The sequence below is a fragment of the Falco biarmicus genome, chromosome 10 (assembly GCF_023638135.1).
Source record: "Falco biarmicus isolate bFalBia1 chromosome 10, bFalBia1.pri, whole genome shotgun sequence".
In the NCBI taxonomy this organism is placed as follows: domain Eukaryota; kingdom Metazoa; phylum Chordata; class Aves; order Falconiformes; family Falconidae; genus Falco; species Falco biarmicus.
In genome coordinates this window covers 19414136-19965772 of record NC_079297.1, presented here as the reverse complement: position 1 = coordinate 19965772, position 551637 = coordinate 19414136, and the positions used below count along the sequence as shown (strand labels likewise).

The window sequence follows — 551637 nt, the reverse complement described above, 5'->3', positions numbered from 1 at the left end:
GATCTTTACAAAAGAAGTGGCCTTCTAGATGGCAAAACACAAGGACTCATTGCTCAAGTTGCTTCTAGAAGAGAAAGGAAGGAGGAATACGATAGAATAGACAAAGTGTTCAAGGCTATCAAAAAACAAATATTAAAAATGATTGCTCAAACTATTGTCAGACAGACAAAATACAGAGCTGCTTTTTGTGCTTAGTAAAAAAAAAATCAGAAATATTTTACATATGCAAACCATACAGCAATAGAAGTGCCAACCATCAAAAGAGACACAATATAGTGGAGTGAAAACGCTGCAACCAAGACAGTTTAAGCAGAAGGATTCTATTCACTTGCCTAACACAAGGTACCTTCTCTGCCACAAACCTTCCCCCAACTGTACACTGACTCAGTACCTTAATACCACTTTTTCATCTAAAATGAGCAAAAGCTTGACAAATGGTGGTACATCAGTGGAAAAAGTCACTGTGTAGAAATTACTGTCTTCCAAGTGTCTGCTTTTGTTAATGAGATGGAAATAAAAAGATGGAAGAACAAGAGACTGGGAAATCAAGGACTTTTCTTCTTTCTAATGCAACTTCAAATCACTACTTCTAGTACCTGTTGGATTGAGAATGCACATCAAAAGGTTCAAAGTCTAATTAGCCTGTCAGAGATGAGGAAAATAGCATTTTCCAGCTGTCTGGCTTCACAAGTATCAATTAAAACACTTTCTATTGAGCTTGGCCACATACTTCAAGCCAACAGTTTCTATTAGGATCATTTACAACTTAGGGAGTATCATATGTAATGGTTTTCCCTCCTGAAACAGGTATTAGAAGTTAGCTAAAGCTAAGAACTAAGGGCAGTGGGGTAGGGGGAAGAGAAGAAACAACCAATACTTCCATAAAGAAATCTAATCAGTACATAGGAGAATAAAAACATGCTATGGAGGAAGATTGCAGGCAGGATTGCTCCAAGAGCAATCACAGTAAGCATGCTACATGCCATGCTTCAGCTGTCAAAACACTCACGCAAGGAGAACTCTTATTTCTTTCCCCCCAAATCGTGGTATATTCACAGCTTCAAAGAGACAATTCTCAAGCAGTAGAGACTGAGGGACCACATCTACCACCTCTTCAGGCAACCTGCTCCAGTCTCTCACCACCTTCATCGTAAAACATTTCTTCCTTGTACCCAGTCTGAATCTACCCTCTTTTAGCTTAAAACCATTACCCCTTGTCCCATCAAACAGTTCCCGAATGCAAATAACCACCCTGGCAAAACTAACCGACTACACGTAGCACACAGCTCCGGAGAAGCGCGAGGAGCCTACCTGCCACTTGTTGGGAGTCTCTGCAGGGGAAGCATGGATCCATCTCACACGGAAACGACTAGAGTTACATCCAGCTGTAAAGAGCGTGACAATAAATAACCACACTCCACACGTTTTCTTTTTTTGACATTTTTATTAATCAAAGACAGGATGACTTTCATATTTTGGTGATCACAGAGATCACAGGATACTCTCATAGCTAAGATACACTGCAGAACACATCATGGGTTTGGAGTAACACCCTGCTTATGACTGGGTGAACTGGTGTCACTGGCACCCTGCATAGCACAAGCAGGGGTCCTCAAAAAGAGAGTATACTATCAGCAATAGACCACAAGTCTTGCAGGGACATGCCAGGAGTTCCAGAAGAGAAAAAGGAGAACTTGACATTGTACCTGACTGAGCAGGTCCCTAAGTACTGCAGAAGTATCAAAGGTCTGTCTACACTGCCGAGGCAGAGCAATGCACAGAACAGTTCAGCTCCAGACCTCTTACACATACAAACTGAGCAAGTTTTATTCATGCTATATAAATACACGTATATTTTGTATTGCCATTTCTAGAGTTGCATAAAAGTAAAAATATAAAGTTCTGCAAGGTTTTAATACTCTTAGGTGGAAGCTTGAAGGGTTAAATTTACATGTTACTGGCTTCACCGAAACCCAGAAGCTAACTATGTGGGAAAATAAGACTAGATGTGCTGTTTCAATTTCTTAGCATTTTATACACAATTTCAGTATGCCAATAAATACTCAGTGCAAAGCACATGCTCAGTTAAAATCTTAGACATGGATAAAGTATAAGGAAAAGCAAAAAAAAAGCTGGCACATGTCTGCGTGCTTACAGAAATATAAAAAGAGGGAAAAGTGTTCTCACTTTTAGCATTAATTTGATTTTGGTTGAAGAAATTTGGATGCCTTCTCCCAAGATAACAGTACTTACAAGGTTGCATCATTGGCTTGTAAAAAGAAAGAAAGAAATTGTTACAGTGATGGGAACAAAAGAGTCTACATCACTTGAAATTGAGTATTTCCATACTCATCATGGAGACCACAGGAAGTTCATACTTATGATCCAACAATTCTTGCATTGAGAGCAAATCCACTGCCTGGTGTATGACAAGGGAGCATCCAGAAAAAAAACAACCACCAAACACAGAAATCCGAACCAAAGATAATTACAATGTATGGGACAGTTACAAATTATAGTTTTCCAGCATAAAAGCCATAGTAATCCTTCATTTTCACATCACCCACTGAAGTTTGCCCAGGTTCTCCACAAGATAACACTACTTCATAACAAGTTATTTGCCCATGAATAGGGCAGGTGCCAAAATACCTGAATTCCCTACAACTGGTAACAATACCTGTCTCCTTCCCATGAATGGAAACAGTGATTTAACAGACAGAACCTTAAGAAACTGAAATTAAAATTCAAAGGTAATGTTCTGCCCACGGTTAGGAACTGAAAATGCAAGTACAATTCAGAAAAGAGTTAATGATTTTGTATAATTTCAGCTTGAAAGTATGGCATACAAATTAGGATTATTACAGAAGCATCCATAACATAGTCATTGCAGAGGCAATACTGAAGGCTGCTTTGCTAATCCCAGTAATTGCACTCTCATTGCACAAGTCGTGTTGGCAGCAAAAGAATTCAAAATTATCCAACTGGAAGAATTCAGCAATATCATTCATACTGCACTGGGATGCCTTCCAGCAGGAGGAGGTTCTCAATTTACCTATAAAAAAAAAATTAAACAGATTAAGAGAATATTGAAAGTAATACCATTTTTGGTACAGAGAGAGAATCACTCTGTAGCCTAGACTGCCACATACTCGCTTTTTTAGCTGCAAATGTTTAGAAGTTTGCAAATTTGCCTTCACTAGGAATCAGTAGTGCAAATAGCAATAGCAAGCTGTGGTCCTGCCTCCACAGCACTCTCTCGTAGCTCTTGGCCAGACTTCTAGCTCAAGCTAACCAGTGCTTCCAGTTCAGTCCCAATGACCCACTGGGAGATACAGGGTGGAGCTGCAGTGATACCTGCTCTGGGGCTCCTGACAGAGAAGGACAGTGTGTTACCACCTAGCTCAAGCTGCATCATCCCACAGCAGGGTTGTTCTCTCTTCAAAAACTCCGAGCAAGTCCACTAACTCCAGCTAGTTTTTGTGCTGAAGATAAGTCCCGTTGGATCTGAGTGGTCTCCTTTCCAGAAGCAACATGCAGAAGATGAAGCCTGATATTACAGGAGCCCTCCCTTTTTCTTGCTCATTCCCCTGGACACCAGAGATCGAACACCTTGCCTTCCACCTTCCCTAGCTTGACACCTCAAGCACCTGACTCAGCAACAGACAGCCACCACAGACCGCACGCTAGAAAGCCTACAGCTTGTGCTCGTGAAGGTTTAGGCTCAAGGGAAACAGCAAGAGCGAAAATTCCTTAGGATGCAAGCAGCAGAGAGCAGCATCCTGGTCCAGCAGTGTTAGCAGCTTTCTTCCTCTGCACCAAGTCATGAGCTTTAGCCGGGAGCATCCCAGGGGACAGCGCAGTCCCACCCCATCTGGGCTGCTGCCGCCTAAAGCCAGCCCAGCCATTTCTAGAGCAGAGGGAACCAGCCAGGAACGCAGATTTTTTTCAGTTGACTCAGTACTTCTGTTTTTCTAATGAAATTCCTGTCACTTTTAATGAGACAGTTACTTAAATGTTATTTAACAACTGGAATAGTAACTGTCCCCTGGATATCCTTGAGCATCTTCCTGAGATGCAGGTCACTTCACTCTCAGGAAAAGATAATTTCTTTTAATAGTGTGAGTTCATAAACGACCAAGTCTTCACCTGCAGATTTATTGTGTGGGTTACACAGGCTTTATCACCTTTAAGTGTAACAAATTCACAGCAAAGTTTTTTTTTTATTTTAGAGTCAATGCTGTCTTCTATTTTCTTCCAGCTCCCTTGGGTGCTGGGATTTTTGTTTTTGTTTTTTAATCCAGAGGTACAGGTATCTGTGTATAAGCTTGTACAAGTATAAATCAGCTATCTAAATCATCATTATCAGTTGCTTGGATATAAGCATGACCTTCAGAAGTATTCGCAACCTTCTTTTGAGTGAGGCTAAGAAATGCATGCCAAGGCCAGATTAGAAGTGTACAGGCAATGAAAACTGATATAACCGTGTTTATTTTAGGTCTGTAGGACAGTATACATACCAAATTTCATCTGCACGCAAGTGTCTTCAGTCGCTAAGCAAGTACTGTTGGTCTTGCACAAGGAAGGGCTGTTCTCGCAGTGGTAACACCTTAGGGCATAACCTAAGACGACAAGGGTTTATCTTTACTGACTAATAAAGTCCTAAACCAGTAGCAGCATTAAAAAGGAAAGAAAGAAGAATCACTATCTGCATCTGTCTAAAACGTATGCCTAGTTATTAAACTCAAGAGTTAAGCCAAAATTTAGAAGCTTTTGTCAGTGTACAAATTGAGACTGGCAATTTTGAAAGGAAGACTTTGAAGCATGTACTTAGGTCATTTTTAAAACCACTTTTATGCACCTGCAGAACAAGATATTAAATGTTTGCTTCTTTTATCTACTCTTAAAGACTGCCTTTTCCAAAAGGACAGACAACAGGAGACACTTTCAGCAGAATGTTAATTCTATCCCTTCTTTATTTCACCGCATCTCTCTCTTGTGCTATACACCTAGTTTCCAATTCACATCACAAGAACCCAACCTTTTAGCAGCAAAACACAACCGTCTGTTGTCATGTTAACCAGCATCATATTCTGCACCCGATTCTCTCTTCCAACCAAAGATAATCAGCCACAGAAACTAAGCTCAACTTCCATGCTCCCTGTCATTCCCCGAACTGGTATTAAATAATCCAGGCTTTTCTTGTTATTTTTCCTTCTCCAACATTTTCTCCTTTGGTTTCCTCAGCCCCTGTCATAACATTACATCAGGAAAAGTATGGCACTTATACTCACCAGAACTACAAAAAGCAACCAGAATGATGCAGGCGGTTAACAGGATGCAGTTCATCTTGATCATGCTTGTTCCCTAATTTGAAGGCATAAGGAGATGTTACATGTTTATTGTACTTAAAAGCTGTACAAAACTAGGACAAAACATGGTGAGGAATCGATGTTTCAAGACTTGATTCAGTATGAAAGTGAAGGCATTGGCCAGGAAAAGTAGTGGAAGAGAAGAGAGAAAAGTAACTTAGCACTTTCCAAGAGAGGATTTTTATTCTGAGAACAGGATTTTAATTCCAAGAACTGAGATTTGAGCCCAATAGGCTGTAGGTGGGTCTCCTTTCTGCCCTCTGATTACACCATTCCACAGGTCTCCCTATTCTTACAGCTACACATCCACCTACCAAAAAGAAAGGCCGTTTAGGTCTCATATGCTTTTTGTTTTACAGCAATTCCCTGATAACCCTGGGGCCAGACCATGCTTCTCTCTTCTCTCTTATGGGGTTGCAAAAGATTTGTCTGCACTAAGGAGGTTTGTGTCTCTGCACTCCCAAAATTTCTCCCCCTCGCTGAGGGTCGGATGCACGCAATAACCCACCAAGTGCATTACCGTAATCCATAGGCAGCAGTGAGATAGGAAGGTCAGGATTGTTTTTTAACAACGCAGCTCCAAGAGTTACTGGCTAGACTTGTGCACACTGAGTCTGAACTACAAACATTTGTATCGACTCCTAAAAAATCCCTGCTATTGCAGAGAGGGCTATTCACACCAGGTGCCAGGAGGATCCGGGGGGAGAGAAGGAGCATACTTGTGCTAGGAGGGCATGGTTGCATGTTTGTCTTCCAATGCCCAAGTGGGATTGGAAGTCCAAAAGAACTGAAGGCATTCAGATAACAAGTTTCACTCATGATAAGACTGCAGTGAAACAGTCACATCGCTGCTCTTGACCCTGTTAACACCACTTGCATGCAGCTAAGAGTCTAGCGTGGCAGACCCATCATCTGGGATGGAGTTTTTTTTCCTCCCAGAAGATTGACTGTGGACTTAAGAAGATGATTTCATTGCAAACCACTACTGAAATCCTTCTCAACCTGAAGGCTAGTTAATTTTTCTACTGACAAAAAAAAACCAACAACCAAACACCAAAAAACCAAACCCCACACTCTCTAAATTCTTTTGCTGTCTGTACAATGTACTGTTGAGCAGGAAAACTATGAAAAACAAAACCATCATGTGCAGGATGAGATATTTTCTGGAGTAAACAACTTTGTGAGAAGCCTTCCAAGACCAGAGGCTCATCCCACAGTGACGTAGATCTGCAGAAGTGCTGTTAGCCGGATGGATAAAGCAGTAAGTGTTCTGGGCAGCAACAAGAACCTCCCTGGGATCTTCCAGGAGCCCTCAGTCACCCAACCCTGTCAGCAGAATAAAAACTTTTTTTTTTTTTTTCTTTTTGGCTTAAATGCCTCTTAGCCATACCGAATGGAGAACAAAATAAATATAAAATGGATTAATAAAATGATCACAGCCAGCGTAACAGCTTTGACAGTAGTAATTCAACCGATCTATTTCGAGTGAATTACTCATGGAAATCCATCATTTTTCCTGTACTCCTGAACGACAGAGACAACAATAAAATGTTTTGTTAGCATTAAAAGAAATTAAGAACAGCGATATACGCCACGGTTTGAAAGCAACAAAGCAGAAAACCTTTCCTAAGCTGAACGAAAGGCGTGCTGCGGGGCGGCGGCGCAGGGCTTCCGCAGCCCCCCCCCGGGAGCTCGGCCGGGGACCGCACCGCACCGCACCGCACCGCACCGCACCGCGGCACCCAGCGGGGGGCAGCCCGCCCCCTGCCGTGCTCCGTTCGGTTCCGCGGGACCCCCCGCCAGTGCCGCCCGCATGCCCCGGGCGCCGCAGCCCGCCCCGCTTAGCGCACTGCGGTGCCGCCGTGACTCAGAGCCACGGCCCGGGGAGCCCCACACCATCCCCGCCGCCCCCCGCCGCCCCCCGCCGGGCCGCCCGCTCCGCTCACCTGCCGCAGGCCCCCGCCCGCAGCCCCCTGCCCGTGGCCCTGCGCCTCTGCCCGCCCGGCTGCGGCGGCGCCTCCCTCGGCTGTGCCGCCCCCGACTGTGCCGCCCCCGGGGCGGAGCGGCGGCCCCGCCCCGGCCCCCGGCCCCGCACCCGCGGGGGGCATCTCCGCGCACGGCCGGGCCGGGGGGACCGGGCTCCCCGCACAGCGCCGGGCTTCTGCGGGGGGACGGGACGGGGGGATCCCACCCCCGCCCGGGGGGCTCGGCGTGCTCCCGGGGCGGGGGGGGGGGGGGGGGGGGGGGCGGGGGGGCGCAGGGGGGCGCGGGGCCCGCCTGCACCCCCGCGGCTCGGTGATTGGGATGTATTCATAGATGGGACCTCAGCAAAACCGGGACCTTTTAGAACCCAGGAAGGGAAGCAACGCGGAGCAGAAAGCGGCAGCTGCCCTGCAGCGGCGGGTGGGTGGGGGGCTGAGCACCCCCAGCGACAGCCGAGCGCACGGAACCCCGGGTTTGTGTTATTAAGAGAGTGAGCTCGATGCTATTCTGGGGGAGAAAAAATTCTTAATAATAATTGCTCTCCTTCAGCGTTCAACAGAAACGTAGTTGAGGACACCGACGGTGGGGTCTGTAACGTGATAAGGTTCAGCTCAGTGCTGTTCAGACAAAAAAAGAAGAAAAAAAATTGAACACTGGCTTGAGTACTTGAATATATGAAATGCCTGTAACTACCAGTCATATTTAACAAGGTACTCTGCGTTTATTTTTGTTGCCACAACATGACTGCCGATTCATTTGTTAAACCTAGAGTAAACCCTCGAGCACTCACAACTTAAACCAGGTTCTGCTGGTATGTTGCAGCGCAGACAATTATCCCTCAGCTCAGCATATGGGATGAAGGTCTTTAAGGTTCTACCTCCGTTTAAGCCATCAACAGAAGCAAAGGGATGCAGGACCGAGATGGGTGTGGGTTATTTTATGCAACTTACTAAATAAGAATCCACTCAGTTAAGACATGAAATAAAAAAACCCACTTAATTTATTAATTCACTTTAGAAAATTTTGGCAATGAGGAATTGGGAACTTCAGCCATAGCTGAACATTAACCCGTTTTCCCTTCCTGACAGCTGGGAAATGTATCCTTTGTCAGAGGGACTGTCCCCTGTGTCATCACAAAGGGTATTTCCAACTCTGTCTGAATTTTCCACCTTAAATTCTTTGCATAGATGATGAGAGATTAATTTAAGGGGGGGGGGGGGGGGGGGGGGAATACCCACTACTGGAATAGCTTGCACAGCAACTTCTAGGTTTTGGTTTTTTTTTTTTTTTCCTGCTGGCTAGCACCCACTTGTTTTTCTCTTGCGTGATGCAGTCACAGCAGGAAAACAGTGGCCAAAGGTTCTCTCCATCAAACCAGCCAGCGAAAGCCCACAAAAACGCCGAAGGAATCCCACTGTCAGCACAAGCCTCTTCCACACACAAAACCCCAGACTAGATAGTTACATACTGGCACTGGATATGCCAGATTTTTAACTATGCTGAATTCACGATGTTCAGGAAGGCTTGTTTTACCACGCCATGAGAAGTCCCCCCAAGCACCCATGGCAGTCAGGATCTGAGTCCAGAGAAGCAGGTAAGAACTCGAGGCTGCACCCGAGGGTGGCCAAAGGGAAGGGCGGATATACGTTGCAATCTACATGTGCGTACTGCCCCAACGACAAGCAGCACGGGAGGCATTCAGCAGTGGGGTGTGCGGCCCCGGCAGGCGGCAGCGCTCCTTCCCCACGGCTGTGGCTCAGTCAGTCGGAGTGCCCAAGTGCCATCTTCCAAAGCAGGATCTTGAGTCAATTCCCTCCTGCTTTCTCAGCGAGGATTTCTACAGCCCAGCAGTGCTGGCAAACATAACTGATGCCTGTTCTTCAGCAGACTTTGTAGCGTCGCTCTTCATGCCAACCTGGCATAAACTCCAGTTTTGGGTGGGGTGAGGAGAACCACTGGCGTAAGCCCTACTCCAAACACACACAACAAAGAGTTACACTGCATCTGGCAGCCTTAGGCAATATGCCATGTCTGCTAAAAAAGCCGCCTGAAACAACGGAATGACCTTTTTCTTGTTACAGCTATGTCTGCTAAAAGAGCCGCCTGAAGCAACGGAATGACCTTTTTCTTGTTACAAACACGTCCGCGTTTGGTACAACAGCAACGTGTCATTCCCCCTTACCTGTGTCCTTCACTCCCATTCACAAGAGTCCTGTGACCACCAGCTGGGCTTGGGCCAGAGCCCTCAAACCCTCATGTCACAGTGCTCAGAAGCTGACAGAATAGCATTGTCCTGCATCCTGGCGCCTTCTACAGTAAGCAATAATTACAGTGCCTCTCTAACAACCCAAGGGAGAACCACTCCCTGAGAACAGCAAAATGCCCAAGAGCTGGGAGTGTTTCTGCAGAGCCTTATGCCCTTCAGCTGGTATCACTTAACCAGAACACACGGACCCTGGTGAATTACCAAGCCAGCCTCGCCCATGACATCTGTCCTTAAAAAACACACAACAGACTGACAACACTGGAATAAGTTCTAGTTCCACTGAATCATCTTTTCACTGAGCCTTTTAACAGATGACAAAATTTCTGTGACGAACAAGCATTATGCCACAAACATCACATTTCCCCCCTCACAGTTAACACTGAAGAATCCTCAAAATGGAAACGACTTGAAACCACTCCAGCGATTCACAGTGCTGTTCAGACTTCTGTGAGGGACACATTTTTTTGCTTCTGTTTCACCTGAACAACTGTTGTAGGGATCGTACTCAGTATTTGTTTCTCTACCTTGTACCAGTGCAGAAGATCCAAATGTTGCATGGCACCAGGAAAAGATGAGCACACAGACAATCTAAAACTACGACTTATGAAAAAAACCCAGGTTTTCTGTATCAGCAGTAGCTAGTCAATAACAAAAAACATTCAGTTGGAACCACAGTATGCTGGTTTTCCGCATAGGAGCTACTAATTCTGGATGTCAAAAGGAGGAACTGACTACAGCAATGCTGGTCACACAGTTATTGCTCAAGTCTTGGCAAAGAAGAGTCCCACATAGCACTTCAGAGCAAAGGAGGCAGTTAAATTTCTTTATTAATGACAATGGAAACAAAATAAAAGTTGTAACGCAAACAGATACTTCCTTAAATATAAAGTTTCTAGTCATCTAGTGTTCTGTCAGGCTCCCTTTTTTTTTTTTTTTTTCCTTTTTTTATTCAGGCGTAGTTACAAAAATCCATTGAGGATTTAGGGAACGATACTTCAACATAAATTTGTCACCTATGACAAAATCTGAACAGCAAACATCATGTGAAGAAAAAATTCAAAACGTATTTACAAATACATACTCCGTAGTCACTGAGCAATTTCTCAGTGACCAACCGGCAGCTTGTGCATGTACACTACATTCCAGAAGGCATTATCCAATCAGAGTCACTTTGCATAAAATTAAGCTAAAAGACAGATTGTCTAAAAATAAGGCCAGTTTCATTCCTAATTTATGCATATGATGACCAGAATTTTCTGGTACTTCTATGTAATTTAAAAAAAAAAAAAAAAAAAAAAAAAAGAGCGTAAGAGCACCTGATCTCACCCAAGTGGGATACACAGACCAAACGGCAAGTTTCTTCTTAGCAGGAGTTAATCAAGAGTAGAAACTCACGAGAAAGGACAAAAGGATACACCTTTTTTGCCATCTTGTCTATTGCTAATTTTAGATGCTTGTATAAAAACAAAGCCCCACACCGTATTTGCAGCATGATCATAAATAGGCAATAGTTTAAAAATGTAAGATATGATTACCTTGGACTACCAAGCTGTTTCACACTTCGGAAAAAAATGAACAAAGCCCAAACGCCTTTTTCCTCCTCTCTCTCCCTCTCCCCTACCCAACCCCACCCCCCACTTCCAAACCAGGGGAGAAAAAAAAAAGTTATACTCTGATGAACATTAGAACTGGCACCAACATTCATGCTAGTTGCCCTGATGTGCAACAGAAAGTTCATTTACAACAGTCAGAAATATTCTTATGCACTAGCCCCAAAGAGTTCAGCTTCTGAAAACAGTTTATTTTGAAAAAATTCCTATCAGGTATGACGTGGGCAGCGTCCAGAAGGTGCAGGAATGTCCAACACTCTACGTCGATCCTCATATTCATCGGTGTCTGTGGAATCTTCGTCTTCATCCACTGCATATTCATTATGGTTTGTTTCCTAATACAAAACACATTCAGATTTAATTAAAAGCTATGCTAGCTAGTTATAAGAAAGCACTAATAATTCCTAGAAAAGTTTGCGTTATGGTGTCAATTAGCTGAAGCTGACATTGTGATCTATGTCCTACAACCAGCTCCTTACAATTACAAAGTTTAATTTGCAACAGAGATAATTTTGCCAAACTACTTGACCTTTAACTCGGTAAATATTCGTTAACCTTCATTATTTCACAGGTACAACTACGTAAAGCCACAATTCAGTATCTTAAGCCATCAAGAAAACAGGTACAGCTCTGTTGTACTTTTATTAAAAATAGTTTAAAAACAAAGGATCATTACTACTTTTAGGACAGAGGTAAAGCAAAAGAGAAAAGTATTTTTACATTCAGCTGAATGGAAGGAGGTTTCAACTCCCATAAATGTGGGCAAGAGTTGAGATATGCCATCTTCTGTTAGAAACATGACATCCGCTGGCACTTACTGTTAGAGCTGCTGGTAATGAGAATGTCTCAAATCCCTGGAAACACCTGAGAAAGTGTACAAGTAGATGCCTACCTCTGAGGAAAGGCTCAGTGCTTGCACAAACACTTCCAAGTTCTACCTGAATGAGTCACTAAATAAGTGCTATGCTAGTGATAAAATAAAGCATTCTTCTCTAAACATGCCAAAGCGAGAAATCACATTGTTAACCTGCAATCTTCAAAATAAAAACTAGGTTATAATTAACAGCAAGCTAAGTATCTTACTCATTTGCAAAGTCATTAAGTGACTTGATGAAATGCACTTTCAGTGAGAACTAATGATCGTCATACGGACTGCTGTCATTTTTAAATTGTCATTAACTGACTTTTTCTTGTTGCAGAAAGTAGATACGCTGTTACGGCCAAAACAGACGAGTGTGTTCATACCAAGGTGGGATATTAAGAGAACTGTGAAATCCAAACAGCTAATGCAATGCCATGTTTCTAGGCACAAATCGAGAACTCTGAAATATGCCCTGGACGGACAGACAGACATACACACACACAGATACATTTCTGTGCATTCTGAGGTGCAGCTGTGTTCAGACACGGAATGGTCACATCCTACCTCTGTTGAGAGCCCACAGGGCCCTGATCTCACTGATACAGCCAGGTCAGACCATCACACCAGACAGAGGCGAGGACTTGAGAAGGAAGACCCATAGCCATGTACAGCATGCTACCAAAGCTAAGGCCAAGGGTCCTGAATTCAACCGGCAGCATTACGTGTCAAAGCAATGAGGATACATGGCTCTCCCAATGTACAAACTGCCTACACTACAGCTACACTTGGTCTTGACTGGTGTGTGTTTTGTAAGGAGCTATCAATATGAATGCTCAACACTGTAATTTTTGCACCTGAAGTGTTTTCTTACTAAAAAACATTCCAGAAACTGAAAAGAATTTATATAGACTGAGTGATACTTTCACATTTCTTTTTTTATTGTTGTTGAGAAATGGTTCTGAAAAAAAGGAGTGATTTTCAAGAAAAGAATCAAAAGTGAAAAACGATAAGACACTGAAGTTTAAACACAGTTACGCTGTCCTATTAAAATTAATGCAAGTGTTCTTGGACAGCAGGTCAGGGCAAAAAAAAGCCAGGATAAGCACAACTGCATCTCCACTTACCATTCGTGCTGTAGACACCTTGAACGTTGGACAAACCATATGAAATCGAGGAATTGTGACGTTGAAGAATTTCTCCTTGTAGTAGAGGCAATGGAAGGTGTAATACCCCTCCATATATCCAGATGTTGTGGAAAACGTAGTACAGCTGGTATATTCATAGACTCTCCCTGGACTGATAATTGGAAACTCCCCTGTTGGTAAAGCGTAAGGACTGAAGCAGAACTACACTTTAACAGTTTGCTAAAGCACTTGCACTCCACAACACACTCAGGCAGATCAATTTATATTCCAGTGGCTGCATAAATGATTCTCAGCAATTGCAGATGTTAAAAAACTGTCTGAAGAGTGGTTACCTATCAGGGTGGTCAGACATCCCTTGCAAAACAACTTTAAAGACAAAACAGATGGATACGTGTCTTTCAAGCTACAGAATGACTACAACCCTCTGTCACTATGATTAACAGCGAATAACGTAACTTTAGTAACAGGTACATTAAACACAAACCCACTCTCTCTACTGGGTTAGTAAAAGCAATCTTTTACATACCGACTACTCCAGGACCCTGAACTTCTTCTACATCACCTTTGGCATTTGTTATTCTCCAGTACCGACTGTCCAGCTGACAAGCCTTCTCAGGAAGAGCATCTTTGGACATTTCGATTCTAGAAGCCAAACGCCATACTTAGTGCATATGTAACTACTTTCATACATTTAAGAAATGCTTTAGTGTCCTTGTGATCTCTCTCAAAGTCGACTGGGAAAAAAATCCCACTAAGGTAAAGTATACGGAAGCAGTGGTTGGGATCCATCTCCGTGTCTCTGCTTTGCTATCTGTTGTTATTTACCCCTTTCTAAATCACAAAAGCTACTTGTAACTTCCCCCCGCCCCATCACTGTATTTTACCAATTACCAACTTGACTGGTACTTTGCATACCTGACCAGGTAATGATTCAGTATTTTTTTATTAAAAGTACAGCACGTTGTGTACTTCCTATCCATTTTACAATGTTTTTGAATGCCATGCATAATTTTGTCAAAACTGATGCTTTGAATGTTACATAGGTCTTTCCTGTGTTACAAGAGTTAATTCAGTTGTTATTTTTACCTGATTCTGTAAGTGAAAAAATAATGCGGTGGATGTACAGAACTGAGTTCAGGTAGAAAAGATGTGGACACAGAAACAGTAATATCTCCTGTGGTAGCAACACATTCTTTATCATGCACATACCTAGAGAAAGGAAAACATCAACACTGCAAATAGCTCTGTACATTCAATACAAAAAACTGAACATGTAAAGCGATTAGTTAATTCCTAATAGGAATGTCATGCTAGGTTAAAAGTAATTCTTAACTTTTCATTTGGCAGTTCAATAAAGGAAGTACGTATGCAGAGTCTTCACAACGTATACGGCCCCATCACCTAAACTCATACAGCTGTGGATCAATTTGTACCTCCAGTAATGCTTCTATTAAGCCAGATGTGTAATTTGATCTGAAGTCAATGAAAACACACTTTTAAATAAGGATATGTCATTACACTGTTTAAAAAATAAAACCTAGAAACTCCTACAGCGAATTAATTTACAGATCAGGAACTTGGTTCTACAGCATCCCAGTTTGACAGAATTAAGGGTCTTGCTTGTATTTAGAAGAAATTAAAAGTGCATAAAGATTCAAACACAAGGACAAGTCCTGTTTATTTACATATTCAACAGTGTTATTTTACAGACCAGTTCCCTGAAAAAAAGTGTTTTTTTAGTAACTCAGAATAGTACTGCAGCAGCATACTCATGGCAAACAGAATAAATATGCTGTTAGCTAAACTTCAGATCCGTTGTAACGCAGAATTCTGGTCCTGTCAACGCAAAATTACAAACTCTGAAGATTCTGGTTAAAAAAAAGTTTCTTTCAGCATTCTGTTTTACAGCTTTATCTTCAATAAGCTTCACACGCCTTCTCCTCTCTCCACCATCAACTTTTATATCAGATACCTGTAACTACTTGGAAAGAGGTCAGCATTCTAAAAGCAGCATCAAAACCTTGCACTGAGGTTACAAATCCCAGTCACAATACCTGAAAATCTGGTCTCTGATGATAGGATAACCACCGGTTACAACCTTGTTTACGTAGGATGTAAACCATTCCAAGTAGGATGTACCTAGATGTCAAAGAAGAAAAGTGTTCATAAGGACAGGTATGTTTACCACTAAACACATTGCAATAAATACTTCAAGAAAAAAAGTTTAAAGCTTTGATTATATTTATAATAAACTTTCAGACTTAGATGAGTCAGTCAATATTCGAGACCATTCTAACAACAGAGATCACTTGGAAAAAACAACCGAGAACTGAGAGTTAAGGGTGCACACTCCAGAAACGACACAGCAAAGAACCTCTTACCCAAGTATTTCACATTATAATCACGGTCTTCAAATGTTGGTGTGCCTTACCACCTGGTTTCCTGCTCATGATGGGCTGTTACTGGGAAAGACAAGTATAGTGGCCTGTGCTACTTGTATAGCTTTTTCCAGCTATTTTACCTACAAGAGGCATGCAAACCTGCCGGTGGGTTTATGGACTTCAGTTCTGAAAGCCAGGTTTCCATACAAACAGAGTTTCTAAGAAACATGCTAGCAAGTTGCAGAATTTCCCTCTCCTTAAAACAGGAATAAGCCATAAACACACTCTGCGCTTCTGCCACAAACCCAGAAGTCTAAGGCTGTATGTCATGCCAAAGAACCTGGGATTTTCATACATCTACCACCACTGCCTGAGAACAGCTTTTCATACACCTACAGCCATTATTCAGGAACAGCTTAATTTCTAAGTAGACAGTCAAGCTGCCACATCTAACTCTCAAAGAAGAGAGTTTCATACAAGACACACCAGCTCTCCACAAAGAACTTCTCAGCCATAAATCTTCTAAGCACTGCAATATGGAGTTCAATAGAAAAGTAAAGTTCTTCAAGTATTTGTCAATGCTACTGATACAAAACTGGATTTAAGCTGAAATACTAAGAAATCATTATCCTCACCTTCACTGACATCTTATCATGTACTACCACTCCTGTTAGATTAAGTGTACTTACCACTTCTTCCTTTGAGGAAGAGCTATGTGTACTGCCCTTTGACCTTTTGGAAGTCTAAGAAACTCCAAGTTTATTATCCTCCTCGCTACCACTAATCCACAAAATGCAAACCTTGTATGAAGTAACTCCGACTGGAGGAAGTGGACCGATTCACCCCGCCACCTTCAAAATGACAAGATAAATTCTCTATATGAAACTTCCCTCCAGATTGCGATAAGCCAAGATTAACCCTTTCAGTCAATGGCATATATTTAAATATGTCAGATCACCTCACCATCCGACTCAACTCTATAGAAGCAGCCATCCTGAGCAGCAACACCAATTCACCACAGAGTAGCTTTAAAGTATTTAGGTAGAAACTCTTGTGTTCTTGCTGTATCTTTCCTATGATGTTTCTAAAGCACACAACGCGTTCTGCAAGACCTTTGTAAAACAGGTTGACTACTTCAAATTAAAATCAGTTCATGCAATCAATCAGTACCAAGAAATCAGCGTGGCTAAGAGTTTGACCACCTTCCACCAGCAATGTACAGCAATGGTACAGTATTGCTTAATGTGGTTTCTCACTGTAATATTAACACATATATCCTAAGGAATACGCAAGGCTAAATTTTATTATTGATTTTGGTGTCATCTGTTATACATCTGCTTTCCCACCGAGTGAAAGGAATTTAGACATAGCCACAGTTATCAGATGCCAGTGGATTAACAAAAAGAAATAATCAAAACACTATTCCAATCAATGTACATGTCAAGACAGATGATCACAACACATTACTACATAACTAATTACACAGTTTTCCCCTTCCCTCCTTTACCCTTTGAATAAAGCAATCAGGCAAATAAAAAAAAAAATCCAGAAAAGTTTTTTTCTGCAGCTATGTTTATAGTTAGTTAGATTTCATCATGGGATGCAAAATATTTTCAACTTCCAACATGGTTGCAAAAATCACTGGGGGGTGGAAAAAAGTAGATTCTTTCTATCCACTTGGGTGTTGTATTTAATAACTGCTTACATCACCCCCACGATGGCTAACTTAAAAGGCATCTTGTTAGACAGGTTAATATGCTGAATGATTTGTATACAAGACACATAGAAGGACAAGCTTTAATACAGGGAACCTGCATTTCATTTCAAGTAAAAGCTCATGTTTTAAAGTAGGTTAGTGTCTTACAGGTAGCACAGAAAATTCAGAGTGCTTGCTTTGTTCAAGTCACACTGACATGCATTTTCTAAACAGCACAATTACAACACTTTGTGGAATATTTTATCTAAAGTGTTACCTGTAATGAACATATCAATAGCAGATGGATTGCGAGCCATTTGGTCCTAAAAAGGGAAAGAAGTTTGTGGATGTATTAGGAGGAAAGCATTAGACTTTCAAGGTTAAAATTCAACACCTGAAATATAACATAGGAAACACGTTCCTGATACTACCTAAACCTAAAACCTGGCTGCTCAATACATCATGGTACTCCCAGTTAGATAACCAAACATATAAAACACACATGCCTGTTCCTGTGAGCACTCACTTGATCACTGAATACACAGCTTGAACATTCTACTAAGGCTCATGCACATAAAATCAGACTTAAAGCATCTTTCACAAAAACAAGGCCTCCAAAGTACTGCCTTCAAACAGAAGCACAGGAGAGACTTCTAGAGATGATCAAACCCCTCTGCTCGAGGCAGGGCTAGCTGCAGCACATTGCCCAGGGGCTGTCCGCTTGGGTGTTGACTCCCTCCAAGGACACAGGCTACACAACCCCTCTGGTAGCCTGTTCCAGCACTCAGCTGCACTCACAGTAAAAACATTATTGTGTACATTCAGGTCAAGTCTCCTGTGCTTCAACTTGTGCTCACTGCCTCTTCCTCTGTCATTGGGCAGGCATCAGTGAGAAGAGTCTAGTTCTGACTTCTTGAAGCCCTGCTGCTATCAGATATTTATAAACATTGCTAAGATTCCAAGCATTATCTAGAAGGTTTTAATACTTGGTATAATAAGGGAGGATCTTAACATCTTTCAAGTGATCCATTATCATGGCATATCATAGAAATCTCATTGCTACATGCTTTGAAAACAAACTGCCAAGAACTCCATAACAGGATGAAGATCCCCATCTTTTTTGTTTGTTTGTTTTTTGTTTTTGTAATTACAAGAAACACCCTTTACTCACCGTGCTTTCTTAGGCAGGGGGAAAGTCATCAGGGCACAGGTAAGGAAAGAGAGGGCTAAAATCTCGTTAGGTATAATATCCTTAAGCTTCACTACCAACACTACACCTACCTTAAAATATTACAGCTATAAGAATTACAAAAAATATTCAAATAATCACATTCTACAAAGGAGCTGTTCAAGAGGAAGAGTAAGTTTTGCTTACAAACCAGGGGACATCATTTATTGTAGCAAGTTTACATTTAACATATCTGGGGGAGAAGAATATATAGATGCTGACCTTCCATAATGGAGAAGCTTTTCTTCCTTACAGAAACAGGTACAAGAGTATTTGAACAACTTTAATTAATACCTTCCAATAAGGTTGTCCACCATCAGAAACCTACAGAAATTGCTATAGCCACCAACAATTTCACATAAATTTCCTTCACTTACAACCATTCCACTTCCAGGCTTTGATGAAACACAGATGGGAATTCAGGGGCAAGTAACAAAACTAATATGATCTCTAAGTATTCACTTTCTGCTACGTAAAATATTTCAGATATCCAATAACATGCAAAGGGACACCATCAATCATTAGAAAAGCACATTCACAAGTATAATCATATCTTCCTTACTGGACATTGATAGAAGATCTCGTATTTATTTCGTCCCTCCACACTCTCCAGGGCCATGTATTGGCTCAGGCCAGTATGAATGCAAAAAGTAAGAGGAAGACATTGCTTCAGACCTAGCCTCTGCTGAAAACCTCCCGCTGCTGTGTCGATATCCAGCAAGTCTTCAGAGCGGTAGTGGTTCGACAGTGCCATGCTCCCCATCAAACTTAACAGACAACAGCAAAAAAAGGAAAGATAAATAGAAGATACCACTCACAAGGCAAAGAGAGCTTTAAATCTTTTGTAAGCATGGATTCTATCGATGCTTTAGATGCACATCAGACTTAGATCAAGTCCAAGTCTAATATCCAGGTGCTGAACTAGGTTATTAGTTCACAACATCAACCTTCACAAAGGGAGGCTTGATGGCCCTAAGATAAATACTTCCTTGTATGCTTTGTGCATCTCAAAGCACCATTTTAAACTGCGCTGCTGATTCCCATCATGTCTGCAACTACTTCAAAGAAGCCGCTCACAGCTGATGCAGCTTCCTGTAGTAGCATAATGTAACAACTACTGTCTGTATCTCAAGCTGCATGCAAGTTCATTTCAGTACTGTCAAAGTGTCCATGATTTTTCAACTCAAATACCAAGCTGCTACAATAAGTGTCATTGATCAAAACTACAGTGAGCAAGGTGCTCCATGTTTTGGAGAAAAGGTTGAGAAGCAAACAAGTAAAATGACCGTTGAGTCAGAGAGATTATAATCTCAGTATAAAAAACTAAGGCAGACAGACACAAGTAGACATACACAAAGCCATCAATTGTCTAATTTTTTCCTCTAGCTTTTTGTAAGCATCACAGAAAAGGATGGGATTTTTTACTTGTCTTTGACAGTAAGGAAGTGAGATCAGAGACAGCAAAAAGAGCCTCTCATACATAAGGAAAGTATATACATTTGGAAAAAAGTAGTAATAATCTGAAATATGTAACAAATTAGGAATGGAGGTAAGCATTGGAAGCTAAAGTTAATATTGATGTGAATGTCAGGCTAGATGAGAGCTAGGGTGAAAAAAAAAAAACCCAAGCAACCCACACTCAATGTAATAAAGGGGCAGACAATAGAAGAATGATAAAAAGCAGTAACATGATCAGATTAATCAGCTGTAAGGGCACACACTACAGCAGTGCGCTTAGCAACGAGAGGAGTAAACAAACCTGCAACGTACACCCCCCCACCTATACTCTCATCTGCTTTGCCTTTCACTGATGTAAACTCTTGCGGATGCTTTTACTAGCGTTATGAAAGCACTGACTCAGGCGCAAGCTGCCACACGTCAGCATGACACAAGCTGCTCCCATCCTGGGCAACAGGTTTCACCCCTCTTTTTCCTTACGTAGTCTTGCCTGCAATCAGCATGTTGTACAGTTTAAAAACCAAAGTGAACATCCAAACACTGAAACCTGAAGCACCTAACAATGATGACTAGTCCCAGATCTCCTCTATTTCTGATCTAATATACCAACAACTTGCTGCACGGACTTCCACTACCTACACCTGATCTTTCCAGCATTCACCTCCCACAGGGAAGCAAGCCTGGCCCCAACCGTAAGTCCACACCCCTTCTACTCACACTGTGGCCACCTCTCTTACTCCAGGGTCCCATGTCAGAGCTAACTAGTTCCCCAGTCAGTGCTCCACCAACAAGGTTTGCCAACCTGCATGTAAGGCTCAGGCCTTCGCTCTGAGGGCACCGCAATGGCCCACAGCCCACTGGCAGCTGCTCAAGCTGGAAGGTGTGCCCGAAGGCATATGGCTGCTTCTGCAGCCCTTCCACAGGCACACCAGCACAGTAGAGGCTCTGTGGGAGTGAAAAAGTAGTAGGAAGAGCAGGAAGCACACAAGATACAGAGCTCCATTAGAAGTCTACAGAACTAGGGTACCTATCTCCTCTCTAAAGTAAGTCCCTCCTGCAAAAGAAACAGAACTAGAAGTCATTGTTATGATTGCATAAAACTAATTCCCATATCCCTTCTGCACATACAACACTAGAACTGGAGAAAGCTGCACCTGCCTTACTAGTGAAGGTTTTGGTAGAGCAACATGAACGCATTGCCCCCTACAGACACTGCAATGATTTGCTGCAGCTTTCCATCTTTTGCTAATGTTTGCAGGGCTTTATCAAGTGCAGACCTGCTAACTTTTCCTATAGCTGGAAAACAGGAAACTGGAAACTATGTTTGGCCGTTTGCCTTCTAACCTTAATGTAAAAGGAGTTTTTAATTGCTGAAACCACATAAAATTGTAAAATCTCCTACTGATAAAACTTATTTTGAAGAACTGACATTTTGATTCTACTTGAAATGAATGCTCGGTTTAAAAGTTATTCCCTAACCATTTTAAAGAAAAAAGTTACTAAATAATGAAGCCTGAAGAGTGCAAGAGGCTAATTTACTTATGTAGTACAAAGCAAAACCTCAGGGGAGCAACTTCCAGCAGTATGATTAGAAGTCTAACAGTTGGAAATGTTAGTTATTAACAAAAAAGAAGTTCTCACTAAGAAAAAAAATTGAAATATAAGAGTAATTGAGCAATTAGAAATCTACACTGTATTTTCAATTACTTCTGAGAATAAAAGACAGCCAATGCTAGAAGTGTCACTTCAGGCACTCAGTTACAATACATTTAAATGCTTCACTCATCCTGCTCAGCAGACATTTTAACTTTTTAATAAACAAACTATCCGAGAAATACAAAAGGAATTAATTACATAGTACGTAATTTCATTCCTTACCCAGGAACAACCAGCTTCTGTCCATTATGAATACGAAATGAACATCGATAGTCATCAGGGAGTTTGCAACCTATTTGTGCTTCCACTGCATCCAGATCTTCCTCCCGCACACTCTCTGTGTACGAAAAGAAACAGTTATTAACTGGCAGTTTTGGAGTGGGAAATCAAGAACTGCTGTGCCTACAAAACTCTCAAATTTGATGTTGATTCACTGCTCTGCCCCCAAATGCCCAGTATACCGTTCCTGACAAAGGTGAATATTGGAGTTTGTGTTAAGAGCTCTCCTTTAAAATGATATTTCACATCATCTCATCAGAGCTGCATGCCTAGAAATAAGGCAAAACCTAGCCACATTCCAGACATAATAGCATGTTTTCAATTGTCAAAGAGCATTTTATGTAGCCCCAGCAACCTTAGCATTATGGATTTTTCTTTTTTGTTATCACAAAAGGAATATATATTTCAAAGTATTTTGCCACTTATAATTCAAAGTGAACAAACAGACATGCAAAAGCTAGGTAAATTCAGTTCAACTTTGGGATGCAGCTGTCTAGTAGCACATTTTCAAGAATCTTCCACTGATTAAATTCAGGCTAATGGCCAGAATCACTAAAAAGCAAGTACTACAAATAAAAGCATGGAACGTGTGAGTGCCTCGATCAAATGAACATGGACTCAAGTCAATATTTGGTGACAATATTATATGCTAGGTGGCACAGAAAGAATACTACATAAATTTGAAAGGAAGCTGATTACATTAACTGACTACTTAATACAGCATCAATCTCCAGTGAAATGTCAACAGGCCTGACTTTAGCAGAAAGTATTTATAAAGTGAAATGAACCTTCTCCCCACAATATTATCATTAGCTGACCGAGTACCCAGTTAAAACTTTCAGGCAGTATTGATTTTACTCTTTCATCATGCTAAGGGATGCTTCTTTCAGTTTCCAGTCCAATCAGTAACAGAGAAATGTTGGCTGCAGGCACCGTTCACCTGGAATTTGAAGCAATAAACGGGTAACGGGGATTTCCAGATCAACTGCAGCAGAGGGAGCTGGGGACTAACGACTCTTACACCTCCACAAACACTTTGTGGGCTTTCCGGATCCTCACTTCTAGCAAAGATCAACTGGGTGGCCTCTGTGGTCTGTTCCAATCAAGGTTTTTAAGCTGATTTTTTTTTTTTAACCTCTTTTCCTATTCATTATCCGTTTTATTTATATGGTATAATTTAACAATTCATTGAAACAAGATCCTGTACAAGTGGTATTAAAAAGGCGTAAGTTACGGAAGGAAGAGCTCCTGCTAAAACCTGCCATCACTATACAAGCATGGAAATCGATAATTTTAAATTTATTTTTGTCTTTCTGTAGACAAAGAGAAGCTTCATTGCACCAAATTCCTTGGGAGGATTTTGAAAGTAAAACTGTGGTAAAATCTGTTCAACACCTCCAATGCAGATACTTTTCAGTTTTATTTAAAAACTATTTGACTAGCAATTCAGTGGTTCTGTATACCAGAGTGAAGGGTATATTTTCCACAGAGCAGCATGAAAGTTACAGAAATCAAAGCATGTATATCAAGTACTATGGCCTGTGTTACTCAAGAGTTCAGGCCCCATTTAACCCTTTTGGCTTTTCCTAAAAAGGCATTCCTTCACTAACACAAGTAACAAAATAAAAACCAACACAGTAAAGTACAAGTTCCTAACCACATTCTGTTATTCACAAATATTTAGCAAAACTTAAGAATTCAGCACCATCCAGAAAGCCAAGAAACGTGCACAATTTGCACAGGAAAGAGATCACTGTCTGTAGACATCTCAATTGCACAGATGATGTTAAATCAAACATCTTGGTCTAACAGTCAATTCATACTGACATGTGAAGTACAATTGAAAATGTAAAAGCTATTTTGATACCAGAAAAGCCCAAACTCACTGTATGTCTTGCTGTGTAAGATTTATTACGCGGAACACTGGGAATTACTTCAAGTATTAAACCACACACTTAGTCTGAAAACAGAATCAGGAGGGCAGGAGGGAAGGGTAAAAATTCTTGTTCAGCCACTAATTTACTTTCATTAGAGGAACGCAATAAGTCCAATAGAAGGAAAAAAAAAAAACCCCTTTTTGTTTGGCTTTAGTTTAAAATGCCTGCTTTCATGTGAAAAGTGTTTTAATTAGGTCTTAATTAAATCTCACAAATAAAATCACACCAGCAGGTCCCAAGTCCTTGAAGTAACGGGATTATTAAACTAAACAAACAAACAAACAAACCAGTCATAGCAACAGAAGACGAAAGCAGTAGAACTGTATTCATTTCCTGATTATCCATAGATAAAGAAGACTGGTCACTATAAAAAAATAATCTTGATTTCTTCTCTGAAAAGAAATCTTGAGGGATCTATGGATCATGGTAACTGGGCAAGGGCTATACATGTAGTCTGATTTACTTATTTACTGGAGGGGAAGCAAAGGCACGTTTACTTGATTTTCAGGACTCAGGTAATTGAGGCACACACCTAGGATGAAAGCAGTATGAAGCTTAATAACAGACACTGTCATGTAGCCAGCCTACTACAGAAAGCAGGTATGGCACCATACCTTTCAAAGAACTAATCATCCGAGGACACCGCTGGCCTAAGTATTTCTCTAGGTCATCCCAGGCTTTCTTCAGTGTAGCATAGTATCGGATGTATCTTCCCAGGTCAGAGTAGGTACTGATGAAGATGGCTTTCCAGCTCTGATTTCGTTGACTTTTTTCCTCTCTATGTGGGCATGAAGAAAATCAGTTCAAATACTACCCCAAAAAAGCCCGACTTCTAAATCCAAGTAGTTAGTATTTGTTATTTGGCAGAAACAGTATGCATAATATTAAACCAGGAACACTTTCAGCCACATGAAGCTGCACAACTCAATTAATTCCAGCACCTATTCAACAGCAGCTTGGAACAGAATTAGGAATCATTTGGGGTGCTTAGTGTCAGCGGAGAACGCAGAAACAGTATTCCTTTAAACAGAGTGCTGTCTATTATCCAATCTTAGAACTAGCAAATAGCTAATTCACATCACATTTCACACACACACAGAGGAAGGCCTTCCAAGAAAAAAAAAGATACAAGTTTTTTGTTCTACCGCATTAGTACAAACTCCTTTATTTACCCAATAAGAATTAAAAGACCAAATCAGAGTTAAGGGAGAACTCTGCACTGACCCATAAAGTCAGTTTCTTAATGAATCACTGGATATTCAGTTCTCCTCACAGGCACAACAGCAGGCTCTGGGAAGACAGGCTGCCAAAAAAGTGCCGACTAACATCTGACAAAGGATGCTTGCCTCCAAATAGTAGCAGTCCCTGAATTTTTGTGTTAGGATATATTCCAGCTCCTCAAACTCCTATCAGCATGCTGAATCTAAGAGATTTAGTACAGTTTCATACATATAAATAAAAATGTAACAACTGAGAAGTCTTCAGATCACATTTAGAATCTCTCTAGCTCCGAAAAGGAGAGAAGAACCTTACTTATTGAAGAAGAGTTGAGGGGAAAAAAAGTAGATTAATCTGGAAAGTTGGATAAACTAATGTCAAAGCAAAGAAATAAAAGAAAACTCAAAGTGAGTTACATCTCAGCAGGTGTCAAAAGTTTCTGCTTATTTTCACCCTCCAAATGTCATATGCAGAAATTACCTATAGCCTTCATTCTTGTTTCTTCCTGGCTATGGAGAAGCCAGCATCTCAGAGACCAACCCCAGATCCAGTTCTCCTTAGCAAAGCCCTATAACCCCCTAATCTTCCCACACACACACACCAAGTTCCTTTCCCAAAGCATCAGGTATTCAGTTTGAATTTTCCATTTCCTTACCTTCTTTCCCCTGCCCCCCACCAGATTTTGGATGCTAGTAAGAACATCGCTTAGGATTTTTATGCACGGAATCTCAAGGCAAAATTTTGCAAGTTGCATTACATCTTCATAAGCTGCATATAATTAGAACGTGCACGGTATGTTTATCTTTGTGGATTCAGCTTTGCTTGCTGTTCATTTTTCATACACTCCATATGATATAACAGGGACTATAAACTACAAGTCTGGAAATGTTCCTAAGATTACCTTCTCCACCCACTTACGTATATATATTAACCCCTTATCACCAACTGTTCTGCCACCTTAGGCTACTTGTGTAATACAAGGAGCACCTGCACAACCTCAATAATGGAAAAACACATGGAACTGATCACTGAAGTCATAAGTAGTTAATACTCCTCACAATTTACAATCTATAAATAAAGACATTGTCTAGAAAACAGGACACACAAAGGGGATAAGCAGTAACAAAACTGGCTGGTAATTCACTTCAGCCAACTCAAAAAGCTTTCTCAGCTCTTGAGAAAAACATCCTTTTTTAGCAAAGATGTGGATTGATACCTTTACAGTTAGCTTCCACTTAAGAGACAACCTGAGTTCAATGCAAGCAAGCAGAACAGAAAGTGAGCTTTTAAACACAATTCAACATCTCAAGAGCAACGTGTAAAATCTTTTACACAGCCCAGTGTGACTCCCCTGGGAAAACAATGAAGAAAAACCTCCTGGAAAGCATTTCTAAAAAGACAAGAAGGTGATCAGGAGCATTCAGCATAGATTTACAAAAGGGCAGTAATGCCTGACCAACCTGATAGCCTTCTACAATGAGGCGACTTGCAGGATGGATGAGGGGAGAGAGGCAGATTTACTAATTTTCACTAATTTAGTGAAGCCTTTGACACTGTCTCAGTTAGTATCATCACAGAGAAGCTGACAAAATAAGGGTTTGATAAGTAGATATTGAGGTGGACCAAAAACCGGCTGAACAACCAGGCCCAAAGGGTGATCAGTTGGAAACAAGTCACTTGTGGTGTTCCCCTGGGCTCCATTCTAGGGCCAATACTATTTAAAATCTTCATTAACGACCTGGTTGACAGGACAGTACACGTTCACCAAGTTTGCAGACGCTACAAAACTGTGAGGAGTGGCTGATACAGCAGATGGTTGTGCAGCCATTCAGAGAGATCTCAACAGGCAGAGAACAATCTTCTGTACCACAAGGCAAAATGCAAAGCCCTACACCCAGAGAGGAATAACTCCAGACACCAGTACGTGCTGGGGGCCGACCAGGTGAGAAGAACCTGGGGCTCCTGGCAGACACCGTGAGCAAGCAATGCACCCTCACAGAAAAAGCCAATGGTATGCTAGGCTGCAAAAAGAGCAGCATTGCCAGCAGATCAAGGGAGGTGATCCTTCCTCTCTAGTTGGCACTGGCGAAGCCACATCTGGAGTACTGTGTCCAGTTCTAGGATCCACATTACATGAAAGATACGGGCGTACTGGAGCAAGTCCAGTGCAGGGCCTCAGAGGTGACTGTGGGACTGGAGCATCTTTCACATGAAGAGAGGCTGAGAGATCTGGAACCCTTCTGTCTGGAGAAGGCCTGGGGGATCTTATCAATGCACACTGTTAACCTCATGGGAAGGAGTAAAGATGGAGCCAGACTCTTCTCAGTGCTGCCCACTGATAGACACTGGACATAGTCCTGGACAACCTGCTCTAGGTCACCCTGTGTGAGCAGGGGAGTTGAACTAGAGGATCTCAAAATGCACCTTCCAACCACAACCATTCTGTGATCCCAGCAAGAGCTACCCTTGACACAGCCATCCAGTTGTACCCTTCATAATTACAGCACTCAGAGTATTACCTTCCTCCTTAGAATACCTGGTGTCTGATAAGGTCAAGCTGCAGTTTCTCCTTGAGCCTAGGCACTAACAGGTCACCTCTTCTCAACCCAACCATAAAACCTTTTAACACCTGTAAATTCATGAAGCTTTTCTAGGAAATTAACATTTTGGATACCTCTAACCTTTCATCGGTTTGAAGCTGATAAATGCCAATTCAGTCTTGGAGTTAGTAGAAGTAACGCAGACATAAACAGACAGGACGATAACATAAGCCTTATTTTCATAGAAAAAAGGCTTAAAACAACTAGACTTACTCTGAAATAAGCCAGTATTTCTTGCAGTGTCTTTTCCACAACGGATCATGGCTTGATAGCTGATTTAATCTTCGACTTAAACAGCAGCAACTATAAATATAAAATAATTTAATTTGATTGAAAAAGAGTGGCGAAACAGGGATAAATACTGACCCGTATTATTACACATTGTATTCCCATGAAATAAATGCAGTTTGAAAGTTACATAGCTTTCCTTTTTAGAGTTGTGCTTACAATGGTTAAAAAGTCTTCATTACAGGCGTGTAAGTCATGAACTACCTTTCTACACACTTTGAGAACTGTCAGCAATTAAGTAATTTTGTAAAGCAGGTCATCCTGTAGAGCTACTCCATCGTAAACATTGTCTGAAAGATTCTGGTGTGATTCTGCTCCACCAGTGGTAAGCACTGCAGCAACACAGGCTAGTTATGATTTAAGTTGCTTTCTTACCTGGATTGTCAGTCTCTACCTTACCTTTTCCATTATTTCCAAGCTACAGAAACTAGACAGTTTGAGTATTACAAAGTTACCGTCCACTTTAAGTTCTTTAAACAACAAACTTCATGACCAGCAATGATGACAGACACAGGGAAAAATCTAAAGGATGACAGACCTGGAAACTAGTACTGCAAGCTCACTCTAATAAAGGCCCTATATAAGCCCCTGCCATTGTGTTACAGGTAACATTGCTAGTTCAAGAAGTTAAAAGAATTATACCCTGCACTATGCAGTGCTATTGCAAATGCAGTATTAAAAAAACCTGTAGGATATAGGTCTAAAACTGTCCTCAGAAATCATTTAAGTTAATCCTGGCTTGATGCAAGGAGACAGCAAAAGCTAACCCATACTTTTGCTGCCTGCGAAGTTGCTTTTTAAAAGCAGCACAGAAGTGCCATCAGATACAGTCTGTTCTTGTATTTACTTTTACAGTTATAAAGTCTTTCTTTATCTGGTATCGACAGCAAGACATTTCAGTGTATTTATATGAAAAGCAACGATTGCCTCATTCAATCTAACCTGAACACCAGACAATAAACCTTTTTTTTCTTCAGTGTTTGAGCTGGATTATCAGTTATGCTTCAAAGAAACTCCCCAAAAGACAACAGCAATTTAGATGTGGCAATATCACTTCCTCTGGTATCTTGTTCTAACAGTTAATACGTGTATTTTAATGCCAGTGATCAACACCTAAATACCCCAAATGAGGTTACTGAACTTCAGCTTCCAGTTACTACTTTTTGGGGCTTTTTCAGTATAGTTCAGAAACTAGTAAGTAGGAAAGACCAACTGTGTAAACTGACATAGTTGCACACTTGAAATAAAGATGCCTCTCAATTTTGGTTTGCTAAGTAAAATCAGCCAAAGTCCAGGGCTGGTGAAAACATTTCAGACTGAGACTGCAGAATTATTTGTATTTAACTGTTCAGTCTTTTTTTCCCCCCTCATCAATATCCATTATAAACTGTTTAATTTTGAAATACTAATACAATCCTAACCTCTAAGAAAGTGATTCTCCTGCGTGCCCTGCCATTAACCCTCCCCTCCGCAACGACACAAAAGACATAAAACCATTCACTTCAAACCTTGACGTTTGGCTATGGAAGAACTTCATTCACAACACGGGGATTATTTTTTTTTTTTTGGGTGGAGGTGACAAACAGAAATATCCCAAAGTCAAAGCCCTTGCAGAAATATATTATATTGGTCTTTATCAATCAAATCAAGCTTGTAATTTCTGGTAGGAAATAAGTCCATAGCATCAAAGGAACATGTGGCTTCAAACATGATAAAGATGCAATTAAAGCCATTCTCATTAATTACAGAAATATTTGGTCACCTGTCAGCTTTTCCATTATTTAAGAGCCACCACCAGACTAACCAACCTGTGGAATACCAGGGAGACCGTAACATTTGTGATGGTCGGTTATCTGTATGTCCTAAACCAAACGGCAGCAACTAGAGATTTCCTCAATTAACACTTTGACTACTGCAAACAGCCAGCTATGCAAAACTGCCATTACCGACCGTGTAAGTAAGAACCCCACACAGTATTTAATTATGCTTGCCCAGCAAAATCCACCTCATTTTGTTAAGCACATAACAAAAGCAGGTAGTGCCTTTACTACAGCATCAGCAACTACTGCTAAATCATCCATACTGGATTTGTAAAAATTGTTTCATTTTTGCTTATGCTTAATCTCTTGTCGTTACCGTAACAGATTTCTGCTGGCTGCCTTGAGCTTTCTTGAGTAGTATTTATGGGGAGGGGGGGAAGCAAACAAAAACCATTTTGATGATATACTATTTTACACCATCTACCCCTCTCTCTCTGATTAAATTCCGTGGTTCCAACCCGTGCCCACGCCTGTACGTCACGGGTGAGGGTTTAGCTACAACACCCTCACCCCGCTGCGTGCCGCCCGGCCCCAGCCACCCGCCCAGGTGTCCCACAGGCGCCGGCAACTTTCACCCACGTCGTCCTGCCTGAGAAGCCGTCCTATTTCATTTAATTTGCTTTTCCTCAAACAACAGCTCCTTCAAGTCGCGGGACGTATTGACTGGCAATAAGACCGCCCTTTGTTTGCCCGCAGATAGGCAACAGTTTCAGAGAATTAATGATTTCACTCCAGTTACGGGTTCACCGTCTCTACATTGTCATTTCGCTATACATACAGCCAATATATAATGGGGGAGAGGAAAACAGGCAACGTTTCCTTGTACTAGAAAAAAATAAAAATAAAAAAAAAAATAGGGGCAAATATCGGCGGAGAAGGCCGGTGTTTGTCAGGGGAGGGAGCTGCAGGAGCCGGCCCCACAGCGCAGCTCCGCCGGCGCCTGCCCCAGCCCGTCCCCCCGGTGCCCGGCCCTGCGGGCGCCCCCACCCCCGCCGCCGCGGCCCCTGCCCGGCACGGCACGGCCACCCGCCACCGAAAAGTTGTGCCCGCGCTCGGTGCGGCGCCGCGCTGGCCGCCCCCTCCCTGCCGCCTGCCGCCGGGCCCCTCAGCGCCGCCGCGGCCGGGCTCGGCCCGGCCCGGCCCTCCCCCCCCGAGGGGGCAGCGCAGCCCCGGGGCGGCGCCGGGCCCGGCCCGTACCTCATTAGATCCCGGTAATCCAGGAAGCTGAGGATGAGCAGCAGCGGGTCGGTGGGCAACAGCTCCAAGCTGAGTACTGACGGCTCCATGTCCAGGGGCGCCGCCATCTTCCGAGACGTCCCGCAGCTCCGCCGCTCGCTGCCGCTGACGCGCCCGCCCCTCACGCCGGCCCGTTGTCAGCCGCCGGGCCGGGGGGTCACAGCGCCCCCTGCCGGCTGCGGCCCGCCCGGCTCCTCCTGCGGGAGGCGGCCCCGCGGCGCCATGGCGGCGAGCGCCGGCGGGCGGCCTGTGGCAGCTGCGGGCCGTGAGGCGGAGCCGCCGCGCCTTGGGGAGGCCGGGCCGCCGCTCTCCGGCCTCGGCTGCGGCACGGTGTGGGGCTGCCCCCAGCCCGGGGCCGGTGTCCCCAGCACCCCCAAGCACTCCTGGTGGCCGCTGGCCTCCGCGGTTTGCCAGCTGGCGGGAGCCCATCTTGTCCGTGTCCCAGGCAGCCGCGACTCAGCACCTGCCCACGAAGCCATCCTCTGCTTTTAACGAATATTAAGAGATCAAGCTTCTTAATTTGCTTTCCCAAAACAAAAATAATCCGTGTTCAGCTGGAGTACCTGGCCCACTGAGCCCTGCCGTGGGTACGGGCTGGTAGGATGCGACTGTGGACGTCCCTGGAAGATGCGGGTACCGACTGCTCCACCATCGGGCTGCTGGCAACTGCGTTGTGGTTTTCCGTTTGCCGAAGGGATAAGAATTAAGAATTAATGTTATAAGGGCACTGATGGGACAAACACCAACCTGCTCATACAGTCAGCCCCTACAGGCTGGTGCTAATGGGTGATGAGAATCCACGAGGGCTGAGATTAAAAAGGTAATGGTACACATAGATGGGGAAATAAACTTACTGAGATGAATAGCATCAAAACAGAAAAATGCGTCACATCTTCAGGGTATACATGCATGTACATACTTGTTCAAGTTTCCTCCACATTTTATTGGAAAGAAGTATGTTTTCAGAGAACATATATTTTCATTTTGTTATAATTCATTTCCAAACCCCACATTTTCCAGAAAACTATCCCTAGAACTGATTTCCTCTAAGACCTTCAGGGAGGATTCCAAGTCCTGGCTTTGCAACGGGAATCTGGAAATAGTTTAAAACCTGAGGTCTTGTGCTACCAAGCTCCCTGTGTGAAGAAGCCCAGTGTCTCAGACATGACTGCGTCACTAAACGTTGGCCCTGCTGCAACCTCTGGAACCCAAACCCATGGCCACGTCCTTTCCTGAGCACAGACCACAGCCCCACCAGCTTCCAGCCACAAAGTCTCGAGTTGAGTGAAAGTGTGTAAAGCCCGAGATTTTGCAGGTGAAACATTTCAAGCTCTACAAGCAAAATCTGTTTGCTTAGCAAAAGTAACCGTTAGATAATACGGCCACAGAAATAATTCATTTATGATGCTATAGTCCTATAAAACTGAGAATCCCAAAGCATTTTGCAAATGGTGAATTAAGCTCCAAAAGCATCCTCTGAGGCAGACAAACACTAAATAGATTACATTTTATATGGAAAAAAATGGACAATATGTGACAGCTGCAGAAAAACACAGAATAGAAACTACTCTTTTTATGTCTCTCACTTTTAGTGAGTTAAACATTCTTATTTGAAAGAAGCAATTGTTTCTATTGCATGATTTTACACTAGTAATCCTTGCAGTGATCATCTTCCATTCAAAAACCAGGCAACTCATAACATCACCTTTCAGAAGTTCGTAATGGCTCTTACATTTTTAACTATACCTGCACAAAAATGGCCAATGAACATAAATGCCTCCAAATCTGCACAGCACCAAGGAAATTAGGGGGTTAAAGAATGGGGGTCATCACAGACAGTATATGCTGCTACAGAGAAACAGCTGAATGATTTCAGAAGTGCATGGAAAGATGAGAAATTAGGAAAAGTACTTTGTCATGAGACTGCAGGCTTGGCAGATAATACTGGTGATAATAACTGGTGTGTGCGTATGTTTGAGGTGGGCACTTATTAGCAAGGAATGGAGTTAGTACTGTTTTGTAAATACTACTGGTTGTCTGAACAGCAGCAATTACATACTCATTCTTACCTACTGCCGTTGCAAAGTGTTCTGGCTTGAGCAGTCTGGGAATTGGGTTTGCATTTAAATTTCCACCACTGCTAACACCGCGGAGAGTGGGTGAGGATAGCTCCACATCCACAGCTCTCAAGGTCTCTAGATCTTTGTGTCTTTTCTGAGAGTTAGCGGGCAGCCTTGGCAGCCGCCAGAGGTGTGATTGCAGTGTGGGCAAATGTATCCAGGACCAGCGTTACTCAGAGGCTTAGGCAGCGGTGACAATGGAGGTGGAGTGGCCTATAGTTCCGTAGGAGTTAGTCGTAAAAATTAATTAGCCCCACTGGTTAGGCTAGGAGCTCCTCAAGTGTGCATCGAAGAGCTGTCGGTTTACTTCCCTGATGAATATCCTAACGACTGCAAAGAAAACATGGTAAAAGAGACATATCTGTTCCTGAAGCTGAACAAAAAATTTGCAACAAACAAGCAAACAAAAGCCCCAAAACCAAAAGCAAACTTAAAGCCACTTAAAATTGTAGCATTTAAATGTTTTACCCACAGCAGGCTTTGTGTTCTCCATCAAATAACTGACAGCGGCACAAACTGTGGATGCAAGTAAGTTATCGTGGCATTTTCCCAGCTCAGTCTAGACACAAAGGTTCTTTTCCACTTTAATAATGGAGCCTAGTTTTTCTTCTGTTATCACCAGTCATAGAGCCCAAATGGCTAAATATATCAGAGGTATTCCTCAGGCTGAAAATTTCTCAGACTGCTTTGTGCATTCCATGTTTCATCTTTGAAAGCAGATGAGGCTTTTAGCATCCTTCATTTATTTTTACTTATTGAAAATCTAATGAAATGACACGCTAGGGATCTTTACCACTGGGTGCTGAGCGTCTCTTGAAATTCACTTAATGACCTAAGATCTTAGGGCAGGGGGTGGTCAACATTTCACAAGACCAGCTTCTTAGTGCTCTAAATGTACAGTAATAAATGGGCAAAACTGAGACTTTGAGGGGAGTAGACAGCTTGGGGAATTGATAATAAGAAAGATGCTGAGGTCCAGGAAATTTGTATTGTTATTATACTGTTACTATTGGGTTTGTTCTTTACCATAGTGAAGATACAATAAAGTCAGGGCTTCATCGGAACAACCAGGCAATGACCTTTGCTTGGAAATCTGATCATCTAAAATTAACCAGAACACAACGAGGGGCTGTAGTAAAGAGCACAGAAGGAGTAAGGTAAGAAAATTTAAAATGGGAGTTGTATGATCACGCAGTGACTCCAATGAATCACATAAATGTAAAGATCGTTCAGCAGTCCTTTGGAAGGTGGGGGATTTACATATGAACCGGTAACCAAATCCTTTATATTCAAGCTTCACAGGAGTGAATCTCAGATGAAATTTGAAAGGTGACAGGGAGGCAGCTAAAGGGATCAGAGCCAGAGTTTCAGTGAAATATGTACGTGAATAAACTAAATATTACGTAGGAGCTTGTTGGACAGTTTAGTAACAAATGGGATATCTGTCAGAGTACAGCTTGAGGCTGCCTTCTGACAGAATGAAACAACAGTTTTTAAAAAAATCCCTTCCTCATTACTGCCATGTAGACCCAGCCAACAGCAACGCCCCTCTGGAATCTCTCTCACACGATGGCAAATTTGCCTTGACAGCTCCAAGGTCAAATGAAGTCGAAGGAATCACCAAGAATTCAACCAATGGACTTTATCCAGCGGTTACAGCGAAAGACTCAAAGCAACCATAGTGGGATTCTGCTCTCAGCTTTCATCCTTCTGGACCGTACAAGGAACGCCACGTGCAGGTATCCAGGCAGGTCCCTTAGCACGGGAGGTTGCAAGCTGCGTTGGAGCCTCACGCCCTCGTGCCTCTGACCACTGCGGATCCTGATGCAGGGATGAGCTAGGGAAGGAGCACTGTGGCAAGATAACTGTGGCCAGTCTATCTGGAATTGTCAGGTGGCCCTACATGGATGCTTTTGTCTACATCGGTCATAAATTTGTCCCAAAGCCACCTCTGGTCCTCCCCTGTCTTGCACGGCACAGCTCAAGGTGCTCTGTGACTTCAGGCTTGTCTTCTGTTATTAGTGAATCTTTTTGTCTCATATTCTTAGCTCCAAAATGGGTCTAAAATATTTGTGTGTGTTTGCAGAGTTTGGGATGCCACTTACAGAGTAATTTTGATAGACTGGGATTTTTTCTTCAGATGAAAGATTCCCCGTTGACACAAACTGGCATACCCAAGTCGTATTCTTTCCCATGGCTGCTTAGCTCCGAGGTGGTTTTCCTTTCATATCATCCTCTTTCACATAAATCAAATATAAGATACTGCTACAAATGTAAACATTAACCTGTGAAAGTATAAACCCCGAAGTTTACTTATTTTACAGAGCGTGAATAGCATAGAAAAACACGATTGTTGCCTCCAAGAGCTAACACATGAAATTAAGCGGATAATGTAGAAGAGAAACTCAGTGCAGTGGATAATCAGGAGGTGCCTTCGTCAGCAATGCTAGTACCCGCTTTCAGGTTTTCATACACACTTCTGCATGCTGGATTAATACTGATAGAGAATAGCATGGACAAAGTTCACAGGAGACCAAGACGGCCAATTTCAAATTTAACATGGTGAAAAAAGGCAGTGATAAAGCCTCAGGAATATTTATAATTTCATGCTTAGAGCGTTTTCACTGGCTGTGATTCATGATGCAATGACATGATTCACAGCCTAAGGGATGTGTGAAAGATCCCACTGAAAGCAAGGATCGGAGGAATATTGCATGATCTCGTGGAAAGCACCGGGACCCTCCTGTTTTGTGTGGGAGCTCAGAAGGTCTTTCTTTACCTGAGAAATGTGGAGAATAACCAGGCACCCCTAGAGAAAATTCTGCTGCTACTGAGTCTTTCCAGACCTAAAAAAGCCATCTGCATGAACCAGATAGCAGCTCACTTTTCAGCTCCACAAGCTCTTTCCTTAGATTATTAACTGAGATTGCTAATGAGGCGGCCAGGCCAGTTAGCCACGGCCACAGTGGTGGGGTTTTTGGCTACAAACATCTGTGCAGCAGGAACAAGGCTGAACTCAGCGGACATTCGTCAGATGATGGCAACAACAAATGACTGAAGTGTTGAGCTGGATTTGAAGAGGTATCACAAAGATAAAAGACTCCAGAAGCCCTCTGCAATTCCCTTAGTCATCCATTCCCACCGAAGGCTTCTGTTTTGAAGTTTTCAGGAGGCCTGGTGCGACCTTTGGTTGTCCTTTTGGTCAGAGCTCTTATCTGTCTAGTGCAGACTTGGCCTCTTTTTGCTTGTACTACTCAAAAACAGTTATTACGGGATAAACAAACTGTATTTGCTGATGCACGTTCTCAGTTTCCTTATCAGCTGAACAACACGCTTCTCGTGCATGTTGGGTCAAACTCACTGCTGGTCCAGCTCCAAGAATTCCGGGGCGACTGCACCAGAGCTTATTCGGTGCTCGCTCACACCTACTGACTGCAAAAATAACCCCATAACCACACCGTGATGGAGCATTGCCTTACGAGCCAACTGAGCATTTCCCAGTGTTTCAAAGCATCCTTAGGTTGATGATTACAGATCCTAGACCTTCTTAATGAGAGAGCAACATGATCTCTAAGCACTGTTTTGGGTAGCTGTCAGGATGCTCCGGGATATTGTCAGATTGAAGCCTATGCATCTTATTAAAGCAGAATTTCAGTTTTACTGTGATTGCCTCTTTATAAGTAAATATAATTAAATCACCTGTATCTCAAAACCAGTTCACAGTTGTTGCAAAATACATTGGTAAAGTCACCTGATATGAGGTGCAAAAGATATCTGAGGGGAGAAAACAAAACCCTTAATCCCAGCCCAAAATCAGGTGTTCTAAAAAAGTCCAAAAGCTGGAGACTGAAGTTAAGGGCTCAGCTGTCACGCTTGAAAAGCTTCTCCCTGTACTAACAAGCATCCAACACCAGCAGGAGGGAACAAGTTGCTTCAAACAAGGTTCAACTTTCTGCCCATTTAATCATCATCTCATTGACAGACTTCTGAATCTTAATTTAATCACAATTCTTTAAATGTTTTCTGATATTGTATCTCAATCTCTCTGTTCTACGTCTTTTTATGGCTTCTTTTTTGTCGTGGGACAGAGGACTAGATTATTTTTTTCCAGTGTCCATTAAAATTCCCTTTGCCTGCAGTGCAGCACGCTCTATAAAAGAGATGAACCTGCTGCAAGTGAAATAAGCTGATGCTGCACTGTCTTTTTAGAGCAACAAAAGTCTTTATAGATTATTTTTCCAAGTGTCATGAATCTCCTTCAAAGTCATAAGCCACTGTTATCAATTAATGTACTTAATAGTCTCATTTTCAATTCATGTTCAGGCCACACAGAGTGTATGCTTGCCCCAGCAGATGCTTGAAAGCTTTACCTTTCAGAGATAAAATGTTACCTTGTATGTGATAGGGGTGTTAAGGGGGGGTGATTCAGGAGCAGAAAGACATGTTAAAGTGCAGCACCTGAGGCCTTCTTGTTTTCTGAATTTACAGTCTCAGGCTGGCAGTCGTATAAATGAGTGATGCTCTCTGATGTTCTCTTCCAAGCAGGCTACGAAATTGGCAGGGAGTCTTCAGTTTTGTGCTGATGTGTCCAGAATTCAAATAATTTGATTCTTGGGTATAATGACAATTGGAGGCACAGTATTACCTTGAGAAAAGAGATGGGAGAGACAGCTTCTGTATCCTGTATTGAATTAACAACCGATTCCCATTTACTCTCTCCGCTGAAAACTCTATTATGCAGGGCTCTTATTGCCCTTATTCAAGGGCATGGAATTAAAAAAGTGATATCGATGGTAATGCTCTCATCTTCCTACCATGACATTGAATAATGGGGACAAAGAAGGGAAATCTTGAAGGATGATACGCCTTTTAAAATACTGCTGACATTGGAAACATATAAAGGACAATGCATTTGAATATCAGCTGATGAAGTCATATTCAGATTTTTTCTGCTCTTCGCTTCTGACTTTAAATCATCTTTGCTTTTATTTTCACCAGTGGTTTTGGACCATTTTATTTTCTTGTTATTCCAGGAGACAGCCTTTACTGTAAGGAACATACTTGAGATAAGGACAGAGGTGAAGTGTTGGTTGCACTAATTGCAAGAGAAATCCATTCTCTCTCCTCCTGGATCTGGAGAGCAAGAGTGGGGAATCTGGTGGGGAAAAGTCCACAAGGCTGGTGCAATAATACAGGTGGAGTAATGCTGCTGCTCAAGTGGAGCCTCCTCTTCTGGCACAAGCTGTCATTTTCCAGCTCAGCTTAAGCCCTTTCTGAGGTTACATAGACTGGATAAAGCCAGTGCTCTTATAACAAAACAAGACTGACCGCTGTGGACCCTGCAGCATCCTTCTTTTACAAATACATACATTCAGGTTTAAGAATGTATTTTCCTGTGTAAATGATGCCTTACACCAAATAATGAGTGTATTTCCGTGTTAGGAAATTTTAAAAATTTTTCAGAATGTGATAATATCTCCATTTTACAGGCAGGTAACTAAGGAGCGGAATATTTAACTACATTGCCAAAAGTCACACAGGAAATACTTTCTGAGGTGAGAATGAAACACGGATCTTGCCCTCATTTGTGCAAAACCACAAAGCTTCCCTGAACTACTGACACTTTTACCTAATCTCAACCCAGATGTTAAAGAGTCCCCTTACGCCAAATGTTCAGTCAAACCTCTCTGTGAGGTGGAGAAATCAGCTCTGCAGCATACCTGTTTATGTTTTATTAGGTTAAAAACCACACTGGAAAGGGTTTAGGAAACAAGTGTCAAAACTCTTACCTGTAATGATACTGATTCTGACCATATCAAGCTATCGTTATACTGGTAACTCTGTGACTGCAGTTATTTTAGAGTCAGTTATACCATCACACTACAGGAGATCAGGATGTGATTCAAAACCTCTTCACAGGAATACTGAAAAGTTAAAATCACTGCTTAATTTGTCAAAGGGAACCTAATTTTATCTCCCCCTGCCCCTCGCACAGTCAGGACTATCAGCAGATTGTAGAAACACAGAATCACAGAATGGTTTGGGTTGGAAAGGCCATTAAAGATCATCTAGTTCCAGCCCCCCTGCCAGGGGCAGGGGCACCTTCTACTAGACCAGGTGGCTCCAAGAGCCGTCCAACCTGGTTGTGAATGCTTCCAGGGACAGGGTAGATGGCTACCTGTGATCTGAAACACATGGCCTTTGTTCAGAGACCCTTCAGCTGGCAGTGCTGCAGGATGGAGCAGAGTCCCAGTCTTCCAACCATATAACACTCCCTTTGGTACCTGTTCACCTGTATCACTAGCATGTGACTACAGAAAAATCAGCTTTATAGCTGATTGCCATCATCTGCAAATTTTTTTTTGTCATGGCCTAGAAGATGTTCACGAAGCTGTAAGCACTCATCTGCCCTGCTCATACAATAAGGCCATTGAGGTATATTTTCTCAGGGAAAGGAGATGGGGCGAAAGAAGAGGGGCTCTGACAGAGACATTGTGATGACATGGCAAGGCGTGATGACCTGGAAAGCTTTAAAGACACCTGTCACAAAGCTGTTGGTTCTGCCCTGTCTGGTGATGCAGCACTCACATGTGTACGTGCTCCCAACACGCCGACCTGAAGAATGCTGGTGCACCTCCACCCTGGGTTAGCACCCACCAAACTGCGTAAACTAACAGGGATAGTGAGATTTCGTTTCTAGCTGGACTAAATATTTGCAAGGAGCCACGGAGGGCAGAGAGAGAGGATAGCTGTATCTTCCTTGGGTACCTAGCCTTTTTGCCTGCGCTGGCAGGGACACATTTTAGGTTAAGAATTCTAATTGCAACCAGCTGCCCGTGGCCTCCAGAGGTCAGCAAATCACTGGAGAAGAGCTAAATCACAGCGCCCTCCAACTACACTTTTCAAGCGAGAACTCGTTATGTGTGGTTTCCAGTTTCACTGGTAATAAGATGTAAAGATTTTGTCCCCAGCGCTAGCTGTGACAACAAAAGCAAGAAAAAGAAAAAAAAAAAAAAAAGACCTCTCAGAATATCCATTGTAAAATGCAAAATGTCATCACGGGTCAGTACTGCCACTTGGATAAGAGATCCCATAGGTGACTGACTAGTTTATTAAAAATAAGCAGACAAGAAGATGCCAACATGTTTAGGTGCTGTTCCTTAGGTGTTAGTACTGGTGGGGTGAATGGACATGCCAAACACCTTCTGAGTGGGCTGTCAGACTTGTTCAGCTGTGTCCTAAGCTTTATTTTTTTAGTACATTTGAACAAAACTTGCTGTTCTAGCGTTGCGCTCAAAAAGGGTGACATAGAACCAGAAAACATACAGAGATGAGAATCAGAGATTATCAGAGGCGTGAAACAGCTTTCATGCAAGAAGGAACTTAGACTATTCATCTCTAGAAAAAAACAAGTTGGAGGGAATATGATGTACGTCTTTAAATTCAAGCATAGCGCAAAAAAAAAGGCGATAGGAAATTATCATTCATTATCTTTCACAATATAGTGATCAAGCAATGAGACAACAGGGTCTGAAATAAATACAGCATAGAATTAAACTGTGAAAACTGTTGCTTGGGGACTCGGTGGAGGCTGAAGAGTCAAAAAATGGGAGTAGGCAAGCTCACAGAGAACGGGTCAGTGGGTCGGTGTTAAGCAGAGGAGTCTGAAGGCCAGCTCCCGCAAAGGTCATGGACCTTCTGGCAGGCTGGAAAGGCTCTTGCTCACCTCAACACCCACACTTGCCTCTGTGGGAGTAAGGTACTGAAAGTCCAGTTGAGCCTGACGAGGCGTACTTCTCCTGTTCTTAGTATGACTACAGTGCTAAGAAACTTCCTTTTGCTTAAGAAGCAAGTGACAACAGTCTTTGCAGGAAAGACTCTGAACTTAATTCTTTCTAAATACTGACAAGTATTGATTGGCTCTAGTGATATTATGCTGGATTCAATAATGCAGAGCAAAATCGGGACAAGCCACCTTTCTAGCAGACCCTAATCTTAAATGATCTCTGAGATCAGATAGGGTCTGCCTTTCTTGCCAAGTAACACCCTTTTCTGTGGATGTGACACCCTTCTCTGCATATTTTTTCTGTGGGCCACCAGCCTCAAAACATCCTCATGAACAGCAAAGAGCCTCAGTGTCACACAACACTAATTTCTCCTTAGCGTGAACTCTACAAGGCTTGCTGGGACCTCAGTGTTCTCACATTACTGCTTTGAAATGCAACCTTAAGTGGATCCAGCAGGCATCAGCCATAAAAAAAGTGTAGGAGCCCTGCTAAAAAAATAAATACATATATAAAATGAGCAAAACATTCAGTCCAACTCCAAAGAAAAAGAAATAACAACACTCAAATCTTCTGTTATTTTTATTAAAGCTGCAGAGTCTTACTACACACAACAAATATTTTATCGATATAATCTAAGTTAATAAAATAGTTGAACAACTCTTTAGATTTATATTTGTATAGAAATGATCTGTGGAACATCTCATCTTGAAACAGCAGTGCCTGAAAACAACTATTCAGCAGGATTTTTTTTAAAGAAGAGTTTGGGACTAGAGGATGCACTGTTCATTCTCAAAGAAAAAAATAAATCCATGCAAAAATAACCCCCACCCTCTTCCCACTTTCTCTCCTACCCGAAGCATAAGGCCATACAGAATGACCACATAAGTGATGGCCCTTTTCTTCCAGTATTCTTCCTCATGTCTACATTAGGAGCTGTCATCTAAACTCAGTAACTAAAACAAGACAAAAAGAAAATTCAATTGCACAATCCTAGTCTGCAGGTGACAAAGTCATAACATCTCTTTATAGAAGTGCCTACTCTTTTTTCTCTGGTTACGAGAATTCGTTATCACGTTGTGTTTGTCCCCCCGCCTCTCGCCTACATGGCTGACGTCAGTTATTGCCCATACGCCCTTGTTAACAGAAGTCAGTCTCTCTACTATTGCTTCGGTCTCCCTTCTTCACCTATATGTAGTTTAGATTCTACGTAGCACTGCCTGCAAAGGGCTGACTCCGTGGTATTTTCCCCCCATTTTAGACAAAGCCCATAGCTCAGGTGATGATCTCCTCACTGCAGCTATGCATCAGTGTTGCCCATGAGATGTCTTTTTTAGACTATGAGGCGTGTCTTTGCTAGATCATTCCATTTATCTTAGTCCACTCGTAGATGTCCTGTTCACATACTATGTCCGAGTTGATGAGGAGGTATCTGTCCCCAACACAGAAATGTTTCTGGCAGGCAGCACATTTGAAGCATTCAAGGTGATATACTTTGTCCTTCACCCGCATGGTCATCTCGTAAGCCCGGATTCGCTTGTCACAGGAGGCGCAGAGGCCATCTTGGCCAAAGAGCCTAAAACAACAACAGCAGCAGAGAGGTAAGCATAGCTCCTTTGCTGGGGAGATTTAAAAAACAAATCAAGTCAAGAACGTGACATCAGTGCCTTGATCCACTAGTCATAGTATTGCCAAGTTAAGATAGAGGTCACGTGGAAAGCTGCCGAGCAGAACTCTAAATTTTGCCATACCAAAACTTGAAGTAGAAAGTCCAAGGTCCTCACCTATTTTCAGAATAATTGACTTCTCTGATCAATGACCTTATTCTGAATTGCTGATCAGCTTCAGGATGAGTAAAGGCTCTCCAGATCGTAGCATAAAGTTGTGCCATGCTAATACTTGCACTTCTGTGACCAATAGAAATTGCCTTTCTGTTGATAAATTTTGCCTATCTTCAGCTGTTGCTATTGTGATTGAAGGAGTTGACGCAAGCCATGGTCTAAGACTCCCCTGCCTCTTGTCGTTGCCTCCACATTGGTGATCCTTTCAAACCCAGCCATTTCTATATCCATGAAGTCACTCCTGCTAGCTTCCGAAGGATACATGCTAAGACCTTCTAGGTACCTATGCCAGCTCAAACAGTTTTATGATGTGGACCACTCTTTAATCCACATGGAGAAGCCCTGCTGAGCTCATGACGGTACTGCCTGTCAAAAGGAGCCTCTGATGAATGCCTGAGCTATGTGTGCAACTCACAGCATGTGCTACCATTCAGCTGGAGCAGTGCAACGTACTCGGCTATGTGTGAATGCCAGCCTTTCACACGTTCTGCTGGCTACAGAGTTTGTAAGTCAAATCATTGATAAATAAGCACGAATATACAGGGTTTTTTCCTTTAAAAGGTGGGAGAAATGCTATGCATTACTTGCTCATATATGCACCTATTGAGTTTGACTTCTAAGTTTCCAAAATTGTGGAAAGAGTTTTGCCATCTCCTACACTTCACTTACATGTGCTGTGCCTGCTTCGTGTCATCTTCTGAACAGGAAAAAGAATGCCCACTAAAATCAGAGAGATCTTTTAAGGGGAAAAGACATAATTTCTTTCATCTACCAGGAGGTGTCAGTGTTTACTTCTGCCCAACGAAAGTAATACTAAGGTTACACAAAGGTTGCCATATTTTTCATTAATGAGGGTAGATATTATATGTTGCATTATGAAATAAATTAAAACATTGAATTTCACAGCAAGAAAATCCATTAATTGCACTTTCATACTTTCTGTCGCTTCCATTTTAAGATGCATAGTATTTGGAAAGTGTCACTAGCACCAGATCACCCCTGGACTGTTGTGTACGCAGAGTGTTTACAAGTGGTCGCATTAGCAGAACTCAGTTTCTGCTTAGAAAAATTCCCATCAGTAAAGCTCATGGACACCACAATCAGGAATTTCGCTGAGATTTTGGTTTAGTTTTTATGGGCAGGTAGATTAGCTTTCAGTAATGTAGCTGAAAAAATACCAAATACCATTATTCTGTTGCACAGACCTCCTGACACATTAGGGATCCATTAGAAGAAATGGTACACAACCAGCGCAACAAAGATCAATACGTTTTAATTGTAATCAAGAATGTAAAGATCCTTTGTTTCCAATTTTTGTGAACTATCTTAATCTCAATTTAATCCTTCTACTTACAAACCTTGGCAAAACAGATAGGCAGAGAGGTGTTAATGAAAATACCTGTAGCAAGTGTATTTGTAGGATCCGATTCAGCAAAACGTGTGAATTCTTGTCTGTTCAGGACCAGGCTTAAGCATGCTAAAAATCCACTGGTTCCAAAGTAGTGTAATCAAACTTTCCTGTGCTGGCTGTAGCTTTGCCAAAAACATACAGCACAGTGCATCCTTCTGCTTGAGGTGTCCCAGATAACTTTACCAGCGACACAGAAAAAGAGGGGGATCAACAATGACTGCACCAAAGGCAGTGGCTTCAGACACCACATGTGTACAGCAGTCCTGCTGGCTAGTGGAATCTGGCATCTCTTACACAGCTGATATTACTGCATCAGGAAAACGAATCGGATTCAGTTACCTTGGATACCATGTTCATAAATGAGAGAACTAAATGATCTTTCATCATCTTACCTGGTTTTATACACCCTTCAGCTCCAAGGCAATGCTTGGAGAAGCACAGAACTTCTTAAAACAATGTGGGGGAACCGCTTCATTGTCTGCTCAGGGGGAGCTTGCTGAAATTCATCACCTTTTCCCAATTTCTATGTGCCAGAAGCCCACACTGACACTGCGCGGTTCGCCTGGAGCTTTTGCATTATGTCTGTGCAGATGGATGAATGCCAACAACCCCAAAGTCCAAGGAGTTCTTACTATATGCTTCACATTTTCAAATAGTTCTCTTTTGTCCACAACATGTAGTGATCCTTTCATTTTCATTAAAAAATGCTTCTTCTTCTTTTTTTTTTTTTTTTCCCAACAGGACTTTTAAGATTTAACCTTTTAACAACTGTTAAGTGACCTAATCAACAAGATAACCTCTGGATTTATCTATCACTTACTGAAGAACACCAGGAGTACCATAAAGCATCTGTGTGTGAACCCCCAAAATACATGAGCCCATATTGTAAACCTGAGCTTGCAGACAATGTTGTGTTACAACTGCGACTGCTGTTAGGCTTTATGTTTTAAAAGTAATTAAAAGTGAATTCATTCATTATGGATCTTTGTTATACTAATTACATGAATAAGCAAAGCTGAAAGGATAGAAAGGAGGGAGCGAGGGTAGAACGAGTGGGTTGTATACCTGAGATAGTCCCTTCTGCAGAGCTTTCTGCCCAGTTTGTAATACAGCCGTCTCCCCACTTCTCCAAGCCTACACCCGCACAGGTCGCAGCTGAGGCAGTCCTCGTGCCAGTACTGATCGATGGCTTTCAGGAAATAGCGGTCCCCGATGTTCTGCTGGCAACCGCCACATGTCAGCAGCGAAGGGGGAATTTGGAGGACTTCATCCACTGGCTCCCTGAGGGAATGAAAGAATCATTGGAGAAGGAGAATGCACTCTGGAAGCAGCCACATAAGAAGGCGGCGAAGGAAAAACAAAACACAAGGTTGGTCAGTTATAACAGGAGTTACAGTGGAGATAAATGATTTATACCCTTCTGACATGAGAGGGAACAGGACTTCAGTCTTCTTTTGCTTTAAAAAAAACAAAAAACCCAGCTTAATATGTAAGGAATCAATAAGAGTATCCAAAAACTTGCTAACTTTTTTTTTTTTCTTCAAAGAATAATGCATTAACATGACAATCTCTGTATCACCCATGTGTATTCATTACTGTAAAGGTATCTACCACTTTACTGGGACGTTGGCGTCTGTGTAGATGCATAATTTTTCTTCTACTGGACAGAACATGAACTGCTTGGTCATGTGTCTCAATCCATGCAGTTCTAATAAAAGAAATACCTTTCCTATAACATGATTCCCCCATAATTAAAGATTGCACTTTTTCAAAAGTGCGGTCAAAAAGCTGCCTGGATTCACCGTTTCATTGAAAAGCCAGCTCTGTCTGTGCAGACTGACAAATGCCAACAACCACTATAGTTCTTACTGTATTCTTCACATTTTCAGATAGTTCTGGTTTCTCTACAATGCGTGTCAATGATTTTGCTTCCATTAAAAAATGCTTTCCCCCCCCAACAAGATTTTAAAGATTTATCTATAATCTGTCAAGTGACCTAATCAATACAGATAACCTCTGGATTTACCTAGAACTTACCAAAGAACCCCAGCATGACCATGAACCACCTCTGCATGAGCCCAAAACAGATTCGCCTGTACTGTAAACCTGAGATTGCAAGCTCTGGCTGCGGCGCCACTGGGAGCAAAGGGAATTTCTGTCTCACCAAGAGCTAAAGGACTAGAAAAGGCACCTGAGGGATTTTGCATGCAGTCAACTTTCCATTGGGAAAGGTAAATTTGAAGACCAAGTCTGAGGATGTCATTTCTCTGAACAGAATGAAATGAATAAATACAACAGATGAGACTGTTACCCAGCTGGTTTGCTGGTGTTTTTAGTAGAGCCAGGATTTTACCTCATGTTACTGCAGGACTTCTTTTTCTCTTCAGCTAAGGACATGTATCCCCTGGGAGGGGTCTATGCCAACACAGCTCAAACCATTTTTTTGGATTTACACATCCCTGCATGAAAAGAGGCACAAATCTCTACTGCAATATTAGCACTGACTATTCATGCACCGTATGTTTTTTTCCCTTTTTAAACAGCTCTGAAATCTAGGATAGTTCTGGTAATATCTGGGGATAAAGCAAGAATTTTCTTCAAAGCTACTTTCTTAAAGAATTCTCTTCTTTGCCTGTTTGTGGAACTTCACAAGTTCTGCCAAAAAAAAAAAAAAAAGAAAAACAGCAAAAAATTAAGAGAGGCACCTGAGCTCAGTGCTGCAAGGTGTGCAGCAACCTGGTGCTGCCTCTGAGGGCCTTATCCAAACCCCAGGAAAGTTAATTAAAAAAAAACCTATTGGATCAATCCTTTAAGCACTTGCTTAATTTTAAACCTGTGGCTAGCGGCAAGGAAGGCATATGTTAGCACATTTATGCTTTGCTGGATGATGAGTGATGTGCTCAATATCTGGTAGAGAGGAGCCCCAATTTTTTTCATACATTATAGGGTTCTCACTCTAGCACAGAGCCCCTCAACACTTCTGTGGCTGGTCTGTCCTCCCTGAGGCTGGTGGGGGCAGAGGAGACTTGCACTGATGCAGAAGGATCAGGCTGCTCCCACTTTCCAGCAGGCAACAGGAAAAAAATTATACTACTACTGCTTATTTACTGTGTCAGCAGTTTTCTGGGCAAAAATTACTTTCTTCAGCAGGGAGAAATGACTGCTGGTCAAGAACTTCTGTGCTGAGAAACTGATCCTGCAGTTTTTATTTAAGCAAGCTAAGCAGTAAGATATTATCTGATGATACTCTGTTCTGGTTTTCACTCTTCCAAGTTTAAACTGCTGTGCCCTACAAGTTGTGCCATAGCACCCCTCCCCTGCCAGGTCTCCGTCTGGCCAGTTGTTGTTAAAATCATGGGGAATGCCGCATGTGATTAGGCATTCCCTAATTAGTTTTTCCAACTTTATTCTTTTGGGCCCCATACTCCCTTTCCTAACATGTGAGCTCCACTCTGACAAGTTCTGAGAGCCTGCCAATAGAAGGAAACGCACATTATTATCCTTTATCATCCATTATTCAAAACTTCAGATGTACCCCAAAATATTTCACTGTACGGGTGCTCAGGAATCACAAACCAGGTTTCTCTGAAAGCCTTGAACTCCGGAACAGCCTGGCGGATGTTTACACAGGACAGAATTGCTGCTTTATGCATTAGCTTTTTGATGTCCATAGATTTTTAAGCCAGCACTTAAAGTCACTGGAACACAAGGTGGTGGGTAAATAAAGATTACTAAAACTTCGCAGTTGAAACCTGTCCATCCTATACTTGGGGGCTTGGATTATCGTTTCTTAGAAAACAGTATAAAATGAAGAGAAAAGGTACTATACAGCACATCAGATGTGACATGGAATGAATTGATTTGATCCTGAAAAGGAACGGTTCCTGTGTGTTCACTCTGGGCTTCAAGCAATGGCATTTTTAGTATCTCACAGGAAACAAACCACGAATGACTCAAGTTTACTAAAGGGAGATGTTTAAGCCTTATCTGAAAATGGAGATTTTATAATATTTTTTTTCTTTCTTCTCTCTTATCGTGATTCCAGACAAGCATAACTGCAGTTCTTAGTGTGTACAGGGCTGCAACGACTCTGTTTTTTGGCCGAGTGACCGTGGCCCTGGGCGGTGGGATGCCGTGGGTGCAGGGGGGCCAGGGGCTGCGCAGCACAGCCTGCAGAGGGGCACGGTACCTGGCCCCTGCCCGAGTGGGAAACCCAGGGAGGGAAATTCTCATCTTCTCCATCCAGTCCGTCAATCGAACCTTTCTCCATGCCCTCTGCAGAACACCCAGCCCCCACCGAAGCAGTTTATAGAAGCTCTTGAAAGTTGCATTATGAAAATGTGGAAGTTGGGCACCCACAGATAAGAGCACTGACCTTCCCCTGCGATCGGCTACAGCCGGCCGGGCAGCTCCGAGGTGGGGCAGGGGGGGTCCCTCCGGGTGCCAGCCACCGTCCCGCATGCCAAGCGGGATGGGATGCTCCCCCGCGCCCCCGCCCTGCCCGGACCCCGGGCTCGCACGACCGGCTGGAAAATGCCCAGCGCGGGCTGGGGGGGGCTCCGCCGCGCTGCTCCCGGCTGCGCTCTCCCACAACTCGGGGACCTCTCATCACCCCCCCATCAGCTCCCCACCCCCGTGCAGCCCGCCCGGGGCCCGCAGCCGGGGAGACGCGGGGGCTGGGGCAGCCCGGCCGCCGGTGCCCGCTGCCGGGCGCGGGGGGCTCGGGGCGGCGGGGCCGGGGAACGGCGGGGCCGGGGAGCGGCGGGGCCGGGGGGCGGCGGGGGCCGGGGGGCGGCGGGGGCAGGTGCCGAGCCCCCGCTCCCCGCCGCCGGGAAGGGGCTGCCGGGCACACAATGCCGGTGGCCGGCGGAGCCGGGCAAGTGGCTCCGGTCTGGGGAGGACGAGTGGCCGCGGGAAGGCTCGGCGGGGAGGGAGGTAAGGAAAAAGAGGCCACTTACTCGGAAGGATCGAGGCTTTTCCTCTCGATGGCCGATGACATTGGCAGGGATTGTTCCTTTGTAGCGTGCCTGTGGTGGGATCTGCCCCCGCAAAGGCTGTCTGCTCTCGATGCCTTCTCACCAGCTGAGTTCCCCCTCCGCCCCCCAATGACATTCACAGGATTTCCTCCTGCAACACCAGAAAGAGAGAGAGAGAGAGAAATGTGGGCTGGGGCCGCTGCCGCTCCCCGCCGGGCTCCGGCGCGGCTGGGCTGCCGCGGGCTCTGACCTCCCATCCCCGCCGCGCTCCTCCTGCGCGCCGGCCGGCGGGGCAGCTCCCGGGGGGGCTCCCGGGGGGGCAGCTCCCGGGGGGGCAGCTCCCCGGGGGGCAGCTCCCGCGGCCGCAGCGCCTGCGAAGCGGCTGCTTCGGCTGCCACCGCTGCCTCAGCCCGGAGCCCGCCGGGCTGCGCTCAGGCTTTCAGCCCGGGCAGCTGGGAACATGCTCCGGAGCCGGCTGGATGTGCTGCGAACAGGGAGCTCAGCATCACTATTATTATTATTACTCCGTGGCTCAGCCCCGGGTCTCTGGTTTCATTTCCTTTTTCCTGATCACGATTCAAATACAATAGAAGGAAATCACACTTAAAGAGACAGCTGCCCATTTCTTAACTGGACTCCTGGGGATTTAGCAATACAAACAGCAGCATCACGACTCGCTGGGTTCCTTAAAGAGACAGAGCTGGGGCTCCCCGGGGCCAGGGCTGGCAGCTGACGTTGCCTTTTCGCTTTACAAGGGCGTTGAACAGCGCTCTCCCGGTGGCCACGGGGTGCTCAGGTAGGTAGGCGACCTGAAAACGATCCCAAGGGCTGAAAAAAGATCAGTGGCCGGTTCCGTCTTACTGGCTTCTTCTCAGCCCCACGCAGGACGGAGCGACAGTCACCGTCTCCTGTCCCTCTCCTTCTCCTACATCTATGTGCACGCCCACGCGCACACATATTTTTGTACTTTGAGATCCACAGGTAAAGAACCTAAGTAATATTTTTTTTTTTCTACCAAGGATTCAAATTGGTCAGCTAAATGGTGTCTCATTTATATCCCCTAGTGAACATTTATAGGTGTCTGCTCCTAGACATCCCCTAGTTCTTGGCAAGCGATAAAACAAATTTATATCTTGAGACCGTTTGATGTTAATGAGCTATAAAAGCCAGAAAGTATGAAGTATCTATCTGTAATTAATCACAAAGAAGCTAAAGATGGGAAAGTCTTGCCTGAATATCTCTATTTCCCCTCCCACCCTTCCTCCTCTCCATCAGCACAGCACATCCCGGAAAGGACTGATTTACAGGGCCAGAGTGAAAACTGTCACGGCAATTCCAGCGTTTCCCAGTCTCTGTGGCATGAGATACTGGCCGTTGCTGGAGGCAGAGTTCTGGATGAGATGGATAGCTTGCCTGGTTAATTCCTTTAAAAACACTAAGAAAATATCTGGAATAAAGCACTGGAGAATTGTAGTAGACATACTTCATTCCTACATTAATTCTCAGAAGAGGAATGTATTTGATGTCTATTTTTATGACTACTTCCTAATTTTTTCAGCTTTTTGGCAGCTAGGGATATAATATCTGCAATACATTAATGAGCCCGATTCAAAGATTAGTAATGCCAGCAGAAGGACTGTTATTCATTCCAAAGGGCTTTGAACCAAGCTCTCGCAATACTTTAGAGCCATCACTGGTCATTAGAACACATCTTTCTTATTCTTTATAAATATTATCTCCGATGTATTTTAAGCTGCTATGGTGCCACAACCACTCTTACTTCTGTTAAAAGAAAAGGCTCTTTTGTTAGGTTTTTGCAGATGGAACTGAATTACATGATGACTATTTAATTTCTGATGTATTTACACTGTGATCAGAAAAGAAAATGTAAACCTTTCCAGACAACTGGATAATTAAACTATTGCAAGACACCCCACCCCCAAAAAAAATCTGCTAGGAACTTTATCATGTTGATTAAAAAAAAAAATCAGAAATTGAATTTAAAGGTGGATCAAAACCATACATAAGGACTTCAAAATGTTGAAAAAGAATAAAAGACATGTCTGTGAGCTTGGTTTCTGCTGGCTTTGTGTCTCAGGGTTTAATAAATTATGAGTCAAATTTTCCATGATGATTGGGATATTCATATTCTAAGTAGCTCCTGATGGAATAACGTGAACAATTCCATAAAGCCAGGTAAATTTTCTGGTTTCAGATGACACAGTTGTGCATATATTACAGACATACTGGCATGCTGCCTCCCTTCTATTTATTTTTCAAAAATTCACAGGAAATTAATATCTTTAAGGCCTCTGTCCCTTTGTCTATCTAAAAGACATCAGCTGGTTCAAAAGTTTTGGTGACGGACAAAAATACCAACATTGGCACATAAGAAATTACTCAATTCCTTAGAAAAACAACATAAAAATAAGGACTTATTTTATTACTGGAAAAGAGAACTATTAAGCTTTTGTAATGCCTGTGTTCCTTGCTTTGCTCAGACTACCTCTGGTCTAGCAGATAACCTCTCTGAAGCTAATGAGATAGTTCTCATATTCATAGTTGAGTACATGTGTTGCTGGACTGGCCAAGTATGCTCTCCGCTTTGCAAGATCAAACCCTTAACCTGCAGAAAGCTTTTCTGTATTAAAAACAGTGAAGAGCGTGCAATAAAGAAGCTGAAGAGGACAATTTGTATGCGTTTTACTGTTGTCCTTTTCAGTCAGAACCAGAGCAGGCATTCCTAGAAAAAGTCAGATCTTTAAGCACGGTACTTGTGGTAGTGCTGGGTCACTCTATGGTGCCACCTGTCTCCTCGTCTAAAATAATTGTAATTATAAACCGCAAGATTATTTCTTGTTTTTATAGAATCATAGAACGGTTTGGGTTGGAAGGGACCTTAAAGATCAGCACGTTCCACCCCCCTGCCAGCGGCAGGGACACCCCCCACCAGCCCAGGCTGCTCCCAGCCCCGTCCAGCCTGGCCCTGAGCACTGCCAGGGATGGGGCACCCACAGCTGCTCTGGGCCAGGCTGGGCCAGCGCCTCGCCACCCTCACAGGGAAGAATTTCTTCCTAACATCTAATCTAAATCCACCCTCTTTCAGTTGAAAGCCATTACCCCTTGTCCTATTGCTACATCTCTCTTTCCTCTGGAGAGATGCTAGGCAAAGTCATGAGCTAAGAAAAGTGAAAAAAAGCAGTCCATTTGCTGGTACATCACGTAAAAAACCTGTTGCTCCACCATGCTTAATGGGACAGCGCTCAAACCCGATCTGCTTAGACAGAGTAATCAGAAAATGCGGCATGAGGGTTACAGTTGTCAGGGTATCTTGAACAAACCACACAGCAAAGACGCCAGGCAACATCATGGGTGGGGCTGGGTTTCAAACTAAACCAAAACACAGCTTTGCAGGAGCTAGTGTGGCAGAAGGTGAACAGAAGCTGCCAAGAAGCAGTGTCCTGGGCTGATGGGTGTCCACTGAACTGCTGGGGGGTGTTTTGCCCCAGTGGCATTTCTGGAAGCACCTTTTTTCACATTTCTTTGCTGGCATTTAGTGCCAGTCCCCACTGGGTTTGCAGTGAAAAGCCCAGCAAGAAGATCCTCAGCATGCTAACTAAGACTTACATCTTCTAATACCTTTGAGGAACAAAGACATATAGTTTTTTGGGACAATTCCATTTTCAGTTATTCGGTTTACATATAAAAGCTCTTGCTCTGGACAATGAAATTTGGCATTTCCAGCTGAGGGCTCTTCTGTCCCATCAGAACAGATGACCAGTAACCAAGAGTGAATTCATTTTTTCATCTTTAGCGAGTCCCTTAATAGCTCTTCACCTCAATTTTCCCATCTGCAAATGTTTACTTCCCTCAGCAGAATTGGCTGTTGATTTACTTTTGCCTCCCGCTGAATAACGTTCCCAAAGACAAAGCGTTATTCAGCGCTAGAATTGGTGGTGCCGACATTTCCTGCACAGGGACAAAAAGACTAGCACTATTTTTAGTGAGAGCTTTTCTTTCCATTGTCCCTTTCTCTGTGAAGCTGTATTTTCCAGTGCTTTTTAGTGCAGCTTTTTTTTGTGTTCATTGATTGAAAGTCCTGAGGGATGAGTTTTGGTTTCAATTAACTTTTATTAATAATGATCATGCTATAGACTGATTCTTGGAGCATGGCTGAGATCAAATCTGCTGTTAGCAACTGCATTTAGCATTCAGTGCTTGGAATAACATGCCATGAATAAGTCAGCTGGACTTTTCTAGATATTTCTCAGTAAGAACATTTGATGTATAACCGCATCACTTCTATGAGTGGTGGAATCTAAAGAAATAGTTCAACGTGCCTGTTTTCAAAGAAACTTCCTCTCTTGGACTCCGCAAGTATTTTCATCTTGGTTTTGGAAGGCCACAGTATCATCATCATCTTCACCACGCAGTCTCCGGTTGCTCCTACCTTTATTCGTTTAGTATATCCTCGCTTTATTCCCCCTAGAGCTTATGGATACTACTGAACTATTTCAGGTCACCCTCATTTAGAAAAGTCTGTGTTCAGTAAGATTAACTTTGCTGCCCGTTAACAGCCAGTAATTCCAGTTGCCTAAAATGCAGTTTATGAAGACTGAACTCTCTGCATAGATAGAAGAATTAAATCTCAGTGATGGTGGCCTAGATTTTCTGTTAATGCTTTCTGTGGAACAGAAAAGTCAAGACCGTGACTAAAGGTGAACGATTAAAATGGAAGGTGGCAAAAAGGAATAAGGATTTCTGTAATTTGGGCTATGTTCTGCCACTGACCCACCGTTCGGTGTTAATCACTGCTCCTCTCCATACCTCAATTTATCCATTTGCAAAATGGAAGAATACTCCTCCTTCCCACCACATGCTGGACTGAAGCTTTGACATGCCAGCCCTTTGGGTGATGCTCTAAAGAAGTGGAAAGTTTGGGTTCGTTTGGGTTTTTTGAACACAGTTTTGACACTGAAGAACAAATTGGGACCTTGGTCTCTGCTAAAGAAAACAGAATACTTGAAGAGGATATAAACAGGCTGCTGCTGAGGACATTTGACTATGCCACCAGAGAATCAGTGCCGTATCAATAGTTACTCATATCACCACTATGTAATAATGTTAATGGCATGAAAGGCACCACATAATTTAAAGGAGAAAAAAAAAGTATTTATTGCTTTTTCATGGATCTGGAAATTTCTTTTTTAGTCCATAATTTCTGTCCTGGTCTGTGCAGCCTCCACAAGTGCTGTTTTGTTTTTTTTCATATTGAAACCTCTGCATCATTCTTGTAGCTAGCATGTTTTCTAACCTCCCGGAGGACAGAAGTGGTGATAGCAAGGATAAGGAGTTTTCCTTGAGTGATGACCACATGCACTAACTTGAATGTACTTTGCAGGCTGTTGGTAAAGTGTGATTCAGAGGACTTAAAGACTCCTGACCAAGGACACACTTCTCTTTTTGGGGGTTAACCTTTCCTTTGAACTGGAAGAAAACAAACCAGAACAATAAAAACCACACTCAGGGTGAGGTTTGCTCTTGGATTGTGAGGTCCAGACATGAGATAAGAAGTCTGCTGCATAAAGAAGTTTGAGCAGTTGGAAAGTTTTGGTTTGTTTTGCCTTATTTTCTTCAACAAGCAACAAACATGAAAAAAAAACCCCAACCAATCCAACTCTGTTTATAGCTGGGAGAAGTCTTCAGCTGCAGGTCACACCACAGATGATGAAAAGTAAGTTACAGGCAGTCAGATGAAGGGATATTTCACTGCGAAAATGTGAAAGATTCCCCCTCCCTATTTCTTCTTGTTTTATTGATTCCCCTTGCTCCCATTGAGCCCTTGCTGCCTTGCACACGAGCCAGATCCAATTACCCTGTCATGGTTTTCATAAGGCTACTGCTCTACAGTATAGTCCTTTCAAGTATTTTTTCTTTTATTTCATGGTAGGTTCTCTCTCCTATGCTTATGCATGGGAATCACCCCCACTGGTACTGGGGACAGTTTTTACTTTGGTATTAAATATCTCATTGCGACCGGTACACATCAGAGGAGAGACATATCTGAACCAAAATGGGCTTTGAGTTAGACCCGCAAATACTTTTAGTTTAGAAAATAACTGGTGACTGGGAAAGCAATTCCCACAGGGAAAATTTCAGAGGGAGTCATAGACCAACCAGGAACTGTAGCTCAGGCTCCCCTGTTTATATATACATACACACATATGTATACATATATATATTTATATGTTTATGTATTTAGATATACACACACATTTGTATGTGTGTGTCTATGGAATGTGTATATAATTATACATTGTGTGTGTGTGCAGATTTGTAAACACACAGAGACACATAACAGACTTGCACATCATACAGTTTCATCTTTTGCTGCTTTCCAAGCTGTTTCCCAAACATAAGTAGCTTTTCAAGGTTACCACTGGCTCTAGCTGACACACTATTTCATGTTACCACCTGAGAGAGTCACCAGGTAGATGTCACCTTGGCACTAGCTGGCAACACTACCAAAAAGTCTAACATCATTCCAGGAATACATCAGTCCTCTTGTTTCCCTATGTAATGTTAAATGTTGTTATTTCTGCTTTTAATTCCTTCTGGGATTTTAAAATGCAATAAAGCAAATTAAATGTAATAGGAGGTAGTTCTAATGAGGAAGTCTGGTGTCACCTGGCTGACCATCCTGGTGCCACCGAGGAGGCAGAGTGGTCTAACGGGCAGCAGATGGATGAGTTTTGCTTCCCGCTTTGCCACCGCATAGAGAACTCACTTGGGCAAAACTTTGTGCCTCGGTTTCTCTTTTCCTGACTGTGTCCTTCTTTTCCAGCTGCTGAACTTCAACCAGGCAAGTCACCGCGTTTGTCTGGCATTGCTGGATGTACCATTGACTGGCCACGGAAGCAGTGAGAGCTCCTGCTGAATGGCTGTCCCAACCCAATGCACATGCGTAGCCCCAGAAATACATGGCCTGGGGACTCCATAATGTGCTTACACTTTGTGTGCAAGTACCATGGTGCTTTGAGGAAAAAAAGGCCAGAAGAAAACCAAACAGTTCAATTCACCATTGTTATACCAGCTCAAATAAAAACTTCAGCGTAGAGGAGCCGTGTTCATCTCTCCATTTCGGAAGCTGGAGCTCAGCTTCAAATCTCATCACTCACTTTCCCACATTCCCTATAGAAATTCATCTGATGTGCTTCATACTGTGAGTCTGCTCAGGCTTCATCCATAGGCTGGCATGCTGGACCACTTCGGATTCACTGATTCACCTTTCTTCACTAGCTCACCTTCAGCAGATCTGATGCTCCACAGAAATTTCATCACTTGGGCATGTCTGATGAATCCTTTAAATCGCTTCTTTTTTTTCTATGTAACAAGGTTCTGTCACTGGCATACCAGCTACCTAATTATTAACTTTGACCTTGGGAAAAAAGAAGCAGAGTGCATTTAATAACAACCCCAGTGAGCTGAGGTGGCTTTACAATTACGTTGCATAATGTAGTCATGAGAAGAGGGTTAGCAGGGAGATAATGGTAAACATCAGCCTTATTTCTGTCTGAAAAATAATTGCAGTAATCTCCCTTTGTGGCTGGGGTAGAGGAGAAAATTGGATGGGTAAATTTCCAGTTACCACAGATGTTAGTAAAACATGCTGCACTCCACCACTGACCAAATTATTAGCTGCCTCTAAATGCTATGGATATGGATTGTCTGGCTTCCTCTCCATGCACACAAGGCAGCAGGTAAGAATCGTTTAAATGAGAAAACAGTGTTGGTTGCAACACCACTGGTATCTTTCCACAGTGTTACTACATCTCCTCTTTACAATGGCCCTATCAAACTTTCATTTCTTGGAGTAGTCACTAATCCTGACACAGTTTTTTGAAATATATAATCTTTACAGCCCTTTATGACCTTGGCCAGGAGGGTTGAAATTATCCTGGTGTGATCCTTTTGTCTTTGCAGCATGCAACCCAGGGGGTAATCCGCTGCTGGCAGCTGCCTGTTGTCCTGCCTCCTTGCTCTCTGCACCAGCGATGGCTCTGAAGCGCCCGGTTCACCTCTGGAGCACCTCCGCAGCTATCAGACGTGCCATCGCCTTGCTCTGGCAGGACGTGGAGAAGTCAGGTGCCTGCCAAAGGAGGAGAGCTGGGATGCAGAGAGGCTTGCTGGCAGGGTGTCCAGTACTTTCCCACCCCATCTGGTCACCACCATCCGTTGCTGATTTTTGCTGCTCTGCTGTTACCAACAGAAGCTCTGTACGGACTCGGTGCCACTGGAAGCACAGCCAGGGCCATTTGCAGTTTGGAAATGCGCCCAGAAGAACAACAGACAATTTACTCTGGAGTGCACCCTTCCCTGGAGCTCTCCTTTCTAGTTTCTTAGCCCTTTGGGGGATCTTTAGACGCTGATGTCACCTACCTAAATTATCACCACAGAGCTGCAGCTTCTCTTCCTGGTCAGCAGGGACAACAGCAAAGCCTGAAGAAGCCTGGAGAGGCTTGCCTGCATTTTCTGCTCCAGTCAGAACCTCCACCTGAGACCAGGTGTCTCTCTCATCCTGCCTGTGCTACAGCTTGCCCTCCAGATATTTCAGGCAGTGAGTTCTGCAGCCTTTATTTATATTTAGAGCAGGCATTTAATTCCACAGCCACAGGGGATGACTGTTTTCAGATTAAAGTGTGGTTTGAATTCCCCTTTGACTCAGTTCTAGAGTTACCTAAGCACAGTGACACCCAGGTATGGTAACTCATGCCACATACATATCAGGTGGCCTCAACCGACTTGGTCACTCAGACAACTCAGCATCTCCTGTTTATATTTAAGTGAAGGCAGTATTAGAAAGTTGCCTCTGTTTTCCAGCATGAATTTGCTGTCGGCTCTGCTGCTGCCTTGTAGTGTCTTTGAAGAAGCAGGAGCTGACACAGGAGGTCCTGGTGGATCAAGGCTGCTGACTCCAGCAGGTAGCACTGGGAGCACTGGTGGTTATGCGGTACAGAGCGAGAGAACTGGAGGCCCAGTGGACAAACCCATGGTGGGTATATGATTTCCAGTGGTTGCAGCTCTTGCATCTCCCATCTTCAAGGCAAATTGTGAGTTCAAGTGCCACTGCCAGGACAGAGACCTCTTTCTGGCAAAGCAGCCAGGCCATCCGTTTCCAATTGCTTCTGTCTCCGGTCAGACATCTTCTCGGCCACAGCTTTCCACCAGCTACAGGTAACCTCAGTGTTATCAAGCTCTGCTGGCTGTGAAAGCCAAGCCCTCCTAGGCTCAGCCAGCATCCAGCACTGCGGTACTGCTGCACTCCCCCCCTCTGTTCCTCAGCAGATCTCTCTTGATGTCAAGCCACACTTGTTGGCACAAACACATCCTTTAGAGCTGCTTTCTACTACCCAATTAGGAGGCTGTCAGCAGCAAGGCCATCACTCCTCCTGCAGCTTCTGACAAGCCTGGACACCGCTATACTGCTGCAGAAGATTAAAGGAGTCGTTCCTTTGTATTACTCAGCAGCTGTGTGCTAGCCAGAAACTAATTCCCCTTCCCAATGAATGTGTGTGGAACAACTAATAGGCTCTGTGAGCCCGTCTTCATTCCTTATTAAAAGGAACACACTCACTAAAGAACAGAGTTGTCTAATATACATTTCTCCCCTGTTTCCCCTTTCACCAAGCCTCAAGAGAGTTGCAGTTCCTGAGAATTAGAGACTTCGGGGGGTGGAGGTGCTTTCTAGTAGTTACGACAGGCATGAGCGTCAGGGATCCTAGATTCTTTTTAATGATTCATTTAGAAGTGATGGTGATTGTGTTTGCTCTCCAGCACTTGCTTTCTGCGCTGCATATCCTCTGAAACTGTGGAACGGATGGGTGTGCATTGCTTTTACCTCTAGATTGCTGGCTCAGATCTGCTCCAGGCTGGTAGCAACAGAACCTCATTGTGCTCTGAAGGCTTTTTGGCAGCCGGTGTGAAATGAGTTGAATGACAATACCGTACATTAACTTTACCACCAAGCATAAAGATTACTCGGTAGTACAAAAGAAATGTTGCTTTAATCTCCCGTGGCAGTACAGAGGTGCTCGGATTTGTCAGGCACTGGCAGAAGGAGTGATGGTCTGGGGGGGAACCAGATCTCAACAGCATCCCAGGGTGCATCTGAGACTGCACTTGGCCCATTAACTTCCAAATTCTGGCTGCACTGCACGGTAAACCTGACTGATGGAATATGTAGAGCTGAAACACAACTAAAATAATTGATTACCTATAAATTCCATCTAACTCCCGAGAGTGGAACAAGCATGCACAGAGTACTTAAAGCTTGTAAATTCATTTAGCGTCAGATAAAGTGTACCTGCTTCCACTGGTGTAAATCTGCAGTAATTCCACTGAAGTATAGAAAATGTAAGGTCAGTGGAGTTGACGAGCATTAAACTAGCATCATTGAGAATAATTTTTTAGCTGTAAAGAATGAAAGATAAATGTCCTTTGAATTCCTGACCCCACTACGAAAATGAAATACAAGATGTGGAAACCCTTTGAAACTGATAGAAATTTCTCTGTCTTAGATCTCTCTCTGTTAATCAAAACAAGGCACTGTAATCAGCTCCGATTCTATGTCTATCTGTAAGGAACAAAGCGAACTTAGAAAATTAAATCATTTAACACATTATTTCCTTCCTCATTTCAGCGCCGATAGAGCTTATTGCACAATTTCTCCCCCTCTGCCGCCCCTGCAGCTGAGTTATTCTGCAGCCTGCAAGGGCTGTGAGGGCTGTTGCAGGGCAGGAAGATCCCCAACGTTCCTGTTTACTGGAGGGATCGCTGCTTTGGGAGATCGCTGCTTTGGGAGATCCCCCTTTAGGCTCAGATTTCTTCACTGCCTTCCTGATGTCTGATTTCCTATTTCCTTTACTACCTGCTGAGTAGGAAGCTTGGGACAGACCTAAGTGGGGAATATTTGCCCATGCTGTTACAGTGTACCAGCAAAATACTGATTTTGTAGCCAGAGCTTAAATCTTAAGCATCTTACGGAGTTTCTTGCAGCCTTGCTGAGGTGAAACAGGCAAAAGTGTGATTTTTCTAGGATGAGTTACTCTGTGCTAGGAGCTTTTGCCAGCATTGCCGTGCTGATGGGGCATCATTTCTGCTTCTGCCTCTGAGCCAGCCCAAGTCTGTAACATAGGCTTACAGTCTGTGACCAATATTCTAAAGATATTTTGGTTATTTTGCATAATAGGAAATATAATTACATCACCAGTGGCCTGGGCAGAGGAAAAGTATTTCCAAGGTGGGATAAATCCCTTAATATTGCAATGACGGTTATGAACAATATGATAGTTTGCCATCTCAGCATAATTTTCTGCATTTTCTCCCCACCACCCTGTGGGTGTTGTAGATTAATGGCCATTTCTGTCATTATTTAGCCATGGAAAAGACACAATTTTAATTTGGAAGGTGAGGTGGGCTTTGCTTGCTTAGGAGAGTGTCCACTGAGATCCTATGGGTAGACTCTGCACTATTGCTTTTCTGGGCCTCATTTAAAGTTTTTATCAGACTTTGTTAACTAATTGATTTCTTTTTTTTTTTTTTCTTCCTATTCTTTTCAGCCTTTCTAACCCTTCTGTGGTTTTGAGAATTCACCAGAACACAGAAAAATTACTCAGGAAAAGTTGGATGGTCAGACTCAATGATCTTAAAGGTCTTTTCCAACCTAAATGATTGTATGATTCTAAAAGTGCCCACTGTAGTTTCCTAATTATTACTGTTTCAAATGGATTTCCTGCTAACTGCACCTACAGGAAATAAATGCAAATCCGCTACGCATCGGTTTCTTAACTAAAGTACTTTGCATTCCACGGCTAATAATAAGTGACGATTTTCAATTGACAACTTACTTCCTCCCCAGCGTCGTTTAGGGAAAGTGTCAAGGAGAAAACTGTCAGGGAGAGAAATAATAATAAAAAATGGCTGCTGGCCTGGCCGGGCTTCCTGCAAAGGCTGCCTTTGCACAGATGGCTTCCTGCGATAGCTCTTCCCGGGCACCATGGCTTGCTGGGTACCGGCCGACATACATCAGCAGTGAAGGTTTGATGGCTGTAAAACATCTGCAGGCTAGGGCTTAGGCTGCGGTTGGGTCATTCGGGCTTCTTGGACCTGTATCAGAAGATGGATGAAATATTTGCCCCTGTGTTTCTCCGATTTCTTGCAGCAAAGAAGGGTTAATGATTTAAATCTCACAGTTTTCTGTATTTATAGAGAACGGAAACAAAGCAGTAAACTGAGGTATGGATTGACCAAGTACTTTGTTCCAGGGGCCATAGGAGCAGAGGTGGACCATGAACGAAGCGATTTAGTGTGATGTGGGAGCCAATAGCTTATATTTCTTATTTCCACTATGCTTTCCTGGTAAACCTCTGCCTCTTACTTTCACTACTGTAGGTGAAGGCAAGTAGGATATATCGCTGTTGTCACAAGTCTTTGTATCTTTATAACCTCGCACCAAGTTTCTTCCCTCCTTGTGTTTCTGTTGCTTTCCAAGCCAAATGAAATGCAGTGTGGGACTGCTGCTTGTTTGCTGCTGTAACTCAAGCATCAGGATCAGACAATTCCTTTCTTAACCCTCACTTTGCAACAACGGGAGCTACTCCTGGGACTGCCTGGAAGCAGGAGAGATGTTCCTCTATCGCCAAATACGAAGGTGACTAAAATTGTCGTGAGGGCAAGTCTGGACCCCACAGCAATGCAAAATGCAACGGAGACTGTAAAACCATCTTTCTGTGCCACGCAGTCCATGCTGGGCTTCTCAGAAGGTCTGGATATCTGGGTTTCCTTTCAGTGCTTCTGCCATTTCTTCCATGCACTCTTCCCAGGACTCCAGCTTCACCAACTGCTCCCCAGCATGTGAAAATTGGGTTTCTAAATTCCACAAGCAATACCTGGGCTTTCATAGAGACCTAGCTCACACTTACAACCTTAGTAGGAGCTGCTGTCCTCCTGCCTCTTGGGTAAGGAATAAAACGTCTTCATCCATGTACACACACTGTACAGCCCCAGCCCTACTGCAATGCTTCTGCTATGGCTCAGAGGGAAATCCTAGTTTGGAAAGACTTCCCAAACCATTCTGCCAAGTGGTCCCCTGCTCAACAGCTCTGCAGGATTCAGTTCTTCTATATGAAGATTGATTTTACAGTCTACGAGTTTAAAGTCAGTTTAACTGTGTTCTCCATTACACCTTTGGTAACTTAAACATATAATTTATCTTTATATTCTTTCTGCAAGTGCATCTATTTCATTAATGTCAGGACAAATGTGGTCTTGTGCAATGAAAATATTTAAAAGTTTGAAAATCAGTCTAAGACCAGGAAATCAAGCTAGATTTTCATGGGGAAAAAACCCCTCAGTCCTGCTGGGTACAGCTCCAGCAAGGTACATTTCATTCTTTATGAAAGCCTGACTTTTCTTTCTTCTAAAGCTTTTATTTTGATTGAGTTTGAATGATTGTATGATTGGCTGACAGATGGAGAGACAGACAGGCAGCCGGAGGGGTGCTATTAGGGACAGTCTCTTCCGAGCTGCCTTGGCCAACATTTACCTGAAGCCTATCACCTCTTGCCTATACTTGCTCACATCAAACCCAGCTTACCAAAAACTTGGGGGAGCTTGAATTTTGGCAGAAATCACTAAGATTGTATGCATACATTTATAATAAATCTTAACACTCTCTTTTTCACCTCCTTTCTCTGAAATTTTAGTTTTCTAGCAAGCTGCCCGTTTTCCTTTAATTACACAGCAAAACCCCTACCTTCAATACCCACACCAGACCACGGTGGATTGTTTTATCACCACGATATTTATTGCTAACTGACCTGTGGAACCTATTCAGCATATACCCTCAGTTTTGTTTTATTTTTTCCTTTTTGACCACAATTCATTTCCCCTTGTGCATGTGTTTCTCTTGCTCCCTGTATCTCATCCCATCCCATTAGCTCTCTGTGCTGAATAGCCTGTTCCAGGACATCAAACTTTAATTTAAACAGAAGATGATCAATAAGCTTAGCAAATTGCCTATGGCAACATCAGCAGTTTGAATCAAAGGGTTTTATAGGTAATTTAAAGGGCATCCTCATTCACCCTCACAACGTGGTATATACCTATTGCTTGCTTTTCCAATTACAGCTCAGCTGGCTGAGCAAGAGGAATAAGAGCTCTTCCTCCACACACAAACTGTGAAATGGTAGGCAGCATCTATTCTAGCTGGTTTTGGTACTATGTTTTGAAACCACAAAAGGCAGGGCATCTCAGGGGGGTAAAAATCTAACTCACAAGTCTTGTTAAAAAAAAAAACAACGCCACCACAAATCAGAGCACAGAATTAATATCAGCACTAAAGAAACAGAGATGTAACATGCACTCCTCAGTCCAACCCTCTTCTGCTGATGCTTGGGTTGGAACCATCCTATTTTCATATATGAGAGGAGAGGTTATGTTTTAATCTTTTTCTACAATCTTGCCAGTTTGATTTTAGATATCCTAGCCACACTCACAGCATTTATGTTGGAGAGTTTACTTAAGAAAAACTACATCTGTAATCACAGTTTTGAAGATGCTTTGTTTGTATAATTTTCTGTGTCCACTAATCTGGATGATGGTAATTTAATTTAAAATATTGAATTTTCCTCGAGGACACAAAGAACTGGTTTGAATACATTTGTGAAGATCATGAGCCAGTGAGTTGGACTGATGGCTCAATAAAGCCAGTGGCTGCCCAGCACATGGGTGATGGTTCCCAGCTTCCCTCCGTCATTTATTTTCTGCACCAGAGCAGGTGAATATTGAACACCTACCGCACTGACTTGAGCTACCAGCTTTCTTTGCTGGAAGAAGAAACCTGTTACTGAGTATGGGAGGCAGAAAAGAAACGCCATGAAAATGGGTGTCAGTCAGAGAACGACGCAGGAGGTGGCTGCCAGGCCAGCCCAGGGGAGAAAGCAAAAAGCCTCTTGAGATGTTCTGCTGCAGGATTCATGAAATTTTGTCTTATGGAGGGAGTTCTTCGGGCAGTGGGTAGCAGCAGCAAATGTTTCTGGCCTGTGTTTCAGCCTCATAAACTGTGTTCTGTTATTTCGGTGCACAGGGGGCCAATAAGGCCCTTGTAAGAGGGGATATACAGTTCTAAAGGCACTTAGCTCCTAGCTGGCTCTAGGTCGGAAATTACACAATGGATGTTGAAATGTTGGCTTGTTGAAAAGTTGTCATTCGAGTAATGGATGCTTTATTTCCTGTTTTTGCTGAAAGCTAAAGCGAAACATAATTAGCAAGCGAGAAAGCAACTTTGGCAGCCAAACAAAAAAAGCACATTTTGGGTGCCTGAGCCAATTAAAATTGTTTATGTAGCCCATGAACAATATTTTTCTCCAAATCCTAATAACTGAGAGAATTCATCATAACATAGCCAGGCTTGCTGCTCACAGACCTAGCCCTGTGCTGTGCTGTGTGCCATCAGCTCCCAAGGATGAACTGAGGGCACGCTGCAATGTCTGAGATGCTTGTAGGGATAAAAGAGAAAAGGCTTGTGACTGGAAGGGGAAGGCTCAATTCCCATTTCTTTTGGTTCTGGGTCAATCCTGAGCATATGGGAACATTAATTTGCCTTCATGATTGAAATATATAGTCATTTTAGATTACAAATCTCTTCTTTTCAGCCTGTCTTACATTGCAGAAGCTGAGATCCTCTCCTTTGTGTTCTCTAAACTCAGAGTTTAAGAAACCCACATTGTCTTCTATTCGATACCTGAATCCCTACCCTTCTTGATTCTCATATGGATGATCAAAGATTGAGTTTCTGATGATGTAAGGTCTGGTTTCTTTTCTTGCTATATGCAAAAAAAATCCTTTAGGAAAAAGCAGTAGGTGGAAAAATATTACTGCTATTTAGGATGATGTTCATCTGCTCCTCTTGTAACAAATTATTGTGCTTTCCATTTGTCTCTGAATTCTCAGCTTTCATTCCTGGATGTGTAGCCATTTTATGTGCAATATTTTAATGTGGTTTTATGAATTGGCCTGTTTTAATGTTCTGCTTGTTTCTGAAGCAAAGTTAAACCTGGTTGTGGAAATTATCACCACCCTTTGGTAAAAGTTACACACGTCCTGAAATAAACAAAAGTGAATGGATCGATACAGAGGAGAAACAATTTTTCTACCATGTAGCCCATTGCCAAACAATAAACTTTAAGTGCATACACACACACAATGAATGCTGTCTGTGGCTAGACTTGCCCAAATTTGTATTTTTCTGTAAATGTGTTTTGCTTGCTGCCTATTTCTGGCTGTGTTCTCTACGTGTGTGTTTATGTTACCGAGCATAGACTGTTTTGTTTCAAGACTTTCAGAAAGAAAAATGAATTGGGTGTGACTTGCCCTGGGAACATTCTCAAAACAAAACGCTGGGTGGGTGTTCAGGCTGTTTTGACTTGCCCTTGGTAAAGAATCTAGAGCATAAATGGGGTGACTGGACTCACAGATTGTAGATGCTGGAAGCAGAAATCCTGGGCTCAGCCTCCAATCCCCACTGAACTGAAGTGCTAAAAAGGTGTCTTTTTACTTACCGTGCCAGTGAAATATTGCAAGAAGCTTGTGTAGGAGCAGTTCTCGCACTTAAATGGAGGTCTTGGCATTTATTTAGCCCTAGCAGCTAAATATTAGTATTTAGAGTATTAAATATTAGAGTATTGGTAATCATAGAACAGTTTGGATTGGAAGGGACCTAGAAGGTCATCTAGTCCAGCCCCCCTGCAATAAGCAGGGACACCTTCAACTAGATCAGGTTGCTCAGAGCCCCATCCAACCTGGCCTTGAATGTTTCCAGGGATGGGGCATCTACAACCTCTCTGCGCAACCTGCTCCAGTGTCTCACCACCCTCACTGTATAAAATACTTAAATACACAAACCTGGGTAATGGAAGGAATTAACCACAGTCTTCCAGGATGGGCTGGTGTGAGCACTGAATGACCAGAAACAATATAGGCAAGGCTGTCATGGTGGAAGTAACTGTAGAGGACAACGGGCACAAATGGAGCTGCGGTGATACTTTTGCAGATACACTGGTGCAGGATGATGAAGGTGAAAAAGGTGACAGGGATGCTTACCACAGTGTGTGATGTGTTGGAACGGTCACCAAGAGGCTCTAGGAAAACACGGAGCTTAATGTCATCATTATAACTAGCCTGTGGTTCCTATCGTTGTTATGATCTCTGCTGTTGGGTGAAGGTCTCAGCTCAGTGTGTGCTCAGAACTCTTCTTCACACCTCAGGTAGCAAAACGGGGACCAGCTGGGTCCTCTGGAATAAGCACAGCTGAAGTACCAGCTGACAAAAGCAGCAACATGGACTACGCTTAACCTGCTGTGAATCTGCTTCCCAAAGAAGTCTCCTTGGCATGTTCCTCCAGTTCTCTTACTTGACTCAGAAGCATGTTCCTCAGTCCTGAAAACAGTAAGTCTTTACTTCATTGCTGCTCTGCATAGGAAATAAAAGCAACAAAAAGTATTGATACTTCTGTTAGCTGTAGTCTTATATAGCAAGAAAGGTTTTGATCCAGAAAATAAGCAGTATTATTTAGTAACAGAGCAGTGAGTATAAAGTCAGTAATGAAACATGATGTACATGTTCTTACCTGATCAAACAAGATCTTTTTTTCTATGGAATGTATTAGCCCTGAGTGGGTCTAGCACAGGGGTCCTCAAACTTTTTCACCAGGGGGCCGGCGTGCGGATGAAGTGGCAGGCAGTCATCTGCGGCTGCTTGGTTACCCCCCCCCCAACCCCCAGCGGTGTGTGTGTGTGTGTGTATGTGTTCTGTAAATACGGGGGGCTGGATTGAGGACCCTGGGGGGTTGTATCTGGCCTGCGGGCCGTAGTTTGAGGACCCCTGGTCTAGCAGTTTTCTTTGATAAATGCATCTCACTGAGATAGTCTATGATGGGATAGAGAAAGGAGCAGCCTGGTAAGACCACAATAGCCTACAAACCACTTTGAACGAAACAATTGCTTGTCTAAAAGCTAACGATTTGGTCAAATCATTGCTATTGTGAGGTTGTGAGTTTCATATTACTGTCATTGTGGCATTAATACACTGAGAAGTTCAGATAGTTTATCAGCATCCATTAAGGAATGGAAGGAAATTAGGACAAAAGCCTGTTGTTTATTCAAGGTTGTGTTTTATTTATCCTCTGGCTTTTAAAAGCCTCTTATTTTATGTGCCTTCTGGGCACACAGGCTTCAATTTAAAAACATCACCACTAAAACAAACAACCAAACTGACAAAAGTCATCTCAGGGAGAGTGACTGAGATGTAAAAGCAACTCAGTACTCACAATACCCCTTGAGGTAAAAGCCTTCTGCTGAGGTTTGATGGACGATGACCCCTAGATCAGACCAAACAGGGGAATCGTGACTCCCTGGCAAAGAGGATGCTCTTGCTTTGGCTCTTCAGACTTCATAGCTGTGAACTCTCAGCAGTCTAGTCTCCTGAGAGGGAGGTTAAGAGGTTGTGTGGGGGTTGCGGGACTGGGGGATGTGATCACATCCCGTTGCATGCTGCCACCAAGCTCGTACTAGGGCTCAATTAAGCAGTGAGCACTTCCATGTATAATAGATGGGGGAAAAACAGGCAGGAAAAGTAGAGATAGAAGGATATATATTTCTATTTCTGTGGACAGACGATAAGCATAAAACTTTGTGAGCTTTCTCCCTGACGCTGATTTTCCAGCCTCTTCTCTGACAGCTCCAGGCTCACGTATTTTCCATTTTGTTACCTATAGTTAATCTCACCAAACAGCAAAACGTGGGGACATTCCAAAGTGGTCCATTGACAGATTTTTTTGTTTTCTGTTTTGTTACTTCCTTTTCTGATCCATCAGGGATTGTCAGAAGGTCTGTGCTGAGGATAGTCTCAGTCAAGTAAACCCAACTATTAAAATTCTCCTCCTGGAGACTATCCTGCATTTGTTTTCAGAAATTTCACAGCTTCTCCTTCACCACCATCTTATACCCCCAGATGCACCTTGACCAGGGTGGGACTGAGAAGTCCCCACCTGTGTTCCAGCAAGACGGAAAACCCTTTCTGACCTGCCTTCCCTTGACCACATCCGAGGCTCCCTGGGCATCTCTTCAGAACCGGCTGGTGTCTGGGGAGCAGTTCAGCCCAGAGGAGAGAAGACCAAGGGCTCTGATCAATGCCTACAGACACCTTAAGGGCGAGTGCCAGCAGGACGGGGCCAGGCTCTTTTCAGCGGTGCCCAGCGACGGGCCAAGGGGCAACGCGCACCAACGGCAACACGGCAACTTCCATCTGCATGTGAGGAGGAACTTCTCTGCCTCGGGGGTGGCACAGCCCTGGGCCAGGCTGCCCAGAGAGGCCGAGGGGTCTCCTTCTCTGGAGACGTTGGAACCCGCCTGGACGCGGCTCTGTGCAGCCTGCTCTAGGGGAGCTGCTTCAGCAGGGGGGTGGGCTGGGTGACCCCCAGGCGTCCCTTCCAGCCCCCCTCGCTATGATTCTGCAATTCTGTGATCAGCTTACCTGTGATGGACAGCAGCAGTCCTGTGTGCCATGCTGAGAATCCGGGGACTCCTGTGGGCGGCATTTTGCTGGTCCAAGAGCCTCAAGCAGGATTGCAGTCCTGGGAAACTACTCTAGCAGGGCAACGAATGATTTGAAGCTCACTCACTGATGATAATCATGGTAAGGAAAAATTATAAAAGCATCTAAGAATCTCTTCTTTGGAAATCTCAAATGTCACTTTCAGAAGATGCTGAGGCCCTCAGTGAGTTTGAAATTGTTACTTGCTGTCATTTTTTTCCAAACAGATACTTTTAGGAGGCTAGCATTGCATTTTGTTGTGGGGGGTTCTCTTCATTGCTGTCTACTTCAATTAGAATCCTGATATTTTCTCACACAACTGGTCCTGAGGACTGACAGGTTTTTTACCCTTCTGTAAAAGTCTATCTATTCCAGACAGTTGTGAGGTTGAGGCTTCAGTGTAGTGTTACAAAGACCTCCCTGTGTGACCGACCTCTGTGTCACTCTGAGATTGTAATGAGCGATGAGCGACTGTCCCTCTTGGTCGGTGTCAGGATGGGAACACATCCTATAACAGCTGTCACACCGAACATTGACAGATGCAGCAGTTTTCCTGGATTCCTGGTATCTCTGATTCTCACTGCTGGACTAGTAAATACTGTTAAAAAAAAAAAAATCTGCTCTGAAGACACTGTGAGGAACTTGGACAGATGAACACTAGACCTCATATCCGCACATCCTACAAATCCCAGAACACACAACTAGCAAAAGCAGAGCAAAATTCGGTAGAATTTAGCTTAAAAGACCAGGTGAATTTCCCAGTCAGAGTTTGTATTATTAGCCAAATTAAGTGGGTTTTTTTCCTGCTAAAAGCAGGCTGGCTCTCGCTGTGTAATCCAAATGTGAGTACTCCCTACAGTTCTCATAGTGTGTACATAGGAGTGGGTGAGTGTATTTACATAAGGCTGAATGTGTAGGTCCTGGTCAGTCTCACAGTCAATTGATACAGATGTACCTCATGATGGGGAGTAGACGAAATTAAGCTATTTTACCACTTGGACAGTGTTAACCGGACGTTATGCCAATTAGTTTTATAAAAAAGAACCAACTTTACACCCACCACTGCTCCTGTGCCATATTCACACACGATGAGGTATGCCTATCTTTTAGAAAGTACTTCCAAGGTAGGTAACCTGAAAGGGAATAAAGGGTAGGAACTGCATCACCCAAGGATCTTCATCATCTTGCTACACTAGGGCAGTTCTTCCCCTTAACTAACATTGCCCGATGAGGGCAGCTTTCCCAGTGCAAACGGGTGGAGCACTCAGGGCAGGGATGGCACCAGTTTGCAAAATAAGCCTTTGGATGGAAGGACCCTGCACTGGGTTCTTGCATACATCCATTTTTTTATGTTCTGTTGAGGAAATACAGCAATGTTTAGAGAAGCCAAGCAGGGAGGCAAAGAGGAACCAGGGCTCTTTTAAAATACTTTGGCCACAAACAAAAGTCCTAAAATGTTTTTTTCTGCACTGTGACCCCTCGGTGCGGAGGGACCAGCAGCCAATTGCGTTATAGCACTGCCGATTACTTATGATTCCCTTCCTGTGAGGACAGGCCCTGATGTGTTGTTTTTTGATAACACTGGCTCCTTTAGAGCAATAAAGCTGGTACAGTTTCCTGCCTAATCGGAGAGCAATTACTGTACCTCAAAAGGGAAAACATTTAGAAGAACCCAGTTTTAGCTCAGAAGTGATAACAGGAACACTTTCTTGCTAAACTGTGATTAGACTTGAGCTCATTCGAGCATCTCCCTTGGCAACACGTGACAAAAAGCAAAGAGAAAATCATAGAATCATAGAATCACTAAGGTTGGAAAAGACCTTTAAGACCATCAAGTCCAACTGTTAACCCAGAACTGCCAAGTCCACCACTAAACCATGCTGCTAAGCACCACATTTACATGTTTTTAAACACTTCCAGGGATGGTGATTCCTCCACTGCCCTTAAAGGAGGAGAGGAGAGGCTGAGGGTTGTTTTTATCTACCATGTTCCTGTATGATCAGGTTGCCCTGCTGCTTGCATAGTTTAGGAACTGGGATTTCATTAGTGCCCATCAGTTGTAAGAGAACATAGAATTTTTCCCCCCCTAGGTCCCTAATCTGAATTTGTTCCAGTTTAGGATTGAACAGCATTTGCTATTACTGATTTCTGATCTGTGATAACTGAGCTAGTGGCCTTGTTCAGCTGTTCACTGATGGCAGATGACCACATCCAGAAGCAGAAGGCTGTACTTCAGTGGTTTGCAGCAGTGGTGTTGCCTTTGCTTACCTGGTAAACCCATTTCTATTTTCAAATTAATTTGCCAAACCTCTATGGGAAGAAAAATCAAAGATTAAAGGATTGAAAAGTTATTCCAGCAGAGTGGTGTAGCCAAAGACAGTATTATCCTATAGTTTTGAAAGAGGACTGGCAAACAGAGTACTGGCGGGGGTGGGGGGCAGGAATAGCCTCTGCTTGGACTCCTGGCATATTTCTGGTGATTTGGTGCTTTCTTTAGGACTCACACACTCAGGCATTTCCACCTAAGGCTGAGGCGTGTGCTTTTGACCTCCTCGCTGGAGAAGTCTCTGGCTACAAAGGGTGTGTGTCTGTGGTGAGAGAAGTGCTATCTTACTGAAGTCCAGCAGGGAAAGGAAATGACTCAATCATCAAAAGGCCCTCCTTCCTCAGGGAACTGTCCTTAATCAGTATTATCCCGTTACAATAATACTATTTCAGAAGGACTGTGAACCAGAGCACTTGCGTAGCCATGTAAACTGCTTCCTGTATTTTCCAAACAAAACAGCATTCAGCAATTAATAGAATTTAGCTATTAGCTCTGCTATGATAAAACAACAGTGGCTGTTGATCCTGCAACCCATCTTTGTGCAATCCTTCTCCCAGGAAGTGTCCTTTTCATTTGGATCTATGTTACCTTCTGCTCCAGGAAAGAATAAACAAGTATAAATAAGATTGCTTGCACTTTGTTTGGCTTAAAGTGTCATAGCTATGAAAATTGTCCTCTTTACCCTTGCAAGAGCTATTGCAAAGCTTCCTCCTGGGATACTCTGATTAGTCATTGCTTTAGTACTAAGCTGGGATACTTTGTGCTGCTTGCCAGGGATCCTGTACAATCTCTACCTTTTGGTGCTTGATAATAGGCAGCTCCAGAAGCTGGCAGCGGAAGCTACAGAATAAAGCAGTGGGTCCTTCAGAGCTTGGGGACCAGGAGTATTACAGAGACTCAGCTCACCATAATTAACTCTGATTAGACACAGCCACAGATGGGCAGCATCTCAGCAACAAATGGACCATTTGTTCTTCTTTGATTGATAGGAGAGAAACCCGTAACATGACAAGAAAATGCCACTTGCAACATGCACAGATGTATGTAAGACTGACTGCCAGGGCAGAGCTTTGACTGGGGGGGTTCAGAAGGAATACATAGGGCTGACCTTTGGGTTTGGGTTTCATTCTAGAGTGGTTTTTTGCCAAATGTAGGAATTAGATGTTGCAAATGCACAAGGATTAGAATAGGAATAGAAGAGAGAGAGAGAACATGGGTCTTTGCTTTTCTTGGAAATGCAGGCTACGAAATTTAGCTTCTTCCTCAGCTAGTTTTTGTTTACTGGCTTGGCGGGAATGATAAAAATGCAAAATCAGTACAGTGGGTTGTCTCATCGCAAGAGATGAAACTAATGGCTTAAATTTATGGCTGATGTATTTTCACTGAAGTCAGTAGATTTACATGACAGAGTCTAACCATATGTTTAGGCCTTTTTATACACAATAAAGTTGAATGATGTTGATGGTACTGTGACAGCTGTGATGTCTTGCTTCAACTCCAAAATGCCTCAAAACTTTCCACCATATAATAATCCAGAGGGAATAAGTGTGTCAACAGTGAAGTTGTGTATTTGATGCTCGAGTCTGTATACTGAATTTGCAAGGATAGCATCACAGAATTTGTTAGAAAAACTTTCCTTTAAGTACTCTGTATAAAAGTAAGGTGTAAGCTGAGCACAAAACCCCCATGTCTGAATTCAAACTGCAAAGTTCAAAAAGAGAGAATGATGGTACCGATGTAACCCACGTGAAACCTGTCTACTAACAAGAAGTGAAATAAATAAATAATTTTCTTAGATATGCTGACTACCAGCAAAGGTGCAGAGCTCCTGCTGATCTACCATACTTTCACTGAACTTTTAGGCATAATTTGATAGAAGTAGAGGGTAAAATTTTTGTCTGCATTGGGTAAGGTCTTATCTTTATGTTGTTTGGGAAAACAACAATGGATTGGGGGGGGGGCATTTGGGACTCTGCTCAAACACCACTGAAATCAAAGCGTTCTTTCCACTGGCTTTGGATTAGAAAATAAACTGATGGGGTGAGGAAGGATTGTCTTTGAAGGACTCAGATGTTAATTCAGCTCTTGGCTGTGCCAGAGGTTCCCAGGGTGATCTTGGGAAGACTGCCTTGTCTGCCTCTGGAAGTTTTCCATTTGTGTAGTCAAATGATGCTGCTTCCTTTCTACCACCTTTTGCCTGGCTTGTCCTTGGAAACTATTTGTGTAGGATCCGTTTCAGACTTGTGTTTCTATAGCATCTATCACACTGGGATCCCAGCTGAGGTAAAATTAGAAAGGACACCAGAGTGAATGGAATAAGTGATTTGGTGGGAAGAATGATAATTATGAAATATTACTTTAAAAATTAGCAGTTCAATTAGCAAAATTTAAAATATTTTGTACTGCACTAGTACCTTGAGTCAGATTGGGCTCACTTTCTGCGCTGGAGTTAAAAAGCAAGAAACATATCAACAAGACAGTATCTTCAATTAATTCTTTCTTAACATTTCATCAAGTTAGAAACGTCCACTACAGGGTTAACAAATTGGAAGTTTTGGCTTAGTTGTTATCACACAAATACTTCTTTATAAACTATTATTCATGTCTTAAGTTGCAGTCTGGGAGGCGAAGAAGGCTGGGATTTCATATTTTGGTGTGAAGCTGAAACATGCAGCGCATCTTTTAGTTTCTAGAGATTTAAGACTAGATTATTCCCCTTAATCTGCTGCTATAATTATGAACAACACTTCTAAAAGTAAAAAAAGGTTATGAATGCAACTCAAGGGAAAAACAGGGTTAAGGTTTATTCAGAGAGAAAATCCATTATATACTCAATGAAACAATAAAGAAACAAGAGCATCAAGAATAGCAGTAGGGTTTTCCAGAATTTATTTTGGTATTTATGTAAAAATGTGCAAACAAAACACCACAGAAAATCCTAGATATGTTGCATTCTTTGACTATACTCCAATTACGTACTGAAAGCCATTTTAAAAAAGTAGGTATACCTAAATTCATAAATCCACCAGCTATTCCACATCAGCTCTTCCTGGCCTGGATTGTAACCAGCATCTCTTGGAACTAGCTCAGGCTTTTGGGAAGGTGAAGGGGGAGCTGATATTCAGCCTAACTAGACTCAAGATATCCCACATACTGTCCCCATCTCAAAGTTGGCACAACCATGGTAAAGCTCCATTGAGCTACTTCATACCAGCACCAGAGTGGTGGTAAGCAGCACAAGACCACCGCCACAAACCAAGCCCTCCTGGTTTAGAATAAAAAGGCATCAGGTTGTGAATTCTCGTATCCATCGAGGTATCCAAAGAATGAATGCCTTGCACCTCCCTCCATCCCATACATTTGATAGGAACAAGCTTGCTCTGCATTACTGGTAGCATTAAATTTGGCATCTCCAGGGCTTGATTCAACAGCAGGATCCAGAAAGGCTTCCTATTTGCTACTGCTGCCACATATTATCCAAAGAATCTAAATCCTTAACCTCCTTCAAACAGCTTTCTGTGAGATGAGTCAGTAATTAACAATAGCAGCACCAGCAAGCCTGGGAAGTTTTTTTCTAACAAGCAGGCACATTTTAAATGAACAGTGATATTTTTGGGGAGCTATTTGAAGAGATTCACTTTCTTCATTAGAATATCAGAAAAAAATTTCTTATTTCTGTGTCTCTCACCATTTCCCTCTACTTAGTTTCACCAGCCTAATTGGGATAGGAGCTTTTTCCCGCTCTGAATTTGCTAGCCATGCATCCCACAGATACATGGTCATTCCTAATAAATCATGAGCAAACAGGATCCAAATGTGCTTAATGTCTATAATCACCCAAGGCAGATTTGCAAATGGAACCTTTGTTTATTATGGCAACTGATCAGGAAAATCTTCTTTCAAGATAATAACGCTAACTAAGAAAGAGCAGGGCACAATAAATCAAAATCTTTGGCAATACAAATGGAAGAAAAAAAATTGGCATGCTTGGATACAAGACAAAGGCCCAGGTGGGTAACTACTGCACCTAACATGATACAAAGCTAGTCTTTCCTGGGAGTAAAGTGATGTTTGGCAAGATAGCAACAGAGTAAAAAGCTAACATTTTTCTAGCTTTAATGGCAAAGAATACAAGGGGTCAGACCCATCATGCCTTTGTTAAACCAAGTACATAGAGACTTTTCTTGTCACAACTAGATCTATCAAAAGAGGAAGAAAACACTGTCAGCAGCCAGTAGTAACAGATTTTTGTCAGGTTCCCCAAAATTATATTGAAAATATCTTTTCTTCAATGCTAGACTTGTCCCTGGCTATTAAACATCTGTTCAATTGTAGAAATACTTGAAAGATTACTTGCTGATAAAACTCAGAATAAAATAAAAGGTTTTCTACTGCAGGCTGATAACGTTTATACACATCTAGTAAAATAGATCACCTTCTGATGGTCTTACAAGACAGCAGGAAAGAGACTCAGGTGAAATTTGTCTATGCTTAAGTGACGCAGCCTATGTTGATTTAGGAAAGCTCCCTTTGAGACTATGACAATGTTTGTTCTAAGCAAAAAACTGGGGAGCTTTCTCTACCTGAGGAAACATCCACATAATCTGGACCATGTTTCAACTCATCCTTTGTTCCCTGAGTTTCTTTATACATCAACACAGCAGTCTGTAGAGGCTTCAGCTGTCAGGTGTATGCCTATTATACCAGACATGCCATAAAAAACGGTCGCAAGCCTAAAACATTTGCAGACAAAAGCCTAGTCTTATGAAGATTCGCATAACATGCAAATATTTGGGCAGAACTCAATAGGGCTGCATAAAATCTCTTGGTTAATTATGTGCCTAAGTGGTTCCAGATCAGGAGCATACGTGATATCTATACCAATAAGCAGAACATCAGTTTTCTCTTACCAAAAGTAGTATTTAAAAGAACTACCAGGGTGGAATATCTAAGAAAGGTAAAATATATACAACTGAAATAAAATCACCTACCCAATTGAAGTGCAGTAACAACTGCATGGAGAGAAAAATATTCAGAAAGGTCACAAACCTGTGACCCACCCTGCTAGTGGAAAAAAAAAAAAATTGCTATGGGAAGAGAAGGGGCTTGTGGTGATGTTCTGGATTAGCACAGAGGGACCAAGAGCCATGTCACTGGGAATATGGGGTGGCCTGCTTGCCTATCAGCCATCTAAAAGTGGCTCCCCTTGAAGGCTGTGGGTACCTGCGAGGGTGTGAGCTCCCAGAAGACAGATGGTTGTTGCTCCTACCAGACCCTAGCTGTGGGAAGCTGAGAAGAAATCAGCTCTAGGTACGGTATTCCCTTGAGGCCCTCCCTTGGAGGGTAAAAGCTTTTGAAGAGGAGTGGTGGGAGGATTAAAAGATATTTCTGGCACATCTCTGACTGATGAAACTGCTAGAAGGCAACCTGGTCTCCTGAAAATGCAGTGACAGCAACCACTAGAAATATGCAATACTGCTGACCCAAACCTACCATCCCCACCAGAGGCCACCCCTTCCCAAAATTCTGTGTGCATAGGGCTGTAGGTCTGAGCTTCCCAAATATGCTGCAAAACTGTCCCGAGTGGACACTCCGTGTGTCGCTGAAGAGCAGCTGAAGGAGCTGATAAAGGTACTTAACAACAGAGCTGGAAACACAAGGTATAAACACAGCTAGTGAAGCTGAGGCAGATGTTGCCGAGTGCTTTTTCTGCAGTGTAATGATAATGAGGAGCCAGCTATCCACCCTCCCATATGTCTTGGCATCTCAAAAAGAGTGAGTGAGGAAGGAGGAAAGGGAAAGGCTGTGTGGTCAGCAGCCAGGGTGAGACCACCACCTCTCACGCATCCTTATCAGCCTCCACAGAGACACAAACACTCCTTTCACAAGGGTGTGTAAAATAGTCTTCAAAGCGATAGCAACGGAACCAACCGAGAAATGGCCTGTAAAAAGAATTAAAAACAAAAACTTTGAGGGTTTTTTTCTGCTTTCTTTTTTCTTGAAAGCAGAACCAGCAGCCCACGGCCCTGCATAATGAAATATCCATGTTAAGCCGGTCACCTCTGAGGATGCCTTTCTCTTATTTTCAGGAAAGGACCCCTGTACACCTTTCCATCAAATGTCACAGTATGTGTCAGATACGTATTGCACATTGACAGCAAAAAAGGGAAGTGTACAAAATGTACTAAGCTCTGAGAAACCCAAATACTTGCTCTGCAAGTTGCTGACCACCTCCACCTCTGTTGCAGTGGGAGCTGCAGGGGCTCAGCAGCTTTACTGAAGGCACACACAGATATAATAAATTAGAGATTGACAGGAGGGAAGGGGTTCTTGGAGCCCTGAAAGCAAAGATATTACGGACAGGGGAAGAGAGGGAGAGAGAGGAGAGGAAAATAAAAACAAAGGAGGTGAAGGAAGCTAGCGGAGACAATAGAAAAGTTAAGGAATGAGATGCTATATATGATTAAGGTAAAAAAATGTAGCTGGAACACAAGGAAAAGACACCACGTGGTTTACTGGCACAGAAATAATTGAGTGCATCTGTTTTTATAATCAAATGTGTTTATAGGAACAATACACAGAAGGACTTTAAAACTCAAATCATAAATACTCAGTGCTAATATTTTTGCCCATAACAGAGATGTGAATAATAATGCAGAGGAGAGGTCACAGTAAAGTCAAAGTCACAGCCCAGTTTGCCCTCTCCATAGCACAAAAGGAGACATTTCATGACATTGAAAGAAAATACACTTTTTTAATGGCCAAAGACTTTATTTTTTACGCAATGAACAGTTAATCTATGTAACTTGTTGTGATGATGTTTAGAACTTGGTATATACTAAGGTTTCATACTGGATCTGACAATACTTGTACAGTATTTTGTACTAATACATGTACAAAAAATGAATGCATTCCCATACACATCAGGAAAAAAAAAAGTCCTATTTTTTTAAACCGTTTGACTACTAACAGATGGGCACTGAAAGGCAAGTGTCCTGGTAGTGGGTTATGTCATTCCATAGTTGCCCCTTAAATTGTTCCTCTTTCCACCCAGACTGTCATTATTCGTGGACTTCAGGGAATGGGGCCACGGGGATGAAACCTGAAAGGCTAGCATAGCATGATCCTTCCATTTTAAAAAAAGTGACTGTACTAGACATCACTTCAAGAATTAACCCATACTTTCTTGTACCATGGTCTCATTGTATCTCACATGTTAGAGAAGATCAGTACCTGCTGAAGACCCCCAAGAAAACCCTGTTAATGGCAATGACTTGGTTACTGAGTTGTATATTAAGCATGAAGTATCAAACACAGCATTGGCACAGTGAACTTCATGTACGAATGACTGAATGACACTTCGCAAAACCAGACTTGTTAACTTGTAAAGCAGTGCTGAATCAGTATTTAGCCCGCATCACAAGAACAACCAGAGCAGTGAACCAGTTAAAACTGAGGAAGGCTGCAGAGCATGTACAAAAATACAAACAGCTGTGGGAGTGAGAGAGACTACCAGGTGACTAGCTGAAGGCAATAGTTGTCCCAATCCTGGCAAAAGGAGATCCTGCTGATCAAAATAATTACAGAGGTGAAAGCTTATTGTCAGTACAGAGAAAAATTCTCATGAAAGCAATAGTCAACAGATCAAAGCTGGTTTTAGAGGGAGTAGTGAGAGAAAAACGGTGTGGCTACAGATCGGGATGAAGTTGCATTAATCAGACATGCAGATTTTTAACAGTTGATGGAGAAAAAAAAGGATGCATGGGGTTTGGAAGTGCTTGTTATTTTCCTTGATGCTATGAAGGCATTTTATTTGGAAGGAGCCATTACAGAAAGCAGGAAAAACGATACACCATTCAGATAAGCACATTGGTAGTACAAATGCTGGGAACTCCTGCCGTGCTATAGGAATTGGCAGAAAATTAAGCAACTGGTTCAAACCAAGTCTGGTATGAAACAAAGGACTATGAATTTGCCAGTGCTTTCATCATGTACTTCAAATGGACATTAGGATAGTAAATGAGTTGAAGCATGTGACAATGGAAGATCTAAATTTCACATTATGCAAATGATACTGCATAATTGTCAGATAAATGAGGTAAAGCTGATTCTCTTTGCTAATTGACAAAATTGCTGCAGTCATCTTGGGTTCTAAAATCAATCGGTAAGAGAAACTGTTTCTGTCTTGGAAAGAATAGGCATTTTTTTATGTATGCCTAGGGAGTTTAATTGGTGCTAAGGAAAAGAAGGAAAAAGTAAAAAGAAAGACACGCTTAGCCAAAAGCTTAAAACATTAAAGCCTATATGTATTAAAAAAGAGCACCAACAGCCTATAGACCAGAAGTGGCCGCATTAAATAAGAGAGATCTGATCACTGCTGGTGTAGGAGTTCCTCCAAAGGTAGTGAGCATGACACAGCATTAAGGATGGCAGAGAAAGCAGCAGCAAAGGATGCCAAATCAAAGTTTGGGGCCGGCTGCAGTGGAAAAATGAACAGTGGACAATGAGGAGGGATCCTGGAGAAGGCACCCAGATAAGAGAATGACAAAGACATTCACGCACACGTGTGGCTAAGGGCTAAACAGATCCCCAGCCCCATGGCTGGACCTTTCTGACAGGAATGGGACTGAAATGGATTCAACAAAGGCATAAGCTCTAGACAAGAATGTTATGCAACTCCAGAGTCTGAAAAAAAAAAAAAAAAAAAGAGCCAGGAAAGAAGACATATTAAAGTCTCTGCCTTGGCCAAATTCCAACTCAATTAATTACAATCTGCCTTTTAAAATTCCCCCCGAAGTTTCAGCTGGATAATATATTCTTACGTGCATGTTATGGGAGGCTGAGAAGTGTCGCAGCCCACTGCTGAGCTACTGTTTGTAGATAGCATGATTTCTGCATGCAATGCTTATGTTAGGTCAGGTCTGTGAAGGCCTTGGGACCCTTGAAAATGAGAAGTGCTTGGTAGACCAAAGATGATGAAACCATAGAAAAACAGCAGCAGTCACTTTGCCATAGAACTCCCTGCTGTGCAATTTTTTAGTAAATGAGCTCATAAAACCTCACTTCTGCCTTCTAGTGGATAAAAGATAGGAGAACGTTGCAGCAGAAAATTAAGAGACACCTACTGAAAAGAAAACAGCTCTGGATTCCTCAACATCCTTATTGAGAAGCCCTGAAAATCAGACTCACGGGAAAATATTGTAATTTTTACTCATAACAATGACTATTACATTCACTTTTCACCCTGACTTCCACTGATTGTAATGGCTCAAAACCCAACTCCTCTCTTTTAGTATGGACCCAATGCTACGTGGAAGGCCAAGGATACTGAAATATTCAATACCAGGCTGATGTTGATTAAAACTGGTCCTGCTGCATCCACTTCTGGTTATACTGCAAAAAACTCTGCCACTAATACAGAGGACAGAAAAAACCACCCTTCCTTTCCTGCCAGAAGACCTCATAAAAAGGTGTTTTTCACACTAGCAGAAGCAACAGTGCATAGGAAATGCAGATTGCCATGCAATTTTTCCTTATATAAGCCATCATTGCTCAGTTGGGTTTCCAAATGAGATCGGTATCTACAGCTGACAGTGATGTTCTACAAATTTTAAAATTAGGCTAATAGCCCAAAAATCAATGAATGCAAATGTAAAGACTCCTCTGAGCTTGATGAACGAGCCCTTAAACCTATACATTTCTGAACACTAGAAATTACAGATGAACCCAATGGTTCCTGGATGAGTGGTGCAAAGGGAAAGATTTGCTGGAATTATTTTCAAACAAAGGCTTTCATTATTTTTTTCCGAAACACATACACTTGTTTTCATGTAGGAGAACAAAAAAAGCAACTTGTTCAATTAGATGTTTCTTCTGTTTCTGGGAAGGAAAAGCCCCTGGTAACCACAGAGGCTAGGACCTGAGGAGCAGCTCTGCCAGAAAGGACATGAGTCACTTGATGGACAGTGAACTGAACATGGGCTTACAGTGTTCCTGGCAGCAAACAATCACAGAATGGTTTGGGCTGGAAGGGACCCCTGGGGGTCACCCAGCCCACCCCCCTGCTGAAGCAGCTCCCCTAGAGCAGGCTACACAGAGCCGCGTCCAGGCGGGTTCCAACGTCTCCAGAGAAGGAGACCCCTTGGCCTCTCTGGGCAGCCTGGCCCAGGGCTCTGCCACCCCCGAGGCAGAGAAGTTCCTCCTCACATGCAGATGGAAGTTGCCGTGTTGCCGTTGGTGCGCGTTGCCCCTCGGCCCGTCGCTGGGCACCGCTGAAAAGAGCCTGGCCCCGTCCTGCTGGCACTCGCCCTTAAGGTGTCTGTAGGCATTGATCAGAGCCCCTCGGTCTTCTCTCCTCCGGGCTGAGCAGCCCCAGCTCTCCAGCCTTTCCTCATCAGGGAGATGCTCCATCCCCTCATCATCTCCACAGCCTCTGCTGGACTCTCTCCAGCAGTTCCCTGTCTCTCTGGAACTGGGAGCCCAGCACTGGGCACAGCACTCCAGACGCAGCCTCACCAGGGCTCCCCCTCACCAGAGAGGGGGAGGATCACCTCCCTTGACTTGCTGGCCACGCTCTTCCTCATGCACAAAGAAGACCAACAGCATCCTGGGCTCTATGAACTGGCGCACAGGTTTCCCAAGCAGTTGTGCTGTGTCCAACCTTGGAGGTTTGGGAGACCGGACTAGAGACCTCCTGAGGTCTCTTCCAACCTGAACTGTTGTCATTCTCTGATTTCAGGTTTTCCTGAGCGTAAAAACTATCTGTAGGCACAGGGTTTCAAGATGTCCTGGTAGAACAAAGACATTTCTGATCCTTACCTATCAGCTCCAAAGGCCTCAGGAGGAAACACGTCTTTTTTTGCAGTCAGTGACAAGTGTTGACGTGACTTTAAATGATGCTAAAGTTTTGCGTTTTGCCCTTCAGCTCAAATCCTCCCCTGCCACTTCGGCTTGTCTTTCTGGGGCTGTGGTGGAACCCAGCCTTAGCTTGGGATCAGGCATTGCAGGTCTGTGGCCAAACCTCACCTCTTATCACATCTTAAGTCCATTAAAACTGCAGCGCCAGGTGAAGGTTAACAACCTCCTGCCGTTTTCCCTTCTGCAGTAAATCACTTACAAATCTTTCTAATGGACCATGAAAACTAAAAGAGGTCCGGTATGTAACAAATATTTGAAGAGGACAAGACCTTAAGAAAAAAAAAAAAAAAAAAGAGTCTGCAGCAATGGTTATGGAGCATAGATTTGCTGTGAAATTGTGAAATCTCTGCAGGCAGTAAAAAAAGGGGCAGCAGAGCTCTTTTTCCAAGACAGTCGACTTGTCCCACCCACTCCCTTCCCTCTTTCCTCTTACAGCTTTCCCCTTTTCCGCAAGAAGACCGCTTGCTACAGAATTGGCTTCTGCCACATCGCCGTTTTTTCCCTCCACATGCAAAGAGAAAGGGAAGGCTGAAAAAATTCTGCTGAACTCTGGTAATTATCTAGACTTGAAGTTGGGTCATTTCAAAGATGGTAAGTGGAGGAGTTTATTTATGGAAATTTGGCTTCTGACACTGATTTTCACATGAAGCATGCATGTTCAGGAGATCCTGAAGGCTTCCCATGAAATGTACATCCAGATGGCATGGTGAGGAATGCCAGGATGCTGGTCTCTAGCCCTGGTGCACCACTGCTGCAGAGCAAGGCGTCAAGTGCTTGAGTCATTGAGTGAGCATCACTGAGGTCTCCTCCACACGCTCCCACTTGCAAAGAACAAAAAGTAAGACCAGTCCCTTGGCCACCTCTACTCTTACCATCTGACAATCATTATTAAAGCTGAGCTTATTCTTTCTATGGCTTCCCATTGCATCAGGTGAGGTGATGTTCTCCCTGCTGTCCTGACTAGAAACTGTCCCTTCTCTGGTTAAATCTGGGGATTTGAGTGTTACAAGTAGGGTTGTGGACCTAAGAGAAAATTATCTTCATCTAATGCTTATGCTGCTAGTCCAGCTTATTTGTCATTGTTTAGGATTAAATATTGGGTTTGGGTGCCAAATTCTAACATGTATTTGTGTTCCCATAAAGTTGCTGGTCTGAGTGAGCAGTGAGGGCTGGAAAAAACTGGGAAATGATGTTTGGGGCCAGAAAAGGTGAAAGGAGTAAGGGTGTTTTCCTAACAGAGGATAAACCACCTGGAGGCCACTCAATAGATTAATGCAGGGAGCTACTGAAGGTGCAGGTTCACAGTTCTTCACTGTCTTTGCTAATGAGACATATTTGGCTTCTTTAGTAAAACGGGCTTTGGAAAGTGCACGTTAAAGAGGAAGGACAATGTGCAGCACCTAGTAGCCACTAGTATGCCACTGAAGGGCTTCATTGATTTTTAAATTTTCTCTAGAGGTCCCAGCAGTAATCCTCAGTAATTTTCAGCTAAAATTCTAATATGATGACAAATTTTACAAACAATGAAAAAGTTTTACCAGTATTGAGTTAATAAAATGTCATTGCTTACTCATCCTCGGAATACGCAATCCCTGTCTTTTCTTAATAAAACTAAACCAAAAAATACACCTTTCAGGACAAACACTTCCAAGACTATTTTTTTCCTAAAGATATCTCTGATGTGCTGTATGCCAACAGGGATGTGTATACCCAATGGCATGCCACCTGCTGAGAATAATTGTGACAGAACACCAAAAATTCAAGGACTGCCTCCATTCCTTATCATACTCTTCTTCACCGGCATGTGCAGGCCAGCAGAACGCAGAACTGACACCCTCTCTGAGACGTGCCCCTGTTCCTCCTTCAAACCGCAGTGACTATCCCGAGCATCTCAGGGCAACCCTGCCTTGGAGTTCAAGAGACGAGTAAAAACCGGATTTTTCAAGCAGCTCTTGAACGCCCTCTAGTGGTTAAAATAGCAAATATTTGTAATGTCACCTTACCACCTTGTCAACACAATTTTAATTAATAAATCACTCACAATGACTCACGCATCTGCGAGTTAAAAAGATTTTTAAATTACGGTTATAATTATGTTCATAATTACTATCATAACTTCTTATTAGGCAGTAGTGTTTTTCACTATGCAAAGTATACAGAGCCAGAATATCATTCCTGTGCATCAAGTAACATTTTTCTTTTTCTTTGGCCCACAACAATTTTCATCCTACACTGTGTTTGCAAAGGTGAGTGGTCACTGAAAATTCATGTTATCCACAAATATGAGGTCACTCCTTACTACATATTTTCCCAGAGATTTCAGGATTCCTTACTTTCTAGACAAGGCATTCAAGTTCCTCATAGAAGCCCTGAATGTATGTTGCAGAAAATGCTAATTTTTCATTTCACAGCAGAAAACGAAGCTGAGAAAGAACTAGGTGACCCAGTTATGGAAATGTGGCAGCTCCAAGACTGAAGGACAGATTAAAGCAAGGAACACGCCACAGACAGTAATGACAAAATGCTTGTGTTGTTTTTGAATAATTAATAGATCACAGGCCTGTGTCCAAGGGAATATTTGCATGAAACACTATTTACATACCTTTTCAAATGTTAATTGCAACCTGTCTTGCAGAAACAAACACACTGCTTCACAGACGTTATTTGAATGTTTTCATTTTTTTGCCTACTCTCTGTTTATTTAAAGACTGTGCCTTCCTGTTTGTCTGCCCTTCTCGTCACTGTTAACTACCTTCATCATCATCATCAGTTTAAACATCAGACTGCTTTTCAAGTAGTCAGAAGCAACGTGGAAAATTGCTCCAGTAACAATCCTACACAAAAATCCTGGGTCATTTATGGTCCTTTGTAAGTATTGTATCCCCAGTATTTATTCCAAATCACACATTTTGCAGATTTAGACGCAATATTCCTTCATCGCAACCGATGCTACACATCTCTTATGGCATAATCCATAATCTGCCAAATAATGGCACTTTTGCAGGCTCTTGAGATCAGGACCAAACTAGCTCCTGCCACAGCACCAAGCACAAGCAGCATCGCTCTAAGTTACATCAGTCTTTGCTGACTTCCTGGCAGCAGTTTGTAGTTTCCAAATACCTGGAATTCAGTGCTCCTCTTTTTCCGGTCTCATCTTCCATCTGCAGCTTCCTCCAGCTCGCTGTTGGACTGGGGCTTTCTCCCTCTCTACCACTTGTCCTACTTACTGCTGCCAGCCTCAGGTCTTGGCTCTTGCCTTCTGCTCTTCAGGTCTAACAAGGCCTCCTGTCCCCAAATGGCATCTGTCACACACGCGGTGATGCAAAACGAAACTCGGTGGGGGCCCTTTGAGGAGCTGATATAAGCCTGCTTCCAAACTTCATGTTTGCAAAGAAAACTTTCTTTTAACCAGCAAATTGCACTCCCTGATAATTTTTTGTGACATTTCCCAGCCTCCACTCTAATGACAATTTCTTGGTTATTAAGTAATTAAAACATGATGTAATTATTTTTACTTTCTAATTAGATAATTGTTCTGTCATTGCAATGATCCAAGTGCAACATGTTATTATTGCAATCCTAGTTACTAATGCCAGTGAATCAAAATGACTTTTTTTTAAAGCCTTAAATCTTGTGTTGGTCCTCAGATAAACTACGTGTGCTACAGCCTCCTCAGGGAAAGCTCTTCCCACAGTTCTTATTTCCTCAGCTGCAGGAGGGTCTCACCCAGGGTGGCCGTGACTCTGATAGCTGCCTGCTGAATAGCTCCACTGCTCTTTGAAGACATTCAGAACCCATTCACCACTGGGGTGCTGGAGAAGAATCCTTGAACTTCATTCCATGACTGCAGAAGTCATCATGCTAACAGTGCCTGGCTATAGCCATGTAAAGGCTATCAGGGACTGCTTCCCAAAGGAAGGAGAGCCAGGAGCCGAGCACGAGGACAGCATAGGGGCGGTGACCCCACTGACCAGAGTGCAATCCCAACGTACCCACATGGGGCCAAGTTGGTGACAATGATGGCTTCCATTGCGAGGCCATCAGACAAGAAGAAGGGACGAGTGAGGGTCTGGCCAGGAGGTCCTGCCATGATCAGCAGGGCACAGTGCTGAGCAGGGGCCTTCTACAACATAGTTGACACTCAGTGGCTTGAAAAAAAAAAACCACCTGTTGAAGTACAGGCAAAAATTAGGAATAAATCTGAATTTATGTAGATGATCACCTGTTTTAAAAGACTTTTATAGCTTGGGGGGTGGGTTGTTTTGTTTGGGAGTTTTTGTTTGTTTGGGGCTTTTTTGAGCAGAAGCATTTGCAATTCCTTAGCAGAATTGTTGAGCTTCCCTGGCATGTATATGGCCTTGAGGCACACATTTACTTACTCCTCTGAGAGAGAGCAGATAGGAAGAAAAGGGGCTGCAGTGCCAGTGGGTCCTCCTAAAGACAGCATGCCTTTGAAAGGTAGCTGTAACACCAACATATTTGGAAATACTTCATGCAACCATTAATTTTTCTTCAGACAGACCTTTAGCATAAGGTCTGTGATTAGTCTTCCTCAGAATAGCCCAGCTGAGCCTCAAATACTGACTGTAGTGTGAGAATTACCAATCCATCTTTGCTCTCCTCTAGAGTGGAGGCTCTCTGCATTCTTTTCATGCAAGTATTCATTTTGAGATGCAATTCTATTCACTGTGAGGAAATGTCACCTATAATATTACTTTATCTTCTAAACAGACAGATAGGTAGACACAGACACAACCGTAGACAGATACATAGATAGACAGAAAAGTATTTATGGTCAATATATTGAAAACTTTAACATATACCTGACTTGCACGGGAAATGTAGCTCTACAGAATCTTTGAAAGATAGAGCATTTGTGCTTAAATATGATACAAAAAGAGTCATAAAATACCCTGTGATTTCCTTTTCTTTCACTTCATGGTTACATTAATAGGATTTAAAGATTTCTCAGTGGAATTGTAATGTACAGCCTGTATCTGTCCTTTGTTAAGTGCAGAGTTTCAAATACTGTTGTTTACAGCAGCTTCCAGTCTTTTATCATGCTTACTAAGCACACTTCTAATTTCCACCCAAGAATATTTTGTACAAAAGGTTTTAAGTATTTCCTGTTCCTTTCTGACTATGCTGTACTGGAAAACAGACATTAGGTTAAGTGTAAATGATATGATAAAGCCTGAGCTAAGCAGGTCAGTATAAACAAGTACACAGGAGCCAGACTGCAAAGAGCCATCTTCTCATCTCAGTGCATGGGGATTTACATATCAGCACTATTTTCAGTTTTCATACTGGGAGAAACTTTGCCATTTGAAAGCTCGTAATAAGAGTTTTTCAGCTGGGAAATGAAATGAAAGCAACAAGTTGATCTGCCCACTTGCAAACTAGGCTGTATACTAAGTCTTCCGAAACTAAGTTAGAGATGCTCTACCTTTATTCATGAAACATCCTAAGTGACTGGGAAATAAAGGAGATGAGTAACAGCCAACACAAATTTGTCAAAACCAATCCATGTCAAACTATTTGATTTCCTTCCACAAAGAATATTGCATGGACAGAGGAAGAGCAGATGACATCTTCTGACTTTAATAAGGCTTCCAATACTTTCTCCTACAACTCATAAGCAACCTAAGAAAACATGACCTAAATAAAAGTACCATCAGGTGGGTGCCAAGTGAGTCTACTTAAAGAATAATCGCCAGTGATTCCCTGTCAAAATGAAAGAGGTATAAAGCAAGGTATCACTGGAATTTGTCCATGTGTCCTTGCTAGTTAATATTTTCATTATGACCTAGACGGCAGAAAAGAGAGTATGAAAGCTGTGAAAAGAAGTCAAATACTTTGGAGACAAAATGTGAAATGAAATGGTCAACAAAAAAAAAGATCAAACTCCTATGTGTTCAAGTCCACTTAGGCAGCAATAAGCAACTTCATAAACTCATACTGGGGGATAATATGTTAGCTAACACTTCTGCAGAAAAAAGATCTGGAGGTGATAATTACAAACTGAACCTCAGTGTACAGTGTGAATTTGATGCAGAAAAAGCAAACATCATATCTAGGTGCATTTATCCTGTGAGACAGATCATGTAACTGTGTCATGATTTCATCATTAATAAGGACTCAGCTGGAGTAATGTATCCTGTTTTAAGCATTACGTTTGAAGGTATATAAAGGCCAATTAGAGATAGCGTTTGAGGAAAACATCAAGAAAGGCAGAGGTCTAATAAACACCTTTATGGAAAGGTTGAAAGAACTGGGGCTGCTTGACCTAGCAAAGAACACTGAAGAAATGCAACTGCATTACCATATTGTCTCAGAAAGATAGCTTCAAAGAGAAAGAAAAACGTGCTATTTGTGTCCAGGACATTTAGAAGTAGCAGCATCAATACTGGAGTAACACAGATTCAGACTACATGCAAGGACCATTTTTCATCAGTAAGAATCATGAAGCATTAAAATAACCTGCCTGGGAGGCTGGCATTAGCAGGCCGTCCTGGGACTAAACTGCATCCTGAGTTTGGCCTGTCCTACATCAGCATTATGCGTTCCTTAAATTAACCAGTCATCCTTCACCTTCAAATTACTTTCAAATTTATTACTCCTTTACCTTTCCTATGTATGTGATATGCAGGAAGATTTTGATGTGCCAGCTGGAGAGCACGAGGTTTGATTAGCAGCCTTCAGGTTCACTTGAAAACCATGTGTTGTGACTATGAATACATAGTGAATATCATTAAACAAAGCACTTTTTCTAATGACTGCATGATCAAATCACCTGAAGAAATGAAAAGTTTAGGCACAAATTTACTGGGGGCTAAGTGGGCAGGTAGTAGCTGGACCTGGCCATTTGACTGTGAAGAGCTATTTGGACTTCTCCATTCATAGATTCATAGAAACAGAGAGAAAAAGTTGGCATCAGATACATCACAAGCCCCATGTTACTCATTCCATCTGCTGTAAAATTTGGCCTCCCGCGGGAGCAACTGGCCCTTGCTGCTCCCTGACAATATTTTTGCCCTCCAACAACTGATTTTTATGATGTCTTTCAGCACTGGATTGAACAGCCTTTCGGTCAGCGCCATTTTATCTCCACAGTTATAGAGAATAGCTTTTTGGAATGAAAAGGATAATATTTTTTTTGAGGTGATTACAAGTTTTGGACAACAACCACTCCAGATGTTCTCCAGAAGCAGATGTCTGAGATATTTAAGACTGTGATAAGCTTGACTTACAGCCTTGTAATACTCTCGTTTAAACTGCTGTGATACAGTAAAGTGGCTGACATGCAAAAAAAAAAAAAAAAACCTGAACAGAAAATTGCTGTTTTAGGAAGATATTTTGGTTGGAGCTGCAGCATTTGTCATAACACTACCCAGTATTTTCCTTAACAGCGGGGAAATAAATACAGAATTACTTAATATAATTTACAAATACAAAAAGATGACTGGAAAAGTAAATTAGAGGGAGGACAGGCACAGAACAGTCTGGATAGCGTGGTATGCTGGGCCCATTCAAAATAGCTAATTCAGGCAAATCTAAAGCCCTAAGGTTCTGAGCTGCTTTTCAGTGGTGAGACTTCTTCATTGGTATGTATGACCAACCTACTCCTTCCTATGGCAGGACTTTGTACATGAAAATGAATGCTTGATCTACTTTGCATACAGTGCATGTAGCAGTGTCCCAGCCTGGTTATTTACTTCTGGAAGCTGAAGACTTTTGTAAACAATTGCTTCATGAAAGGGCCAAAGAACTGTGTGATATCAGTAGAAACAGAAATACATTTTATAATGACTTCCTATCAATGGCTATGTGGGGAAATCTAAGATCTGGTGGCACTTAATCTATTTTTTGCTGTATTGGATTGGAATCATGCTAGTTTTGACTAAACATATCATTGAACCCAAATATCTTTTGAATTCTTTATTGACCTTGCTGCTAACACACCAATGTTTAACATTTGTGATAAAAACTTTCTGATTTCATTTTATTAAGCCAAAAACATATACTGAGCTTTTTTTCAGTCCTTATTCAGAGAGGTTTATTTTGTCTGGGTTTAATTTTGTTATGAAAGTTAGCCAGCCTGTGGGTTTACATAGAATAGGAATCTCTCTTGTCTGAGAAAAGGAATAACTTTCCAAAACTGCCTGATAAGCAGGAGAAACCACAGTTTTTGAAAATTTCAAAGTGGGCCCTTCTTAAGACAGTAAAACTGAGTGAAAGTTCAGATTCTCCCAGGCTCCTGTTCTCAAACATGACTCCTGCTCTGTGTTGGTATTGCTGTAGATACAGTTCTACTGTCCAAAATAAGTTTGTAACCTTAAAGGCAAATAAAGGCTATTGTTGACCCCTCTTCATTACTCCAGTTTAAATGTTGCTGGTTTATAATTTAAAAGTATGTTGCTTGGTTTGTTTTTCTAACCGTAATTCTTGTATACTACATCTGGGAACTGGAAAAAGAGGTTGGTACTTATCTTCTGTGCCCAACCAGTGGAATAGGATCTGCTTTTCAACTTCAGCTGTGGTTATTGCTATCCCTGTTCTTACTGTCATACTCTCAGTGGCTTTTGAAGTCCCATAACATTCAACAAGATCAGTCAGGGAACTAATTGATTAATAGATCTGTGATCATGTGCAAAAAGGGAAATTTTGTTTTGGTCTTACGGATCTTACTTAAAAAAACCATAATACAACAGAGAATAAATGCAAGATATTAATTATGTTATTTCATTATATTATTCAGAATAATTATGAGTATGAACAGGGAGCAGATGCCACAATTAAGGAGAGAACACTACGCGCTGTGGATCAGTTCCTGGTTTGGAGAAGCCAAGAACATATCAACAGGGTGGGAAAGCTGGCGAGGTACAGGACCGGTTGCTGTTTTGGAGAAGCGAGTAACAAGAAGATGGAAGGACACAGGGCTGAGGTACCAGGTTTGGGGAGACAGAAGCATGTCTCCATTTGTGTGCTCTGATTGCCTGTATAGGAGTGGTCAGAACAATGCAGAGCTGCAGGGAGACACAACTTGTCCTTGGAGCTCACAAGGAACTAACATGAGACCACAGATTGCTTGGAGGTAGCTCTTAGGACACTGGGGAAAAGCAAACTTTTTGTTTCTCTCCCTCCACACACCCATTCCCCCCCCCGGACCTTCCTCTCTTCTCTTTTCTCCCTGGAGAAAGAACAGGGCTGGGGACTAGTAGTAATTTCCTATAGGATTTTCCCCAGAGGGAGTGGCAAGGCTTGGCTTGGTCAAAAGTCGCTAAGCAAGAGGGCAGGAGGAAATCTGAAATGGGAAGGGCTGCAAAGGTGTGTCAGGGGTAACAAAAGTGATATAAAGGGGGGTCAGAAAAACCCTGCCTGAGACAACCCTTCACACAGAACATAAACACAACAGGTGAGCCCTGATTACACCAATCAGTTTAAGACTTCTTTCCTCCCTCCATTTTTATTTTTCATGTAACTGGCTGGTTACATATGTTTTAAATACATCTATCTCTGGTTTACAGATGATGTAAGATAATGATGAATGAAAACCCAGAGGAGATCTAGCATGGGAGAGGTTCCTCTGGAACACAAAGAGCAAAGCTAAGTGTCTCCTAAATCTGGATCCGCACATTGCCTGCAGGGAGGTCGAAGCCTCCCTCACCTTCAGCAATTTTGTGGTCTAAAGGTTCGTGTTTGTGGAAGTGATACATATGTTTTTGCTGGGGAGACTTCCCCTCCTCTCTTACCTCTGTGTAGTGGCTTAACAAATGTGACTCCAAAATCAGCAACTCCAGAGATGATCTTCGTTTACACAGCTCACAAACATGAAATACAAAGCCAGCTCCCTACAAGTAAGATTTGATTTGCACCATAATTATGCTGAAGTGGGATTTCAGCCAGCTAGCCAACATCAAAGAAGTCAAAGGTGAAGAGACCCAAATCCAGATTTACAGGGAGATCATACCATGTGTGGTAAGGGGATACTTATCTCTAAGAAATGTAAAGGCTGAGAGCCACATGTTAATTACAGGTTTGTCATGCCCGAAGTTAGGGGGATAAAGCTTACTCACAGATCAGCAGTAGTTCAACACTTCCTTAAAGTAAAGAGTTTGAGGTCTCAACTCCTACTTGATGGTGGGGAATTCTGATGCAGGGCTTTCTCTGTCAGGTGTTGATGATCAATATTGTTGGCACACAAGTACGACGAATTTGTGGTCACTGTTTTGAAAGGAATGGTATGAAAGAGGTAGATGAATATATGACCGCATGACCTGCCTAAAACTATAAGCACATGAAGTATTAAAAGTTATTTTAAGAGCTGAGATCGACTATGCAGTACAGTTTGTTTGTATGGAAGTTATTTTTGAGTTAATTTTGGCAGTACGGAAGTTTTACTTCTAAAGTTGACATAGAATAGAGAATCATGCATGCTTCAGTGATTCCCAGGCTGCTCCAAGAGCCTACCGAAGGGTCTGGAGATCAGGAATGGAGCCTACACAGAGCAATCAGAGCATAGTACTGATGGTGGGTTATGCTATTACAGAACAGTGACCGATATTTTTTGTATAAAGTTGCTGTGTTATAGTAAGAATCTGTTAAATGAATTTAGTAAGCTTACCCCATGCTGAATTACTAGTCTCTCTTTTTTAAGTACAATATGGAAGCCCTCCTTTTGCAGTCCCTGATAATTACTTAATGCTTTGCTTATAATGCTTTGCTTATAGTTACTTACACTTTAGCATATAAATTTAGCAGTAGCCTCAATTCCATCTTTGGCTAACCAAAAAGGCATTGAGTGTAATTATGAAGAGCTTTGATGCAGTAATTGTCATGTAATTATTGCTCATGTAATCTCATGTAATAACTGCTCTCAGGAGCAGTATTTTTAATTTTACTTTTTTTTAGACTATGAACATTTACTAGATAGTGTTATGCTTTCCCATGAAGAAGATCTCATGCTGGTGGACAAAATAAGGGCTTTATTGTGGTCCAACACGTACTCTTAATTTATTGTTACCAATTCTCCCATCAGCTTCTATTTTTCTTTTATTGCAGATTTCTTTTTTTTTAAGCTTTTCAGCAATACAGGTTTTGAATACAAACTGTATTAGGATCCTTTTACTTGGCTGAAAAACTTGCCTAAACTGTTGAGTGCCGAAAGCTTACGCAGAATTGCAATGGCAATGTAAGATAAAGGAGAAATAAATAGGAATGGATGAAACAATTCCACGTTATTTTGAAGAATTACATTCTGTGGTCAAAATGCCTCAATGTGCTTCCCATGTTGATGAAAAAACTGTATTTGACTTGGGGAAAAAAGGTAATTTCAACCTCTGTGTAAGGAGCTTGGAGACGTAAGGGCACAAAAATTAAATCTTGCAAATGGTATCAATAAAATCTTGGTGAATAGTGAAAACAAATGGACTTTCAATATTTGAAGTTATTACTTTTATACTTCATTTATTCAACTGAAACAATTGGGTTGGGTGTTTTATTTCACTTGTCTTGTAACTGATTATGCAAAATGAGTTGATTTGGAAAGCAAACAATCTAATATAAAAAACAAAAGCATTGAGCTGTTACAGAAAATGCAGGCATACATGAAAAGTAGAGGCATAGGAAGTAGTTCCATACAGATGGAATGAAAAAAAAATATCTGACCATTCAAAATTAACTGCTACAGCATGAGGTCAAAGAAAGCAGTTTCTTGGAGGATTATCAACTCTCACTCACTCCAGGGAAGCAAGAATCAGAATGGAAAGAAGGGCAAGGACTACATGACTACATGCAAAGATTTAGTGAGGAAGAGTATTGAGACATCTCTCTCGTGGTGGAGAACCATTAGGTTAGTCCCCTTCTTCAAGAAACGGCACTTCTTGTGTCAATGTAGTCAGTTGTGTGGATCCAATGATTAAACAGATAACGGAAAAAATCGGCCTTAAAAACCAATGGTACAAATATAATCTTAAACTGGTATTACACCACAAATTCAATCTCCAATTTGCAATTACTGGGAACTGAATTTTCAGGGCCTTATATTCCCAAAAATCTTCCATCCATTAATTCCAGAAAGACAACTGAGTAAATACTAAAAACCTTCCTAATGTTATTTAGCTCCCCAGACCACGAAGTATTTAATTTTGGAGTTGCACCTCACTAAAAAGGCATAGCACTCATTCAAAAGTTATCTTTACTTCACAGAAAACCTGATGCTGTATTGGTATCACTTCTTTAATATTGAAGTAATTATTTGTTGTCAGCATGTAACTAAAGGTTCAGCAAGTGCAATCTGGACATGGTGCAGCTCTGGGTCACAGAAATATGTAAAACTAAAGTACCTTACGTAGTATTCAGGGATTGCATATGTAGAGAGATACAGGTACCTCTTAATACAAATCCTAATATGAAAGACAAACGAGGCAGCCGTTTGCAGCGACTGACACGCAGTTATTAAGGCCCAATTACACCTGTGGCACGCCACCTCTCCGGAGCCCTCCCACAGCTTTAGGGACGTGCCTTAAAGGCACGAATAAGCATGAAACACGTTTTGGAGTCACGCTTAATGCCGGCAAGGCACGACGGGCTCCACGCTCAGGCGACAACCCCCCGCACCGCCGCCACACCAGACCCACTGCCTCAGGGAGGCCGCGCTCCTCAGGGGCGGCGCGACGCCGGCGGCTGTTTGGCGGGCGGCCCGGCCCCGCCCAGCGCGAGGCCGTGGGAGGCGCGGCCCCGCCCAGCGCGCGGCAGGCCGGGGGGCAGGCTGCTCCGCCCGCCTATTGTGTCTGGCGCTGAGGCGCCCGCCGCGCGCCTGAAGGACCCCGCCAGCCGGCGCCCCCACGGGAAGCGCCTCCTCCGACTGGGCAGGGCCGGCGGCGCGGAGCGGTGGAGGGCGGGCTCAGGCGTTCTCGGCGGGCACACCCAAGCGGCGAGGACCCCGCGCTGCTCGCTCCCGGGCCGCCTTGCCTTACGCGCTGGCGTGCGCGCCCTCGCTCTCTCCCCTAGTATCGCGGCGCAGAGGTAGCAGGAGCAGCGCGGGCGGCGGGGCCGGTAGTCGGCTGAGGCAGCCATTCCTAGAGCGAGAGCGCGGCGCACTGAGTCCCCCCCTCCCCCGGGCCACTCACGCACAGGGTGAGGAGGGTGGCGCGGCCCTCCGGACACCGGCGGGGGAGGGAGCGAGCTCTGAGGGGAATGACCGTTGGCGGGGCGAGGGGGGTGCCGGCGGCGGCGCGAGGCGGCGCGGTCACGTGACGGCCCGGCGCGCCCCCGCGGCTGGGTTGGGGTGTGTATGGGGGGGTGGGTGTGAGCGCGCGCTGGCAGGTGCGGCCCGCGTGTGTGCGCGCGCGCGCGCCTTTGGGCGTGGGGAAGCGGCCGTGTGCGCGCCCGCCCTCCCTCGTGTCCCCTCCGGCGGTCCGTTCCCCCTAACGCGCCCGCGCTCTCCTCTCTCCCTCTCTCACGCAGAGATGCCCTCGGCTACCAACAGCACTATGGCGAGCAGCAGCGGGAAAGCGGGCCCGGGCGGTGAGGCTGCCCCGGCAGCGGCGGCCGCCCCGCAGGCGTCGGGTGGCAGCATCACCTCGGTGCAAACCGAGGCCATGAAGCAGATCCTGGGAGTGATCGACAAAAAGCTGCGCAACCTGGAGAAGAAAAAGGTGCCCTCCCGTCCTCGGCGGCCCTCCCGTCCCCCTCCCAGCCCCCAGGGTGGGCCCCGGGGCCCTTGGTCGCCCATCCTCCTCGTCCCCTTTCCTCAGCCTGCGGGGGTCCTGCTTTATGGCGAGCCTCGGCCCCGCCGCCGGGCCGCCTGAAGGGGCCGTCGATCGGTCCCGTTCTGGTTTACTTCCTCTTAGGCCGGCCGGTCCCTTCAGCCGTGCCCACCCGGTCCCTGGGTGAGGGAGCCTGCGGCCTGCGCGGGTTGTTCCTGGCGTCGCCCCCAGGGGCCGCCCGCTGGAAGGTTCCAGAAGGGCGAGTGTCTCTCTACCGGCCTTTCCCCTCTCCCTTTCGGGGGTCCCCCGGCCCATTGTGTGGGCCGGCCTCTCCCGCGGCCCCGGGAGGGAGGGAGGCTGCGGGCCGCGCTCCCCTCCCGCACCCCCGTGCGGCAGCGACCGGAGGGGCCGCGGCTGCCGCCCGCCTCCAGCCCCGGGGCCGCGGCCCCCTCCCCGCTGCCGGCGAGACCCCTCGGTGGCGCGGTTCCCTTCCCCCCCCCCCCCCCCCCCCCTTCCGCCTTTTGTTTCCCTCGGCTGGGCCAGGCCCAGCGCCGCTCTCGGCTCGCCGCAGGGAACGGGCCCCGATTTCCCCCATTCCCCCCCGCCCCGGAGCCCCGCCGCCGCCGCGGGAGCGCTCCCCCTCCCCGCCCCGGAGCGCCGAGCTGCGGGGAGAGGCTGCGGTGCGCCGGGCTCCCCTCGGAGCCCGGGCACATGGAAGCGGGAGCTAACATGGCGGCGGCGGAGGCCGCCTCAGCCTCTCCGACGGAACTGCATTGTGGCAGCTGCCTGCACAAAGCCGGGGGCCGCCGGCCACCCCACCCAGCGGGTTTTTCGTCTCTCGTTTTTCATCGCCCTAAGCTCACCCCTTTGGGAGTCTTAGGTCAGCTGGCAGCGGCCTTTAAGGAGTTATTTTTAGAAATAGCAGCGACTAAATCCGTGGTCCTTGGACGGGTTCGAGTTGTGACAGGAGAGAAAAAGGGTGTCGTGGTTACTTACAGTTTATGTGGCACCCACTCAGTGCTCGGTGTTGCTAGATTAAATGAGCCTCAGCGAGTTTTCCAACCTACAGAGCATGAGGTGTCGATCAGAAAAAAGGCTAATGTACCTGTAGCCTGAAGACTTGCTTCAAAACTCTGTCTTACTAAGCTAAAATGAGGGAATACGACAAAATAATTTTATGTCAGTGTTGAAGCCCTAAATCTGTTTTTGCTCGTAGAAGTGAATGGGCACAAGTACTTTTCTATTGATTTTAACTAGCACTTTAGATCATGGTAGTCTAGACTAGTATTCTGTATTTGTATAAAGTAGAAATACTGGTGTTAAATTAGGCTGTACAGGTCAGTTGCAAATGAAACAAGCTGCGCCTTACCTCTAAAGATGTGTGCAGTTCAGTTTCTCACTTAAAAAATGAGTGTGGGATTTTCCTGCTTTTTAGCAATGAAATAAGAGAAAGCAGCAAGCTAGGAGCTTTTAGATAAGTTTCAGAATCAGAGGATCTTTTCTTGATGCTTGTCTGAATACTGTAATGTATAGACAGGCAAGATGTCTGTCTTAAACTTGTCATTAATACCTATAAATGTGTGCACACACAAGAACAGTGGTCCTCAACTTGAGCAAGACTACAGATCTTTATGTACGCCTCCAGTTGTTTCAATACAGTAGAATGGTTTGAAGCAATCATTGTATCTAACACACAGAAATCCTCTAAAAATATTGTTCTATGATGTTCAAAACGTGTCTTTAAAACTAAAATTAGCAGGTGAACATTCTGCTGATCTGTTCTGTACTTGGAAGTAATAAAGAGGATAAGCACACTTACTGGTGTGCGGGTCAGCTTTCCTTTCTAGTAGTGTTTTTATTTACCTTATTTTATAAGTAATTTACACCTATTTTTACACTTGCCTTCACCATTCCATTCCATTTGAATGGACTTCAGTCAACTTCCATAGTATCTTAAGTTACAAGGATGGGTGGGATTCTATTGCTCTGGCAAGAGAGGGTGAAAATTGGTGATACTGGTCTCACGAAGGCCCTAGTTTTTTGGGTGGGTTTTGTATTATCTGTGGCTGCTGTCACTATTTTTTTATAAATATGGTATCGTAGCAAATGATTAGAGGGGATGAAGTGCCTTTTTGCTAGAAATGGCTTCTGCTGAAAGGTGTTCCGTTAAAATTAAAGCGTCTGTTTTTGAGGCACGTATGGGATTAAAAGGAAAGGCAAAGGCTGGATCTTGAAAAAGAAAAGCTAAGTGTGCTCTCACACTGATGAGTTAAAGTTCAAACATTTCTCTTGAGTCTTTAACAGGCTGAGGAAGTTCTGAAACTTACTGAAGGATGACTCTCACTGAAACACTGTAGAAGTAAGGAGGTAAATTGTTCTTGGTGTATCAAAGCAGGATTACTGATTTGTGGGTTTGAGCCTCTCCCTTGGTGGAGGAATCAACAGTCCTTTAGTAACAACACTCGTCAATAGTGTTGTGTGCTTACTGTCCTGAAAACAACTTACTGTACGCATGGACATCTGTATTTTTATTTTACTTGTCAATAAATTTATTTAACTACACAGATGGATTAATTTTCCTTTATGTTGCATGTTTTGACAATATCTGTTATTTTTTTAGCCATCCAGAAAGTAAAATGGTACTGGATACTGCACTGACAGGAGTGGGTGAAAAAAAAAATCAGTAAATCTCAGTGCAAAGACTTGTGCTTAGTTGAACGTTTAAACCTTTCTTTGTCATTGGCTGATAATGAAGGCCAGTATAGGTGATTTTGAGAGCTTTGTATTTGAGAACAAATAAAAAAATATGCTTAGACATGCATTTGAAGGATGAAAAACATTGCTCTGTAAGAGAGGTACCATCTTGGGTTTTAAATGGTCTGCAGCTTTTAGTTGAGGAAAGGTCACTCATTATGAAGAAAGAAGAAATTCTGAAGTAATTTAGTGTCATGTGTTTCGTTCTAAACTCTTGAGGATAAAATTGAGGTGACCATCGAAATAGAGTACACAATTTCAAGTCATAATATTTTTAACTTAGTTTTATATATTCTGAATGTTTCTATATTGACTAGAAATCTAGATTATTACCTGTACTTCCATTTTCTCTTCCTAAAAGTGGCCTCGTTATTTTGAAGAATGAGTATTGCCTGTGTTAAAAGGGACTCGGATAAATTGAATTGCTGTTGAAAAATGTATGTGAAAACGTGGCCTGAAAACGTCTGTGTTCTCTTCATCTCTTTGTATCTGGGAATGATGGGAATGCTATCCTGATTTCCTCCTTTTTTCTGAGATGACTAGGTATTTGTGTGTTCGTGGGGGGGGGGGGGTAATTGAAGATTTCTCTACAAGACCTTCAGACATGCAACTGGGGAGTGGATGTTGGCAAGCTTAGTTCATTTAGAAGTTGCATGAACTCCTCTAGGCTTTTGTTAGGTGTCTGAGGTGAGAATCCTACTAGCTACCCTGCTAGCTTTCCAGGTTCCCTGGGACAAAATAACTTCAGTAAAACTTGGATTTTCTTACTCTCCCTGCTGCTTGTGCTTTTTGGGTTTCTTTGAGGGAAAAAACCTTTCCAAATTAAGCCAATTGAGTGTAGACCAAACTAGTGTTTGGATACAATGACAAATAAAAGTTATTTTTGCTTCCTGCTTGTGTAATACAGCATGAGCTATGTAAAAACAGTTTTTAAAACCAAATGTTCTGTTGGATAAATTACCTCATTTGCTAAGACATGGTTTAAGGTGTGGGCAGGTGATCACAAAGATTATTCTTGGGCAGCTGTAAATATGAAATACACTTGTTAGGTTAAACTACTTGACATGGCTTGAGATTGACATATACAGTTAAAAAGACTGCATGTTTTAGCTGTAGCTGGTAACTGAAGGTGCTGTTGCTTTATCAGCCTGTCTCTGAATTTCCAAATAAGTGTAATCCTGACTGGGTTTAAAAATGAATACTTAAAAAGTGGTTTTGTCCTTTTTACGCAAGAGTTTTCACTGGAGCAGTAGATGGATATTTCAGGTAGATATGACTTGGTTCAATACAATGTTGGGTTTCCCATGGGGAACGGTTACAAACCTATAGTAAAAGCTGGGATCAGTTTTCTATTCTTGTATGTGTAGCTAATGATAGCAGACGAGTGCCATGCTTCAAGTAGCTGGTTGGTAGCAACACTTTCAAGCGCTTTTACATGATTATTTGGGCCACTTGGATGCTCAAGGCTTGTGAGTGTCTCCAGAAGCTTTCCTTGTGAAGCTTGGTTTGAAATTTATCTTTTGGAAATTAAATATGATTTTGAAACCAATAAATTGTAAAATTCATTTGAAACTGTGTATTGAAAACCCAAATCTTTCTTTGAAGCCTCTCCTAATAGCAGTTTTGGATAACCAAGCTTCATCTCTGAAAAATCAAGCAGGTTTATCTGTGAAATTAGATGTTGTTTGGTACTTTCTGGTTTCAGCTGGCTCTGCTTTGTTTTTAACAGTCGTATGTAGCATAGAGGTTATGTCTCATAGCACATTCTGTTAAGCAGGTACGTGATGAGTCTTACAAGCTGTGGAAGATCTTTGGGTTATTTAAGTTTTTCAGATGCTTTTGATATTTTGTGGATGCTGTGGTTTTTTTTTCAGAAGAAAAAGATACACAGAATGTGTTGGGAGAGCCCCGTTTGTGTTCTAGAACCCAATTTGTGTTCTAGGATTCACTTGCTGTTGTAAAAATAACTCATTTTGAAAATAAATGATGTGTAGAATGAAATCTAGGTCTCTTGCAGTGTACTCACCTTACCTGTAGGTTCATGGTGTTTCTATACAAAATACTGTATGGTGATTTGGAAGGAGATCATACATACGCAGCTACCAAAATTTTTAGAAGTTTCATTCATCTGTGGCTTAACTTAGTTCTGGTTACTGAAGAAGTAGTATCTTTTTTTCTCTGTTGTCAACTCAGTTCAAAAGCTTTACATTTTGAAGATTGCATGTATCCATTGGTTCTGCATTTCTTTGGGGGAAGGAGTGGGTCCCATCCTGGTTGGTTTTATACCTCTGGCTCTGTATGGGTTTGGTTGCATCAGGCTGCTGACCCAGGTGTCAGTCTAGCCATACGGCTGTCCTTGTTGGCACGGGGTGGGCAGGAGAATACCCCTTTTGTGATCAGTTCCTCTGGGGTAAGCTGATCAGGAGACTGCGGTCTTCAGAATTGGTGTGTCTTTGTCACTTGCTTAAAAGCCGATACGGTGTGGAGATACTTTTCTCTAAACTGTTAAACTTAGCAGACTTTGGTGAAAAAATGCAAGAATATTTACAATTGTTATTTCAAAATCAAGTGCAGTTTAAACAGAAGACCTGTAAGCGTTTTATGTTCCAGAGTATTGATGTTAATGTTTTATGACAGCTTCTTGGTTGTAACTCAGGACTGAAACAGCTTCCTGGGACTTTTTAGATGTGTATATATAGTAGGAAGTGTACCCAGACAGTAAGTGTGAGAACTCTGGCCATTTCTGAGAGATTCTGAACTTCCATGTTTCATTAAACTGATAGTTTTACCTTTTTGATTGTTTTTCTGCCTGTTTTTCCTGAAGAAATGGGAAGACTTGATTTTTATATATGTATTTTTTGGGCAGTCTTTGCTAAGAACTGAAACTGGTGAGCGTCAAGATAATGGTGGAGAGCAGATAAATCACAATGTACAAATGTGAAACAGGTTAATAAGCTTCTGTTTTGTAGCTTAGCTTTTCCTTGCTTCAGTGCAAAATGTATTAGGCGGCTATTTCAAATTTTGGATTATCTTAATTGCTTGATGCTGTTAAAAAATATATGCTGTTATTGAGATGTCTCAGAGAACAGACTTGCAGTAGTCCCCTCCATCTTTTCTTGTAGTGAAGTGTGCCTAACAAAATGTTTACTTCAGGTGGTTGAAGGGGTTACTTTCTCCCCTTCCACCTTGTAGCTTGTCACATACACTTGTCCTGTTGTTTCTGGTATGAACCATGCAATTGAAATTATCTGGTTAAATATAGTGCTTCCCTCCTGCTCCTGGCCCTTTTTTAAGGGTTATTTTTAATCAGATCATTCCAGTGAACCAGTTTATAGCATAGCACTGTAAATGACTGTAACAGCACAGCTGAGTGGTCAGGCATTTTAAAAACGTATTGTTTTTGAAGCTAATGTCATGTAACTGTTTTTTTGGGGGGGTTCTTTGATACTTTTTTTTTTCTCCTCACTTTAAGATTGCTTTTTTGAAGCGATTCAGAGGAGGTAACAAGAACTTGAGAGTGAGAGGAGGGTATCTGTCACCATAATAAAGTAATTCAATTTTGGATTCCTGCTAAAATAAAATCTAGGGCATACATAAGCAATGATCACCACCACCTTCCCCATGCCTCCCCCATGCCTGGTAGCCTGTATGGAGTGGTTTTCTCCTGGGGAGCTCTAAAATACTTCATCTTGGTGGAAAAAGAGCTGAGGCATGGTGGCTTGCTGTCGGCAGAACTGGGGTCTGCTGACTCATGAGCTGTTTAATAGACAATTTGTGTGCTCACTTTGAAACTTGATTTGGTGGTGGGGTTTTTTTCTGCTGGTTTAGCTGCTGTGCGTCAAGATCTATATCCACGATGAGCGAGGATGAAGTTGTGGAAGGAGGGATGAAATTATGAAAATCTTTACTTTTTGCAGATGCAGTAGGTTGCTAAGCAGAAATTTTACTGCAGTTATTTTACAACACTAATGCTGCTTTTAGATTGCTGTTAGTTGACAGTATAGATTAAAAAGAAAGCATTTTGCTTCCTGAATATTTTTGTGTAATGCAGCATTTGGATGTTTGAGATGATAGAAAAATACTTACTTGGCATTTGAAATCTTTGTGGTAACATAAAGCTAAACACGCATTTGCTTGTCCCCTGCATTGCAGCTGAAAGGGCTTTCCTTCTTTAGCTTTTCTGATAGGAATGTTTTTAACGAAGAAAAAAGTGACAAGAAGTAACTTTCCTTCTATTCCTAATGGTTAGAAATAGACATATTACCCTTGCTTTTTAGTTGATAAACTACTGAATAAAAAGGAACAAAGCATTTACATTAGACCTAGGAATATTTGATCTTTCTTAAGAAAAACTTAACCCACTTTTTGAGTATGTTATTGCAGTATTCTCAATCTGAAGATACCACCCATGCTGAAGTAAGGCTGCATGGAAAAGGTATGCAGAAACAATTGTAGTTCTTTAGGGTATTTTTGTCTCTTCTCTCCCTTATGCCCTTAGCCACCAAAATGGATTATATGAGTGTTTTGCAGTGTAATTTTGCAATATATGTTTTCTTCAACAAAGTTGACCTCAGCGGCATTCCTTTAGAATTTGATGTTCTGTCCTGTTTGGTTTACTGTTGTTGTTTATGGATTTGTGTTGGAAACTGGATCACAGAAATTGTTGGGTTTTCTTAATGCATTTTTGTAGTTTTGTAGACACTGTTTAAACTGGCTCATCTTAGCAGTCTATTTACTGTGCAGCCTCACAAACAATTGCTTCAGTGTGTGATCAAGGGAATTGTAATCTGCAGCATGGGAGCAAGTGACATGAGCAAGTAACAACTTTAAAAAAATTTGTCTGCAAAGCCAGTTCACTGTAGGATTTAAGCTGCCTTAGGCAGTGGAGGTGTCAGTTAACTTCGCTGGCTTTGCACTGGGGCGCTGCAACGTTTGAGCTCTTTACCCTCCCTTTTGACTTCACAGCTTACCTACATTCTCTTAAATCATGAAAACAACCTTCTGTCATTGTCCAACCATGTTGTCATCTATTCTAAAATCAGTATGTAGAAGAGTAAAGTGAACTTATTTCTTGTTGTGTATATTTCCAATATGCTAAATGTTCTTCAGGGCTGTTTTGTTGATATTTTTTTTTTATCAACTGTGGCTGCTCAGTTTGATGACTATTACCCTACTAGTGTCTGTCCCCAGCATGAAATTCCCAGTAATGTATTTTTGGAGCTCAGGAACGTTTTTGACTTTGCTTAGGCCGTTACTGGCTCTGATACTGAAAGATTAAGTAGTTAATTGTTGCATCTAACCTGTAGGATTTCCAAAGAAATGAATTGTTGGCACTGGGTGCCATCAGAAGGACCAAGTCTCCTAAGGGTGGTTATGTGTTTCAGTAAATGATGCTTGGCATTGAATGCTTTGTAGGAGGAGCTTTCTTAAACTGTTTCACAGGCTTATCTTTCCAAAAGGTCTGAGATGGAGCATAGAAGTTCAATTAGCTAGAAAAATACCAGTAAAATACTAGAACTGAAATGTCCTTTAACAAAAATAGTAAAACCCCAAAACCAGCAATAACAAAAAAACCCTGTCACTTGGTGGAAAATAAACTCTGAAACAAAGATTGCATCAGGGTTTTGATTCTTTCTCATTCAGAATGAAGTGTTTCTGTTTGCTTTGCTTTTTCATGTTGTTTTTATACTAGCTTGGGAAAGGTAATAATTAAGTATTCATTTTGATAGCTTTCTTTTAATAAGATCAAGGCACATTCCATAAAAGATATGATCATATGTGATAATATAGATATGGCAAAAACCTAGACCTTAACAGTTGGGAGTATTATTCGTGCAGACTTTGCTTCCTTTCTAAGAACCTTTCTACTTAGCCTGTAGAATCTTTGTCACTTGGGCATGCATAAGTTTTACCTGTTTCTGGCTAATGTCAGTATTTTCCATGGTTTCATATTTAGGCAGATTAGAGACCTGATCCTGCTGAAAATTAACCTAACAATTCCCTTTTCAGTTTCTCCCCATGAAAAAGAAATCTTAATGCTCTTGAGCAAAAAATATTTTAGAGCTATTAATACAAATTGTGTTGGTGGGCATTCTTGCATAAAGGATTAGCAACTGTTTTAAAGTCTTTAAAACTAAACTGATGCAACTACAAAGAATTACAGTTCTGAATTTTAATAGCATTGGCAGTGGGTTTTTGCAGTCGTGTTTTTGGTATTGTAGTGATACAGTGGTAATAAGCTCTGACTGGGAACTGAGTTCAGCTCTGTTGTTTGGACTGAAGGAAGTGTGCATTGTGCTTTCCCCATTAGAAGGAATGTGTATTTCCTCAGAAATTAAGAATAGTTGTGAAGACCTATTGTGATAGCCAAATAAACATGGTTAAAATATTTATCTCTTAGGGGAAGTATTTACATATTTTTTTAGCCCAGAAGACAATTTTTCTTGGGTACAATTTCTATGTGATGGTTGCGTGCATGTGTAATGTGTTGGTCTATGTTTCCTGTAATTTTATTGTACCTAATTTTGTTAGCACAAGTTGAAAAAAGCAGTAACCTGATTTTGGTTCTTCATAATAGCATTTTTCTTTCTTTTCAGAGCAAACTTGATGATTACCAGGAACGAATGAACAAAGGAGAACGTCTGAATCAAGATCAACTGGTAAAAAGAAAAAAAATACTCAACAGATCTCTGTTCAGTTGCTTTGTGATCTTGGTGGGGAAGGGAGGGATGAATTTCGCTTCCCCTTTCCCTTTGGTAAAAGCTAGATTTTTCTGAGATCTGATTTGGCCTCATTTTTTTTGTTGCCTAGAACATGGCAGTTTTTGTGTTAATCAGAAACTGAAAGAACAGGTAGAATAACATGTATTAATGCTTTATGCTTGTTGAGGTTAGACTGTAAAGAAGCTGTGGTAAAAATTGGCATGTGTTATAACCTGGGACTATTGAAAGCATTAAATGATACCTTTGAGGTTCTCTGGACATCATCCTTTTCTTCACAGAAAATGTGCCCAGAGAGAATTTAAGGAGCTTAGTCACTTAGTGGTAGCTTGTAAATATTGTGCAGTCTAGTTAAAAACATTGCTTAGACCAAAGGCTCTGAAAATAAGCTACGTCCCTATGTGAGCTATCAGTGCAGCAGATGTGATGCTCTAGATAAGCTGGACTTAGTGCATCTGTGCTGCTTCTCTCCTTGTTGGGGCTGGTTCTTAGAAGTAGGTTATTACAGAGCTTGACTGAACAGCAGTTTTCCAATTGTAGTAAATATAAAGCAAATGCCAAATTAAATTCAGTTGTATGATGCAAATATGCATATTGACACACAAAGTGATTACCAGATGTCAGTAATCAACATTTTCTTGATGATTTTTAACATTGAAAAAAGTGAAGGAAAAAAAAATAAGTACCCTGCAACTATTGCAGCTGTTCACAATTAAAGGAATTAGCTGCTTCCCTTGGTCCATGTGATCTTTTCATTTGTCTAGACTTCACTTTTAGTCTGTGACAACTGAAAACTGGAGTATCACTGATCTGTGTATCTTTTTTAATGGCATATTATGAAAACAAACCACAGTAAGTTGTCTGTTTGAGCAAAGGAAATAACTAAAATTTCCTATTGAGGAGGGAAGCTCATGGTTCAATTTTATGGGGACCACAGCCTGAGTACCAGACTTCATAATGATAAAATCTTTTTTGGTTGGAGAAATGCTGAAAATACTTACTTCACTTACGTCTTCTGCTTCTGCAAATCGGCTAAGAAGGATGAATTTTTATCACCTAATGTGTGATATGTATATATGCATAAGTTTCTTAGCTAAATGACAAATGGAAATCCTTAAGGGAAAAAATCCCTAACAAATACAGTTCATGTTCCTTGCTTTTCAAATAAAGTAGGGCCTCACTTTTTCTTTGGCTCAATGTCCCTTACCAAGAACATACCCATTATTAATTTTGTCACAGGAGTATAAATGTCTTAGCTGTTTCGTTGGGTTTTTTTTTCCCAGATTGATTTTCTGTAACTTCTCAGTACTGCAAACTCAGTACTGCGTTAAGGAGCTTGGATTGCGTTGGTGCAAATAAGAATATAAGATTTAAGAAAATAGCGTTTCTTAATAGATTTCTGGGGAAGGGAACGTTATGCTCCATATAGCATTTTGATTTTGGCTCTGACTCAAAATAAAAATGCATTAATTCTCAAAACATTTATCTCTTGAGTGGTATTGAGTTGCCAGTTTACTCTTCTCCCCCATTCCCTGGTCCTGCAGTTAGTTTTTGTCAGAAACTGGCTAAAGCTAAACATGAAATTAGTATGTAATGCGTGTGAGCCTGTATGTGCATATGCTTTAGCATATTTGTCTAAGGAACTAGAGACCCTAAAGACAAAGTCTTCAATATTTTGGCCAGTGAAAATCAAAATTTGACTTAACATTGGTGCAGTCCCATTCAGAGATGCTGTGTCTCAGGAGCAAAAAAAATGTGGAAATTTGTTGGAAGTATGTATTTTGTGTTCTGTTTGTGATGGCTTACTTCTGTGTTTTTTTGTTGTTTTTTTTTTAAGGATGCAGTGTCAAAATATCAGGAAGTGACAAATAATCTGGAATTTGCTAAAGAACTGCAGAGGAGTTTTATGGCTCTGAGCCAAGACGTAAGTAAAGAGCAAGTGGTGCAATGTGAGCTATCCAAACAGTTAGTCTTTGAACTTTTTTTTCCACTGATGCTAGATGCAGTAGTCACCCCTTTAGAAGGATGAAGTGCTTGTGGTTTCTTGTGTATTTGGCTGTTTTCTTTTACTCCATGTACTAGTTTATCATGTTTTCTGAAGACTATTCCTAAAAGATTTTTCTGATGGGCTACATGAATGTATGGGAACAAAAATAATGTGGTAGTTTTCTAAGAAAACATAACTGTTGAAAACAGTGTGATTGCAAACAAGGCCTGTTATGCAACATTATAGAGCCACTTAACTGCCAATAGTAACATTTTCTTAAAAGAAATTGATTTCACAGGGCTGCTCTCTTTGGCAAGTGGCTGAGGGTTTTTTCATTTCTTTGTATTACTGTAGGGTATAAAGTCTCAGCAACTGAAAGCATTGCAGTTCCTCTTTTCAAGATTCTTGCTGTCTTGTTCCTTGCAAATAGTCTGAAACAGTATGAGACAAGATGAATACTATTTTTGTAAAGGATAAGTTAACTGAATATTAGTAAAACAGGTGATCTTTTGGCTTGGTGTTTTATCAAGGGTATAAAATCATAGTTTATCAAGAATAAGTTTGAAAACTCTAGTAGACGTTTCTAGTTATATGAACAGCTTTGCTTTATTTTTTGTGCCAAGAGCTGCTCAAAGACACACTTCAGACCTCTACAGTATTGTTGCAAGGAAGAATTAATTCTGGGGCAAGCTGAAAGCATAACCCGTTCCACAGGACTGGAAGATTCTAAATGCAGTAATGCAGTGAAGAATTGCAGTAATGCAGTGAAGAATTAATGAGCTAAGGAAAGAGCAGCAATATTGGTAGACTTCATGGTCTAGTTGTAGTTATTTTGGCCAGGAAAAATCAAAATTTGAATTAACATTGGTGCAGTCCCATTCAGGGATGCTGTATCTCAGGAGCAAAAAAATGTGGAAATTTGTTTGTTGGAGGTATGTATTGTGTAGTTGATGTTAGTGAAGCAGATTGGTCTAACGAGTGTATTTAATCTGTGAATGGACTGTGGTAATTTGAAGGGCGTCAGCATCCTCACATTGTAAACTGCTTACACAATTGATGTGCTTGTAAATTTGTAGGCCTCAAAGCCAAGCCATTTTTTTGCTTTTTTTGTATCGGGTTTTCATGTATATTTCTGCAGTTTTAGTAGTGAAGAACTAACTTCTTTGAACAAGTTTGTCCTGAAATATTTCCCTTGTCAGCTGACGATTATAAGCAGCAGGTGAATCCAGAAGTAATAAATTGGTGCTCTGCTTTCAAACTTGGTTGCAGTTTTTCCTGATTGGAGTTAGTTCTCATACAGTTGATTTTAGATGTCTTTGGTTTTAAAAAAGAAGTTTAGATGCTTAATTGGAAAGTTAATGTCATGAGTTAATTTTTTTGAAAGAGAAGATTAAAGTTTTGTAGTTACTAAGTGAGCAAGCTGAATTTTTGGAGGCTAGGTCCTTGGTTTAAGAATAAGAAAGGAGGAAATGTCCTGTCGGTTCATAGTAGTAATGCGTTTGGAGCATTATTATGACAGCAGTTGTAGAAGGTACTATGTAGAGTACAAGGCTGATGATTAACTGTCATCCATTCCCTTCCAGCATCCATGAAACTGAGAATGTTAGAGTGGATGCATTCCTGTTCCCTTTAGTGTTTGTCTGTGGACCTCGTGTCCAAGGATTTATTTAAATCCTTTTTGAACTTGGTTATACTATCTTCCCAACCTTTCATGGCAAAACATTCCATGAGTTCCCTCCTGTGGTGTGTAAGAAAAAAGTACTTTTGTTTATCTGGTTTAAGTTGATTTCCTAGTAGTTTCAATGAATGCCTCTGAGTGTCATGGGATATGGTGAATAACTGCTCTCGGTTCATGTTATCTGCTGGCCTTTTTGGCTTTTATGAAAAATCTGGATCACCCTTATTCCTCCACATTAAGGACCTAGGACTTAAGCTGTGCTTGTAAGGCAACTGCTCTGTTCCCTTAATCAGTTGAGTTGCCCTTCTCTACCTTTCCTAATTGCTATAAGTCCTCCTTGAGTTATGGAAGCTGGAAGTGGTAAATAGCCAGATTTGTTTAAAAGGTACTTATTTTTGTGTATTTTTGCCAGTTTCATCTAGATCAGAACCGCTTAGTATTTACAGAATAATTTATAAGGGAAGCAGAGAATAGCAAGCTGGGCTTGTTTTAAATAATGAGTTCCTGTAAAGCTTTAGACATGGTAACTGCAGTTACTTGGCTGAACTGCAGGTAAGTCGTACAGAGATACAGACTTCAAGTAAGAATATGATCCAAAATCCAGTATGATCCAAGGTTTGTAGTATTGATTTTGAAGTTTGTCTTAATCTGCAGGCTTTTGACTGCTTATAAGATAACTCTTTGAAATTTCACAGAACATTGTGCTGTAATGTTAGATTGATAAGTGGCAGTTGAACAGCAACATCCACCTGTACTTTCCGATAAAAGACATTTCAAATCTATTTTTCCCCCTAAGGAATTAAAGTTTAGGCTATTTAAAATGTCTTCTCATTTTTAACAGATCCAGAAAACAATAAAAAAGACAGCTCGCAGGGAGCAACTGATGCGAGAAGAAGCTGAGCAGAAGCGTTTGAAGACTGTACTAGAGCTACAGTTTATTTTGGACAAGTTGGGTGATGATGAAGTGCGCAGTGACTTGAAGCAAGGATCAAATGGAGTACCGGTGCTGACAGAGGAGGAACTGACAATGCTGGATGAGTTTTACAAGCTAGTTTACCCTGAACGAGACATGAACATGAGGTAGGCTTACAGTTAGGTACTGGTCTTTGTAATTGTCGGTCAGTTAACAATGTATTTGTGGTAATTTAAAGACTTGGTAAGGAATTAACTGTTACTAATTTTTGTTTTAAGGTTGAATGAACAGTACGAGCAAGCATCTGTTCACCTGTGGGACTTACTGGAAGGGAAGGAAAAACCAGTTTGTGGAACAACCTGTAAGTATAGTCTCTGTTAAGAAAGAGCATGCTGAATTTGTGCTTGAACTAAAATACAATGCCTGCTGTAAGAGAACTTTGGCAGTTAATTATCTTTGTGAGTTTTTAGAGTAGCTACTTTTTTTTCAGACCTTAGCTGTACTGTAACAGAGTAACTTAGTGAAGTGTGAACTTACTGTGTAGCTTACTTATTTTTTTACTGATGCAGCATCACTTGGTATTTAAGCTTAGTCTGTTCCTGCTGTTTCAGCAGTATTCTGCTGCTGGTGGTGCTTAGTAGCAATTCTTTGTTTTCTGGAAATGTGTGTGTGAACAAGGAGCTTTTGTCAATAGAATGACCTAATATATAAATTGGCATGGCCTTATTTAGTGTCATGTTCTGCTTCCCTTGTCTGTTGCAAAAAACATTCTGGTTTTGCCTTATTTTGATTGATTAACATTGTTAATTGGGGTGTGGTCCTGCAGATGGACTGCTTCCTTGCAAAAATGTAAACTTTCACAGATACGTAGCTTTTAACATAAGACCTTAAGAAAATGGCTCTGCTAGGCAGTTGCCTGTTTTCTTGTGTCATAGGAAATTTTTGAAATCCCTTAATTGGAAATAATTGATTTGAGAAAGTTTTGGGAGATGTAATGCTTTTCTGTAGGTAAAATGGCTAATAACTTTCCCCCTTTTAAAAAAAACCTATTCGGTTATCCTTATTATATTAATTTTGAGTTGTTAAGGAGTTTTTTGTGTTCTGTCCATAGAAAGTGAAATGATAGTATTGGTATTGTTATCAAACCTGCTTTATTGAGGAATGATACACAGGAGATTGTAAGATGTTGTGGCCTTAATGGTAATAAGATTTTCCTTGTTTGTGGCAGAACTTCAAATTGTTTATATTGTTGAAATGAAATTTGGTGAGGAGGTACCAGGTTAATACTTTTTAAATTAATGTTTGTTCTGCAAGAACTTGTCTGAAATGGTTGTGATATTAGATCTTTGTGAGAGACCAAAGGTAGGTACCACGTATTTTTTTGGAAGAGGTGAGGAAGGCAAAGGTATGGGGATAGTTTTCAGGAGAGCTGATCTAAGTAAGGAGACTTGTTCTCATACTGGATGAAGTTGGGCTGGGTATTGGTATCTGGATCTCAGGTTGAGCTTTTAATGATGTCTTTGGTGGCCATTGCTGGTTTGCTTTGTCTTGTAGTGGGGATGAATGTTAATGTATTTCTGTGATGTTCTCTGTATGCATTGATACATATAGCGACTATTACTTGCCAGACGTACATTGTGAATCTTCCATTTTAAGTCTTAGTTTTTGCTGGCCTAGACAGTCAGTAATGCTGCCTTGCCAGTGTGGCTGATCTGTTTTGGTTTAAGATGCCACAGCATTCATCTGAAGCACTGAGTGCAAGCTTGTGCTCATTTCACTTACAAAGGCTGTTCTAAGCCACTTCACCCCAGGGGAAGAACATTTGTGAAGGTGGTACCTGTGTGAATTTGTTTGTACTGACTGTTGTTTTGTAAGAAATAGACTTACAGAAAGGATATATTTTTTTTTTTAATTAGGAAATCATAAATAGTTCAGTTAAAGTAGGAACTTCAGTGAGTTTCTAAAACTTACGAAACTGAAAACTAAGCAACCTGAGATTTTTAAATAGCAGGAATAAAAGTATGGTAATTAAATTAATAAACTTTACCTCACTTTGAAGTGTTTCACAAATGTTCTGAAGAGTATTCTATGCTCTGAGATTCTCCTTGCCCTTCAGGTTATTCTCAACAGAAGTGAATTATTTATTGATTTATTTAATATGACCTAGTAAGCAGAAATTCTGGTAACAGTAGTGTCTCTGGACTAGCTTGGGGCAGCACCCAGCAAAAGGGTAATAAAATCTATGTGGGATCTTTGGGAAGGAAGGTGATGTTACTGTGAAAAGGTGAAGTTACTCTTAAGGTCTAATTTATTCCATTTTCCCAGATAAAGCGCTGAAGGAGATTGTTGAACGTATTCTTCAAACTAGTTACTTTGATAGCACGCATAACCATCAAAACGGATTATGTGAGGAAGAAGAGGCAACGCCCACACCTGCAGTAGAAGACACTGTAGCAGAAGCTGGTAAGAATATGAAGATGCCTTGGGACTAGCATATTTGTTCCTGTTGTACTGTCTTGTCTCTTTGGATTTGTCAGAATTATTAAATGGCAAATGTAGTTTTAAGCTTGAAAAAGCCTGTCTCAGAATTCTTCAGATGTACTAGTGTTTTGACTAGAAATCTCACTTCTTGATAATCAGGTATACACCCAGCCAGGCAGTGTACATGGGGGCAGCCAGCCATTCATTCAGCCCTGCTCTGAGCCATGAGGACAAAAAAAGTAGAGCAGTGTTCCAGAAGAGCTCTGTAAGGCTGACTCTTGGCAGCTACTTCTTTGGAGGAACTGTAATCCTTTCTAATGATCATATCGTAAATGTCTTCCGTTATGTGCAAGGAAAGGCTTAGTGTTCAAAGTGTGGGGTGTCAGCTGAACGAAGGAACAAAGTCACTTAGTAGTGCTTGCTTTTGAACACTTATTTCAGCATTTGTCTGTCCAGTGTGTCACTTGGTGAAATAAGAACCCAGGCTAACATTCTTTAGAAGCAAGTTTATGCAAATTAAAATCATTGCCAACATCTCTTTCCTTTTTTTTCTATAGAAATTCTCATTATGATTCATAAACAAAATCTTGTTCATTGATAGTATATATATATATAAATACACACTGTTGCCTGAGGCTTTTCCATTTTCAGTGGTTCCCACCAGTTTAGTCCATGTCCATTGTTAGAGGGGAAGAGTATGTTTACATGCTTAAGAAATTTGAGAATGTGGTACCAAACGTTGCAAAAATAGCATGACCTTTTTTCCCTTTTGAATATGTTGTGGAGAAGATGGAAATTTGCAGTAGCTGAACATAACTCTTCATAGCAAGAATTTAATACAATTTTTTCCTTTTAGTTCAAAACTCTGGGAATCTTTGTTATTGCTGATTCTCTGTTAATGTCCTGACGTTTTTGTTTTCTTCATTCCAAGACACAAGTTTCCTTTTTTGTCTGCCTTGTACAGTCAAATATCTTCTGGGTTCAGAAACAAACCTGATGTTACAAGTCAGTGATACTGAGGCTTTAATTTCAGATCTAATCAAAGTCCCATCCCCTTGAAGATGTATGACAGGGCGACTCTTTCCTTAATGTATAGCAAGCTTCTAGTAACTGGGTATTAATGTCATTCAGGAGTAAATGTGTGTCCATTCAGTTTTACACTTAGCTGTACTTCTGTGTACCAGTAGTCCAGAACACTTCTTTGAAGTAAATGGGTTTGGTAAATGACTATAGCAAAAATGCACCAGACTTTTTTAAAATTCGACTTGTATTGGGGGAGACTTTTTCAACAGACTTTGTGTCTTCTAGGTCTGTAACATGTAGTTGTGGTTTGGTGTTTTTTTCACATAAATGGTATTTTTCTTACAGAGCCTGATGCAGCAGAAGAATTTACTGAACCAACTGAAGTTGAATCAACTGAGGTAGTATTCACTGGAAAGACTGTCATTTTGTATAGCTTTAATGCCACTTACTTTTACTTTCATACCCTTTCTTATTTTTATTTTAGTATGTAAACAGACAATTCATGGCAGAGACTCAGTTCAGCAGTAGTGAGAAGGAACAGGTAGATGAGTGGACAGTTGAAACGGTTGAGGTAAGATCTTGTGTACTGCAGGTAAAATTGCAATCCCTGTTTCCGCTGACTCACAATTCATGATAGGTTTTAGTATTGCACCCTTTTCCCCCCAGTATATTTACATATATTTAAGTAGGCTTGGAATCACTACTCACTCTTCAATTACATACTCAGCTCAGGAATACCTAAAATAAAAACAATGCAGTCTGGCTAAGTTTGCAGAGAACTTGCTTTTGTTCAATAGTGGCTTGCTTGGAAACATGAAACCTTAAGAGTCTTAGGCTTAAAAAGACTTAAAAGATTCTAGAGCTTTTTTTTTTTTTTAAGAGAACTTTGCTACAAATGTAGAACTCTACGTTTATCTACCCAGCTGCTGACAGCATGGCGTACTTATGCATTTCATTGAGCCGTTCCATGCAGAGGGAGCTGAAAATTAGTGTCTCAACTAACACCAACTCCAGATTCCTGTGCACATAATTTGATGTTAAAAGATGCTTGTATGTACACCTCTGCATTCAAAAACTGTAGTTCTTCGTTATTTAACTTTTTACACCTTTGCAGTTGAGGGATAGTTCATTGTGATGTTTGTGGTATATTGCTATTGGGATCCGTTCCCAGTCTAGTAATCTAGACTTTTGACTTAACTACATGTGCAAGTCCGTGATTTTATTAGACTAGAATTTGTGTTCTTCGTGTACTGGAAAGGACAAGTCATATGGAGTCATTAACTTGTTCGGTATGTTGGAACTTGGGTTGTGTCCTTCTGTTAGGAACAGGTATGAGCAGTATCTTTCAGGTGCTGGAGACTTATTTTTTGATTCATTTTAGCCTTCTGCAGCAGCAACTTAGAGATGGTCAATTCTTTTACACTCTCTTCCTTGGTGTCTTCAGGCTCTTTAAGTGTAGGAGTGGAGTAAGTGTTCATTGTTCCATCAAGTGGTGAAAAAGAGAGCCGCCATTTTGATCTTATAATCTAATCCACATGATTTTACATTCGATCTGGCTGAAATTTGTATCTTATGGTACCTGAAGACTACTAAGAGATTTAATAATACTTAGGATGGGTGTGAGACTTCTAGAACGAGTTAGACAATTTTGCCGTGTATGTGAATGATTTGGTAGAATCTTGTCATAGTATTCTATTCCCTTACTTAAAAACCTCTAAAATATCACTGCTATTGAATGTGATTTAAGAAATCCCTTAAATAAAAAACATGAAGAAACCCTCCAAAAACACACAGTAAAGCCATGCTTGATTGGGGTATTCTTACAAGACACAGTATTTTAAAGTTAGCTTGATTGGCTTCTATCTGTCTTGAATATACCCAGATTACATCTGCGTTTCTACCAACTGTCCAGAGTAGGTTAGAGGTTCAGTTCTTTCTGTTTCCTACTATTAGGTAGTACGGATGAAGACACAGGAGTATAGGAAATGTCCTTACAATTGAAGCCTGTTGTGCTTCCCTCTGTTCTTAAGCTGTAAGGCTGTATATTGCGCAGCTGAAAACTCAAGACACTTCCTCATGGGTATAATAATATGCAGTAACTGTATTAGTATGGTAAAATAATTCAAGTTGTAGTTTATCAGACTGATTTCAGAAACGCTTCATTTTCCATGTCTGAACTAGTCTGCTAAATCTGGATTCTCTTCAGCTTTGTTTGCATAGAACAATGCAATACAAAGAATATATATGTCAGTTGTCCTTCCTGTCCCAATTTCTTGGACTATGTATGAATGAGCAGTTCAGGAAAATTTAGAGTTGAAGACTGTTTCTTCATCATTAAGAAGATTACTTTCTCAGATATAACACAAAAAGGGGAAATTGAGAATAACTGTCTTTGAGATGACTCTTTCTGTTCTTATGGGCACCAAAATCCCATTTCTCGTGGGAATGCAACTGAGCTGTCTTTAGGGAAGATGATGATGATGCACATTGTGCTCTTCAGTTGGAGACAGTTTTGGCATCAATATAGTGAAGAGCTGTGAATGGTAGCTGTTAATTTTGGAAGCTGATAGTATTTGGAAAGAGAACATTTATGCAGAAGATTTCCATGATTGTTATGAAGAGGAAGGCTATCACAAACTCATCTCTTTTTCAGTAACCCTCCAGTAGATGTGGTACATTCAAGATTTCTGTGGTATGGTATGTTTATAGTTTGAGAAGTGATGGTGTCTCACAATGACATTTCTGTATGGGCCTTCCATAAGTTTTAAACTAAAGAATTCGCTTGTGAATTTTCAAAGTGTATTTGCATTTGGATTATGTGACGTTTTAATTTTGGTGAAGATGTGCTTTATTGGTAATAGTGGGGGGGTTGTTTGTGGGTTACTTTTGTTGTTGTTTTGGGGTTTGTTTTTTTGTTTGTTTGTTTGATTATATTTTAACTGCTTCCTTTGTGACGAGTACCTGAATCTGTTTCTGTTTGTATACAAAGTTCTCTGTGCTTTAGCTTATGGAACTTCAGTTGTATAGATGTGTATTTTGTAGAATTGGAAACTGTTTTGTGACTGCCAGAATACAAATTAGTTCTCGTTGGTTTGTGGTCTCTTTCTGTTTTTACCTCTCCTTTCCTCCTGCTTTGCCCCCTGGCTTTCTATAGCCTGTCATTTTCCTTTGATTGTGTCTGGGCAGCTCTGCCTGCTGAAAAGGTCAAGGGGCAGGGTGTCAGGAGGCAGGGTGTCAGAAGGTGAACATGGAATTTGATAAGTCATACTATTCTGCAGAGGGGTTCAGCTCTTGTAAAACAAAAGTTTCACCTTGCTGCTGTGCCCCCAAGATGAATGGAAATGTATGGTCAGGTAGTAATTTGGTTTGTGAATAATGATGCCTATATTTGAGTGGTCTCTGTACCTTCTTCATGCAGCAGACTTAGAAAGCTGTTAAGGTTGGAACTACGTCCTGTCCCTCAGCAAGTTAATACACAAAATTTGAGTGTATTTTATAGTTTCATCCTACTGTGATTATAATACATCTAAGTACCTAGTAGTGATAATAAGACCAAAGGAATAGGCCATAAACAGTTCCTTTTGACATTGAAGAGATATGAAAAAGACAGTATAAAACATTAAGCACCATCTGCAGTTAGTACTGTACTACTTGTGAAAAAGGAAAATGCTTGATAAAATTTTGCCCCTGTTCTGTGTTCTTGATTATTCTGTCAACGTGTTTTTTTCTTGAAGATACTGAATCGTTACGAATGACTTGGGTTTCATAAGCTGAGTGATAATACTCAAATAATTGAGAATGGTTTTGGTAATAAATACGTAGGAGATGAGTGGCTGCTGGTTTTATCTCTCAAGTTTCACCTAGTCATCTGGCTTGCTGCTTTTATTTTTTTACTTCCATTTTTAAACTTTGTAATGTGTAAGAGGTCTATATATGTGCTGTAAATAACATTTTCAGAAAAAAAAATTGCCCTCCCAGGGCTTAATTCTTCATTAATTTGGAAACAGTCCATAATTTGAGGTTCAGGGACTGTAACAGTAAAGCAGTTGTGCGTGTTCTCTGGTGTGGACAGCCTTAGGGTATACATCCATGGGAATTTTCAGATTGCTTCTCTTCAGATGGGTGGTAGAGGAGATGTGGATCTGAAGGGAATCTTGAAGAGGAATGTAGGTTTTTGTTGTTAGGTTTTTTTGAGGCTTTTGGTTTGGGTTTTTTTTTCCTAATTTTCTGTTTGATGGCTAGGGATTTGGTCAAGGAGTCATTGGAGTTGGAGGCAATTGCATGTGCAGAATGTTACTTACAGTGTTTGTAAATCTGAGCAAGGAGTAGGCATACTGAAAGATGCTGTAGGTTTCTTTGAGAAATTAAAAACATTTTACATGCTTTGAGGGTGGACATCAGGAGTTGAAGTTTAAAGTTCGGACCTGTGATTATAGAACTGGTCTAAAATAAGACTGTTCTGTCACTTGTCATGACCGCTGTACACAAATCTTGTCTTCTGCAGTTCTAATAAGAAACCAGGTATTTCACATGAAACAATTGAAGCTTTCAGGTGTATGTATGCTAAGTTATATCCTGTGCAGCTGTCAGTTAAAGGCTTACCTGTTCATCTGGCAGATTATTATTAATGAAAAGCTCAGGGGAACAGAGAAACAATAGATGTCTAAGTCATTGATAATAATCTTCTATTTAAAGGACAGTTCTTGACATGAATGCAAATTGAAAATGGCACTTTTGTGTTATGGGAGTTGCCTAAAGAGCAAAACTGGTTAGGAACATGAAAGTGCTACTTCATTCAACTCGACCATCCTTGTAACACTGTTTTCAAACTGTTTGATGGTGGATATTCTTAGATGCTCATGCTCAGCTTTCCTGGTTGCTCTGTTGCTCTGCTGTCTTTGATAAGGTGGTATTTGAAAGCATGTTGCTGTTGTTCGTACATTTATGTGCACCATATTGGAATATGTCTAGTAAAACTGAGCTTTCCTGCCCACTATGAGCTGTGCTTCTGCTTCTGGTGTCCCCCCATGGTGCTGTCTTGCAATCCTTCCGTCATGCAATGCTGCCTGCTGTTCTCTGAGACCCTAGATCAGCTAGCTAGGATAACACTTGAGAATTTGGGTCTAGATGTGGCTATGAAAATTAAAAATGAAGTCTTAAGAGACCCAAAATTTCTGACTACTTAATTTACCAAAAAGGTATGAGAAGATAATCATTCTCCATCTGTGCATATTTCTGAAACTTACTCTTCCCTGACTTTCTTTAAATTCCCAAATGTTGATATGTTGGTGTCTCAAATTCTGCTCTAAAAAAATGCTTGTAATATTGAACAAATTCTTTGTTAGCGCTGTTCTTAATGGGGAGTGGAGTAGATGGAAAGAAAATTGAGTACAATCTGAACTTACTAATGCTGTGAAGTCCTCAGATCAGAAGCTGGCCGCCAGTATTGGCATGACTGTAGGGGGATGTAGTATTTTCCTTCAAGAACACTGTAGTAATTAAGTCAATAATGAATTAGGCAACAGCCATAAACTTCAAGAACTACCGACTCACTTCTGTGACATCTTTTCTTAAGCTGAAATTTCAGTTGATTGCTTGTTTCTTGTTAGGTTGTAAATTCGCTGCAGCAACAGACACAAGCTACATCTCCTCCAGTTCCTGAACCTCACACACTCACTACTGTGGCTCAAGCAGATCCTCTTGTTAGAAGACAGCGGGTACAGGACCTTATGGCGCAGATGCAGGGCCCGTATAACTTCATGCAGGTATGACGAACCCACCCTACTGTGAAGCTAGAACCAAAGACACAAAATGGCACTTTCTGGCTGTTAGTCATGATTTAAAGTCTCCTGTAGTTTATTTGAAAGATACAGTGGTTGTGCAAACCACATGGCGCTGTATGGCAAGATCCTCATCTAAAGCCTGTGAACCTGTATTGCTGTCAGAGTACACTTAGAATGTTACTTAGCTTTTCAGTCCTTCTTTGTACTACATCTACAGAGAAGGCAGAAAGTCATGCATCACTGGGTGCCATAGTATATTCTGCTTAAGTCAGACCAGCTGCAAAATACCTTTCTGTAAGCTAGTTCTAAATTTTGTGTTACAAAAAAACTTACACAACACATGAAGACAATACTTTTTGGGTTACTTCTTGAAGGCTCTCCTTTAACCTGTAAAGTTAGAACAACTAGAAAAACATTGGGAGATAATGGAATACATCAGAAAAAGCTTCTTGTCTTCCACAAAGACAGACACCTTGGTAATAAGTGAGGCATACACTATTTACATTCTTTTTTGTGTTTCTTTATACAAAGTGCTGATTTATGATCAAGAATAGTTTGCTGCTTATTCTGTCTGGCTGTTAGTCTCCCTCCAGTTAACCTTTTGGTCAGATAAGCTCTAATGTGTATATACGGACTGAATTTCTATTGTGCTAAATACATTCTGCAATTTTTAGTATCTTAGTTGCTTTAAACATATGGTAAGACCACCAGTTGTAACTGTGGGCTAAACTTCCATTATTGTGACCTGGTTGTTTCTGTATTATGGATGTTAATATTTTTTAAATACAGTAAGTTGGATTTGATTTTATTATTCCTACCCCAGGACTCTATGCTGGAGTTTGAGAACCAAACACTTGATCCTGCAATTGTATCTGCACAGCCCATGAATCCAGCACAGAATTTGGACATGCCACAAATGGTTTGCCCTCCAGGTTTGTAATGGTAAATCCTAAACATAAATATTGGGGAAGCCTGCAAGTCAAGTCGTCTCTTAGAAATGCTTCAGTTACTGCTACATAGTGAAAGGGTCATCACAAGTAATTGATAAAAGTGTGATTTTTCTCAGAAATGTGATTGTACGTCTGAAGCATACTATTCATAGACTTGTGATTCTCACATGCTTCTAGGTTTTGCTGGGAAATGTGGAACATGATAAACTTTTTTTTTTAAGATGGGCAAAATAGTTTTGCTTAGTCTTTTGAAATTGTTGGATAATTTTGGACAACTGGAAAATATGTCCTTTGCATGGAAATTGTAATTGGTATTTTGAGTATAGCTTTGCCATGCTAAAAGGATAATCATCTTTGCGATGATCAACTCTCAAATAACTGAATTGGATAAGGTGGTAATGCTATTCTGCGAAAGGTTTGATTGTACTATGTAGTAAGTGAAATTATTTTACTTCAGTTCATGCTGAGTCGAGACTTGCCCAGCCTAACCAAGTTCCTGTGCAACCAGAAGCTACACAGGTAAAATGTTTATTAAATTGTATTTTGGATTTTAAATTGATTTTAGGCTTCATTGATGTTACAATAGGATTTTAATTCCTAACAATATGAGAAACTCAAAAGAAAAAGCTGAAGTTCTGATTTTGGGAAATTGCTTATCTCCCTTATCTCTTCAACATTGTTGCTTATAAGCATTACTATATACGGTTCTGTGCTCTGCAGACATTGCATTTTTTTTATAAGGGAGTTTTATCGGTCATTATCTTGTTTGGAAAACTCAGGTTCAAGGTGGAAGTACAAGTTTACTGAGGAAACTGCATTTCTAACTAGAGGCCTCTTAAACTGAAGGGCACAAGCACGGAAGCAGTTGCAGTTTGCGCTGCTCATTCTAATGGCCTAGTGTGAACTTCTCGGCAGCTGCCAGTTCTTTCAGTCTGTGGGGCTCACCTCAAGTCTTTAAATTCAGTATGTGGATATGATTTTAATTTCACAAATTGACTCCCACATGCCTGTGTGTTAGGCTGCCATCACTTAAAATCTGTGTTCCATGTGACGGTGAATTTTAAGTGGGTTTTTTTTTATGATTCAGAGGAAGGCGTTAGGAATACTGTTTTGTGTAGTCCTACTCTAATACCGCAGCTTAACTTGAGGTTTCTGAGTGCATTCTGTTCAAGATTGACTAATAATTGGACATGTCAACCTTTGTCTAGTAACGTTCTCTTTCATGTTAAACCATGTGTAGTAATATTTCTAATTTGGATAGAAACAAGTTGTCCTTTATCTGCTTATTTGCGACAGAAATGCCAAAACCAAAATAACTTGGTTAAAGGGCAGTCTGTATCTGTTCAAGTGGGTGTCAGACCACAAATAGACTTAATGGATTAACTATAGTTTGTGGCCTGTTTTTTCACTTGTTCTGTTAAGGATTACTCCCAGTTGTTTGCTTGGGTAGTATTTTAATACTGGAGTTGTAGAGCAGTCAGGATGAGTTGAGTGTGGTTTTCAGTTGAGCTTTGCCAAAAATTTCTAAGTAGGATCTCTTAAACTTGCTTTGCAATGTAGAAATTATGTATTCAAGAACTTCCTGATTTTGTATTAAGCGTATGTGGCATCTCTGAAGGACTGCTGGTCTCAAGTAATGAATCTGATCCCTGTAGGTATTTGAAAACCAAAAGAAAAATCTGGATTGATTGTGTATCTCAGAGTAATGGTAGTGTAAATTGTTTGCTTTATCTTTCCAGCTTAGAATCTGCAAGTTTTAAGTCACTCGTTTGTATAGAAACAGGAATGTGGGCTTTTTCTTTGAGTGTCCTCTGTATGTACCTCCTGAAGTGCTAGTAGTCTCAGTGCTTTTTGTTGGTTTGTAGGTGCTGAATAATTTTTTGGCAGAGTTCCTTCTGCATTAGCTTTTATTTTACTGTTAAATTATGCCTGTCAGTTACTCCAATGGATTTTTTTTTCTTATTTTCCTTATCTCAGCCAGAGCTGCTCCTTATTCTCTTGGGGATCTTGCAAGCAGTAGCTAAACTTAGCTCTTTTGAGTGTTCAACAAGATGATGTGAAGACACCCATCAGTCGTTACCAGTTGCCTCTTAAAGTCCCCAGTAGCCTTAAATGCGAAGTCCTCTGCTTTGCTGGTCAGAGTTGTCACTGGACTCTGTGCAGGGGAGCAGAGGCTTTAAAATGAGGGAATTCGGTCCATTGGAAACCAGCACTTCTCTATTTCTGTGTGAGCTTGGAGTTCTCTCATTTAAACTTTTATATATTTCTTGCTCCCTCTGTCTATCTTTCCCCAGCTTTTGTGTTACAGTAATTGAGGTTGCATAAGGAAGTGAGGAGAAGGATGTGTTCGTTAGTAAAAGCAAATGCCTGTCCAGCTGATTCAGAAATACCCACAGAACACAGTCTGGCAGGGGGTGGGTGGTATGGCACATTAGAGTATGTCAGGATGAGGTGGTTAAACTTCTTGTTAAAAAGCACTTATTTTTTAATGGTTGTAGGGATTTGCTGGAATACCTACTTTTTACTAGAGAGTACCATTCATTCCAGAGTTCTCTGATACTTTTTATAAAACTGTGTGTGAGCGTCAGCTGACTTTTGGGGGCTTTGGGGTTTATTTTGTCAGGTTCCCTTGGTTTCTTCTACAAGTGAGGGATATACAGCCTCCCAACCCATGTATCAGCCTTCTCACACAACAGAACAACGGCCACAGAAAGAATCAATTGACCAGATTCAGGCAAGTCAGATTTCACAGGGGTGGGAAGGACTCTGCTTGCAGGTGTGATCAAATGTTAGTCTATGCTTTTTTTATAAATAAAGTTTTGTAACTTTTAGTTATCTATTGGTAGGGCCACTTCAGTTCCATTTCATTTCAGAAATTTGAGCCTGTCCGTGACCAGTAAGTCCTTCACAGTAAGAAGACACTTAATTTACAAGATTGTTTAGTTAGAAGTAACATGCCAGCATCAGTGTTGTTGGCTTAGGAAATGGGATTTAGTTTTTCACATTGGCAGTTAGCACAGACACTTGTTCATTTCCCCCCTCTAATTTTTTCTAGTTGTGTTTCAAGTTAATGAGGGAGCATGCTAGGGTTTTCCTTTCCTATTATTCTGTTGTGAATGAGGCTGTTCAGCTGAAATAGAAAACACTCATTTTTTGAGGTGAACCTGAGACATTGTTACTCCTCCCCTGCCCCCCAAGTGATTTTTTTTTTTTTTAAGGTTTCGGTATTACTCAAAAACTGCTAAAATGTTGTTTGTTTCAATTATTAGGCTTCAATGTCACTGAATGCAGACCAGACCCCGTCATCATCATCGCTTCCCACTGCATCCCAGCCTCAGGTGTTCCAGGCTGGATCTAGCAAGCCTTTGCATAGCAGCGGAATCAATGTTAATGCAGCTCCATTCCAATCCATGCAAACAGTAAGTAGTAAATTCATACTGAATCCCTGTATTTTGGTAGCCATTCCTTTTGTTGTTAAATAAACACTGGAATCAGTCATGTAATTAAATAAACAGTAATGTGATACTCATGTTTCTCAGACTTGCGTGCTTCTTTGTGTGATGTGATGAAGAAATGTAAAAAATTAATTGGACCAGAGCTATTTCTCTAATGTTACAGGTATTCAACATGAATGCACCTGTTCCTCCTGTTAATGAGCCAGAAACCCTTAAGCAGCAAAACCAGTACCAGGCCAGTTACAACCAGAGTTTCTCCAATCAGCCTCACCCAGTAGAGCAATCAGATCTTCAGCAAGAACAACTCCAGACGGGTAAATTTATCTTGGCAAAAACTAAAATGGTAGTAGCCTCAGCAGAGCAGACTGTCAGGCTGTGAAGTCCCAGGTGGTGCAGCAAAGCATGTCACATGTTCTCAAACATTTCTAGTCTTGTGAAGCCTTGCCCTGAAAAATAATTGGGTTTTGTTATTCTGTCTTGGTTTGAATATCCAACGAGGGTTGAAATTCAGTATATGTATCTCCAGCTATTAGAAGAATTTTGCCATTTGATTCAGTTTTATATGAGTTTAAAAAAACCACAAACAGGATTAAGGTTTGTGGTGAAGATGATAGCAGTATAGTGGACTACTTGCTCTGCTGATGTTAAGATTGGATGTTCCATAAATTTGCTTTAAAAAAGGTTGTACTACCTGAGATTACATTTTAGAAAGGAAATAGCTACAACTGAGAGCAAGTAGGGGCTGCTTCTCACAGATGCAAGGTTCACAAAGATCTAGAACCTGTTGCTAAAACCAGTTAGCCGTGGTTTGAATATAACAAGCAAAATACTTTCAAAATTAGCAACTTCAAAGAACCAAACAAACAGTAAAATAGAGTCTATGTACAAAGCTGTTCTTCACCCAGAACTCTCCTTTCCACAGAGATAAAATTTGCAGATGCAGAGAGGGATTTTGAGTGAAGGACTAAAGACAGAGATGACGAGGGTGAAGTGCTAACAAGTGTTGGAGGTGGAGTAAAGAAAAAGAGCTTGATCCTTTATAACTGATCATGACCTTGAAATTTGTCATCTTTGCAAGTTGGGATACTGGGGTGGGTGAATGAGAAGAGGGAGAACCAAGTTTTTGTTTTATCTATACTGGTTTTGAGCTGTATACAGGCACAAGGCAGAAAGTGTGTCTGGGGGATGCTGATGTGGAAGGTGGGCCATGCGGTAATAAAAAAATTACTGTAGCAGTAAATGGAGCTGTTGATACACAGAAAATGCAGTGGCTTTAGAACAAAATCTGCATACTGGGAGAAGGGAGGACCTATGCAAAAGCCCAGTGGTGCTCTGTGGCTGAGTGCAGTAGATGTAAAGTTGTTCCCTGTTGGGCGATTCTCTTGCATACGAGAGGGACACAACAATTTGAGATCTTGCCTCAGCATTTGGTATTGAGCTAAATTTTACAGCTGTTTTGCTCTTACATACAGAATTCCATCTTTTATTGCACTTGCTGAGCCTCTAACCCTTGGATTGCTTTTGTAATCCACTTCATTCCTTGCAATTCCTGTGAAGTGAAGATGTTGTGTTTCGAAGATGCACAGTCTCAAGCTATCCATCCTGCTCTTGCCTTTTGATTTACATGTTCTGTAGAATGTCCCAGCCTGTACAGTCAGAATGTCAGCTTTGTTAGAATGTTCTCATCAACCTTACCTTAGTCTGCACAGCTACACTTAACAGAGAGAATTTTAGTGAAAGCAGGTATTTCTTTGTGGCTCTCTGCCAGTTCAGGGAGGAGGAAGGTACAGAAGGGAGTTAACTTACTCATGCTGGGTTTTTTCCTCTAGAGTACGTGTTGCTGATTCTCAAAGAGTTTGAAATGGCACAGGAAAATTGTGCTTGCATTAGAAATGTTTGTTGCTAAGCTTACAGTAGAGACTTCTTGACACTGACTTAAATGAACTCTACTACTTCTGGGTTGTTCCGATACTGTTGGTTATCTTGACACATAAACTTGAGTTAATTATTTTTCTTTGAATGGGTGGGCATTTATTGATGTGTTCAGTGGTTTTTCAGAGCTTTGAGTATGTGGGAACATAAATTAAGAAACATAGGCTTCTATAATTCAATTTTTTTACCCCCCAATTCCAATATAGTGGTTGGTACTTACCATGGTTCCCCGGACCAGACTCATCAAGTGGCGGGTAACCACCAGCAACCTCCCCAACAGAATACTGGATTTCCACGTAACAGTCAGCCTTACTATAACAGTCGAGGAGTGTCTCGTGGTGGATCGCGTGGGGCTCGTGGCTTAATGAATGGTTACAGGGGACCGGCAAATGGATTTAGAGGTAAACAGCTTTGTTAAACTCTCATTTGACTTTTACTTACTTCTTTCTGGAAACTGTGTCAAGATACCAAGTGTTAAACTGACCCGCTGTTTTTATATTGTAGTAGAATCTCTGTAAGATATTTAAACTTGTAGGAAAAACTCACTTTGCTTTGGCCAACTTAAGCAACTGTAATTTTAGGTGTTTTGTTAGTCTTCCTACTAGGATGTAAGCAAAGCAGCATATTTTTTTTTCTTTCTGTGCTGAAGGCTTAGTCTTAGTTTGATTAGGCATCTACTGCAAGTATAAATAAGAAAACACGGAAATATCCAACAATTTCACAACCATAAAGTGAGGAATTCAGGTGCCAATTAATACTTCAAAAGTGTTCTTAAATTTCCAGTTATGGTAGAAGCAGTATATTTCAGAGTTCTGTGTTGCATCATGTGGATAATAAGCTGGATAATGTAGAAATAACAAGAAAAAAAACCGTCCAAAAGTCATTACTCTGAGGGGAATTAATAGGAGTGGAGGAATTATACTGCAGTTCTGGGTAAATAAAGAGAACTTTCATGATTCCTGGAGATTACTGTATGTGGCTGTCAATGTTACAAAGATGTGTGTGTTAGAATGGGGAGAGAGAGATTATTTCCTTGTCAGGTGTTCTGGGATTAAAGTAATGGATACAGTACTGTCTGCAATTGCCATGCTCTCTTCCCCTTGTGGTTGGAGGGTAGAGGAGAAACCTGCATAATACAAGTGATTGTGGTAGGGAATGCGGTGGTCACTACTTGTCTGTTTAAAATTGATCTGGATTCCAGGCCGTAGATTCTTGGGACTGGAGCCATCCTTGGACATGGTTCCCAGCACTCGGAAGGGTCTTGGCTCGGGAGCAGCTTCTTGCTTCAGTTGGCTGTTGTGGCCTTGTAGGTCGCAGCAGTTACATTTAGATCCTAGTGTAATGTTTAGCTCTGGATTGAATGTTACATAAATCAAACCTCAAATGACTTGAGAAATACATTGAATTGCTATCTTCTCCCAGTTCTTAATAGCTCTTCATTCTTGTTTCTTGTAATAATATTAGCACTGACATTGCAAACATTGCTTGACTTGCAAGTAAACAGTACTTAGTGAAGGGCTTTTCCCTCAGGTTAAGGTAAAATGCTGTTACTAGTTTTCTTTATATGGTAGCATGAAGTGAAAAGTTACAATTTCCAAGTAAAAGACTTGCACCCTGTTCCTTAGGAGGATATGATGGCTACCGTCCTTCCTTTTCCAACACTCCAAACAGTGGTTACACACAGCCCCAATTTAATGCTCCACGGGATTATTCAAACTACCAGCGGGTAAGTTACAGTTATGTTGTGACCTTCTTGAAGTAGAAGGAAGAAGTACCTGTAATTGAAAACACTCAAACAAAGCTATTAGCAAAAACTTTTCCAATGCTTTTTTTTTTTTCTTTTAATTGCTAATGAAGACAGTTTCAGGTACTGAACAGATACTTAGAAATAGTAGGCTGTTAAATGGCTGGTTAGAAATGGGAAATGTGTTCTGTTTCACTGATTGACCTCTAAAGGAATTAGTCAAGGAACTAGAGCAAAGTTGAGTAAATTATAAAGAACACTTTCTTAAATATAATTATTTTCTCAGCTTTGAGAAAGAAATTTAAGGAAGAACTTAAATCCATGGAAATTAACTTCCCAGACTTGCTGGGTATTTCCTGTCTTCTGCCATGCTGATACTTGAAATTTGTGTAGAATTTTGTTCTGAAGGAATTACACTGTTAGCTCAAAGCTTAGACTGACTTGAAAATGTAGAACTCTGTGTATCCCCAAACAAGTATTTATAGGCAAACGAGATGGCAGATTTTGGTCCTGCAGTTAGAATGTCATTTCATTTATTGACTGGTCCTTCAGAAAATCCATCTGTTTGGCCTTGGTGTAGTTAGAAAAATTTGAACACTAAATACATCTATTTACATTTCATATTCATATTGAACAACATATCCTGTAACTGGAGAGATAATTTGTCATTGTACATTTTATTTTTATAAGATTAATTTAAAATAATAAAATGCTGTACGTTGAAGTCACAGGTCTTTTGTCACTGCATATTGTTTTAAAAGCTCCTTATTTTATTGGCAATTAATAGCTTCCTGAAACATAACAAAATGCTCGGGTTTTATGTTTTAACTCCTTAAATTTCTTTGTTTCAGGATGGATATCAACAGAATTTCAAACGTGGCTCTGGACAAAGTGGACCTCGTGGAGCTCCTAGAGGTAATTTCCTCAGTAGTGAATAACTGATTTGTGCTGAATGGAAGTTTTTTCATCCATCTTAGGGAGTTTTGGGTTTAAAAAGTCACCTCACTCGTTATGCAGAGGGTCACGATTGAAAAATAAGAAAATAAGCTTTATTTTTCTTTGACCTTGTTGTTGACCCTGCTTTTGAACAGGTGTTGAACTTGGGAGGACCTCTTGAGGTCCCTTCTGACTTGAATTATACTGTGATACTTTGAACTTGGGATGGAATTTTAGTTGGCTGTTGAATGATATTCTTTGAAAAGGAGTTAAAACAAGAGTTGCTTTCAACACTTCCAATGTAGTAGAACTATTTAGTAGCCTTTGATTAATGAAAGCCTTAGGAAAGCCTTTTTTGTTTTGTTTTATCATGACTTAAGATCTGCTTACTAGCTGCATTAGTAGTTTGCAAGCAAGACTTGCTTATGCAGCAGACATTGGGCTTGAGCTGACTGTCAGCTTTCGAAATTGTGTATTACTCTGTTGCACTGAAAGATTTCCTACTGCATCTATTTTGGAGGCCTCTTCATTTAAGGATACAAAACTTCTCTCCATGCTTCTCTGTTCCTTGATCCTGTAGATTTTTTGATTTTAGCTTATGGAGCTGTGTTGTCCTGTAGTTTCATAAGAGACTTTACCACATGTTCCTCTGAGAAGACAAGAAAAAACCCCTACTTACATAATGAGGCTGTAGTTGGAACGTCTAAATTTTATTCTCAACACTATTTCCACAGTTCGACTTTTTTCTTTTTTTAGTAGATTTTTAGTCATGAGACTGTCTTCTGTCTCAATGATTCTAAAGGTCTTTTCCAACCTAAGCAATTTGATGACTCTATGATACAGAATTTTCCATGAGAATCTTAAGGTTTCACCAGAGTGGCTTGTCAGTGAGGACAGCTCGAGGCTGTATGTTGGCACTGCCTACGAAACCACAGCTTTTTGTGCAGTAGCTCAGTTTTGAAGAGTTCTGTCCTTGACTGTCTTGGTACTGAAAGACCTATAGTGTGGACTTGTGGTCTGAAGTTCAGTCTAGTCTTAGGCTGTGGTGAAACCCAGCACATGTTTTAGGAAGCACCACTTTAATGAAGAAAAATCTTGTGTTTTATTGTCAGGGATGTACAGGCAAACGTGAGAGGGATTCCCCAAATGATTTGCAGTTCTCATATACTGAGAGCGTGAGCTACAGGCAGTCTCTTTCTTAACAAAGGAAGAAAAGAATGGAAGTTAAAACATGATTAGTTAACTCACAGTACTTACATTTAAATTACAGTAAATCTTTGCCTTTACTGCAAAACTTTTTACTTGAAGTCATTATAGCGTTGAAGGTCTGGGGAAAGAAAAGTACTGTGATAAAGCTGAAAACTGTAAAGACAAGTTACGTCCTTTTGAGTTTTGATTGGAAGGAGCTTTTAGAACCATATATAATCCGGATACACACCTGGGAATTCTTTCCCAGTTAGAACCAGAGCTTTTAGGGTATTTTTTTTTTAATAACCTGACTTCATGCATAATTCAAGAACCTTTTTATGTTTTCTAGGTCGTGGAGGGCCCCCAAGACCAAACAGAGGGATGCCTCAAATGAATGCTCAGCAAGTGAATTAAACTAATTCATTGGATTACATAAAACGCCAAAAACAACGCTGGCCAGTGTACTATACATGTTACCAGAAGAGTTATTATCTATTTGTTCTCCCTTACAGGAAGTTTGTTGTAAAGGGACTATTTTCATTACCCATAATGACAGGACTACAGTTGCCAGCTTTATATTACCTGGATATTGAAAGGAACAAAACAACGTTTACTCTGCATGTTCTGTCCTAAGCATCATCTTGAGCCTTGCACATGAGATTCAGATTCCTCACCCTTGCTAAGAGTAAAGAAAAAGGCAATTTTCAGGGTGATACAATCTCCATGGTTAACTGAAGTTGCAGGAAAAAGCAAAGACTCACTTCTGACATTTAAAAGTGATGTAACAAATTTGGATAAAATCTGCAAATTTGTAAAGATTTACTGTGGTGGCAGTTGACAAAACTTAAATGTTCCCATGAAAGGATGGAAAAGGTGAAGTGTGGCTTGGTAGAGTAACTGCATTTCAGCTTTTTCTTTCTAAATTGAGGCACTGAACAGTTAAAGATGCGTAGTGATGCGTATTTCCCTAAATAGACAAACAGGCTTCTAGCCAGTTTTTGACAAAGAAGCACCCTTAGCTGCAGCACTCCTCATCACCAGGGCCCTATTTACTGTGGCTAAGGATTTAAGATCACTTGCATAACTGCTAATGTAATTGTGTAATTATTTTTTTATTAAAAAAAAAAAAGCTTTGATTTGGCACTTGAAAAAATTTTGCAACAAATGTGAGATATAATCTGGATGGCCACTGTGTATTTGATGTGAAGTATTTAGATATCTCTTTGAGACACTTAAGTTTCTTTGATAGCAATGACTTTTGTAAGGATTGGTATTCTCTTACCATTCCTTATGACTTGCACATTGTCTGTCACTAATACTTGACCTTGCTGTATTATCACCTAAATAACTGATGCCGGTACTGATGGAAATCTCTTAATGGATAATCATAACACTTATGGTCACATGTCCTTTTTTTGTCTTTCCTGCAGCCTTGAAGGTTTTAAGAAATCTCAAATGCCCGCTGCTGCTGCCCTTTTAATCGCTATCTTTTGAAAAGCACCAGTATGTGTTTGAATTGGTTTCCCCTTTTAAGGGAAATGACAGCCAGCAGTTACAGTTCTAATGGTATAAGCAAGACAAATAAAACATGTTTATAAAAATTGTATCCTGGAACACTGGTTTTCAACGACTGAAACAATTTTAATGTGATGGGGTGACATTTCATAAGGTTTTGAGGGTTTTTTTCCCCGATAGATTCTGTTTTTCCTGAATAGATGTAAACCTTCCTCCTGTTTTTTTTAGTGTTTTACCCTAATAGCTGTGACTTCTGGGAAACTTCTTTTTATGGACTTACTTTTCATCAAGGCAGCAATGTATAAATGGAATGGCATAAGACTATAGGAGCTGGAAGATACCAAGTCTTATTCAAGTTTTGCTACATACTTGTGGTGTAATCTTTGGAAAATCACTTGTGCCTACCTTTTGCGCACATGCACTCTCTCTGCAGTGGGGAGAATATATTTGATAGCTGCCTCCATAGAGGTGTTGGTAGTTCTGTTGCATTCTGTAGCACGTGCAAGAAGAAAAGTGCTATATACGTTAAGTATTGCTCATCAAATGATTCCAATGTGTGGAAAGGTGAAATTAAGGAACAGCTACATGTTGTTTTAACTGTTGTATACAAAACTGAAGGTTGTTTTCACTTTGAGGGTCGTTTCTACTTTGTATCACAACTGAACTTTTAGAACTTGTAGTCGGATGCTTTGACTTAGTTGTAAAATAATCTGAAACTCCATACAAATAGGTGGTAATATCACTTTTCCGTGTTGTGTGACGAGCGCAAATGAGAAATGTTTTTACTGAGAAAAGTGATAAGCTTGCAAAGACAATATTACACACCAGACATCTTGAAACGATGCTGATGACTAGAAGCAGCAGTTTTAGTCAAGGCCTAGAAACATTCCATACCAGTATAACTATATAAACTGCAGTCCACTGAGGAGTTGCTGTTCTGTGTCTTTTTTTAGGAAACTATTACTGAGATTAGTCCCAACTGTTTTTTAACTGGAAAAAAAATAAAAAGACAAACCTTCTAATGTTGAACTGATGTAGGAAAACAGTGAATTCTTTTTTTCAAAATTTCTTTATGGTTTTTGTGCATCAGCTTATTTTTAAATGGTTGGTAGAACACAAGCTATTCGGCTTTTTCCATTGCACACCAAATGCTTCTTAAATATCTGATTGTAGTTTGCCAGTAAACTTGCAGCATAATGAATTAAAGACCACTGAATGGATCAGATCATTCCATTTAAGGTTTTGGGGTTATTTTTTTTCCAACTTATATTTATTCATAAAACATGGGGTAGCTGAGAGGCCTCTTAAATGAGATACAACTTTGTAAGCTTTTTCATGTCTGAAAATGGTCTTTAGGGTTGGCTGCTCAAACTGTATGCTGACAGGGGGAGATGTGTTGTAATAACAAGCGTAAAACAAGTACATAAGATGTGATTAATTTGGGAATTTGCACTGACTCCTTTCATCTCGATACATGCATCTAATAAACAGTATACTGAAAAACTGGCTTGAGTCACAGTATGGCACATAGGTCCATCAGCTGGTTTTCTGGCCTGGTCAGGGGAGCTTTGGAGTATCTTCACTCCGTAACTTGGCTCTAGATCTGAGTTAAATCCACATGACAAGCACTCCTAGGTTTGTTTCTGTTGATAAATGCCATCTTTTGTACAAAGGCCATTATAGAAGTGATTGTATGGAGGTAAAGCGGTGGCAGCTCTGGGCTGCCTCTGTTGCAAAGACCTTTCTGGATGCTGTGGGTGAGCTGTGTTTATTCTAGTTTGGTGCTGCTGTGGGATAACTCGGGCCTGATGCCTGTGGCTGGAGAGCATGAGTGAGCATAACAAAGTGCTACTTCTGAGCCTGTATGTAGACACATCAATTGCACTTTTTGGTGGTGGTTTTATTTGATTCTTTTGTGAATCAGTCTTTTGAGAGGATAACAAGCTAGTTTGTGACTGCTTTCTTTCATATACAGCTACTATGAGGAGATAAGAGTTTTTTATATTGGCAGAGGCTTCATTAATATTTTTAGGCTGTGGTAACATAGTGTGTTATGTGTTTGAGAACGAACTAGCTTCAGCATCTTGACTTCCTCTTGGCTCTAATACAAGGATTCTTGAGTAAATTTATAAATCACTCAAGCTTCCAGATATTTTTACCTGATGTTACTGTGCCTGGGAAACTTGGATCCTTCCTATACAACCTACAACTTAAAATTTTTAACTCTGAAATCATGAGCTACTGTCTCATACGGAAAGTCAACACTGTCCTACATTTTATTTCTGTGTTCTCCCTGTGTACAGGCTGTCTTTAAGAACAGTTCACTGATACTACTTTTGGAGTTTGCTGTGGAGGGAGTTCTAGACCTCACTTAAGCCCTATTTTCTTTCCAAGTTACTGTCTTTTGTGTATAACGATCTCTAAAGCATAACATCATCCAGAGTAGTTGGAAGAATAATGCTGACTTCTTGTTAATAGCCAGTTAATGTGTTCTGCTGGGACTTTATAACTTTGAGAGAACTTCATGACCTTAAAAATGTGTCCTCTCAAAATGTCCTGGTGACCTTATTTGTTAGGCAGCTCTTGGATTGTGTTATAGGTTACCTTCATATGTGTCTTTGGAGAATGGTTCAAGATTCCTTCTTTCCCCCCAGATGGCATTTGAGGAACTACTTTGGAAAGAGAAAAGTTACCGAAAAGGCTTTAACTCTAGACTTAATACTGAAAAGATGATAGATGATACTGAAAAAGTGGTTGAACTTAATATGTTTAAAAGCAAATAGAGCAAAACCTTTGTGGTCCAGCGGGATTAAGATACAGACCCAATTGGTCAGGAAAATCTCAATTTTCCTGTGCTTTTTTTGAAGTTTTGGCATTGCCTAAGCTGAGTAGTTGACTTTTCTTGCCTCCTATTCGCAAGAACCATTCATCATGAATGCACATCTGAGATACAAGTATTGGGGCTCAGTAGACAAAATTGTGCTTTATTCTTCAATTTTCTCCCATCCCAAGTCTCCTGTGGATACAAAGGGACGTGAGAACAATGCTTCTTAACCAGCCCCATTAACGAGGCTGCCAGTCACCTCATGAAAAATAAATCATCCCTCTTGCTCATGCAAAACTTACTGATGGAAGTGTACACAAGGTATTGAAACATGCTTGAGGATACAAATTATACAAATTTATAGCTGGAGTTGAGGTTTGCGACTGTAATATAGTCTTTCAGATCTATGCAGCTATTACAGCATTCCATCTGCACTGAATGTGAGTGGGACTGGAAAGGTTTTAAATTGCTTGAGCTGGCACCAAGTTCAGTGGATGGGGTGGGTAGGTGTTCTTCACCACTGATTGACCAAAAAATCAGTGCCTCATCTGAAGAGCAAGCAGGAAATACAAGAAAATGATCCTGAACAATAAAACCTTCCTGTTGAACTTAGAAGATGATTTCCTTATTGATGATTCCTTGGCTTAAACATAGTTAAGATTATTGTCTGGAACTTGACTGGGAACTCAAACATTGCATAGTTGTATAGTTCCCTTCAATTCTGGTTTTCTCCAAATGACAAAATTTGTAAAAATGTCTTGGACTGTTCCATCACAACACCAGTGTCTGATTGGTCTCGTACTGATCTTGGCTATTTTATAGTCAGTGGCAGAACTTGACAGAAGGAGTTTTGACATGAACTTTGGGAAAATTCCCTTAATGTCAGATTACTGTAACTGATAGTCATGAAGAAGGCTAATCGCTTAAACTGATTTGTTTCTGGCCAATTTGTTTTTCTGGAGGGAGATGGAGAAGGTCCTTCAGACTTCCTGGGTTGCAAATACTGCTTGCATTTACACTCACATGTTCTTCATCCCACTCAGTGTGTTTTCCAAGCAGAAAGGTTCCATGCTTGTGGGAACCACTGCACCTGGCTGCTTAGAATTTGATGTTGCATTGAAATAATCTAACATTAAAAGGAAAGAAGACATCTGTGCTGTAGTAGACTGTTAAGAAACTTTAATGTCTCTTCCTCTCTGTGAAAGCAAACCCCTGACCCTCGTACACTTCTATGAAAACTTCAAAGCAGCAGCCTGGATTTCTGTTTATTCCTACGGGGTTTCAGAAACGGCGTTGCTGAATTTGTGGTGTGGTATGGCAGGGTCTCTGAGAAACTAATTTTCTAAACTATTTATCTAAGGGGAGAGGTGCTATTCCGTTAACTTTCTTAGGCTTTTTAAATATGATGCAATTAAAATTATTTGTGGCTCTGCAGATCTAGCCTTGATGGAGGGAAGGAAATGTGTTTTTCAAAATCCACATTGTGAAGCCATTTTGAGTGGCACTTAAGAGAACTGTATTAGAAAAACTTCAGTCTAACTTGACATTTTGTTCTGAATTACATTTTATCATTGTTAGTTCTTGCTGCAGTTTTTAACCCATTCGTTTTGAAAGCTAGGGTTTTGTTCCCCCCTCTACCTTTTAATGTTCATAAAATAATAAGATGAGTTTAGCTCTGTTCCAACTATGGTGGCCAATTTTTCCTTTCTATAAAATGTGCTCAAATACCCAACAGTGGATGAAGAGTACATCTGAAATTTTGCTATAAAGATAAATTTTAGTAATTATCCATTAGACTTTTATGAAATGAAAATGTATTTCCTGTTTTGAAGCTGTTCAATTTTAGAATAAATTTTAGTAATGCATCTACCGTATAAAGTCTTCAGAATTACATTTTAGTTAATTGTCAGGTTTAAATTTTCTGATGGCCTTAAACGTACCTGTATATATATCTTTGCAGTTCTTTAACTCAGCGTTTGAAACAAAATGGTCCATGGCTTATGTAAACATTTGAAAAATAAATCTATTTAAATGTTTTATGTCCTTCCCTTTTAAGCAAATATTTCATACCTCTCTACCTTAAGGAATGGTCTTGCTACGCTTCTGTTGCATCGATGGGTTTGTCTCAGTGAATGAGTTTACCTGGGTTCACATCCTCAAAAAATACTGTTCTTCAGCCTTTATGATTATTAATTCAATAGTCTTACCCTATTTTTGCTATATTTTAAAACAAATATTTTATTCCAAAACACATCCAGTGGTATTACACATTTTTCCTCTAATGTTACCTGGTTTAAAAGACTTCATTGTTCAAATGTTCAAGTTCAAAACCTTCTTTTTGGCAGTATTAAAAGCGAAGAATAAATATATCTATGCAAATAGCTTGGCTCAACTTTGGTATTGAAAGGTTGATGGTACACATTTTAGGTTTTTAGGTATAGGTTTGCTGTCAGTTTGAGAATAATTTCGTGTTTCTGAAAACTCTTGATAGAATTTAAACCAAGTCAGATGGATAAATCATTGTCCCATTGCAGCTCCGCAGTTGTGCAGCTTGGGATTTTGTATGGCAGATGTCTGGACAGCTGTGGTTTTATTAAACAGCGGAGCTGGAATGTTACAGGCTACCTAGTTTTATTGAGAAGCGCCAGGTTCCTAACATTTCTTGGGATTTCATCATTTAGTACCAGATAATGTCCCCTAACGTTTTGTTGTTTTTCTGTGTATGTGTTCTTTTTGCTTTCCGCAGCCTTGTTCCTGTGGGAATACTGTGTAACCAAGTGCCCTTTTCTGTGTTTCCAGCGCGTGACGCGGTGTTCCGCTAGCACAGGCTGGCAGTCGGTGGAAATGGAGTATCTTCATCAAATCACAGGCATGGTGTTTGCTCCCAACAGCGCTGTGTTTTGCAAGCAAGATTTATTTAGAACAAAGGATTTTAAAAAAATAAAGTAAGAAACCCCCAGTGTTGCCATTGCCATGGAATTTTGCTGTACCCCTTTATTTACAGTTACACGAGGACAGCTGGTGTGAGACCCTGCAGGCCTTTGCCCATCCACAGGGGCTGGCGAGTTTTGCTCTGTGATACATAATTGAGGATATGTAGGTGATTTCAACAGTCAACCTGCTTTGCCCTGGCCGGAGAATCTTTATTAATTAAGCAATTAATACGTTCTTCCTCAGCAGGCGCTTCGGTGCGGCTGCCGGCTCCGCTGGAGGCGTACGTGGAACATGGCCCCGCTGCGCCTTCCCCGCCGGGGGCCGCCCCGCGCCCCTGCCCGCCGCTCCGGGGCCCCCCCCCCCGCTGCCCGCCTCAGGGAGCCCGTCCGGGTCAGCCCCGGCGGGAACGGGACATTCGTAAACGCACCGTCCAGGCGCTGAGCAACGCGTGTGTTCGCTCGGCTCCGCTGCGGCTCTAACACGCCGGAACGCGGGTTCAGCTCTGCTCTCGGCAGGCAGCAGTTCCGTGGGGGCGCGCTGTTCCGCGCAGGCGGGCGGCGCGGGCAGCCCCGGGGTCCTGCGGCAGTGCACGGCGCGCGCGCCCTGCCCTGCCCCGCGCCGCGCCTCTCCCCTCCCCTCCCGCGTGCCGTGCCGCTGCGCCCGGGGGAACGGCCTGGCCGCGCGCCGCTCCCGCCTCTCCGCGGCCGCGCAGGGCGCTCCGCAGCCATGCAGCGGCGGAAGGTGGACAACCGCATTCGGGTGCTGATCGAGAACGGGGTGGCGGAGCGGCAGCGGGCCCTCTTCGTGGTGGTCGGCGACCGCGGGAAGGACCAGGTAACGCTGCCCCGGGGGGCCGGGGCCGAGCCGAGCCTGGGAAGGGTCGGTCTGTAGTGCCCGGTACCGGGTTTCCCTCAGCGAAGCGGGCTTTACCAGCCTCGGCCTGCCTGAGGTAACGCCGCCGGGCGGGAGCGCGGAGGGGCGCTGGGGGTGGTTTAGGGGACTTCGTCCTTAAACATCTGAGAAGCTCACGAATGTTAAATACAAGCGAGTACAGGCAAATCAGGATATTTTTTAAAAAACGGGGCAAAAGATAATTAATTTTGTGGCTAGCAGGAGCTTTTTGCCGATCTCAGTTGCGTTGTAAGACGTTACGGATTTGCGCTCGAGCTGTGTTTTATGTACTGAGTCACCTCACAGATGTCACCACGCTAGAACCTGGACTGGACCTACTTGGTAACGTTTGGAAGAAATTAGTCACTAGACTAATTTTCCTTGAGACCCTATACATCTGTTTTTTGAGTGGAAAGGGGGAGAAAAGCACAGCAAAACAGTGCTATTTTATTCAGTTAGCTCCAGTTCCTGGGGAAATAAAATAAACTAGTTGTGAAAAAACTTGGAACATAGTGAGTTGATCAGGTGGTGGTGGAAGAAGGTTGTTGTTAATTTACTGCTGAAGTGAGAGGTGGGTTCTGGTGGGACATACCCTGTGTCTGCTTGTGTTCAGTGTTTTCACCAATGAGTTGGATTCCAAAGCAGCCGGTGTGCTCACTGAATGTGCAGGCTGCAGAGCAGTGAGGTGGGTGGCCGGACTCACTAGAGGATTAAAATTCCAAGTTAAATCTTGTTACATTATAGAAGTCTGAAATTGTGCGAGATTTATACTGAGACAATTCCTAGGAACTTTATTTAGCCTGGAATAATTGGCTTTTTTTTTGTGCAGTTGTTAGTGGTTCTCTCAAAGAAGAGTACTGAGGAAATCATAGGTGTAATTCAGTGTCTTTAATGTCACGCAGCCCCGGAGAAGGCACAGACACACAGGTCTGTGTAAAAAGCAATTTAACCTTCACATGTCAAGGGATCCTTCTGTTTGGCACAGGATTGCTTGATAGAAAACACAGCTGTGACATCAAGAATTGAAAAATATTTTACTCTTCAATTTTAGCCTGTGAGTACAGCTGTTCATGAATGTTTCTGTGTTTTGGCAGGTGGTTATACTTCATCACATGTTGTCTAAAGCAACTGTAAAGGCTAGACCCTCTGTCCTATGGTGTTACAAAAAGGAGTTAGGCTTTAGCAGGTAAGATACCTCATGTCTCATGCTGCAGTCGCTGCTCTGTGTGAAGCAAAAGCTCTGTGATGGGTCTGCCGAGCGTAGGTTGCCTGATTTGGTTGTAAGGAGAAACAACACAAGTTCTTGGAGGAGCTACAGGGAGTTTGGCCTTCCAGAACTAAAATTTGGCTTCTGTAATACAGTTGACACCAGCACTAGGTAATTCTGGCTTCTTCCTACGACTCTAATGCTAATTCTGTTGTCCTGAGCCAGTCTCCCTCACCTTTCTAACCTCAAAAGACCAAAACACTTAATTTCTCAGAGTTTTGGCCTCAGTAGTGAATAGGACTGAATGCAGGTTAAGCATTAGAATTCCTTCATTTTGAAGAAGTGTTTAAAATTTTAACAGTCTGCACACAAAGTCAGGAAGGAAGCATTAACCTGAAACTGCGTGATTCTAACCAAGTGGTTTCTTGCAAAACCTGCTGGTTTTGTGTGATATCCGCTGCTTTGGGCTGAAGGTGCATGGGACTGTATCATGAGAGCAATAATTGTGATCCACAAGTTTTTTTCCTTGGTGGCTGAGCTCTGACTTCCAATTAGATTTGAGTGTAGGCCTGAATGCGCTTTTCTCAAAATTTTTTCTAAGAAAACTTATGTATGGATTTTGTTCTCCAGCCACCGGAAGAAGAGGATGAGACAACTACAGAAGAAGATTAAAAGTGGAACTTTAAACATCAAGGACGATGATCCTTTTGAGTTATTTATAGCAGCCACAAACATTCGCTACTGCTACTACAATGAAACTCATAAGATTCTTGGTAACACTTTTGGCATGTGTGTACTTCAGGTAAGGAGGAAGGAAACTTTTGACTTAAAAAGGGCATTGCACTATTATCCATTGGTTTCAGTTGAAATGCTGCAGGAATGGTATTTGTTGCTTCTGCTATTTCAATTATGGTGGACTTAAGTATATTTTACAAGTTTTGGGAGGGTGAGCTAGCCTTGCTAGTAGAATTTTAATGGGATATTGTTTAATGCCAGTGTTAAGTGTGAATTAAACTTTGAGAAATAATGTTTTTGGGCTTTCTTTTCCTTTTAATTGGTGCTAGTTGCCCTGATAAACTCTAGGCAACTGAAATTTTATGTATTTCCTAGGATTTTGAAGCCTTGACTCCAAACCTGCTAGCTAGAACTGTTGAAACAGTAGAAGGTGGTGGAATTGTGGTGATTCTCTTGAGAACTATGAACTCACTGAAGCAGCTCTATACAATGACCATGGTATGTTCAATGTAACGCGTCTGGTTTATTTAAGCAGGTACATCGTGGTGATGCTAAGTGATTATTTTTTGCTTTTGTTATGGGCCATGATCTTCCTTCCATCTTTCCTGCTCCTTCATTCGTCTATGATTGAATGTCTTATGCTTAGGCATTTCTGCCAACCTCTGTGTCTTGAAATGCTGTTAGGTTACAAGGGAGAAACACCTGTCATTCACAAATTTAACTATCTTCTTTTCTTTGACAGTAGTTTTGGAAAGTATTTGTGCTGTCCGATCATGTAGTAGAGAGTTAAGTAAAAAAATAGGCCTTTTGAGTGTTTTGTGACCTTTTGCTGGGTGAGATCAGCTTCACAACTACTGTATATTTCTAGATACGAACTATTCATGCTGAAGATACTTAACACCTCGAGCAGGAACTGTTTCCATTAGTAATAATTCCAGTAGGTGAGTTAAGTGATAGACTTTTGTTAGCATCCCTGAAGAGTTTGAAATGTTCTGTGCCTGACAAAGTTGATCATCAAGTCAGGCAAGAATAAGTAAGACCATTGTGAAAAGTACTGGTAGGAGAAGTACATTTTTAACAAGTATTTAGAAAATATGGCTATTTCACAACAAACAGAAAACCTCTCTGGGATGCAGTGTTGATGGAGAGGGAGACTGTCATCCACAAGAGTGGAAAAGAAGGTGGATTGTCCCATTAGTAATAATCTTGTAAATATCACTGCTGTTGCTTTTCCAGATTGAGTTTTATTTTTCATTTCAGGATGTACACTCTAGATACAGAACAGAAGCACACCAGGATGTGGTAGGAAGGTTTAATGAGAGGTAAGTTGTTAAGTGTGTAAAGAATCTAGGCTGTATGCCCAAGAAAAGCATCTGGAACAATGTTGTGTATTCATATCAGGAAAGCATCCTACAGGTTTGCGTTAGAATAGGGCTTCTCAGCTGCTTCAGTGAAGTTCTCATGTGCTGTTCTGGAAATGAATACAGTTTGTTGTTGGAGGAATTGTATCCAAAATTTTGGCATATGTTACAAGGGATATATGCAGATAGGCCCGAATTTGTAAACTGTTCCAAGTCCCTTGAAATTTCCTGTAGAAACATGTGCCCCAGATGCACCAAAGTTTAGATGCTTATTGTGCTACTGTAAAACATAAAACTGCTTTGTGTGGGGTATTCTCTGTGGGTTTATAAGTGCCTTGTAAAGGTGTTTTCTTTGCTTTTGTTGTATAGAATAAGCAGTGTGTGAGCCCTAGCTCGCACCTTAGGAAAATTGCAGAAATCATTCTTTAGTATGCACTTGGTTATGTGATGTCAGGAATTAGAAGGATGAGCAAGCTGGCACTGACTGCAGTCTTTAGAGGTCAGCACTTGTCACAATTGCTGTGGATTCACAGCTTACACCTTTACGCAGCTACCTCCTGCTAAAATGTTCTCTTGGTAGATCCCCTTTAGTTACCAGGATGTCTCCAAAGAGAGAACGCTAAGTGGATACATGTTTTCTGTAGGTGATCCTGATTGTATGGTAAGAATCATACTGCCAGTTATGTGAACTTGTCATGGCTCAGCTGTAATTGGCTGTAATTGTGTAGATACTATGTCTGGGTTTAGAAAAGAGATTAACTACCAACATGCAGTTGTGTTGCTAGTGTTTTTATTGAGCTATCTTTGCTTGACTGCTCAGGTTCATTCTGTCTCTGGCCTCATGCAAGAATTGCATCGTGATTGATGATCAACTGAACATCTTGCCCATCTCCAGTCACGTTGCAAACATCACGCCTGTTCCACCACAGTCGCAGGTCAGTAAGCAATGTCAGCTGCTTTTCCTTGGGAGAAATTGGTCTGAGTTGGCCACAGTGTATTAAAGATTTTTTAAAAAAGGAAGCTTTCCTTTCACCCTGATTTATATCAAACGGTGGTCTTGCAGAAAGAAAATAGAATATTCTGCAAAAATTATACCTGGTATGGCTGAAGCATGGGAAACTGTCTTTTCTTTCCTGCCTGTTTTTTTCTTTTTTGTCACAGCTTTTTTTTTCGTTCTTGCCTGTATTTATTAATTTTGCTGTGTTGCTCCTTAGCATAGCAAGGTGGAGCTTAATTGCTGTGGTTGCTGTTTCAGAAGTGCCTAGAGAAATTTCAAGCTGACGGACAGTTGGGACAAGACAAATAAAAAGAGCTTTCAGTGGTTGGAGGGTGGGAAAACACTTTGGAAATAAGTATATTACAAGCTCAGGAGACAGCTGATACCTGGAACAGTTTCTGAGTTACGCATGCCACATCTTGAGAAACATTCACTGAATATAAGCCAGATACACAGTTTGCACTGTTAGAAATGTGTCCCTTTATCACTTTCAGTTGTAGACTGAAGTAAAATGACACCAGTTTTAAATAGAAATCTTTAAGCTTTTGAACTGTTTTGTGTGGCCTAAGAAATAACAACATAGGTTCTGTCGGAGATGGTGAAAATTTTTAACAGAGCGCGGATTTTAAAAAACAAAAGAACCCGCCTTAGCATTATAACAGCAGTGACGGTAGCACTAATGCTTATCTGTTGGATAAGACTTATCTGTTGGATAGACTGATGCCCTTGGAATTTTAAGGAAAATCAGAATTCATTCCCATTTAAAATCAGTTGCTTTTGTGTCCAAGTTTATTGTTTGGCTTTGAAAATCTTGATACTAGTCTGAAAACTGATCTATCGCTGTTGCAGTATTTGTTTCCCCCATGTGGCAATTTGTGCACCTCATATGAGAAGTATAACAAAGATCATAAAATTCTGGTACAGCCTGAAGACTGAAAAATAATTAAATCCTTCAGAAGATCTGTCCATGGTCTCTTTTTCCTCGCAATGCCATTTTCCAGTTACCATGTACTGAAAAATCCTTTCTTTTTTTCCTCTAAGCTTGGGGAAGCCAGGATACCCACCTCCTGTGTAACCGTTCTCCTGAGGAAATGTAAAAATGTAAAATTGAAGTGTTAAGTATCTGTTTGTCCATTTAAATTTTTCTGTTTCTAGGGAGTATATTCAACTTACGGTAATATTTCCTTTCAGTTACCTTTTTCTGCCTGACAAAAGATACCAGAAGACATCACAAAAGTATAATTGTGCCGAAGTGTCCTTTACTAATCCTGTTACGGTAAATCCTGTGCTTACAGGAAGATAGCGTTCGGCCGCAGGACTTGGAGCTGAAAGAACTGAAGGAGAGCTTGCAGGATACACAACCTGTAGGAGTTTTGGTGGATGGCTGTAAAACCCTGGATCAGGTTGGTGTGGTGGCTAAATTTGGGATACTCTGTGCATGACTGGCCACCTTAGGTATTGAGGTTTGTGCCTGATCTTGCATTAATCAAATGTGAGTGTGAACAGTGATGGGTGTGGTCTGAATTTCCTTGAAAATCTGCTTGGACGTGGTAGCTCAACAAGAGTACCAGTGATTTTCTTCATGAAGTTCGTAAGTGGAAGGACTAGAATGGAGACGGGAAGCTGATCTGGAGAAGTCTACATTTAAAAAGATGATGAGTGCTTAGGGTTTGAAATAAGCAGGAAATTTAACCTCAAGTTTCTGTTCAGTTCGGTTCTGAATCGAAGTTGAAAATCCATATAATGTTTTAATATGTTTTAATAATGTTTTAATAATTCCTGCCTCCCTTTACACTTTTTTTTACTTCAGTTTGAGAATCACTGACTAGTCCAAATGAAGGCCCTGTTGCAGTTGTCTTTTCTATTTTGGAGTATCCACTGAGAAGTTGCAGTTCAGCCTGGTGGCTCCCAGAGCTGTGCACTGCTTAAGTCCTTTTATAGTAGGTCTTCTCACTGCCCAGACATGTTTGTCTTCCCCCTCTGAGAGCAGCATGCCTCTTCCCATCTTGCTGAATATACTCTGTGGTCAGTGGCATGGAGGTAGTAATTGAGGATTGCTGTACTGATTGTTGATCTGTATTTCGACCTGGACAAATTCAAGAGCTCAATGGGCCAAAATTACCACTTCTTGCACATTAGTTGTCTGGGTTCTGATGTTCAGCTCTCCCATCTTGTCTTTTTCTTCCTCCTTCCTATTTTAGGAAGGAAGACGTGTGCTGGTGGTAACTCTTAAGTAATGCTGAAAGCAGTTTAAACACAGCTGACTTATTTTCTGGTTTTTTTCCTGATCATCAGGCAAAAGCAGTTCTAAAATTTATTGAGGCCATTTCTGAGAAGACTCTACAGAGCACTGTGGCATTAACAGCAGCCAGGGGACGTGGTAAATCTGCTGCCTTGGGACTGGCTATTGCTGGAGCAGTAGCTTTTGGGTGAGTGATCCCCCAGTTTCGTAGGCTTTATTTGCATCCATGCATTTGAAAAAAAAAAAAAGAAAATGACAGGATCAGAATATATTTGTAATTTCCAGTCCTACATCCTTCCTTTTTATTCTTCTTACGTCTTTTGATTGCTGCATACATTGACATTCAAATTTTTCTATTTTAAAGTAATAAGAAAACCTCCCTCTTTAAAAATCAAAATAATCACACTTAAATTGAGGTAAGTGTCTAAACGACTCTGCTGTCTTTTTGTTATTAGGTAGAATCAACCCCTCAGATAAAGAAAACATTCCATTTAGTATGTATATGTAAAATTTGTTGTTAAACTCTTGTTTTATTTTTCTGTGCAGTTACTCCAATATCTTTGTTACATCTCCAAGCCCTGATAACCTTCATACTCTCTTTGAGTTCATATTTAAAGGCTTTGATGCACTGCAGTATCAGGTAAGGAGGGCAGACTATTTTATAATACTTTTACAGTGTTCCTGTATAAGAGGGGATTTACATCTTATCTGTGATTTTTGTTTACTTATATTAGCTACCAACCTTTTCAGTAATGATCTGCAAAAATGAGTCAATTTTGTTTCCTTATTTTTAAGTTGAGTAAATCACGTTCTTTGTGAAATAGTTTTTAACATAAGGAAATAATTTCTAAGTTCTCAGGCCTCTGAAGCTTTTGTTACAAGAGTTTTTAACTAGAATCTGAAATAACAGTGTACTTTTAGTGAGCTTATTTTGATGATAATGGTAAATGATATTTTTTCTTAGATCTTGGCTTGTTCATACTGTTTACAATGTTTTCTTTCAGGAACATCTGGACTATGAGATTGTTCAGTCTTTAAATCCGGAGTTTAACAAGGCTGTTGTCAGAGTGAATGTGTTCAAGGAGCATAGACAGACCATTCAGGTAACTGGCCTCTTCTGCATTCTTGCATTTCTACTTTTTATTCCTGACTGTTGGCTTTACTGATGCTGTAGTTGTTTTGATTTCAGCATGTTAATTTTATGTGGTGTGTAACTGTCCTGATTGATTTTGCTTTAAGGCAGACCTTTTCTTCTGGTAACTTTCACAAAATATCTTGTTTCTTTCTGTGAATAACTTGTAGATCACAAAGCTCCCTTGGTAATTGCTTGTGGGTTTCTTCTTTCTCCTACAAAAGCAAAGGAGGCTGAAAGAAATAGTGAAGGAAGAGCATATGTTTCTAGTGATTACATTTCCTTTACTTTCATGATCTCTGCAGATAAATTTGTTTGGAAATGTGCAAAACAAGATGCATGACCCAGTCCTTGCTAGGGTAACATGAACCCTCTCTCAGCTGCTTGTTTTCATGTCTCAGTCTCTGGCTTGATGGTCATGGCGAAGAGGGACAGCAAACAGCTTTTCAGGGCTCCAGCTTTGCCAACTCTGACACTTCCGTTTTGACAATGACGGTCTCCTCTCATTCCTTGCAGTACATACACCCTGCTGATTCTGTGAAACTGGGTCAAGCTGAACTTGTTGTGATTGATGAAGCTGCTGCCATTCCTCTACCGCTGGTGAAAAACCTGCTAGGCCCTTATCTTGTTTTCATGGCTTCTACAATCAACGGGTAAGGCTTGAGCAGCAGCTGTCTACCTGGGAAAGCAGTTGTGCAAGTGCCAGTGGACTATTCTTATCTCCAGTCCTTTTTTTATTACACGTTATTGTATCAGGTCACACTAATTCTTGATCTGCCATGGAACTGCTCCTTAAAATAATCAAGGGTCGGTATTTGAACTTGCTGCTTTCCTTTGATTCCACTGTGGATTCATTAAGTGTTTGACTTGCACCTTTTCTGTTCTGCTACAAGGAGCAAGTACGTAAACAGGATTCTTCAGTTTGTTAGGAGGGGGAAAAACCTTCCAATGTGGTGAGATTAAGAAAGTGTCAGAGCAGGCTGCCCTGTCCTACACACAAGAACATCAAAAGGCAGCGATTCTCACAGGTGGCTGCGCCCCTCACAGGCCTCAGAGTGGCACACAGCTCTGGACGGCAGCGTAGTTCTGTGCTGGAGCTTTCCCATGGCTCAGGATTGCTGTTTTGTTATTTGCTTCAGACTTTTGTCTTCTGCTTTGCAGGTATGAGGGTACTGGTCGATCACTATCTCTGAAGCTCATTCAGCAGCTCCGTCAACAGAGTGCACAAACCCAAGTCACCATGACAGCAGAGAACAAATCTACAGCTACGGCTAAACTCGCCACAGGTACCCTGTTGTATTCTGGACTGCGGTATATGAGCATGACCTCTGGTGCTGCTGATGGGCAAGCCCTGTGGGTATCCCCTGTGTCCTTGTACTTTGCAGCTAGCTGTAGGAAGGTAGTGGTATGGAAAAACGAAGGAGCTCTTGTCTGTTTTCCTCATGATTTTCAGATACAAAGCCTTTAAGGGGTGAAAGCTATGCAAGTAATGATTTTCTAATCTCCTGGGAGCCCTTCAGAGGAGACTGATTCTGTTGAGTTCTTCGCTAGCTGTAATTTCCAACACCAGATGTTCTTTTCTGAAATCTGTTTGCAGCTCGTACATTGCATGAAATCTCCCTCCATGAGTCAATTCGATATGCTCCTGGTGACCCAGTTGAAAAGTGGCTAAATGATCTGCTGTGTTTGGACTGTCTTAACATCACCAGAATTATTTCTGGCTGCCCACTGCCTGAGACTTGTGACCTGTATCCTTACTCGGATGTTGTGCTCTGATTGAAATATATTGCTTTCAGGTGAAGGAGACTTTTTTTTCAAGCTGGTTTATAGTGGGTTCTCCAGCTAACATGTTACCTCAGTACATGATCTTTTGGCAAGTCTATTAAGACCACACTCCTGGAATTAAGCTTTTACCACTGCCTTGTAAGACCGGTGACGTCTCTTACCTGAACGTTACCAAACTCCAGTTTTACTGCAGAGGCAATCCTAAGGAAGAGTTGGATGTAGGGAAGGTCTTGCTGGAATTATGAAAGGTTTAGCTTTACAGATGAAGGGTGTGAAAGCTATGAATGCTGCCCAAAGTTATTCAGTCTTGTAGGTGAACTGTAGAGTCTTAAGAGCACAAGCCAGCATGTAGTCCAAGGCTGTACCAAGATACTACTCCTAGACCAACAAGGAGCTTTTTCCTTGTTTCCTTAACCCCTGCGGTTAGATACTACGTAAATAGAGACACGCTTTTTTGTTACCACAGAGCATCAGAAGTTTTTCTGCAGAGACTGATGGCCCTCTACGTGGCTTCACACTACAAGGTAAAGTTTGTGTAACTTGTATCAAAATTTCAGCTAGGAATTTTGTGGAGGGAGCAGTGCTTGTTATGGCAGCCTGATTGAATTGGCCTAATTGAGGTTTCTGAATAGCTTCAGTTGCTTCTTGTTGTATACAGATCTGTATTCACCTTTCTCTTGAGAAGATCTCTGCCTTGGTCTTGACTGAATATACTCGTTTACAGATATCTGGAATATTTTTGTCTTGAGAAATTCCGGAGACTGAATTCTAGATGAGCCTACAAGTTTGTCAGAACAGTATCATTGATGAACCTCTTTTGCAGTTCTCTTTACCATATTCTAGTAGCCTCAGGTTAACCAAAAGAGTAGTACCGTTGCACTACTGAAAAGAGTAGTCATTCATCTCAAGGTTTCAAGACCGTGGATGACTAGTAGATGTGAGTGGTGAAGTCTGTAAGTACTGAGTACTAAAAATCTGACACTTTAAAAAAATATTTGAGGTTTGGTAGATGAAGAGGTAAGTAGCAATATAAAAACAGACAGTTCAGTTCCATACATATTAGAGCAGGAGGTTTCACTTGAGAAAAACACATGCTGTCTGGTAGTATAACAGCCATGATCTGGCCTGCGAGCTTTTTCATCCATCAGTATTGTACTAGTTTCAATTTTCTTACTAGCCCTAAATTCAGAAAATGGAGGATTGTTTAGAAGTCAGCTACTAACATTACACTGGAATTTAAAGCTCTTCTCATGGAATAATTCTTTAACTTTCTGGTATGTGTTTACCCTCCAGAACTCACCCAATGACCTCCAGATGCTATCTGATGCACCTGCCCATCATCTTTTTTGCCTTTTGCCACCTGTTCCACCTACCCAGAATTCATTACCAGAAGTACTCGCTGTTGTTCAGGTAAGAGAGCAGCGTGGATCTATGAAGTGAACTGTTCAGTAATGAAGCAGTACACTGCTGTGAGACAGTATACTGTACTATACTTACTTCCTTAAGAACACAGATTCGTAATTACCTGTGTTCGATGTAGCTAGTTAAATCTACTGTTTCTTAAAAGGAAAAGTCCCCATTTACATGAAAAATATATGACAAAGTCAAATACTGGTGGGACAAGCTTTTGTGTTTGCTGTTTATGGGCTACAGAAAATGCATAGAGCACTTTCTATGCTTAATCTCTTCAGGCTTGTGTTGCACCATAGTTAATGCCTACTGCGCCAGGTGCACCTGGTTGGTGTGCTGGTGTGGTTTTTGAGATGGGGCTTTTAGGGGTAGAGCCTGTTTGTTGGCACATACATGTCTGTTCATCTGCAGAGCAGGGATCACATGAAATGTTGATACTTCATAAGGACTCATGGGTATGAGTTTTGATTCTGCTGTAGTGGAGCGACTGTAGGAGAAAACAGTTTTTCTCCATTAATGGCCTTTTACCTTCTCTGGCAGGTGTGCATGGAAGGAGAGATCTCTCGCCAGTCTATCATGAACAGCCTTTCTAGGGGAAAGAAAGCTTCTGGTGATCTTATTCCCTGGACCATTTCAGAGCAGGTGAATAATTTGGCTGTGTACTCACACCCAAGATACATTTCAGAACTATTTCTTATTTCTAGACTACCCATCTGTGTTCTTTAAGTTGACTTTTGTCTCTTACGCAGTTCCAGGATCCAGACTTCGGGGGCCTCTCTGGTGGGCGTGTTGTTCGTATTGCAGTTCATCCGGATTACCAGGGGGTAAAGTATTTTGAAACCCAGTTGTGAATAGTCAGCAGTGGTACCATGAGGATGGCTGTACAGGCAGAATGTAGTAACTGGGCAAATGTTTCAGTTGCTCCAGTTTTTAGTGTTTTAAGCTTGGGGACTAAGCCTGTGGTGGTAACAGAATGAGGTCAGATGCCACAGCAGGCTGGGGGGCATTGCTTTCCTATGGGTGGGAAGCAAACCAGTGCTCCTGTCGTTGCTAGACAGTAAACTGTCATTAGTAGGCAGCATTGTAGCATGCCAGCATCCCAAGCAGCAATATACAATCAAGATCCAGTGATATTTACTGTGAGATTACCAGATGTTCACAACTGATGTTTGGCATTTTTGGAGAGCCACAATTAAGCACCAAGAATTATTACACAGTCCTAAACTACCAGCTGGGCTCTTGTGATTTCAGACAGCCAGGTTCTGTTGTGTCCTTTTCCATAGAGCTGCTGTGTAGCAAAGAAAATGCATTTTTGTACTGACTGAGAGATCTTTGCCCTGATGATTGTTAATGGCTTTGTAAGGGGAGAATGTTGTTGTCCTGTCTTAAAAACTAGATACGTCTTTTTGTTTGAGGTGTGTTGTTCCTACTCCACAGATGGGCTATGGCAGCAGAGCTCTGACTTTACTGCAGATGTACTATGAAGGCAAATTCCTATCTTTTGAAGAAAACACAATTCAAAAGCCAAAAGAAATTGCAACTGTAAGCAGTGAGGTATGGAGCTCAGTACATTTTTTGTGTTTTCTGTTGTGCTAAGCTGTTCTTCACTGTAAGTCTCGATAATGATTTCTCTGTAAGGTGGAAATATTCATATTTATTTTTTATACAGAATAGGAGATTTAATTTGCAGATTTCTGTGAGGATTGCTACTAACTCATTTCCGCTTTCTTTTTCAGACTGTGAGTTTGTTAGAGGAGGTTGTGACACCTCGGAGAGACTTGCCTCCTTTACTTCTCAAACTGACTGAGAGACAAGCCGAAAGCCTGGACTATCTAGGGGTATCTTATGGCCTAACACCAAGATTACTCAAGTAAGACATTATTCTATTTGCTAGTTACATCCAGTGCAAAAATATAACTAACTATGTAAACTACATATATTATAATTATATATATATATTAAAAAAAACAATGTACTGTACAGATATAGATGCAGATATTTTAGCCCTTGGGTATTCTCTTTATCTCTGTGTGTTTCACTTGGTTTCTAAAAGTGGGACAGCTCTAAGCCCACTTCTCCAGTAAGACCTTTGCTTGATGACCAGTAGGGCTGATCCTAAGTGCATCCTTCAGTGTAGTGTTTTCTCAAACTGCTTCTGAGGGCAAACTCATTCCCTTCTTGGTTGTCTCTGTGACCCTTCTAAACAGTTAACTAGCTGTAATTGCTCAGTTTTTCCAGACTAGAGAAGTAAGAACAGCCTGTAATTAGCAGGGAGAAGTTAAATACTACATCCTGTGACCTGTAGAAGCTTGAGCTGCTGCTGACTTCAAAGCTGGTTGTTAGTTTCTGGACTAATGTAAATGTTTTTCACCAGCAGCTGCAGCTGCTTCTTGCTCTTCTTAGCATGGAGGAACTGAGGTACTGCAGTAGTAAAGAATGTATTAATTTTTCTTAAGTTTTAGCTCCACCTTGCAACACTGTTTTATATAAACCCATATAATTTTATAATAAATACAAACTTTTTTAATATTACCAAATGATATAAAATATCTAGGTTTCTGAGACTTTCTTAGCCATAGCGTGGGAAGTTGTGAATCCATAGTTTGGGAGAGTTTCAAAATAATGCAGAATTCTTGCGGTTGGTAGCCTAAAGGCAAAGCAATCATTAATCACCTAAAACCTTGGTTCCTTGCTGGCCTTCCCCCACTTACAGAGAACCTAGGGTGCTGTACAAGCCCATGAAATGAGACTGAGTTCCATAGAAGAAGGAAGAGTGGTGGAGGCCAGTTTATGACTGACCTAGTCAGGACAGTGTTAGGTAGCTATGTGGGATTTGGCTTTTCAGATACAGGGACTGTAGCCTCTTCTGTTCTGCCGAAGGCAAGCAGGCTGAACAGTTCATGCCAAAATGTGATGGTGAATTGTTTAGCTGTGCCGGAGAGCATCAGAACTTAATGTTTATTGTGAAATAGTCTTAATCTTTACAAATTATAAAGCAAATGGTTCAGATGTCTTAATTTATTTGAACGATCACTCTCAGGACACAGGGGGAGAATAAAGTGTTTCACTACTTTAGTTGTTAGTTATTTGACTGTTAGCTGTGGTGGGATAGATAAAAAAAAAAAAAGGGATTAATAGTGGGATGGGGAGAGGCTGGGGTACACATGTAGGGCTTCTTGCTGAAATCTGCAACATCCCGTGCAGCTGCTGAGTAGTCATCCCATGTCCTGTGGAGGGAGGTTGCCAGTGACAGTTGCTCTGGGGCTTAGCTTCATTCTTTTGTCTGGGATGCCGTATGTTTGGTCTCAGCAGGTCTTTTTATACGAGTCCTCCTTTTGCTGGGCACAATGACTTGTGGGATCAGTTCACAACCGAGATACAAGAAGGAACAGGAGGGTGGAAAGGGATGCCAGTGGGATTTTGCTGATCTGTCCTGGGATTCTCTCTGGTCCACAAGTGACTATTTGAAACCTGGAAGTTGCCAGGGAAAATCATCATTCATTGAAGAAGAGCAGAGTCTGTGAAGTGAACTGTAAATCCTCATCCCCTCCCCAGGGCAACCCTTAGGAGCCTGTGATGATATTGATCTAAACCTGTCTGCCTGGTTTTAAGGGAGGCCTTGGAAGCCTGTCAAACACAATAGCTCTCATCTGTCAGTCTTTGAAAATTTGTTCATTTTTGATACCATAATCATAATTTTTCACTCCTCTAAGTTAGAACCTCAGTCAGTTTGATTGCTGTTACTACTTTCTGTCAGTGTCCATTTTCATTAGTTGGTGGGGTATCTCTCAGACTTTTGCTTATTCAACAGTTGTTCCTGTGTGGTAGATAGACTGCATTTAACCACAAGTTGTAGAACCAAGAGCTCCGTAATTCTTAGTGCATTTTCTCTTTTCCCTTACCCCAGGTTTTGGAAACGTGCTGGATTTGTGCCAGTTTATCTAAGGCAGACACCAGTAAGTAGCATACTGCTTCTGAATGAAATCCAGGCCTATTGAAATCACTGGGCATCTTTCCATTAGCTTCTGTGAGATGTGATTTGGGCAAGAAAGTTTTCTGAGGCTACATTTGGGGTTTGTTTTATGTTCGTTTTTGTTCTTTGGGCCTATAGTTAACTAAAGGAATAAAGTTTCAGGGTTGTGAATGTGGTCTTTAAGTAGTTTGCACCTAAAAAGTTAGAGCAAAGGCGCAGCTTTTGAGGGTTATTAACGTGGTTATTGGTAAAATGTGCAAGCGGCCCTTGAACTGACTGCTTTTGTTTTTCCAGGTGTTTACAAAAAATAGCACTAGCAGTTACAGTACTTTTGAGGAGAATAATTTGTTTGTCCCATGTCACTGCATTTTTCCTTTGTCTTTCTGGCTCTGCGCTGTACCTGGAATTTGCAATACTGGTGACTGCTGGGTTACCTCAGTAAGCCAAAATCCCTCAGCACTGGGATGTACCAAATTCTAGAAGTTTGTAGGTTTTACATTAGGTAGTGGTGATCAGTAGCAGTTGATACATGCATTGTTGTTGTTGATTTAGAAGACCTTTGCCTTCTTCAGTTGAGCACAGAGTGCAAAAGATTCATGGGGGTGATGGGAAGTATATCTTATTTATTAGAATGACCTGACTGGTGAGCATTCGTGCATCATGCTGAAGATGCTGAACGAAGAGGACATGGAACAGGAGCCTTGGCTTACTGCCTTCTGGAAAGGTAACTTTGATTTTGCTAATGCTAGAAGAATCTTCCAATATATTTATTCTAGAGGTCCACAGGAATAATTTATTTTATCATCTTGTCCTATAGATTTTAGAAGGCGGTTCCTTTCTCTGCTTTCCTACCAGTTCAGCACATTTTCTCCCTCGTTGGCATTGAATATTCTACAGAACAAAAATATCAAACAGCAGCCACAACCACGTGAGTACCTTGGCTCACAATGCTCAGTTAGATTGCCATTTAAAATCTATGTATATGTTTATCAGAGCTCTCAAATACATGCATTATATGATACCTCTTATAAAGTGCCATGAATTGCTCTTGGTCACTTACTGTGTTTTGTTCCTATTATCCAGAAATATGCTTGTATTTCTAAGTAAATGCTAAGAGGAGGATATTTTCTGCCACTGAAAATGGGTAGTGGTGTTTTTTCGTGTTTTTTTTCCTTGCTTTTTTGATCGAAGATTTAAGTAATCCAAAATTAGAGGACTCCTGACTCTTAACAGCTGAATGCATGACAAAACATGGATAGATACTGACACCTGACAAATCCAGTATGGAATTAAAAGGGAAGCCTTGAATCGCAAGGGTCAGTAGGCAGAGGAGCTTGCTTGGGATCTTAGGAGGAATGTTGTCATCAGAAATTTGGAAATTGGAATGTGATGTCTTTCTAAGAGAGAGTCTTTTGTTCAACTGCATGTTGTTTGGCTCAGTCCAGCACTTGCTAGGGGAAGCACACAGGCAGTATAAAAAAAGGGGTCAGACAAGACAGTTTTAACAGTCACTTCTGGCTTAAAAGCAAATTGCTGTTTTCTCAGTATGCCAGCCAGAGGGGAGTCCTCTTGAGAGAACTGGGTAATCTGTGTCTTGTGGGTTTTTAGTATCTGCCTTGGTGAAAGAGTTTTGGTTGCTGCCACAAGGGAACAAAGTTCTTTACCACCAAAACCAGTGTAGTTAAAAGACTGGGCAAATGGTGTTTCTCAACCCTTGCCGTTTCTAGTCTGTCTGGCATCTTTAAGTTGATATCCTGGTCTGTTTTGACAGTTGCAGTTTTTCATATGGACGTATGTCTGTCTGAAAAGACTTTGAATAACCCAGCCAGTCTGAGTAGCGGTGTTGTACCTAGTGTGTTGAATGCTGAAGTGTATAGGGAACTGAACCTGTGGGGTAGCACAGGTTCTTGGCCTTTACTCAATGATATGAAAAAGAATGTGTTAAAAACGAAGATCCTGGATAGCTATGAAGAACAGTCTTGACATTGTTGTCTTTTTATTGTACCCATCAGCCATCAGCCGTGCTGAACTGGAATCGGTTTTCATCCCGTATGACCTGAAGAGATTAGAGATGTACTCTCGCAACATGGTGGACTATCATCTCATCATGGATATGGTACCTGCCATTGCCAGGATGTTTTTTCTCAATCAGTTGGGTGATATCACTCTCTCTGCTGCACAGTCGGTATGTATCACTGTGAGAACAAGCCATGCTTCACCTCTCTTTGTGTATATATATATTTGGAATAGTTTCCTGTTTCATATCATCTTTAAAGAGTCTTCAGTTCAGTTAATTGCTTCTTTTGTAGTCCTTTTCATAATTTCTCCATTTTGTAGTGTTCTTCTGACTTTAGCTGTACTTCAGGAGAAAGATACTTGTCTCTTCTAAGTACAGAATGGCACTTGCCAGCTACAGAGTAATTTAGGGGTATTCCACTGCCTCCAAGCCAAGCTTTGTGTTTTCTGTAAAAGCCTCTGTAACAGAAATACATGTCGTTCCCTCAGGCACTTTTTCTAGGGATTGGCCTACAGCATAAATCTCTGGACCAACTGGAAAAGGAGCTGGAACTGCCCAGCAGTCAGTTGATGGGCCTTTTCAACAGAATCATCCGCAAAGTAGTCCAGGTAATAACATCATGACAAGCTTTGATTTAGTTATTCTGGACCAAAGTGTAATTCCAATACTGAGGCTGGCACTAATGGAAAGCTGATTCAGAACTGCGTTTCTTGAGCATGTCCCCAGTAACTGACTATAAACTTCTTTGTGAGATGGGAAAATCCCCGGTGGAAAAAGCAGGTATTTATGGCATTGATTTGTATAGTGTTTTCCCAAATAACAGTGCTTGTCTTAAGGTTTGAAAAGTTGAAATATCCCAACCAAAATGCTGAGCGTACGACCCATACTGCCAGCTTAGCCTAAGCCATTTGTTTATGATCGTTTACTGCACTGGTGGCATCTCAACTTTGCTTGAAAAAAACCTTTTCCAATGTCATTTAGAGGTAGACTTCAAGTCCAATGAAATAATTGGAAAGTTTTGGATCTAGTTTTCTTTCTCCCTAATATCTGTGATAAAGGGAATAACATGATGAGTTATCAAAGGGTGAGATGGACAGAATGCTTGCCCACTGCTTGCAATTGCTCGCTGAGCCTGGGGCCTCTAGTTCTCAAGGTTCAGGGTACGGTAGCAAAGCTTCTGGTGTAGGTTGTTCATTGGAGAGGTGATTTGCTCAGCAGAACACCCTTATAATTATTTTGAAGACAATAACATACAAAAAAAACCCCTCATCTTTTAGCTGCCGACATTAACCAAATGATGCTGTATTAATAAAGTATGTTGTAACCAATGAGATCTCTACATTTATGCGAGTGACATTGGGTGCTGACTGATTTTAGTTTTATACTTTTTGTAAAAGCTGTATATAATTCTGTCTTCAGGAAGCAGCCTTGAGCTTTTTATTTCAGTCTGATGGAAAGCATGCATTTGAAATAAACAACTGCCTGATAATATTTGCAAGTTTAAAAGAGTTTCTTGGGGACAGACAGAATTTCTTACTTATGTATAAGAAATAACCTGGAAGAAGCATCAGCAAATCTTATGTGTGTTGGCTTGCTTCATTTTCAGTTGTTCAATACAGTCCAGGAAAAAGCTGTGGAGGAGCAGATGGTGGCAACAAAGGATATTGTAATGGAGCCAACACTGAAATCTTTACATGACGATTTGGTAATTACAAACTCTCTTCTTAATACGTACGTAAACACTTCATGGAGTTCCCTTGAGTGTAGAAGCCTTGTAATCTAAATTTTCTTGGATGGAAAGAATTCCACATCACATCTGTCACTATATGGTGGTTAAAACCTGACAGCTTTGCATTATGTCCTTGTGGATATGCTTTGTATAGATTTTTTTCAGAATCTACTGAGATGTTCTTGGAGTTACATATTACAAGTATTTGTATACAAATAACATAAAAATGCAACTATATAAAAGAAGTTTTTCAGGATGATGTGTTACTTGCTTTAGGAGATATACATCTCTTGCTGTGGGAAAGGCATTTTCTTTCCATAATGTGGTCACTTTTGCACTTAGACCTTAATGCATCTGTTTTGCTGTCGTGTTACAGGAAGAAGCCGCAAAGGAATTCCAAGAAAAGCACAAGCAAGAAGTGGGGAAGCTGAAGGGCATGGACCTTACACAGTAAGAATTCATCTGTATGAGTCTCGGCTCCAGATTTTCCCTGCAACGTTCAAATGCCGGGTCACTAGTGCATCTTGCTGAGACTTGTGCACAAGGCTGTAGTTGCATTATTACAATCTCAAACCATCAATAAATGAGAAATAGCAACGGGTATTTTCAACAGCGGCCAGGTAGGGTAAGCATGTGCTGCTGTGCTGATGAAAACTTTGGGTATTGTGTGCCTGACAGCCAGTATCTTAGTCTTCATCAGCTCCGTTAGCCAATCTGCTTTGTTTCACACTCAAAACATTCTTTCCAGTATGAATTAAATTAAGCAACAACTTACGTTCAAGGCCGTTCACCTCTTTACCTCAGTACATTAATTCATTGCCTGAGAAGTGTGTCATACTCCCAAGCACGAACTTACTGACTTCAGTTTTTTTTCTGCTGGCATTTTGAACAGAAAGCAGGAGGTTGTGAGTTAGCAGATCACAGCTGATCAGCAGTGAGATCTGTCTGTGGAACTGTAGAACTGAATTGTTGCTAGAGCTGGGGCTGGCTCGTCATTACGGTACTGCAGACAGATGATGTTCTGCAAACAGGAGTGCTGGATCAGTCCTCAGCTCTGTCCCGGTGCCTCTGGTATGAGCTTGAGCGCATTCTTCTTGTATGTCTGTTCTCTTTTGTCACTGAAATGGTAAATTATTCATGGCAGTAGCTCCTACTATGTGTCAATCTTTATCCTGGCTGTGTACAGTATGTGTATTATACATATATAAGTTATATAGTTCTATAATACAGAGTAATAAAGTAAGCTGCCTGGCTGTGGCGTGTTTCTAATTTTACAGTTTCCCATGTTTCTAGAAAGAGTCATTAGTTTCCTCAAACCAGGATACCCAGGTCCTGTTGTCTACTATCCAGCTTAGCTGTGTGTGCAGCCCAAGTGAAAATAGTACCTGGTTAATTTTAATATTCTCTTCTGTAACAAAAAAAACCCCAAACCAACAGAATAAGAACGACCAACCAGAGCTTCTTTCTTTAACTACAGTGTGCACGGATGCCTTTTAACTTCAGTAGAGCTGGACAATTTGTAGGATATATTGAGTTGCTGAACCAGCAATTTACTTGAAGTGTCAGCAGATTTCTCTTTTTCTGGACCAAAAAGTGTTACACATGCCGCTGATTCTCTGCTTTCTCTCTCTCCTCCTCCCAATTTTTGTCTTGTAAAACCTATTTACTATGCTGACATCCTAGAAAAGTTGTTTGGTTTGGCTCTAGATTAATATCTGTTAAATCTGAGGAAAGGAGTAAAAGCTTCTGAGTCTTTGATTGTCTTACGTGAAGAAAGGACAAAAACAGGTGTGATCTGAAGTGACTTGCAAGTCAGTCACATTAGGAAAACAATTAACCAGAATTTTTAAAAAGCTTTAATCCCATTTTTAAGCATTGATAGTGTTACATGCCTGTTTGTCATTTTGGACTGTGTTGTCTTTTTTTTCCACCCATAAATAGGTTTTGTTCTCTTCCATGAGGAGAGAGACAAAAATCTATTTTGAACACTTTTCAATACAGGTTATAGAAAACTAATAGAAGAGACAGAGCTGTTCGATTTGAAAAGGCTTTATCCAGTGTTGTTCAGCCTTGTACGAACAAAGGCTAGTCTATTCTGAATCTCTTAAGAACTTGAGACTGAGAGCAACCACTCAATTTTACTACATGACTGCTTTGCCTGGTTAAATTTGTATATAATCTACAGGGTACTTGAACACACAGGCGAGGGGCACAGAATATGAGCTTGTTTGAATCGCGATTGTGGTCTTAATTTCTCTTTTCAAAAGCAAGCTGCAGGTATTTGTTTTTTCCCAGATTGATGCAGAAAAATTGTACCGCTCAAGCTTACTGCTGGTCTAAGAGCAGCTGCTAATTTAGCTGACATTCCATTATAAGCCATTGCTTTTCGCATCCTCTTCCTTTACCACCATAACCATCCTTCTCTTTTTTGGAGGGAGCAAAAAGAAAAATAAAAACTCAAGCTTTTATAAAGAAATTTATATAATGAGGGTGTATCTTTTAAGAAATCTAGATGGCAAAGTATAGACCACTACTATGGAAAGTATAATTTTTGTGGCACTATTTTTTGCTTTCGTAACAGGTGTACTGTACTCAGCACACTGCTTTTCAGATGAGAGGCTCTCGTAGAACAGTTTTGTGATGTTTACAATAGAGGCTCCTGAGAGAACTTCATTCGACACTACCCAGCTTTGGATGGGGACAATTGTTGGTTGCTATTGACCTAGTTTGGACTGAGTCTGCTGACAGAGTCGTGACAAACTATTGTATCCCTTTGCCACTCTAGTTTTTTATGTATTTCCAAATACTGATTTGGTTGGGTGCTGACACAGAGGCTTTGTTTGTAGAGTAATGTGCACCTGACAATGTAATCACCTTTTTTTTTTTTTTTTTTTACTTTGGGCTAGTGATTTTACTTGGATTTTCCTTTACCTTTTTCACTTAGATATATTATCCGGGGTGACGATGAAGAATGGAATGAGGTGCTGAGCAAAGCAGGACAGAACGCTTCCGTCGTCAGTTTGAAAAGGTTAAGGAAGTTGAAATACTCCACAGAGGTCTTTCTGGTCTTTCCTGCTGGCTTCATTATAAAGCGTTTCAAAAGGGTGAAGTGAAGAGTTAAATGCAGATAAAATGAACTTGGCAGCCTTGATAGATTTTCAGTTTTTCTGGAGAAACCTGAGCGCTCTGCCGGCGACTCAGTGGTTCCTCTAACAGCAAGGCTGCTGCTGTGAATTCTGTGTTGCTTTAGAGTGTAGTCCTGTCTTCGTGTAACTTAGTTGCTTATTTTAACTTTTTTCTGTTGACATGGATAAGTCTTGATCCTGATCATGCACAGAAATTGGTACTATTTCTCTCTTGGGCCACTTTTAAAGGAGGAACTCATTCCATATAACTGCCCCATTTGCTTTGGGAGCTGACGCTGGGTGGGAGCCTGTGATAGTCCCATTGGAGAAAATGCAAATTCAGGGAAGAAGAATTCTTTCAAATGTGAGCTGCAGCCTGCAAAATACCGAGTCTGTGTTTCTGCAATTCCTTTTCATCCATCTTCTTTGTTCTACCTTGCTCAGCATGGAGTCTTTCCTCATCTTTTCCTTGGGGATTTATAGTTAAGACTCGCCTGCTTGCGTATTTCCCCTTCCTGGGGTGTCTGACAGCTGAAACAATTATGTGATCTCTGTTCCACCCTTTGTATATTCATGGGGGTTTTTTTCATGAATGCTGAAAGCTGTGAGTTCTCAGAAGCCTTACGGGAATGAGAGGGTCTTGTCAGTGCTTATAGAGGTTGGAGCTCAGTCATGTTTGCTCTAGTCAGAATCTAGTGCAGGAACAAAATTGTATACTTAAAACTGTTGGTGGTAATATTTTTTTCTAGGTACTCTAAAGTCCAGATGCCCTGCATAATTTGCCTTTAGGACACGACGGGCTAAAATCAAGAGCTTAAGGGATATAAATTGGGTTAGAGAATCTGAAGACACTAGAAAATCTAGGTCATATTCTTGTCTGTGCTTTCTTTAGCACCAGTTTAAATGACCCAAGACATTGGAAGTGTTTTCTCCCAACCACATTTCTGTGTAGACCCTCGCCCCTCTTTTACAACAGAAATTCCCCAGCCGGTTGGGAATCTGGTGTATTTTTAACAGATATTTTGTTCCTGTTTCCCAGTGAGAAGAAGAGAAAATTAGAAACAGCAAGAGGACCCAAGCAACAGAAGAAATTTAAGAAGACTAAGGATACAAAGCAGAAGTGGAAGAAATGACTTTAAAGCTAATCAGTGAACTTGAATTAACAAGTGATGGGTCTGTACTTACGAAGTACTATTCTTTAAATCAAAAGACTTTTTTAGGGGGGGTGGGAGCTGGAGGGAAGGAAAAGCTGTAGAGGCTTTTTTAAAGTGTTTGTATTATGGGAAGTACAATGACACTGCCAGGGGACAGTCTATGAAGATTTTTTATGAAATGTGACCGCAGAGCTTGAGCGAGGCACAGTGCAGCACGCTGGGATGTTATGGGGGTGCTTCAGCAGCTACAGTTTCCATTCAGAGAGGACAGATCAATCTGTAAACTTTCCCACATCTTAATGGTTGGTGTCTTTATTAAAAAGAGAGTTTGGACAACAAAGGATAGAAACGTGTTAGGCTTTGGTATGTGACTACGTTTTAGCCTTGCAGCACATGCTGACGTATGCAGCTCCTGGTTCAGTACAACTACTGCTCCTTTGTAGCTCGAGGGAGTTCTCGGCATGAACAGCAACTGACGTTTTATTTGGGGCCGGCTATTCAGTGAGCACTAACCACGTGGCCAATTCAGGCTCATGATTCGGTCCTTGCTCACAGGAGTTCAGGGTATACAATGAACACTTCTATTTTGGAAGGTAGTCTATAGTTCCTACTTACTGTGCTCCTCAAGCAGCTGCAATAAAGGCTGCTCTTTTGCATTCACACTTGCTTGCAAGGTCTCAGACTTCCCATAGCTCAGTAATTTACATTTCCTAGTTCTCAGGCAGGGTAGCACGATGAACAGGTGCTGGGGAAGCTGCTTTGGCCGTTCTGTCTCCCTGCTACCTGCTGACCTAGAGCTGCTGCCTGGCTTTGGTGGGAAGTTTTGTGTGAAGGTTGCCAGGGAATCAGCACTGTCAGACCGGGACCTGGTCTTGGTGACCTGTGTGGGCTCGGGAGCCAGCTGAGCAGGCAGGCCACCGAGCTCCCCAGCTCTGCTGCTCGGTAGTCCCTGCTCGGGAGTAACTAGGAGCCAGTCTGGAGCTGAGGCTGTCTGGGGCTACTGCCTGTCGGGCTCCACAGGCTTCAAAACCGGGGCACACCTTTGTCACAGACTGTCCTTGTCCCGTACCCCAGCGCCCTGCTGCATTGTCCTGATGTTCTGGCTTTGGACCTTAGAGGTTTGGAACAGAAAGACTTACCAACAGCTGATACACATGACATTTACTTGGCAGATCTCACAGCTCCTTTTCACGGAAAATCCTTGAAGAAACAGTTTCTTCCTAGGTAAAGACAGTATTTCTTCTCTGGGAGGCTGGTTTGCGAAGCATCTCCTACACAAGGGCCTTGCACGGCACAGCCTGTCTGTGCCCTTGGTTAGCAAGCCACTGTGAGACAGTGGCAACAGCCCATCCCCCTCGCTGGGAGCAGCTGAGCCCTGAGAAGGGAGACCTGCAGCTGCAGCCCTTAAAGGCTTGATGAGGGGCCCCGTTATCACCCAGCTGTGCAGAGGAGCAGCCCTGGCAGCCTGCAGGGATGAGGTGGTGGCTAGCTGACCTGAACTGGCTCCAAGGAAGTTGTGAAAGCAGGCATGGAGAGCAGGAAGTGTCCAGGCTCTTCACAGCTGCCCAGGAACTCCTCAAAAGAAAAGGTGAGTGTGAATTCTCTTTGATTTTGCCGTTATTGTTAAAAATTGAGTAAGAAGTGCTCTTGCTGGGGGAGAAGTGGAGAGCTACGACCCCTTGCTTTGGGGGACAATCTGCTGGACGCTCTGTTGTCTGGGTGTTTTCTGTGCCTGACTTGGTCCTGAGAGACAAAGGACCAAGGTCTACCGCAGGGGGGCTGGTGCTGGAGCCCTTCTGGGGGACGCGCCCTGGCTGGGTGAGAGAGCCGTTCGGACAAACGAGCTGCGTTGCTGGGCCTCGATGCTGTTTGCTAGCCCGGGGGGTCTGCACCGTCAAAACCCCATTTCCCACAGATACCTGCAGGACTGTGGTTTTCTAATGTCTTGCTTAGCTCAATGCAGAAACCTTTTGAGTTGGGCACGTTTGCCTGAGGGATGGTTAATGTAGTAAAAGGGTGTTTTTTGTGGATTGTCCCAAGCCAGTCCTGCCCTTCAGCCATTTGAGGAAGGGACACCACAGGCGTGCTTCCCATGGTGGGCAGGTACAGAACTGTTACATGGTTACTGAGTCACTGGCTTGCCCACTTCATATGCTCTGCTTGGCAAGATTGAACTGTGGTTTAACAGGCTGCAAGTCAAAGCTTTAAATGCTTTTAGAGTCCTTTTAAAGTGTGTTGAAACTTTGCACTAATAAAGCAGCCGTCGTTATTTCAGATTCTCTGGCCTGTGCAGATTGCTGGTTTGCTCACCCAGGTGGTAGTGTTTTACTTGCTCTGGGTCTTACTAATAGGCGACAGTATCAGAAAGCCTTTTTTTATTGCACATTACTTCTTAAGCTAAGAAAATGCTGATTGAACTTCCTTAAAATGTAGAAGTGGTGCAAATTACAATGCGTGTCTCAGGAGGGCCGTTAAACTCTAGTTCCGCTAATAGGTTCAAAACTAAGGTTTAAGAGAAGTTTTATTACAGAACACCCATATGCTTTTAGGGCTCAGAAATTGGTTTGTGTTTTTTAAGGGCTAAGTTGAGAATCAAAAAGCTAAGAAGTTCAAATAAAGTTCATATTTATACAAAAAATATGTCAAAGTTTCTGTTTATTTATAAGGCCCTGCTAAACAGCTACGAAATTATGAATTCGACTGTCCTCTGCTGGGACTGTGCCCCAGCTGAGACCTGCGCGTGGCTGTGATGAAGCTGGTCCTGTGTGAGCCTTACATCAGGCTGAGGTTTCTGGTGGTTTCAGGGATAAGGTCTCCCGCTAGCAGGCAGCAGTCCTAACGGCTTTGACACCTGATGTACTGGCACTGTCTGGGGGGGAGCACGTTGGAACCATTGGTGACAACAGGCTAGGGAGGAGCCGATCTGTGACAGTATCTATAGACCAGCGAGACCTCTTGTATGTAAATCAAGGTGCAGGATAGTAGGCAAAATGAAACTGTATTCTTCAAGCACATCCGAATTTTACTGCCTAGCTGAGATATTTCTAGAGCTGTCTCCACTGTGTGCTACAGGCTGTGGCAATTCTTGCTCTGTTGTCTGTAAACTGGGTATGCTGTAGTTGTTGTAAAATGCTGGGAGGATTTGAGCTGCATGTGTGCCCCTCTGTTTCTGAGTGGGAGTTGTATTTAAGGGGAATTTTTCTATTTCTACAGAAAACATGTGTATTCAGTTGAACCGTTCTTGTTCAGGTTTTCCGTGTACATTTTATGATTCCTGGCAGCTTTTTGGATCCCTCTGCCTGTCTATTGCTCTTTGAATAGCAAAGTGGAAAAAAGCCCTCAGATACTAAAAAAAGCGAGAGATGTGGATTTTTATTTTTATTTTTTTAACAAGTCTAGTCAAACCACATTTTCCTCTGCCTGTGCTTTCCATCAGTGAAGCTGGGTTAAAATTCCAGCTAGAGTAAGGGCTAGTTGAATGCAATCCAGCAACAAGGCAAGAGCGCGCGTCTTTCTGTAGCCAGAAGTGCACTGGAAATGCCATGTGGTGTCGGACCTGAGAAGACAGCGATCTTGTATCTGGATTGTAGTTTGGGGCTGGTTTTGAGCCCGTTTCCCTCTGACTAGAGCAGGTTTCTGGTCTTTGTACCCAGATCCCCTGCAGATGGGGCTGTGAATGCTTGAAGGAGCCTGGTGTCCTGCTAATTGCAGTGCACCATCTAACCGCAGGCAAGCCAGCTTGGCCATCCTGTCCATGCCTCCTCCGTTCCTAGTCGCGGGGCGGGGACGACAGGTCTTTACAGAACCCAATAACCATGTACGTTGGTGTCTCAGGCCCCGGGCCCCGTTTCAAACCTAAGAGGTCAGATCTGTGGCCTTTTTTTGGTGCTCCCCAGATCGCTGCTCTGTCACATTGCTGCGGGTTCACGCTCTCCTCCTCTCCAGTGCCCGTGTGAGCTCGCTTGCCTGCAGTGGTGCAGTGCTGCGGCTAATTGGAGGAAAATGGGAGAGCCACGTATAGCTGAGCGGCTCTCTGCAGGTGGTGGGTAGATGTGACCTAGTTGTCAGTGGAATCATCCCGCTTGCTTGGAGCCCCGTGAGCTATTTTGACAGCTGGAGTGAGCTGACCTTCGAGGCTTATCTGGGAGAAAGTAAAACCGGTGAAGCTGAGGATCTTCCCTGCTGCTGTACTTCCAGGAGGGTCTTGCCTCCCACAGCTGTGTGAGGGAGAAGGGAGCTGTCTGGAAAGCAAAGGTGGCTGTACTGGATAAGGGCAAGGCATAGAAGGGGCAGAAGGAAGTTATGTCTCTTCCATTTGGCCATCGTGATAGTCCCTTGGGATTTTTTTTGCTTCCACAGCTGGATTTTGGTTTGTCTGTGTCACTACTGCTTCCCTACGTAGCCTGTGAATCACAAGCCTGTCTCTTGATAAGGAAGGGCCCTAAAGCTGCACGCGCCTCGTGGTGTGCGTTTTCTAACGACTGCTTTCTGCTGGTGGGCGTGTGAGGGACACCGGTAGCCGCCAGCCCGAGCTGCGCACGGAGGCGGGAGCGTTGGGTGAGATGCTGTGCTCGGTTTAGTAAGCTGCCCATCCGGTGAGCGTGTTGGTGAAGTGATGAGCTTTGGCTGCCCCCCGTGAGGGTAGCGCCGTAGCTGAGCAGTTGACCCGCCTGCTCCCCTTCCAGTTAGCAACAGCCGGAGTATGGGCAGCGCTGAAGTGACTCCAGCTCTGGGGCTGCCTGTTGCTGCTAGCCAGGCTTTTTTCCCTGCCGTGATTTTCTCATCATATGACAGAAAACTTTTTTTTGCCCCTCTTTTCTTGAGCAAATAGTGCTGAGTGCAGTATTCTCTTTCTGTGGATTAGTGGATCCCTTACACTCAAAACCTGCCCTTCGGGGAGGCAGATCCAGCTTTTGCATCCTCCCCTCTGCCACAGGCAGCGGCGACAGCAGCTTGCTGCCCCGGCTCCTCAGGGGAGTCGCCACTCTCCTTTTTTTTTTTCCCTCGAGTCGCCCTGGCTGTCTCTGCTGCGGCAGGTGCAGGAAGCCATCTCTGGTCGCTGGGGCAGCATTTGGTGAGGGCAAAGGGCCAGTTAGCAGCGGTGCTGCATTAGCCGGTGCTTGCCTGCTGTGCAAAGGCTTATTATAAAGCAAAGAGGGTTTTATTTTAGGCTGGAAGTCGTCAAGTGTGTTCAGACAGATGTGTGAGCTCTGTTCGTTTCCTCTGCTCCCTGAAGTAATTGCGGACAGCAAAGTTCTGTGCTTCCCCAGCGCTGGGCAAGCGCTGCAGTGTTACTCGCTAGGACTCCAAGGGCAGCACTGCATTTCTATTGAATCTACTTGTTAAAGTGTTCCAAAGGGAATCTTGGTATTCCATGGTTTGTGAGAACAAGTCGGTGTTTGTACTGGGGGGTTTCCAAGCATGCTGGCACGATGGCACGATGCAAGAGAAAGCACCCCTCTTGTGCCATTCCCAGCAGCCCTCTCTGGGGTGGTGTAAACGAAAGGCTAAGAAATACCCGTGACGGTAATTTATTATAGAACGGGATTTCTAGTCTTGCTACACCAGACTGGTACGCTGCGCGGCTCCCTTTGTTCAGGTGTGCGATGGGGAGTTCAAGGGAAGAAGCAGGCAGAGGTTCTGTACGGGTTCTGGCAGTATTAATGGTTTCCTCTAAATGTGCTCGGCCTTCTAAGGAAGTATTTGAGTCCTGCAGAGGCACCAAATTCAGAGTTTCAGCTCAGCCATTATCCCCAGACTCGGTGGGGGTCTGCAAGATTTATGGGGTCAACTTAGGGGAAGGAAAAAAAAAATAGTTCTAGGTCAGATTCTTGCTCTTAAACCTTTATACTTCTTACCTCATAGATAAATGCACGCCCTCACTTCCCAGACTGTCGCACGCCTGCGTCTGTGTGGCTGTCGGAGTGTTCTTAAATACTCTCTGCTCTGACACGAATCCTGCTGCGGCTACAGCAAAGTTCCAGACAGAGCCATCGTGGCCCCTGGGGTTCCGAGGTGACGCGGGAGGAAGCAGGACCTGCTTTTGTACGTTCTGTCTGTTGGCACTTGGGAGGGGGCGAATCAGATGTTTAACTTCTGAGGGCTGCCTGAACACCTCTGGGTTAAAGCAACGGTTAACCTTCACTGTCTCCTCTGCTGCAGGGAAGCGTCCTAGAATTAGGGGGTTTCTTGGATGCTACCATCTGCTGCTTTTCGATAGAACGCAGGTAACCTTGCTTCAGCCAGGGAAACCACGAGTTAAACTTACTAAGTCAAAAAATGAGCCTAGAAGGGGAAATGAATGCCGCTTTAGCCCTTGTTTTAAAGCACAAAATCAGGTATATGTACCAAAACGAATTTAAGATGGTAAAACTGCAACAGCCTTTTCCGTAGAAGTGTCTTTAAATACGGTTTTTCTCATTGTTAGAAAAGCAGAATAAATAACAGCAGCTGTGTATTTTAAAATTACGTTGTTAATAAAATCCTGGTACATTTACATAAATGACAACATTAATGTACAATTAACAAAGCATTGTAATATTACAGCAACAAAAGAGGACCTGCATATTTGTACAGATAGCTGGAGCAGCTACTTGAAAATACTTTCCAAGATAAAGCTTTTTGTAATATTTTTCAGGCAGGTCAGTGACAATTTTGAACCCCCTGTATGGCTTTCTCATAATAAATAGGGTTATTTTCGCTGGTGATCTTCCGAAGTGGGGGCGTGCCTAAAGGAAGGCTGGGGGTGCCCTGACCAACTGTCTGTCAGCTTGCTGAGTGCAGGCTAGAAACGTTTATCCTTGCGTGCGGTTTGCCTCTCATCTAACTCCTGTAGGAATGAGGCGATGTCAAATTTTGATGGATTTTCTGGGAGATCCCTTCATCTGCCTAAACCGTGTCTATGTTGTGCTTTGGAGCTCGGGCCCAGCTGAGCCTCCTTCTTCCAGTGTGTTTAGTTACCATATTAATTGTTGAATTTCTAAGAAGCAGTAGTTCTCCACTGAGAACTTGGCTTCCTCCTCTCCTTCACCCACCTGTACCGGATGAAAGCATCTTAGCAAATGTTCTTGGTGAGCGCTAACAGAGAGCTGAAGGTCTTTTCCTTAAAGCTGTTGGTAAGAGCAGGGTATGCATTTTTACACAACTAACTGCCTTCCTAGGGCTGGGATTATTTAAAAGGAAGAACCACACACACAAAACACTGCTTCAGACCCAAAACTGTAGGGTGAACTGTCTCCTTTTAGTTCTCCTCGGGCAGCTAGAAGGCAGCCTCCAGTGAGTCCTTCAGGACCAGAACCATCTGTCTGCTGCCAACACGGGAAGAACGTGAATGGTGACCGACCCAGTGGAGGCATCTTGTTTAAGTGCCGCCGCCTAAATGTTAGGCTGCAGCCTGCCAGGGGAACTGGTCAGGTGGGTGCTGTGCCCAGTCCCCCCAGGGCAGCCTGGCTGGGGCTGTGGAAGGGAGACTCGAGCTGCTAATCCCAGCTGGCACCAGGCAAAGAACAAACTCTCCAGCTGTGCGCTCCTCAGGGTCTTAGGGAGACTTTTATTGCTATTTGTTGCTATCGGACTGTTTTTCAGCACAGTGCTAGCTCCTGCTACACCTGAGTCTTTAGTGTCAGGTCTCTCAGAAAGAGGTTTTTATGGTGAAAGTCATGGGGACTATCAAACCTCCGTGGTGAAAGGGCAGATGGTCTTTTTTTCCCCTCAAAATGGATCCAGATTAACAACTAGCACAGTGAAACGTATTAAAAAAAAAACAAAACCAAAAAAACAATTCTCCCCTCCCTGCCCCACGTCTGTTCTTCATAGTAGGTTTAAAGAGGGAGTAAATTCAGATTTAGTATTAGTTTCTACTCAGCTTTGAGCATCTACAAAATCTCTCTCAAGGTGCCAGCAGTTTGGGGGAGGACTTAGGTCAGACCCTCCCGACAGGCACAGACACTGGTGGTTATTACTAGAGCGAAGCATTTGCGCGCGCCAGCCTTTGCTCAGACGGGTGCCTTGCTGTGCGGGCGGTGTCCGCGGGGTTAGAGAACTCCTTCTACGCAGCCATTTGACGCGTAAAACATTATGCGTATGAACTAGGTGGCTGTTAGGGCGTGTAGGCAGACGCTTAAAGACTACATATGAGGTGCTGGGTCTAGGTAAATTGTCTCGCTTCTCTACAGCCCTGCGTTGTGGTTGTTCAAAGGGCAGCGCTGACAGTCTCTTGGGTTCAGGGTCTTCACTTGCGTCCTCAGTTCTTGTTTGCGCTGTGACAGTGTTTCTGTGTCAGTAGTAGCACAGAGAAGCCAGCTCCCCCTCCGTCAGCATCAGCGGGACGAGGCACAGCACGCTTGCCTAGGGGGTATCTCTTGGAGGGGACTTTCAGCAACATCCAGAAGGCAAACAGGAAAGCTGCTGCTCTGCCTGACGACGCATCCCCGTGCAGTTTGAACCAGTTGAACCAGTGCTCCTGCCACTGCCTTGTTCCTGCTTCACACCCTGGAGGTGACGTACACAGAGTGCAGGCGGCTGGCCAGGGCTGTCTGCAAGTCCCGCAGAGGGTCCAGGCCTTGCACTTTGCTGTTCCTGCTGTAGATCAGCTGTTTGAATGAGTCCTGCTCTAGGAGAGAGCTCATGTGTTTGAGGAAGAAGCCTTCGCAAAAAGAGGCTAGTTCAGGCGCGTTGTGAATCTGCAGAGAGAGGAGAACCAGTTAGCCTTTTCTGTATGCCGCAGACCTCAGGGGCGTGCCTGAGCTGCTCCTCATTGCTAATGCTTTTCCCTTTAATATTTTCTAAGACAGAAGGAGGATGGCAGGAAAAGCACTGAATGCAGGACCTCGGCAGAGGCATTCAGGCTCTTTTAATTCCTTCCCCTGCTGGCCTGCTGTTGGCAGAGCTGCTGGCCTGCACTCCAGTCCCTTCCCCTTAAAGGAGCAGAGCAACTGGCTGACGAAGCGGCCAAGATACCTGTTTAGCTGTGCAAGCCAGGAGTTCGTGTGCCGCGACATAAAACTCTGCGCTGCCAGATGGTGCGCTCCGCTCGAGGCGGTAAGAGTGTGGTGCATGGGATGTGAGCTTAACCCCTAGAAAAGGGAGCTGAACGTAGGAAAACAAGGATATTGCGCTTCTAAAGCACATTAGGTGGATTTCTGGCTGTGATCTGGTTCCCTTTGCTTCAGAACCAGCTCAGTAAGGGGAGAACAATGAAACCCAAGTTCAGTATTAAGAAGCACTGTGCGTGCATGCGCACCCCCTGTTTCTGAGAATTTTGTGCAAATAGTAATTTAAGCAAATTTAGTAAAGGCCAGTAGGCAACGCTCCCTTCCCCCTCTCTACCATTGTGCACCGTTAAATTTTACGTCCTGACAGAAACCAGTCCAAGTTCCATGGAAAAGAATGACCCAGTGCCAGAGTCAGGAACTGAAAAGGATCAGTGTGACACTGCACGCCAGTAAACATGCACACCATTATCAGCCCCTTTGTCTTTCTGCTTGTCTTCAAGGGATCTGGTCCTGCAAACATCCAGTAGTTATGATTTTCTTGATAATGTGGGTTATTCGCTACAGAGGTGAATATCTGCGTCGAACAGTAGAGTTTGTGCTAGGAAAGGGTTTACTACTTAGCTGCTGTGCTACAATCAATTGCCCCTGCTGCTCTGAGGATTTGAGTCTCTTAGGCTTTGCTGGTGTTGCACACACTTACCAGCCTGCTAAGACACCTCTCCCCTGCTCTGTAGGGATCTTGCAGCAATTTCATACATGACTGGTTTAGACAAGAAAACGTATTGGGGCTGTGTAGGACTTCCCAGACTGGAACTGGAATACATCTCACTCGTGGCTGCAGTCAGGGTAGGGTTACCAGCATCACGGTGCCTGCTCTGGGCCTGTTGTATTTAGTTCCCAAAAGGAGGCTGCAGAAAGCACACGCGCTGCTTCATTGTGATTCTGAAACAAGGCAGTTTGGCACCTACCTTTGCATATTTATAGATGTTAACGGAGTTCTCCGTGTTGATCGTCTGGGCACAGAGGATTTCACAGTGTCTCTGGAGGCCATCCAGTTGGAACAGGCTGGCAGCCGACAAGAGCTATCAGGGCAAGAGAGAAGCAATTTGAGATCATGAGCCCCGAGAGGCTCAGGGAAGGCACACAGAGCTGATGAGTTCCCCTCTGAACGATCCCCGGCTCCCTGCTCCAACGGCCAAGTCCTCACACCAGACCAGAGAGGCCACTCGGTGCCTCGCTGACACGACAGGCAGATTTCCCCTCTTAGCAAAGCATATTGGTGCTACCTCCTGTCACCCTAACACGAGCCCTAGAGCGCTCAAAGCCCCCTTTCCTCTCCTGAGGAAAAAAAAAATAGTTGTGTGTAATCTTTAGCTTCAAGCTTTAATTTCACGGACTGCTTGTAACTGAGCAGCGTTATTGAACAAGGGCCTGTTTGTGCTGTGGAAGCGCTCTAAGTCCAACCTGAGCGGTACCAGCAGCTGCTCTGCAGAAGGTCAGCTTGAAATCGGTTATTTCTCTACAATTGCAGCCCCTCGGTGTTGGGCTGCTGTGGGCACCAGAGCTGCTGGCTCAGCTGCACCTCTTCTGTGCCCCACTGAATCTCCCTGGACAGAGAGGATGGGCAAAGCAGGCTTCCGCCCAGCGCTGGGCACCAGAAGCACTGTAGTGATTTCCCTCCCTGCCGCCAGCATCTCGGGGATGTAGCAAGACATAACTGGTAGTTCTCAGTTCCAAACAACGGTGTTTTGAAACTTCAAGCTCGTTTCAAAGTGTGAAGTATGCTCCTGGATTGGAAGCTTTGCCGTTGGCTCCTGGCTTTTCCCCTGCAAGCTTTGTTTATGCCTCAGTGCACTTGGCAAGATTTAGAAGAAACCACGCTCACCTCTAGGATGTCAGTGGTGGGAATTTCCATAGATTCTGTTCCTCCATAGTACAAATACTGCATCAGCATCTGAAATGGGAAGAAGGCCGGGCATGAAGCTGTGGTCACTGGAGGCACAAGGGGCTGCGAACGGCTGCGCTCCCCTTCCCGAGCAGACGGGAATTGCGTGGTACGCTGGCTCTCACCTTTACCCTCGGCTTTTTTCCCTAGTGTTGCAAATCTGCTGCTTTCTAATACACTTTTCTTCCTCGGGCTCTGAAAAGGGTCCTGTTGAGGGTTTTAGGCCGGGGGTGACAGTGTGTCTCTGAGCAACACAAACGTCCTTGTGAAACTGTTCCTTGGATCGGGTTTTGTAAAGCCTTGCAGGCTGGTCACACGCAGAGCTGCCAGCTCGCTGGAGCACTGAAACCGCCACACCACCAGCATGTGTGTCTGGGGGACCTCCCAGCCACTTGGCTCCCCTGCTGTGCTTCTAATCAGCTTCCAGCCCCCCCATCAGGGCTAGAGGAAAAGGCCTAATTGTTTGCAGGGAGAGCAAGAGGCAGCTTCGCTCTTTCATCTGCCTGCGCACCCCCCAGCTCAACTGGTACCACCTTATCTAGGGAACTACTGGATTTGGTGTTGGGAAGAGAAGTCATTCCAGTGTCCTGGGTGCTGTGGGAGCAGGTGTGGGACTGCACGCTGTGCTTACCGTTTCTAACAGCAGTGGTAACAAATCTGAGCCTTATGTGTATAACGGAATTACAGGGGAGCAAAGCTGCTTTCCAGCAGAGCCAGGAGCAGCACCCTCCGTGCACCGTAACTGAGACTGCTGTAGAATGCCATCATCTCCTTAATTCCTCTGATTTTGTTTGCTATCAAATTGTTTAATTCCCTGGAGTATCTCACTGGTTTAATTCTTTTTTATTTGTTGCTCTCTTCAGTGAAGCAAAAGTTTATCTTTAGCAACATCTTTGTTCAATATACTCAGTTACATTTTCTTTTTTCTGTCATGGCCTAAGCTGCAGAATGTGGATGTCATCTGTCTGACACAAAACATGCCTAGGCCCTTTCAAGCAGAAGAAAGATGTTTAGAGTCAACTCCATCCCCTCTGCGTGAGATGACAGTATTGCTGACCGGCAGCTTTGCCCCTTCTCTCTGCTTACAGAGGAAAAGGAAAAGCTTCAGTGCTGTAGTGAAACAGTTACCACATATATGGAAACATCATAAAAGCAAAGTGGGATTCTCAGTTCTGAGCCCTTCCTGAAAGGGACACGGCTGACTTACGGTCACCTGACCTGAATTAACGTGGAGCCTGGCAGTCCACCTGCTGTAAATAAGTTTACTTCATGCTTAGCACGGCATGAAAACGGTGCCATAAAAAGTATAAAAATGGTGTCTTAAAAGTCTAAGACTGCTTTCTCTTGCTGTATGGAGGAGTCAGCTGCCTAGTAAGAAAATAAGAATATAGGCTGGAGGTTTCTGTTTTAAGGTTGGTCCTACTGAAAAGTTTGGACAAAGATCAGAACACTCCCGAAATACAGGTGCACTGAAACAAACTCCATCTCTGCTTGTAAATTACCTGTTATATTGGGCCTTGGCTTAGACTTAGCTTCCAAGTACATGAAAAGATGAAAAGGTAGAGTAAGTTACATACCTTGAAAATATTGTATTTCATATCGCTGATTTCAACAGTCTTGCTGCCGTGGCCGTCGTGCTCTGTTTTATTGGTCATTAGCGTCTTAAACCTGAGAACAGTTTTAATAGATTTCTGTATTAGTGCATCACATACCTGTTACCTGCTGACAAACAGCCTAAGCCAGGGGAAAATAAAGAGCCTTCCCTGCTCTTGAAAACTGAAACATTTCTTTCAATTTAATGACAGTTAGTTTAGAACTTCAGGGACAACTTAACCTGTAAGTTGCTTGGGTCTGATCCAATCCCACCCTGTAATAGTTGCAAAATGCTGTTCCTGTGCCAGTAACAGGGAACGAAACTAATAACTGCCAGTGTACCGGGTCAGGGTGAGAGCTGCAGGCACTGCAGAGCAGTGAGCTCCACGGGCAGGAATGGAAAGGCAGGGCTGGATATGTACGCCCAGGTTTTTAGGGATGATTCTCGTTGGTTTATGTCAGCAGGGCTCTGGGAATCTCTACCACTTACTAGGAGTGGCTGGAACTACTCTTCTATTATTAACAGTAGCACAGGAGATGTGGGGTTTGGTCCTGCAGACCTGGATTATGGTCTGTAGTCCGTACCCTTGGCAGCTGCCTTCCTGCAGTGACTGAGTGAGAGCCAGTCATGCGCATCAGAGACCAGACCTTCCTTTAACATGTGGCTGTGGAAGGCAACTCACCTGTTAGATGCAGTAACCAGCAGAACTTTGTGTGCATAAAATAGTTTTCCTTCTACTAAGAAAGTCACATCAGACATTTCTTTATTGTTTAGAAAGTGAGGATCTGTTAGGGTAAGAAAAAAAGAGGGTGAATGCTTTTTGAAACTGTGGATGCTTTAAAAAAAAAAAAGTCCCAAGAACTTGACTGTTCAGGTGAGCGCCTTACCGAGCCGAGCTGGCAGTGTCTTTCGGATTTCGGGAATGCTGGGTATGGGACTGCTGCCGTAGCAGTGGGTGAAGATGGAGGCAAGCTGCTGATTGATAGAGTCGTTCTGTAAGGAGGACGGAACAGGTATTGTCAGTCAGCACTTGGCATCGAACAGGTTTCAGACACGCTGTAATAGTTCATCAGGCTTACAGCAACTGCGCTCTGCAGGAATTCTCTCAGCGACAGTTTACGGGACAGCCTTCCTCGAGGGAGAAAGGCCGTCAGCCAAAGCTCACCCTTCGCCTCTCTGTAACAGGTGAGCCCTCAGGCGTGTTCTCAGCAAGATTTGATTCACGACACGAGCTGAATGTCAGATTGGGTTTAGTAGCCAGTTCTCTCTCTTGCTTTTCGTTTAACGGACTGTTACAATCTTAAGTTGCAGTGACCAGTTAAGGGAGGTACTGAGAGGAGCTGTGTACACTCCTCAGCTTCCCCCGCCTTGTGTGTTACAGATGTGTCCCGCCTGCAGTCAGAGGGCAGGCATCCCCCTCTAACACGGAAGGCAGCAGCTTCGGGGGGGAGAACACAGTAGAGACTGGGTGAGCTTATCTGCAAAATGGGACAGCCACGCTATAATGCCATGGATCAAATCTGGTCTAGACATGCCTCGCAAAGCAATGTAAAAACAGTCATAGGAACCTTTAAATAAAATGTAGAAGGAAAATGTCACTGAACAAAAACATTGTTCAGAAAACTCCTAGAAGACACTCTTGAGAGAACCTGAACCCCCCAGTACTGTATTGGTAACTCTTCCTGTCACATTCACATGGTTTCAAAAGGCGGTTGCTGGGTTGGACGTTAACAGAATAGCTTTCCCTTCTATTGAAACAAATGCCTTCGCTGCGAGGGCCGCATATGAGTTTAGATAAACGCTGCTGGGAACATTTTCATGCGAAAACTCTTTAGGGCCCCTGCATAGGCATTCCCTTGTTCTTGTGCGCTACCTCCTACAACAGCAAAACCCAAACATGACCTTGATACTGTTACAAAACTAATAATTACTTTGCTGGTTTTAAGGATGTCAAACATGAGCTGCAACCCTTCGTTAACCAGTTCTTCATTATAGTCCTCCTCTTTAATGGTGACAAATTCCCGTAAGAGGGTCTGTACGACTGAGTAACGAGACTGGTAGAAGGTTGTCCGCAGTGACTCGATCCACACGTGGAGTTTCCATGGGACTCCTGTAGCGACAGCAAAAAGGACAGTGAAAGATGGTCATTGCTGAAGCACCTGTGAGTAGACTGTCCTGCTGCTATTACTAACACCTTGCAGCACCGAAGCATATCTTTACCTACATCCTAACAGCAGATACATTTTTTGTCTTGATATGAAAGATGACTGAACTGGGTCGTTGACAGATTGATTTATCTGCAGCAAAGGATTGGTACCGGGACCCTAAGCTGGAACTGTAGCTGACTTGTTGAGGACCAGAGACTCCCTGTTGTGTACTTAGCTTCATGATTAGTCAGAACTACAAAATAAATCTGAACTGTGCTTGTTAGAATATATAACCATACACAAACATGGCATGAAGTCTTTTCTCCTGGTTACCAGATCAGTAGGGATTTGGAAAAAAAAAATTAGAAAACCTAAATTGTAAGGAGCCTTAAACACTTTTGTATCTAATTTAGACAGGTGGTTCCCATAAGCTTGGGACAGCTTTGCAGATGGAGTTACATATTCTTCTCCAAGTGAAAGGGGCAGAGGAAAAATTTTTTTTTACACCTTAAATGTGCACAATGATTAAAACCAAACGCCCTACCAAGTGCCCTGAGCTCCATGGTGATGTCCACGTAGCCGTGCTCAGCACTGTAATACATGGCCTCCTGCAGAGCCTTCGTCCTTGTTTTACACAGCCTGACTTGCCCCTCGCTGGAGCTGCCCTGGCTGGAGGTGTCACTCTCCACTCCCTCGGCTAAAATCTCCTCCAGTGAGAGGACGTCTCCCTTCAGTTGCTGCGGCTGGGTCAGCAGCTTGCGCAGAACATTCCTGAGGAAGAAGAAGAGAGAGCTCTTATTAATAAATATCAACAATTCAGACAAGAACTATGGTGATTTGGCTTTAGGGGTCTGGCTTATAAATAATAATCCCCTTCCCAAAGACAGACAGCTGGCAACATGGAGCAGCATTTAAACCGCTTGTTCTTCCCTATCCCACGGGCTAGAAATTGATGCCCTGGTCGCAAGGGCAAAAGCATAGAACATGCTCCTGGCACCTTCGTGGTACCTGGGAATACCTCAGCGCTGGGGCAGGCTGGCTCTGGATCACGGTCTGTGCTTTGGCATAGAAGCACGCGCCCTTCTGCCAGCCACCAGTAGGGTAACATCTTAAAGTGCTGAACTAAGATTTACCCAGACTATCTGTTAGAACTCTTGCCATTTTCCCCAGTGACCATCTTCAAGTACTGTTATGCTGTTTTAGTCAGACCCGCTTCCTCTATCAGTAAATAGAAACCATAAAAAAATGATAGTTCTGCATCCCTAAATCCAGGGAGAATGTTTTTATTTTTTTTTGGTTTGGCATTTCACACAGCCGCTGCAAGCAAGAGGCTTTCTTGTGTCCAGCCAGGTTGGAAAGTTTGTGTTGCTGGCGTCCCTGCAACAGCTGCGGCCATCTGCAGCAGCCATTCCCCAGCCGAGCCCTGGGCTGCGATGCTGAACTGCCGCTAGCCGGTGCTCTCCTGGCACCCGTGCCGCTCAGTGTGACTAAAGCCAGAGAACTCTGTGCTTCAGGCTCCCCCTGCCCTAGCCGCCTGGAGAACAAGCCGTGAGTGTCACGGTTTGCATGGTTAGATGTTGCAGAAGATTGTGGGAGGGGAACAGAATCGGGAACAGAACAGTGTCTGCGTCGTTTTACACTGTAAATAACTGCATGAGGCCGTTCCAGCTCTGCAGAGTTTGGGCCTCATTTGAGCTTGGGGTACTTTTCCCTGGCGTATCCAGATGTGTGATGTACCTGGAGGTGTGCTGGCACCACGGTAAAGCACAGCTGTGTTCAAGCAAGGTAGCTACTATTTCAGGTGCCACTGGAAGGACCAGCTGTGCGGCTGTAAGACCCTGCAGGTATCTCTCAGCCCATCTACACGGGTGGTTTCAGGGCTGTTTTAATTGGCTCGTTATGCTAGCATTTTTTTCTGGGAACAGAAGGATTTCTGGATGAGTTTGTAAGGAATGTCTTGTTTCTAAATTACTACCCTGAAAACGGGGCTGGAAAACCCAGCCTGGCTTTTCAGCATTTTAATGACTGACCTCTTGGTCAGCCATCTAAAAAACCAGAGATGCAGCCAACCAAATCCTGCTGCAGATTATTTTTGCCACCTTAACGCAATTAGATTCTGTCTGAGAACACAAACTACAATCTCATAACCTACCCACAACTGGAACTCGGCCTGCTCGTATATGGCCTACAACCAGCTCCTGCTCACTCCTAGTGCTACAGAGCTAGACCAGTAAATGAGACAATTAAGAAAAATCAAACAAAGATCTCTCTGTTGTATTTTGTGCTTTTGACTAAAATATAACCCCTTTGATAAAAGTTACAGTTGCTGAATAATGAAAGTGTTGCATAATTTTTTCTCAAAGGGATGTAACAGAGAGCAACTACCAGTGTAAAGTATCTTTCCGTTCCCCAGAGTGCCTAAAAGGCACCGCCTGCCTCAGAATTGGGATGGTCTGAGACAAACAAACAATGGCTGGCTGCTGTCAGAAGAGTCTTACACCATCCGCTGACCTGCACACCCAAGGGTTTGCGCTAAGGCAGCTAACAAAGTCACGCAGGAATACCTACAGTGATAGCCTCCAGCAAAGAAACCTGTTCTGAACGCGAGCGGAGCTTTACCTGTGCCCATGTGCAGCTGAGTGACTGAAGCAGTTCATGTCTTCGTGAAGCGAAGACGACATACCGTTGACTTCCAACATACTCAGGAGAGGATCAGCACCCCTGCTTAGCAATAAGCTGACCAACTCATAGTTCCCTAGGAAAAAATGGCCAGAAACACACTGATGAGTCCATGTCTGTTACCTCTTTGAAAGCACTCTAACTTCTGTTACCAACTATGGCTTTCAGAGCATCCTGCAAGCACGCTTGGGCTTCCTAACCCCCCGGGACAGCAGCCGAATCACGGAGCACACACATTACTGATCACCCACATGTAACTACAGGTAGAATGGAAAGAGAATTAAACTGGTCTGGTGCCTTCACTACACACCAGCAGAGACGTATGCAAGCAGTTTAACTAGGATCAGAGCCTCGGCTGCTCAGTTGGTAGATGAGGCCAGAAGGGAGCTGCTCTGTGCTCCGCTTGCTGACCGCAGCTTCATAAACCTGTCCTGCTGACAAAGGGTATTGGTGTTCAGCCAGGCCCCCTTCCACTGCTTCCATTAGGTGTATCTGAGTGGTGGCAAGAGACCCAGACCCATGAGTGTCACTGGGAAGGGTGTCGGCTGTTTTTTATCCCTTCCATAAAGTTTGGAGCAGAGCAAGCCTGAGACTTGTCTTCATAAATGCTCAAAAACAAAGCAGAGAGAGATTAAGGGAAAGAGCAAAACCAGAGGTGAAACGTGTTGAAAAACAACAGGTACTTTTAGGCTAGCACAGACTTGTCCACAGAATGCTAATCTCATCTCATGACAGTTAGGTAGAAGAAATGCAGAATTTTACTTGTATTTAATGAATTAATAAAACAACTTTCTTTATATAGCAGTTATTTTTCCCCAGGCTGAATTTAAACTTGCTAATTTTTGCATCTGGAAGTTACTTAGATCCACGACATGCCTGGACTAGACAGTAGCTGGTTTATGTTTCTTGACAGTGCCCTGTGTGAAGGCGCTGTTTCAGCTTTACTACAGAGGCCGCTGGCAGGAGGTAAGTGTTGGGACTAGTTGCAAAAGCAGACGCTCGTTTAGTGCCCGTCAAGCTCTGGCCATGTGACAACAGCTGTTAGTCGCTGCCAACCTGGACGAGGTTCCTACTAGTGTTTTAGAAATGAAAAAAATGCTGACTGTGTAGCAGGCTGTCGCTGTGCTACCTGTTTGGTGGCTTTACCATACCCACAGCACCCTGGAAGGCAGTGCAAAGTGACTCCTAATGCGAGCTACGGGCACCAGACCCACGGTGGATGGGCTGCGGTTATCCTGTGGTACAGGAGATAAAGGGGTGCTGAGGCGGCACGGTGCTTACCTGCTGCTGAAGCCAGCTGAAGAGGAGTCTCGGCGTAGTTGTCTTCTCCACTGTTAACAGCAGAGCCCTCAACGTGGGCACCAGCATCCAAGAGCAGCTGCAACAGACACATGGAAGACAAGGAGTTGAGAAAAGAGCAATTCAGAAAGACAAAACAGAAGAGGCTGTGTGTTAGAAAGTAAAACCAGCAGATTCATAGCGAGGAGTGCGTGCACACAAAGGGACCAGCTCAAAGGCTAAAGCAAAATGTCTATTATAAGGCAAATTTCTCTTGCATTTCCTCGCTCAGCCTAGGGCTAAAGTCTCCACATGAATGTCAATTTGGAGTTTTCTCATTTTCTTCTGCTGTACTGCGCTTTCAATATTGAGTTTATGCTGGAAAGGTGCTCAGCTGGCAGCTTGGAGAACACTTTTTTTTTTTAATCTCCTTTATGAACATGATTTTGCAATTGTAATTTCCCACCACCAAAGAGCCCTGCAATCAGAGCTGCTCTTCCGTGCAGGAAGTCCATCTGATTTAGTTTCAAGCTGTGTGCAGGAAACGGGGTTCCTCCAGGGAATTAGCCCTGGAGGCCACACATACCTCTTGGCCTCAGCCCCCCTGGAGCCAGGCGGCCCAGCAGCTGCACTCATTTGCCACACACAGAACCTGCTTTCACTGAGCGCACCCAGCTGCTCGCAGGGGAAATTTCCCTCCTCCTGGAGGAAGGGGGAAAGGTTACAACATGAGGGGGACCCGTTATAGCCAAGCAGGGCTGGCAGGCAGCACGGGGCACCCATAGCATGACTGGTGGGTGCTGCCCCTGGAGGTTCCTCCCCTGGGTGCAGCAGTCCAGCTGGCTGTACCTGTAAGGGTGGCACAGTTTAAGAGTTTCAGCCATCCCCAATTAGTGATGACCTTGGCCTTGTAACAAACAGCGTATACATTTGCATTTTTAGCATAAAACTTTTTGCAGAGCACAACTGCTGGTTCATGTCTCTCTTCAGGTGACAGCTATTCTATGCAGGTATTGCATGGCAGACCTGCACTGGAAAGGCGGTTTTATACACTGATTTCAGCAAAAGCTGAAATCTGCCCTTTTAATAATAGCTGCTGAATAAAAAAAAAAGTGTCATCTTTAGAAGTTTTAACCAAAATAAAAGAAACAAGCATTGTGGGTAATGCCATCTAACACGAGCAAAGAGCATTTTGATATGCTTGGCTACATCTCCTGGGAGAATCACACTCTTATCTCACATGCAAATTAAGGCTGTCCAACCTCTGTAACACCAGAGGCTGCCCTGGCAATTTGCCAGGTGGAACCTAATCTTTGTAATTATGTAAAAATGTACACAAACAAAAAAAAAAATGAGCGTGTGCAGCCTCCATTTGCTTACTTTTTTCTTCTTCCCCACCCTTTCAGCAGAAGGGAAATTAAATTCACCAGCAATCGACTTATCTGCTGTGATCAGTTTTGAATTCCTCTTGACACTCGGGTAGGATTTTCAGGATTCCACCCCATCCTGCTGCCCTCTGCATTAATTCCACAGAAAAGGGAGCAGGGAGGATGCGAAAAGTTCAACTCCCAGGAGAGATTAAGTCTTGTTCATGCAATTCTCAAGGATTATAAAGGAAGTTACAGATGATTTGCTGCCATTAGAGCAGAAATATTAGAGCAGAAATCAGCATACACTGAATTTTTGCACATGTAAATTTATAAACCAATTAACATCTAATGTCAGGAAGCACCCTGATCAAGCAGTCTACCCATGACCACTCCACATGAAGCACTAGTTCATCTAATATCAAAGAAATTAATTGTGCAGTATTGTTCTGGAAGTGGTAAGCCTTGGACCAACACTGAAACTGAAGGAAAATAAGGAAACGTACTGTGTTTTGTTATCAAGACCTTGCTAGAAATTATGTCATCAATTCACAGGTCCCCAAGAAAAGCATCGGTTATATTCTCCTTATTTTCGAACCATGCAGTTTTTCATGGGTTTTAGAGGGCTGCCACCACAAACTGCAGATGGAGCCCGTGCTGTGCCCCAGAAGCCTGACAGCCAGGGTGCTGCCCAGTGCTGGCAGAGATGCCTGACTGGGGATCTCCTCCGCTTACCTGAACCACAGAGATGTGCCCATGTAACACAGCAAAGGTGAGAGCAGTCCAGTGCCGGCTGTCGGGATGGACCGAAGGGTATCGTGGAGAGGTACTGGGAACCTGGGAGAAAGGATCCGGGTGGTTATTCACCACTGCAGCCTCTCTCTGTCTTAATCTTTAGACTTGTACATAACTGCCTTTTTTCTTCCTAAGTGACAACCCAAGGGAACAGTAACCTACGCCACTCAGAGAACACTGCTAGCACTAGTCACTGTCCAGTCCCCTGGGCCTTTTTAATGGGCCTACTGGTTTCTCCTAGTGGCAGAACTTTCAGGAGGGGGGCCCCCTCACTCCCCCATGCCTATTAGGCTCGCCAATGCCAATCATAATTGGAGCCACTGAGTGTTCCAAGAGGTTTTGAAGGGTTTTTTCCCTCCTCCCAAATCCCTGAAGCAATGATTTCTGAAAGAAGCGCCTTGCTCAGAAGCTTCTGGTACTGAAGCATTCAGTTGCTAGGAGAGATTTCATAACTGCTCTTGTTAGTTTACAGATGAGCAATAACGGGGGTAGGATCCTCTGTTACTCACTGGTATATCTAAATTTGCTCCAGCATCTATCAGCATTTGGACCATGGCTTCATCTCCAGCAGCACAGGCGTACATTAGTGGGGTCATACCCTTCAGGGAGAAGAAGGAAAAAAAAAAGTTACCTTTCTATAACTATCACTGGTGAAACTGTCAGGCACAGTGAGTTTGAATCTTAACGTAAAGAAGAATGTTTGTGAAGGCGTGCCTGTGTGTAGGGACAGCACACGTACATGTTCAAGACATTTTGGTTTCTATGTAGAGTGGACACAATGCATTAGCACTGGAAAATGATGGGGACAAAACATCAGGGGAAAAGACTGCAGGAATACAGAAGGGATCACTGAAAATCCCTGCCACGTCTTGTCCACAATTCTGGAGCTTTCTCAAGGCTGCCAAAAAAAGAAATACCATTTCTTGGATCATTTGTAGCCATATGAACTGAAAGCAGAAAACAACACAAAGATACACAAGATTAATGTATTTGGCAACTTATCCCCATTGCTAAAATCCTATTTGCCACAATATTTCAGCATTTCAATCCCATAAATCTCTCTCTCTCTACTTAACCAGCAAACCATGACAGCTCAGAAATGAGTTATGAGTGAAATGAGTCTTACTTACGGAGTTCATTCCAGAAGTAGCCAAGGATAGAAAAGGAAGGGCCTAGTAAAATCCGTTTCTGCTCACATCCTGCAGCTTCCCCCGCTTTGTTAGTGTGAGCATTTGAATTTTTCACAGGCAGCATCTCTGCTGCTCACTGTGTAGTAATACAGCTTCATCTTTAGAGAGGGACCTTATCGTAAGATACTGTATTATCTGTGTGATACATTATCTCTCACACAGAGCTGTTCTGATCTTGCATCTGCAAAGGCAACTTTTCCAAACAGCCACAATTCCAAGCTTCTTACATTTCAGGCAGTTACACATTTGCAAAGATGTTTTGGGGCCCGGCTGGTGTTGGGTGTTGGTTTTGGGGGGGTGCTTGGGAGGATCCACTCTGATTGTAACAAGTAACCTTAACTGAGAATCCAAAACTCGGGCCTGCAGGCATAAGCCCATGTTTACTGCCCTGGCCAGGCTTCTAAAACTTGTACAGACTCACCTTACCTTACCTTTTTTTTGTTTTGTTTGTTTTGTTTTGTTTTTAACTTTTTGTAACCAATTTTGCATCCGCTGCTTGTTCCCCAGTATGCAAAGGGAAGAAGAGATTGTTTTCCTGAACACCTCAAATCCTGTTTGAGAGTGCTGCCAGGTCCCTGCTAGAGGTGAATACAAGGTCCTGCTCCAAACTCGTGTTCCTGAAGGTACATTCCGAGTTCTCTCTCCAAACCAAAAATCTCTCCATACACATACACGCAGAGGTGGGCCTGGATGCACACCTCAGTGTTGCACGTGCTCCTGTTCAGGAAGTGGCCAAAGTCTGAACCTGGCTCTAAAGCCTGTATGTTAAATTAGTCCAACAGTGCTGACTATCGTAGGATTTGCAACAAAACTTTTGCTGTACTTGCCAGGTGACAGATGGTCACCCTTCTGCGATGCCTCGGAGGTGCCTGCCTACTGTGCAGTGTGTTAAGAAGACTCTCCCATGACCGAAAGAAATCCAGATATATGAACTCAGCTTACCAGGTGCAGCCTTAAATGTTCTATCCTACAACAGGACAGAGAGACCTGCTTTCTGTTGTCATGCCTAAGCCAGTTTTCCCAAGTTTGGGCATCTGGCTTTGGCTTGTTCCTTCACAGGAAAGGCACAACGAGCTAGCTGCAAAGTTCAGATTTGGTTTCCTATTCCAGCTACAGCAGAGCTCACTGCTAAAGCCTGGATTTAACTCTGGGATTGGTAGTGCAGTGGAGGACACTTTTGTAGCTGCAGAGCTGAGTTGCTCCAGAGTCACTTAAGTGGAGAATTTCAGAGCAACAGTGTCTCTCTCCAGGGGGAGCCTGTCTTGCCCTCCATGGGCAGTGCCAAAACACTGCTGTCAGATGTGGGAGCAGCATTCTGCAAAGACGACAGAGCCATCAGCACGCTACAATCCCCCTGTTCACAGTGTGATGACACTAGAGGATGACATCAATAGGATGACAATGAGACCATAAATAAGTGACAGCAGAAACTCCTCAAACTTTCCCAGTAAATTGCCTACAGAATGCTGAGTCTTTATGCACACAAAGGCCAAACGGCTCCCAGTTTGCTGGCTGGCTGAAGAGAGGTAAGAAACTCCCTGCAGTGAGAAGTGATGGTCTTGGCACCAGTGTCTTTGGTGTGAGGACAGTAATGTTCACAATGCAGAATAAGCTGCTTTGAGAGAAGAGGAGGCCTCAAGGCTACAGAAACAGGAACTGCAAAAACTTATGGGAAAAATAATACAGGAAGCGGCAGACCTCCATACTACGAATCTACCACCTTTGCTACTTCAATAAAGTCAATATCAAGGACACCTGCGATGGGATACCCCACTCCTGTGACCATGAAGCTCCTTGTACTGGCTATGTATATAAGGCAGCTACATACCTAGACAGAAGCTTGTGCAGAAGTAGTTTCTGCTCGTATTTGTGTATACATTCACACTTCCTTTAAAACAGCAGGATGGTGGAAAGTACCATGAAAGATGTGCCAGTTTCAGAATCTGGTCTGAAATGCTACTGCAGTAAAATGCTGTCTATGAGAAAACCTCTCTACTTGAATGCAAATCCTTCCTACTGCTAAATATCCTATTGTTTCTGCGATGTGACAGCTCATTCTTGTTGCTGTGACAGCTTTTTTTTTTTAATTAAAAGCTAATTCCATGCATTGAATGATGCCCCAGAGAATAGACTCTGCCGTGACTTGATGGGACTGACAGCAGAAGCAGCTAAAGACTCTCCAGACTACCAAATCCCTATGGTTCAATGTAGCTGAGCAGGGAATAGGTAAAAATGAAAAAAATAGATACATCAGCATGATGAAATTTGAGCAAAGCTAATAATGACTGATACCAGGTGCCAGGCTGTACTGAGAACACGTAACTCGCTTCACAGAGGCAGCCTGAAAGCCATCAGGCAGGAACACCTTTTGGTCACTCATCCCTGACCCAGATGGATTTGGGCTGTTGAACCAGAAGCGAGTGTCGGTGGCAAACACCTCTTAGTTCTGACGTGGCCTCAGCATTAAGCCACCATCAGACCTTCCATCCGCAGCCACGTGTTAACCTGCCTTCCCTCAGTGCCTGAGCAGCCGTCCATGAACAGACCTACATTCCAGCTGGCAAACATTTAGCTCTGGGCTTTGGCTCACTTCTTGGGGGTGGCATGAGAGTGGGGTAGGTGCAGTTTGCAGGCTAATTTTTTTTGTGTTTTAAGGCATACATGTTTAAACTACAACAAAAGCTAGAATTAGAAAAGCCTTGGAGAGGCAACTAACACGACCTTGCGTATTGATTTGCCACATGCAATTTGTTCATGCAAAGAATGTATGTGTGTGGTTAGACAGCTTACCTGATCGTCCATGGTGTTAACCCCGTCAGGTCCCAGTGCATCAATTGCTTGGTTGATCAGATCTGTCCTTCCGCAGTTCAGCATTCGGAAACCCAGATCCTGCTGGAATTTTTCAGTAGCAGCCTTAGCATCCAGTCTCCGGAAGGAACTAAAGCAGCATTCAGGTCTGTGAAAGAGAAAATAATTTCTGGATTTTTTTTAATTTTTTTTTTTCTTAGCTCCATCTCCTACAGAAGTCAGCCATATGAATTTTCATGGTTTTACCTACCATATACTTTCCCCACTGCATTATCATTTCTGAAAAATCTGGCTAACTTCACTCATACTGGAGATGCAAGTTTTAGCTCTTTAGAGACAGACAGTAAATTCATGTAAGCACTGAAGAAAAAATTTTCAAAAGGGGTCCAAGCAGAGAAACCTTATTGGTGCCCTCCTCCAAGGGAAAGGCAGAAAGAAGTCCTTATTCCTTGCCAAGAGTGGTATTTTCCACCCAGCCCCTCAGTACCAGGGTAGCTCTGGACCAGGCATTGCTTCCACTACATTTTATCCAGCAAAACGGGATCGGGGTGCAGGAGTATGCCTGTACCATAACGGACACCGAGCAACTGCAGTTACTGCAGCAGCAGTTACTGTGGTGGGATGGGGCTGTCACAGGCTGCAAACTCAGGTTTCCTTAGTTCTGCATCTCACAAACCCCCCCACCCAAACTCAGTTGTTTGAAATAATTAGCTGTATGTATTTCAAATACCATATTTATATTTTCCTGCTTGTTATAGGATAGTCCATTAAACATAGGATAGTCCACAAACATACTGCAAAAAGGAGAAAGAGGTGGAAGGAAAGTCTGTATAATAGAGTACCAGTGTAGTTCTAGGATGAAACAATTACACTGTCTGTCTATTATTTTGAAATAAAAAGTATTATTTTGAAATAAAAAGTATTTCTGAAAGAAGATAATGATCCCTATTCTTAATAGATGATTAAAATAAATCATAATTAAAAAAAGACATTTGAAGACAGAATCAAATTTAGGTAGTGGAACATTCTCAACTCTTTTCCAACACCTCAACAGAAGGAAGTACGTTAACATCTCTATGAGGTGCTATTAAATCCTTATCCTTCAGATGACTATCAAACGACCTTTATCTCATTGGGAAGGAGCCCAGGGATTACTGCAAATCCTCTGGTTATCTGCTCGGAGACTTCTGAATTCCAAACCTGGAAGCGTATCTCCTTCACTGACGGAACATTGCCAAACTGGAGGTGTTTCCTATCTGGGCTGGGCATTGCCAGGGCCAGCCCTTTGATGTTATCTCAGGGTGGATGCCTTCTCTACTACTTGTCTGGTTTTCAAAACAGGCTCTTGTGCAAACTCTCAGTGAGTGAGATAGCAGCCTGCCAGCTTCCTTTGAAAAATGAGATCCTTCCAGCAAGGCTAACCTCTCTTCTGGAAACTTCGTATGGCCTGCCAGATAAGCAAAGCACTCATCACTTCACACAGAAGATTCAAGATGAATCTTATTCACGTTTTAATTCAGCTGGTCATTTTTTAATGCTTCTGAACTTGCCCTGACGGTGGATGACAAATGGTGAGCAGATGCTATAACAATACGCTGAGTTAACAAATATCCCTCCACAGCCTGGTGACCGGTCACACTGTACTGGGGAAACCAGCATCTCGCCACAGCTGCTTCCAGAAAGGAACTACATCAGGGTACAATTTGGGGAACACTCAGCAGGGAAGCAAAGGGGCAGTCTTGGAGTCACTAGCTCTTTGGGGATATGTCTGCAAATAAAATGTACCTCTGAGGCAGCCAAGTACATCAGAAGACAAGATCTCTGAAGCACCCAGATGTAAGATTAGGACACACGCAGTACAGAGCACAAGAGGACAGTAAGGTAAAAGGCTTACTGCTAGACATATGTAAATCCTAGAGCTAGGCTAGTAAATCAATAATCTCATTCTACTAAGGTAATTGGTAGAGTATCATGCTGCTACAATATTATGTAGAATAGGATGCAATGACTTTATATAATAATAATGAGTAGAAGAATAATCCTATGGAAAAAAAAAGTTAAATAAAACAACATCATTTGAAATCCAGTGAACCTCAAAAAATAGAAGTTTTTCAAGGGATGGTACCTCTCTTTGCACATTGTTTCTGTGTTGCTAACAGACATGATTCCACCCAGTGCTATTTACAGGCACTGCTGGAGAGCAAGGGTGGTGGACGCCAACTCACCCATGAGCCCTGCAGAGCGAACAGCAGAACAACACAGTTGCACAGAGCTGTCAAGAGAGACCCAGCAAAAAGGTGGGCTGCAGTTCTTGGTGCAGAGCTGCCAGGAGGCCAGTTCAGGCGGAAGAATTGCAAGTTGTAACTGTGAGCTTTTCTCCTGGGGGCCCTGCGGGCTCAGCCCATGCAAAAGTTACCCTGCACAGTGGCTGTTCTGTAGCAGTAGCTTGCCAGCACGCTCTTCTACGATGGATGCAAAATAGTTTTTTCTTTTGGAGTGTGATAAAAGTTAGTGCATCCTACAAGAGCTGGGGAGGGGGGGAGCTCACATACGCACAACTGCTGTGCAGCAGCTGTAACCGCAGCAGGTTTTTCATGTGTGAGTTGTTATTCTGGGGAGAAGAGAGAGAAACTCTCACACGCTTCCCAGAGTAAAGCCTGTGCTCCTGCAGCTGCCCAGACAGCAACCCCCATGTACACCCAGATGTGCCCAGGGGATAAACTGGAGAACTGATGGTGAACTGTTGGACCTGATGATCTTAAAGGTCTTTTCAAACCCAAATGGTTCTATGACTGAGAGATATTGGGAAGGCAGAGCCCAGAGAGCAGGAGAAGGGGTACGGCTGACTTCCTAGTTTGGGCAGGGATAGCTTGGAAAGGGAGCTGAAGCCTGGTGTGCTCTTTGGCTTTCATAAGCAGTAACTACTACTACCACTACTGGTAGTCAGCAATTTAAATTTGGCCTGCAGTGAGGTGAAAATAATCATAACAAAAAAAGCAGTGTGTGATAATAACTTGATATTAAAATTCCAACATTTATATTTAAGTAGGTGGAAGAGAAACACAGTTCTCTGCAATTTAGCATTTCCCCACTCATATTATCATTTAACCAGTAACTGGTGAGTACTCAAGAGGTTTTATAAATCGTCTGGCAAACGTAAACCGAGAACATCCTATTAGAAGGCTTCATCCACTGAGACACAAACAGTTGTTGCGGAAGACTATGCTGCCCAAGCAGTCGGAGAACAGATTTAGGGTGCTGTATTTCAGGTTATAGTAATTATATTTTGGTTCTACCGCACAACTTCTTTTTCAGGGATTTCAACATACCCTACCTGATGCATCACCACACAAGGAACTATCATTATATGACTTCTAGCCTATGCATCATGAGGAGAAGAGAGTTGCAATTTGCCTATAGTCACACAGCAAACCAGGGATAAATCTGGCTTCGGATCCAAGACTTCCTTTTCCACTAAGTGTGCCTGAATGGCTAGATACAAATGACTGCTTGAATGGATCATATAATGGGCGCTGGAAATGAGCCACTGCTCTCTCCTTTTTTTTCTTTTTTTTTCTTTTCTTTTCTGTCAGTTTAAATCTTTTGTGCAACAAAAAGACAATGCTCTTTCTCTTACACCACGTATCACAGAACATCCTTAGATCTCTGAAAATAAAATTCAGGTGAGACAGTTCAGAACGAAGACCTGGTCAAGCTTAACTTTGATTTCTGTCCTCTAGTACAAAGATGTGTGTTACTTTAAAGCAGAGGTGATTTCACCTGCAGGGAATGCACACTGCACACGACCCTGTGGAGGAACAGTTTGGTGAGGTAAAAGGCGTGAAAGGATCTTAGTTTTCTTACAGAATCACCATTCTTTCTGTAATAACAACAAACTGGATAGAAACCTCTAACGTACTCTTTCCCTGGGCCAGTACTGCTAACCCTTAACAACTAGCAAGTGAATTATCTTATGCCTGAATATCACACATAGTGTGGCTGAGGCCCTTTATACCTGCTTTGCACTTCTATTTATTGCCTACGTTGTTCTGGACTTGCTGGATTTCCATCGAGACCTTCATTTCACAGCTGTATCATTGTGGCTTCAGCTGGAAGTTACCAAAATGAACCCCATTTTCACAAAGGCTGTTCCCAAGCGTTTCCTTTTAGCTCATTAGCTCACATCAGCAGCAAAACCAAACACCCAAATCCCTGCCCTCTTTTCTTTTTTTTTTTTTTTTTTTTTTTTTTTTAAGGTATACAATCTATGAAGTAAGGGACTACCTGTGCTTTGGATATTAATGAGCATTAAAAAACAGTGCAAAGATAAGAGTGGGATGCCTTTGAAGCAGAAGGTTTGGATTCAGTTTTTGAAATCAGAAGTCTTTCTAAAGGAGAGAGTGAAAGAAAAACCATGAAGCTGACTGGAAGTACTTGCGATTAGGTTATTCTGCGGTACTGTTCATTAAAGAACTTCAAAGGTTTTGGCAAGCATTAGGCACATATGTAAAATTAGTTTAGCACATATAAAGTTGCCTATACTAGCACCTACCATCCCCACGTAAGCCAGAGTAGCCTGCACTTTGACACAGAGCACACGTACACTGGCACAGAAAAGGGAGAAGAAAAGCGTTCCAGGAATAAATGTACAACTCCTGCTTTGTGGATGCCAAGTCCAGCTGCTCCTGTCCAGTCTGAAGCCAAGGAGTTTAACTAACTGCTAAGTATCACCTGCTTCACTTCACTTTTAAAAAGACTGGCACAGTCTCAGTCCGTCAGGTACACCGTCTCGGGAGAAAGGCAAAACTGAGAGCCGAGAGTAAGACTAGGAGTCAGCTGCAGCCGACGAAACATTCAGTCATCTAATTGCACCACCACACTCACCAACTAATTCAGCTTCGCATGAGGTTCTGTGGGTAGTAAGTACTACCCTTCAACTCGCACCTGGGGAGGCAGAGATGTACCAAAAAGCAAGAGCCTTTCTGGCTGCCAGAAGGAAAAGGTAAAAAGCAACAAAACCAGATCCAGCACTCCTGACTAAAGCCTCTTGTCCTTCTTATTGTAAATGAAAAATAATTTTCTAGGAGTAATGGTGTATTTTTATCTTTTCAGGTGATCATTTCATCACTCAAGAGCATGATAAAAGTAGTATTTATTGTTAGTGTTATTTATTGTATATTGTTAGTAGAATTTATTGTCCCGCCCACACATTTAACCCAAAGCGGTATGTGGGGCACAAAATTCACTCAACTCAAGAAAAAAGAATTTACCTTGTACTAAAGTTCAAGGTGTAACCCTAATATCAAAACCGGTGCTAGTGACAGCAACTTGAAGGACTACAAACCTGAATAAAATACCTATGATGTGCTGATGAACCAAGCTAATTAGAAATCCCTGCTCAATATATATGTGAGGGGAAGATTTTAAAAGGTACTGATAATTTTCATCAAGAAATCTCAAAAAGCAAAGAAAAATCTTGTAATTAAGGCTGAGGCACAAAAATCCAAATATTTTCATTTCAATCCTCTGTCTCATTCAACAGTTTTGGCAAGATAAAATCTTTCTACTCCAGCTGCAGTGTTTGGCCACAGTTTCCCTACCTCCTGGACTACTAAAAGGTTAAACATATATTGCCTCTGTAGCATCTCGAGATCTGGATTCTGTGAAATATAACTAAGGACAATATTGTATGAACTTCTAATTACTTTAGCTGCTTATAAAGCTTAGTCCACGTACTTTAGCTGCCGGGGCTCGCAGTCCAGTCCAGGTAGGAGCAGTCTGGCTGTCTGCCTGATGTCATCACTGTCCACAGTCAAACTGCGCCGGTGCTCAGCATAGGTGATAGCCACTCTCATCCACTCCATCAGCGGTGGCAAAAGCATGAAGGGTCTGTGTAAACAAGGAGGAAAAAATCCATCGTGGTTAACACTGGCCTGCTATCTTGTACCGCAATGCAAAAGCAGGTTTAATTGCTTCCTGGGCATGCTTAGAGGCTTGGCACAGATAAAACCCACCTGCAGAGGCAAACTGTGTCTGTGCTCAGCAAGACTGGTGGGTCACAGCAGGTGGAAGGAACTGGAACTGCTCAGCCTTAGTTATCTGAACTCCTTCTTCCCCAAAATGGGGTCATGCCAGGACATGCTGGTTTCATGCAATCCATTTCACCCTGTGGGAAATGGGGCCAGGCTGATATAAGGGACCTATTTGCACTATTATTAGTTGTACGTCAGTCCCCCCTAGCTCAAGTGGCCAACGCTTGGGTTTCCATTAGAAGGGCTCGCTTCCCAGGGGTGCAGCTTATGTAAGAATTGCGTCTGTTGTTCCTTACCTACAGGCTGCTCCACTGCTCCCTTAGTAACACTGAAAATATCCTTGATTGTTCTAATCTTCAGTTAAACCAAGCTAACTCGGTGCTACCTCCACTGCTCTTTATGTTACATTATCCCTATTCGACAGCTTTTTCACATCCTACACTTCTTACACACGGAGCTCAGGCCTCCGTTTTTGCACAACTAACCCTCTAGACCTCAAGAGAACTGATGCATATTTTAATGTGAACCGTTTTTCTGGGGAGGAACGAGTAGAATCAAAGAGATAACTAACATGGAGACATCTCTGTGCAAGAATAAATGTACAACATTACTTGAATTGTAAGCAATTTGTGGAAAAGCAATCTATCTGTTCCTAATTTGTACAGCATCCAACACAGTGAGGTTTTACTTGATATGAAGGGTTGCAAGGCAATAAAGGAATACAAATAAGGTAATAACAGCAACAACAGCCATTTTGGACCCACTTATGAAAAGCCCCCCCCTTACTCCTGCTATAAGAATGAACACAGTATTGAGATTACACACTAAAATATGGGTACCAGAATACTCTCATACATCTCATCCATCCTCTCAATATATAGCCAGGCTGATCTATTATTTGCTTGATTTTTTTCCCCAAGGATACCCTGCCACCCTGGTGGAAGGCTCAGAAGTGCCAGCTGTAATGGAAAACACCTTTCCCATCTCCAGTAACAAATTTATTAATGCTGGAAAAAAAGCCCTTTTCATATAAGCATTCAAAAGAAAATAACTCAGGGGAGAAGGGACCAATTCCTTTACAAAGTTCAGAGAAAAAAAGATACATCCCAGGAAATATAAATGATTTTGGCATTAATGAAAGCAGCTAAACCCATGAAAGGCATTTTCAAAGCTGTGCATGTATGTGTCTGCACACATATGCGAGCACAGTAAGAGTAAGCAGCACCAATCCCGTTAGAATCCATTTATCAATAATGGGATTTGCAAGCTGAACTACCTCTGTATGACTTTGAACATCCTTCAGGGTGGAATAACTCCACTCTGTAAAGTATGTGCCATCTGTTTCCATTTTGCCGGTTGCAAGGTGCACTCTAAAATGCTGCCATTATCTCATTACAAACACATGCACTATTTTTTCCCTCTAGTCTTTCTCTTCTTCTGAGTAGTGAAGCATCTACAGAACCAGAGGTCCTTTTAAGCATCTGATCAACCCTGGATTGCCAATGCAAGCCTGTTTTAACAGGACGTCTACTTATTCCTTTTACCAGTTTACTTCTATGTCAAACAATCAAAATATCAGGGCTGCTATGTTCATCACTTTGAAAACCACCCAGCACCTCACCAGTCAAAAGACTTTCTGGAAGTCCAGCTTGAATCCCCCCACCTGCTCAGGCTTTCTAACTTGTCCCGGACACAAGGGATGAGATGAATCACTCTGGCACAGCCGATTCAGAGGTGACTGGCTTCCCTAAGGGAAAAGCAGCAATCACCAGGCATTTGGGAGATGCCTTTCAGCAGTCTGCTCCAGAGAACTTCAACCCTTATCCGGCCTGCAAAAGAGGTATTTCACCTTTTCAATTCAGGCACTTAAGGGAGGAGCCTAAATTAATTATCTAGACTTTCTAGGTACTCAGCAGAGCCTCTAGCGAAGGATTCAAAGCTTCCAAGACATGGTGAGGACAGAGAGGTAGGCTGGGTAGGCTAAAAGCACCAGAATTAAATATTCAAAGTTAGATGGGTGAACAGCTCTGGAGCAACAGAAAAGCTCATCTTAGAAGTGATTATATCTACCACCTTTAGTGGTAGATAAGCTATTTAGGCCACATCGCAGCTTCCCTGACACTTTCACGGTGGGAACGCTGCTGGACAGAGAATCATGTCAATCCAGTACACTCCTGATCATCTTATGAGGTAACGAGCCAAACCTTGGTAATTGTTACACACGGTGCTGGGCAGCAAGAAGCTGTGGTCAGCCAACAGAAAATACCACTGAGTCTGCACCAGAAATAACACCCATCATGAAGAAATTTCCATTCTGTAAAAAATCTGTATGTGCCAGGGTTATAAATGGCTTCCATGTACAAGCAGACCATGAATGTGGAAAACCTGGTTTGGAAGGAATGGGAAGAGAAAGATTTTTTTAAAAAAATGTTTATTTTTTTAATCTCAACAGATTTTTCCAAAGGTTTTAAAACTCACAGCTCAACAGACTGCCTAGTTACCCTGTGTCCAAAGGAGAGCAGACTGGACTGCACAAAGAAATGTCAGGAGGGATGTTTTCCTCATACTGCTATCCTAATGTGCCCAAACCTCACCACTCTCATTGCTGTGCAAACTGGATAAATCCTTGCTCTATCAGGAGTGAGTATAATGACTTCAGTTTCTATTTTGCTGTATAAGTTTTACTCATCTTGAAAATGTCTAGCTTTGGGATGGGCTTCCTATTTTTCCCCTGACACATACACACACACACACACAGTCTCTCTCTCTCTCTCTCTCTTCTTCTATCCAACCATTTCCTTTCTTCATGGTGTGGGCATGCTCACAGGAACAGTTCAATCTTACTTTGCTCACTGACACCACATCAGATTAGCAGTATTATCACATGATCTAAGCAGAAAGAAAGAGATTCAGTTCAACTGAATGTAACGCCAACATTGGGGTGCATTGCACTAAGAAAATAAATGCAATTATTCAGTTTCTAGAAAAGAAACACAATTATTATGCCTGTGGCCCTTAACCTGGGCGTCTATCTGCCTCTAGGGAAACACTGATCATTTCACAGTCTGAAAAACACTGGAGGAGGGGAAGGGGAGAAACCTTCATGGAAAATTAACAGGGAGATGCTGCAAGCTAAAGAATTAATTTCTGTCTATACATGTCTGTCTGTGCCATGGTCTGTACTGTGTGTTTTCCTCTGGACTTTCTGACATTTAGAAGCATTTGGCAGCTCATTAAATTCTGCACATGAAGTGATACAGCCCTGGGAAACTGTCATACTCGCAGCAGTAGTTCACCAGGGACACATACTCTCTGTTTTCTATGACGAAGAATGCCACCATTGCTTTGTTCAGTGTCTTGCCGTGAAGCTGTCTTCGAGTGATGCCACATGTAAACTGAGACAGTACACAGCAGTAGGAAGTAAAATGGACACTGTTCATCTACCGTAGACCTTGTAAAGAATCACAGAAATGTCTGATACTGTCATGTGCTGTCAATATTTTACCCATGTTCTTTGAAATTTTCTCCCATTTAGAATTGGACCATCACTCCATTCCCAAGGGGATCAGGTTGGAGCAGGTGAGATTTGCTCTGGGAAAGAATGGACTTTATTATGGGCTTTTTCCCCTAATCTGAACTAAACCACATTGTTTTATTTAGACTTAACCATGAAGGATGGTGGCAGCAGCAGCACTTGGCAGAAAATTCATAGCAAGTTGTAACTTTTTCCTGGAAAATGTACTATGCTCATTTGATTAGCGTGGCCTAGGACATGACCAGCATTCAGAAGCCGCGGGATCACAGACTTTCAGCGTTAACTCACAGGTACAAACTGCTCCTGGGGTGATTCTGACTGGGCACAAGAGGAAAATTTTTAACGATGAGAACAATCAGCTATTGGAATAATCTCTGCAGGGAAGTGGTGGACTCCCCAACATTGGACACTTTTAAGATGTGGATGGATAGGGTGCTTGGCCATTTTGTCTAGACCATGCTTTTGCCAAGAAAGGTTGGACCAGATGATCCTTGAGGTTCCTTCCAACCTGGTATTCTATGATCTATGATTCATATACCACAAAGAAACCAGTCCCCAAAGTAGGCTCTTTGAGGATTTTTAAGAGAGCTGGAGCCAAGACATTTTTGGCAGAGGGAAGTTAACTGGATGCAAAAAGGAAAGAGCTCCAGAGGAGTTAGAAAATTACATCATCCCTCCTCTACATTGAATGCTAGGCTGATGCACTTGGAGCTTGACTTTTAGAGGTGAGGAACACCTGCTACCTCAGATGAAAACAGTAGGTCTTCCCAGAGAAGAAATAGCCATGCTATCAAATTCCTCCCTTCTGCCTGGCTCCCCAGGAGGGTCCAGTGACAAGACTGCTGAAGAAATGAGGAGCAAGGCAAGGAGGAGACATCTCCTCGCAGCCACATCTCTTCTCCTCCTCTGCTATTCTTAGTCACCTCCTGTTTTGCTACAGCAAAACAAAGAGGGAGCCAACAGCAACATCAAGAAAGAAAAACCTTGTTCTTCCAAACAAGAATCTCCTTCTTCTAAAGCAGGAAAGAAAACACTGTCCTAACAGAAGCAATGGCAAAATTTGTCTCCCTCTTGGCAGTCTGAGCTGGTCCCGAGACACATGCATGGTCAGTCTCCCATCCAGCTTGTCCCACGATCTTCTAAACGGTTTAACTGAACAGCTTTCTCATCCTTTCATCTGTAATAACTGCTCTATAAGCCCCTGCTAACATTTTAAGCACATGCAAACTTTAGCATCACAGAACACGTGTAAATATCAGAAAAGTTATGGTCAGAGCAGGGTAGGCCATGATAACTCCCCCATATTTGATTTAATGAAACGATACAGAGGCTACATGCACAGAAGAATCCCAAATCTTCAGAGATCAATGTGGTTTTTTTAGAAGGGACTGAAAAAGAAAGGGCTTTCAGTTTGAGTTTAATGCTGGAATCAAACTCTGGTTCAGTCCCGTTTTACTCTAAAATGTTAAAATTCAAAAAGTCACTAACACAAAGTGAGTTAAGAACTGCTATAAAAAGCCATAGCTCAGTCTTACCTGTTGGTTTCTTTTTTTAAAGGAATAAGCTTAGAAGTCACACTGTGTGTGCACACAGAGAAGGGAGTAAAGTAACTAGCAGAGATACTGAGCTTGCCAGATTGCCAAGCCAAGCAGGCTTTTTCAAAGCTTTTCAGGGCTCCTAGTTAGGGGTCCTGGGAGACCTACATGCAATGAGCAGAACTATGTAGGGCAAAAACAGTGGGAGTAAGACTAACCTGCAACAAAATAGTGAATCACGTAGGAGAGTAGCTAGAAGAAGATGCATTTTTTGAACTTTACGCCAAGATGGAAAATCCCCAAGGACGGCAACAGAGTCAGAAAGAAAACAGAGTGAAGTCTCATTAATTGGAGAAAGGAAAAGACTCTGAGGCAAGACAGAGTATCCGAAAACTAAAGCATGCCATGATGTGGAAAACAGTGGCATATTTACAGTTTGGATTCTCAAACGCTAAACCCCTTTTCAAGCTGCAGGAAAAAATATATTTCTGAGTATGTAATTATATGTGTACAAAACAACAACAGAAATGATGATTTAGAAAAAACAAAATCTTTGCTTCAAAACACAACCCATTTAAGTCAGGAGCCATTCCTTTGAGATTCAAAATATTTTTCTGAATTTGTGAAAACCTCACACATTTACAAAGTAAAGACAGGAATTTCCATGCCAGACCAGATTAAAGGATCACCTCAACAAGTGCCACGTCCTTCAAAGCAGGCAGTCCCAGATCATCTCAGAAAAGGAAGAAGAAATTCAATCACAGTCAACTGGCCCAAAAAGAAAGTTTTCTTCTCAATTCCCTTGAAACAATGACTGGCTCAGATCTTAGAAGATAAAGAGTTCTCAAATTTTAGTGGATCATTATCAAGTTACTAAAGTCTTGGCTTAGATATGCCATGACACCAGCTTCCACAGTTTAGCGAGTTATCCTTCCGTCAGACACTAACAGAATAAAAAACATCTGGATAATATTATATTTACTGGGATCCCTTCTCCACTGAATCTGCCTTCACAGTTTTCTCTGCTTATAGAATATGAAACGGTACAAGAATAGATTAAATCTAGAACTGGCAGCTCTGATCTTTCCTAGCAATCCTAGTAACCACAGACAGAAATACCACCTTTTCCGCCCTTGTCTCCAAACCACACTTAGAAAGAAGGTGCGGCACCAGACAGGTTTTACTTCATGTTAACTGCATATCGAAGTGAAAACTAAATTCAAGCTCCCTAAAAAAACCCCATGAAGTAATCCTTAGGAACTCACTATGAATCTTAAAAAAAGACTCTCAAAAGTCTGTGGTTTATTTATTATAATCACATTTTACAAACTTTGTTTTAACAACAGGGAAAAGATCCCATTTTCAGGCTGAAAACAAGTACTTGTGCTGCTCTGGAATGTGCCATGTGTCTCATTAGAAAAACATATTTGTAACATCTGTATTCTGTGGCAGAAGGAACTCTTGGTTTCTAGACAGACAGAAAATAATTAAAACCAACTTAAATTGCATATAGTTGATGACAAGAGTCAGATAGATATACACGACAGTTTTAACTACAACAATATGGTCATAGTTATGTGGTCAAGGATGTGACTGACTTCCACCTGCCTCCCCCAGGCACACACAGCGCTGCCTGATCCCTGACGGGCACTGTGAGTAGCCACCTCAACAGAGGAAACGCGGAGGAATGGAAACCACTGATTGTGCTCCTTCCAACTCCTCGACGTCCTAAAACTCTCCATAAGCTGAAAACTACTGCAAACAATCCACAAGATGAACTGTTCTTGCATGACTCTGGACCTAACTGCAGTCATGACCTCAAGCAATACACAGCTGTATGTTTAAATCATTTGCACGATCAGATGCAACTATGAGGACTGACTTGCTGTTACATCTGCTGAATTAGATACAGAAAACAGCGTTTGCCAGTGACCTATGCATGTCAACTTTTACTGCCAGACTTGCAGAGGTCAGTTCTACAGATCTCCTCCAAAGGACCTCAGTCTCAAACCCTGTCTCTGAGCGGCCAAGAGCATCCTCGCATCATCACTGAGGCACAGGCTCTTCCCACCACAGAACAGTGGGTCTGGTCAGGGCACATTTTCACCAAATCTGTTAAGCCTCTCCCAGCTCTTATAAAAAGGCGACTGCCCTGGTTTGCAGAAAAAAAAACCCAAAACAACCTTCTAATTTTGTCTGTCATTTCTGCTTTTACAATTTAAGTTCCTGAAAGCCCAAATGTGCTTGTGCAGAGTTACAAGGCAGGTTAGAAACAACCTCAAACTTTCTGCTGTCCTTCAAAATCAACTCACATGGAAAATAAAAAAAAAATAATTGAGACCTTGTTTTAAATACTAGTATTATTATTATTATTTTTTTATTAGCATCACTGGCTAACAGAAAACAAGAAAAAGCTGGCATGTTTTGTTGCCCCCTGAACCAACCTGACACATCGAAGCCTGGTGCCCAGGACCCACCCCCCAAGGAGGCTGACTGAGGAAACCTTGCCACGCGTGACAGTTCCTGCTGCAAACACTGGTGCATTTTGGAGCATACAAATGGCATTAAAGAAAGAGGCCTGTAACAGCATGCTGTGTGATAGGCAGAGATAAACACTGGCAGACAGCAAGAATGGGTTGTCTGCTATTCTTGGATTAGCCTTGATCCTGTGGGCAGAAAAACCAAGAGGTTAACTCTTACAGTTCAGCTATGCTGGCAAACTAAATAAACCCCACTGCTATCTGCAAGCAGATTTTGCTGCGGTCAGTGCCGCTCTTCACCGTCCAGTGCTGAGGCTCCTCCTCCATCATTTTTTTGCCCATTATACCTAATTCCCAAAGCACTAGTAGGATTGAGATAACAGGCCTCTTAGTTATGACTTCAATCTGATTTGCCAGCATGCATATGTTAAAAAACATATGCTGGTTCTCAAGCCAAAACCAATCTGCCAGATTCAATCATAGAACTAATTTTCAGGGCCCAGTTGTAAAATCCTGAAGGCAAAGCATTGCCATGCTTATGAAAACTGCCTGGAGCTCCCGAGCTACAACTGTGTGAAGAAAGAGCCAGAAAGATAAATATTTTTGTGCAGTTCTGGAACACTGAAAACTGTTCAGTTAATTATAACTGCAAAAGTTTGTTCAGCTAAACAAAGGCAATCCTCACCAAAGCAAAGGGTTTTCACAAGAAACAGGGAAGTATCTCCTGTTTACCTTACAGCACAAGCCAAACTTACTATTTCAAAAGAGAAATTTTCAAACACAAAATAGTGCTATCTAGAGGCTAAACATTTCAAGCTTAAAAGATGATTCTTTCATTTTCAGGACTAAGAAAAAGCTGATGAAACTTCTGTTTTTCAAATGACTTGACTGGTGTTACACTGCTAGGCTGTGCCTCACTACCGTGAGTATAGCCTTCTTGTACTGTCAATCTCACCTGCTGCTGACGTCAGTATCTTCTTAATGAAAATCTAAGTAATCTCTTGGCATTTTGCATTCCTGGACTCTGAGAAGTTCCAGAAACTAATTTAGCATGAAAACATGAGGGACACACCAATACATGCAATGAAAATAACTGATTTTGGAGCTCTCTTAGGTGCAATAATGTCATGTGTGCACTAAAATCGGGTACCTACTCCACCCAATAGTGTAGCTATACAATCCAGGTTCTGGCTGCTGTTATTACAATCACAGAGGGTTTCACAAAACAGCTAAAATCTAAGGGTCCGTCTTCTTGAATAAAAGCCAGTCAAGCCCACAGGGATGCAGCATTTGGGAATGAACAGGCAGTAGTCTCTCTAAGACACTGCCAGGTAAGGCACATAAGATCTTCCGTTAATGAAAGATCAGAAGAAGTAGTAATGTCACTGTTATAAGATGCCAGTGTGGCATTTCTTTATCATTTTGCAAGAGACCATCCATTTGTCCTAATGGCAACCTGCTCAATGAACATATTTCACCTATATTTTCAAGAAGCTTCTGTTTTGTTCCTCAGTTCTTGTCTTAAAATACTGAAGAGTTGCTGTGCAGAAATGGAGAGTGGGTTCGGTTTCATCCAAAGATGTTTGGTACCAGTGGTGAATGAACAGGTTTCTGTTTTTAACCGGGAAGCATAATGCGTTATATGCTTGTATTTTGTCATAGACAATTAAATAAATAGAACCATGTAAACATACAGATATGAGAAATATAAGCAACTGAAGTGTCCCAAATTTAAAGAAAAAATCTGTTGTGATTAAGTCAGTCCTTCTATGTCAGACTAGAAATCCCCTCACTCCTCCATTTTGTCTTTAATATTGTGAAATCTCCCAAATTCAAACCTTTTTAATGCTTCTATCACCGTGATTTTTATGGTCACATCAATGAACCTAAACAGCACTACAAATGGCAGACATAATTGCTTAACTTTGCGGTTCTGATAGGTGGACTTAATTGGTCAAGCTCAAATTCTTTCAGTTTCCAAACATCCTAGAATTAGAGTATGCATGCATTAAATTTCAACATTTGGAGCTGTAGTACTTCTCAGCAGATTGCACAAATGCTGGCTATTAACTCTGCTTTCAGCACAGTTACTTAGAAATGCTACCATTGCTGCTAAACGGCCTCTTGCTTTCTGTTACAGTGTATGAACTTTCAGTGAATTTCAAATAATGATATTTCTTCAATACCTCAATATATATGTGCAGGAGATTTTTTCAGCAGGTAACAGCTTGGCTGAACCAAGAACAATGCAGACAGGACGCATATAAAGTTAAGCTAAGAAGATTTTGCCACCTTGGGTATTAGTAATTCCTGACACCTCTACCGAACTATAAAAACGATGCTGCTTTCTCTCAGGCAAAGATCTATAGATCTAAGGCCAGGGTTGTAAACTTCCTATTATAATGAATTTATGTGCTGCAGACAATAGCCGTAGCTGACAAAATATGATGACTTTGGCAGGTCTGGTCTCAAGTTTTTCAAACACTGTCAGCTCATGAAGCTAACTCAACTGCTCTCCCCGTTTCTCCAGAAAGACAATGTTATCCACATATGCATTGCAGAATCTAGCAGGTAACGTCAGCCATCCCTCAGAACACATGCATTTCTACACCAGAAGTAGGAGGAATCTCGACAAATGACAATCTCCATCTTACAAATGAGAGATGTAACAGCATTAACCTTCAAAACCTGACACCATCATGCATGCCGTTACCAATACTATTAGCACTACTAAGAGGCCAGCAGCATGGGCAGCTGCACAAGCAGCAACTTCCTACAAAGCAACTTGTCATACTACCAAAGTTTTATATCTCATGTACTCTGAACTACAAAGTTGCAGATTTTATGCTGAGTTTGCAAATGACTGAGTAAGACACCAGCGATGTTTGCCTATACCTGTGACATCTGCAGTACAGGCCAGGAGGTAGATGAAAAAACCCAGCTGTTATACAACTCTCCATATCAAGGCTATCTGTTACCCCATCTCTCTCCCTCTAAAAAGGTACACTTAAATAGCCTTATATTAACAGATTAGATAAACATTCTAATGATGGGGTGGGGGTGGTGGTAGTGGTAAGTGAATGCAGTTTTCTTATACATGGCTAAAACCTGTTTTTGCAACAGGTCCAACCTGCTTCATTTTGACCATTGCAGAGTGTGCAGCACTGTGGTTACTACAGGAACACGGAGGAATTCCAAGCTCCAGCTGCCCACTCAGCTAATGACTAGCATGACAAAAAAATATTTTTTGCTTCTAATAGCAAATTACAAGGATATTTTTCTTTTCAGCCCCATTGAAATTGTGCTGCCAGAAAGCAGATTAAAACCACAGAAGCATCAATGAATGACATGTTAAAAATGGCAGTTAAACATACATCAGCTCTAATGCCAAGCACAATGTGCACAATTACTCTTTTTCAGCTTGTTGAGAAAAATATTATTATTCAAAATCTTCATCCGCTCTACATTTCATTACCTGTTACTTGACTAAAACTTTCTATCAGCACCCAGTGCTCTGCATTTCAAACCAAAGAAGAGTAATCAATAAAATGTATACGAAACATGGGAAACAGATACCTTTCTTCCCAGAGTTTTTACCTCAAAGAAAACAGAAGGAGAAATTGTGTTTCAGAAGTAAACTAGTTTTCATTTGTCCTTCTTCACAGCAGGTACCTCTGAGCCCTGACTGTGTGAATAAAGCTGTACATAGCCAAAATGGTAACATATCACTGCACTGCGGCAGATGCCCTTTCTACAGGTACAGGCAGGTTAAGTGAGATTGGCCACTTACCCTTAAGTATACCGAGTGTCTCAAAACAGATTTTCACAGACTAAAAGAGGTTCCAAAATGAGTTAATTAAACTATCGTAACTTCTTGCATAAGGAGGAATGAGATACCCAGATGGAAAGTCATTTAAGGAACATATGTTTCTGTGATGTTCTAATACACCAACTCTTCAGAGATACTTCCCAAGAATTTGGCAGCCACAACAGGGAACTGAGCACTGACTACCTGGCACAGTGCAGTGCTGCACAGAGGTAACTCTTAATCACGCAGTCTGGATGCTGGAAGCAATATAATTACAAGATATGTTCTGAGCAGGTTATATTAGTCCTCTTATAATTTCATGCTAATGTGCTTCTATTTCTCTCAACTAGCTTAACTATCTTCTCCTAGTACTGCATCACAGACAACTCACCCTTTCCTACTGAAAAAAACTACCAATTCTGAAGCAGCCATCTCAGAAGAACCCCATGTTTCTCTGGAAGGACCTTTTGTATTTCTGAAGGAAGCCGAAGAAGTGAGGAATGGCTAAGTGAATTCCTTACAGTAGTAGAGTTTTCCAGCAAGCCTAGGAACAAAAACTTACAGCTTCTGCCTCCCCCCTCTATTCTCTAACCATCATGATACACTTTCTAATTCATGGAAGAAAGAACTTCAGATACAAATTCCTCAATGGAACTCAAGTTCCCAGTAGTTTGACTCCAGACTGAAACTATCCCTTTTAGCAGCATCACTCCAGATTTACACTGATAAGCAGTAGGAGCAAAACACAGCTCAGTCTCTTTCCTCTCTATGCAAACACGTTAGGCCAGCATGCATGGTATCAACAAAAGGTTGTTTAGCCCCAGAAGAATCCACGAACTAGAGCTGAATCAGCTCAGACATGTAACTCATTTGAATAGGATTTGTCTTGCAGAGCAGACATGCTTTTAAAACAGTCAGGTCAGCATTTACTGTAAAAAGCACGATGAAAACAGTACAGTTTAGCTCCGTAAGTGACCACCAGGTCACGGCAGTACATGCACTCGTATATATAGGACAAGAAAGCGCAAACTGCCAGGGTCTCCTTTAACAAAGAAACAAAGCAGAGACATACCAACCTAGGATTACCCCAGGGAAGGCTTAGTTTCTAATCTCCACAAGATCCATGAGAAAGAATGATTGTTGCTATTATCATGAATTATACCCAGAAACATTTACTCTTCAGAAGAGCTTAGCTCTTCACTCTCTGTTACAAAGATGTCGGGAACAGTAAGAGCAAAAACCCCAACAACCTGTCAGCCCTGGCTGCTGCACAGCAAAAGCTCACAATTCTTTCTTTCTTTAGTGTGGCCTTTGTTAAGGCACCACCTAACTCCTTCCTCAGGAAACAGGCAAGTTCTGCAAGTGAAGGTCTGTAATTTGGTCCAATAGGAAATAATATTAACTTCAACTGGAAACAACAATTGCTGAAAAAGAAGAAACTTGTTGGCTTGTTACCACCATCATTCTTTGCAATATGGTCAGAGCCTTTCATCCACAGTTACTGCTTTTTACTTGCATTAGTTACAAGAGCACTACACTGGTATCACGGTACTGTCTTTAAGGATCTACGCCTAGGAAAAACCAGAGACAGGCTCATATTAAATGATGGCAAACCAGCAAGGGTCGGGCAGAGAAATTTAGGCTCTCAGTCAGTCCTCTACTGTTTCAATGGGCAGTCACTGTCTGAAAGATGGAAAAAGCCAGGAGTCCTCATCTTACTCATTTCTGTGTTTCTATAATACCTCCTTAGTAACATGTGCTGTAACAATTTTGTTTCAAGTTTCCCTGGATTATTTTTCCTTTGTTTTTGATGCTAGCTTGCTGCCTAGTCTTCTCATCATGAAACAGCAAACAATAAACAATACACAACACAGGGTGCCTACAGGCACTAAAGATTTCTGTTCGTGGCAGCCCTGAGAATCCAGGCAGCTAAGTTGCCAGGCTGTCATTTTCTTGCACCTTCTTTTTTATCTGAACAGATGGAAACTTAAGAGCAGAAGCCAAGAACTTAACATGGACATCTTTACACTAGTTACAGTAATTACTGTAGCTGTAGTTATAGTAATTGCAGCGTGGTAGCGCACACAGAATGGCTGTCATCTCTTCGTTGCTAAACAAGATCATCCATCTAGTTTTCAAACATTTTTACTAATAGGGGACATTTGCCAGAAATGGCCTCGGTCAAAGACAGTTTTTCGGGGGTTTTCCAGCAAGCACTGAGGTCTACTGCGAAATGCCTATGAAAGCAGAAAATAGTGTTTTCCAAATGAATGTTTTGCAACAAGACTGTCAAGCGCCTTATTACTTCTCTAAGTAGGTGGTAAGGATCAGCTATTGCCTGCTGTCTACCCGAACAGCCAGTTCTAAGAAGCGATGGATTGATACCTATCGATGATTTGGAAGGTACCAGGCTGACACATGTAAAACAACTTTAAGGGACAAATAATGTAATTAAGATCCACCAAAGCATAAGCATAAGCAGCTGAGGTTGAACGGCACTCCTGGAGATGGCTTAGTCCAAACCCCTTGCTCAAAATCAGTCAGCTAGAGCAGGCTGCCCAGGACCACAGGAAACTGGTAACCTTCCTGGTGACCCGTCCCCCCTGCGTCTGTGCCATCTGAGACTTCTCAGACCATCCTTAACTGTCGTCCATGGAAACCAGCACATAAGCAGTGGCAAGATTTCCAGACAGTGTAACAGCCTGGCTTTTGGCACATGGCTTCACACACAGCCATTAAGCATCAATTTTTGTTTCACTGTGTATGCTCTTTTTTTACCTGTAATGCTCTTTCCCTCTGTGCTAAGGCTGGCATAGAAAGGCCGTCACTTTATTCTCCATGAAGTCTGCATTGTGCTGTTCAATTTCATACACAGTGAGATTCATCTCCTTGCAATTTTGTAGATAATTTAAATAATCCATGTTTGTACCACACCCCTGCTCCAATACAGAAAGATCAGAAGATAGGGGCTACTTTGGAAACACTCCAATAACACTGCAAATTGCTTACAGCCAGTAATATGGAAGAAAGGCTAGTCTGTCACAGGTGTGAGATACCCAGAGTTAAAAAACAAAACTGAGCGGTGTTTGTTTATACAAACAACATAAAAGAGGGGGGAAAAAAAGATCTAATTCAGAGGAGACTGCATTGCCAGTCTCAGCAGTTACACTTGGATGAATTCGATCCTCAGGGTCTGCAATTAATTCCCTTCACTACTGCCAAGGTCATCCCTCACATTCCAATTCTGCAAGCTTTGAACTACAAAGAAATAAACAGTTAAAAACATTGTAAGACTTAAAAATACCTTAATAGACGATGCCTGGCAAAGGCAGGAATATTACCAAGAGCCCAAACATAACTACTATTGACTTAAACTTGACTTGGTCTTAATTCACTTCACCTATCCAATGCTGTGATGCCCACAGCATGTGTGGACACTTCATCCTGGATGTCTCTTCAGTCCTTCAGTCAGGATACCAGGAGCACATACGTAGCCCCACTAGCATGTGCTCTGACTGTTAAAAAGTGAGTAGTTTCTACATCTGGCTAGATGTTACTACCGTAACATGTGCTGAGATGTCACCATAAAGAGCAGGAAGGTCAAAGTTGCTCACTCCAAGCGTTAAAGCTATTGAGTCCTCCTGTTAAATGATGTATGCTCTCAATTTGCAAAACTGTGGAAGATACTCAATATATTGCAACTATTTACTATGGGCACAACAAATACATAATCCTGCCTAAGATCAGGAACAGCATCACCAATGAACAGTTAATTTTAGTCAATAGATACATGTTGATTTAGCTTATTGGCTTTTGAAACAGGGCCATTCACTCCATCTTCCTTATGAATGAGTATCTCAAAATCACAATTAAGTCTGACATTAACTGGTTAAAGTCTGAAACAAGCAAAAATACATGGTAACAGCTTCTCTCCTTAAGACTGGTGCAAGAAGCTGATCTTCTCTGTTTATAGCCTTCTCATTCTTCTAATAAATCTACCAAACTAATCTTTCATCAACAGCAAATAGCTTTTTTTTTTCTCTTTAAAACAAAGAGGGGCATGCTTTTATGTCCACTCTAAACACACAACACCATAATGGCACAGCTCAATGGAAGGCTTCTTTCTGTTTCCCTATATTTATTATCAGCATCAAAACAGCTATCCGGGGCAAAAAAAAAAAAAAAAAGAAAAAAAAAAAGAAAATCAATGGGACTATTGCATGGGGGTGGGACTGGAATATGCTCACTGACACCTCTTTCTGTAATCACCCTGTTGACTTCAGGGATACTCTGAGTGGATTTAAGTACTGTTAAACATGAATGTATGATTACAGCATTATGCTTTCTCAAGGCAAATGCCTGAATCAGGGTCTACTTTTATTATTCCTACATACCTATTCTGACTGCTGAGGCAGCTATAGACAGAATAGAAAGATCAGAATTTCAGACAAGAGATCCCAGAACTTATTTTATTGCAGACTTTTTCAAAGACACAGCCCACTGGACTAAGTGTATCAAGTTCTGTTCCTGATGTGGCATGGTAACAATGGGATATGGCTATAAAATAGAAGAATTCAGACATAAATATATTAAATTTGAATTGGGAAAGACTAGGCCAAAGATAAATCTAAAAGACAGACAATGATGTAGTTATGGCACTTAATAAAATTCCATAAACCTGTGGTTAAAAAGAGTAGAGAGGAAAAAAAGACTCCTGACAGACCAGTGAGAGTCTGGAAACATCCATCTGGAGAAAAGATTTGTCCAGAAAAGCCTTAACCAGCTCTGAAAGCAGTGATACTTCTCAGTGATGTTGAGGATGCAGCTCAAGCAAACACAGGTCTCAGCAGCAGGCTCTGCAGGTTATTCCTGATTTTCCTTCCTTTTCTGCCAGTTGGATGCCCATGCACAAGACTTTCTGGAGACAACTCACATTAACAACTGGAATGTTAGTAATTTCTTTAATATGAATTGATTTTGTTGTATAAATTTGACCCATGTGACCAAATCACTCTGTTTCAAGTAATTTCAGAATGAACATTTAGTTGTGCAAGGCATTTTCTGAATACAGGGGAAGAAAGCAGCTAACCATGATGGAAAGAGCTGAAGGCTCTAATTATTTCTAATGATCCACCTAGAGATCCTCAAGTGAAAAGGCACTAAGTAAGATCAAAGTAATTCTTTCTCAAAACATGAAATTTAGAGTATGTGATGAGGAGGCAGTCTTCATTGGATGGCCACTAGGGGTTTAGAAATAGCTGTAGCACAGGGGCTCTTTATTTGCATCAACCACTGCAAGGCTCTTAGACAAACTGCACCAGAAGGCTCTTGAAAGCAGCACTGTAGGAAAGTAGATGCGCAAACTACTTGGAGATTATTTTTCTCTCAGTGGAAGTCAATGGAAGGTCTCTGAGGTATCTCAGGACAGACTTGATTTTACAAAGTATGAAAGATAAAATAAAGTCGTAAGGCCACTGCTCTATTCAGTCTGGTCTGAGCATGAGTATTTGAATCTAAGAGCGTAATAGGCCAAGAAGCAAACTTGATCACCATTGAATCCAAGGATGTTTAGACAGGATTTTGACACTAACAGGAAATATTAATTTAGAGCCCTCTCTGGTTTCCATGTTAGCCAGAGTAAATTTGGATTATACTCATAAGAAAAAATATCAAGTGCTCTAGCCACTGACAATTTAAATCAATAGCTCATATATTGGAAGAATATAGCATTTGAGCAAATAGCACTCAAAAATAGCATGAAAGGGCTACAATCTTTTCTTCTGGCAGCATCTGATATAGTTTTCATCCTTTCATAATAAATAACGTCTCAGAGCAGGCATTCCTGGAAGTACTCCACATAGAGAAAACCCAAGTAGATAGCTCAGCTCCCTCCTCCTCCTGCCCAGCTAATATGGCACAGGAGAGCAGGCACAAGACCATTTCTCCTGCTTGACCCTACTGAAAAATCAGGCTTGCACACTTATCCATGGGCCCTGGATCATGTGAGGTGACAGATGTAATAGGAGAACTCCTGTTGGAAGCAGAAAAATTTCAGGTCACTTTTAAACCTTGTAGAAAAAATCAGCCATGCATCCGAAAGCAGAGTAAGCAGCAGTCTTTCTGAAGGATTTCATGCGACGAGGAAGAAACTGAGCAAGCCCAAGTTTGTTTACCATCACATCACAAAACAGACTCCTCCAGAGAAGCAGCAAATCTGAAGCAAGCCTTCTAGACTCCTGCACATGGAAAACAGGATGAAGCTTTCTCTTTTCTTACGAGGTGGCCCCTGTGTGATCGTAGTTGGCTTCTTGCAGTGTCCACAACTTTTCCAGATGAAGAGCTGTGAATTTCCATCAAATTGGCAAGCCCCAAATTTTACTATTGGCAGCTGACAAATCCTACATCAGCTCTGGAACTTCCCTAGTGTTTTACTGGATTTTCACTGACAGAGTCAGATGGGTACAGTCTGTGTGCTTCTGCTGATGTAAATTCTTTTATACTCACTGACGCTTGGAATAAAATAATGCACCAGCAAACTCCGACAACATGTAAAACTTGGCACATCTGCAACATGGACAGCTCAGAAAGGTCTGATTTGGCCGGATCCATGGGCACTGGTGGACAAGCCCAGAACTGCTTTTAGAATGTTCTAAAGACCAACAGTATCAACAACAGTCAAACATAATTTATCATTTTTTAAATAGGGCAGCTGGAAGAGGAAGAAGCTCAGCCTACCAAAGATGGATAATCAGCTACACAAGGAAGCAAGATCCAACCTTTCTGCCTGTTCATAGATATTAGATCATGCTACCTTTCCTACAGTAAATGCTGTATGCACATGAGAACCAAAAAGACTTACGACAAGGGCAGTCAATGGTGTCTTATTCCTAGCTCTAAAGCTGGATGGACCACTATCCTGGCCAAGTCAACTAAACTAAGGTAGACTAGTCCACCCAGCTGTAAAATAATATTGACCTTGATTTGTGCTCTATGGGGAGAAGACAAATACTCCTTAACGTAAGTATCACCAAGAGAGCTTTCTTGCCTTGACACACCGTTAAAAATGAGACAAAAGCTTTATATCCCACTTGGGAAAAAGTGAAGAAGGGAGAAAGAGACTTCATTTACCTCTGGATGGCCCTTCTCAAGTCACAGCATCGCAAACAATCCCAGCAAACATGCTCTGCTGCTCTGGGACATGATCTCACATTGTGGAGTGCTCCCAAGCTCAGCCAGCCTGACATAAGCAATGGGAAAAAACCCAGAGCAGAAACAGAGCAGAGAGGGAGTGCCACGCGTCTGCTCACTCTTCATTGTCCAAAAACGCATTGTCTGACCTCTGACACAACACAGACTATGATCTCTGAGAAACTCAAAAAAATCTTATTGCACAGCAGAGACACTTCTTTGCAGCAACAAAGACAGATGTACTCTCTGATGACACCAAAAAGCTCCTAGCCTTCAGGCAGTCAGGTGTATCATTATAGAGGCAATCAACTTGTTCTCCCCTCAGGGTCTAATTTGTTTGCCAAAGTATTGCACAAGTGACGCTCTGTATTTGGAAAACACTTCCTTAGGTGGCCTATTTGACACCAAATAGCAGATGGTTTACTGTCCGTGCAGCAAATAAGGCCATTTCTGGGTTCCAAGTGTGTCATGGCTCGGTCATACAGTAAGCAGCTGCATTAATTGTGGAAATGTTTAAAATGTTTTGCTTAAGATACCCAAGTGCTTTCTCTCTAATTCTGCCTCCTCTCCTCCTGCTTCAATGCTTTCACCTGGAGGAAAGTATCAGAACCAGATATAACCAACACAGAAAATTCCCAGAATTTCAGTCTGTTGGTATCCCAAATGATTCACACACTGGAGGCCAAATCAGAAAGCTCCTCTATCTGCCAAGCTCCAGAGACAACTACATCAACCCATTCCTGCAGGATTCTACAGCTTACCCACCTCAGCTCTTTAGTTGTTAAGGTGTTTGGCATGGATAACACACACAGTTTATGACAGTTTAAACTGGCTCTGTTCATTGGGGTGTCCTGCATACCTAACTGCAAGTGTGTACGTTTTCATACCTTATACACTTCGCTGCGGGATATGTTCAGAAGCTCAGCTAAGGTTTTAAAAGCCCTTTATAGCATATGAAACCCTCAATTAGGCATTGTTTCAGAACCTGAATTCTGTGTTTGGCTTCATGTTGAAGCAAAGTACAATAAAGACCTTTCAGATCCTACAGTGTTAGGATTTTCTTAGCACTCCACATCGCAGTGTGACACACAAAGCTCACAGACAACAGAAAGCTAAGCAGGACAGAGAGTAGGTTGTCAGCTCTTGAGATGTACTGAACAACTACAGTTCCTTCAACTGAATCAATATAGCTCACAGATCTTCCCAAGATCAGGTTTTACCAAGCCTGCAGCTCTAACAGCCATCCCTCTCTCTGCGACATTTCGAATCAGTATTCAATGCCAATTGATTTATACAGGAGCCTAGGAACTGAAGCACCAGCAAATGCAGAATAGGTCAGCATTACTGTCCTTGTTTGTGACTGAGACTTTTTTCAGTAGAAAACAAACTGCGATTGCAATGCACATAACAAGTATATTGCAGAGAGAGAGCATAAAGGCACAAAAGAGCAACACAGAGTTTGCAGCTGATTTAGCACAGCTCAGGAAAGAATAAAAGAAATGGGCTGCTCAGCCTTGCCAAGTCACATTAGGTGAATCAGTGCCCTCACCTATCATGCCACAAGTCTGGCATCTCACACACAGCCTCAACCATCTCCCCTCTGAAGCCACGAAAGAGTAAACTACCTTCTGTATAAAGTGCTGATAGCCATATTTATCCCACTGGCTATGCTAAATAATGTGCCCAGCGGTCAACACAGTAAGACACATAAAAATACATCTTGGAGCAAATGAAAGGCAGGGTTGGATGTTAATTTCTAGCACACTGGGCAGGACTATCTTCATTTCCAGGTTTCACAAACTTTTCAAAGCCAATTGTTTAACCTAACAGTCCTCAGGTTCAGGGTTTTTTCCCCTAATGTCAGTTTTTGCTCCATTTTAATATATCCTCTTTAGTTTCCTTTACAGCTAAGTACTGGTCAGAAAAAAGTGGCAGAAATTTCCCTTACACCAGCTGTTATAGGATCTAGTGTGGATTTTAAAACAGAATAGAGTTGCAGCCTGCATTCCAAAAGAACTCCAGTGAACCATGTGAATAGCATTGTTTGGGAGCAATTGGAGAGATAACTGCACTCCTGATTTCACTCATTTATTATCTTCAGTGTACAAAACAAGTAGCTGCAGTAACATCATCTACTGACAGTACTGAAAAGAACGCAACAAAAAATAAAAGCTTAATCTACATTTCTGATACAAGCTGTTTAGCAGCTTCAGCTGTACAACTGTGGGAACTAATGGTACAAAGTCACAGAATCTGGCCTCACGAAAACTTGTTTTTTTCACAGTGTGCAAACACAAAGTGCAAAATAAACAACTTTGCACTAGGTATGGTATTTGATTAAGATTAGTGAGCCCAAAAACCAGAGCTACCAATGGGCTCAGAGTTGTGCAGCCATGCCTCTTTGCTTTCCTATTAATTCAACTTCACTTAAGTCCTCTTGGTTCTTCATATGTGAACATCAATTCCCTCTCCCTGATGCTGGAGTTCTACTCACAGATTGTTCTTTTTGAAAGGATTTTGGGGGATCAGACAAACAGAAAGACAAACTTCTTTACTTTTTAAAATATTTGTGCTCCTGCCAGACTGAGACCTCAAAGAGGTTGGTCCAGTGCAACCTACAATGAAGTACAGAAAGATGATTCAAGAGAATGAAAACAAATGACTGGTGGAGGTAGCTACACACAAATTATTATGGCCAAACAGGCAGTTTAAGACCAACAACTTTATATTTTCCTCCTTATTTGAAGTTTCCCTTAACCTAAAGTAACTTACCAAGACTGAAATTATAGAGATGCCTTCTATGCAGTATGTTTTTCTGCACCCTGGCCTGAAAATTCAGAGCTTTTAAAGGGGACAGTTCAATCTACTATTGTTCTCAAGAGGTCTTCTCACTCCTGACTAGCCAGGCTCTGGCCATGAAGCCACTAGCCACATGTGGTTCCAGTGGTGGTCAACACAGCTACAATAAACCTCTAAGGCTGCTGAAGTCATCTGGCAGGCTTGGCGCAGGCCAACGTAGGTCTGCATGAGATGGGGCTGACTTGCAGCATCAGAAATGCATGGACAGAAGACAGTGCAGTCTGAAAGCAATTAGAAAGCATCTCAATTAAAAAAAAACCCAACAGGCTATCCAGCATGGAGCAGAGGAAAAAGCACCATAATCCCCACATGTGCAGAAAAAAACAGGGAAAAGAGAGAATGGCTAACTTTCGTAGGATTTTAGAATGAGTTTTATTTGTATGCTACTGTGATTTCATATTGATTTTAGAAGCTGGGCTGAGTACAGTAAAGCCCAAGGTGGGAAGAAGAAACCAGGTTATTTACAAAGCTGCAGAGATGTTCTTTTTTCCCTGCTCACCTGCCTGACAAGCACCTTGGGTTTTTGTTTTGTGCATGCGGCCTCCCTCTCAGGATTCAACACCTCACTACTCTAGGAAACTTCCCAACCACAGGCTGCTTTTTGGAAGGACCAGGATAGAGCCATCAGCCCGGTGTCCAGCAGGGTAAAAGACATCCAAAAAGTAGCACAAATACTGAACAGAGTTAATCAGAAGCCAGAATTTCCCATTCAGGTAAGATTTCTGAAATAAATACAAAATTGGATATGCATTATGAACTGGGCAAACCTAACAATTCCAGAGGGGCTTGGGTCTCCCCGCAGGATGCAACTGCAAGGCAGCCAGCACTCAGTCTGCCTATGAGCTAAGGAGCTGGAGAGCAAGAGCTGCCTGACCTGTCAAGGAACTCAACCTGTGGCCAGTGCTCTGAGGGCTCCTCAGCTCTCGGCTGCCACCAGCCTGCCAGGCAGACTGCCAAGGAGCTGGGCAGGAAGGAAACCAGTGAGGTTTCTAACAGAAAAAACATTCCGCTGGAAAATTTCTGACCACTCTAATAATGGGCCTACTTTCAGAGTCAGTTATGGTGCTGGCAGAAGGTAGGAAGATCCACTGCATTTTCTGTTTAGTTATTGGCTTCCTATATACATTTCTTTCTATACCAAACATGCAGCATCAACTGAAGTAATCCTTACGAAGGATGTTCATAAAACCCTTCAAACCTCTCCACAGCAAACGACATTGCTTTTCCCGAGAATGATGACAATTGTTAACTGGCAGTGGTAACATTTTCTTTGGTAAGGTCATTACTGCTTTAGGCAACCACATGTACTTTTGGCAGCATCTCTAGACAAGCCTTGTTGGCAGCATACAGTATATGCCTGCCTCGCTCGGAAAGATTGCATGAAAAAACAGCTCACTTTCCAATTCCAATTCCAAGGCTTTGCAAACTTGGCAAGGCTGACAACATAATCTGGCCTGACTGCAGGAATAACTGATGCCTGATAGGTTGCATCCCACAGAGCTGCCTGAGCTGCCCATGCACACGCAGCTACTCTGCAAGAGACCTTCTCAGCCTAACTCTTGGACTACTAACAGTTGATGGACCTACATACCGTTCATTGTTCAGGGTCATTCTTGGAGGATCAAGGTTGGGGTTCTCCATGGACTCCATTTGAGGACAGCGTAGGAAGTAGTAGAGGGTGTGGAGAGCATCAGGGGACCAGGAGATGGGCTGCTGCTGCCGGGTTTGCCGAATGGGGCTCATGCCTGGGCGGATGGTATTCAAGCACTGCATGTGGTGCATTGCTCGTGATACCAAATCACCTGCACAAAGAGAAAGAATGCAAAATCATCTTTACTATTCATCTACAGTCCTCTTAAGTACACTTTTTGAACTAAATAAAATCTCTTACAGTTAGGAGAAGTGTCTTTTGTGTGCACATACCCTTTTTCATCCACAAAGGCATAAGCTGCCTGCAAGCCACCACTCCGCAAGTTGTTGTATGGGAAATTTAACTTTCTTTCAAATGACAAGCTATTAGTTAGAAAACAGAATGAAATTTCTCTCAGTCCCCATACATTCAGAACAACAGCTGTACAGTGATTTTTCCGTCCTGTTTTATTGTTGGTTTTCTCCTCTTTACAACCACATTATTTGAGTTTCTTGTCTGCCTACAAAAACTATTGATGTTGTAAAAAGTCTACTGCCCAATCTGGGAGCACAGCTTTCACAAGGCAAAGCCAGTGGCACCAGTACAAATACTTTACTCTCATGGCCAGCATCACCATTTTATGTTATGAGATTGCTCCCATTTCTTTCAGCTGGGTTATGACATTCTACCCTCTTACCCAGGAATTTGTGACAAATTAGTGACATTATATTCAATACAGAAATCCCTTCTTTCAGGGGCCTGCTTCTCTCATTCGTACTCTAGCTGCAGGTTTCTCTGAAATAACGAGACCTGACTCTTATATTAAAAAGCCAATCTTTATCATGCTAACTGTCACAAGCTGTGCCAGAAATTTGCCCCTGAGCCTTGTAGGAAGTTCAATCCAGGTGCTTTCTAGGCTGCTCAGTCCTCTTGTTCTTTGAACTTGAGTCAACCTGCCTGTGTGTAAGAGTACTGGTAGGCCTGAGGAGGCCTGGAAGAAGGTGACCTGTATTACAGTGTCTACTCAGAAAGGATTTTAAGATTGCAGATTTTTAAAAAGTTCACAGGGCAATGACCCCCAGACAACAGCTATGCAGTCACATAATGCTGGTCTTTCTGTAATAAGCTTACTTTGGGCACACCCTGTTTACTCTCCTTTTATTGTGGTGCACTGCAAACTCTCAAGAGCTTTGCAATAAAGGCTTCAAACATTACATCTTTGAGTAGTGTGACTACCAGACCAGCGAGCTGAATGATTACTATAGATTACTATACATAGCCAGGCTCTATTTTTTCCTTGGGAGAATCCTCTGCCGCTTTATGTTTTACAGTATTCTCAAACTCTCACAGGAAACGTTCCTCTATTGTGTCCTAGAGTTACAATACTGGGAAAGGATGGAACTGAAATAGTCACCCCATCGCAAAGCTGGTTCCTGAGAAAGCGCCCTGAACTTAACCATGCCACATATGAATTTGTCACTCCTCCCTCTGAAATTTTTAGGAAGTTATTATTTGTTCAGTTATATCCAAGAGCAATACACTGAGCTTGCCAGCCAACCTCCAGCTGAACCCCTGGGGTTCTAGTATTACCAGGTTAGGGAACCACCCCGCCAAAGCTACTGTATCTCTAAACATGGCAACGTTATTAGTGGTTCAGATCAATAGAGTATTAAAAATCCCAGTTTGCACTGTAAAGCTGTGCCACTCATTTGTTGCATAGTACATTCAGCTTAAGGACCCACTTTAGAATGGAAAAACCTTCTAACATCTCTGCCTTTCCACTTCAGTAGCTCCTGACTCTCCAGGAATTAAACATTTTACGAGAATATCATGAATCCTCTAGTGTTGGTACTAACACAGAAGTCTGCACAATTATAGCAGAAATGCATCTGGAATTCAAATTTTCAGCTCAGAATAACGTTCCTTCTCCTTTGCACACTCACTCACTCTATTTTTCTGGCAATGTGCAGCAACATTTAAAAAAAAAAAAAAAAAAAAGAAGGTAGGCAACTGTATCAGGAGATCTATTCACTAGATGTAATGACCAAGTTGGCCAAAGCAGGGACAGGGGAAGAGAGAGAGGAAGCTGTATTCAATCTTAGGCCCATGCTACAAATGTTCTCTTGTGTTCCAGGATAAATAGAGGTGTGTTAAAGGAATGTGAAAACCTCAAATTAAGGCAGGTTGCAAAATAAACGGTGAAACCCACAAACTCCTTACTGGCCCTAACATTCATTAGCATTCAGATGGTGGAGACTAAGAAAGTGATGCCAGCAAAAATGTTGCAAGGGAAAAGTAGACTGGGAAAACACAAATAATTTTTGTTTACTTTAAGGGGGCTTTGTGAGTTGTCTAGGAATGGAACGTTTTGTTTGGTTAGCATTAAAAAAGAAGGTTTTGAACAAGTTTTTGTTACCCAAGTGCTCTCAGATTTTTTTCCTCCACTTTTTGTTTTTCAAGTAACCAAAAAGCTTTTCCTTGAATATCCTGCACCCTTGACATTTCCACTCCACAAACACCAACAAAGAGAACCTTCTTTGCCGTCTGAGGGAGGTGCCACTGCTGTGTTCCACAAATGTACAAGAAAGCCTCCAGAGGCATCTAGGCAAAAGCATCCATCTTCTGTTGGCACTAACACCACTAACTACCCAGATGCTAGAAAAGCCACATCTTCTGCATCTCCAAAGTGAATCAAATATAAAGCAGTCTAACGAAACAACCTAATTTTCATAAACCGCACCACGAGACAATTAAATTTTATGCAACGTTAGCCAAATACTGCTCACACTGTCAACAACGGCAACACTCCCACTGACCTCAATAGTGGATGGACTGGCTCTCCTGCTTCACTGAAAGAAACCCATGTTCGATTACATCCAAAACTTACTTAGTTCAGAGATGCTTCCAACGCAAGTTGCCAACAGAGACTGCTCTAAAGTTCGGAGTTCCAGCTGGGCATAAGCATCAGCCCGTCCATCGCTGCACACAGAGCCATCGTTGTATGGGCTAAAGTAGGCAGGCAGAGACAGCACACCTGGGGATGAGAGCAAACAGTCGTGTTACAAGTGAAGTTACAGGAGTGGAAAAACACATCTTTCTACCGATAGGCACCACAGGGAACTTGAACACGTTTGCACCTTTCTTGGGGGACTTAAGGTCTTCTGAACAGTTCAAATAAAAATCAAACTGTGCTGTAAATACCATTGGAGCGGCTGAAACAGTGAAACTAGGCTCTAGGGAGTAAGGCTGGATGTTTCTACAGCCTTCAAAAACTAGAAACAAATTGCAGTTGAGATAAAACTACATGAAAAGCTTTAGTGAAGTCTCTACTATTGTTTATACAACAACTCGGCTGTGCACACACAGCTTGCTTTTGAACAGCTGTATGCAGATCGCTAGATATAAAGGCCTGATTTTCAGAGGTGTGGGAGATAACCTCGAGTCCATCTAAGGTAAATGGCAGCTGTAATCTTTTCAACTCTGAAAACAAAACCACAAGCTATGCCAGTTCTTTGAACCTGCATGCAGTTTCAAGTGTGCAGACTGTGGTTTCTACCTGTGTGAACCTTTGGATGTGCCAAACTACGCCCATGAGTTTTGAGGTTGACTGTGTTTTCATGTCTATAAATGACCCCTCTATGAAAGCGACTGATTAGAAATATAATTAATTGCACACATGCATTTACCACACACACACTCCTTCCATTTTATCTTCTTGCACACATGAGCATTAATGCACAGTAACTGAACAACAGATTTGCAAGCAGTTTTGTGTAGTTGTTATTGGGACCCCATCCCACTTTGCACATATTCCTACAACTCATTTGCACTGTTGGCAAATTAAGAGACCATTTGGGTGAATTGGCTGAGAATACTATAAAAAAATTGACATACAGTTTCATATTAAGATGCAGGCAGTCTCTAAAAGGGGCATTCACCTCACCCCAATCATCTTTTTCACTTGTTATCTTTGGCCAAGCGGGGCAGATCTGCAGCCACAATGCAAGTCAGTGCAACACAGAAATCTAAAAACACCCCAAAAACCTGCCTCCCCTGTTTTCTTCCCAGAAATCCAGTAGTTAAATAGTTTCTCATCAAATTAGTGAGCTGAATTTTGTTGCCCTTCGTCCATATGGTTGTTCTGTGTGGCACAGAGGGAAGGGAGGGAGTGTGACTTCTAGAACTGATGCAAGGTAGGGAGCATGGGTGCGTGACTGGGGCTGGGGTGGGAGAGTGGACCTGCCTCCTCTGACAGCACCCTGGAGTGGGTCTGATGGCACACAGAGTGACCCTGCATCCATGGGGCAGGTGGACTCTGGAAAGTCTTCTGCAGTCCACTCCGCCAGTGCTCCTGTACCCTTGTTGCTACCATATCTTCAGTTGTGTTCAGCTGCTACCATATTTTTTATTATGGCTCTATCCTGTAATTCCAGTAGCACAGCCTGGCCCAAATTTTCTGTGATTTCAGATGAGCATACTTATAGCCACAACTGTCTGTGCTCTTATCCTGCTGCATCCTGTATTTTTTATTTTTCAACTTTGATCTGTGCACAGCCATACCAATATATTTCAGCCTAGACCCACATTTCCTTCCCGCCCTCACCTTCTGACCCCAGTTCAGCCTTAGACGTGGAGATACTTTACTCCTATTGCCATGACCTCCTGTCACATAGGTGCTGTGTATTCTTGTCAAACAAAACCCTGCCAGATGAATGACAGTGCATTGTGCAAGACCTTTGTTTCTTTGTCTTGATGTTTTCTTTTGAAATTTTATGCTGAATTGATCTCTCCTACCCTTTTCACATCCTCTTTGCATCCTGCTTGGTGGTAAAGCCAAGGGCTGCATCAAAAACTTCCTGGATGTTTTGAGGATAAGGGAATTATTTATCCTCTTGTGCTTCTTCACTGTACATCACTGTTAGTTAATGGAGAAAACTCTGCCAATGCCCTCTGTAACCTGAATAATTAGGAAGTCGAGGTTTTAAGAGCTAACAGAAGCGATGCATGCAAACTAGAAGAGCTTGCTTTAAATACTCTGTAGCCTCCTATACGGAGCCTAAGCCACTTCCTTTTCCATGTTAAAGCTATGAAAGGATGTTTTAAAGACATATGGATTGAATTTATGGCAGAGGGAGAATGAAAATAGACTGATTTGTCAAAAGTTTCAAGTAGAGGCATATAATTCTACAGAGGCGAAAACAGAAACTGGCAGTTACACTACTAAGCCAGGCGGGGGAAGGGGGGGGGGGGGGGGGACGGGACACGCGGACGACCAGGGCACATTTTCTCTGCCAGCCACTTTCAGTTGGTTCTGTTTTCTAACAAGAAATTAAAAATAAAGATTTGTAGAATGACTTAAGTTGGCACAACATTTTCTCAGTTTTGCAATTAACAGTTTGCCAGGTGCTGTGGGTTAGAGGAAACAGGGATGATTTATTTACTTTTGAAAAAACCCTAACCTCATACAAGATACTTGTGGACAAAATTTATGTTCTCCTCTGCCTTGGTACAGCTGAGGAACATCCTCTGTGTATGAGAGAGAAAGAAGGAAGTTTCCAAGACTGGCCACATGCCAAAGCCTGATGATGCCACTGGGAATTTTCCCTGGGATCGCAGTGGGGTATGAATCGGGCCCTCATTACATAAGATTTCACTAAGGCTCCCCACGTTTGGCAGGTCTCAATAGGTATAAGCAGGCCTGGGAATGAGAAAACACACCACTCAGCACTGCTTTTGAGACCAATGGAGAGCAGCGACTGAATGGACAGCAAAGGAGAAATGTACCCCACAGTTACTATGTCTTGCAGCACGTTGATCAGGATTTCCTCCCCGATATGTTTCCAGTAATTACGCAGTGTTGGAAAAGTATCATCTTTGCTGTTCAGATCAGAAATTTAGGCACACGGACATGTGCAGTCAAGCTTTGCCCACTGGTATTATAATTAGGAACTGGACTTAATCTTCAATACCAATTTAAAAAAATTTGTTTGATAACAGAGGCAAAGGCACTGTGATGGCTACTTGGACCCCGAATGGCAGTACCTGCTCTCCTCCCACCCAAATCAAGAAATTTGCAGTCAAAAGGTGTTACAATGGTCTAAACCCTGGGGGAATCTTCAGTTTCTATCTGGCATTCACACTTCTGTATTTTTTTTATTTGTGGCAACACTGGTTTTAATCATGGCTAGCTAAATAAGCAAAACTGTAATTGAAATAAATCAATTCATGTCAAAACACTCTCTGTTTGAAATCACATTAAAACTGCCGATTTATTTCCTGATGTTCAAGAATGTGTTTTCCCCACAAAACAACAATGTCAAACAGCACGTAATTGCCGTGCAGGAATGAACCATTCAGGCATGCACACCACTGTTACAATAGTCCCTCTGATGTGGGCTGTGTTGTGTTTCCTACGAATCCCTGGCAGTATCCTGGGCATTCTGGTCACAATTTATTATTTTTTTTTTAATTAACCAAGATTTTAAGTATGGGATCCAAGCCCAGGTGAAGTTAGTCTATTAATTTGTGTGTGGCTTAGATCAAACCTCAAGAGCACAGAAGTCACCTCTAGAATGGCATGAGGCAACACTGTAGCAGCCCAATTGAAAGCACGTTTGTAGCACTGTGATTAAGGCACGGCTGGCTAACAATTTGTTTCTGATATTTCCATAGCCTTTGAAATAGCAGCTGGAAATAAAGACATATTTATTCTACCTCAGTTAAATACGAAACCTGCTCATAGGCACTTGCTGCCAATGATCTTAAAAGGCAGTCACGACTGGGTGAAATTCCAGTTAAGCAGTTCCTTAAACTCAAATTATTCTGCTTGCCTAAAGATTTTGAAATTGTTGTCTGTAATTTGATGCTTTTTAATAGCAACTGAAAATGTTTCCACAGTCTGAGCTAGGTCCAGGGAAAAGTCTGTTCACAGTCTTGGACTCCTGCTTTAAGAGGTGCAGCAGTTCTGCTGAGAGCTTTGCTATAACTTGACTGCTCCCAGGAGCAGGGCTGTGCAAAACTCCTGCGTGGTTTCCCTGAGCTGGGCAACTGGTCTTGTCCTCAAGCAAGGCAATTTCTGTAAGGAACCCAGGGTCCATCCCTGAATGTCCCATGATAATCGAGAGGCTGGAATCAAGTTCTGCTCTTTCTATATCAAGATACAAGCAAATGCAGACTTCTACCCAAATTTTATTTTAAGATTTGAATGTTTAAAAACCTTAGTTCAAATAATTTTTAAAGTACCTATGTTATCTTCACACTTCATGCTGTTTTCATGTTACATTCATGAAAAAGGACTAGCCATCACTTATATCTTGCTGTAATGATTTTCTCTGTGCTTTCTCTAATCTAAATCCTTCATGCTGGGCGACAACTTCCTAGTGATTAACTTTTCAGCCATTTGATGACTTTCAAACACTTAGATGATGCCTGGAGGTTAAGATGGGGCCACTCACAAGTGGCAAAGGGCCAAGGAGTCTTGTCTGGAAAACACTCAAATTCTGCTGTCTGGGACTCCTCATGGAAATTGCCCAGGGTACAAACTCCCTTATCTCAGAAATGCACTGGCTGTATTCTGGACAGGTTAGGCAAAGAATCAGGAACATAATTAGGACAGGGTTACACACCATAAACTACCGACACAGAAAAAATGCCTTTTTTTGTTTGTTTTGTTTTGTTTAATAAACCTAGTAAAGCCTATGAGAGAATACAATGTATATTGATTTCTCCCTTTGACCAGAAGAAAAACAGGTTCACTGGGCAAGGATTCTCTCAGTGCACTGTGTTTGCATTGCACCTAAAACAGTGGTGATAGTTACTGAACACTACCGTAATACAAATTAGAACAACAGGAAACAAATATCTATTGGGCAAAAGCAACCAGAAACGAAAGCCCTCATAAAATTTGGGATCGTCTTTATACATTAGAAATTGTTTCTAAAAGCCCCCCATACTGCAAAAAGCCACATATGTGAAATCAGAACTGCTGTGAATATGCTAGATAAAAGAATTACAAAACCAAATAAGAAAAAAAAACAGTCTTGGGTCTCCAGCATCAGCGTATTTCTGAAACATTCTGCAAGGTGAGAAGGATAGCTGATCCCAGTGAACTGAGCTGTGATTTGGAAGGCCGATGGTGATGACCTGACTACACTGAAGTGAATAGCCAAATCCCACTAATTTCAATGGACCCAGCAAAAACTTCATCCAATTGCAACTGCAGTTCCCACATTGCAATTTGGCTGTGACATCAGGATGGCTGTCACCTTGCACAAAGTCCTGTAATTCTTCACGGCAAGGAGCATTCAAGGCTCTCCTTGTTTTTTGTTTCCCATTCTACCAAGCAACACAATGCCGTCAGTTCTTTCTTGCCAATCAATTCAGAGTACAGAGCACCACCTAGAATTAATGCCACTTCCTGGAGCTGTTTTCTTCTTGCTGACCTACCACTGCTAGGAAAGCTCAACCCTTCTTTATTTTCTGAGATGATACAGGAACATTCTGACAGAATATAAACAAATGCTCCCCCACGTCTCCAAAAAACAGGCAACCAAAGTGTTCTTGATAGAGCTCACTCAAATCTAAACACATCAGGCTCTATAATCAACTACAGTCATGCGATAGATTGTGAGAAAGACTTGTGATCAGGAAACAATGCATATAATTGCTAACATATAGGAAAATAATGTGGCTTCTCCTATAAAGCAGGCAGGCATCTCTTTCAGTTTGTCTCTGTCAGCAGTAAGAAAAATCAAACACAGTTGCTTGTATCTGCATCCACATTAAACAGTGATTCTATAATTGAAAACAGGAGGAAAATCAGAAGAGGGAGGAGCTTCAAGCAGAGAGAAAACATCTTTCAGTCTTCTACAAGTGCTCAACTGGATCTGTCCATTGAAGAGCTGCTGTCCTAATCAGACATTTCTGGACAGATCTGATGATTCACACAGCCCTCACATGGGCTCCCTAGTCTTGGTCTAACTGCTCATAGAGACAATGTCCCCTTCAAATTAATAAAATTAAGTTTGCCTGGACTTCAGGAATGTCATCAGAGATGCACTAGAAGCATGCAGTCTTGCCCTTCATGTCTCTCTGTATCAACAGGCATTGCTTGACTGAAGTATCAGAATACCCTAAAAGAGAGTTTGAAGCACTATCAAGACCCACCATCCCTTCCTGGGGTGCAGGTCAGTGCAGCGCCTTGTGGTTCAAAAGCAGCAGAGCTTGCAGCTTCTGAAGCGCTATGCGAGCCATAACACTACCCTTCTGTACACACTGCCACAGGAGGAGCAGAAGCCTGCTGACAGTCACTACAAATACTTAAATGCCTCCTTACTCCTAGGTAGCTAACTGTACCCTGTCTTCATCCCACACTGGGAAAAGTTCAACGTACTTTGCCTCACTTTTGCTATGAAAATGGTAGAATTGACTGGAAGTTGGAGGGGGAAAGGTAGGAAGCATCTGTAAAAACTATTATATTTGAATCCACTGTAATATATAGGATTGCAAATGACTACAAATGTAGGAGAAAGGCCTTGGTTTAGTACCGAGTCAGTATTTACTGAGTCATTAATCCCACTTCCATATCCCTGTGGTCTTCTGGACAACCACTAACCTGGCTCGGCCCCAAGTGCTTAACTGAACATAAGCACAAGGGAACATACCTTTGGTTTATATTTTAATGCCAAAAAACAAAGCAAATTTTATCTCTAGTAGCAGCAACTGCATAGTTCACAAGATAAAAGGTATCAGTGCTTTTATGAGATGGTGATTGTCCTCATTTCCGTTTCCTAGATGGAGAAACAGAGACAAAAGGAGGAGAAGCAACTACCAAGCTCATGCATCAGAACCAGCTCGTTGCAAAGTCCAAATCTCCCAGTTCAGAATCCCTGTGCCGTTAGACCTTGTCTGTACACAAATGGCCAACACGGAGCCATTGCTCTCACAACCTGGATCCAGAGACTGGAAATAAATGACATGACTGCAAGGCTTTAGTCTAGGTTTGTAGAACTATGCTACTTACATCTCATAATAAAAGACCTTTGAGAATATGATCTGTAAATAAAAGAATGTAAATGCTTCCTAGCACTAGGACTACAACTGTTTTTGAAGAGGAGCACATGTGCTAGTACATCAACAAGTACATCCCTAAAACTAGGCTGATCAGTTACAATTTTGCACACATGGTTTTCCAGTCACTGGATCTTCTACACAGGGTCTGAGGACAGGCAAAGACCCATACCAGACTGTAATGTTAGGTTAAGAGATAAAACCACCTTTGTTTCTAGGACTCTTATTTTCAAGATCCAGTAAGATATGTTGAAGAGAAAACCCCACACTGCGCTACAAATATCAATGAAAAAAAGAGAAAGTTTTATGAGGCATGGTATAAATAGATTATGAACACTGAGAAAGAAACACAAAACCAGAATCCTGTGCCAAAAAATGGCTGTGGACCAACAGGCAGAAGACTTAGCATTAACTAGCTGTGTAAACCCCAACCAGTTTAATTAGTGTCCCAGTTCACTTATCTGGAAAATGGGGATATTGCTTCGTTCTCATTAAGGGTGGCATCACAGAAGCAACCTTCTTGCTTCGTTTCTCTTTCATTTCACTCCTTCACACTACGCAACATTTCAGCAGTGTCACCATTTCCTATATACATCCACAGCACTTTTTTTGTCCCTTAGCATCAGTCCATCTTCCATTTACACAGCCCTCTTTACTTTCAATAATCCCAAAGCTCTCCAAGACACAGCTACTCCTGAGTTGAAAGGACACAATATTGTGACGATGTATAATTCCACCCCAATGGAGCTTACGATACAAAAATGAGAAGTTTTACTCAACTGGGAGGGTTAAGAAAGGCAAAATGGATTTTAGCTTAACAGAGATTCTGCTGTGGATACAATATTGGGACATTATTGGGATGTTATTATGACAAGCATCAAAATTACCATAAGAAATCATAAAGAAAAAACTACATATATGCACACACAAGAAAAAACATATGAAAGCTAAAAAACAAACCTTATTTTTTAAAAAAGAGAGATGACAGTTAAATAATGGCAACTCCAGAAACACCAAGTCCTTTTAGCAGCATTACTGTGGGGGTTAGAAACCTTAGGGAGAACAGGTTTATAACACCTTCTCCATTCCCTTGGAACTCTTTAGAGGTCTCCAATCTAGGTGCTTTTACAGTAAAACCAGCTTTATTTGGCGTAACCAGTGGGACTGCAGCAACTGCAGGCACCAGCTAGAGCCCTCATACCCTCTACAATACCCTCTTCTAATCCATTCCTTATTGTTCACTGTCCTTCCTGAAATATGGTCTTTGAATCATGCCCAGTTCTCCAGATGTGGTCTGACTAAGCTCTTTGTACATGCCATAATGACCTCTCTTTACTTGTGTTCAATTCTTCTATTTATACATCCCATGATCTGTATGCTTGCCAAACACAAAGAGGATAGTAAATTTATATCCTCTGTCACTCCCAGTTCCTTTTCTTAGGGAATGTCAAGATGGAGAATCTGACCAGGGAAGTACTCCAGCATAATCCCATACAATCCCTTTTCAGGTATACCAGAGCAATCTTTTGAAAGAGCCTACTCTACATGACCCCTGTCCATCAACTTCTTTATACTGCTGAGCCCTTGGCCTGATAAAATCTACCCCCGTAAGACTCTCCTGGCTGTAGTAAACATGCCCTTAAAATAAAATTTTGGAAACTGTGGTAACTTAATAATAAACATCAAGACTGCAATTACATCACTTAATGGCTTGAAATATCAGAGCACCGTAAGAGCTGTTTATTCTATGCTTACTTTAAAAAAGCCATGAAGAAATAGGAAGTCAACGGTAACCAAACTACTGCTCCGAAAGGACTGGCGTTTTTCAGATGACTCAAGGATTGTGTCCATCAGGTGTCAAAAACGGCAACCCTCTGATGCACAGCTGCACAGTTTTGATTTTGTCAGGGTGAAATACGCATCTGTCGCTAAATATCGAATTGAAATCTCATCTAAGTGAAACACAGCACAGTCCTGACTGAGAACATAAAGTCTGACCTCAACAGGGCAAGGATGGGAGTCTCGCTAGGATGATCACATGCATACCATGCCTCCAGATGAAGATGATTCAGGTTTTGAGTCATTGGCCATACGACACAAAACTTTGGGTGGGTGTATCCTGGGTAGTTCACAAGAAGAAAAGACAGTATATTGTAGATTTGATACCCAGAGTTTAACCTCCAATATTATTGGTAGTTTACTTACAGTAAATTGCTCACACCTGCATTTATGTACATGAGTAGTTAAAAAATCACAGGTTTTGACATTTTTAACCCAGAACTGCCTGGAGCCCAATACTAGCTTTGGTGAGCACAAGTTTTTGGAACGAGTACAAACACAAACTGCTACCATACAGACAGCAGTATCTAATGGTGCATGTCAAACAGACAGGGTCTACTGTCCAGGAGTAATTTCATAGCACTAAAGACCAGCAACAACTCTATCTCAGAACAGAAGCTATTCCTCTTGATTTTGATTTCCTCAAACACACACTTGGAAGTATTTGGCAGTTTTTTCCCCACAACAGCAAACGAGTCTCTTACTAATGATAGTATTTTGCAACTTCCTGCTTCCTCACATCAAAGGATCCTGGAGAACTTGTCAACAATGAGATGTGAAGTTGAGGAACTCCACTTACTCACCACCTGCTGACTTTTGCCCTCTGTCTTTGCAACACCCTCCCCTATTACTCACATCACATGTAGTACTAAAGGACTGCCTCATACCATCTACATTCATGCTTGGGTTTCTTCTATGATGTATGGCACTTGCTCCAGCTTCTAACCCCTATTTTACTCTCTACTGCTGCATCTGCATTCTTCTTTCTTGTATTTCCCCCCCCCCCCCCCCCCCCATCATCGTCATGCTTGTACTCTTCCCAGGATTCAGCCTTTGAAGACTCATGCCAGTTGCAAACAAGAGTAGATACAATATCTATTTCTGAATGTCCCTTTAGGGGTAGCAACACTATAAGAATTTGGCAATATTTGCAAAGCTAGCAGAAATAAAAACCCCAACAACTCCACTACGAGGTTCTGGCCTGTCTCTCTTATTGCATAAATGCCAAATGCATTTCAAAGTCTAAGTCTCTTGGATGTAGCCATTTATAGTTTGTATAAAAGGCATAACTTGTACACTTCCATTAGAGCCCTAAATATAACTGCCCTAAGCAAGTATTCACTTTTCAAACAGTACCTCTTTGAATTTTGTTTTCAAAAGAATGCTGTTGCCACTGTATTATTTATAGACATTTACATCAAGATCTAAATACTTGGTCAGGAAACTACTCTTATTAACGGATCCCCAGCATTGTTTTGTAACTCTAAATAGCCCAGAAGAAAACCAGGATTCCTATATTTTTATTCTAGAACAGCATCTTTTTTGCATAAGCATAAAAAGCTGCAATGTTTACAGTGCTCAGATGGATGGGCATGATTCTTTGAAGAATCTGAAACACTACCACATGTTTCAGTTTTTAAACATAGCATCTTTGTAGAGGATGAAAATTAGAATCTAATTTATTTTTTTTTAACAGGGAAACTACATTTTGATACCATTATTACACCTGTGCACCATATCTGTAATGGATTCAACCATTCAACCCAAATGATTTTGCCAGTGTGCTATCTTCTTAAAGCTTTTTTGCACGTGAGTTTCCAATTACACCATTCCGTAGCACGCAATTATTTTCTTAACACTTGCAACATCATTATTTGTAGTGGTGACCTCCTTCAGATGAGACAACATAATTGGGGAAAACTGCCTTATGGCAGAGGTAAAAAGGAAAGTATTTTTTAGAGCAAGACAGGTTCTTGTTGCTTTACAATCCCGCGTGCACGCAGGGTTACTGACAGTGTCCCCAGGAGGAATAATACTGTGTAGCTCAGACAGCAAGCACACATGTGCCAGAATAGCTTTGGTAAGAGCACAGCCGGTGCTCCAAATACAGAGAGGATTGCTCTTGCAGACAATAAGCAAAAATAATGTCATGATTTTGTGCCCACCATTTCCTCTAGAGACAGAACCTAGATAGTTTTCTTCAGATGTTATGGAACCCATGCTGCTAACGGCAAAATAAAGTAGCATTTCTTGCACCTTTGCTAGAAGAGCAGCTCAGCCCCATCCCCACCACTGCTGTCAAATTCTGTAGGACCTCAGACGTATGAAACCAACTGGAGTGCCTACCCACTGGTCTGCGACTGTGCCACCCGTTCTTCCAAATATCTTTCAAAATCAGTAAGTCTGTTATCTTTCAAGTAATCTTGAACTTTACTGTGCTAAAACAACTTGCCCACAGTCACAGCCAGGGGCTATTTGAACAGCAGGACCATGGCAATCCACTTACTAGAGAAGACAACCTGAGGAAGGACACCAGCTGCCTCGAAAAACAAACAAACAAACCAACCAAAAAAAAAAGCAGGCAGCTCTTACCATTTTGCATTCCTCTCCCCCTTTTCAGTCAGCCCCCATTTCCAACAACGAACAAGCCTGCTCCTAAATGTGAAGATATTCCTATGGCAGCATGTCATACACTGGTGGTGAAGATTAAGATTACAGGGAACCTTCCTAAAATTCTTAGGAAAATAATAAAATAATGGAAAACTGGCTCCCAGAGGAAGATCCTTTCATTGACAAAAAAGTAATATTGCCAGGAAAACTATTTTTTTTTAAATGAACAATCATAGCATTACCTTACCTATTCTATTAAATAACTGTAGCCATTAGGCTATAACATAAAATTTGTATTTTGTTATTTTGTTGGTTCCCTGCTGAACCCAGACTACACTGCGACTTTCCCTCTGATGGCAACGTGCAGAATCTCTACTGCTGTGTAACAGAGATGCACAGCATGGAAGTACTTGAAAAGCAAAGGTCCCTACCACATAAATAATCCCATACCACATAAGTAATCACTTTTTGGATCCAGCTGTCTGTATGCAACCACTATATCCTAGTAACATTAATAGCTTTGACTATTGCCAAGAAAAAAATGTCTTTAGAAGGCTTTTTAAATTTGTCATGGAGGAAAGCAAATGCTAGAACCATGGCAGATGCAAATCTGGGGAAGCTCAACTATCTAAGAATACTTTTCTTCTCAAAGGACACTCCATTCCTTTCACCAAATTACTGAAGCAACAGTTCATATAAGAGACTGTTCTGTTAAAATAGGACAAGCTGGTAAAGGCTAAAACTAGACTGCACTGCAGCTCCATTTAAGGAATGTCAAAATGCAGATAGGAGTTAAGATTGGAATAGGCGATGGGACACATCACTCTGATCTGAAACCCAGGTGGCTCCACAACAACGTAGACTTACTTGGAGCTGAAATTTTACTTTAGACCTATCTTTTTTTCCAAAAAGAAATACAAAGTAACAGGGAAGGGAAAGGAAACTGAGACTTAGAGAGGCTGGAAATAGATATATGGGAGAAGGACAGTGGGAAAGGAATAGGAATAAAACCCCAAACGTTCCCTGATGAAGGAGTTAGTGAAAGAATGAGAGAGCATTGGAAAACAGTCCAATAAGTAAGAGCCACTTCTACTTTCTTTTCTTGGAAATATTTTATTTTTCCTAAAAAATTTCAGGGTCTTGAGGAACTTGTAACGCTTTATATCCTTAAGCCAATATCATTTGTCTCCATTCCCCTCACCTTGTTTCCTGGGAAGTGGCACAATAAACAAAGGGTGATCTAGCAGAGCTGGAACATGCCTCCCCTTAATACCGACGGAACCTGATATCCACTGTCACTATCTGGGCAAAGTCATGCAGTTTCCACATGTACCTTCTTGGGTATTTCAAGATCACCGTAGTAAGGTATAAAGATAAAGGAATCCATTTTTTAATACTATGCTTTGAAACCTGAAGATACTTGGTTTGGGTTTGGTTTTGCTGTTTTACAGTTCTTCAGGGCAGAATAATCAAACACTAACAGAAAAATGCTACAGTCTCCTAACTACCTATTTTGTTCAAGATCCTCTTCACCTTCCTGCCCTGTTCATACTAATAAATCACTGCTTTACTGTTACGGCCCTGCAGGCCCGACCACTGCTTCTTCATCTCAGTAGGAGCCAAATGATGATTGAGATGCCAATATATTAGGCTGGCCTGATTCAAAGAAGGATAAGGAACAAAGCATTTGTGCAGAGCAAAGATAAATGAATATAAATCAAGTGCTGAGCCATTTTCTGTGATGGATTAGCACCTTTCTTTGACCTAATAATGCCAAGGGGTCTCCATGCTGACAGGAACTAATGTGGAAATCTCTGTGCTGTGTAAAGTCAGTAGGAATCCTGATCTCCAGCTGCACTATCACTGTTTGTATTTTGCTGGGTGTCTCACTCAGGTGTAAGCAATCCATCTCCTTCATCTTACCTTGAGAAATGTCACTACAGCATCCACCAAACTTTCTAGAGTATAGGAGAGAGATTTCTTCCACTCTCTCTTTGAATTTCTCCCTGTAAATCCCATTTTTGCCCATAAACCAGCAGGTCATACCTAGCCAAGGACCAGACAGAAAAGCTTTCTCAGCATCTGGTGATGTTGCTAGAGTATAAAGCTACATAAAGCCAGCAGCAAAAAGCTGATGTCTGGATCAAATCTGGCAACTGCAGTTTTACCAAAAACAGAAAACAGCAAAAAAGTAGGTACACACAGAGAAAACTTCAGTGGTTGTCAAGTCCAAACCTCTCCGTTTAGGCCATATGCAGTAGCTAGAGCCATATTATGTAGTGTTTAATAATCCATCGTGTCACTGACAGGTGGCAAAAGCTGCAGTAGGAAATACATTGAAGTCCTGCAGCTATTCTAGCCTCTACTATTCTCATTTCCCAGATGAAAAAGACCTGTCTATTACTTGTCCAAATCTGTCAAACAAAGAAAAGAGCCATGTTTCTCCTCTGTTTGCATTTGCAACATGAACCCCTGTGTTATGTCTTAGATGAGGTGCCTGGACACTTGAGTCTGTAAAACCAAGATTTTTATCCTTTGGCTGTCTTCACAGCTCACTCTGGATCTGCAGTGCAAACAGCAGGGGATACTCAAATCACAGTTCTCATCAACCTACCCCACAGGTGACTGGCACTTGTTTAACCTGTTATCTTTGTCTGGAGACCGAATCACCTCTCACCCTCTGAAGAGCTGACCTGATGAAAGATCATCATTATAACCTGCTTCGGGCCAGATTGCACCCATATGTCTCCACATTACCCATTCCATGCAGACTGACACAGATAAAGAGCTAGTATCTCAGAGACCTAGGGCATTAAAAATGAGCTGGATGCTTGGTATTCTCAGTACCACCTACATTGTTTTAAACTTCCATTGAACTACCTCCAATATTTGAGCAGCCACGCTCCTGCCTCTCTACTTTGACCCCAAGTTTTGTGTTCCTGGCCTCTGCTTTTGGCAGAATTGGAATTTGTGCAGTTGTATCATAAGACACTTCAGGAAAGAGAGGGATGTCTCTTTTTTTAAAAATAACCTCCTCTCAGTAGACTTAGCTTTAGTCACATCAATTCCTTGCCTCAGCAAAAGCACTGTGTAAACACATAAATGCAAGTGCAGGCATAAAAGGGGCAATGAGAACACGTTTTGGGGGCAAAAGGGTGAGACTGCAGAAACTTCAGGTTAAGCTGCCACAAAATCACACCCTTACATTGCCACTATATCTTGTAGAAATAACAGAAACTGCTGAAATACTGAAAACCATAAATTAAGTCAGAACCCTTAAATTTATCTCTCTTGCTTTTAGAGAAAATCGTAAAAAGACTTACTTTTAGAAATTAGTAAAAAACTTATCTGCAATTTTGGCATTCTGAGACAAACTGAATTTGCCAAGTGCAAGAAGTTGTTTATAAGAAAAGAAACAGAGAACTCGAACGGTTTCCAGAAAATTTATTTTGATCCACCTGATTGCAGCCAAAATATTACATCAGCCTAGATAGCCTGAGAACTGGAACAATATTACTCTCAAATTAGCAAGTTACTTGGTACAACAGGCAGGGAGAAATGGTTTTGCAGGAGGTCTGGGTTCTTTCCCTAGCTCTAATACAGACCATGGGCAAGTCCGCTACTTTGCCTCTAAATACTACCTGTAATCAGAAATAGAGATGTTTCTTCTCTTTACTCCTGAGGTTGTGGTTTTGGTTGCTTTTGTTGTTGTTGGGGGTGGGGGGGAGGGAAGAGGGGTGTGTTTGTTTTTAAAACATCTTAGGGAATCTTAGGACAGTGAGCATCTCTTACTAACACTTCCATTCATGCTTAAAGACATGAATGCAAGGTAGCTTGAATTTGAAAGCCATAGAGCCATTGGTGCTGGTGACAAGACTTAACTATACTGCCAGCGTGCCGAGGAATTCTATGTGTGGTGCTGTGTTTAAAAACAGAAAATACAACACATGCAAAAAGGTCAGTGGATGCTTAAGTATTTTAAAAATCATATTAGAGAATGCCTTTTCAATATTTAGACAATTTCACTCCAAAATAAAAGCACTGATCTACTTACAATATGACAGCTCATCTAATAATGTGCTCTTCCTCTACCAATGCAATCAAAGGATGCATGCTCCCGACTTCAGCTGGAGGGTGATTTCTCTCATTTGGCACAACTGATAAATTACCTATTTTATGAGAGTCTACGAAGCCAAGAGTCATTAACTATCTGATGGAGCTGGCATGACATAATTAATTCTGAAGTAGTGTTATGGATACCTTTTATCTTCAAGTATCTAAAAGAACTTTCTTACATATTAAACAAGGTAGTTCACAGGCAGTGCTTCCCGGAAAAAGGAAATACAGTCACTGCGGGGTAAAAGGAAAACAAAAATCAGTAGCTGCCCACACACAATGGTGTCCTACAAATTAAGAAAGGAAAACTACTACCCTGCAGACATACAAAATGTCCAGCTGTTCTTATGAACTGATCTGGGGAATGCTGAGAAGTCAGGGCTGGACTACTGCATTTGGCAAGTCCAAAGTACTTCCTAGTGCCACAGCTCATTAAAGCCCTGGCCTGTGCAGGATCCCTCCTCTTCTTCCCCACAAAAGTAGTCACAGGGAGGTAGGAAGCATGAAAAAATTCTATGCTCATTGCCAGACTACTTGTGCTGGGCCAGCCAGCACATTACTGACAAGACAGGAGGCTTGGCTGCCACATGTAGTCCAACACCACCACCAAAGCGTGCTGATGATGCTCTGAGGGTCTTTGCGTCAGCCTAAAAAAGCTTAGGCAAGAGCAATCATTTTAGTTTCTGTTCAGCTAGGCAAATGTTCCTGCAGTGTTTCAGTCCCTGAGGACACAAGTCAAAGTTTATTCTTGTACCATCATTTTCAAATGAAAGTCAAAACTTTCATGTAATTGTGCAGACAGGATTCACAAAAGTGAGCTTTCATGCTTGTGACTCAGTGTGGCCATGCCTGCTGAGGAGACAAACGCTACAGAATTGGACATAACCCACAGGCTGCTTTCTCCCAACTCTGAACAATTAATTTATTTACTAATGTGGTGACTTTGCATACCATGTTCTCAGATGTACAATTGTTCGAGCTCAGGCCACTGGTTTTCTGAAAGCTGAAATTTTAATGAAATATCCAGAGAGTTTAACATGAACAATCTCTTTCCAACTGCTTTAACTCACTCGTGACACGTGTAGTTAAAAATTTTCTTCATTTCCTGGCCTAACCTGTTGTGCAAAGTTGCTGCTGTGTGCTTTTCACAGCTACCATATTCAGCCCTGAAGGCTGCTGTTATGGGGCAGTCAGAGAAAATGTGATCTCTGAGGATCCTTGACATTACTTACACAGATGCACTGACTAACTGGTAATCTTAAAACATGTTGCAATTCTGGGTGAATGCTGCACAAGTACTGACATTACTGCCACATTACAGAAAAAAAATCCATTTCTGCAACGGAGGAAAAGAAGGTTAGAAATTCTCTGCTCACGCACATGCAGCTTTTGTTCCCTCATACAGCGCAAACACCAGGACATAGGAACATGTTTCCACAAAACTTGTTGACACCTTCCGTGCAAGGTTTTTTTCTTTAAGATTTCTTTCTGTCTATACATAAATTCTACTTCTTCATAAAAAAAAAGATCTTTAGGCAAATGTAAAAGGGAAATTTTTTTAAAGACTTTTTCTACCTTCTCCATCTCTCCCTGCCCCATACACACCAGAGCATTCTGATGAAAGAATATCTGAAATGAGGTTCAGCCTCTGAACATTCAGCTCTTACAACAGTAAAATCCTCTTAAACAGCTCCAGTAACTTCCCATTAATCTCCCACCAAAGCTAACATTCTGGGGAAAAAAATATAATAATCTCTTAATCCTTTTGGGTTGGGGAAAGTTCCAGGATACAAGACTGAAAGCATTTAGTATCTGAGCTAAAGTTTTCATTAAATCATCCTATATCTGCCCAGGATGAAGGGGCTCCATCCAAGTTATCAGCAAGTTTCCTCCTTAGCAGATACCTCCAAGGACATCCCCAGATGGAAAAATATGACTCTGAGTATGCGTGACAGCATTTCAGCCACAATTACAGAAGCTGTTGTGCCTTCACTGATTCCTGTTAAGTGATCTCATGCAGTGACTTGCATAAGAACTGTGTTGCGTCAAACCACAGAGTCCAGCTCTTACAAACTTGATCACATCATCCGTAAGGTCCATGTTAGGTCTAAATTGTACCATAGTTCAGATTTTATATATTTTTTATCTATACAGTATATAAATCTCATAAGCAAATAGCTAATGAAAAGCAGAATGCAGAAAATTTTACAGGGCAAAGAGAGGTCATCTATTTCAAAGAGACTATGTTGCCTTTTAGATTTTTGCTGCCAAATGTCTTCTCCACAAATAAAAGTTAAGCGCATTTGTTGCATCAGGTTTTATTTCCAGTTTTGCTGCTTGTCTTTTATAATGAAAGGAAGTGCACTTTAGATATAGTAGCATTTCTCTTCTCCCCACCAAGCAGAGAAGGAAAAACATCTTTTTTACCTGAGGCCTGGATTTCAAACTCTTGCAAAAGGCTGTGACAGAGCATGTGGGCCCTCTCCACAGACACGGTATATCTGTCAAAATTTGGTTCAGATTTAGGCTTCACTGAAGATATCATCATCACTCCTTTCTAAGCACAGCTAAAGTTCTGAGGTTCAGGTCTAACTGGGACCTTTAGGAGCTGCTTCCAACTCTGCATTTCTCAGGTAGGAAGGAAAAGGTCTCTTCGAATCTCTTCTCATCTAATAGACTGAAAAAACAAACCAAGAATTCCTCCCACCCTTTCTTCTGGGATGTATTTAATAGACCTAAACCACCCTTTGCAGGAACACCGATTTATGTATTTGCATCAACTTAGTCCTTCCTCCTTTTAAAGCCGTTTTAAACAATACCTACATAACCCCTCATTTCTTCAACTACCCCAGCTTCCATACAAAGGAAAGATCAATATCACTACCTTTTTTTCAGCAGGATAAATGAAGGCACAGGCATCAAAGCCCACGGCCAGCATCACTCCACAGGACTGCGGTGGAGCAGGAAACCCAGTGCTCTGGAAGTCAGACACACTCCAGGGAAAAGGGTGGGAGAACAGAAGGGGTTATCAATAATTCTATTCCTGTTTGCACAGATACGGGTGGACACAGGGCATCTGGTGCAGTCTCCAGGTAAAACACATCTCCACTGAGCAGTTTTATGCAACACACCACATGGTACCTGGTTGACAGCCTAAAAGCTTAAGACATTTCCACATGGATGTAGTTTATTCAGCATCTTCAGCTGGGAGGTACAAAAAAAAAAAAAATCAATAATTTAAATGCTAAATTCTTCAAGTACTCTTCTGGTTACCCTCTGGCTGGCTTTCTTTATGTTCACTTTCTCCTAAGGGATACTGCCAACAAGACCTGCAACATTATAAAAAAAGAATGCAAAAGAGTCTAGAAGGAATGGATGCGTTAAGTCTGCCACCCCTCATATTCTCTCCCTTTGTTAAATAAGCATCGCTGTTTTGCTTCATTGCTTCTGTGCACCAGCCTAATGGTTTCCAAGATTTTTCCACAACAATATCCAAACCTCTGTTCCAACACAGTATTCTGGATGATTTTTCCAGTGCACACACATTCCCCCAGCTGACTTCTTTCATTTCCAAGCTATTGTACCATTAGAATGACAACATCAGATTTATTACATCGTAGATGTATCTTAAATAACCCAGAGAGGCGCTGACATTCCCAGCTCTGGATGGGGCCCACACAAACCCCTCTCTCCTGCTGGAAGGACAAGCTGAGATCAGATTGATGTGGAGTTTTTCATCAGGGAATGATTAAAAATAAAAATCCAGGGGAGGGAAGGTACTTTTAAGAAAAACTTCTCTATTCTCAGAAGAAAAGGAAAACTATTTTGAGGCAGCATTATAAACCATTAGACTGTGCTGAAACAGAGGTTATAGTGGGAAAAGACTTAGTGGGCTGTAAAGGCAACAGTAGGTTTACTACATAGCTCATGGGACCCAACAGCAGAAATACTGAATTTATTCCAGTTGCCACTAAATCATGTGACTAAGGCATTTCCCTCAGTTTTCTCATCTGTTAAACAGTTAACAGTACTGCTCCCCACTTATGATGCCTCAGAGATGCTTGGAAAATGCTCTGAGATGCAGGGGAAGGAAGCAGTATGGCAGACAAAAGCTCTCAGTCTTCACAGGGAAAAGATCCTATCTTTGTGAACACTGAATTCATGATCCACTGAGACGAAAGGCCAAGCGTTAGTTTGCTGCTTTATATAAAACATAATGCTATATATAAAACATAATACTATATTATCAGCCTTAAAGCACGGCTACTTCATAATTCTGCTTTTTCTCCAAAGTAGTCTTGGGGAGAAAAAAACTCGAACAGCAGGACACCCCTCAGCAAATAGATATAGTTAGGACAAAAGTAGCAGCTTTTTCAATACAAGTATTAACCTGAAAAGCAAGCAGTTTATTATGTATGGCAAGGCTGGTGTAGCTGCAATTACACATTTCTGGTATTCACAATTAAAACCCTAATTCTCAACCTATGCAGGCCACAAGGCAGAGCAAGGGAACAGCCCATAAGTGTCCTGTCCAGATCTGCCATGGAAGTACATAGGCTGAGCGTTGCCTCTACATTTGTAGCAACATCTGTGTCCTGATGAAAATGCAGTCTTTTTATATTGATAGAAAACATTTTCAAATCCAATTATTCAGCAAAGAAGCTGTTTTACAACAAATTACGAGATAAGGCTAAAATCTACCTGTGCTGTCCCAGGCCTTTAAAAGAGTGAATGGAGATGAAAGGCAAGCCTGGGCACGCCAGGGGGAGCAGGCAAATGACTTATGAGATCACCAGTTACACACATAGGAATTTTTTTTTTTTTATTGCCAGTGTCTGACTAGAGAGAAAAAAAATAATAAATTAAAAGAAAAATTTCAATCTGTTGTGGTTAGACTAAGAGACACACAGTTTCACCAGCCGTCTTCACTCTGTGCTTTTTACAAAGCTTGGCTTTGTTTAGAACTTCAAGTCTTGCAAGAAATGAGCACGAGGCTTTATCTGTCACAAGGTAGACTACAGAAAGATGTTGTTACACACACAGAAACTGGGCATTACACTTCACAGATTATATCCCCCAGATGGGCCTTCTGTTCAGGGCCTTTGAGACATTTTCCTTTCCCACATCTAAGAACTGGGGAATAATATGGGCATTTTTATTAAATATTTGCATTTTCAACAAGGGAGAATACATTCTTTATGTGTAAGGCTCATTTCTGCAGCACGGCTTCTCCCTGACCAAAGACTTTTTCTGTTTCAGGTTTAGACTGCTTTCGAACACCAGGTGAGCCAGGCAAAACAGGGAGAGTACACTGGAAGGAGAGCCACCGGTGGATGAAGTAAGAGTCAGAACGTGTCCCACAGAACAGGTTTCTGTGGGTCCTTGGAAGGCAGAGGCGCCAGAGAGGACAGTTTACCATAATTCTGCAATGAGTAACGAATCCGCATGGCTTCCAGCCGGAGAATATAATCCATTTAACTTCTTAGCAGAGGAAAAGGCCTTTCCCCAGCTCCGCCTGACTGGCCTGTATCAACAGCTATCCAGGTGAGTGAGCTATGCTCACATGCTCCACTGTCACCTCTTCCATGGAGCCAATCTACACTGAAATTGCACTTATTCGCTATGTTACTTTATTCATAACTTAAGTTGTCACCTTTAAAGTTATTTCTTTCCTTGTGGCTTTCCATATTCCCTGCCTGGTTCTGAACAACTTCAACCTCATCTGTTGTTAATGACATCACCCCTGTTGGGACCTGCTGCTCCATCCCCTTGGGGGGCTCTGACACAGCAAGTCTGAACCTCACACAAATTAGGGACTGGTAGAGCCGTCCTTTCTCAAATAGCAGCCAAAGAAAAATGGCTTATTTTGTCATGTAAGAGAGACTGACTTTTATTTTAATTCCAAACCAATTCCTTCCAAAAATAAAAGGCAAGTAAAGGGCCAGTGCAGCTTCTTGTCTCCCTTTCACAAGGTCATGACTAAGGGCTGGCAGGCTCACAGCCAGACTGTGAAATGGATGAATCTCCCCTCCCCGCTCTTTTAAAAAGCATAACATCTTGGATTACCCTAATGCCTCTTTAATCTCTTTTCAACATTCATACTTTCTCCTGACCAACTAGAATGCAATTGCTGCTGCACACTCGTTTTTCTTTTTTTTTTTTTTTAAATAAACATTCCTTATTCAACATCATCTGTCTGATCCTGCACTATGGAAGCAGAGTGATCTTGGAACGCCCATAAATCACACCACATAAACTAGCCTCAAGTAACTTTTTTACTGTTATTAATTTGTTTTACAGCCTGTCATTGCAACCAGCTTATCCTGCCACATGTAAATAAAGTCTGGATGGCTATCTGTCTAAAAAAAGAAACAAAAACCCCCAAACAAAACAACAAAACAACAGAAGACTCAAGGTACTAGCTCTAACTCATGACACTGGAAGCAAGGGCTGAGGGAGTTGCAAGGAGGCAGCCCTTGCTGTCATTTTTACACTTACAGTGCTCCAAAATAAGAATAGTATTTTGAAAATAATTTGTCATACTACAGCATAAAGAGATCAATTCTATGTGAAATTATGAAAAATCAGAGCTATTCACAAAACTGTGACTCTGACTTACCGCAGCTTCACACAATTACTGGTTTCTCTATCACAGCAAACATTTAGGAGAAAAGATGTCACACTTGCTCTATTTGGCACAGTGAATGCCAATCTCTCTTTCCTGATGCGTTGGGCTGGAGGCTTTGCTTTTAACCTGCCACTTTCCCAGGATGTCATATGCAAGCAGTGTGTCACAGCACTATGTTCCACTTGACACCACTCTCAATTCAAAGTTTATATCAGCTTCACTAGAGTATCTTCTTGTTTGTACTGGCCAAGGAAATTCAAATAGTGTTCTCATACAGTCTTTCACTAACTAAACCACACAGGGTTGCATCATTCAGAACTATTAAGGCAGAAACTAGAAGTGAAACAGTTTCCTGGCGATCCCTCTACATCTGAAAAATGAACCCCAGGGTGACTGTGTTTCCTTCCAAGTTTCTTAAGGCAACAAAATCCTACCTGGGAGGCTGTTTGGTAATATCAAATTAAAGGGCTAAAATAAAGTATTACGGCTAACAAAGAAGGGGGGTGGGGGGTTGGGGGTGAGAGGGAACCCTACCAAAAAAGCACTTGCTGTATTTTGCTCATTAGATTGCATCAAACTGAAGCCTCATGGAAAGGGGAGGGGAAGGGTTATTCACAGTCTAAATTCTTTTCCAGGTTTTGTGGTTTACAAGTCACATTTTTCTGCCTAGTACTTAGCTTCTCTGCACCTCTGCTTAGGGACAGAACCTTGCAAACAATAAAATGGTTTAAATGATTACAGAGTTTCATTTGAAATAATAAAACCATAAAATTTCAATGGAATTTCACATTGGGCCACCAGTATATCTGTACTTCGAGCCCCATTCCAAAGTCTACTACCAGATGTGTACATCTGGATCGCTTTGCGGGTGCCAGCTCTCTGGTGGACGAGGCAGACTATAGCCCGTGCTGGGCATGCTGCTCCCTACCCATGCGGTGTCCTGCAAGGGTTTGTGTTGGTTTCTTTATTTTGACACTCAGTTGAAAAACAGCAGTCAGACACGGAGGTTAGTCTCCCCTTAGCCTTTTGACAAGTGATACCGGCCGTATCTAGAGTACCTTCAGTAAAAGCCTCACAGTCCCCGGCCAGGTGAGTCGTTCCAGTTGCACCATTACTATCCCCAGGGCTTCAGCTCAAATTTGCTCTAAATGTCTACCAGGTGTCTTACTGAAGATAAGAAGCAGGATCCTATCTGACAAGCAGGCAATATGTACATGCTCAAGCCCCAAGATAAGAAACCATGGCAGACAACCTTAATATTTAATTTCTGTGAGACATACCCTTCCCTGCTACCCTGGACTGATTGAGGATAAAACTGTTAAGCTTGGGTACAGAAGTAGCATAGACTGTTTAAACCAACAGGCTAAATCACTAACGTAACACCAGCCTGCTTCGCAAGGCAGCACCAGCAGGGTCGCTTTTGAAGCGCTGGCGGAAGGGATTGCATCTTTTGCGTGTTTTGTAGAGGAGACTGCAGGAAGAACATGCACAAGGCTTATATTAATAACTAGGTGTGTTTTAGTAGTTGAGGAAGAGAGGGAACAGCGTGGGGATATAGTGTAATTGGATCCCAGCTTAGGAAAGAAAGACAAGGCTGTGCTCTGTACATACACACACACGGAGGAGGAGAGGAAGGAAAGCCAGAAAACCTTGTCAGAGTTGACCACACTTGCTTTCCACAACTGAGGTTTCCAGCCACCTTTTTACTACAAAAGAAACAAAACAAATATAAGCAAAGTAGAGTATTTATGTGAGCTCTGTGGGCGTGGGAGCAGGACACATATGACATAAGCTGGTATCACAGCGAGACTGTGAATCATATGGTAATCATATGAGAAGTTCCTGCCCAAACAGTATACACTGTGTTGGCTACAGGTCTTGTAGGCAACAGCACTAAGCTCACAGATTGAAAGCTAGAAAAAGCTGATGGTACTGACAAAATGGAAGCCCCTAAGAGACATACTAAACACCAGAAAAGTGGAAGACATCCTGGGCTTTGTAATGGTTGTATTTTATCTATCTCTGAGAAAAGAAGAGCCTCAAATCTACAGAGAAAACTTTGGCTCCTACTTCACCCCACAATCTCTCTGCTGAAAATTTGCCCCAGAACTTGTCATTAAGAATAAAAACAACACTTAAATATCTGCCTTTGAATGCCACCAAACTGCTATTTACTACATTAAGTAAGCTCCAGAACACCCTAACTAAAAATACCAGTTTTCCACTTGTTTTTCATCAAACAAAAAAGAAGTCCCTGAGAAGACAGGATTGAGGATTTGTCTTAGTGTTTTCTGTGGGAAAAGCCTCTTCCTGCTGGAAGTAAGACTTCCAGCTCCCTGGAAGAGCAGTATTTTTTGTCAACACAACTCACCCAGCCCTTTGCTCTTTGGAAGCTTGAACCATTTCCGTCCTGCTCACTGCAGGTTGTCCTTTCAGCCGAAACCTGTAAAAGCCACACTCCTGCATGCAACCTGCAGAGCTTACAGATTCCACAGTGGGCATTCAGATTTAGCACACCAATACACGAGAAGAATTAAGACAGATACATTACTTGTGCCACTTGGGATTTATAGGGCAGCTTCAGCCCAAAGTATTTGTTGTTTTCAGCCTTTATCCTGGCTATTCTTGTCAACAGCCTCAAAAGGCATTCTCTCTCCCAATTTCTCTTTAGTTTTCAATCATTAAACACTAAAATCAGTGTGTGATCACTGTATGAAACATTGTTCAAAGCCAGAAGACCCTTCCTTCTTTTAGAAGACTAAAATCCAATTTTAGTACTTTTTTCAGGTTCAGAAAAGCAATGGTAACAGAAAAAGGCAGCAAGAACTCTTGAGTCAAGCAGGAGATGCTGAGTCGACCTGGAATCTGGCTCTGACCAAGATCTGGACAAGCAGTGCCATGAGCTCAGGAGAAAGACAAAGGCCTGGATGTCACCTAAAAATAATCCCACAACTCAGAAAACTGAAAAGAAGTAACACTCAACAAAATGCAAGGAATATGCAAGCTTAAACAGTAAATGCCAGAGCAGAAGATTAAAATAAATCACAGCTGAAGCAAATCTAGCAAAAACCACAAGCATAATAAAAAACAGACAGAAAAACACAACGTAGCTGGGTCACTAGCTATGAGTTTTCTCTGATAATGTTTCCAGTAAGTCCCAGAAAATAAATCTCATTGTGGAACGTATAAGAACAGCCCTTCTGCATTACAGGAGTGTATACATGCACAGATGCATGAGACCGAGAAGTGACTTTTAGGAAACAGCACAGTCTACAATTTCTACAAACTAGCGTAGTTGCACCGTTTCCTCTGAAATAACATCTGTATGCACTGAAGGGAAGCAGAAAGGAAATATGCTCCTTAAAAACATGCTCCACTTCTTTTTACAAGCAAAACCACATACACACTCTACCACTGTTAGCCCCTACTATAAGGCCAGTGTGATCAGCAGCCCCTGCAGCCTCAGGCTCCCTTACTTGAACACTGAGGAGTCATGGGAGACCTACAGGAAAGGCCATGTCCAGAAGCTACAAAAAGCAAACAAATCCCAAATTGTTACGCTCTTTTCAGCAGTCCTGCCTTTTCCTATGAGAGGTTATGGCACAAGCTGGACTTGGATTCATGGTACTGACCACACTTTGTCAGTACAAGTGCTGACGAACCAAGGGACATACACCTGCCAGGGGCACAGTCAGGGAAGAGGCAGGACCAATTTCTATTGACAACAGTTAGCTGAGTTGTGCTGCCAAACTGAGCAGCCAAAATTCCACTTCTCTATACATGCAGCTCCTCTTCTCCTCTCCCTAGGCCATCTCCATCCACCTTTTTTAGTTATTTCTTCTTCCATGGTTGTCAGAGCTCATCTCAGACTGAAAGCTCTTTTGGACAGAAAATGCAGTGTCTTGCACTGTGGGTCTTAATATATAGAAACAGTGCCCAGAGGTGAGCTTTGGATTTGGTAGAAAGCTTACGATGGGCTGGCCCTGCTTAATAGCTCATCTGAAGAGCTGCTGCCATACATAGATAAACTACTGATGGTCCCTTCTCCACTGTAACAACAGAGCACACTGGACTAATACACATTTTGCCTAAACTATCCCAAAGGGAGCCATGGACATATTTAAGTAGCCCTATTAATTGCAATGAATCACCACATTGAAGACAGCCCACTGCAACAGGACTACCCAGGTGGCAATGCTGAGAAGACTCTCGCATGTAAAAAAGGTATAAAAGACCCGTTTCTCCTCTTGTGTACACCAAAATGCTGCGACGCCACTGACGCATGCAACTTACGCACCCACATCAGCATGAACAGAAAGAGACTAAGACTCAGACACTATTTTGGCAGATGAAAGGCTTTGCACAAAAGCACAGGCAATAGTTGAGCTATGCAGTACACACCATTATCTGCAGACATGCTTATTAAAGCTTTAGAACCTCCAGATCTCGAAACAACAGTAATAATGTGCAATGCAGTTTGGTACTTGTCACTGGCCAGAAAAAATACAGCTAAGTTAAGCTTGCCTTTTTCTTTCCTCTCAAAACTGGGAGAATCCCCCTACCTCACTGTTAAACAGGGTAACAAAGGTATACATAACACATACCCATCTTTCATCACTGAGCATTCAGCCATTGTTACACTCCTAGGCCAGCTACTGTCAGACTAATACAACAGACCTGCTTTTTATGGCCTACATTCATTTCTGCCTTACTTGCACATCACAGCTTGGGAAAACCTTGGTGAAACCAAGTGAATTTCCCAGTAAACCATTTGTTCATCTTGAAGAGACCGAGAGTCTGGGTTGTATTCATAGGAGGAAATGGTGAGAGGCTTGCAAAGCTAGCCTTGCATAACCTCAGTGACATCAAAGGCTTGCCAGGGTTTTAAATCAGATCAAAATTTGACTACGCAGCACTCGCACTAGAAACAATCAAAACTCAGATATCCTTAGACGTGATTTTTGATTCATGCTCAAATTTTACCCAAGAACTTTTCAATTCCTGTGTCTTTATTTTTGATAAAGCAGAACAGTTTAAGATAAGATTATTCATATTTAGTAAATTAATTTATAGGTCTTCTAAGCAACTGCTTAAAATGTCTGAACCCATGCAGAGAACACCAGAATACTAAACATCTGACATGCTCAGTGAAGCATTTCTATACAGAATTAAGAATAGATAAGAAGGAAGAGGATAAAGTGTAGTCAGCAGAGGGGGGAAAAACCCAACCTATTACTTGCTAGGTTTTTTGAGAGGCAAATAACTGACCTGAATGAAAACACAAATACCTGCTTACTGCATTACATTTTGCATCATGAATAATACATACACTTCCCCCCTGTATTGAAAATAAAACTCACTTGAACTTTCATGTTTAGTATGCAGCTGGAGAGTCTCAAGATTAAATTACATTCTTAGGTTACAACTGGAAAACATGCAGTTTTGTAGCTCGTAAGCGAAACAGGTTTATATTTTAGCAGTTGTCCCAACTGAAGAAAAGCATGGAGTGCATCTAGATGACGTTCACTATCTAGATGATGTTCGCTGTCTGCAGAGGGAGAGGTCTTAGCAAAGAGAGGCCACATTCTCAACAGCCAGCCTAATCCAAACATCACTGCAGCTCCCAATCTCCAAATTCACAGGCCCACAGCTCACGGACAGAGCTCCCACTTACAAAGTATGTCACTTGCTGCTCACATGCAAGAATCACAGTTATCAGCATAACCGCATCTCACCACATGCATGGGAATCTGGCACAAACTCCTAGCTGAGAAGAACAACCAGTGTCAGCAGGAGTGAGAGTTTTGCACCGTTTTTTCCAGAGTCTACACTGAGGATGACTCTGCAGGAGGAACCTCTACCTTCCTGCTGTCACTCCAGCCAGAGGGCAGGCGGCATGTCACATCCACAGCACCTCTCACTGACACCACGAATACCCCAGCCAGGATGTATAAGGCATGCACTGAAAAAAAATTCACAGCACATGTGTAAAGGTACAGACATTATTATTGTGAAACAGAGGTATACGAAGTTCAGAGTAGCAGAAGCAACTGATACCCATAGGATTAAAGGCATCGTTTAGTTAGGATCACTTTTTGTACAGGTGGGAGTTCATAAATGCCTTTGTTCTTAGTCATCTAGGTAAGACAAATTTACTCAGATGGAACAGATAAATGAAGAGCAACAAAGATTAATTACCACATAATTAACTAATGGAAAAGTCTGGATGAAATTATAAACCAGTGGAAAGATTAAAAAAAAAAATTGAACTGTGACATAGATCCTTAGTAAACAGATCCATTTATTACCATTAACACACACATACAACATTGCTCTGTTTCTCTCTTCACCATATAAAGTTATACTTAATTATGCAGTACAGCCGTTGACACCTGAGATCAATCCACTACCAGCTATACTCTTACAAGGTCAGACTCTTTGAGAGGAGAGAATTTTGTAGATACTTGATATTGTCTCAGCATCTGTTACCTTGGTGTAGTATCTGCTTAACACAGCAATTGCCTCACATGGCATGCTACAGATGGAGGGCAAAAAAAACAGGGGAAGGGGGTATGTTTAATTTCAAAATACGCACTTCAGTGTTTACCACATCCATTTTATGACTAAATACAGTGAGGTACAAGGAGCTCACTGTCTCGTGGCAAACCGCTTGACCATGCCCTACTTTTAGCCTGAGCTTCTTTTTCGGACTGCTGAGTCCTGGAGTTTGTCAGACAAAGGCGAGTAGGCTACGCTGCACGTCACTGACATGAGGCACTTTCTCGCTACAGTGGAAGATACAACAACTTTCACCTCAGAATGTCCCAGAAAGGAATAATAAAGGACTGTGAGATTAAATCACCCCAAATTGATAATGAACTCCAGGTTTGTTTTGAACTGAGCTCACTCTTAAATTGTGTCCCTTCAACTAAGTGACTCAGGGGATTGGTTTGGAATCAGGAATGTTTTGAATTGCTACATTCTGGATTTCATTACTCTCTTCTAGGCAAGCGAATACATTTGAAAGCCTGAAACTTCATTTGTAGAAATCCTGCTATAGCTGGAAAATCTGGAATCAAACCAACCAGGAGAGAATACCTGCTGATGCCTCTGAGTCAGCATTCAAATTCCTGTTCCACTTCAGCATTTACCAAGTGCTGGGGCTACGGGAATAAAAAAAAAAACAAAGAAAAACCCAGACAACATGCTTCCCTTACACTACCAGCAGCACACAACCACATGTGTGGTACGGGCAAGTGTCTTGGTCTCTGCTTTTCAGAAACTTTTTTCTACATGAAGCAGCTCATTGTATAATACTTACAATTCTATTCCTGTTCCTGGTTTACTCTGTTTCTCACCTTCCTACCTGCTGGTGGCTGTAACTGCTGATATCTCCTCAGTTAGGGAGAGGTTAGTGTTTTTCCTTTTGACAGCAGACTTGTTGCTGCAAGTCTGCTGTATTTAACATTCTTTCCACCTGGTTCATTTACTAACACGCAATAATTAGCTTCCAGAAACAATTGGCATAGCTCAAAGGACTTGTTCACTGAGATTTGTAACCAAAGATTTCAGTCTGAGCAAACACAAAGATTTTAAAAAAAAAAAAAAGAGAGCAGAAAAAAGACAGAGCATGTGTTCAAGATGAGACTTGAACCAAAGCCTCAGCTCAGTACAGCTCCTGCGCAGTGCTGAAACCCAGATGATAACAACAAAGGAATGCACAGAAGCAGAAAGCTAAAAACTGCAGTACAAGTGGACCTCAAACGTGATTGCAATTATGTGGGAGATGTGCTTCTACTCCTTATAGCCATTGTTTCTCTTGGCTCACACCCAGCAACAGTCATAGAGGTTTTACGGTTAACTCATCTATAAGATGAGACTAAAAATTAATGGAGATACTGACCACACACATACCATACATTAAATTAATTTGATTTAAAAGACAACTATTAGTGTTCCTTCTACAGCTACCTGCCTTCCCAAGAAATACTCAGGAGACAGCAATGAAATCACAACTTAATGGTCCTTAAGTACCATAAGTAAATAGACATATGCCTGTCATATTTAAAACTGGGGGGTGGGGGGGGGAGGGGGGGGGCAGAAGTACTTGTTTTGGGAGGGGTGGAGACAAAAAAGAACATTCTCAAGTATTTAAAGGCAGAGGTGGGAAAATGAGGTGGTGATATGGCCCCCAGGTTGTGGTTTGTCCAGTAAACGGCCAAAGCACTAAACCAAAAACTCTGCCAGCTGTCTGGGATCACCATCAGGGCAGGTTCAGCGGAGAGATTTCAAAAAGTTCAAGTGAGAACAGCCCCTGTCTGGTTACAGGAGGCAAGTCCTGCTGGTGAATAGACAGGAGTTTGACTCTGAAAACAAGCTGAGACAATACTAGGGTTCAAAGAACAAATTAAGAAGCAAGAGAAGTTGGTCTTCTCTACCACCTCAGACACGGTTTCATCTCCCACTCAATCACTACTTGCTGCATTTCCAAAACTCCTTCCACACATCATCTCACACTGAAAACAGTAAATGGCTGCTGTGAATCAAGAAATTCAAGATCTAGCTTTGTCTGGCTCTTCATGTTTTCATTTGTAAAGTAGAGGCAATAAACATCTTGCTACTTCAAAGCACTAAAGTGCTTTGAGATCCTCATAATGAAAACACTAGGTACACTAAAGTTACGATCTGCTATGTGATCACTATAGGGACAGGGCAAGCTTGTTCTCTCAGATTTACAGCTCCTTTACAGATCATTCATTTTATTTTTTGTGTTACAACTGAAGGAGCTGACGCCTAACTTACTGAATGCAGAAATGCTACTGTACTCCTTGGAATATTCCTTCTTGCATCTCTTTCTCCACCCCCAGACATATGCTAGTAGTTAGAAGCAGCTTGCTGAAGCTCAAAGTTTGACAGAGGAAGGAAAAAAAAAAAGGGGGGGGGGGGGGAAATACTCATGTTCAGAACACAGCAGAATACCTAAAAAGATCATCCTTGTCTCTCTAGCTACATGCACACAAACTTGTTGTCTCTATATAAGGTTTTTAGGTAAGGCCAAGGAACACTTAACCAATGGAAGCAGTAAATAATTGAAATGGCCCCTGTTTATACACACCTGTCCTTGAATAAAAGCAATGATTCAATAATGAAAGAAGTCAGATGTTGATAACTTACATACACTGTGCATTAGTATGGATGAGAAGGAGTTATCTGTTAGCTTTAACGATGACAATATCAGCACAGTAACTATTGTAGTTTGCCCTGCCTTTACTGATGTGGTGGGAGTCTCGCAGGAAGGCTGAGCCCTGTATCCAAAGCGCTGCAGCACTCCCTAACACAAGTTCTGAAGAGGAATGTGGAACACCACACAGGAGTAGTAAATGGAAAGGAAGAATAGCAAACCTGCTGCTAGGAATCCCTGAAAGACAACAAAATGAGTTTTCCTACCTTCTGATTTCTCTTAAGCCACGGACCTGAAGAGAGCAGAATGTAAAGAGTCGCTGACCTCTCTGGGCCAAGGCCAGGAACATACAGTGATCGGGAGTCAAATGAGAAGGAAGAGTGTGGTTGGTGGTGAACATGCCACCAGGGCAGAGAATACCATCTGCAAAGTGCTAATTCATTCATCACCACTGTGACAAAAAACCCCAACAAACCAAACAAAAAAAAACACAACCCACAACCCAACTCCCCCATGCTCACAAGCATCAAACTACAGCCAGCCATATACTTTTATACATATCACTTCAGAGCCACAAGATGATGGGAACCACAGGAATAGACACCAAATTGGTGCCTATTGGAAGACGGATTCATATCTCATTCATTCCCTCAGAAGCACATCTGTTACACAAAGTCTCAGAAAAACTGGCATCCTGCCCAAAGAGCACTTATTCAGCCAATTCAATTAATGTTATCATTAAGTCACAATATATCTAATGAACGGGACAGCCAAGTTACTACTTGTTATCACAGCATTTCTCTTGGGCACAGTGTTAGTGATGGGATGCAGAGAGCAGATCCCGATATACAGACGACCGGGAACAGATAAGGAAAGCTAAAACAGCCTGGACAAATCAGCTATTCTGCTCCAACTTCCCGAATTGGTCCTGGGAATAGAATTGACACCTTGGCTTTGATTTGCATAGAGTGCACACCAGACTTTCTTCTAGTAAGCAGTGAGTTGGAAGTGAAGAGTTTGACAAAACCAAGAATATTACCGCTTTTCTAATTTTTAATCAGTTAATTAAACTGAATACCGACAACATTATTCTGAAAGCTTTTATATGGCATGCATTTTAAAAAAATATTTTGAAGAATATGGGAAATGCACTCAATTCCAGCTTACATGTTTTTTCACATTTAGTTAACTGCTTGGCAGCATACATTCTCATAAATATGTTGGCTGTACATGTTCATGTGTTGGAGTTAGCACGGGAACGGCAGGGGATTCTTAAGAGTTTCAGCAACACTAACTATTTCACTGTTATCATTCCACTGGGATTGCTTTCTAAAACCTAGTTATCTCGAAGTTAATATCCCAAAACAGAAGCATCCTAAAAAAACATGAGAAGGTTGAAATTCCACACATGCATCTCTCTGGCTTTTAGCTCCCCTTGTAGAACCTCCATCTGAGATGCCCTAAAGTTTCATGTGCTGTTGTAAATATAATGCTCTGCCAAACATAAATCGCAGACCAAGATGCGAAGAGTTGTTCTACTATGGCTGGAGCTTGGTATGGCAGAAAGCTGTAGATAACCAATGAAATGCTGAGAGGGGAAGGGAATGGAACTGTACTTCCATTCCTGAACTAAGGCTGTATTACACCTTGGGAATAAAATCCTGCAGAGTTCATCAGCATAAGTAATGAAGCTTGGCAGAAGCATTATTTATAAGATCTCACATATACTAATAATCACAGATGTAAAACGAATACAGGATTTTGTGTTGAAGTACTAGCTTCAGACTTTTTTTTTTTTTTTACTTTTTTTCCAGACATTTAAATGCTCCTAACTAAATAAGAAACTTAGGTATTTCCCATGCAATATGATTAAGGCTTCATAGCTATGATTTCTCACATGTGGTTTCAAATGTAACACATGTTTCAAATATTTTGTTTACAAAGGACATTTGATCCATTTCTCTGATCAAACCCAGTACCTAGCAAGTTAAAAGCCATGATCAAGGTTGACTTCTTCCTTGACTCTACAGACCTGAGTTCAGGATTTGCTTGATCTAAATAAACTGCACAATCAGAGCAGTTTGATTTTAGGTCTCCATCTTATTTAACTGGCAGAAATACTAATTATTGCTGATGCTGTTTTCCAGGAAAAATGCTTAGCTGACTGCTGAGCATTGCAGAGATGCTTGCGATAAGTCTAAACAAGTTAGCCTAGTCACTGGAAGCACAATAATTGCAATAGCACAGCACTAAACATGGATTAATATACCCTGCTTGGACTACCAGGATAAATCTGCCTGCAAGGAACTCCAGGGCACCACAGTTATCCTTCCTCAAATACTCAGGCCAAATCTGGTGTGTGCTGCAGCATAGGAACACCTGGAATATGAGAGAAACAAAAATATTTAAGAAAGGGAAAAAAAGATGTTCATAATTAACTGGGAAGTTAAACTAATTTTCCTTGAGTTTTCCTGTTTAAGTTTTCTCTGAACCTTCCAATAGTTGTTCTTACAATTACAGCCCAGGAGGACCTTGGAAGCCTGGTACAGTATTTTTGTGTTTGTGAACTGACAAGCTGCATGCTACCGGAGTCGGTGTGTGGAGGATGAGCCAGCAGGGGCCGACTGCACTGCTCTTGGGTACTCCAAGAGCAGCTCTGCTGTGCCCACCACACCGGTCTTGCCAGCAGGCAGTGCGCCTCTGCTGGGATAGGAACAAAAAGGGCAGAATATCCATACCAGTGTTGGCTGTGGCCCTTCAGTACTAAATTCTGAGTCAGTCTGGATCCAGAATGCTCTACAGATTTGTAACACATAGGGAAAAGCTTGTACATGTGTTTCCACAGCATGCATCTCTTGATTCGAGCTTTTGGGCATCACTGCTGTATCAATAACGGTAGCTGAATCTCTCAAATTACAATAATTGAAACAAACAAGAATCATTTGGTTTCATCCCTATCTCATTTCAGGACTTCCTCCTTATCTAGGCGACTTTCACGTTTCAAGCAGTGGGGCTTTCAGCACTGTACTGCAAGCCTGTTTGACAGAGCAACAGATCCACTGTCAGGAAATTCTTTTCCCTTGGTATTCCACTTGAAGTTCCTTTTTGCTTCCTCTTTTCTCTGCCAATTACCTCTCTGGAGCAAACTAAGCAAATCCTTCAACATTTACATCTTTAAAATAATATGGCATAATTAACTCCAGGGGAACAGCTTTCACCAAACTACATATATTTATCTCTTTTAATCTTGTGTTATTAATTTAACCCCTCCAGCCAGTCCCTGAGTTGTTAGGGTTGCTCTCCTCTGAGCTCATGCCAATTTGTTAGCTTTTTTTCCTCGTGACTCAGATGAATAAAGCTGAGAGCAATGTGGTAGGTGTGGTCTTTTCCGAGCCAGAGAGGAAGATCTCTATGGTTAAAGTCTATTCTGAACCCTGAAGAATGACAGCACATTAAAGTACTTCATAAATGGAAGCTAATTCCCACATCATCTCTCTAAGAAGGGGAAGTAAGCATCTGACCTGTTTTACAGATTAGAAACAGAGCATTTTACCTGTGGCCAACAAGGTAAGGAGTCGGTGCAAGAACATCTGAAATTCAGCATCTTCCCCTTAGTCTCGAGTTTAGACAATTTCCATTGCTCTATAAAACAAACTGAAGGAGCTCCAGAGAGAAAATATTCAGAAAGAAGTAACTTAGTCCCAGTTGTCCTGTAACTCTGCTTCTAGCACTCTGCTCTTACATTATCGCACTGGCTCTACCACTGAGTACCATGTTGCTTCCCAGGGTTCAGCCACTGTTGTGAAACTTCCCTCCATCATTCTCACCCATCTGAAATTGTAGTGTGAATCTACAAACCTCTGGAGCCCAATCCACCCAAGCAACTTTGCAGCAACTGTCAAAATATAGTACATCAAAAGCATAAGACCAAGAACGTGCAAGATCTCTGAAAAGCCACAGTGCGAGCAAAAGAAGTTTCTCAAAAAATAGAAGTCAGAGGCGTAGATTTGTAAAAAGAACGGAACATAAAGCAGTTCAGTGCAGGATCCTTCTGTTTGGGTAAAAGCCCCGTAATGTTATAAAGTGTTGGCACCATTCAACTCGTGTTTCATATGTTTCAGCAGCACTGTGTCAGTTGTTGGTCTTGACAGACTAAGCAATGCCAAGTCCTTAGGGAGTGCTGCAATGAAAATGTTGCATGCCTGGCTGGAGAAGGAGCAGCTGTGGAGTGAGACCATATATTAAAGAGAAACATGTTTCAGCTTGATTTTGATATTTTTTTTTTAAAGCCATTTCTACACCTTGTACATGTAGCTTGCTTCCTTTGCACTCTTACACTTAGAACAGCTCTTTTTTGTGCCTGCTTCCCCACATGACTACTTCTGTAATTTGTATTCTTCAAAAAAGCTCAGCAGAACTTTCTAAAAACAAATATCACAGTCCTTCTATATCACCATATTAGTGACAACTACAGACAATTCTGGTTTAATATCTTTGATCTACAAAGTAGATGACCATATCTACGTGCTTGCTAACCAAATAGGATTTGAATAACCTGAAGAAGTCTGTAAGGCATGAGTGTACTTTGTCTAGCATTTGCATGAGTTTCCAAAGAGCTACGACAATGCAAACACCAATGATGAGCTAGACACAGTTAAAGTCAGTGCCTGATGTACCATGCTCAGGCTAAAATGTATGTCTTTACTGAAAATATTGGTCAACATCAGGAGTTGAAAAAACGATGAGGGGAAAAAATTGAAAAAAAATATCCTGGGATATTATTCCGAGATTCAGGAACTTTCAGGTTTCTGCATTTTTAGACTACACTCCATGGCTTTTGAAACTTCCACTGTCACAAGAACTAAAACCAACTTCTTTTGTGGTGTAAAACTGAAGATGTCCTGTAACTTTCTAATTATAGCAGCAATCACTTAAACAATAGAAGACCCAAACACAACTGTCAAAGAAACAGAGCTTACCACTATGTCACAAGAATGACATCATGACATCACACAACTTTCTGGCCTTGAAGCGGGTTGCAAGAGACATCCCATCTGTTTCTTCCCTCCTCAGTCCCATGTACTCTTCACAACAGCCTCCTTAAGGATTTTTATATCCCCTGTCTGTACTAATCTGTGAGCTCACACAAGACAAATAATCCTAAGGCTTCCAAAGCCAGCACTTCTCCATTCTCACCCCCTTTCCAAAAGTTATCTAGTACCCCCAGAAGGTGGAGAAACATCCATGTATGGAGACTTACACAGCGTTGACGCTGTTGTCTAGACATTTTGCAGTGACTGTGGAAAAAGCCTATACTTTCCAGCAACACTAAGTATAAAAAGCTGGAAGGCAAAAAAATAATAAAAGAAATTGGAGGTGGTGCTTCAGAGATCCTAGAAGAAAATATCTTTCAGAAAGGCAGAACCTTCTGATAACACAGCCCTCCCAATCAAGGCAAAAATAAGACACTTGTGGAATTGTATGAATTAGAACAGAAGCGATAAATACTCTCAATTCTTTTCCTTAATAGGTAAACATCATGCCTGTATGTGGACAGGGAAGAATGCCATTTGAGGGGAGATTTCATTTATCCTGGAACCTAACCTTTCCCTGGGGAATCTCTTTCAAGAAGTTGAATACAATACCTCTATTCATTGACCGCTTTTTCCATTAGTTCCTTTGCTTTAGGGGGTCCATTCCCTGCTCAACCCTTTCCTCCAGTTCCCCCTCCTCTTCCCTGTACTATCACACGGTCATGTTGTGAGCCATGTTACTTTCTTCCATTCTGTTATCCTTGCAATATATATTTGATGTGCTTGGCGTACAGAACTGATGTCTGTTTAGATTAAAACCATGTTGTAATTTGGAGGAAAAACATACAAAGCCACGGCTAAGCATGACAGAAGAAAGCTATTCCCAGTTTTGGAAGCTGCAGTATGTCCCTACTGGGAATACTTCAGTACCATGTTTATTACGTTAACCAGAAACAGGGGAAATGGCTGAGGTTTCACTGGTCTTTCCTCTCCATATCGTACGGAGACCAGAGCTCATCCCCCCCCAGCTATGTAGGGTGAACATTTTACACATCCTCTCATTTCTACTTAATGGTTCTTCCATCCTTTCGAATAACTCTCTCCACTCTGGCAAGCATGTGATTTATGGAACCACAGCAGAAACGAATGGATTACACAGCTAATGAATGAATCAAACCCAAGAGGCTAGATCATATGATCAGCTGAGTGGGACTGATTTTTTCAAATGGCACTTCTACTGCTTAGGTCTTTGTGCTTGGTTATACCAAGGTTTCAAAGAGCCAGAATCCAGACAGATACTGCATTGTTTAAAAAACACAGAATTTTTCAATGTGGATCTGCCTTCAGTGACATCTTTCTACAGTGTTGTCTCCATCTGAATTAGCTGCAAATGATGCAAAAACTTCCCCACGACAGCATATACAAAACTTGGGACAGGAAAACTTAGGGGGCATTCTCTCTCTCAAATACAGCTGTGGCACCTTGCATTTCTAACAGGATGCTTCTCTTGAAAACTGTACAGGGCTATGGAATTTTTATCTACTCAAATTTTGCCCTGAACTTCTAAGCTGGCTGCACCCTAACCATGGCCTGGAAAGGGTGGGATACCTGGAGACTCCAACAGAAACTGCAGACTTTGCCCCAAACCTGCAATCCAACAACTATCTTTGATAAAAGCTTTGCCTTTACATCAGCCTGAAAAAGCTCTTTCCACATTATAGCCTATTTGGCTCACGAATGTAAAAAAAAGTAAAAAAAGAGCATTCTCCCTTCACACGTAAGAAGTAGTAATAGCCTCACACTGCAGACAGAGAACAACAGGTAATTCTGCACCAAGACAATGCAGAAAATAATTGAAAAACTGTGACTTCACTCAGGTCTGCTGTGTCCTAGTCTCTTAACTAATGCACTAACTTCACATGACTCAGTTTCCAACATACAAGGCTCCAACATGAGCAGTTAATTTTATTAATTGTGCTGATATTAGGGGATGCATCCCCTAGCTGTTCTAATTTTGTGTCTTAGGAGTAAGAAAAATTGACCCATGCATTTTCTCATACTACTTTTTTTCCACTAAACCTTTTGAGGTTTTTTTTCTAAAGCTTTTGACTTAAGCAAACCATGATTTACAGACACACAAAGCCAGCAGTTCAGTTGGATTTGCAAAATCTTATCATACGTGCTTTGATTTTGTGTAATCAAAACCACAGATGGTCTTGATTCAGGTCTAACTTCAAACATGAAAAGGTATTTTTTCTGAGAGCAGAACTGAGGGTTGTGGTTTAAATACAGTTTAATTTCTAACCTATTTATGGACACCTAATTTGTATGGTAGAAAATGGAAATAAGTCAAGAACAGTCTAACTTTATTTTATCATACCACAATACTGTAAAGACAAATCAAGTTAGTATTCTCAACACCCGCATTTACTTACTGAGCTATCCATACAACTTTGGGCTTACTATAAAATTATTTTCAAAATGTGAAAAATTGTTTTGTTTTGGTTGAAAGTTTCTTCAGCTTTAATATTAAATGCAGGCAAATTTAAAATGGCAATTCATATTGAAATTAAAATCTTGGCCTTTTAAATATAAAATCGTAAGGTTTTAAATTTTCCAAATTTTAATCCTATTCATTAGACCTATGCTCTGAATTTGATGAATACCCATTTTTAGCTAAAATTAAACTGCACTTTTGGGGAACGAACTATTTCATAAATATTACCTAGCATTACTCAGTACTTCTTCCCTTCTGCCAAAGAAATGTCCCTGGGGAATTAAGAGATTTAGCTGAAAATTAGTTTAAGATAATTATTATACATCTTTCAGGCTTTTCCTACATACAGGAGAACAAATATTGCAGACACAGGAGTTGTTTTATGCACATAATCTGAGAACATGTTTTGTAAAACAAGGGAAATTCCCAAAGAAGATGCTCTAGTTCACTTATTCAGTGCACACAGGGTTAACAGCTTACAAACTTCCTTTCCTCTACTCTTTTGGAGTTCTTTGGCTTATCCCAACTGGATAACTCTTACATCTGTAAAATCATTAAATCGGTGGCTTTTTTGATAGTATTACTGAGAGACAGAAATGGTATCTCTTTGAGTGGTACCTGGTGTTGATCAGAAGAGCAAGACAATCAAACAATTTCATACACGATACCACACGATTTACCATTCTGAGCTGAAGATCATCTCAACAACTTAGCCTTTCGCTGCCCAAACACCAAATTTTTTTTACTTAACAAGTCTTGTGCAATTCAGCATTTTTGATATCATATTTATTATTAGCTACCAGCACTGAAATGACAAAAACTACTTCTGTACTTGGAAATGAATATAACTGATTGAACCCTGCTCTGCACTTTATGCCATGTGGAAAAGTAAGTGGCAAATAGTATTTCTCCCTTTCTCTCCCCACAAAGTCTGACATTTCATTTCATCTGAGCGTTTTATTGGTTCTCACATCTGGATTATATAAATTTAAAGCACAGTTTTCAATATCTGTGTTGCTTAAGGTTACAGTATTTGACAAATCCTATTCGCCAGGCTGTCAAATTAAATTAACATGGGCAATGATGGGGGAACAAAAGAATAAAGAAGCTAAGTTTTATTCCCTTGTGTTCAGAAAGTGAGACAAAATTAACCCCTCTGAAGGGGAAGCACCAGCCCTGACAGACAATCCTGCTAGAGTGGTAACAGGCAATATGACAAAACCAGAAATTATATTGGCTGGCATCCCAGAGATCAACTGGCCTTTACCCGGCCATCAGGTTCCTATAAACAGAAGCCAGTCTTCAGCTCCTGAGAGTTTTCCATCTGAGGCAGTAACACATTTTCTTGTACCATCAACTGAAGTTTTAACCACACATCAACAGCAAACACACTAGGTAGGATACACCTAACTCTTCTTTCAAGTATTCTTACTTGCATTCAGTCAGAAACATCTGAAAGACACTATGAACTCACCAGTGGGCCAGAAAGATTAACTGGTCCTGTGTTTGTTTAGCTGATCAGAAGAGCTAAGTCTCAAGGGATGCTCTTCATACCACCCCTTTCAAAATTGTTCCTATGTAGTTGCTCACACAGAATCTTTTTTATCTTATCCTCCAGGGTGGCTTTTATGCAGACACCATGTTTCAGCAGCCATATGCTGCAGAGGGCACTTACCATCAATAAACAGAAAGGCATGCAAAGCCCAGAAAAATAGTAACAATAGAAATAAAAGTCAGGGGCCTGGTCTGCATGAGCCAGCTTAATTCATAACAGATGCTTAAATCCAGTATAGTGCTGATTAGACTTACAGGTGAGACAAACTCATAATAGCAATCCTGCATGTGGCCAGCACTTACTTTTATCTGTTGGGAAAAAAGCTTGGATCACAGTCTGTGTCAAGATGACATTTGAAGGTCTCTGCAGGAGGCAAGAAGGAGAATTACTCCGTCAGAATTACATGGGGGCTCTGCAATTACAACTGCATTTCTGAGATGAACTCGAGAAATTAATGCAAATCCAGAATCCTCACTAGTGAGGTAGCAGATTCCAGACATGAGACCAGGTGGTCTCAGTCTTCACCGCACTCTTCCCACAACTGCATTTTTGCCCTCACTGGCTTCCTACATCCCCCTCAGGTATGGATGGATGGACTCCATATGTTCTCTCTTCCTGGGTGAAACTCTGCAATTCTTCTTTAAAACAGAGACTACAACTCATGTATGCTCCATGTTGCTCACCTAAATAGAACAACATGGGCCCAGCACCTGAGTCCACAACTGTCAATGGAGAAAACAAGACAACAGCTCTCTAACATTAAGCCTCTGCAGTCAAACATTTTGTCAAAAATGACTGAAAACATACACCAAGACAGTTTCAATTTCTTCCAGTAGTTCAACATGACAAGGCTGTCAGCCCAGTTGAGCTTTAGTGACTCTTTTATCATAAGATCGAGCTTTTAACTATTTACAGTGTATTTGGCTGTCTGCCTCCCAGTCTTAACTTCCACATTATCTGCTTAGAAGGCTTCAGAGAGAGCACATTCACAGCTATTATGGCATTTCTTCCTACTATCTGCAAGTAATTTTTGGGGAAGCAACAGTTTCCCAAAATTCTTCTTAAATTTTATGCAAATCATGATTAAACTTGAGTAACATCCTTCCTTGTATCTTAAACATCTTCATGTTCACAGTACATAAGTTACACAGACTCCCTGTTGAGTAGCCTCATAAAATGGGTATTTACATTTTAGAAAACGAAGAAAACCACATGGCTTGGTTATCAAGATTTTTTCTTGTTATTGTAATAAAGTACATGTATGCACAGATTGAACCTTCTCATAACTTCAAGCAAAGAGTTATGGGAAAAGGCACTTGACAAGTGGCAAACTGTACAGTTGGCTGCTGTCATGATCCATACTGCCATTGCAATGCTGAACAGCAATGATGATTGCTCCTTCCAGCTTACAGTTTGGAATGTGCTTTTGCTTATCTCAACTATCTGTCAACAGGAAACATGCATAAATGTGATCATTGAAACATGGACATTGGTGGTATTTTTTTTAGAACTACCTCTTCATGGCACAACTAAGGGACTGATAGGCAAGAAAAAGAGCAGAGAAAACATGCCAGCAGTGATGCTGTTCCCCTGAGATACAATAAAGCAAGACATATCTGTCATGAGATAAAGGATCACAAGAAAAGTTTTAAATCTTTTTTGTATGTATACATATATGTACGTATATATTTGACACCATACTGACAGTCATCTTAAGCATTATTATATACAGTCATCATGATGTCAAAATGATACCAAGGCTTTCCAGAAGCCCCGAGAAGAACTGGCATGTTTCCCAATGATCAAAACCAAGTCTCAGCTGACATCAGTTAAAGCTACAGTTAAATACAGCTTGGGTATTTTCTAGGTTTATAATAGCGACATGAACCGAGAGATGAATCATGCTTTTCATCCTCTCAACTCATCAAGTTTCCACTTTTACAAATAATATGTCACACTCCCAACTCCCCCCAGACCTGTATATTACACTGAGTCATCTGAAAACTTCAACAAACCAATACTCATTGAACCACTTTAGATACCTACTTCCTCAATAAAAAGACAACAAGATTCAGATAGCACGCTATTGGGCTTACAGTTCCAAAATTGAGCAGTGCCAGCTATGGCTGAAATCACAGAAGCACATCATCACTGTGCACACACTCCCACAGGGATGTGACAGCTACCAGAAGCTGTTTTATAACAGGCATGCTTCACATAAATATTTACCGAGGACTTTTTAGCAAAAGGCTATACGAGGGAAGAGACAAAGAACAAAAAGTAGCAATAACCCAATACATTAGTATTGGCAAGTACGTGGAAAGAAGCTATGAAAAAGTAGAAGATAAGTCAGTAAAGAAAAGGAGCCTAGAAAGGAGGAGAAAAGCATCTGAACAAGTCTTGAGAACGGAAAAAGGCTGTAGGGAAGGTTCAGTTTGCACAAATGGGTTTGGAATTGTGCAGAGAGGGAAGCCACTCCAGACCCCTACCTATGGAAAAGCGAGGTTGAAAATGGAGTGGGAAGAGGGGAGAAGTACAGCTACGTTTAGAGGAGGGCAACCTCAGAAACACAAGCATGATGTAAAGGGTTAGTGACTAGCTTCTATGTCAAGGAGGGTCTTTTGGGTAGTGTTTAGCATCACTTGTGTTGCCTTAGGCTCAAAGCTAGAATTAGCACAGGCAACGTTTTGAGACCAAGGTATCAGATTAGGTTTTTCTTTCCCAAAGGGAATATAAGGTTAAAAACTGACTTCAAAAAGAGGCAAGATCCTGCTTATTTCCTTATCAGTAGTTCCTTATCTTTGCAAGAGGGAGTGGCTCTCCACCAGGGCTGCATTCTGAACTCAGCACTTGGGAGCCCCTGCCTCTTACAGATACTGTGCTTCAGATGTTACAGATTAAGCTCCTGGCTGTGGAGTTTTGCTTTATGCATCAAAGACCTGCCTAAACGCTCTCCTTTGCGCCTCTTCTAATCACTGCAAACCTTTTGCATCAAGAAACATTAACCCAAATCTTGCAGAGTCTGAGAGACCTAGCTGACACAAGTAAAGCTACAATAAAGCAGTGCATAAATTGTTCATCATTTACTTCTCTAAAGGATTGCTTCTATCCAAGAATCTGAGCCAAGAACAGAAACACTTTAGTTAGGAGTAAAACGAAGATTGTCAAGCACCCACAGAAAAACAGCTGATCAATCGGTATCTGAAATCATTGAGGATGTAAAACTTTCAGTTTTCAGTTTCAGTTCCAGTGAATGAAGCAGGCCATTCAAGCCAGACAGAATCAGAAGTTACCCCTACACTCTGGCATGATGGATAATGTTACACAAGGGTTCTTAGGAACATTAATAATGCTCAACATAACAAACATCATCTGTCCAGATCAGCAGTTCTTTGGGAGCATTACATTTGCTTTGCAAAAGAGAATCTCCATCTCCATTAGATCCAGAGGAATACAGAATAAAAGAAAAACAACACATGGCAACACTCATACTTGTTTAGAAGGAAAGATTTTAAAATGAGATCATTTAATGTACTATTTACTCCAGGGCAATTTATTTTTCCATTAAAATCAGTTTTATTGTATATCACTCAGAGAGGAAATCAGCCTTTCCCAAAGCAATTGGAAAGAGTAGAAGCACAGAAAGCATTATGATTATTCAACAAGGGAACTACACAACACAACTACAGAATTGTAAGTTTCAGAACTTAGGAATGACAACAACCTCAACCACTGGTCCTGAAAACTATTAAATCTAAATTTGGAAAACAAAGAAATTAAAAATAATAAAAAAAAACCCCACAACACCCAAACCCAAGAACAACCTGCACTCCTACCCCAGAATCCTGAGCAGCAATACAAAGCGAGGCATGTCACAGCAGCTACTCCTGCTTGTTCTCTTCCACACTATTATCTGCCCTACTGTCACAGGATCATCAAAGGGAGAAGGCAAGATGCGTTCTTGTGTGGCTACCGATACCAAATGCTGCACAGACAGCAAAGCATAGTAAATAAAAACCTGATCCCATTACCCTCACTCTGGAATCAAAGTTTTTTTCTAAATCTGCTTTTTGTGGTTTGCTACATTTCTAAGGGAAAACCAGGAAAACTGACATCCTGCAGGAAAAAAAAAAAAAAAAAAATTAGACTGTATTTGAGAGGGATTGAACCAGGAGAAGAAGGAAGGTCAAAAATGCAAAGAAACAATAGGAAATATTCCTGGTTTTTAAATGATCCATATAACAGCTCTTTATACAACAATGCACATATGTCATGAAAGCTAAGTGCAACACCGTTAAGCATTTCACATATCTCCTAGACATTTATTATTTAGACATCATTTCTCTTTTACGGCTTCCCTGGAAGGTCAAGACAAATTTTCTCTCATCACCTCCAAGGCCCAGGTTGGTAATGAAACACCTACCCAACAAAATAATTGCTGCATTATATGCTGTAATGCTCCATTTGAAAAGGGGAACATGAAATAGCTCTATCCTTCAGGGAGCAGGACCTCCACTTAGAACACCAATAGCTTTCACATTTCTCTCATTTTTTTTCTTCCTGTTTTGCAATATTACGTATTTCTGGCTAGAGGTTATACCAAAATAAATCAAAACAACCTTTATACCTTCTATCCTTTTCACTGATCAGACCAGAAAACTGGAAGTAAGAACTCTAGTAATTGTAACGAAAAAGGCTTACAAAATCGACATGCTAGGGAAAACTAGTTTTATACAATAATGAATAAAATTTTCTGAATGTTACAGTAAAACTCAGTACTAGTAAGCAATACTCCCAATCTTCTGCTGTGTGCAAAGAACCAAAAAGAATTATCCAGCTGAATTTCCTACTCTCTTTCATGAGTCAAAGTGCACTTGCTTACACTATTGTGACTGATTTCTCTCCATTTACAATTTAGTAAAGAAGCCTGGACTTCGACCTTCATATTTGTATTTGTTCCTTATGTATTAATAATGAACTATACTAACTTTAAAATGCAGCTTCAAAACGATGTACTTGTGCACATTAATGAAGCCATGAGAGGCAGTTTACTATTGTTATTGCCTGATTCTAAAACTGAACAAAAGCAAGCAGGTAAGCACAAGGATTTTTACCATGACATGCTTTATACACCAAGCTAGGATTGTACATTCTGATTTCCAATGGACAGTCAGCTCATATTTGATAGCATGATTTTGACATTTTTAAAATACAACTTTTACCATGATGTATGTGCTCAGGCCAGTTAAAATGGGTGCTCTGGCAGAGGAAACCTGCAGCCTCGTTTGAATAGCTGGGAGGAGAGAATTTACTGGTGAGCTCTCACTAGATCGGTCACTGCAAACTCCTGTTTGTGCGATACCTCTACACTTGTGCTGCGGCACAGCTGCCCTCACAGCCACAGGACTAGATTGCCCCTGCAGTAAATGGGGAAATGGTTAATAGAGACAGATGCAAGAACCAGCTACAAAGCAAGGTAACCTGATAAAGCTCTTTTTATTAGCTACTGTAATAAAGAACATTGATCTGTCAAGCTCTGGCTCTTTAGTGCACAAAGCAGAGTGAATTTCTGTAAGAATCCCCCTTAAAAAGTACAAAGGGGGGCTAAGAGTGGCTTTACTCCTCCCGGTGATAAGAATTTCTCTGGGGAAGTGTACCAGACTGGTTCTGCTCACAGGTCTGTGATAGACCTGGTAGGGCTATTGCTGTCCTGAATGCGGAAAACTAATTATTTCATTCTACTTCCCACTGTCAAGGGGCAGGAGAGTGATACAGAGATCATTTATGACAGTTCCTAATTTTAAGTACCATAACATGTTTGTTACTACATACTATTTTTGCAATATGTGCTCCCACCATAGATAAAACTTGATCCAGCAAACTGTAACTTTCACTGACTTAAGGTTTGATTCTACAGTGGATATTCCATCAAGTTACCTGCTGGTACTACTACTTCCATGAATAAAGTTAAGGATAACATTATGCTCTATAAATACCTTGACTTCAGAGTTACTCCTGACCTATATCAAAGTGAATGGAAACAAAGTGGATCAGAATAAGACAAGATCTTGCATAAAGCTTCCAGCCAAAAAAAACCCCAAACCAAACCAACAACCAAAAAGTGTGTCCACCCACTACTTCATATATTACGAATCAGAATCTCAACAGAAGTTGAGAGGATAAAGCATTCATCTTCACCCTGGAAACTGCAGTTTCCTGCTGGTTAAGACAGTCACCAAGCTAAAGAGAGAAGCATTCACCCAGAACACTAGCCTATGCTGCAGCAGGCTTCCTCCTGGTTGTCTCAGTCAAATAGAGGTGTTAAAAAACTTGTTCCACACCCTCTGATAAGAGATTACATTTCAGGGAAGTTTCATGTTTATCTCCTTTTTCTCTAGGAAATACCCACGATATAACAGATGCGCAGTATTGCAGGTAATGCATTGGCAATGAGTGAGTCAGTGATACCAAGGACGTTTTATTTGCCTGTTCCAATTCCACCCATCTCAGCATTTCCACCATGCAGCACTAGAACCATATAGGGCAGTTCACATCCAATAATACAGAATCAGGATCTCACCCTGTGGGTGCCAACTGACGTTCAAAAAAGATCCTAAGTATTCTGTATATTTAAACTAGGTTATAAATTCTGATTTAATCTTAAGTTCACAGTTTTACATTATGTTGGCTAATGTTGAAAGGTGAAGTCTTCTTCCCTAAAGCATGTATTCTCATCCTCGGTCTTGCACAGGATTATGCAGTTTTCTGTCTCAGGCCAGCAATCCAATCTAATGGAAAACTTGCTTTTCGTTTTGAAAGCAAGTTTTCCATTAAATCAGCAAAGTGATCCAACTTGCCCACAGTCAGAGAGTTGCCAGAGCAAACACAAACAGTGGAAGCACATGGCTGGCCCAGGGAGAACAGGATCTCATTTCATTGGCAGCCTAAACTTAGGCTGAACTCAGTGTAACATAAAACTGCACCCTGAATTTTCAGCGACATTGTTTCCTAGCTGTGTTCTGTGACTCACAGGATACCAAATGGTATCTCTGGACAGCTGGGAAGAAGTAGCTGTTCTTATGTGGCTGATTCCTCTTCCCCCCTGTTTGAGAAAACTAAATATATGTTAAGTATTTCGTTTGAACACCTTTCATAATGCAAGCAGTTACAGAGGTTGGCACAAAACTCAGTGGAGAAACAGAGAAACGATGTATCCTAAAAGCAATCATGAGACATTGTTGATGAAATCTGGTCCACATACCACAAAAACAGCAACTTACACCTTCTCATAGACGCTAAAACTCAGTAAAAGCAAGATTTACCCAAACTATTAATTATTATCATCAGGGCCATGGAAGCTCTTAACAGCCTTCAATGTGGAGTGAAGACTGCAGTACAGTAATTTTGTCAATACTTGCCACTGTATTGCAAATGGGGGAGGTTTTGTGATTCTCAAGAATGAGCAGAACAATGTTCCTCCCTAAAACACAAAAAAAAAGGCAAACAAAATATCCATCCTCCCATTCTTTACAGATGAGAAAACTAACTTAAACGCCACAGGCTAAAAATACCAGAAAACAAACCTAACCAAAACTGGGGGTGGGGGTGGTGTTCTGCTCCCTTTTTAAAAGCAGGCTCTTAACTTTGAACAGTGAGGTTAGGATTTTGGAGGACTGAATGGGCTATAGTGAGGTTAGGACTTTGGAAGACTGAATGTGCTAAAGAGTCAAGTCCTTACTCCTGCAAATTAGAACTCTTTAGCATTCCAGGATTACCTTCAATATCTAAACAATATATAATGTTATTTTCTGCTAGAAGAGTCCTTCTAAGTTAGTTATATTTGAAAGGCTTCAGTAATTTATATTAAGTTCCTTATATTAGTGCTCCTTTCTTCTGTGGTTAATAACTTGAATATTAGAAGGATCCAAATTATAAGCATCAAAACTATTTTTACCACCACCTATTCATTTCTTATTTTTATTTTTTATTTCAGTACCTGCATCTTTTGCCAGTTCTGAGAAGAAAATTTGGAATTTCAGAATTCACTTTGTAGATATCTTATTTCTGCCAGGCAGATCTTCACCCAGCATCTTCCAGGAAACTAACCTTCTGGTCAAACAAAATCTGTCTAGCTTGAGTTAAGTGATACTCTACACTCATGTTGGCCTCTTTGAAACTGAGCAAAAGGTAAATTGGTAAAGACAGTAGTTTTGTGCAGTTTTTGAAAGCTGGACTAGAGATATGGTAGGAATGCTGCAGCAAAGCATTACAAGTCACAAACTGCTGGTCTGATGGCCGCAGCCCGAACCACATTTTGTCAAGCGCACCAACCTCAGCATGCTCTGAACCAGAGCACTCTTACAAGTGAAGAAGGAATCTCAAACTGTAGCAGATGCTTATTGTTCAGATGTACAATTCCACTGAAGAATATTAAAGTTCTTTTTTAAACTCAGTTTCTAAAGATGAAAAGAACTCTTAAGATTAGAAACAAACTAGTCAATCTGACAATCAGACAAGAAAGTCTGATTTGGGGTGTAATGCTAAAGGACAACATTCTTCAGCACACATGCAAGTTTTACACAAGCTTTTTAAATGGTTTTCACATTTATTTTCCCTATACATCACTGACAATAGAAAACCATCTGAATTTAAAATATGCATTTAATTTCCACTGCAATGGATTAATCTTTCTAGCAAATGCTGTTTGGAATATCACTGTAAAATGTCTCAATCTAAAGTGAAGACTAAATATGTACCAATACCCACACACACACACCCTTTGTCCAGTGAAATTGCTTTTTGCAAATCTAGTTCCCATCATTGTACATGTCAAATGCCTGAAGCCATCTGTGGGACAGCCTTAAAGCTCAACACCAGGCACAGAGAGGAAGTGTCAACATCACTGTATATTCTAAAGAAATACTGATTAGGGAACAGTGTTTCTGACTTCTGGGCCAAGATTTCTCAGCATATCAGATTTCCTTATTTAGAGGAACGGCCTATTTAGAAAACTGTAGCAATATTCCTCCTGGAAAACAATGAAGGCAGTTGTTTGAAAAGTAGAAGCTGACCTGGACTATGTCAGTGTCAGGACAAGAACTTCAGATGTTTGATATAATTTTTAGTAAACAGTCCAGGAAAAACGCGGAGTATTTGTAATAATAATTGCACAAACACTCTACTAAGTTGTTGCCTGCTTGGCTTCTGAAAACCTCTACTTGAAAAGTGGAATATTTTGAAGCCTGATATAGGCATAGCCCATATTAATATGATGTCTTACTTGCACTGACTATTCTAACAGTTTTGGTCAATCCTGTATTCACTACAGCAACAGAAAAACTAGAGACACAATACTGTACAATCAAGCCCTCAAAGATTTCACCTGTAAGCAGCTGCCTGCATATAAAACCCCCAGCCTTGTTCAGAGACCGACTTTGGTTTTGTTATTACACCTCAATAATTTTTCTTCCAAACCTTCCCATCCATTTTCTAAAACAAGTAATGGTTATTTGACTTCTTGCATGCACATACCTGTAATTCTTATTCTGGTCTTTACCATTACATACTGCCCAGAAAATGTGGTATCTGTTCTTCATACAAGTATATAGAAATTAAAAACAGATTAAAGATTTAAGGAAAGCAGTTTGCCTTCTCTTGATAATTTTGAGTTTTTCTGAGGGTTTTAATTGCTTTTGCTAGTAGCTATTTGATGCTTCTATGATAATTTATCTTTGTTCAATATTAGTTTAACAAGCCCTCTTCAACAGACTGTAAAAGCTAAAAAAAAAAAAAAATACAAAAAATTGTGAAACGAATCATGCTCTTGTTTTGCAAGTTCAAAGCTACATTAAAAAAAATTAGACTGAAATCAGCTATAGTCATGATCAGCATTAAATTAACTTCCATCAAGAATTTAACATCTGGATTTCAATTAAGCTTCAAGTTAACAATTAACTGTCTTAACTCCTAACCCATCAAGGAGTTAAAAAAAAAAAAAATAAAAGGGAGAAATCAGCCTTTGATGCCACTCTGAAAGTTGCTGAGCTATTAATCAGTAGTTATCAGTTTGCCTTAGATGACTAAAACTCATTAATATAAACGAGAAGCCTGAAAGGAGCACATCAGTGTGCTATCAGTTCCATCATTTACAACTCTGAAATAGCGAAAATAGTTAAGCTATCACACGTTGCATAGAAGGATAATTTGGCATCATTAATTTTATTCTGCTGTTCGCCAAACATAATTGGGAATCATAGGGGCCTGTAAACCTGAGCTCCTGTAGCTTTCGCCCACATCCTCTTTCATTTTTTTCCCCAGAGTTCTGGCATTTAATGAATGAAATAGCACCAAGAGCATCCAAATGTTTTAAAAACTTGAGTTTTGGCTATCCACCAGTGCCATCCATCTCTGTTCCTTTTCTGTTCTTCTCCAGAGGCCACATTATTATGTGATTAAGCTCCTCATCCACAGAGCCAAGGTTGCTTTTGGCTAAGGTGATTAGAAGATAAGGAGCTCTGGAGTTGTCAGCAAAGATGTAGAGGGTCTCAGCAGAGATGACAGAAACTGTTTAGCCCAAGGAAAGTTTTACATTCCTTTTGATTTCAGTGGATATATGCTTCATAAAAGCATAGTGCTGTAAAGCTTAAGGGTTTTGTTTCTGTTGCCTTTCTATAAGAAGGGCAAAATTTTTCCTCTCAGCATCTTCATTATGTACAATATGCCAGTACTCAGATAAAGAGCCATTTACTGTTGGCCAATTACAAACCAACACACAACTCAGCCATTCGTCAGATCTATTTAATACAGCTCAGTGGCAAAATTTGTTCATTCTTAAAGGGACTTTTATACTTTTGGCACACAAAGAATATTATGCAATAGAAACACTTTCTCTCTTGCTAGTTAAAAATAAAAATCTACTCTTTAATTACCAGTTTCTCAATTTGAAAAGTATTACCCCAGAATTAATTCTGGGGAAAAAGGGAAAAAAACACTATGTACCTAGTCATCAAATGGTTAATGCACTAGATCTTGAAAGCAGTAAAATTATTTCTCTTTTTTGATTAGGTATGTGCTCAGTTTGTGTCTGTGGCAAATGGTGAGCAAAACAGCACTTGCTCCTCAGCCTCACTACCACTGGATATTCTGCCTTTGAGTAAGAACTTAGTATTTAGGTAGTTCATGAATAAATAAATAATAAAAACTAACCTCTAAATAATAAATATGACTAACTTAAGTATTCAGATCCAACCTACCTCTGATTTCAGGCTTGCAAACATTTAGTTAGTTCAGGGAGACCAATTTTTAAGCAAATCCATGCATGGATACATCTATTTCAGTTAATCTTTGTTCCTGGTCACTTTAATTCACCTAAAAGTATAAGCAAAGCTAAAAGAAAGAAGGTCTCCCAATTCCAGAGGTAGACAACCATATGCTGGATAAAGATTATGATTACTTATTTACACTCAAGATCTACACTCAACCTAAAACTGAATTAGCCTTCAACTGCAGCTAGATCCCTTGGATCTGAAAAGCTCCACTAATTTCAAGGAATCGTTCCTGATTTGAACCACTGCTGGTGAAGAACAATTTATACCTGTGCTTTCTAAAGAGATGTCATTTATGACACAGAAGGAAAGCATTCATCTTTCACATTTTGTTACTTCACAGATAATCCCTTTAGCCTTTGGGTTGACATACTTTATAGAAATTCAAAATAACTAGACTTATTTCATACTGCAGTCTTTTACGAAGCTCTTCAAAGAGCATTCTTACTCCAAAGAGATAAGAGAGTTCTTTTGTCACATTGACATATAGTTTATTATCCTTTAATGGAAACTTTATAATCTGTGGCAGTTTTGAACCTTAAGGAGGCTGTGCTATTAGACACAACAGACATGCCACCCTTAACTGTAAAAAGTTACAAGAACAGTGGAAACAACTGTTTTGAGTTGATATATTACTACATTATATAAGACATTTTTCAGACTCTTTTCTGTATGCAGCTTTCACCACAAGAACAACCAAGTTAGAGTCCACATTCAAAAACTTTTAGTGAAAAAACCCCAAATTTTTAAAGATAAGGGGAAACAAATGGCTTTTCACAGCTACAGGTCCTGAAACTTAGCATTATTAGCTCTGCTCCACACACTGAAAAACAATGATCTGCAAGTCAATATAAGTCTAAAATAGCAGCTACTCTAGGGGACGGTTCAAAGCATGGAGCTGACGGAAAAATACCTCTCCAAGTTAAATTTAATTTTTGCGAATATTGCCTTTAAACCTCAGGTCAGTGTTGTCTATCCATTAAGAAATGTTGTCTAATTAAAAAAAAATAAATTACTTTTCACTTTGAATTAGCTTCTGAAATACGCCTTACTTCCTACCCCTCCGTGATTAACTAGGTGAGCCTCGCTGCATTCAAATACTCAGGAGCCTTTGGAAAGTGGACACTAGCTTATCAACACAAATTCAGTGCAATAAGCTCTTGGACAGCTAATGACAGAAAACAGCTTAGTGATTCTTCTCCCTGTGTGTGCATATATGTGTTTTCTCTGTGTGTTGTGTATATGGCGAATAGTGAGCGAAACAGCACTCTCTCCTCAGCCTCACTACCATTGGATCTCTGCCTTTGAGTAAGAGCTTAGAAGGACTTGGGGGTGCTGGTGGATGAGAAGCTCAACACGGCCCAACAACCTGTGCTTGCAGCCCAGAGAGCCAACCGTATCTTGGGCTGCATAAAAAGCAGCATGGCCAGCAGGTCAATGGAGGCGATTCTCCCTCTCTACTCCTCTCTCCTGAGATCCCACCTGCAGTACTGCGTTCAGCTCTGGGGCCCCCGACATAAAAAGCTTGTGGACCTGTTGAAGTGAGTCCAGAGGACAGCCACACAGATGGTTAGAGGGCTAGAGCATCTCTGCTGTGAGGAGAGGCTGAGGGAGCTGGGGCTGGTCACCTGGAGCAGAGAAGGCTCCAGGGAGACCTTCCAGCACCTGCCAGTACATAAAGGGAGGCTACAGAAAAGGTGGAGAGGGGCTTTTTACAAGGGCATGTGGTGATAAGACAAGGGGGAATAGTTTTAAGCTGAAAAAGAGTGAATTTAGATTAGATATTGGGAATAAATTCTTTCCTGTGAGGGTGGCGAAGTGCTGGCCCAGGCTGCCCAGAGCAGCTGTGGGTGCCCCATCCCTGGCAGTGCTCAGGGCCAGGCTGGATGGGGCTGGGAGCAGCCTGGGCTGGTGGAAAGTGTCCCTGCCCCTGGCAGGGGGGCTGGAACTACTTGATCCTTAAGGTCCTTTCCAACCCAAACCATTCTATGATTCTATATAGCTAGTTCTATTAATAAAAAAGTAGTAAGAAGTAATCCATAAATACTAAACACAAAATATAAATACTTCTTTAAAAATAAATACTCAACAGCAATATATGTTTTCCTCTGAATTCAGTCTATCAGGTTACAATTCTATCCTTCAACTGGAAGGATCAATCATTAAATCTCTCCTTGTGATGTGAGGATGTGAAATCTCTGCAGGCAGCTGTGGCAAGCCTCCTGGACATCAAGGTACGGCTTTGCAAGCAAACCTTTCCATGCTGCCTACAGCTTGTGAGCCTACAGGTTACAGCAGCTCTGCCATGCTAAGGTTTCCGTCCTCAGAACAGTACTTCTGCAGCTGTAAACCTCATCACTTAGGAGACTAACAGAAACACTTTATGACAGCAAAAGGTTCCCAAATGAAACTTCTAATCCATGTTTTGATCATCTGTGATCACCAAAGATGAGCAGCATTACTGCAAGGTGATATTTTGTGCTGGCCTTTTTGAGGTACAGGTCTGCACAGTCAGAATTTGCACGTGCAGTTGAAGACTGCAAAGCCATTTACAAAGACAGATTCATTAATATTCTCAACACATTTACACCAGAGACCACCATCCTGGAAACGAAGATGTATTCATGAAACATGTTACTATGTACAGTAACAGATCAGCAGGACTGTTTATGATTCCTTTTACACTGACATGGATTATACATCAGGTGAAAAAAGGTATCATTTGCTCAGCACTTACACAATCCATTCACAGCTTACATTAACATATAAGATGTTAGGGAGGGACAAGTTCTTTCCCAGGAATTTACCAACACTGAAACTTTGTTAATCACAACTCCTTGGATTTACATAATCCCAGAGTTTGAAAAATGTGAAAAAGCATACAGTTACCAGGTTGATGTTTGTGAAAGTATCTCAAAGGAATAATTTCATGACCTGTGGATGCTGTGTAAACACACCAGTCTTAGGGGGCTATTTCAAAAACTTTTGGTGGATTTTCACTCTGGCTAAGTAATATAGCACACACCAAAATATTCCGGGGGGTTAACAGAAACACTCCTTATTGTTCTATTTTATATAAAAACAGGTTCAGTTAATAGTAGGAATAGAATGTTTCTTCTAGCAATAGAAACTACACAAGCAGGAAAAGAATAAAACCAACAACAGTAAACCCAATAGTAGTAACTTATTTTTGCTTGTTTTATGAAACAAGGATCGATCCAACAAATTTTATGTAACTGAGATTTTGGAAGATGCACAAAGTATTTAAAATTCATTAATAGGCTGAAGGAAGACAGTGTAAGGGGGATTGTTCAGAGACCTTCAGAGTGCTTGCTGTACGACCAAGGAAGAATTTAACTTCATCTCCCATTTTGATGCTGCAGTTCCTGTGACGCTTCTATCCAAAGCCTGCATTTTAGCATGCAGCAGGTATTAGGGCTGGACTTCCAAAGACAAAACCAAACCTTACCAAACCTGCCTGCAACCCAATCATGCTTTACAACCACACGTGCACTTTAAGTCATAGTGCTACCCTGATAAAGCCTTGGTTGTAAAACTGTCAGGGGTTAACAAAGAGCCTGAGAGATAAGTGCTAATTAGCATGGTCAGAATGGTATCCACACCCATTATTATTTTATACAGCATTGGCAATTCCTTATTACTATCACTTCTAACACTGGATACTAACTAGTTATTTCAAGAAAAGTCAAGCTTTTTGATGCTTATTTAAAATCACTTTTTCCTGTACTTGCTCAGTAGGTTAAACGGAATCTAGCCTCTGCCCACAATACCTTTCCTACCACTTGAGAGGATCCAAGCCCTGCAGAAATTGAATAGACAGTGTGAAGAGCAGGATTAAGGCCTGGCCATGCCATATAAGCAAGCAGGTTTTGACATACAGGGGGGCAAGTAGGGAACATGTAAAGAGAAAAATTAAAAAACAGAACTCTGGAAAGCAACAGCTTCCAAAAGAAACAGTTTCTGTTCCCAACACAGCCAAGCAAGCACGTGGGGGTCAGTGCACAGAGTATAGTAGTTTAGTACAGGCATAGCCATTTAGGTTTGCACTAAAACTCAAATTAGATCCAGAAGTAAGCTTACTACTTGGACATACAATTAAAATCTTTGTCAGAATATGAAATAAAGTCTGGGATGCGTGACATACTGGAGTAAGGAATACAACAGACAAAAGTGGTATGTAGTTTCTTACAGAGGGGAAAAATAAAGGCACAAAGAAAGAGATTCCAAGTATCAGTCACTAAAAGTGTCCATTTCTGAAAAGCAAAAGATTCACAACCAAAATTTCACTATTGCGTTCCCCTGTGGTGTCAGAAAATGCAGTGTCTCCCACAGCTACAGCAGGTCTGCCAAATACATCAACTCAGCATGTATTCAAGTCAAGAGATGGCATTTAGAAATTGCTCACATGATATGCCTTGAATTCTTCTACTCTGGTACTGTCAATATAAGTCTGTTTGGAGTATAAATCCATTTTAGAAACATATCTGATGATAAAAGATGACAGCATCTATTTTAAATGCAATTATTATTTGAAAGGTGCTCATTATTGCTAAATTATTTGATTCCTCTTTGATAGAACTAGTACCTGCAACACACACTGGTATTCAACACTTCCAGTACTGAACAGTTCTCTAAACTGCTAATTAATGTGATAACACAACTGCTCTGCTCAGATACACTGTAATTAAATTTAGGGTCTATAAAGAACAAACTCAACCATCTGTATCTGTGGAGAGGGAAGTGCTTTATTTGGACAGTGATGGGAATTATTTTTTTCTCTTTAGCCAAAGGGGAAACCTTCTAACAGGGGACTGCTTTCTGAGAACTTGAACCCAATGTGTTTATGCTGATACTGTTCTTCCCTATCATGCTTAATGGGAAGTCTGTCAAGCTTTGTTTGCAAATTTCCTTTTTTTTTTTTATAAGCATTTATGCCACTGTTTTTCCCCCCAGCAGTTCTGAATAATTGATGCGTTTTTACAAATTTTGTAATTAAAAGACCTACTGGAGTTACTATAGTAACAGGGGCCTTTCAAAATCGAGTAAAACAAAAATTGGGGTTGATTGGTTGGCTTTGATCTTCTCTCTTTGTTCAGTGGTATTAAGAATATCCTTTTTCTCTTTTTTTCTAACTGCAAAGTTCAGTTGTATTTCAGGGCTTACACTGTGTAAGCATTAGCATTCATCAGCAAGCCATGGCATAAATGTAGACAACTTTCTGTACGTTATTTTCTTTCTGAGGACAACCCTAACAAATGCAGAGCAGCTCCACTTATACAGAAGACATTCTTACTGAATTGCTTACTTAGCACTGAAATCCCCACATGAAAAAACTCTCAACAACAATGCACACTTTAATAAATACTCCTCCAAAAATAAAACCCAGTTCAAGTTACAAGAACAAAACTCAGTGGTCATTAATTTCAAAGCAAGGTTCAACAGGATGGTGCAGTGAACTTGTTTTATTGCAAATGTTCTATCCGATTTTGGTTCCACTAGCATCTGACTCTTCAACTTTCAGTTACAAGAGTGCTTCCATTTTGAAAAATTATTATGAAGCAGTGATAAACTCTTACTCAGCAGCTCTGTTCCTTCCCATGCTGTGTACAGAGCCAAATCATCGGTTCCTAGGGCACAGATTAAGCCTTTCTTGCTTTTCTGTTCCATTAGCAGTTAAAAAAAAATCAATGCAAAGGAGAATGTGTTTATGTTAATCCTTATATTTTAACTATGCTGACAGACAATACAAGCCTTTGCATATTAACATCACAGTATGTCACCTTAGAATAACTCCTCCAACACAGAAAAGGAATGGTAGTACCTGTGTAGGTCACCCCATGTCATTACTTCAACTCGACCAAGTTTTTTTTAACTCACCCAACTTATACCTAGTGAAAAAACCCAGCTCAGTTCTCAGAGCCCATATATAGAGCCAAGTTTGGATTCTGTTGCAAGCAGCCACCTACAACATGGTTTCAATTTGCAGTGATGAAAATGAAACTTTTTTCCCCCACAAAAGACAATTACCTTTCATTAAGCAGTTTGTATTATTTATTGGCATCTGCTTGATAAATACCTCTTTTATGAACAACTGTCTCATTTCCTTGCAGAAGGAAGATGAAACCATGAATGTCAAAATACTATACATAGATATGGAAAGTTTTGCACGTCTCTGGTGTAACCACTACCCTACTGTGGCATGACCCCATTCGGTCCTCATCATCAGTCATGCCTAACAGGACCATTTCACGGACTCCCTGCAATTTTATTTCCCCAACTATGCAGCCACAATTCTACTGGGAACTCCCATTTTTCTTAGAAGAAAACTTAGGTGCCCAGGCAACCAGGCAGACTGGGGAGGTGGTGGAGATGCATACTCAAGTCCCATCCTGCTTTGTAGGAACACCAGAAAGGTGTCGGACCAGATCTGCAAGGCACACCAGAGAGCAAATCCACCCCACAGCTTACTCATAACCAGCAAGACCAACAATTTAAAATGATACAAAATAATTTTTCTCCAGAGGAAGAGAGATCTTAGAACAAATTTAGCAACAAGGAAATCCAGTCACTCCTAAATCAGTAACATTGCCAAGGTTTAGCACAACTTATGTAAAATCTGTTTTTCACAGTGTCTGATTTAAGACTGTTCTAACAAGTTTACTGAACTAGGTATATTTATGGTCACACATGTTTACGGAATGAGCCTAAATTTCCATGCAGAATTTTATTTTCTTCTTAAATAACTAAGTTTACTAAGCAACTAATTTTTATTGGCCTGAAGGGCTATTGCTTAAAACAGGTTTCTTTGTAGACAAGAGATATGAGCCCAGACACTCATTTCAGATACACTGCTGTAACCAAGATGAATATTAGACCCATTTCATGAAGTCAGAGACTGATTTTAAAGTAATAAATCACAACTTTTACTTTTATATTTAAGTTATGCTAGTGAACTTCCTCAGGCCTTTGTATTTTTATAGGACAATTTAAAAAATAAATATGATTATATGAATAAATGAAATAATTGATTAATGACAGAACCTGTTTTTACCTAAGCTAAAACAGTAACAACAAAGGATCATTTTCATGCATTGATTTTTTTTTTCTTATTTTGATAAAGTTTTTATAAAATAGACGGTAATGAGGTCTTTATGCAGCCCCACACATGCAGTAGGCATAAAAAGAGAAAAAAAAATGCAGTAGCAAATGCATCCCCCTTCACCTTCAGCATTACCACAGGGTGGGGGGTGGGGGGGGGCAAGATTTCTTCTTCTGGGAAGAACCAAATGGAAACAGACTGAGATTTCACTTTCAATATGGGAAGGAGTTTTGTAACCAATTCATGTGTGATGCACTGAGAATTTGCTCAGTCTGAGAAGGTGGCCCCCATTCTTGACCCACTCAGTTGCAGGAGCATGTTTCTCCAGCAATATTCACAGAAAGTCCTCTAATCATAATAATTTCTTCTAATACATGGTTAACAGTCTATGGCCTAAGCATAACACAACTTTTTGTCCATAAGCTTCAAGCAGACCACCCTCTAATAACTATTCAGTATCAGAAGGAATTTCAGGAAGTTACATCCCATCTCTTATTTGGAGATACAATGAGATGCTGAAGTTGCTTTGCTGTGTCGTGTCCCCCCTCCGCTGTCTGCGGGCTGTAAATTCATGCAGTCCTGGGGTTACTCTAAAAATGCCTCCATTTTGCTAAAGCTCATACTGGCTGCCCACACTGGCCAGAGAGCACAAAGTACAGCACAGTCAGGACACATCTAATTCATTTCCTGATGAGCTGGCAAAAGCCCAAAACTAATAGCTTGCCTGTCCATTAGCAAGCACCACAGATCAACTGAGGCACATTTGAGGATTTTCCTTCCAGTTTTGCCACTGTTTTTTTGTGTGACATTCAACAAATCACTTCTCCTGCATACATTTCAAATTTTCTTTTTTTTTTTAAATTTATTTTAAATTTGCAATATTCCTCTGCCTTAATAAGGTGCTACAAAGCTTATTTAGTATTTGTAAAACACTAACAAAAGGTACTTAATAAAAATTGCAAGTTATTTATTACAACAATAAGATTTATAGCTCCTAGCTTCTATCCCTGCAATAGTTTGTAAGCAGGGTGTAAAGTAGAAGCAGCGTACTGAAACTGTTGTGTGTCATCTTCTTCACAAGAGCTTCTCTACCTCTTATTACACTGCCTAAGTGTTCCTAAGTACAAGCACAGAGTGAACTAATACAGTTTTTCAGTATAGCTGAAAGGGAAGAGAGGTTTCCTCATGTGTATGGTATGTCTTAATTCTACTCAGCTGTATAATATTTAAAAAAAGAACGATGACAGGCTTTCTGACGTACCCGGCAAGAGTCATCATGAATGTGATACAAACTGAATCCAAAAATAGATGACTATGTGCTTCAGAAAGAAAGAGAAAGAGACCTTCCCATAATTTGCAATAAGGAAATCACCTTAGCTTATCATAAAAGAGAAGTCAGATTGCTGCTGGGCTGAGCAATCATTTGTCACCAGACAGGTATGTGTAGGTTGTTTCTGGATGTGATCTACGGTGAGCTGCACAAACATGTTTCTGTAATGAGTATGCACAGTGGTTTGCTTTTCTACAACATGGAAATGTTACTCAAATGTGGATGACTGCACAGTGAGAAGTATTCCGTAAAATATTTCCCCATGTACACTAAATTTATTTCTGACAAAATGGCACAGCTGAGCAGACTTAAATCCTTCGAGTTCACTGACTACTTGTATTTTCAGTCCTCTGCTTTGTGACTGTCCCAGCCTACAAGGTTAGAGAGAGCATATCAGCCAAGCAAGCTGTTAAAAGAAGTTGTGGCAAGTATTCCAAACACCAGTGGTTTTTACTGTAGTAAGGTCTTGCAGTTTTTGTTATTTCCGTTGAAGGCTTGATGCTCATGGTATAAAATCACTGTTAAAGAATCTCACTGTCGACTGGTGCTGTGCTGAATGCAACTTGCCCTCCATAACCACAAGCTCTAAAATTACAGCCGAACCATGGGGAGCACAAAATCTCAAAACTTAAAACAGCCAGAGCACCTGGAATTCAATCCCAGCTCTCATACTGACTTGAAAGATGGCCCTGGACAGTTCAATTGAATTTTCTGTGCCAAGGCAATACAATGGGTATGGTGCTATACTATTAGCAGCAATACTCAAATTAAATGAAGTCAAGCCTCACCAGAAACAAACAAAAAAAAAATAGCATCTCCAACACAAGCAAAACTATCCCATAACATGTTTTTATTTTCATTAAGGGATCTGTTTCCTTTTCCTTTTTTACCCAAAGGGATCTGTTTTCCAACAGAACAGCCCTAGCAGTAAATGCTGGTACCATGTTTTCAAGCCCTGGCTACAGCTTGTCATTTTTATTCACCCACAACCTTCCACATAGTACTACTACATTCACATAGGAACAAATGTGGCCAAACTCAGAGAGATCTGCAAACATTTTGATTGCGTCCAATGACAAGTACTACCAACTGGCCATTCAGACCACATAACAGCAGGAACAGTATCTGATCCTTCATTTGGAAACCAGGAGACACCTCTAGTCTCCCCTCTCTCAGTTCTGTACTGTTCGTAGGACACTACTACAGAACTCGCTACAGTGAGTACAGAGTACAGTATGCTACTGGTATAGTGCTACACTGGGACAGTAAAACCTGGGTTCCCTACTGTTTGCTCATAATAATTATCCTTCTCAATCATCCTCCCCTTTTTTTGCACAAGGAGTATCAAAGAGGGGAAGTAATTCTGAGCAATTTTTTTTGCAATCTCTACCTCCTCATGGGTTTCCAAACTGCAGTCTGTATCCACACGCCAGCTCTTCCACAACATGTAAGAGCAAACACTGTTTTTAAAAGAACATATGTATCCATATTTTATTCACAAAAGAAAATTACATTTGTTATAAAGTATATGGGTGTTTTGTGTTTAGTAAGCATAGGTTTAAAGTTAAGCCGCAGTTAGTGGACTGTTACTGCTACCAGTTAAACAGGTTTCTCAGTGCACTGTAACATGCTTCCCTATTGAAACTGTTCAAAGCATGCTTTATTATAAATTTCTTAATTTTGTTATTTATGATAAAACTGTAAAGATGAAACTCCTCATTTTCAAAGTCAGAGCTAAAGTACGTACCCCAATTCATAAGCTGCTATGATTAAGAACAGCTGAGCTGCAAAGAAAAAATTACAACAGAATGAAACAGAAAAGTGCCAAGCCAGATCAAAGAAATGAGTGAACAAGCCTGCAAAGATCTATTTAGCTGGGAATCTGAACAGCTTCTCAGACAAATAATAGGAGATCCCACTGCAATCAGAATGCAACATACCTTCATCCTAACACTGTATTTCTACTATGGGGGCATTTTCACAGTTACTAGTATTCCTAAAGAGTGTGGGGGGCTGGATATTCTAGACACAGCTGTGGTCTCAGACACCTTTAAAGCCATTTGGGTGTATATCCACATTTAGGAAGCAATGCTCATGTGCTAGTTGTCCAGGCTAGCCACCTCCTGTTCTGACCCCAAATCACTCCAGCTACTGACTTAAATTTGCAACCAAATGTTTTAATCTTTCCAATTAATTTATTCCAAGATGTGCACAGTAAAATAGAATTTTTTTTCCTTCACAATCCAAAACTCAGGCCCCACCATCTAAGCTTCATGGTCATGTATTGGGGTATTTTTTTTTATTTTTCTGCTCATAGAAAAGAGGCACCAGATACCCACAACCAGACACATTTATGATCCTAGAGTAAACACACAGCGTGCTGTATAAAACCTGATAAATTCACTTTTAATCTTAACACTCGGGAAGGGAAAGGAATTAGCAGCAAGACTCAGTTCTGCAATGAGAAAGATTTAATTAATAGGTTTCAGCATAATGCAAAGCTGGTTCCTCTGTAATCCCTTTGCTAAAGCCTAGAACCAGGAGAGACTGGGAGAAGCTCACTCCCTGGCTTTACAAGCAGTATACCTGTGCAAACCAGCAACTGAGACTCACATCACAAACATCCCACTAGTTAAATGCCAGGACACAGATGACTAGTCATACAGGGAGTTTGCGTGAGGTTGTATTGCTTTATAAAAGGGTTTTACTAGCACACATTTTGGACAACTTGAAAACTCAGTAGTGGCTTCCTGAATAATGTGGCTGGCTCAGATTCATACCTATAAAAGTTTTATATCGGACCAAACTGCCACCTAGTATTTTAACATCACACATTATGCAAGGAAGCTGGTTTAGAGAGCTGTAAATGCTATATATTTGTTCTACTTCCTCATGTCTCCAGTGATTCCATAACTACCAGAAGCAAATGGTACCCAGCACTACAGTCAGAGACACAAATATTTCTCAGGTCACTTTTAGGGAGTTAACTATTAAGCACAAAGATGAGAAGCCTGCCATAACCTCTTCCACCGATATGCTTGGTCTAGCCAGAGAAAGCAGTGGCCCATTTCTTGACCTGTATTGCATATAGGGCTTCTCTGTGGCAAACATACAGCCTGAACCTGATTTCAGGTACGTACTTCTAAATTAGCAGAGCTGCAGTCAGCAGAGCATCAGAGAGCAGGCAATCCTGGCTCTCAGCCCTCTTCAGCTTCTGAATCCTTGTGTGCAAGAAATGAAAGAGCTGGTCACATCCGCAGAGTGGAATGAATTAGTTGCTCACAAAAGATAACATTTTACTAAAGAACACTGTTCACTGAATGAGAAAGTGCTGAAAATGTCTGCATGTGAGTGTGTGTTTAAGAGTCCCCTCTGGATAATCTGCATGTAAATGAAGCAACATCAGTTGTAAGTATCTCTGGAAACTTAAACTGGCTACACATTCTGAAAGTTAAGTAAAAACAGAACCATGGGAGAGAACCCCTAATTACCACATGGCGAGGGTACTGATTAAAACCATCAGGGCAGGGATCCTGTGTTTCATTAAATAAATACACCAAGTTCAGCTTTATTGTTATTTTAGCTGATGAAGGAAAAATAAAGTCTACCTCCGCATGCATGAAATTACCTAAATTCAAAGACTCACATGCAACAGACTTGTAATAGTGCAGGATTTTTTTCCTTGTTTTTGTATTTAAGTAGCTCACTACAGTTACTTGGGTTAAGATGAAATACTGAAACACAGTTAATCTCTGACATTTTAGCATTCCATATAGAGCCATTTTTTTGGATTCACATGGCAGGGTGTAACTAATAAATGAACATTAGAATACTATTTTAATCATTTTTTGAACTAAAAGCAGAGAACTAGAGAGCATTTTGGTATAATGGACACCACTACCTCATTTATTCTCTAGCTTTATAGGGAGTTTTGCTGCTTTCTGGCTACTGCATCGAGTATTCAAAACTGATTGCCAAGAGCTTGAACAAACAACCTTAGTGAGGTCATTTCTGGGTAGCAATTTCACAGAGGGTTTACTTCAATTAGAGACAGACAAATTTGTATGTAGGGAGCAAGTTTCCTCTTGCTACTAGCAAACTCAATTTAGTTACACTACTCAAGACAGGAGAAAACCATTTTCTGGGGTACACCAATATTTGCAGTCTATACCTCATTGGTAAAGAAAATGTGTTAGTCAGGATTAGCTCTGCTGACATTTCCAGAGTTTGTAAGTATGTCAAAATTGTGTCTCTACTCTCTTCTTCCACCATTTGGAAAGGCTGAGTACTACCAGCCTCAGAGGGGACCCTGCATTCAGAACTGATACTGCTGGCTAATGGGATCCAGCCTCTTTGCGGAACATTTCAGCATAATTTCAACTTTTTCACAGAGAAAAAAGTGACATGTCTTAATTAAAGAGCTCCAGTTTTGTTAAGAGCTTTGTTCAAGAGCTGAACAAAGTTAATACAGAGTAACTTACAGTGTCCTGGTCTCCACCCCACTCTCCCTTCAAAATATTATAACTGTGAAGCAAAATAATTGAAAGATGGAAGGGAAGAAAAGCAGTGTGGGTGTACTAGAACCTGCACACTCACCAGCTTTGTTATTTTAATAGGTATAAAATTCTCTTCAACTGCTTACCTATGTATTATTAGTTCATTGATTTCTGTAGGTGACATTCTGTTTTTAAAAGGATTAGGTAAGGCTAAGACATAATCCTGTACCTGTTTTCCTGGGCAGCTGGCGTAAGTCAGAAGTGACAGCTAGTGTTTAGAGCCATAATTTCCGAAGAAATACTGTACAAGTCTTTGGTTCGCGATTGCTCCATGTCATAATGCAGTGGTAGAGAAACTAAAATACTTGCTCCTCAGTTCTCTGCTTGCATAGAGCAGAGTGACTCAATTTTCCAAGTACATACAGGCAGCATTTACATAAGTGACTGCAATTTTAAAAAGGGCAGTCAGTGATAAAGAATGACAACAAATCTGTCTGCAGTCTGCTATAACCAACAGATCCCACTTTCCTATCTCCTAAGCTTGAAATGATCAGGCAGGTTGTGTCTTCAACACTGGTTGTGGGCGACAGGAGAAGAGCTGAAGGGGAATGAGAAAAAAACCCACCACTGAAACCTGAGACTGGATCTCAGGCAGAAGCAGATCTCATGGCCAGACTTCAAACTCTTTATTCTGAAGGTGTCTGGACAGTGAAAATATTGATATTCTTATACACTGCAATAACATTGACACCATAGCTCTAACTCAGTTGACAGTTCTAAAAGAGTTTGCAAGAAGTGTGTAGTAATATTTGACTGCCACACAGAACACTTCAGGGATTTTTTTTGTTGGTTTGTTTTTGTTTGGTTTGGTTTGGGGGGGATGTTTAGTTTGATTTTCTTCTTTTTTATTTTAAAACATCAGAAATAGTTCTGACTGTACAAATGGCTACAAGGGAACTCAAGAACCACTGTTTGGGGTAGCAAGAAGGTCACTCTCTAGCGATGAAGCCATTCTTTTTGGCGACCCCCTTAGAGCATGCAATGCTTCAGTTTCATGCTCCAGCAGAGAGAAAATTCTGCCTTTGAAACTTCTTTTTTCCCATACTTGCTTACCACATGCAAAGCCACAACCTCGCTCACTACAGTCTGTCAGGTCTAGGATTTCAGCAACACCAGGACACATCCCTCTCCAGCAGAGACTGCAACAGCGGTCGGAAGTGGTAAGCCTGGACCCAATCCGTCTGGGCTCATCCTTGCTTTTGCCACAGGGTTGTCATACAATGCTTCATCCTCCCACCCTTGTTTCTGTACAACTGTACTGCAAGTTCTCTGGCCCAAAGATGATGCCTAATAAAGGGTTGGCATCCAAGCCAGGGCAAGCATGCTCCAAAGACAGGCTTTCCCGGTGTTTCTCCAGTAGAAACAACAGATGATCAAAGATCAGGTGACACTAACATACAATGTGAGGCATTCTGTAAGTGACAGGGGACATGACAGCCACTGACTGCTAAGTATGAATGCATGGTCACAGGGCAATGTAACGCACATGTTTGTGAAGTTCTTTCATTCACTGAACTTTAGATACTCTACAAAAGGTCAAAGGCACCATTAGCTTCAGTTAATACATGAATTAAAAACAAAGACACAGAGTGTGAAAAATCACATGACCAAAAAGTTATACAACAGCTCAGTGTCCCAGAGAAGCCAAGTCTTCAGAAATTAGAGAGTCAGAAGACCTGGGACTCTGGAGAGAGCCTCCTGATTGCTGCCACCTCTTGCCACACCTCTGCCTCTTCCTATCTGGAGCTCTGCCACTGCACTTCTCTGTGCTCTGCTTGGGCAGAATTCAACAGCAGTTTCTAACCTTCACACCTTGAGTGTGGAAGGCTTTTCCACACTCAAGGCAAGGCAGAGATGACAGCAGACCACACAATAATACTATACTGTATTATGCATACAGTATTCATTTGGTAGAATGATAATGAGCAGAGAATACCCAAGCTGATACTGGGGTCCATATTGTTTAATACCTTCATAAACAGCCTCAGCAATTTTGTAGGTAACAGTTTTAGGGTGCCCACTTAAGTGGGATGTGGATAACTGCAGAGGAACCAGCAGTGGATGTCTACCTGAAAACGGGCAGAGACCTAGAGAGCACAGCCTTCAAGGAGAGGGTGGGGGAGCTGGACTTGTATAGGCTGGCTATGAGGATGTTAGAGGCCAATTTAAAAGAAGCCTACAACTATTTGAAAGGTAGCTACAAAAATTATGGAGCCAAATTTTTCTCAGAAGCGCCACATGGTGCTCCAAGGGCACAAGCCACAAACTGTGGCTTCATCTCATGCTTGACATTAGGCGAAACTTCTTCACTAAGAAGTGAGCAGGTTGCTCAGAGAGGCTGTGATATCTACCATATGGACCTTTTCAAGATTGAGCCACAAAAAAAATCGCCTGCCAGATCTAGTTCTGGCAGGAATCCACCTCAGGTGGGAGACTGGACTACATGACCTTCAGGAGCTCCTCCTAACCAGTATTTCAGTGATTCTAATATGACCAAGTAGTTATGCAGTGCAGTCAGGATTTCCAGTTCCCAAAATATTCATTTATATTCCTCCTTCTTTCTTGGGTCTAATTCATAAGCTCACAGTACTTTCAGAAAAAATGCATCAAAAGATACTTAAAAAAAAAACAAAACCAAAAACCCCCAAACCCAAAACACTAAGTGGTGAACTGCTAGCCCATGCAACTTCCCTGATGTCAGCTGGGATGCTGAATGTAACACAGCATGTATCCATGACATTAATGAAAAAAGCCTCTAAGATATATCTGTATGAAACAGTGAATTTCTTTTTAAGTGCTGCTTTTGTCTTAGCTTGTTGTAAGCTGAGAAAAAGATAGGGGCAAAGGGAGGAAGGAAGCACGCAATTCATTGCCCATAAAAATAAACCTAAAATTCATTAAAGGCCTGAACATTCTGAGCAGAATCAAATACTTAAGCGATGCTTAATGCCTTCAACACCACTGCCTGCTCTGAATGTTGTTACCGAAGACTGGCTGATTACTTGCATTCGGAAGTTGAGGCCAAAAAATAACGTCTCCCAAAGCAGCCAACTGGAAAAAAAATAATCTGTGAACAGCTGTGTGATTGCTGCACAACAGTTGTGGGAAAGCAGTGTAATAAGGTCAGATTCTGATCCATTACATCACTGTATATCAAGACGAGCTCTATTACAGACAGAAGCTATAACAGATGTAAAGCTCAGAGTCCAGTCTGTAGGATAGACAGCAGGATACAGATCATTAGCATAGCTACATGAATGCCATTATTCAAACAAAATTATTACTACGTTGCTCTCAACCTCAGCTACTCACTGCACCAAGCCATGTGTATTTTAAGAGAAGACTCAATTCAGACCCCAAGAGATCACATTTGGGTTCACCTCATATGCTTCTACTAACTGCTACCTCCAATTAAGTCTGCTGGTTTTATGAACTACTATGTACTAAAGAACACCACAAAACTGACTGTACCTTCCCAATAAAATGAAGATGCTGGTTGAGTATCTTCCTTTAAAAGCTGAATGAAAGCTTGATCCTGTAGATCATAACATTTCACTTTGCAGGAATAGACAATTGTATTGTGCTCCTATACAATCATAGAACAGGTTTCTGACCAGACCATTCACTCTTTTCAAAAAGTCATCTACTGACCCCTTGCTCCATCCCAGAACTAGTCTAGTTTTTACTCACAGTACTGAAAAATCTCTGCAACAAGTTAACATGATTGTAACGCGGTAAGCTCTTTTGATACCATTAGGACTACACCGGGGATATAGAAGTTACCTTTGCCAAGGTAACTTCACCAAGAGCCTAAATACAGAGTAAGTTCTCTTGCAAAATGAGCCTTGGGATTTTTGAGGGGAGGAGAGATAAAGAAGGTGGTTTATTTATCTTTTCTTTTCCCCCTCCTGGAAGATTTGCTGAAAAGTGAGGGCTTTTGTGTGGGCAAAGTTTGAACAAAGAGAAGCAACCGCTATCCCAGGACAAAAATTTACACATGGCAACCATGGAACAAGACAAGAGTTCACAACAGTTCTTTATTTGTACAGGTATTTATACAGCCACCTTTTCCTGAAAATGAGTAAGAGGAAAGGTAATACTTCAACAGGAATCCATTTTGATTTTACTCCCTATTATAACTTAATTTGATGCTCTTAACCTGTAGATCTGAACACATAACTTATTTCTTAGCATCCCTGGCATCCTGAAACGAACAAAAGATTTAAAAAGTTTTTTAAAAAATAAGTTAAGGTCAAGCTAAGTGATTAATGGGTTCTTCAATGTGTTATGCTGATTTTGTTCCAAAATAAGCAGCTGCTTTTTATGAACTGCTTCATTTCTCTTCAACAGCAAATCACAAAAGTAGAAGAAATCACTCCCACGCGAATCTTTTAAAGCTCATGCTGTTCATCACATAACAAGCACAGAAAGTAACCTGTTGTCCCTGAACAATGAAAAGTGTCCTCACATGAACCAGTCCTATACAATGAATACTACACATTTTTACAGATGTTCACTGAGCAAGCTCCTCAGTTAAGAATATAGGAAATAAATTGTTAGGAAAGCAATTGATTCTTAATTCATATCCATATTCAGACCCAAAAGCCAAATGAGAATTTGTCTATCAATCCCTAATTAAGACCAATCAAATACAACTTCTCTGCAATCTTCTAGAAATCCCTATGGGTGACAAAGTCAGATCTAGTCAGCCCATGCAAGCTTTGTGAACCTTTTTAAGCAAGAAATATTATATCTCCCCCCATAACTGGCTCAAGGGACTTGACAACAAAAGATCTTGTACCTCCAAGCAAAACAGATTGAAAATGCAAGTGACAGTAGCTTCTCACAATTGTGGAATATCAGAAGGAGCTATAACCCACAACAAATTGTTCAAATCAGCCTTACTCAATCACTGGAGCACTTCTTTGTTATGTACTCTCATCAGAGAAATACTTGGCAGTGTTCACATGTAAATCAGCAGCAGCTTTTTGGATCACCTCTTTTAATGTAGAATCAGCTCAAACTTTTCAGAATTATGATGTTTCACTAGAATGCTTTTCAGAAATACAATGCACCGCTGAAGACTCAGGCAGATGGCTTGGCTGAGACAGTTCACAATTTGAAAACTACCTCCGGTCAGATTTTATTTAAAATAAAAAGTCAAAAATCAGCAAGTCTTTTTAAGATTACATTACACACACAAAAAAGCAGCAGTTACTGGAAGACACAGGGTCATGAAATAGACTGCCTCATTCACTGATTCCAGCCCCAGGGCTAAATGCTACCTAAGTTATTTGATGTCTAAATGGGATTAATTGGTAGCTTCAGTCTCATTCTTGGCAGATACATCACCACTGCATCCAGCAATATTTGGCACTGTAACATGCAGACCTCACCTTACTCCTGTTCACAGTTCCATTCTTCCATGAAGCTGAAAAGGGACTACATACACAACTAAGGCAAGCAGGAAGCAGTTCTTACAGCCCAGTAAAAGCTCTGGTTGGAAAATGCCCTGAGAACAAACCACCCTCTTGTATGGTTCCCTTCAGTCAGAGTTAAAAACCACAGATGGGCCTGTGAGAAAAAGTTCTGGTTCAGATTTCTGCCACAAGAAGTTCACTGAGCTCCTATTCTGTCAGTCCAGAATGCGTCTCTAGCATGACACTTGGTGTTGTTTTGTTGTTATTTTTTAGTTTAAGGAACATCATCTCTACAAAAATTAAATTAGAAACTGATGTAGAAATTACTCTCTCTCATCATCTGTCAAGGTTGCATAAGTTGACCAGTTGCACACTGCTCTCTTAAACAGACAGGAAGCTTTGCAAACAGTGCAATTCATTACCCGTAGATTATTACACTTACTCTCTCACCAAGAGATAAGAGAACTGTTTGCTGTCCAAGGCAACTCACCCCAGCATTCCCTGTTTCAACCTATAGTTCAAAGAAAATACACTGCTAACTCTGACCCCATGATCTAACCAGCGCTAGAAAGTGATCCAGCTCCACTAACCAAACACCTTCTGTGCCCCTGTCTCTTGACCATACACAGCTATACCGTTCCCTGAAAACAAAACCACATCCCGAAGCAGTGGTGAATCTGAGGAAAAAAGTGGAGGCAGGGGGCTGCTCTTTTGTTTGACATGCCAAGACAAAACTGCGTGGTTACTTCGTGTGTGTCACGGCTTGATTCTCCGCTGCTTTACTCTTCTTTCAGACCAGCGTGGCCAATTAAGTAAGGGTTGAATCAGGCCCCTCGTATATAAATGGATCATTTGAAGTTATACACGTTACTTTACATGGAAAAAATTCAAGCTTTTAAAAAATGAGCATATAAAATATAAAAAGACATTTAAAGTGCGCATGCGCGCACACACACATACAAGCCAGTTTTACTTTGCACTGCCTGTGCAGTAGAACAGATAGCCTGTTCTCTGACTCTCTTTTAACTGCAAACCTTATACTAGCTGTGTATATTTTGGACCCTTTCCCATCCTACCATGATTTCCTGTCTGAGTCTGCAGCCCATGGCAACAGCAGAAAATTGGAGTTCAGGCTTTGCAGATGGTGGTAGGCCAAATGCCCTGTGCCAATTTAGTATCTTCTTCCATAACATATGCATTATCTATGTCTTGGCTACATGGCAAGAGTTACCTTCATGCTAATAAATTATATTCATTTTAGTTCATAAATTGTGCTTGCCTTAGGGGAGCTCTGGCCTTCTGCAGTGAACATAAAAACCATAGTCACACAGCCTTACATACACATCATCATGCTCCAAAAGGAAAATTATATTCTGAACTGCTGTCAAGGTAGAAGAAAATTCACACAGTTTTATCGTGCAATTCCAGCAGGTCACAGGTCACTGCGACTGTTCAAAAGCAAAGCAAAACAGCCCGCTCCCCAAATTTATTGATGTGCAGCACATATATTATCCCACAAAATAACCTGTGACGAAAGCTGCATTTCCACATGTCTGCAACAAAAATGAGACCCAAGATTACACACACAAGGAAAACGTGCCAGAAGCAATTCCAGGGTTGCTTTCCATTGGGAAATGTAGCATTACACATGAATCTTCCCTCAGTGCCTTTAATAAGAGACCCTGCATCTGGTATTGCCCTGAGAGAATGGGACTGGGGGGGGGGGTGATGGGGGAAAGGACATACTTTTTTTCAAGGAATAATATTAAAAAAGAAAACACCTGTCACCCACATCACACTCCAGCACAGCTACAGAACTACCTCAGTGTACAGATGCTTTAAATCCCCCCTGCCCCCAGCGTACACAACAGGACATCCAGGTTTTCCATGGAATGAATCGTTACCATCAAAGCTTCTCCCACCTCGAGGTGTAAAGCCCTTAAGTTTATTACAAAGTACTAAAACAAAACTACCTCAAACAAACACGTGGCCTCAATCCAAGCGATTTCAGAAGAGCCCAGGCAACTGCTTCAGAAAGAAGCCAGCCTTTTCTGGTAAGCAAAATAATTCCCTTGATATTGTAAGGAATCACAGACTAAAATCCATAAGCCACTGCTTCGTTCCATAACAAAACTCTGGTCTCTCAGCACTGGTAAATAAACACACTGTATTTTTTCCCCCTTGAGCCTAGTTCACAACTCCGATTAATTTTCTTGCCTTTCTGCCTTTCTCTTCCTCTACCTGCACCATGCCAGGTAGAAGCGTTCCTGACATCTAAAAAATCCGCAAACCTATTCTGGATACCTACCAAACCCCCCATTAAACTCAATGAAAATTATTTCTTTGGTTCCAGCAAGATTAAACTTTACAGTAAGCAGCACTTCTTGCATGGATTCTAAGCTTGCTTTCAGCAGCAGTTCATTGACAACAATTCTGACAAATTTTCTACTTGATCTTACTGTCATCACCCTCAAGTATCTTACAAGTTCAAATAAAACTGATACTCACTCGAGACAAAATGTTCACGTATACTGCCAAAGCACGAGAACTTTTTATAACACTTGAAATAAAAAAAGAAAAAGCCCATAGACAAGCTTTAGAAGTCTTTACATATTGACAATAGAATGAAATGGTTTATTAAAAACAACTAATAAGAATTGTGTGTCTTGGTTGCTACTATTACATTGTTTTCTATCTTCTCTCTACTCTAAGTTAAACTACCACTTTGTGAAAATATCCAAAGATACCTTATAAATTTGACATCATAACGTGAAAGTATCAGAAACCATACTTAAGACTATAATAAAACTGTATCAATTCAACTCTAGAGCAATTTTTACCATCTCTAGACTAAACAAAACTGCCATTGCAAGCTGAGCAGAAAACAAGATGGAGGGTGGAAGAAAGGTAACATGCAAACCAAAGAGCAGAAATTCAATGTGCAATTAACCAGAAATTCTATCTATCCAAGCCTCACAGAGGAAATCCATTTCATTATATATTATCTCTCATATTATTACAATATACATCCATTCCTAACATTTTGGTTAGGCCTGTGGTATTATCTCAGGAAATAGCACAAAACCTGAAAAAGAAATAAAAAGGAAACCTCTCAACTCTTTGTGATGCAGAAACAGATAAGCATGACAAATTTACAGCATGCACCAGTCCATTTATGTTTCTCATGACTCACATTACCAATTCTTCCCAAATCCGGCACACAATAACACTCCAAAGAGACATCTCTGCAGTTAACACTCCAGCTAACGGTACACAGAGGGATGCTATCTGCCTGCATATCTGCATACCTACCACAGAAATGTTCGTCACAAGCCACAGCAGCATCCTGACACCGCTTCCTCACCCATCAGGCAAGGCTGAGACACACACAATTTCAGGTTGAAAGAAGCTGCAGGACCATCAATGGGTCATCCAAGTGGAATCAAAGTTAAAGATGAGTGAACTGTCTAAAAGCAACTAGAAACCCAGGCTTTTGCTTTCATCTACTAGTTCTGACATGAGTCTGTGCTGCAGAGTATTGGGTAGTCATTTAAATAAAACAAGCAAACAAGAAATTGACTTCTACTAAATTCTATTAGAACATCAAAAATCCAAAACAGTTTGAAGAAAGAATAGGAGGCAAAACTGGCCTAATTCCCTACTTTAGCAGTTTGCCAATATTCAACTCTTGTCCTTCAGCTGAAATAGTAGTGTGCCTTATTCAGAAGCACTAAAATGTAAGTATTAGAAGAAAATCTATTCACTGTCATCTTGGACTTAAACAGGGAAAGAAAGTGCCACATAAGATCAAGAAAATAATAGATAATTAAGCCTCTGCATGTTTATCTTTTTAATGTATAATTCCCAGCATAAACATGTAGGTCATGTTTTTTTCTTTGTTCTCCAGGTCCCAGGCAACAGACTGCGTATTGGGCTAGAAATGAAAGCAACAGAAGTACCCAACATGGACTGTAATGTTATAAACAGTAAAGAATGGGACAAACAGATGTCTTCTGTAGTGTTCCTTTCCTCTCATCCCTGAAATATCATAAACAACATTTACTTTGATCTTGTATAGCCCCATAGCAAATTTATCAGTTCTTATAAATCTATATGCATGAACTGAAAAGCTGGTCTTAAATGTTTATTTAGCTTCTTAGTCTCTAGTCTATGATTATACCACAAATACCCTTAATCATCTCAAGCCTTTTGGTGTTGCTACACAAAAACTACAGCAATTACTTAAGTACATTTTCCACAGTTTTCCTCTTTTTTGCTTATGTCAAGATTTTTTCATTTTCTGGACAGGGAGAGCCAAATGCAGCCTCCTGGTAGACTGCTGTAGCACTGCAACACTACAAAAAAGCACTACTTTGGTCACTTGGAAACTTCCCTAGCTTTCTTCTAACAATTTTTTTTTAATAAAATAATAATCAGAGCTTAGACATCAATTTCAGAAATTTATCAAATAGCTAACTTGCTACTTGTGCATAAAATAAGCAGAGATGCATATTCTCAGTGTAAGACAACACAGTTAGCATAGAGAGAAACCCACACATGAACAATGTACACCAACCGAAGATGACCGAGAAGATCGTTTGTCTTCTACTGTCCCTATCATGCCACAGCCTGAAAGCACTTTACACGAATGACTGAATGGAACCTTGCAGCATCCTCCAGAAGCTGGTATTTTGCTCAATTCAGATGTGAAGCAGGTTAAGTAGCCTTGTGAACATCAAACAAGCTTTAAGAAAGAAATGGTCCAGGTGTAATAATTAAACAACCAGAACAAGATGGACAAGTGCTCAGGCTTACAGTTAACCTAGGAGTTGTCTGGGTCAAACTTGTACGAAGAACACCAGACAGTTTTTGCCTTGTCAACAGGAAGAAAGTAAGTACACTCACAGCAATCCCTGTGACCTGATTTAATGATTCTCACAGGTCCACGATCTCAGCTCTGTTGAATGTCTATTTCAAAGGGTCATTTCATGTTAAGATCACAGTAAAGACCAATCCTAACAACTGCTTCCTAGAGGACCACCACAGAAAACATCAGCTAGACTACAGTTAATGAAATCACATCATTAAGTAACAGGTTTTGAGCAGATGAGGAGGAAGTTTACAATTTTAAGGGACTTTCATCTGCAAGTAACACATAAGCAAGTAGGCTTTTATAGACAAGGATTTTATCGCTCAGAATTCCATTTAACTTGAATTGAAATGACTGATCCTTAGTTTCTACTCCTGAAGACAACAGCAATTACAGCAGACCCCTCCCTCAGAAGTTCCTTTCACATTATTAATTCTATCCCACATACACCATGCTCACAAAAGCTGCAGCCACCACCCCAGCAGGCGGCCGGCAGACATTTTAATTACAGATGAACAAACAACCCTCAGCTGTGCCCTGCCCAGAGCTGGCCTGTCCCAGCACTGGTCTCTCCTCACTCCAGTTGCCAACTGCACCAAGTCACACCCGCTGTAGCCAAACATTTCCTCAGGACCGGGATGAACTCACAGTTCTAGCTTGGCTACTGACCTAAGTCAGAAGGCAAGTCTGGATGTGTTTGGGTGAAAGAAACAAACTTTTCAGCGTTTCTGCATCCTTTCCTCTTCCCATTATTGCTTTCTTGTGATAAGGCCTCCATTGCCAATAAGAAGGCTCCATTTAAAAGGCTCTCCCCACTCATAAATGCACAACTTTGAATCCTTAAATTGACTTAGATGCTCTCAACAAGGTGCAGCTTGTGTTTAATTTTTGTTAAAATGTAGCTCTTGTTCTGTAAAGGAAAGAATCAGAGTTCTGTTGAAATATTTTCATCCAAATTTGTAAATTAAGAAAGCACGAAGCCACCACTGTACTGGTTTTACCATTGCCTCAGGCTTAACCAAATGTCATGTTAGGCACTTATGTTCAAAACAATGTGTAAATTAATCCTATTAAGACAAGAACAGCATCAGCAATGATTGGCTTTATTCTTTTGTTCCTCAGTCTGAATTATCATGGTTCAGTGTGAGCAAATGGACATTTTCTTCTGCTTACTCCTGGTGTAGTAGAACTTAGCCAATGAGAGAGGTTTTTTCTTAATGCCAAGAGTTTAAGACTGCAAAGCCTAGAACATCATGGAAATATTTATAAATAAGGACCATATATATTGACTTGAAAAACTTAGCATTGACTAAATGCAAAATGAGAGCTAAAATGTAAATGAAAAATTATTTTGATCTTGTTCCCAAATATTCAGAAGAATAAAGAATGCTGAGGGATTTGATGGGTGCTGCTGAGTATCTAGTGGTTTTACTCAGTTTAGAAGCCTCTGTTTCTCTTCTTTTGAGTTCTGCTGGTACAATGGGCAAATTACTCAAGATAAGACACCTGTTCATTCTACATTTTACTTTAAGAAAGGACAATATCAAGTTAGTGAAGATCACAGGATTAATATTACCTTTGGCCTTATTTCACATTTTCTTGCACTGCTGTAAGATGAGTTCCTTTTAAAAATGAACTAACTTCTAGCTCAACATTAAGATCTTGGGTTTAAGCTCCCAAGTGCAAACAGGCACTTTTTCCAGTTCTTTCAGAAGTTAAGTGCTTGAGTCCTAAGCCCATTCCCCTCTGCAACTTGCTAATTGTGTAGTAAGTGAATTTTATAGTCTATTGTAAATAAATATTTCCAGTATTTTGCATTTCATACAACAGAGGGCTTCATAAGCTTAAACATTTCCTTTGCATACCCATGCATTACACACCAAGCTAGGGAAAGGGACAGAAAAATGAAACAGATAAGGAAGGAAGCTCCAAGTGGACCATTAACTAGACTAACTGAATCATACCAGGTGTGTCAGCCGAAATAAACTATAACAACATGAAAAAGTTACAACAACATTAATACCCAAACAAGATTTTTCAGTGTAAAAAGGCCTTTCAACTCAACTCCATCACCAAAATACAATTTATTTAAAATTCACTGCCACCCTATGTTACTATTGCATTTAGTTTTGGAATAGCCCCAAATTAGGTAGGATTAAGATTTCAAAACAGCTACAATATATATAGCATCCATGCCCTGGGTGAGTGCAGATCTCAAGCAAGAGGAAGCAATTTGTAATGTTAGCGATCAGTCAGGGAGGTTCACTGACAGCCATCAATTCTCCCCAGATCAGATGAGTTTAGGTTCCAAATCACGTAAGAAATTAAATGGGGTATATGAAAAAAAAACAACCTCTGGTGGCTCAGTTCAGAAAGACTAGCTGACTGAACGCTGCAAGATCTTCAAACTGGAAAAGAGACAAGTTTAATTTCCATTATTCCAATGTCAGAAGACATGTACATCAACCATATCATATTTTATTATTAAGAATATGAACACTCAAAGCTCATGCCTCATTTTCTGCAGACACACGTAGAAAATAAAAATGCAAGAGCACCCCAAATATTGCACAGGTGTTCACCGCTAAACTGTGAGCTAAAGCAGGTTGCTTTTTAATCTGAAAAATAAATTTTAAAAAGCCACCAAAACCCTGCTATAACTTACGATTTAACATACCAAGGATAAAATTCTGGCCTAGCCTCAACAGTATTTGCTCAGTTCAAACCCCTGGCTTTCACAGTAACAAGAATCTTCAGCCTCAACACAACAGGTCATAGACTTTTCTCTCCAAGAGGTTCCTTCTTCACAGGCCTAGCTCCTCAGTTTTGCGGAGATAAGCTGTCACTGCACCGATTCCACTTGAAATCCACATATCAGCGTTTGCTACTAGTAGTTACACACGGAGTTTCAGCACTTGTTCTTTAACCAAGTGAACAGAAAGAACAAAGATTTTACTGCCGTGGTGTAATGCCAGCAATTTGAAGGATTAAACAGCATTATTACTTCATCAATGAAGTTCTCCTTTACTATCACCAAATTACATATACAGACACATAAAACCCACTATAAGGGGGGAAAAAATAGGCATTTTAGCCTTACTTGATCTACCCTTTAACATAAGCAAGACGCATATCTGCAGATACTTGTGTTTTTTAATCGCGCATCTAGTGGTTTGCATTTGTAGGAGAGGCGAGCATGTATATACAAGCACTAACATTAAGGTTTAAAGAATTTGTCCCTGTGGGTTTGTGGATATAAATTCAAGCTCTTGAGCATGTAGGAGTAGAAGCACACAAGGTATGCTGGGGGTACATTTGTACAGAGGTGAACGAAGCCATAGTTCAAATAGGATCATAGCTACAACCAGCTCATCTAACATGGAAACATGCACGTAGGTCTATCATATCCCTGCCCAGGAATCCCCAGTAAGCAACACTGCTTCCAAATACTGCTTCAGATGATGACGCAGGAGACAGAGGCATTTGGTTTTTGTTTTTAATGATCTGCAAATCACCTGTGGTACCGCTGTACTAGCTTTGTACTTCCACTCATCTTAGTTTATTGATTGCATTTGCAGCTCTCTTCCCCAAAACGCACTCCTTCCAAAACGCAGTGTATTCCTGAATAGTTGTGAAGCTGATAGCTTATTAAATTTGATCAAGTTCTTTATGAGCACACCAGTTCGTTCAGTTCAGATAACAAAAGGACATTCTGTTTATTGAAATGTCATAAATTATTTCTTTTCCCTGCTGGATTTTAGTACAGTACCATGGCTACACTTGAAATAAAAAAAGTTATTTCAGGCCATTTTGATAACTACAAAAAGGATTTTTTATAATAGCATAACTCTAAAAATCCTCAATGTTAAAATCAGCAATAATTTTTAATCTATATTAGTAATCTATATTAGCACAGTGACAAATATGAAAGAAAACGGGGTTAGTTAGTGATACTAAATCCAAAGTCCACACTTGATGCTTGGTAGGGTGTGCCACAGTGTTTAGTATCAAAAGAAGAAAGTTCATCCCTGGTCTAATTTTACTGAGTCCAAATCATTCCCTCCTACCGTGAGGAAAGGTTACACATTTCCCCTCTTAAGTCCTTTCTAAGATAAAGGTCTCAAAACACAAGCACAGCTTATTTCAGACTCTGTTTCTACTACTCATCAGCTGAGCAAACCAACAGGCCGATTTGTGGATTGGTTCATGCACAGAGAATGTCAAGTGTTTTGGCTAAGAGGTATGTGAAGAAACAGTGTTACTCAGTCATATCCCCCCCCCCCCCCCCTTTTTTTTTTGTTTGGTTGGCTTTTTGGTTTTTTCCCCCCGCAAAGACATCTGTCAACACTTACATATGCAGAACACCAGGATGTGCTGATGCATTAAATAGCACAGCAGGTGTATTGGCTGTCGCAGGAGGGTTTGGCAATAACTAGATAGTTAAGTACAACATAAGTTCTGTAGTTAATAGGGCAATAATATCAAAATGTATTTGCAGTGCTGACAGTTCAGATTCTAGTGAACCATGCACCAGTGAAACACAGGAACATGAAGTAGAAGAATCACATTTCCAATGTAAGTTTGTATTTCTCCTTGTCTCCCAACAAACGTTTCAAATGAATAGACTCTAATATTACAAATTAACGTCTCCAAATCCCTGTGAAACCACCAGATGCATTCTCTAGCTGTATCAAACCAATACATATCATATATCTCCAAGTAATTAAAAATAACAAATAAAACACGTATTCCAATGTACATTACCTTTTTTTTTTGTTTTTACCTTCCAGTAACTACATTTCAGTAGCTGCTTATCATTTTTGCTGCTTTTGTTTCATTTTCTTTCCAGCTTGCATGGCATTATTTTTGCAATAGCCCACCTAAACTCACAGAGAGCTCTACAGAACTCCTTACAACCATAAATTCAGATGACATTCCTCCTTCCAAGGCAGAGACCGAATCCCAGTCATGAACTCAGAACTCACACTGACAGCAGAAAACGTCTCACAGAAGTCTCAAATAGTTGATTAAAGAACAACTTCATGGAAAGGGCAAAAACATAAACCCACCACAGATCATTATTTATCTTAAAATAATACTAAAATCCCCCTTAAGTATTTACTGAGTTTCTAACTTCACCCTTCACACACCAGCTGTTCACTAAACCACGCTTGTTACAATACAGAATATTAAGCCTTCAGCCTCCAAAGCCTTAAGCACAGTGACTGGACTATGGTCTTTGATGGGGTATTAGTCACTGAAGAAACACAGGTCTAAACCTCAGTCTCTTAAGAATTTACAAAGATTTATGTATTTACTTACTGTTTCTTAGACTCCAAAGAAGCATGCTATCCTGATCTAATAATGAAAATGGTATTCAATAGATCATAATGCCAGAAAGGTCCATTATGATAATCCAGTACAATCTTCTGCCATGGATTTTATCCAGAGATTGCAATGCTCGACTGGAGTTAGAACTTAACCTCTAAGTGCTTTTTATCTCTAACATCAAACTCAGTGCTATAAAACAAAACCCAACAAACATATGCCAAGTGCACAGTTTACAAGTACTCCATTAAAATGCTCTTACTATAAAAAAACCAAAAGTGACAGTAAAGCAAGTTTTCCTGTTTCTTACACTGGAATAAATCCAGTTATTTTACTGCTAGATCTACCTCAGATTTAAATTAATGTAAAAGACAAGATCATTTGAAAGCACTGTGAAGAATTATGTGAATACTACTAATTTACAATTCCTACAGGGAGAAGAATAAAGAAGTTATTTCAAGCTTTTTTGCATCCAGATAAAACCATTTGTGGTCTTACAACTGCAAGAAAAGCCATTTAGAAGATTCACTGACTTGTGTCAGGTAAAATACTAGTGACAGACTGTCACAGGAAATCACAGGATACCTTCATGTGTGGTTTTATTCCATTTTCAGACTTTAAAAATGCATTCAATTATTGACAGAATTGATCTGAAAGACAGGAACAACAAAAGAGGCAACAGAAGCCAACCCTTCTGTGGCCAGTAACTGCTTGGTATTACACTACACAAGCGTTATCATAACTGACCATTTGGTGGTTTGAATATTTATAAGCATTTCCCTGCACAGTCACTCCCGTTTCCATTGCACACCAGCTTCCATTCATTCACTGCAGTTTTTCCAAAGAGATCTCTCTCAAGAAAAAAAAAAAAAAGGCAGGAAAAAAAAAAAGCTCTGAGGGACTTACTCTTCCTCTCCATTTTACACACAGAAACTGTGTGGCAAAAGCACTGAGCAAGGAACAGCTCAAGTGCATGTTTTACTTCACAGAACCACAACATTTCACTCCAGCTTCCCTAAGTAAGGAACAAGAGAAGGAACCACGTCCTCTTTTTGGACCCGGTGACAAGTGCTCCCATGATACGCAAAGAATTATGACAAGTGTTTTGGCAGAGGACAAGATATCCTCATACCCTTACAGTCTTCCACCAAAGAGCTTGTACTTAGAAAAAGTAGATGTCTATGTTTGACTTTTAATGTTACAGTTATGTCTTGTACCAGCACCAAGAGCACATCCCAAAGGGCTCTTCACACTTTTTTCACATACGTTTAGTAACAGTCGGTGGACAGAGGGCAGACAGAACACACAAGAGAGGTTTTGTGAGCGCTGTAATAGCAGCCATCCTCTTACACTGTAATCTGAAGCAGGCTCACCCAATGGGGACAGTCACTGCACTCACCTACTAGTGATCTGAACGGCAACATTATTGCTTTTGTATAGGATAACTGCAGGAAATCAATGCACCCAAGGATCAGAAGTTGAGTCAGCCCTTCCCTAACAAAGCACTTCATTACTAACATTCACCTAAGGTATATTTTTTCCCCATCAAAGAAAATCTGCTCCTTTCCTTTGTCTCTCAATATGAGATTATCTTTTGAAGAGGACCAAGCCACTTAGTTTTATAGAGTTAAATCAGAAAGGTTTTATGCATGGGATATCTGACCATAACAATGAGGCCAGCAGAAGTCACGAAACTGTGTGCAGTGCACAGAATAGTTTTCTAAATTCAATGTTTCTCTCAATTTTTCCATGGAAAAAATATGGTACTCTTCAGTGTGACAATGCAAAATAAACACTGCAGCTTCTTAGTAGAACTGTCATGACTTAAGTCTTTCAAACTACTCCTCAGTCCCATAGGAAGACGCCAACATTCCTCTCTCTGCTTATTTGCTTAACTGTTCAAAAAGTCTGCTTTCTAAACAAATTACAGAGGTAAGTACCTTAATGCTATGTTATTCTCATTACTGAGGCACCATCCCAAATATCCACTGTGGCAAGCCAAGCACAAGCTCTTGTTTATTGCACGAGTGTAATTTCAGCACAGGTTCCTGCTGAACTAGAAGGAAGTCTAAGTAACATGCAGTTACAAGTTTCTGTTCAGAAACTGAATTTTACTATCACAAAGAAAAAAAAATAATGTTGTTTCCCCTCTCCAGGCTGTACGTGGGAATTGCATCTTTAAGATGAAACTGCAAAATACTCACTATAATGTAAGTTTTGTTTAAAACAATAGTGGTGTTTTCTGAGGAGCAGCTTGTAAAGCACATTTCACCTTATGATTACAGAGAAGCAGGTTTACATGCCAGTTACAGTAAAATTGCTCAAAACAGCAGCTGGTAAAAAGTCAGGAGACATTTGTTAGGACAACAGGGCTTGGTTTCCCACAGCCTCTGCCCCTTTCTTAAGAATAAAGCAGGAACATTCTTGCCTGGTAAAACCATCATGCCTGCTTTACGCACACACAAACCACGACCAAGATGCAATTCAGATGAAAAGAAAAACCAAAAAAAACCCAAAGTCCATCAAAATCAATGATTTTACTGCAAAGCTTGTCGGTATGAAGATTAGATATTGTAAAAGCAGTATCTTACCATTAGCATTCTTCCCACAGATGAGATGCTCATAAGGTTGCAACACTCCCCAAAGTTCAGCATCATTGTTGATAACCATCTCCAGGATTTCAGCTGAGATCTCCCCTCCTCCACCATCTGGGCTCTGACTTGCCAAAACCCTGACCTTAATCTCTTCTACCAGGTTTTCCATGCAAGCGGTTAAAGAGATGGCCGCGTATTCATGGATCCTAACTGAGATCCTAGTGTCCACCATCCACCTGAAAAACCTCCCCACTGAAAAGGTGAGGCCACATCTAGCTGATTTACCTTTCCTCAGTCCATCCCCAGCACTCATGCTGTACAGAGAGAGAGCCTTGACAGTCGCCAAGACGCAGCTTTCCGACAACGACCAGCTCTGGATGAGCTTGATAGCACTCTGCACCTCAAACCTGGTGCACTTGGAGTGCATCACGCTGAGACGCTGAGCTTCCCTGGAGACCCTGATCAAGGCGCGCCTCAGTAACTGTGAGAGACGCCTGACAGCTTCCTGAGAAAAGGTTCTGCTACTGCCATCTCCCTTCCCTTTTCTGAGTATTTTTCCAATGTCTTCATCAGTCCAAGGGTATTCCTCTAGATCCGGCAGCTTAGGACACTTGGAAAAGATATCTGCAACCTCGGGGTCTTCTGGCAGAACGGTGTTCACGGTATCCCAGCTGTTATTCCTACTGTTCATGGAGCCCGAGTAGTACCACCAGTTGCCTCTGTGCTGAGAAGAGGTGAAGGCTTGGGAGTTGGACTTGGAAGAAGAGAGACTAAGAGACCTGCAGGAATCCCCTGCCCCATAACCAGAGTCCAAAGTTAAATCCTCCAGGGTCTTCAGAGTAGAGCTGTATATCCCAGCCATAGGAAAGACCGGTGAAGCCAACCGCCGACAGCACGAAAGGTGAGGCTGGGGCAGATCCCTCCTGCGCCTACCGGGCCAGAGCCGCCTGCCTCGCCAGCGGCGCGGGAGGATTTGCAGCACAGCGGGAAACAGCCCTCCCCGCACGCCGGCTCAGCCGAGGGCCAGCTACCTCCATCCCGCAGGGAGGCTGTGCTCAGCCATCTTCTGCTTCGGAAGGGAGGAACGGCTGGCGGCAGCCGGCGGTCGAGAGCCGCGCCGGGCCGGGCGGGCCGGCTGCTGCCCGGGCAGGGCGCGGGGCCCGCGGAGGGTGCGGGGAGGCGGCGCGGGGCGGGGCGGGCTCCGCGCGAGCCGCTCGGCGGGACACTTGGCGGCGGCTCCCACTCAACTTCTCCGCCGCAGGTCTGCCGGGCGCCCCGCCCCGCCGTATGCAAACGACCTGGGGGGAGAAGCACCAATCAACGGCGCCGGCAGAGAGCGTCTCCACCAGTGAAATCCGAGCTGGGCGGGTAGCATGCAAATTGCGCCGGGAGGGGCGGGGCGGGGGGAGGCGAGGACAGCCGGGCAGCGCTCCGCCGGTCCGGGCGCCAGCGAGCATTCCGCTACCGCCGGCCCCGCTCACCCGGGGCGGCCGCCCGCCCTGCCTTGCCCTGCGCCGGAGCACGGCACACGGCCGGGCCGGGCGCTGCGGCGGCTCCCCGAGCCGAGGGTCACGCACGCCTGGTCCCGCGGGGGATCAGCGCCTGAATGGGGGATTGTGCGGGCGGCCGCGAAGCCGGTGTGCCGGCCTTTGAAAGGAGCCTTTGTGCGGCAGCTTACGCGGCCCTGACCTTGAACCGTGAGCGGGGTACGAGCGGGGGGTGCCGGGCTGGTTTCTCCCCTCCCTCCCTCCGCCCCAGCCACGGTCCGGCCCGGGCTGGCGGTGCGGGCCGAGGGCGCCCCCCATCGGCTGTTCTGGGGCACTGAGGCGGCTGCGGGGCGGCAGGAGAAACCGTAACCCCCCGCACCAGGTTCGCCAGTTCTTAGCGTTTAACTTTCAAATGCAGTTTTCACGTCTTTTTACAAGAATTAACATTCCTCTCCCCGCCCCCGGCGCCAAAGATCACAAGCCCGTTACTATGCAGGGGCCCCCCCACCACAAAAGCGCGCAGGCGGGCCCCCTGCCCTTCCGCGGCCGCGGAGCCCTGAATTACATCGGCAGTAGGTGACCGGGAGCCGACAGGGAGAGTGAAGGCAGGCCAGAATCCATTTTGTTAGTGCTCTGCCTCATTTTGCTCCTCCACACTGGAAACTGCAGTGACTGCAAATATCTGTCATTTATTTTTTTCGGCAGCTTATTTACAAACACAGCATTTTACTTCGGTTCTGTAAGATACCCTGAAGCTCTGTGCTCATTTTCTCTCTAAAAACCTGTGAATTTTGGCACTCACAAACCTAAACAGCTACTGTGATGGCTTGCACCAAGCAGTTCTCTCTGCCTTGAGTAAATGGCATCCTCCACTTAGAGCAGCCTGGTTGGTATTTCTTGTGCTCTTGCAGAGTATACATATTTTTTTCATATAATAGATTCCAATAAAAAATACCCAGTGTTATGTCCTGTTGTCTTATAGTTGTATGAGGCCAAAAGATTCCACTCAAAGCCGTCTACATTTTTAACAGGAGGCTGACTGCAATGACACCCATTTTACAAGGCAACAATGAACACATCAAACGCTTTGACTTTTCTGTTGTTGTTGTTGTTAAAAAGGAGCCTGGAAATCTGCATTTTAAAATTCTAAAGGTAAATATTTTAGAGTCACACTTGCAGCGCAGCAATATATTCTCAGCCTGCAGTACTTTCCCTTAATGACTACTTGCAACAGAGGAAGTAACAGGGTTGTATTTGCATACAATCTGACCTAGAGTGCAGTGCTTTCATATGAAGGCCGGAGCTAACAAATACTTTGAGCATATGTTGCTATTGACCACCTATTTGCATGGCTGGGAATACGCTGTTCCCCAGATTTTTCTCTCATCTGGGATACAAGAGCTTTCCTACTTCAAAAACATTAATCCCTTACCAGGATCGCATTTTGTATTTTTGTACTGTGGTATACATGTTGCTTGGTGTCAATGAAAAAATATATCAGAACTGTTACATAGACATTATTTTTCAAGTATTTAATTCATTTTACTTGTGCACTTCTGCTCACAGGATCAAGCCGCTCCTGTTTATACTAAAAGACAAAGTACTTAACAGGGTGTACTAACTTCCCACTAGTTGACCCTCAAAAGCTTTTTTTAACATTACATCTTCTTTTATCTTTCTTAGATCTAAGCCAAACTATAATACAGTGCTCTGCTTTTTCATAGCTTCTCCCCGTGAAAGCATGAAGCGTAAGTTGTCTGATAAAATCAGACATAATTCAAAGTCGTTCAAATTTATTTGAAAATTCTAACACCTCACCACTTTGTTTGTGCCCCACTGTCAGTTCAAAAATACCTATTTCCACTACACAATTCTAATACCTCAGTTGTTATTTTACAGATCAAAGCTAACTCTGTTATTTTGTCATATTTTTCAGGCTTGAGCACTATTTTTAAGCATTTCTAGCCCAGCAAAGGCAACATAGCTGACAGTACACGTGGTAAAGAGGTACCTGAATGTAAGACAAGGCATCACTGATTCAAAGTACACAATTTTAAGTCTCATGCATTCAGTCAATACACTTCTTTTAAAAAGATTATCTTTCCACTCTTGCATCTGTATTTAATCCTTTAGATTAGGTACCATGGGCTACTGCAGAGTAATTAACTGTGAATTTGGGTAGTTTACCATGTGGCAGCCAGCCCTGATGTCCCTACATCTCTCCACTGCCTCCTCTAAACAAGGGTACTATAGGTTAGTTCCTTGTCCATATCTCTTCAGATCATACGCAGATGACTTGTGTCTTCACACTGACCTCTATGCGAATGGGAAGCAGGCAGTAAAACCAATCTCTATCACCTCTTTCTCACCAAAAAGCTTTTGTGCCTTGTTTTGCGATGCCTCTTTGCAAAAGCTTTCTCTAAAATTCATTCTGTTCTGTCCACCTCTTAGGATTCATTTCAATCATAAAAGCAAGCATAAATTGACAATGAGAATGGCTTTGTAGTTGGCCAATGGGAACTTGACAGCATTTGGGGAAAATGCAGCTGTGCAAGTACTTGACACATTTCTGCAAATCATTTCTATTCTTTCCCTTTATTGCACTTCTCCCATACTCCCACACAGTTTGTTATTCCTACCATTCCAAGTAACGTAACAATACAAAAATCATCTGGCTTAACAAGCAGTGTCTGCTTTCTTACTTCCCTCACACAGTGTTTTCTCATTGTTAGGAGTTACACCGCTTCCCTTTTTCATAATATCACAGATCATAGTTCCTTACACAATAACACTTTGCCTGATAAATCATTCTGTCCCTCCACTGCAAAGTTATCACCAGCCTATTCCAAAGGGAAACAAACTGGGGAACAGACACCCCCCCCAGCATGAAAATGATATTCCTAATGGATGATTTAAACCTCAAGCTCAAAGGTATCTGTCACAGCAAAAACAAAACTGGGGTGGGAGGAATAGGACCAGACAAATAAAGGTTCTCTACTAGCACTTCTCCATTTCATGTGCATTACTTATCCGTGACAGAACAAGTTAATCACATGCTCTGTGCTCTTTCATGTTAATTCACTATCTTTATCAGGGAACGAGAAAGAGCTTCTTTTGTAACATCTCCAAGAACAGCTAAAAGAAGCAAGAAGAGTGGAAGGAAATATTCAAATTATTCTCTTTATATGAAGTAGGAGAAAACTGTTCACTTTCAGACCAGAGGCATGTATCTGTAACAAAACTAGCCTATGTTATGAAAACTAAGGTATGTTTCCAGAAAGCAATTGCTATCCTGAACTAACACAAAATTGCCAACCCAAACAATCAAGATTACAAGTCATACATCAAAATGTTGATACGAACAACTTAACATTCCTTGATTTATAAGGCACAATAAGTATTGAGCTCTTTATGTATATGTTTCAACTGGAGCCATTAGGGATTGCAATTTATTTTCATACAATAAAAGTCAATTTTCTATAGACAGATTTTCTCATCATCATTTCTCTCCAGAATTGCAGTGTTAAGAAAGTAGAAGATATCAGAATACTTTCAGGAACATAGGCAGAACAGATAAAGGATGTAATGGTGGAAATCCCATGATAAACAAAAATAGGGCACTCTAGAAGCCTTATTTTTCATCGTGTAAAGAGTTCAGACAGAAGTGTTAGTCTAGCTCTGATAAAACTCTATCAAAGTCTGGAGTATAAGAGTCTAATTTTAAAGTACCTCAAAATTGATTAGAATTTAAAAGGATCAGCATTCTCTAATACACAAATAGCAAATCCATTTAAAAAATTAATCAAGCATTTGCTTTATGTTTTTAAGGAAACATAACAGTCAAAGCAAAAGTAAAGCCCTCATAAACTTAATCTGTACCAAAGACTCCAAATCAGTACTTTTAAAAGTAAAAAAATTTAAACTATTGAAAATAGTAACAAAATACACATTAAACCCACAAAATTCAGTGTATTCCTTGTAAATAATATTCACATGTACACTATTAAGCAGCATAAACATCCCTTACCACTAAGTTCAATATCAGCTTTATTTCTCTCACTTGAAGTTAAGAAGATTCAAGCTTTTCCACCAAGAAAAAAAAGGGGGGAAGGAGATGGAGAAGAACAAATAAATAGTCCAACTATCCTCAGCAAAAGACTCAAGCTGTTTGAATTGTGCAACCAAAACCCTGAAGTAGTACCTACAGAACACCTGGCTGAGGAGCCGTTTCCAAGCTTTATTCACTGCAGCTGTGGGTGGGAGTGTTAATGAGCCCAAAGGTTCAACAGTTAGCCGGGCTTCTTCATAGGGCATGAACTGCTTTGATGGTCATTGCTAGAAATGTCCTTCTCAAGCTGCTGTCTTGTTTTCAGCAAGTGCTAATTCTGGATGCTCACTGTAAAAATGCGGCATTTTTCCTTATATAGCTACTTTATTTAACTGCATTTTATCTGCAACATTCAAAACCATCTTTTTTTAATAAACTTTAGCTCTGTTAACAGTTGCTGCCCAATACCTGAAAATCAGTCTAAGCTCACACACTAGAATATGGGGGGGGGAAAAGTAGAGATGAAGCATGACTACTGCAGGTGAATCACATATCAGGTCTAAGTCAGATTTAAAAAAAAAAAAGTTTTCTGCATTTAAGAGAATAAATTTTGCATATTTTCCAAGCAAAACTGATGGAGGGGTAACATATGTCTGGTGTGTTTTCTACAATACAGCAAAATCCCCATCCAAAGGCCCTCAATATATTGTCTAACTGGAGTTGATGGTCCAGTTCAACAAGTTACCAAATTGCCACTGCTAACCTCACCAACTACCAAGGAGTAATGGAGGTACCAGCCGAAGAAAGACTTTTCCCAATATGTAATGTCAGCTTCTTCCCCCATTCATTTTGCGTAGTATGGCTTTTTCAAAGGTTACAAAACTTAGATTTCAGAATGTGTTAATTGGCAATTCAGAGGTAAATTTACTTGACAGCACGAATTAAAATTTAAAAAGAAAACACAGAATCTCCTGGACACTAGAATTTCAGACCAAGCCTTTGTTATTCAAAATCCTCAGAAATAATACTATCCCTTGTGTAAACTTTTGACATACTTAGAAGTGACTGAAGTCTACAGAGGGTACACTGAAGAAATCTTCAGGCTTGTTGGTTATAAGTGGTGATCTTACCATCTCCCTGTCTTTGTTTTATCTGTGACTTAGACTAAAACTACATTTTGCCATTAACAATTCCACAGAAACACTCCTGCCTAACAAATCCTGCCTAGTTATTTTCTACTAGTCTAATAAAAGACATTACCAGTCCTTATAACTTGCCTCACTGATATCCTTAGCCTGTCAATTGAAACAGAATTTCTATTTAAAAAGAGATCACTATTAATTTTTATTCAGTAAGCTGAGTTTGCTTAGCGTAGGAAATCAGCACAGATTAGCTTTACTGTTATTTGTAATGACACGTAAATTACTACTCAAAATTATTACTATCAAGAAATAAGGGGTCATGTCTATCATGACTAACAGTGACTGTTAAGCAAGACCATTTAAAAAACTTTCAATTGCCAATGATTTTATACAACAGCCCGCTTCTGACACATTTTCAAATATGAACAGAACAAGAAACATGGAGAATCCATTACAAAAATCCTTTTTACTTTCAAAACCTGCCTTTTGCAGTAGATTTAATTAGAGAGGTAAGGAACTTGGAGGTAAACCTCTGAGCACATGTACGTCAGATTCCTGAGATGAACTAAAAAGTGGTTTGCTGCTGCTCTATAGATAGCTTAACTGGACAACTTTTCCTGTACTGTGCTCCAGAAATCATTCAGAGCAACTAGCTAGAAATTCATCAGCCTCACCTTCATCCTTGGAAAGGGGATGGAACAAATAATCCTGGAAACCATTTGCAAACACATTGAGGGAAAAACAGTGATTTAGAGTAGTCAGCATTGATTAATGAAAGGGAAATGATGCCTGACTAACCTGACAGCCTTCTATGATGAAATCGCTAGCATGATGGATGAGGGAAGAGCAGTTGGTATTGTTTATCTTCACTTCAGCAAGGCTTTTGACACTCATTCCTGTAACATCCTCACTGGCAAATTGATGAATTATAGCCTAGATAAGTGGTCAGGGAGGTAGAGTTAAAGCTGGCTGAGCTGCTGGGCTTAAAGACTTGTGATCAGCATCACAAAGTTGAGCTAAAGGCCAGTTAGCAAATTGGCAGGTGACAAAACAGTGGGAGGAGTGATCGCTACTGCCATTCAGAGGGTCCTTGACAGGCTTAAGAAATGGTCAAACAGGAATCTCACGAAGTTCAACAAAGGTAGGCACCAAGTCCTGCATCTAGGGAGGAATAACACCATGCATCAATACATGCTGGGGGCTGAGCAGTTGGAAAACAACTTGGAATAAGAAGACTTGGGGATCCTAGTGGGAAACAAGTTGAAAGTGAGCTAGCAGTACATCCTTGTGGCAAAGGCGGCCAACAACATCCTGGGCTGCATTAGGAAAAGCATTGCCAGCAGGTGGAGGGAGGTGATCCTTCCCACTGCTCAGCACCGATGAGATACATCTGGAATGCAGAGTCCAGCTCTGGGCTCTCCAATTACAGAAGGACTTGGACATAGGAGCCGGTCCATCAAAAAGACACAAACATGACTAAGGGACTGGAGTTTCTCTCATTTTATGAGAGGCTGAGAGACCCGGGACTGTTGAACCTGGAGAAGGTGCAAGAACATCCTTGTGTATAAATACCTGATGAGGGCAGAGCAAAGAAGACAGCTAGGTTTGTCTCAGTGTGTCCAGTGAAAGAACAAGAAGGAATAGGCCCAAATCACAATACAAAACATCCCATTTAAATGTTAAAAAACCCTCACCTTTTTACTGTGAGGATGGTAAAACACTGGAACAGGTTGCCCAAGGAGGTTGTGGAGTCTCCATCCTTGGAGATATTCCAAACCTGACCAGACACAGTCCTGGACTACCGGCTTTAGCTGACCCTTCTTTGAAGATTGGACTAGATGATCTCCAGATCTATGTGTGGAAACCTGCTACAGCCCCATGTGCCAGAATACTCACTTATTTGGATGATTTTTTTTTTGTCGAAATTGCACTTGTTACTATACCCATTCACTGGCTGCAATATTAACCTATCTCATGAGACACTTGATAGAGCAAATTACATGTGTAGGTTGCAATGGATGTGTGTCACGCTTCCTGGTATGTGTGCACTGAAATAATGTTCAAGTCCTCAACTCTCTTTCATTATCTAGTAATACAGTACTGACAATAACATTACCAAGAGCCAACCATATGATCACAGAGTCAATGGAAAGAATTTATAATTAAATATTGTATTTTTCATAATCCTTAGCACTCAAGAAGCTATCAGGAAACGAAACAAAATATTATCCTCTAACACTGTTATGAAGCGGATGCCCCAGGACACATCAGTCAATGTTGAGAATAGTGTTTATATAAAATGGAAAACAATGCTGAAAATAATTGAAGACAAATGACAGGGGAAAATGCAAGGGCAAAACCCTTAAAAATGTCTTCTACCTTGTCTGCAATAATTCAGAACCTTAGGACAACAGCTCAACATTTACTGCGGTACTGACACACATCAGAGTAGCAATAGCTTCCTAGCTGATGAAGGATCTCATTCCACAAGGTTCTTACCAGCCCTCACAAGGGCTATTAGTGAGCCCTATAGTGACAACTATAGCCACCAGTCTATACAGTGCACAAATTCTGCTTCCCCTTGGTCGTGCTTAGCCAGAGCTTTATTTCCCCAAGGAATACCAGACCCTGTAGGATTAGACAGCTTTGCTGTATCACAGTTAACCTACTGACTCCCTCTTGAGGCTGGCTGTATGGAAATACTGCAACAACTCTGTACTTAAACTGCTCCAGCATGTCTGTCAAATGTGTAGTAATTGAATTCACTGCAAAATGAAGAATGTGCAGGGGAGACGTGAATGCCAGCTTTCCCACTGCTGCGTGAACAACTGCTGTTTGACACATTTCATGCAATGGGAGTATATGTGAACACTGACGAGGCACTGCCTATGTGACAGTTTCAAACAGATCCCGTCCTACGATATGGCACTATCACCACAAGGTGTCTTGTCTCACAGAGTGATCAACAAGTGCACAATGCCAGGCATACATAACTGTTTACAACAGTTGCACTATTGCCCAGCATAATGTCTAAACTGCATGGTAGTGAAGCCGCTGACTTTCTATTTATAAAAGAAGAAACAGAGATCTGCTTGCTTTCCTTATCCCCAGCACAAAGCCTCTGGCAGAGGGAGCACTCCTTTCTGTTCACAATATACACACAAGACAGACACAATATAGTGCACTGTTGCAGACACCTGCTTCAGAAAGACAAAACTTGCCATTTTGCATGAGAAGGAGGTTAAACTTACTCATTTGTAGATCACATTCCCAGAGCAGCACCTGATGAGGTGGCCCATCATGAGACAGAGCGGCTCATCATGATAAGGTGTCATGCCTACCAACCTACGACCTATGTGTCTCTCTGTGCAGTAAACAGGTTCTTGAGCAAGAAAACGTAACTGGAAGAAAAAGGAAAGAAAAAGCAAGTGAGACAGGGTTGGGGAAACACAGTGAGGATAAGCATGAAGCTGATGTATATTACAAGAAGCGCAGTGTAGTAGTGGAACTTCACTACTCTATTTTTCTAACCTGCCCTCAGTCAGGAGCAAATCAAAAACTTTGTGATGCTTCAAGTGCCTTGCTTTGAGTTGAAATATGCCTTTAAGAGGATTAGCAGTTTAAGTTCCTGTCTGCTGTGGAGCTGGCACACACTATGCCATCCGCTCTCAATGAACTGTTTCTTCCAGTGTTCTACCAGGCCTCCTGTGTTTACTGTTGGCTAACTCTTGGCCGTACAGCTACCCTGGGTACTTACCGTAAAAGGAGTAAAGCAACATCCCCTACACTGTGTGAGCACACCTGTCACCATGTACACAGTATTCCAGCCAGAAATAGAAGTCCTATGCTGAAGGTTAACAAAAGGCGGCATTCTTGTGTTACATTGTCCTGGCCCTGTTCATGTTTTGACACTGCCCTACATCAAAAGGTCAGCAGTGCCTACCCTGTCTTGCACATGTATAATGCATGGAGCATTCTCCCTCCCATCCTTGCTGAGGTATCATGTGTGGCCTAGGGTGACAGGCCCATTGGAAGATGTCTTCTGCAATTAGGAACCTCTGAAAGGAGTTGGATAGGAAACACACATCAATAGGAAAAGATAAGAGGTGTGGTGACTATCCCTTCACCAAGATGATGCCACATAATTTATATAAATGGCATTCCAGCCTGTTGTTGATGTTGTTTCCAAAGGAAGTAAGGATTGACTGGGCTTTGTACCCAGGGAGCACTAACTTTTTCTGATCTGCACAAGAAAGATTCCAAGGAGGCACATACACGCACAGGAATGTATGGATGCTTGTCAGAGCCTTTTCTTGCCAGGACATGCATGCATCCTACTATATTTAATGCAGTCACATGGTCTCCTTCACATATATTCTGCTTTCATTTTCTGAAATTAAAAAGGGCCCTGCTCACCACTATTGGCAGAATTCAGGGGTGTTAAGCTACCCTAATACCTGCTAGCAGTGTGTCAGGCTGATTGTGCTGGAAGTGACACCTCCAATCTAGGCCATCTCCAGGCATGACAGAACTATGCCAAAGTCTTCTCACGAACCCAAGCCAAAATGCTATAAACACTTGATGGTTTTGTGTTCAGATTTACTGGGTTGTTTTTCAGGTTATCCTGAGCAGTGTCAAGGTGCTGGCAACCCTCCCAAAAGCCATACTGCTTAGGCTAGGTGTGGTACACTCTAGCAGGGAGTAAGGCAGAGTATGAAGCATAGGAGAGTATGATGCCTTCTGGGATGGCACGGGAGGACAGTCAGGCAGAGGTAGCCAGACTTTGCACAGTGCCCTCCACACTGTCTTTACGACTGTCTTCTGACTATTTTTTCAGACACACTGACACTTCATCAGCAAGGGACATAGTACATTCAATCCAGAGACACCTCAGGAGTGAACTAACTATTCAGGTTAGACCATGGAGGCCCAGGCCAAGGAATGTGAGAGCCATGCAAAGGGACAGTGCAGATGTATCCAGGAGATCCTCAGCACCACAAAGGACCTAGCAGCTACAGTAGTCATCTGGCACGCATGGCTCATTTTAAGCCTTGTCTAAATCTAGCATTTCATCTTGATTCTTCCCATATTTCATTAAACTCTTTCAGCCACCAACTCATTGCTGTTCTGGTTTGGTAGTGAATCAATAATAACATATTGAGCCACCAGAGCAGTAAAAGGGCAAGTAAGAGAGACAGACTCCTGCAGAACTATCCCCATAGCACTCATCTGGAAGGCAGGACAGAGAAAACGTCAAACATGTTTGTGGGAAAAACTACAATGCATGAGGATGTCCAGCAACAAAATAATTACTAAAAGAATGCCAAACATGTTACAATAAGGGGGAAAAAAACCCACAACACAAGGTCTTCACTTGCACAATTCTCTCTTCACTAATAACTTCCTATCTTTTTATGTGACCCCTAATTTTCTTTTCTCTGATTTCTCTGATAAGAGACTTCAGCCATTTCCAATATATAGTAGAAAACCTTGCCTACCTGCACGTAAATAAACCTAGAATAGAATCTTACAAATTTTTCAGTTGGACGTATACTTCATAGTGTTTAGATACCTCAGAGCCAATATTACATAATGTTAACAGTAAATAAATGAGTGATTGCCAAAAATTAGGGTGAAATTTTAACAAAATTATATCTACAATCTGTAAGGCATATGTGAAAAGTGCTATATAACTTACCTAGCATGACCATCAATATTGGCATTTTAATGAAAAAGAAAATGGAAAACAAAGCTTTGCAACATTAGTAGGCCACTGAAACATGAAAGTTTGAGATAGAGGTAAAATTTTTGGTTTTCTCTTAAAGATTCTGTAACAGTTTCAAAGAAATCTTTTTACTCTACATAACACCATAACAGCACAGTAACTAGTATTCTAGTATCCATCACTAAATTATGTTGCCATATTAAAAATTCTAAGAAACCTTCAATGAGAAGATTTAATCTCAGTTTGTTGGAGCAAGAATTTGTAGTTTGACACGTATTATCCAAGTGAGTGTACGAATTAATGGAAATTTTCTGAGTTTATATGATGGCCAATAAGTACCTCACACAATGCACTGTTCATACTTTTTCAGTGTGCTTGCTCCTAGTTCTTATGTGAATGAACAGTATTTTACCATCTCACTATTCTTGTGAAGATGCTGAATGTGTATACCACCATACAGGTTTTGCTACAGCAGAAGAGCGTGCATACTTCCAACCCAAAGAGTAAAATAATGTGAAAAACAGCAGGGAAACAATCACATAACAAGGTTCCAAAACTCACTGTCAGTTCAGTACATGCACATGTAGCTGAGTTGTTTATTAGCACTGTTGGCTCAAGACCACCTCATCAACATCCAGCCTTAATAAACATAACACCATCCACCTTCTTATACACGTAATTCCAGTCATGACACAGGGTTCCTTGTTATCATATAATCCAGGAATATTTTTCAAACAAGGAGACTGCTGACACAGGCACACTGTTATTGCCACTCAGGATGAAGCATATGCTGTAAGCAATGGATAGATAATTACCAACTCCCTTTTTTTCCCACCTACGTCATTGGGAAGGCATACCTGTGACACATCATCTGTAATGGCAGTATCACAGTGCTATACAATGCTCTATGCATAGCACATCCCAGTAACTGGTCCTAAAAAAATCATATAAGAATAGTCTGTATGATTCAGTAGAAGGGGGGCTGGCACCAGGATCATGAAATATGGGATCCATCAGTACTCAATAAAATGATGATTCAGAGGTGTATCAGAGGTTGACAATAGAATTAAATTAAATGAAGAATGGTGGGTGGATGTCACAGGATAAGTCATTAGAACTGGATCACAACAGAAACCTCCTTGTTCAGATCCATTAAAATACAGGGGGATAGACCAAGGTCTATCTCTAATCCATAGAAGAATACTTGGCAGTTAATACAATGGAGCCTTTTGTGAATAGGATATGACTACTCCTACTACTGGTAAGCAGGGAAAACATCAGTGTGGAAGAAGATGGTGAAAAGATCTGTCATGCAGGCAGAAAATTAAGATATCTCTGTATCTTGAAACATATTTTGAGATTTCAGGAAAATGTATGAATAGCAGTATCAAACAGAAGAGGTATTAGCACACTATAAAAACGAATAAAGAAACCCCCTACAACAGTAACAACAAAAGATAAGAAAAAAACCCCTCCTCAGCCAAATAATATGATAACCAGAGAACTACAGAAAAAACCCCTGTTTTCACTGTTGGACACGGTTGTATCATGTATTAATTTCTTTGTAGCAGTAAAAAATTATCCAACATTTTTAGACTAGAAGTACTGAAAAAAACAAAGGCAGCATATTCAGTGAAAAATACGTATTCCTTATAAAATTGTTTAGAAGTCCACACTATGGACCAAGACCCAGCTGTGCTGTTCAAACACAGAACAAACACTGCTCATAACCCAACAAAAACAAGAAATGCACATAAAAGGAATGCTGATAGATCACTGTAGATCTGTTTAGAAGGTTTTAGCAAGTTCATAAGTTTGATGGCTTTTAAGTTATGACCTTTATTTTTATCCCTCCATTGTAAGTTTCTTGGCAATGTAAATGGCTTGTAAACCTTTTGTAAATATCTTGTACATGGCCAGCCAGGGTGCAGGGGACAATTAGTAGTGAAAAAGAAACATATCAATATAACTTAATGTCAACCTCCAGAAAAAAACCCAGCAAACGAATAATTTGTTACAGTTTCCAGGCAAGTTTCACCACTTAGTGGCTGTCATGAAACTGCCAAGTTCTGTGCTACTATGTCAAAGTAACTATTACCTCCTCTAGCAATTTCTATAAAGCAGGAGCACGTTTTAGAAACAGATCTCTCCATACACGTAAAAAACAGAGTATATTTAGGATATATAAAATTGATCCCAATGTCTAACTAAATGCTGTAAAGACTACTGTAGTTATGGAATTACTTTGCTTTTTTTTAGTATATTAGATGCTTCCATCATTTTAACTTACCTATTTGAAGCAACAAATTTCCTATGAACAGAAACCCTAAGAAAAATGAGGTCAAATGTATATAAGACAACTCTGGCTTTAAGAGTAGCCATACCTAAACATACAGAAAAAATTCTGCTGTTTATTTTCCATGCACCTACCTGTGGTCAAAACAGTCAAGGGCTTGTCCAGGTCTTTTATTCTATTCTACTTCAGCAGAAATCTGAAGTAGTCCCTGGCAATTGTGTAAGTCTTAAACAAAATAATGGCCATCTTTGCAACCTATAATGACATATAACTAGTCAGTGTGAAAAACTGCTTTTATCTGAACGACTGGAACAACAACTCAGATGCTGCCATTAGACAAGACAGCTGGGGCAAAGGGCATCAGCAAGCTGCTGGCCATATGGCAGGCACTGTGGTGGACCAATTATCCCAGGCTAGAAGAGCTATTCTATATTTATCTAATATGCTACTAACAGTGCTTTATTTCACTCTGACTGTGCCCCTCGCTTCTCTGAATCTCATAAGACCATGGAATTTTTTGTAGTCCTTCTTATTGTCAAAATTAAGATATGTAAGCAGATGGTATACAGACTTTTTACCAGTATTCCATCCTTAGATGCCTCCTATTATGATGTAAAATATACTGGGAATGACAGCTACTTAAAGTGACAAAATTGGCTAAAATATTCACACCAAAATAAAAACAGATGTTCAAAGGTACTGAGAATCTACAAGCCCTATCAATTCAAACAAAACTAATCAGTGTGCTCTTACCCTAGGATTAATTATTCCCTTGGTTCTATTTGCAACCTTAAAATCATAGACTCGTTTAGGTTGGAAAGACCTTTAGAATTATCGAGTCCAACTGGACCATCTCAAGGGACAAACCTTGTTTTACATCTACTGCTGTTACTCCTCTTAAAAGGACAACTTAAGAGACAGCCATGATCCTCCTTCAATAATAAAGCAGAATTTTAAAACTGCATTTATTTCAAAATTCAATGACATTATCTTCAAAATATCTGAGTTATGTTCACCATCTATTTATCAGCTAGTTTAGAGACATGGAAAATAAATCAGTGATGAGCTAGCTTCCATTAAATATTTTAAAGAATTTTTCAGGACAAAAAAGTGAAAGAGAAAACATATTAAAGTACAGGTCGATTATAAAGATGTTAAACTTAGAAAATATTATTATCTTAATGGGATCCTGCCAGGCAATCTCTGCCTTGGGAATTTGCAACAATTACCTCCGGGTGCTTCCATGGGAAACTGACCCATCAAGTCAGCACACTAGATTATTATATATGTAAAACGCTCACTGATACTCTAGCATACAAGTATCACGTGTACCTATTACAATTGTCACATGCACTGTCATAGTCTCTGATGTATCTCTGCCTGCAGAGCACCACACCTTTCACAACTTACACAGAAAAAGACCAATCTGGCCTTTCTTTAGATACCTAAACATTATTTAGATACCTAACTTAAATCTCTCAGGTTTAACAGTTTTGACTTCATTACTGGATCATGTATGGAGAATTTCTAGCTACTCGCCTATTGGTTTCAAAGATAGTGACATCTTCTCTTTTTGTACTTTACAAACGCAACATACCTTCTTCCTTGTCCTTCCTTGTTTCCCAGCATCCACATTTGCCCTGGGTACGGCAAATCCATCTTGTTTGTTGCCAGGCCACTGGCTGGTTTGTTTGGTTTTTTTCCCCATGAACTTCCTGTGATCACGTTATTGCCTCTTCCACTCATAATCATGATTTTATATTCACAGGAAAATTTAGAAATCACCACTGTAAAGAACAATGTGTGATCAGATGACAAATTTTAACATTGTTTTAGTACTAAAACTATGTGAAAGTTGAGGTATTCACCATGCCTAAATGCACCGTTACTGGTGTTATTCACCTCGCAACCTAAATATCAGTCATGCACTCAAAATGCCACTAATTAGGGTTTTTCTTTCAAAATGGAATACCCAGATGATAAAGCAGTATTGATACTGTTAAGGCACATAGGCAATCTCTTTTGTTCTCTTCCTATTCTGTAGACCTCTAATAAAGCACATATCAGGTATACCTTCCCACCTGCAGCATAGAATTAGATGTTTAAATCTGAAATACTACACTGATCTTTCCAGCACAGCATCAAACTATTCTTTCTTTTGCTTATGGATCATAGAAAAAATATAATGGGCAAACAAATTCTGTTCATACACAAAGTAGCAGCTTCAGTTTAGTTCCTTTTAATGGCATATTAATGAGTTGTATGAATAATCTCTGTATATCAGTTGAGAGCCACATTGATGCATTTAGCTACAGACATATATCCAAAATTTTCAAAAGCACATATCTAAATCTTACTGGCAATAAAATAATACCCTGATTTTCCAGTCCTGCTGGGCAACCAACATTTTTAATTGCCTTTAAGTTTCTGAAAATTCCACTCGTTTGAAGAACCGGTTCATTTAGGATTCTCTTCTTTCTACAGAATTAGAACATATAAAATGACACCTATTGTAACAAGGTATCTCTTGGATCAAGCATCTATATTTATACATGCAAACATCCAGCAAGCCAATTAAGCACTTGACTAATTTAAAGCACATGTCATGAAGTCATACTGGATGGTTGACCCATTTAAAAGTTTAAGAGCTTCTGATTTTAACAACAGAAAAAATATTGCTGTGTCTAGTTTTAAATATTTTCTCATGCAGAATGAAGCATTAATGGGCAAAATCATGTTTCAAAATAGAGGTTTTATTAACTGCTATTAGCTAAATGCTTCAGACAATGCAGAGAACAAATGCAGAAAAACATTTATCAGCTTACTTATTGGTGTTTTAACTTGAAAGAAAATCAAATAAATGCAAAGGCATTAACGAAAGAAAACTGTATTTTATGATTTGAAATAATTTTAATAATGTAGTTTCTAGGAATAAAAATAAAGAACTGAGATATCAGAATGCTAAATACATGTTTGAATACCTTACCACCTGAGAAGTGCTGCGTTTCTTATTGTTATTGTTCTGCTCTCAGTTATCTCAAGTAGAACGCAGCCATCTTTCGAGCACTAAATATGAAACACAAATTCTTATTATGATCATTAGGAGTAATGTTTATGATAATTAATACATTATTGCAAAACATTAATATAGATAAATAAAACAATATTTTCAGTAAAAATACTGCAAAATTTATTTTACTTTAGGACTGGTGTATCCATTGACATTTACTAACCACATACACTATTAAAGTTTGAGGAATCACCGAAACCTTTATTATCTCTGGAGAATGAAAGAAGCAGAGGAAAAGAAAAACGTGTTGTTTGAAACACATAAACTACTATTATTCTAACACACTTTTCTATGACTGAGGGTAGACTTTTTGTCTAGTGGTTTAAATTAAGACCTTGTGCTAGTAACTACAGTAGAGGATGGTGGAAAATTACAAATACAAACAGAGGTTTCCTAGCTGCGTTTTCCTAATTTTCTTCTATGCATGTCTTCTCAGAAGTCCATGTTTTCTCTCTGCTATGCATCTCAGTATCTCACTCTGTCAACTGTCAGCCCAATATATATGTGCTATTTCCCATAAAAACCAGCTTTTACTTCCTGCCTGCTTACCTTTTCCACTACTATTCTCTCAATCCTTAGAAGTTCACCTCTTCTGAAGATGTTATATTTCACTATTTTCCATGTTTTTCATTAGAAACTGATGACTGAAAATACAAAAATAAAAAGGCTACATATAATTCAAGCTACTGAATTATAAACTTATGATGATAGCTTAAGCAGCAAAATGTTTTCAGACATAACTTACAAAGTATATAAAAAGATCTCCAGTTTATTATTACCTATCTTATATTCCATCTCTTCTCACCATGTACTATGTCTACCATCTTAGCACCTGCCACCCAGATGTTGGCTGACTAATGGCACAGACTCCATGTCTATCTAATTGCAAGTTTGACGTATAAAATCGTTTTGGGTGTGTATTGCCACTTGGGAATCAAGACAGACAATATGTTTCATCTACTATATTACGGTGAACATTAACCTGATGTTTCTATTAGTATTTCTCTGTTTTTCTAAAATATAATAGCAACCTTTTCCTTCTGACTGTACTTGCTGTATCTACCTCTCAATCCTCTGTCATGTAAATGAACAGTTAAGTAGTTCCTCTTTCCTTATATGTTCCTCTCTCAGTGCTTTGCCTGTGCCCTGATGCTTACATCAGACATGACAGCACAAGGATCAGTGGACCAGTCATTTGTAGAGGTTCCTGAGGTACTTACTGTAAGTATCCCAAGGCTGGATGCTTATAACAAGGCCAATTGTTATTTCAAGTCTCAAGAATAGTTTCGTTATATTACTTCACAGTTGGAGTACATGCAGTAGATCAATTTGTTTCATGACTGAAAATATATTCAGTAGTATCAATTATATTTTTATTACATGAGCCTAAAACAGATCTTTCTGACCTTATTTCTTCTGGCACAGGTAGAAAATGTACCCAAGCCTCATCTCTAGATACATAATTTGGATACTCTGGGAGATAGTAGTTTGAACATTTTTAGTAGAAGGGGAAAAAAATTAAGTCTCCCGATCCTGTGATAAGTATTTTCACCAATAGTCAGTTTGATAAAAAATAAGCACTCTGTTTCTTTTTCCTGATCTTTTAGAATAAAAGTCATTGTGGCCCCCATGTTCTGTGCTGAAGTTTAAATGCTTTGGCTATGTAGAAGTACTCTGAGCATACTTACTCAACAGATGTTGTCGAGAACATGGAAACATTTATTAATCTGATGTAAACATAAGCAGGCGGTAGGTACCAAGTCGGCCAGCTGACATGGCTGATATATGTATCATGAAAGCTTTAGGTGCCTATGTAACTTAATTAGCAAAGCAATAGACACTACTGACCTTGTACTCAACTAATTCTAGACCATTCGCTTGTGTGTAAATCACTGAACTATGCGTAAACTTTATATACAGCACGATTCTGTGTGTGTGCATGCGTCAGAGTGGAATTGACCTTGTAGTTTGTGTTTAAACTCACTTTAAATACAGAAAACAAAATACAAATGCTAAGTATTATGACTTTTAATCTCACAAAATCTTAATTAAGGGTGAAGTGTGGTTTGGATTATGCCTCAGAAAGACACGCAGCAACATAGAACCAGTCTCCCCAGCTAAATAAAGATGATTAATTTGGAATTGTTTGAAGTTTGTTTACTTAATGCATACAAAACAGGAGGCTTATGCAAACAAATAAGATGCCGCGGGAATTAAATATCAAAATAGATGGGGGGAAAAAAGGAAATAAATACAGATATCCACATCAAGGTACCTGTGGAGTTCAAACCAGTACTCAATGCTTTCTTCACTGAAAAGATAGAAGATTAAGGTGAGATGAGAGAAAAATTTCATATTTGTTTCACATTTAGCTTTGTATATAACCTTTCTTAACAAATGCAGTGGCTTGGTTTTAGTAAAGCTAAAGAGCAAACATTTTGGAAAAAACATGCCACTTGCTCTCTCTTGGATATTTTTTTTTTTGCATATTTTCTTTGCCAATATTTAATCTCTTCTTTTTTTTTTTTTTTAAACACACACATACATGTACATATACACACATATATCCTTTCCTCCAGCATTACCGTTATAATAAGAAGAGTTTATGGGAAATGGAAGAGAAGCAGCTTTTGCAAGTTACTCTTACTTTGAAGCAGATTTGCGACAAGCAAGTTTATCTACACATATTTGTTGACATAGTATTAAACTTTAAAGGAAAAGCAAACAGTGAGTTTTCATGAAAATGTCCACATTTCCCTCATTTTGCTGGTTAAACAAACTGACATATCAATTACTTGATTTAAAGAAAGTGTGTATGCACTCCTAATATTAAGTCTATAGGACTTGTCAATCAGTCTTTTCTTATGAAAAGACCATATTTTTATAAAAAAGTCATTCTAAAAAAGAAAAGCTGTATGGAAGAACAACACATAAGTCTGAATGAATACCTGAAAACACCATTAAATATTCTCAGGAATGGCTGACGGTGAGGCCTACAAACTTAGTTTGCAGAATGGGAGCTAGCAAGTTGAAAACTAAGTTTTCTGTGGGTTGAGACCTTGTTGCGAAACTTGGATACTTTTCTCTTTGGCTGATACTAATAGAGAGTTTTTTGCTGTGTACAAAGACTTTTAAGACCTTTGGGGATTTGCTCCCATTTAGCTTTACCAAGGATCTTCTGAGTGTAGTGGAAGTCTGGCACATGGAAGTGATCAGTGGTTGCACAGAAGATGCAGTAGCAGGTATAGTCTGATGTTGTATATTTAGCATATTACAAACATAGGGGATGATCTTTCCTGCTCTTCTTTATGACATTGGTTATCGTGTTAAGGAAGAAAAGATTGAGACTTGGAGACATGAAAGAAATGTCCCAAATAAGGCTGAAGCACAAAAAAGGTAGTTTACTGTTCTTACCACGGAGGAAAAGGAATAATACCATTCATGATATTCCCTATGTAGTACAGACCTGAATTTGTGAGTCTTAGCCATCTAATACATAACAACACATACTAGATAAAACAGTTGTCCGATTGAAATAAGGAGCTAGACCATTTTTTGTACCTGTTAAGAGAAAAAAATGTGTACATAATCTTGCAGACAGGCATTTTCTCAGTTTCATTTCTTTCTGACAGGCTATGGGTAAACAGAGCTGCTCTGCTTCAGTGTTGTAATATGTATTCTGTAAAGAACCATACTGGATTCCACACACACACACACCCCCACACCCCCCCACACACACCCCCACACCCCCACACACACACCCACACCCCCCCACACACACCCCCCCACACCCCACCCCACTAGCTAGTTCAGTTGCTTTTATAAACCAGCACTCCTGTAAACCACATTTAGGTAATTGTTTGTTTGGACAGGTCTCCTATCTGCTGTGATTACCCCAGTCATTGTCATTCAGGAAGAGCTAATAAGGGAAAAGGTGTATATATCTTAGTTTTCTAGCATGTATAAGAAGTCTTACCACCTGTCTGGGTCCAGGAACCCCCATACAGAAGATTGTGCCATGAAGTGCAAGTCCACAAAATAACTGGTAGATAAATATCTTTATCTATCTTTCAAGTGTCCAGTGTCACACAACCTAATAGTTTAAGACAGATTATTCATGTTGTTGGAAGGTTTTGCCTCAGAAATAGGAAAAAACCCTGCCCGTTAATCTCTTTTACCACCTGCAGTACTACAGTTGCCTGACGGGAGAAATGTATTTACCTCATAACTTGTAAGTACAACCCATGGAGTCTTCTTATTAATTCAGAAGTAGGTTTTTTTTTAAGGTTACAAATTCAGGCCTCCAAAGAAATCCAGCTTACAGTTGGGCACGTACGAATTATGAGCAGTGTTCGTGTATCACCTGTGCTTCATTTGAGGTACAAAGACAAGAACCAACATTTAACTATAGTCTCGGTCACTCCGATTTTGCAATTTAAAACATTTCTTCCCGCTGAAACAAACCCTGCCTCTGAAACTCCCTAAATAATTGCAGTTTTCACAGTGCCATCCTGTAATTTCCCACACCGCTGAATGCCGTCTTCCCAATCAGCAGCTTTAGAAAGTTCCGACATCGCAAAACTGGAAACACACACCAAAAATTACACACCTCCACACCACGCCATAATTAAACACACCGGAGTGCCGAGGGAAGGCTGCTCCCCTCACCGGCCCGTCGCCGACCCCCGTCGCCTCAGGCGATGGCGGGGCTGCCGCCGGCACCGCCTCACAGCGCACGATTGACGCGCGCCTCACCCGCTCACGGCTCGCGCTGCCCGCTGGGCGCGGGAATATTGGCCGAGCAAGTAGCGGGGGCGGGCGCAGCGCCGGGGTAGGAGCCGCGGCTGCAGTAGCTCCCGCTACCTGCTGGTGCTGCAGGGCGCGGCGGTGCCTTCCCGCGGGGTGACCTCTGCGGTGCTGCCTCCTCGCTGCACGGTCCCGCCGCGCCGCCCCGCGCTTGCTCCCCCACCGCCGCGCGCGCCGCCCTTCCCGCCTTGGGGGTCTCTTGCAAAATGGCTGACGGCCGGGACGACGCCTCGCAGCAGCTGAAGCAGTGGCGGAGCCAGCGGGGCTCGCAGGTACAGCCCGGCGCGGCCTGAGGGACGGCGGCCCTCCCTGGGCGGGAAGGGTCCGGCCCGGGGAACGGCGGACCGGTGGGGGGCTGCGGGGGTCCCGGGGCGGGAGGGCGCCGAGTTCAGGGGGGCCCCGGGCCTGAGGCGGCGGCGGGCAGCCGGGGGGAGCGCCGTAGCGGGGCTCAGGGCTCGGTCCGTGCCCGGGGAGTCCTGAGCGCCGAGGGGCCGGGGGCGGCAAGGGCGGGCAGCGGCTGCCTCCGCCTCAGCTCTCCTGGTGGGCAGCGGCGGGGCTTGGCTGTGCCCGAGCGGGCACGGCCTTGGGCAGAGATACGTGTACATATACATATGTTTCTTTTTTTGGTCTCAGATCGGGTGTTCACGTTTTCATTTCTGATGTCCTGTTGGTAGAACCCAGTGAAAATGTAACTAGAGATTAATATGAAGATAAAGCGCATTCCGCAAGAGTGGAGGCTTGTTTGCCAGGTTGAAGTGGGTTTGGGCAAGCGGTTGGCTGAAATCATGAGAAGGTGTAGGCAACAGCATGGCATTCGGTCTTCTGGAGGTGTAGAATATACCCCGAAATATTTGGGTACAGGTACCAATCCTGCAAGAGTTGATTTCCCTTCTTCTTCATCAAATTACTGTGGCAGTTTCTGCTGTGTCTTTTCTGATGGAAGTGCTTATTTGGTGTTAAATAGTTTTTCTGTTGGTTATACCAAGCACCACTCTTACAAGAGACAAGTGGATGTCTCGGGTCCCACTGCTTGCAGTTGTTAAGTCATCTCAATTTCACTTTTTTCCACTTGGTTCTAAAAGGTACTGTATGAAAACTACCTTCCAGTGATGAACTGTGACCCCATCCTATTCTAGCGTGTGTCATAATTATTTTTGTACCGTGACTTATTTTTTTGGTATGAATATCAGCTTTTCTGTAACAAAGCAGTATTTGAATACAGGCCAAGGTTAATTTGAAGACTGGGAGGCAACCAGAAGTCTGTGTTGCATAAAGAGTCATGAGACCTTAAGACAGAAAGTAAGGAGGACTTATTAGAATTTTAAAGTGACTTGTATAAGGTGCAAAGTATCAGTAGTGCCTGGAAGTATGTACTTTGATGTATGGTGTTTACAACAGCTGTGACTAAAACTCTCCTGGCTTTGTTTCCCTTCTTTCTGTCTTGGCAGGTTAGTGCTGTAATGAACTAAACATGCAGATTTGAAAGTTCTTATCTTTCAAGGTTTTGATTGTATGCAGTTCCTAACCATATGAAAATACAGTCATCAAACAAACTCAAGTCAAAAGTAGTATGAGAATTCTTCCTAAAACTACTGTGGGTTTTTTCCTCTCCCTCCACACTGATGGAACTTATTTTGCGTGCCCCACATAACGTTATCCTGAAACTAAAGTGAATATATCCTACCACTTTAAAAAAAAAAAAGTTTGTTCTTCTATTCAAATGCTGGAAAGAACCTTTCAGAAAGTCTGCCTACACAAAAGAGACTGTACAGCCACAAAGCTGTTAAATTTTTTGACAGGTTTGAAACTAAATATTTTGAAAAATTGTGGGTTTAGCTACTACTTCTAGTAGTTTTAAATCTTAGCATTATAGCAGAAGAGGTTTTTAGGCAAAATTATAGCCTGTTGGTTTGAGAAGGGCTGTATTACCTCTGCAAACTTTTATCCTTTGTTGCATGTGTAGTTTACAACTAATATGCAAGGGGGTTTTCTATCCCTAAGGTGATCACATGGCAGGTATCATAAAGGTATAGGTGAATCAAAAGGACCTAAAAAGTCTCCTTAAGACTAAGGATATAGTTGTTGGGTTTTTTTTAACTCCTCCTGTCTTTTACCAGGCTCTTGCAAGGGCATTGTAGAGGGGAAGGTCATAGGTGTAGGTATATGCATTACAGTCCTACCACTGTGTGTTTAAACCTGTGAGGAGCTGCTTAGAATTTATTGGGAACTCCAGGATGAACAGGTCTCTAATTCAACATAATTTTTGTTTCCCAGTGTACTGAATGAAACTTGGTTGCTGCTTCAAGATAACATAAGTATTAGTGATTTTAAAAAGTGGCTGTATGGATTGGAGGGCTTTTAAGAGCTATGTCTCATGTTAAAAAAGAGTTGCCAGAATCCAGTCCCCACGTTTGCTGTTCTTGGAATTCCAGTAGTTGGAATTCATGAACAGTCCTGAAGCTGGACATGGGGTTTTGTGTCACAGGCTACCTTAGAGTGAGGATGAAGTGGAAATATCTGTATGTAGAACACATTGGAAGGATGGAGATGTCTGTAATGAATAATAACGCAAGGAGGTTGGAGAGGAAAATGCAGAAGTTTAGGATGCATTGGTAGGGTCTGTTATTTTTCATCACATTACAGTGAGCTTACCCATCTTAAATGAGTATGGCAGTCATCCGTACAAAAAAATATGATTAGAAAACCTAATACATTAGGTTTCATCTGTGAGAAACTTGAAACTTTTCATAAGCAAAGCTAATGAAAATAAAAGAAAAATATTTGCAGTGCTGGAAGCTGGATTAAAAAAAAAATAGTTTTCCCTAAGCAAACTCAGAAAAGAATTCTTGGCAAAAAAAGTTGAACTTAAAATGCTCACACGTCACAACAGTTCTTAGACTAATAGTCTGCCGACTACCGTGTTCTAAGAAAGGGTTTTTGAAAGCAGAGGCTTATAATGGGTTCCAGGATGGGTTGCTTGTAGCTTTCAGTACAGAAAATGTCAGGATAATGAGCTGATAATATAGTTATGTTAATTTGTGCTGGGTGAATATCTTAAAGTAGAATATGTCAGACTTAGTAGACTGAATCATGGAGTGGATGAATGAGCTTTTTCCTGAAGTTCCTTGAATATGATGGCATCCTGCTGCTTACTGGAATGTATGAAATTAAATTCTAAATAAAAAAGTTCATTTGTAATGGCGACTTAAGCAATTTCTAGTTTAAGCTGATAGCTAAAACATAATAAGGCATACATATTTACGGATGTTAAATTATATGGGGCTTTTATGTTAGGGTATTTTTAAGAAGTTGAATTCTTAAACTGATTCAGCATGGGAGAACTTCCCACGTGGTCTAACTAGGCGATTTCTCAACGTGAGCAGGGAAATAGTTTTCTTCGCTCATTCTAAACTGAGCGAAATAGAAGGTAGGAAGCATGCAATATATAAGCAGTGGAAAGAATACTGAGAACAGTTTCTACTTTAGCATGTTTCCCTTGCCAAACTATAGATAACATTTTGATTTAGGCTGATGTTCCTTTGACTTGAAATACTTCAAATAAAGCTAAAGTAATAACTTTCCTGCAAGTTTCTGAACATCGTGTTCCTGTTTGTAACTGGATGTGTATTGTCTTTTTTAAATGTTTGTACAAATTTCAGAGTAGGTTAGGATTTCAGGCACCCTGAAGGAGTTGAATTTATGTGTATAGCTTTATGCTAATGAAGTGGTGAATGAAGAACCTAGATATTTTGGGAATTCAAGCCAGCTAGTGTGTGTTGCATATTAGTAAGTACACACTGGAAATGCAGTTATCCTGTCAAATGTCTTTTATGTGGTTATTCACGTACCCGAGTTAAACAAAGGTGCGTGTATAACTCTCCCTGCGTGCTCTGCCTCATCCAGAGCTCTGGGTGTAGATGTGAATAATTGTTCTTTCCCCTGCCTTTGTGGGTTGCTGCTTGAGGTCGGGGGGGGGGGGGGGGGGCGGGGGCAGGACACAAACCAAAAAAAAAAACCCAAAACCCGTGGAGGTTAGTCCAGTTCAGTATGCTCTTCCATAAGATAGAGATGGGATTTTTGTCTGTTTACAGTAATTAAAAGAGCGCTTAGATTGTCAGTATAAAAATTGGAACCCCATAAAGTCACTGATATAATAGTGAAAGCCTTCTCATCAAGAGTTACTTTTCCCTTCTCTTCACTGTCCTTTTTCATTTATAGAACTTTAAAGGAAGGAGAACTAGGCAGCAGGGGGTGAGAGAGTTTATTCTGGTGTATTTCCCATGGTTCAGGTGTGTGGGATGCTACTGGCAGAAGAGGGTAGGATGGTATGGATACAGAGGCCATATCCATGTATGTTCAGTGTGACGTGTAACTGGATTAAGTGTTGGCTGGTCACTATCTGTGACTGATACTTGAGCTCACCCTGTTGCAAACTTTTGTTTGGGGTTTGTGTTTGGTTTTTTTGTTTGTACTAACTTCTGTTCTGTTCTTTGAAGTCCTTTGCAAGCATTGCCCAGGCTCCTAACAATAAATGTTCTCCAGGAAAAACTGACACCAGAGACTTGACAATTGCAGGAGCTGATGTACTTTTCTTGCTGTTTTCTACAGTAGCCAGTAAAATAGGACTGGTTCCTTTAGAGGATTATATGACCCTATATGTGATGCAAATAAAAGTTTTTTTCAAGTGAGATTTTTTTTTTTTAAGAAAGTGGGAGTATGCTCAATTATAGTGCTACAGAGTTCCAACCAGTGTTTCTTGAAGTTGTCTTGGAGTGACTGTTTTTTTCAGGTACAGGGTCACTTCTGCTGTACAAGGTGCTGCAGCTCTAAGTAGGTTAACTTAAACTTGGTATGGGAGGGGAAAAGGATTAGTATGGGCTATCTTGCGCAGTTTCTTTAAAGACAATAATGATCTTAGTAAAAGAAAAAAGGTGGTTTGCTGTCCTTTTGACCGCACATTTATTGGCGGTACGGCTTCTTAGGGTTTTTGTTAATCTTAGTCCTTCTATGGCTCAAGAGTTGAGAATGATGGTTCTTCAGGTGCTTTTGCTTATGTTGTTTTTCCACAGCTCTTCCATTTAGTCTTTATGCTGTGTGACTGTATGTCTTTTCTTTTGCCTCCATCCCTCTACTGACATTACCTTCTTCCTCTCCTTTCTCCCTTATTACTTTCCAGCAGCAACTCCTTTTCTAGCTGTCTCTCTCCTCATCCTGTCTTGTTGAGGCGAGGGTAAAGTGAATTTTAACACCTGTTTTTAAGGTTGATGCTTCATATTTTTCTTGAAGCAAGATAAATAGTCTCATTTCTGAACCATGGAAGACATTCCTGGATTATACATGACTTGAACTCCCTTTCTTAAGTAGCCCCAGATACAGCACGGTGTTGAGGTGTAGACATCTATATTTTCTGTAACTGGTTCCACAATCTTAAGTCCTTTTGCTATGTGACACATAATGGTCAAACAGGCGTGCACATTGTGTGGCTCAGATAGAAAGGGTTTTTAATTTCTGTTGTTGTGATATTGTTTCTTGCTTTCAGAAACCAGATGTTTTGACCACTGGTGCTGGCAACCCTGTAGGGGATAAGCTTAATATTCTGACAGTAGGGCCACGTGGACCTCTTCTTGTTCAAGATGTTGTTTTCACTGATGAGATGGCTCATTTTGACAGAGAGAGGATTCCTGAAAGAGTTGTGCATGCAAAAGGGGCAGGTATGTTTAAAAACACATTCTTTTTCTCTGTGTAGAATCAGACTTTAAAAAGCACTGGAATTAACACGTAAAATTTGACAAACTGCATTATATTATCTATAATCCAGTATTATAGATTATAATAAACAATTTTATATCAATGACAGTAGTAAAGCCAGGTTTAAAAAAACTCAATGTTAAAATTCGAAGCACTGAAAAACTTTTTTTTTTTTTAAAAAAGGAAATATAGCTATAGCCCTTGGACTTTTACTGTATTTCCCGTAATCTGTGCTGCTTCTATCTGTTCCTCCATATTACCCCATTCCTCTGGAAGGGAAGACTTGCCCATCTCTGTTTCAATGTCTGTTTGCAAGTTATTTGATAGAGATTCTTGCCTTTGTCATCTGCTGTATCTGTCTGCCAGAGCAAGATGATGATCTGATATTTGAATTTTAAAACACCTAAACCAACTCTTAAAATTTGTTATTGATCTTAGCAAGGTAGAACTGGCACCTCTGATTAGTTATGTATTGCTCTAGAAGAAGAAAATATGGGATTGAATTTATAATGTGAATGTACCTGGGAAAAATTCCTCTGTGAGGGTGGGAAGAATTTTATTGCTTCATCCAGCTTACATGTGGACCAAAAATTCTGCAACACATCAGGATTAAAGAAGTACTTGTCTAGCTCAGAGATAAATATGCAAATCTTGGCAGAAGAGCATTCAAAAAGCTACTGTTTGTTATTTTGCACAGTAGAAATGGAAGTCTGTATTGTTGCTGGGAACTGTTAATGTTCAGTGAAGGAAGGAAGAGTGAGCACTGTGTTAATAGTTTAAGTTGCATTTTGTGAAAATGAATCGAGTATTTTAGTGGGTAGATATGAACTGTGTTTTAAACTGGTGTATTTTATTTCCATGTTTCCTTTAAGTCAAAACTTTCATGTTCTACCACAATAGAATAGCAGATATGCTGTGAGTGGAAGGAAGGTATGTAGATCTGATATTTTGAAATTATTTTTCTTCAGGAGCCTTTGGCTACTTTGAAGTCACTCATGATATTACCCAGTATTGTAAGGCAAAAGTGTTTGAACATATTGGAAAAAGAACTCCGATTGCTATACGATTCTCCACTGTTGGTAAGGCTCTAAAGTTATTCTGTGTCTTCCTACGTGTGTGCCATAGTTACACTGGTAGCCATGTTTGCATTGTGGAGTGCTTAATGGACTTAAGGTAGTTTGAAATGCTTTCTGCCAACCAGTTCCTCGTTTGTGAACTTCATTTAAATTCTAAGACCTTAAGCAGCTTCTGCATCTTTGTCAGAGCTCTCTGTAGACACTTTTCTATCTGGACTGTGAGAGGAAGGATAGCTTTGAGCTATTTCTTTTTTTTCTGACAGAAAGCTTGCTTTGTTTCTGGATCATAATCAGCACTTGCATACTGCAGTTTTAATGCTTGAAAGTTAAAAACCTCTAATCTCTTAATGCTGTAGAAATGTTACGGGGATGAATGCTGTAAAATAAGTACTAGGCAGAGAAAAATAAACAATGTTCTGTAAATAAACTCTTATTTCTTAGAGCTGAATGCATAAACTGGCAAAATCTTAAATGCTATTAGTTAAAACATGCATTGTGTTCAATATCTTGCCTGATAGAAAACTGATCTTTCAAAATGTATGTGTTACGAAGTTACCTGTATTTAAAAGAAATGAAATCCTAATGAAGATTCAGTTCAGGAGATAGTATTGGAGAGAGAAGTCCAGAAAGGCTCAAGATGCTTCTGGTTTTGGCCTACTGGCTTTTCTTTGTGTCGCCAAAACTTAAGGGCATGGAATGTGATACAGGGGAAAGACGGGCCGCTGAGTTTGATCTGCAGACTTTGTGCTGAAGTGGGTCATTGCATAGTTACCTTTGCTTTCCCTGCTCTGTTTGAACATGTTTCTTCCTAGCTATTCTGTAGTATGCCCCCCCCTTTTTTTTTTTTTTTAATTAATGAGAGAATGACTGTCCTCATACTGTCCTTGTTATTTCATCATGATGTTTTATTTAGCATGAGCTGTTCCTGAATACTTCTGGAATGCTTTTGCTCAGATATTGTGGTAGACACTTTGGCACTTCTGCTCTGGTATAAATTTGCCCATTGAAAAGACTGTTCTGGATAAAGCAGGAGGGAAATTAGAAGGGTTACAACTCTTCTATAATTTTCCTTTTCATTAGGCATGCTATGTAGATTGCTACCTTCTAAATGAGAGCTTTCACACTGGGATATGATGCACAGAAATTAATAAACCCTGTCTTTCGAAGATTTTATGGCATATTCTCAAATTCTATGTTTTTATGCTTATAATTTGTATGCATTTCCTATAGTAACACTTCTGTCTGTTCATGTGCTTCTTCAAGCTGGAGAATCTGGGTCAGCTGATACAGTTCGTGATCCTCGAGGCTTTGCAATGAAATTCTATACAGAGGAGGGTAATTGGGATCTTGTGGGAAATAATACTCCTATCTTCTTCATTCGGGATGCCATGTTGGTGAGTAAGCACAAAAGATGAGTGTACTTTGTGAAAGAGTCCAAAAGTTCATTCACATCTTGTTCTTGCTTCACTAAGAAGCAAAACCTGTTGTTTTGACACAGTTAAAGATTTGTTGTTTGTTAAATGGTCTGAACACTTTTGACTTGAAAAGGTGTTACTTTTTAGAAAAACAAATTATTTCAAGAACTAATGCTTGTTTACATACATGGTTTCATACCACAAACAGAACATGCATAGTTGTGTTTGCTGGTACATATGTCACAACAGAATAGCTAGCAAGGACATCATTGTGTTTTTAACTTCAGATCTAATAATTTTCACTGGTGTTCATATTAGCTGTTTTGCTTTGTAGACAGTTTTTTTTGTTCTCAGGCTATTTGAGAGGGCCGGGGACAGACTTTTCACTTTAAAAGCTTCTTGCAACTTCTTTTCATTAAGTGATTGTTTTGATCTTTCAGTATAACAGCACTTTGTAAGTAGAAGGGCTTTCCTTGAGTGAGGGAGTTCTGCACAGATAGTTTATAATCTCTCTGTATACGGAATATCAGACTCATAAGTGAAAAGTTCAGGTATACAAATACAAAAGATTCACGTCTCACTTTCAGTCACAAAATGAAATAATTCTCTAGCTTTGACCAGCCTGTTTATCGTAGCTGTAAATGTTTTACTTACCCTAATTTTACTGGTCTGTGAATGAATTTGGTTGCAGGAGGGGTATAACAACGAGAAGATTTATTTTCAGTGATCTTACAACTTACTCATCTTTCAGTGTGCTGTTCTTTTCACTGTTGAGTGTATTGGAAAAAAATGTTTGTCTTGTTTTGTACCAGGAGTTGCTTAGGATACTCCATATAGTTTGGAAATGTTACAGAAATCTTTTTCCTTCTTAATTTTTCCCCCTCCTCCACTTCTGGACAAATTAGTTTCCGTCCTTCATCCATACCCAAAAGAGGAACCCTCAGACTCATTTGAAGGATCCAGACATGGTGTGGGACTTCTGGAGTCTTCGCCCTGAGTCTTTGCATCAAGTGAGTGTCTCTGACTTTATTTTGTATGATTAAGAAAATCATGTTATGACAGCATATGTGTTTTAACTGTCTCTCTTTCCAGTTTTATCTAAAGTCTACGTAATCTAGGAACAGTAAAGGTGAAAGGCCTATCATAACATTTAAAGCTGTTAGTATGTGTATCTAGCCTTTTTTCTTTTAATGACACTGTGAAACGAGTGATATTCTTCTGTTTTCATAATTGTATTTTATGTAAGGATAAAGGGCAAGTTGTGAAGCTTTCTAACACTAAAGCAGCAGAGATACTGATAAACAACAAACTACTTCCCCCGTACTTTTTTTTTTTACTGTTCTCTAGTAATGTATAGTTGTATATCGCGTTGCACATTAGATCAACCCTCAAAATGACTAGAATTCACAGTGCATTCTAGCTATTCTGGAATGTATTTATATTTAAAAATTATGCAAAAAAGCTAATATAAAATTAAAAATGCAGTTGTCTTTTTTTTTTAAGAGACTAAGTTCACACAGAAGCCTTCCAGTAATTACTAATTGGAAAAAGTACCACAAGCATTGTTTGTGATCATAAACCTAAAGAAAAACAGCATTTTGAATATGTTTGCATGATGATATGGTTACTGCTTGAAGACTGATGTTATTAAGGACTTCTGTTTTCAGATTTTGTCTTTCACCTGGAAAAAACCTCTTACTTACATTTGTAACTTAAAATTATCCATGCTTATCTGCTCTGTGCTTACAAGGGAGATCATAACATTATCATTAGGTTAATGTCTTGTACTTCACTGAATATTTCACGTGAATTAAACCTACATGAGGTTTTATGCCCACAATTGTTCTTTGTGCAAAACCAAAGCAGTCTTATTTCATTAACACTCTTAAACTTAGAAATTCCTCAAGGAATTCATAACGTTAAGATAGCTTCCAGGGATGCAGATTAATGCAATAAATAAACTTGGTCTTGAATGGTCACTTTATCCTTGATCTGGTGAGTCCATTGATACAGTTTGATCCTTCTCTTTAGGTGTCTTTCTTGTTCAGTGACCGTGGTATCCCTGATGGTTATCGCCATATGAATGGATATGGATCGCACACTTTTAAACTGGTTAACGCTAGTGGAAGACCAGTTTATTGCAAGTTCCATGCAAAGGTATTGATATTTTTTTCCAATTACTTACAGATAGTATACATCATTGGTTAAAAAAATCCATTTAAATAGATCATTGAAAAATCTTCTATGACTTTTCAAGTTGAATTCAGGAAAGACTTCGTGCATAAGCTCAATCACCAAGGTACATGGGGTTTTTTTATCAGTTTCATGCCTTTAACAAATATGACAGTCAACATTTTTCTTGGTATGGATTTACTAGACTGTGAAGAACGCTTTGTTGGGAACTCTCTTGTTATTGCAGAACTTGTCATAGCTCACCACATGAGTACACAATCTAGCTCAGCTTACTGGACTTCAGCCTCATGCCACTGGGAGTTGTGGATGTGAAGCTGTGCAAGAACTTTGCATCGGGCTCCCTTGCTATTCAGTGCAGATGCAAGAATCCTCTAGTCCTTTGGAAATTGTTTTGTTCAGTGTGTGATATGTTCCTGTTTCATATTCATGGTTATACAGAAGTTTGGATTCAACAGGTGCTTCTTCAGGTCAAAATTCTCTCAATCTGGATGTGGTTTTTGTTTCCGTTTATCCTCTGGATATAAGCTGCATTGATCTAGTATTTTTAAGGTGGCCTCAACTGTACATCAAAATATAAAAACTCTGTTTCTAAGAGCTCTGCAGCTGAAGCTTGTGGAACCTCACAGAACTTTCGCACTTTTCTGAGAAAGCAGTCTCTAGCATATCTTGCTTGAAAACAACTTCCCTTCAAAATTTTAAAGGCCATACAGCTTCTTACCTCATTAGACTTTACTGAAGGCTGGACATCTACCTTTGAAGCAAGACTTCAGAAACCATTATTTTAAACTAAAAGGGATTGTATATCAGCTTTTAGCCTTCAGGGATTCATTCAAAAGCCTATTAAAGTGGTATTTTAGTCCCATTTTAGATGGGAGTAAGAAATTGAGATTCATGTAGAATCTCAGCCCTGAGGGCTGCAACTGTTTTATCACTTTATGTTGGCATGTGATCTGTAAGAGAAGGTGGGATGGTGGGACAGTGAAGGAGCACTCTGTCCTGTAAGGACAGAGGGGAAATCTACTTCATGTGCTGCAGGTATCATACGTTCAAGTTTGATGTCCTGTTTTGCAGTATAGCGTTACCTATTTATTTCACTTTTAGCAGAGAAATAATTTTTATCTTGAAGGCAGCTGTTGAATGTACTGTTATTCTGAACTCAAATTACTGAAGATTGGAACATGGACAGTCACGTTCTTGGATTATAAGTCTTGTTAAAGTACCTTCTTAGTAATGATTTCTGTAATACTTTCTGCATGTTGTAACTGGTGCTACTGTTTTTATCACTTTTAGACTGACCAGGGCATCAAAAATCTTCCTGTTGAAGAAGCAGGAAGATTGGCTTCTACTGATCCTGATTATGGAATACGTGATCTTTACAATGCCATTGCCAAGGGGGACTATCCATCTTGGTCTTTCTACATTCAAGTTATGACATTTGAAGAAGCAGAGAAGTTTCCATTTAATCCTTTTGATGTAACTAAGGTATCTCTGATACTGCTGTGAATATTGGATTCCAGCTGGTTTAGGAAAGGTCATGAGATCAAAACGTAGCAAACGCCAAAACTGAGGTTTCTGTAGAAGTGTAACAGTTTCCATGGAGTAGCACTGTTTTCTTATTAGTCCCTATGGCTAAAGTTAGTCTGTCCTTTTTATTTTTCCCTTCTGTTTAAGTGTACTCTTTATTATATGATCATGTTAAGTTGGAAATCTTGGAGATTATATTGATGTTATATCTGACATTACTTTTCCTCAGTGAAATATGGATAGGGCTTGATTCCAGGCCTGCAGATTACAACTGCGCTGCACTTCCAAAGAGTCATCTCAGATCATATAGTCACACCCTGAGCTCGCTAGTTTTAAGTGGTGTTGACAACGTAGCTTCTGATTGTTGGTTGGATTTTGTCAGACTTCCAGTTGCCGTTCCAAGGAATGGCTTGTTGAAACATATTAAACTAAACTTGTGTTACTACTTCTTTTCCTCTTTTTCCTAATATTGCTCTCCCAAAGTGGCTAAAGACTTTTGGACTTGAAAGTACAGGCTAAGATGACAAAGAAAAGGCTAGCTAAGCTAGCTGTGTTTTGAAGTAGCTGAAAACAATCATGCTACCATCTCCACCTACGATATTGCATTCCTAGGCAGTTTTTCAAGCACCTGTGGGTATTTCATTTAAGTAGTAAAGTAGCTGAGATTATGCTGAGATGAAATAAGTTGCATTAATACTTGTAGTAATTGCAAAAGGCTTCTTAAAATAAGAGATCTCCCAAAATGTTTGTTAGCAAAAAAGAAATTTCTTCAGTAATGTATTCGCTCAGTCAAGACTTAAATCAGGCAAATGCTGCCTAGTAATTATTTAAGCTGCATAATTCTGTAATAACATTGACTTTAATGTATGTGTGTTATGTATTGTAGATTTGGCCGCATGGTGACTACCCTCTCATCCCTGTGGGAAAGCTTGTCTTGAACAGGAATCCTGTGAATTACTTTGCAGAGGTAGAACAGCTGGCCTTCGATCCTAGCAACATGCCACCTGGTATTGAACCTAGCCCTGATAAAATGCTGCAGGTAAACTACAATGCACGTAAGGTTTTACCTGAAGAGCATTAAGTTTGCATTGCTGTTTCTAAATCCTATCCCCTGTTCACGTAGCAGCAGTAGAACCTGACAAATGAAAAGTAATTGGTTCTTTTTTTTTTTTAATTTGTGGTTGTTTTTTAATGATTACAATTTGATGTGCTCATCAAAAATTTAAATATAAGGAGAATGGGAAAGAACTAAAGGAATAGAAAAATCTAGAATTTACAGGGTATCTGCAACAACTATCAAAGTTAATGGGGAAATCTGCCAGGCTGGCAAGAATACAGGATAAAGTCATAGCAGTAGTGCATGTTTATTCATGTTTTTACAATAGATCTTAGAACTATAAACTCTTATGAGTGTGAGAGGTGGACTTCAAGTGCTCTTAAAATACAGATACAGCTAATCCCTGATACTACTTCTAAAGAATGGTCTTGTGGTTTGTATCAGATTTCTTACAGGTCAAAATATCTAAGACAAGACTGGCTGCAGTAGACTATACTGTTTGCAAAGTCATGGATCTTTGCATGTTAAGCTTGTTCAGATTAAAACCAGATTGTTGCTTCAAATGATATCCATAGGAACAACAAAGTATTTTGACAATTTTACTGATAAAGTCTTGAACCATCAGGCAGTTCTTTCATTTGTCTCTCTGCACTCCCACAGACTTAATGGTTAGAATCCCTGTCATCTTGGCGTCCAGATGTCACTAGAATGCTTCAGATTCAGTTCAGTAAATAGATAAGGGGCTACCTTATTTCAATACAATCAAATTTTAAAACTTAAGGTTGAAAATACTATGTTACTCCTAAGTAACATTTAGCACTACTATAGTTGCTTTCACCTGTACACATATAACCATTCTGCTGCTTCAGAATAGGTTTAGCCTTTTGAAATGGGTAGGAAATACCCAAGCTGCATGAATACAACGCAGCCTGCCATTCTTCACTGGTAGTGCAGCAAAGTTAGCTTGTGGCTTGTCACTTGGTATGTAATATGAAGTATGTAAGGAATATATATGCAAAGGAAACAGTCTTCTTCCTTGTAGTATTTAATATATAGTGCTTTGAATTTGCATCTACCACTTAAGTGATCTCTTTCAGCAAGTAGTAAATATTTGTGATCACTGTTTTAGGGTCGCCTTTTTTCGTATCCTGACACTCATAGACACCGTCTGGGACCTAACTATCTACAAATTCCTGTGAACTGCCCCTTCAGAGCTCGTGTGGCCAATTACCAGAGGGATGGACTAATGTGTGTTTCTGACAACCAAGGTAGTAATGAAAATGTCTTTATAATGATGCTTATGCACGTACCACAGAATTCTTTCCTGTTCACAGGGGATTTAAGATACTTGCTAAACAGATTTGGGTCTGGGGGTGGTGCTGGATATTACTAATTTATTATACTATAAGAAATGCTACTTTTTCTCCTCAGCCATTTAGTGTCTCTTGGGGCTTTTTCGCCCCAACACAGACATCACTGTGTAACTTCCTGAGCTTCAGACTTCTCAGTCTGGCTTTTTCCTTTTATATGAAAACTGTTCCTTACCTCTCATAATCTTTGTCAACCTCTTGGTACCTTTCCTTACGTTACTAGATGCTTTCTGAGATCAGCTGGCCTCGCCTGCCTTTGTTAAAAATCCATTATATGCTCCTTGTATAGAGTGCCCTACTTTTGTCTGTGTGCGGTTCCTAATACTGTGTCTAACTCTGCACTCGCCAGCAATCAGAAAGTAACTTCTAACTGTCCAAATGAATTCAAGATGTATTTTGTGACTGGGCATGACATATCTTAGAATTCATGATTGTGCATGTATAAAGTTGCATGCGCTTCTATTCCCCGTGTGGATTACATGGCAGATAAATTTGTTTTCAGAAAAGCAATTTTCATCCACTGTTTTGGTATCATGAGATTATGTGTCAGTATAGATGGCTAGCTTTGATTTTGACTGAGTTAGTTTGCAGAGGCTGAGCTGTCAGTTTGTTGTTTGCTCCATTTTCAGGTAACTTTATGAATGTGTTCGATAGTACTAGTCCTCTCAGAGGAGGGCTCTCCCTGAGTAATTCTTTTTACTATAAAAATTGACCTTTTATTCCTGTTTCCTATGTTCTTGATACAATACTAATTGACAAGATACTGACTTTTATCCTGTTATCTCTTGTTTGAGGGGATCTTGTTGAAAGCAATCAAACGAATTCAGTAGTGTCCCTAGTTTATGTTCCTTTAAAGACTTCTAGAAACATACTTGTTAATTGAAAAAGTTCCGAAATATTAATAATTCAAAATGAAGAAATATGCCAGAGAAATAGTTTCACAGAAGTTAATTACTACCTCTTTGTTTCTACTTCTAAGCAAAAATCTATTTGAAAAATAATAGAGGTGGCCTGAATGTCTCTGAGAAATCTTTATATGCTTTCTTAAGATTTAAAGATTGATTTTCCTATACTTAGTCTGCTTTGTTAAACTACTTAACTTTCTGCTCTCCAAGAGATTGCGAAAGGCAAGAGCATAAATGCCAAGACTAGAGCTTTAACTTCCCTTCTATTCAGCATGTTGTGTTCTGTCAATGTTTGCCCAATAGTGGCTGGTTTACACCTGAGATGAAGCAAGGATATACTTACGTGTCGTGCCAAAATGCTGTATTCCTCTGGGCTATGAATTCTAATACTTGCTGAGGTAGGTGAGGGAAATATTTGGAAAACAAGAAAATAACCCCCCTACATAGCTAAGACTAGTAGTTCTTCAAATATGCAGATGAAAGTGTATTTTCATGCTGCCTTGGACTAAAACTTTGAATAACTTTCGTGACTTTGTATATTTAAAAGGTCTGAGCAATGTTGTTGTGAGAGTGGCCAGATTTCCTTATTTCTGAAACAAACAAATTTTCCCCACAAAAATCTATCAAAATTCTCTTTGTGGTAAGTGCTGTTAAGTACTAGCTGGAAGACGCAACTCCTGTTGTTGAGCTGTGCGTTGACAAAAAAACGCTGACAACTTTTTAATGAAGTGAATCGAGCTGGGGAATTGATTTAGATTCTTCTAGGCAGAGAACATTTTCTGTCTTGGGCCTTAATCTGGGAGAGCTGGCATCTGATTGTTTTGGTTTTTTTTGGGGGGGGGGGTTGTTTCTTTTCAGGTGGTGCTCCAAACTATTATCCAAATAGTTTTACTGGTCCAGAAGATCAGCCCATTGTAAAAGAGAGCCGTATGTCTGTTTCGGGAGATGTGCAGCGCTTCAATAGTGCAAATGAAGATAATGTGACTCAGGTACAATGTATGAAAAGGCTTATTAGATAAAATGAGTTTAAAGAATATTGGTAAGAATCATGCAGATATGGCTTCTCTCTGAAGCACCTGGGCTAACCTGAAGTTCAGGTCCCATGAGAGCCTGGAAGATCTCCATGCAGCTTAATTTCATGAATAACTGAATTCTTGCTGACAGGACAGTTAGTGAATTCTCTCAGACCTTTGCCATCTGTATTCTGGACACAGATATCTAGACGTTGTTACTTTGGCATCTTGTGATTAGTGTCTGCAGATGTGCAAACTAGAGTATGAATGTAATGTCATGATCATCAATTCCTGAATTGTACCCCAACAGCGATATTTATTTTAATTCACCAAACACCAGTTATTTCCACCTAGAAATGGAAAGAGTTGTTAGCAGGTTTTGGGAGGAAAAAAACCCCAACTAACCACATGACCCCAAAACCACAAATTGATTGCCTTTAAGTTTAAGTGTTCTGAGTATTTTAAGCGTTGCCTGGCCAGTAAGTGATAGCTATTCTTCAGTAATAATGAATCTTATAAGTGTTACTGGCTGATACAGGTAGAATGACTTGCTTTTATGAATTTCAAAATAAAACTTTTTCTAATTGTAAGGTGCGAGATTTCTATACGAAAGTGCTGAAGGAGGATGAACGCCAAAGGCTGTGTAAAAACATTGCTGATCATCTTAAAGATGCACAACTCTTCATTCAGAAGAGAGCTGTAAGTGGCCTGTTTGGTTTTTAGCCTTTGCTCTTTAGTCCAGCTTTTCTTGCAGTCAAAATGGCAATATGCATATGGAAAGGAAGATCAGGAATTCTTCTCTGAAAAGGCAACTTCTGGATATTTTCTTATTCGTGAATTTTCAATACAGACCATTTAAATACGTGCCTAATTACATAATAGAACACATAATATTTAACATGCTAAAGTAACTTTTGTTTGTGATGGGAAAAATGGGGTGAACATTGAACATCAAGGATGTCATGTGTTTAGCTGCTTGTTTCAAAAATGAGCCGACTGCCAGTGTAATGTTTTGCTCTAAACAAGGAGAAGGCAGCGAGGGCCAGAGAGGGATTGATCTTTATCTTTCCTAATAGATCTTTCTTTATATCGGGAAAGAGTTCTGTGTGAGATAATACAAATAGTGTTTGAAGATGTTCATAGCTCCCTTTCTGGCTGGCCAGAATTAAACTTCTGGAAAGGAATGTTCATTCTCCTCTTCTTCCTTATAACATCTACTGCTTGTGGACCACAGAACAGAAAATGTGTTAAAGAATACATTTAAAGTGGAGGAAAAAATTCTTATTATCTCTTGTGTTCTGCCTTCATGTTAAGGTGAAAAACTTCACTGATGTTCATCCTGACTATGGTGCCCGTGTTCAGGCTTTGCTGGACAAATACAATGCTGACAGTGGGAAGAAGGTATGATAATGATTCCTGTAGCTGAATTTTGACTGGCTGTGAATTAGCTTCTTCTGTAAAGACAAAAAAATGAGTAATAGTCTTGATTCCCATTTAGTTTAAATGGCGGAACTCGGCACGTATAGAACTAACCCATGATGAATCATCATTAATTACATTTAAGTGTTGATTAACCAATGGTGTACAATTAACTTTGTTTCAGTTGGTTTTTGGAAGGCTTGTGAAAGATAACTGTACGTGATATGCAATGTGTTCAGGCTGATTCTTCAGACCAAATGATTACTCGTTCTTTGTAATGGTAATGAAACATTTCCATAAGCCTTTCCTGGGCTCAGTGCTTGCTACATAGAATAACATTGTTGCTTTAAGTACTCAATTTTTTCCTGAAGTTCCCCTAACTACTTCTAGTGGACCTTGCTCTGAATATTTCTTTTGTATTATTTTTAGGATGTGATTAGGACATATACACAATCCTCATCTCGTGTGTCTGCCAAAGAAAGATCCAACTTGTAAAGCACGCTGCGGAGACTTAATCTGTGAATTTTGCGTCCTTACAACTGCAGGACAACCTGTTGAAGATGTGAATGAATGTAGCGACTTCTGCACAAACACAGAAGTGTTTTACAGGCTCGACTTGTTAAGCTTTCAAGTGCCTGTATCTGTATGGGAAACTAGGTAACATAAGCTAACAATCCTAGTGCCTTTCAACACGAGTGCTTTACTGCTCGTTAACAATATCGGGTATTTTTAAGGAAATTGATTAAAAATTATCTTCATTTCTAGATGCAAATATAAGTTTAATTGCAATATTGCTCGTTTTATTTGTGGTAAAACTCTCCTGGCTAAATCACCCAATAGAACTTCTAGAATGATACTATAATTATCCTTAAGGATAAACTTGTTCATGTTAAAGTTGATGTTGCTCAGTATTTCTAATAAATTAGTTCTTTTAGGTATTTGTAGATGCTTCCTTTTGAATTTCGTTTTTGGCCTTCCAGAAGTAAAATGTGCGGTATAGATTTATAGGTATATTAATTACAGGTATATTAAAAGATATAAAAATGCCCTGCTTCCCAACACAAAGGCATTTCATCGTTATGTTTCAGTCCTTATGATTGAAATGAAGCTATCTAGAAAGTTTAATCTGAATAGATGTAAATTTTATTCCCAATATATATTTTAAGATAATCTTTGCTTACTAATGCTAGGTTGGGATATAACAGACCAAAGGGAGATAGGAAAAGATACTTTCTTATTTCATACACTTTGTAACTAAATTGATTACATCTTACAGTTCTTTAGGGGTGGGGGGATTGTTCTATCTAATCTGTAAGAATTTAAATGGAAAAATACTGATTTTTCTAAGTTTCTAAAAAATTAACCTTCAAATGCATGAATATTTTTCTTGACCATGATCTTAAGTTCTAGCGTATTCAAAACTATTCCCAATGGTTTCTGAAATTCTGTTGTTTTACTGCCGTAGTCTCATATTACTAGCTACTTATCAAGCCAGAGCTAGTTTTCAGAGTTAGACTTCAATTAAAGTGGTAGATTTCTATGAATGTGGATATCTATAGTTGGATATATGCATAAACTTGACTTTAAGCATGTTGTAATGTTGCCTAGTATTTGATATTCAGTTAATCAGTATAAAAGACTTTGGAACCCTTTAGATTGAAAAGTGATCCCTATTATTATTCCTGAGATTGAAAGGGGTTTCTTTAGCAATATTTTTTTCCTCAATCTTAGAGTGTAATCTTTAATCAGGTCTTAATAATTGGCACAAAATGAAAGTGTTTATATTTGAGACCTTAGAGCAGTAGTTAAATGATAATTATTTGTGGACACTGCCTTTGAATCTGAGTAGTAGTGGTTACCTCAGAAAGCATGTTGTCAGCATCTGAGCACTTTACTCTACAAGCATACAACAAAAAACAAGGCTTAAGCTACTGTTTTATAAGGCCAAAATCCCACCTAGTATTTGTTAGATAACTGTTTGGAAAGTGTTATCCAGTGTGGGACGCTGGCGTTGTTGGTGCTGAATACAGAAGTCCGTGAGTCAGCAGGGAGTAGTGGGGTTCGACTTGAACGACATGCTTGTCTCACAAAACAGATGTGAGAGATGTGAACTAACACCAATCAACCTGAGTGGTGTCTGGGGTGAGGTGGGGACTTCACAGGCTTGTGGTGCTTCAGTAAAGCCAGAAAGACTCCCATACATCTCTACCAAATACCCTGCCCCCTGCTGTGCCACTGGGCCCTACTGGCCTTCCCTTGCTAAGGGCCAACTGGCACACAACTGTCCCACCTCACCATGAGTATAAATCTGGCATTAGAGTCCTCTATTTTGAGGACAAGAACTCCAACTACTGGACAGGTTGATGGGCCTGGACCTCCTAGACTCCTCTCAGACATGGTGTTTAGGAAACGAGGGTCCTTTTTGAACCTCATGACTCAACGGGAGGGCTTTCCCCTGCTACTTTGCCGTATGCCAGACTCATACACATAAAGCAAGACCCACTTATGGGGTAATTAGTGTCCAAGCTTACTGTTGGCAGTTTTGAATAAAAAAAAAGTCCTAACTGTTGCATACTGAAGTTGGTCCTAACAGACCACAAGAGTTTCAGAAGTGTGTGCTCAGTAGAATCGGGTAATTCATTGTGCATCTAGAGTCCTGGCAAGTTATAGGACTCTGCCTGTAACTTCTGCCTCTTCCCTTGCCAAACAGAAAGATCAGCATGTATGTGTAAATGGTTGAGATTGTAGTTGCACAACAGTACCCCTTGTATGAAATACTTGCTCTCCTTGTTTGCCTGTTGATACTGCCGCCTTAGGATTTGGTCTGGAAAAGGCTTGAATAAGTGATACAAAGGATTTCAGAGCCCAGCTACTAGCTTGTAACTCAAGCAAATGTTTCACAAATTTCAATCATAGCAAGTTTTTTAATATTTGGTGCATTTCTGGGTCTGTCTTGAGTTGTGTTTTGAGCAGGAGTACTTCCCAATTTGGCATTTAAGTGTGAATTTGCATTGTAAGAAGTGATGATAGATAGGTGAAGGGAAGTAGATACTAAGTGCTGTTCCAACTCATTTATGTACTAACCTATTGTGAAAAATTAGCTGCGGTGTAGATGCCATAAAATAATATGAACTGGTAGCCTACCTTGTTCTGGGATTCAGTTGGATTTTTACCTGAAAGAGCTACATGAATGGGTGGGAATATTTCTGACTGGAACATAGAATCCTAATGAGTTTTGGAAAAGAGTGAACAAGGCTTAATCTTATTTTTGTTGTTTGCTAAATTAATTATACTGTCTTCCTTTTTTATTTCTGAAATAAAGCTGAATTTAAAAAATCTCTTGGCAACGTGTTGTCTGTTTTCTGTGCAAGTATTTTCAAAGAGTTTATTTTAATCTAGGAAGTTCATATCTTCATCTGTTTTTTGGAGATGATGCAGAAGCTGTTGGAAGTTCTGGGTAATTGGTATCTATTTCAGAATGTAGTTATTTGTCCTGCACAGGCTCTGGCTGCCAACAAAGGCCTTGGACTCAAGGCTGGTGCTTGGAATTCACACGTAGGGTCCAAGCACTAAGTTCTGCTCAGCTCAGTGAAATTACTTGTTAGGAACCTCTTTAATTTCCTCACCCTTCAGGAAAGGGAATGCTGCTCATGTGTCTACGATTGCATGTACTATATGAACTGGAAAAAATTGCTGTCCTGCTTTACTGTGGGGTTTGTTGACAAAGCCTTGCTTAAGCCTCTGTTTGCTGAAGAACCTTTTATTATATGAAAATTTCAGTGGCAATTTACAGATTTGTCACAAGGTTACCTTGTTTTTCATTGCAGTTCACTCATCTGTTAGTGAAGGTCGGTTGTCAATTGTTTGAGTATGTACAGTTGAAATGTAACATATGAAGTGTCTCAAAGCTACCATACAGCCTTTCAAAAAGCTGTCAGTACAGAAATTTATTCTACCATTTGTTACCCAAATGTTTGGTTCCGCTTTTCATATTGCAGTTACTTAGTTCCTAAATCTGTCCTTTTTTGTTTCATAGGTAAGGAAGTGTGTGCCTCCTTCCTCACTGTATATTGTAAGGTAATAGCTAGAAAAAAGTGGATAAGTACACTTAACATGTAGTGGAAACGGTACTGTGACATGAACTTGCAGAGGTTTTAGTAGAGTAATTCACATGGAAAGCTATTCTAAGTTTGTCCAGGTGGCCTTTATCTGACCATGGCTGTAAATCATTGTCACTAATAAATTCCACTGTAATTTATACCAGTTTAGAGTAGAGGTTAGGCTAAAGTTTGGATGATGTCAAGTCAGAAAAGAAAATCAAGCACTAGGGGATGAGGATGAGAGGAAACGCCTTGTGCAGTAATGTTGAGCAGGGCAGAATGGGCTAGGTAGGTAATATGTACCTTCTGCAGCTACCTTTGTTTTGAAAACTCCCTGTTTCAGCATAATAATGCTTAAAAGGCTAACCTGTGTTCTGTGCTGCTAAACTGGCCGTGACAAGTATTACACAGTCAAACCTGGCTTTTTCAGAACACAATGGAATGGCACAGAACACTGGAGGACAATAATGCCGTTTCTTCAAATAAACAAGATGATGAATCCACTTAGAGCTACTTACTGTGAGAATAAGACTATTTACGTGATGTGACACAGTCTCACTTGTGTTTTGACTTTGTGTTCTGTTCAAGTAAAAACAAATATTCCTTTGGCAGGTTGTTGCAATGCAACTTTCAGTTATGTGTAAAGGAGAATTGCTCAACACTTTCCTATTACTGTTTTATTTCAGGTGCACATCTGTAACAATGGAATTAGCAATGAATTTGAAACATGCTCTGGAAATTACAGCTTCTTTAGGAGTACCTCTCCTTCTCATGGACCCTTCCTCTTTAGTCCTAGGTGATTTTCCCTTTTCCAGAATGTTTGAACCTGAGTGGTCAAAACCCATGAGCAGATTCCAGAATCTCAGTGGATGTTTGTTAGAGCAGGCTGTGCCAGCGGATGAGTGAGGGTATGGCATTGCTAAATGTTCTCCAGGGCAAAATGAGTGAGGCAAGTTTGGAGCAGATAGTTACTGCTTCAAGTATCTTGGGAAGAGTGAGCCCTAAATTCTTTTCTTGAACCCAGCTAGCTCACTGCCTGGGGAAAGCCACTGATGAAAATAGTCTGCTAAGCAGTGTGCTGATATCCATGACTTTAGCATCCATTAAACCAAGTTGATTTGCCAAGTTATGTTATATACCTGTTACTCATCTTGGAGGAAAAGGCTGTTTGTTCTCCATTTGGGGATCTGATACACAAATTCTCAGACAGGCAAATGACTCTCCATTTTCTCACAAAATTATATAAAAGCAAGAGTCTTTCATCACCTAATACCGCAGGAGGAGGTGTTTGGGAGTCTATGAAGGTTCTCTTAAGCCTGAAAACCCACATTTCATGTGTTAGTGCCCAAGTTTTTTTTAGTTGGGGCTCCATTATTTTTTCTTTTAAAAACATTTCATTTTCATCTGCAGGTTAAATGTGAATTGTGTGAGAAGGAATGTGAAGGAGTGTCTGCTTTCATACTAAGTTACGGGCATGAGTTCATGATACTAAGAAAGCTACTATATTGATCAGCACTGCAAGCAGATGTGTGCTAGAGATGAGCATACCTGTTTGATTTACCTTATCCTGTGGGATATTTTTAACAAATATTTATTTACAAATCCTGTGGGATGGGGGGCTTCAAACCAGTACCACAGATCCAGTGTTATGTTGCATGTTCTTATCTCTTGCTGATAGTAGATTATATGAAGATATGCAATGCATGGTAAACTTGACCTTTCTTCCCAGGCAATATTGCAGAACTGAATCTGAACTGATAATTTGGGCTCACAATTGTATGATCATAATGCAGGTCATGACATGGAGAGCTGGGCTTGAGCATAGCCTTGACTCAGCTGATACTGAGGATGCAGTTGCATAAGGCCATTTTGGAGGTAAATGGGAAAAGAACTAAGTCTCTGTTCTGATGATTGGAAATGAAATGAAGGCAATTTTGCCAGATTTGTGGTTTGTCTGTCAGCAATTGGTAAATTCTTACTTAGCTCTTGAACCTAGCCTAAGAGCTAAAGACCTTTACAATTTGTGCCGTACCATCTCACAAATAGCTGTTTAAGGTATCTGCAAAGCATCTGTCACATTCCCTTTCTCATCTGTCCCGTTAAGAAAGGATTCATTTAATTTTCCTGTGAAAACTTTTCCCACATGAGAAGTTCTGAAATCCTCTTCTAGTTCAGGATGGCTTCAGTTGCGGGGATGGATCATTTAGACTGAATAAGTTTCCTGAAAAAGCCCTGTGTTTGCAAGAGGTTGTAAAAGGCTGCATAATTATGTAGTCTAGGGAAGCTAATCAAAGCTAAACAACAAGGCAGTGTAGAAATGACAAGTGAAGTAGGTTGATATCTGGATCACTGGTAACGGTAACACTTTCACAGCCTGGATTGCTGTGTAGAGCCTGTATAATTTACTTGTGTGATAAAAGCTTGAACTTTGTCGTGGTGGGGTTCCACCCAAAGTCAAACTTCAACCTCAGTGCTGGAAATCGCACTGCATTGCAGGCTGAGAGTAAACAGGCCCTCAGGACCTGTGCTGAAATTTATTTTCAGGTCATTAAAGCTTGATAAACTGATAGTTTGATAATACCTTTTTAATTAAAAAAAATAATTTTTTTTTTTTGCATTCTGCTTACCAGAGCAAAGAAGCTGGATCAAGGAGGTCTAGTGCTGTTATATAATATATATATATAATATATAATCTTGACATTTTTCAGCCCAGAAGTTGCAGCCAGACTTATTTCATTAAATGACAATATGCTGTTCTTTGCCTTGAAAGAAAATAGACACTGGTTACTTTGCAGTTTTTTTTCAGAAATTGCGGACAGTGTCTTCATACTTTCTTGAAAACCGCAGAAATGTCCACCTTGATCTTAACCAATCTCATTCAAATCATTACAAGATTATAAAAGCCATTTTGCTTGGTTGTTGTAACTGAAGTTGGATCCAATGATTTGAATCAAATGCTGTAAAGCTGTAATGGAACAAGTCAAGAAAAACTTCCTTTCCTGTTTCATAGCATGTGATAAACCACAAAAATATTTTATGTAGATTTGCTGTGTCTTTAACTTCAGTGTTTATTCTTCATTCATTCCTCTCAGATTTCACCCTTTTAAAACTTTAACCAATATTGGGAACTTTGTTACTTTTTAACTGAGGGGGTGTTTTTTGTGGGGGGGTGTGTGTGTGTGTGCAGTAACTCCTTGTCTTGCAGTGATTGTTGATTCAGCATTGACAGCAACAGTATTGACACACAGGTGGATACACTCTTCTACAAACAAGTACTTGGGGAAGAATCATCTCTTTCCTGTTTTCTGCACTTAAGTCTCAAGAATTTGTCTTTGACTTTGTGCACATACGTGTAAGAATTATTGAGGAATGAGGATGATGGGAGATCATTTGCAGACTAAGTTGCAGTTGTGCAATACTCCCCAAACAGAATGAAAATACAAAATGCCTACAGGCAGCCTTCCCTGGGATGGCAGCTGGGCAAGCTCTAAGTCTGGCTCATTCACAGATGCCGCTGGGATTGCCACTGGAAATCTGTGAAGAAGCAGGTAACTGAGTTCTTGTGGAAGTTCATCTCTCTTTTTCTATACTTGGACTGTGAAAAGGTGAGGTTGTCTGGGAGATGGAGACTGCTGGGAGACCTGAACCCAAACACCCATCTCACTTCCCCTTCACCTTGCTTTCTTCAGTAAGCTGCAGTTACTTCACTCTCATTGATAATGTTCAGCCTTCTTTTTGGTTCTTCCTCACTTCTAGAAAAACAACTCAATTAAACATGTTATTTCTTCACATTAGTATTGTCTTAATATAATAGATCAAAGGAAAATAGAGTAAATTGCCTGTTTGATCAGACGTGATAGTTTGTTGACTGCTTTAGCGAACATCTGCCCAAATGGTGCAGGGCTCACCACCTGCCTGAGCTGAGGTCTGTGCGACCTGTTCCCAACCAGCTCTGCTCAAGCAGCAGGTGACTGGACCCTGGCAAACAAGCTGGCCAAACCAGTGCTGCTTTAAATTACACAATACTTGCTCTGCCTGAAGGTGTAATCTTTAACAAAAGTCTAACATATTTTGCCTCACTCACATTTTTTCCCCTAATCTTTCTGTTAAACCCAGTTAAATCAGGCAGTAAGACTGGTGTTACTTTTTGTGTCGCTTGAGGTGAGGGGGCAAATGAAAACTGGCACGTACGAAGGAGCTGAAAGCACGTAGCTCTGCCTAATCATAGTTTTTGTATTGTCTACGGGGTCTTGATAATGCTCTTGCCTTTGTGGAGGGAAGTTGGAAAAGCGAGAACAAAGAAATCTCATTTTCCCTGCTTTACTTATTGCGTATGTGCAGAGTCCAACGTGCTTTGGACATTTGCTACTTTTCCTAAATGTTGCTCTTTGTTTAAATTTAAAACAAGTAAGTCACAAGCTTTTATTAGTGAAGTTATGCATCTAATAGGCATATGTGTACAAGTTTGTGAAGACTGCAGGATGAGGAATAGTTTCATTACTTCCATGAAATAAACTGTGATTATATAAAAAATTTGGCTGAGACCTGTCAACATTTTAATACATACAGCTTTTTGTTAAAAGATTAAGATTTTTTTATTATTATTTACCATTCAGCTTTATAATGCAAAGATAATGAGTGTGCTTAGTTCATTAACTTAACTTAATATCTAGCTATTAAAATTACGTGCTGTGTATAAAACTGATTTTTTTCATGCATGCTGATATTTCTTAAAATATACCCTTCTCTAGAGAGAGTTTATCAGAAAAAATACTTAATTTTAAATTCAAGCTTTCAAAATTATTTTCAGTGGAAACTGTCTGTCCTGAACATCTGACTTCAAGATTTGACCATTGGAAAAGAACAGAAATTGCATTTCAGAGTTGCAGGAATGAAGGCTGTATTTTAGAGTAAGTCAGTTAATATTTTGTATAATTTCCATCTTTCTTCACATATAGAGAAGATGCTGTCATAGTGATGCTAATTTTACTTCCACTCTGTTTTCATGCACCGTAACCTCTTTACATAAGAGTAGTTATTTTTGTGGGTTTATGTTGGGTTGTGTAGTTAGTATGTATGTGTTTTCTTCTTTGGCCTTCTCAGTTATATCTTCTTTGTAAAATCTCACCAAGCTATTAAATATTCTCCTGAGATAATACAGGCAGCCTTTCATCTAAACCTATACTACCTACCATACTGATAAGATTGGCTGAAGATACCTGGGGAAAATTTAGCAACTTCTCCTGTTTGCTCTGGCGTTGATCCATATTGCTTAGGCTTTATTCCATATTAATCCACAGCCTTTCATCTCAGTCTTGCTTAACCTTCAGGCATACCTTGCCTCATTTGCACACTGTTGGGTCCTCAGCTAATGAAAACATTTGCAGAGCGCTTTTTTTTTTTTTTTTTTAAATTGCATTTTGATTTACAGGGGTCCTGACTGCAAATTGCACTAGAAGCCTAATGATGCTGAAGTTCCAAAAATTAAATACTGGTCTTCAAAACTGGGCCTCTCATCTACCCAAGGAAATTATTTTCAGAGACTACTGAAGGTAATTTTTAAAGGCTTTTTAAAATAGTTGAAATGTGTTTGTGAATAACTGATAGTGTTTTGAGTCCTGCTTTGCTCCTTACTTCTCCCACAGAGTTTTCAGGAATTGCTTCTTATAATCCTATGGTTCAGGAATTACACTTTCTGCTGTTAACATCTAAACATAATTGCACATTTTCCAAGGCAGAAAACTGTTTAATAACAAATCTTTTGCATATTCTGGCTGACTATACCGGGTTAAAGGTTTTTAAGTAAAAGTCAGTACTGAGTATGACACACATCATTCAGGTAATCATTGCACAAACAACACAAAGTCTGCTTGTTATCTAATCGGAAGATTTCTTATATCTTTATTTTTACCAGTCAAGATCTCTGTCTATTAACCTAATCATTTTCATTATTGTAAGAAACTGGTCTTAAATGCTGATACTCAAAATTAATTTTTTTGTTCCCAAAGTCCGCTTTCCAGAAGTTAGTATTTTATTTCAGGGTCTGAGTATGTACTCACAATGGTACTTGCTTGAGACAAAGAGCACACTCCCTTACTAATTAACAGAAAGATATTGCCTCCTCTCAAGGGTGATTCGAAGTACCTATATCAGCCTCTTTCCCTGCCTCGCCTTCTGCCTAGCAGAGTCAAAATCTAAGTCCACTCAGGTAATTCAGTTTACTCTTGAACTCTCAAAACTGCCTTAGTAAGCTTGAGCTTAACAAGCCTGGCCTTAAGTTTTGACAGACAAAAGTCTATATGTCTGTCTTAAAACCTTGAGTCTGGATCCTGTATCTTGTTCCCTTACAAACAGCTGGCACGCAACCTTGTGTGATGCTGATTTAAAAAGTAGCCAGGATGTACTCTGGAGCAGGAGCAACCTTGCATCATGATGAGTTCACATGGCTGTTGTTCCTACAAGCCAAACTTGCATAAGCAACTCTGCCCTCTTCCCTGCTTTCTTGTCCCACCTTCCTCACCACATTTTATTTGTAATCCAAACTCTTAGGCTCATTTCAGAGCTGTAAACCTCACTGGGAAGCAAGAAAGCTTACAGCCCCTCAAAGCTTCCTAGGATGTTTAGAATCTTGATGTGACTTTCTATAACTACACAGCATGAATGAGCTCCAAAAGTTGTAATATAAACTCCCCCCTAGGTAGCAAGGCATAGGAAGTAAAAAGAAAAATGCATTTTAATTCATTTAGTCAAAAAAACTTCAAATCTGTTTGTCTGAATGGGCTATGGTTAGGTTTTGTTAGAGATGTTAGTGAGGGACTATGAGGGTTGGGGTAAGGGCTGCTAGGGTTAGTGTTAGGGACTGTTAGGGTTTGGGTTGGGGTTAAGGTCACCGAGGTTAGAGTTATGCTTAGTGCTACAGCCTATTAATGTTAGGGACGTCAGAGTTAGGGTTAAGGTAAGGGTCAGGGCCTACTGGTGTTTGGGTTAGGGCCTGTTAATATTAGGGTTAGGGTCATTAAGAGTTAGCTTTAGGGTTAGTGTTATGGTTAGGGCATATTACAGTTTGAGTTACCTTTTAGGGTTTGGGACTATTAGAGTTAGGGTTAGGTTAACATTAGGGTTAGGGCCTCTTTGGTTTAGGTTGAGGGTTGGGGCCATTAGGGGTTTGGGTTTAGGCTTATTAGGTTTTGGGTTAGGGTTATTGCTTGTCTCGGTCCATTTGGATCTCTCAAAGTTACAGGGTGACATGCTCTGTGATTTAAAATTAATTTCATGAGCTCTTTAAGAAATATGACAAAGAGGGGTCAATCCCCTGTTGCTTAGACTAGTCTATCATGTGAATTCACTTATTCACCATTCAGGTCTTAAGATTTCATAACATATAACCCATAACTCTTAATTCATGTACCTATAAGCAACAAACAAACAAACAAAAAAAACCCCCAAAAAAGTTCCCTAGCCAACAGTGAGAGTGTTTATCCTCTCTCTTGCAGCACAGTCCAGGTGTTACCTGTATCACACTGGGAAGCACAAAAGCCTGAGCAATCCAGCTGCTGTTGGATCTACTTGAAAATTTTTCTCAGTAGGCTGATGTTTTACACTTGGCCACTTCTGTGTGGAGCCCTAGTCCCAGTGGGTGTCTTTTGTGCTGGGCTCTGGCTAACCTGATGCCTCATGCTAAGTCTGAAACCCTACCCTAAACTTAGCTGTTTATTCTAATCCTTATCTCAACACTAACCCTAGAGCTGACTGCCCTGCAGTAATCTACGAGGGCCCTCTGGTGTGCACCATGGCTTTGTGAGTGCCTTTTGGTGTGTTCAGGCATCACCTGGAGCTGTCTGAGGGGCAGGACGGGCATGCCTATACATTTCTGTGCTGTCTAGCGTGGGTGAAGAATACCTTCAGATGCACTGCGAGTGCCTTTAGTGGATGCAGGCATCTCACAGTGCCCATCCCTCATGCTAACCTCAACAATAATGTGAACCCTGACCTTGTCAAGTCAAATGCTTGTCCTGAAGCAAATGGATCCTCCACCCTGATCCTGAAGCCTTACCCTAACCTTAACCCTTACTCTAATGATCTAATCTAAACCTAACCCTATCCAGTAGTTTACAAGCTTGTGTATGTATTGGATCTACTTTTCTACTATGAACCTATGACGCTAATCAACAGTATGATATGTATTTTTTATTCATGTAACTATATTAGGCATTAGCTTATTTGTTCTATACTTTTTTTGTAGAACCCCATCATTCTCTAAGCAAGTGACGTTACCTGCTGTGACTTCACCTGCGGCTAGCATCTGGTCGAGGAGCAGTGCAAACGCCATGGACTGAGGCAAGACTGAGGAGCCGAGAAGCATACCCTGCCAGAAGAGTCTTGCTCAGCAGCGCCTGCAAGCCTCAGGCTCCAGGTGAGTACAGCTCACTCTGAGGGCAATGAAGAAACAAACCTGTTCCCCACCATGAACTTGATTGAATGTTTAAGTGCAGAAGTTCTGAACTTGCTTCTACTGATTATAACAGTGATTTAGTGATTATAATGGGTTTATGATTGATACGAATTGTGTGGAGGAAAATAATGGCTCAACATCATATTGCGTTTGCAAAGCTTCAGAACTTGGGCTTGCTTAGTCTGATCTTTTCCTGGCCTGTCTGCAACTTTGTTTTGTTTTAGTTGCAACAGCGACTTTTCTATTTGACCAAATATTTATGGCCAATTTATTTTACTTTTGGTTTATCTTTCTGTAGGATGATGATAGTCTTATAATAGATAGCAGTACCATGCAGTTACTCTATGTAGAATGAGATATAGCTGTCCACATAAGGAAATACAGACCTGCTATAATAGTAGCGACTGAGAAATGAAGACAAAGGATGTGGCATGAAAGGGTACAGGTATGAAGTACTTAAGAGCACTTTAGGGCACAGACTTGACAGTGGAGACCTCATGATTATGAATAATTCGGCCAGACCAGCATAGGGAGTGTACACATGGCTTAGCCCAGCACAAAGTACAAAAAAACCCAAAAAAACTAATAAAGAAACTTTGAAGAGAGCAGCAGGCTTGAGCTGGTTTCAACACATGTATTTCTTCCTGACAACTGGGGATGCCTGGCATTGTGACAATGAGGATGCTCCAGAGAACAGAAATGAGAAACACATTTATGTTGTTACTCAACTGAATATTGCAATTGCTGTACTCCTAGGTGTGATATGTAGTTTATTATGATTTAAGTGCATTGCTGGAACACAGTGTTAATTCAAAATCCTGTGCAATTTCAAATGAATTCAAATAAGCAAATGTTTTATTAAGCATTAAACCTTCCACATAAGGAGTACCTAAAAATAAATAAAATAGTCAGAGGACTCTGAAATGAAGTTAAGTGTGTGCAGCTGCGCTAGTCCATGATCTGACTTGAACACATACTCAAGTTCAGAAATGGTCTTGGCCATATTTACTTAGATGCAGCAAAGAGTTTCTCCCTGTTCTAACCATTCATCTCCTGCTTGCCCTACCCACTCTTAACATATCTGAAACAAAACACCAGGGAAGACCAGAAGTAAAATTCAGGTAACTTCATTTCTATTGGAATCATGTCCTTCAGTTCTCATCCATTTTCTTCTGCCATGGAGTCCCTTGTGGTCCCTGCTTCTCAGCTTGCTGGAAATGCAAAGGTGTGGCAGGCTGTGAATGATATCATCAAGCCTTGTTGTCTTATTTGTGTAGGTAGGCATCAAGCCAGAGCTCTCCTGAATTCTTCAGAGAGCTGAGAGAGAGAAAGAGAGAGCACAGGAGGTCACATTATGCAGGATTGTTTAGAGGAGTGTTGGTGGGGACAATGGAAATGAGGGTTTCACTGTGTTGATTTGTAAGAGAAGAACAGGCTAACCCTTGTTCTCAGGATTCCAGTCTCTCCTACATCCTTCTGCAATTTTTTAACAGTGTGGTGTTACTTACCACACAATGTCTGCCAAAGCTGTGAGCAACGGCTTACGTTGGTACTCAATGCCATGTTTGGCACACAAGGACTTCACCAGAGGAGCCACCTTCCAGTAGTTGTGTCTTGGCATTGAGAGGAATAGGCTGTGAAAAGGAGACAGACAAATTCTTTTCCAGTGCTTTGTAAGAAATAGTACCTTTCCCGTGTTCGTGTTCATTATTACTTCCCAGGGATCCCCTAGCTCATGCTGAGTAGGGTCTGTAGCTGCTCCTGGTTCTTCTTTCCCCTTCATGTGCTTTTAGCACAAGTAACTCATAAGACTTTCCTGCTTTATCCCTCTGTTATTTTCCACAGTTCTCTCTAGCATCTCTGAAGCAACACTTCTCCAAATTAAGTGATGCCATGAACTGGAAGAAACTACTTTCCTCTTCCCCTTTCTCCAGAAGTAACCGTGTCCATTGCCCAGAAAAAGAGATGAGCCCATATTTCAGTTGCATCTCTCAGAGTAATAGCATAAGTAGTCAGTATAGGTAGGCTTAAACTACTGTGTCAGACTATAAACAGGGTGCCTTAGCATGTACATTTTCACTAATGCTTACAAGCTACTGCTTTGGTTAGACCCTGTTGCTGTCTGTACGGTTTCATAGATCCTGCCCATATTCAATTTTCACTAGTCATTTCCGCCTCCCTGTGAGTCCAGTGAAGCTTTATGAATTACATTATGATTCTCTTTAGAGTTTTCAGCCTTTTTAAAGGCAAACTCCTTGGTGCCCCACAACTACTTGTAGAATTTGGAGCAAAGAAGAATAGGGGAAAAAAAAAAAGAAGGAAGAAAATTCTCTCTCAAGATGTATACTCACTGATGATCAATCTGGAAGTTCAGATGCCCAGTAAACCAGTCATCGAGCAGGGACTGCTCAACGTTGCATGTTGCCTGGAGCTAGAGGAGGGGAAAGGAAAGTGAAATCAGTACAGATTGGTGAGTGCAGCCTTTTTCACTTGTCTAAAGAGCACAATATGCTGTGCTACTCTGTTCTATTGTTTCTTTTAGCCTAAAATGAACTACCTCAAGCCAGGGATTATAATCCTGCTTCATCTTTATGGACCAGCAGATGTATGTAGATTGGCTAGTATGGGCCAAGGTAAAGCTCGCAGTTGGCTCTGTGCTCCTGTTAATGCATGTGAACAGACAGTCAAAAGTTCCTCCTGGGTCTTCTTGAACCTATGTCTGCAGAAAAAGCAGAGATGGCAGGGTACTTCTGTGGCAGGCAGACTTTACTGCTGGGCTCCAATTAGTGTCTCTGCAAAGAGGGGGCTCCACACTGGCACTCCAGTAGTGCCAAATTGCTCAGCAAGAGTAGGACACAAACTTCCATCTCTGCATAAGCAGAAGAATGGCGCAATAAGCGAGGAGGTGGGGTTGTTCAGGAAATAGAGCTGGGACCTAGCTTTCATTTCAGATTGCCCATGAACGTGTCATTGCTGTTGTCCTTTACTGTTACCAGAACAGAATCCTGTTATCCTATTAACCTCCACTTCCCAGTTACCAAGAGGACTTGCTTGTCTTATGGTTGGAATTTGTACCTGTATGGCCACAATTCTTAAGAATGGAAAATATTTTACCTGAGTAAATACCCAGTCCAAATTGTTGTCATAGTAAATATCCATGGGGATATGGTTCATCTGTGAAACCCAGACAAACCAGCTGCTCTCCAGCATCCTGTGCAATCAGGCAAAAGGCCAGAATTCAGTAACAGGTGACAAGCTCAGTGACAAGCCATTGACATAACAGCATAGCCAGACTTACAGACACATGGCTGAACACCAGCCTTGCTAATTCACACCTGGAAGAACTTCCAAAACCTGGAAGTTTCATACTTCCTTATGAAATTCATCATTATTTAATATGTTTTGTTATAAAACTGACATAGCCTGGTGTTCATCTTGTTTTATGTGTAGCCAAGGACCAAACTGATTACAATCAGTAAAACAATCCAAGTGCAGAGCATATTGTCCATTCAGGCCAATGCTGCTGGGTAATGCCTGGGCATCTGTAAGCCCAGGCTAAGCTGTTAAATCTTCTTTCTCTAATCAAGTAGTAGACCCAACACCCAAAGTACTGAATATTAGCTAAATATTTCTCAGTTTGGTCAGCACTCAGTGAAGTGTCTTTGCTGCCAGAGCCAATGAGGCAACATAAAACTTGAACTGGCAACTGAGCAGAACAGTCTTAGTTTAATTTTACGGAATTAAAAAACTAAGCAAAAAATGAGATGGTAAAGGAGAAAATGGAAAGATAAGCAAAGGCAGAGAAAGGCAGGCAGGCAGAAAGAATACATGGAGGAAGGTGGAAGAACCATCTAAAAAGATATCACCTGAACATAAAGTAATATGCTAGAAGACTCTTGATTTCTAATAGTGATCCATAAATAAAAAAATCTGATATAGAAGGTCAGCATCCAGGCCAAGTCCTATCAAACCCAGAGACAACAAGAAAAGAAAATCATAAGTTAAACGTGCTTAACTCTTTTTCTAAGCTTCATAATATATATACAAGAAAACAATTTACATTCAGCTTTTATAGGGTTTTGCTGAATTGAATCATCTGGAACAATCCAAGTTAACATAAGCTAATAATACTTTTCACAGCTTGCTATAACAGATGAGTCTGATCACTCATTGCCTAGTAAGTAGATTGGTATATTAGCAAGAGACTGTGTATTCAGAAACAAGAGCTGAAGACTTGTATCAAATCATTGCCCAGGACTCCACAGTGAACTAAATGCTGGACCAACGCTCTCATTTTGGCTGGAAGTTGCTCTTCTTCCTGTATGTGTAACACAGGCCAGAGAAGGAAGAATGAAGCATTAATTCTGGCTGCCTGGTATAGGAAATTATGCCAAGTGTATGCATGCTGCTAACAAATCAAGGACAGCGGTTCCTATAAATCCCCATCCTCCCATTCCTGACCACAGTGGACCTTCCAGTTTGCTTCCCAAACCAAAGGAGGCAGTATGCTCCGTGGTTCTGCAAACAAGGCAAAGCACTACAAGCCAAACAGTCTGTTGCTTGTTTTCAGGCCTTTATCATGGACCTGAGGAACGTGATTGGTTTGGCAGAAAGCACGCAGAGCCACTGAAAACACTGCACCAAACACTGTCATATTAGGCTTAACTGAACAGCACGCAGTGTCACACAGCAGGGACTGAGCTCTGGACAGAAGCTGGCTGCACATTCAGAAGAAAGGTAGAAGGCCCACACCTGACCCCTTCTTGGTTGCACAAGTCGCATACTTACTGCCCAGTACAGTTTTGTGTATGCAATATAAAATGTGTGGTAGTGGAAGTAGGTGGGAAACAGGAGTGGAGGAAGAGCTGTAAGGGAGAATTCATTATCACTGGTAATGTCACGGACTGAATGACAGATAATCCAATTGGAAGCAAAGAATTCCTGAACAGCTACTCAATATGGAGAATAGTCTGAGAAGTTTTAGGACTGCAGAATTTTCTGGATGACAATCGGTGTGCATCAGCGCAAACAGTAAGCAATCTGGGAGCCTGCTGACCTCAAGAGGTAAAACAACGGTAAGACAGAAAGATTGGTTCAGGACAGCCTGGTACTGCTGTCACCTGTCAACACAGGTAGTATTATTGCCTTCCACTTCCTCATGGACAGATATGGCCATGAGTGGCTTCTTTTAGAAAAGAGTCAAACCAAAAAAGGGGTGTGTAGAAACCTGAAAAATAAGGCAGAAACTTAATAATCATTTTCAGTATCACAGGTAACCACTTTGCGAGAAAGCCACTGACTGGTACTGGTTAGGATGTTGTATTAGTGCTTCTACACATTTCTAGGTCTGTCCATAAGCTGATAGAGCTTAGAAACCTAAGATTTCATTTTAGGCTTTTAACTGAGAAACAACCACAGAGGAGTTTGTTCTCAAGCCACAGCCCCAAAGCTTATCAGGCTCCCCACTCAATTGTTCAAAGCAGGGGAACATCAGGAGTACAAAATCCCTTGCCTACTAGGGATTTTGGGTTGCAAGAATTCAAACTCAACCTTCATCTTCCAAATGAACATCTTAACACTTCAAAAACTTACTTACATTTCAAAAACAAACCAAGAAGAAACCACTAAAAACCAGACTGTTACTTAAATTTGAATACTATGGGAAGATGTGGTATGGTGTAGCTCAGAGCCACTGTGGAGGACATGGAAGATCTAGGATAGAATCACCTTCCTGAACTTGGCATCTTGGAGTTGCCTATCTGAGATACACGCATCTGAACTAGCCCTGCTAGTTCTGTCTAGTCACTCGAGAGAACCGGCACTGCTGGGGTGCAGTTCCTGCCACCTTCAGAGGTCAAGGGGAAAAAACATAGGTCAAATGAATCACACCTTGAAAGTGCCCATTTCTGCTGGGTGTTTGGGTTTCAGATTCATACTGCTGCCTTCAGGCAAGCATCCCAAGCAGCAGGCTTCAGACTACTCTGGAGAGATGCAAGAGGTAATACCTCCTTGTCCCATGTTGAAATTGTGCTGCATTGCAAAAAGAATAAAGCTTCACTAAGATGGAAAGAAGAGGGCAGGAGTGAGCCTAGAGATCAGGGCGCTGGCAGTGGAGGCATTCTGAGGTTTTTCCTCTTGTTGATGCACTTTAATAGCCATACATTATACAGCTCACATAAACAGTCCTTGGAGCCCTCATCTCACTCTCCCAAGTAAATTCCTGAGTGAGTTAAGTCTTTCTCCTTTTCTCTGTCCAAATAGAGGTAGACTTATTTTTGCAAAGCAGTTCAGTTCTAAGCTGACCTGGGATAAGCATACCCCACTATTTTTTCTACCCTGGAACAAACTTAAGCCATTTGGTTAGAAATTTTCAAGCTGAATTAATATTCTTTGAGCAAGAAGGGTATAGAAACCTCATCTCACATAGGATAATATGATTCAGTATGGAAAGGACCTCAGGATCTCAGAGCAGCATCAGCTATGAGGTCAGACCAGCATACTCAGGATTTTATCCAGCCAGGTCTTCAACTCCTCCAAAAATTAGATGCAAACTGATTATTACGATCTTTGATTATTATGTTCTTTGATGCAGGTGCCTTAGTTCTGCTCAAGTCCAAAAGGTCAAAAGTAAGATCTACAAGCCCCATTAGTACCCTTTGTGGTATTGCAGGAGAATGGGATACTCGCTGATGAAGAAGTATTTGTGTTGGTGATTGTATGGCATGTATTTTTTCTTTTTGATCCCAAGCTGTGGAAAGAAACAGCAGAAAAAATGCTGAGTGGAAACTATGCAATCTGCACAAGAAACTTGCTCGTTTCCATTCTTTCTTCTCCAGAGGCACTTTTCTTGCACAGTTCCCACAACCCTCATTCCTACTGTCCCCCTCTTGTGTGCCTGTGCCTGTCCTATTAGTTTACATACAGAATATGCCTTTTCTATAAACCCTCATTGCATTAGTGTAAGGCTTTAATGCCTTACAGCTTTGTAAAGTCCTTCAGACGTAAACCATTAAGCAAGCATGAAATTTTTCTCCAGTAGAGGAAAATAAATAAGTGATTACTGGAAAGTAGTTCTGGATATGTTTATGACAAGCCAGAAAAGAGGTAACAGCCCATAAGAAAAAACTATGTTGGGATATGGTAGGAAGGAAATTACTGTCACAGATCCCCTCATTCTGGGTTGGAATGGAATGATGCAGTAATAACTATACCAGAACATTTCCTCCATTAAAAGATGGTGTGATCTATAAGTTATAATAAAAATAGTTTTGATGGTGAATAGATATGAATTTTAGCTGGTGAATTTCTTCGGCTTTGTGTTCTTACCACATTTATAATTAATTTTGTGAAATTAGATATTTCAAGGTTTAAGTTATAATACTGGTTAAAAAGTCATGGCTTTTTTCTCTTCTTTTCCTCCCCGCCTGCCCCTTCTTCCCTATGTCTTTGCCTGATAAGGTAGGCAGAGCGGACGAACAAGCAGCAGTCATCACAGCACGATGTCTGTACTCCCAATCCCTAAAACTATGTCTTTGGTGCTTCTTCCATCATCTTCTTGGCAGGTAGTAGGGCTCGGATGGAAGTTGTGCCTAGTGGAGGTTGTACTGTATGTGCATGAACATAGTGTGCCATCTTGTGGTAGGACTTTTGAACGAAATTATTCCGTTTCTGCCACCAGTCCCAATAATCAATATAGGTCTTCACTTTACTCTTCCCAAGATGAAAAGGGGAGGGTTAAATGCCTGTATGAAAAATAGGACCTACAGCCGAGTCAGCCTCAGGCTGGAGAGCACTGAGGAAGGAGGATGGAAGAAGAAATGAGCGCAGTGCAGGTGCGAGGCCAACCCACCTTTGTCTTTGCCAGCTCTGCAGACACCTCCCAAGCCTGATTCCTGTCTCCATGCAACCCAACCCACAAAGTAGCTTGCCAGCCTACTTTCCCAGTCTTTTTTGGGGAAATGGAGTCAGCATGGAGCCAGGCACATGCAGGCTCTGGTGCAGGCCAGCTATGGAATTAAGAAATAGGCAAGGCATGTCCATGGATGGGTAAGAGGGTTCACGAGGTTCCCACCTACATAGGAAGGTGTGGTCGTGGCACTCTGGGACAGCCAGACTGCACCGAATTGTATTTCTAATGTCCGAGTTGCATGGGGCCACGTATCATCTTGCCCCCCTTCAGCATGTCCTGTGGGACTATGCAAACGAAAAGTCAGGGCAGGCTAGAAGGAATGGAGAAAACAAAGTCTTGGGTAGTGGGAAGCAATGAGGACCATACAGCCCAGGGAATATTTGTACTCTGAGACTTCCCATTCTGTTTTCCATGCCTCTTTCATGAGGTTTTCTTTGACATACCAGACTGGTTACTCTGACAGTCCTTCTGTGAATGATCATCCTGTGAATGACCTTGAGACTGCTATAACAGGCTGTCCAAAAGGGCAATGAAACTTAATTCAAGGCTGAAACACTCAATCCTGCTGTCTCTCCCTCAACAGGAGGGAGAACAGTCTGAGAGTTTACTACCAGCTGAAAAGAACTACATAATGTTTGGTTAGCTCTTTTTCAAAGCAAGGGAAAGGAGAAAAGGTGATAGCTGTGTTACTCATTGGAGCAAAACAAGGCTCTGATATTTATTTAGAGTTACTGTGATAAAAAAAGTCACCTTCAGGAATCTTATTCTCAGCCACATCATGTGGATTAAGACTAATATTCATGTATTGTTTCTAAGCAGTAACACAAAAAATTGTGAAGAACCTGGATCACATTCTTCCAGGGGCTATGCTGATACAGAAGAACAAGGTCTAATTTTAGAATATTTCCCTTTAATCTACCTTTGTTCTGATGTACAAGAATAGACTTATATTTTTAGTGGGCTCGATACTGCGTTGATCTGGTGCCAGCTCCCCAATCTGCAGCGACTCCAAGTACTTGCTTACCAGCACCTTGTCAACATGGAATGCTACAAAGGCATCCTGCAAATGTATGAGAGTAAAGGAAGAGGTAAGAAAAACAAATTCTGTGTTACTAACCTCAATCTGCTGTGCACAGCAAGACAGTGACTCCAGAGGAGCCACAACAGCAAAGATGGCTGGTTTACCTTTCTAGCTCCTCAAGCTTTTGTTGACCACTTTTTTTTTTTTTTCTTGTGTTTGTCCTGTACTCTTAAATCAGCTGGCATACAGAAGAGGTCTGACTTCCACTACTGCAATTACTACTGGTATTGCAAGCTCCATAACTCAAAAATGTATCAGTCTCCATCATATGCCTAAAGCAGAGCCTAGTTCCCATGCCTTTCTTCTTTCCGTCTTCTCAGCACCAGTATTAGTGATTTTTCCATCTTCCGGGACATCCAGGTGCCCAAAAGACCTGTCTTATCAGCAGACCGCAATCCTCTTTGTTGTGCAATTTGTCAGAAGAAAATTGTCCTTTGAATCCGACTGCTTAAAAGAAATACATGGTTTGTCTTATTCACTGGGTAGACACCTCGACTTCCAAATTAACTAGGACAGGAAGCATTTCATCAAGAGATGAATCAGAGAACTTTGGTTTTCCTCTAGTACTTGGAAGTATTCAGAAATGAATTGTGTCCTTGCATTTATTTCTAAGTACAGGCCTGGTGTTATTGATCTCTCAAAGACATGAGCATGAAAAAGCAATGGTGTGATAGCCTCTAGGCAGGGCTGGGGACAGGGAAGGAGATCATGGCATTGACAGAGCACAAAGGGGGCAGTTGGAGGCCTGAAGCACAGCTGAGACTGAGCTGAGCCGTTAATTCAGTCTGTAGAAAAGGAATTTTCCCAGAAATTCTCCAACTGTGGAAGAAATTGCTTTTGTACATCCATGCCTTCAACTTAACTGATCTGCTCGTGTGCCTGCTTTTCCACCATCTTTCATCTGATTTAATTTAGTCATCCTAAACAGGCCAGAACCAGTGCCTTACTGCATTCCAGCCCCAGAGTGACTCTGTGCAAATACTTATTAAGAATAGTTGTGTGACAAAATGAAGTTGTTTAGCTAATCTCTGTCCTCTGCCCCAAAATAACACAGATTTGGGCAACTGTGTGACTAACACTGGAGGCCTATCTGTAACATACAGTGGGTTTAAATACTGTGCACGTAATCACCATCACTGATGAATCCGAAAAATCAGCAAGCAGTTTCTCTGCAAAATAATCTGCTCCCAGTACCTGGTTATTTCATGATGTTGCAACACCAGATGTTTTTACAGTCTCCAAAATTCAACCAAATTTTGCCAAATTCAGCCAAAAATTCCAATCTCAGGACTGTTACTCCTCTTTTTCTAAGTCACTTTGCTCCTTAACTCTGCTTTTCTATCTTTTTTGAGAAAACACCACAACAAAAAGCAGCAATAAAAGGACTCCACAGTTTTGTGCAGTGTCACCCTTACTAATACTGTGGCATTAATTGTACTCGTTTTTCCATTCCTCAGGTTTCTCTTCTTACCAAGAGCCTTCTGTGTTTTTCATCCTTTCCTAAGTTACTATCTTTCAGGGCTATATGCTCTTGGTAAAATCTTCCAGTCAAACTAAGATAATTTCTTAATTTTTCTTAAAATATACATCCAAAAGACTAAGCAACTGACCTATTCCAAAATGTACAGACCTCACTAAAGCATTACAGATTTTCTTAATGAATGCTTCTTTCACTTCTTTTTGTCTGCCTCCCAGATTAACCAAAGAGCCTGCTGAATTTACAGTGTCTCATGAAACTGCTCTTAGTAATGAAGAGTTCCTTACTTCACCCACAATGTCCTGGATATATTCCCAAAGCAACTCGGTGTGGATATAATCAAGTTTGCTCCAAACCAGAATGTGCACACATGATCAGGCTACACAGGAGAACGCAGAAGTCCCCACACACACAAATTTACCTTGCTGACTAGTGCCAGCATGGCTTTCTCTGCACTGGATTACATGAATCTGCACTATAGACATACCTATTAGCAAATATTCCAACTTCTACTCTCTTCCACAGTTTTTGCTGAGGCCAAGATGCACAGCTTGTGAGGATGCAGAGCTCAAGCAGGACAAGATAACTCCAGTATCACAGGTATCAGTTTGCCTTAGAATAAATAGATTCTGAATATTGTGTCTTGTTGGAAGCGATGATGCTGTTGCTGTCCAAAAGCACTGAGCTGATGAAGATTTATGTGTTCTTCAGCATCTCTGGAGCAAAGTAAACCCTCTTCCTATTAATTTCACTTACAGCCCTTGAGCTGGATTTTTATCATACGTGCTTAAAAAGAGAGAGCAGGAAATAAACAGGCATTTTCCCGTTATAGTGCACAGCCTATTTAATATGCTTCACACTCAGGTGTGAGGACAGCTGAGCTGGCAGCTGAAGTCTTGCAGGGCGTAATGATTTGGCCATGGGACCAATCTATAAGGACCAGCACAGATCCCAGAAACAAAATATCTGTGTTTTCCAAGTTCGTCCATTCTCTGGGGTATTCCAGCATGCTAAAATGAAAGAAATCTGACGGTACTAACTAGAGAAATGAATAATGGAAAATACAGAATGCAAAGTCCAGCTAATACAGAATTTGAAACAATAATGGGCTCAAAATTATTTCCATGAACCTCAAACATCCCTTAACTACGGAAGATCAGGGAACTATCTGTCTTTTTTTTTTTTTTTTTTTTCTGTCAAAGAAAGGAAGCAATCACTTCTTTGTATAGATGGTTTTTGTATAGATGTTAATTTACCACCATTTTCTACCTTTCCTGCATATACCAGAAGGCAAGAACTCCCAAGGAGCTTGCTGAACGTTTGGTGTGTGTTTACCACAAGTTTCCATGGCATTAAAATAGCAGTCAGGCAAGGAAACGTGATGAGCACAATTTTTGCCCACAAACTCGCTAGCAGTTGGACACTCGTTAACTGGCTGATTTTTTTCAGGTTTGTCCATCTTGAGGGTCAGAAGAAGCACATGCAATAACTACAGAAGCTTGCTTGGAAAACTGCTTGGGAATTTGCTTTCTGTCCGAGTGATGCTGGGCGGCATTTAGGAGGGACACATTTCCTAAAGGTATGTTCCTGGAAGCAGCTGCTGTGGTTGCTACAGGGTTGATTGATGCACTACTTGTGGCAGCTTCCCCACTTTACCCTGGCTGCAAGCAATCCCTGCAGTTCACAGGAGCTGCAAAAGCAAGATCGGGAGATAAGAGTAATCCCAAAGGCTTTAGCCTTTTTTTTTTTTTTTTTTTTTATAATTGTGGTGAGACAATGGAACAAGTTGCCAAGAGAAATTGTGGGTCCCCCATCATTTTCATTGGTCATTGATCAGATTGACAAATGTAAATAGCAATGGACCTGTGTAAGAGTATAGCAGAGCATCTCTTAACCTCTTTATACCTTTCATAAAAGCTGATTACAAGAACACTACAAAAATCCTCAGGGGTGGTGGCACACCGTATGCATAAAAAATGAATCCTAAGTGTGCTGATCCGTATTCCCCTCCAGTTCAAAACACTGCAACTGTTGTTGCTTCGTGGAAATACTCGATGACCATGAACTCTCCCTTTTAGCCTTGAATTGAAGAACATGTTTTAGGGAAAAGATCACCAGTGGCATATAGCTTAATCCGAACACTTCCTCTAGAGCCACACAGGAGAGTTGTGTTGGAGCAGTAACAATGCTGGCAAGGACCTTTAGTAAATCTTTAGAAATTCATTGCATTTTGTTAATGGTCCTGAACACAGGTCTACAAAAGATCGGGTGAGCAAGGCTCTGATAACTAGTGCTTTAGTGGAGCAGCTGATGTGGCACAGAGCTGATGCTAGCCACATTCTTTCCAGATGCTCCCCATTATTTGGGTGCACTCCACTAGTTACCCAGCACTGTGCTGAGAGGTCCTCTTGATAACGATGCAGCAAAGGTGGTTTCTGTTTGTGCCACTTTGCAGAAATTTCTGAGAGAGTAAGTGATGTAACCTAGTGGAGGTCAGTAAAGAGACAAAGAATGTATGAAACAGCTGGAAAAAATCCTCTGTATTCTGACTGAACGACTTCCTATGCTTATGCCCAGTAACTTGCTGCTGCTCACCACTCCAGATGGTCACATAAACAGTTGTGCTATGGCTGCCATGTTCGCATGAGATATCAGTGCAGAAACACAGATACAAGGTTTTACAGTATGAATGGAAGGGTGGCATTGACAGAATCGTATCTTTACATCTTCATATGATGTAACGTGTTCTTTCACAATAACAGATCTTATCTACTGCCCCCCAGAAAGCATCAGTGTATGACTCAAGATCTGCAGCACAGACTTGCTGAATAGAAAGAGTGATATAATCTCTTTTCTGTCGTACCATGTTACACCCTTTTTGGCTAGTACAGCTGATTATGCCCTGTTTTGGTGATAACTGCACCCACAAGCTTGGGGTGGATGCCTTAATCCCTTGAAGAAATTACAGAAACGTATGGAAGCATTCTGCCAGCTATTTCCCCTCACTCTTAACAACCTAAACTCTTAGGAAAACCTTGCATTATTCCCATTTACTTAATTCCAACTTGGTTTTCAAAGCACCATACTTCTGTCTAAATCAGACCAGAAGTTCCCTGTCACAAATTTAGTGCTGAAGAGTCACTAAATACGTAGCTCCACATGTCTGAACAAGGCAGGTAGGAACGTCAAGATGAAGGAGGAGCTTCCCAGAGCCATGGAAACTCAAAACACGTTTGAAAGTCATTTGAGCCAAGCTATGAATACTATGTCACAAGAACATGGAAGAGAAAAACTTGAACTATATGAAGAATGGCATGATGGTTTATGGGAACCATTACTACATGTTGCAAGTAAGGGAGGATAGCTCATTCAGTACCCAAACAGTCTGACTTAATTTGTTGAGTTTCTCTCCAACTCAGGCAACGCAGCAAAGAAAACAGGCATTCACCTAACACTCTGCTACCTGGGGTGTGTTAATGTGGAGTAACTTCCAGTACTGTTAATAGGGTAAATGGAAGATAAGCTGAAAAAGGTGTTGGATACAAAAGTTACGGACACGTACTTAAAGTTGCTGCATAATAGATTTTGTAACATCACTGTGGAAGTGATTTCTCTCATCAGCCTTGTTTCTCACACCTCGCTTTACAGTGCATGACAGCAATTACCTTGCTACTCCAACAGAGGACAGAAAGGGAAGGCCTAATAAAGAATCACATAAAACCTACACGTAGAATTAGGTGCGTGATCACTTACTCCCACTGGAAGCATTACTGTCTTATTAGAACAAACAGGAAATACTGCAACTGCAAGCTTTATCGATCTACATAACTTTCATGTTATCCTGTTCCATAGCTGTTCTATAAACTCCAACAACTGAAAATCAGGAAACGGTTAAAGGTTATGCCCGGATCTTTACCTTGTTTGAATGATGTTCTGATCTACCAGACAGCCTCATCCGCCCTCTCTCCATGCATACACAGACACTCTTATTTTATTTTAGAATTGCAGTGAACAGAATTTGTCTATGTTTTCCCTACAAGGCCAAACATTTAGGTCTAGACTCATCATACCTAACTTTAAGTGTCTAACTTCTGTTAGCTACCTACCTTAGGAGACCAGTTAGACACTCTCTGGACAGTGCATTGAGATACACACTTTGAGTGGATGCTTCAATTTTATGTGGCCGTAGATCACCCCATACAGATTACCAGACTGTCTCAAAGTCTGGATGCTTTTAGTCTTTTGGCCAGGATCCTGGCACTACACTTTCACCTCCCTGCCTTCAAATGCATGGAAGAGAATCCTATTTCCAGCTACTTGATGTAATCCGTGCAAACCAGCACAGGTAGGAGTTATGGCTATTTGAAAGTTTACATGTAACGCTGTCCTCTGTACACGAAAGGGGTCAAGGAGAGGCTGAAATCCCTCAGAAATTCTTTGCTACAAGGGTGGCAAGGCGCTGGCCCAGGCTGCCCAGAGCAGCTGTGGGTGCCCCATCCCTGGCAGTGCTCAGGGCCAGGCTGGACGGGGCTGGGAGCAGCCTGGGCTGGTGGAAAGTGTCCCTGCCTCTGGCAGGGGAGTGGACTAGGTGATCCTTACGGTCCCTTCCAACTCAAACCATTCTGTGATTCTGTGATTTTTTTGTTATGCCACTGCACCCACCCACTCTTTTTCCTATACAGGACAGGAACTGCAAATTCCAAGAGACGAAGCAGCACAATGCTCGTAAGCCAGCAATGATTTCCTGCACATGGAGCTTGTAGACTTTGTCCACACTCTGCAGAGACTTGCAGACAACATTTGTAAAAGTTTTGTCTATGGTAATATTTGGAGAAAAATGGTTATTACTACTTTCCTCATAAGATAGAGATCCACCCAGCCTTCCCATCTAAGGTATGTCAACAGGTACAGACAAGTCACATGAAATAGCAGGTGAAAACACATTGCACAACACTATCAATTATCTTCCTGAGAAGTTGCTTCTATAACATTATGGGCATAACATATGCTTCTTTCACTAGATCTCATGAGAAGTACTTCCTGTCTTTAAGCACTTCATCACCGGGAGCAAACATAGTATTTCTTCACACTCGCCACAAAGAACAGCAAAAAAATCATACTGCTCTGCAAAATTTAAATACATACATATACATTACAGTTGTGTTGGTTCTTGACTTTTTGTTTGGTGAAAAACACTGGAAACATCACCTGATAATGTGCTAGGTTTCTTTAGTGTCTGATCAACATAGCATTTCACTGATCTACCAAGTCACTCTCCCTCTTCAGTTCTGAATGAATCTTTCTGTGGAAAAGGCAACCGACAGTTTGCACCATCATCTAGAAGAGATTTCACCAGACTTGTACAAGACCACTAATATTTTTCTTTTACTGCTGGTAATTCCTTGACTGATACAAGTTTGTGTTTTTTCTTTTTCAGAGTGCATCTTAGCATAGCATTGGCCTGTAGACATCGTTGCTCTCCTGTGATTTTTCCCTGCCTTGTTGATTGTAGGTGATTATCAGACAGTTGCACTGCCCCTCTCAAGACATCTTTAATTAAAACAGCACTTAGGATTTTATTCCAGGGTTTAGAAATGTATTGTATTCTTTCTCAGCCTTTGAATTCCTGTGTGAGCCCAGCCAGATCATGTTAGAATCATAGGATATCTCAAGTTGGAAGGAACCCATAAAGGATCATCGATTCCAGCTCCTGGAAAACTCAGTGCCCATGTATACATGCTCTAGACCCTACAAATGAACAAGAAGTTATCTTGAGTGCAGCTGTGCTCATACGGCTCTCGGCTTAACTCTTTCAGGTAATTCAGTCATTGGAAGCAGTATAGCCGATATGGTGACGCTGCAAATACTTTTTTTTTTTTAAAGGCATAGTAATATTTACTTACATTAAAGGGTGCTCAGGCAATATATACAGGGTACTGAGCATGCAGACTCTATAAAAAAGTACTTTTAATTTGAGCGGCTTCTTTTGCTCTGTTTGTGACTGTCTCATACAGAAACAGAACAACCTGAAAATGAAGGATGGAAAAATGTGACTACAACATCATAACAGAAAAAGGACAACTTAAACATAGTAGTAGGTAAGCATAAGTATTTTTAATTCATCTTTATTTCAGTATATTCCAAGTAGATTATTTACTTCAACAAACTAGCCTCTTTTTATCATCTACAGGTTTAAGGATTATGCTGTGTGGAGATACAGATATAGAAAGTGCTCCACGGCATCTCTCTGTCTCAAAAAAGGATGATGTGAGCATCAGAATAGTTCAGATACAATGAATTAATTCATTCGCTTTGCTTTAGCTGTCTAAAAATGGATAATCTAAACAATTTATTTATTTTTGCTCTAAATGGACAGTGTAAATTACATCCAGTGATGTGTGTCTCACTTCATTGACAAGAGAACCTAGACACTAGCTTAGACTAGATGCTTAACTTCATAAAGCTAGGCAAGATGAATCCTATTTAATGAGTCCTTCAGTGTTAGGGCTGATAGTGTTCTTTTTCTAAACAGTCATTGCTGGAGGCAGCACAAGTTTAAGATTTAAAGGAAATGGAAGCACTTGAGATCTACTCAGATTTTCTTTGTATTCCTTCCATTTGTTATGGACCGTGGCCAATTTACCTCTTCATCTGCTTTATTATAAGTGAAATAACACGGTTCTTTAAGGAATTGTACTTTTAGCTCTTATCACCACCTTTTCTTTTATTTATTTATTTTTTAATGATTGGAACAAATTTCAGAAAAAATCTGAAGAAGCAACTGAAATAGAAAACCAAACAATTGAAATAAACTTTTGCAGAATTACTCTTTTACAATTACCAATGTACATTCTTCATTCCTTACCTTCAGTAATGAGTCTACATGATTTTTTCTTTACTCTCCCCAAGGGAGACAGAATATTAAAATCACAGTCAAGTTATTCAATCGCTTTCAACCCAGAATTAGCATGTTGCACACTTAGAACTGTCTTACAAAACCTGAGACACCCACTCACTCCATGAGAACAATTTAGCCACTTTTATTTGAGGGAAATGAGGGGGAGAAAAGCAGGGCAATATAATTACTTCTGTCAGTTAGGAACCATTATCAAGATTAAAAGGGAGGATCTATATTTTGTAGCTGGACTGGTTCCTTGCACAACCTGTGCCTAGCACCATCTAGGTTACCTAAATGCCTTGTTTCACCTGGAGTGGCTGGATCCACATTTTATCACAACTCATCCTTTCTTTCAGGATCTTCTTCCTTCTGCTTCTACGTGGAAAGAAACATAAATGGGAAGTTAACGGCAACTGCTATGTTAGCCAAACCATACAAGTAATTCTTGCTTGCCAAACAGAATTTATCAGGTTAACAGAGATTTTGGCTTGCAATTGCATTTAGAAATGTAAATTTCTATAGGCGGCGTAGGTATAGGATACATGCCAACTAACTTCACGTCCCCAGGCCCAGAAGTGCAGCTAGCTCTGGAACTATGTGGATTTATTAACTGTAACTTCTGTGTTGTACAACAAAGGCTGCAATTCAAACAATCGGTGTCGTGTAAATCACAGGCAAGTCACCTTCGTCTGTGCTTTTGAATATGTATAACTAGATTCGGTATCTGTTGAAAGCTTCTTACGTGTTGATAAGGAACCATAAAATTAATTATATAATTACAGTGCCTTTCTAGTAGAAGTGTAGTGGTTCAACATACTTAGAACAGATAATATAATTCAATCAACCAATAGAAATGGTGTTAGGTATTTTGGCATAGATAAGTGAATATTGCATTGCGGTACTTCCTTTAAGAGGGTTATTATATTAGAAACACCTTCATCTAAGGGCAGGCAGTGGTCATATATTGTTGCTCATGCTCAGGGACAAAACAAGCCGTTGCACATTGTTCAGTTAAGCTCACAGTATTCTGTGCCCTGCTTAGCTATCATCAAAGTTTCTTATTTTTGAAATGGAACTTCTGTCTTCTCCAAAAGCAATACTTAAAGAGTCTATAAGGCTAAAATCAATAATTCTATCTAAAAATGTAATTGAAGGCAGAAAAACCATGTTCACCCTTTTCTTTTTTGTTCACTTATTTCAGACTAAAATACGAGATGTTGTGTTTACTCATCTAGTACCACTTTGAGCCAGTGCCAGCCATTTTCTCCCTCTCTTTGTTTTTTCCTTTCCCTTCCCCCTCTCCAGGCCTAATTATCTTCATTGCTTTTTGTGAGGCCTGAAGATTCCAAGGATGAGGTAGACCAAAGGTACTGACCAGACAGAGGGAAATAAATAGACTTGGGACTGCCATCTAAGGAGGTCTGCATGGTCCCCAAGGTTTGAGGACAATTTTTAATCCTTTATAGACCTTGGATGCCCACAGGACATGGGACCTTAAGTCACAGGTTGAGATGTAAAGATAGACAGAGTCTGTAAGAACTGAAACCTGACAACAACTCAGCCATCAGTCTATTCTTCAAAAATTAAAAAAATCTTTGCTCCTGAATTTATGTGAATTAAAATCTTGAAATGAAATCTTATAACTACTGCAGTCCTCAGCAGTGTGAAACATTGAGGTGTTTTCCCTCAGTGCTACATGTTCAGGAACTTATTTAACCATACATAACCCAAAATGTATACTTCAAAAGCAATTGAGCATGCAGGACAGCATATACACTGAATAGAATCTATTATTAGAATTAGCAATGTATGAGTTACAGCTCCTATTAGACTGTTATAAGCAGTTTTATACCTACTATGGTAATTTTTTTTATTTCATGGACATGCTACCAGGGTCCTTACGATAAAATTTAAATGTAAGCTGTTCTATGCACAGTTTTTGCTTATCTCTCTACCTACAGCATTTAGAAACACAGGATGGGAAGTTTGACAGGTCTCAAACAGTTATTAGAAAAAAAAATCATAAATTATGACAAATACTTTTATATTTGGTTGCACAATCCCTGCATATCTTCCACGGATCAACTGCACAGTATTTGTGGGTTTAAGGTGAATTTTCATGTGCATCTGAAGCATCCCATCTCCCAGTTCCTGAGATTCCCTGGACAGCTGCCACCTGGAGAGACGGGATGCTGTGAGCTTCCTTGTAAATATTTGGGGAGAAGTAACACAGGCATAAAATAATCCAGTTTGTCATCAAAAGTACCCTCTCTGTGTCTCTTTTCTGTTGTCAGAAAAGACTGAAAGACTAACTGATGTCACTCCCCACATAACACGAATCAGAGGTTATATGACGACTCCTTCACTGAATTTCAGGCATAGGACTGCAGGTCATTTCAGTTCTGCATCCTTGAATTGATGGATCAAGAGCTCTCCCCTTCTAGTTGAAACTAGCTCATTGAGGCACAGACCCTGGGTCATTTACTTGGATTTGTGGTTTACTGTTACATAGGTTAACTAGATGGAATGTTTTTTTTCTGCTGTGTCTATAAACACCAGGTTCTAGTACAATATTTTCTTTAGATGTACTGCCTGCAGGATTAACCTTGGAGGAAATCAATTGCATTTTAAAAACACTTAAGTGTTTTGTGCCAGTCCAGCTGATGGGTATTAGTGGATATCATGCAAGTATTGCATTTTACTTTACTTAATTGCTCCTAATCCTTGATTAGACAAACAGAGACCTTGGACTATGCCTGTGGGATCCTTCTGGATAAGCAAGTGGAGTACTAATTGTTTAATCTTAGCCCTGGGCAGCTACTAGTTGCTTATATACTAATTGCTCATAGATTATAAACCTAAGGAGGCAGTGATGCCAGACACACAAGCCACTCCACAATATATTGGCTGGCCCAGCATTGCAAGTGCTGTCTTTCAGGCATGAAACATAAAGCTTGACAGCAGCTGGGATTATACCGGGGAAATCTGGATCTCAAAATACAACCTTCTATATAGCAGGAGCTCCCAGCATCCTGGAGCAAAAGGTTAAGGGCAGCATAATTAAATTAAATAGAAACAAAGGGGATTATATAAGGGACATAATGCAATTTTTTTTCCCCCCTTTGTAAGCGACGTGCAAGGGCTTTGTGACTGGGGCAGATTGAGGCAAAGGAATGAGCTTCATTAGCCCAGGCTGCTGGGGTCGGCCCCGAGCACTACCAGTGTGTCACAGGCTATTACATCGAGCAAGCAAAGCAGATGCAAGCCTAAACCTAGGCCAGGACACCACATCCCTTCTCTCTGTAAACTGCCCCTAGACATAACCTAATAAGGAGAGAGATTAAAAACTTCTGCTATTTCTAATGCCTTGGTATTTATCCCAAGACACTGACCTATGTTGTTTTCTTTTGGGATGCATTTTCAGTGGCACTATCAGCACTTGCTTTTCTATTGTGAGCACTACAATTCTGGGTATTTTTTGTCACAGTAACATTCTCAGCGGTCACAAAAGTAGAAAAAAAGAATCCTGTATTCACAGAGTAAAGAGAAGAAGGGGAAAAAGGTGCCTTATGCTTACTCAGAAAAAACCTGCAACTGTGACCTGTGTACATAAGAGGAACTCAGAAATTGGTGAGTGGTGGGAGAAGGTTTTCTTGGGGTAGGGGTGGGACAGGGGAAAGAAATTCCTTTTAAGTTCTTAAAATGTTTTTTTTTTTTATTTTAGAAATATTGCTAGTATTTTTAGGCTTTAAAAAGCCCTATACTCTTATTTTAGTTTAACTCTGTAACTTGCATTTTGGGTTTGACAATCTGATTTTAGATGTATACTAAAAAAGGTCCATTTGTCCTGCATAAGGAAGTGGGACCTGCTTTGGACAGGAACATCCCTGGGTTTCCACAGTGTTCGTGAGCCAGCTTGAAACAGGTTGGGAAATCACAATTTTACCACATCAGCACTGAAAGAGAGCACCTGTTGCAGTCACTGCCATATTTTTATGGCATATCACCAATAATTTCCCATAGTGGACCAGGTTTTAATGCCCTGCTAGCATCACGTCTTAGGAAACCTACAGACCCGAACATGACCTAGCCTCATGTCACCCTTTACTTTCTGTTCTCTCCTTAACCAGGACCTTGATCTAAGTACTCACGTGCAGAATTTCTATTCAGCTTTTAAAGTATTTACCTTTTTCCACTGCAGGCGCAGAGCTGACACATAGCAATTAGCGGTGGAAAGTGGACAGCAAATGGTCATGGACTTCACACTGGTTACTCACGCCCTGAGCTCCTTCTGTATTTGCTGCAGTAACTCATTATCCAGACAGAACCTTCAGGTAGGCTGCCTCGCAGATATTAAAGTAATGCAATTTTGCAAGGGACATTAAAATAGGGCAAGCGGGAAGTGTCCTGAGGAAAAGACGGGTCAAAAGGAGCAGACCTCAGTGCCTTGGTTGGGTATGAGAGAAAAGGACTAGTTTCTTTGCTCTTTTCTTCCCTGTTTCGTTTGAAAAATAAATCACAGCTTGTAAGCCACAAATGTTTCTTCGACATTTTTTAGCTTGGTTTTCCAAGAAAATGAGATTTGACAGGTGCCTGCCTGTTTATCAGCTCACTTTTCCTCCCAGCCAACAACTATTGAACTCACTGGGACCTCTACACTAAATTTAATTAAAATAAGCCCAGAATCAGTTCCTACAAGTTTGTATAAACTAACAGTTGGTTCTGAAAGCTCATTCAAGTGTCTCCACTGAGGGCTCAGCTGTTATGAGACCGAGAGGAACTAATGTGTTAAAAAAAAAAGAGGAAAAAAAAAAAAGACCCTTTCAACTGGAACTTGCAATTAAAGAAAATAAAGTTATGAGAAACTAGGCTCTGTTATTTAGACTCAAACTGTACTCAAACAAACACTGTGCTCTCTCTTGAGACTTCTGTTAACTCACTTTGCATGTTGGAGTGGAGTAAATACCCTTGCTTGTAGGTTTATTTGAATTTGAAAATGCGCAGAATAACTAAATATTCAGTTCGGCCAGACTGATCCTTTGTCTGTGTCTTGCTGTCTGTTGCAGTTTTAGGTCAAGAATTTACTGTCAGACTAAATCCCCTTCCACTTTTTGCAAGACGGATTGAAACAAGAGGCTAGTACAAGAGGCCATGGAGCTATTCCTGTGCTCCATTTCTTGGAGAAGGGTTTTGGACTATTCTTGTGCAGGAGGGAACTCAAGAACTCTGACCTGTCACCCAGACCCTGAGTCTCTGCCCCTCAGAAAATGAGGCACCATATGCTGGTAGCAAAGAACAGCTTCTGTGGTTGCCAAGATCATTTCCTCAAAGATGACATGTCCTCCTGGACACTGGTGAACTCTTCACAGTATCCAAAGCTATATCAAAAAAGAAGGTGCTGGAGAAACATGCCTGTTGCTTGCTCCTTTCTCCACATCATGTCGAAAAACAACACTAATTGCATGTGAGGTGAGAATGCTGAACCGCCTTGTTTAAGCTCGCAGGCAAGTGAGGTATGTAGGCAAGTGACTGCCAGGTTCTCTGGTTTATGAACAAGCCCCCACAATTTGTTGGGGAAACATGTGAATCAAATTCATTCAAAGAACAAGATGCAGAGCAGTCAGGACACAGAGGGAGCAAAAACATCTGCAAGCCGCTGTTGTGAACTTCACACTGTGAATTCCCAAGTGGACAGCTGTCCTCCTTCTACAGGTGCTGGAGTGGCTGCTCTAAATGTACAGGATTTGGCTTAAAGTTGTAAATTCTAAGTCCCATGTAGTCCTGGCTCTCAAATGCACTGTTATTACAAATTAACCCACAATGTTCAAGTTATTATCTCATCTTTTCTCTCTTTATGAGCTACTTAGAAACTAGTATTTCCAAGTGGCCACAGCTAGCCCCATACCTAGCATGTGGTTTACCCACTCGCCATTGTGGGGTTTGTAATTTGCCCATTGTCCTGGGGAAAGAGATCTTCCAGTGATTTTAATCAAATACTTTTAGCAAAATTCTGAAATTATTTTTTTTAATGCTTTCTAAACGAGAAGTACAGAATTTGCCTTTCTGTACTCTGCATTTTCTTAGGCTGGGAATGAGAAGTTGTCCAAGATTTTCCTCTTGTTCATTTCTATGAGTTTGTTACAGCTGTTGATGGCAAGGTTCCTTACTTCCTAAGAAGACTGATAACTGTGTAATTCGGAAATAATTTTTAAAAGTGTGTAGCCTGGTGTGGCTTTGGCTTTTGGTTGTGTGTGGTTTTGTTTATTGCTGAAAGAATCGCAAAGACCAGGGGTAGCTGGTAAGCAAGCTGAAGCTTTGCTGGTGAATCAGTCAACCAGTCTCAAAAAATATTGTTTCAGTCTTCCCTGGACATAAGATTTTTCATAAAACTCTGAGGATGAGGGTCTCTTTCACCTGTGGGAGGGGGCTGCGTAAGGAGAAAGGCCCTTAACCATTTCCTGAGCCTTTCCCTGTAATTCCTTTTATTTCCCTGCAAGTCCTTATATTCCTACTATATTTTTAATGTTTATTGGCTTCCTGCTCTGTCTTAAACAGTGCCAGACTCTCTTGCTGAAGACAGTTTGGATTCTTTTACCCACCGAACTGTGCTTCGATTGAGTAACTCCAGCTGCATAACTGTGTGCTATTAACAAATAGTTAACGACCGCACTGCCTTTTCATTTCCAAATGCACCTAATTCAAATGATAGCAGTAGTAATTCAGGAGAAAGATATTCAGGTGTTTCATATTGTCATTACGCTTCTTTGGGTAAAATTTCTGTGCTATGCACAGGACTTCAATGCAGGAGCACTGTGTTGTAGTGCCTGGTATTATCAGGCAAAACTGCATCATGTCTTTGTCCTACCTGAACAGCGCTGGCCGGCATTAGGGTCTCCAAAATAACGACTGAAGTGCTGAAAGACATGGGCTGCTCAAAGAAACCCATTACGAACACAGCTGTTCCGGTCTCAGCAGCAAACAGGGAGGAATTCATACAAAGAAAGGAAAAAGTGGTTCATTTCCAGCGTAACAGCAGGACAATACCACAAGGAGGCAAACTTGGATTATTTTTCCTAATTCTTTCCGATTTTTCTCCTGGAGAGAGGCCTTAGCTCTAAACTGTTTGAATTGCAAACAGATTTCCTCCTGTGGAAATCATGCCAGGATTTTCCACCTCTCCTAGCACTCCGACGAGTACAGAGGTCATGGCATCAAGCCTCTCGAAGCTCAAGGAGCATCTGGATGATGCTCTTAGTTGTGTGGTTTAGGTAGTCCTGCAAGGAACAGGGAGTTGGGCTCGATGATCCTTAGGGCTCCCTTCCAACCCAAGATATTCTGTGATTCTAGATGAAATGAGCAGGACACAAGTCAGTTTAGAAGTCTGCAAATGCTCTGGGAAGCTTCTTTGGCTAGTCACAGAAAGACCTAGATGGCACTCGAGGTACAAGCTCTAGCTGCAGACCAAGAGTAGTCCGTCAGGACGGAGCCAAGGTGCGCAGCTCCCCACAAGATGGAGAACAGGACTGCCACAGGCAGCAGGGCCATGTCAGCTAGGATCTGTCTCACAGTGTCGGAGAGCTGAGCAAGGCAGGTCTGGGATGGCAGCCAGGCCCAACCAAGCCCCAAAACCAGGAAAAAGCTTGTGGTGATGAAGCAGGTCCATGGGTCAGGGTCAGTGGGATCCATGGCCAAGCCTAGCTGAGCGCAGGGAGGGAATGAAGACCCAGAGCTGAGTTTAGATGGAAACCCTGGTCAAGGTGTGGGTCCAGGTAAGGCTGTTCAGGGCCATTAAGACCTGTTAGTGTACTCAAGGCCCTGACACAGCGCGGCTTTTCTTATAAAAAGAATAGAGGAAGAGATACTGGTTATGATTATGAGGTTATGAGGTGGTAGATGCCCCACCCCCAGAAACATTCAAGGCTAGGTTGGATGGGGCTCTGAGCAACCTGATCTACTTGAAGATGTCCCTGCTTGTTTCAGGGGGTTGGACTTGATGTCTTTTATAAAGGTTCCTTCCAACCCAAACCATTCCATGATCAGAGACAACTCTTGATCACCTTGCCATAGATTTTATTTAAAATCCATGCAACCTTGCCCTGTCCCTAGGGTAGCTCTACAGTGGGAAACATGTTAAAAGGGTGTTTTTTAGGGACAAGAGGAATTATATTGCTGTCAGCAGATTCAGACACTACAGCAAGAAGAAGGCAAGACACACCTTGGTTCATGCAACTAAACAGTGACAACACCCTCATGGAAGATAATAAAGTAGTTGTATAAACAAGGCAGCAGTGCCTCAACCTTGCTTTTAGTATCTGAGGTCATTAAAAAACTTGCTTGTCAGGAGAGTGTTCCTTTTCCAGGAATCTTCTGCTCCACAAGCATTGCAGCTCTGAAGAAGCAGCAGCAAAGGAAGTTATATTCCACAGATTTTTCTGAAGTCATGCTTTCATTAAGAACAAAACGGAAGGCAAACTTTTATTCCCTTGACCCAGCCCCAGCTACGCTGACACTGGGTGACTGTCCATGCCAGGGTAAAGGGCACTGCAGCTGGGCTAGAAGGAGAATTGGAGCTTGAGGGAATCAGGCTGGAATGGTGTTGGGAAGGCGCTGAGAGAAAAGGAGGTAACAGGATCCTTGAGGTAGGCACAGAAGACTTATGGTACTACAGACTTAGGGAGCAGGACCGAGGGGAACAACCACTCCAGGAGAACGCTGGTGAGAAAGAAGAAACCACGCTGGCATGGAGAACCAAACCTGGGTTTGTCTCTCCTGCTGCAACAAGCAGGTGAGGGGAGAAGAGCCACTTGAGTTGAATCAAGAGGGCGACGTGGAAGGACTGCAGTCGATGCTGATCAAGGCCTGAAAGGCATCACAATGTGAGGACAGGGAGCAGGGCTCTTGTACAGCTCCCTGGAAGAGCCAACTACTTAGATTTGCTGCCGTTATTTCTGTTACTCTTGGCATACTTACAATTTGCAAGAAATTAGCGGGGATCTCTTCTCCTTTGCTGTGCATAAGACACTGGGTGTACCTGTGGTAAGAAATACCAATAGGCTTGTATAGAGAAGGACAGCTCACACAGAAACAGCCTGGCTGCCTCCATCTGGGCATTAGATGTGACACCCCACCAGGATTCCTATCAAAGAAACTCAGAGCGGGAAGAGCAAGCAGCAAAACATCAGGAGCAGCAAAACTGGAGAGTAGCCCTGAGGTAAATCCCTTCACAAGTTGTTATTAGCAAGAGATGAAGGTGGCAAGATAACCTACACAGATCCTATTTATGACTACAATGAAACTATCTAGGGATATTCTGATTTTGAACTGGGAAATTAGCAAGGCTGCAAATTAACGGTCCGTACAGGAAAAAAGGAGACGTTAGTTAAAAATAAGACACAGTACCTTTAGTCACCAAATATTTTTAAATGTAACTGGTTAGAATGAGGAACTCATGCCTATGATACACAGAATTAAAAAGATTAAAGGAGGAAAATGGAGTTGAGATTTTTCTTCTCACAGGTCCCTTGGTTCGTTGAAGAGGACAGGTTTTGGAGGGATGGTCAAACTGTAAATCACAGTCCCAATAACATATTTTTTGAGTCAGGGAAAAGTTTCCTCAGTACTTTTTCTACTCCGTTATCACACCCTGCTAAATCTTATCTCATGCCAGAGAGCACAGAAAGCAGGACGTGCTCCCAGCCTGCTGCCTTAACATCCTCCGGATAAAAAGAGCATACTGCTGCTAGTTAGAGGTGGCCTGCCTTCAAACTCCTACTGCTCCTTTTTACCTGCCCACAAAGTCTGTCCAAAGCAGAAACCACCACTTGGAGCTTGCCCTCAATCTAAGTAGTTTGTTGCAGAAAAAGATTTAGCAACAAAGGACAGCTTGGGCAGGAAATATTGCAGAGTTTTAGCTACAACCAGGGAGAGGCAACAGAAGATCCACCACCATGCTGATCCCAGCCATTTACTACATGCATTAGACAGTAAATAATTGCTATGGGCTACTAATTTGCCTAAAACTGTGCTTACAAGTCTTCCTGCATAGTAAATAAAATTCTTCTACATGGCTTAGGTTTGCAATCTGTGGGCATTGCTATAAAGTGCAAACTTTGTGCAGCACCTGTGGGGCTCAACACTGGACTTGTAACCGATCACTCCTCTGTCACCCTTTGTGCAACGTACGTTAGGGACCACTAAAAGAAAGTGGAGGCTTTCCACATACTTCAAATGATGAAAGAGCAGGGGCATAAATCCAACTCCAATTGGAAGCTTTTAATAGTTCATTTTAATTTATAAATCAAAAATAAATGTAGGGGAAAATGAATTAATCAGAATGAACACGAATTCTGCAAGTTTAAACCTGCCAGCTGGCAAATAGTGGGGACAACCCATGCTGTTGCAAGATTTTGTGTTAAGAAAGCTGTAGGAGAAACTACACATGGAAATCATTTTTTTCACTACAATGCAGGCTGCCATTTTGAAGTTTTTTGTCTTGCTTGTGTCTATAGTAGCTTTTTACCATAAGTGGGGAAAAAAAAAATAATTAACTTGTAATGTATATGGCTGGCAAGTGAGGAATGAATAAATCATGGTGGAGTGACTACGTTAGTGGACGAGGGAAGAGCTACGATGTCATCTGTCTAGACTTCTGTAAGGCCTTTGACATGGTCCCTTACAACATCCTTCTCTCTAAAGCGGAGGGATCCGGGGGTGATGGATGGGCTATTTGGTAGATAAGGAATTGGCTGGATGGGTGCGTGGTGGCTGACTGTCAGCATGTCACAGCCTCGCATGGAAGGTATTTTTTTTATTTAGAAGTTGGTAAGGGCAGTAAAAGGATGACATGAGGATAATAATAAATCAAATAATGAAAAAGGATTTAAAAGCACCCTGAGAACCTCTCTTTCATTTTCACACACCCACAGCTTGCGACTTTATTCATAGGATTAAGAAGCTTACATCACACATTGAGCAAATTCTGTATGCTGCAACATCAAACTTTTAGCTCATGTCCCACAGCTGACATTTCAAGCTGTTATAATGAGTATTTTTATGGGTAGCACATGCCTGCTTTGCTTTGCTCATTGATGTGCGTGGCTGGTGAATAAAAGTGTTTCTGATTCAACAAACTGGAGCTTCATAATGGGGTGTTGAAACAGTGCATCAGAAATCCCAGCAGGCCCTGATAGAAAGCAAGGTATAACATTCCAAAATCGGTTGACTCTGCTCACCCTGACATAACAGGAATAATACAGGGAACCTTAGTTTGAAATAATAGATTTTAATGACATAAATCTCTATTTTTAGGTAAGCGTCTACTGTGATGTTATAGCTAAGAGTACGTATTCTCCGAATATGCAGGAAGGAAAAATCATACAGAGGCAAAGCGGTGGTGAGTCTTCCCTGTGTATTATTACTGTGGGGTTTTTTTTCTCATGGTGTGTGTAGTTCTAGTGCCCACTTCAACAAATGTTAAAAAATGAAGATAAATCCTTTTTCAGCTTCATGAGGAAATCCACTTGCATTGCAACAGGGCAAAGTGTCTTAGGCTATTTTGTAATTGAAGAGGAATAGAAGGTTAGGTTAATACTTGGGGTATCTAGCATGAGGGTGAGATTTCAAAGGTCCTAGTAGGTCAGTGGAAGTGGAGTGAGTAATTCCTAAGAAGAGCCACCCTTTAAATCACTGCCAGCAACAGCCTCAGTGGCCAGAGCAGCTGGTATTTTCTTTCCCACATTGGATAAGTCACCACATAGTCAGTCCATATAAGATAATAAAAGAAGCATTGTAAATTAATCCCTATTGAATCTCTTTTTATATCCTTCTTCAGGCATCCACATTGTGGAGAGTGGGCTGGCTGGAATATTACTCTGATCTGACATTTTTTGTCTATTTGTTGTGCTAAGTAGCCCCCTAGACAGCAGTAATTGATGTCTTGTGTGATGCTGGTGTAAGAGGTTGTAAGTGGGTAGAAATGCCTGTGTAAGCAAGCTCCAGGTACACACTGAACGATACACAACTGTCATGCACGGTTCTGTTCACCAAAATGGTTTATGAATCAGAGTGAAAATTAGGGTCATGTAGATTTCTGTACGTGGCAGTTCTTGCAGAGTATATAGACTTTATTTGCATAATTATCTTGCTCTTACTCAATGTTCTCCATACTGTGCTGCTACAAAACTGTGTGTATCAGTGCACCATTTTTTTGGTGCAACAATTGTGCACTGATAAATAGGTGATTCTAAAATACATAACATTTTTTACACTTGATACTTAAACCAAAGCAGAGTGAAGCTGCTGTCACACACGGGCACTTAGAGAATCGGTCTGAGTGACCCTCTGATACCGCATGGCATAAGAAAGTAGGAGCTGAACAAATTTATTTACTTTTTGTCCCCATATAGATAATTTTCTAAGTTGACATTAAAGTGCTGAGGAGGTAAAAACTACCCACACTTAAAGATCTTAAAGAGACCATCTCTGACTTGATCTTTAGTTCTTATTGTAGTTATATACATTAAGCACAGAGATGACTCTATTCTTATGGAAGTGCATTTGGCAACACTCCTGTACACGCTGTCAATACAATAGCAGTGCCAGTCCAAAGGGAATGCCTACGTTGCATGACATGTCATGTTAACGTAGAATCACTACACTGGCCTCTTCCCCACTTTATCCCCTGTGTCCAGGTGATCACTTGAACTCAACAGTTCATTAACGAGCCCATTACTGACTCTTAAATGTGCTGCAAGGCAAAGCTGGCACCTTGTTCTGGTTTTGGATGGGGTAGAGTCAATTTTATTCCTAGTAGTTGGTACAACACTGTGTTTTGGGTTGAGTATGGGAATAATGTTTTTAACACACTGATGCTTTAGTTGTTGCTAAGTAGCGCTTACTCTGAACCAAAGACTTTTCAAGTTTCCCATGTTCTGCTCGTGAGCAGGTGCACAAGAAGATGGGAGGGAGCAGAGCCCAGACAGCTGACCCAAGCTAGCCAAGGGGACATTCTATACCATAAACCATCATGCTCCGTATAGAAACTGGGGAGAGTTGGCTGGGGCCTGCCGATAGCTGCTCGGGGACTGGCTGGACATAGGTCAGTGGGAGGTGAGCGAGCACACTGAGCATCAGTTGTCTGGGGGATTTTTTTCTTTGGGATTTATTTCTTTTTCCCTTTCATTTTCAGTACTATTGCTACTGCTATTGCTGTTGCTATTGAAAATTTTATGGGAATCATTTTACCATGTGGAAAGGTGAGAGGGCAGGTGCTAAGCTGAGGCCCTGCCACACAGAGCAAGGTGTCAGTAGAAAAGGGAGGACAGGAGAGGCACTATCCTCATTTTAAAGTGTTTCTTCCTGGTACCAGAGACCCACCATGGTGCTTCCCAGGCTGCAGTGTGTGCACAGGGCATGCCCCTTGATAGCAGTTCCACAGAAAGCATACCGAAAATTAACATTTGAGCAATTGACTCAGTCCTGGCACACCATTTTCTAGTCCCTTGTGGAGCTGGAGCAAGAACGGGCTCAGAAGCACAACTTAAGGGCCTAGGCTGCCTGAGATAACAGCTCAGATACCACAGTGCTCTTATGAAAGCAATTACAGAGGATGGAAATTGCTCCTGCAATTATCAGTAGCTATTGAACCTAAGGTATAGAAGCATCTAAAATGGGGATTGAATTCCTGCCCGGGAAGCATTCAAAGAACCAAACAAGAAATGCCATGAATGAGAGGCCAGTTCTGCCAGTTGCAATTCTTTGTTGGTGGTACGCCTGCCAGGGGGAGGGGGACATCACCACCCTGTCCATACATGCTGAGAGGTGGGCGCTGTGGCTTCGCATTGCTTTTGCTAGAGAGAGATCTAAACCTGCTGTACCAACGGTATAACCACCGTATTATGAAAAAGCAGAGGATGACCTCTTCCGTCTCCATTTTAGAAAGAAAACAAATGGGAATGTTCTCTGAAGAGCAGAGTCCTGACAGCACTTGTCAAGCGTGTTCCGAGCACGCTTGTGGGATCAGGCCCCTCGGGGGATACAGCAGGCAGGAAAACCGAATATGCCCCACCCTCAGGTGGGTGCTAAGAGGGAAATTGCTCGGACCAAGGCAGTTCTGTACATGCACAGGAGCACAGCTCAGCATTTGAAGTGCTTTGGTGTAATAGCAGAACACACCTACGGTGCCGGCTGTAGGCAACACCTGAAGAAAAGGCATTGTAGGTGGTAAGCTGGAACACAGTCACCTGTCTCATCACACTGCGTTGTAGATATCGTCCCTATTTCTGCCTGACTGTCTCTGAATGGATATACACTATATATATACACGTTGTAATTCCCTTCAGGTCAGGCAACAGACAAGTTGGCCACCAATTATTTAAGAGTTTATGCAATAACACTGAAGAACGCTAGCAATTTTTTGCAGCAGTGGGTTGTAAGAGGAATGAGTGAAGTAGTCTTTTATGGGAATCATTTTACCATGTGGAAAGGTAAGAGGGCAGGTGCTAAGCCGAGGTCCTGCCACACAAAGCAAGGTGTCAGTAGAAAAGGGAGTTATTCTTGCCATTTCTAAATTCTTTCAGATTCCACCCAAACCATGTTATCCAATTGCATCCCTAGATCTAAAGCCTGAGTGAAGAACAAAAGCAAAGATAAAAATTTAGGAGAGGGAAATGCTATACATGCCTTCCTTCATCATGAAATAAGCCTTGTTAAGCCAAGCCTATCCTTATCCTCAAAGCTTCACAATTCTTTTTTGTGTATGTTTGCTGCAGCTTTGTCGACATTACTTACCCATACAAACAGCCACCAAGTCAGCATCCTTCGAACCTTTCAGAGAACCTACAGGGTAGAAAGCCTGGAATTTGTCTAATCATGAGGAGACAGGAAATATTGATGAGTTGAAGGTGGGAAAGAGGTTGATGAAGACCCATTTGGAAAAGAGTTAAGGGAGGCAATGATCAAAATCATCCAAGAGGAGAGTGAGCGAAAAGCTGAGAAGTGAAAGGAAAATACTGGGGTTGTGTAATATGAGAACAAGAAGGTAAGTGGAAGAAAAAATAACAGATTTATAACATTCTTCCTCCTTTTACTATAAAAGATTGTCTCTGTTCCTTATTAAACATTGAATTACTATGAGAAGCTGGGCATAGGATTGCTGCAGAATAAAAAGCATGCTGCATTACCCTGCACGACATGCTATATTTACACGAGCACAATCTGACTCCTAATAGCTGTCAGTGACCTTGCCTCATTTCTTCTGCTTTTTTGCTCTACCTGTATAAGCAAAACCACTTCCAGTAGAATCTCAGTATAAACTCCTGTATAAACTCCTGAAGCAAGCAGGATTTGGCAAGCTATTTCCCCAATTTCCCTGTTTCTTCTGGGTATCCCAGATTACATCTACCATCTTGCAGGGAACATTAGGTTATGAAAAACATGATGAGTCAGATTACAGTCTCCAGTAGACTGTTTAAGCACAAAACCTGTATTTCAGTCTTCTTAGCCTCTTGTCACATAAGTTTTCTGTTGAACAAGCTTGCACTGAGCACATTTTATTGTCCCTCTATACCAGCGTCACAGCTGGGGCAATTTCCAATTAGTACTTATTATTAGTACTAATCAGACCATTAGGGACCTCAGTAGTAGTGCAAAGGCAAAATGAAGGGCTTGCCTCTCATCAGCTGTTACCCTGGCCCCTTGAAGTTTGTGAACCATGTTAGAATTTGGTAAACCAGCTTAATTGTTAATAACCTTTATGAAGTAGATAAAAAATGAGTATTCTCACAGAGCAGCCATTGAATCAATTAAAGAGACAGAAACATTTTAATTAAAATGAGGTTGCAAAAAGACAGACTCAATAAATTACTGTGTTCCAACGAGTAAAATGCTAACTAAATGCAACGAATAATCAGTTTGATTTATGAGACTGACACCAGAAAGAACCAGTTTGTGTCAGTCTTGTATTTATAGGATCTCACTGCGACTCGGGATCTAATCAGCACAGCTTTCAAGTCTCACTGGTAAAAAAAAGTAGGAATCCTTAATATTTATATTACCTTCACCAAGTTATCTATTTAAAATGTCTTCATGTATTACAAAGTAGAGCATGCAGTGAAATCTCTGCATTCATCTTAAGACAGCACTATCACTTAAATACATACAAAACGTTACTACTGTTGCACATAATTGTGGATATCACCTTTCTAACCAGCCCTGGATTTGGGAACACAGAATTTCTCTAGGCCCTAGTTGGAAGGGATTTTCAAATTACATTCAAAGCACTTTTTTAAAACTACTTTTTTAATCAGGATCCTTTTCAATGACATCTGTCAGCTATTATTAGGAAATAACCAGAACAGTGTTATTAATGCCTGCACCTACATGCAAAATAATAATAATAATAAAAGACTAAATGGGGATGTTCTTAAAAAACAAAGGCAAAAATAGAAGTCCAAACTCCTTCTGCTTTGTGTGTTGGGCTTGATATGGTTTGTTACCTCGAAGGCGGCTGTTGGTGGCTGTAGCTTGTAACACAGGTAAGTTGGTCATCAACATGCTGCAGATGGGTCACATTGTTCACGGTGGTCTCTCCTTGTACGATCTTCCACATTTTCCTCCTTTGGGTGGTTTTTCCGCTGAAAGCTGGGGCACAGAGTTCTGGGTGTGAATGGCAGAGGAGAAGAACCACTTTTCTTCTACGTGGTCTTTGCTTTTAGGAGCAAATTGCCTAATTATTTGCCATTACAAGCTGCCTTTGTGGTTTTAGGTTGGTTAGGTGAGTACAGCACAATACAGGTTTTGCCAGTATGGCTCAACTGGCCCCTAATGGCCTGTATTAGTTATAAATGAGATTGGAAAATGTCATCATTGAATCATCATTCCTTTGCAAAATCAGCAAGATTAATTAGAGGTCACACTCTCTCTCTAAAACAGGTATTGACTTTTGATCTAAAAAACATGAAGAGGAGCTTTACTGATATTTTTATAATTTCTCTTTTTTCCTATATTCTAGCTTTTCCAAATAACCATGTTATCACCACTCAGCCTTTTTCCCCTCTCCTTTTTGTCCTGCTGTTAATTGATACTCACACATCTCCTTGTTCTTTCGTGCATCCTCCATTTCTTTTGTGTTATTCAGTGCTCATCTCTCCTCATTTACCGCTTACCTTTCCCATAATGTTTAAAGCACTTCCAGTGAAAAATACTCTGCTATAGGCTCGCTCCTAGCTTTTTCATTTTGTTGGCTCTCCCAAAAACCCATAGTGTTCTTGGAGAGGTACAGGGCATCTATACAGGTGGCCAGTACACTTTCCACTAGCAGAAGCTGTCCTTGACCACAAGCACAGAAGGGCTAGGTCCTTCTTGAGGCCAAAGAGCTAAGTATCAGGCACAAAGCTGGTAAGAAAGAGTTCCAAAAAAGGAGCTGGTTCTTGGGGATGTTGGAAGAGAAAAAAAGTTTGCAAGGCCCAATGGGATGACATAATTAGATAGGATTTAATTCCTTTTCTGGCTATAGGAACAGAGCCACAAATATACTTAGTTGCCTAATAACCAATGTAGGTGCCCACAGGTCCTTGAAATCACCAGGCAATCAGCATTTAGAGAAAAATTAATATGTATAAAACTCAACAAAATCAAGAGTACCCTAAATACCCTTGCAATCCAGACATACTCCTCAGTGCCTGGGCCTCTTAGTCTTATTCAGAGCTTGTCTACATCAGAAAGCTAATCAGACAGCACAGTCACCACTCAATTGAAATATATACATCGAATCATAGACTCAAAGAATCTTTTAGGTTGGAAAATACCTTTAAGATCATCAAGTCCAACCATTAACCCAGGACTGCCAAGTCCACCATTAAACCAAGTCCCTAAGCACCACATATATTTATGCACATAAATAACACATGCTGTACAACCTCTTTGGACTGCATTCAAACCAGCTATTACAGCTGTACAACTTAGCATCTAGTTACCTGCCTCCCTATGCAACCCACAAACAGTACAAGTTACAACACCGAAGCAGTTAGAGCAAGTAGTGCACAGTGATCAGCAGCAATGGGGACATACCCCAGACTGTCTTGTCCTTTGCATACTTATACTATCAATTCTAGAATATCCCTTAAAGACTCCCCCATATCCTAATGTGTCCTGACTTACTGCAGTTTGCTTTGTCCTGTCCCATCACCACTGATCCACTGAGCCAGAAACACCAAGCAGGAAACCTTATTGCTGCCTCTCAGTACTGGAAGCGGGCTTAGAAGAAAGATGGAGAAAGACTTTTTACCAGGTCTTGTAGTGATGAGGCAAAGGGGAATGGTTTTAAGCTGAAGGAGGGTGGATTTGGATTAGATGTTAGGAAGAAATTCTTTCCTGTGAGGGTGGCGAGGTGCTGGCACAGGCTGCCCAGAGCAGCTGTGGGTGCCCCATCCCTGGCAGTGCTCAGGGCCAGGCTGGACAGGGCTGGCAGCAGCCTGGACTGATGGAAGGTGATTGGAACTAGATGATCCTTAAGGTCCCTTCCAACCCAAACCATTCTGTAATTCCGTGACTTTATGAGGAATTTCTTTTCAAACTTTTTCCATAAGCAAGAAGCTGGCATGTCCAGTGGACTGATCAAGTTGATTCAAGAGCTACTTCTTCCTGATTTAATGGCTCAGTTCATCATGGCTCTAAATTCTGAGACTGAGAGCAGGAAAAATAAAGGTTCATGGTTGGGAACAAGAAAAAAATGTATCCTTAAACCACTTTCCCACCCACTCTTACTGAAATTAGCTTTGCCCAGCTCCCAGGTTTCTATGCCAGAAGATGCACAGACACTGATGGTCTGTGCTGACTCTTTGCAGCAGTTGTCTGGTGAAGAGCTTCCCTTTGAGAGCTGCCGCTTTCTATCCATGCAGATATGCTTCAAGCCAGTGCTCCCCAGAATCCTTCAGCGAACTGCAGGAACAGAAAGTGAAAAATCACTTAGGGGAGACAATATTCAACTTCATGGGAAGCAAACTGTAGTTTAGGTGTGAAGAGAAGTAAATGGGGGGAAAAAGGGTTAAAAACTGCATGGACACCACACGGAAAAGTCTGACTACAGGGAATGAGTTGAGAGGATTTCAGGAAGACAAAAAAATCCTTGAAATGTGGAAAATTTTTGAAAATCAAAGTGCTTTCAGAAAGACCTAAATAAACTCTAGGTTTAGATATTAGGAAGAAATTCTTCCCTGTGAGGGTGGTGAGGTGCTGGCCTCACAAGACAAATCAATATCTCTTCAAGGATATTGATTTGAAACTGCGTCCTTCCCTTACATGCTATTCCAGTGCAAAACTCTTGTTAATTGATACTTACTGCAAAATATCTACAAAGGCTGTCAGTAAAGTCTTGCTTTTATACTCAATGCCATGCTTATTACAAAGGCCTTTCACCAGTGGAGCTACTTTCCAGTAGTTGTGTCGAGGCATCGTGGGGAAAAGGCTGCGGGATTGAATGGGAGAGAGTTATTGTCAGACTTTGCTTGCACCGCTCCCTGTTCCCTCTGTCCAAAATATTTCCCTGCCGTCCCCCAGAAGGAGGACAAAGGGTCTCCTGGAATGGTTTAATGTGAGACTACATGGCCTTTCTCAGTTTTAAGTGCCCCATATTATTCCCACCCTTCTCCCCATAATCATACTCACTGGTGCTCAATCTGGAAGTTCAAGTGCCCAGTGAACCAGTCATTGAACAAAGATTGGTTCACATTGCAGGTTGCATGGAGCTAGGAGGAAAAAAGACCAAATAAACACATGATTTGGATTTTATTTTTATGCAAGTCTGAGAACTGAACCCCAGCAATTATTACCTACCCTTGTCTAGCATAAAAGGCAAGTTAGAGTCAGGGATTATAGCCATCACCGCCCTGAAGAATTACATGAAGGCTAGATTGAAATGGGTTGTTGGGATACAGGTTAATTCGGCTGGCTCTTCATTCAGGAATAACTTCTTCACTGGCATGCACACAACTCTAGCTGTGATTTTTTAAAGGGTTCTTTCACTTGGATGGAAAGAAAAGATGCCCAATAAAGAAGCAAAAAAAATCTTCTGGTCTCCTCCAACTAGTGCAAGTAAAGTCAAATGCAAAAGTATGAGAACAAAGATTTGTGTACATAGGCTTCATCTCACCTAATTCAGACACCTTTAATTTGAAATCTGAATCTGATCTCATCACTTTAGAGTCAATGGAGAAAACGATAAATTTTTATGGTCCCACATTCATCTGACCTGATTTAGATGTCTATTTTAGAGTAAGATGAATCGTGCTCTAGCAATGGCTCTGCCTCTCCAGTGAATGTAACAGGTGTTCACGTGTAGACATCCAGATCTGGTCAGATGAATACCATGCTGGGTTCTTTTCCCCTTAATATAAGGACAAATCCTTAGAACCCACTTTGTGGGATTATACTGCTGGAGGCAGTATAGGTGTGAGTAAAGATGTATTTACATATTCATTTTTATCAGACCTAAATTTTGTCAGATTTATCTTCTCTGCAGGAAACCTGTAACCTATAGGGTAAAAAATTAACGGTATCTAGTCCCACTTTGCTTCTTTTTAATTGGCCTGAAAAGGAGATGGACTATCACACCATCAGTACTTTTTCCATAATAGGAAGGGAAAAGTGTTGTGGAAAATATGTCAAAACCTTTTAGTGAAAAAACAGGGTTGTTTTTTTTAAAGCTAGATGTCCCATTTTCCAGCTAGTTTTAAATGGTTTGGCTACTACAGAAATGCATGCCTTTTAACGATCGGCAAGGACAAATCTCATTAGCACAGCGTTAAAGCTAAGAGAATAACAATGTCGTCTTTGCCCTGTAATTCAGAACAGCAGAGCAGAAGAAAGGAGATTCTCACCTGAGTAGATACCCAGTCTTTGTTCTTATCATAATCAATGTCCATTGGAATGTGATTCATCTGCGACACCCAAATAAACCAGGTGCTCTCCAGGTACCTGGGCAGATAAACACAGAAACACTTAATCGTATCTCTAATCCCACCCAAATGTACCAGCAAAATACTTTCCTGAGTCACATCTTTAGTAAAAGAGCGCTTTTACATAATTCAGAATTTTCTGTTCCATCCCTTTGCCTCCTCACTTTTGGAGTTCCTTTTGAGAACCACTATATCTGGAGTTACAGATGCCCCTGAGCAGCCACACACACACACACACACATGCAGTTATACTGTTACTTCTTGGCTGACTATTTCTTTCTGAGAAAATCATAGTGAGTATGATTATTTTTCATTTATTTCCATTGAAGCTCAATATCATTTACAAATATTAGTGACAGGGGCTGTGGGTATGCTGTGTGTTACCTGGACAGCCAGTAGTACACCATGAAGTTGTTAAATCCCATTAAAGGAATATACATGAGACAGACTCGGATGTTGAAAGACACAACCAATAACAGGTCCTGTAAAAAAAAACAAACCAAACCAAACAAAAAGATGAAAGTAAACCTTTGTTGTTTAACCCCCTCCACTCCCTCCCCTTTACTTGAACCACAGCAATAAAAAATCATCTTATTTATTGATCTGTTATTTATTGATCTCTTATTTATCAAGAGTAAGATCCACACCATCATTCTGCCCCCAGTTGAGTGTATCCCTGAAATATTCCCTCACTTCACAGCGCTCACGTTACCATCAGTAACTAAAGACCAGCAAACAGCCCTGCAATAACACTCTTCCTAGGTCTGATAATTTTCTGTTAAATTTTCTTCCTCTGCTAAAAGGCTAAAAAGCCTCTTCTAAAAAATTCTCCCTGTCCCCACTGACTTCATTCCTGCTGCAGCAAGCCTGGAATCAGCTTCTTTTACCTTAAACCCCTCAAGAGGTTAATATGCTGCAGAGTGGCAATGTTTTTTGGAAGTTTTCTAGGCCATGCCAGCAGTGCTTACCAGCCACTTCTTCCTCTTGATGGCGAAGTAGAATATGGACAGCTGGAAGAAGGGAACAAGTGCAAGTGGGGCCAGGACTGAAGGAAAGAAGGAAAACAGACACATTTATAATTTCACTGCATCAGTAATCTTCCAGAATATACTTCTGTAAGAAGATTCTTCTTTTCAGCAGAAGACAAACTGCTGTCTCCTGTTTACACTAACTTCCATGTGTACACATGATCTCTTCCTCTTTTCATCTCACCAATTCCTCGTCTCTTCCACATTCCTTTCTTCCTCACACTTGATGCACTCTCTAGTACCTACCATCACATCATCCTAACGGAGACACGAGGGGCAATTCCTCCTCAAGTGAACTTTCTTCAATGTGAAGGAAGTTTCCTGAAGCTGTCACTTCAATGGGAGTACCTTTAAACCCTTTAATTTGGGGAGGAGATGCAGCCATGATTTTTGGGTGAAGTTCTTATGGCACTGCAAGGAAGCGGGGATACTCACAGATGAAATACTTATGCTGGTAATTGTAAGGCATGAACTTCTTCTTCTTTTTTCCAAGCTGAAAAATGAAAAGACATTGTAATGGGCTGGTTGGAGACCTGAGACCCTTCATTAGGTATTTCTTATTCCTGACTAATGAACACATCGAGAGCTACCTCTTAATCTCTCTAATTCAACCCCTTTTCTTGAAAATCAGATTTTGTTTGAGCCTCTCTATCCAGATGTCGGCGTTATGCCAATGTCAGAGCAGGGCCATTTTTAGGAGAGTTCCAAACCTCATGGCAGGATACACAAATGCTCACAAGTCATTTGAGTTTTGTAGAAGTTTCTAGTGATGGTAATGAAAGTCTGATGGAACCAATTCCATGTATTCACCGTAGGGTGCTGAGGCTAGTGGTGCCCAGGGAGGAACGGGTTAACATCAAAACTGATATGGGAAGCTCAGTGGGGATGGATGCCGGATGCACTTGCTGTGAAAGCTACAGCTGAATTTCTGTATCAGGTAAGGTAGGATGCAGATATTCCAAAATTCTGAGTAACAGAGGAGATGGTGGTCAGAAATGACATAAGCATTTGGATGCTGTCCTATAATGACCGTAACATCATTTCTGCAACATCAAGGTAGTAAAAGCTCTATACAGACATCTGCCTTGCTGTTTTGTCATATACTTTGCCTTCAAGTACATGAAACAGAAAAGAGATGAACTTTTTACCAAAAAGCACAAATAAGTTCATTTCTTCACAGTGTATTTTTTCAGTATTTACATAAAAGGATTCTTAACATCATCTGCAAATTTTGTGCTTATGATTCTTCAAAGGACAAAATAATAAGGAGGTAAAGCAAACTATTTCCACAGCTCCTCCACCACTGAGAAAAAAACTTGAACACCTCAAAGATGTCTTCACTAGATCAAAACCAAACCAAAACAAATTAACTGGACTAAAGAAAACAAATGAAATGTACTAAACAAAACAAATTAACTAGACTAAAGGAAACCAGTGAAACCCATTTTGCTCACCCACAGTGTGCCTGCCCTTTTCTGTCAAAAAGCAGGAAGACATGAGAGCTAATTCCCTACATTTTCGCTTCCAGCCCACCCAGCACAGCACAGCCAGCCCACTCTGGATGCTCATGCTAATATATAGCCATGAGAGATCTTTTAGAAGATCCCTGACAAAATCCTTCCCAGTTGCAGCTGACAGTTTTCTATGAGTAAGTATTTTGTACGAACACCCTTTACAGGAGCCTTTCTGAGGCAGCAGAGCTGGGATTTGTGTCCCTTAGACGGGAGAAATTGGAGGGCGACAGGAGGAAGAAAGCAAGATTTTCTTAGTAGTGCTGAAACCATAGGTTTGCTCAGACATCCATGGAACCAGTGCAAACACACTCATTTTTTTAAAAAATAATCTGTTTTATTTGCCTAATATCTGCTATGGCAGATACTCTTCAAAGAGCATTTTTGTGTTTCCATGGGAGTATGAATATTACAGCTCCACATGCCTTGGAGAGCCGTAACTTCGTTGCTTATTACCAGCTAAAGGAGAGAGTTTTGTTTTAAGAGGCTGTTTATCTAGCAAAGAGGCCATTTCATCACCCCACGAGCAAACAGAAGTGCCAGGAACGAAAAGGCAAAGGAGACCTTGCCGACCCTGATGATGTCCGAAATCGTAGGGGTGGAGGGAGGGTCTGTTCATGGGTTTTATTTTTACAAAAGCCATAAAACTGGTGATTAAGAAAGATTTTGCTACGCTTTTGTTTTGTGCATAGCAGCTATACTGGTCCCAAAGGATTTAGGTGCCAAACAGCTCCCACAGCCAAAAGGAGCCAGAGGGAACATCTGACTCACTATCTACAGCATCACTAACAACATCTAGCGCTGATGCCAAGCGGACTGACTCATTCTTGGACTGCCTTCAAGGTGCTTGTCCTGCTTTTCTACCAACACAGAGAACTTAAGCCCTAATTTTAAGACTTTGCTTCTCAGGGAGCTGGTGCCTGAGCCTCATAACAGCCATTCGGTACGGGAGGCTCTCAGATCTTGGAACACTTTGGGAATTATCATGAGTTTATGCAGAAAGGCACAAACAGAGTTGTTATTATACCTCACGCTGTAGCTTTCTGTCCTTAAAATGTTTGCTTCTCCAGCCCTCCCCATGCTCACCTCCACGGAGAGCGTTTTCCCCAGGCTGAACAGGAGAGGATGCATGTTGAGGTCCGGGTCTTTGCGGAAGCAGTTGGGTTTGGCATGGTGCTGGTTGTGCAGGTGATTCCACCAGCTGGCTGGCAACCCCTGCAGGAAAAGTTGAAGATCTGGGATTCAGACTTGAACAATATCAACAACTCCATCCCTATTTATCCACCTCTCACTGTTGGCTGCGCTACACTCCCCTCACAGGCGATACTCCCTGAATGTACAGACACTCCCATTCATTGCTTAGTCCTGATTAGCCCCAGAGAATATTCCCACCATGAAGCAATTACCTTCAGAACATTTATCACAACAATCTGCAGCAGTCGATTCCATTTAGGCTTCCTGAAGACAGAGCAGTGCCCCAGATCGTGTTGGAACCAGCCCATCTGGATCTGGAAGACAAAAGGATCACTGAGCAAACAGAATCACGGTGGCATTGCATTAATTTGCCTCGGGAATTGCTGTAAACTTCCTAGCATGAGTGCATCTTCCTTCTGCTTTGGGCAAGAAACACTACCAGCTGTCTTATGTGCTCAGCACTGAGAACTTGCAGGCTACTGTCCATCAGCGCTGCTCAATACCAGATATTGATTTTATTGTAACAGCTTAAGGGAACGTAGCAAAGCATCATTGCAATTAACTTGAATGTTACGCTATGGAAGTCTTTTGTTCTCATTGCAAATAGATAATTTTCAAGTAACCAGTTAGAAAGTGTAAGAATTTCCAAATCCATAGCTTTGTTGCATTTCTACTCCCATGGAAACACAAGAATGTTCTTTGAGGAGTATCTGCCATAGCAGGTACTGGCAAATAAATTAGATTATTAAAAAAAAAAAAAAAAAGAGTGAGTTTGCGCTGGTTCCATGAATATCTGAGCAAACCTAAGGTTTCAGTGCTACTTAGAAAATCTTGCTTCCCTCCCCTCGCCCTCCAATTTCTCCTATATAAGGGCTACAACGTCCTATTACCTCCTTCCCTGCCCTGGCCCTGACATGTCTCATGCCCTTCTATGGTTCCATTTAGTAATCCAGCAGAAAATTTTTCAGGGTTAGTGCATGAAATTGGCTCATAAAGGACTCAACAAATACCAGAGCCCTCAGACAGTAAACAGAAGGAACATAGAGCCGAAAGTGGAGCTAAGAACAAAATATTCCCTCTTTTGCTGGGGTGATTAGATCAGCTCATCCCCGCCTGGGAAACTGCCAGCCCCACAACATACCACCAGCCCTGGTGAGCAGCTTGCCAGAAAAACGAGATTTGCTGGAGGCAACAAAAATTGTGATGGAGAATGTGCTTGTTGTCTTCGGTCCCATAACAGTATCTAAGAAGGGGCAGCAAAGCCGTGACTGCGGTACGAGCATTTCATTAAAGGAACCAAACATCCCTGCAGTGCTGAATGGCTGTCAGCAGCTTACCTGAGCCACGGTGAAGAATGCAATGCCGACCAGGAAAGGTGCTAAGGATATCCCAAAGTACCATACCACGAGCCAGGATGCAGCATCCAGTACCAGGAGGTGAAGGAAAATCAGGAAGAAGAAGGTGTAGTTTGGCTTCAGGAATCCCATCTTCTCAATAGCGCAGCGGAGCTCACGAAAATCCTCTAAAAGTGATTTCTGTAGGTATTAAGTGAATATTAGCACAGTGTTTACTTTGAAAAGGTAACAGAGCAGACCCAGGCACCCCAGAATATCCGTGGAAGCTGGAGGAGATGTCCTGTCGGAGGGGTCTGTGCGCGAAAACCGGCATGAGATCAACAGATCTTGGTTTTTGACACTGGGAAACCAGCTGCCAGCAGGCTTTGCTGCTGAGGCATGGCAGTGGGAAGAACTGAACAAAGTGTGGGGGTCTGGGGCTCGTTCCTCACACCCAGGTGTGGATTCAGTGATTCTGGCACAGCGCATGTTTCCATGCATGACTGCTGCCAGCTGCCTCCCCGCCACCCAGACTGTGGCACAGTGTTGCGCATGCTGCCCCAGAAAGGATTTCTGCTGGCTCTCTTGTTTCCTCCTCCTCCCATAGTCCTCCAAAGCCATTCCCACAGCTAGATTCTAGGACACTTACTTTTTTATTGGACTCAAAGCTGGGTTGGTCTGGTGCCAGCTCCCCGATCAGCAGAGTTTTCAAGTATTTTTTCACCAGAGACTTATCATTGTGAAATGCAACAAAGGCATCCTGAGAAACACACAGAGGAAGGGGGTAAGAAAGGGTACGTGACTAAACACCAGATGCTGAGCCTCTCCTTTTCCCAGGTCTTTGACAGAATACAGAATCCAGTTTCCTTTGTCCAGTGTTGTCCCTTTGGTTGCTCCTGTAGTTCTTTGCCATCAGCTGGAGCTTGGCCCAAGGAAGCTGGAGAAGTTTCAAGAAACTAAATTTCACAAAAGTAATTGGGTGAGGCTGGTAATAAACATGAAAGTGTTTGATGAAAAACCCTTTGCAGAGGGAAACATGCTCTTTCATCTGCTTGTTTCAGCACAGTCCTTCCCTAGAAGGCTCCAGCCAGCAGCCCTGCCCTATGGATGGGACTCAGGAGCAGGAAAATACATCAATGAATGAGGTGTGTCTTTGCCATGCTTAGGATGATGTTTTTAAAGCCTTGCTTTATTACGCTAGGGCCATAGGAAATACACGCCGGAGCTCCATACGCAGCAGGACTCACGGGGTATCTCTTAGAGATCCCTGTAGCTTTTCAGGCTGATTGATGTTTTGGGGAACAGGGTAATTCTAGTGACCCAAACGAGTCTGTCCAAGGACCATTTGAAATACCAGTTTCAAAATCAAATAGAAACTATGGAATAAAGGATGAAATTCCACATCAACCAAAACTCTTCTTCAGCTCATGTCCTCGGGGAGTTTTCCAGAAGAACGGTAAAGAAGCTGACCATGCTCTGTCTTCCAGAAAGAGCAGATATAACAGAACCCTCAGTGTCTGAGCAGCCAGGTACTTGCTGATTTTGGCTCTGAAAAAAATGCGGGTGATCGTGACACAAAAAAAATTCTGCACATCTGGTCAGGATCCAGCCCCTGGAAGAGGGCAGGGGACTTCCCTTGTGCCCGTGGGTCCAACATCCCTCTGGAGCCTCTTGTTCAGAGTCGGTCTGGCTCTGAGTACTTTAGAAGTTGGCACAAGGTGACTTTGGACAGAGCTTTCTGGAGATAGCTAGTGGCCCTTTGTCGCAGTGACAAATGAGCGACTCTGTCCAGACCCAGAGGACCAGGGAAATATTTCCTTCATGATTCCGTACCCCTCGTCCAACAGTTTTTATACATTTATACGTAGCTTGCTCTTGTCAGGAATTCAAGAGCTGAATCAGGCTGTAAGTATCTATACTGCAGCTTAAGAACAGGAGCCAGAGTCCTTTTAAGCAGAATTTCCTATGTACAATATCAGTATCAGATTCTTATCACAGAAACGCAAGCCTTTCCGCCCTGCAACCTCTCCTTTCTCCTCCCTACTCTTAGGACCTGATTATCATCTTACAAGAGATTAATTTTAAGGGCTATCATCTGCAACACACCTAACTTCCAACGTCTGGCATCAGCGTAATGTTCTGCAATGTGTATTGTCTATATTTTAAAAGTAATCCACGCAGAGGAAGAAAATTTTCAATATATATATATATATGTATAATTATGAGCTCTAGAGGAAGATAATTCTCACCATATATATACAGTTAAGGGATCTAGAGTAGTCAAGAGTACTTGGAAAAAAATCCTGGATCCTGGCTTTAGGCAAAGTCATGCACCACATGATCTTTTGGGACACCTTCCAGTCCTGGTTTTCTGTAAGTGTGTGTTTCTCAGAATATATGAACACAGCAGCATTTTAAAAGCAAAAAGAATGATAAAGATTGGCAGAAAAAGAATCAAGAGCAAGATAGCAGAATGCTGTTATGACGCAACATAAACGCACATTGTACCCACAGCCTTGACTACTGCACATAGTCCTAGTCCTCCTGCCTTCAGAGGGATGTAGTGAACTATAGGTAGCAAGAAAAGATGCAGAGAGCTCTGGAGCAGCTTTCATACTGGAAGGCTGCCTTGGAAAAGAGGTAACGAGCTGTCAAAACCATAAGTAGCATTGAGAAAATGATGGAAAACGTATTCACTGTTTTCATAACACATTAATGAAATTACCAGGAAGTAGCTTTAAAATGTACATAAGTAACAATGAGGAAAAGCAGATTGTAATATTATGGTAATAATAAATACAACTAAGATCAAAGGCCGTGCTTTAAACTCATTCATACCAACAAATTCGCTGCGGTTAAAACCCCTGGGTGTCTATAAAGCACCATAATCTAAATGCAAATCCTTGCGCTGGTGGCTGCAGAAGCTGGGAGAAGATAGCTTGGGGACAAATCATTCCATGCATTCGGTATTCCTCAACTCCTTTTGTAAAAGGTCGCTAATAGGAAGAGCAGGAGGTGGCACCAGGCTCGGGGACCCCTGGGCTGCACGGTAAGGCTGGTCTGATGCTCTTAAGAGTGGCAGCCTCGCTGTTTGTCTCTATCACTGCAGTAAGCTCATTGCAGCACGGCACAAAGCAGCCTCTGAAACAGCTGTGCTGCGTTCAAATCAGCACCTTCATCTTCAATTAAAAGCATGGTTTTCGTTAAAAAAGCCAAAAAAACCAGGCAGACTTTCAGCATGCTTAAATCCCCCTTAGATTTCAGATCAGTGCATTATATAGTGATTTATAATCACTTTAGTGAATTAGCACACACAGAAGGTTTCCTGGGACAGAATTACTGGGACAGTAACAGGTTGGTGGGAGAGCTGGTGGCGGCTGGTGGGCAGGATGTGTCCCCTCTCCAGCTGGCTCCCCGTGCAGGGCACTGGCAGCCTCACACCGTGTTACACAGGTGCCACTCTCTCTTTAAAACAGGGCTGCATCCACCACTGAGCTGAAGAATAAAACCAACAAGACTTGGAAACCATCTTCTCCTTCTTTTGAGAACACTCGGTATTTTCCTGTCTCAGTTTCAAGTAGGGTGAAAGGAATGTGAAAAATAACTCATCTGAAAATAACTTCTGTGAGTTAGGAAGTGCTATCCCATTTTACCAACCAAAACCTGAGGAATGAGACAGGCTAAGCAACTTTCTTGAAGTCAAGAAGTCTTGTTGTGACAAGAATTAAATCTGGGTCACCCACATCACAAGCCTATGCCCTAATCCTGGTCATGTTTCTAATGTGCACATTTCTGACTGTTCAGCAATTCAGTGTCTACGTTCAGCAAACAGTGGGATCTGCTTAGGATTTATTATTTCTGCCAACAAGCAACAAAGTGTTTTAGAGAAATCTTCTAAATCAAAGAATTTTGCAGGAATTTCTGGTAAATCTACTTTCAAATAGTGAATATCTGTAGAATTTTTTCTCATCTTCTGCAGCCAAATGTCATTCTGCTGCTTTCTCAGTCATTTTTCCTGTATTTTATTTCTTCCTCCCCCTTATCTGAAATAGACTTTTTGCTCAGGCCTCAATTCTCCTCCATTTACCTGCACAAAACAGCGTCTCTTCCTTGAGTATCCACTTTCCTGCCTCACTGCCCCCAGGATTACTTTAGGTTTGATATTACCTCTTACTTGTCTATCTACTAACACTTCTATCTTTGGTTATCATTTGCTTATCACTGCTCACATCCATCTGACACTGAAAGAGCAGCCTTTAAAGTAAAGACACGCACTGCGCATCATGCTCCTGACCCTCTTCCCTTTCTCACTGCTGCAACAGAGACGCTTTTCAGGCAGCAGGAGGACAGCTTGCCCAATCACGCCTTGTAGCAAGAGAACCTGCATGGGTATTGCTTTGTTTACAGCAAGGTGTAATGAACCTACCCAGAGCTTTACAATCTGCATAGCGGACAACTCTGACCTCACAGGTAACCAGAAGGGCATTTTTATGGATGGCACAGATGTGTCCACCACATTCCCTGACCAAGCACAGCACCAGCCTCTACCACGAGCACTCCACTGGAGTCCCACCACGCCGTCCTGCCCTGACAACAGAACCACCTTCTTCCACCGTCCTCCTAGATCTTACCGTAGCATCTTGCCCGGCATAGTGGCTAATAACTCGGCTGCCTCCAGGATGTTGTTTGGAAAACCTGCTGACATCATAAACCTTCCTGTCAATCACCAGCCATTGCTCCTGCCCTTGACCACGGCCATTGTGGATTCTGATCTCCTCCCAGGTGAAGAGCTGTGGAAAGGCTGAAACAGGTCGCGTCTCCTTTACAGTGGAGCCAGTCTGTGGAGCCATCTGTACCGGCTGGAGTGCAGTCGGCAGGGAGGTTCGCTAGTCTAAGCTTTGCGGCGCCGTGTGCAGGCAGCGAACCCTCCCAGCCTGCCCGTTATACAGCCCTGCTGCAGCCACTCCCTGCGCTGCCGGGGCTGGCCGGCTCCCCCTGCCCAAACACACCCCGCCGTAGCTCCCTCCTTTTCCACGTTCACACCAGACACTTCGACACACCCTTGAATAAAAGCCCTGTTCCTTCGTGCCCTTTCCAATTGCCTTTGGAAGGTCTGACTACTCGGGAGAGCTGTAGACTACTTCACTGAACACAAATATGCATAAATAGAAAAAAAATTAGGGGGAGTATCTGTAATTCAGTTAAATGAGATGGCAAAATGACAGAAAGGACTATTAAGTGAGCACCTTCACAGAGCATTAGCAACTGGATGAGGTAAGCTGTTAACTTGCTTCCAGGCTGCGGAGTCAATGTGGGGATTAGCCAGGAGAGATCTGGGGAAGGCTGTGGGCAGCTCCTCAGCAGGGAATATTCTTACACGTACAAGAAGAGCCCTTCTTAGCAAAATGAAGCACTGTCGGCGTCCCGTAATCCTGTAATCAGTCATTAGTGTCAGGAAATCCTGCGTTTACCATACAGTGGAGTTTCATAATGTCATACAGAGCTAAATGTAAAGCTGTAAAAGAGCCTGTGTGGAGAGCCAGAAGCTGCTATTAAAGTATAGTTTACTACCATCTCTTACTTAATTGTAATTCCTGCCTCCGAGGCACAGAGCCACCTCGTAGGCTCACACAGTGGAAGGAGCAGAATGCTCCAGGGTCTGCAATCTCTCCACAAGGTAGCTCCTAGTGCCCTTAAAGGGAGATCTTCAAACTTCAGGTTGTTCTAGGTCTTTGAAATAGTCTGCATTGACCCTGGCACGCTAAATTCATGTGTTTTTCTTAACTAAAAGCATTGTTGATCAAAATACCACAGAGTAAAGAAAGATCGCATTAAGAAAACATTGTTTATCTCCACTTAATTTAGCTTGCATCAACAATACAGTTGTTTTCACTTTCCTGTGTCCTCCAGTCATTCCGTCATCTTACTGTTCAAGTAATTCACTCATAACTCAACAACAGACATTAAAATATTTTGGGGTTGGGAATAATAATAACAACAACAACTACTACAACTGTTAACACCAGGTTTAGCTGTAGATTAGGAGTTTCTAATTAATTTCTGTTTCATGGCACTGTTTACAAAATGAACCTTGCTTAAATATTGGTCTTGCAGAGCCAAAGTTTAAATATCTCTGACGTTCAGAGAGGATCTGCTACGCAGTAAAGAGGTAAGAGTTCTCAACTGCAATAAATAGCAAAGAGAAGGCAATGCTATGTTTCCTATGAAGTCACGTCAATTTTGCAGGTGACCCAGAAAAAACTAACCCCACATATACAAAATATTGCCCGACTTGAGGTTTAGGATTCCCTTAGTCTTGTTGATTTTTTCTTAAATACAAAATTACTAGCCCTGGGTGCTTTTGAGGAAGGTACAAGCAGCAGGCAGATGTAGTATAGGCTGTCCTCATTAGGTTTCTATCCTATCCCTTTGTAATGCAATACTGGGTTAAATACCAGATCACGAGTTTTATACCTTACCCCAAACTTTATGTTTATAAATTTATTGTATTTACAACCACAAATATTGTCTGCAGTGATGCCCAGTCCCTGCCTGAAACCTAACAAGTTCTAGGTCTCAGCTACCAGTTCACGTACTGTGGCTAAAAGAGAAGTGGTGGCTGTGATGAGCTCCCCGTTCGGAGAGAGCCTGAACAACTCAGCTGAGGCTGCAAAGTCAGGAAGGACAGAAAGATAAGAAAGCCACACCACGTTCTTGACCAAGGTACCTCAGCAGGGTGAGGTGAACTTATGACTGTGTTCCCTGCCTCCCAAGCAGGTGGCAATGCAGGAAGCCTCTGCAGGAGCTGATCAAAGCAGAGATTAGCTGAGAAGCCTCTGCATCAGAAGAAAGGTACCATTTAATTTATATAGAAGAGTTTTATTTTGAAGAGTTTGTCCTTAAGGGACTCTGGAATGGAGTTTACAGGGTATTTATGCTGTAAGTGATGATGAAGCTTCTCAGCTTACAATTATTTTTCTTAGCACGCTCTGTGCCAGCCTCAGACCACAAACAAAGTGGCAAATGCAGAGTCTTGGGTTTTGTCTTCCTCGTGTTTCCCAATGAATTAACAGTAGTCCAAAACCAGTTGGATGGAGACAGCTGAAATCTCACATAGCAGCGACACCTGCCTTGCCCTGCATGGAGTGGGCAGTCTTTCTGGCTGACACAGAACAGCAAATTATGCAATTCTAATTCGTTTAAATCATGTAGCATCTTGCAAATTAATCAGTCCAGCCCAAAACAACCCTTTAAAAGTTCCTGATATGTGGCAATAGTTGAACCACCCTAGGTAAAAGAGAAATGTGTTAGTGTTCATTAGAAGGCAGTGATAAAAGAATGGGAGGAATAATTTCTACTGTGCTGTCATGCTGCATTTTGTAACTCTTTATCTTGCTCTAAATAAAAGTTCACAAGTGTCCACACTTACCATGTGCTCATGTTCTAGCATGGAATATGTGTAGAGCCTTACATAAATTGTGTTCAGTACTTGGAACAGCGGTAATAAAATATGTAATAGTTGTTGCAAATTTCTGCATATGTGAGTTTTTTATAGACAAGCAAAAAAATTCAAGTTACTCCATAGCTGGCTGAAAGTACAAAAAACCTTCCCATTGCTCTATATTCAGACTTGTAAATATAGCAGCTACCTGAAAAGGAGTAGATAAAATCGTGGGTTTAGGTTCTGGCCTACAAGTTGCTGGAGGATACAGAGCCAGGAGTATATTGGGGTGAACGAACATGGGATGTCACTGCCTATACACACAGAGGCAGCAACTGTGACTTTCGCTGTAAACACACACTGTGGGTGCCAGCACCCACCAAACTGCTGCTGTTACTTCACCAGATTCAGTTTGGGAACCCTGAGATAATTGCCCTCCATATTAACAGTGTGCACAGTATCTCATGTCTGAATTTACTTCGCATCAGATCCCACCCAGAGTGTCCTGTAATGTCCACCGATGTTACACTACACTGAAAAGCCTCAAATGAGTCCTTCCCCAATCTGAAAGCAGACGCTGTCTCTGTCTGCATTATCCAGGTCACCAAACAAATTTCAGAGTTGCATGGAAAAAGCCCAGATAGATAGTGAAAGCCACAGTCAGAGAAACTATTGAGAAATCAGTTAAATTTACACCATACTCAGTGTTCTGCAACAGCTACCCACGCACCTGCCAAAACCAGTGTCGTATGCATCTGGGAGCTAGTACACATGCCCAGAGCTATTCTGCATGGCTGCTTTTGTGTCTAAGAGTCTCCTTGCACAGCCACTTCACGCAGTTTTCCAGATTTCCAGAAAGCCAGTACGTGACTGTTGATCTAGCACTTATTGCAGCAACATTTTTATCCCTGTCGCAGTTTAACCCCAGCTGGTAACTCAGCCCCTGGCAGCTGCTCGCACCCTCCCCCTGCATCAGGGTGGCAGAGAGAATCGGAATAGTAAAAGTGAGAAAACTTGCAGATTGAGATAAAGACAGCCTAATAAGTAAAGCAAAAGACACACACAGGCAAGGCAAAGCGAAGAATTCCTCCACGGCTTCCCACGGGCAGGCAGTGCTCGGCCATCCCAGGGCAGCCGGGCTCCAGCAGGTGGGATGGGGACTTGGGAAGACAAGCGCCATCACTCACAAGATTCCTTCTTCCTCCCCCAGCTTTATATGCTGAGCATGATGTCATATGCTATGGAATATCCCCTGGATCAGCTGGGGTCAGCTGTCCCAGCTGTGCCCCCTCCCAGCTTCTTGCACCCCCTAGCCTGCTCGCTGGTGCGGTGGGGTGAGGAGCAGAAGAAACCTTGACCCTGTGTAAGCACTGCTCAGCAATAATCAAAACACCCCTGTGGCATCAACACTGCTCTCAGCACAAACCCCAAACACAGCCCCAGACCAACTACTACGCAGAAAATTAACTCTACCCCAGCCAAAACCAGCACAATCCTGTATCACGTAAATGTCTGCACTTACCACTTAATCCACTGGAGATAAACTGGCACAGCACAGAGTGGGCCAGAAAAATCATCTAGACCTAAGATACACTGAAGCAGGTCTGCAGCAATCAGGCTAGTCTTGATAGTGGCTCATTCCAGGGGGCAAAGGATACTCCAGACCTGCGCATGAATGAGTGGTTGATAAAGGAAAAGGGTCAAGCAGAAGAAAAATGCCCAAGCATCAGGCAAATACCTATAATCCTTGTGAGCAACTTTGTAACTCTCTGGTTTGGAGTTAATACACAGAAGTTACTCCCCATTCCTGTCCTATTTCTGGAGTTCTTTGCATTTGTCCCTGAGCTCTTGTTAACTACAGCTTTTCTTTGTTGGGACGGTTTTTAGGCAACATCCAATTGGTTATAGTTCTGGACATGTCTCCAACAACTGCGGTTAAATTCTCTTTGCATTTTGAAAACCACATGGCATCCTACCTCTGTGTGACACTTCCTCCTAGAATGACTATCAGGAGCTTTTGTACCTGGGCAGTCAAATGTGTTATTGGGCAAGCCTTGTCTGGGCACCTAGTGACCATGCTTCAGACCATCAGGTGCTCCCTTTTGCAGGAGCAGGGTCTGTCCAGTGTCCATTTACTTCCACTTTCTCCATCCAGGTTTCCCATAACTTGTGTGGTCTCCTGGGGTAGCACGCCACACGCAGTAAACCAAACGGTGCAGACCTCCTCATCCCTGGAGAAACTAAGGCTTCGTCACTGCCCTATAATTTGAGGCAGCACGGCGTAGGTGTGTGGCTTTTTAGGTTTGTATGTGGGACGTGTAGGTCTGTCTTATGACAAGAGGTTCAGCCGCTGGCCGTTTTAGTCAAGAAGGCATGATGCCCGATCCCATCTAACCCTAGACTAGAAGATCCACCTGTCGGGTAGTCAACTTCCCAAGTACGGTTGATTCTACAGCAAATGCTCTGAGCCAGTGTGAGCCTTACTTCTGCTTCAGAAGCATGGGTAAGAACTTTACTCCTCCTAAGACAGCCTTTGAGGGCTGGGGCATTGCCCAAGCAATCCTGCTTTCCCTCCATAATCCAGGAAGTCCCGACTCCTGCTTCTGGGCCAGACGTCACCCCGGTTCTCTCCAGCAAGGTCCTCACTGATAGGTACAACAGGCTGGGGTACGCCGTGGCTTCAGTTCCTCCCATACAAAAATCTTGGACTAAGATAGAAAAGAATCCTGATGAGTCCTATTGCTCGGATACAACTTTGGCAATTTTGCAAATTCTCTTATTTGTTTTCAGAAGAAAATTTCCACATGTTCTGCCTCTAGTCTTGCATCTAATGACACAAAGTTTAGGAATCTCTCCTAGTCTATCCCTGCCTTGACATGTTCTGCCTCTCAGCAGTTATGGGTGGTGACTATTTTTGTTAAAGTGATGTTGTTCTTCTCCCAGAAGGAAAGTTTTCTTCAAGAATTAGAAGTTGTCTGTAAGACATAGACCATAACATGAACCAGCTACTCCAGTCTGCTCTGGAATCTGAATTGGACTCCAGCAGGCCTTTTCCCCTTATTTGTTCCTCTATTTTGGTAACTCTGGAGTATTTGCTCAAGACGGAAATATTTGTAGCTTTCTAGTTTCAAAGCCAGGTTTCTGGTCTTCCCTTTGGATGAGGGAAGAAGAGGGAATAAAACAAAGAGAACCTCAAACTGACCAAGACATAACCTGCGCTCACTGGCAGCATGTTCGTTTGCCTTTTCTTTCACCTGGGCAACATCCAGCACTTATTACTTCATCTTGTTTTTTTTTCATAACTGATTCTGAGATTATTCTGGAAAGGAATTCAGACTTACTTGTTAGGACATCTGCATCTTTTGTTGCCAAAAGAAGTTATCATTCTATCTGGCTACGCATCTAAACAATTGTTTTAGAAGCACTCGTGTTCATCCCAAAAGGTCTATTATGCAGGAGGTGACCTAATTATGATAACACTGCCCACAGGACTGCCCTGACCTCTTTCTGAGTCAAAGCAAACAACAGCTACAGTTTACAAGGAATTGTCTCCTAGAAAAGTAAGTTGTTCTTGCATTGTGATATTGTCCTTAGTGGACAATCTATCACTGCTCCTGCTATACTGAACGCTGGGCTTATTAACCTTGGTACTAGCAATTTGCACCTTCTGTATAGCTTGAACTGGTACTGATTCACATTTCAGCTGCTGAGTATCTCTTTATCACTGATAGATTGCAGTACTATCTGCTATAAAATTTCTCATGATCAAGTTACTGCCTCTTCTTTCATTGGGCTCAGGGAGCTCTGGCCATTTTATTCTTCTACAGTAAGGAGCTTTCCTCAGCTCTTAGTTTTTCCTGCAGCTCTTCCCTGTATCCTCTTTTACTCTTCAACAGTAGTTTTGTATTGCAGACATGACACCTGAATAAAATTCCCTGATAGCAGACATATATATACAGAATGTAGGAACTCTTCTCTATTCCTGCCCTTTTCAGGCTTTGTACCTACAGGTCTTCTTTTAGGCATTTCAGAAAGCATCATTCAGCTGGGAGCTCATGTGCAACAGACAGTACATGATGACTTCCATGTCTTTTTCCATTCTGTTCTCTTAATTATTTCAGCGACAATTAGGAAGGGCCAGAAAAGCAAGATAGATTAAATTTCTCAACAGTGGCTGGTTCTCCTTGCATTGAGTTTGATACCCACTGGCACAGGTTTGTTCTTATTATTCTACCTTGTAGGAGAAACAGGATTTTGTATTTCAGTGATAAGCCAGGTGGGAACACTCCGAGTAGGCAGGGTGGCTTCAGTTACCTCCACGTGCCTTTTACCAGAGCCTGTGTCTGTCACTGGGGACAAAACCTTGCTCCCTTTCCTGCAGCTTGAGCCAGCATGAGGAGAGCAGCAGTTAATAAAATGAAACAAGGAATGCCCTGGCAAAAGTTTTCCCTACAAGGATAATGAAGTGTGGGAAGACGTTGCCCACAAAGCCTACAGATCCCTGCCCCTGCAGGCTTTCAGGACTCAGCTAGCGTTCAAAGACATGGGGACCCTGGTTCAGAGGATGCAGAGAGACATCGTTTCTTGGGATGGATGACTCAGTGAAGAAAACTGCTGGTAAACAAGCAGGGAAATTTAATTTGTTCGAGAAAACTGAAGAGAAAACATGCACTCTTTGTAAGCATGCAGGACTGGCCTCTCAGAAAAAAAAAAAAAAAGTAACAAACCTGTATATAAAGATATATATATATAATCACCAACATTGCAAGAGTGCAAACTATTAGCTGCAAAAATCAAAAAGGCAAGCTGGTCTTGTGACCAAAGACAAGGTAGACTACTATGGATTGGTCAGCCCTTCAGGAATGGCCAACAGCTTCCACTATATTAGTGAGCCCACTTCACCTTCCTTTGCCTCTGGGCACCAAATGTTGTTTTGCATTCAACATGCGAGACATTTTCCAGTTTTCCCATCTTAACAAGACTTGAACAGTCGCTGACTGGCAAGCATCACACATTTGCTCCCGTGGCATCACAGAACCCGCGAAACAAAGCCTCCAGTGACCAAAATGGAAGGGCAGTTATCACCACGACTGAGTATGTCTCCACAGTATTCCTAGAACACCTATGGGAGGTGTCAGGCATAAATTTGATATTTTAAAGACTCTTGTCTTTACACAAATCCATTGATTTAATCCATTGATTAAATTTGCACTGTTAGATGATATTTTGCTTATTGTGGTATATTTATAGCTAATTTTCCCTAAAAAATAAATAAAAGAATTGTGTCATTTTATCCTCCAGCTCTACAAAACTGCCACTTCTCACAGAAGCAAACTATTTTCCCTAAAGGACACCATCATAATTAGCCTTTAATATAAGCAGTCATCGGTGCATTATTTTTTTATTGCTGTTTCAAAACTTTCTTTATAGAGGTTCCTCACCATTTTCTGAACATTTAAGATTAGTCTCTGTAGCAGATGTAAATCGCCCAGAAACCATGTTCAGGTCAATTAACTCTCTTCCAGTGCAACGTAATCTTCTTTCTTTCTCCACCCATAAGTAGCATTGCAGTAATACATCAGTCTTCTATGCCTGACCTGTTAAGAAATCTCTTTATATTCCTTATAAAAGAACTTACTTTGGGAAGCAACAAATCATCCTGTTTTCAAGCGGCTCAGCTGCATCCATCATTTATCCTGTAGAGATCTACAGTCACCAGAAGTTCTCCTTCTTTTCCAAACATGGACAAAATTCTATGGACACCACAGTTCACCTCTTCAGGAATTCAGGATAATGGGAGAAAACACACACATGGGTTGGGCAAGGATTGGAAATCCAGATCATTAACAAGTCAAAATAAGTGGGTGTTGGGAAGGGGAAAACGACAGCATTTTCCTCTGCCAGCTGCCCCATCACCCTCAGCTCTTTTAATGTTGCCCTAACATTTTCATAATTCCAGCTATCCCATTGCTGAAAATGTTCCTCCCTGATTTGAAAAATAGTAATTTACTCTGTACCAGAGCCACTTCTTTGCCCAGTGATGCTCCACTTAACTGAATAACCTTCATAGCCTTATGAACCTCAGGCTGCACTTTGTAAGACCCCATGCAAACACCTGATGAATTTGTCCCCCTTTGAACATCTTTGGGAACTATATCCTCTCCAAACATCCAAATCCCATGGAGGGGCTGAAGATTAACAGGCTTCACCTTGGATGTAAATGCTTCTTCTTTATCCCTAAAGAAGCTTTGCTACAGTTCTGGGTTTTGTTTACCAATTATCCTGTCCATTAAATCTCTCCTTACACTGTGTAATTCAAATATTTCATTGCCTAACCTGCTACAACTGTGGCAGAAAACGAGCATGTAAGGCACACAACTCCAGAACTGCCATTTTAGCAGTCACTTGGCTTTGAACAATTACCAACAGCAGATTAATGAGTGTCCCCTACCTCATTCTGCCTGACCCACCACAGAGATCTTCTGAGAGAATGAATTTTTATTATTAAACCAGACCTAGACAATCAGCACACCTTGCATTTCCTAGTGTTTAGGCTGAACTCAAAGACCCCAAAGCAAAAAGCCCAACAAGCTATTCCTGCTCGCAGGCAGGTTGTTCTTACCTTTTACGGAGGGTGACATGGGGACATAACGCTTTGGTCAGTGACCTTTAGGAGTCCCATTCTCACATCAGCCCAAAGTTGCTTTGAGCTGTGCATTAATTTCATATTCACTTCCTTTAAGCAAACAGATAGTTGGATAATCGCAGGGGCAGAGCCCTTAAACCCTCCCGCTTGGGTCCCCAGGGAGGCTGGGATGTCCTTCGCTCCTGATGCCCGAGTGCCACCCCGTGGCTATTCCACAACCTTCAGGTTCCATGATTTTTAAGGCTGAGCCGTGAAGCCAAAGGGCTTTCACCACGTGGCAAATTTGGGGCTGGGGTTGTTCCAGAAAGGTGTATCTCGATGCATGTTCAGAGCACCTGAAAGGGGGTTTGGACTTGCATTTGACTCTTGTTGTAAAATTGCATTATTGGAAGTAATCAGGGTAATCTGCCGCTGTGGACTATAAACTCACAGAAGCTGAAGAAGTCATGCAGCTTATTTCTCGGGCTGTCATACACCTGGAGAACCTCTAGCAAACTCAGAGCACCCACACCTGCTTCTGTTGAGTCAGCCCCCCTTCGCCCTTACCCTTCAGGACTGGGAATCAGTCCACAGGTGTTATTTTTCCTGGTGAGTCAAGCACTTGGTTCATGGTGTTGCAGATCAGGGGTCCTCAAACTTTTTAACCGGGGGGCCGGCGTGCGGATGAAGTGGCAGGCAGTCATCTGCGGCTGCTTGGTTACCCCCCCAACCCCTGGCGGGGGTTTCTGTAAATACCAGGGGACGGATTGAGGACCCTGGGGGGCCATATCCAGCCCAGTTTGAGGACCCCTGTTGTAGATGTTTCCTCTTCAATATGGCAGAGAAAACACAAGGGTCTCCAAAGTCTTAGGCACTAAAGTGGAACTTAGACACATTATTCTCTTCAAAACTGTTAACTTCTAGATCATCCCAGCCCAGGGGTACCTCAAATGTATCTGAACTGTCAAAATTAAACATCCAGATAATGAACATTCTGACTCTGGGCATTCAGAAAAAAAGCCACTTGCTGGGCAAGACCAAGTACTTCAACACTGCTGAACACTTCTGGCCCACTTGGCCTACAAGTGATGTTTCTTCTACTCACCTTGTTCATCACAACCCATCCGGTAAGTACTCTCAAAGCTTCCTGAACCGAGCTGACCAGCCGTCTTCCTTCAAAACATGGTGAGGCACTTGCACTTTGATGGCATCTTCCTGACTAGAGCACCAGTACCCAGCCACCAGAGCAGCTTCGGCTGTTCCCTCTTTTATCAGAGAGATTAAAACCCTGCCCTGACAAAAGAGGCAAAGTACCCTTCTTGTCTGTTGAAACCATTCTACTTGCATGTCCGAATTAAAGGTTCACCAAGCCACGGAAAGAGGGGAGGAGTGACCTTTACTCTCAAACCCGACAGCTATAGCCAGAACGTGAGATGGAAGCATCCTCGCCACCAGCACAGTCTGTGCAGTTTTACCCAATGGACAAAACTTAGAGTAGTGAAACCTGGGTTAGGGAGATGGACGTCTCTAGAGAATTTTTGAAGACTTCCTTGTCTTCAGTGTTTTCTCTTGCCTAGCTGAAGCAGCTCTCCACTTGCCCAGCTTGCTTCATACGTACGAATTGCCCAGCCTGGAGGCCGGGGACTGGAGCTCCTTACGGAGCAGAGATGCTCCATAGCTCTCCTGACTAGTCTAAACAAGGATTCTGGCCTTTGCGGCTCAGCGGGACCACTGCAAGGTCAGAGAGAACTTCTGGCAGTGCCACTGAAGTTCCATCTGAGAGCTGTTTGCCTGTTGAATTTAAGTCCTTACAGCTCTTCATTTCACCAAACACACGTACCTTCCTAGGCAGAAAGCAAGGCAGCTTCCAGAATCCAGGGGTACATCTTTTTTTTTCCTTTCCTCCTCATTCCAGAGGAAGAACTGGTGTATGGTTTTGTTTTGTTAGGGTTAAATTTATTTTTTATATCACACACTTCACGTGAGCTGATTCCCTTCCTACAAAACACAAGCGCTGAGGTTTATGACAGTTCTCTGCAGCCGTGGACAGGCATTTGCTCTACATTTTAGCGAGTGTAGGCTCTTGTGCAGACATATTTTACTCTGATAACAGCAATAATTGATAAGATAAGGCATTTTATTATTGGACATTCCTCCACCAACAGTTCTAATAACAAGAGGGAGAGAAAAGGAGCAGGAAAAACAAGGTAAAACAGTAACTAAGGCCCACTTTTTATGATGTTTATCAACAGGTATCAATGATTTAATGATTATTTTATTTTTTCCATTACAATATTATTCTGTGCTTAACAACACTCTTAGCATGGGAAGATGCATTTCTTCCATTCCCTCACCAGCCATCCTCTTTTGGGATGTTGACCAGAAAAAGCACCGTATTTCCCTCAAAATCAACCCACCCCTTCTGGAGACTAAGCCCCCTGTCACTGAGGTACCAGGGTGATGGAGCTGTCTCCATTAGTGCGATGCCAGGTGCTATATCCTAGCTTGGCATCTGCAATGTTGGCGTAGTAAATGAAAAGACACCAGGAAAGGCAGTGAGGCTCATTCACGTTCCAACAAATGGCACAGCACGTGCCCTCGTGGGGTGCATTTTGAAGGCACATCATGCAATAAACATCAGCAATATATTGGCTGACATGTGCCGACGGCTGTGCAGCCCACTGACATCTGCCAACCGAAAAGGCAAAGGCATTGAAACAGCCCCCAGCTCGTAACACTTCTACTTCATTAAATTTGCCTGCACTTAAGACAGGAACACCTCGTGCTCCGTGGGCCAGAAGTCATGAGTTCTCTCCATTTAACAAACCACTCAGAGGTTCAAAAAAAAGAGTGAAGCTCCAGGTGACCACTGAGTGACTACCCTCCTGCTTCCCTGGGCACCCTTGTAGGGATCCTGGGTATGGACATGCCGTATTTCTGTCTCTTCTGACTTCCAGTTATGGGTTCAGTAACACTGGGAAGACTGGCACCATGGAGACTGCTGGCAGAGACTCCATGGGAGGTTCCCGATGGGCAAATAACCCAGAGGCTCTCAGCGTTCCCACAGACATGGCACGCAGAGCTCTCACATCCACACGCCTGCGGAATAACCTCCACCTTCCTGTTTCTCTACCTGAATTAGGGCTCTAATTAGATCTTTTTCCTCATGCTCATTCCTCCAGAACTGCTACCTGCACCCTCTCCACCTCACCCACACATGTACAAATTGGTTTTGGCTCTCATGTACTTCCCACTGCCCCTTGCTTTGGGCATGTCTATTGCCACTGTAATTACCTACAGGTATCTGAAAATACTGTACTACACAATTCCTTATGGCTTCCACACTTCACTAACTCCCGTGTTCTTTGATTTCATACTGTCTCATTTTTCTTACCACGTTCAGAATGAGAGCCACCTCACAAAAGCCTATGTTAGATCAGAAACTTCCCTCCTATACATTCAGCAAAGCAACTACCAGCAGACAGAAAGAAATCTGTTCCCGGTCCCAAAGCTGCTTCCAGCTTTGTGGAACATAACCACCTCCATTCAGCTTTTCCCTGTAACTCAGCACCAGAGAAGAGGAATGAAAGAAGCACAAGAAGAATTAAGAACACATCTTTTTAAAAAAATCATATAATCACATTCATCAATGGAATTCAGTGGCATCGCCTCCCCACCTCTGGCTCAACCAGCTCTCCCTCCTCTGTGCTTCATGGTGACCACCACAGGAGGCAACAAGGGCTGGGGAGCTCCTCTGCAAGGATCCACCGCTTCTTATTTATGCAGATAGGCATCGAGCCAGAGCTCCCCTGAATCCTTCAAAGAGCTGCCAAGAGAGAACCACATTTCCTTAGAAACAAGGTAATGAAATACAGTGTCCAGGGAACAGAGCCCTGTGGGAAGAATCCCCGTCTATAGATTAAGCAAAAGAAATCATAGAATCATGGAAGGTTTTGGGTTGGAAGGGACCTTTAAAGGCCACCTATTCCAGCCCTGCAATGAGCAGGGACATCTCCAGCTGGATCCAGTTGCTCTGAGATCTTCAGAGGCAAGGCTATGCAGACTACAGCTCCTCGGAAAGATGAAGAACCAAACCACTAGCACTACATCAGACAAAGACTGGAAGGCTAAAGCAAACAACTTAATTAGAATGAAAATGAAAGCAGCAAGTGCAAGAATGCCACGTGACTTTTCAATGGAATAAGAAACATCTGCGGGGCAAGAAGGGGAAGAAAGGAATAAAAAAGAATGAATAACAGTTCAAACTCATCTTTATGAAAACACCTCTTTGACCTGGAGCACACTTGAGGACTGAGGTGCCAGACCTGGCATCCTACTGACCTCTGAACCCTTCGGAGCTCAGGAAAAGCAGCTCTCTGTTAGGTCATTCCTGCTGACACCTTCTGTCTGCTGCCACTGAAACCAGCGCCACAGCTGAACAGTTTCCCAATCCCTTTCACAGCCACCCGTACTATCTACAGCTCTTCACAGAACTTCTGTGATCCAAGTTCCCTTTCCCATGTCCCTCACTTGTCCACTCCACAATATTGGAAACCCCTTTGCACAGGGAACGCAGCAGGTAGATACATACTGCACTATGTCCGCAAAGGCGGTGAGCAACGGCTTGCACTGGTACTCAATGCCGTGTTTGGCACACAGGGACTTCACCAAAGGGGCCACCTTCCAGTAGTTGTGGCGAGGCATTGTAGGAAAAAGGCTGTGGGAAAAGAACACGGTGATTCAGTGGCATCCGTCATCACCCCACAGAATTCCTCCCCTCTTCTGTGCCTAAGCTTGGGGGTGCCTCAGCCTCCCCTTGTGCCCATAGCCATTACTGCTCTGCAGTGGTCCCTCTCATGTCACGTCACTCAGCGGCTGTACTAACCAGGAGGCTGGTAATTCTCACTCCCGCGCCTGGCTGCTCATATCTACAGTGGTATTGGTGCTCACCAGTGCTCCAGAGATTTTCTGACCCATCACTTGCAGTCCCCACTCCATCCCCATATAAAAAGCACAAAATTCCCCCACGTTATCTTTTGTTCCTGCATTAGCTGAGAGAGAGAGGGACCTTGCAGGCAATTCAGACCTAGTGTAACTAGCACTCCTTGAAACTCCCCTACATCCCCAACCCATCCTCCAACTCACTGGTGCTCGATTTGGAAGTTCAGATGTCCACTAAACCAGTCGTTGAATAAGGACTGATGAACATTACAGGTCGCCTGGAGCTGAGAGAAAAAACAGTAACATTTAAGTGCTGTTTTAGGAATGTTCCTTCTTTTACATGTGCCAAACACAACAGTAATCGGGTACATGTTCCTTATCACCACCTGCCTTCTGGCTGACAGCAACTCCAAGAGCTACCTCCAGTCAACAGGAGATGGCCACGCTGTGATACACGATTGTTAGGGATGCAGTTTAGAACAGACTTGATTTTCCCAGTGAGACAAGCCGTAACAACCATGACTTTCACCTCTCTTACTTAAAAAAAAGCTGTAATGGCTTCATAACTGAAATAAAACAGAGTACACAAGGGAGCTCTGCATCCTCCAAGCACGGAAAGCTCTCCATCTGAAGAGCACTGTGGCATCTCTAATGATTTTCCTTGAGGCATCTGTGCTCAGCAAGTGCAGCCTCCAGCCCGCTTCTGCAGCTTCTTTCTTTGCACTCACGGCACACGGTGAGGACAAGCTGCTTATGCTTTCCTCTCTCGGTTCCCATCGCTTCTGTCACCAGCTCTCTGGGGCATTACATACCCAGAACTACAGCTTCTCACCTTCGAAGTCACAGGTCTCTGGAAAGAAGCTCTTACCTGAGTAGAGAACCAGTCCAGATTCTTATCATAATCGATGTGCATCGGGATGTGATTCATTTGCGTAACCCAGACAAACCAGATACTCTCTATAAACCTGTGCACACAAACACACACAGAACTGTCACCGATCTCACACCTATGCCGTAGCAAGTCAGTACAACACACTTGCACACACACAAGCCAGTTGGTGCTTGGCCGAATGAACCCCAGGAACCCCAAAGATCCCATCAGCAGATCAGCCCTACACACACCTCCAACCTTCTAAAGACAGACCACAGCCTCTGCCAGGCTGGCAGGCACAAGGAGACGGAAAGATTGGGAGCTGATGAGGAAGATAACCAGGAGGCTGAAGAAAAGCTGACACAAAGGATAGATACAAACTGGACAAAGAAAACGGAGGAATTATAAGCTGGATGATACCTGACTAACAGATGAAGCCCCAGGATACCCTTCACCCCCAGCAAGGGCAAGTAGGTGAGAAAGAATCGGATGTAGAAGCTCAGCATCCAGGCCAGGTCCTGTAGCACAGGGAACAGATAAAACTTCATTAAGAGGAAGAATTACTGGCTTCTGAATTTACCATCCACTCTATGTGGCACTCCCTTTAACCCCTCCCCAGAATCTTCTACCGATAGATTTTTCCTGCCAGCCCCATCACAAAGCGACCTGACACACGGCCACCCCCCAGCCGTTCCTGTGCTCGGAAATTATCCTGGTCTTACAAGCCCAGCACAGGGCAAACACCTCAGAGGACACGCTCTAAAGCATCACATTTTCCTCTGAATCTGAAGAGAAGGCAAGCCGTGAGAAACCCAAACCCCTAGCCAATTAAAAGAGTAAAGAGCTCTGGTTTACCTCCGTCTCCTTTTTTACTCCTTTTCACATTTCTTGCAGTCTCTTATTTCCCTCACATTTTCTCCTAACCATCCTACTTCCCAAGCAAGACAAAAACAGCAAGGTGCCTTGCCTCCAACCCCCACACCTCAGAGAAAAGACAGATTTTTTGCATTTTTTTCTAAAGTTTCTAAAAACCATGCTGTTCTTCAAGGGCCTAGATCTTCCCCTAACAAACTATCCTCCTAACTCTGATCCCTAACCACACATCCCCTACTCCACACTGAACCATGAGGATTCAGTCTCAGACTACAGGAAAGCCACTTGATTTTTAATATATCATTTTGCAAACCAGAGGCATACTGACCCCTCCTCCAACCCCACCCACCCCACCCCCATTTTCTGCTACTTTTCCCCTTTTTGTGTGCCACAGGTTTTTATCGTATGGACTTGGGGAAAACAAAAAAGAGTGGCCAGAAGGACCACTTCTGCCTTCAGCCAGGCTCTTGGGCTACCTGCAGGACAAGTTCTGGATGAAGACCAGCTCTGCAGCAGGAATGCTTCCCGACACACACCCTGGGCTGAGCCAGAGCATCAGAGAACATCCTCTGTCACCCAGCCCTGCACAGATCTTCTGGGGTGGGTGGGCTTTGTGGAAGGTACCCTCTCTCCCCCAGCACACGTTATTTCCCAGATGCTACACCCACACAGCTGGCCACAGAGATATGCAGCTCAGAGACCCTCCCAGTAATTTCTTGTGCTGAAATGGATCCCTAAAAGAGTAAATCCCCATCGGCAACGCGGAGCTGACTTACCACCCACTGTTTCCGCTGTATCACGAAGTAGAATATGTACCACTGGAAGTAAAGAGGCACCAGCGCTGGGGGCCCGACTAGAGCAGAGAAATAGATTGCAGAGACATGAACTGTCCCTGTTATCCCAGTGAGATGGGCTGGAAAGGGCAGGGGGTGGGTGAGTGCTGTCCGTGGGACTGCGAAAGGGGAGGGTTACTCACTGATGAAGAAGTACTTGTGCTGGTGGTTGTAAGGCATGAATTTCTTCTTTTGTACACCAAGCTGTTAAAATAAGCAAATTGCTCAGGCCGTGAAGACAGCTAAAGACATCTGCGTATACACTCCTACCTGCGCTTCCCAAGGAATGCATACCTAAGATACCTTCTAAGCTTTGAAAGAGATGTCCTGTCAAACCACGCCAGCATCCACCATGCCGCTGGCTTCACCATCCCCTGGAAATTCAGTCTGTGGCTGCTACTACAAATTTTCATCGCTGCCTGGGATGCCCAAGCGCCCGGACAGTCCCTTGCACCACAGTGATGTGGGCTGGAGGCTCTGTCCCTGCAGAGGGCACAGCCGAGCAACGCATGGGAAGCAGCGGCGGCACTGACCCTCTGCTGCCAACAGGGCTTCAGAGAAAAACTGCGGTACCAGGAATAATGATGACAGTGTGTAGAACTCCCACCTACGTGCAAGTGGTCTCCAAAGCAGAGAAACGAGCATCCAGACATTAAACTGTGGCCAGAGGAATAGGGGTGAATAAATTCTCCTCTCTCTGAGACTCTAAATTTTTCAGTGTTCACTGTATAAACAACAGATCACGTCACTGACTTCCTTGAGGAACTTATATATCCCTGTACGTGTCCAAACCAATTCCGAATAGCAGCCCTCCCTTAACTGCAATGCAAAACTGAGCATTTAAGCCTGGTGACACTATGACTATACATAACTTATTTTTTAAAGGACCAGCAAATGCTAAAGCCATTCAATTGACTGCAGAGTCGTGCCAGAAACAGAGCTGGACTCCAGACGTGACCAGCCTGGCACCCACGGTCAGACTGAGACCACTGAAATAGCTTCTTTGAACAGTGGCTGTAAAAGTTCCAGATGGCCCCTGCTTGTCTTCCGCTGCTTCATTTCCCAAAACACTATAATTAGCCAAGCTGGGCTTGGTAAAGAGAACAACTTGCAATCTTACCTTCATACAACTGCAAGTCTCTCATCAGAGAAATACAAACTCGTAGTCATGACAAATATTTCATTCTGATTTTAAAGCACAGCAAAAATAACTTGTTTTGAAATTTTAAGAATATGAAAATCTGAGGAGTATTGAAGTATTACTAAGGAATATTAGGGACTTGTGGAAGGCAAAGCAGCACTGCATAAAACAGCAGGTCAACCCCTACCATTTTCTGGAGGTACTTCTCATTTTACAGAAGCAGTTTTGGTGGGGTTTTTTCACCTTCAGAATAAATCTGGAAAATTTCAACCCATAGCAATATTGTACTAGGGCAAAAAACATAAAAAAAACAGGTGCAACATTAAGTTTATGAAAGCCAGTCAAGTGCCAGGGTCTTTTTTCTTTTTGTTTTTCAAAGGCCGTTAATGGCAAGCTGCACCTTCTCTGAATTCCTGAATCAGGGACAGCTCATTGACCGAACTAACTGGTCACTAGTCTCCAAGCTTTCTGCAGCTTTTCAGATTTGAATCCTAACGCTGTAACTTCCCAGCCTTCATCAGGTCTCACCTCTACAGAGAGTGTTTTTCCCAAAGCAAAAAATAAAGGGTGCATGCTAACGTCAGGGTCCTTTCGGAAGCAGTTGGGTTTAGCGTGGTGTTGGAAGTGGAGGTGATTCCACCAGCTGGCTGGTGCTCCCTGCAGGAAGGTATGAGAAGAGAGTGCCATAAAGAAGTTGTATCTTCTGCCCTTAGTCCTCCCTCCCCAGTAGTTCTTTGCATTCGCTTTCTTCTTGTACTGAGAGTGGGTTTGACTGCAGAGTGTCCCGGGCAAGGCTCTAGCAGTCCCTCTCAGCACTGAACGCCCACCTTCAGATGGCCGATCACAAACTTGTGCACCCAGTGGTTCCATTTGGGCTTGCTAAAGACTGAAAGGTGTCCAAAATCATGCTGCAGCCAGCCAGCCTGGGCCTGGAATTAAAAAAACACAAACAAAACAAAACCAAACAACAGTGCTGCTGGGGGAAGAGTCAGGATGCTCTGCATCTGAAAAGGGCTTTCTTTTCTCCCACTCCCATGCTCCTTACAGCATCCCCCTGGATAGCGGGAGCAGCTCCACTACTAGGAACCCAAACACTTCTCTTTTACTATGTATCACCGCAGTCCAGACTTTCCCTAAATGACTTTTAGTCCTGGATAGTTGTTTTCACGAGGAAGGAAAAAAATCATGGAAAAAAAAAAAGTCACGACGCTCAGAAACGGCATTTATTCTCTTACAGAACTGCACTGAAATTGGCAACAAAGTCTCCTTTAAGGAACAGCGAGCTGCTGCCTCCTCCAAGTACTTGTAATTCCAAGGAGATCAGCTGGCCACAGAAGAAATAGCTGGGGCTTTGAGAGCTGCTCTGCCCTCTCCTCTAACCCGCTGCAAGTTCCCATGGGAACACGGTGGCTTGGCCCCTGCACAGTGCCTTGGAGTTCTGGCACCAGGGACCTCAGCAGCACAGCGCGGCTTTCATTGTACGAAGAAGTCTGGGAATAAGGAGGGCTTTGACCGTCTATGGGAAGGAAAAAGCAGGGCAAAGCCTGCTCTACCCAAGGAGCATGTCATGGCACTGGGATTTTGCCCCTTCGGTGGAACCCAGGGAGAAGCAGGATTTTGGGAAGTCCACGAACATACACTTTCTCCTGTGCTTAAGGCAACGAGCACTTAAGCCTCAAAAGGCTGGTTTTTCGTCTCTGGGGCTTCTTTTTGCCCAGTTGCTTACCTGGACAGTGCCTAGAAGCACTGCAGAGAAGAGGAAAGGCACTGTGGATGCTCCAAAATACCAGATGGTGAGCCAAGCTGCAACATCCAACACCAAGATGTGACAGAGATGCAAGATGAAAAAGGTGCGGTTGGGGTTAAGAAGCCCCATCTTCTCGACGTTTGCACGGAGTTCACGGAAATCTTCTACCAGCTTTTTCTGTGGGGAGACCCAAAAGCATCTGAGGGTCTGAAGGTGCCTCAGGACCTCAAAGAGGAGCTCACTTCCCCCTCTCAAGGAGCTACTGTGACCATGGGGAAAAGCTGAGGGTCATCTGGAGACAAACCTTCACTAAGGCAACTAATAATGACACGGAGCAAAGGGGAAGCTCCAGATCAACACAGTGACTCCAGGAGATACTATCATTTTATGCACAGGGAATTCTGGCTGCCAGTAGAAGTTAAACAGCACAATTTCAACCCAAATATCAAGTTTTTAAGATACTTACATTTTTGCTGGGCTCAACGCTGGGTTGATCTGGTGCCAATTCTCCAATCAGGAGTGGGCTCATGTGCTTTCTTACTAGCGTCTTGTCCAGATGAAATGCTATGAAAGGATCCTGAAATGCAGATACAGGAACAGAATGAAGAAAACCAACCGTTCAGGTGGCAGCAAAAGAAATATATTTCATGATATCCTGGACTCAGCAGAAAGCAACCCAGCTAAAGGAGCTGGCTCAGTCAGATTTTACTGCCACAAATCCTTATGCTTTCTTCACACCGTCAATGATCATTTGAAGCCAAATTCTCTGTGTCATTTTCTGGATGTTGTTAAGCACATGCCACTAAGAAGTATGGGCTCACTCCCCTCTTACTTCTGAACCTGAGAATTTCATATCCTGTCAAACCTCAAGAATATGATCTCAACCACATACTCTTATGTCTCTATCTTGTCTTTAGCTTCCACTTTATTTTTCTTCAGGTGTCATACGCTGAAATGAAGGTCTGACTAGGGAGAAGAGCAAGATATTGCCACAAAAACTCAATCAGTTAGCTGAACTGGGAAAAATAATCGGACAAGCAGGACACAGATAGGTGACGGCAGCTTCTGGTGACTCACACCAATCTCTCAGAAGCCCCATCTCATTCCAAACGTGTTTCCTTGGCAATTTCCAATGCCCGCCCTGCCACATCTTCCTAGAAAAGTTTTTTTCTTGCTGCTTGCCTCCTGTTCCCCATCTGGTTCCCCTCCACGTTTCTGAAGAGTTCCATGAAAAGGTCTTTTTCATCCTTACCATTCAAAAGATCCCTGTTAGGCAAATCAGTTACTTCTATCATTTAAATGTAAAGCCAATCTCCATGGCAACCAGGTGAAAAACTCCCTAGTGATTGTCGTCACTATATACTCTATCACTACATTTAGATTACAAATGCCATGAGCATACTTGGCCATTTGACAACTACTTCCTACTGAAGATCTCCTCCCATTTACCTCCTTTTCCCTGTTTCTCTCCCCATGTCCAAGCTAGCACATATTTTATAATCTCCCTCAGCCTGAGGATGCTTTTTCTTTTCTGAGGCAGTATTTGCCCACTGTGTGTCAGTCTGTAAGCCTCCTGCACCATGCACGTGCAGCACTATAATTACTAGGTTATTATTGCATGCTTTTAAAATAAACTGTCCTTTTAAAATAACTGTCCTTTCAAAAGACTTCTAATCAAGACAGGGGGTTAAAAAACCCGCTGATGTTGCCAGCTCTGGGTCAGCCCTGGTTTACTTCAGATGTAGCATCCCCTCTGTTCAGGCTCATGTGAATAACACAGGGAAAGAGGAGAGGGGAATGTGCAGGAAGAGGAAAAAAAAAATGGGGAGGAGTGTGTGAGCAGATCAGAGGAGGATGGTACCACATTTTTAGACCAATCCTTTCCACGGAGGCTGTAAAACCTGGCGGTGCAATCCTAATGGAAGGTTACGGGACCACTGATTGCACCTTCTAGAAATCTAAACACTCCAGTGGCATTCAGCAAACTAAAAGTGTTCTTTCTTTACTCCCCACCCCCCCCCCCCCCCCCCGCCGGCCCCCCCTGCTTTTGAGAAGCCTGATTCTTTTCATTTCCAGGACAAAACTATTGGAAAAACTGGAACTGACTTGGCTCGGGTTCCTGAGCGGTCAGCAGTTCGGCTGCACCCAGCAGTGACACAGATGATAACGCCTGAAGAATGCAGCTGGCTGCAAGCGGAGCAGCCAACCGTGCTTGGCCCTGTGTGCTGGCCGCTGCAACCGACCCCGTTCTGCTGGGGCTTTGACAATGCATGTGTGCATCCCCACCTCATGAATTATGTGCACATCCACCTATTATCCTTGTTTTTAAATTATATGCATACGATGAAGGAAAGTGCTAGATACCAAGTTTCATCCTTTCTGGTCAGGGAGCAAAACTGGACTGAAACGTAACCCACCGAAACCACTCCAGGGGCAGCTTCACATCCCACACCTGCCCTCGGGTATGAACATTTGCATTTGGAGAAATGCATTTTCTTTTGTGAAAGCCGTAGCAGGCAAAGGAAGGAAATACAGCAACAAAAACACCCCGCACCGTGCTGCCGATTCGAACAATGCTCACCGTGCTTTGCAACAGTCACTGACATTCAGACAGGAATAATGTATTTTTTTTAATAGGCCTTCAGCGTTATTTTGTACTAGTGCCAGCTCTTGGAAACGCTGTGGCAGGTTTTTAAAGGTAGAGGAGGCTGAATGTGTTCATCCACCTGTGAACACAAGCTCGACCTGCGCACACCAGTGAGCACACACCTCGGGTGCTGTCCGGGGCTGCCGGCGGCTGCAGGTGGCTGAGCCGAGTGCTCTTATTTACTGTGCGTGAGCAAAAACCAGTGGCTTTCCTCCCAAACTGATGCCCGGAGTCAAACGCCCTATTTGCGCACATTTCAGCTATTCCTTCAGCAACATCCCCTCGTAAGCACAGTCCCGCAGGAGCAGCCTGCGCCCCGTGGGGCCGCTGCCCACGGGGAGGCACAGCCCGGCATCCCCCCCCCGGCCCCGGGTGCCCCCCACGCCTGCCCCCAGCATCCCTTCTCCATCCCTCCCCGGGATGCCCGGGTGATGCTCCCCCACTCACCGTGGCGTCCTGCCCGGCGTAGTGGCTGATGACCCGGGCGCCCCCCGGGTGCCTCCGGTAGAAGCGGCTGATGTCGTACACCTTCCTCTCGATCACCAGCCAGCGCTCCTGCTGCTCCGGCCCCTGCCCGCTGCGCTGCCCGATCTCCTCCCAGGTGAAGCGCCGCAGCGCCCGGCCCGCCGCGGGGTCCGCCATGGCTCGGCTCGGCTCGGCTCGGCTCGGGTCCCGTCGGCCGGACCCCAGCGCAGCGCCCGCGTCCCCCCGCCGCGCCCTCCCCGCGCCCTCAAGCCCCGCCTCCCTGCCGTTCCCCCACGCCCATTGGGCCCCGGTCGTCTTGCGCCCGCCCCCTTGCGGGACGCGCTGCGAGCGGGACCGCGGGCAGCTCCGCACCGCACCGCGGGTGTGGGTCACAGCAGACGAGGAGCCTCCCCCCCCCCCCCGCAACAGGCAGCTTCCTGGCGCCTCTGGCTGCTGTGTGCTGGTGGTGCCGCCGCAGGCAGAGGGTGACATGTGGAACGTAGCCGAGGGCACCCTATAGACCTCTTCGTCTGGGCTTGCTCGGAAAGTAGCCGCTTGCAAGGTGCATTCCTGAAGGTGTCGGTGCTGGCGCCAGGGCTTAGTTAAATGCCTTCACTTCCAACCAGGCAAATGGGACAAATGCACTTTTTTATAGATTCGTCGATTGTATCGCGCTGGGGAAAACAGCCGGTGTGCTGAAGGGCAAGAAAGATGGGCAGGCTGACAAGAACATCAAGTAGTTTAAGATAAGCAAATGCAAAGTCCCGCATAAGGACGTAAGAAGTGTGAGAAAGGATCAAAATACCGAGTGGCTGGCGCTGGGTGACGTGCTGGCTGGGAAGGACACAGGCTTAGTGGGCAATGGCACACGCCAGGCAAAGCACAGCCTGGAAAATTGTATCATGAGCCAGACAGAGGATGTGGAGCAAGCAGAAAAGCCACGAACCTGAGCCATCACAGGGGAACGATGTGCAGGCGCTGCAGTCAAGTCACGCTCAAGTTGCTTTTCTTAGGCTGCTTTTGCAACACATTTCTCCTTCCTTCTGGGCTGAGGTTGCCTTATCTTCCTTGCCCTTGGTTTTGTTTCCCCTTTCCAGCAAATCCCTCCCACTCTTCCACCTGTCCTGCATCTCCCATTCAGCTGCCGCTTCTGTTCCTGTGGCCACGCTGGGCTGGGGACGCAGCTGGCGGGGGGACAGGTGGCACCACAGGTATATCACACCATATGCCTGCCTGACCATGGTCTGCAGCTGACTCTTCATACAACAGACCACTGAGTAATGCTAGAGGAGCAAATGATGCTAAAATAGAGAGATCCACCTCTGGGGGACTTCAACCATACACATTACAAACATACATTAAAATGCCTCTCTCCGCATTCAGTTCCCTTCTGGCTTTCCCTAATCACAACAGCCTTCTCCCTGAACTCTCATTACCGATTCTGAATGTCTTTGTTTTGATTCACACCTTCCAATCTGACCTAGTTACAGCAATTCTAGTTGAATGTAACCATAGAAACAAAGAACCACCAGACTGCATCCCTTCTTGTTCTGAACATCACCCGACTGCTACATCACGTCTTTCAAGCTTGGAATTCTATGCCCGCAAAACACTGGATCGAACATTTTTTATTTCCCTCCCTTTAGCAAGGCCACAGCTAAGGCATTCCTCCTTCCACACATTTGCCGTCACCCATGAAAGAAAAGGTTCTCTCCCAATCTTAGTAAAAATTAAGTTGCTCTGTATATTGACTGCTGACCATCTCACAAACATAACCATAAAAGATATTAATCAATGCTTAGCATCTTTTAAAATTTATCCATTATGTTCAGAATCATTGAGTAATTATTTCAATTCCTATTTTTTCTGATTATCTATTGCACAAAAGAATAATTGCCCTAAATTTAGTTGATATTTTCAGTTTGACTTTTCATCACAAATACAGGGGAGCACTGGTCAGTTTTCTTTGTTCTATACACAACATTAAAAAAAAAAAAAAAGTCTAGCTTCCTACACAAGTTAAAGCTTTGGAAACTTGTTTTAAGGGAACTTCACAACAGCCAAAATGGCCCACTGAGCTTGATGAACTGCAGCCTTGTTCCCCTCATATGCTGCCTCTGATTTCAGCAGGACCAGAAGCTATAAGGGATGTTAACATCTTATTAACAGATTTTCCCAGACAATTTATACAACAGTCCTTGGAATTACCTTCAAAGCTTCTTCTGGCACAAAATCTGTGGCTCTGTTTCTTTTCCCCTTAGTAGGTGATTCAGTCCAAGGCAAGACACCATGAATCATCCAGGTCTAACCAATGAAGGATTTCATGGCCTCTTACAAGGTGCTGGTTGTCAAGACTGGTTGGTTCTCCTGCACTTGCCATACTCAGGATCTTGACAGGTCTCACAGAGGCAAGAATGAGGTCTTTGGAATAAAGACTGGAAGGGAAAAGCAGCTGCTGTTACACACTCGCTAGCATCCTGCATCCCGCTGCCACTGGTGGCATTAACAGTCAGTCTTTGCTGAAAGATGACTCACTAGGTAAACCCAGACCTGGCCACTCTGCTCTTCCAGCAGCATTTCTTCTTCTCAGTGTTCCGACTCCTTGTTTGACCTCCACTACTCCCATCTCCATCCCTCCTTACCGTCATGATCTAGGTGTGACCCACCTTCCTAGGCTATCAAGGACACCGAAAAACCAAGGGGAGATAAGGGATGGTCTTGGATTTGGTCTTCTGAGCTGGCTGCAATTCATCCTTAGCATCCTAGATGACTGGGGATCACCAAAAGTCAGGGAAAATATATTAAAACTCCTCATGTCACTGCCATGATTAGGCTTTAACGTACTTTAAAATACATAAGTGACCTGGGTGATGAGGCGTCACTAAGTGCCTGGGCATCTGGTGCCCAAACCAGTAATATAAGGAAAAAGAGATGGACTGAAAGGATGGCAGCCTTTATTTTACCTTCTTGAAGCATGGGAAAATGAGTTAGAATAATGGATGGTAAAGTCTGAACCCACAGAAAATAGGCAATTTTAGAGGAAAACTAACAAATGCCGAAAAAGTTTAAAATACCAATGCCTAAAAGAAGAATCAGTTCTTGGCTTTTGTTCAGCCTAAGAAAAACTTCAGAAGCAGGGAGCATGGGAATTGTGGCATGAAGATTTACAAGATGCCGGCTGTCACCAGTGCAATTAAAACAGCTACACTGATGAAGCAAACGCAGGAGGTAACCACCCATTTTAGCATCATACTCCTCGCATGTAAGAGCTTGAAACTCTTGGCAGCTCGCTGTAACACCAATTGCACCAGGCATAGGAACCACACGTGCATTGGGAGGGTTAGCCTAACACCAGAAAAAGGGGTAGATAGTAGAAATATTTCATTTATTCTTGTCAGCTGTTGCATTATTTGGGAATGAGCTGTAAGAGTCGAATAATTTGGACTAAATGAGTTTGTATTGCCCTGGAACTATTTGTTTGGGTTGCTAATGCTTTATACCAACAATAAATTCTTGGTTTTGCATGTAAACAGTGTTTCTTCAGCCCATATTGATTTCCTGGAGTATTTGCTCTGTTACTGTGCCCCAACAACTGGCTTAAAATTCAGGTGCAAAAATTATACATGACAGAGGGGACGGATGAATATATTACAGTGTGGAGTACCGGAGGAAGATTGTGATTTGGGAAAAGCCTACATCGTGCCAGGAAAAGCAACCAGAAATCACTATACATAAGGAATGGGGTCACTGAGATAGAAACAAGCATACCTTTTGTCCTTCAGAAGATGCCAATTAAAATTAGCAAATGAGGGTGGAAGGCAGTAACTGGTTAGAGTTTTTCACATTTGAAAGCAGTATCTGAGTAAAGAGAAAAGGAAAGAATCTGATGATAACAGGAGAACGTCAGTAGGATGGGCTTCTCTTTACAAACTATTGCAAATTCGATTATACTGACAAGGCAGCATTAAGAACAGAGCATTTCTCTCCTGATTCTCATCCTGACAGGTCCTTGGCCATGTCTGCTTTCTGCACTAAACAAGTGTGATTGTATACTCTGCTTCCTCAGTATCCAGACCAGTTCGTGCCCCGACCCTGATAATCCCACACAGCCAACCCGAGATCCGCTGCAGAATGTGCAATCCGTGCCAGCACGAGCAGCACAATGGCAATTTCTGTTGGTCGGTTGGTTGCAAAGTTAGTCAGCCCTCAGCCGCTCTCCCGTGACTAGAAAAAGTGCCACCAACTCGAGATGCTAGAACATGTCCCAGTAAAAAAATATCAAATGCATCTTTGATAGCATTTTGCCTTCATTTTCGATATATCAATTAATTAGTCAGCTCTAGTAGCACACAATCATGAGCTGTGTAACAGAGCAAAGGAAGCAAAATGGCCAATACTCAGAATATCTGAAAAAAAATATAGCGAAACTATGTTTTTCAAAAAACATTTTTCTGATTAAAGTTTTACTCAATGGAAATATAAAGAAGATGTAACGATGACTCTAATAGATTCATGCTTCTTTATTTTCACAGAGTTTTAAGGGTCAGGGAGCTTATAATGGTCTAATGTTCTATATGATAAGAAGCAGAATAATTTATTTACCACGGTAAGTAGCATTTGTTTAAAATGTGCTTCAGAAAAGCATGTAGCCTTGACTTGAAGATAACACATTAATATTCTTAGTATATATTCTGCTTAACTATTAAAATTTTGAGCCTTAGAAGTTTTGTCTGGTTTTGACTTAGGAAATATTTATTGGGTTTTGTTTTACAGGTCTCTCCTAGACTAAAAATCAATTGGTTCTGGTATTTCCTCTCCACAGGGGTACTTCCATTCCATAAATAAGTAATTTCCTGATTATTTTTTTCTTCTATATCCTGAAAAATTGCAGATAGACTCAGAACATGTTAAACAACACTGGAAATCTTTTTTGGGGGAGTTCCTTACACTTTAACATTGCATAGTCTATACCCATGTTTCATCCTGAAAGTCCCACATCCCCAGTCTTCGTGCAACTGTAACTGAACATCCAAGTTAACAACTAGACTTACACCAACACTACTTTGTCCATGAAGGAATCTCAGGGACCCAGATGACAATAAAATGGCTCTACCAGGACTGATGTGGAAGCACAGCAGGACTCCAGAGGTGGTAAAGAGCCCATTAGTTTTGATATGAAACACTATTGCCCCGCTTTCTAATTTTTATTTATTCATTTCGTATTTTACTACCTAAAAAACTTGGTCACAGCCCTGTTGTACAAAGTGCTGTATAAAGATCTGCTTTTAAAAAACTTTCCTGGTGGCTGGCAGAAGAACAGAAGGGCACGGGGAGACAATAGCAGTTGGATGTATTAGTGAGGGACATTTAAACTCGGAGCTGGGGGCACTGTCACTCAGAAACACTATTATTAACAAGCCAACCTTTTCGAGGGCTTCATATTGACCTAAGAACAACATAGTTTAAGACACCTAAATCATTTTGGAAATGGAAGCACTATTCCCAAGCTACTTTCCAGATAGAAATAAGGTTGAGATATTTTCTTGTAGCCTGGGATCCCATGTTTAAATATTAACAGGAGCAAAAAGATCTTTCGCTTCTCTTGAAAAAAGGCAAATGGAGTTTTCCTTGTGGGTACACATAAGTTTCAAGACACTCAAAGAAAGTGCAAATTTTTCTTTTAAAGAAACACAGTATCCTCACTGATTATTGGGTTTTTTCTTCCTTTGAGGGAAGAACACTCCATCCTGAAAGCCCAAGCCAAGGACCTGCTGTTCGCACAGTGAAATACACAGTGGTTATTGCTCACCTTTGGATAAATTACTGCTCCTTGCTTCAGCATCTGGTGTCTTTCTGCTTGAATCAGCTTCCTCTGGTGCAGAATCTTATATCTTGATGACACACAGAACTACATCACCCTTCATGCACACATCTATTCTATATGGTGGTGGGTGTTTCCTCCTCAGAGCCCCTCACTGATAGCTTCTCAAGCACTAGGAACTTGTTTCAGGGGTGAGACAGAAAGAAGGAAGAGTTTGTGTCTGTCTTAAGGGAAAGAGGAGAAGTTTGGGTTTGTTCTTAAAGTGATGCTGCAACAGCATCCCTACCTAGCCGCTGGGTTCCCTCACCTCAGGCTCCATGCTCCAGCCCCTCTTTCTGCAGCCTGGTCAGAATGTCATTTAGTTGTCTCCCACTGTGTCTGAACTGATTATTCACCCATCTCAACCCAAGTTCAGAGCTCCTCACCCTTTCCTTCTAGTGCGAGGGAGGAAAGCCTAGCGTCCTTTCTCTCCTTACATGTATTTTTCCTTGGCAGAGCAACTAGAAGTCCAAAAGTCTAACTAAAAGCTGAAAGTCTAAAGATGCAGATAAACCTGATCTTCACTATTTTTTCTCCCATTATCCTCAATTCCCACTTTCTGCCTTAGCTCAACCCCTTTTTCCCCTACACATGCCTGCTGCATGTCCCTCCAGTGCACCCCTTGCTCACGCCTGCCACCTCCTTTTCCCACTGCGTGCCACAGAGCCATCTGGCCTCACCAGGTGACCAGTGATGGAGCTTGTGCTCTTGAAACTGGGGAGAAAGGAGGATTTTCCCCACATCCATGAGGACCGCTGCACAGCTGCAGTGCTGGTGCCAGGCTGGGTGCTGCTGGCAAAGGCACCCCCAAGGTGGTAATGGAGACTCTGACCCCTTCTAAAAGGCAGATTAAAAGCACCTTGTCTGATCTTACCAACTTCTACATAAAACTAAAAAAAGGCATAAGATGACAAGCACAAAAATTGTGATTTCTGCTACATTTTTAAAACGCTTTCCTTGGGGTCTCAGTTTCTTTTACATTAGCAAATCAATGCATGGCAAGCTTAAGGATACCTGAAGTACGGATTTGCCCTGCTTTTTCCCCATTCCAGGCTAACCCAGCAAGATGCCCTTCACTTTAATGCCCTTCACATAAGCTCATTAGCTTCTGTATTTCTACGTTACCCTGAAGAGCAGGCCTACCCCTTCTACCTGTGCCTCCAGAAAAACTCCCCTGCTTTGCATGTCTCCATCTCCCCTTTTCCATGGTTTCTTCCCTGTCGCGCTACTCACCTTTCTCCCGCCCAATCTCATGACTACCCGTTTCAACTCGGGGCTTGTGCATCCCTTACACAAGCTCTTTGTGCTGTTAAAGCAACACCGTGCAACACATGCAGCCTTTCACCTACTTGGCCACAGCAAGAGTCTGTTCTCCTCCCGTGGCTGGTTTGTGCCCCAGGAGCCAAACAAAACCTGGAGCAAGCCCACAGAAAGCCTCGGCAGCGTTACAGGCTGCGCTGCAAGGGGATGATGGCGCTGGGGTGGGTTTTTTGCTAGGCACCCCTTAGTGACTGTCCTGAAGCCCTCACACAATTCCCTGGGTGAAGCAGCCAGATGAGCAGCTCTGTGTGCTGACTTTACATCCATGTCCATCTAACAGGTACCAGAGCCGATTCTGAAATGTACCCACCTCCTCAGCAGCTCGTTTCTTGGGGGGGAGGGGTTGCTCAGGCAAACACCCCACTCACGCCTGGTGTGTGCATACGTAGCCAGATTCTCTGCTGCTTAAAGCCGTCAGCTCTGAGGTAGGAACTTCCATGGACTGACTGATAAAGCTTGTTGTATACAAAATAATCACCAATTTCAGTAACACGAACACATTCCTTTTGTGGAGCAGTCACCTGACGGACTCTGACCATCAGATAATACTGTGAGTTACCAATAATCCGTATCTTTATCTCTACAAGTCAAAAGAAGCCATGGCTTTGAATCTGGTTGTGGATGCAGAGGACACAACCTTCAGCTGGCACACTGAACAACTAGAAATATGTCATGAATCTGCAAATTATTTTCTTTTCAAAAGATCTGGCTTTGCAGTGGATCCCCCCCGACTTTCTAACAGTAAACTATCATTAGTGAAGCTTGAGGAAATGCATCCTAAAATAATAAATCGTAGTATGTTTTCTTATTCCTTCCTCTGTGTGCCCAGGGGCCCTCTCCATCTTCTTGGACATCTCTACAGTCTTCAGCTTTGCAATCTTCTTTGCAAACAAATCCCCAAACACCCAAACAATAAAAACAACAAAAACCACAATGAAAACAAGGAGAGAAAAAGAGAGAGAAAAAAAGAGAGACGGAAAACCATCATCCCAGTGACCAGCCACAAAAAGCAGCAATGGGGTCTTCCAGACAACTGTCCTCTTCTCGACACCCTCTCCAGTGGAGCAGGGAGCCCACAGAGCAGTTTTCCAACAGTAACAATACAGTTTTCATCAAAACTCACTTCATCTCATTACTGGTTGGTCCCGCCCAAGATGATGCCAGCACTGACTGGGGCACACGTGATGAGGGGCAGGAATTGCACGCTCCATGCACCTGTAACATGCAAGAAATATTCATTGAGGATGTAAATTATTTATCTACTGTATTATCCAGTAGGCTCTAAAGTTATAAACTAAAAGCTACAAGGTAAAGGATAAAAAAAAGGGGTAAGAAAGGATGTTTCACTTACCCATGGTAATCAGTTTTTAGGAGAAACCAGACACAACAGCCAGAAAAGCACATTAGAATGCACCCGCAGGGCACAGAGGGTGAGGACACTGGGTACCTGGTCTCCAGGAAAATCTTATAGCCACCTTTCAGTACTTAAAGGGGGCTGGTAAGAAAGATGGAGAAAGACTTTTTATGAGGGCCTGTAGCGATAGGACAAGGGGGGATGGTTTTAAGCTGAAAGAGGGAAGATTTCGATTAGATTTTAGGAAGAAATTATTTCCTGTGAGACACTGGCCCAGGCTGCCCAGAGCAGCTGTGGGTGCCCCATCCCTGGCAGTGCTCAGGGCCAGGCTGGACGGGGCTGGGAGCAGCCTGGGCTGGTGCCAAGTGTCCCTGCCCCTGGAACTGGATGACCTTTAAGGTCCTTTCCAACCCAAACCATTCTGTGAACCTATGATTGATACCACAGAAAAGGGCCAGGAAGCAGCGTCCAGGTGTGCGGTTACAAGGGAAGGACAGGCTACAGGGGGAGCACCCTTAGCGTTACAAAGGTTAAAGCATCCAAGGTGCTATGCAGATATGCCTACAGGATTAAAATCCCCAAATTCAAAGAACTCAGCACAGAAAGCGTTATGGTGAACTTTTTCCACATCACAAGCAATGAGCTTCAGGTCCACCTTAATGCAATGTCTTGCTGACGCTTGTTATTATCTTTGTCAGAGGTCTATTTTAAACCAAACTAAATAAAACTAGCAAGTCTTGGGAAAACATTCCTTTCATTTCTGACTCTCGTCACCCCACATCACAGGAAAAGACTGATGAACAGGGTAAGTCCTTGTGCAGCGACGAGAGCAGGCTGAAATGGAGGAAGCCTATAGCATGCCTTAGTGCAAAGGCAGCATGGAGTGATGCTCACTGGTGTAAAGTGGTGTATGTTCCTCCACTCTGACCTCCGTTCCCGTTGCCTGTGTAAGGAGCATGCTCCTGTCCCAAGATGTGATCATCCAACAGCACGCTGTACCTCAGGGAGTGCAGTCTGTACCCTAAAACGCTTGAACAACTTGTATATTAAATTTGCTTAGGCTCAGCCAGGGCTCTACAGAAAGAATTAATAAGCCTTCCACTTACTAAGGCAAAATGGTCACAAGAAAAGATTCCTGTCGCCAGGAAAGCTGCGGGTCACAGCTGCCTCACCCGGAGAGCAGCCCCAGGTCCTCTCAGGCAGGAAGGCGGCAGCGGTGAGGATGCTCTGCCTGCTCTGCCGTTGTTTTTGCAAAACACCTTGCGTAACCTGCTGACAGGGATTATTTTACACTAAAAGTGCCCCACGGCACAGAAAAAGAGGCACCGTCCCACCTGTTAATTAACGTCTTGCCCTAAGGAGGGATCTGCGGCTGGGCCTGCCTGGGGACAACGACAATGGCGACCCGGGGCGGTGATTCAGCCTGGCACCACAGAGTGCACCCCGTAACGCCAGGCTGAGCCCCGTAAACCTCCAGGCTGAGCCCCGAAACCTCCGGCCTGAGCCCCGTGCTAGGAAGGAAGGTGGCAGTTCCGAGGGGAAAGGGAAAAAGAGGGAGGGAACGAGGGGGGAGGGAAAAAAAGGGGGAAAGGGAGAATAGGGGGGAAAAGGGAAAAGGGGGGGTAAGGAAGGAAAAGGAGAGAAGGGGGGAGAAGAGGGAGAAGGGAGAAGGGGGGGAGAAGGGGGGAGAAGGGGGGAGAAGGAAAAATTAAGAGAAAAAGAAAGTGGTAGGAGGAAAAAACGGGGTAGGGGGTGGAGGTGTAGAGCTTTTAAAGCAGGAGCCAAAATACCGAGTAAAGGAAAATCGGAAAGCGGAGGACAGGATGGAGGGGAAGGCACCGCGCGCCCGCTGCGGGGGTCTGGGGGGGCCGGGGGGGCCCGTCCGGCTTCTGGCTTCGCAAGATCGCGCAGGGCCAATGGCCGGGAGCGGGCGGGCGGCGGGAGCGCCGGGATTGGTGCCGGGGCTCTGCTGATCCCGGTGGAACCTCACCGGGGGGGGGGGGGGGGGGGCGGGGGATGCCGGGGGGGGGGGGGGCGGGAAGGGGCCGAGCTTCCCACAAAACGGGGCTGTGTGCGAGGGGAGAGCATCAGTGGGGGGAGGCAGCCTAGGGGGCAGCTCCGAGCGGGCAGCAGGAGACAAAGAGAGGGGAGGGGAGGACATGAGCCCGGGCACGGGGGGAGAGCGGGGCATCAGCTGAGCTACAGTACGCAGGGAAAGCTCATCCCCTCCGGCACATCCCTGAGAAACGCAGGAGCAGGTGTGCTCCCCCCCCGAGTTTTGGATAAGAAGACAAAGCAGCAAGTGGGCCCATGGGGAAAGGGGGTGAGAAAGGAGGGGAGCCGGAGGCGCAGAGCCGCTTCTATACCTGGGAGGAGATCCAGAAGCACAATCTGCGGACGGACGGCTGGCTGGTGATACAGCGAAAGGTGTATAATGTCACCCAGTGGGTAAACAGGCACCCGGGGGGCTACCGAGTGATCAGCCACTGCACCGGCGAGGATGCCACGGTAAGGACCCCCGCCCGCCCGGCCACCCCACCCCACCCCAGCTCTCACCAGCTACCCCTGCTCGGTCCCTGCCCCCCAGCAGCGAGCTGCCGCCCGCTCCCCATCTCTCTGACACCTTCTGTGCACCCAGCGCATCTCCTTCGGAAGGCTGGTCCAAAGGGATACAGCTCCGGGGCCATCCACCCCGCTGAGCCCTTCGCGGCATCTGGAAGATTGGCAGGTAGAGATGGCTCGGCTCTGCTTAAATCCTGCTGGGTTGGCTTTGTCTCTTGGTTGTGCTGTGCCTTGAGCTCTGAATTCGTGAGCAAAGTGCCCCGAGTCTTCAGTGTGTAGCTCATGACATGCAGAGTCACAGCAGCCCAGCACAAGAAGGGGTTAACAAGAGGCCGGTCTGTGTTTCAGAGTTGTTTCTGTTGAGGAGGGTGAGCTTGAAGCTTTAAAGCAAGGAGCTTTTTACCTTTTTCCCCAGGAGGGAATTCTCTAGAGAATTTAGTTATAGGTTCCTACAGAAAAGGGATGGGGGGGCGGGAAAACCCTCACACCATTAACTGTTTGCTGCAGCTGCTCCTGCACTTCATAGCTGGGTTCAGCTACCTCTCGTGTTTCAGCAACTTAAAAAAAAAATCAAAACAAAAAACCACAACCAACCGGAAAAAAAAAACCCCCCGCACCCAAACAAAACCCTTGAAAAAGGAACAAATTTCTGTAGAGGTTGTTGTGGGCAGTTTCCCTCAAAGCCACCTGCTGCAGAAGTGCATCCAGAGAGCGTGTTCTCCCCCCAGGGCATTAGCCCATAGTTAGTAAAGTCTAAACTGCCTGAGAGCTTTTCCGAATATGTGCCTGGTAAGCAGCAGGAGAGACCAAGCTGTACCTTTAACTGTTTGTCTCCCATGGCTCTTAACACCTTAGCAAGGAGGAGGCTCTGTGTGTGGCAGGATGAACTGGCAAGAATTAATAACCTTCCTTTTCCATCGGTCTCCATTTACCCGTGGTCTGTGATTATTTTTCATTCTTTCTCTTGAAGCACTGAGATGCTTTTTGGTGTTCCTGCCCCCCTTCTGATAAATCCTCTGTATTAATAGCTTTCTCCCTCAAGAAGATGGGCCAGGTTTTACCTGCAGCTGCTTAAATGCAGGCCAGCTGAAACCAGAGGAGTTTGACTCCTATCCTCAAGAATTTAACTCGAGTGTCTCCACTAGAAAGCAAAAAGCATCTGCTATTGCGTTTGTCTTGCATCCTTACAAGGGAGACTGAAACACAGATCTGTGATTCTGCTACTGCTGGTCCTCCTCCCAGAGTACATTACATCCCACTATACTCACAGCTTGCTCCAGGAAGGCATGGTCTTCTGTATGCCCTGGAATTGTTCATCACTGCTCTGAGCACTACAGCAGAATTGGCATCTGGCTTGTTGGCAGCTTCCCTGTGGTGGCTAACAGTTTACTGCCAAAAAACATCGCTCATTCAGGGTGACAAGGCCTTGGCTTTGGCCCTGTCAAGGCTTAACTAACAAGTTTCATTCTGCATTGCAAGATATCACAGGTGGAAGAGTTTAGGAGGAGGAAAAGGCAATTATAAAAATTCAGTTTAACATGTTTACCTTCCTGGCTCATATGTGGCTTCCATCTTTCTCACGCTCTCCTTAGCACCACGTGTAGTTAGGACCACAAACATGCACCAAAGGAACCTCAGCATCTTGTCTATTCATCTTGGACCCATCCTCTAGAGGATCATGTGTTTCCATCTACCCCTGATGCTCACTGAACCCCACCTCTGTGCTGGACCACTCTAAAGATACTCTGCTTTATGTGGGGATGTGTGAGCGGATTCCTCTCGGGATGCTTACAGGACAGCTAACTGAGAAGCTTCCCCGACAGCTGTTACATTCATACCAGGCAGGTTAGGAGTGCACAGGTTTCCGCTACAGGCACTAACAACACTGAGCTTTCATTCATTTTAGGCCAGACTTTGACAGCATGTTGGTCTGGGGCTACCTGTTCTGCTATCGCATCGTGCACAGTTGCCTTCAGAAAATGGCTTTCTGTTTTAGAGGTGTTCAAGGATGTGAAAGAACATCCTTGTACTGACAGCATTGAACACTTCAAATGCTCAGGTATTGTTCATACCTCAGTGATACAAAGCTTTTTTTCACCAAAAGCAGCTGGAATAATTCCCACTTCCTCACCCCCCATAAGACGCTTCAGCTTATTTGGCCAGCAGACCACGAAGGTGGGAGGTCAGGTGTAAGTTCCCACAAACTGCCTTTTGCCTTTTATCTCCTCTAGCACAGAACTGAGGGCAATTCACACATTCAGGGAACATCTTATATTCAGGACCTATTAGTGAAGTTGCTGCATGAGATACAGCTAATAAAAAAGCAAATCTTTCCATCACTGTAGCTTTCTGCCTGGTGATGGTAAGAGTATTCCGGAGATGTTATTCTTTCTCCTGCTTGGAGGCTATACGCTGATGGCACATATCTGTATTGCTTCTCAGTGAAGGTAAAACTTTCCTGCTGTCATTATTTCCTCATGGTATAGGCTTGCAACAGCAGCGAAGTGGAAGGTAGGTAGTGCAAGGTAGTGCAGTTTAGAGTAACAACTGTGTTTTGACATGCATGACTGCTTTCCTAACCAGCTCCAACCTTTACTTTTCATCCCATCCAGAAAAATGTGAGACTATTAAATTCAGAGGCAGAGGAGAACTCTCCCTGGAAAAAGTCATGACACAGCACTTATAAGCATGGTTAGAAAACATGTAGATAGGCTACTGGCAGGGAAGCTCAAGGTGGACAAAAATACCTTTTAGGTGGTCAGGCAGAAGCTGCTGTGCTGAGTCGCCCCCCAGTTAATACAACACAACTCATTTGGATCTCCATCACGGTGATCAGGCAGTACCTCCAAAGGCATTCCCCCCCCCCCCCCCCCATTAGTTTAAATAATACTGAGTCAGCATTCTCTAATGCTGCTTAGATGTTCACCCTCTTCCCCTTTCCCCTTCTCCCCTTCTTTTCACCCAAAATTGCAAAACCTTGCAGCAGGTGCAGTCACTTTGCCACTGATTCTGCTTTTCCCTCCCTTTTCACATCACCTGCAGATTGTACCAGGGAAGGAAACCAGCGACCGGGCTTAACATTTCAGTGATGCATTTACAGGTCCAAGAGTTGACAATGCTACAGCACTAGTAGAAAGGCTTAACGCTGGTCTGCTACCAGTTGTAACCTTGGGCAAGTCAGTCCTTTAGTGCATCGTCCCCTCTGTTGAAGGGAGAGGACAGTATTTCTTAACCTCAGATGGGCTGTGAGGATAGCGCCAGAGAGGGTGAAGTATGCACAGATTATGGTAAAACAAATTAAATTCCTCAAAGTAGGGAAGGAAGCTGGTGATCCAGGGCAAATATTTCTTTGCATGGGAAACTCTAAACTGCCTGCAGCACAGGGCTCTAGAAACAGCTTTGCTGGTCCTAGAGTTTTACCTTCACTTTGGCACCAACAGAGTAACACCAGCGGCTGACCCAGCGCCATCCAAAAGCACCGGCCTCGTGCCTGCTGGGCCAGGTTTTGCCAGGGATGCAGTCCTGGGGAGCGGACCTGGACAAATGGATCCAAACTTCTCCCTGTGATAACAGGGATCGCTTTGTCCCTGCAATTGGTTAGATAGTTTGGGGTACTGGCATGAGAGCTGAGCTGAGAGTAATTAGGAAATCCCGGTGCTTTACGGAAGAAGCGCTCCTCAGTTTCATTTCTGGCATTTTGGTGATGTCCAGGTTCAGTCACCGCAGCCAACCCCTCTCTTGAATTGCCTCCAGGCAGCAGGCGTTTGAAGGGTATTTATATCTAGCAGGGATTGGCACAAATTCCTCTCGCCTACCTCCTAAGGGAATTAACAGGATTTAGGTATTTAGTTGCTTAGAAAAAAATTTCTTGAGGTGCCTTTCACCATATGTCTAGATAGCATCCCTGATCTCCCCGTTCGCTTGCTGCTAGATCAGTGGATCCATCAGCCTCCAGTAGGAGCACTGCACTGAACAGCGACCACAGAGAGGTGGGAGTCAGCCTGGCACCCCTCTTTGGCAGTGACATGGGGGGCTGCAGAGAAGGACAGTGCTGGAGATGGGTGGGAATGATGCCATGAGTAGGAAGCAGCAACTTACTCCTGAATCTCACACCATTACTCCTGTTTCTGCTCCAGGATGCATTCCAGGCCTTCCACATCAACCCCACCTTGGTTCAGAAGTTTCTCAAGCCATTACTTATTGGAGAGCTTGCTCCAGGGGAACCGAGCCAGGGCCTAGATAAAAACGTGAGTATCTGTTTCTGAGGTGGGGGTTATGATGGGTACGTTCTGCCACCTTTTTTTTTTCCTCTTGGGATGTCTCCCAGGTCAGAGGCAGGCAGATTGTAAAGGTCTCTTCACTACAGGCAGCTCCAGAGAGGGAGACAAGTAGATGCTCAGCAACTGAACATCTCCAGGTAGCAATGTGCACATCCCAGTGTAGATTAAAATGTGTCTGGGAGGGAGGTAACGCGTTCAGCCTGGCTGTACAAGCCTTTCCTTTCCCATAGAGCCGACAGCTGCTGATTTCTAGCAGCCCATTCCAGGTGCTAGGCTGGACCGGTCCCATACCAAAGGGAAATGGGAACTGAGACATGTAGACTGGGAAATGTGCACCAGGTCTTGTGACTGGTGTCCCTTCTGCTGTTCTTTCTCTGGTGACCAAGCTCTAAAACATGCATCGCTGCTTGCCTGTTATGGGGGAAGGAGAGGAGTAGGCAAAGAATTCTGAAAAGACTTCCAGACATGCTGCTCAGCACCTCAACAAGACCACAGCCACAGCTGTGCCGTGCATGGCACCAGCAGTAGTCACCTATGAGTGAGTTGAGCCAGAGGTCTCATTTTGGTGGCTGTGCTTAAGGAACAGCAACCCAGCAAGTACCTTTTCTACCCACTTGGCATCCTCAGGGCAGCTCTGTATCCCTGCCAGACAGTTTGTTCATTATTCAGGCACAGTGCATGGCAGGGCTGGCTCTCGCCACGAAACTCAATCCTGTCCTGTTGTTTGTGACTGGCCATGATTATGATATATCTGTATCACTCACAATAGAAGAGCCAGTGCTGACCTGCATTGACCTGGGAATGCTCTTCATGAGTGATTGCACAGTAGCTGCCCCATGTATTAAATAGACGATGGGTACTCTGGGACTGGGTGCTCATCATCAGAGCTCTGGAATTATACGTAGGTAATAGGACTGAATTTTCTCCTTCTGCAGCTCTCTCTTTAGTACTTGTAAAGCTCATTCAGACGAGAGTCATCAGCTGATGTAACTCTCAACAGAGCCAGGTAGCACTGCTGGTTCACAGCAGCGGGCTTGAATTACTCTCCTAGCCCGAGGTACAAAAGGTCAGGTTGTAGGCTTAGACCAGCCAGGATGCTTATTCATGGGGAAGTGCTATGAAATGTTGGAATAGAGGGCGAATATGGAGGCAGGTCCTTCTTTACTTCTGGAATAGCCAAGCAATGCAAGAAACAGCCAGGGTCCTTAGTGTGGAGCTTAGCCTGCCTTCCTTGGGCTCCTTCAGACTGACTTAGAAGCTCCGTACTGTGTCTTGCATGTCTCTCTTGCAGTCCCAGCTGGTGGAGGATTTCCGGACCCTGAGGAAGACGGCAGAGGACATGAACTTGTTCAGAGCGAATCCTTTGTTTTTCTCGCTTTACTTGGGCCATATTATTGCCATGGAAGTGTTAGCTTGGTTAATGGTTTCATACTTTGGTACTGGCTGGATCACAACTCTCATCCTCGCCTGCATCCTTACAACTTCCCAGGTGAGAAGCAGTAGGCACGGAGCATACTGGCTGCGCAGATTGCTCAGGAGGGGGCCAGTGTGCACTGAACTTCTCATATTAGATTGTGACTCACACATTTTTCTCACCTTTTTGGCCTTTCCTTCTACATGTTGGTGGGCTTGGTAGTGTTAAGTTCACGGTTGGACTCAGCAATCTTAAGGGTCTTTTCCAACCTGAATGATTCTGTGTTCTCCAGAATGAAAACAGAGATCTTCACCTTCTCACCTCAGCTAATTCCCTCTTTCCTCACACTCACAACTTGCCTTCTATCTCCTTTTCCTTTTATGCTTAACTCTGATTTCAAACAGCTTCCTAACTACTCGATTTTCCTTCATCCCAGGCTCAGGCAGGGTGGCTGCAACATGATTTTGGGCACCTCTCCGTCTTTAAGAAGTCTTCTTGGAACCACATCGTCCACAAGTTTATCATTGGACACCTGAAGGTAAGGGACATGGTGGACCAGGGCACTGTGGAAACACCTGCAGTCACTTTGACTGTTTTAAAGTAGGAAACTGCAGCTCTCTGCCTCTCCACAGTGAGCAGATGCACAAAGAACTTTGTGATCATTGCACATGGAGCTGTTGTGCAGAAGAGAGACGAGACCATAATCGTAGCTGTTTCAGAACACAGTAGTTCCACAAGCTTCAGTGGAACCACACCAGTTTACAGCAGCTGAGGACAAAGCTTATTAAATTACATAAACCCCTATTTTAACATCATATTTTCACCGTGCACTTCACCAAGGTATAATATTTTTCAAATGTCCCATCCTGTTACATCCCATCCATTCAAGGTGCCTTCAGAACTATCCTGGGCAAGGTCCAGTGCAATCCAGGCATTTGAGCATCCACCTGCAGTAGGAGCTTACCAAGGTTGGGACATAGCTTTGCCCGTTCTCCCAAAGCCACTTCATCTTGCCTGGTCCCTCACAGCCACAGGCAACAGTGGGGAACCACTATGATAACCAGTAAGGCAGCAGCAGGGTTTAGTGGTGGACTTGGTAGTGTTAGAGTAATGGTTGGACTTGATGATCTTATAAAGCCCTTTTCCAACCTAAATGATTCTATGATTCCACAATTCGGCTACTAAAAACAGCTTTATGTGTGGGAAGACATGGTGATGTCCGACTCACTCGGAGCATATTTATCCCCTGTTCTTTTAATATTGATGATCCTTAGCAAGGGCAGACCAGCCCTTTGAAACCAGCTGTCTCATAGCAACTGACAGCTTAGCCACTGCTTATTGCTACTTCAGAAGCACACAGCAGTTTGGCCATAACCTGAGTTGCACTGTTTTAGTTTCTGTACATGAATGGGTAATCCTACCGTTAGAGGAACTGTCGTTTCCCATGGATTAACAACTTGTTCTTGTATCTGCCCAGGGTGCCTCTGCAAACTGGTGGAACCATCGTCACTTCCAACACCACGCCAAGCCCAACATATTCAAGAAGGACCCAGATGTGAACATGCTGCATATTTTTGTCCTTGGAGATATTCAGCCTGTTGAGGTAAGGCAAAGTGAGTAAAACATGGAAAACAATTGTCCTAAGGGACTTTGGAGAATGCTTGTGCATTTGTCACGTGTAGGGAACTTACGTACTGGTATGGATAGAGAATGTCTTGCACGAGAGGCAGAAGGGGTCTTATATATGACTAAAATGAAAGCCTTCTCCTGGGGTATAAAAAGGCTGTTGTCTAGAAGATGTAAATCAGTATCATGCTCTTAAACGTGTGGCTACAACCCATTGGAAAATCTTGTGCCTGCCAGCTGAGTTTAAAAGCGGACAGTGGTTCTACCACTTGAAGGAAAAACTAAGAATGTAAACATTTAAGACAACAAGGAAAACTGGATCATCCCCCTACAAAATATCTGAAATATTAGGCCATCATCAGTCTACCCCAATACTCTTTAATGCTTGCATATAATCCTTTTCCAGATGATGCTAACTAAGCACACAGCTTTTCAGAGCTCAGACCAGAATGATGTGCCTGATTTATTGGCACTACAAGACTTACCTTTATTGGGAAGTTGCTATGCTGGAAGCAAAAATGCAAGTTCACAGCAATCCAGGTTCTCTATGTGGTAGCTCCTTGTGTGAACACTCCTGGAGCTCAAGAAAGACACTTCTTATAGCTCTAGATATTTCAGTATGGAGATGAGGTTAGGAGACCAGGTGCTCTTGGTTCCCTCTATTCATCGAAAAGAAATGGGCACCTACAGAAATGCAACAACCTGAGGTCTACCTGTGTGTGGAGAAACTTCTCTGCATCTGCTGTCTGTGGGTGGACCACAGTAATAAAGAAATCAGTGCAGAATAGCTCTCAATGCTCTATTTCCTATCACTTACATATCAAACTATTTATATATCTTTATGTATTTTATATATTTACTATCAAACATACAATATTACTATAATAATAGTGATATTGTAGATTTAAGCACGTCTATGTGACTTGCTGTCATAACAGCTAAGGACCACGCCAGTTCTCCCCCAGTTGGTGATGTAAGCTTTTACAAGTCCTGGCTGATGGCAGGAGTCCCTGGGGGCTGGGGGCTGCAGAAGTCGAAAATGGTTGGGATATTCTGCGTGGAAGACTCCCCAGGGATCATTGTCTTGCACTGACATCCCATGTAGTGACTTACCAAAGGTCAGACTTCACGCCTATCACGTTTGTAGCCCTGACGATGGAGACAATAGCAGCTCTTGCCACAGCCACAGGCATGGCAGGAGGTGGAGAGACGCGTTCGAATGCCATCAGGCTCTCAAGTAAATAGAAATTATCTGAATATCAAGCCAGGAGACTTTAAAAAGGAATTTACACCCAGCACAATTGCAAAGTCAAGATATTTAACTGTACCAAAACACTTTTTACCTGGTGGTGGAAATTTAGTCAAAGTTCTCCAGTCAGTAAAGAAATATTGCAGAGAATCTTCTCTTACATGTGAGTGTCATAACCCAAGCCTGAACTTTCTCCTCCGTGTCCTGCAGTACGGCAAGAAGAAGCTGAAGTACCTGCCTTACAACCACCAGCACGAGTACTTCTTCCTCAGTGAGTATCTGCCCTGCACTCTTCCTTTCTCCCTGAACACCAGTTGACCTTCCCAGCCCCTACTGTGTTAGCTCCCTAGGTCTCAGCTCATCCTGCCCTTCCTCAGGACCACCATCCCTTGTGCAGGTCCCAAGATCAGTTCAGTATATAACTTCAGTGATATCCAAGCACCTTGAACATTGCCAGCATGGCCACATAAAGCAAGGCAAACCACTGAGGCTGGGAAATAACCCCGGTGTGAGAGGCTCCATGGAAAAAAAATGCATGTTATCAGCCAGTGCTCTTTGATAAGTCAGGATGAACAGGTGTGCAGCCCCAGCACCACAACCCACCTCTCACCAGTGCTGGGCAGACCTTCCCTAGAACCAGTCCTAAGTCACTGCCTCGCTCACGTCACACACCTTTCCACCCCTCTGATGGCCAAAACATGTCCTTTGCTTTGCAGTCTTCCCGCCTCTGCTCATCCCTGTATATTTCCAAATCCAAATTATCTCGACCATGATCAGGCGCAGGTTCTGGGCGGTGAGTGAAACGTTCCCTCCATCTTTATGGGGTCCGGCTGACTCGGAGGGAGGGAGGCCAGTGGGCCAGGATCACACTTTCCTGTATTAATTAACTAGTGTCCCTAATGTCACCAGAAAGGACATGTTGTATGAGACTGGCAAAGTGATGCCTAATGTCTTCTCTCTTCCCCTAGGACCTAGCCTGGGCCATCAGCTACTACATGCGCTACTTCATCACATACATCCCGTTCTATGGCATTCTGGGATCCCTGTCTCTCCTCACTTTTGTCAGGTAGGAGATAAAGGGCATCCCCACTGCTCTCCCCTCCCTCCAGTGCCAGACAAACCAAGCCTCAGCTCTGCTGTGCCCCGCAGTCCTTCCTTGTCCAGGTTCTCTGCAGTCACTGGCCTCACTGTGTGTTATCTTGGCTATTCCCACCGCTTCGCTTTCCTCTTCTCATCTCCCAGCTCCACCTGTCCACCAGAGCCGGCTCTGGTACTCGGCATCGTCTCCTGCCCTTGTGATGGTCCAGCCAGGGTTCTCTTTTCTTTCCTCGTTCCCTGTCCTCACATGCTGCCCGATTCCAACACATTTATGCATTTTATCCACTTTGGTCAAGGCTGGACCCTTCCAGAGTACTTCAGGCCACCCTCTTCCCAGCTTACTGGGAAGGGAATTCAGGAGCCCTCCTGAGCACTGTATGTGCTTCCCCTGTAAGTGAAACTTCTAGGCAGACATTTCATCCCAGTGAAGAACATTTTCTAAAACAAAATGTGTTCAGTTTTTAGTAAAAAGATGTAAAAAAGACAACAGATGTGCAAAAACCTTCACAGTATTAGAATTAATGTCACTCTTCATGACTTCAGTTTTTATAGTTTCCAAACACTTTGGACCTCAGGTGAAGAGGAGACTTGAGAGGCATACACCTGTGTGAGTGCCTAGCGGAGCTTCTCAGGCTGAAACACTTCTGACAACTAACCCACAATTTCCAAAACTTCTGGATTTTGACTAAGCAAAGAGTGCGAGAAGAAAGGCAAAATTGCAAATTGAGATCCTCTGCCCTCCCAGAACAAACCTAAAGACTAGAACAAGGGTGTTGTGGGCAGGCATCTTGTCAGCACACAGAAACTGCAGCAGGTAAAGAGAAGAAAGTGCATTGCTCTCGACTGCTGTACAGGTGCTAAAAATGCAGTTCTATACCATAAGCAATAAACAAGCTGCTCTAAGGCGATAGCCAGCCCAGGGCAAAGCTGAGACTTATGGCAAAGGGACCGAGAGAGCACAGGGCAGCTGGGAGCTCCCTCTGAGCTGAACTTGGTGCCCAGAAAGCTAACACCGATGGGCAGGTGGATTTTGAAATTGTGTATATCCGTCAAGCGATGGGAAAGGTGAAAATAGTTCTGAGGATTTCTAAACTGGGGCTTGGTTGGTTTTTTTCGGGGAGTTGGATCATCTTTATTTACCGAAAGGCAAAAATAGCATGAGAGGTCAACCCACTTCTGAGGGGGAGGGCTAGCCCAGTGGGATGTCCTGCGTGGCTTGAACCATAATTGCATTCATCCCAGGGGCATAAAGAGGGGAAGGGAAATTCATCACAGAAGTGATTCTCTCTGCTTTCCATAGAAAGGGAGGTAATTACCTCAATACCCGAGAGAAACACTTTCCCACAGCCTGTGGCTCCTGCTGCTCCCTGCCACCCCCACTCTGCTTACCTCGTGTCCCGACCTGCAGTGCAAACTGTCCTGCTTCTTGCCCATTTGTTTTTGAAGGTTTCTGGAGAGTCACTGGTTTGTGTGGGTCACCCAGATGAATCACATTCCAATGGAAATCGATTGTGAGAAGCACAGAGACTGGCTTAGCTCTCAGGTAACTGGGAGGGGAAAGAACACCCCTGGCTCACCCCAAAACAGGTTAGAAATTTGCCCAAGGAGCAGGTGGGTTACCACCGTCCCTTGGCACTAGTGTATGGTCTCTGTCCCTCCCATAAAGATGTTCTCCCCAGGGCCAGCAGTGCTGAGTCAAGGCATGGAAGTCCAAACTTCTGTAAATAATTTGACAATTAAAAGATTAGTTCAGATTTGAGGCAGCATCAGGTTCCAGAAGCATGCTCTGGCTTTCCTGCGTGGCGTGTGTCAGCAGCTGCATACGAGCAAGCAGGAGGGCCCTGGTGCAAATCGGAGCTGAAGGGAGAGTGCAATAGATTTCCAAAGTCTGTACTTCAGCAATGAGGACTGAAATGAAAACCCGCTGCTTTCTACACCTTTTCAATATCCAGTCGGACAAATCCACCCTGCTGACAGGACACTCTTAACCTCTTACTTACTGGTTGAAGTTCTATAGTGTATGATGGAGGGAGATAAGCCTCTTTGATGCTGATGTGGTTTTATGATGCATCTTGTGGGGGTGAGGAGAGTATGTCTCCTATGGTTACTGCGTAGTAATCACAGCTTTGCCAGTTCAGTGTCAGAGCATTTTAAGAAAGACTACCCAATTTTACTATCATTAATAGTAAAAGCAGCCAAGAAATATTTCCAGAATATTCAGACCTTGCACTTCAGGCAAACTGGGTGATAACTAGCTGGGATGGGGAAGGCAGGCTTTCTGTGTCCATGCATTTTTCCTCCCCCATTTTCTACCTTGGCACTGTTGTTCGCCATATCATGCTGAACCGGAGAGGTTTAGGAGTCCCTGCGTGGACCACTACGAGGTGATTCATCACAGAATGCCCACAGACTGCCTCCTTACGCTGTCCCCTTTGCCACTGCTCAAACCCATGGGGGCACAGGCAGCACGGCAGGGGACAGTGAGCCCTGAGGGAGGGTTCAAGCTCCCTTGTGGCACCCGGCTGTCTCAGCACATGTCCCACGTCCTCAGAGCCACGCAACAGGTACCAGCCCTGCCATGGGCTAGAGGAGCTGTGCTGATTTTGGGGTGAGGCTCCCCTCAACCTTCACAGCTGCTCTCTTGCCTTCACAGCTGGCCGCCACTTGCAATATCGAGCAGTCCTTTTTCAACGACTGGTTCACCGGGCACCTGAACTTCCAAATCGAGCACCAGTGAGTATGCACCCAGCGTGATTTAGCTGTTACCAGGCTGTTGCAGCACCGGGCTTGAGGGGAGGGAAAGTCTGCTAAAGGAACGTATGTGGGATGGGACAGGATCTTTGGAGTGCTACTGTATGCCAAGGAGAGAGTGCCAGCCTACTGGGGGTCGTAGTCTGCTTCTACCTTCTACTACAGGCACGGCATCTTTCTCTCTTGCTACCACACACTTCAGCTTTCACTCTCACAATATTAATTTGGGGGTTAATTAGGAGTCAGCAGTACACATCCACCAGTTGCAATGGCTATGGACTCAAAATCCTAAGCTATTTGAACTTGAGTATCCATTTCAGAAACTTCCCCTCCCCTAAAGCACTTCAGTGTCCTTTGGCAGGTGACAGCCGTGTGGGACCGCGTGCGCTGCTGGGTGCCAGGTTCCAGGAGAGGCATTAAATCCAGGGCCACAGGGACAGTCTGTGCCAGGGAGAACACAAAGTGCAAAACAAACAGCTTTTAGGGTTTGGAAGTCAGTTTGGGAAATCTCCATTGAATGGCACAAGGGCAAGGTGATCCCAAATTCTTCTTTACCTGCTTCTCTGTTCCATGAGCTTCCAAAAGTGGGAAGGGGAGTCACTGGGAATTCAGTTCAGCAGATGACAGTGGATGTTGCCCAAAGGAAACGGGGAACGGCCGTGTCAGCAGGCTGAGACTGTTCCCTCGCTCCTGTGCCCCTCGCACTCCTGGCTGAGCTGACTTCCATCACCCTCCGGAGCACAGCTTGGCCGTGAGGCACGGCAGAGTGGCAGAAGAATCAACACAGGCAGTTTCCACAAGCCTCCTCGAAACAGAGGGCTGTAAATCATGGATACCTCACCATGCCTCGTTTTCTTTTGCTGCTTACACAGCTTGAGGAGGAGGCATTAGTAATTAGCCCCTGTGAGGAGGCAGGCAGAGATGCCCAGCCCATGGGGTTAGTCTCTGGAGTTTTCTTAGGTTTGTTTTCTCTTTCTCAATTCAAGCTTGTTTCCAACAATGCCACGGCACAACTTCTGGAAGGTTAAGCCTCTGGTGAAGTCATTATGTGCCAAGCACGGAGTCCAATATGAAGAGAAGCCTCTTGGAAAAGCCTTCGCAGACATCATTGGGTAAGGTCCTTCTGGTATCACCTGCAGCTTGCAGTTCGCTGTTGCATGAACATCTTGTATTGTCTAGTACAGAGAATTCAGGATGCTATAGACCGTTCCAAAATACCACGTCGCTCTGTTGTAATCTGGTGTCGGTCTGTTAATAACCTTCATATTGCAGCCCAAGGAGCACTCTCAGCAGTGTTGACCCACAGCAGAAATGACACAGCTCCACTGGCTCAGTGGACCAAGGCCAGGGGACAGCTGGTGACAGGTTAACTCACAACATTGTGGGGGAAGGAACAACCATCCCCCAGAGCAGCTTCTGCAACCAGGGCACTGCTATTGGAGTACCCAATACTTTGCCTTTTGATGGGTACTAACCTGATCTAGTAGGGACTTTTTTTTTGATTGTACCCTTTTGACATGCTCTTCTGACAGCTGCCAGCTTGGGGAGCTGCCAGCATGGCCTCGGGCGGCGGAGGGAGATTTATCAGCGGGGAATGGGGCAGGTCACAGCGTGCTGTTCCCATTGCAGCCCTGCCAGCAGCAAAGGGTATTCCCTACGGGCATGGTTGAAGACTAGTCTAATAGTCCTAGTCAGGCAGACTCTGTGTTAATGTTTCAGTCTCAGTTACTCCACAGGGAATAATTCATGACAGGGAACATGAAAAAGTATTCCGCAGCTTAGGATCTCTGCTGGCAAACCGTTCGAAGCAAATACACATTAAAGCAGACTGGCCCCAACATGCAGAAGAGCTGAAAACCAGTTCAAAACTTCCTTTGCTCCTGTCATCCAGTTAGCAGAGGAAAAGGCATGCAACAGTGCTCCCCGCATCCCACCTTACGCCGCCTGTGTCCCTACACAAATTCCCAGAAGCCATCTCAGCAATTACTTGCCCTCCCAGCAGAAGGGTTTTGTCAGAGCACTTTTGAGCCCAAACCAGCTCAAATCTGTCATGTCATATTTGTGGAGCTGATGTAGATGGGAAATTCCGTGTGAGAATTCCCAGGGGGAAGTGGGGAAACACCTTCAGAGGTGCAGCGTGGTGAGCCCAGGCAATTCTTCCCTGTTTATTCAGGGCCAGAGGGTCTGCAGATAACATGGTGGGCACCAGGGGAAGTTCTTGCTCACTCTGGCTCATGATGGCATCTGCTATACTAGGGAAAGACATCCAGTGTTCTAAGGATTCATATGCAAATTTAGTAACAGGTTTCTTTGTAGGAAAAAAAATGATGGAGGCAAGGTTCACATGCCAAACAGACTTCTCCTTGTTTCCTTCCCACAGGTCCCTAAAGAAATCTGGCGATCTATGGCTGGACGCTTACCTCCACAAGTGAACGTGAATCTTAGTGGGGAGGTGTGAGTGACCGGGAGGGATGGGGGGGTGCGCAGGGGGGAAATCACACACGTGTCTTTTACTCTCAGATTTCAATCTATATCTATGTGCACAATTGGAGGGGTGTTCCTGTCTTGTCAGCCGATACTGGTATGGGCTCAGGCAACTTGCTTAATCCAGGCAGATTTAAAATGTGCTTCAGAGGATGAAAAGCGATGCTGGTATTGCACAAAGTGGAAGGTTGGGAGAGGACGGAGAGGAGGAGTGTCTAAAACAAGGGCATTAATATCTGACCTTGATCTTCTCTTCACAAGATTCATTCTAATTCGACTTAAACCACACAAGCCCCTGATTCACAGACACCGGAGAGCTGGTAGGCTTCAGCGAGCATTTGCAGTCCAAGGGTGTCCCAGTCAGCTTGTGCCTCTTTCCTCTTTCCTGTGGTGGTGGAAAAGAGGAGCTCAGCAGAGAGTTCCATTTTTTATCAAGGGAAAAATAACATGGGCCATGATCACCATCACAACAGGGAGCTCGGGGGGGCTGTGATGCCCACAGGAATCATGCCCCACGGGGACCGGCAACCAGGGTACCATGCTGTGGCTTGCAGCCCTCCCAGAGCCCAGCTCTCCTGGCCTCCCTCCTTTCTCTCCCTCCTTTCTTTCTGTAACCATAGCATCACTTCTGTAAAAGCTGATAGCAACCCTGCACAACTAATATCTAACCACCTCTCAGCAGGGTTAATATAGCTGTATTTTTATGACCAGCCCCTGTTTCCAGGGGTCCGTGGAAGATCTTTGGGCTTAAACAGCAAAACACCTCCTTTAGGAGAGGGTCTGTTTTCTCTGTAATGAGCAACAGGTCTGGTGTTGCATGATGGTTGTCAGTAAATTACACAAAAGACTGAAATAAGTCACATAAGCAAAACTTAACTAATTGCTTGCGAGTGCTCCAGCCTAACCACAAACGGTCTTTTCACCAGACCGTGCTGCAGCAACACGCGGTTCTGCCTGCCTGCACATGCCTGGCAGCCACCAAGCCTGTTTCTGCGTGTCACAGGCCAGCAGCGGTGGCACTGTTCACCCTTCCCTTGGGAGCCATCAGCAAAGAAAATGAATTCTCCTTGCAAAAGGAGAGCCTGTGCCACCATTTGACCTGCACCCCCAGCCCTGCGGGGAGGCAGCTGAAAAGGGGATTGACCAGGCTCTGCTGGTGATACAAAACCTTCTGCAGAGCCCTCTTACAGGTTGTCTAAACCTCTATTTTCTGCCCAACACCTAATTACCAAAAACCATTAATGGCTTATCAGGAGGTACGTTTGAACAGCTTCCAGGTGCTTCTGTAACAGGCAACCTGATCCCAAATAAATCATGAACTTTAGATTCAGTCATACAACACCAGAAGAGACCTACCCTTTTGTTTCTGACCAAGGAGCATGGTTCCAAAGGCAGGCTGCAGTTCCAACAGCTGTCTCGTCGCTCACTGGAAACACACAACAGGGACCCTCCGGTTATTAGGCAGTGGCTTTGCATGCCTCATTACCTTGCTGAGCTCTGAAACTGGATCTTCTCCATCCAGTCCTTGAATGCTAACAGAATCCCACAGGATCAGCAAGGTGCTTCACAAACAGAGACAACTCCAGGGCTGTGGCCAGCCACTTCAAAAAATAAATGTATCCCCCCACCCATCTTTGGAGAATAAGATGAGATTACCTCTTCGCTTACAGATGGGAAATTCGTAGGCAGGGCTGCTACTTAAGGTTTGTAAAGGGCTTGTTCTGGTGTTCTTGCCCATCCCTAAGCTGGCAATACCCAAATATCACTAGGAATGGTTAGGATGAAAAGCTGCTGTTTCTGGGGTATCTGAAGCTCAAACGCACTTTGAGCAAATTTTATAGTTGATTTCTAATAGCATGAATGATCGCATCCTTCTGGGTGCTGTGATTTCCCAGACAGGTAGTAATGAGCTAGCCTGGAATTGTGACTAACACTGTTAAGACTGTCTTAATATGTGCATCTCTTTCTGACTCCTTGAATGTATCTCACTGTCTCTGCTCCAGCACGGATGACCACAAGCACACAGTAGCATCTGCAGCGCAATCTTTTAAATATTCAGCTTATTTTTCTGATAGTTCATATTTTTTTCACCCCTCCAGTTCCTATTTCCAGAGCAAATATTTTCTTGATACAGCGGCCTCTTCCTCTGTAGTGCTGTCCCCTCTCTCTTACCTTTATTCTTCAGAAGTGGTTTGCTTTTTAACATCTAGAGAAACTGAAGCAAACTGGTAGCTCAGCCTACATAAAGAGTCCTGCTCTAGCAGCTTGGCTTTCCTCCTTGCCACTGACCAGCCTACTGGAAGGAGTGTTTTTCTGCTAGAAGCACAAAGTACTGCCAACACAACCTGGCCTGACAGAAGATGGCAGCTACTACTGATGGTGGCTGAATGAACTTGAAATGTTCAAGGAGAACAACCATGCTGCACCAGCCTGCAGAAGACCAGCTCTTAGGCAAAGGAGCAATTTTTTTTTTCCCAAGACCTTAGCAGAAGATACCAAAGGCAAGAAAGAGGTGTCAGGAGAGATCTTGATGTTAATTCTTCCCCGGTTACTTGCTTCTTACAGACTCTTGAAAAATTTCCTTGTCATGAAAAATGTTCAGTTGCTCAAATCCCGAAATAAAACCTGTGCAATGTTATAGTCAGAACTGATTTCCAAGCGTCATGCATCGCCCCTGCTGTTGCAAGAGAAAGAGGGCTGTTCTGCAGCAAACAGGTCACCAACCCTTTGTAACGAGCCACTTTCTTAGCCATGGAACCTACATGTGCAAAAAATTTGGTGAAAATGTAAGGTGCTGGTTCCTTTTTCAGGCAAAGTCTCTCTGGCTCGTGTAGTTTCTTCTCCCTCCAAAAAGTCCTAGCCCTCTATCTTGGAATTCAAGCTGTTTCGACATGCCTTGATGTACATATTTCTCCATCCTTTAACTGGAGCAGGTCAAACAGATCCCTGACGAAGAGTCCTGGAAGTCTGGAGCAATCTGCTTCATTATAATTTTAAGTACCACCGAAGTGAAATTAGATTTACAGGAGATTCCAGAAGTTTCAGTAAAACTGCAGACACAGGTGGATATAAAGTTCCCATGATGTTGCTTGGCTTTGTCTCCAACCTGAGCAAAAGGCAGCCATCGGCCACACATGAGCATCCCTCGCAGGTTACAATTTGCCATCAAAATGGTTCAAACACAGAAATTTAAGTGCAGTTTTGCACAGCTTTCTGAGGACCGTTAGCTAACTAGTTTCTCTGAAAATAATGAAGCGAAATCTTGTACACTTTCTCTCTTGATAAAGGTCATTTCACTCGCCCTGTAATGAGACACAAACACATACACAAAAAAAATAATCTGTGAAACAAGCTGTGAGCCTGCCAGGGTTTATTTACCCCAGCTAAAGCACATCAATGGCTACGTGAGCACTTGGCAATGAAGAGAGGCCACGAGTTGGAAACACAGAGTTTGTTTCAGGGCAGATAATCAAACAATAGGCAGAAAAGGGCTGGCTTTGCTTCTCTGCAGCTGCTTGTTTAGCAGGGACTGGAGCAGAAGCTGGAGGACCAGGATGGTCAGAGACACTTGGCAGAGAAAGGCGTTAACTGCAGCAAGCGCAGCAAAGGCAAGAGGAGCCTCTGGGCAGCAGAGAGAGATGGGCATGTGTTTTGGGAGAAGTACAGAGATGGGAGAAACGTGGGAAGGGAACAGACTGGGGAGGGATGTATGACAGAGTGGGAGAAAAAATACCAAGAGGGTGGAGAGAGAAGAAAATGAACTTGAAATCAGGTGTCCCATATGCTCCCATTTGTTGCTGCTACCTGCCTGGACGACAGCTTATGCCAGAGACACGAGGCAAGACCAGGCAGAGCGGAGGGTTAGAGCCGGCGAAGGCTGGCAGCTCCCTCGGCACCTCGCAGCGAGCTGGATCTGGACAGAGCTCACCCTCCCGCAGCTCTGGGCAGGGGCAGGACGGGGTAACGCGCACGGTGCCCCTCAGATCATTGCAGTCCTCTGCAAAGCGCCTGCTTCTCCTGCACTGGGGCTGAGCTAGGTTGGAGCTGTAGCCCAGAACCTTCAGCAACAAAAATTAACTCCACGGAGGCCATGGGTCTGTGCCAGCTTGGTGAACTAACTAGAAACCGAGCCCCATGTTTCCGGGAAGAGGCACAATGGGAATTAGGGGACTTGCATTAAAATTGTTTAACTTTAAGCACAAATTTAAGGAGTCCAAGATCCCAGTTGCTTACTGCAATAGGGCTTGGGAAGCTCCGAGCACCAGCAGAGCCCTGTCAGGACATGGCTCCAGGCACCATCACTCCTTGCTACAGGGGCTGATCACACTGGCTGGATTTTAGGTCTTCAGAGACATCCTTTTCTTTCTGTAACAAGCTGCCATGTCCTATCCATGGCCTCTTCTAGTACATTCTTTCTTAAGAAAGCCTTCCTAACAAAGCCGTAACATTTCAGCTGTTTTCTAGGAGCTGTTAAAACATCAAAACCACATTCCTTACAGAACAGGCCCTGATTATTTTGTTCTTTAAAAATAAATAAATAAATCAGTAACTCAAAAAAGAATATTTTTCTTGTGTATTCTACTGCTCAATAAAATTGTAACTATTTGTTGACCATAAAAATGCTTTATGTGTTTTTTCCAGAGTCACTGCAGTGCTCAGAGAATGTTTCCTCTTGGAAACACCTTCGGCAGTGCAAACCTGCCAGCGGGCAGCATGAAGCCGGCTGGGCTGGCCAGGACATCGGGGTGTCCATGTCCCCGTCCAGCTCCGGCTCTGAGAACGTGTGTTCAGATCCAGAACTCTTGGAGGGTCAGGATAGGCTTTGGCATAAAGGGTGATTCAAGTCTGAATTTCAGCTATAGTACCAGTTCAAAACCAGATCCCAGACCAAGAATTGTGGAAGCAAACTCTAGAAGAGGATTTGGGATCAGACTCACTGATTATGGCTCCTGTCCTTTTATAGAGGAGCTGTTACCTAGTGATTGTGGAAAGTTCTTTTTTTACTTCACAGGGTGAAATTAGTGACACTACTTTTATAGGACTGGCTTTTACAGCATGGATTTAGCAGCCTCCGCACAGCCCAGGAACACTGGTCTGCTTACCCTCAGCTCGGGAACAGGCACCCAGGAAAAGGAGATGGTCCCGTAGAAAGATTTGCCCAGCCATTCACACCCAGCCTGCAGGGCACTCAGGGAGGGAACTGGGAACAAAACCTGTATGAAAACTTCCATAGGAGCTTCTTACAATTTGTCTAAAATGCAATTTTCTGCCCATTCATGGCTCATCCAGAGGTACGGTGAGCAGCTTGTGGCGGCTTTTCTAACCGACAACTTGGTCCAGTGTTTCACTGGGGTTCAGGTCAATACCAGCAGTGGGGTTTAAAAAAACTGGGATAACTACGAATTAGCTCTTGCAAACAAACCCACCTGAACCCGATCAGATAGAGGAGCACCCAACAAGGGAGAGAGGCTGCAAGTAGGAAGCACATAGGCTGTCCTAGGTCAGGAGATGGAATGATGGTTGGGGATGTCCACTCTATGCTTATCTGTTATCTTAAGTCAATACTACAGTTTTTCAGAGCACACATTAATTGCTTCATAGGTAAACTCATCCTGTGCAGAAGGCCATGGAACTCAAAACAGAAAATGACCCTGCCCTGCCTCATTATTAGGACTTCTATTCGATCCTAGAATAAACACATTCCTCTAATACAAACACAGGGACCTCTTACACAAAAATAAACCGTTACAAGTTGATATATCTCCTGGCTTTCTTCCCTGGGAGTGCAACAGTTTCCAGAACCTCTGAGCATCCTAAGGCAACACAGCTTGAACCTCTCAGCATCCCAAGGCAACGTGGCTTGAAGGGGAGCAAAGACCTGGGAGTCCTGAGGTCACGTTCTGGTTTAAGAAGCCTGCACGCCAGCCACAACTCATAGCCGTGCTGAAACGTTCTTGGGTTTTTCACAGGGCTTGTACCTCTGCTGGGAATCCACAGGCATTAGTTGAAATGTGGCAAGCCAGCCAGTTTTCCAAGTTTTATCTTCCACAAGCTTAGGCTCAGCTTGTCCAAAGTTCAGGTCATCCTTCAGGTGCGAAATTGGGAAACCGTACTGGCCCTGCGAACCCAAAAAGTGGCTGGGTTGCCTTTTTTTTTTTTTTAATTTATCTGACTGTAAGTGTCAGTAAGCTGTGACAGACTAAACTTTCCATGGACTAGATGAAGTTAAGCCTTTTCAGTTCCCTCCTCCCCTTGGAATTAGCACATGGATGGTAAGAAATCCAAGGCATGAAATCAACATAAAATGCACCTAATATTCTTACCTTAAATATTCATATGCCAGGCATCGCACTCATAATTTCCAACTCTATTTTAAGCTTCTGAATGGCCTAAAAAAATAGAGATTTAGGACTGACAAGATCTATAAAGAAGCCTTCGTCCATGAACATTACTGCTTTAAAAAAACATATACAAATCTGGTTTACTTACTCTGCAATGGCCCAATTCCAGATGTCTCAGGAAACTTTCACCACACACCTGGTATGTGGCATCAACGTGATAAGAAAGATGTTCATGGTGCTCACACACACGGTTTTTACCCAGGCAGTGCAAGAAGGTACGTTGTCACATAGTTCCCTTCTGGCAACAGGTTTTTTTAATTTGGTTCAGAAAAGTCAAAGACAAATTCAGCCTCTGGAGAAACTCAATTTGTAGTTCGGCATTTGTGCTGAGGGCTGATCATACTATCATATATTTCATCGGGCAGCTTGGAAAATCTGTCTGAATTCCTCAGATATAATATAGAAACATTTCCACAGTGTGTTCTCCTTATACGATCCCTCCCTCCCGGCTGCCCGCAGTTTCTATGTAATAAAGATATAGGTGAAGTTGCTAGCCTCCGGTAAGGCAAATATTTCATTCAAGTGAAATGATTATGTTCCAATTTTTCACCTTCTGTCAATGTTTTTTCTAGCCTCGGTGAGAGAACGGACTCCCTGGTAAACAGGCATTAGATTCAAAGTCTTCTTCAGCTGCTGAACAAGTCCTGGATTACAGCTTTTCTGTGCACCAAAACGCCTTTCCTAGCACCCCAGGGAGACAAACTGCCCATCAGCCTGCTGCAGAATTAGACAGCACCGGTACCCAGATGCCTGGTGAGAAGCCTACTTGTGTTGCAGAAACACTTGCAGGAGCTCCCAATCACTTCTGTTGCATTTCTCGACCAGAATTAGCCAGTCGGTTTGAAGGAAAGTGGGGGATTTTAGCCTGGGGTTAATTCTGAGAGATCAACAAAGCTAAGGGTACCCAGTACTCCAGATGCTAACAGGAGTGACAGCATTCTCCTACAGCTGCACACGGTGCTGATCCTGAGACAAAGATGCTACTCTCAGGCTGCACCTACACTTGGGGACGCCACCCAAGCCAGCAAGCTGTCTGATAAATAGATCATAGAAGCACAGAAACATTTCGTTTGGAAAAGACCTTTAAGATCATCAAGTCCAACCCTTCACCCAGCAGTGCCAAGCCCATCACTAAGGCATGTCACCAAGCGCTGCATCTACATGTTTTTTAAACACCTCCAGGGATGATGACCCCACCACCCCTCTGGACAGCCTGTCCCAATGCCTGACCACCCTTTCAGGGAAGAATTTTTTCCTAATATCCAATCTAAACCTCCCCTGTGTAACTTGAGGCCATTTCCTAACCCCAGTGGAGGTTGCTTGGTTGCTCCACTGGTGTGAATGGTGACTGTTTGCCTAAATACCCTGAGTTTTTGTAACAGAGCTCTTCCACCCACTGCTAACAACTGGTTGTAGCACAGGCTACTCAAGTCAAGCCAAAGCAGCCAAGGGAAGCTCAGCAGAAATTTAAGACTCAAGAAACAGTCAATGTTTCTTGAGTCTTAAGAAAAAGGTCAACGAGGAGGATCCTCACATGGAAGCACCACCTGTGCCTGAAGCACAATTAGCCAACTATTGGCCAGGTGCTGAATTTGTATATGACAATGAGGAGATTAATCACGGTAATTGCTTGTGATTGCACAGATCCCAGTTGAAACGGGTGTGGCTGGCTTACTTGTCTGATCCATTTAACTTTCCATTATCATGGCCTCAGATCTGCACCCAGTTTTATTAAGCAGTGACCTGTTTTAGATGAAACATAGGAGCCATACTGCACTCTCTCATCTGTGATTTGCCCCTTGTTTTCATCGTGATCAGCACAAAGCTAAAGCCTACACGTGTGGGTCTAATCACAGAGTGCCTGACAGCCGTTGGGTCCAGCCCAGATCAACCCACTCCACTGGGAGCCTTCCTGGGTTTCGTGTCAGCCCTTGTCTGTGCCAATCCATGGCTCTTCCACCAGAAGTGCTACGGCAGCTTCTGAAATTGTTTCGGGTCCCTTCTGTCCTAAACAATATCCCAGATCAGGAAAGCACCTCTGGTGAAGAGATCTGGGAGTGATTTTGGAAGTCATTGCTCATGGAGATGTAAAGTCTCAGCAGAGACCAGAAGAACATGCTTAGCAGAGTAATTAGACTGACAATATTACCATTAGAATTCATCCAGAAAAACAAAATTTAAAAAAATGATAATCCTTGCCAGAAACCGGGTTTCTGAACCTGCAAAGCTGCTGTTGGTTTCTCAGCTGGAGCCAGTTCCTCCTTCTGCCTGGTCCTAGAAGCACTTCCAGATAAATCTTACATAAATAAAAAGTTAAAATTATATAAAATAAAAGATGTTTGAATCTGAGGTTGAAACTATCGCCCTTTGCAAGCCAACAGACCTTGAGGCTGTACTCATGCCCCTGAATGGACCTAAGCAGCAAACCCTGTTCTTCACCGTCACCCAGGGTGGGGTGGAAATACAGTGCGAACACAAATGAAAGTGCTGCTGCCAATGCCAATTCCCATCCCTTCCTCATGCTCATCTCCTGATCATGCTGAAGCTCACAAAGCACTAAAATTAAACCTCAGATTTAGTAAAGGTATGTAACCAAAATGCAATCCAACATCACTAGAGGGCAAGGCATCACCAAAACAACTTTAACACTACAGTGCTCGTCGCAGCATTCCAGCTTCATGACTCCTTTCACATTTCTGCAAAAAAACAACAATTTGCCTATTAACAAAATGTCTGGGCTTGAACGTTGCAGCATGAGATTCTGCCTCTCACCTTGGGCAAGTCAGGAACTAGATCATCTTTAGGGTCCCTTCCAACCCAAACCACTCTAGGGCTCTAGGAACATTTCTGTCTGCATAACTGAAAATCCACAAACAAAAAGCAATGATGTGTTGCCTCCATCTGCTCTGTGATGTGCAAACAAATCACACACAAAACGACAGATCGAGATTCAGCAGCAGTTTCCTTTCTGCAATGTCTCTGTAACAGTCTCTGAACAGAAAGGGACAATTTTCAAAGTCTCTCTGGAAATATTTTGTAAATGTGCCCACATTTCAGAAAGGCTCTCACAGATGCGTTGTTAAGACAGAGACAAGTCAGGCTGTGGTAGTGGTCATGCTGCAGCAAGGAGGTTTAAGGTATTTGTGTATTTTGAATGTGTAAAGTTAGGCTTTGCATAACGAAGAGAAGCTAGTGACACTGCTGTGACAACAGCAAAATTACTTCTGGGTTTTCAAAACTCAGTTGGATAAGGCACTGACCAGCCTGACCTAACTCAAATGTACCCCAGCTACAAGCAGGGAGTAGGGCTAAATCACCTCCAGAGTTTTCTTCCCTCTGTGCAAACATCCTGTGATATGGGCATTGCACATGAAATGAAAGCACCGTCTGCTGCAAAGGAGTTCGGTTTTATCCCATCACTCAGCTACAGACCCAGCAGCACCAGCCCAAGCCAAAACAATGGGACGAGTATGAATCCCAGGAAAACTCCCAAGTCTTCACAAAGCCACTGAAGATTTTAAACAGGTTCTCGTAATGTCTGATGTGTCTAAATTCGTTCACACCAGCAGTCCCTTTGCAAAGCAGGAGTGAAGTATTACTAAATGCATGGCTATGCAATGATCTACGCAGGAGAACAGGCGAGTGGGAAGACGACCAAAACAGGGGGTTAAACATGAGGTCTTTTCTCAGGCACGTGCACATCCTTTCAGTGCTAGATGAACAAGATTTGGTCCTCATGTCCCACCCCGTTCCTGGACCTAGTGTAGAAGTGGAAGAGTCTTTAGGCTTAGTGAAAGCCAGAACTCTCAAGGATTTTTGGGTGGTCCCAGCACTTCATCTACCCAAAAGCACTCTTGTCATCCACTCATGGGACCATGAAACACTGCTGCAACCCCCCTGAAACATTATTTGTCAAGTTCACTGACTGTCCTCAGTTTGACTGGAAGTTAGATTAGTGTTTCATTCCTTATCAGGTTTGCCAGCTGGCGTTCAGCATGTGGCCTGCCAAAGGGGAAGGTCATCAAAATCAACGGACAAGCCACCTCTTCCAGCCTCAGCTGCAATTCTGATACAGAAAGAGCAAGGGTGTCCTTCAACTGTGATTAACATACATGTCCATTGGCATAAGGCATCTTAAAGTGACTCTAAGGTGATTAACAGAGCAGAATTAGCACAATGAGCCAGAGTAATTAAGGGCAAAGAGCCGTCCTTGAGCCAATACCACATCTACATCTGCCAGATGAAAACCTGCAGTCCCAGAACTCAAGTGGAAGCGTAAATAGGAAACACTAACAAAGCCTCTGGAATTGTACCTCAAGTTATAAAGCTCGTCAGGTTCTGTCTGCCCACGTGAACGCCCCTGACAGCTCTTTAAGTAGCACAGGACGAGTGCTGGAGTTGTCACTGCAAAGCTTTCTAGGGACCGTCTTCAGCCTCTCCTGCAGCTTCCTCTTCACAGCTCTGCTCCGCAAGACAGTCCCGTGGGGAGCTGGTCTGGGGCTTGCTACTGCCGCACAGACAGCTTTAACCCAGTCTAATATCTTCTCCTACAAGGGGAATAATTTCAAGTTCAACCTGTCCAAAAGAAAGCTGAGAATTACCTATTCCTCCCCAAACCTTCCCTTCCGCCTCTCTGCTCCGTCATACGAGCTAGTGCCTGCACATCTCCTGAGCCAAGGCATCGCTGTCAGCTCAGCTTCGCACTTCCTCCCCTCGCATCCAGCCCACAACTAGACTAGAAAACTAGTCTCATTTTCTCTGCACCCTCCTTCCCTTCTAATCCACCCCCAAATGAGCTCTGTCACTTCTCCTTCTTCAGGTTGCGCGCTGCGTCCCTGCCATCTCACCGGTGCAATCATACTGGGCTGGGACCTCTCCTACCAGCTCCCACCACACCAGCAATCCAGCACACGTTCTCCCCACGGGAATACACCACTCGGTCTTGCTGCTTCTCTCTGATTTCACCTCCTTTCACATTCCCCCTCTTGCCCTCTAAATGCCCTGTGTAAAGCTTTCCCTGTTCACCTCAATGCCTTCTGCCACGCTTGTGTGTATATATATATATATAAAATAGGATATACTATTACTTGATAAGCAGGAGGGGTTGGTCTCTTTGGAGACCTGCTATGACAAGGATGCTGAAGCTTAGCCAAGCTCCGTGGTGCACAGGCTTTGCAACTGCTTTACCGCAGTTCCCTGTGACACACACCAGCCCTTCTGGAAGGGACCTCGGTGTCCACTGAGTCCTGTCCGCTTGACCTCACCACAGAGTAGATAGTGGCACAATTCAGCCTTCTGCCTGACCCAGCAAGAGGAACTGTACCTTGGCTATCGAGCACTGGAACAGGCTGCCCGGCGAAGTGGTTGAGTCACCATCCCAGGACTGGGATCAGTTGATGGGATGGGCTGAGACACCATCCAGACATGGAGATGTGGCACTTAGGGACATGGCTCAGCAGTGGGCTTGGCAATGTTAGGTTTATGGTTGGACCCAATGATCTTAAATGTCTTTTCCAATGTAAGCGATTCAACAATTCTATTTCACTGCTGAACAAAATCGGAACCATTACAGCCGCAGAGCAAGCAGGGCTAGAAGGCATCTTGCTAACCAGTTTATCTCTTGCAAATGGAAATTAATGCAATGGGGGCCTATTCTGGCTTCTGATGATCCTGCCAATTGCTATGTAAACCAGCACAAAGTCCATCTGAACAGGCTGGCTGAATTCAGCCTTCCAGCTCAGCCCAATAGCCCTCGCACAAACAGAAATATTGACACGATAAACAGCAAAACCAACCTCTTGGCTTCCAGCACCAGTGGCACCACAGGGATTGCTCCTATAAGGAACGTGTTGCCTTGGCAGAGCTGACCAGCCCCAGCCCTCAGTGCCATGTGCACGTTTAGAGTTGTGCCAGGACACTGACTTCTTCCCAGCAGGGCCATGCTCCCCAAGTGTTCTAAACTACTGGAATTTCCCCACAGCTGATACAGCGCTGCCTATTCTGCAGTAATCCTCACTGGTTTGATAGATTCGTCCTAAAGAAAAGTTACTAGTCATCATGAAAGCTTTGAAATAGCTGACTTCTTTGAGGCCACCTGCTTATCTTCTCCATTCTCCTTGACTGTACCTGAAGCAAACAGGAAATCTTTCATTTGTTGGCTCCTGGAAACATACATCTCTCTGCACGTGTGGGGACAGACTGACCGACTGTGCAGACAGGCTGATTTACAGCCCCGGGCAAACCCTGAGTGACTTCGAAGGCAGGTAAACAACAAAACCAGCAGATCCAGGCAACTGCCATGAGCAACCAGATTTCTAGGTCTCTTATCCTAGTTTCTCTCTTCTTGCCATTCAAGGTCTCCTAGATTCTTAAATACATATTGACATCTAAGTACCAAAAAGGACCTCATTGTGCGCAACAGTAACCTCCATCAGAGATACAAAACACCCCTTTTCTCTCCCAAACCCAAGCTCCTTTGCAGTCCAGGTCAAGGTGCCTCACGCTGGACCCGCAGACCCTTATCCCTCCCCGCCGTGGATATAGGCACAAACGCTCACAGCCCCACATACAAGCAGAGCGAACTTACGAAGCATACACACACATCTCTGACCACTTCTGTGAGAGCTCTAGATAGCAGCTGTCCTACATGGTGGCCCCCAGATATCTACTTCATGGTGGAAACTAATCATCTCCCCGTTTGGCAGATGGGGAAAGTGAAGCTCCAAGACAAGTGGCTAAACTGATACCCCCGAGGATAATCTACGCTTGAACTGGTGCAGGAAAAAAAAACACCACAGGAAGATCTCTGGTCCTTTTGCTGTAACTGCCAGGCTACTCTGGTTTTGGTGCCGTACCAAAATGCCTCGCATCCCACAAATTTGCTTATTGACAATACTAACAAACCTCAGAGGCTGCTGCCAAAGGCGCTGGTGGCCCAATGGACATACTGCCATGCTATGTGTACATTTGCCCTGGTGCATCTATATATCCCTAGTACTACTATAAAACATCATTACTCAAGCTGGCCAAGCCTCTCTGCGTGAGTTGTCACAGGGACACCTGAGGACCACTGTCCCCCACAGCACAGCTTTCTCCGGTCCTACAGTTACTAGAGCATGTCCAGGGCAAACAGGCAGCCCGCTCCCACTTGCCCTTTCTCTCGTCAGCTCCAAGAAGAGGTCAAGGTCTCACACACACACACACAAGATCATTTCTGCTTACAGAGCAAGGGGGATCACACAAAGGCTGATTTATGGACACGGAACTCCAGATGTGACATAAAACCACCTGAGCCATCTCCTGCTTTTCCTGTAGGCAGGAGGAGGCAGAACTGTGGTGGGAACTTTTTGGAAACTGCCATTCCCAGCAGACCCGTGTGTAGAGTGAATGTCTCTCCTCCCTGGAGACTGGACCATGGGCTCCTTCAGCAGCTCTTCCCTGGCTGCACGGGGAGGCAGGAGATGGCAGGGAAAAAACATTCAGGAGGGAGAGAGGAAGGAAACAAAATGCTCTCCAATGGTTTTGCTCATTGTCCTTCAAGCAAGTCAGCCACATCTATGAAGGCAGGTGTTTGAACTGCCATCCCTTTGAAGTTTCTTTTTTGGCCCAGGACAGGCAGGCAGGCCCTATACCACGGGACAAACAGGTGCAAGGAGAAATGCTGTTCACAGAGCAGCATATACAAGAGAACCCAGAGACTCTGTCCAAAGGACACGGAGAGGGTCTGGCAGCTGGACCATGGTTAATTTCTCAGAGGGAAAACAGCAGGAAAGCGCTGGTGGAAGACGTGGGCAGATGGGGATAAGGGACAGATGTCTTCTGGCCAAGGAGGTGGTGGAATCACCATCCCTGGAAGTGCTCAAAAAATGTGTAGAGGTGGTGCTTAGAGGCATGGTTTAGTGGTGGACCTGGCAGTCCTGAGCTTATGGTTGGACATGATGATCTTAAAGGTCTTTTCCAACTTAAATGAGTCTATGATTCTATAAGCTTAGGAGCCAACCTCATGGGTCAGACGAGCTTCTGAGCAGCAATCCCTACTGACGCTAATGAGGACATAACACCTAAAGACCCAGACATAGCAAAATATTCACAGTCCTTCACCTGGCCATCCTCACTGCTTTGCAACATCCCTCAGGCTTAACTAAGAACCCCTGAAACCAAAGCCTTCCGTTCCTTCCCACATCACAGACTTATGGTCCCGTTGCAACCACCTCGCACCGGTTCCCCTTGCCAGCAGCAGAGGAAGGCTGCAGAAATACACCTGCCAAGAGGCTGCAGAAGACAGGCCAGCAGGTGTGATGGCTTCACAGAGGCAGGGGCAGAAGCCATGCAGGACCCTGGAGATGCTCCATCCTGGCAGGGCGGAGAGCGAGGGGGGACCGTCCCTGCCCGGTCTGCGGTGCCCTCTCGCGGCTGCCTGCCCGTACTGCACGGGGAGGGCCGAACTCGCTGCGAGGAAGATCCTTGTCATAACTTTTAATACAGACTCTGTAGGATCCTAAAAAAACAAACCCCAAAACAAAATTATATCCTTTTCTGCATTTAGCTCTCAATTCAAAACATAGCTGCTTAATGCCGGCAGCTGGGGAGCTGAAAAGCAGAGAGCAATTTTACAGTCACAGAGTCACAGCATGGTCAGGGCTGGAAGGGACCCCTGGGGGTCACCCAGCCCACCCCCCTGCTGAAGCAGCTCCCCTAGAGCAGGCTGCACAGAGCCGCATCCAGGCGGGTTCCAACGTCTCCAGAGAAGGAGACCCCTCGGCCTCTCTGGGCAGCCTGGCCCAGGGCTCTGCCACCCCCGAGGCAGAGAAGTTCCTCCTCACATGCAGATGGAAGTTGCCGTGTTGCCGTTGGTGCCCGCTGCCCCTTGGCCCGTCGCTGGGCACCGCTGAAAAGAGCCTGGCCCCGTCCTGCTGGCACTCGCCCTTAAGGTGTCTGTAGGCATTGATCAGAGCCCCTCGGTCTTCTCTCCTCCGGGCTGAGCAGCCCCAGCTCTCCAGCCTTTCCTCATCAGGGAGATGCTCCATCCCCTCATCATCTCCACAGCTTCTGCTGCCCCATCCCCAGTAGCTCCCTGTCTCTCTGGAACTGGGGGCCCAGCACTGGGCACAGCACTCCAGATGTGCTTCAGCCACCTGAGCGCAGCCAGCAGCCCACTCCAGACCATCAGGGCAGGGACACGAAGGCACAGCTTTGAGCCTGGCAGGAGGACAGCCCCTCTGATCCCTGCATCCTACCTGCTGTTGGCTCGGGGGCTGCCTGCTACCTCCTCCTCGAAGCCCCCATCCATCCATCCATCCAGCTCCTGGCTCTAGACACAGTGTGGAGCAGGTCATGGTGATGTTTCTGTCACTCTGCCACAGCAGGCACTGGTGACTGGGTCTCTGCGTTGCACACAACAGGAAAAGCGGCTCAGGCACAACCACCCTCGCATCAAGCACAAATCCAGAGGAAGCCCGTGGGGGTTCAGTGGTTTGCTGCCCTGTGGTGGGGAGACCCTCAGTGCTGGGCACCCTCCCAGCCTCACCCAGAGACACAGTTCCCTGGAGGTGGTCTTTCTCTTACTCATCCTTGTGCAAGTTTACCCTCGGTGGAAAGGGTGGCCCCAGTTCCCAGACCCATCATCACCATGAGGTCTAATGCCTTTTGCTGTTCCGGCTGTACTTCTGCTTCGTTTCCCAAAAGCCTTTGATGTTTGGCTTTTTCCCTCCACTGCCATCACTAAAAGATGATGACAAGAAATCTTCCATGTTAATGCCCACACCTGAACGCAGGAGAGGAGCAGATGATTTTAGTGAAACCAGAGCAACCCAACTTCCCAGCCTGAAGAGTCTGGAGCTGCTGCTGCAGGGCAGGCACAGTGTGTGCCTGCAGCCCACGGGCATCTCTCCCTTGCGCTCACCTCTGCTGCGGCACGGAGAGCTGCATATGGGCTGGAGCCCAGGGAACCCAGCCACAATCCTATAAAGCATGAGAAAGAGACTGCAGCAGCTGGATCTACCTTTGGACAAGAAAAGACAACTTTTTCCAAGTCAAGTTGCAGCTAAAAGCAGGGGAATTACCTGAACAGCAGGAGCAAGCTCAGGCCCCGGTGCCACTACAGCGCACACTCACCAGCTCCTGCCCAAAGCCCCAGGCCCCCGTGCAGCCAGGGAAGAGCTGCTGAAGGAGCCCATGGTCCAGTCTCCAGGGAGGAGAGACATTCACTCTACACACGGGTCTGCTGGGAATGGCAGTTTCCAAAAAGTTCCCACCACAGTTCTGCCTCCTCCTGCCTACAGGAAAAGCAGGAGATGGCTCAGTTCCCCAAGGAAGAACCTCCTCGAGTTAACCACCCTCTGCGACAGTCAGCACATCCACAGAATGCTCCAAGCCACTCAGCTGAAGCAGACCACAGCTGAGCAGGCTGAGACCTTAGTGTCCCTTAGCAAGAACCACAGTGGCCTTGTCACAAGTGTCCCCTGTGAGGGTGGTGGGACACTGGCCCAGGCTGCCCAGAGCAGCTGTGGGTGCCCCATCCCTGGCAGTGCTCAGGGCCAGGCTGGACGGGGCTGGGAGCAGCCTGGGCTGGTGGGGGGTGTCCCTGCCCCTGGCAGGGGGAGTGGACTAGATGATCCTTAAGGTCCCTTCCAATGCAACCGTTCTGTGAAGAAATACCTGTACAAAACCACTGGTTGCTACCAAAATACTATCGCTTAGTCCCTTGGTGAAGCCCGGGCGCAGCCAGCTACAGGGGGATCAGGAGCAGAGTGAAGAAAAGCATTAAAACCCCAGTCCCTTGGGCCTCACGGCGGCAAGAGAAGCACAAAGCACAACACCAGCCAGACGCGACTCTTCTCTTGGCTACCGAGCACACGTGCCCCAACCAACCCAACCCTAGAACTGCAACCAGACTTTTTTTAAAGAGGTTAATAGCAAATGTTTATTTTCCTTTATGAAAGAGCAGGGTGCAACCATCCCGCTGTTAACGGAGTTACTTTGTATTAACTTACAAATTGTTCTGCTTTGTTTCAAATGTAAGACCACCTTATACAATGCATTTCTCTAGTTCCTTTCATCTCAAAGTGCTTTACAAAGTGACACTGGGGGGAGGGGGAAATCCCACAAACCAAAGCATCTCCTACATAGGGAGATCATCTCATTCCCAGTGCTGCAACGCAGCCACGCCTGTTGTGCAATGTAGCAGCTAATGGCACAGGACATGGAGAGATCAAAAGGCCAGGGAGAACATGTACGAGAAGCTGCCAGGGATAGAATTTACCCGAGCTGAAATCTGCAGCTGGGGGAAGCCATTTCTGTTTTCTTCTCTGGAAAAGCTGACGTCAAATTGCCACAAGTCTGCAGACATCACCATAAGAGAGGCAGGCTCACCACTAGCTCAAGACCCTGCCAGACTCTTACCCAGAGATGTTTTTTTCCAGGCTTTTACTCCACATTTGAAACACATCCCTTTGGTGAAGAGCAGCAGACGTACACAGCCATCTAGCTAGGGTGGGCAGCATGAGCTGGGTCACTCAGCTGCAGGAAGCAAAAGCAGAAGTGGGGTGTTAGCAGGGACCTGGAGGTCAGCCCTTTGAGCTGCAGGTGGATTCAGAGCTAGTATGTATTGCCAGGAACGTGCTCTCCCAGCTCTGGGGGTGTCAGCTCCAGTTTCACATAGCTACTAAGCCTTGGCACACACCACCATCTGCCAGCATAGCTCTAAGGAAAGGAGTACCCTGAGGAGCAACTCAGCAGCATACTGCGAGTGTGCTCAGTGACAGGAAAGCTTGTGCTCACGGGTGTCTTCTGCAGGAAGGTTTTCTCGTATCTGTTGTGAAGCTGTCCTCGCATCAGAATCCAAGCCAAAACTTCTGCCTTCCCTGTCTATTCCTCCCTCCCCTGGACGCAGCAGCTCAGTTATTTTTCTTCCACTGAAGACAGAGTTCCTACTGTAGCATCTCTCGGGAGAGGATGAAAATTCATGGAGCTGAGGATGGTGATCTGGTTTCTGGGCACTAACGTGCTAAGGTGAGTTATGATGAAGGCAGAGGGACTGGGTGACGTGCCAGTCAAGAGTGCAGAAACACCACATGAGATGAAAACCCCAGGGTGGGCGGTGGCTAAGCCAATTCCAGAGTCACTGCAAAAAAGGCTAAACTGGCTACAAAACACTGTCATGGCTTTAACACAGCTCTGTGCAGACAAGCCTGGGTCCAAGCTCAAGCTGTAGCGGGCCTCAGTGTGCCAACAGCTTTGGCAACATCCCTCCCAGCACAGAGGGGCACACAGGGACCGCAGCTACATCCCTCACGCACGCAGACATGGCTCAGATTTCCTCACCAGGGAGGGTAGCCCAGAAGCTGGGTTTTCCAGCGGACACGCATCTCTAGGTCTGATGCAATACTGGGGAGGAAATCTCTGGGCCACTGCCCAGCTGGGCATGCTACTTCTGGAGACATGAAGAACCCAGCCTGGGACCATGGTTTCTATCTAAACGGTGGGAACAGCACTGCGCAAAGCTCCCTCAGAGCAGGAACAGCTCCGAGGCATGTCTGTGGGTAAGGCTCGTATCTAAGAGCACCATGGGCGACCTCTGCGCCAAGGACTGTCACAGGGCACCACCCGTCAAGGTCTGCATCTGTGACAACTGCAGTGGATTCTCCAGACCAGGAGAGCACATCCTGCACCGACTGCAGCCAGGCTGCGGCCAACTGTGAGCAATGCAGTTGCCCTGCTCGCTTTCTTCTGCCCAAGGCCCCAGGTGCACGGCTCTGGCCTCTGCTCCGGCTGTTCCCCCTGCCTGGATCACCCCGTGCCAAATCGCAAGCTAAAAGCGGAAACAAATCCCTCTTTGTGACTCGGTTGGCAGAAAGCTTTTCTTGCAGGCTCCTTTAAAAGGAGCAAGGAAGTCCTTTGAAACAGACTGTTCACGGCTCTCCATAAGATTATTGCGTGCTGCTGGCATTTGCAGGGCTGTTAGGGGGGGAAGTGGTCAGCAGGCGCACGGCTGAGCACAGCACCTTCCACCCCAAAGAACGAGTGGAACAGATGGACAGACAGCCAGCATCTGTCCTGAAAGGCTTGCTTACAAAGAAGGTCCAGGACTCCTGCCCTGCACAGGGCTGGCCTCAGACTACGCCAAAGCAGACTGCATATAAAAACAAAAGTTAAAAAAAAAAAAAAAAAATGGATATACACTGCATATAGGAGACTCCATAGAGGACAGTCTATAGACAGCCACCACGGAGCAGCCGGGGCCAGCCCAGCTCCAAGCAGGTAGCTTGGCAGCTGCATTCCAGTCACAGTTGAAGAAGCGGGACAGCTGAAGGTGGAACTTGTGCTTCTTGCTCCTTGATCAGCTTCAGGCAGAAGGAGGGTGGGGAAGGAGTAAGGCCCATGGCAGGAGAGGTGCTGCGTTCATCTGTCTGGCAGACCACGTTTGACAAGCCATTCATACGGGAGCAGCTTCCTTCCGTGCTCAGGCCACTGCTTACATCTCACTGGGATAAAACCCAAGTTTGGCCAGAGACATCTCCCTCCGGAGCCGCATGACCTCCCAGTACATGAGCTCCACTGTAAAGCAAAACGGGTGTGGGGAAGAGCAGGAAGAAAAAAACCACCAAAAAATCAGTAAGCAAGGCAGAGCTGGACACCACCGCATCCTATGCTGTGTTCCCAGTGCAGCCCAGCCAGGGTCACCCCCAAGTGAGGGAAGCAGATGTGCTGGAGGGTCCAGCAGGACAGGCCCATCAGGTCACCCCCTACCAGCACCACCCCAGGACAAAGCTCCCAGCAAAGAATAGACGCATCTATTCCTCCCGCCCATGCCTTTCTTTTGTCATTTAGTTGTTTCTCAATAACTCAGGGAGTTCAGGGTACCCCAAGCTGGCCTCATTCTTGTGACACTGAATAGGACCTCTTAACCCCTCCCAGGGGCCCACAGAAGGCAGCCCCACCACAGCCCGTTACTGTCCCCTCTTACCGTCCTGCCTCACCAAGCCCTGCTGGATATAGCGAATGTATGTGAAGAAGTTGCACACAGCTGTGATCTGAGGGAGAGAGGGGGGAAAACAAAACAAAACAAAACAAGTCAGTTACAGAACTGCTTTGCCTGTCAAGAGGCTTGCATAGCATCCAGCAGGAGACCTCTTGGTGTTGAGCACCTGAGAAACAGTACCACATACCATCAGATGGAAAGAGATAGGAAGAAAGCTGGTTTATAAAAAAAAAATAATCAAAATTCTGGACAGCTGCAATCCCATCCCAAGACACCACGCTGTCCATATGACACACTGTGGAAGAACTCCAGTCTACTACACATTTGAGACATAAGTAATCACTAAATATGGCAGCAAAGTCCATGATCTTCCTTCAAAGAGCACTGTTTGCTGACTAAATGAAAATCTTTGGAGTTAAAGGTTTGTGCAGGAAGCGTATGTGCAGGGAGGTAGGAGTGTTCACGACACATCAGGGTACTTGGGTGCAAGTGACAAAAATTAGTCAACCTAAGTCCATGCATAAAACCAACTTTTTATCTCAGAAACAGTCACATGCTGTAGGATCAGCTCTTCTGATATGCAGCTCAGGAAAGAATAAACTTCTAAAATACTCCATTGAATTAGAGCCCCACCAGCAACATTAACAAATCATTCACCTTCTCCCTTCCCTCCAAAGAAAGGACAGCTTGTTCTCATAACTATTTGAGTCACTGATCTGTACTGGAACAGTAACAAGGGCCAGCATTTGAAAAGTAGAAAATTACTGTGTTCTACAAAGGAGAACTAAAAAAAATAATAATAAAGCAAAACAATCGAAGCCTTGTACTGAATCAAACCATGGAAAGCGAACAGCCTGAAGACAGTTGCCTGAAGGGACAGGAGGCAGAGCACTGGAGCATGAGGCAGGGCTGCAGACCTGTACCCTAGTCACTGACCAAGAGCCACCGCAACCTCAGGAACAAACTCAAGCCCCACAGGTCTTCATCAGTTTGAGGGCTGACCCTCAAGAGCTCCTCCATCTCAGGGCTTGGAACAATTTTGGAGGGTTGAGGCACCCTGGGAAGGTGAAGGACTCACCCTGGCCCTGCAGGATGGTGAAATGTAGTAGTAATTCCCAGAATCTCCCAGCATGATGCGGTGCTTGCAGGTCCTGGGAAGGCCACTCAGAGCACATTTCCTGCAGGCAAAGGAAAAAACACTTCAGCCTTCAACAAACCAGTGGCACAGCAGAGCACAGCAACTCACCAACCTCAAGACTATCCCCAAGTGGGAGCTCAGAAGCCAGACCTGAGTCAGTCACCATGAAGCTGAAGAAACCATGGCTGGCACGAGCCTTTTGCTCCCAGAAAGATTCCATAAACAGCAAATTTAGGAGACCTTAGACTAAATATCTGGAACCATTAATTATTCCATGCCAAAGCAAACCAAGGCTGTACCCTTTTCCAGGCAGACAGCCCAACACAAAACCACAGAAATTAAAGAGGTGAGGCTGAAGCAGAGTGTAACGAATGTCATCTGGTCTCAGCACATCTCCTCCATGTTCCAGGCAAGGATTTTGCTGAAGAACTTCTGCTCAGGTGTATCTGCTTTCCTGATGGGATGCAAACATGCTGGCTGGGGACTAAACCTGGTCTCAAAACAGGTAAATCCAGCATTTGAGCAGAATTTGCTCATGCTGAGGACTGAAAACAAGCCACACTGCAGCCTTTATGCTAGGCTCCTATTAATTAATTTGAGTCTGATCAAAGCTACTCTAGTTGAAGCCACATGGAGTAACTTTGTACTGACTTCAGCGGAATTTGGGTAAGTCCTGCAGCTCCTAAGAACAAGCCGATCCCTTCTTGTGTAGACAGGGAAGAAGCTCGGCTTCACAACTGTAAGACTGCAGACCAAGTGAAGAAAATAGTCTTTTCAAGACAGCTCAGCTCCCCAGGGAGACCACCAAAAGATGTAATCAGCAAGGGTGCTGATTTTTTTTTTTTGACATTTCCTTCCGTTATTTGTGGGACAAACTGTTCCCAGCACCAGCCAGTTGCCCTTCCTTCATCACCACTTAAAGCAGTAAAGCAGAATTTTCTGATGCCTAGTCATCACCACGTTCCCCAGAGACTTAGTGCCTGCATAGTGGGAAGAGGGACATCACTCCCCAGACACGAAACACTGCTCTGTGGGCCATGCAAGATGACAGCACGCAGGAGGCAGATGTTTCAGAGGGCTGAGCATGTCTCTGTGCTTGCTTTCCACTGCTGCCAAGGCAAATCCTAGCTAAGGGTAGAAGCGTGGGCTGTAAACGTTCAGAGGCCACGAGCAGCAGTCGTTGACCAAATACTAACACAACTTAAGGAGATTAAATTCTCAGAAGGTGCAAGATGACCAATAACTCTGTAAACAAGACATTTTAAGAGGCCCTATGTTTGAGCATTGCAGCAGACTGGCAAAGTGCCTCCTGTTGGTCACCCTTGGCTCGGCTGGTCCCACTCGCCGTAACCCCAGCTGTCACAGCTGTAGCTGGAAGTAACCTAAATCACAGCATTTAGGCACCTGCCCTCCAGCACTCTACACACCCCAGGGGCATTTTGCTGTGCATGCCATCATGAAAGTCTGCTGTCCTAAGCACCTGGCCAGCATTTTGCTCTGATGATGTACAGGCAATGTCACACAGCAACGAACTCGGTCCCTGCCTGTCCAGGCTCCTCCAACTGTTGCACTAAAGTCTGTACAGTAGGGTACAGACCAGTAGGTCTGGTAGGTCCCAGCTTGGGCAGGGACCCCAACTTTCTCCTTTCTGGTCCACAGCACGTCCAAAGTTGCCTTAAAAATCAGTGTTTTGCATCTGGGAAACAAAGGGGAACAAGCAACTCTTGGGTCCTTTATTGTTAATAGCAAAATTCCTGCCCATCCTGCTTGGGTGGAAATTGAACAGGGTTAAAAAGTTAGCTTAGTTCAGCTCTGGCCTCAAAGCTGCTAAATCGCACTAAGTTAGTAACTTGTTAATGGATTAGAGATCTTTGATCACTAACTAAAAAATAAACACTTACGTTACAATTTGTGACCGGAACCCACTGTGAAGACACAAAAAAAAAAAAAAAAAAAAAAAAAAATCAAAAGGAAACCAGTAAAGATAAACACAGGATGGGTTGTTCTTGGAATGGACCTGACACATACTCATGGAATAATTTGCCTGAGATAAAAAGTAGGAAACCTGCACGCAAGCAGCATTTACTGTTACAAGAACACCTTCGCTTAGGAGGTGCTCTGCTGGACGGAACAAAGACCAAGAGCCCTGACCAAACGTAAATGCAATAGCTGAATAAAATCCCCTAATTTCATCCGGAATATCATGTTACTCTTGCTAGTGCTCCTATTCTTTGAGGCAATCTCAAGTTGTCTGTCACATCCGATACAGTCACACAAGCTCTGCAGCAAACATAGCCCCAATTTTGATGGCAAGGTTACAGCATTAGGTGGGGAAGATGAACGCAGCAAGAGCAGATCTCTTCTGACCGAGGCTCAAACCTGCCTGATGTACCAGCAAGGTCAGGAGTGCAAGGTGAGCTCAAACCTCACCACAAGATGCAAGAACATGAGATAATGCAGCTCTGACTCAATCCTTTCACCCTAAGTTATGCACAAACACACCTTCAGAGAACATTAAACGAATTGCTGCCTTACGGGGGAGAAAAAAACCCAAATCCTCTTCCAAGCCAAGGGCACTAACGCATCACTAGGTTATTCCCCAAAACAGCCAGCTACAGTGCATCAGCTAAGCAGAGATAATTCCCCTTGTCATGCAAAGAGTCGAGCTAAACTACCACTGGTTGGAGGCTAGGAGAACACTCCGCTGAGCCCTTTGAATCGCTCACCTCAGCTGACTGAGCGAGGCCTGGCCAAACTCCACCAGATGGTACAAAAAGACCAGCAGCAAGGAGAGGACAAGGGAGCACAAGCACAGTTCCTTACTTTGGCCCACCACACTCCTCTGCTGACACGTTCACCACAGGCAATGTCTGGGAAGCAACCGGCTCAATGGTGAGGGTGTTCTGCTCCACAGCCACGCGCACCAGCTCCGACAGCTGCAGCAAAAAGAAACAAGTGCAGATACAGATGTGCAAAGGTCACCTCCGTAAAGGTGCTGCCAGACTACAGAGTCTTGGTCCTCCTTTTCCAGCACTCACCTCCTGCTTCGTGAAGTCCAGGCAAGGTCCTACATCTTCACGGTAAATTCTGTCCAGGAAGGAGCAGGATTTATCCAAGGTTGGAGATTCCTTCCAGGCCTGGAACTCGGCAAATAAAATGGAGTCGACCTGCAGAAAGTGTCCAAGAGGGGCGGGAAGAGGGAGGGTAGGTGGAGGGAGAGGTACCGTATCAGAAGGTATCTGTTACTATGCAGGTAACCTAAATACAAAACATTTGCTTTGGTATCGGGAAGGGCTCAGACATCACAGAAATGTCTGAGGGAAGGTGGCTTGCTCTGGGGACCGTTCATCTCTCGCCCATCAGTCGTTCAGCACCAGACTGACACAGCCATACTGGGCTTATTCTGCCAGAAACCTGCAGGCACCTCCCTATCCCATCTTCCTCCAGGACAGGGCAGCACCTCCGCTGCAGGAAAGCCATCACACAACCACCAAACAGACCAAGTGCCCACTCAGCCCACAGCATGAATGACGAGAGCAGCTGAAGGGCAAAGCACAGTGCCAATGCACCCAGGGCACAGGAGGCAGAACCCTTCTGGAAGAAAAGGATTACTGCAGAAAAGGATGAATTGGTAAAAGCTATTTAATTAACAGCCATCAGCAGGACTACACTCAGTGAGCCCAAGTATGAGCTCACAGGGTACGCCAGCCCTTTAAAGACCACTCCAAGCCCAGAACTCTGGGGTCAGGGGAGTCGTAGAAGTTAATGGGAACACTGGGCAGCCATACAGGCTCGCAGAGGCAAGCCAAGTGTAGGAAAGGAGGTCTCCCAAAGGGAACTCAAGGAGTAGGAATAGCTTTCCTCATTCTAATGTCTGTTCATTGCCTTTTACAGCTGGGCTCGCAAGTGTTATCACTGCTCAGCAGCACGGGACCCAGGACAGAGCTTGCTCCCACCCCCTGAACCAGCATGAAGGCTGCCCCCGGCCATCCCTGTCTGGCTGAAAATACGTCAGTCCTGGAGGCTCTCTGGGACCTGACATTTAAACCCCAGACGGATCATTAGCCGAACCACCAACCCAACTGACAGGGCACCTTAATCCTTTCACCCTAAGTTATGCACAAACACATCTTCAGAGAATAAACAAATTGCTGCCTACATAAAAGGTCAGCAAATCCTGTTAAAGCTGCTGAAAGGAAAAACAAACTAAAGAAACTGCTCAGCAACACAAAGAACATGAGTGAATGAACAGAGCTGAAAAAGTCTGAGTTCTAGAACGCTCCCTCTGCGATATGGAGACTGCTCACCTGGTACCAGGAGACAGCTTCAGAGCCATAAGATGGAAAAACAAAAACAAAGGAAAAAAAAAAAGAAGGAAAAAAAAAAGGACATTAGCATAAAAGGAAGCTAGAACTGAAAGGCTGGAAGTGTGAGAGGTAATGGGTCCCACCTGTCCCCAGGTTACCTGCCGCAAGGAGGAGGAAGCATCTGCCCCCAGGACTTGCCAGCCTGGTTCGTAGGTGAGGTGGATAGCCTTCCCGGGGATGATACAAAGGAGCAGAGAGAGGAGAGCGGGTAACTCAGACTTGGAGGGCAGAGGAAGAGACAGACAGTGAAGGAGAAGCTTTAGAAAGGCAAGAAAGGGAGGTAAAAAACATGAGACAAAACAGAAGTTACAAAGAAAGGCTCAAGTCCTCCCTTCCAGGGAACGAAGCATGCTGCTCAAGACATCACAGGGCCACAAGCCACACTTCTGACCTCAGGCTGACGTGCAAAAAGGCAACAGAAATTCTGTCATTCTTAGGCCTATTTTAAGACCGGGCACATCTTTTCCATACAGCACCAAGCACCAACTCTCTGAACGCCAGGTTCCCTTTTATCACCTCTCACATAGGCCACTGAGGAATTCGAGAGACAGAAACTAACAAGTTCACTAAAAACCACCCCATCCTCGATACATAAAATTATCAGTCACTTTGGAAGCTGCAGACCTGGGATTTTAAACCCCAGGATATCTGCACTACATGGAAGTTGCCTGCAAGAAGAAATGACAGGTCCCAATATCCAAGAAGCAAGTTGCTTACAAGAGCCAGCATTTCTTTAAAGGTCGCCAACATGAGCTTTGTCGAGACTGAGCCAAGAACAGCAAAATGAACTACCCAGTAGGTAAAAGTTATCTCTGCTTACCAGAGGCAGAGGGCAACTTCTGCCAGTGGTTCACCGAACTGGCCATTCGGTTTGGAGCTCCTCTGCTTTGACTGGAGGAATGGTTAGCACTGGGAGAGGTCACAAGCCCTTAAAAAGATTAAAACCTTTTTCTTCTCAGCCCTCAAGCAGATTCTAGCTGACTGCATTTGACTCCGGCTTCCAGTGTATCTGGCCTGTTATCTGCTTGACCACGAGAGATCAGTGCAACAGGCCTTCACAGTTACTGAACTGATTTTTTCCTTTGGCTTCCCTTCTGACATAGCCTTTTCCTCTCTGCCTGTGAACAGAGTTAAAGATCTTCATCTCTTGTTGCTATTGCTGCCTCAGGGCAATGGCTACAGCCACTGTTGCCCAAAGCATTTCATCTAAACTCCAGCACAAGAGCACTGCGCAGAAGCTGACAAGGCACAGTCACTGAATCCACTGCCAAAAGCAAATGTTACTAGTGTTGCCAGCACGGTCCTGTTTGGCAAGAGGATTAATTTCACGAGTGGCCCTTCTGCAGACGTTCTCACTCAAGCCAAGTGACCAGGTGCCTTCATGTTCCCTCACCAATTCTTCATGACAGAGGCTGCGGCTCCCAAAATAATCACTATTACCCCACCATATTCTCACCCATTTTCATTCTTCCTGACCCAGTGCCATAAGCTGCCTCCTTTCTGCTCCCCAGACAGCTGTGTACATGTGGCTAGTGGAAAGTTCCCAGGAGGAAAGGTCCTGTTAGCCAGAAGGAGCGTCACTTACACCCATGGTCACGGCAGGGGGGGGACTATTAAAGGATCTCCAAAGGGAATTAAACAGAGTTTGTTTAAAAGCTATTCACAAACGCTTTGTGCACTTCTCTCCCCAGTTCCTTCCAGTGAGGAAGGAATTAAATATAATTAATTGAATACAGGCTCTGCAAAGAAGAGGAAGAACAGTGACATGCCCAAGAACAGAGAACAAGTGACAGAGACTACAAGTTGATGGAGGTGTCCTGGTGTCCAAGCCAAACTAGGCAGAGAGAAGAAACAACCACAAATCATGCCAGAACAGGTAGTGGACTCAGCTGCCAAGATGCAGCAAATGACTGACTTCTGCTCAGCAACTCCTGACATATCCACTCCCAGATCTGTCTGTGCCTTCCAGGGATCCCATCCCTCAGCTGCTTCCTCTAGCAGCTGTCCTGACGCAGCCTTTAACATCCTTCCCAGAAGAGGAAATCTCTGCAAATGGAAACCCTCCAGAGCCTGTCTCAGCACAAATTTAGGGAACAAGCCACATTCTGCACAAACAGCTTTTCCCAACACTGAAACCACAAAGCTCTCCAGGAAGCCCGAGTCAGAAGCCGCAGGGCTCCCCCAGCACAGTGGCAGCGAGTGGCCCTCACCCACCTCTCTGCGCTCATGACTGACTGGCTCTGGAGTCACGTTCTGGCTGGCAGCGGAGACCATTGCACTGCTGGTGCTTTTATTTCGCCCGTGGCCCTTCCTGAAGACAGCTTTGGAAGGGCTCTGGAGCTGAGGGTGCAGCTCCCGGTTTGGAGAGGAAGGTGTAGATGTGATCACCAGCGTCTTCAGAGCCGTTACCTCTGCCTGCAGCATGTCGATCTGAGGAGAGAAGGCAAGAGTCAACTGCACTTCCAGCACTGCTGAGCTTGAGCTTGCTGCACCCCACCAAATGCTAAAGCCACAGGGAACCAGCTACGAGCCCACAAAGACATGAAGCCTTCACCCCATTATCCCAAATGCCCACCATCACCCAAAATTTTACACAGGGCTCAGCAGCAGCTGTTTGGGAACCCATCCCTGTGCTCCTCAGTTTGAGTGTATTTTGCCCCAGGCTCTCTTCAGACCTAATAACCCAGAAGAAACTTCTGTCCTCAAGAAGGAACCAGCTGAGCAGCAGCCTTGCCAGGAAATTCCCACCACCCAGCCCCCTGCTCTACCTTCCCCACCACTGCAGCAATCAAACAGCGTATCATTTCTCTGTGGTTCCCCCTCACTCAGTGTGAGCTGGAGAGCAAACAGAGCAAAAGCAGCATCTCAGAGAGACCGAGATGCAGCACTTTACTCCCCTCCAGCCACCAAGCAGCACCACGGCCGGGCTGGGCAGGGACGGCACTGACCTAGCACAGAGATCAAGTCCCAGAGAGTGCAGTTCTCACCTTCCCCCGTGCCTCCCTCAGCTGCTTCTCTGATGCCGCCTGTTTAGTGTTTGCTTCTCTCACCATCTTGTGCGCTTCCTGGACCAGAGAGAATTTTAGTCTCTGCTGCAAGCCCAATTCATAAAGCCACCAGGGCAGGCCAAAGCTCTGCCGCATCGCAGGCTCTGGGCAAGCAAGCAGAGGGACAGACACCACTGCCACATTTGAGGGTTTTACTCAGTCAGCTGTGAAGAACCTGCCCCCAGAATTTCCCAGAGCAGGCTCAGTGCCAGAGCCTGGAGTGCCTGCTCCTTCTAGGAGTGTAGCTGGCTAAATTAAAGAGTTTAGCTGGCTGAGTCCAAGGTCATCTCTTTCACTGATACGGGCTGCTGTGACGAAAGCTAAAAGCTGGGGCCTGCCCTTCCTCGCCCTTGGGAATTGCTTTAAAGCTGAGGCTTTAGCACTAGCACCCACACACGTGACATCACAGCTGTGCAGCACCTGCATCTGCACCCCATCCAACCCCTCTGCGACTGACCTTGCCTCAGACTCACTCACTTGGCTTCCTGACTTGACCTCAGGCCTGCACTGTCACTGTAGACTTGCTGTCTGGTCACTGGGCTGTTTTCTGTCCCTGAATGCCATCTGTGGCACTGATCCTGATCCAGACTGGCCGCTCCATGTCTTGGCTCCTCACTGGCAAGGTCACTGCTCTTGCCGGGCTTGTTATCGCACTTTGCTCCCACTTCCCTGGCGGAGCAGCCACCCTCACTGCTCAGGGCATGGCTGCAACGCAGCAGGAGCTGTAGCTCACGTGGGAACACACGGCAGAGGCTAGCTTAAAAGCTTTTTCCACAGGAGGGGGGGAGCAGTGCGAATCTCAGCTGGGGCATCCCTTCAGCCACTGCCTAGAAGCGGTCTGTCCAAGGCCACCAAAGGAAGGGGATGGCCCTCAGCTACGTTATCTTTTAAGTTCACCCTGAGCCCAGGCAGCCGTTATCTCCAGGAGAGGGATGCTCTTTTGGCCCTCACACACAGCACCAGCCTGTGTTTCAAGGGTACAGATAGGCTCTGGCTTTCCTCACTGCCCAGTCAGATCCAGACATTAGAGCTGCTAGTAAATGGGATTTTGCCAGGATAGAGCTTGGCAAGAGTTAAGTTACAAAAGAAACAACCAACAGGCCTTCTGAACACACTGCAGCAGAGTATATGAGGACACCCTGCTTGTTCCCACTCCCAGCGAGGGCTGACACGAGCCAGGGAATCATCTGTATTACACAGCGGCTGCTGTCCAGACTCCAGAGCAGGCACAGGAGAGGGACAGGGAGCTATGCTTAGCTCCAGCTACAGGCACCCCCCCCCCATCTGTTTTGGCTATCAGATGTACAGACCCAGAACTACTGTGCTCTTTATGCCACCCCACAGCTGCTAGAAGGGGAAAGAAATGCATGCAAATGCTCCCCAGGAGCAGCTACATGCCCCTCTGCCTTGAGGCTCTGCCTGCAGCACTGCCCAGCTCTGCTTCTCCAAGTGGGAAAGAACAACAGAGGAAAGGAGGAAACTGTGGGAGGAGATGGATGGAAGTTCAGGGAAAGATTGTCTTAAAGGAGTTGGACATAAGCTTAGCTTAAGAAATGATGGGAAAAGGAAGAGGGTGGTACTTCAAATAGGCTAGCTGTTAACTCCTCTAGTTCCTGCTCCAGTTGCTCTCTGACTTTTGACAATCTCTCGCATTCTTTGTCCTTCAGCTTCAGCTCCTGTTGAGGAAATGGAGGGACGTGTGAGCTCACGGTGGGCCCCAGCAGTGCTGACGCCTGCCCCCACCTGTCTACCACAATCCTTCCTCCCCACCACAGGCCCAAGACTGCTGTAACTAAGCTCCATAGCACACTCTGTGCGACCAAAGGCATCCCTCCACAAGTTGCAGCAGGCTTTTCAGGCTGGAACTGCTCATGTGCCATTTCCAAGGAGACTCCATAGCAAGCACTGCCTGCCTCAAGCTGCTTTCTGCAGCAGGTTTCCAGGACTAATTTGGATGTCAGCATAGAGGCTTTGGGTCAGCCTACCGACTGATGTCTTGTCCAAAGCACTTTATGGACCCCTCAACCAAACCTCTCTTCTTCTGCCTGCTCCAGACTGCATCGCAGCCACATTCAGACCCTGCTCCCCTTGGCATCACCTCTAGGAAAACCCTCGCTGCTCAAATCTGTGCTACCATCCTCGAGTGTTCTCACAAACTCTGGGCCTTACCTTCTGCGCTTTGTGCAGCTCTTCCTTCAGGAATTCAGACCCCTTTTCGCGGATCTCCACCGAGGAGCTGCGTAGACGCGACACATTGAGCTGCTCAGTGGACTGGGTCTCATCCACACCTCCAGCATCCTGCCACCCGGCCTCTGGCTCCTCCTTGCTGCCTTTGGATGGCATTAGTGGCTTCCAGTGTCCCACAGCTGGTTGCTTCTGACTGTCTTCCTCAAAACTGGCCTGGCTGTGGGGTACCAGCACAGTGAAACTTTACATGTGGCTAATTCCAGCCTTCCTCCAACACAATACACCCACCTGCAGCCTCCGACAGGCACTGAAGGAAGGCAAGGAGGGTGACAGCGTACGAAGAGGGCAGCAGCAGCTGCACCAGCCCCTTCACTCTGCACACAGGCACTGCCTTCCTGCTGAAGTGCTTCACCCTTTTGGCATGAACTGTTTCCAGCAACAGGAGAGGAGGTGACCGTTCAAAATAAAAACCTTGGGGGAAATCTCCACTCCTATCCTGGGATCTTTAAGAATAACACCAAATCCAGGTTGAGACGCCCAGCCTGCGCTCCTTTTAAGGGCTGGTTTCTCAACAGCGAGTACTCCCTCACAGACAATTCTGGACACACAAAACTTAGTAGGCAAAGCAATGCTATTAGTAACTTCTGATTGGGTTTTTATTTTTTTTAACCCTTCTCAACCAGCACGTCCCAAACACTATTAACTCAGGATAAAGCAGAACTATGGACAGCTGCTCCAGGAACTTCATGCTCACCTGCTTTCAGAGAGAAACAGACTGCAGCTGGCTTGTTTAGGACTCCAGTTTACACCCAGTAGACCTAAGTTCAGAGACACTGCTTCCCCAACTGAAGGAGAGTAGCAAGAAAAAGCAAGTACAGCTGTCCCATTCCCCAGCAATCTACAGATCCTAATCCCCTCCACCACCAATCCAGCCTTCCTCTCCCCCAACTCTGCTTCAGAGGGGAAGGATCCATTTTTAACCTACTGGTTTCCCACCAAAGTCCTCCACAGAGCTGTCTGACAGTGTATTTCCATTGAGCTGAGACGAAGCCCTGTTTTTTAGTTCCAGTGGCTGGCAAGTACGGATGTCCTAGAAAGAGGAGACCAGAAGAGCCACCCAGGACGCTGTTCCCCAGTGCTCAGTAGGACTTTGTCAGCTGTCAGCAGACTAACAGAGACCCTGGAAGAGGCTGATGAATTTAGTACGCTTTGCAGCTGCTGGGGTCTTTTGAGAGGAACACGTAGGCTTGAGTGTCTGCGTGACAGGGCACGACAATCATAGCGTTGCCTAGAGCACGTGCATCGCCCCTTCTTCATGCACTGAACTGTCCTCACGTGGTCACTTGCCATTTGAAGTCAGCGGGAGCACGACCAAGCCTCTCACACATGGAAGCTTTCTATCATGTCCAGCCACTCAGCAGGACACACACACGCTGCAAGACAGATTAACCTGCTGCCAGTTATCTCCAGATCACAAGCTTCAGCTGAGCTGTGGTGCTGTCCTCCATGCACAGCACCAACAGCTCCTGGCTACTGCTTCCTGCCCACTACTTTCTCCTGCAGAGAAACGATCACCTTCTTTTGCTTAGGTTCACATTCTCTTCTTCCCTCCTCCCAGTCTCTGTATTTTCCTCTCTTGAATTTGCCCTACCTCCTGTATTCCAGCCAGGCCACACTCTTCCCCCTCGCTCTGACTTCAGTCCCATACTGGGCTTATCTCCTCAGCCACGTGCAGCTCAACTGAGCCTTGTTCACCCCCATCTCAACACAAAAGGCAGTCAAACCATGAACCCGAGTACTGACAGGCCTTTTTCCTCCTAGGCTATGTCCCCTGGCAGCAGCGTGGTGCTACCACCTTTCCTACTCAAATTGTTCCCTTTCTGCCCATCCTGCCCCCACTTCAAGCTATTCAGGACAACAGTTGTCCATAGTCATCTTCCAAAGAAGGAAAGCAGCAGCAGCTACCAGCTAATGCAGCTCAGATGCCACAAGAAAGCATGTGGAAAAGCACACGGGGAAAACTCTCTGAACCCTCAGAAGACAGGAGGGAGCACAGGATCACCCCTGCTGCCATTCCATGCCAACTGGACAGTATTTGGACTACAGAACTTTGGGAGGCAGGCATGAAGTGGGTATCACAGATTTTGTTGACCTCTTTGTTGAACAAAAACAAGTGAAAGCACCAGAAGGACGGTCACACAGCAGTGCTAAGGAGGCAGGAAAGGACAGAAACTAACTAGCACCCATTGTCTTCCCCTGGTTTTACTGAACATTCACTGGGAAGATCTAGAAAAGGAGGCTCACCCTGGTGATACTACTACATTTGGAAGTGTGGAAAATAACATAAAAGGGTGTGTTGGGGAAAGGGCAAGAAAAGGAAATTAGTTTTGGCCAGAGGAAAAAGGACAGACAATGCCTCCAAGCAAAGAGCACCCTGAGCTATTCAGCACGTGGCACTGCGTGACAAAAAGCAATATGCACAGACATGGAGGGATACACCTGACTGAGGGAGCCACAAACGGAACTCCTGGGCTGGCAGGCATCTACAGTGTGAGGTGCGAGAGAGCAAGTGTGAACTACGTGGTGTCCAGAGCGTACAGTGCCTGCTGCATCCAGTCAGGCTGCTCTGTTGGCCCGTTGGGTTGATCAGGGGCAAGGCAGAACTGCACAGAAGAAACAAAACTGTTTAGAAAGGTCAAGACTAGCTAACACGGATCACTTACCTAAACAGTGACATCGCTAACAGGATGAGGAGGTCTCCAAAGGCTCCAAACACTATGGAAGGGGAGAAGGATCAAGCAAGAGAATTACCCGTTAAAGAAAGGTGCAGACTTAACGAGACCGATTCATCCCAGACTTCAGGGGAGGTTCTCTGCAATGGATTTGCCATGGGGCATGTGAAGCATGCCAAACAGAGAGGTCTGTTCAACAGTTAAACCGTTTCTCAGGTGGCACAGCGGAAGCCCTCCCTGCTGTGGACTTTTGAGATGACGGTAAGCTGCAGAGAGCACCTCCCTCCAGGTACTCCTGCATTAGACAGCAAGCATGCCAGGAGGGATCCAGCCAGTCCCAGCAGCTCCAGCTTCGGTGAGCAGAGCAAAACAAAAATCAGAGCATAGAGCAACAGCTAGAGTCAAACCCAAGCAGCTAGTGGGAAAAAAAAAAATAAAAAAAGAAAAGCAGCAAGGAAAAGGGCCATTTCACCAGTCCACTAAACTAGTGTGACAGCCAACGTAACCCATAAATAACAGGAAGAAAAACACAGCGTTGTTTCTTTATAACTCTCATGTTCTCAGATGAAAGTTGTTTGTCTTGGGAGACAGGTATCCCAGTGTATTTCCACGCGCTGTGGAAGAAAGCGGGAGGACACGGAGGAACAAAACAGTGCCACCCGCACTCCGTCATGCCAAGGGACCTAAATTCCTCTCCTGAAAAATCCTCCCATCTTCCAGGACGCAGCAGCACACCCGCCACGCCGTGCACACGGGATCTCCCCGGGATCCCCCCGGGATCCCGGGCTGCGGGGGCTCCTGCCCAGCCCAGCCCCATCTCCAGCATCCAGCCGGGGGCTTGGAAAACACCCTCAGGGACCAAAGCCCCACCGCAGGCACTTGCTGGTCTGACTGGTGGCCGTCCTTCCCGGAAAAACCTGCTGTATCCCAAAGGTCCCACACTGACAGGGGAAATGCAAACTTAAACAAGGGGGAAAATAAAATAAAATATAAAAAAAGCACCAAAGCTCAGAAGGTTCTGAAGTTGCTTTCTGTCGAAAAAGCAAAAAAATGTGCAGGCTCCGCACTTTCTCCAGCGGGCCCCACGCTCCTGCAGCGCTGATCCCACGCGGGTATTTCCCGTCGGAAGAGCCGGGGGGTCCCCCCGGTCCCCCCGGTTCCCCCGGCCCTGCGCAGCGGCGCCCGCTCTCCCCCGGGGGTCCCGCAGCCCCGCCAGCCCGCGCCTCCGGGCAAACCCACGGCGCCGCGTTACCGCAGCGGCCGGTGCCCCCCGCCGTGCCCTCCCGCCCCAGGGCCCCCCCGGTCCCGGTCCCGGTCCCGCCCCGAGCCTCGGCCGCAGGCAGCTCGACACGCCGCGTACCGGCCCCCCGCCCCGCCGGTCCCGGCCCTGCCTGCCGGGAGGGGTAGGCCCGGCCTCCCCCCGCCCGCGGGGTCCCGGACCTACCCGCGCCGCATGCTGGGTCCCACCGGCGCCGCCGCTGCTTACGGCGGGGCAGCGCCCGCCGCCCCCATGGCCAGAGCCGAGCCCGGCGCTGCGGCCCCGCCTGAGGGACGCGCTCCCGCCGCCGGGGGGGTGGGGGGGCCGCGGGGCACCACGTGATCCCGGCGCGGCTCGTGCGGCAGGGGGCGCGCCTGCGCGCGGCGGCGGGGCCGGGGGGAGCGGCGGGCCCGGCAGCGGGGGGGCGCGGGGGTCCGGCAGCCCCACCGGGGCGGGTGTCCCGTCCCCTGAGCCACCAGGTGCAGCGGCTTCCTCCGCCACCTCGTGCTTTCCCTTGAGCTGCGCCTGCCCCAGCAGGAGATCCCACCGGGGATCCCGCCAGCCTCCCCTCCAGTAAAGATCCAGGGCCGTTCCCAGAGCTGGGATTCCACGGAAGAGTTTGCAAGCCCAGTGGAAGACCCAGGGCACAAATGCAAACCTCAGACCCGTCCATGTCCCGATGCGGGGCTCCCGACTCAGGATCCTGAGATCCCACCACGTGCCCGGGGATGACAGGCCTGTGGTCATTAGTGGTGGGGCAGTGGTAGGACTGGATCAGGGATCTTTAAACTCAGGGTTCAGGGAAAGCACTGGGCTTTCCATACCCTCACGTGAATAAGACAGTCGGTCTCGTTACTGAGCTTCGACCTTTGGATGCTGTGGCTCCCGTTTTCAGCCAGCTCATCCTCCCAGGTGCTGTCTCCAGGAGGCTGCGGGAGCAGGGCAGCGTTCCCAGCAGATAAGAGCAGTCATGTGGCTGCCCAGATCTGCATCCTCTGCAAAGCAGTGGGAACACACCATTCTCCCTCCTGCATCACCACCCGTGCCTGCAGGAGCCCCTCTGTCCAGGGGGTGCACAGCACGTTGTCCCCATCCCTGGGAGCACATCTGCCTGCTGGGAACAAAACAGGCAAAGCACTCCTGCTGTTATCCCAATCTCACAGCAGATCCCACAACCACCTCTGCATTGACAGCACTGCAATTTTGGTGACATGGGACCAAGAACCATCCTCACAGGTCACCCTGTTTTCCAGATTGGTCCTTCCCTCACATTTCCCATCACATCCTACCTTGCCATTGCCCTGGGCTCTCCTCCGGGCAGCGGTATCCCCTCCGAGCCTTTGCACCCCGGGGCAGCTCCCCTCCTGGTCTCAGCTGCAGGCAAGTTAGCCATGGGGATCCTTCCATCTATTGCAGAGCACTGCTGCAGATGCCACATGGGGAGCAATTCTCTGTCCCAGCTTCTGCTAGGTGTCCGTGTCATCTACAGCCCTGCCCTGCCTCATGGCCAGGACCCACAGTGACAGCAGGGGCCAACCCCATGCTCTGAAGTCTTGGAGCGAATTGTTTGAAAGATTTCTGTCGATGGTTGCAACCTTTGTTATCTTCAGGGAACTTTTGGGAGGAGGGGAAAGATCTTCAGCTTCGCACGGCAGCACCAGAAGTAATTAGTCTTTGTACTTATTAACTCCCAAGGCCTGGCTGGCAGGGACAGAGGGTCCTCAGATTAGAAAGGCAGAACCGCTTCCAGGATCCAGCAAAGGCAGGAAGAATGAGAACTGATAGAGCAGATAGGAAGCGTTAAGAGGGGATGTGCTGGAGATGCTGAATCCCAGCCAGTTGCAAAAACAACTTGTCACGAGGTGAGAGCGGCACGTGCTCCCCCTCATGCCCCCCTGAAAGACAGGCAGAGCTATTGAGGGAGCCTGGACAGACCCTGAGATTTCTCCCTGACCAGATGAATGGGCTGGCCCAGCAGAACAACGCTCACTCCCAAGCTGGGGTTATCATGCAAGCTGCCTCCAGGCAGGAAAAACTGCTGCCTTCCCCATGCCCTCTGCACAAGGCTAGCTGTTCCTAGGCTGTGTTGTGAAGAGTCCCAAAGTGTCCACGTCAGCAGCTGGTGAGACACAGACCCATCTCCCACCTCTGCTTTAAAGAGAAAACAAACCACCAGCCAGCCTTAAAGTCTCAGTGCAGTTGGAAGCTCTAACCCAGCGCCTTCGTCTCACACCATGGAAGCACCTTGCTCTCTCCCGCATCATTTCCCACTTACATTTCATGGAAGCTGAAAACATCACTGACCTCTGGGTAACATAGTGTCATAAAATCCACTTTGCCTCCTGCAAGTCTCCCAGCATGGCATATACCTGTTGTGAAGGCTCTGACATGGTACCTCCGCATTGCCACAGGCTTTTTTAGTCACACTTTTCCCCCCCATATCTTCCCCACTTCCACTGCCTTTGCTCCATCACTTGTACCCACTCACCTCCCCGCCAACCCTCCTGCAGACCCACCTTGGCAAGCTACTGACCTCCCTGACTCTTCCCCTTCTGCTTCTCATTGTCCCACCTCCTCCAGGCAAAGAAGCATCTTGCTAATGCTTTGTCTTCTTGAGTCAGGTCCCTTGCTCCCCACAAATCTTTCACAAAGCAAAGGACCCTCCCAGTCCTTCCTCTGGGTCTCTCAGGTGCAGAGATACACTTGTGGCACCCAAGTGGGTGGACTCCAGCCTGAACACCTCCCCCGGCAGCCCGAGCAGACCCCTGTCACTCCTGGAGTCCCTCCACACCATTCCCCAGTGACGTCCTCTCAGTCCAGGCTGTGTGGAGCAGACACGAATGCACATGTACCGACCGACTGGGGGACACCAGAGCAAAGCAGAGACTCCCATTTAGTGGGAACTGCGATGGTGGTCCTAACTGCCTCCTGTAGACAGCAAGCTCTCTGCATCAGCCTGGTCCCTCATATTCCCTCCCAGAATGCCCGTGTCTTCCTCTGAATGGGTCGTAAATGAAGAACAGGACTCAAAATCCTGAGTTTGGTTCAAACAAGGTGCAAGACCACCCTGCAGAGCAAAAGCAGCTCTCAGCTAGGACACCCTGCCCAGCAGAGATGCTTCCTGGTCATGGGAGAGGGCTCCAGCCTCCTCTGGGCTGCCTTGTCTGCTCATGGGTTCAGATCCTACTGCAATATTAAAAAAAAAAAAAAAAAAAGGGAAAAAAAAAAAAAAGAAAAACACAGACCCGGGCTGGGAAGGGAATGAGGAACAGGGATTATCTCAGAGCTTGGAAAGGAGGACTACACTCCTGAAGCAGCAAACCCAGTCCAGATGTTATTGCTATGAAAATGAGAATGAAAACAAATGGCCTAAACTCCAGGCTCCATCCATCCCCTCGCCCCCCTCCCTTGGCCGGCTGTGCAGCATGTTCACTCAGCTGGCTGGAAGGGCTTCAGCAAGGGTCCTCTGTGATCTCTGGGTCTAAGATCTCTGGTTTCATAGAAGAGATCTGCCTTGATCACCCAACAAAGTGCAGGCCCTGTTCCAGGGCAACAGGGTGAAAAGGAGACTGCAAAAGCGTAATGCTCAGCTCCTGAGAGCCAGAAGGGCACGGGGGCTAGCCTGGGGCAGCAGGGCTGTGTGGCTGCTGCTAGGAGCAGTCACATCACAGCACTGAGCAGAGAGCCACCAGAGACACGGCTGTTCCTGCCGGTTCTCAGCCGCAGGCAGCTGATAGAGAGCAACCTTCATGCTCAGCAGCATCCTTTGAAGGTAGGGTTCAGCCTGAATCCAGGGGGAGAGATGCCAGATGGAAAAGGAAGAAGAGCAGCTGGGAAACTCAGAGTGAATTGGGGACTGCCGGTCAGCTTTTTAGGAAGATCTTCCTTTCTGCTGGCTGATTTGGTCACTGTGTATCCAAACCAGAAACTTCTAAGTTTCTAAGCAAGTTACGCCCTCCCTATGTCAGAACAGCACATAGTCCTTGAAGAAAGAAATTACCAGACTGAGCTCGAGTGGGGGACAGGCAGCACCCTTAGCATGTCCCCAGCTCTCAGAGCCCCCCCAGGATGGTGCAGTTAGTGAGGAATTCTGCAACGTAAAGGGAAGAAGTATGGGGGTCCTCAAAAAAGGACTGAGGGTTGCTGTATCCTCTTCAAACACTCACGGATAGCTCAAACCTCAGAGGGAATCCTGTCAGTGCAAAAGAGCACCTCCTCAGATACTTTCCACATTTGTGTTTTTGTTTTTTTTTTTTTTTAATTACATCAGATTCCAGGGAAGACCACCAGTTTGAGAGCCACCCCTGACGCCAGCTGCTTCTTTGTCTATCTCAGCACTAAAACTAGAGAAGGGAAAGGGATTTCACCAAGCTTCGGGACCCATGGTGTCCTTCTCAGAAAAGCACTTCTTATTCTCTGGGAGACAGCAAGGAGGGCACCGAGCTTTTCCCAGAGAGCTGCAGCTAACTCAGCACAGAGGGTGGCCCTTTGGGGTTCCCAAGGCGGGATTCACTTCCCATCACGGTAAGTCAACCTCTACATCTGTAAAATGGAGAAAATGAGAATGATTCCAGCGCTGTGAGACTGAAGATGGATTTCACCACCTCCGTGCTTCCTCCTCTGCTCCTGTGCAAGGCAGGCTTTCAGACCGGCATCTTCCTCAAGTCCTGCGAACACTGAAGCCACAGGGGATGTGAAAAAAGATCCAAGCAGCGCTGCCAGGCTGGTAGCCCCTCAGTTATTTACTTTCATATTAAATTCCACAAATATTTCATGCTGTCCCAACAGCAGCTCTGAACCACGCGAGCTGCCAGCTGAGCTGCTCTCAGAGGAGGGCAGCAGAGTCCCCCAGATGCCAGCGCACCCTTCCACAAAGGGCAGGGCATCTGAGGTTTTCATGTTAAGAGTCCCCCCCCAAAGAGACCCAAACCACTCCCAACAGCTTCCTAACCTGAACCATTTTTGTCCCCCTGCCACGTGTGGGGATGAGGACTCAGGCACTGAGACCCTCAGGAACTGCCTCAGCCTGCCTGTCCACTAATTCCTTCTCTCTGGATACCTCCCGCAAGGGGAGGACCAAACCGTGGAACAGTGCTGTCGCATGGACCACATTGCCTTCAGAGAGGGTCTACCCAGTGCTCTCCCAGCTCCTGCCCCCATTCACATAGCTTTTTGATGTTTCAAGACATTATCATGATCTCAAGTCACTTGGAGACCCTGTCCCAACCCCATGCTCCTTGGCAATGAAAGGCCCCTTCGGGAGCAGCTGAGACCTTAGGTACAAAGTTTCAGGGACCGCACAGCAAGTCCAGCCCTGTAACGGAGCAGATAACACAGTCAGTACATCTCCGAGGGACAACGCTGGCCTAGAGCCTCCAAAAATCCAGAGCACACTTCTGAAGTTGGGCCCAGGTGGTGACACAGGGCTGTGGCTTGGCTCAAGACCAGCTCCCTGTCTCCAGGTCATGGAATGTTGTAGCAGCTCAGCGAGAGCTGCCTGGAGGAAATACAGGTGTTTAGGGGACAGATGTTATTACCTGGGCAACAGAAACAACTTCCCAACAGAATGAGCAGAAAGGAGGTGGAAGGACATGGAGGTCCTCCTGAAGAGCCGTGGGCTACATGAAGTCCTGTGCCTATGGGCCCAGGGTGGCTACCCAGGAGCCTGCTGACAGTGAAGGATGCACACCACAGCAGGACCGATTTGGTAAGAAAGGATCTTGATTCCCAGCCTCATGGAAGGGGAATGTCTTAAAGACCTGGCAGGAGAGATTGCAGGAGATGGTGGAAAAGAGGGATGGTCACAATTGCAAGGAGCAGCTTGGGAGCAGAAAAGGGACCAAGGACCCTGGAGAGACAGAGGCAAGGAGTTCTCTGGCTTGGTGGGGGCTTGAGGACAAAGGCAAGGACCAGCGTTTCCCAGGGTGGCATGCAAGGAAGAGCTGTGACAGCCCCTAAGCACTGCTGGAGCAAGCATGCAGAAAAGAAAGTGAACACATGGGAAGAGTCTCAGGGAGAGAGCAGCAGAGTGGAAGCCCCTAACATCCAAACCACAGCTGGAAGAGATGGCAAATTCATCCAGGGACAACAGAGACAGTGAGGAGTGACAGAGAAACATCACACAAGAGCCAGGCAGAGCACAGACCAGGTGCTCCACCAACCTAAGGAGCCAAGAGCTTCCCCAGGGAAGAGAGAGCTGGGCAGCCCCCAAGAGCCACACATTTTCATAGCCTTTGTGGAAAATTCCAGCCCTACTTAATCTCCTGGGGCTCCTGTTAAGATTGTGACAGAGAAAGGGACCAAACAGGAAAGAATTAGAGGAAAAATGCCTCTCTCCTGGCAGCCACCACGGCTGTGCCAGGAGTTAGCAGCAGCAGCCGCGGAGCGGCCAGCCCTGCCTCCCCCTCCTCCAGCCGCCTCTATAAACACGCAGGGCTTACTCAGAAGATTAGAAGGGAACAGGGCAAAAGACAACAGAGTCTCTTTTGTAATGAGGAAGGATTACAGCATCAAGTGACCGGCTGCAGCTCCCAAGTGGGTTTCAGGCTCCTTAGCACACCGTGCCGGTCAGGTTCAATCCCCCCATGAGCCAAGGGGGCACAAGGAGGCGGGCCGTGGCGTGGGCCACAAAGGACCCCGCAAGGACACATGCAGGACCAAACCTCCACAGCCTCCAACGCAGCTCAGAAGCCCATGACTGTAAGTATCTAGTCCTCCCAAGAGCAGATAGATTCCTTCAAAGATCTATGTTCCTGCCTACCTGTGACCTCATCTCACTCCATCTGTCCACTCTGTCTGCTTCTTCTCCATCTTTGCGCTAGCTGCTCATGTCTGTCTGCCTTCTTATGTGGTGGGTAACGCACCTGCCACAGCCTTGGTGCTGCAGAATCTTGGGTGCTGTGGATTCCCATGGTCTGACTTGTGTCGGTCGACCTTCAGGTGCAATGGTGAGTCTGGTCGGATCAGGCAGGAGGGTTCAGGCAGGGTCTCCCTGGGGAGCAGGCTCTGTGGGTGCCGCAGGACGCGGCTCTTCTTCCCCATACCGACTCAGTGTGCCAGAGCCGGTGCTGCGGTGAGTCGCCTCCCGCCACCTACCTCGACCCCAAATGGTACTGAGTGTGCCAACTGCCGAGTGCCATCCCGGGGCAGTCCCGCACAGGCTTGGCAGGTGGGCAGGGAAGTGCCTTCATCATTCAGGGCTGGAGGAAAAAGCACTGGGAAAAGCCCCATATCCTGTGCCGGAGCAGAACTGTGTAGAGATGGGTGCCATCCATTATTTACATGGACAGGAGTTGAAGTTTTCCATGTTTGGTAAAAAGTGAATCTGTATTTGAATTACACAACAAAGAGTCTCCCTGAGCACTTTCAAGACCCAAAGCATAGAGAAAACGGCCAGCTTTCTGTAAGCAGCCCCCAACGAATCTATGGGTGTTTGCATACATTTCTCACCTGTATAGCCCATACGTGTGCAGTCTCCAGGGCAATTAAAAACTGCTCTTCCAAGTCCTCTGCACTGGCTAGCAATCATATGGAAACGGCATGAATGTGCACGAGGCTCCAGTGAAAGGTGCATTTGTGCAGCTGGGGAGCCCTTGGCAGGGCAGGGGCCAGCTCTGCTCCTTCGATAGAACCTGGGAGAGGGGCCTCAGGGAGAGATACGACAGGGAAACCCAAAGGAGGAGCAGCACTGAAAAGCCAAAGCCAGGATAAAGATGCTATTTGGTTGAAGTAACCAACAAAACAGACTTTGCTGGTTTTCTTCACAGCACCAGCTCACCAGGACTTGAGCTGGTCCCCACCTAAGTGTAGGTCTTTCACCAAGATGCTTAAATGAAGAGCATGGACACAAGCTTACCTGCTTTCAGCTGCTGCTACAAAGCAGCTGAATTGTCCCTTAAAGTGCTGCTTTACCTCCACCATTCAGGGAAAGCCCAAGGCCCCATAACTATTAACATCATTGCCTCTTAAACAGCAGTGCCTGTGTCACAACCTGGTAACTCGTTAAGATTAGAAATACCAACAGTTTCACATTGGATAATTATTTATAAACCAAGGGATCATTCACCTATCTGCCTGGCATGGATTACACTGGTGGTTTGGGTTTGTTGGTTTTTTTTTTCAAATTCAGGATTATTTGAATGTGAGTCTGATTATTAACTGATGATAAAGATTTATCCAAGGTTATGCTAGAAAAAGCGCAATGGGGATCCTGCATGTTTGGGAAGCATTTCAGGAGCCTGAATGCCTTTTTTGATCCAGTGTGATTTATTGTGCAACGTATGGTTGAAGGAGAGGGGAGGCAGAGCTGCTCGTATTCGTGCTCTGTGAGCCAAATTCCATCCCTCCGTTCTCTAACAGGGGGGACTGTTCTGCCTGCAGGACTAGGACCAGCATTGTCCGGATATGGCCCTCAGCCCAAATTTAAAGACAGCTATACTTGTTGGGCAAGTGCTACAAAACCAATCAAATCTCCAGGGCTACCTTCATCTGGATCAATACCAAGAAATCTCTCATTTCTGGGGTTTTTGCTTTCCTTTGGGCTTTTTTTTTTTTTCCCCCCCAGCAGTATTTCAGGAAGACACTTCCCAAACAGTAGATTTACAGAAACATATTTGAAGAAAGTACTATAAGAAAAAAATAAATGGCTTAAGCAACTTTGGAGTCTGTGACCCTAAGAAGTGAGCTTAAACAACTCCCTTTTGTGGGAGGGAGTGGCAAGTGGGCTTTGTCCTCTCCAACCAACCCGCCCCGCTTGACTGCTGACAATCAACGCTTGAAACCAAGGGCTCCACCAGAAAGTGTATTTTCTATCATTGTAACCAGCTCACATGCAGCTCGAAGGCAGAAAAAAGATGGCAAGGTCATCAAATTAATTGCCTACCATCAATGTCCTCCTAGTTCTCTATGTCACTGACTTCATCTTACCTGTCTTTTGATCTCAGCTCGTTGTTCCTTCCTTCCTTCCTGTTTGCTTGCTGGGACACTTGAGGTGTCCGTGTCTCTTCCCTCTGTGCAAGCTAGCTGGCAGCTTCAACATCTGCTCGCTTTGCATCTCCACTAGGATCTGTGATGACGGTGACATACACCAACCGTGTGGCTGACGCCCGCCTAGGCACCTTCTCACAGCTCCTGCTCCAATGGAAAGGAAGCATCTACAAACTTCTTTACTCTGAGTTCCTTATTTTCATCTCTCTCTACTTCACCATCAGTCTTGTCTACAGGTAAGCATCCTTACACCCCGACATTAACACACCCCTCACTCTCAGCCTGCCCTGGAGCAGGACAACTGAGCAACACAGGACTGGGATAGTGATCCTGGGGAGGAGCAGCTGGCCAGGAAAGGAAAGGTCCTTCCTCACTGCTCCAATATGGCTTAGCAACTGAGAAATCTCCTTTTTCAGCCCTGGGAAGTAACACGGTTTCTCTTCCACGGGGTGAAGAGTTGGATTTGATGATTTCCTACAGAAAAGTAATGTGTAGATCAGTGGAGACCAAGACTGAACCAATACTGGAGATGGCCCCCAGCGGGGAGCTTTAGGAGAGAGTTTCCCTCCTTACACAACAGGCAATAATTTGGGCACGTTTTTGAGAGCAGACATCAGCTCTGAGACCACAGATCTGTGATCAGGCATCGGCACTCTGTAGCTGGTCTTGTTTTGATGAGGAAAGACAGGGAGCTCGCCTCGCTGGTTCGATCACAGATGCAGCACAGAGGCAGGGAAGCAGCTCTAAGAAGCAGGAACTCACCTAAGAGCAGAGTTTACACTGACATTTTGCAGGATATTAAGTGAACCGTGGTGCACATCCAAGCTCTCTGTCAAATGCTGGATACCCCACAGCACTCTCCTGAGAAAAACAGGGGTGGTTCCTGACATCAAACTGCATCACTCGCCACACGCTCTCCATCAATGCCCACTTCGAGCTCCTTTGGGCTGGTCAGCAGGGTGTTTTGGGGAGGTGGGCTGGTGTCCCAGGCTGTTCACTCACACCATCCCCAGCCTCACAGTGTAGCAGTGTTGTGACTACCCATCCTTGGCTTCCCTGGCCAGATTCCTGTCCCAGCAGGCCCAACAAGGCATAGACTCTTCTTTGAGGCTGATGCTGCTGTTTCTCCCTTTTAGGCTGATCCTGAGTGAAAGCCAAAGGCTGATGTTTGAGAAGCTGGCGCTCTACTGCAACAGCTATGCTGAGCTAATCCCTGTGTCCTTTGTGCTGGGTAAGGAGCTCTGCCTGGGAACACAGAGAGGGGAAAGGGACAGCACTGGACCCTGGTTTGGCACAGGTCTGCAGGCAGGCAAGATTCACTGAGCAGGTCCTTCCCTCTGCCTTTGTAAAACCCCTCAGGCAGAATACAGGGTTTCACACCTCAGCTGTGAGCTACGCCCCCAGCACACAGCTGTCAGCTGTACGAGCGTGCTCTGGGTTCTGCCAGGAGGGCAGGCACCAAGTAGCACCAAATAAACCATGAAACCCAGACTCTTAACATCAGCATGGAGATCTGAATTGCCCTCCAGGCATGCCTGCACCCATCCCTGCAGAAGCACTACCAGACTTCCTATACACCAGCATTTACACCTCCCACTCCTTTAGGATGGCTAATTTGCTCAGCTCACCTCTAGGTTTCTACGTGGCTCTGGTGGTGTCCCGCTGGTGGGCTCAGTACGAGAGCATCCCATGGCCTGACCGGATCATGAACTTGGTCTCCTGCAACGTGGACGGGGAGGATGAGTATGGGCGGCTCCTGCGTCGTACCCTCATGCGCTACAGCAACCTCTGCAGCGTGCTGATCTTGCGCTCAGTCAGCACTGCTGTTTACAAGCGCTTCCCCAGCATGGAGCACGTCGTGAGGGCAGGTCAGTACCAGTACTGCCTCCTGCACAGCTCTGACACCGAGCAGACAGCAGCACCTCGCTGCTGGTTTTAGGGCAAAGAGCCTTGAAAAGGGCCACGTGCTCTTCGGACAGGAGATGGGATAGTGCTGCAATGTGCTCAGCTGATGTCTGCAGCAGGTGCTAAGCATCTGCTCGTGCCCTAGCTCTGCTCTTCTGAAATAATCAACTGATTATGTTTCCCCTTTGCACAGCATGCTTGTTCCTACCAGTGGCTGGAAGGCTTGTCTGAAAGATGCAGGGTCTCTGCCCCAATATTTTGTGTAAGGAGAGTGTTGAGATCCAGTTTGTGAATGTAGATGCGCTGCAGGTCACAGGGCAGCTCTGGCTGGCCAGGTTCGGATGCCTGTGGTGCAGTGACTTCACCAGGAGCTGCTCACCCTGCACTGGAAGTGTGCATGGGAAGAGAAGAGCTCTCTGTAGTGAGTGACCCTGTGCACAGATCTGTAGCAGAGCACAAGCAGACCTCTGCCAAGTGGTTTGTCCTCCCTCAGGGCAACAGTTTTCCACCATGAAGGTGGGAACTGGAGCCTCAGACCACCAACCTTAACTTCTGGGCTCCCTGAATCCTCTCTGAAGATGCTCCTCAAGGGACATTTCCCACTCTGCCCAAAGGGAGATGTCTGCACCTGTCCTAGTCAACTGGGTTCCCTTTGCAATCCAGAGAGAGAACCAGGCAATTTTAGGACACGAGTTATCCCATTCTCAACACATGTCTGCGTACACCGGGCAACTGCACCCTCAGCAGTACTTTATCTCCCTGCTGACTGTGACCTGGTCGGGTATGCTGCAGACATCCAAAGTGAAAGGCAATAAAGCCTGCCTCTCACACTTCTGTAACTCACTGTTCTAACAAGACGACTTGTCCTCCTCCCTTGTGTCTCCCAAAGTCTGAGTGTCTGAGTCTTTCCTGTGATTTTTAAGGAGAGCTAAGGTGACCACCTGAGATTTAGATGTTTTCATTTCAGACCAGATCAATTCCTTTTGCCCTCTATAGCCATCCCTCTCCCATCTACTCTTTTTTTACCCAGGCCTCATGACACCAGAAGAGCACAAGAAGTTTGAGAGCTTGAATTCCCCCCACAACAAGTTTTGGATCCCGTGTGTGTGGTTCTCCAATCTGGCTGTGAAGGCAAGGAATGAGGGGAGAATCCGGGACAGCGTGCTGCTCCAAGGCATCCTGAATGTGAGCGACAGAGGCAATAGGCAACTGTTTGAGATTCTCATCCAGTCCCCAGGGCAGAACTATGGGGATTTCCAGAGTCAGGCAAGGAATAGGAATGGTGAGGTAGGACAGTGAGCCAAGCCTGTCCCTGGGGACATTACACTAACTTTGATGGGAAATGCCCCCACTGCCACTCTCTAGCTTGTGACAGAACAGAGATTTTCATGGCCTGCTGACGTGGTAGCAATGTCACATATATTAGAGGCAAGGGGAATGCAACATCCTTCTCAAATGTGGGACCGGGAGGAACACAAGACTCACATCTAGGTGTGGTAAGGGAGACACCCATGCAGCAGGTCCTGGATCAGCCTTCCCACGCTTCAGACCAGCCAGCGACAGTGGCCAGTGGAGGTCTCTAGGGTACAGATGAAAAAACCACAAGGAAGCATGTATCTGGAAGAAACCAAGAGGTCAAAAGCATCCCCAACAACCAAGGTCCCTGTAGAAAACTTCACTATTTAAAATTCTTAGATTGTCCTGGGAAGCAGGCCATGCTCCACAGACAAGCCCTGGAAATGATCCTTGCCCAGCTGCAGAGAAAAAAGGTCCAGAGCAGCTCATCCTTTCTGATATTCATGTGCAGAGAAAGTCACATTGTTTCTGTTGCCTGGAGTGAGATTCATCTGCCCAGAGAGAGATATCTCCCTCTGGGCTATTTATCCAGATTCAGTATACAGTCAGGAGAGAGAAACGGATGCTCCCGAGACATTCTTTGCCTAACCTGCCCGCTGCTCATTTTGTGAGGAGATGAACTCAGCTATGAAGTGAGCTAGGAAGGGATCTTGGGCTCAGACGGAGACACCCAGGCAGCAAGGAGTTCCTCCAGGGTGAGCATGAGCCTCTGCTGGGCAGCCAGCAAGCAGGAGTCCTGGCTGGGCAGCCCCCTCCAGAGGAGGTGTGAGCAGGAGGGAACGGGCTGGAGCGATGAGGGGCGATGGGGCCAGAGAGGCTCAGCATCCCCAGCAAGGAGATGCGAAGTTACGCTGACAGGCCATTCCTTTTCCCCACTGCAGGAGCTCAACACCTTGCGCAGCCAGTGTGGGCGACTCTATGGGTACGACTGGATCAGCATCCCCCTGGTCTACACTCAGGTGAGAAGGGACCCCCCACAACTACTGCTCTGCTGCCTGCCTGTGTACACTTCCCCCTGCTACAAGGCGCACCCCCATTTACACCCGTACCTGAGTCGCACAGGGGCCAAGCTGACATGAGGTACACTTGGACCCCTCATCCCCACCTACACGCATCGGCTTTCTCACACACGCAGCTCAGCAGCCCAGCCCAGCCTTATTTCCCCAGCTCAGACACAGCCACCTCCACAGAAACACCAGGGGTAACTAGCCACACTGCGTGCCGCGGAAAACACAGATACACACTGACCCACTCCCTGCAGGGAGCATGTCCCTTAAGAAGTCCCTTCCTACCCATCAGAGCTGAGATCTGTCTGGCAGCAAAGCTGCTCCAGCAGGCAGGGCAGCTCTGGTGGAGCTATGCCACGTGTGTGAAAGGCAGCGGTGTGCGTGTACTCCGGTGTTTAATGGCGGTCTCGATATAAACCCAGACAGACACTTTGGCACCAGCTTGCTCCTTTGTCTCACACAATCCAGCTGCTCAGGTAACACTAATGCACCCCACCATGAAATGGAAACTGCTTCTGTTCACACAGCAGTGCTGAAGGTTAATGGGGAACACATTGGGAAAAGTAGTATCATAGCATGCCTTTGCCCCCTCTGCTGTACACAACCCGTTTTTTTAATCGGGCTCCATCCACAATGCAAAGTCTGTTGCTCCAGGCACTCTCTGTCCTGCCCATCACGGAACAGCCCTGTGCTGTTCCCTGCCAGGAACAGCACGGCTAGCTCACCAGTCTCGTGGTGCTGCGTGTTTGTTTTGAACCCCCTTACATCAAGAAACCATGCGAGAGCCTCAGCTGCTTTTAATTTGAAAAGGGGAAGTTCCTGGTCCTGTGATCGAAGAGAAGTACAAAGCTCACTGTAGCCTGAAATCTGGGCAGGCGAGCAGGCAAATATTAAAAAGACCCAATGTGAGGACCAGGAAGGAAGAAGCTAGTTCAGAGTTCGCAGCACTGCCAGGGTGTCCCTCCCCTGCAAATTAAATTGGATGTGGCCTGCCAGCATGGACTGAGCCATGAGAGGCTCAAGACAGCTTTCAGGAAAGACAAGGAAAAGAATGAAAGGAGCTCACAGCACCCCTTGCTTCAGCAGCAGAACAGCCATGCAGCCATGTGTCAGTTGTTTTAAGCTCTTTCCACCCAGGCTGTCACATGCTTTCTTCTGCCACTGGCTTTCTGTGACGCCTACACAGATGTCATTCCAGGAACAGCATGGAATGAAAAACAGTATGTAACAGCTAAAGGGCAAAGGGCATTTTTAAAGCTTTCTGCAGTGGAAATGCATCTTCCTGCAAAAAGCAGAGGAGAAGCCTGTCATACATGAATCCAAGGCTTTCACGAGGCTACAGAGCCAGCAGCTCTGCAGCAGCTTGCCGCTGTTTGGAGATGTGGGGGGTGGAACTGAAAAGAGATGCTGGGAAAGCAAGTGAGAACTCAAGCTCCTCTGGTGTGTCCCCTGGCATCTTTCCCAGGTGGTGACCGTGGCTGTTTACAGCTTCTTCCTGGCCTGCCTGATCGGGCGGCAGTTCCTGGATCCAGAAAAAGCCTATCCCGGCCATGAACTAGATCTCTTTGTGCCCGTCTTTACGTTTTTGCAGTTCTTCTTCTATGCTGGCTGGTTAAAGGTAAGTCCAAGAAATTATGTCTAGAGCTAGAATCTGACCTAGCCAAGAGTTTTTCCCAGTGTTGGTTCACCAGGGACCAGCTGTGTTCTTCGGTCTGTGGGCAGGGTGCCAAGTGCTGGCATACAAATGGGAAGCCATCAGGGGCCAAGGGTATTGCAGAGACCTCAGTTTCTGAGTGTCTCACCCTGGAGATCAGCTCCACCTTTCCCTAAGCTTTAGTCCTGACTAGTCTGGGGGAGAAGAGCAGCAGTAGGCTACACGTTACCCGCAGTGGTGGTCCACAGCAGCAGGAGGGCTATGTGAGCAAGGGGCAGTTACCTGTGCATACCAGTCTCCCACCCACTGGAAAGCCTCCATTTTTAACCCACCACTTTTTGGGAGGAGCAGCATTGCTCTAAACTCAAGGGACATCACGCTCGAGACTGCCCCACAGGCCTTATCCCTGCAGGGAAAGGGGCAGGTACAACCACGATGACCTCTGCTATGTGTTCTCCACATGCAGGTGGCTGAGCAACTCATCAACCCTTTTGGGGAAGACGATGATGACTTTGAAACCAACTGGCTCATCGACAGGAACCTGCAGGTAAAGTGAAGGCAAGATCCTCCAGGTGAGCCTGACCTGCAGAGGAACACTGAGGCAGGACTGCACCTGAGGGTTCAGAGAGCCCTGCCAGCGCAGTCACCAAGTTCTTCTGCACCCCCCGTGCCCATCTGGGGCAGAGCAGCAGTCCCCATCACCCTCACGCTCTCCTGAGCTGTCGGTGGCTGCATTCAAAGAGGTCCAGGATCTCCAGACGGAGATAGCTAGGAGAGCAGGAGGAAAATGTAAGGCTTCTCAACAAATACAAGGGTGAAGGGATCCAGCTCAGTATTCCCAAGGAGACATCCCAGGCTCCAGGAAGAACACGGGGCAAGACCTGGACCAGGAAGACCCCCACACACCAGAGAAGACAGGGCGTTTGGCCCGTCTTTGTACAGAGACCAATTACAGCTTTAGTCCATGCTCTGGCACACACGAAGGATCCAGACTGTTCGTTTCCTGCCCTCACTACCTTTGAACAACATCATTCCTGCCTCTCCCGAGCTTTTCCACGCTGTGTCCATACCTAGAACTGCCTCCTCTGCTTTCCTCCACGCAATAACTCTTCACCTTCAGCCCTTCTTAACACTGAGCCCTTCTGTCCCAGTAAGCATATTGCTTTCCTGTCTCTTTCAGCATCACTTTCCTTCCAATTAATCAAATTTCTCCGCATGAAAAACAACCCAAGGGACATGAAACCACGCAGCAAACCCAGCCACCTGCCTCGCTCCTGTGCTACATCACTTCCTCCTGCCCTGCATCCCTTTGCCCACTGGTAATAGACACACAGAATGCCATTCACCCCGTATGACATTCTTGCTGTCCCCTGCAGGTCTCCCTTATGGCAGTGGATGAGATGCATCAAGATTTACCCATTCTGGAGAAGGACCTGTACTGGAACGAGCCTGATCCCCAGCCACCCTACACCGCAGCCACTGCTGAGTACAAGCGACCATCATTCCTTGGCTCAACTTTTGATATCAAGTGAGTGCAGCCACAGGCTGTCTAACAGTCCACATTTACCTGGGATCAGGCCTTGTGCAGGATATTGCACTTGAGGAGGAAGAGCGAGCAGTAATATCTTCCCCCATAGTCTGTGAAATCTTGCTCTAAGGTACCTTTAGGCTCATCCAAAGCCAAGAGCCAACCCTCCCAAAGAAAGGATGCCTCTGACCTCTTTCCCCCCTCCCCTCTGAGCATCCCTATTGTGGGGGCCTAACATATCCAGTGGCGATACAGGAAGAGAGCAGCTTCCCACTGGCAGCAGCAATCCTTCTGCTGCCAGCCTCTCCACCAGAACCCACCTCCTTTTGTGGCTGTGTAACAGCCTGTTTTGCCTTTCCCCAGCATGCAGAAAGAAGAGATGGAGTTCCAGCCTCTGGAGCAAATTAAAGAGAATGAGGAGGCCAACCACTCCACACCATTACTGGGACACCTGGGCCGGCTCCTCGGCGTCCAGTCGCCAAGCTTCTCCAGGTCCTCTTCCCGGATGAACCTGCTGCGCAGGCGAGGAGACCCCACATCCCCCTTCTCCCATTATACGTACCAAGACATGGGCAAGTCTGGAAGCCCTTGCAGCATCAACCAGCCAAGGGGAGACTCCAGCTCACAGGAACAGTGGGACAGTGAAGACAGGAAACTAAGGGACTTTGACGCCTTCATGTCAACCCCATTTTATGAGAGACCTGGTTTCTACAGTGCCCCACAGACACCGATCAGCTCTATCCCCATGATTTTCCCTTCTAGACGCCAAGGCCGTAAGAAGCCCCCAGCACTCTCCAGTATTGCTGCGTGCTCGACTTCTCTTAGGGACGTCATTGTCAACTCCTCACCTTCCAGAGTCAGTGATACATATAAAAGCCAAAGCTCCCTTGGCTCAGGGGCAAGGGAAACGTTTATTTGGCCAACAGATCGGAGCAAAGGTCCTGAGTCACTGGTTTTAACAGTAGAAGAAGAGAGCAACTCTAACAGTAAAAGCAGAGAAGCTGCCACCACAGGAAGTCCAGGAGCTCAGTCCACAGCATCAGAGAGTCCCAAGTTCCCCTTCTTGGCAGAGTCCCCAGACCACGAGAAGCAGGGTAGTTTCAAGAACCTCAAGAGCTTGAAAGCTTCCCACCCACCCTGGCTAACCCTGGAGAACACAGCATCTGCCACTCCCAGTTCCGAGCATTCAGGTGCCTTTCACACCCCCAGTAACAAAACCCCTGGAGGCAGTGCCTCCTTCTGCTTCTCATTCACTCCTGTCACATCTCCCGTACTGGAGAGATCCCACAAGGGAAACACAGGCCCTGAAGCTCGCAGCCTAAGCTTAGAAGATGCAACCGGCACTCCAGACCAGCATCCAGCAGAGGTTTCCAGGAACATGAGAGATACTGGAAACGGAAGCACTAATATTCCCCCTACAAAAGAGCAAAGAAGAGCAGAGAGTCCATCCCCCAACGACTCTGGCATCTCTCTAGCTGAAGGTGACTACGTGGGGCTGATGGAGGTGATCACGGAGACCAGCGAAAACGTGTGTGAAGAGCAGATAGATCAGTACAGCTAGAGCAGACCCAAGAGGCACACACAGGTCTGCTGAGATACCTGCCACATCAGCAGTATCGCAGGATCTTTACACTTGGCCACACTGGCACTCACCCAAAGGGCAGCACCGCCAAACCACCTCCTGCTGGGAGGTGCCACCAGAGCCCGGCCGAGGCTAAAGGCAGCGCCAAGTTCACACCGCTGCTGGCCTCAGGTACAACAGCAGGCACCTGCAGCATTGCAACAGTAACAAAAGCCCCTCTACATTTGTAGCAAGAGAACAAATAAGACTGAGCAGTAAGTATTGCAGACACAGCACAGCAACAGCTCAGCAGGCACCAACCTAAAGAGCCTGGAGCGCAGGTGTAGCCCAAACCAGAAGAGGAATATAGTTAATATTATTATATATTAACTTCTCATCACAGCAAGAATTGGAACTTCAGCTTTACATCAATATTCATCACAAGACCCATCACAAGTCTCAGGCAGCACATGCCCTACTGAAAAGGCACTGCAGGGAAAGTAAGGGACTGAAGCAAGTCATGTCACTTCCCAAAGTCACGTCTAGCTGGTGTTTTCCAGTACTGGAGGAGTAATGGAATAAGGCAGCGCACATGTCTACTCAGACAGGTGGCTGCAATCAACTGTATTTGCCCAGCACATTGCTTCCTTTTGAAGTTACACAAATCTGTCACCAATTTGACACTACTCAAGGAAATAAGAAATCATCTGGATGGTAGCAGACACCCACCACACAGCTCTGAGTTTTTACTGTCTTCCCTAAGAAAATAAAAGCAAGGCTCAAGTCCCAGGACCATCCGCTTCATCTCCTCATTTTAAAGTTTCCATGCAATAGGAATTTACAGAAACCAGTTTTCCTACTTCCTGTTTTCAGAAACAGCTGCACATCTCCCATATCACAGGGGGCACATGAAAAATGTTATCTCCCACATCCCTTCCACTGCCTTTACAACAGCAGTCTACTCTCTCTGCCTTACAAAAAGTTGCTAAGCCTATGCAGATGGCACCACCACCAGCTGCAGCTCCTAAGACAAGGCAGCTCCTTCAACACTGCTGTTGCAGTCCAACCTGACAATAGAACACAGCTCAAAGTTGTTATTCACTGTATGTTTTCTCCATACACAAGAGCAGTGCCATTTATATGACAGCCATGATGCCTAGTGAGGCACTAATTTCCCCTTCATCAATTTAGTTGCCTCACCTAAATTAACAGGGACCAATTTTTCCTTGCACATTCCTTACAGCAAGTTTTGGTGACAAAGGCATTTAAAACACAACTTTAGTCACTGAGCAATTCCTGCAATGAATGGCAGTTCCCTGCCCACTGGATTGCAGGGGGAAGGAAAGACTAAGCAAGTAAAACTTAATCCCTCTAGTATATTTCTTCATCCATGTCCAACCTAAAATGACCTGTCACCAACAGACTACAGAGCACAATCCTGCAAGTAGGAGCCTATCGCTCCTGAGAGAAACAGAAAAAGCCAGCTTGAACCAAGTCACTTTATTGGATGGAGGGCAATACACAAACACAAGAGAAAAGGGGGGCGATATTTGGTACAGAGTGTGAGAACTGTTTATCTAGATAACTGAAAACGCATGCATGGCTGGACAGTAAAGTAGGAGTCCCACTGAAACCCATAGGGTGGCTCTTGGCAAGACTTCAGCTCTCATTGTCACTGTCCCCGAGGGTGTGCTTGTCAAAGAGGTACTCTGCCATGCCATATTTTGGTGCCCCCATCTTCCGCAGGTTGGTCACATGGTCACCCAGCTCTTTGATGGACTTAACCTGTTCATCCAGGTAGTGAGTCTCAATGAAGTCACACAACTGAAAGGGAGACAAGAATTGTAAGTTTAGGCCTGGACATGGCTTATCCTGCTGAAGCAGCATCTGAAACCCTACCAATGCTCTTTAGGGAAAGGAGAAGATACAGGATGCCAGTTTTAAAGCTGCAGAAGATACCAGAGAGGAAGCAGACTTTAGTTTTGCCTCAGCAATGCCAGGACAAGACCAAAGTGAGGCAGGCTTATATAGGCACACTTGCTCCGGAACTCTGCAAGCACAACAGTAGGTCAGGAAGCAACATGAAAGTTTCTGAACAGATTTAGAGGCCTCCACTGCATAGCAGTTGAATTCATGAATGAGTATTTACACCTGTAAAATGCTCCAGCTATGTGGTTTCTCTTTTAGAGGTCCCTCACTTATACAGGACACTCTCAAGAGTACTTTGATTCATACACATGCTGATGTCTTCCTGATACTAAGCAGCCTCAATCCACCCTTGCCAATAACTTCTATCTGTGAAGGAACCTGTTTCAAACACTGCATTCTAAAGCATCACAGCTTTTAACATTCAGAAGCAGCAACTGCAAAATTTTATGATAAAAAAGCCTTATGACACAAAGCCTTACAGACACCCAGCAATTCAAAGTCAGAACTCATCCCCCACAGAAACAAGCCCTTCCCACAGCTCAGCTTCATGCATTTCTTCTCTTCAAAATGCTGTTCATGCAAGTGCTCTGTCTTCCCAAGAGCAACAGAAGGATCTGTACAAAACTACGCACCCACTGTTCTGTCAGGCAGGCCTCAGCCACCCCAACACACTGCAACTGGTCCTCCTGGAAGATGGCAATAACCTACCAAATAGCCATCATATAGCCTGACACCTGGGCCCTTCCCTTTGGAAAGGCTGAATCACTAGTTCACACCCTTTTTTCATCTTTAATGATTTCAGGGACACACATACAGCCCCTAAACCCCTCAACTAGACACATACACACCCCCTCATTGCACATCCACATTCTCAGCTTCAGCATCCACTTACATGTGGGTCGTTCTTTTCAGTTGCCAGTTTGTGCAGTTCTAACAGTGACTGGTTCACATTCTTCTCCAGGTGCAGGGCACACTCCATAGCAGTCAGCCCATTCTCCCAATCATCACGATCTGGCTTCTAGAAGGGGAAAAAATCACATGACCATATTTTCTGTAAGTACCCATGCACCATTAGGGAACAAAATCTTTTAAGTCAGTCTCAAAGCCTGTTCAGACAACATTTAGGCATTTAGGTATCTACCTGGCAGACACACAGTGCACACTTGGAACAGAACTGAATGCATGCTCCACATCCCAGACCTCTCCCCATCCCCTAGGATCTCTGAGCTCTTGTAGCCAAGACAGCTAACAGACCTACTGCCTTCCTCCTCCTGTTACAACCTAACGGCTTGAACATCTGCCTGTGTAAGCAGGCACGATCTCAGAAACAAAGCAGCTGAGACACCAGCACTGGCAAGTCTAGTCTTCAGCTCACTCAGACTTACTAGTAAGCAAGGGAATTCTTCTTAAGTGCCCATCACTTCATTCCCTGTTTTTCCTGTGACTAGCTGTCTTGCATTAAACTGGCCCTACAACACTGCTTACTTTCTGCTGTTCCAAACTAACTCAAGTGACTTCAAGAAAACAGTGCTATGAAATCTTGCAGTGGGCCATAACAAGCAATTAGAAATCTCAGGTTTCCTATTCCCATGGCAAGTGAATCAATAGTTCTCTACAAAACAGTGTAGACAGAATACTCTTGCCATTACATTTAAGGCAGATGAACCAGTTGTGTTCCAGTTATGCTTACCCCACAGCAAGCTAGGGCTAGGCATCCTCTTTTTACACAAGAAGTGCTTTTTCTTAGTCAATCAGCACAAACTATCAAATTACCAAGTATTTCTAGATTTTGGGCTGAGCACCACACAGATTGCAGCAGTCTGGTATGCTTATCTGCTGTCAGCTGCTGCTCCTGGGAGAGGACCCACAGGGAAGTTTGTCCCCTTCCAGTCTGGAGACAGACTAGTCTAGTTCTGCTTTAGACAGCCCATAGCTCCACTCCTCACCTTAATGTCCTGCAAAAAGATGCGTCCGCCCCTCTGATTCTGTAGCTTCATCAATTTCTCAGCATGCTCACGCTCCTCGTGGGACTGATGCAGGAAGTACTTGGCAAAGTTTTTCAGAGCCACATCGTCACGGTCAAAATAGTAGGACTGAAAAATAAGAACTCATATTCAAAACCCAGGCCTCACTCCAGCAGCCATACAAAGCTAGGAACTTACTGTGACTTCAGATAGGTCTCCTCTCATCCCTACTTCAAGGTGGCTGGAGTTCAAGATAAGGCTAGCAGCAGCCCTGACACCAGCAAGGCAGGGTGGCAAACTCTTTCCTTAGAAGTAAGTTAGGTTTTCCTGACTAGGATTAAATTTTAACCTGTACCCCCCTACCATGAACAGCATAGAATTTGTGGTTCAGTTCTGAAGATACACCCCCCCCCTCCATGCTTCACAGACAGATATTCTTCTGAGCACCATTCAAACGCCTTAAAAACACAGCAGACCTGAAAAGTCTTTTCCAAGAAGGAGAAACCTTTGCTGCAATTTTTGTTTGCAGTCATCACAAGTCAAGGTTCTGACCTGCAATGCCAGTTAAAGGTGGCCAAGAACTTTAAGGTACTTCTGCAATAAAGCTCCCATGCTTCCCTAGGCTTCCCAGGGATTAGATTAAGTAGTACACTTTCTACTTTTGGGAAAAGAAAAAAAAAGCATCACATTTAAAAGACAAAAGATAAATTGAAATAAAATACATATTCAACAGCAAGTACAAGATCAGTTTTTTGAAAGCAAAAAATAACAGCAGTTAGAAGCCATTACACAGCTTGTTTGTTCTTTGGTCAGAGCCATTAGGCAGAATTCAATGGAAAGCTTTGTATCAACTGCCAGTTATTTACCAGAGGAACTACTACAGAATTCTCTGCGCTTAAGCTAGCGGCTTGGAGGTTTCAAGGCAAGACACTGGTGCTTCTGTACCACTATCATTCACCACCATCATTAGATTCAGCTCTTCATAGAAACACAGAAAGCAAGCTGTAAAGTTCTCCACCTACGTGCCACAGCATCCCACTACGTAAAGTCTCAAGTGACCTGTGCGTCTACAGCACAAAGACTGCTGCACAGAGGTCAGCGCTGCCACTGGGACCAGTTACTCATCCCAGCTATGGCTAGCATGGGGGGTCTCAGGCCAAAAGAGACATGGAAGCAGCGCCAAGGAAAACACGGGTTGCCACCAACTCACTTCAAAAACTCACGAACGAAAAAAAACCCTTGCCCGAGAGACAAGAACGCCTGTGGGCCAGGTGCCAGCTGCCGCTCCCCAGCCCAGCCCCAAGGGCAGAGCCGCCTGCGAGCTGCTGAGCTGCGCCGATAACGAGTCCGCCAAGGGCAACGGCCCGAGCGGTTAACGTGTAACCCACGTTCGCCCCCGAGATAAAGGCCTCACCTACCGAACACAGGCGGCCGCCCCACCCCCAGGGGAAGGCCGGGAAGGGCCCAGAGGCGGGGGAGGAGGAGGAGCGCGGCTGCGCCCGTAGCCCCCGCCGCGCCGCCCTGCCCGGGCCGGTGGGGCAGCCGGGGCTGCTGCAGCCACCCCCGGCCCGGGGAGCGCACGGGCAGCCCCGGCTACGCCTTCACCCCCAGCAAGCCCCTCCAGGCCCCCCTCCCTCGGGCAGGCCGCACACAGAGGGTGCGACGCTTCCACCCGCCACCCCGGCAAGGCCCTGGCCCAGGGCGGGCCCAGACCTCCCCGCCCCGGCGGCTGCCCCCGAGGCCGGCCCAGCCCCGCTGCCACCAGCCACCACAAGCGGGCCCGGGTGGGCCGGCAGCGCCCCCTCGCCCCCAGCAGCCCCCTCCCTTCATGCCCACACCCCGCGGCCGCTCACCATACTGAGGTACACGTAGGAGGCGTAGAGCTCCAGGTTGATCTGGCGGTTGATGGCGGCTTCGCAGTCCTGGTGGTAGTTCTGGCGCACCTGGGAAGGGGGCGCTGCCATGGCGATGCCTTACGGGGCGAATCGGTGGGTACTTAACAGCAGGGTGAAGTGGCAGAGGTGGTGGTGAGGGGGGGGGGCGGCGGGCCCGAGCGCGGCCGGTTCCGTCCAAGCACTGTTGACGCAGGAACCCGCTCCGCTCCGCCTCGCCGACGCGCTCTGAACACCCGCCGCCTGGCGCCGCCCGTTTTATAGTGCCGCAGCGTCACGGCGCGCCGCCCCGCCGCGAGCCCCCGGGGGCGGGGCCCGCCGCGCGCTCCTGCTGGCCCAGCGTGACTCAGCACCTCCTCCGCGCGCGCGCCGCCTCAGGGCGCCGCGGCCGCCGCTCGGGGGTCCTGGCCGCCACCCCCCACCCCCGCCGGGCCTTTCACCCCAAAACTATCAACCCTCCGCCTCCAGGGGAGGCCGACCCCCGCCCCTGCCCAGACCCGGCGGCTGGGGGTGTCTCGGCCCGGGCGCGGGGCTCCCAGGCCGGCAGGCGGGAGCAGGCCTCGGGGCAAGGCCTAGCCAGGGCCCTGACAGAAACGCGGCTGCTCGCCAACAAAAAGCCGTGCTGGAGCTTTAAAACTGCACCGGCAAACGTGTGAGCAGCTTAAGTTACACCGTGTTGGAAAGGAAGATAATCATGGCACGGTGGATGTGGCTTCTTTCTCCAATCATGGCACGGTGGATGTGGCTTCTTTCTCCTTTTGCTTCCTCTGAAAGTAGCAGCTGGGACTGCAAACCAGTATAAAATCTCAGCTGGGTGCCAGACAGCAGCTATGGCTCTGGTTTGCCACCCCAGCAGAGCAGCCGGTGACTCTGGTGAGTTCTCACACTTCCTTTCTCAGTGACCAGGCCTGCCTTTGGAGACTGCCTCAAAAATGCTCCTAAGAAATGCACTAAAATAAAGGTGAAAATCCCTGGTTAGCCTGATGAGCCAAGCAAACAGGGATGGACAAACACGGCTGAACGGTCCCATTGCATTTCACAGTTGCTCCAAGTTACTAACAGGCACCTGCAGTGATGTTTTTTGGCGTTAGCTAACAACCTGAGGAAGGCAGCATGCTGGATTTGGCACCAGTGATGACTAGAGGCACCACGCACAAGGCGGTTGGTGAGAAACTAGCATTTTGTGCCCTCAAACGTTCAATTTGCTTGGTGGTTAAGTTTAGGAGAGGAGCCTCTAGTCAGTTCAAACACAATGCCAAATAATAAGTAATTGAGAAATCAAAGGTCAAACGGGAAAACCAGCCTTCTGATAATGATTATTTCAGCTGCTTTTAGTGTTACCACAGTCATACCATTTGGGCGGTCATTTACTTGCAATGAACACTGGATTCTTTTACTTTCTGGTGTCTGAAATTTTAAGCAGATAAGTGCAAGTTTGAGGCCTAGAAATGTCCCACTTAAACTGCAATCATCCTGTAACATTGGGCTGCCAAAACCTTGGCTTTTACTAAGCCAATGTTAACGTTGACATTCATCAGAAATATTACAAGTTAGCATGTCATTACTGAGCCTGTACACTCAGGTTAAATCAATTTTCCTCTAACCAGTCCTTTCTACAAAGTTTTATTTGGTCTTTGAACCTTCCCGGTAATGTGTGATTTCCCATGCGTGACTGCACGGGTGTCTGTGTGAAAAGGGCAGCGCCAGGCTTGCGTCAGCACAACAGCACTTTTCGAGGTGCTCTGAACACCTGAAGGAACAGGCAGCCTATGGCTTCCTTTGTTTTAGTCTTTTCTGTTGCTTCCGTCGGTTAACTATCAGAAGTAATTAAGATCTGTAAGTTAACGTGGGTCATACCTATCGCTTCAGCAGGCTGCCAGGTACATTTGAAATCTCCTGTTCTCCTCCCACACAAATGCTTATATAAAAAAATAGGAAAAAACAACCCCCAAAAAGAGTTCTAACTGCTGGGCGGCCTCCCATCACTGTTTGCATGCTGTGGTATTTTCACCAGCTTGCAGGTACCTCAAACAAACCTTCTGTTTGGCTGAGTAGGCTTGCCAGAAATTAGGAGTTGTCCTGAAGCACAGATTCTGGTATAACTTGACACTCTATATTGCCAGCTCATTGCAGGGTATGTTTCAGCAATCCGGAAAGACTAACCTTGAACCTACAAAACCCTAAACCATTTCTTTTTTGTTATGTTTGCTGTTTGTGCTCTCTTTCCGCCTAACCTTTTTACCTGTGACCGACAAAGGCACATGCAGAACTAGGAGAAGTTGCCAAGCAGCTTTTAACTTGAAAGATATGGTTGTTTATTTTTTCCAATCCTCATTACATTGTTTCATGAAAAGGCTGTGCGACAGCACATTTTGTAAGCAATTAAGCGGAAGTCCATTAATAATAGGAGTATTTCCTCTGTAGTTTGGAGAGTCTGTGCAACCCATGATTAAACGTCAGTAAGATTAGGGAACTCCTACATGCTATGTTCTGGATCAGCTGCAAATTGCACAATACATATTATTGTGCATATATTGTAGATACATGCGGCCAGAATAGGGAACACCGGGTTGTACAGCCATGTGTCATGGTGTCTTGGTGACCAAGGTGCAGAGTGTTCAGCACAGTCTTAGAAGAGTTGAGGCTCACCTATACCCGTACCTTTTCTGTTTATTGTGCAACTGACTCAAACTACCGTTACATTGTGTTTTAATTTTGACTTTATTGCATACTGTTTTCTTATGGCTTGATTTACACCACCTTTTATCTTGTGCCTTTCTTCCTGAAGAATGCATTTACAAGCATTCTTGGGAAGAAGCCCGCTAAAAGCATTACCATACTTGATCTGGACTTCCCATCACTGACATTCAGTAACTGCAAGCTCATTTTTTGCACCTGACAATGCTTCACACACTACTTTCTATCATATTCTTTTCAGTAGCTAACAGGTCATTCACACCTGACCATTATTCATTAAACTATCTGAATTAGAGGGAGGATCCTGGCCTTTCTCATTCAAATCCAACAGATTAAACATGTTGGTGTATGCAGGAAAACCAGCCTGGTAATCCAAATTATTTCCTTCAGTACACTTTTATACACCAACATCACAGCTACGCAGGGACTGATCCATCTTCTCAGCAGGGTGCATGTGCAGCGTTACTTTGAATTCATGTCAGCTCTCAGCTGCTTCGTTGGTCTGAAGTAGAGGCATGCTTTGTGCTGCCCACAGCAAAAGTCAAGGTATTATCTGCCTACACAAGCTTCAAATTGTTGAAGACAATCTCTGTTTTCCCTTGGACAAGATCCCATCAGAAACAATGGAGCAAGCTCTCTTCTTGTTTACAGCTCAGCTATTATACACAGAGCACAGACCTGAACATCAGCCAGTTTAGGGACAGTAATGCTTAGCTTCCTCACATGACAGCTGGAGAGGACAATTTAAGTGTGCAAAAATAATTGGAGCTTCTTTGATTAATGTCTCCACATATATAGAGAAGATGATTTAAGTCAGAGAACTGGTGTACAGTCGTCAGGATATACCCTGATGCAGAAAAATCCACCAAGACTGCATTTGCACAGCCCTCAGTACCTCAGCAGAGCAGCACACGTCCTGTGTCTGTGTGTATACACACGTGTGTCTGAGGCAGTTGCAGCCTGGGCCAAGGGTAAACAGTTGTTAGTTTGGAAGCCCGGAGTGGGGTTTTAAGAGGGCAAGACACATGGTTACAGCAAGTTTGCACAGACAGGGCCATGTAGAGCACCATGCAGCAAGAGCATTTGATGTTGGCAAGAACTTTGTCGAGTAAGGCCTAAGATGTGCTATTAAATGTTTCCATGACTCTTACATCCACTTTAATATCATTCATACCGAGTCTACCTGTGCCCTTCTTGTGCATGATCTTTCCAAATGACGGCAGTGAACTTCCTGTGGACTGAAAACATGACTTTTATACAGATACTGGACAGTATTTGCACAAAGTAAATTCTGAGCTTGTAAAAACAGAAGCCAGATTTTGCTGATAAAGTCTGTGAACAACAACTTAACATGTGACTTAGGCTAGACCTTCAACAAGAGGGCTCCCTGGCTGCGAGCAGAGTGCTCACTGTAGTTTTGGACAGGCCAGAATGTTCAGGAATGCACAGTTTCATTTATTATTGTAGAAATGATTCCACTCTAGCTTTAAAATGCTTGTTTCTTACTATGCCAGTTTAATGGCTAGAATAATAACAGATCTGAGTTCAAAAGCAACAACTGTTCCAAATCCAGCGAGCAACAGACAGCTGAATATGGCTCGAATATTACATCAACAAAAATACAGTAACCTTTTTTCAAAGCTCAAAGTCCTGTAAATAAGATAAACTGTGCATCCAGTCAAATATTTGTTATGCAGCACTTCTACCCACAAACTTCAGTTTAATTCAGCTTACAGACTTTATGTAAACACAAAAGCAACCCTAAACTTGTCTCCAAGGTTGATCATGTGTCTGGAAATTTGACACTGATCTCAACTGTGTTTTGAAAGCCGTTTACTAAAAACATCTGGGCTCCACTTGTTCTGTAAGATATCATAAAGTGGAATTGCAGTTAACTGCAAACTCCTCCTCTAGCTCTTTGTGCAAATTTTTCAGTCTTTTTTTTATTTAGTTGCCCAAATTTCTACATGTGGGAAACCCAGGTTTTGGGCAACACGTTTTCACTGGGTACTCACGGCACAGAATGCAAATGACTGGATTACGCAGAACTGCTAGTTCCTGGAAACACGGTCCTAAGACAGAAACACAAAGGATATTTGAAGTTAGGCTAGGAAATTTGCTTAGGAGATAACTGAACGCTAAGCTGTTCTGCTATAGGAGAAAAGTCCCAAAGACAAAATAATTTGTAACAGTCTGTACTACAGGCTTTTGTAGACGAGAAATGTAAAACCCATTTTCTAAGTTGTGTTACAGGGTTTTTTTTCCTCTCTCTGAAACATTTTTGCATACAGTCAGTCTAAATGAAATGCCACAGGAGATTACAATTCTCTAATTTGTTCAGAACACCCTTGTAATTTAATTTTTCTTCTTTGACATGCCTCTAAAAATGTGCTTAGAGGCAACGGTGAGGAAGAGCAATGTTACTACAGTAATTGTCTGCCAGGCATGGCCAGAAGCAGAATCTGGTGAATTTACAAGCATGTATCGGCCCCATTTAACCTAATTTCAAGGCTGCCTCCACTATTTGTGACTGAAAAGTGCTAGGTCTGATCCCAATGACAGCCTGTGCATTATATTGGCGTACTGTAGCTTTCCCAAGACATATCTGCCAAGTTGCAAAAGCCACAATTAATTTCATGTTGACATTCCAACACAGGCCACAATCCACAGCATTTGCTATACTGTCACCATCCTCTTGTAGAGTGATCCACTTTTTTCCCCTCTCAGATTTACAAAGTCGTAAAAACTAGGGAACTCTTGTTCTTATTCCCTATTTCTGTTGTATGTAACTTTTTCTTCAAATACTGAAAAGCTGGAACAAAAAAAAAATGCACTTGCAAATAGAACTACCCTGCTAAAGTCAACAACCATAGGGAAATTTCTCAATACACCAAAAATCACCTCCTTCCTATCATGAATTCCCCTGCAAAACACTGGTAAGTATTCAAGCCCTCATGAATGATCAGGCAGCTTTCATTCTGAGTAGGATACATAGACAAAATGTCATTTTGTTAAAGATGAGGTTTCATTTCGGAATCTATAGATGTCTGGCCCCTCTATCCCTCAGGCTGTCAGCTGAGGCCATCAGTTAATTTTGTGCGGACGCCCAACAGCATGTGTTAGGCACACACTGGAGGTGGCACATGAGCAGCAATATACCTGGCCCCACATGTGACATAGGGAGCCCACATGCTCCCAGCACAGTGTTGCAGCACGTTGTAGGGTTTTCAAAGAGGAGTAAGTGGTGGCACTGCACTTCATCAGCAAGAGGGGGGAGGGGGGGGTAAGGCAGCAACAGAGCAGATCTGAGGTGGAGCCATGCAGCTCTTTCAAAGCTTCCCTATCCCCTGATTGTGCCCATAAACCAGGCTATCCATCTGTCAATGCATGCTCATATTTGTAATTATTGCTCATTCGCAAGATGCCCTTTTGACAGTTTGTGTAGCATCAAGTTTGAACAGACATTATACAGCATTAAGCCTTCCAGAGTAGGCGATACTTGCTTTTATATTTAGCCACCCAAAAAGGGGCGGGCAGGCAAACGCTTTCAAGCATAATGAGAAGAAACAAGCTTTTACAGGGAGCTGGCAGTTAAACACCGGCTTAAGGAACATGCACCAGCCCGATAAAGCACCAGCTCCACCACAAAAACAAGCAGCAGCCCATGTCACAATCTCTCTCAGGCAGGACATCCAGATGGGGGGGGGGGGCACCTCTGAACTGCTGCTGTGGAGCTCACTTATTTCATGGCTTGTTTAGAGGAAGTGAAGAGATTAGATCGTCTTAGTGGTTTAGGAGACCTGGAAGGATTTTCATTATAGAGGTGAGGCAAAGGTTGGTGAGGGCAAGTAGAGAGCAGAGGAAGTTTTCTGAGAGTCTGTGGGAAAAGCTGGTTTCTGCTGTGCTGTAAAGGGACACTGAAAACACCCGTGTGGTTTATGCAGCTGAGATGCAGCACAACTCCACAGGCTTCACATGCACACCCTTCCTGCTGGGTGTAATTTCCTCCTAAGCCACATCCAGCCCCTTGGCACCAGGGTAAAAATATTTAAAAGCAGTTCAAGGGGCTGAAGCTGGATTTGCTCTTAAGTGTGCTACCTGCAGAGCAGCCAGCTAGTGTAAAGTGTAGAGTATTTGCCCCCACAAAGTCACCTCTGGATGAGCTGGACACAGCTCCTTCCACAAGGCAGCAGCAGTTGGTGGAGAAGCAATCCACTGCAGCCTCTCCTGTGCTGTAGCCACTTCTGCCCCTCATACTGAACAAACTGGGCAAAAAAAAGCTAAGACCTTAGAACCTGGTTCTCCCATTTTCAAACTTATTCCACCACAGCATTTGTGGGAAAAAAAGCAATGAAACTGGAAAGAGAAACAAAATAGGAAAAAGAGTCAGCAGGTTCTATTGGGACAAGACTTGACCTTGATACTAATACATAGGATCAGGTATGAGGACCATGTATAAGTCATCATCTTCAACTTGGAAGATGTTGGACCATGCCCAAAGACAGCAGTATTTCAGCAACCAGTAAAAGTTACAACAACAGGCCACCTACTCCCCACAGTCAGTTAGATAACACGCAAGGGCAGTGACAGGAGTATACAAACAAGGGCAGAAAGGAGTATACAAAGTCTTTAGTGATCACGTCTGGCTGTTTCAGACTGCAACAGATGCTGGCAGATGCTCTGCTGAACACAGTAGGAAGAACCATTAAAGCCAGGCAGACCACCAGCCTCTTAAACCTTGGCCATCAGCTTCTGTTCCCTGGGGTTTTGGTCAGCATGCTGGAAAGATACTCCCACTAAAACCTGTTATTATCAGTCTCGTGTGGTAGCAAATGATGGTAGTCTGCAAAGTGCTCAGACTTTTCAAGGCTAGCAGTCAGCTTAGTTTCAGGTTTAAGACAGCTGGAGGAACGCTCTGTCTGGTCTAAGGAATCAGTTCTTCCACCCAGTTGCTCTGTTATTAGCAGGCTTGCTCAGTCATGCATGGCCACACTGCCCAAAACCTGTCTAAATAGGCGGTGATGACCAAGACTGAAACCAGTCAAATCAGGAACTTTCCAGTCTAACAAGAAAAAAAACATTGCCATTCAACACTTAGCACAGGCTGGCCTCCTTGCCTTTTTTTTGATGCTCTTGGTTTCTTCTACAAGCCATTGTGAAGGGACACAACACACAGGGCAGCAGCTGGCTCAGAGTAAAGTTACACCATGCAGGTGAAACATTCACACTGCCTGAGGCTGTCAAAAAGGGGAGACTGCATTACACACACACACACAGAGACACACAGACACACACACACGCGCGCGTGCGCACCCCCCCCCCCACACACCCCCCCCCCCCACACCCCTTCTTTGCCTCTTCCTTGTCGCCAGCCACCCTGATTGTCCCACACTAGTTTCAGTGTTCACCAGGGTCACTACAGGCCAGTTTAGCTCATGAACCTAGCAGAAAACAGAAGAGGAAAAAGCAACCATTTCTGGCCAGTTTCTAGGGTTGGCTTGGCCAGTGGATGGCTCTAACAAGTTCCAGGGTCAAGTGCAGGGGGGGAGGACAGCAGGTTGCTCAGCCAGCTCAAGCATTCAGGTTATGCCTTCATGCTGAGGGATGCTGGCTAAGCTCTGCAGCGATAGGAAGTAGAAAGGGGCAGGGGGAGACAGAAGTGAATTGCTTCTAATGCCACAGCCAGCTCCTTGAGAGCTAGTACAGACCTTCCTGAAAGCAGACAGTACTTACTCACACCTACCATGACCAAGACATCTGTTCCCAAAACTGCATGGGCTGTAAATCCTGTGCCTAATTTTGTTTTTGTAATTTCCAGTGTATGTGTGTGCAAGCCAAAAAAAGGCAAAAGCAACAACAAAACGGGAGGCAACCACAGCCTTGCTTGCAGGGTTCAGTTGGTGCGGGTCTGTGATGTGCTCCCATCGCAGTGAGATACTGAGCACACTTCGGTAGCAGGGTTGGGACCTTCAGTGTTGCAGGGCAGATGGAGATGAGACACACTGAAAAAAGCAGTTCACAAACAGTCATTCCTCAGATAAGGACTCAGGCTGAAACAGCAAAGGCTGAACACCTAGAATTTGGCCAAGATGCCAGGACACTAAGAAACAGTGAAGATGTTAAATCAGGCCCAAAAGGGAAGCGGCTGTAATGAGTTCTCTTACAAAGCATTTCTTCAGTCAGGAGTTGCAGATTGAGCAACAGGCTGACATCAGCTAAAATAACAGGATGGTGGAGGGAGTGGCTCAGATGCTAAACCAAGCAGATGTTACTTAGGTCACCATGTAAAACATAATTTCTGATTGGGAAGATAACTAAACCAGAACTGCAGCACTGTTAGTTAATCCAGGAAACTGTCGGTAATGTTCAGCTGTATGAACCGGGTCAGCATGACCACACAAAAAAGCTATCAACCTTTTGCCGGAATTCCTAAGCAACTGCATCCCCTAGCCACTGCAAGGCTTAACCAGCAGGGAAGACTGCCTGACGTAGGCAATTTCTACTTCTTTCCCTGCCCCTATAGCCTCACTACAGCAGAGCTTCCCTGGGGAAGATGCTGTGTCAAGTCCAGGTCCTTGCCCCCAAGGAATACGCACCCCAATCCTTGCTCATTCGTTATCCCAAGTGCCTCGTTTTGAGAAGGGTCAAACGAATTTCCATCAAACCTTGTGCTTATTTAACTCCCACTCTTATCACGCTCCTCTTTGATCAGTCAGTTCAGATCCACAGACAAGAAAAAGGCTGTCTCACTGCCCTGTTAAAAACCAGTTTTGGATCCGAGGTACTCCCTGAGCCAGAACTGCCCACATACACTTTGCCAGCAATTATGACTAGCCCAAACAGTGGACAAGTGATATTTGCTGATCCTGCTGTTAAGCTATAGCATAGCATTAGGGCAGCATGATCCCTGCAAAAGATCTCTGCCAGTTCTCTTGCTTCTTTATTTGCCCAAAAGCTCGCTTGTTAAGAAAAGCCTGTGTTCACTCTCTGCTTTCTTCATCTTTTCATAGGGAATCACTAGGATCTACCTCCCTCCCTGTAAATGTGAACATTTCAAGAGGAACAGGGTGGACCACAGTTGTCAGCCTAGTAAAGAACATCCACTTCCAGTGTTTTCTACTGAAAAACCATCTCCTTTGCATCATCAGCTTAGTCCTGCTTGCAAGGCCCTGCGTCATCACAAACTTCTTCAGGTGGGAAGGGTTCAGTACCTTCTTGCTCTGTGCTAGAGGCCAGAAGAGCAGCTCAGTACAGGAGAAAGCAGTACCTCTTCAGCTACTTCAGCCTAAACTGGCCCACAGTCACAGCACAGAAACACAACCGCACAGAGGCCTACAGTAACGAAGCTGACAAGCAGGGAACACAGCTGCAAACTGAAGAGACTGAAAAAGGAAGAAGGGGCCTGAGAATCTGATTCTACAACCACATCCAGCATAAAAAGCGCCAGTGCATGGAGAAACTGAGGAACTGGAAGAGAAAGCGATGCTGTCATTACTTTAGATCAAATGGAAACTTTCTCTTCTTTTACTAAGCCCTTCAGAAGTGCCTTCTTTGAGAAACAACTGGTAGGACAGAATTCAGCCCCTCTTCCCGTATCACCCCTAACCAAAATCAGACCTCTTCTCTTTCAGTTTCTGCTTTCCTCATAGATGGGAGTATCAGGATTGAGCAACACCACCTACGAAAGCACCCAAACCCTAAGGGCTTGGATTTGAGAATCAGACAGAATCTCTTTCTGACCAGCACATGACCTTTACACATTTTTCTTCTTCAGAATGAGATAGCATTTAATTTTCAGGCAGCGCGTTCTGTCTGATGTCTGTGTATAACCAAAGAAAGGAAGGCACTATTCGTTTGCCAAGAGCAAATTTTAAAAAGCATCTATTTTCACCTTCGAAAAGCAGCAGATTGTCCTTGGTTTGTACTGCAAGTCAGGGGATATGGGAAGGGTTACAGCACTCAGCTTTACTTTCAGAGTTCAGCTCTCTTAGGAGGAATGCCGTCCTTTACAACTCTTTCCAGGAAGATTTCAGAAACTTAATGTTAACATTCCCATTTTGCTTACAGCACCAGGATTACAGTCAACACCTAGCACGCTGAGAAGTTGGTCACAACTCCCAGCACCCCTCCTCCTCTCATTTCAACCCCTTCCCGCCAAAATGCAAAAAACCAACAGAAAGCTGCTGACTGCCGGTGGTGCCTTCCAGTGTCATTACCACTTGTGCAGCTAACACACCTGCCTAATCCTGTCATCGTAAAGCACAAACACTCGTTTTCCTATAAGTACTTTCCACTTTGTTGGTCTTCATATACATTAGCTCTGCTTCCTCAAGCTGTCCAACCATGTCATAACTCATCTGGGTTTTCTTTCCCTTAGCAGAACCAATCTGAGTGACATTTCCACCTCAGCTGTCTGCCTAAGGCTGCCTGTAACATTAGGGCACCTTCCTGCTCTCCAGCCCACACCAGCCAGTGACCCAGAGCTCCTCCAGCTCACCACCACCTCACCTTGCCACTACGGCAAGCGAGCACACCCCGGCAGCTGTGGGGCAAAGCCATACCAAGGACACACTCAGCTGGCAGCGCCAGGTGCCCACAGAAGTCCTCATACAAGCTTTAGGCCTCTGGTGTGTGTGCCAGTGCGCTGCGGGGCAGGAAGGAAGCACTGGTAAATGAGAGAGGAGGGCTGGGTACAGCACCGAACTACCCTTCGCCTCCTTCCAGCCCTGCCGCTCACCCCGCTCACCCCCACGGGCAGTGGGCACGTGAAAAAGAAACCAGCACCCAACCTGCAAGCACAAAGGTGGCAAGGGACAGTGAAGGACGGCATGGGACAGCAGGCCAGGAGAGGCCAGGGAAAGCCCAGGAAACCCAGAGAAGGCAAGGGGAGGCCAGGGAAGGCACCCACCACAGCACCTGGCCCTGTCACCAGGCCACCCACCCGGTCAGGCACAGCTTGGCTTCCCTCCAGGCAACAGCAGCGTATAGCTCGGGCCAGGCCTGGGGCCCGGGACGGAGCGGGACACAGCAGTGGCGCCGAGGGGCAGGCCGAGCGAAGCCCCGGGAGGCCGTGCCGTGCCGTGCCGTGCCGTGCCGGAGGAGCCGCGGGGTCTCGGGCCTGGCCCTGCTGCCCCCGGGGGACTCCCGCTCTGCGCTGCCACCGCACTGCCACCAAGGGGCGCTGCCGGCGGAGCCAATCCGTGAGCGGGGCGGCGCGCGGAGCATGCTGGGAGTTGTGGTCCGTGGCGGCGCGGCGCCCACTGCCCCCCTGTTACCGGCTGACCGGTGCGCCTGGCGTACGGTTCTTTCCTCGGCGTTACTGCGGGGCATGCGGGGTATTTTCCGGCATCCCTCAGCGCTGCCGCTCTCGGACCGCGGCGGGGACCCCGGGCCCAGCAGGGCCGGCCCGGCGTTGCCATGGGGATCAGGCCTCAGTGTCGGGGTGATGATGTCATCACAGCGCCGCCAAGCGCCGCGCGCGGCACGCTGGGGAGCGTAGGCGGGGAGGGGGCAGCCCCCGGCAGAGGCGGGGAAAGTCGGCCGGGGCAGCCGCCAGCTGCGGGGCTGGGTGGTCCCCCGGCTCCGAGGTGGAGGGCCTCAGCACCGGCTGGCACACAGCCAGGCCCCGGTGCCCTGTGCCGGGAGCCGCGGAGGGGCAGGCGGCCTGCACATGGCAGCAGTGCGTGCACACCAGCCATAGCCAAGGTTTAACAAGCTCCGGTGGAGCTATTTGCGTGGTCAGGCCTCTGGTGGCACACACGGGTCTCTGCTGCCCGGGCAGGCCTCGGCCTCTTCCTCCTCCCCGGAGACAAAGAGCACCACTGCCGCGCTGCTGTCATCGCCACATCCCACACCAACACTGATGGCACCGGTTCACAGATGACTGGCAGCCCATTTCCCTGTTTTCTTGCGATTATAATAATTTCTGTGCTGGTATTTGCCCTTTTGACTCTGTGAGCTCCTAGCTCTGCCTCTCATCGTACTCCAGCTTCCCACAGACCACCTCATGGCTCTTTCTGCGGCTTGGTTTCTTCAGCAGCCTGAGCCATGGTTACATGGTGGGGCCTTTTTAGGGTTGGACCTTGGGCTCTTGGCACAGAGGGAGCAACAGGAGTGTTACATTGCATCTTCAGGTTTATAAGAAAGAAGCTGTTGCTGACATATGTACCTAACAGGCACACACACAAAATTTTCATCCTCTGAGGTTGCCGCTGTAAGAAACTACCATTGTCACTGTTTAAAAAAGCCATAATTATGTATTCTTTGGTGGGGACACATGGAAGAAAGAAAAAGAAGCAACTCAGGGCCAAGTCAAGTTGGTCTTCAGGACCACACTGTATTAGGAACCACCAAAGCACCTGGGTTGGGAGGCGTCCTCAGAGAGTCATCCAGCATCCCAATGCGCTTTGGCTGAGCTGTGCCATATGGTGGGGTGCGTCCACAACCTGTCGTGATGCTTGGGGGTTATCCTGCCTTAGGGGCAGGGCATGCTGCTTGTCTTTACTGAACTTCAGGAGGTTCCTCTTGGCCCATTCCTCCAGCTCATCATGAGTACCTCTGAACACTAATCCTGCCTTCATGGCTATGAACTGCTTCCCCCCACAGTTTACCATTACCTGCAGACTTGCTGAGGTGCCTTCTGCCCTTCATGTTGGTAACTGATGGTGCTGATGGCAGACAGGATTGGGGCCCTGGTGGTGTTCCTTGAGTGATGCCACCCATAACTGGCTGCCACTTGGACTTCAAGCTGTTGACTGCTGCACTTTCGTCTTGAAGGTTCTGCTCCTCGTTTTTATCTTGCCCCCTGGCAGGGGGGCAGCTGCCATTCCCCATCTCCTTCACCACCACTGTGCAGGAACAGGCTCCCAAGAAGGAACACAGGAGCATTTCTTGGGTTTGCAAAGGATGGGATTAGGAAACCTGTCTTTTAGCAGCAGATTAGAGTGACAGAAAATGGGCAAGGGCAGCTAGACGGGCTCCTACAGACACCAGCAAGTGGAAAGCCAACAAAAAAGGGATCCAGCACTGAAATGACAGGAAATGCTGTGCAGCCTAAGCAGAATCATAGAATGGTTCGGGTTGGAAGGGACCTCAAAATGATCTAGTTCCAAACCCTCTGCCATGGGCAGGGACACCTTCCACTAGACCAGGCTGCTCAGAAGCCCGCTGCACCAGTATATTAAGCAGGTTATAATTAATATTTGTTTATACTGGATCCAGACACCAGTGTACCACAAAAGTGTATCTTGACATCGATGTATGTGTTTTGTAACACTGCGACATGGCTGACAGCATAACCGTGAACAAGCATTTTGTAACACAATTAAGCAGAAATAAAAAACCTAATTATGCCATGAGAAGAGAAACAAGGGATTGTGGTATACAGGTAGAAACAGATTATGGAAAACGTATACAAGTAGTAAAACCTTCAAGGTGAGAACACAGGATGAGAACAGGCATGAAAGATGTCTGGTGGGAGCAGAACAGGCAGGAAGAATGCCAGGTGAAACCTGAACAAGTCCAGTCCTAAAAATACAATAAACTGTGTCATGAGCAGATGACATTCCTCTCTACAGAGGGTGTGGCAGTGCTGGCTTCTTTTCCAAATTTAATACGTTCAGTCACACCCATATGTAGTAGTCATCTAAACCAGACTTTTCTTTAAAACATCTTGGTTGAGAGTTGTCTCAATAGTAAGCTGAAAAAATACAATTTTCTTCTGTATTAGGGATAGACTCTCATCACAGACAGTGAGGAGAAAGAGATCCTTTTGGTATCGGATCCACCTGGCCTGGGCTTCTGTTTTATGATAAGGTGAACCACCTTCTAAGTTGACTACTTTTTTCCAGTGACTATCAAATGAACCTGGGAAGCTAGTTCAGGTGCAGACATTCCTAACAAGTCACTGACATTTAGACAGGTGGCTCCCATCACTTGTATTTTTACTGCGTATTGCACCAGAAACACACTGTATCTTTCCACTTCTAAGAAAATCACTGAGAAAACACTCTTCTCTCTGCTGTTCGCCTTAAGGCATCCTTCACCTCTTTGTTCCGCAGGCTATAAATCAGGGGGTTCAGCATGGGAAAGACAACAGTATAAAATGCAGAGACCACTTTGTCCGTGTCCAGTGTGTAGCTGGAGCTGGGCCGTAAATATGTGAAGAGGAGGGAGCCATAGAATAACCCGATGGACATCAGATGGGAGGTGCAGGTGTAGAAGGCTTTGTGCCTGCTAGCTGCCACGTGGATCCGCAGGATGGTACTGAGGATGCAGGCGTAGGAGATGGCGATGGTCAGGAAGCTGCTGGTTTGTATAAAGCCGCACAGGGTGAAGAGGAGAACCTCGTTGAGATGTGTGTTGGAGCAGGAGATCTCTAGCAGCGGGGGAATATCACAGAAGAAATGGTTGATCACGTTGGAACCACAAAACGACAGTGTGAATGTGAAAGACGTGTGCACCAGTGAGGTCAGACCCCCGCTGAGATAAGCCCCAGCCACCATGGAGGTGCAGACCCTGCGGGACATGGCAATGGTGTAGAGGAGAGGGTGACATATGGCCATGTAGCGGTCATAGGCCATCACAGCCAAAATGAGGCACTCTGCGTCAGTGAAGGCAGCAAAGAGAAACATCTGTGTTGCACAGCCAACTAAAGAAACTGTCTTCTGCTGTGCTAAGAGGTTTACCAGCATCTTGGGAGCAATGGCAGATGAACAGCTAAGGTCTAAGAAAGATAAATTGCTTAGGAAATAGTACATGGGGGTATGAAGGCTGGCATTGAGTTGGACAAGCATGACGAGACCAACATTCCCCACCAAAGTGATGGCGTAGATGAGTAGGAAGAGCCCAAACAGGGGTATCTCCACCTCTAGGCGATCCGTGAAACCCAAGAGAACGAACTCGGTCAGTGCGGTGCGGTTTTCTTCAGGCATTTCATTACTTTGTGTTTGGCTTCATACACCTAAGATTTGTCACAGGATTGGTCAGTCCTAGCGAGTAAGCAACACACAAACACATTACATCCCTTACAAGACAGAGGCAGTGGAAACATAAGCATCTCACCCAGTATCAGAGGGGGAAACAAGTGGCTTAGATGATGCCTATTGAAAGGAAAGCTTAGGAGGACATGCAAAGAGACCTTTACAAATGCACTTTAGCTGTGGAATTCCTTCCTGTATATTCCTTTCACATATGTGAAATTGGAGCTCAGGTGGGATTTTATTGAAGAGATAGACCGTAGTGCAGGTATAGAAGAAACTTTGTATGATATAGCACTTGAGGAAAAACATTGAGTCTAACAGCTGCTGCACATTTACCTCTGTGACCAGTGGAGTGAGGAGTTCAGGCACACTTAACAACGATCTTTCTGAGGCAGTGGCGAAATTGAACACTGGAACAAATTGATTGAAATGCTGGAACATAACCAGATTTTTTTTTTTTTTTTTTGACAAAAAGACATAATCAGTTTGGAACAAACACAAATCATTGAGTTTAAAATGAAAATAAATATTGCATCTCATTCTGGGATTTCTTGCAAATATTTTCCTGAGGCTGATTAATTCTTAAGCAATTGATGAAAAGAAAGCCATGAATATTGTTTTTAAGCATTCAGACATAAATATGTTTAGATTTTCCAAGCACTTTCCACCACATATCTTTTTTTGGCTGAAGCTATTAACTGAATTTGAATTAGAATCAGTCCCTTGGAAAATGAATTCTGGGTATTAATTTTACCTTTCCAGAAAAAGTGAGTAATTTAACTTAATTTTGTAAAAGTTAAGACATGTGTTTCTGCTGATGCCAGTGTAAATTCTAGGCGGGGCAGATATATCTTTGCCCACCTTTACCTTTATAGGAAATGTAAGGATTACAAAAGAACATCTAATAAAAGGACTGCCAACACAGGTCAGTTAAAAAATCCTGTAAATATCAGTTCTGTGTGGATAAAGGCACAGACAAACCAGAAACATTTCAGATTCCTGGGAAAAAAAACCCCTAAGCTGATTCATTCAGGATAGGATACTAGATGGTTCCAGTGGAGTCTGGGGGTTCAGAAAGGAGAGCTCGAGTTCCCAACAGGGTTTCTAGGCACTCCAGTTGTGACAAAACTCACCTGTATTTGGCTTTCTAAAGGTTCATCTGAGTGCATCGTCTTCAGCTCTGTCTATAACCGTTACAGACGGGCAGCTGTGATGCATCATCTCCTGGCTGCGTGCATGTCTGTTGATGAGAAAGGAAGCCTGGGTGACCAATATAAATTCACTGACAAAATTTTAGGTGGTTACCTTCAAGTGAGATGAATCTCATTTTAGACAGCTTTGATCTTTTTTTTCCGAGATCCTTCATTCTTGGTGAAGGCTTGGCACATCCTATAATCTTAATAATTTTCACATGTTTTCTGAATTACTCCAGAAAATGCCTGGGGTGACTCAGGTGATGACATAGGTTCCCCCATTAGATTCCTAGAATAAGCTGACAAGTTCCACAGAAATTCAATTGTGTTCTAGTTTTAGCCAAGACCAGTTAAAGAGAGACCACGTAATATTTATTTTGTTACAGGCAATTGGAGAGATTTCTGGTGAAAGTAAGAAAGAACCTTTCTGCCCTGAAAAATATTCCATGGTTAACGCACATGTGGCTGTTTCTTCACTTTTTCAGCTGTTGATCATGCTCGGAAATTAAGGCATAGAAATCCTAGCAGCTGCTAACAATTCAGTGGTCTGTGATGAATACCTGCAAGAGATTTCAGTTCTCAGATTAAAATCTAGGGGCAATAAAAAAAAAAAACAAAAAACACCACAAACCTCCCCCCTTTTTAAAGATATGCTTGTATTTATTTTTTCTTTTGTGGTATTGTGATGCAGCAACTCTTTTCCTTTAGCACATTTGAAATCCATTCAGTCAACAAGGCAACTGACTTAGAATAATTGCTACACAACTCCCTGAATGGAAGGAAATTTTTCTTATTAGGGGACTTACCTGCTAGAGAAATATTTGGGTTTTTTCCTGGATGCGGGAAATGTTTCTTTTGGGGAATGTCACAGATTTTATATCTTCCTTTTGGACACGGGAGACCACGATGTTCTCAAGGGAAGAGTAGAACAAACAATTAAAATGCTACCGGTGTTGTCTCAGTGTGGAAACGTTTCAATGAAACAACAGGCTCTAAAGATATAGTACACACTCTTGGAAATGCTTCTGATATTTCCTTTGGCTGGAAACCCATAAACAGTATTTTTTTTAAAGTATCAAAACAGTGCTGAAATGAGGATGGTGGTTTTGACAAAACAGAGTCCCAACCTGTGATCTGGAGCCACAGATACAAGGCCACTGCGGCCCTGAAGCGATCGCTTTTTGAAAAAATTTCAAATGCATCTCAAAGTGATTGCGGCAATTTCAAAAATGGAATTCCAGCAGTCATTAGAACCTTTAGTACCGTGATTGTGATCATGTAAAATTAAAAGTAGTTGGTTCTCGCTAGCTGAAGTTCCCCATATAATACATAAATTATACACCCAGAGGAAGATTTAAAGCAGTTTAATTTGTTACTTTACTACTTATATTAAGCAGTAGTTAATCTCTTCCTTTAATGTCTTTTTAGTTTAAAAAAAAAAACACAAAAAAGAGCTAATCCTTGTATTTTCATGGGAGAGTTGTGATATGAATTGACTGTGAATAAAGAATATCTGGCAGCTGCCTAGATGGACAGACACAATTTAAAAAAAGCTTTCAATTCAACGGCTCTTCACTAGCAGCTGTTTAACTTGACAAATGTGCAGCTGATGTATTTTTCTGTGAGGAAACTTGGGTAACTCTTTCAACATTTTTATTCTTCAACTAACAAGCTTTATTTGCATTGCTTGCCTTTTTCTTCCTTCTGTCTAGTTCCTGTGTGAATGGAGGCTGTATATATGTTCATGGGCAACCACTTAAGGTCTTAGTTTTATTTCATCTGAACCCAAGACATTCCTCCCAGTGGTCTCCAATAACATCTAAATGGAATGAGGACAACTTTGTACAACATGCAGTTTCTATTGGGCACAACACCAGACCTCAAAGGCTCCAGAGGTTAGAGGAACCCTAAAAACACATGAAAATTCATCTTAACTGATTTTAGGCATCTTAAAGTTATTAAGTCAAGTAAGTTAGTTGGGTTCTTTTAGCTATCGTTGGCAAAAAATAGGCACTTCCAAAGGACAACTCATCCCATCGTAAAATAAGTTTCTAAGGAAACCTGTGCGTACTGCTTTCTGCAGGTCCCTTCCTCCCTACAGGGGCTATAAAATAAGCACAGACAGCTAGGTTAGGCTCGTATAGCTCAGTTCTATACCGCTGAAATGACACAAAATGGATCCTACCCTTTCCTATCTCCATGCCCTGACCCTCAGCACTTGCCCAGAACACAGCTTGAAGCTATGGGTTCACCCCTGAGGCAAGACCCTAAATACTGAGCAAAACAACCACGTGGAAGGAAAGAACACTGCAGCAGAACTGATTCTTATTTTTCCCACTTCAAAAAACTGAGAAGCAATGTAAAAACTCCACAGAGGCTTCCAGGAGCCAAGGATGGGTGTGTTTGGACCTTCTGAGACTCTGGATAGAGGCTAAAGCAGGGGTCCTCAAACTACGGCCCGCAGGCCGGATACAGCCCCCCAGGGTCCTCTGTCGGGCCCCCAGTATTTACAGAAACCCCCGCCGGGGGTTGGGGGGGGGGAAACCAAGCAGCCGCAGATGACTGCCTGCCACTTCATCCACGTGCCGGCCCCCTGGTTAAAAAGTTTGAGGACCCCTGGGATAAACCATGATGTAGGACAGGGATGTATGGATGCTCTGCTGTGGGGGGAGTGACTTGGGAAAGCCCATCCAGGACAACAGGGGAAAATTACTGCATTTGGATTGTTGTTCGTATCTCTGCTCTTTCATTTGATATTCTTAGTATGGGGTTCGTCACTCAAACAATCAAAAGTTACTTGTCTAAGCTTAACTTCTAGATTGCTCCAGTAATACACGTAGAGAAATAATTACTCAAGTTCTAGAAAGTATTCAGAGTGCAAACAACTATGTACAGGCTACTGTGAACATTGCTTATCTGAGGAGGACACTGCTTCCCTTCTGATCCAGCAGTGCTGCCAGGGACCAGTTATGTGTCTAGCACTGATCAGCCATCTCAGCTGACTACAGACTGTAAATCAGTAAAAATAAATCTCAGTGGTCCAAGGCGGAAGACAGCCAGTGACGTAAACTACCTTTAGATTGAATGAGAAGAATGCAGACTGGAATTCAGCTTGCATGGGTTGGTATAGTTTCATGAGGGCCAGCAAAAACCTGAAATAATGATTTACCCTCCTTTCATGTCAGCTCTTTCTAGCTCTCATATGAAGGCTGAACATTTCATGAGGCCAGCAATGTCCTGCAACCCGTTGCTTTGTGTGACCCCGTGACTCAGAGGACCTGTGGCCAGAAAGAAAATGCCATCTGTGTAAAAACAATACAAAAAGAAAGTGCCAACTTATTGTCAAGTAAGTTATAACATTATGTTCTGGATGTTTTTTTTCGTTGTTATTTTTCTCCCCTAATGAGCTCTGTATTAATGAACCAAAACCAGCAGCAGGCTGCAACCATTGCATCACTCAGTGGGATGCCGCTGGGACACATAATGGCACTTAAAGTTGATTGTGAAGACCTTGCCATTCCCCTTGACTGTGCAAACCATCTCACCTGTGGGGAATGGCAGGCGGGGAGGGGCAGTGTGCTGACAGCTTGATCTGGTAGTCAGAGCTTCTCTAAATGCCATTTTGTGTCCAGCTTTGTAGCAGCATTTGCTCCTGAGGAAAAGAAAGCATAATTTTTAACGTTAGTTTCCAAGGTAGGAAACCTGTGCATAACCTGAAATATTATAAAATCTAACAGACTGTTAATTGTGTCCCTGTTTTATTCTCTATCCTTGCTCTATACTTTAAACCTTGGGCACAGAATGAGCATCATTGCAGTCTTCTGCTCATACACACAACAGTCAAAAATTACTTAATGAATTTTCACGTAAGGAATGCTAAAAGCCTACCAAAAAAAAAAAAAATTGTTTATAGAGAGGAAAATTGTTTTGACCTGAGCTGGTTTCTTCTTATTATTTTGGAAAGAAAATAGGAGAACAAATACTTGTGAATGTCCATGTGGCTTCTTTTCCTAACTTGTGGAGACTTTTGGACTCTTGCTCCTGAAAGCTTGTACTGGAGTGACAATGACATTCAGGTCAGTACTTCACACGAGAGGTCTGTGCCCTCAGCTGGGGCAGATCTGCGATAGCTGCAGTTCAGCCGTTCTCTGTGGTTACAGCAGAGGCAGGGTTGGTTTAAGACTTAAACATGTGTTAAAAGTCTTAAACATCTTTAAGTCTTAATCTCAAACCACCAAAATCCACAGAAGTTCTAATATTGGCTTGCTGAGCACTGAAATGTGGGGTTACAGCAAAAGAAGAATCATTTAACAGCATCAACTTGCCACACAGACCATAGTGCTGGTCACTACCGATAGTCTGACTGACTTGTCTAGAATTTCCTGTAGCACAGAGAATTATTAGGAATCGAGCAGCTGGGCTCTGCAAGTGCTGCCAAGCAGCTGAAGCACTGTAACTGGAAGTGCACTCTTAGTTAATCTCAGTACAATGCAAACAGCAGGAGCTTAAAAGATATTTCAATCATTCAGTTGCTTCAGTGAAAAGCTCCACCTTGCAAGCTCAGGCATTTAATACACCTGCAATTAACAGTTCTCATTTTCTACAGACCTTTGAGCAGAAGTGTCAAACCAAGACCACAATCTGAAAAGAAGAGGCATTTTTCTTGAAGTCAATGTTTCAAGAGAACTGAAAAGGTAATTGTGAGGCTATAGTGTTCTTGCCTTTGTTTCAGCCACAGACGCGCTGCTGTTTAACGTACCTATAAAGTCTGTTGGTCTCATTTGTCTGACTAAGTATTATCCCCTACAGAGACAGACTTCTCCAGGTTATCTAATCATTGCATGCTCTTTATAAGCAGTGATGAGAAACCGGCACCTCTAAGAGGCGATTCATTTCACCCCGAAGTAAGTAGACATTTTAAGTCGCTTACGTGAATTCTGCCTTAAAGTGCCTGCTTCCTTTCAATGTGGCTGTAAACGAAACCTGGAATGGCTACTTCAGACGCAGCTGTCCCCCTAGGAAGTAGGTGATGTTAGGCAGGATGGGTTCTGTCCTCAGTATCAGCTCCTGTTTCTTTCAGTTTATACGAACTCCTTTCATCATGTTGGAAAACCACAAGTGTGATTTTGCCAGGCCAGACGTATAGGCTTTCCTCCTGCCCTTAGCACAGACAGGTTCAGGGACACAGGGCAAGGTCTGTGACTACACTGCCCCGTCTTCTCCTTTGAATTGTTACGTTTGGAATCAGCAAATAAACTTTAATGAAATTATCATCTGCTTTTTAACATAAACTGCTTTTCTACTTGGATTTTATTTTATTTTTTAAATTTGGGGGTATCTTTCTGTGAAGACTTCTCAGAACTGCACTGACCAACTTAGACATCATTTTCAGAAGCTGAGAGCAATTTATTACTCCACTATTTAAAGAACAAAAGAGCAGATAACCAGAATCATCCTGTCATTCCTCCTAGGCACAACGGACACAGATAAGCATTTGAGAGAATTTAACAGTAGAACTAAGCAGGAAATACTAAGAAATACCAGAATGAATAACAAGTTTCTCCTCTTTCCTGGAACAATCTCAGCAGAGGAACAGAAGTAATCCTTCTTTGAGACTCTCCTTACAGAAGCATTAAGTGGACAGATAACAGCAAGCTTCTCAAGAGAATCGAGTCAAGTATCCAGTTCTGGCACGCTAACAGCTAGGTTTCCATTAAAATAAGGCAGCATCAAATTTTCTTCTACTGCATTCCTGCCTGACATTTGTTCCTAGCATTGTTATGGCTTATTCTTCTATCCAGAGTTGTAACTGACTTGTGTTCTTTGATTTTTCTCCCTCCTAAAAATTCAGGTTCATTAAGGAAATGGTTAGAGGAAACAAGACAACTGTTGATGAGTTCATTCTCTTGGGAATCACAGATACTTGGGAGCTGCAGGTCATTCTCTTTGTGTTGCTCCTTCTTATCTGTGTCACCTCATTGGTGGGGAATCTCGGCATGATTGCATTAATCAGGTTTGACTCACGACTCCACACCCCCATGTACTACTTCCTCTGCCACCTCTCTCTGGTAGACCTAGGTAATTCCTCAGTGGTTTCTCCCAAAATGCTAGTGAGCTTCTTTGATGAAAGGAAAGCCATCTCTCTGGCAGGGTGTGCAGCCCAGATGTACTTCTGTGGAGTCTGCATGATCACCGAGTGTTACCTGCTGGCTGCGATGGCCTATGACCGGTACATGGCCATCTGTAACCCTCTGCTCTACGTGGCCGCCATGTCTCAAAAGGTTTGTGTCCAACTGGCTGTGGGATCCTATGTAGTAGCTGCTGTGAATGAAATAGTGCTTGTCAGCTCAGTGTTCAGTTTACACTTCTGTGGCCCTAATGTCATCAATCACTTCTTCTGTGACATTCCTCCGCTCCTGAAACTTTCCTGCTCCAGCACTACAGTCAACGAACATATGCTTTTCACCATTGGTACTTTGGTTGCGCTCAGCACTTTAGTATTCATTGTTGTCTCTTACGGTTATATCCTTACTGCTGTCCTGAGGATCCGCTCGTCAGAGGGCAGGCACAAAGCTATCTCCACCTGTGCCCCACAGTTGACATCAGTCTCAGTTTTTTACGGGACTATGATATTCATGTACCTCCGTCCCAGTTCTAGCTACTCCCTGGACCAGGACAAAGTGGTATCTGTTGTGTACACCATGGTGATCCCCATGCTGAACCCCCTCATCTACAGCCTGCGGAACATGGAGGTGAAGGATGCTCTCAAGAAACTCCTCGGAAAAGTTCTTGTTTCCTTTAGAAGTCAAACTGGTAAAGAGGTGTCACACTACACAAAATAAACTTGGACATTCTTGAATTTCAGTCTCCGTTTGGCTGCTGACCATTTAAACTAAAAGCAACAAGAAGACAGCAATCATGAGGACCCTGATGATGCTTGTGCATGTCATTGCTACAGGACATAGCCAGCCACTGCTTGCTTTCTCCTCTGTCAGGGAGTAGCTATACTGTCTGATTTTACCCTTAAACCCACTAATTATACTCAAAGCCTCACATGGACTCCTTTCCCACATGCCACCCTCTAAAGCCTTGGTGTTTTGTGTCACTCCATAAGAGGCTGTATTTTTCAGCCTGAGAAGCATCCCTCACGTTCTTCTGGCAGATCTTCAAGAGGGAACGATGAGGCAATGAGGAGATCCAGATCCCCACAGATGTTTGCTAAGAATAAATCTGGGCTAGTGTGTTTGAAAGCAGGAACATTTCCAACTGGCAGTGTAGACTGAGTTTGCAGAAGCCAAGTTTAACATTACTAATGAGCAATGCTGTTTTAAGATCAAATAAATGAATGCTACATATGTCCATTCCTCGGATGATGTTCAGCAGTCAGACACAGCTTGATGCAATCAATTCTATGTGACATCTTTATAGGACCCTTTGCTGATATAGAAAACCCATCTATTTTTAAAAGACAAACAACAAAATTTGCAAGTCCCAGCTCTGGATTTAAATAGAATATGTCATCTAAGATGACAGAGCACCACTAACAAATATTTATCCATTGGTAGAACCAAAACCAGGCCGTAACACATCAACTGAAGCCCTTAGGAACAGGAGAGAAAAGGGGAGCTTTTGTCTAAGAATTCCTGTGGGGAAGCTCTTCCTATGTGCCAGACTTAGGAAAAGTTACTTTTGGAGATATATATTTCACTCCTTTGATAATAGTAAATGTGAATTGCCCGTTTCCCTGTTAAATACACAAAACTAGGGACATGAATCCTAGCCATGCAGAAACAAAGCAGTGCAAAGACATCTGTGACATGAAGTTCATCTTAGAAAAGGTACGTGGGAGGGTGATTAGTCCCTTGCCTGACTTCAAACTCACTGAACAGACCAGGAAAAACTACTGGACATGACATGAGAACCCACTGGACATAAACAACAGTGAGGGCCTGTCGAATGAACAGGACCAGGTCGGACAGCCAGATTTCACCAGTGGTTGGGAGGGCACCAGAGGTGCTGGAGGTGGGCAGGCTTCACATGGGGTTGAAGGGGAAGCACTGGGCACCCTCTGTGGAACAGACCCTCACCAGGCCAGCGGTGCCTAGGAACCACACCAGCAACACCACGGGTCTAGTTTACCTGGGAATCAAGAATAGCAAAGTTGGAGTGAACGTGGGGAAGTGATCAGGGTGGGTCATTTATTCGGGAGGAGGCAATGGTGGAGAAACAGGTGTCACGGCTGATGAGGGAAGAGCATGAAGCGGACAACGAGAAAAGGAAGGTTCTGGAAGGGCCTGGTGGCCTCTGAGCAGGCTGCTGGCCAGTTTGTTTGTCTGTGCTTGACCACCACAGCTGATCCCATCCTCTTACTAAATCATATTCGCAGTGATGAGCTATGTATTTATGACTACTTCTGCCAGCAACCGGGTTTTAGAGCTTAGAAATTCTTTTGGGGAAGAGATGCAACTACCTACCAGGTATAAGCAACACAATTATTTCACCATACGTCAGCTGAGCCAAACTGAACAAAAATCTACTCACATGGCCATGCAGAGACAGCAGCAAATGCACACACCTAGTGGAATGAGAGCTCCTAGCCACGTTTACTGTCTGTGATGGGTTGCAAACAGAGGAAAAATAGCTTCAAGGAGAGATGGAGCAGAACATCCGAGTCTAGCCCCCAAACCATGAAGTTTTGTGAAGAAAATGGAATTTAATATTGAAGATATTATATTTCATACCTGGGTTAGACAGACTGAGTACTGTTTACTTTCTGAGTCCAAGGAAGTTTAGAAGTAGAGGCACATTCCTGCAATGTGTCCGCATGGCTACTGTCCTGGAGCTGCAAGGGCCAGCTGGTCCCTAAGGGACAGGGAGGAAGAAACCAAGGGGGACACCAGGGCAGGCAGTGCCTCATGCTTGGGGCACAGACCTACAGGGGCTGAACACGGCAGGCAGAGCCAAAGGCTGGCAACAGGGTCCTTTAACAGCCCCAGCAAGCAAGGAGCAAGGTGCAGGGTACAACCACAGCCTACCACCAGGAGCAAAAGGACGGGCCAGGAATGGGGCTGGAAACAAAGCTGCACTCTTGATCCAGGATACATCCAGGGGGCAAAGATACAGCTGCAGCCAGACACCTACAGTGTAGCTGAGAAAGTATAGAGGGCCCAAGGCTGAGCTTAAATGGGGCTCCTGGGTGGAGTGGTCCAGATGAGACTCGTCAGGGCCATTAAGGTCTATTAATGTCCTCAGGGCCCTGGCAGCTTCTGGGTGGAGTCTACAGAATTAAAAAAAAAAAAATACAGAGGAAAGGGAAGAGTGAATGGCACTGAAACACTGCATGTTATTTTCAGTTTGATCCCTGAAGTCTTGACAATTTTAAAGCCAGAACTATAGCCCAACCCAAGTTTCACAGTGGGATAGTAATTTTAAAGGAGAAAAATAAAAATCATTCACAACTTCTTGCATTGCACATTTTCCTATCTGACAGCACCATACCAAAGACAGGAAAATCTGCCCTGGTTGCATTGCAAGCTACGAAAAGCCACACATTAATAATGTATTTGAATTTTGCTTAAAGGAAAAAACCTCTTTTTTTCTTAAGAAATACCTTCTCCATGGCAAATATAAAGAAGAGAGAAAACAGATGAATATTCACAATTTAACCGTGTTCTTGCACACTGGTTCCACATTTTGGCTACCGTACACTTTGTAAGAATACAAGGTATTCATATGGGAAATTAATTATGGCAGTGATTACTGGAGTGGCTCAGGAGGCATATAAACCATCTACAACCAATCCATATGGTTATATCAAGCAGTAAAAGTCGATGTCTTTGTCGAGGTTTCAGTTGAGGTTCAATAGCAGTAGGCATATGACATTCTTCTGAAAGCACATCAAGAATTTCAGAGGTCCTTTATCTTTAGGAATAGGTACGTGAAAAATGGTTTGTTTTCATCCCTCACTGGTTTTATGAGATTAGCCAGATACGCAAAGAGGTGAAGTTGGATTTTCAGTGGCAAATGTGAATTGCAAATGCGCAGGTGCTGATTAGTTTGGGGATTTCATAGATACAGAGTATTTTTTTCACTTTATTTGAACTCCCTCATATTGTATTCATTCACAGGGACAGCTTTATTACAGTTAGAGGGGAATTCATTCCAGCAATTCAGTTTCCCCTCCCAGCATCCTAGTGCAAAAAAGCCTGTCAGAGAAGACTGTATTAGTAGGGTTGTGAGTGAGCAACTGCAAGGGAAGACTAGAGAGTCTCCTGAAGCAGCAGTATAAAAAAAGATCACCAAACAGAACTTGCCAACATTTTTCTGCCAGTTTGAGCTGGCCACTTGGTGCTGCTGCCTGCAACTCCCACCCCGCTGTGCCAACAGGGCAGCCCCACTTCTAAGAATATGAGAATAATTCTGCAGTGAGAGACGAGTCAGGCCAGGGGTATTGATTTCTGACTGCAGCCAAAAATAGATGTTCAGAGAAAGAGTATCAGAAACAGGATGAGTATATTATGATCATTCCCCGTTAACATTTTTCCAGCTCTGGCAAAGAAAATCACAGCTGTCTGACAGAGCTCCCTCTTTCTAGTGTTATAGGCTATTTGGTACAAGAAAAAAACCAGAATGGATGATCACCTAGCTCCAGGAGGGGGTTACAGCTGATGACCTCTCCTCAAAGGTGAGAGCACCTCTTTATCCTGGCTGAAAGTGCTTGTATTTCTAATGGAAGCAGGTCCGAGGAGAGGTTTTACTTCCCCTCAGGCCTCCAAAAGTCTGACCGAACCTTTGGCATGCCTCATCCAGCACTGACGCCCCATCAAAAATGTGTCATGAAACAAACCCAGTCACTGAGCCCAAATGTGTGCAGTTCAAAGAGCAGAAGCTAAAAAACACCACCTCCAAACCCAGCCATATCCACTGAATCCTGCTCAGTTCCCTCAGAAGCTCTTCTGACTTCGTGGGGTGTCCGTTGTGGGTCGAGGCAGCTGGGAAAGAGATGGATACCTGGAGTTGGGGGAAACTATCTGGACTGTGCATTCCACCACTGTTTTCCCATCCCACTGGCCCTTGGCAAGTCATTTGACCAAATACAGGTGTTTATCCTCATTCCAAACCAGGACATCAATCACTCTCTAGAAATGCTGATTCCTCTGAGCTGAATATGGAGGAAGCGTTATTTCCCTTGTGCTCTGAAAACGGCTTTTTCCTCTGTTAACTCTACAGGAAGTTAGTAACATAGACCTAGAAAACTACTTTTTGGACATCTGGGGAGGATTTCAGCTTACAAGATGTATTAAATTCTGCGTTTCCTGATGTCTGCAGACTGAAATTGGAGCATTGGTGTGTTTCACCCTTACAGAAGTAATTTGGCTGAAAACAGGAATAATTGGATGGAATTCCACGTTTAGACAAGCTTCTAAAAACTCCATACATTTATTAAAATATTTGGTCTCTTAAGATTTGAAGTACAATGAACAGTTCACCAAGTCTTGAACAGAGAAGAGGCCCAGAGCCTGGGCTCGTGCTTACAAGTGGTAATTGCAGTGTTACCTCTGGGACCACTTCCCTTTGGCATTTACAATTAATTATGGTGTCTCAGATGGGAAATTTTGAAATGTTATTTCAATTCTTCCACTACTTTGCTATCACTTTGAGTAATAGCTTTGTGAAGGACCAAGCCACTCCACATTTATTTCTTGCCTACAAATATATAACGTTTCTTGTGACTGGGGAGGGTGCCTGCAATTTTCTTTCGTGTATTCTGCTATTAGTATTCTCGTTACTGGATGAGTTTCAACCTCCTTGCAGATGTGACATATTCAGGTACAGAAAAAATTCTTTAATTTTACAATTCTTGAATAGAGATGTGTCAGGATGATTTCAAGGTATTTTGGTCTATATGAGAATTCACATAGGTCTAAGGTATATTTGTCCCTGCTGACAGAAATGCCATGATAAGATAATGGTTTCTCTAAGCAACCTTTTTCAACCTCGAGCAAAGTATTTACTTTATTTTTCTCTACCTTTTCTCACCTATAAAATCTAAACGACTCTTATCCTTAAAATTTTTTTGAAATCAAGAGGTGTAAAGTTCAGAGCTTGTGCTGCTAACATCAATAATAATACAAGGAGAGGATTTTCAGCAATAGGTAAGGGATCTAGAAGCACATAGAAGCATAGATCTCAAGTCCATGGAATTTCTTATGAGCCACTGGGTCTCAGATACTCCAAAGTATTTAGGAAACTGAATCCTATAGAAAATCCCACTCTACTTATTTATGCTATTGCTAGAGTAAATTTCCCTTCTCGCTCCCAGAGGCTTACAGTTTTCAGATCCTGAAGGATGTTTTTAAATTTGGTATGATATTCATCAAAAACATTACCACAACTGGTTTACTGAAGGCAAAATGTAATTGTTCTTTGCCTACACAGTGTAGTTATGTAAATTATAAATGCCTGAACAGGAACAGAAGTTGAATGCAGCTGTTTATGTTGGCACAGGCTTTAAAATGGTTGTGCATATATAAACTTAAATGAGGGAAAGATGTCTTTCAAGTTCTACATCCATCTTAAGAAATAATGTTATTCTTATAGTTCTTATAGCTGATGTCATAACAGATAAAGTCCACCTAGTCTAGAGAGTTCATGTCTTGAATCAGGATTAGATTAATCTCATTAAACGTCAGGAATCAGACCCATCTCACCAAAATTTAGGTGTTTATATGTGAGCTGATTGCCACATAGCACATGTGCCAGTAAAAAGCTAGTTGATACAAGTCTCCTGCGGCTCTTTTGTCCTATGTGCTTGTCCCATGGAGATGTCTTGGATACCACAGTGTACCTAAAATGGCAAGAGGTGCTGATACTTCAGCACCTTAATCCTTTCTTTCAGGTCAGGAGGGATGCACCTGCCTTTGCTGACTCGGAGAGAGGTGCTGAGCAGCCAGGGCTCCCTGGGCTGCAGTGGAGTCCTCTGGCTGTATTGCTGGAGTGACAGCTCAGCCATCTCACCCACCTGATCTTGGGCTGAGGCAAACTGTCTCCTTGAAGTGAGCTTTTTAGGATTATTTCTTAAGCTCCCTTCCAGAAGAGTTCCTGTTTTGGTGAGAAGCTTCATTTTCCTTTGACAGTGTAGTTCAGGGGTCCTCAAACTTTTTAACCAGGGGCTGGCATGTGGATGAAGTGGCAGGCAGTCATCTGCGGCTGCTTGGTTTCCCCCCTGCGACCCCCGGGGGGGTGGGGGTGGGGGGTGGGCGGGGGGGGTTCTGTAAATACCAGGGGCTGGATTGAGGACCCTGTGGGGCCATATCCAGCCTGCGGGCCATAGTTTGAGGACCCGTGGTGTAGTTGCTAATTCAGGTTGTGAGAGCCTGCTTGGTCTTAAAAACACAGGACAGGATTCAATGTCAGGTCGAGACATCAGATTTCGGCATCTACATCTAAAAATTTATATGTAAGTTACACATCTAAATTTCTGTCATGAGTGAGGAATAAATCAGGTGTCAAGGTTAAGTCCAGAAGGCTACTCAGATTCTCAGGAACAGCTGAGAAGTCGAGATAGCTAAAGTTATCACCTACTAGCTGGTCATCTGAATTGCCCTTTAAAGTCCATTGACCGTATCAGCTAGGCATCCAAATTTGTTCAGCTGTAGCAGTCTGGTACCACTTGAGACACCGTGGTGTGACCTGTCATTTGTCCAGTTTTCATGCCAGAGGAGCACAGGATCTCTAACATCCCTGTGTCAAATGTGACGGCTGCCTTCAGATGTCTCAGATACCCTACAGCATATCAAGTGACATTTATTAGTGTCTTCCACAGCATTATCAGTATAGGCATTCTGCTGCTCTCACTTCACAAAGACTCAGGATCCAGCAACTGTGACCATATACTACTCAGAAACTTTATGTCATAGTAAAGCGTTAAAACGTCTTAGACAATCAGTATAAAAACAGAATATGAATGTTAGGAGCTGCAGTGATGAGAATGCCGTAAGATCCTAGGTAAACATTAAGGTGTTGGACATATTTAATTTGTTAGATGTGGTCTGCATGCTGAATTTTGGCTTTGTTGCAGGAAAAGGATACAGGTCTGTGCATATTTGTCCAAAAGAGTAGATCTGTGTCATAACGAGAATGTCTGAAGGATTGTTTCACTCCAGAAGTCTGTTTTGTGTTTCTTCCCGTGTTAAGAAAGGATATCAAGAACTGGGATTTTAACACATAATCTTTTGATCTAACATTGAATTTTGATTTTTAGAAGAGGATAGTAACTCTGCTGGGCATTAACATGTGTATAAGTTAGTCATTCTTCTGTTAAATCTGTATAATAAGACACAACCAACATGACCAGTGGTTCAGATAAATATACCATAAGAAAACTTTCTCAGTGTTTTCTCATTTCTCTGGTGGTCACTGTAACAGATAATATCAAATGGATGGTATGTTGTGTCTAGCACATTGTTTTCTACAGCAGTTTCTGTCCCACTCAGAGAGAAATGTAAGGTCTGGAAACACTTATATTGCAACAGATTTGAGTTGACTTTGTTACTATTTCTTATCTTGACAGTTAAACCACTGGAGTAATAATGGCCAGGGAAAACCAAAGTGTAGTGACAGAATTAATCTTTTAAGGCCTTTCCTCCCAGCCAAGGACACAGAGTGTTCTTTTCATAGTGTTCCTGGGTTTTTATCTGTTCACAGTTGTTGGGAACATCACAATCATTACAGTGATCAGAGCTGATTGCCAGTTGCAGTCACCCATGTACTTTTTCCTTGCCAAGCTGTCCTTCTTAGATACCTGCTACATCTCCAGCAATGTCCCCCAGATGCTGGTGAACTTCTTGACCAAGAAGAGGACCATCTCCTTCTCTGGCTGTGCTGCTCAGATGTATTTCTCTCTGGCTTTTGGCATGACAGAGTGTGTGCTGCTCGAGGTCATGCCTACGATCAATACATGGCAATATGTCACTCCTTGCTCTACACCACTGCCATGAACAGGCAGGGTTGCATTCACATGGTCATGGCTTCCTGGACCAGTGGCCTGCTGAGCTCCATGGTCATCAACAGCCTGGCCTTGCAGCTGCCCTTCTGCAGACCTGATGTCTTGAACCATTACTTATGCGAAGTGCCAGCAGTGCTGCCCTTGGCCTGCGCCGACACAGCCCTCATGGAGCTGGTCATCTTCATCTTCAGTATCCCCGTCACCTTCATCCCCTTTCTTCTGATCATCACCTTCTAGGCCCGTATCCTTTCCGCCATCTGGAAGAGCCAATCTGCACGTGTGCAATCCAAGGCCTTCTCCACCTGCGGCTCCCACCTCCTGATGGTAACCATATTCTATGGGACAGCCATCTGCATGTACATGAACCCCAAGTCCAGGCCTCCGCAGGACAGGGACAAAGTGGTTGCAGTGTTTTACACCATCGTAGCCCCGGTGCTGAACCCCCTCATCTACAGCCTCAGGAACCAGGACATGAAGCATGCCCTGAGAAGGGCCGTGAATAGGCTCGAATCCCTGGCTGTTTAAAGGCTTTTCAGGGATTGGTAGTATTGCATTAGTTCTGTGAGTTGAAACAATAATCAAATGTGCTTACTTCTCTACCTGCAATTGTCCTAGACTTATTTTTATGACGACTGAAACGAAATCATAAATGTGCTAAAGTCAACGGCACCTAAAGAAAAACATCTTGCATACAAATAGCTTTCTATTTCTATATCAATTTTCTATCTATATCTATTTCTATATCAAATAGCTGGGGTTTGGCCTAAAACCTAGACGCTAAATAAAGACATCGCAACTTCAGCTTGTGTCACTCTAGCAATTCATTTAAAATAGAAGTGGTAAATGCCGATATCATGACAAGAAAGAAAAAAAAAGAAGAAAAAAGAAAAAAATAGTTAAAGAACTGTGAGAAAAAATATTTTATATAAAGATTAAAATGTGTTTTGTTTCTGAAGGTTTCGAAATTAACTTCAGGGCGTACGAACATTTAAGTCATGCTGCAAACATGAGCTGCTACTGTGAGTTCTCTTTAGACCTGATGATTTTTCAGCATCTGTTGTGTTGGTTAGCAAACAAAACTGCCACCTTCTCCAATCAAGGGTGCAGTTGTTTGCAACTAATATTTATCCCCTTGCGCTGTGAACATTTTCTCAACCCAGTTCCCATAATCAGCTTCGCTTCCTCCGTAACTGATTTCTGCCCCTCTCAATTCCTGCTGCATTTCAGTCCGGCTCTGGGTCCTCATGGGCCAAGATCCTTCAGTTTTATTTTGTCACGTGGACAGATGACAGTAGGTTATTTTGTTTTCTGATTTGAGTAGGGCATAATCAGACACGAATATCAGAGAAGGGTTTTCTTTCTGTAACTCAGACACAAGTCCTTGGGTTTTAACCCAGGAAAGATGAGGAACATTTTAGACTGGGATAGATGAAGCCTTTAGCGGGTAAATGCAAAGATAAATGCAAAGATATTCAGCGCAGAGTAAGCCAGGAAAGAGGAAGCATAGCCAGAGCCAAACCTGAACAGATTTCTTAACCCTTAACAAGACTAAATAAGAGGCCTTGTCTAGCTGTGGGTGGAGGCAACAGCCATAACATGACCCACTGGAAGCCTCTCAGCAGGCCAGAACTCATGCATCAGCTAAGTCATTAAAACTATTTCCATCACAAATTACACTTCTCCCCTTCCCAAAAGAAGGAACTCATGTGGGGGCCAGCCGCTCAAAGGTCATCAGCTTAACAAGCCCTTCTGGGCATCATGAAGGAACCTCTAATGATCTTGAAACCTTCTTAGAAAACTCAGAATAAACTATCTCATTCTTCCTAACAAGCCCCTGGGGACAACTTCACAGACACTAAGGAAAAAAGAAACTTTCCCCTTTGTTAAAGGCAATGAGAACTTCTAAAGCAGTTTAGCTTGGCACAACTACTCACACCCTGAAGTTGGTGGCTGGAGAGTTTATGGGTTGGCATACACCTTTCCAGCTCTGGGCTGGCTGCAGATGTTACCACTGGAGTTTGAAGGGTAACAGACGTGTGCATCGCACCACCAGCAGCTGAGGGAGCAACTTCCCCTGGCCAACAACTTCTGGTTGGCAGAAGTTAGTCAGCACCTTGCAATAAGTGCTTGGGACATCACAAAGGGTCCATCAACAGCCACAGCCATGGCAGATGGTGAACCACATTCAGGGTTCATCCAGGGGGTCCAGTCTGAAGCAAAAGGCAATGTGGGTGGAGACAAAATGCAAATAAAAATATGTACGACAGATCCAAGGTCCATCCAGGAGCCAGATATAGCCAGGCACACCTACAATGTGCTGTAAGAAAGGCCCCCTAAAATGGAGTGGCCTAGCCCATGGGAGGGTGCAAGTGTGCATGTGGCAAGGTGGGGACACCAGGTGAGGCTGATCAGGACCACTACGACATGACCTATCATTGCCATCAGGGTCCTGACCCCCATGAACTGCCCCAGTTCACGGGTGGTAACTGTGCTGGCGGTTCTCAGTTGCTTTCTGCTGCCTGAGGGGCTGAAGTCTGTGAGATGGTCTCCTCCATAGCCAGCTCTATCAGTAAAAGCATGGCTTGATCTGCAGCCACCTAGGGCTCATCCTGACACTTGCCCTCCATCTCTCTCCCTTGCACGTGTCAAACCATTGTCCTGTCTGCTGCTGCCTTACAGCCTTGCATCTCTGAAACGTTCTGCCACTTAAAAACTGTTCACTTTGATAGGGTATAAATAAAATTAATGTGTTAAAAATGCTAAATGTTGTGAAAAATGCTATCAGTCCTAACAAATTCACTCTTCATGCAGTGCAATATCTTGCCTGGCTTGCAGGAGTTCACAACCTTAGACCGGGGAAGGGGACATTAGCACCTTATTTCTCTGAGAACCTCTTGGGATGGAGCACCTGCCTGGATCACTGGTGGGGTGTGAGCTTCTCGATGCAACCCAGAGTTAGCCTGTGTGAGCATGGGGAGAGTCAAGAAACAGCGAGCACAACGCGGGGGGTTGCACCCTGGGGTGCTCTCAGGGAAGTCACGCACAAGGAGAGGCTGAGCAATAGGGTGGCTGATGAAATTCAGCATATCTCTGTATAAAGCAATGCACAGGGGGAAATAAAAAGCATTAACTTCAGCTCAGAGCCCCAGGTTTTGCACCTGATCCCCGTTTTGCATTCTGAACTAAGCAAATGTAAAAAGTGCCTCTGGCTCTTTATATAATCTAGGGAAAAAAACTTTAAGGAAAGATTCTGAAAATTAATTTGAACAGCTTATTTAATGTGTTCTTTATATACACAGAAAAGTATATTCAGATGAAGGATACAAAGTTATATATTTACTATCCCAGAAGTTAGTGGTGGTCAACAACTAGAAGTTAATGCAACATTTTATGATTCAGCCTAAAAATATTCAGATATATAGCATAAGTTTGTTCAGAATGAATAAAACTTTACGTTTTATCATGGCTTTTAAGGTATTCTTTGTTTAGTACTGCACATTAAAATCCACGCTCACTCAGCTTATGCATGAAGCATTCTGGAAACATGGTTTGCAGTCAGATTGCTTAACAAAAATGACAAATGGAAACTAATAGTTGTGGTTAACCACAAAAGAGTGATGGCTCTAAGTAGCTGCAAATATTTTGACAGGAACTCCAGCTACTGCAACCTGGTTGTGCTGCCTGCAGAGAGCCCTGGAAAGGCTGGAGAAACAGGTCAAGAGGGACCTCGTGGAGTTCAACAAAGTCCTGCACCAGGGAGGAGCGACCTCAGGCACCAGTAAAGGCTGGAGGCTGACCAGCTGGCAGGCAGCTTGGCAGAGGACCTGGGTGTGAAGTGGGACACCAGGCTGACCATGAACCAGCCCTCGGGGCAAAGAAGGTTAAAAGCCTCCTGAGCTGCCTTAAGAAAGCATTGCCAGCAGGTCAAGAAAGTGAGAGCACACCTGGGGTGCTGTGTCCAGGTCTCAGCTTCTCAGTGCAAGAGAGACCAGGACACGCTGAAGCAGGAGCAGTGAAGGGGACTGAAGGACTGGAACATCTCATACCAGGAGTGAGCTCAGGCAGTTCAGCCCAGAGAAGAGAAGACTCAGGGTGGATCTTATCAGTGAATATAAATACCTGGGGTGGGGTGGGGTGGGGGGGGTGGGGCAGGGGGAGAAGGTGAACAAAGGGAACAGAACCAAACCCTTCTCATGGTGCCTAGCAAGAACACAGATTGAAATACGGGGGTCTCCATTTAAACCTAAGAAAAAGCTTTATTCCTGGCAAAGGTGATCAAGCACTGGAAACACAGAAAGTTGTGGGGTTTCCATCCTTGAAGATATTCAGAGTGGACTCATTCCCTGGCAGCCTCTGTGGCTGACCTGGTTTTGAGCAGGTGGTTGGACTAGGTCATCTCCAGAGGTCCCATCAAACTTCCACTGTCCTGTGATTCTGTGTGAAGATCCAGATCATCACTGCCTCTGGCTCATAGACTTACCTTGTTTTGCACCGTGGCATCATGATTATTACATGGGAGGTAGAGTAACTGGGCAAGACATTTCTGCTTGAGACAAGACCGATGTAGCTATGTTAGTGGGCACAGTTTCAGAGCAGACTAATTAATTTTTCAACCCTAAATATGAGGTGCCAAATGGTTTTGGAGGCAGCAGCCTCCTCCGAGAAAGAAATAAAAGGAAGATAACATGAGATTGTTTTTCAGAAGTATACTTTCCTCCTGATGAAACTGTGAAAGGCATGCTTCACCTCCCTGTTTCTCAGGCTGTAAATCATGGGGTTCAGCATGGGGGCTATAATGGTGTAAAAGATGGATGCAATTTTCTTGCTCCCCAGGGAGCTTGCTGAAGTGGGTTGCATGTAATTAAAAGCAGCAGATGCATAGAAGAGGATGACAGCTGTCAGGTGGGAGGCACAGGTGGAGCAGGCTCTGGGCCTGCCCGCAGCAGAGCCCATCCTGCCCACCACCACCACAATGCAGGCATAGGAGGTGAGGATGAGCAGGGTGGTGGCTGCCATGTTGAAACCCACAAACACAAACATTAAAATGACATTGAGGTGTGTGTCGGTGGAGGCGACGACAAACAGCGGTGGCCCGTCACAGTAGAAGTTGTTGATGACCAGGGGACCACAGAAGGACAGCCGGAGCATGGCGCTTGTGTGCACGCTGGCATTCAGGGTCCCTGCAAGGTAGCACCCAATGACCAGGCTCATGCAGGTGCAAGGAGACATGACAGTCTTGTAGAGCAGAGGCTTGGAGATGGCCACATACCGGTCATAGGCCATAGCAGCCAGCAGGTAAATCTCAGCTGTAGCAAAAATAGTATAGAAATAAAATTGCGTGAGGCAGCTAACAAAAGAAATTACTTTGGTTTTTGCTGGAAGGTCCAGCAGCATTTTGGGGCTGATTGTGGAGGAGTAGCAAATGTCTATGAAGGACAAGTTACAAAGGAAAAAGTACATGGGGGTGTGAAGCCGGGGGCTGACGCTGATCAGGGCGATCAGGCTGATGTTCCCCACCAACGACAGCACGTAGGTGCCCAGGAAGAGCATGAAGAGGACGAGCTTCAGTTGTGGGTGCTCTGTCAGTCCCAAGAAGGTGACCCATTTCACCTCAGTGCAGTTCTCATCGACCATTTTTACATCACTGCAGAGAGACATGGAGGGAAGAGGGTGAAAAGATTCCTGATGCAATTTCCACTTCATTAATATCCACATAAAAAGTTGACACCATCAATGAATTTAAATGGAAAAGGAAAAAAGTAAAAACTACTATGTTTTTTTCTTGTAATGACAGTGCCATCCATCTCTGGAAGAAACATCAGCAGTCCTTAGAAGTTTTTTTTTATTCATAAGTCCTTAACAGAAAGCAGTTTGCCACAACCTCTCCTTTGACCTGTGACTCCCTTTCAGTTTCAAGTCCCATATCTGAACAAGGATTTTTTGGGGCACATGAAAGTGTTTCATAAATATCTTGTCCACAGTTGTAGTCATGTAACCTTGTTCACACTGATGATTCTTCCTGTATTTCAAACATCTAGAGTTCATTTCAAACGTCTTAAGGCTACAGTTAATACAAGGTCCCATCACAAAGTGAAAGTGTAACTTGGAATTTAACATCCCAGGGGACAGTGGCTGTGCTTTTTAGTCTGGGAACTGGTATCTTTATCTCTCCACAGGCTAGGTGTAGTCCTTCCTTCTGGCATTCATTCCTTGGTTGTTAGACGATTGATCGTGCTCTGGATGACCACACTATACACAGCTATAAATGAGCTGACTATCTGGCCTCCCAGACAGCATACAAAATTGGCTTTTCTGACCTCTTTTGTGGTTTTATGTTGGTGTCAAATATTGTCTGGACCATCTACAGGAGCAATGGTCATGTCTCATTACTTACAGTTACCTACAAAGCCCCATTTCTCCATACATCCTCTGATCGAAACTAGGTGTGATGAACCCAGGGATGGTTGTGCCTTTGGATGAGGCAAGGGTGGCATGCTAGGTTTGGGGTATTCAATCTCACTGGTCACTAAAATTCCTTACAGATTGCAGTAGTCAGGTTTATTCTCTCATTTATTCGTGTCTCTTCTCCTGCAACTCCTGGTGGTGATGCAGTGAAATACGCTTGAGGAACATGTCTGCAGACTGCCTTTCATCAGTACTTACTCTCTCTTTGAGATCTCCAGTATTTTAAGAACGGTGATCAGTGCCAGATACTGACACCTGAATAGATTACTTCCAACAATTATGATTTAGCGCTTCCCTCAGTTCTTCATCCTGTTTATATTGGAGTCCTCTACAGTCTTCAGCCAAACTTGAAACTTCAGGCTCATGCCATTTATCTGTGATTCAGACAAGTTTTCAAAACTAAACAATAATGCTGAGCAATTTTGCCACCCTTCATATTGAAGAAAGGCCATGGACAAGACAAAATGACAAACTTAGAAAAAGCTAATTTTAGCCATGTGATTTAAACACAGTGCTGAACTAAGAATCCTTATTTGTTGTGTTTATCATCTACTGTAATACTCAAGTTCCTCATGAATTCATGTGTAAAAGTGTTATTCAACGTGCATTGTCATTTTCCTCCTCTTCTTTTGCGTCTTTGCTGCATTCTTTATCACTAAGTTCTTAGTAAGACCCTTAATTTTCCTACCTTACATCAGAGCTTCTGCAGTTTTTCCATAGATCTCCATCCCAGTGAAACTACAGGCAGGTAGGATCATCATGCAGGTGTTGATGGAAGATTGTGTCCACACACAAAATTATTCAGCTGTTAAGAGAGACCCGTAAGGACAGTCAACACCTTACCATACAGCATGGCTTCGTATCAGAAATTCACCCACCCTCTCTCATTTCAAAGGTCTCCCATGTTATTTGCAGTCCCAAACTCAGCAATTACTGTGCTGAAGTCAAAAACCAGGCTCCACCAGTGTTTGTGAAAGCAGAATGATCTCCCATCAATCTTGTGCTCATGGAATAAATCATCATAGCCTCCCTAGGGCACCTGGAAAACAGGGTGAGATTTCCCCAAGGGCATCCTGCAGGGACTTCTCTCTGATGTTTATGTTTTGGGAATCTGTCAAAACCTCAGAAATAATTTGTGCAGAGGATAAGTAATTCTACTGACATACTTAAATTTGGGCTTATTTTTTTCTTGCAAGGTGCTATGTTTCATAGAAGGATTTGAATCAGAAGAACTTTTTCTTCCTCTGGTTATGGAGAATAAACTACAGTAACTATTTATTAATGTCTCAGTTCAGGGAAATCAGTGCTTATCTTTGCAGTGGCCAGTTTAGTTGAACATACTTTTGTTTGTACTGCATTTTTTAGTTAAAGTGAATGCATACATATTTTAAAAAAGCAAATAAAAACACAGAAATAATTTTGCTGTTATAGTCTCGCTTCTCTGGTTTTGCAGTTGACGTCCCCAGGTCCAGCCTTGGGTAGATTGCAGGAGAGGCCGGCAACGTCCATCACTGATAGACATGCTCTGCAGAGGGTTGGAGGGGCAGGCTGAGTAACCTCTTGCCTGTCCATCCTGATTTCATAGAATCATAAAATCATAGCATATCTCAAGTTGGAATAGACCTATAAGGATCATAGAGTCCAGCTCTTTACTCCTCACAGAACTACCTAAGTCTAAACCATATGACTAAGAGCATTATCCAGACACTCCTTGAACTCTTACAGGCTTGACCACTTCCCTGGGGAGCCCGTTCCAGTGACTGACCACCCTCTTGGTAAAGAATCTTTTCCTAATGCCCAGTCTGAACTTCCCCTGACACAGCTTCATATAATTTCCTCATGTCCTATCGCTGGTCACTAGAGATTGGCACCTCCTCCACTGCCCCCCTCGAGAAAGCTGTAGACTGCAACGAAGTCACCACTCAGCCTTCTCTTCTCCAAGCTGAAGAAACCAAATGACATTAACCAGTCTTCCTAATCACCCAATTCCTTTCACCACCTTAGTCGCCCTCCACTGGACACACTCTAACGGTTTGATGCCCTTCTTACACTGAGGTGCCCAAACCAGCACACAGCACTCAATGTGGGGCTGCACCAGTACAGTGTAGAGTGGGACAATCACCTCTCTCAACCAGCTTGCTATGCTTGATGCACCCCAGGACCCACTGACTGCCAGGGCACGCTGTTGACCTGTATTCAACTTGGCCATCAACCCAAACCCCCAGATCTCTCTCCGTGGGGCTGCTCTCCAGCTTCTTGTTCCTCAGCCTGTACGTATAGCCAGGATTAGTCCTCCCTGGAGCAAAATCCAGCACTTGCTCTTGTTACATTTCATATGGTTGAACTCTTCCAGCTTGTCCTACTATGTGTTTGGCTGCCCTTAGGTGCAGTCTCCACCTGAGCTTGGAAGGGTCAATTACCCTCTTCCAGTGTGCTCTCAGTCCCTGCTGCAACATTCCATCAGGCTAACCAATGAAATAAGTACTAGAAATGGGCCCAGGTTGCAAAGATTCAGTTTCTGGTGTGAAATGGTGGGCTGGGACCTTGGGCACATAAGGACTTGGGAGGCTGGTACAAGTCCGTGGTGGAGAGAGTGAGGGTGGTACATTATGCTGGGTGTATGGATGTGAGTGTTGGGTAAACTCAGACTGGAAATTCAGTTCACTGTTTACGTTAAAGGTATTATTCCAACACAGCAGCCATCCTGCAGGCATAAGAGCACTGGGATTTATTCAGGTCCCATGAAAGCAAGCCACATTCCAGTTTCCCCAGCAGTTTCTGTCATCTTAAAGACCTATAATGGACAATTTCTGGCTTTGAAGTCTGTCCCTGGTGTTCCACAAGTCTCCAGTGATATTGTGTGCCCAGAAGAAGCAATTAACAACTACACTGCTGTTTTGTTTTGCTTCCTTCCCCCCCCCCTTTTTTTTTCTCCAGAGTAAAGTTAATTACACCCCCGTGTACTGTCATATAAAATGACCCAAATTAAGCGCAACAGCTATTTAGGAAAAAAAATCATCCAGCCATAATGCAAATGGAGGAAACTGCTCTTGAGCAAAACAAGAGGGATTTGTCTGACCCGTATGTTGATATCTCAAGTGTCCCCAAGAGCCACTTCATCCCCCAGGAACACAGCATGTGGGAGCCCCATGCCAGCCACCACAGTGCCCAGGACTTTCACAGCCCAGGGGAGGCCCAGCCACACACACCTTCTCCCTGGGTGCAGCCCCAGCCACCACTCCTCCCTTGTCCCACAGCAGCCCCCCCCCCAGCCACTTCAGGCTGCAAGGGCAGGGTCCCAGCCACCCCCTGCCCAGGCTGCAGCCAGCCCAGCAATACAGCCCCTTTGTGGGGTGGGGGGGAGGCATCACCACCAGCCTCACTGCCCACACCTGGAGCTCCTCCAGAAAGAGGGGCCACTGCCAGACCCCCCAGAGCCTCATCTCCTCCCTGGGCACTGTCAGAGGCACTCACCTGGTGGAAAGGGACCACCAGCACCGCCATAAGGAACAGCAAGTGCTTATTCACCTACAGAAGTCCTGAGAGTGAGTCTGCTGCAGAGCTTGGTGCCCCTGCACTCCCTTTTCACCTAGGACACCTCGGTAGTCATTACTGGAGCAGTGCTCAGCACTGGTGGGAATGGTCTAGCTCCTGGGGCAATGGGCTGCTGGGCAGAGAGGGACATAGCCAAAATAAGGCAAAGGGAGCAGGACACAAAGAAGAGAGGGAAGGGAAATATGCCTCTGGCGGGGCAGGGACGTGTAGCGAGAAAGGATGGGACACAGAATGGGACATAGATAAAGACAGAAGGTAAGGACAGGACAAAGGACAGAGGGACAATAAGAGAAAAAAGGACAACGATCGAGGCAGAGATGGAGAAAGAAGCGTTAGGAACAAATAGAGAAAAAGGAAAAAAGACAGGAATAAAGAAGTTAAGGGACAGGAAGCTTGGAATATGTGATATGGAGAAAAAGGAACAGGGAGGAGGACACTAGGATAGAGACTGAGAGAGAGCAACAGGGAGGAGGATAGAGCTGGCGAAATAGAAAAAGATGGATGGAGAGCAAGATAGAGAAAAGAGGGGCAGAATGACAAGAACAGGTGAAGTAAGAAGATGTAATGAAGAGGAGAAGCAAAAAGAGATGAAAGAAAAGAATACAGATAGGGAGTGCGACAGAGGGACAGAAAAAGGAACAAGAAAAACTATGCTGGGATAGGGAGAAAGAGGGATGAGGAGAAGGACAGAGATGGAGAAGAAAATACACTGATAAGGAACAGGACAGAGGAATAGAGCAAGAAAGCACGAAGAGAAAGCAGGATAGC

The 551637-nt window shown here is 43.2% G+C and overlaps 17 protein-coding genes and 7 long non-coding RNA genes across 43 annotated transcripts; 11 read left to right on the top strand and 13 right to left on the bottom strand.

Annotated features, from left to right (window-relative positions):
• Positions 1-1430: 1430 nt before the first annotated feature.
• On the bottom strand, positions 1431-7489 carry CD59 (CD59 molecule (CD59 blood group)). The gene is made up of 4 exons (XM_056354920.1): positions 7316-7489; positions 5292-5364; positions 4518-4619; positions 1431-3052 (listed from the first exon to the last, which is right to left on the bottom strand). The coding sequence occupies exons 1-4, from the start codon at positions 7475-7477 to the stop codon at positions 2859-2861; spliced, it is 531 nt and encodes a 176-aa protein (XP_056210895.1). The 5' UTR covers positions 7478-7489; the 3' UTR covers positions 1431-2858.
• A 2938-nt stretch (positions 7490-10427) lies between these two features.
• Positions 10428-31594, bottom strand: FBXO3 (F-box protein 3). Its single transcript, XM_056353171.1, is given in 12 exon segments — positions 10428-11563; positions 13215-13405; positions 13762-13877; positions 14322-14444; positions 15290-15374; positions 17590-17635; positions 19103-19307; positions 21877-21991; positions 24485-24648; positions 27902-27991; positions 30994-31139; positions 31141-31594. Coding segments are annotated over 12 exon segments (1728 nt in total). The 5' UTR covers positions 31462-31594; the 3' UTR covers positions 10428-11437.
• Positions 31595-31729: 135 nt separating this feature from the next.
• Positions 31730-36867, top strand: LOC130155686 (uncharacterized). The gene is made up of 2 exons (XR_008824191.1): positions 31730-31852; positions 32053-36867. It is a non-coding gene; the product is annotated as an uncharacterized LOC130155686 (long non-coding RNA).
• Positions 36868-41505: 4638 nt separating this feature from the next.
• LMO2 (LIM domain only 2) lies at positions 41506-49923 on the bottom strand. Of its 2 annotated transcripts, none has more exons than XM_056353172.1 (4): positions 49796-49923; positions 49147-49315; positions 45254-45469; positions 41506-42512 (listed from the first exon to the last, which is right to left on the bottom strand). In XM_056353172.1, exons 1-4 carry the CDS (start codon positions 49830-49832, stop codon positions 42293-42295), a joined length of 642 nt encoding a protein of 213 aa, XP_056209147.1. In that variant the 5' UTR covers positions 49833-49923; the 3' UTR covers positions 41506-42292. The 2 variants fall into 2 exon arrangements, with proteins under 2 accessions (XP_056209147.1, XP_056209148.1); XM_056353173.1 differs by lacking the exon at positions 49796-49923 and adding an exon at positions 49415-49675.
• LOC130155687 (uncharacterized) lies at positions 45423-46870 on the top strand. 2 transcript variants are annotated; one of them, XR_008824193.1, is made up of 2 exons: positions 45423-45557; positions 46219-46870. It is a non-coding gene; the product is annotated as an uncharacterized LOC130155687 (long non-coding RNA). The 2 variants fall into 2 exon arrangements; XR_008824192.1 differs by having other exon boundaries at positions 45476-45557; positions 46198-46870.
• A 19500-nt stretch (positions 49924-69423) lies between the features above and the next one.
• Positions 69424-94868, bottom strand: LOC130155688 (uncharacterized). 2 transcript variants are annotated; one of them, XR_008824195.1, is made up of 3 exons: positions 94402-94868; positions 92134-92281; positions 69424-69947 (listed from the first exon to the last, which is right to left on the bottom strand). It is a non-coding gene; the product is annotated as an uncharacterized LOC130155688 (long non-coding RNA). The 2 variants fall into 2 exon arrangements; XR_008824194.1 differs by lacking the exon at positions 69424-69947 and adding an exon at positions 91236-91908.
• A 129-nt stretch (positions 94869-94997) lies between these two features.
• CAPRIN1 (cell cycle associated protein 1) lies at positions 94998-130913 on the top strand. 3 transcript variants are annotated; one of them, XM_056353168.1, is made up of 19 exons: positions 95045-95194; positions 95525-95715; positions 105117-105179; positions 107077-107163; positions 109746-109984; positions 110096-110178; positions 112143-112280; positions 113667-113719; positions 113806-113892; positions 118931-119086; positions 119928-120036; positions 120512-120573; positions 122678-122788; positions 123324-123473; positions 123673-123823; positions 125648-125842; positions 127067-127167; positions 128037-128100; positions 129659-130913. In XM_056353168.1, exons 2-19 carry the CDS (start codon positions 95527-95529, stop codon positions 129721-129723), a joined length of 2103 nt encoding a protein of 700 aa, XP_056209143.1. In that variant the 5' UTR covers positions 95045-95194; positions 95525-95526; the 3' UTR covers positions 129724-130913. The 3 variants fall into 3 exon arrangements, with proteins under 3 accessions (XP_056209145.1, XP_056209143.1, XP_056209144.1); XM_056353170.1 differs by lacking the exon at positions 122678-122788 and having other exon boundaries at positions 94998-95194; XM_056353169.1 differs by lacking the exon at positions 113806-113892.
• A 6311-nt stretch (positions 130914-137224) lies between these two features.
• Positions 137225-160680, top strand: NAT10 (N-acetyltransferase 10). Its single transcript, XM_056353161.1, has 28 exons — positions 137225-137416; positions 138568-138659; positions 139311-139482; positions 139791-139913; positions 140676-140737; positions 141597-141711; positions 143069-143176; positions 144069-144202; positions 144562-144655; positions 145020-145118; positions 145664-145800; positions 146309-146433; positions 146745-146895; positions 147360-147456; positions 148226-148342; positions 148883-148984; positions 149092-149166; positions 149780-149896; positions 150079-150212; positions 152250-152298; positions 152946-153039; positions 153133-153243; positions 154328-154500; positions 154821-154940; positions 155939-156037; positions 156438-156511; positions 159006-159089; positions 160226-160680. Exons 1-28 carry the CDS (start codon positions 137309-137311, stop codon positions 160317-160319), a joined length of 3060 nt encoding a protein of 1019 aa, XP_056209136.1. The 5' UTR covers positions 137225-137308; the 3' UTR covers positions 160320-160680.
• A 6056-nt stretch (positions 160681-166736) lies between these two features.
• On the bottom strand, positions 166737-322744 carry ABTB2 (ankyrin repeat and BTB domain containing 2). Of its 6 annotated transcripts, XM_056353166.1 has the most exons (22): positions 321602-321716; positions 320316-320351; positions 318590-318684; positions 317957-318036; positions 316568-316757; positions 310201-310350; positions 217091-217237; positions 214165-214375; positions 190873-191025; positions 185119-185284; positions 181648-181737; positions 181079-181180; positions 178980-179076; positions 177639-177774; positions 175564-175790; positions 174804-174982; positions 173760-173865; positions 173555-173657; positions 172856-172946; positions 171219-171287; positions 170302-170415; positions 166737-169021 (listed from the first exon to the last, which is right to left on the bottom strand). In XM_056353166.1, the coding sequence occupies exons 6-22, from the start codon at positions 310202-310204 to the stop codon at positions 168824-168826; spliced, it is 2193 nt and encodes a 730-aa protein (XP_056209141.1). In that variant the 5' UTR covers positions 310205-310350; positions 316568-316757; positions 317957-318036; positions 318590-318684; positions 320316-320351; positions 321602-321716; the 3' UTR covers positions 166737-168823. The 6 variants fall into 6 exon arrangements, with proteins under 6 accessions (XP_056209141.1, XP_056209140.1, XP_056209139.1 ...); XM_056353165.1 differs by lacking the exons at positions 320316-320351; positions 321602-321716 and adding an exon at positions 322650-322744; XM_056353164.1 differs by having other exon boundaries at positions 317952-318036; positions 318590-321716.
• A 149-nt stretch (positions 322745-322893) lies between these two features.
• CAT (catalase) lies at positions 322894-343904 on the top strand. The gene is made up of 13 exons (XM_056354484.1): positions 322894-323118; positions 328386-328557; positions 329563-329673; positions 330934-331064; positions 331991-332095; positions 333117-333242; positions 334569-334760; positions 335689-335841; positions 336989-337127; positions 338993-339123; positions 339739-339846; positions 340462-340548; positions 340996-343904. Exons 1-13 carry the CDS (start codon positions 323053-323055, stop codon positions 341059-341061), a joined length of 1587 nt encoding a protein of 528 aa, XP_056210459.1. The 5' UTR covers positions 322894-323052; the 3' UTR covers positions 341062-343904.
• Positions 343905-349482: 5578 nt separating this feature from the next.
• Positions 349483-352247, top strand: LOC130155673 (uncharacterized). The gene is made up of 3 exons (XR_008824174.1): positions 349483-349576; positions 350098-350218; positions 352160-352247. It is a non-coding gene; the product is annotated as an uncharacterized LOC130155673 (long non-coding RNA).
• Positions 352248-352912: 665 nt separating this feature from the next.
• On the top strand, positions 352913-395101 carry LOC130156375 (uncharacterized). The gene is made up of 11 exons (XR_008824395.1): positions 352913-353079; positions 364111-364185; positions 365035-365164; positions 368268-369401; positions 369600-369683; positions 374022-374113; positions 374685-374817; positions 381791-381875; positions 383427-383590; positions 385252-385520; positions 393278-395101. It is a non-coding gene; the product is annotated as an uncharacterized LOC130156375 (long non-coding RNA).
• On the bottom strand, positions 354384-402365 carry LOC130156374 (acyl-CoA (8-3)-desaturase-like). The gene is given in 13 exon segments (XM_056354819.1): positions 354384-354435; positions 354627-354752; positions 355470-355549; positions 356233-356329; positions 356985-357041; positions 357043-357080; positions 357907-357983; positions 359806-359866; positions 395060-395188; positions 395380-395481; positions 396505-396702; positions 397151-397261; positions 401133-402365. Coding segments are annotated over 13 exon segments (1347 nt in total). The 5' UTR covers positions 401352-402365.
• A 10318-nt stretch (positions 402366-412683) lies between these two features.
• On the bottom strand, positions 412684-424335 carry FADS1 (fatty acid desaturase 1). Its single transcript, XM_056354936.1, has 12 exons — positions 424068-424335; positions 421440-421550; positions 420953-421150; positions 420054-420155; positions 419755-419883; positions 418229-418289; positions 418029-418105; positions 416800-416897; positions 416377-416473; positions 415713-415792; positions 415159-415284; positions 412684-414393 (listed from the first exon to the last, which is right to left on the bottom strand). Exons 1-12 carry the CDS (start codon positions 424260-424262, stop codon positions 414342-414344), a joined length of 1326 nt encoding a protein of 441 aa, XP_056210911.1. The 5' UTR covers positions 424263-424335; the 3' UTR covers positions 412684-414341.
• Positions 424336-424529: 194 nt separating this feature from the next.
• Positions 424530-434145, bottom strand: LOC130156528 (uncharacterized). Of its 5 annotated transcripts, none has more exons than XR_008824453.1 (4): positions 429895-434126; positions 427854-427943; positions 426294-426520; positions 424530-425269 (listed from the first exon to the last, which is right to left on the bottom strand). It is a non-coding gene; the product is annotated as an uncharacterized LOC130156528 (long non-coding RNA). The 5 variants fall into 5 exon arrangements; XR_008824451.1 differs by lacking the exon at positions 424530-425269 and adding an exon at positions 426752-426855 and having other exon boundaries at positions 425810-426520; positions 429895-434145; XR_008824452.1 differs by lacking the exon at positions 424530-425269 and having other exon boundaries at positions 425810-426520; positions 429895-433648; positions 433726-434143.
• Positions 434146-434687: 542 nt separating this feature from the next.
• On the top strand, positions 434688-454703 carry LOC130156306 (acyl-CoA 6-desaturase-like). Its single transcript, XM_056354689.1, has 12 exons — positions 434688-435127; positions 439318-439428; positions 440753-440950; positions 441312-441413; positions 442353-442478; positions 443961-444021; positions 444467-444543; positions 444719-444816; positions 446295-446391; positions 447502-447581; positions 448586-448711; positions 449980-454703. Exons 1-12 carry the CDS (start codon positions 434930-434932, stop codon positions 450029-450031), a joined length of 1326 nt encoding a protein of 441 aa, XP_056210664.1. The 5' UTR covers positions 434688-434929; the 3' UTR covers positions 450032-454703.
• Positions 454704-467377: 12674 nt separating this feature from the next.
• On the bottom strand, positions 467378-486955 carry RAB3IL1 (RAB3A interacting protein like 1). Of its 6 annotated transcripts, none has more exons than XM_056353808.1 (12): positions 486481-486955; positions 483925-483976; positions 481184-481418; positions 480595-480690; positions 478955-479032; positions 478182-478397; positions 474639-474767; positions 474424-474536; positions 473502-473525; positions 471541-471640; positions 470448-470514; positions 467378-470038 (listed from the first exon to the last, which is right to left on the bottom strand). In XM_056353808.1, exons 1-12 carry the CDS (start codon positions 486596-486598, stop codon positions 469956-469958), a joined length of 1311 nt encoding a protein of 436 aa, XP_056209783.1. In that variant the 5' UTR covers positions 486599-486955; the 3' UTR covers positions 467378-469955. The 6 variants fall into 6 exon arrangements, with proteins under 6 accessions (XP_056209783.1, XP_056209780.1, XP_056209782.1 ...); XM_056353805.1 differs by lacking the exon at positions 486481-486955 and adding an exon at positions 485378-485518; XM_056353807.1 differs by lacking the exon at positions 483925-483976.
• A 5477-nt stretch (positions 486956-492432) lies between these two features.
• On the bottom strand, positions 492433-498305 carry LOC130155836 (uncharacterized). The gene is made up of 4 exons (XR_008824229.1): positions 497567-498305; positions 495805-495895; positions 492641-495421; positions 492433-492515 (listed from the first exon to the last, which is right to left on the bottom strand). It is a non-coding gene; the product is annotated as an uncharacterized LOC130155836 (long non-coding RNA).
• Positions 495290-503979, top strand: LOC130155834 (bestrophin-1-like). Its single transcript, XM_056353566.1, has 8 exons — positions 495290-495407; positions 495811-496044; positions 497112-497266; positions 498319-498396; positions 499910-500062; positions 500565-500645; positions 501475-501626; positions 501990-503979. Exons 1-8 carry the CDS (start codon positions 495290-495292, stop codon positions 503185-503187), a joined length of 2169 nt encoding a protein of 722 aa, XP_056209541.1. The 3' UTR covers positions 503188-503979.
• Positions 503980-504672: 693 nt separating this feature from the next.
• LOC130155835 (ferritin heavy chain) lies at positions 504673-509249 on the bottom strand. The gene is made up of 4 exons (XM_056353567.1): positions 508934-509249; positions 507063-507209; positions 506009-506134; positions 504673-505011 (listed from the first exon to the last, which is right to left on the bottom strand). Exons 1-4 carry the CDS (start codon positions 509042-509044, stop codon positions 504847-504849), a joined length of 549 nt encoding a protein of 182 aa, XP_056209542.1. The 5' UTR covers positions 509045-509249; the 3' UTR covers positions 504673-504846.
• A 13293-nt stretch (positions 509250-522542) lies between these two features.
• LOC130156434 (olfactory receptor 5AS1-like) lies at positions 522543-525073 on the bottom strand. Its single transcript, XM_056354930.1, has one exon. It carries the CDS (start codon positions 524599-524601, stop codon positions 523663-523665), a length of 939 nt encoding a protein of 312 aa, XP_056210905.1. The 5' UTR covers positions 524602-525073; the 3' UTR covers positions 522543-523662.
• A 5294-nt stretch (positions 525074-530367) lies between these two features.
• LOC130156433 (olfactory receptor 1019-like) lies at positions 530368-533153 on the top strand. The gene is made up of 2 exons (XM_056354929.1): positions 530368-530536; positions 530652-533153. The coding sequence occupies exon 2, from the start codon at positions 531707-531709 to the stop codon at positions 532682-532684; it is 978 nt and encodes a 325-aa protein (XP_056210904.1). The 5' UTR covers positions 530368-530536; positions 530652-531706; the 3' UTR covers positions 532685-533153.
• Positions 533154-540433: 7280 nt separating this feature from the next.
• Positions 540434-541374, top strand: LOC130156293 (olfactory receptor 2D2-like). Its single transcript, XM_056354650.1, is given in 2 exon segments — positions 540434-540785; positions 540788-541374. Coding segments are annotated over 2 exon segments (939 nt in total).
• A 4173-nt stretch (positions 541375-545547) lies between these two features.
• LOC130156206 (olfactory receptor 1052-like) lies at positions 545548-546483 on the bottom strand. The gene has a single exon (XM_056354507.1). It carries the CDS (start codon positions 546481-546483, stop codon positions 545548-545550), a length of 936 nt encoding a protein of 311 aa, XP_056210482.1.
• Between the last annotated feature and the right edge of the window lie 5154 nt (positions 546484-551637).

Bases quoted from the DNA above. Each gene is read 5' to 3' on its own strand.
- LOC130155835 (XM_056353567.1), bottom strand. From the start codon at position 509,044: ATGGCAGCGCCCCCTTCCCAGGTGCGCCAGAACTACCACCAGGACTGC. The intron at 506,135-507,062 runs GTGAGGAGTGGA...TTCCCCTTCTAG, and splicing joins TCTTTTTGCAGGACATTAAG to AAGCCAGATCGTGATGATTG. The intron at 505,012-506,008 runs GTAAGTGGATGC...TCTCCCTTTCAG, and splicing joins CTGAAAAGAACGACCCACAT to TTGTGTGACTTCATTGAGAC.
- CAPRIN1 (XM_056353168.1), top strand. From the start codon at position 95,527: ATGCCCTCGGCTACCAACAGCACTATGGCGAGCAGCAGCGGGAAAGCG. The intron at 110,179-112,142 runs GTAAGTATAGTC...CCATTTTCCCAG, and splicing joins ACCAGTTTGTGGAACAACCT to ATAAAGCGCTGAAGGAGATT. The intron at 122,789-123,323 runs GCAAGTCAGATT...TTCAATTATTAG, and splicing joins AATCAATTGACCAGATTCAG to GCTTCAATGTCACTGAATGC.
- LOC130156434 (XM_056354930.1), bottom strand. From the start codon at position 524,601: ATGCCTGAAGAAAACCGCACCGCACTGACCGAGTTCGTTCTCTTGGGT.
- CAT (XM_056354484.1), top strand. From the start codon at position 323,053: ATGGCTGACGGCCGGGACGACGCCTCGCAGCAGCTGAAGCAGTGGCGG. The intron at 334,761-335,688 runs GTATCTCTGATA...TATGTATTGTAG, and splicing joins ATCCTTTTGATGTAACTAAG to ATTTGGCCGCATGGTGACTA. The intron at 339,124-339,738 runs GTACAATGTATG...TCTAATTGTAAG, and splicing joins ATGAAGATAATGTGACTCAG to GTGCGAGATTTCTATACGAA.
- CD59 (XM_056354920.1), bottom strand. From the start codon at position 7,477: ATGCCCCCCGCGGGTGCGGGGCCGGGGGCCGGGGCGGGGCCGCCGCTC. The intron at 4,620-5,291 runs GTGAGTATAAGT...TTGTCGTCTTAG, and splicing joins GGTTGCTTTTTGTAGTTCTG to GTTATGCCCTAAGGTGTTAC. The intron at 3,053-4,517 runs GTATGTATACTG...TTTTTTTTATAG, and splicing joins TTGCGTGCAGATGAAATTTG to GTAAATTGAGAACCTCCTCC.
- LOC130156306 (XM_056354689.1), top strand. From the start codon at position 434,930: ATGGGGAAAGGGGGTGAGAAAGGAGGGGAGCCGGAGGCGCAGAGCCGC. The intron at 440,951-441,311 runs GTGAGAAGCAGT...CCTTCATCCCAG, and splicing joins GCATCCTTACAACTTCCCAG to GCTCAGGCAGGGTGGCTGCA. The intron at 446,392-447,501 runs GTAACTGGGAGG...TTGCCTTCACAG, and splicing joins GAGACTGGCTTAGCTCTCAG to CTGGCCGCCACTTGCAATAT.
- LOC130156206 (XM_056354507.1), bottom strand. From the start codon at position 546,483: ATGGTCGATGAGAACTGCACTGAGGTGAAATGGGTCACCTTCTTGGGA.
- LMO2 (XM_056353172.1), bottom strand. From the start codon at position 49,832: ATGCTGCTGTTTGTATTGCTAAATCCCCAGGAGTCCA. The intron at 49,316-49,795 runs GTTAAGAAATGG...CTGGTGTTGCAG, and splicing joins GCTAAATCCCCAGGAGTCCA to GAGGAAATCCTGTGAATGTC. The intron at 42,513-45,253 runs GTATACAACCCA...TTGTTGTTTTAG, and splicing joins TGCAGAAGGGACTATCTCAG to GCTCTTTGGCCAAGATGGCC.
- RAB3IL1 (XM_056353807.1), bottom strand. From the start codon at position 486,674: ATGACACGGACACCTAGCAGAAGCTGGGACAGAGAATTGCTCCCCATG. The intron at 471,641-473,501 runs GTAAGTGTTTAT...CTTTGCCTGCAG, and splicing joins TTCCGGTCACAAATTGTAAC to GAAATGTGCTCTGAGTGGCC. The intron at 470,039-470,447 runs GTAAGAGGGGAC...TTTGCTTTACAG, and splicing joins GGGCTTGGTGAGGCAGGACG to TGGAGCTCATGTACTGGGAG.
- LOC130155834 (XM_056353566.1), top strand. From the start codon at position 495,290: ATGCTGCTGTTTCTCCCTTTTAGGCTGATCCTGAGTGAAAGCCAAAGG. The intron at 497,267-498,318 runs GTGAGCGACAGA...TCCCCACTGCAG, and splicing joins TGCTCCAAGGCATCCTGAAT to GAGCTCAACACCTTGCGCAG. The intron at 500,646-501,474 runs GTAAAGTGAAGG...TGTCCCCTGCAG, and splicing joins TCATCGACAGGAACCTGCAG to GTCTCCCTTATGGCAGTGGA.
- LOC130156433 (XM_056354929.1), top strand. From the start codon at position 531,707: ATGGTTAGAGGAAACAAGACAACTGTTGATGAGTTCATTCTCTTGGGA.
- ABTB2 (XM_056353162.1), bottom strand. From the start codon at position 301,134: ATGGCTGGGATATACAGCTCTACTCTGAAGACCCTGGAGGATTTAACT. The intron at 179,077-181,078 runs GTAAGCGGAGGA...TGTCTGTTGCAG, and splicing joins GGCACATCTCTGTGGTTCAG to CTGCTCTTGGATGCTGGTGC. The intron at 169,022-170,301 runs GTAGGTGCCAAA...CTCTCTCTGCAG, and splicing joins ACATCTATAAATATGCAAAG to ATTCACAACGCGCCTGAACT.
- FADS1 (XM_056354936.1), bottom strand. From the start codon at position 424,262: ATGGCGGACCCCGCGGCGGGCCGGGCGCTGCGGCGCTTCACCTGGGAG. The intron at 421,551-424,067 runs GTGAGTGGGGGA...TCTGCATTTCAG, and splicing joins ACGCCGGGCAGGACGCCACG to GATCCTTTCATAGCATTTCA. The intron at 414,394-415,158 runs GTATGTATCTAC...CTCTCTTGGCAG, and splicing joins GCCTTTGCGGACATAGTGCA to CTCTTTGAAGGATTCAGGGG.
- NAT10 (XM_056353161.1), top strand. From the start codon at position 137,309: ATGCAGCGGCGGAAGGTGGACAACCGCATTCGGGTGCTGATCGAGAAC. The intron at 138,660-139,310 runs GTAAGATACCTC...TTTGTTCTCCAG, and splicing joins AAGGAGTTAGGCTTTAGCAG to CCACCGGAAGAAGAGGATGA. The intron at 148,343-148,882 runs GTAAGAGAGCAG...CTTCTCTGGCAG, and splicing joins AAGTACTCGCTGTTGTTCAG to GTGTGCATGGAAGGAGAGAT.